Genomic DNA, 575,545 nt, shown 5'->3' on the forward strand with positions numbered 1-575,545 from the left:
CTAGTTCCAGGAGAGTAAAGGCTTTATTTTGTTCACTGCTGAAAGCAACAGCACCCAGAAAAGTACTGTACATATGAAGCCCTCAGTAAACACTAGCTGAATGAATGGTGCAAAGTGTTACAAGGAAAAGTACACCGCAACTTTCATTATAATAAAAAGTATAGATAAAAAAATCTTTCTCTAATGGCTTCCAGTCAAGTAACTGAAAACACCATATGCTATAATAATAACATAAGTAATTTATGAAAATTTGAAGGCAAAAACATAATTTTAAAAGATTTAGACCTACGTTAGGTGTGATAGAGTATGGATGCTTTCTTGAAATTCACAATCAGATCCAAGAGTATCACTTTCAGACTGTTCTAGTAGACTGAGTTTACTTTTAGTTGTCTTTGATGACACAGTCACTATTCTACTCTCTTTCTTAACAGAAATGTGTTTTCTCGAAGACTCACTTTTAATTGGTTTATTAACCAAAGAATTATTTTGCCCAATTCCTTTGCTTTTCTGCTTTACAGGTGAGTCAGAGCAGGAATGCAGGTCCTTCCCAGGTTGTTTCTTAGCAGAGTAGTTTTTGGTCTATTCACCTGCTTTGCTCATTTTCTCTGAAGAAGACCTGCTATTTCTAGATAATTCTTCTTCTTTTTTTTGACTTCCAGTTCCAGAAATGACGTCTGCTGAAGGAGAACATGTTCTAGCAATGAAATTTTCAAAAGACTCCTGCCGCTGCTCTGTGACTGGGACCCCCAGGTTGTCTTTGGAAGTTTCTAAGGCCTCCTGAGTAGACGCTGGGACACGGAAGGAGTCGAGAGGCAAAGGAATCCTAGCATCACCTGTAATTTTCGGAAAGTGGAGGGGAAGACAAAAGACAAGACAAAAATTCAGTGATGAACAAAGCCAACCATCAAAAAGTAGAGTTCAAAACTTCAATGTTACTCTGTAATCTTATTATTAACACAGTCAATTGATGAATCAGAAGATTTCAGAGCCAGTTTTTTTGGTAATTATATCTTGCCAAGTGATTCTCAGCTTAACCTAGCTATATCCAAGGCTATGTCCGCTACGTTTTCAGACTTTGGTGATTGGGGTAGTTATTACCCATTTCCTTTCCCTCACTAAAAATAAAACCCTATTCTGTAGGATAATTAATGTCTTTTCTATCCTCCAGGCACATGTAAACCGTATGTAGTTTGTGACCAGACTGTGTTCTCAAGCTGTCAGTTCCCAAGACCACTCTGAGATGGGCTGATGGGGGCTCCAAGTAAGGCTGGAGGAAAAGCTGACAGGTTTTCCCCTCCCATTCCCATAACCAGGTGATTCACTCTAATATGTTACCTATTAGCTATGTCTGGATTACTTATTTTAAAAATTATATCAGTATGTGTACCTTCATTAGTGTTCCTTCATTGTAAGCTGACTGCATACAAATAGAAACCTAGATAAAATATGAACAGAATAGACATTTATACAATTTAAAATCTGGAATATTTTCTCTAATGTCTTCTTTCTTCATTAAGGATAGTTTGCTTTAACTCATAAATTTTCTCAAGAACTTCCAGTCTCCTTATTTACAAAAGTACAGTATCATGAAATGGGCCCACATTTACTAATCTCAGATTTCGAAAGGATTCCAGAGTCTTCTAGCTCCCGGGCATGTGAACTATTAGAGACTGATCGTTATTGTTTTCTCGCTGACTTGGTCATTTCCTTTTTGCTAATCACTCTTAGAATCATTAAGTGCTGTTCTGTCCATTTACTTGGCTATTTTGCATTTGTTATGGGGCACCCTGTTTTGATTCTGATTTTCCTTCTTCAAGTGCCTTCTTTTCTTCTTTAGGTGGACTACTAACAGGAGAATTCATCTGGGGACGACCTAGTAAATGAAAATCTGACTGATCTATACCAGCCATTGTGGCCAACTGCCCAAGCCTAGACGAGAGGAGGAAAGGAGAAAAGACAAAGGTTATTATAATCACAGAAGAGCAGTTTAGATTTCCCCAGACTTACAATCATGAAATACTTCTAAAATCTTTTTTTTTTTTTTTTTTTTTTTTTTTTTGCGGTACACGGGCCTCTCACTCCTGTGGCCTCTCCCATTGCGGAGCACAGGCTCCGGACGCGCAGGCTCAGCGGCCATGGTCACGGGCCCAGCCGCTCCGCGCCATGCGGGATCCTCCCAGACCTGGGCACAAACCATAGCCCCTGCATCGGCAGGCGGACTCTCAACCACCCCGCCACCAGGGAAGCCCTACTTCTAAAATCTTAAAAGCTAACATCCTACTCCAGACTACAAGCCTCTCTCTCCCCCAAATCCTCAGCCATTTCCAGATTCATCCTCTAGGAGACATCCCACTGTCTCACTAGAAGCTTCAATATGTTCCATGCACCCTGTCCACTGCCTGTCACACCTCCATTCCTACACTTCTTTACCACCTTTCCTCCAGTTTCCAAGAATGTGTTTGTTCCTTCCTTCCCAACACCAACACCAATTCATTCACTGACAAAACACCACTCCATCAACTATCAATCTCCACTTCCCTCTTTCAGCAAAATTGCTCCCGGTTGAGAACCACTGACCTATATCTCCCCTGCAGATTAATAATCATTTTTATGTCTAAGGCAAAGATAACTTTAATTCAAACTTATCAAACAAGCAAAAGAAGTGAAAGATAGGAAAATTCTTATGCATTCCCGACTATTTTCAATGAAAACTGCCTTTAATTTAGTCTTTACAAAACAACTATACCTACTAATTACTCTGTCTACAGGTTACTCTTTTATAATGGGCTCCCCACTCTACCAAAGCAGGCTTCCCTATTTGCATTTCTTAAAAAATTTAATTCCTCATTTTAAAATGTCAACTATATTACCTATAATTACACTAAATTTGGCTAAATATAGCCACGTAAGTGATGAAAATTGCTCCAGTTCCTCAGCAAACTACCATTAGAGTCGCAAAGAGAAGAATGCCATGAAGAGAAATGAACTAACCCAGCATCTTTAAGGAGAACCAGGAAAGCATGGAACTTCTGAAAAGAATTCTCAGTGCTGCCCCAAACACCTTCATCATCCAGGATCATGCTTGTCAATGAGTGGGCATGAAGGGCTTCAGACAAAGAGAAAGTTGTGTTTCTTAACTGGGCATTTTCATGTTCCAGCTATACAAGAAGACTGAAAACGTCTGACATGATTTTTTCTCATTGTCGTCAAAAGTAGTCTTGCCTTGGGCTTCCCTGGTGGCGCAGTGGTTGCGAGTCCGCCTGCCAATGCAGGGGACACGGGTTCGTGCCCCACTCTGGGAAGATCCCACATGCTGCGTAGCGGCTGGGCCTGTGAGCCATGGCCGCTGAGCCTGTGCGTCCGGAGTCTGTGCTCCGCAACGGGAGAGGCCACAACAGTAAGAGGCTCACATACCGCAAAAAAAACCCCAAAAAACAACAAACAAAGAAAAAGTAGTCTTGCCTAGTTTCAAGGAACAAAACTAAAACACTCAAAATGTAATTATTTTATAATTAATGTAACCCTCCGCCAGTAAAGACAGAGACCATATCACATAATAACCAAAGCCCACAGGCACCCAACAAAGTTTCCTATATAACACTTAGGTGGTATATAAATAAACCCAAGTTACCGTTTTATTAATGATCTTTCACAAAAGATCACATTTCTAACTGGTTCAATTCATAATGGAGCCTCATTCCACATTAGAAAATGACCTGCTTTAAGTTTCCCTTAAATTAGAAAGTGAATTATAGAATCTGATTTGAATAAAACATATTACAACTCTGATGAATGTTAAGAATTAACTTTAGTGAGTAAAATATCTAATGCTTACGTTTAAAAGTCCTAAATCATACCCAACCCAATTTATTAAATGTACGATCACCAATATTTTCTTTGGCTTCTTGAACATATTCACCCCCGTGCACTCTTCCCCTTCCGCTCAGCAGCTACGCACTTAAAACCCCCTGTAAGCTCAACTCTCGTATTTCTCAGAAAGGCCGTTAATGTTCATGATGCCCCTTTTGCCTTACATGAGCAGGTACTCAACATTTATTGAATGAGTGTCTGCCAATCCACTGGATGCACTTTTAAAAATTCCTCCCTACACTCACCCTGTGATAAATTATATTTAGATAGAACTTTTTAGATTATGCCCTGCTTTCATGCACATTACCTAATGTAATTCTCATAGTATATATTTTTATCTTTCATTGCATTCTTAGAAGTTTTCCAATATCTTAAATTTATTTAAATGATTCACTTTCCTAATTCATTGCCAGGAGAGTCTCATCATGTCTTTTATGTTACTGTATATACAATACATGCACAGAAAGTGCCTTCTTGAATCAAAGAATCATGAACAGGAAATAAGCTAATGTCATATAAAAGCACACACACACACACACATACACAAAACCAGATTTTCACATCTTTAAAAACATGCTTTCTGGAATATAGATCATATGATCACTAAATACCAGTAAATGCAAAAGTCCATATGATACCACCGATTTGCAACATATTACAGTTTTAAAGCTTACAAAATATGTGTATATGGCTTAAAATCAAATCAAAATAAAACCAAAACACTCTCAAAAGCAGATGAAACGTGTTTACCTCACTGACTCGTCTATCAGCCTTCAGTCTTATTACTCTTTCCTCCTCTAACTGCTTTAGGCACTCCTCCAGGGTTTCCTAAACAAACAGAGTCAATATTATAACTAATTCATAGTATAATATCCAAAAGCCTTTCCAGCTATTGGTCTCATCAGGATTTATGGGCAGAGCCAGAAGTGAACTCAGATTTTAGTCTGCTACTGGTCATATTATACCATGCCAGTGAAATGAATGATCAAAATCTATCCAATTTGCAAAGATTTATTTAAATTCCACTCTTTCCAACATAAATTTGTGGCAGCCCACCATAAAAGGCATATGCATATAACATAGTAAGTCAGAAATAAGAAGTTACGACCAAGAAAGAAAAATTCTATTTTTATTTGTGGGTCTCTTTATAGCAGGAAGTCCTATTAACGAACCTGCTTAGCATACCTGAATTGCATAATTGCAGATTCAAAAGCATGTTTTAAAAAAGTAATCACTTTTAAAGCAATTTACAGTCAAGCACTGTTCCTGGAGTTCCCTGGGTATTAAATAATCGAATCATCAAAACCCTAAGAGGGGGCTTCCCTACTGGCACAGTGGTTAAGAATCCGCCTGCCAGTGCAGGGGACACGGGTTCGAGCCCTAGTCCAGGAAGAACCCACATGCCGCAGAGCAACTAAGCCTGTGCGTCACGACTACCGAGCCTACGCTCTAGAACCCACGTGCCACAACTCCTGAAGCCTGCGCGCCTAGAGCCTGTGCTCCGCAATAAGAGAAGCCACCGCACCGCAACGAAGAGTAGCCCCCCGCTCGACGCAACTGGAGAAAGCTGGCGAGCAGCAACGAAGACCCAACGCGGCCAAAAATAAATTTATAAAACAAAAAACCCTACGAGGAAAGAACGATCACTAACTCCATGTTATTTTACAGATGAGGGAAACAGAGGCAGAGAAGTAGAGTAAGTAGAGCAGCACAGCCAAGGTCACACCACTAAGTAGCAGAGCCACACTGTGGACTCAGGAAGCTGGCTGCCATTCCTGCTCACGGCGGTGGTAGTCTTCCCTTCACCAAGGTCACTGAAATAAAATGAACACTGATAAACTATCTTAGGAGTTTTAGGAACTAAGACACTTCGGTCCTTGAAGTGGGGACACTGCTTGCAATAGGCAGAATTCTGAAGAGCCTCCAAGATGACCACTTACTGAAGTACACAAACCTTCCACTTATCCAATCAAACTCTAAATGTAGGTGCTGTAGTGAAGGGATTTTGCACATGGAATTAAGGTTCAAATTAAGTTGATCTTTTAAGATAGGGAGATTACTTTAGGTGGATGTGGCCTACTCAGGCACCCCACGAAAAGGACCTGAACTCTTCCTGAATTGAAGTGCAAAATGGACAAGAGGGAGACTCTCCATTGCTGGCTCTGAAGAAGTCCAATGCTGCGGCAGAGAAGGCAAGCGAGAGGCCTCTAGGAGCTGAAACTCTCCCCCGACTGACAGCCAGCAAGGAAATGGGGACCTCTGTCCTGCAACTGCAGAATCTGAATTATGCCAACAAGCCGGAAGAAGCCTGTAGGCATTCTTTCCCAGAGCCTCTGGACGCTAACACAGCCAGACTGACATCTTGATTTCAGCTCTGTGGCCCACACAAACTATGGTGAACATCCAACGTTTGGGGCTCAATATCTTACACTTAAATTTCACGTGCTTTAACACTCTCAGGAGGGAACCCACATGTTCCCGTGTGTATCTGAGCAGGAAGCCCAGTCACGCTGTGCCTGGACTTCTGACCTACAGAACTCTGAGCTAGTCAAATAGGTATTGTTTTCAGTCAGTAAGAGTGTAGTAAAAGAATTAATATTCTACTCAACCTCCAGGTTCGTGAACAAAATAAATGATTGTCATTGTTTTAGGCCACTGTTTTGGGCTGGTTTCTTATGCAGTGATAAACAATCATAATACCTATACTTATGAAAACAGTAAGGTATATTTATACATGTTAACTGCTTTGAACAATCACTTAAAGAATGAGGAACTCTATTACCTGCCATCATTGGGAGAGGAGCTGGTATCACTTTCTGGAGAGTAGCTTTTGGTACCTAACAACAATCCTACATCAGGAGTTTACCCTAAGGAAATCAAAGATGTGGGCAAAGATTTATCTACCAACATGATGTCATAAGATTGTTGATAACCAAACCCTAGAAGAAAGCTAAGAGCCTCCGAATTGGGACTGGTTTAAATAAAAACAGCTCATCGTCTGAAGGAATGCTCTATGAAGCCTCTAAGAATGACAAGAGGTCTCAACCAGAGTTCATGAATGGGCTTCAGGAGTGCTACATTCAAAATATATCTGTGCGTTTTTCCTGGGAGATGATGCATAAGCTTAATCAAATTCTCTGATGTAGAAGAGTAGTTAGTGACATGGCAAAATATTTCTGATACTTTTTTAAGACAAAAGAACAGATTAGGTGTGTGTACATGCAGAGGTGGCTTTTATTTCCTTCAAGAAGTTATTCATTGTTTTCAAACATTTGCTCAATGAACATATATTTTTTATTCAGAACATGTTTAAAAAATTGACAGTCTAAGAACTTCAAATTCTTTAATGTTTCATTACTAAAGCCAGTCAAGTTTTCAATGGGGAAAAAGGGGAAAAAATTGCAAAATTCCTCTACTTTTAATATAATGGTTTAGTCAATCTTCTAAAACTGATTTCAAAGAAATTCTAAACAAATAAACAAAAAAACAAAAAACCCTCAGCACGGTCAGAGGAAAGTAGACTAAAATTCCTGACTGGTTCTAAATAGCACATCAAAGTGCAATTACATGCAACAGTTTCTCCCTCTAATGGAGGGAATTAGAACACAGTGTTCAATTTTTGTGAAAAAGTGTACCCTCCTCCTACAAAATATTCAGAATTCATGTCCCTTACATGGAAATATGGAACCAAAAAAGTTAGAAAGTAAAATTGCTTGATATTCTATTACTTAAGTAAGACTAATGATAAGGCTTTGGAATAATTTTCCTTCCTTCCATCTGCTCTCCATTCCACCCTTCTGTACACCAGCTAGGGTGATTTTTCTGGGGCAAAGCTCCCATCATATTGGATATCAAATTTTATGTTCAACTTTTCTCCATTTAACATTGTAATCAATCATTTCTCATATAATCAGGGGATTCATAACCTTGATTTTTTTGTGCGGGCTACAAAATATTCCACTGAGTGGGTTTACTGGTTAACCATTTTACAGATTTAAATTCTTTCCAACTTTTCAGTATTATCAGACAAAATAACCGTTTTTATGCATGAAGGCTTTTTTCCATATTGAGAATAACATTCTTACAATAAATCCATAAAAATGAGTTTGAGATCAAAGCAAATGAACATTTTTAAGGCTCTGAGGTACCTATCTCCAGACTTCTTTCCAAACGATTTCTGAGATTTTACACTGCCATCAGCGATGTATCACTTGGTATATAACCTCTACTATAACTGTTGGCTTACTTCCTCACTTAGAGTGCAAGTTATTTGAAGATAGGGGGTGTATTTTATTAAGTGTTTATCCCCAGCACCTGTGCCTAGCACAACGTAGACGGTCAATAAATAATTGTTTAATAAGGAAAATCCCTGCCACACACGTACATATAAGATGTACGTGTGTGAAAGACAGACTGTGTGTTTTTCTCTAACTGGATAGATGAAAACTTGTCATCTTCTTTAATGTGCAATTTTTTTGCTTATAATTAGTAATTAAATTTCTCTTTTAGATTATATTGTACATATTCAGATTCTCTGAGGCAAATGGGCCTGGCACTACCCATTAGCTACATAACCTTGGACAAGTTGTATAACTCTAGGCCTCAACTTCCTCATCTATAAAATGGAGACAAGCTCCCATATTACAGAGCTCTTGTGAGAATTACATGAGTTAAAACACATATAAAATTAGAAGAGTGCTTGGTACATAGAATATGTGCAATTAATGCTGAATGAATGAACATGCGAATGCAAACAGTAGTGAAGGGCTTCAAATGAAACGGTCTCATCCCACTCCCACATCCAGCACTCAAGAAGCGACCGATTCTTTATGCAGTTTTTAATTGTAAAATACAATATGTGTACTGAGAAGTGCACAGAACAAAACTGTCAATGTGACAAAGAAAAAGAGAATACTTACATAAGCACTACTCGAAGCTGAAAGTATTGATACTTGTCAGCATCGCAAAAACCCCCCATATCCTTTTCTCATCACAAGCTCCTTCCCTCTTCCCGGTTAAACACCAACCTCACTTCTTGACAGTCATTTCCTTTAACCTGCATGCATCCCTAACAAAAGAGTTTAGTTGTGTCAACATCTAACTTTATGTACAGGATCATAGTATATGAAGTCTTTTCTATCTTATTTCTTTCTCTCAACATTGGTTTAAAAAATTCATCCACATTGCTGCCTGTAGCTCTAGTTCATTCAATTTTATTGCTGGATAGTTTTCCCACTGTACAAATACACATCATTTATTTAATTTTTGACTCTTAATGGACATTTGGTTTGTTTTCAGTTTGTGCTAATGCAAATCATGGACAGGAATCCTGCTGTACACATTATTCTGGTGCATTTACATAGGGCAGGGGTGAGGGCTGCTGACTACACCTCGTTCCATACTGTGCCAGTGTCACTGCCCTTGTGCAGGGTGACCACATACCCCAAGGCGCCTTGGGGTGTTCCAGTTTATACCTGTTGTCCTGTTGTCTAATGTTACAGCATTAGAGTGCCTCCTTTATATACCTTCAGTTGACGGAGAGGGCTAAATGCTTTCCAAAGTAGTTGTGTCGATTTATACTCCAGTATAAACAGGGTAGAAGATTCCCATAGTACTTCAGGTCTACAATACCTGATACTACCAGACTTTTTATTTATGTATTTGTCAATCTGATTGACATGTAGTTTCCTTGGTTTTGACTCACTTTTCACTTATTACTTCATGAAGTCGTACACTTTTCTGTGTTTACTGGCTGTATGGATTTCCTTTTTTATGAGGTTTACATCAAATATTGTTATTTTTTATTATTTTATTATTATTATTTACTTTTGGCTGTATTGGGTCTTCGTTGCTGCGTGCAGGTTTTCTCTAGTTGCGGCGAGCGGGGGCTACTCTTCATTGCGGTGGCTTCTCTTGTTATAAAGCACAGGATCTAGGCGCGCAGGCTTCAGTAGTTGTGGCACGTGGGCTCAGTAGTTGTGGCTCACGGGCTCTAGAGCACAGGCTCCGTAGTTCTGGTGCACGGGCTTCGCTGCTCCGTGGCATGTGGGATCTTCCCGGACCAGGGCTCGAACCCGTGTCCCCTGCCTTGGCAGGCAGTTTCTTAACCACTGCGCCATCAGGGAGGTCCAACTATTGTTATTTTGAATTCTTCTCCATGTCCAAGTAATACTCTTACATGACTATTTTCTCACTAAATTGGAGGCGTTATCAGTTCACTTTCTAACTTACTAATAAGTAAGGGTTTAGTTCCTCTACACTCTTTCCTATGTCCACACTGTTCAGTAAAGTTATGTCATCATGAGTTATTCCACTGCTCATGATCTCTTTGACTTGTAGTCATATACTTAAAAACCTACATTGTTGATCAACTAGAAGCTCTCTCAACGTCACGCTTTGTAAAATGAGGACATTCTTACCATCTTCCCTTTTTTCTACCTCCTGTCTACCTTCCAAACCCAGCTGTTACGTTGTCAAAGTTGAAATTTATATTCTGTTCTATGTGCAGTTAAGTCTTCTGTTACTTGAGAGTCAGTACGGAGTAAGGTTTAAGAGAACAGGCAGAGAGCCTAAACTCAAAGCCTCGATCCAACCTTAAATTAGGTACAGCCTGGGCAAGTTCCTTCCCTGACTTAGCTTCCTGCTCTCAAAAGTGGGAATGATATTAGCACCAACCTCATAAGGCTATTCAGAGGATTAAATGAGTTAATATATGCAAAAACACTTAGAGCCTAATATATGCTAAGTACATACTAGTACACAATACATTTCAGTACATACCAAGTTAATACTAATACATACTAAGTATAGTTTACTTTAGTTATTTGTGATTACATGCAAGTTGGCAATAAAAGCTGCAAACCAAGACAGTATTGCCATTATTACAATGAAATTAATATTGCCCACTGCAGATGTACTGTGTCTCTGTGTATAGACTATACCTCGTTCCATACTGTGCCAGTGTCACTGCCCTTGTGCAGGGTGACCACATACCCCAAGCCGCCTTGGGCTGTTCCAGTTTATACCTGTTGTCCTGATGTTACAGCATTAGAATGCCTCCTTACACTATTGAAGTGTAAGGAGTTTGGACAAGTTCCGGTTTGGACAACAAATTATATAGGTGGTCATTACCCCTGTGTGTCACTGAAAAGGGGGACATCTATAGTGTCAAGCTGAAGTGGATTCTTCCCTTCCTCACCAATAGTAGGTTAAAAATCAACCATAGTTCAGTGTGCTTCAGCTTTATGTCCGTATAGCCTTTTCTCCTCTGGAGTTCAAGTTCCTTCTCCTCTTCCTCTCCATCCTCCCTTCCAACAGTGCCTAACACCTAGTAAGTACGATATGCCTCAAGGTGTTTCTAAGCTCTCAATCACACAATCAATAGAAGCCTCTCCACTCTAGACTAGCTGCAATCTGCACTGAATCCCCTATTACCTTCCTTCTTGGTTTATTGCCTCATTTTGCTGGATTATGTCTATAAATAGCTTAAGGTGTAGCACAGGAGGTCAATTTTTCAAATTTCTTTGGGTACAGAATATCTTCTTCAGCCTCCACTTATGACTGATAGTTTGGCTGGATACAAACCCCTAGGGTGAAAATTATGTGCCTGAAAAACTTTGGAGGTATCTTTCTAATGCCTTCCAGGATCCATGGTGCTCATGACAAGTATGATAAAGTCAGATTGTTACCTTTTTTTTAGGTGACCAGTATTTTTCTCTCTGGAATGGATGTATCCTCTCAGTATTTTATTCTATTTTAATTTATTTTTTCAGTATTTGAAAGTTTCACAATGAAGGGTGCCTAGGTATGAGTCTATTCTTACTCATCTTGCATAACTATTTTCAATCTGAGGCCTGATGTCTACTTTCAGCTGTGGGGAATTTTGTTGCCCTTTGACAGCTTCCCTCCATTTTTTTTCTGGGTCTGGACTTTCTAATAGTAACATGTGGGATCTCCCAGATGCAGCCTCTCTAACATATTTCTATCACATTTTCCATTGTGTCTTTCTTTTTTATATACTGAGAAATTTTTTAAATTCCTACTGAATTTATTTCAGCAACCATATTTGCATTTCCAGGAGACCTCTCTTGCCTTCTGACCATTCTCCTTTTCATTAATACCCTAGTCTTATTTTATAGTTGCTAGCTCTTTTTAAACCTCTCTCAGGATGCTAATTAGGGTTTTTTCTTAAATTATTCTGTGCCCTAAATTGTCCCTGGTCCTACTAGGATATGTTTGCACTCTTTCCCCCTCTCTCATGTTGTAAGCTTTACTCAACTAACAGGCAAATGACAGTTATTTTCTATTTAAGAATGAGCGCAGAAAGCTCCCTGAAGTCAACGATTGATTGGCTTCTTATGCAGGAAGAAGCGGGCAGTAACTGTAACAGGATCTCCCCCAAAAACAGTTTTCTAGGGTGTAAAAACTCACAGTAGCTGCCCCAGTTCTCGCCAGTTTCACTGTCTTCAAAATGAAATCATCTCATTTCAGGAGGGTTAGGGCGGGGCAGGGAGTCCACTCCTCCAAACACATCCCTTCAATGAGCTCCCCTATTGGTCACACTTTTAACTAACTCCACCCTCTCTCCTACATGCGCACCTGAGCATGGGGCTACTTTTTCAGGTGGGGTCAGAATCCTCCTCAGTTGCACGTGGTCCCTGTGCATATTCTAGGTGATGCTTTTCCTCTGTTCTACTGCTTCAGTTTCACACTCTTCCACCTGTCTTCTTTCAAAACTATGTTGAAATCTCTTGATAGTTGTGTGCATATATACTTAAACACTTTGATACCATCATTGTAGTGTCTTGTCAAAACAGAGAAGAGCTAAAAGGGTTCTCAGTGCATTCTGAATCTGCTATTCTGTGGTCCCAGTGTTTAAACTTCTTGGACTTCCCCACTGTCTATTACTGCTTTTACAAATACAATCTCATGGTCTATTCGTGAAGGAAATGAATACACCACATCTAAAATAACAAGGAATGCGGGTTAGATGCTCTAGGGTCTAGTCATACTCTTCCATTTACTAATAAACCACTTACGTTCTACAAATTGTAGGTGCGCATTTATAAAACGAAAGGGAGTAACTCTACATGAACTATAGATTTCTCCTACTCTAACATTTCATAATTTTCTAAGTTCTTTTCTTAAAATTTCTCTATATTATCATTAATTTTAATTAAAAAATAAAAATCTAACTTTCTCTTTTGAAAATCAAAGAGTAGTTCCCGTAGTCCTACAATAATGGGATAATTAGTTCTGAAACCTGTCAAGTGTCATGTTTCATACGAAGAGAAAATCATATTAAATAATTTTTAAAAATTAAACATGGACTTTGTAGCACAAAGACAAGGTCCCCCCCAAATGGTGTTCCTTTATTTACTAGAAATGTTCAGCTCTGCATTAAAGTTGAAATAAAATAAATATATTAATTTTGAGGTGCAAAAATTTCTTATAAAAATCAATTTTTCTTTTCTGTCCATACAAACAAAAGTATGGAATGACATTAGAGGTCAGGTTTATTTGGCAATAGAATGTAGCTTCTTGATATTTTTGATTTTAGGAAAGGAGAATATCAACATCAAAACTTTTTTCAACTTTACTCTTATTTAAAATGAGGCCATATTTTCCTCTTATAAAAAGAGAGTTCAACTAGAACTGTCTATTTTCTCATCTGTAAAACAAGAGCACTGAATCAGCTGACTGTATTCATTCAGAACTCAATTTCCTTATCTTATGATCACTAAGCTTCTCCCTAAATCTAAAATACTAAGCTTCTAAGCAAAGGAAAATATATTACTAACGACATGTTTTGATTTTAGTTTCTTAGAGTTCAAATGTCCACCATTCACCTTGGTCTAAGCTTAAGGAACCATTCAAGGGGATACAACGCAGATGGGAGGAGAAAACAGAACCCTCACACAAGCTGTGCTACGTTGCAATCAGCCTTCCGTTTGAAAAATAATCTTCTCTATAGCTTTAAAGTGATAACTTTGTACCTGCAATGCTTCTTGTTTCAAACGGATTTTCTCTGGCTCCTCCTGAACACGTTCTGAGGAATCGTCGACCTCTTCGATTTCTGAGGAGGAAGGACTCCCTACTGTCACAGTCACAGGAAATTCTGATGGACCTGAGTGTCACAAGAAGAAGATAGGAAACCACAGAGTTGTTACACTAAAGTGCAAAGAAAGAAGACAAGATTGTATAAAAGACAACACAAGCCAGATACCAAATATCCAAATATTAGAGGACATTTAACAAAAGTGATCTGAGGTATCATTCTTTATAAATGTCTCTCACTGCTCTTTAGTGTAAAACAGGCAATGACTAAGTAAAAGTACAGGAACTTATTTTTGCTATGTTACTGTACAGACCTCTGTTGTACGTGGTTAGGATTAGTAATGGGAATTGCCCATATTATTTTATTAAGTTTCTTTCACAGAAGCCAAGTGAAGATCCAAGGTAAACATTTTTTCTCAGATCAACTTTATACTGCAAATGAAAAATTTATTCTTCACCATCAGACAAAAACAGTCTGGAAGAAAATGTAGTTTTTCAGAGGAAAATACATCAGTAAAGGGACTGATGAATAATCAGGAAGTCAACATATCTAAGCTGTGAATAATAGACATTAGAATTTAAAAAGATAAATCACATACACATACACAACTAAAACTGACCCATCAAAAATTTCATCATCTCACCACCCTTAAGCCAAAACTAGGGCAACAATTCTCCCAGCAAGCTTCACTGCCACTGCAATGTTGTTCAATAGGACATTTCCAAACATTTAAAAACTGACCTGACCACAACCCCATAAAAGTCTACAGATCATAAAGAACTGTGCTGGGATTATAAACCACGCAGAAGACAAGTCACTAGGACATCATTTTGACAACAAGCAGCAAACCCTGCAGCATAGGAAAACCCTAACAGGAGAACGAGGTGCACACCCCTCTCTCTGGGAATGCAAGGCCAGGACTGACACCCAAGATGCTCTTCTCTCAACCTCAGCAGTGGTGCCTTTCACAGAGCAACTATGCAGTCTCCCAAGACCACTGGGAAGGAGAATCTGATACTGACAGTATTAGCTTGCCACGAGGCCATAAGCGAGGGAATGTGTGTGGTCTTGGTGAGAGAGCAGAGGTTTGGGAGATGTTGCTTTATATTGGCTTTCAGATCAGGAATTTGTACATATAGCCCGCAAACAACGTTTCTTGAAAACGTGAACATTCTTGAGTATGACAGCTCCATGTGAGGGGTCAGAAATGGCAGTCAAGTTCGTTTCACTGGGTAACAGCTGATTTGCGGACTGGAAAACAGGCTTCCTTGTTTACAGACATAACCACAAGGCTGCCAGGTGTGCACTAAATCCACACAAATACACAGTTGCATTGGGAGAGCGACCAAACATGTTTTACATGGATTTATTTCAGAGAGGGAAATGCTTCATGTAAGGCTCTGTCAGTTTAAAAAGCAAGAAGAATGACCATCCACCTTTCCCAATTCAAGCCCTATATATCATAAATATGATAGCTACACACCACCAACTGATTACATACATCACGAGCTTTGATGAATAGAAAGCCCCTAAAAAGATAGCAACAAAACGAAGTTAGATCTTCATGTAAATACATCACCAGTTAAACCCAGTTAATACAACTATTTAGTAGTATGAACAGTATCCATACAGAATTGTGTATAAAAATAAATAAGCTCAAAACAAGGACCTGGAGGGCTCTGCTACGGAGAAAACAGAACAGAATTCAGCCTACTGGCTTGGTAATCACTCTCTGAACTGCTGAGAGGCCCCTTCAGCTCCTATGTTCAGGATGGTTGAAATTTCAGTCTCACTTTTTTTTTTTTTTTTTTTTCTTTTTGCGGTATGCGGGCCTCTCACTGTTGTGGCCTCTCCCGTTGCAGAGCACAGGCTCCGGATGCGCAGGCCCATCGGCCATGGCTCACGGGCCCAGCCGCTCCGCGGCATATGGGATCCTCCCAGACCGGGGCACGAACCCGTATCCCCTGCATCGGCAGGCGGACTCTCAACCACTGCGCCACCAGGGAGGCCCAGTCTCACTTCTTTAAATGGTGATATTAATCGTTCTCTAATTTAACCCCCTGTGTGAGGAGGATGGACCTGCGATTAAGTGTCTCAGGAAGAAGACAGGAAACCACAGAGCTGTGAAACTCAAGTGCAAACACTGGGGATTCAACACTATAGTTTATGCAACAGCAATTCACATTACCATTTGCAAAAAAGTAGTCGGTTGTCCAGTGGGGATTAGAAACAGCCATTTAACATGAGCAACTGAACAGATATTTTACACAGTAACTACTTCAAGTACTATTTAAAATCAATTCTCTTTGTTTTCTTAAGCAATTGTTAATCCCCAATTTCCTGATTACTACCAAGTAAGTCACCTGAAGATCATCTAGAGCTATCTATTTCACTTAGCAAGCCTAAAGCTATAATTCAACCATTTTATTTACTGTTCTGTGACAAAAATTACTATGAACAGCTATCCCCTGGATAAGAAATCAGCTAATGCTAGTTTGACTCACTAAATCTGATTTACTGAGTTAATAAGCCAGTTGATTTAGAATAGGTCTAATGCACATTTTTCATCCATTCTGCATTAAACTATTTCCCATGCCTAAAATGTCTTTTTTCCCATTCATACGTATCCAAATTCCTACTTCTGTGCTGTAGGGCTTCGCTCAACTACACCTGCCTTTAATCAAACTTCTCTCACATGCACAATTGGTGATCATTTTAGTCTCCTCAAGACTCCCACGGAGTTACCTCTGTTGTGACACTTGAGAAACAACTTGAAACTCCCAATTACTTTTAATTTTTCTTCCTTAGAGGGCTCATTAGGCAGAAGCCATGTGTGAGTTACCTTTTTTCCTCTACACAAAGCACCAGAGACCACCCACATAATACAAGTTCCAAAATAAAGAACTCTAAATGACTGAAAAAGACAGGGAATGCAAACAGGTTACCTGTTGCTTTTTGCACTTTCTGCAGGACACAATGGCCGGAAACCAGACACTCCAGGTGGTAGCGCTTCAGGAGGGTAACATTCTTTACCAGCAGAGTATTTCCTTCCATTACTTACAGGCTTCTTTGCGGCCAAGACTACGTTTGACAAAGCATGAAAAGAAGGAATCAAGATGCACCAAAGGTCTACAGAGCAAATGTCACACGTGCACACGTCGAAAGGAATAAAAAAGGCACTTGACAACGATGCCAAGCCCATTAAAAAGAGGATCGGTTTTGTACAAAGGTTTTCCATAAGCCAGCATTTTAAAAAAACATAAGTTCTCTACAGTAACAAGTTATTTTAACTAAAACAAAAGTATTGAGATGTGCAGAAATGCAAAAATAAAAGTTTAAAAAAAATCCCAAAGTATGATACATTTTATGTATCATGCAGAAACACTCAAGTTTCCTGAATCTTAGAACACCTTTGGCATTTCTGAATCTCAAGGACACAGAAACACAGATACACCCATGACTTCTGCCAAACAGAATCTTCAGAAGTAGACCAAAAGTTAAATTTAAGATGAATTTTTCTATGTAAAAACAATACAAGTTATAAGGCTGCAAGTTGCTGGGGGGTAGGTGAGTCAATTTTACCCTCCTATAAGCCTGTCAACCTTCACTGCTCCTTTGATTTCATATAGAAAACGCACAAAAAAACAAATGAAACCCACTGGATGAAAGAGTGAAATGTGGAGACTTACCCTATATTTCAGTAGTAAAGAGGCAAGTATCTTTATAGGAAACATTTGGTTGCAAAAACTAGACCTACGTGTTAATATTTTACTTAGAACAAGCCATATATTAAAATTCACATTTAAATATTTAATTTGAATTTACTGAAAACAAACATCATAGGTTAAAATGGTTATATTTATCCTTCAAAGCTACTATATTTTATGTTATTTTATTTATTTATTTTAATAGATCTTGATTGGAGTATAATTGCTTCACAATTCTGTGTTAGTTTCTGTTACACAACAAAGCGAATCAGCCATATGCATACACATGTCCCCATATCCCACCCTCTTGAGCCTCCCTCCCACCCTCCCTATCCCACCCCTCTAGGTCATCGCAAAGCACCAAGCTGATCTCCCTGTGCTATGCTGCTGCTTTCTACTATATTTTAGCAGCATTAGGATGCAGGGTAAAATGGAGTGTATTCGGTAATATAGGACAAATATTTCATAGAGTGTAGCTTATTGATAATCACCACACGATCCTCTGTGATTTACATGCCTCTTAAAAATATATAGGAGGGCTTCCCTGGTGGCGCAGTGGTTGAGAGTCCACCTGCCGATGCAGGGGACACGGGTTCGTGCCCCGGTCCGGGAAGATCCCACATGCTGCGGAGCGAGTGGGCCCGTGAGCCATGGCCGCTGAGCCTGTGCTCCGCAACGGGAGAGGCCACAAAAGTGAGAGGCCCACGTACCACACACGCACACACACACACAAATATATATATATATATATATATGTATTAAAATTTTTTAAAATTACACTTTTCTTGTTAGGAGATTAAAAAATTTCTAATAAAAGTTCCCATCTTTTATTAGGCATACATAAGTACAATATAAATGTGACACAATTCACACCATTATTTCACCCCTATACTCCCCTGGATCTAGGTATATACCCAGATACTGATTTGGCTTACCTCTATGTCTCCAAATAACTGAGGCAAATACAAAAAAAAAAGCCCAAGAAATAAAATTACTCTTAAAAGAGCTCAATGAGCTTGTATACTGCAGTTACATTTCCACTTTGTTTAATCATGCTAACTAAAAAAAAATGTTTAACTGTTCTCATTCCATGATGCCCTATTATTCTGTACTAATTTTACAGAATTCCAAATACGTTGTACATATACATGTTTTATTTATATATCCTTCCATTTCTAATATCATAGCAAAAGTCAATGTAGCTATTTTAAGATTGCTTTACATAGGATATAAATTTTTAATAATAATATCTAATTAGTGTGATATCACAAATCTTAACTTCTTTGAATGTACTATTTGATTATTAAAATATCACTCTCTTTAGCGGAGGGGGTAGCGGAGGCGCGCGGGAGAATCCATGTCCTTCTTAGAACCGTTTCCTCTAAATACTTTTAAACCAACAGCTCTTGGCGAAAGTCTTCATCCCTTTAAGGCTAAGTTCTCGCGAGACGACAAGACGCCGGATAGCTTAATCGCACGTTGTGCCTGCGCGCGCTGGGGCAGCTCGCACTTCCGCCCGAGGCGTGTTGCGACTCACAGCAGCTGCCGGTCTCGCGTGGTGACGCAGCTGTTTTTTCTCGGCTAGGTCTGCTGTAACGGACGGAGGCCGCCTGAGCTGCGGAGTTGCAGAATCTGGCGTTCGGAGCTGCGGTTCTTGGCGAGATTTCGCGTTGCCCGTCCTCAGCCGTTTCACCGATAATCAGCGGATCGCTTTGCCAAGTGCCGGGAAGAACAAAGGAATTCGGAAGGAGACTCTCGGCTCCCGGCCGCCTTTCTCTGAGTGGCTTCGTTTCCCGCTCGCGCCTGTCCGGAGAAACTGGACTTATAACCGTCACTGGATTGTAAGTACCCGAGGCGAAGAGAGCTCACTACGCCCCGCTTTTTGCGTATCTTTGTTCCGGGAGAGTTTGTGGATTGGGAGTATCTGCTGAGCCTTACTTTCTGTGCCGAAAATCATTCCGTAGGAGCCGCCATTTGCTTTCCCTGCGTTGTCCTGCAGCGGCAGGACAACCTCTATCTAGAGGTTGGAACTTGGCATTGCAGCTAACAGATTTAAATGGACCTGAGTAAGGCAATGCGTCATTAACGACTGGTATTGTCACAGCATATTTAGAAAGACTTGGAACTTAATTCCGAATAGACGCTTAGTTGCTCTTCTACCTAGAACTCTTTGTAATTAAAGACGTCAATTTATAAAGAACTGGTCTTTCTGTTGAAATAGCTGAAATTTTTTAGTGCAACAAGTGGTTATTAGAGAAAAACTGAGTCACAAAGAAGTAAAGATGAGTAAGAGCAAAGATGATGCTCCTCACGAAGTAGAGAGCCAGTTTATCTTACGCCTACCTCCGGAGTATGCCTCTACTGTGAGGCGGGCGATACAGTCTGGTCATGTCAACCTGAAGGACAGACTGACAATTGAGTTACACCCTGATGGGCGTCATGGAATTGTCAGAGTGGACCAGGTCCCATTGGCGTCAAAATTGGTAGATCTACCATGTGTTATGGAAAGTTTGAAAACCATTGATAAAAAAACCTTTTACAAGACAGCTGATATCTCTCAGATGCTTGTCTGTACAGCTGATGGTGATCTCTATCCTCCTGTTGAGGAACCAGTTGCCACTGCTGATCCCAAAGCAGGCAAGAAAAAGGATAAGGACAAAGAGAAAAAGTTTATATGGAACCATGGAATTACTCTGCCTCTAAAAAATGTCAGAAAGAGAAGGTTCCGTAAGACAGCAAAGAAGAAATATATTGAGTCTCCAGATGTGGAAAAAGAAGTAAAGCGGTTGCTGAGCACAGATGCTGAAGCTGTCAGTACCCGTTGGGAAATAATTGCTGAAGATGAAACAAAAGAAGCAGAAAGTCAAGGCCTTGATATCTCTTCCCCAGGAATGTCTGGCCACAGGCAGGGCCATGACTCATTAGAACATGATGAGCTTCGGGAGATATTCAATGACCTCAGCAGCAGCAGTGAAGATGAAGATGAGACACAGCATCAAGATGAAGAAGATATAAACATCATTGACACTGAGGAAGATCTGGAAAGGCAGCTACAGCACAAGCTAAATGAGTCAGATGAACACCACCAAGAAAACGAGGGAACTAATCAGCTGGTTATGGGAATTCAGAAACAGATTGATAACATGAAAGGCAAGCTCCAAGAGACCCAGGACAGGGCAAAGCGACAGGAGGATCTCATCATGAAAGTGGAGAACCTGGCTCTCAAGAACAGATTTCAGGCTGTGCTGGATGAACTGAAACAAAAGGAAGACCGAGAAAAGGAGCAGCTCAGCTCTTTGCAAGAAGAGCTAGAATCACTCCTAGAGAAGTGAGGAGAGTTTTGATACTTAATTTCATTCCTGACAGTGGTCAGCCTTGAAAGAAAAACTGTTTTCATCACCTGGACTAGACAGTAAAACTTTGCAGTAGTTCCCAGTTTCCTCCACTGCCTTCTATTGGATTTGTTTTATAATTGTGAATTTCTATCTCATTTGTTTTTTGGAACCACTTCGGTGGGTGTTTGTCCTGTAGTAAGTAGGAATGTATAGACAGATAAATGTAGGGAAGTTGTAGGATTAGTGGAGTGAACAGTTCAGTTTGGTAATTAATCACAGCTTCACTGCAGGACTTTGCTGCTGTTTCTCCGTTTACCAGAAGCTGCCATTGCTACTCTGTGATGCCATCTGAGATAAATTAGTAGATTCTAGTTTGGTGGCAGTGAAGTTTGTTTACATACATTTTCCCATGCTGTAGCTATTTTCCCAGTTATTCAAAGCAGTTTTCCACATTTTGCATTGCAAATCATTTCATAAAGTTGTTTTAACAATAAATAAAAGCAAGTAATTTTCACCTTAAAAAAAATAAAATATCACTCTTGAAATAACAATTGGCAGACGATCATAAGCTTTTTTTTGACTTCATAAACACTCTTAACAACTTATTTAATACACTATTGTCCAAGCAAGTTGATTAATAGAGAATCAAAAACATACAACTTGAAGTAGAAAAAAAAAAAGCTGTATTTATGAAGATGTTTACAATAGTTTATTTGAGGTTATTTCCAATTTTTCACCAATTTAAAAAATTGACCTCAATGAAACCATGTGAATGCAATGTTAAAAAGTATAACTATGAATCACAGAATTTAAATTTAGTATGAAAAGATAAGAATGGCAAATTATATTGAAGCTATGTGGAATTATGTTTATAGACAGCAGGAAGAGAAAATTAAAATGTAAATATTGCTTGATAGGATAATGGGATTAGAGGTGGTCTTTTACATTTTTCATTTTTATGCTAATACCTTTATAAAACCCAAAAATCTTCAAACAACACATTTTTTAAAAATTGTGGTAAACGACACAAAACAGAAAATTTATAATTTTAACCATTTTAAAGTGGACCGTTCATTGATATGAAGTCAACAAATTTTTAAAACTTTCAGAGGGCACCTGAATAAAAGATGTGTTGTCCACTGGTGATTTTAATGTATCTGGTATATAACTAAAGTCACCACAAAACCCTTTCTGGGAAATTGGCAGATCATAAACATAAAAAATTTATTTTGCTTTTTATTAAACCTTATTGTTTTGCTGTTTCAATATTCAAATTTACTCACAAGAAAGAGTCAGTTTCATATTAGATTTGGTTTCACAAATGCTGCTCCTGCTATTCATTCTTATCTCCAAAAAAAAAAGACTATTGTGACTAACGATAATATGTTACAGAAAATAAGAAGTTAAAAGGTTTTCAATCTGCATATCTGGGAACCTAAATTAAAGCATCACACAACATTTTCAAAAACAGAAAAGCCATTTGATTTGACTAAAATCTTAGTTTTAAGATGGCAGAAAGTACCTTGATAATTTTCTTTTAAGAAAGAAAGAAAACCAAGCCATTAAAGAGAAATTCTTCCAAGAGAACTGAAACATGCTATATACCTCTGACTTGGCACTCCTTCTATCTGGAGAACTTGTTTGGTAACTGTTTTCATCACAGAATGATCTAAAGTAAAATGAATTGAAATTAGAGTAATTATTTTCCAATGAGTGGCTATTTCCATTTAAAACCAAAAGCCAACTAATTATTGCTTTTCCCAGACATTTAAATATGAAATCTACATTATATAATTATACACTTATTTCCCCCTTTGTGTATTCTAATTTCTTCCTCAGAAACCTAAGATGCCATCTTGCAGACTGCCCACAGTGGCTACTATTTTGGCAGCAGCAAAGGTCAACTTGAAACATTTTGCATCTCAAGTGGCTTTGGATACCTTTGGATACAAAGTACAGTCTGAGCACCGTCCAGACGCTTAGATACCTAAAGAGCATCTAAGATATCAAACCAGGGCATCCAAGATAACAAACCAAGTCCTGATATTCCCTCAAAAGCTGCTCCTCCCATCAGCTCCCTTCTTCTAAGTGATACTACCCAGTTGCACACATAATCATCAACGACTTGTCTCCTTGTTACTATTTCCTTCATACCTCACATCTATCTGCAGGTCTTGAGAGCTACACCCTCAAAACACAACCTGAATTCAACCACTTTTCATTTGCTGCAAACTTCCAACCTAACCTAGGCCATAAACATCTCTTATTTGGAGCACTGTGATAGTCTCCTAACTGGTCTCCCTGTTCCTCTTTTTTTTTTTTTTTTTTTTTTTTTTTTTTTTGCTGTACACGGGCCTCTCACTGTTGTGGCCTCTCTCGTTGCGGAGCACAGGCTCCGGACGCGCAGTCTCAGCGGCCATGGCTCATGGGCCCAGTTGCTCCGCGGCATGTGGGATCTTCCTGGACCGGGGCACGAACCCGCGTCCCCTGCATCGGCAGGTGGATTCTCAACCACTGCGGCACCAGGGAAGCCCCCTGTTCCTCTTCTTTATCCTCCCAAGTCCCTTCTCTATACCAGGTCACCTTATTCAGATACGATTTGGATCATGCCTTTTTCCAGTTCAAACCCCTCTACTCATTTAGAATAATCCACATCTTTACTCTGGCCTTCAAGACTTTACAAGAGCAGACCCCTGGCTAGCTCCTTGACCTCATGTCCTACCACACTCTTCTTCACTCAGTACTCTGCCCAGATTGGCCTCCTTGCTTTTCCTTAAATACTCCACCCACCTACATGCCTACATACTCATTGCCTCCTTGTCCTGGAATGTGCTTACTCCACATCTTCCATGGCTTGCTCCTCTCTTCATTCAGGTCTCCGTTCAAATGCCACTTCTCCAGTGAAGCTGTCCCCTAACAAACCTATCCAATGGAGTCCTACCTGCTCTCCCTCACTCTCCTTACATTAAGATAGTTTTGCACTTCCTACTCTCTAAAATTATATGACTTATCTCTTTACTCATTTCTATCTGATGTCCTTCACTAGAATGTAAGTTCCATGAGGGCAAGACTTTTGTCTGTCTGGTTCACTGCTTTATCCCTAGTCCCTAAACCCGTATCTGGCACACAGAAGATGATTACAAAATTACTTGTGAATCTGACAAATGAATAAAGTACTCCTGGCAAGAATTCAGAGGCTGCACAGGAAAGAAAGAATGCTCTTGGTGGAAGCAGGCTTAGTATCTAGGTTCACCTCTATTCAGAGTAGAGATAAGAAAAATTGACAAGTATAATTCACTTTAGTTAGTACAGTAGCTGCTAAAAACATAAGGGAAGTGCAACACTAGAAAAGTACAGTTGAAGCTTGAACAACATGGGTTTGAACCTCGCGGGTCCACTGACACACGCATAGTTTTCAATACATATGTACTATCGTCCTACATGATCCAAGGTTGGTTGAATCCACAGATGTGGAACCACTGACTATAAACTTATACCCAGATCTTGAACTGTGTAGGGGTCGACACCCCTAACCCCACGTTGTTCACGGGCCAACGATATGATGAGGAAAGTTAAACACATTAAGTTTTAAAAAACTGTCAATACCTGAACAAATTCTTTTTGTTTTGCTATGTGTTCATCAATTTAAAAAAAGTGACCACATACCAACAAGCAGATTTTTTCTTATATCCAGAACGAGCAGAGTTCTGTTGGTTTCAAGGGCCTTTAGTAAAGCCTTTGCTCCTTCACTGGTGAGGCCGCACTGCTGCAGGTCAAGTGCTTTCGATGAAAGACAAAAGGTCACTTGCTAACTCTACAGATTTAACATATAGACAACTCTCATTTTCTCACGTGTGGAAGAGTCCTGCACAAGACAAGTCATGGCAGGTTTGTAATTTTGGGTATGGAAAAAAACAGAGACATATACGCACACACATAATGCATAATCCAATTTAAAAACCTCTTCTTGGATGTGCAATGATAACCCTGGCTTTAGTACCAATAAATCAGACAACATATTTTACAATTACAGAACTGAAGAATAACTGTATATAACCTATGAGCAAAAAGCATCACAAAATGAATCTCAGTTCATAATTAGCAAGGGCGGCAGGGGCATGTAAACCTCACAAGCAAAACCTGGTGGAGCTCAGAAATGCACTGCATTCTTTTGATCATGATCTTCAGCTCCAAATCACACTTGAAACTAGTTCAAAGGGGAAAACAAAATAGAAGAAATGTAATAACTGTTAGTTTTAGAGGAAAAAAAGACAAATCTAAGAGGATACAAATAATAAAAACTTTCAACAATGTGTGAATAGAGAATACATACTAAAAACCTATCATGAAAGTAGGATGGTCAAGAACCCTCGCAGTAAAAGGTCAGACAAAACCCAGAAAAACTGATCATGAATTCTAGTAGTTCTGGGGCTGAACAACCTACTCATTTAAACCAAAGGGATCATCACTAAAGCACAGGGATTAAAAAATATTACATGAAAGGAAACTATCATGAGTCTTTTGTTTAAGTGTTGTGTGGACCATCACATTAAAATAACTGGAGTCTTTCAACACCCCCATGACACATAGAAATAGCAAGTCAGACATACGGATCTGACAGGATATGATACAACCCTTACAAACTCTCACTACAGAAGAATGGACACAGGGTATAATTAACCAAATAGCCAAATTAATACAAACAGCCAGTAAACCTCACCAGTCAATCAAATGAATACAAAATAAAACAAAATGTGGTTATTCTCCTATCAGATGAAGCCAAGATTCTGTAAGAAAAGCCTTTAAATAATGTCTATACCCTTTGGATCCAACAACTCTCTTTCTAAGAATTTAACCAAAAGAAATAGTCAGAGATATAGGTAAGGATATATATCAGAGTACTATTTGTAACTGAAAAACTGGACAAAGCTTATATACAAGAATGGATAAGCTATGTGCACTGTGGCATATTCATATAATGGAATACTGAACAATCACAAAAAATGATGTAGGAGATGCAAATTTACTGACTTGCTAAAATGCTCATACTAAATTAATTGAAAAAAGTTATAAAATTTGGAGTAATCCCACTTGCATAGAAAATGGACAGGTACTCATTTTTGTAGTTTCACATTTTTTTACAAGTGCTACAGGCCAGTGTTTGTGAGAGGCAGGCTTCCCATCTACTGTTGGGGTGGACTACAAATTGGCATAGCCGTTCTGGGTGGTAATTTGGCCATGTGTATCAAATGTCTTAAAAATAGGTCACACTTAGTCATTCCACTTGTAGTACCTTATTCTACAGAAGTAATCCCGATGGACACAGAGATGTATATACAACGTATTCACATTGTTTCTGACAGGGAAAAGCAAACTGTCTAAATAGAATTGCAAAGAATTGATTAAACTATGGGACATCAATACGACGCAATACTACATGATACATCTTTAAGTGAAAAAAGCAGGAATGTGAAATAGCAAGTATACTACAATTATATTTTTGTAATCCCTAAGTGTACATATATATTTGTAGAAGAAAAAAAGACTGAAAGTATATACGCCAAAATGAACAGTGATTATATCTGGGTATTAAAATTATAGGTTCTCTTGTAACTCTGTATTTTCTGTAAAGGATATATGCAACTCTTAGAGAAAGTTGAAAAGCAAAATAAAAGCTATCAGTAAAATGAGGCTTTAAAACATCCTATCACAATAGTATCATGCCAAAAGCTAAGCATATTAAAAATTCAATATTTTCAATTTTAGAATTTCCCTCTAAGCCATAAATCCTAAGAGATTCTGCCAAAGCACTTGCACCCAGGTCACCAATGAGCGGGTTGCAGTTCAGAGTGATGCGCCTCAAACCAGCCATGCAGTCAAGATCACGTCTCCTGGAATGAAGACTCTCAGCCCAGGTTTCTTCATGCCTTCTGGTAGTCTGATACTTCAAAGATTTAATGGGATGAAATTAAGATGCTTGAATAAGGAAACAGGGTGTGCCTGAGTATGGCTTCTTATGTCAGAGATTTACACACACACACAGATCAAGCATATATGCCAGGAGCATCAACCTGAGAACTTCAACAGTCACTTCTGGTTTACGAGTCCAGTGAGTGACCCAGATTCTGCTCGGTCAGTGATTAGATTCTAGCCACTGCATTTCCTGTTTCTGAACACTTATGTAAAGTTGGACAACTCAATTACAGTCTATGAATTATTTTCCTTATCTTCTAAGTCAGGGAATTGGTTCTAAATTCTATCTTTGCTGAGGCCCTATATTTCATCATCCTGTCCTCCAATGGCCTCCAAACACCTGACTGGGCAAACCATAAGAAAACTTTTTAATATGCATCTTATTTATTAACAAATTATATACACAAAGTTCCATACATAGAATTTATGTACATGATAAACTACACAGATTTTTAAAAATAATACAAAGGTAAAAATGTTCTAATATTTTCTTTTCCTAACTCCTAAGGCATTATTTTATTTTACTTATTTTTTTATAAAGATTTATTTATTTATTTGCTTGTTTGTTTGTTTGGCTGTGCCAGGTCTTTAGTTGCAGCATGCCGGATCTTTTAGTTGTGGCATGTGGGCTCTTAGTTATGGCAGGCACGTGGGATCTAGTTCCTTGAGCAGGGATCGAACCCAAGCCCCCTACATTGGGAGCACATAGTGTTAACTGCTGGACCGCCAGGGAAGTCTCAAGCATTATTTAAAAAACTATATTTACAAAATGTATCTCACATGCTACCTAGGGTGTGCACACAAGCTTTAGAGGCCTGGACTATGCAGAGCCAGTTTGATGTGCCTTGGGAAAATAATGGTTTGACATTTAAGCAAAAGTACTGTCTTGAAGATATTCAATTCTTTATATTCATAAAGTAAATTTTGGTAACAGGGAACACTGACTGTCAATGAAAAAAGTCTTATTACATTCCTGAAAATGTAAAAGACTCAAAGTGCCTTTGTTACTCTATAAGGAAAATCATTAGTGTCATTTTTCTATTAACAATAACTTATTAAAGCTCCAAGCAGAAACAACAGCAATCACTTACACAGAGCTTAGTATGTGCCAGGCACTATTTATACAAATAAGTGCATTTAAACCTCATAATGAGGCATAGAGGTTAAGTGATTTGCCCATGGTCACTAGCTATGAAATGGGAGAAAGGGAATTTGAACCTAGGCCATTTGGCTTCCGCACCCAAGTTCCTGTTTTCTACCTCAGGGGTCAATGGACTTGCCCTGTATAGGCTCAAAGAAGTTTTCAATTTTTAAAATCTAAATTTAAACATTTCCAGATTTGTGGGCTATACAGTTTCTGTTGCAACTACTCGGCCCCACTGGTGTAGGGTGAAAGGAGCCATAACTACCACGTAAACAATGGGTGCGACTATGTTCCAGAAAAACTTCCTTTACAAAGCCAGGCGACGGGCTGGATCTGGCCCACCAGCCAGAGTTTACCTATCCCTGATCTGCACCATCAAACTATTAAAAAGCCTTCATGTCAAATTATTAACTAACTTTAGGCCTAAATACAGTCATTATAACCACTGTAAAGTTGTTAAGGCATTATTTCAAAAACTGTATTTACAAATTGCTGATGTACTGACTTTTATTAGTTTAAAAACTACAACAGCTAATAAACACTTGATTCATTTAAGTCTTGAAGACTAGAATGGCATAGTTTCTTCACAGTATTACAATAAATGTTTTCAGTAAAAAAATACATAAAAGTATTATTACGTATTATATATTAAATCTCTTATTTCTAAAATTAAGTGGACTATCTTTCCTAAATGGTAGAATCCCAAACTGAAAACTGGTCATATTCTTTCAGCAAAATGAAAGCTGTGCTCACATGTATCAAAAGGCAAAAATTAGGGCTTCCCTGGTGGCGCAGTGGTTGAGAGTCCGCCTGCCAATGCAGGGGACATGGGTTCGTGCCCCGGTCCGGGAAGATCCCACATGCCGCGGAGCGGCTAGGTCCGTGAGCTATGGCCGCTGAGCCTGCGCGTCCAGAGCCTGTGCTCCGCAACGGGAGAGGCCACAACAGTACCACACACACACACAAAAAAAGACAAAAATTAACTGCCCTCTGTATCAATATATTAATGTGTTTCAATCACATATGTTTTCATGAAAGTTTAAACATAAAATCACCTTTAAGATCTAGGCCATGTGATCTGCTCCATGCCATGTCAGAATACACCCCGTGACGTTTACTTAACTTGTCTTAAGTGTGATAGAATTCTTTATACCTTGACAAATAACTAAAAGGAAAAAAAAAAACCCACACACACAAAAGATGAAGAGCCTATACATTTGTCAATCTTGACTTATTTGCTTTTCTTGAGTCAGTTGGAGGTTTATAGCCACATTCTCAAAATCATTAACTACAATCTTCCCAAACAGGTAATTGACGAACAGATGCATTCTAAAACTTGTCAGTAACAAAGTGCTATTCCAGTTTACAGCAACAGTTTAATTCTATTTAGATACTAAAACTGAATACACTGAATACTGCAAACTTGATTCCCAACCACTCAGCAAAGTACTACATACCTTTTCAGATATAGGAAAAAAAAGAAAAAAAAGAAAAAGCATACGATTCTTCCTATTTTCATTTCCAAAGATACATCCCAATCTTAATGATCAATCAGCGATTTAAACGTCAACTGTAAACCCAGTATACTGCTGCTATGCAGTGTACTAGAGCAATAGAAGAGAGAGGACCTCAAACCCTCTGTTCCCTCAAATTCAAAGGCAGGCTTCCTGACCCCTCCAGACCACTACTGGACACAGGGAAGGCACACTAATGTTTCAGGACCCCAACCAACAGTCACCTGCTTTGTGATTACTTCCATGACACACCCTCACCAACACCAGAGTTTGCTGCTCCTACGGGACGTTACATGTATTTACTATTTTAACACATACCACAGTGCATCATAATTATGATTGCAGATAGATGTTCTAACAATTGAAAGAGAATGATGACTTTTTTGCTCTTTACATCTTGCTATTTCCCTTCCCATAATATTTCTTGAAGCAAAACCATAAAATATAGACAAACACAAAAAACAGAAAATATACAAAACGTGTGCTTTGCACCTTAACACAAACTTAAGTAAAATTAGTTCTGACAGTATCCAGCATGACAAACTTCCATGGTACAAATGAGAATGGACCAAGGTTTGAGCAGGTACAGGAGATAATCCAGGCATGAACAACACCAAGGAAAGGTAGACAGGAAGTAACATGGTGTGTAGGAAATCACGAGACCAGTCTGATGGGAAGAGACTTAAACAAGACTGAAACTCACTTCCTAAACCTCCATCTCCAACTGGACAATTCGCAGGACACAGGTGCACCAAAGTGGCCAATTTATTCAATCCCTTTAATATGGAGGAAGAGTTTAAAATTTTACTGGTTTAATTTGCCCCCAAAGCAACTCTCAACAGTTATGGCCTCTGTCGTCGGAGCTTTGTATGAAATTAAGTCAAAGTGTGGAGCTCCTTTGCCTTTTTTTTTTTCTCCTTAAAAAAGAAAAGAAACAATTGTTCCGAGTAAAAACAAACATATTCCGAAGCATGTGTACATTGAAAAGTAAAGAAACTTTATTAACAACTTCATAAAAACTGACTTAAAATTTTAAAAAGAAAAAAACATGTTTCAAAGTCCTTCCGACTGGAGTCGTGTCTCATCGTGTCCTCTCTTTACAGAAATAGTCGTATTAGGACACATATGCACAAGGATTAACACCATGACACACTGTACACGGCGGGCCCCGGCGAGCTCACCAGGCGTCGTCTGAGTCCAGGTCTCTGGGGAGGATCCACTCCACGGATGAGCCCAGCAGAGTCTGAAGCTCGTTCGTGAACTCCACCACATCTAAGAGCTCCTTACTTTCCGGATTAAAGGACTCCAGGTCTTTGGGGCAAGAGAATAAGAGACTTGCTGACACTTGCCGGTAGAACTCGGCCTCCGCGATGGTGACAATTTCCACATTTGGAAAATTGCAGCGGAATATGCAGGAGGACATTTGCAGTTTCTTGAGCAGGTCTGAGAGCAACAGCCAGTTACGAGGCCTACACCAGAGAAAGGACAGTGGTTTGAGTTTCCGGCAAAATTAGAGGCGCTCCCAACTATAAACTACCCGTCTCCTGGCGGTGAAAGGGCCTGCTACTTCCACTTTGATTACCCCACCCCCACCCCACTTCTCACTGTCCTCAGAAGATCTACTACTTTTTTTTTTTTTTAATTTAATTTATTTATTTATTTTTGGCTGCATTGGGCCTGTTGCTGTGCACGGGCTTTCTCTAGTTGTGGCTCGCGGGCTCTAGAGTGCAGGCTCATTAGCTGTGGCGCACGGGCTTAGTTGCTCCATGGCATGTGGGATCTTCCCGGACCAGGGCTCGAACCTGTGTCCCCTGAAATGGCAGGTGGATTCTTAACCACTGTGCCACCAGGGAAGCCCGGAAGATCTACTTCTAGCGGGGGAACTCTGGACTCATGTGCATGTGTTAAGAGACCACCTAGGGCAGATCAGCCAACTTAGACAAAAGCAGGAGCAGCGCCCCTGAACCAGCCTCGTTGCAGGCCACCCCAGTGCTGCCTGGGCTCTGGCCACAACTCAGGTCACCCCTCTCCAAGTAAGTGCACCCCGTTCTAGTCACTGGGGAAAACCAGTCTGTATGCCAACCCAAGGGAGATGGCAAACACCTCTTTGACCTCTCCTCTCCTCCGGCCCTCACGGAGAGAGCATGAGAAACACTCGAGGTCACCTGGCTTTCCTTGCCTTTCCCACACCTCCAACCCGCCCCTCAATGCTGCCGGGAGTGAGGCTTTTTCGAGAAGGGAGGTGGTACAATCCTTCCTGATACCCTGCCACGCTTTATCATCTCTATCCCGAATACAATGTCACCACAAAGGCAGACACGGTCCCAGCCTCAGAGTCCAAGGAGGATGCTACTCCTTAAGCACCGGGGTCAACACACAGCAGAGCAAGGTTTCCTGATGTGTTCACTCCGAAGGGTTGGTCATGGGGCACAGTGGCCCGACTGTGGGGACAAGACTCGATCTAAGCAAATCTGAAGACACATAAGATCCCAGGTGCCACATACGGCTTTCTCTAATCTTATACGAGAAGAGGGTACACATCAGTATTGTCCCATGGACCTCACGCGCCTTGGAAGGCCCCTATGGTAGCCGTTTGGGGAGGATCCCTTCCCCAAGAGTTTAGTGACTGAAACTGTGCAATTGCAGTCGCTGACTCCCGTGTCCTTTGGGCTCTAGGGGTGTGTTCCAATGAGGGCAGTTGGCTGGGGAGCCCTCCCACCCCCCAAACTTTTCTGGAAAAGTTCCACTGCATTATGTGAGGTCGGTGGACACTTGGTGAGGAATTCACTCACCCCCCAACCCATCCACCCTCATCTGCTGAAGGGGATTTCTAACTCCTGCCACCCCACAGAGCAGCTGGGCTGGCTCTCGACCACACGCTGGCCACGCTCACCCCTGAGCGACGGACACCTGGACGTTATAACACGGCAAAACGGGGTCTTCGGAAAATTCAGATTCCAATAGGTCACCATAGGCCTCGTTGCTGTCATCCTGGTCCTCCGGTCCTGGGGGATTTGCTAAAACATCGTAACCACTTTCATCATCTGGTTCTAACCGGGGGGGCAAACAAGAGAGAGGTCAGTAAGCTGGAGCAAGATTCCAGCTGTTCTCCAAAAAGGACCCTGGAAAAATTCTTTCCCAAGCAAGCCCTGCTCACAGCACCACCCCCACCCCTACCCCCACCCCCACAAGCCCAACTGAAACGAACAAGGCTGCTCACCACACACAGAGCTGCCAGAGAACTCCGAAGAGCAACCGGGGTTACCGTCGTCAGGAGCCTGCAGGTTATTTCAACAGTGTGGAGAGAGAGGGGGAGAGACAGAGAGAGAGAGAGAAACAAGATAACGCCTGCTGGTAAGAGGCAAATGCTGCTGGAGTTCGGGAACATCTCACGCTGGGGCTGGTGTCACCTCCTGACAAGTCCCACTGCACACGCCTCCAGGTAGGTATCTGACTGAAACCTCCCCACGCGTCCACCCGCCTTCCTGAGGGACTGCCCGGCTCACCGCCCCAGCCTGCCAAACAAAAGCTAGCCTGGCTAGCTAAGAGTTTTCCAGCCCCCCACCTTGCAAAACTCAAAGTATGTATCTCTTCTTTGACAGACTAACGTTGGGCCGCTTTTCCCAGTAAAGGGTCACTTAGAGTAAACGGGGGGGTGGGGGTAGGGGGAACCCAGGTGAAAGGCTGTGAAGTCACCGTCTAGATGCTTGAACAAGACCGTGTCTTGACCTCTGCCGTACCTGTTAAGAACTTCTCCAGAAGTTCGCTGTGGTTCACTTTCTTGATGGTTCTACCTGAGTATGTAGCCAGGGTAGGAACAGCACCGTAGGAGAGGAGCAAGCGGACAATTTCGAGATGATCATTCTTGACAGCATTGTGGAGAGGCCTAGGAGAGGTGCGGGGGATTACACCCGTGCACGCGACGCTTGCTTCTAAGGACACGGGGCAAAATCGAGCGTGTGCGGCCAAGCCTCGTAGGCGCGCTATTTCACTGAGGAGGTGAGTGTACGGTCGCTGCGACAAATTACTCTGTTATTTCAACACATAACCCTTTACGGGACAGGTGAAGGGACCATCTCAGGCCTCATTCTTCAATGCAAATCTCTCTTAATGCATGGCCCAAGGAGGAACTCAGGCCTAGATGAAAACGTTTCCAATGAACTTAAATAGTGACAGACTGTATGAAGGTAACGTACGGCGGGGTGGGGGGAAGAACCCCAGCACCACGGAAGCAGATACGACAAGCCATTGTTATACCATTACAAACAAAACCCAAAAAGTGCAGTTTGTCAAAGAAACTGGGGGCAAAGTGGAACCTCTCCTGAAACCAACTTGGAGATGAGTGATCAACCCTCTCGCCCAGAAGCAGTCGACAGGCAGGGCGAGTTCTCAGGAGGATACAGAGTCCTCCTGCCCGTGTCCGCTGGGGTCAGGAACACTGTCCGCAGTCCCATCCAGAAAGGATGCGATTTGGAAACCACGAACCACCAAATACCTTACAGTTTTGCTAATGTTATGACCGTCAGGAAAGCCCCAGTGCCCTGCCTCGTGGTGGCATCCCAGGTACAACCAGGAAGATGCTTGGGCTGACTCAGACCTGGGCCTCTGGCCAATAAACCGAGGTCAAGGACAGAGTGGGGGCCAGGCCCGGGGATGTGGGTGGACACGGCAGGTCCTATCAAGCCAGTTGCCACTGGACCTGTCTGTACTCCTGCAACTTTCAACTCACATATATGTTCAAGAGTGAGATTCAACAGACGCTGGTGAAGAGTCCAGGGTCTTAAAAGAGAACACCCCTGATTATTCATGCAGGCTCAACATTTTCAGGGACCTCTGTCCATAAGAGTGTCACAGAGTTTTAAAGTTCTATGTAAATTTGCCAGAAAGATCTGTCCGATTCCATTCTAGAGGACTCCACCACCAGTGTGCTTACATGGCACTCACTCTCCATCTTTCCTTCTGGGGTTCCCCGCACACCCTGAGAACCACTGCCTATGCCCCAGCAGGGCCAGGCCAAGAGCAAGACCGCCACTGACCCGGTTCCATCCTGGGCACTGCAGTTGACATCGGCGCCATATTCAAGGAGGTGTCGTACGATGTTGAGCCAACCTCTTGCACAAGCCTCGTGCAGGGCACAGTAACCCGCGTTGTCGCGGTGGTTCACATCACAAATCTTGTTCTCCAGGCAGTACAAGACCACTTCCTACGGGGAGAGGAGAGGAGAGGAGAGGAGAGGAGATACCATCAGACAACCATACAGTGAACCTTGTAAGGGTGACCTCCCCATAGCTTGGCGGTGCCCACTTTCAAAGGCATACATCCTTGGGGCCAAAAGCCCACCATAGCGCGGGCAGGCGGCAGGCATCCTGGTCGGGGGTGAGAGTGTGTGAGAAGGGCTTGGAGATGCAGACAGTGTTGTCTAAGGCTCTGCTGCACCAGTGGCCTGGCCATGGGCAAGTTACCCTTGAACTTCTCCAAGCTTCCACAGGGCTGCTGAGAGGACGCATTCGGATAGCGATGAAAGCCCTCAGCCCAGGGGCCGACGTGACCAGTACAGAAGTGTCACAGCTGCTAACATCTTAGATGACACATTGCCAAGCACAGACCATTCTCACTTGATGGGTCTGTTCAGTCAGTGGCAGTGGACGATAACACAAGTTTAGATAAAAGTATGGATGACCAACACTTAAAGAGAGCTTAAATCAGCCAGAGAACATTCCCCAGCTTAGAGAAGCAGGGACACACAGGTCAGCTACATCCTCGCGCCCCCTGTTAAGACCCCAAATCAGAACCTGGGCCTCAGATGCTCTTGTCTGTACGTTAAGTAGAGTTAAAGAGAAGCTCTCTCCCTCCATCCTCGAGGAATGACACAAAATGCCTCCGATAACCCCACCCTCTATTTTGCCTCACTCCACCCTCTCGGGGCAGAATCAGTCTAATATTCTCATATTTACTCAAGTTAATGACAGGAACCTGATACACCACAGGCTGCAACCTCCACATTTCAAGAATCAAATAAAACATTCACCCCCCGCCCCCGGAGATGTTCTGTGTCAACACTGTGCATTAGAATCACTGTTATTAACCTTATTTCTTTGGCTTGTTAAAATATTAATATGAACCACTCCCAGTAAGCAGAGCAGGAACTTATTCAATGTTTTATTACCTTAAGAAAGTTTTCAGACACATCGAAAGCATTTGCCACCAGAAAACACATTATACTGTTTATACTGGGTAAGTCGTGCCCAGCAGAGAGCCGTCAGGTTCTGAGAGCTGGGAGTAGGCAGAACGTGCATGTGGCCCAACACATGGTCTGCTGGGTAAGGGGGGATGGGATGGGGTCAGAACAGGCCTCCTTGTGACATCTCTCAGGTAACTCATCTGTTAAACCTAAAACGGGGGTCATTCTAGCCGCCCATAAGTGCGAGATGGGTTCTGTAAAACCTTTTATGCCCTTTGGAGGACACGCCAATCAAAGGTGACCACTCACTTGGGAGCGAACTAGAATGTTCCATTTGCTTACCACGTGAACCTAATGGGGCATGCTGGTAAACCTGGCCATTGGTGCCCTGTTACTTCAGGTCACTGCAGCAGCTCCCTTCCAAAACAAGAGGAGGAAGAGAAAAGGCACGCCCACGAATGCATTTCTCCGTTTACATCCCAACCTGCCAGAAAGCCCACAATCCTCTGGGCTCCCAGGCCACCTGCCCCGAGCCCTGGTATCCAGGATACCGCATGAAGCTGCTGCTCTTTTAGCAGGCCCTCACTAGCCAGACTTGAGTGGACGGCTGCAAGCTAATGAGTTGTGTGCGCCAGCCACGGAGAGGCCCTGTCACGTGGCTCTGGGATCAGGTCTGAACGCCACCAACTGCTGTGCACACATCAATTTACTCAACCCAGGGTTTATTTGCTGTGACAATCATGGCCTTCACCTGGAAACCTTCATCACTACTAGGGCAGATTCAAGGGTACCTAGAAATGAAAGGCCGTCCAAGCTGGTGGGTAAGTCAACTCTCTTCTCCTGGAAGATGGCAGCAAAGGCAGCAGTAGCCCCACGGCCAGGTCAGACTTTTTGCCACGGGCTGTCCTAACTCAACCACGTTGATCCCACTGTTTACACAGTGCTTCTCATTCCCCAGATGAGGACGTCTTCTGTCACCCACAGGAACCCAGGAGCTACCAGGAAAGGAAGGTAGTACTATCCTCATTCAACACTTGGAAACTGAGGCCCAGAAATATTAAACCCCAAGTTCAGTTAACATGAAGTACTAGACCTAAAACTCAGGTCTTTGGTACCTGGTCAGCTGGGAAGATTCAAAAGGCCCAAGAGGGCCCCAGTTAGAGGGATGCAATCCAGCTGTGACGAGCACCCCACAGGCCTTCTCTGTTGGGGGTCAAGTGGGCTAACTACACTCTCCTAGCTAAGAGGGTGATGGCCTCTAAATGGATGGCAACCGTCGCCACCAGCACTTTCTCTAACTGAAAGGTGAAGAGGCGGGGCGAGTCTGTCGACGCAACACATTCCTTGGTTTATTTTCTCCGCTAGAAATAAACGGGAGTGTCTGAAGGGCAGCCCAGCCATTCCAGAGCAAAGTCAAACTGCTTTTGTCGGACAGCTCTCTGTTCAGCGGCTATAAGCCGAATGCCACTACCCGCAAAATGTAACCATAAAGGCCATAAGCCCGACGTTGTGAGTTAATTAAATGCCTCATTAACTTTTTAAAAAACATGACTTATTCAATTCATAGAAAATTTAACCATCACCGCTAAAGGCACAAGCATGTGGTTGCACACTAGCGTTTTAGCCTAAGAAATAGAAGCCTTTTTCCCAGGAGGGAAAGGTTTGAGGTCTTTGGCCACGCAAGTGATCTATTTAACGCGGATCTGAAGCCAGAGTGTGTTTCTAAACTTCCAGAACCACATTATCATGACATAAAGCTCAGACAGCCTTTATACTGCACATGGTATCTTTGGCTAAGCAGAAGAAAATAACCAAGAATGCTGAAGACAAAACTTCAGGAAAACCCTCCCAAACCACACCCTTATCTGCTTAAGCAAACTGTCCTTCAATTTGAAAAGGTTGAAGCTGCCACATCTCCCAACTGGGCCTTCATCCCAACATTTAAAATTCTGCCCAGAGAAATCCCAGAAAGTTGGATTCAAAGTTGAAAGCGTTCATCTACTTGTCACAATGTTCAGCATCAACACTGGTGATGTGTGGAATCTACATATTGAAATTTACATTTGAAGAAAAAAACAAATCCGACCGTAAACATTCCCAAGGCTTCCTGTGCAATCAAAGGCCAGGTAGCCTAAAAAAGGATGGATCAAGTGCCCCTTGGTCCAGGCCTCAGAGCCACCAAACCAAAATGGAAACTGTCTTAGAGGACCAACGAGGGTCTTTTGACGTCTCTGGTCCCAAAGGGAGGCTGCTGGAAATGATGCCAAGTTCACAGGTGGGGCTCGGAGCCCCGCCCTCCACGGCGGGTGCAGCAGCACCCCGCCCCCCCATCTCCAGCATTTGCTGGAAGCGGGAGTCTACTTTCTCAACCCTAACCCAAAAGTTGGGGTTAGGGGTCTCCCCCCCACCTCCAGCGTTTGCTGGAAGCAAGGAGACTATCTTCTCAACCACGGGGGGTCTCTAGCTCAACACTATGTGCAACATCTGCTCTGTCCTCCTAGGCGCCCGCTCTCAGCTCTTGGGAAACCAACTGGGTGCTCCTTGGACTTCACCTGCAAGTAACTGCGCTAACTACCAGAAAGTGCTCTCTAGCTAATGGAGAGGTCTCCAAGAGACGTGCAGATATAAACAACAGCACATTCAACCCACAACAACAACAACAAAACACCCCAAACTAAGCATAGCCCTAGTGCTTCCAACTTCCCACCCACAGTCATGCCTTAAGGCCAAGGCAGGCACACTTCCAAGGGCTCACGGCACTATGGACCGGGGTGGGGGGACACGACGGGAGACGGGGGACAGGGGCACAGAGCTGGCTGAGGGTGTGGGCGCCAGGGCTCCGGGCCAGCCTGGGTCCTGCCACCCCAGTGCTCAGCCACACCTCCACGCTCAGCCTGCTGAACCGCGTTTTACTGTCACCATTCAACTCCCAGAGGGCTGATGCCAGCACAGAAAAATGCCTTTGCCCTGTGGGCTATTACATCACAATTGCTACTGACAAGTATGGTGGGGGAACTGCACAGGGCATGGAGAGTCATCTGTCTCACAGAGGTTTTGAACTGTAAAAAGGGCAATTCCAGTGTGAGCCAGTCTTGCTGAGGAGCGTGGTGGGCTGTGGAGCACTGCTGGATTGCTACCTGTACGGGTATCAGCTAACCCCTCTGAGGCTCAGTTTCCTCATCCGAGAGTGGGCTAGTACGCGTTACTCCCAAGTGAACATGTTAAAAGGGTGAAAGGAGTTACTACAGATCACACGGGCTTAGGCAGATATCAGCTATCTTTCTATGTTGCTCTAGCAATAGAGGCCATCACTGTCATCAGCCGTGCTGGGTTGGGATACAGCAGTGTGGACAGGGAGTTTTGTGCAAGGCTCAAGCCCTGCTCCCCGCCCATCAGCCCTCGGCTCCCGTGCCCTCTCAGAAAGAGACTGCTCAGGTCTGCCCCACTCCCACCCCTACTCTGCACAGACACTTCCCACCCGCTACCCCACAGGGGCATCACTCTGCCCCAAACAGCACAAGTTAGTAGAGCTAATAACTACTCTCCTACTCTCCTTCTTGCTATTCAGAATCCAAAAGGACTCATTAAAATTCCCCTGGTCGCCAAGCCCTGGGTTAGGTCAGATTTTATATCAGAGATAAGTGAGCCAGACTGGCCGAAGCAGCCTACCTGCCTGAACGGGAACGGAACATCAGAGAGGCCTGCCTTTCTTTTCACACCACGACTGAACAAGCCACCAAAGAGCCCGCAGTGTGAGCGGGAGCCAACGCAAACACCCTGCTGGGACAGAGCCCAGCCCGCCACGTGGAGGGGGCTGGGCTCTGAGACCCGCCCCCCATCCCCAGCCAGTGTGTCCCCCACCCAAGGAGCAGCAGCCGGTGGATCCTGATCCGGGGCACCCACAAGGATGCTCACCTCGTAGCCAAGCCGGGAGGCCTGCTGTAGGAGGGTCTCGCCCGCGTTCTTATTGACAATAAGTCTCCGCGCTTCCGGTGGCATCGGGCGGGACTGGGTGGTCTCTGGAGGGGAGCTTGACCATGTCAGCTGCGAGGCCTGGGAAGCTGGTAACAATTGCTGCAAACAGTCCAAGGGCTTCTGGTCCTGCTTGGCCGGCGAAAGATCATAGCCGGAACTGGGCTCAGGCCGCTTTCAAAATCTCCGGACGGTCACCTATCACGAAACCAGGCAGCGCACACATTTCAGGCTGTCCTTCCTCCACCCGCCTGGTTCGCCTCCTCCCTGAGTTACAAACCTGAGTGGAGGAAAGCACTTTTCCTCCTCTCAGTCTGGGGGAGGCGGGGCGCGAGGAAGGGGTTGCATTTTTACTAGCTGGAAACTTCACCACCACCCAGGAGACACGTCCCCTAGGAAGGGGCAGGGACGTTTTGGGGGGAGGGGTTCAGGAAAAGGAAAGCTTTGTCCCCAGAAGCAGAGAAGCAGGCAGGCGGGATGTGCCTGCACGGGCCCGGGGGGCGGGGGAGAGCCAGGGGCAAGAGGTACCTTGCCATCCGCATTGTCCACCTAGGAGTCCCCTGGCAGCGGCAAGCCCCGCCTGGGCTCCTGAGGGATCAAATGCTTGGTTTTGCACGGTCGCTTCCCGGATGGTTTCTCGCTGTTGTCGGTGTATTTCTGCGGCAGGGGCGAAGGCTGCCAATCCATTTCTTCGTCCATGCACAGCACATCTGTCAGGGGGAGAAGCAGCGGGCGTTACACAGTTGTAGCCGGTGAGGAAAGAAAAGCCCATTGTTAGCACTGATCGTTGGAGCAGCTTCAGTTTTTAAAGATATACCAATTATGTTTTCAAAGCGCTAATATGTTAATCATCCCACATTCAACCGGCAAATAGGCTAACCCACGAAACGCCAAATGGTAAGTCGCTTCAAAGGGCCGCAAGAGAGGGCAGAAGCCAGCCCTTCGTGCGCTCCCGTCCCCACCCGTGGGGGGCCTGGGTGCTCGGGACAGGGCGACTGGGGACAGCCTGAGGCTGGAATGAGGGCACTGACAAGCGCCCGGGGTCACCCAAGACTTCCCTTCCTGCCCAGCCGCGGGCTGGGTGATGAGGAGCAGCCCAGGAAGTCGAGCTCCCGCCTCACTGTCCATTCCATAAGGAAGTGTGCAGGCTGAAAGGACCTCAGGAAGAAAACTCCCCGCTCGCCACACGCTACTCTTGTCAACTTGGATGGCGCTCAGGTCCCCTCCAGGGCCGTTTCCCACAGAGGGCGGGTGATCCACCCTCCAGGAGCGCCCCCCGCCCCGTGCATACCTTGTTCATTGTCACTGCATTTAAGGGACTCCTCCAACCAGCTGCTGTTGCTTTTGGCCTCTGCCCTTTTCCTGCCAGGTTTCTCTTCGGAGATGCTATTGCCCTGGGGGGTGACCGCAGGCTGAACCGCCTGGGTCACTTCCTTCCTGCCCTGCCGGCCAGGTTTGCTCTCTGCTCCCGACGTTCTCTAAGGTGCAGCAAGCGGCGCTGCTTTCTGGGATGGAGCCCTGTTAATTCAATGCACACCTCAGGTTGGTCAGCTCACTATAATGTGGCTCTTCTAAGTGGTTAGAGGAACTGTTTGTCATTTCCCTCTCAGGCCAGTCAGCTAATGGAGAAATAACTACAAATTAAAGAAGAAGCCCCCCGGGGCGGGGGTGGTGGTGCGGGGAACAAACTGTCTTACACATCACTAACAGGGGTGGGGGAGGGGAGGGGTGTGGTCACTGTGTTGGCTGGAACTTGTCACCAAGTCTCGGGAGGGGGTCTATTTGCCTTTGGCCACCTTTGGGCTCCAGCCCCGCCACCTGGCTTTGGGGGGGTGGGGGGTGGGATGGGGGTGGGGGGTGGGGAGGTGTGAGTGGCTCCCCCCAGGGATCCAGGGTGGGACTGGAACTTTCCACTGCTCCGCTCCAGGACTTCCGTAGGGTGCCCTGCGGGCCCGAAGCCAAACCGAGCTCACCTTTGGAGACCCGTCTCCGCTTGGCTTTCAGCAGAGAGTCCTCCGGGAGCACAGTGGTCTCAGTGTGGTTCCTATTGCCAGACACCTTGCGCTTTCTGTTCAGCCGGAGGGTGGGGCTGCGTGACGCGTCCGGGGCCGCCTGGTCGGCGGGGGACTCTCTGGGGGGCTCCGTGTCCATGTCCTCAGGAAGATCACTGTCTTCTGGGGCTTCAAAGCGGTCAGGTTTGCTTCCATCATACCACTCCCCTAGGGGAGGGGAGACAACCCGGAAAGGAGGGAACAAAGGTCACCAGGAGCAGGCAGGACCCCCACGCCCAAGGCAATCTGCTACCAACAGACCCCCCCACTTTGGAGACCAGGGGCCTCACACGCCGGAAGCACAAAACCCTCAGAAAGACGTCCCAAAGGAAGGACAGCTGAACACAACCAGCAAAGAAAGCAGAAAATGAGGCGCGTAGCCCACTCACAATCCATCCTTCAAGGGTCAAGGTGAGGCATCTACACCATCCGTCTATAGGCATGTGAGATCACTCCCTAACTGCTTAACTCTCCAAGGTGGCTTACTTTTAAAGGGGGGGTGAGTGACCTCACAGTAAGATCCAACCAATCAGGGCAGAGCTACAAATGACTATGGAAACAGCTGCTAGTCAACAAAAAAGGCTGATGTCATCAAGAGACCAAATAGCCCCCAACTGCCATCTACACAGACATAGCACCAATGTTCACTTGGGTCAGCAGGGGCGAGGGTGAAGAAAAAGGGTAGGGAAAGAATGGTGGGAGGCTGGGAAGCTGGGGAGACCAAGGCAAGAGGAGCCTGGCAAAGGGAAAGGAAAGGCTTCCTGGTGCACACACAAGGGTCAAGGGCAATTTCAAAGAACTCAACCAGATTGCTACAAGTCCGTCTGTCCTCTTTCCACACCCGTGGGGGAAAGCATTTCACTGCCATCGAGGGGCTGCTCCTATTTCCTGTCTAGGAAGAAGGCCCACAGTGACACCAGTCACCCACCTGGCACGTCTCCACGCCTTCCTTCCCAGGCAACAAGCATCTAAGGACATTTCAAAGACAAGACTCCAACCCCCTTCGTGGGGGTGGTGTGGGGGGGTGCGGCGGGCAGGGCTGAAGTACTCACACCTCAGCTCCGCCTGTGTTGCTCCTGCCCCTCTGCTCAATCTAGCATCCACTTGGGGCTTTTCCTCCAATCACCCCAGCCTAACATCACTCCTCACTTTTGCTCTAGCCAAAGAAACAGTTCAACTGCTTTGCTAGTCACATTGTTTCTAACACACAAATAATTCCATAATGATCACTGTGCTGTTAAAGAGTTCCCCGAAGATGACCCTGTGTCCATCACCGGCCGGGGGTGGGGGTGGGTGTATGAGTTTCGTATTTCGTTAACACCTGAGCTAAGCTCCCACAGCCCGTTTTTCTAGATGAAATCATGGACACACCCCTCACATGCTGCTCGCATTCCTCCTCCTCTCCCTAGACCACTTCAAGTATCACTCCCACTTCTGCTCAGCAGGCTGGTCCCCTGATCAGCCTCTCTTGGGGGCATTCCCAGCATTTAATGGCAGCCAGTTGTGGGGATGAACCTCACCCTGGCCTGGGCTAGCCTGACCTGTGTTCTCAAGGGTGGAACACACTTAGCTTTTCTCCAAGGGTATCCCAAGGTGGGAGAGATCCCCATCTAGTCTTGCCGGAATGGTGGAATCACCCCAACCGCGAGGGTCTCCTGCCATGGCAGCAGGAGAAACCCCAAACTCCTGGCCTGTGCTTACGGGTGATGCAGCCCAGGCTACCGCAGGCCCGGTGAAGACGGCGTGCTGCAACTCTCACTTGGGCTGCTCTGTGACCCTCTTAAACACTCGGGCAGGAATGGCGCCGCTTTACAACTCGGCCCCCTTCACTTGTAAAGTGGGAATGTTGGGTTTCCTTGGTGGCGCAGTGGTTGAGAGTCCGCCTGCCGATGCAGGGGACACGGGTTCGTGCCCCGGTCTGGGAAGATCCCACATGCCGCGGAGCGGCTGGGCCCGTGAGCCATGGCCGCTGGGCCTGCGCGTCCGGAGCCTGTGCTCCGCAACGGGAGAGGCCACAACAGTGAGAGGCCCGCATACCGCAAAAAAAAAAAAAAAGTGGGAATGTTACTGCTAGCCTCCCTCCAGGGTGGGCTTCATAATCACGGGCCGGGCTCAGCACAGAGAAAGGCTGGAAAAATCCCTTTAACCAAAAGATGCCAAGACTTTCAGACCAGCCTGAATCTCAGGCCTGAAATGTAGGAAATTTTAAGAGGTGAGCCCTGCTGGTTACACCATTGGACTTCTCTGGTCCAATCAGCCTTCCCTAAAAGCTCCGTGGGAGGGGATCCATGGAGGGATGGAAGGGCTACCTTAAGAACCCCCATGTCCAAGTTGAAAGTTTCTTTTTCCAAACTAGGTCCATCCACCCTTCCCCCAACCCCAGAGCCTTTTAGGGCAAAGATCTCAATTCCCCTCAGCTAAGGCCCCCCAAGACCTTACGCTAGTGTGACCTTACCCAGGCCAGTAATAACCCTGAAGGACACCCACCCCGACTGCCCAAGATGCCCATGGCCACCAGCTATGGGGTAGAGGCTCCGTGTCACTTGGAGCTTCTCAAAGACTGTTCTAACCACGACCCACACGAGGATGACCCTTGAGGGCAAAAGAGATGGGGAGATAAATAGATGCACGGGGATCCTAACCATCAGGCTTTGCCATCATTGCTACTTTTGGCCCTTCTAAAAGTGGGAAGCCATGTGCCCTTGGTCACCCAGTCTAAGCAAGATGTGAACGTGGTCCCTGCAGCATGGTCTTATGACTCACAGCACATATATCCCAAATTCATTATGGTTGTACCATAGCATCACCTCACAGAAGCATCACCACAGCAACATTTACAAGTCACTGTGGCAACAAAGCACCCTCCCCACTGTTGAGCCATGCCCAGTGAGGCCTAAACAAGGTGAGAGGGTTCTGAGTCGCTGCAAGGCTCCCCAGGATTAAAATCCCCTTCTCTGTAGCTTAACTGTAATAGCACCTCCAGTCAGGGCTAACCTTGTTCAAAGTTACACCCGCTACAGAAGGAGTGCAGGGGATCTCTGTTCCAAAGTAGTTTACAAACGTGCAGGTGCTCAGCTGGAAGAGAAGTTCCCTGAGCAAAGAAGTTTCATGAAGCCCCTTGACTGAGCCTTCCTCCAGCTCCTGGCCAGGCACTGCCACTGAGCAGGACCTAGGCCTGTCCCAGCCAAGTGGTTCGCAAGGGAGATGGTTACTCCAAGTTTGAGAAGGAAGGGACCAATGCCTCCTTGCCCCGCCCCATCTTCAAATGCCACTGAGGGTTCCTAGTGATGAACTTCCAAGTCTGAGGAACCTCCAAACTCATTTGGTGAACTTCCAAAATAAAAATTTCACTCAGCCACCCATGTGATCATAAAGAATAAATGAGTATCTCGGCCACTGTGTTTTCAAGTTAATTCCTTTTTTTAAACAACCCCTAGCAACAAGATGCACCCGCGCCAGGACAACCAGGGCCGTGCAAACAGCACCCACCACCTTAGAAGCTCCTGGGCCCTCCATGGGTAGGGGCTGCCTCAGAAGGGGGAAGGCATCTTGAAGGCGTCCTGGACCCTCTCTGGGACCCATGCCCGCCCCAAATCCCCGCCCCAGCTCCCATGTGCTCACAGCTCGGCTCTCGGCCACACCGACACCCATGAGAAGGACCTGAGCCCATATCAGCTGAAGACGTGATGGCCCAAGAACAAGAAGGCCCGTTCATATCCAGCTGAATGGAATGAACACCTGCTGGGCCTTGGACGTGGAGGCTGCAGTAAGAACAGTGGCCCCTTCAGGTGACCTTTCCTGACCAGCTATTTACAAACCCCACGTCTCTACAAGACAGAGGGTGGGTGGGGAACCCACCTCCATTGCCCCAACCTTTCAAACGGAGCCCCTCACCTTCCCCAACCCTTCTCCTGCCCTCCCATGGTGGCGATTCATGGCTCACTGGGCCACGTCCCGGGTGCTCCAGGAAGAGACCCGTCGGTCAGTCTGAGATTGGAGGCAGGCGGTGGGGGGAGGGGGCTTTCGGAATCATCTGGGGCTCAGGCCCTGCTCCCCATCAGCCACACCGAGTTCTCGTCTCCACGCTCAGCAGGAAAGACTGGGAAGGACGCACACTAACGTCTCTGGGAAGAAGGGTGGGTGAGGCCACTGAGACATGAAGGGCAGCGGCCACCCTGGGTTTGGCCACGTTGCTGGAGAAAAGGGCGAGAAGACTCGAGGCCGGTTAACTGCCCGCTCCCTTCCTCCAGCCTCCCTCACCATCCACCCGCAACAGGCAGATTCCCTCCTCAGAAAAGTGCATCCCCGTGAACTTGGCCTTGCCCACTTTTACCACATCTCTCTGAGAAACTTCCCCAGGAGCTGAGTTATGAGGCCACTCAGGAGGGTAAGGGCTGCGTGTCAGCTGTGAGCACAGGCAAGGAGGGAGGCCTTCTTGCTGCTTCACTCCAGGGTGGCCTGGACCCTCCGTTTTTCATTCCAATCCCGAGGGGGAGGAGCTCGGAATCGTCTACTCCAGGCACATCAAGAGCCCCATCCCTCGGGTAAGGCCGCCACTGACTAGCCCCAGAAATCCCCTTCTACGGGAGCCACGTGGGACACACCGGTCCCGGTGTGGCTTACCCAGAACCCTGGCCACAGGCCTTTGTCTGACCCCAAAGATGAGCTGGGGGAGGGCAGTGCTCCAAGCAGCAGAGAGAAGCACACGCTGTTGCCGACCACAATTTTCCCGAACTGCATCAGGCACCCACGACCTAAGCGTGCGGGCCAACGCCGACCCTACGACTGGGTCCAAGGGCCTGGGCCTCCCAAACGTGCCCACCACCCCCGACTGTCCCGTCTCAGGAGGATTGCACGCCCACCCTGTCCTCGACGTTCACCGAGGTGCCCTCACTCACCATCACCGGTGAGGTTTCTGGGGTCCGGAGCAGGCTGCAGGCCACAAGCACGCACACTGAAGAAAGCGGGAGAAAGACCTCCACTTGCTGCCAACGCATCTCATTCGCCCAGGAAGTCTCGAGGGCCAAGCCCGAAGTCAAGCCCAGTGGGGGAGCAGCCGAGGGGACCGCAGAGTGTGACTCGAGGCCAACACGAGCTTTCTCTCCAGTTCGGCCTCCAGAACAGAACACAGCCGTCTGGTGGGAAGAACGGCCTCGTTGGTCCCACGGCCTGGGAGCGTGGTGTCAGCTCCTCCTGACTGCAAACGAGCCTCCACAGAACACAATGATGCTCATCTCTCTGGGGCCTTCATCAGCCCTCATCGCACGTGAACGAAACCTCTGCCTCTGGAGGGAGAGTCCGAGTACTCTCCACTCCCTCCCACAGGAGACTGTCACTCTGGAGGGTCTGGCTCTGGCTGCAAGTGTCATCCCACTGCTACCAAAAACCCGTGTCCGTACCTGCTACACAACAGAACACATACCTGCTACGCCGGAGGTCCTGCACTGCCATTCCTCTGCTCTACTGTATCAGACTATTACTAACTACAGGACTAGCATTGCTCCGGAAAAAGGAGACGCGTGCCAGGGAACAGCATTTCATAGGTGCTTCACTCCTGGATGCCGCAACGCTCAAAAGGACAGCCAGCCTTGCAATCCACAGCTGGGAAGGGTGGCCAGAGCAGCCCGTTCTCCGAACAGCCAGCACCCAGACGCTGGGCCGTCGGAAGCGTACTGCTTCCTCTCACCTCCCTCGGCACTGGGAGCGGAACCGCCCCGTTCCCACCGACGTGGTACCACACGCGAGCCGCCTGGGTTCACTTACATCTCTCACTGTCGTTCTGGTCGGCAATGGCCTCCTCCGGGGTGACCGACTTTGGCTTTTTGTCCTGACTTCCTTTCAGCCTTTCCCAGTCAGCGGGGCTGAATTTGCGCACCTCGGAGTCTTTGGTCGTGGGGTGGCCACCTTCTCGCTCTTTCATCTCCAACTCTGAGAAGCGCATCACTGCACGCTACAAAGAGAACGGAGATGGAAAAAAGACACACCTTACCACCAAAGCTATTTCACTGCCCTTACCTTAAAGGAAAGTATCTTCAAAGAAAAGTTTGCCCAAAACCAACCACAATTTATGATACAACTGAGATATTTTAAAATTGAACGATAAAACGTAAGAGTGTCTATGTGTAACTAGTCACACACTCTTTATTCGTAAAGCCATACGTATGTAGAGATATATGTGGTGTGTATATATAGCCATACATACACTGTGGCATAGAGACAGACATTCTCTTTCGAAGGTAAATAAAACAAAACAAAAACACAACGCAAAGAAAGCGAAACAAAAACACAACAGAAAAGAAAACAAATGCACAGTGAATAAAGACGACCATGGCCCACAAACTTCCCTTTGTATATTTGGAAATGAAATTTAACTCAAAAGGTTTATGGAAGATTCTAGTAATAAAAATTTGAAGAATTGACCTCACAGTAAGCAGCGGGTAGACATAAAATACTGTCCTCTTGTAATCCTTCCATCTATGTAATTAAAATGGGCACTCAATGGATCATTTAGATAACTTCAGCCATTTTTATAAGCATAAACCAATTTTTTTCTTAACATTGCAAAACAATTTGGCTTTATTTGTGTTTTAATTAAAAGTAAAATATCTTAAGGAAATTCCTATACAACATCTATCATTCACTAGCAAGTTAAATACATACTCTATCCCATTAAGCAAGGTTTGTGTTTTTGTTTTGTTTGTTTGTTTGTTTTTTGGGTGGAAAAAAAAATTGCACGAATCTCACAGACATGCGGCCGCTACACACCTCCACCAAGTATCACGTAAGGCATTCTAAGCAGCGCTTTTAGGTATATTTGTTAACGTACAGTAACGGCAGAGAAATCAAAGCGATTGATAGGTAAATGTCATGCAGTCTTTTAGACATCCTTCGCAATAATTAAAACTTCCGTTATCAGCATTCGAGTGGAGTTCGCTTAAAATCTACAGAATAACTTAAAGTATCCACTTACGTCCCCTTACTGGACACATTTCAAACATTTAAATTATCCTAAGCTTCATTAACCAAATCAGCCCAGTGTCCTGCCCTATCATACCCCCGGCCCCCTCCTCTTCACACATTAAAAAAACCTGACAACTGGTCAGGCTCCTGAAATTCAGGTGGTGGGGGCTCACCTGCAATGCCCGCTCCTCCCGGCTGAGCTGACGGGAGTCTGCGTACAGTCCGGTAGCGACACACTTGAACCGGTCACCCACGTAACCAGCGGAGTTTGCGATTCTCTTTGCCAGCTTAGATGGCTTCGGGTTCAGAACTTTGCCATCGGTTGATCCTGCCTCGTCAGCTCCGTCTTTGGTGTAGGTGGGGGTGACGTCCACACTCGGTGGGGCACTGCCCACGCAAAATGGTTTGGGATCCTCTTGGGTTTTCCCGAACGTGACCGCAGAGCCGTCGCTCCCCAGGGTCGGCTCCAGGAATGCAGTCGAGACCGGCGTCACCAGGTTCTCCTTGTTGGTTACCGCTGGAACATTCTCCTTGCTTAAGCCGGAAACTGGCTGGCCCGGAGCCTGTTTGAAAGTATAGGCTTCGTGGAAGTCACTGATGCACCCCAACTCCTCTCTCAGGGCAATGAAATCCCGGTGTGGCTGTAGGGCCATATTTTACTTTTTTATTTTTTAATATATGTTCACATGTTTCCATAAAGGATCCAAGGTGGCCCATAACGTAAGGACACACAATATTAGCTTTAAAAAAACATGAAAAAAAAAAAAAAAAAGGGAAATCATGATCCTGGAAATGGGTTGCATCCTTTTAAGGGGTGAGAATAACAGAATGAGTGAGCCAAAGATTTGGGAAAGGATCTCACATTTCCAAACGTCCAAATCTTAAAATTGCACCAAGTGGGAATGTAGCTGTGGCAGTATTAACCTGAGAGAGCTCTATGATCGTTGTCTTTACTCATCACTTGGTTGCAAGGTTATAAATGACAGGGTAAGTGAAGGAGGGCAAGTAGACAGATAAGAGTCATTTCCTGATTCTCAAAAGAAGGGGCATCACCTAGGGAAGGGGACTGCAAAATCCTACAGGAATCCTCTTCATATACTAAATTTTCTAGGTGGCAAAAGTATCTCCTTTGACCCTAGCAGCCAGATGGAACTTAGAAAAGTAGTGAAAAGCTACTCAACTGAATGCAAGTCATATGACTAGGAGCATGTCAGTGAAAAGTTCAAGGGAAGATGCTGTGGAAGAGCAGTTCACCTTGTGGTTGAGCGTCCTCAGAACGTGCAATGGGAGGTGCAGTACCTGCTCTGTCTCACAGGGACCCTCCAACCTCTAAACGCATCTTTCCTGGGAAGCTGAATTCAAAAAGTCAATTTTAAAAAAAGATAGGGCTTCCCTGGTGGCGCAGTGGTTGAGAGACCGCCTGCCGATGCAGGGGACACGGGTTCGTGCCCCGGTCCGGGAAGATCCCACATGCCGCGGAGCGGCTGGGCCCGTGAGCCACGGCCGCCGAGCCTGCGCGTCCGGAGCCTGTGCTCCGCAATGGGAGAGGCCACAACAGTGCGAGGCCCGCGTACCACAATAAATAAATAAATAAATAAATAAATAAATTTAAAAAAGATAAAAGTCTCTAGTAGAGAAATTGTATCAGAGCCTAGTATTAAGAGCTGTAGAGCCACAAGTTTCCCATGATACGGCCTTAGCAGAGGCTGTTAAGGCAGTGACAGAAAATTTGTACCGAGGGAAATAGCAGAAGAGTTTGCCTACAATTCACGAAAAGGATCCCTGCACTTGGCCTGAAGGAAATCAGCAAAATTTGTAACAGCTTGTGTATTTGTATGCGGGATGGAGAACGAGTTTAATTTTTTAATTTCTCTGAATTATCACCTAAGATTCAGAAGATGCTCTCTCTGCCTAGAAGCCACCCCACTGGGATAACTATGCCTACGGAGTGCCTTTGCCTATGACTTCTACTTGCTAACAGACTGGCAGCCTGGCCCCAGGGCCTGGTCGCTGCTCCCAGTGCAATGGTGGATATGGTGTCAACGGTTTCAAAATCAAAGCCCCTTACATCCTCTCCATTCCTCGGTCCCACCCCCCACCCCACTCACCATTGATGTTCAGGAAGGGGAAGGTGTCCTGGATGGGAACGTGGTGCTGTGACTGGTCCAGCTCACCTTCCTCATCTTCTTCATCCACACCATTATCTTTCTCATCCCAAGGAGCAGATCCAGTGGATCCTACCCGAGAAACACACACACACACACACACACAAAGGTCAAAAGTGAGGCGCTCACGTTGCACTGTCATCCCTGCAGCCCACTCCCAGCTCCTCCTACGGAGCCCCAGTGCAAGCTCTCATCCCCTCCCCTATCCAGGAGCTGCAGACCCTACTCCCTTCTCCTAGAAACCTTTTAATTCCTACTCTAAACCCCTTTCTACACATTCGCATCCCTTCTAAGGACCCAAGGAGCACGGCATCTCTCCTTTATAAGCTTACTGTGAAGACAGACCCTTCCCTCATGGCAGAGCCTCACTAGATTCACTGGAGGTCAAGTCTAAATTATCTGGCTCTTAGTCGGAACTGGCTCAACATTGAGTAAATATAGGGATCAGGTGGTATTCTCCTAGGAAAAATACCATACAAATTAAATGATCACTTACCCATCATTTATAAAGAGAACTTAATAGCCTTCATAATGTCATGGCAATTGATTCTTACAACAGCCTTTGAAATACGCAGGAAAGATGAGAACCCAGATTTTATAGTGGAAGAAGCTGAGGCTCAAAACGTTGAATGACTTGATTCAATGTCCCACAAGTAGTGAAATAGAAAGACCGAGGTTTATAACTCAGACCTTCTAAGTTTTAAGCCCTCCTTCTTCTAAACTACCTGGCCTCTGTTCTCAGTGTTGAGTCCCAAGAGAAGTTATTTTTTATAGAACTCAATACCCCCTCTTCTTTCTAATGCTTTACTGTTCCACTGGGTGGGCAGGAAGACTGTGCTGAGTTTATATCTTTTGTTCTCTGGGTTCTTTCTAGGGACAGCATTTCTTGCTTTATTTACCAGTCTTCAACTTTGTAAGCGAGGCGACTTTCAAGTCGACTATCGCTTTAAGGGTCCAGCCCGGAACCTGGCACACTGTCCACCTTCTCCCCAGCAGCTGGGGCCTCACCTGGGTTAATGATAGAGCCCTGGGGCTGGGGGATGTCACACACTTGATATATCTTCACTGGGTTCATGGGCACCTCCTTGGTGCCGTCGTACATCAGGTTGAATTCCCTGCTCTTGTTGAGCGCACAGCGGAGCTGGGCCTTCCATTTAGCTGGGTCGGGGTCGTCCACCCCTTCCTGGTACTTCCCCTGTCTCCACAGCCCAGCCCTGAGGGATAGGAAACTGCAGTGAGTGCCTGCTTGTTGCCCAGAAACACTGGAAAGTGTGCCCGCCCTCCCTCATACAGACACAGATACACACAGCCCTGCCTGACCGCCCCATCACCCCAACTCCAATTTACAGAGACTGCAGCAGAAAACACCACGCTGGGGACCAGGCAAGGCAGGGCCTGAGACAAATTAAGCCAAATGCAAATACAGTATTTTAAAAAGAGGAGTCTCATCTCAAGTGCTTGTGCCAGCATCATCTGTCAAGACTACAATGGCCTTAATGAAGGGTTAAAAATAAAGAAAAATCTGGAACAAGTATACACCAAAATACTAATGGCAACTTTTGGATAGCAAGATTTCAGGTAATTTTGTTTTGTTTGGCTTGCCTTATTTGTTTTTCACATGAATTGCTTATATAATAAGAAGAGAAAGGGAGGTGGCGTATGATATGAAGAATTTAGGCTTGCAGTTCCCTCTCCCTTCAGTCTTTAACCTGATGCACAAATAACTGTTGAAACCAAGTACCTTTAGGAGTAGCAGCCCATAGGAGGGCAGGAAGCACGCTCTGGGGGTTCAGCTGGCCTCAGTGCGAGGCTGAGGGCCTCAAGTCCTAATAAACTCACACCACCTGCCTTTCCCTGCTTCCTCAAACTCCCACATTGGGAACATTTTGCTGGGAACACCAGTGGCTGGTGGCCTGGGCCAAAACCAGTGTGGCCCCGCCTCTCTGGTTTTCAATTTCCAGGTCTAACAGGCATCTATGTGTCTGTTCACGGGATATCAGCCCTCCCCCACTGTTAACGTATCTCAGATGTCTACACTTTCTTCAGGGCTGTGACGTATGTGCTGGTGCAGAAAAGGGGGATGTCTTTTGCAGAGGACTCAAGATCAAGAGAACGAGATGGACCGGCCAGACTGCTCCCACTTGATGTTAGGAAGATAAGGTGGCCATGTAGTTAGAATTCTGCAGGGGAACATAGCCTATAGAGTCTATGGGTTTGCGGATCCACAACTTTTATTTTTTCAGTAATGCCAACCAAGCTCGTAAGAGACTGACATATAATCCAGAATGCCAGTCTACTCGTTTTCAAAGGGGGATAAAGCTGGTCAGTGACCAGCATGGTTAAGTCCAATAACCTGGACATAACCATGTATGATCTCAACCAGTAACTCCTGTATCTGGTTTCTAATGACAATTCCAAGAACATAAGACCCACTCAACATTTAAATCCAAATTTTCAGATGACTCCAAAGCTAAATGGAAATGATTTGATATTGAACTCTAAATCTGCATTATCTAGACTATCTCTTACCCAGTTGGGTAACCCAGAAGCGACAGTAAAAGGCTCCTGCTTTCCCAAAAATCACAGGGCGTAAAGATGAAAAGCACTGGAAAGGCAAGACCCCCAGTGAATTTGCAAAGCTGCTCTTGTGTCTTTTTCTTTTTGACCTTGAAGCCAGGAGAAATTCTAAAAATACAAATGTATTAATTTTTAAAACTTGACTTTACTGACTATTGTTCAGATCCCCAAGCCTACAAAAATAATTTTATTTTTTTAAAAATGCTCCCTCTTCAGACTATACTACAAAGCTACAGTAATCAAGACAGTGTGGTACTGGCACAAAAACAGAAAGATAGATCAATGGAACAGGATAGAAAGCCCAGAGATAAACCCATGCACATATGCTCAACTTATCTTTGATAAAGGAGGCAGGAATGTACAGTGGAGAAAGGAAAGCCTCTTCAATAAGTGGTGCTGGGAAAACTGGACAGAGACATGTAGAAGTATGAGACTAGATCATTCCCTAATACAATACACAAATATAAGCTCAAAATGGATTAAAGACCTAAATATAAGGCCAGAAACTATCAAACTCTTAGAGGAAAACATAGGCAGAACACTCTATGACATAAATCACAGCAAGATCCTTTTGGACCCACCTCCTAGAGAAATGGAAATAAAAACAAAGATAAACAAATGGGACCGAATGAAACTTCAAAGCTTTTGCACAGCAAAGGAAACCATAAACAAGACCAAAAGACAACCCTCAGAATGGGAGAAAATATTTGCAAATGAAGCAACTGACAAAGGATTAATCTCCAAAATTTATAAACAGCTCATGCAGCTCAATAGCAAAAAAACAAACAACCCAATCCAAAAATGGGCAGAAGACTTAAATAGGCATTTCTCCAAAGAAGATATACAGACTGCCAACAAACACATGAAAGAATGCTCAACATCATTAATCATTAGAGAAATGCAAATCAAAACTACAATGAGATATCATCTCACACCAGTCAGAGTGGCCATCATCAAGAAATCTAGAAACAATAAATGCTGGAGAGGGTGTGGAGAAAAGGGAACACTCTTGCACTGCTGGTGGGAATGTGAATTGGTACAGCCACTATGGAGAACAGTATGGAGGTTCCTTAAAAAACTAAAAATAGAACTACCATATGACCCAGCAATCCCACTACTAGGCATATACCCTGAGAAAACCATAATTCAAAAAGAGACATGTACCAAAATGTTCATTGCAGCTCTATTCACAATAGCCCAGAGATGGAAATAACCTAAGTGTCCATCATCGGATGAATGGATAAAGAAGATGTGGCACATATATACAACAGAATATTACTCAGCCATAAAAAGAAACGAAACTGAGCTATTTGTAATGAGGTGGATAGACCTAGAGTCTGTCATACAGTGTGAAGTAAGTCAGAAAGAGAAAGACAAATACCGTATGCTAACACATATATATGGAATTTTTAAAAAATGTCATGAAGAACCTAGGGGTAAAACGGGAATAAAGACACAAACCTACTTGAGAATGGACTTGAGGATATGGGGAGGGGGAAGGGTAAGCTGTGACAAAGCGAAAGAGAGGCATGGACATATATACACTACCAAATGTAAGGTAGATAGATAGTGGGAAGCAGCCGCAGAGCACAGGGAGATCAGCTCGGTGCTTTGTGACCGCCTGGAGGGGTGGGATGGGGAGGGTGGGAGGGAGGGAGATGCATGAGGAAGGGATGTGGGAACAGATGTATATGTGTAACTGATTCACTCTGTTATAAAGCAGAAACTAATAAAAATAAATAAATAAATAAATAAATAAATAAAATACAAAAAATACAAAAATAAAAATGCTCCCTGCCTCAAAGGAGTTTACAATCCCTTAAAGGAGACAGATGAGTCAATAGATCAGAAATACAGATACTATGTGAACACCAGTAAAACTGCCTAATCCATAAAGAGTCGGGGGGTAGGTATGGTTGGCTAAGTTTATCAGAATTTATGATTCTAGGGCTGAATCTTGAACATGGGTAGAAGTTAACCAGGTGAGAAGCGTGGGTCACGATACTCTAAGCAGAAGAAGCTTTATGGGCAAAGGCAGAGGCTGAAAAGCACAGTGCTTAGGGGACCTACAAGCAGTTCAGCTTGCGTGGAGGCAGCATGAGATGAAAGTCTGGGCTTGTAAGTAGGAACCATGCCAAGGAGTTTGGACCTGATTCTTAGAACACTGAGAACCACTGAGAGATTTAAGCAGGTTGTGATGGGATCAGATTTAAGCTTTAGAAAGAACCCTCTAGCTGCAGGACTGAAAAGGGTTTGGAGGGAGGCAAGGCATGAAGATAACACATAGTCTCTATATAATCCATATAATAGTGTCACTAGGGTCTGAACTAAGGAGGTGGCGGTAGGGATAGAGGATACAGGTAACGAAGGAGCCGTTAAAGACGCTGACTTGACAGAGCTTGATGAGGAACTGATTCCTTGAAGAAGGTGAGAGAGAAATCAAGGATGATTCCCTGGTTTAGGGTTTGGGAGACTGGGTGGGGGGTGATGCTGGCCACTGAGATAGGAGCAGGTTTAGAAAGATGATTTCCCTTTGGAAACGTCGGAGTTCAAATGCCTGTGGAAGGCCTAGGGGAGGAGGCCCAGCATGCCCAGGGCAGTTTTTTATCCCCACTCACCTCTCACATCACCTGAGGGACTCTCCCTGCCTGCCTCCAGCCTGGAAGAAGGTCCACCAGATTACGGACATCTCTGCCCTGTGGGCAAGGACCAATTTCTTTTCATTTCTGTATCCCTGCTCAGGCTTTAGCACACAGTAGGTCAATGTGTATTTGTTGAATTGCCTCAAATTTACAGAAATACACTTCTTGGGGAATGAATAAGTTGCTATTACGGATGGAAGACCAGGAAAACAGCTATGAGCAGAAGGCCAAGGAGACACTGCAGAAAGTGCTGGAGGAGAAAATGCGTGCACAACAGCAACTGCAGAGCAAACAGGTGTGGGGATGCTCCATAATCCTTGGGGCTGGGAACCCTGGGGCGGTCTGGGTGGCAAGGGAGCCAGCTGCACAACTCCCTGGAACCCCCAAGGCACCACCCTCTCCTCTGATCTCCCTCAGCGGTCCCTGGCCCTGGCCGAGCACAAGTGTGAAGAGTGGAAGAGCCAGTACGAGAGCCACCCCCAGCATGCAACTGTCCCCTACCCTGCCAGCCCAGTAATCATGAACGCCGTCTTCCTTCTCTTTTTTACAATGTGGTACATATGGATTTTTTTTGAATGAGATTTAACCAGCTTTTAAACCTTTCTTCTTTCTAACAATATCAGTACTCTCTGACTCTCCAAATGCACCTTTTCAAGTTGATTTAATTTATGGAAAAATCACCCTTCATACTTTCCCTTTCTTTTTTAAGCTTCCCCATGGTAGTGTAATGTAGTAGAAGGAGATTTGGCCTGGGAGTTTGGACACCAGGGTTCTAGCAGCAGTAACCCACAGTTACACACGTTATATTATTAAAGAAAAAAGTAACTTACAGAAATGTATGAGGCCATTATGCACATACACACAAATATATATTCACTCATATATCCATAAAAAAGTAGTCTGGAAGGTTCTATAAAATGTTAAAGGTGTTCATCCCACGGTGGAGGAGATATACGTTAACTGTATTACCCTCTTAAATTTTTACAGTAAATATATATTACTTTTATAATTTAAAAAGCCAAACTTTTCATTTTTAAAAACCTAAAACATGAAAGAAAACTGGAAAACCAACAAAATTAAAACAATCCCTAAGTCTGAGGCAACGATTTCTTTATCCGAGTACAAGTGATGAATGAAAATACTAAGAATGGTGTGTGACACCTCAAAGTATAGAAAAAAATACAGTAAGGCAAGTAGGCATTAAGATAATAGAATATAAAAAGTTACCCAGATATATTCAGACAATGGACTATTATTCCAGTAATAAAAAGAAATGAATTACTAATATGAGCTACACGGATGAGTCACAACATGAGGAGCCAAAGAAGCCACGTGCAAAAGGGTACTTATTGTATGCTTCCATTCATATGAATTTCTAGAAAAGGAAACACTAATACATAGTGAAAGAAAGCATGTCAGTGGTTGCCTGATGCCAGGCCTGGGAAACTGACTGTAAAAGGATAAGAAGGAACTTGTTGCAGGTATTGGAAGTGTTCTGTATCTTGACTTTGGCGATGACAATATAGATATACACATTTGTCAAAACTTATCAAATTACACGCTTAAAATGGGTACACCTTGTTGAATGTAATTCATACTTCAATAAAGTTGATTTTAAAGTTAAATTAAAAAGTCACCTATGGGGACTTCCCTGGTGGCACAGTGGTTAAGAATTCGCCTGCTAATGCAGGGGACGTGGTTTCAAGCCCTAGTCTGGGGAGATCCCACATGTCGCCGAGCAACTAAGCCCGTGCGCCACAACTACAGAGCCTGTGCTCTAGAGCCCGTGAGCCACAACTACTGAGCCCGTGTGCCACAACTAGCGAAGCCCACGTGCCTAGAGCCCATGCTCCACAACAAGAGAAGCCACCACAGTGAGAAGCCGGCGCACTGCAACAAAGACACAATGCAGCCAGAAATAAATAAATTAATGATAATTTTTAAAAAAATAGTCACCTAGATGTCTGAGTGAGACAGAGTCCCTTTCAGCTTTCAGTCCCAGCTCTTCTCTGAAGCCTCCCCTCGTTTACCCTGGCAGCATGTGACCACTTTGCATCTCTTTAACACCTTATATTTATCGGTTCCATTCAGATTGGATGCTTGAAAAGTTTTGTATATTTTATGTCTAGCTTCCATTAAACTTGGTTCCTCTAAGGCAGGAACAATAATCTCTTTCATAAATTGAGACCATTACAAAAACAGAATTATGTTCCCTTTCCTCCCAATCAGGGGAATTTGAAGTAGGATTGATGAAATCCTGGAAATCGTAAGCAAAAATGTCATTTCTGCATTTTTATGGCCACAGGGTCCTGTGTTTTCATCAGATTCTTGAAGATATCACAGAGCCCAACAATGCTAAGAATCTCTGCTTTGAATCCATGTGCTTTCACCCAGCTCTGTGGTACAAGGCACCCTGCCCCTGGGGCAATCTGTCTGTGGTCCCTGCAAAGATGATAAACCCACATCAGAGACACTCACTCTTCTGCATGTCAGTGGACTCCACTGCCAGCTCTTCCTCCACAATGACGTCACTATCGCCATCTTCAAGATTCATTTCTGTCTCATCTAGAACACTGTCTTCCTCCTCTTCCTCCTCCTCATCTTCCTTGGAGACATCCTTTAATGTGGCAAGTAGTCTGTTGTAACCAGAAACTTGTTCTGGTTCACTCTATGCTTCACTTTCAGAACTTGAAGTATCTATAAACTCTCTGACTAAAAGGAAAATGGGGATTTTAAAAACAAAAATTATACTGGTCTTGTTGCTACCCCACGACTATCATCAGGCCCACAGTGGAACCAAGTTCAGACTTTTCTAAATAAAAACTAGCTTTTCTGCAAATATGCAATCCTATCTATTCAACCAGACCGAGCACCAAATTTGTTTCAAACAGCTAATCTAGCTATGATTCTAGAAGCGCTTCCTCTTCTTTGAACTGCTCATGTTCCACATGGGAAGACAGCAAACTAAACACATGGAGCTTTAGGTTATAAGGCGATCTAACCTATGTGTCAGACATTTGGCACCTTTAAAGGAGCAACAGGAAAACTTACAACAAAAAAGTACTTTATTTCTGAGTCTGTGGTAATGAAATAAGACCTTTGATGATTTTGCACTCTATTTTATGTTAAGCAAACATGACATTCCCTCTTAGGATTCACCAAGAGCCCTCTGGTAAGCCTCCTTAACAGGTTCTAACAGGCTAATCTCTCAGGACAGTTCCATACTCTATACTACATTAGTTATCACAATGGCATTTTAACAGACATCTGCACTTAAAACTAAGCAATATTACTAAAATATAGCTTACATCTAAAATCAAAGAGAGTGGAAATGTAGCCAAACTTTAGTACCATATATAATCTTAAAAGTAACAGTCCAGAATCTACTATCATAAAGAAGGTATAAAGCATTACCAGTTGACAAGTCTGTGGTTTTGCTTCCTTTCTGGAAACCCTGAGAAGAAACAGGCAATGTTAAACTTTAACTACTAGTAGGTAGCAATTAGGAAAAGTCTAATGATACAACTTTAAATGAACATGGCAGACTATACCGTTATAACTACATTATATCTATTGTCAAGTAAAAACTCCATATGCATTTGGACAGGTTTTGGAAGGATATGCCAAATAGATAATAAGAGACGAATGAAAAAGTCTAACAAGACCACATGACAAATACTACAGTCACACAGTAACAGGCTCTCATCCAAAAGATGGGAAATTTTGGCAAATAAAAGCCCTCGGGGTTCACCTTTTCTAGCAAATTTCTTAAGTAGACTATCCCTCTAACTGTTGATAAAGCAGCCCAAAGGGGTGGGATGAGCACTAAGATCATAACTGAGAGTCTGGACACTTAGAGAGGAACCCACAACTACCCAAACATTAGTTTCCTCATGGTCATTGAATAGATAGGTGATGTCGAGGGTCCCAAGCAATTCTTTTTTTATTTTTTTTAACTTCTTTAATTTATTTATTTTGGCCTGCTATGGGTCTTCGTTGCTGCGCCCGGGCTTTCTCTAGTTGCGGCGACAGGTGGCTTCTCTTGTTGCGGAGCAGGGGCTCTAGGCTCGCGGGCATCAGTAGTTGCACCAACCTGGCTCAGTAGTTGTGGCTCGCGGGCTCTAGAGTGCAGGCTCAATAGTTGTGGCGCACGGGCTTACTTGCACCGCGGCATGTGGGATCTTCCCGGACCAGGGCTCGAACCCCTGTCCCCTCCCTTGGCAGGCGGATTCTTAACCACTGCGCCACCAGGGAAGCCCCCAAGCAATTCTTTAAAAACATAGAAAACGAACACAAGCTTATAAAACCTCTGCCCAGTCGCCACACAGGAGGCGTGCCGTCTAGCATAAAACTACAGGCTCAACAAAGGGTAGGAAGACCGGCGAAGAACCCCACCTCAGGCGGGAAGCCGCCAGGATCCCCGGGCGAGCTAGGCCGGCGCCGGGGCAGCGTGGCACGCGGCGGGAGCTGCCCTGTCACTACCCCTGGGGCACCGGCGGACCAAACGCGGGGACACGCGGGCTCCCACCGGGAAAGGACGCCGGCAGCGCCGGTCCCAGCCTTGCCTCTCCATACCTGTCATAGAAGGGATGCTCCTCGCCGAAATCCCTTAGATGATGCTTCTGCTTTTTAGTTAGGGAGTTGAGCAGCTGGCTCTGGCTCCGGCTCCGGCTCCGGCTCCGGCTCCCGCGTTTGCCCATGGGGAAGACGTCAAGTCAGCCAACCTCCAAGAACCGCGTTTTTCACCTGGCAGTCGTCTCGTCAACCCACTCACGCGGGATTGCCAACGGCGCTTTACGGCGGAAGCAGGGTGCCATAAAGCAGACCCGCTTTACGTCGCGCTTGTACGACAGGCGTTAGAACTTCCTGTTTCCCATTCCGCCCCCTAGCGAGGCGCTTTGGAAGCACGCGCACGCATGCGCAGCTGTTCTCTGAGCCCCGTAAGGAAGGCAGGCAAGGGAGGCTTCGGGCTTCCCCAGGTATGTCAATGGGTGGGTGTACTTTGTGCGTCTGTTTTGGCTGTGAGAATCAGCCTGCATAAACGTGTAGTAACTGAGATGGTTGAATGCAGTGCCTTTCTATTATGCCATAATACAAATACCAACTAACATTTAAGGCTGCCGGTGCATCTCAATTCATCCTCACAACAGTAAACAAATAGACCTTGTTAATAAGCCTGATATTGGAGATGAGAAAGCTGATGCTTACAAAAGGTTACATACACACTAGCAAGAGAGGAGATGGAAACCTAATTCTCTCTGGTGCGACCACAGGCTTTTCCCACTAGGATCTGCCACATGCGTGTGCTGTGTGAAGAATGAGGACGCAAGGCTGAGATCCCCGCCCTTACCCTACCCCCTCATTTTCTGAAAGTATTGCAAGGGCCCTTGGTAACACATCTGTTCTGGCATTTTTCATGTTATAAAAGCAAAAACACATCCAGAGAGGTAAAGTGACTTTCCTAAATCACCCGAAGAGTCGATGTTAGAGAAAGCAGTAAAACTCAATAAAGTGTCTCAAAACTGAATTGGGGCAAATTGGGATGGAAAACTTTTAAAGGGTAAGTAACTTTTCTATATCTGGGTCGTGGTGGTGGTTACACCTGGTATACAATTACCAAAATTAATCAAACTGTACCTTTGAAATTGGTACATTTTAATGCAAGTAAATAATAATCTCAATAAACAAAGAGGTAAAAACAGCGCAACTGGACTTAATACTCTAGAGACAGGCAGAGTGTGCAGGGATACTTAAAAACCACAGGATAGGGCTTCCCTGGTGGCGCAGTAGTTGAGAGTCCGCCTGCCGATGCAGGGGACATGGGTTCGTGTTCCGGTCCGCGAGGATCCCACATGCCGCGGAACGGCTGGGCCCGTGGGCTATGGCCACTGAGCCTGTGCGTCCGGAGCCTGTGCTCCACAACGGGAGAGGCCACAACAGTGAGAGGCCCACGTACCGCAAAAAAAAAAAAAAAAAAAAAAGAATGCATATTATAGTCTTCAGGATGACTACTAAGAGAATAGTAGAAGAGTGAAAAACTTAATTAATGTGTGATTTTGGTGAGTCAAGGATGAATGCTATTGTCTTACTATTACTAAAAGAATAGTAAAAAAGTGAAATATTTCCAAGCTAATAGAGGGCGAAAGTGGAATAAGAGAAAACCATCCACTCAGAAGGAGGCAAGAAAGGAGAGAAAAAGGAATATAGCACAGATGGTACAACTGGTATTGAGCAAGAAGGTAGATTTAAACCCCAGTACACGAGTAATTACATAATATAAATGGACTAAAAGTCAAAGATTGTCAAACTGGATTTTGTAAAAATGATACGCTATTTGAAGGCATATGTCTAAACCTTAAGACAAAAATTGACAGAGAACATATGAAAAAGATATGGTATGAAAACTCTAACCAACAGAAAGCCAGTGATGAAGCTAAATGACAAAGGAGACGTTAAGGGAGAAACACTACTAGAGATGAAAAGGGACATTTCATGATGATCTAAAGTTTTGCTCTACAGGAAGTATTAGGATTCTAAATTTATATGCACCTAGTAACACAGCCTCAAAATATATAAAGCAAAAATCGTTCATATTAAAAGAAGAAACACAAATGACAAACATGTTGAGATTTTTAAAAACATTCTCAATGATGGAACAAAAAGACAAAAAAAAATCAATATGAGAATTTAAGTTGGAACAACATCATTGGCAAACTTGATTTAATGGATCAATTCTTTCTTAGATAATTTCACAATTAATATCTGAAGGCAGTCTAGGGTTGTGGTTACACACAGGAGCTTTGGAGTCAGGCAGACCTGGATTCAAGCTCTGCCACAACTACTTTATGCAAGTGAACTTGGATAACTTCCTTCACCTCTGTGAGCCTCAGTTTTCCCGACTGTAAAGTGGGGTGAATACCAGTATAGACCGCATGGGGTCATTGTGAGGATGAACAGAGATGATGCAGGTGGTGTGCTTGCCCCAGAGTGGTTCCCAGGCCGACCTGTCCCTGCCATACCTTGCTCTTTTCCCCCAGCGTCATAGAGATCAGGCTCTGCTCGGTACTGCTCCTTTTCAGCTCCACCCTGAGCTTCCTCATTTCTTTTTCCATGTCATGGATTTGCTGAAAGAGTTCCAACAACAGGGAAGTCAACTTCAGAACTCATTTCATCCGGTTCATTAAGGCAGAAACCTAGTCTGGGATTCGCTTAACTCCTTCCCTTGGGGGACAATTCCACATCTTTGAGGCAAAGTGGACTTTCTTTCAACGGATGCAATGAAAGGGCTGGGTGAGGGAAAATTTGAGTTTCTTTTGAAGATCAGCATGGATCCTGGATTAAACAGTACAAGATACCTATCCACTCATTAGAGTCTCTTTCCTTGGGGCACATTTTTGAGTTCAATCTAAATAAGGGCTGTTTGGAAGACACAATGGGCACAGTTTGGAAGAAAAGAACAATGACATTTTTATCTCATTTGAGGCAGAGAAGTGTGCTCCTGACAGAGAGAAGAACACACGTCTCCTGCCCCCGTCCCAGGCACCGTCCTTCCCAACGGATGGAAAACGTATGCCTGGTGATGTGCACGAGGGTTCGGGCCTGTACAGGGGGTGAATATTTACATTGAGTGGTCATCTTTTCACTGTATTGATTTTTATGTTCACCTTCCATAGAAGGCCAGTGATACATTTGCTTTTTATTTTGTTTTTATGAATTGTTGTAAAATTGAATGTATTTAAGCAAAAATACTTCAAGAAGAGTTGTGTTAATAACAGTGCTCAGGGCTGTGATAAAACTTGTGACAGTGGATCATGACAGTCTGGGCATCACAAGTCCAGGGGTAGGGACCACGGTGAATTTCTAGCAGCATATGGTGGCCACCTCCCATCCCTTTCCCCAGGGGAAACCTGATGAGGGACCTTGAGCCAACTGCCCAGAAAATCTGGGGAGAGTGTGTTTTCCATGGTCTTTTCACCCATCTCTTTGAGGCTAGCAAATCAAAGCATTAGGAGACTACATTAACAGACAAACACCCAGAAAGCCCCAGAGCTTGTGCTAGCTAATGGGCCATGGAACCCGTCCAAAACCCTCAAGGCCATAATCTAGGCTTTCAGTGGACACCTAGGGGTCAGGAGGTTCAACGCACGGTTTTGCAGAGTTTTAACTCTTTCTCTTGGGCTTCCCAGTTCTCCTTCTGGGCATCTTCCTTCTGTAACTCTTCTTTCAGCACTGAGCACTGTGCATAAAATTGACAAGGCCACGGGGGCTTGGCTGGGGGTCCCAAGTACCTGTGTTCACGCCCAGGAGTGTTTCCTGCTGTATAACCCAATCACACCTCTGAATTCTGAGAGGCGAGACCATTTGTGTGATGGGAGCACGGGATCCTGCAGTCATTCCCAGTTCACCCTCTCATGAGTTCTGAGGAATAGAGCGCCTAAATTCCTCTTCAAAAGCCAGCAAACTTCACTGCAGGGGAAATCCAGCTTTGTAGAGTCTGGGTACTTAGGGTGAAGGAATTGGGATGTTTTCACGCTGTGACCGGTGAGGGTGCAGGGGGCCGAGCCAGAGAGATGGGGTCCATCTTAGGGCTTTTGTGCAGATTGAGTCTCAAAGACACAACTGCCCCGACTGGTGTGGAGGGGTAAACGGAGCTGTCTTGTCCGAGGGCGTCTCGGCAACAGGCATTAAGTGCATAAGGATGGATGTGCCTTCTTTTGACCCAGCAATTCCCACTTTAGGAATGTACCTTAAGGACAATGACTGGAGAAATAAGTAAATCTGTAGTTTCAAGGATGCTCTTCACAGAATTGTCAGTAACTGTGGAATAAAAATAAAATGAGGAAACAACCCAAGTGTTGTTTAGAACAGCAGACCACTTTATAACACTGGGTACATCCAGGAGAAAGTATGTAGCTTTTAAGACGAATGATAAGAGCGCTGATTTATTAGCACGGGAAAATAGTAAGTATTTAAAAATTTTATAAAGGTGCATAGAATAAATTCACTATAAAATGATTGATTGATTGATTTCTAGGCAATATATAGAAATAAGACTGGAAGAACATACATGAAAATATTAACACTGATTTCTCAAGGTAGCATTTCCTCTCCTCTCTTTTTATTTTTTCTTCTCAATGTCATCTACTTATTTTTCTAAAATTAACACTCATGATGTATGTCATTAAAAAAAAAAGGCATCTCAAATGTTCACAAGAGCAGTACCCTTGGTGGTGACGAGCCCTTGTGCTACTGGCCAGCACAGTCTAGAGGAGAAGGGACCTCATTCCGAGGTCAACAAGGAAGGGGAAACGGGGACATAAATCATCCAAATGCACTTCAGGAGGTAGAAGAGCCAAGCAGGTGCTGTCTTTGCAGATTCCTTCTACTTAGCACCACCTCTGCATCCCCTTCCCGTCCCCAACACACACACACACACACACACACACACACACACACACACACACACCCCACATTAAACAGCTATAGCACATGCCTGGGAAGACACTCTGCTTGGGAGAAACGAATGCAGAGGGCTTGGCCAGGCAGCCAACCCAGGGCAGAGGCAGAAGAGCACAACTAAAACCAGCCTCCCACTTCTCAGAAAACGATTTTGTCATCCCCATTTCACAGATGGGGAAATGGAGGCCAAATAATTTACAATAAGAGAAAGCTCTGGGATTGGACCCTGGTCTGTCTGATCCCAAAGCTCATGCAGTGCCTTTCACCAGCTCCAAACTGGGTATGGTACTACGTACCAGGTATTACCTACTGTGCCTTTTCCTTGGAACCTCAAGATCTGTTCTCACCCCACCCCCATGCAGACCTAGCTATCGGGTAGCCTCTGGGAATCTCTGAGTTGCCACCTGAGATGAAAGCTTTGAGGTTTTACCTTGACTCACAGAAACAGGCACATCATGCAAATACTGAGAAATCTTATCCTATAGAGTCAGGATTCTAAAGTTAGCATTGAAGGCAAGATTTGCAAATAGTCAAAGTTACATGTAAAAAGCTGTTTGCTTGCCTACCACGTTCATCTTCCATAGAGGCATTCTACACACTAAAGTCTAAGGAAGAAATGAGAGTCTGCGTGTTTGCATCTGGATCTTCAAACGTTCTGCTTTGAAGACAATTATGAGAACCAGTGGTGCTGGGAACACGATGCAGCCGTGTGGTCATCCTTGCTCACAGAGAGATCATATTCTGCTTAATATTAAACTTTGCAATGGCAGTATATGCTCATAGGTGTGTTTGTTGCTGGGATTAAACAAACTCATTTATAATAGGGGTTAGAAAATGTTTGCTGGATTTGAAAATATATTATGCTTCTTCTGAGCCACATACACACTGTCCTTTGAAAGGCTTCAGAGAAGTTGGCCACCTGCCCAGCAGCTACCCTCCCTGTGTCCTTGGGCACTGGCCTCATCTCACCACCGTGTGTCATGTGACTCCACTGTGTCTGCTTTTTGCAGCTACAATTTGCTGATGACCCGACACTCACTCTGGAGCTGAGGGCTTCGAGCTGGTGATCCTTTTCTTTGTTCTCACTTTTCAGTTGATTCACCTCCTGTTTTAGTTGTTGAACTTGACCATCCTTTACTAACACGTCTCTTTGCAAAGATGACACCATCTCTGTAAAAGAACCAAACCAAACCAAACCAAAAGACTCATGGAGGTGAAAGAGGCAGGAAGGATTATTTGCAACACCATGGCTGTCAGCCAACGTTCGGACAAGACCTTCCAAGCCTGGGCCACCACCGGTGCCCGCCTAGAACTGGGGAGGCTTTTTCCAAGGGTCCCAGAGCAGGAATGGGAATGAGAGCAAAGTCCACAGAACAGGGTTTGAGGCTTCAGTGAGAATGAGGGGCAGTCAGCACCAGCGAGAGGAGAAACCTGTGGGGGCCCCTTGTGGGCACAGGCCAGGCAAAGCTGGGAGGAGAGGCCACACCATGGGCCTGGGGAACAAAGTCCCAGCACAGGGAAGGTCTAGGAATTCTTCTCCAGAGGCCAGGAGACGGGCGTGTTGCAGAGGGCACTGCTGGACGCTATTGATGGGGTGGTTGGTTTCACAGTCCTCTGAGTTTGGACCCCTCTCTACCACTTATTAGCTTCATGGTCTTGGACAAGCTATTTCACCTCCCACTGTCTGTCCCACACAGATTTATTGTAAGGGTCAAATGAGACGGTATGTCCCAAGAACAAGAAGTGGCTAAATTATGTTTGTTCCATGGCGCCTATTATTTTTCTCGGCAGCCAGCTTCCAAAATGGCCCCAATGATCCCTGCCGCCTAGAATTCATGCCCTGTGTAGCCCCTCCCACCCTGAATAGGGCTGCCATGGGTAACCAATATGATACTGTGGAAATGACGGACTGTTTCCTCTCAGGCTGAGTCATAAAAGACACTGTGGCCTCCTCTTTGCTCCCTCTTGAATCACTCACTCTGGGGGAAGCCAACTGCTGTGTTGTGAGGACACTCAAGCAGCCCTAGAGAGAAGCATGTGGGCTGAGGGACTAAGGCCTCCAGCCAATAGCCACATGAGCAGCCATTCGGAAGGGGGATCCTCCGGCTCCCCCTGAGGCTTTAGATGACATGACTGATGCCCCAGCCAACATCTTGACTGCAACTCATGAGAACTAAGTCACCCCCCGCTCAAATTCCTGAACTACAGAAACTGGGGGAGATAATAAATATTGGTTGGGGTTTTATCCATTACATTTTGGGGTAACTTGTTATGCAGCAATAGATAACTACTCCATTACTGTAGCATCATTTTTTTAACATCTTTATTGGAGTATAGTTGCTTTACAATGGTGTGTTAGTTTCTGCTTTATAACCAAGTGCATCAGTTATGCATATACATATCTCCCCATATCTCTTCCCTCTTGCATTGTAGTATCATTTTGAATAAAAGTGGGAAGAAGGGTGCATAAATGCAGTGGTATTGGGTTATCTCCTACGGTTCTTTTCTTGAAAGAACATCAGGCCCAGTTTTAGTGGTAGGTATCAATGAAGAATGTCTATGAAATAAAGCACAAAATGCTCCAGAATTTCATTTTAAAAATGAGCTTTGCCTCCAGGACACAGTTCAGTTACTTGGAAATCCCTCTGGGGCTTGCCACACTTTGAGTGGGTCCAGCCCATCTCAAGCGTTATCCCAACCCAGGACTGTCCGACTCCCTGATCAGAGAAGGTGGGATCTGAGACAGGCTTGATGCTTGGATGAGGTTTCACTGGCCGACATACGGGAGGAAGGTGAGGACCAGCGAGTTCATCCTTACGTTCCTGGTGCCCAGAACAGCACCTAGCCTGGGGGAGGTGCTCAGAAAATATCTGAGGACATCCCAAGTGAAGGAGGAGCATAAGCAGAGACCTGGGGGCAGCAGGGGGTGGGGCTGGGTGTGATTAAGTTGCAGAGTGAGGCAGAAGAAAAGCACAGATTCATACAGAGATGGGGATTCACGTGCGACTCAATGCTATGTCTGGCTTCTACAGCTGTGGGCATGTTTCCTGTTACGCGCCGACTGCTTTCAGAGTGATGTGCCCCTCCGAGGCTCACTGCCTCCTCCCTGTCACCTGCTTCTCTCCCTCCCCTCGTCTGTGAGTGGTCCCATCCTCTTCAGGTCTCTAGGCATGTCAGTTTCTGCTTAAAAACCTCCACTGGATTCCCAACACCCTTGGAATAAAAACCCAGACCCCCCGACCCTGCCCAGCCCCACAATCCCCTGTTCACTCCATGCAGCCTCTCTTGCCCTTGGCTTGTCCTTGCCCACGTGAAACAGGTCCTCTCTAAAAGAAGAACATAGCCGTGGAGGATACAACATAAACTGGTTAGAATCAGCTAGGTCCAAGGGGGCGTAAGATTCGACTTCCAGGGGGACTGGAGCCTCATTACAGACTCATTGTAATACATGAGCGAAATGACACACCCACCAGTACCAGGACAGTTCCGAGGCTGACCATAAATGTCAAAAAGTGGGTGGTGGGGCTTCCCTAGTGGCGCGGTGGTTGAGAGTCCGCCTGCCGATGCAGGGGACACGGGTTCGTGCCCCTGTCCGGGAAGATCCCACATGCCGCGGAACGGCTGGGCCCGTGACCCATGGCCACTGAGCCTGTGCGTCCGGAGCCAGGGCTCCGCAACGGGGGAGGCCACAGCAGCGAGAGGCCTGTGTACAGGAAAAAAAAAAAAAGTGGGTTGTGGCCCAAATCCTGGAAATCCCCGCCCCTTCCCCAAAATATTAGAGTTGTCACAATCCTCCCACTCATTAGCCAATAAAATTACCCACCCCATAAAAACTAACCACCCCATATTTAGGGGCCTCTAGCCTTCTGAGATAGCCCACACTCTGTCTGTGGAGTGTGTTTCTCTCTAAAGAAATCCACTTCTTACTTTGTCTCTCACTGAATTCTTTCTGCGATGAGACATAAAGAACCTGAGCTTTATTAAGTCCCGAGACCACATGCGTGATCTCGATTAAAAGATAGTGGGTTCTGACTGGGTTCGAGTCCCAGCCCACGGGTTCAAGTCCCACCTGAGTTCCATGGTTGCACACCCACTAAGCTGGTCCCCCTTGGCCTTCCCCCTTGAAGCGCTGGCCACCACGACACACAGTTTATTTTCTCCACAGCACCACTGCTCTCTGAAGTGGGCTTGTTTATTCATCCATTTACTTTTATTGTCTGTCACCCCCTCCCAAATCTGTGAGTACAGGAATCTGACTGTCTTGCTTGGCTCTCCCTCCCCGGAGCCTGGAACGGGGCCTGACACCTAGTAGGAGCTCAAGAAACATGTGGAAGCAATGAAGGAATCCAGGGAATCAAAGCTCAGCTACAGCTGTGCGTTGGCTGCCCCTCTCCCAACCCAAGCCCTTTATCAGGCAACCACCTCTGATAAAATTAGAAAATGGTTTCCTTTGGGCCCAAGTGCACTCGGCTGAAATGGGTGAGACCATGGGTGCCTTAAAGGAGTGACCCCAGTTTGTCCACGCTCTAGTTTGCACTCAGGCTGCTTTGTGGAACCACCCAAGCCACAAGGCGACCTGTGTTCTCCCTGGTGGGGCCAGTGCTCAGGAGACCTTGTAGCCAAGAGATACCATTCTCTCAAATATTTACCAGGCCCTGCCCTCGGAACTGGGCGGCAAGAAACCTGCACTGAGGGAGAACTCTAATGCACCGACAGGGGTGATCCCTGAGGCTGCACCCAGGTCAAGGGCACAGGTGTGCTGGTTGACTGGTGATGTCTGCAGGGGGAGGGCAGAAGCTCTGGGGCCTGAATGCAGAAGGGCCTCACCTGACGTGATGGCGGCCTCCCTCCTTAAGTTCTCGGCCTCGTGCTTCAGGGAGGTGATTTCTAAGTTTCTCTCAGACAGGGTCTGGCACAGCACCTGGTTGTAGCCTTGCTGTAGGGCACTGATCTGTGGAAAGAGGCAACACAGAGTCAGAGGGGGCCAGCCAGGCCTGCAGGACACGCCAGTACTTCTCCAACATTGGGCAGAGTCGGGTTGATCTTGGATCGGGGTGTTGGGGAAATCAAGGTTTTCAGTTGTCACTAGTGGAAGGGGCAGGAGGGGGCCTGTTCCTTCAGTGACCACCATGTTATCGGTCCTCGAGACACGGACCTTATCTTTGTGGCCACCCAGGGGCTCGGGTGCTGCTGTCTTCCTATGACCTGTGGGTTTGCAGCCATAAATAGACCAGCTGTTGGTTCCAGATCATCCAGCACTGACTGGATGCACAGCAAAGTTCAAGAGCCGGGAGCAGGTTATGAAATGAATTCCCTCTAATGAGAATAGAGGGTAGTTTATACCTCACAGAACACTCCAGAGTTTACAAAGCCCGTTCACACATGCTACACTGATACTCGTCACAGCGTTGCTGAAGGCTGACATTCCCATTAATGTGCCCATTTTGTAAGGGAGCCAGGTTGAGACTCAGAGAGGCGAGGCCCCCTGCTCGGGATCACGTGGCTGGTCAGACGTGGAGTCTGATTCAAACCCAGTCTTTAGTTGCCTGGTTCCTCCTTCCCAGGTGGCTTTAGGAATGAGTTTGAGAAGTTGGAGGCTGTAAAGCATGGCATGGACTCGGGAGCCGGACTGTGGCCTTCAAGTCCTGCCTCTGCCAGTTAACGGGCTTTGTGAACACAAGGAGGATACCATATTCTGTTTCCTTTTGTTCAGTCTGCACGCGGGGTGATGGTAGTCCCAACTTGATAGGATTGTTAGAAGTATTTTAATAAGTTAGCATGTGTACAAGTGCTCAGATCATGCCTGGCACACGGCACAGGAGGATGAGCTGTGACGGTCCACTCCTCTGACTATCCACGGGGTGTTTTTTAGTTTTGTTTTGGGGTTTTTGTGTGGTTTTTTTTGCGGTACGCGGGCCTCTCACAGTTGTGGCCTCTCCCGTTGCGGAGCACAGGCTTCGGACGCGCAGGCTCAGTGGCCATGGCTCACGGGCAGAGCCGCTCTGCGGCATGTGGGATCTTCCCGGACCGGGGCCCGAACCCGTGTCCCCTGCATCGGCAGGCGGACTGTCAACCACTGCGCCACCAGGGAAGCCCCTATCCATTCATCTCTTGATGACACTTAGGTTGCTTCCATATCTTGGTAATTGCAAATAATGATGCTCTGAACATTGGGGTGCATGTATCTTTTCAAATACATGTTTTTGAAAACACGTGTTTTTGTTTTTTTCGGATTTATACCCAAGAGTTGAGTTTCGAGGTCATATGGTAGTTCTATTTTTAGTTTTCTGAGAACCCTCCATACTGTTTTCCACAGTGGCTGTGCCAGTTTACATTCCTACCAACACTGTACCAGGGTTCCATTTTCTCTAAAAATTGTAAATTTTCTTCCTAGAGGTAATTGAGATGGTAGTTCAGTAATAACATAAGATCAGGTGAAGTCTAAAGAAATTTTAGAAAACCTGGATAAAGTAAGAAAACATCTGTTCGCTGGCATCTGAATGTTAGAGAGACACCAAGACATGTGGGCCAAGTTCTGGAGAGAAGGGAAACACAGACGCAAGCTTGACATTTGGTGCAGCTTTTCTCCTTGGGGCATTTGCGGATTCAAATCTTACAGCCTAGGAGCTGAAAAGCCAAGGAGTTCAAAAGACTCTAACCACAGAAGCTGCTGGCATCCCTTGACTTGTAGGTGCAGCACTCTAGTCCTGCCTCTGTGGTCACTGCCTCCGCCTCTTCTTTGGATATAATCTCCTCCTGTCTCTCACTTATAAGTACACTTACAGATGGCACTTAGGGCGAGGATAGTCTCAACTCAAAATCCTTATATCCGCAAAACTTTACCTTGTAAGGTAACATTCTCAGGTCCCAGGGATTAGAGCCTGAGATCTTTGGGGCCACCAGTCAGCCCACTGTAAGCCCTAAACGTCTTCTCTCCTGAGGAAGGTCTAGGCTGGGCAGAAACCCCGACAGACATCTACCAGAGGCCAGATTGAGAGCCCTTTTAGAAGGTCATTTCTCAGCTCATTTGGAACCTTGCTATTGCCCTTTTTTTTTTTTTCTTTTCTTTTCGGTACGTGGGTGTCTCACTGTTGCGGCCTTTACCGCTGCGGAGCACAGGCTCTGGACGCACAGGCTCAGCAGCCATGGCTCACGGGCCCAGCCGCTCGGTGGCATGTGGGATCCCCCGGACCGGAGCACGAACCCGTGTCCCCTGCACTGGCAGGCGGACTCTCAACCACTGCGCCACCAAGGAAGCCCTGCCCTTTCTTTTTTCTCTTGTTTGTCCTCAACAGGGGGAAGCATTAAGAGTAAATGAGGGGCTTCCCTGGTGGTGCAGTGGTTAAGAATCCACCTGCCAATGCAGGGGACACAGGCTCGAGCCCTGGTCCAGGAAGATCCCACATGCCGCGGAGCAACTAAGCCCGTGCCCCACAACTACTGAGCCTGCGTTCTTGAGCCTGCGAGCCACAACTACTGAAGCCTCCATGCCTAGAGCCTGTGCTCCGCAACAAGAGAAGGCCATGGAATGAGAAGCCTGCGCAACGCAACAAAGAGTAGCCCCTGCTCACAACAACTAGAGAAAGCCCGGGCGCAGCAACGAAGACCCAAAGCAGCCATAAATTTAAAAAATAATAATAAAAATAAAAAAATAAATGCATTAGCAGATTTTGGGTTTCCTCTCATCGTTAGTATATTGCTTTCATTCCTAAGATCCTAAAAAATTGGAAACCACTCCACTTACCAGGAACACACTTTGCAACACGGATCCAGGGGAAGCTGTTTTCTTCCGTAGACACTTCATGACCCCAGTTTCCACAACAGCAGGCACTGCTGGCTCTGCCAAGTTGCTGGAGAAGGGCACCTTATCTGCAAAGTCACGAATCCAAATGGGCCCCCATTGGCAAGGGTGGAAGGAAGTTGTTTGGCTTAGCTTCTTGGGGGATCAGAAGATTGGGAGTTCTGGGGGGGGGAATGCAGGTACCTTGCTGTCCCTTGGTACAACGTCAGGGGAACGAAAGGTCGCTGGTAGCTTCTCAGAGCTACCAGTTGGGGCTGTGCAGAGCGTCTTAGTAAATGCCATTTTGGTTGCAAATAACAGAAACTCAAACTGGCTGAAGCAAAAAAGGGGACATCTACGGGGAAGAAAAGATGGCTCCTGCCTGTTCAGACTCCTCAGCTTTGCTTGCCCTTTGAGTCTCTAACCTTCCGCATTTCCTTTCAGTAAACTCCTTTTCTGTTTAAGTTAGCCACAGGAGATTTCTGTTGGTTGCAACCAGAGAATCTTGAGTGATACAAAACGTCCTAGTGGAACCCAAGGGCAGGCATTGGAATGGGCCTTTCCAAGGAAAGAAACCAGGAACCAGAATGTCATCAGGAATCAGGGCAACTTTCTGCATCAGTTGGAATGCCTACAGCTTTTTTTTTTTTCCTTCATGGAGCTCATAATCCATTCATTTTTTCAATAAGCAATTATTGAGTATCTATCCTGTGCCAGGCACCCTGCTAGGTCTTAGAGTTCCATACAGGTGTAAAATATGCCAAGACCCCTGCCCTCAAGTAGCTCACATTCTAGTGAAGGTAAGACATGTGAGCACATAGAGTATATTCACAACACAGAATACGAAGAGCTATGCCATGGACACATATACACCAGCAAACATAAAATAGATAGCTAGTGGGAAGCAGCCGCACAGCACAGGGAGATCAGCTCGGCGCCCCGCGACCACCTAGAGGGGTGGGACAGGGAGGGCGGGAGGGAGGGAGACGCAAGAGGGAAGAGACATGGGAACACATGCACATGCATAACTGATTCACCCTGCCACAGTGCAGAAACCAACACACCATTGTAGAGCAACTACACTCCAACAAAGATGCAAAAAAAAAAAAAAAAAAACAAGAACTATGCCAGAGGGATGAAGCATGACTGTCTTCATAGACCTAGAAAGCCCAGATGCAATTATCCTGGTAGAGAGGGCCTGGGCAGAGAATCGCAGGTAGGTGAACCTGTGTGCACAGAGAACATGGTATGTATGAGAAGCTGCAAGTTTGCAACATCCGTGGAGCAAAAGAGTTCTTGCAAAAGTAGTGGGAGACGTGGCTGAAGAAATTGGTTGAGGATGAAGCATAAAAAATCCACTGAAGTGTGATCTTCTTTTCCTGAGGAGGCATGGGGGAGCCATGGAAGATTTTTAAGCTGTTTGAGGACATGGTCAATTCTCTGGGTTTCAGAAAAGTCTCTCTGGAGTCTGGGATGTGGTGAAAGTTGGGCTGGACCTTTCACCAGCGGGCATGCTCAGTGGCTCAGGAAAGGTTTTCGCTCTGCCTTGGGAAATTCTTCACGCCACTCTGGCAGCGGAGCTCGCCCCGCCCACGGCTTCTCCTCACTGGATTGGTTGAACTCAGGGAGGCTACCAGGAGGCCCAGTTGACCTCCCAACTCCACACCCCCGCCCCCGCCCGTTAACGCTCTGGGCGCGCGCTGCCTTCAGCTTAAAATAACAGAAACCTGGATGTGGGTAGATGGTAAAAATTTGGAGCCCCTCCCAAATGAACTCTAGCCATGTGGCTTGCTTTGTCTGATGAGATGTTGGCAAACACATGGCAGGTAGAGACTTGAAAAGTGTGCTTTGGGGCTTTCTCTCTCCTGTTGCTCTTGGAAACCTGTACCCACCACACGTGGCCTCGTCTGGCTTGCTGGGTGATGAGGGACCACACCAGGCAGAATCAGACGTCCCAGCTGAGGCCTTTCTAGACCAGGGTTTCTCATTCTCGGTACTATTGACATATTGGATCAAATAAGTCTTGGTTGTGGGCAGCTGTTCTGTGCACTGCAGGATGTTTAGCAGCATCCCTGGGCTCTACCCCTAGAGGACAGGATCACCCCCACCCCAGTTTAACAACCAAAGTGTGTCCAGACATTGCCAAATGCCCCCTGGGTGGCAAAATCGTCACCAGTTGAGAACCACTGTCCTAACCCAGCTTGCCTGGCAATGACCAGGCAGGCATGTACACGAAGCCACCCTAAACTAGCCCCAGCCAAACCAACCAGACCAGTACAAGGGGCCAGCTTGATGCCTGGAATCATGAGAACTAATAGTTGCCATTTTAAGTCACTAACTTTTGAGTGGTTGGCTCCACAGCACAAACAGGTACATCTGACTACAGTGGCTGAAACTGAGAGGATTGATTTATTTATACAACAGGATGTACAGAGGTAGGCAGTTCAGGTACAGTGCAGAGCACAGTGATGCCACTAGGCTCCCAACCAGGCTTTTCATGTCTTTCCACTCCATTGTCCTTTGAGGTTGGCTTTGGTCTCTTGCTTGTTACCTGGTGATCCCCAACATGGCTGTTCCAGCTCCAAGTCCGAGCTCCAGGAGAGGAAAAGGAGACAATGCAAAGGGACAAAGAGAAAAACTTTCTCCTAGCAAAGCCTTGTCTTTAATTCCAGAAGGGAAGCCCTGCCCAGGGCCTTCACCTGCATGTCACTGGCCAGAACTGAACAACACAGCCAGGTCTAGCTGCAAGGGAGGCTGGGAAATGAGGGCATTTCGCGTGCTGCTTATACAGTAGAGGGAGGCAATGACTAAGGGGCTTGTAGTGTCTGCTGCACTGTCTCTCTGGGGGTCGTCTTGGTTTCTTCTACTTTTTTTTTTTTTGCCACACAGTGTGGCTTATGCGATCCTAGCTAACTGACCAGGGATTGAGTCCGGGCCCTTGGCAGTGAAAGGGCAGGGTGGACTGCCAGGGAATTCCCTGGGTCTTGGTTTCTTGTCTCTACCTGTTGCTTATCTATCCTGGCCATCTCTTTCTAAGACTGGCTTTGTTTCTCCAAACACAGTAGGAGAAATGGCCACCCCAGCTGGGAACTGCATCAAGACTTTCAGCTCCGGACCCTTAATGACCTGTGTGGTAACTCCGTGTCCCACTTCCAAATATCAGGGGCACAGGTGCTGATTGGCCCAGCTTGGGTTATAAGAGAAACCTGATTGGTCTGGCTTGGGTAGACTATCTACTGATCAGCCAGTCAGGTGTGGCCAAGAGAGCAGCAGTAGGTAGGGTAAACCTGGTTGGGGAATGTGCATTCTCAGAGAAAGGGGTGTGTGGCTGAGGAGACACCTAAAGAACCATCTAGTTCAAGGAGTGAAGAAAGGACATTGCCATTGTGGGTTGCAATGTTGATACGGTAAAGATTAACACGTCCTTTGAAAGACCTCAAAAACAGTGGAGTCACATAGGCATTACATTTAACTTATGCAAATTCAAATATTTGTATTCAACCAAAGTAGTTTTTTTCCCACACAATTTGGCTTCCAAACATGAGCCAGCTACTTAACTACTGCCTGACCAAGTGATCTTTTCTGGTGCTGGAGATGGCTGTTTTGGATTTGGGGGATATGGTACAGTATAAGTAATATGTTCTTTATGGAAAACTGCTGGGATTTTCAAGATTATTTTTAAGGTCAGGTGATGCTCACCCTTCTCACTGTGTAAGAAGCACCTTTAGAGGAAGATCATGCAAATCATTTTTCCCATTTCCTTCTAGTTTTAATCAGTATAAAGAATGCATTTGGTTTTAAAATATCAAAATACTTTTATTGTGGCTTTTTAAAAATAAAAATAAATGATATTCATGGCTTCTGGCTCTTCCTCCTGGGTTTTTTTTTTTTTTTTTTTGGTGGTCTCTGGCCACACAAGAAAGGCAGGGAGAGAACAGATGGCTGGAGAGAAGGCAAAAATGAGGGTCTCTTCAAACACCACGGGAAAGGGGTGTGTCCACCTGGGCAGTGTGTGTTCTTTGATGACTGGGTACTTGGTCTGTCCTGATGGCCTGGGACTTGACCTACTGGGCTGTCTTGGTGTGGCAGAATGGGCAGCGTGAGATGACGTTAGAAACCTGGGTTCCAGACCCAATTCTTGAATTTACTAGCTGTGTGACTTTAGACGGGCCATTTAACCTCTCTCGGCCTCAGCTTCCTCATTTGTAAAATGGGGAACATAATGCTATTTACCTCCCAGGGCTTGAGAGAGGATTAGACGAGAAGTGTTTTGAACACCGCAGAGCGCCATATAAACATGACTCACTGTTATGGAAGCGATAAAACTGGTTGCTGTTCACATTTATTATAATCAATTCAGATATAAATGCACTATACCATGGCCCCAACAGCCCTGAGGTTACCATTCTGTCCTGTGGCCCCAGTACACGCCCTGGGTTTTCTCAACTGCGGGCTTCTCAGAGCTCCTTGGAGGTGTGACATTTGGGTTTGTCACTACCCAAACACATAATTGCATCTACCAGGCCTAGGAGTCTGAATTTCAAACTTATTCTTCATATGCCTGCGTATGTTTACATTCATAATATCTGTGAAAAGAACCCCTCTCCTCACACACTCCAAAATACAGTATTGTGCAAAATACCAGTCTAGGAAGCAACACACTAGGGTAGCAACCTTTAATGTCCTAAAAAAGCATCTTAGTAGTTTGACGCAGAAGAGTTACACTGACTCACGGAGGATCACGCGAGGCCCAGCGGGACGACGTTTCTAGTTCCTTCCACCAGGTTTAGTAAACAGAAGGCTCTGGCTGGATTTGCTGGACATTTCTCTCTTCAGCATCTCCCTTCCTTGGTCCATCTTTGGGGTGCCTTTTCTGGCTCCAACCTACAACAAGCAAGAGCAACAAATGCCCAAACTCTATAATTGTAGGGAGATCCCCAAATATTTCTCAAATGGCATTTTTTTTTACTGAAAATAAAATCTTTGTTGTAAAAAGTATTTATATACACACATAGACGTGAGCAAAACGAAGGTAAAATGATCCACCATTATCACACTACCCACAGGTAACCTTATTCACATTTTGGTGTACACTCTTCCAGATACACAGATAACGTTTTCTTCTGACATTTGCATCTTTTTTTGAACCAGCAGTTTCTGATGATAGGCAATTTCATTGGGATGGACTTTCTCTCGAAAAGCTGTTACTGAACTGAATGCCTTATGTCTCTGATGTCTTAGGAGGGTAAAATGCAGCATACTCTAGGGGGTCTGTCTAACCCTTTTCTGAGCACTACTCCTGGATCCAGGCAGCCATGTGTGTGACTCTGTCCCTGGTCATAGCTGATCGGGCACTTGGCACGGGCTGGGCTTTTAAGATGGTCACTCCCAGGATTTGGGTTATGGGTTCTAAGGTGCTACTTGCTTCCTGGGCTGGTCCTTTGAACTGGGGGACCATGAGGTCATTCCTTCCTGTCACATGGCTGGAGAGAGCAGAGATCAGGGGAGCCACACAGAGACACAGAGAGGAGATACGGCCTGTGTGTGCATGTGCGCATGCTTGTGTGTGTGTAAAAGAGATGATGCCTGAGATCTGATGGCTTACCAGTTCTATTTCGAGGCCAGGCTCTCTTTCAGCTCCCAGTTTTTATGAGGCACTCACCCCTATATCCTTAAAAAAGCCCCCTCCCCACCTTTTTTTGTTTTTTGCGGTACACAGGCCTCTCAGTGTTGTGGCCTCTCCCGTTGCGGAGCACAGGCTCCAGACACGCAGGCTCAGCGGCCATGGCTCACAGGCCCAGCCGCTCCGCGGCATGTGGGATCTTCCCAGACCGGGGCATGAACCCGTGTCCCCTGCATCGGCAGGCGGACTCTCAAACACTGCGCCACCAGGGAAGCCCAAGGCCCACTCTTGGGGAAGGAGTCGCCCAAGTTACACTTGGCAAGGAACCTGGAGGAAACCTTTCTGTACTGAGGAGATCCTAGACACCAAACTTCTAAGCTCAGGCTGGAGGGCAGGGAGAATGGGAAGCTGGCTCTTTGCTCTTAGCCGAAGCACCATCTGCCCCGCTTCTGTTAAAGCCAGAGGCAGCGTGAAGTTCCAGGGCGTCTCACATCTCAGAGAAGCACAATGTTCCCACAACATCCGGGGCCCATCCCAATATCTCCTCTGCCATTTCACATCCGCAGGTGGTCCTCAGACAAAACCTAGATGTAGGGCAGTTTCTGCCTCCTCCCAGCTCAGTCATATATGTGAGTGAATAAGTAACAAACTTCCAGTCGTTTCCACTTTGCAGGGTGGCAAACGTCTCAGATCAAGTGGGGCCCTCAGGATGCTCTCTATCCTCTTAACATCCTGCTCTGGGGAGTAACCACCTTCTGGTCTTAGCACAAGGATGCTGGTTGAGAAGCTTCTATTTTTCAAATATATCCCTCACCTAGAATATCTTCGTTTCTTCCCATGATAATTTGGTTGCCTCAGCATGACTGTGGCCTTTTATCAAACTTGAATGTCTCCTCTCTCATATTCAACCAAAATGTGTTTGGCTTTCTAGCTTCCTGAGAGCTCGCCTCTACTGTCTGCAAAGTGGGAACGTGGACTGGCTTAATTCCAGTTCCAGGGCTGATTTGTCAATGGCAATGTTTCAACATGTTCAAGATTTCATAGTCTTAATTCTCGACTTTGAAGAGAATTCTAGAGGATGCTTCCTTGAAATTTAAGACAAATTCCACTGGAAATGTATCAGGTTTATTACCTGGAGGTTTATAACCTAAAGGAGGAAAAGCTAGCACTCCCCTGGGTGTCAGATCTGCACTGATTCCCAGCTCTCCTACTGAGCTGTGTGGCTCTGGACAAAGAAAGTCTCTGAGCCTCAGACACCTCATATGTAAATTGGGTATAATAACAACACCCACCCCATAGGGTTGTTGTGAAGCTTAAAGGAGATACTGCACGTCGGGTGTTTGGCTCTGTGCCCGGCACATGCCAAAGGCTCAGTACATAATAGATGTGGGATAACTGTCCACTGGGCTTCCTGCTGACGTTCTAGGGTTTTCTCTCTTCTCTCTTCTGGCTCACCTGGAAATGTGAGTTCTGCATCTTTGAGTTCTTCATCAGCTCTCCAAACATTCGTCTCTTTAACACAGAAAGAATATTGACAACATTTAGCTTATGTTCTTCTTTGCCTTTTGCATCAGAGAAAAATGGATTTTTCTCAACTTTCAGATGCTACCCATTTGGATGGAATGTTGAGCCTTCCTAGGTGAGGAGGTGAGGATAGAGGTCTGCAGAAGGGGGTGTGGCTTTGGGGTAACGCTACACTGTCCTGCTGCACCTTTTAGGGAATCTCTGTTCCAGATTCCAGCAGAGAAGGAGGTGGTCAACCAAGAAGGCTACGAAGGATACTGTATTCTTCTTGGAGGACAGATCTGCTTTAGCTGGAAGCAGAGCCTCCTAGATCAGTGGAAGAGGCTGTAGATGTCCAGTGGCTTTCCACCCAGTGGAAATGTTGAAAGCCCCAGTGGCTAACCTCCCTGGCAGGGACTACAGGGGCCTGTTGGGAAGCCAGCATCACTGAAAACCTGGAGCTTGCCGCTCCCCTGGGGTTTGATGACTATTGCTGACCCTGATCTGCTCAAGACCCTGCACCTCAGGGGCAGCTCATCAAAGAAAGAGCACCCCCTAGGCACTGGAGACACAAAAGTGAGAGGGAACTGGGGTCTCCCTTGCAGACTGACACTCCGCAGGTGAATGTGCAGTGGTGTCAGGAAGGAGACGTTCTCCTAGAGCCCTGAGCATCCACTGGGGTCGCCAACCTGATTCCTACAGCGGCCAGGAAAGTAAAAGAAGTGGGTGAAGTGAGCTGGGGTGGTGGTGGACAGCAGCAAACACACGAGCCCAGCGCCTTTCTAAGGGGCCTGGAAGATGGAGGCTTGTGATGGTGGCTTGTGGGTCTGTGGGCCTAGGGTCGCCAGATCTTCCAAGTTTCCCAGAGAAGCTGGAAATCCAGAGTATTCCAGGAAACTGCCCTATTTTGAAATGTAACTTTAAAAAAACTCCCATGAGCCAAATGGAATATATCTGTGGGCTGCCATCTTGCGACACCCGCTTCAGAACCTCCCTGCTTGGTGTCTAGTTGGTGCTCAGTAAATGTTGGAGGGGTTGCCAAATAAAATACAGGATGCCCAGTTAAATCTGAATTTCAGAATGAAGCCAACAAATTTGTGAGTGTGAATATGCCCCGTGTAATATTTAGGACATTTATACCGAATAGCTTTTGTTGTTTATCTGAAATTAAAATTTAACTGGGCATCGTGTTTTTGGTTTGTTTGTTTTCCCCTCAATCTGGCAACCCTACCGGGTAGTCACACAACTCAGGGAGGAAATAAGGCTGTCTTTTGGGACAGGGCATAGGTGCTTACGAGCCTCTTCCCTTCTCCCAGAAGGATGCTAACTCTACCCTCAGAGGACTGTCCGTGAAGGCTGATGGGCCCGTATTGAACTGACAATTGCCCTCCAGGCGTTTTCCGTGGAGAAGGCCTCCAGCCTGCGGCCACTCGGTATTTATCACAAACTCCGTTGAGACAATCACTATCCAAATTCCCAGATATTACAGAGCAGGGCTTAGTTTTAAACCAACAGCCTTCTTCTCTCCCACCCCATCCCCCCCCCCCGTTTTGTTTGCAGAACCGTTTATCCAAGCAAAATCCCATGAGGAACTTGGGGTATAAGATAACGGAGAGCTTCTCTGGCGGGAGAAAGGTGTGTGTGCTTTGAGAGTCACACCCTTCCATGGCACCCAAAGGCTCCAGGGAACCCCAGTTTGAACATTGCTGCAAAATTCCTTCCTGGATTAAGTTCCATCAGTGGGCAGCTGGGCACTGAGGGCAGAGCCTGGCCCCTGTGCACCTGCTTTTCCTGAACTTTACTGAACTCACTGGGATGTGATGAAGGGGGTGCGGGAGGGTCTTTTTCTTTAGCCTTCTTCTATCCGTATGCTGCATAGGCCTGGCCACATGGTTCTACTTCATCATTGTGGGCGGAAGAGCACCACCCGAAGCCCCTCCAATCCCACGCCCCTCCTACACAACATCTACCAATTGTGGGGCTTCCCTGGTGGCGCAGTGGTTGAGAGTCGACTTGTCGATGCAGGGGACACGTGTTCGTGTCCCGGTCCAGGAGGATCCCACATGCCGCCGAGCGGCTGGGCCCGTGAGCCATGGCCGCTGAGACTGCGCGTCCGGAGCCTGTGCTCCGCAACGGGAGAGGCCACAACAGTGAGAGGCCTGCGTACCGCAAAAACAAACAAAGTAACAAACAAACAAAACACACAAGTGGCACGGAGGAAGCCAGAATCTTGAGAATACCTGGGCCCAAGGAAATCTTGGAAGATAGTGAGTTAAAGAGAATAGTGAGCATAATGACGATGGTAGGAGAGCATGTATGCTTTGTGGTCCTATGTGCTAAGGGTTTTGTATACAAGCTCCCATTGGGAAGGCTACGAGCTAGGTGCCATTTTTATTCTCATCTTAAAGAAGAGGGATCTGAGCTAATTAAGCAGAGGGAAGGTTAGGGGGTTTTCCTGGCTGAGACCACAAGGCAAAGCGGTGGTCACGCCCCCTAGCCAGGACTTGATTGGTTGGAGATCTGATTGGCAGGAGAGCTGAGCGGCTTCTCCTGCCAGAAGCAGCTGGTGCCCTTCAGCCTTTCTTACACTTCAAGCCCTAAGAAAGGGCTTGCGTGCTTCCCAAGTGGCAACTTCTGTGCATTTAAAAATTTCCTCTTGAAAATCCCAGCCTTAGCCCTTTCACAAAAGGTATCTGGGTCCTTTCTTGGCCGTGGCCCTAGTCGTATTCACCAAAGAGAAGAGCGCGTCCCATAAGAGCTGGCGGCTTTGGGAGGACCGGGGAAGGCGTCAGCTGGCAGGAAGCTCCCTGAAAAAAATAGAGGAATCCCCACCCATCCATGAGCTGCCTATTCTTCCCCCTTAGAAACAGGGCTTGTGATATGCCAGGCACTGTAGGCATTTTGCCATTTAACCCTCCCACTGCCCCATGGAGTAGGCCCCTTGCTAAGAGTTTTGGTTGCTTTTGTTGAGGAACCTGCGATACAGAGGTCAAGCCACTTACTCAGGGTCATTCGGGGCAGCGGTGGGGATTGACCCCTATTTGTTTGACTCCAAATCTGGCCTCTGAACTCTGAGAGACACTGCCGGCTTCTCGAGTGATGTGGGAAGTGGATTCGAGTGAGCACGGCCTGGGCCGCGTTTCCCGTCCCTCTGCCACATGGACAGAGCCACAGGCCCAGTTCGCTGTGAAGGCCCAGCATCTTATACCAAGTCTCATTTTCACAGCCAAAGATATTAGTGTGGAAATAGGACTTTTGATTCTTGAAAGATCTGCTTGGTGAAGAGATGATCAAACATTAAAACTACAAACTCCATTTTTTTGGGGGGGGCAATTCTGAAGCTTAAGATGTGTAATTTCATCTCAGTGCTTCAACCTTGCCACCTCTGTGAACGGGTGAAGAGTTTCAAAGTTTTATACAGGAGGCTAAAGAACTAAGGCTCCTTGTGAAAATACTAAGTGTAAAACTTAGAAAAGAGGAATTCTGCTTTCTGTTCATTTCTGCTTAAAGACAACGAAGATATACTCCCTTGAAGGAATGGATGCCAAGACAGATGTATACAAGTGCCCTTTAGGATCCAGCAAAACTTTAAAATGTATTATTGTTTTCTTCCTGACAAACAGGCTGGCACGTCCCTTGCATTGTGTATGAATGAGGCAGCCCATGAATAATGCATGTGAAGCCTGATTATGTAAATCCTCAGGTTTTCAGTACATGACAATGGCTTTTTTTGGGCCCTTCTCTCTCCCATTCTGTGGTCTGGTGTCTCTGCTTTGGGGCCTAGTCTGCCAAGCCCTGTGGGCGGGGGGGGCATTTCGGGGAGGGGTGAGCTCTCCAGAGGGCAGATCAAAGGGAAAGTCACAACTCTGTCACTGGCCCACCTCTCCCTGGCATTGCTTGGTGTGAAAGGAAACTGTCCTCTGCCTGAGGCAGCCCCATGACACATGCAGACTAAGGCCTGTGATGTTTAATTCACAGCAGTGAGCACTGGAAACACCGCATCCAGGCTCCCTCAGAGCAGGACAGCCACTTTTCATTTCTGGGGCTCTAAGTCAGAGAGCCTGCTGTCTGGAAACCTGTTGCCTGGAAGGTTCGCAGGATGGAGGGCAGGCTTCTGCAAGGAACTATCTGACCATCACCTCCTGGTTAAGGAGAAGGGCACCCTTCTATCACCTTGGCCTCCTTAGAGCTCATGCAGGAAACAAACACACACATGCAAATACACACACATGCAAACACACAGCACATACTCACATGTACACAGATACACGCAAGCATGCGTGTACAAATACACAGCCCCAAGTCAGAAAGACTGGAGTACTATTCTGGCTACTCAGAAGAGCAAACCCAAATCTTTATTCTCAGAAAGCTTATTCCTCGGTGTATCCCTGGCACCTGGCAGAACAATGAAAATCAGAAGCGCCGCCTTTAAAAACACTCGGGCTGTTCACTCAACTGATTGTGGTCATCATTTCAGGAGGCAGGGAAGTCAGATCATGATGCTGGACACCCTTAAGCTCAGTACAGTGCTGTGTGTCAATTATGTCTCAATAAAACTGGTAGAAAAAATAGTTATCTGGATAGAAAAAACAAGATAAAATACACAAATTATCAAAAGTTAAAAAATACAGATGAGCTAGACTATGAGTCTCAGAAAGCACTGTTCACAACAGCCAGGAAATGGAAGCAGCCTAAATGTCGATGGAGGAGTGGATAAAGAAGATGTGGTACAAATATACAGTGGAATACTACTCAGCCATAAAAAAGAGTGAAGTAATGCCATTTGCAGCAACATGGATGGACCTAGAGACTATCACAGTATGTGAAGTAGGTCAGACAAAGACAAATATCATATGATATCACTTATATGTGGAATCTAAAAAAAATGATACAAATGAGCTTATTTACAAAACAGAAAGAGACTCACAGACTTTGAAAACAAACTTATGGTTACCAAAGTGGAAATGTGGTGGGGAAGGATAAATTAGGATTTTGGGTTTAACATATACACACAATTATATATAAAACATGTAATCAAGAAGGACCTACTGTATAACACAGGGAACTCTACTCAATATTCTGAAATAACTATTATGGGAAAAGAATCTGAAAAAGAATAGATATATGTACATGTATAACTGAATCACTTTGCTGTACATGTGAAACTAACACAACTCTGTAAATCAACTATACTCCAATATAAAATAAAAATTAAATTAAAAAAAAGAAAGTTAAAAAAAATAGAGGCAAGCTAGACTATGAGTCTCAGAGAGGTTAAGCTAACACATATATATGGAATCTAAAAAAAAAAAAAAAAAAGAATGTTCTGATGAACCTAGGGGCAGCCAGGAATAAAGACACAGATGTAGAGAATGGACTTGAGGACATGGGGAGGGGGAAGGGTAAGCTGGGACGAAGTGAGAGAGTGGCATGGACATATATACACTACGAAACATAAAATAGATAGCTAGTGGGAAGCAGCTGCATAGCACAGGGAGATCAGCTCAGTGCTTTGCGACCACCTAGAGGGGTGGGATAAGGAGGGTGGGAGGGAGACGCAAGAGGGAGGGATCGGAGGATATACGTATGCATATAGCTGATTCACATTGTTACACAGCAGAAATGAACACAACACTGTAAAGCAATTATACTCCAATAAAGATGTTAAAAAAAAAAAGCTGCCTGAAGTCACACAGTAAATGGCAGAACAAGAGTCTAAACCTAAGTCTGCCTAAAGCTAAAGCTATTCTGCCACCTTCCTTTGCAATGAGTGAATGCATTCTTTGCTGCCTGGATCCCACTGGGGCCTCAGTTGGCTGTTTCTAAAGGGAGCTGAGGGGCAGCCTCAGAGGCTCTGCTCCGAGCAGGGACCTCTCACCTTCTGCTGCCTGATCGCCCTGGTGACCCTCTTCTCCTGGTGCAGCCACTCTTCCATGTGCGCCAGGGCCTCCTTCAGCAGCGCCTTTTCTTCGGCCTCTCTGGAGATGTCCTTCAGCTTTGCCACCTGTGACTGGTACATCTGAACCGACACTTTGCTCTGCCTGAGCACACAGGAGAGACAAAGTCTCTTTTCTCCTCAGCTTTCTCACTCACCACCAATGCTCCTGACCTGGGAGATCCTCAGAACACTTCCATATATGCCTGGCTTCGCGGTTTCCTTACAAGTGGAGGGAAGGCTGAAGATGTGGGGACTAGAGGGCAGAATAAATAGCCCATTGGCTGTGGACGTGCAGCATGAAGGGGGCAACGGTTATGGTACCAGCCCCTCCCAATTTCCCAGAGAGGGTGGGGGAACGGATACCACTGAAAATAGGATGGAATTACGAAAAGCACACACATGGTGAAACATCAGACACATTTATAAAAGGTGCACCTTATTCCTTAACAGTAGGGTACTTTAACTGCTGCTTTCTTGCCCAGAGACTTGGGTCCATCAGGCCCTGAGTCACCATCCCGCCTGCCCCCCTCCACACCCAGGCCTCTGTCCTCTTGTCCTGGTCCCTACGGGTCTGCAGCTGCACCGAGGTTTAGCCTGGAGAATGGAGGCCTGGGCCTTTTGCCGGAGACATGGGCCACACATGAGCTGTTCAATGTCCTTCTCGTATCGTCTCAAAAGCTCTTCTTTTCTCTGCAGCTGGTTCTTGAGTAGGGTGATCTTATCAAACACCAGGTACAGGTCTGTTAGTCGAAGCTGGTAGACTCTCTCCCTCTCTTTTCGGGAGAGGTGTTTCATGGACACGTGACCTGACATACCTTTGATGTTCATCAAAGTCCCGAGGGTTTTGCTCATGTCCATGTACTACGAGAAAGCATTTCTCAGGTAAGAGGCCTGGCCCAAGACCGCTGGAGGCCACTTTGAGGAGGCAAACGTCTAATTCTGTTTCATTCATTTTCTGCAGTTGCAGAGAAGAAACACATGCTTTGCAAATGAGTGCATTTGGGGCTTTTAGTACGACTTTCATTTTCCCCCGCATCCATTTACACTATGCCTTTTTGAGAATTGGGGGGAAGTGGGGAGGGGGAATGACAACAGACATAAACATTCATTCTTACTACCCAGTCTTCCAAGGAATTGGGCTCTGCAATTTCTAGCCCATGCTGGGATAGGAGGTGGGTCTCGTGGAGCTACTGTAACAACTAAACATGTATGTGGAGTTGATGTTTAAACTATCTGCAGGGCACGCACGTTTGGACAGGAGGGGACTGATGCTGGGTATACCTACCAGCTTTTCACTAAGATCTAAAGCGTCAGCCATATCCATTTTCCTTAACTTCTCAGAGACCATGATGGACCCTGGGCTGGAAAGGCCATTTTGAGGCTGAAATAAAAAAAAGAAGAAAAACTCTCTTGGCATTCCGTTATGATTTTCTACATCCAGAAGAATAACCCAAAGAATAATGGAAGAACTGGAAAGATACTAAAGAATAATTTGAGAGAGTTAATTTTTTTAACATCTTTATTGGAGTATAATTGCTTTACAATGGTGTGTTAGTGTCTGCTGTATCAAAAAGTGAATCAGCTATACGTATCCATATATCCCCATATCCCCTGACTCTTGCATCTCCCTCCCACCCTCCCTATCCCACCCCTCTAGGTAGACACACAGCACCAACCTGCTCTCCCTGTGCGATGCAGCTGCTTCCCACTAGCTATCTATTTTACCTTTGGTAGCGTGTGTGTGTATATATGTCCATGCCAAGAGAGTTGGTTTTAAATCCAGTCTGACTCTGTGAACTGCTTTCTTTATGACTGTGTTCCTACCCCTTCAGAGCACGACTGCCTTTGAAATGATGCATCACTTGTGCCGTTCTTTGGCCACCGTCTCGTCTGTCTTCCCTTTAGGCCAGTGGTTCTCAACTGGGGGTGACTCTGTCCACCCTACCCACTCCAGGACATTTAGCAATGCCTGGACACATTTGTGGGTGTCATAATTGCTGCTGGCGTCTAGTGGGTAGAGGACAAGGATGCTGCTAAACACCCCACGATGCATAGGGCAGTCTCCCAAACAAAGAGTTACCTGGCTCAAAAAATCAGTACCGCTGATGTTGAGAAGACAAGCTCCAGAAAAATGGGGACCATGTGGCTTTTGCTCACTATCTCCCTCCTTGTGCCCAGCATGGCACCTGGCACCGAGTGGTGCATAGTGGGCATGTTTGTTGAATGAACGAATGAAGGTTAAGTGGAAAATAGCCTCCCTCCTTTTTATTAAAGGAATCTCATTTCTGTGCAGCAGAAACCATACCCTCACAAAATTTGGCCCAACCTTCTCCTAGCTCTGGAACCTAGTGGGTGGGCATCCCTTCAGACCCTTTCCAGAGACAATGCAGATAGTGTTTGCAGCTGCATCTCCCTAAGACCCCAACCAGCCAGCTGGCTGCTGGAAGCCCAAATGACTGCATGGAATGGCCACCAGTCTGAATAGGTTACCCGATCTGAATGACTACAAATAACCATAATAAGCCTCCTTAAAAAATAAATTGGCTTTTAATGCTTGCCATGAGCACCTCTTAGCCCTAGCATTTGTTGGCACTACCCTGAAAACCTCTGAGATTAAAAACAAAGCAACTAAAAAACTATAATGGCCCCCAAAGTGACTGTGATAGATAAGAGTGGACATATTTGTCTATGTATCTATGGAGATGAGAATAAAAGAGGGTATCTGAAGATGACAATAAACCGGGCAGATCTGCTGCAAAAAGAACCTGAGATGCTGCTCAGTGTCTTCAGCTACCCTGAGCTGCATCCTCTGTACCGCTCCAGACGCCCCCTCTTTTCCTGAGGGGAGGGTCACTAAGGAAGAGCCTGGGCTACAGGATCCAAGCACACAGTCCCCACCCGGTCTCTGCAGGCTCGCAGACAGACCACCAGGGACACACCCCTGGTGTGTCTTCAATCATTATTCTGTGACCTTGGGTGAGGTACTTGACCTCCTGAAGCCTTAATTTTTCTTATCTGTTAAATGGGGACAATAATAGTAACTATGACACAAGGCTGCTACGATGGTTAAATGACATAAGGCATGGAGCCGGCTGAGCTCGACGCCTGGCACACAGTAAGCAGTTCACAGATGTCAGCTATTCTTCCTCCTGCTCTTTCATTTAATTACTGCCAACCTTGGAGGATTGAGAGTTAGGAGGTTTCCTGCTCTGTGGTGTCAGTGGTGGGATGAGGGCTTGTTGCCAAGGAGAAGGTCTTGGAAGCAGGACCATCAGGACGTGAGATCCAGCTGAGCTCCCCACCTGGAGACGGTCCCTCTACTCCCAACCTCAGAGAAGGAAGGTTCGATTTTATCAGGAAGACCAACAAGTTTCTGAAGACTCACATCTCTAGACGTGTGAGCAAATGTCTAGAAAAATTGTAGGAGAAAATGCTGGTACAGAGAGGATGGCTTTATTATGTTTTCCAAAAGCTGGTTTAGACCAGCTGCTGCAGCAAGCCACGCTGGCCTGAGCTGTCCATTGTCATGTGTCAGTCAAACACCCGGTCAAACATCCATTTAGGATACAGGGCACCTTCAACCTAGCAATCAAATTACCTCTGAAAATCCTGGAAAACACAAACTATGCTCCCTAAGAAAGGAAGGTTTTCTTGGATAATACTCTTTAAATACTGTTTGACAATAATAACTATCATCTATTAAAGTGCTCGCTATGAGCTAGGCACTGGGATAAGCACTTTACATAATGATCTCCTTTAATTTTTCCATCATCATTTTACAGCTGTGAAATTGAAGTCCCAGAAAGGTTAGGAGGCTGCCCAAGGTCACAGAGCTTGCAGAGCTGGGATTAGGACACAGGTCTCTGATTCTAGAACTTGTGTCTTCTTAATCATCATGGCTCCCTTCTGCTGCCCTTTATGTGTTCATGTTTTTCAGTTTATAGCAAAAAGCAAATGTTAGGCTAGCTCATGACATACTGTTGTACATTAGCTTGTTGGATATTTTCTGCAGAATACAACATGTGATGTGAAAAGGAGGGCCCAGAGATTGACCTGGCCAGCATCAGTGCAATGCTATATCATGCTGTACATGATGGGAAGCCGCCTTTCTATTCAAACATTGGATCGCTGTTACGGCCAGGTACCGACCAGTCCATACAGGTGCCAGCCCATCAGGGAGGACCTGGCCTCGAACCAATGATGTATACAGTGGTGCCAGGGCACACGGCTAGTGTCTGTCCTCACGCCCACCCTCCCCACGTGTCAGTCAATGCAGAGACAAAGTTTCTTTGGTTACCATTCCGATCTCTACTCTTGAAAAAGTTGGCAAGTCAGGTTTTACCTCCAATATTTTCCGAACATTTTTTTCCATCCCGAGGGTCTTTAAGTCTAGAAATGATCCATCCATGTGGTCCTTGTGATCTATAAAAGAAATAATTTACACTCAAAAGAAAGGCTCAGGAAGAAGTTACTGCATGTAAAAGTCACAGCTGGTATTTACTGGACACTTACCACAGGCCAGTACTAATTAGCTCACCATCCTCCCTTGGCAGGTGAGGCATCGAGGCCCAGAGAGGTGAAATGACTTGTCCAAGGCCACACAGCTCATATGAGGCTGCAGCCTCCCAGGGCGGGGGCACTGAGGGGGAACCTTCAGCCACAGGTGTGAGGATGGACTTGAACGCAGGCTTCTGTGTCCTAGCCCAGGGCTCCACCCAGCAGCAAGCTTGGTTTCTTGAAAGCCCTATTCTCTCTAAACAGGGTATTTATCCTGGGAAGTACCCCAAGGTTGGTCCTTGCACAGCATCCGTCTATGAAAGAGTCCCAGGGGAGGCGCCATCATTCACCTGGTGTGATCACTGCTTGGCTGAGGCCCCACTGGGCGTGGGCACGCGTGGGTATGCAGAGTTGGAGGGGATGGCGTGTCAGAATGGAAGAGGTGGTTGGGTGAATGATGCCTCCCCCCCAAAGATGTCTGGGTCCTAATCCGTAGAGCCTATGAACATTACCTGACAGGGCAGAAGGACCTTTGCAGATGTGATGAGGGTAAGGATCTTGAGATGCGGGCTTATCCTGGATTAGCTGGGGGGACCCAACATAGGCGCATGGGTTCTTACAAGAAGCAGACACAGGGAGTCTGACTACAGACAGAGACGGTGTTGTGACAGAAGCAGAGAGTTGAAGGTGCTCCTCTGCCGTGAGCCAAGGAAAGCGGGGAATTTTTATTTCCTCGCCTTTTCCAGTCTAGAGACTAGAAAAGGCAAGGAAACGGATTCTTTCCTAGAGCCTCCAGAAGGAACCAGCCCCTTGCCTTTACCTTAGCGAAACTGATTTTGGACCTTTGGCCTCCAGAACTGTAAAAGAATAAATATGAGTGGTGTTAAGCCCCTAAGTTTGTGGTAATTTGTTAGAACAGCCATAGGAAACTAATATGGGGGGTGAAGGCAGGAGGTAGGATGAGAGGTGGGGAAATGCAGTGCATGTTCTGGAAGAGCTTAATTGGGTTAGAGCAGATGATGGGGGAGGGGAGGAGTAGAGGGAAGAGTCGGGATGGAAAGCTGAGCTCAGTTTGTGGCCAGCCTAGAACAGTAGCCTAAAGAGTATAAACTTGATTTAAACATCACTGAAATGTCACGAGTGTGACCTGTGTGCCCGGCCCTCTGCCAAGCAATCAACGCATCACCCCACTGTACTGTCCCGCCATCGCCTCCTTTTACACACGAGGCGGTCGGGCTCTGAGACCTGTGGCTGCTGGACGCCACACAGCTGGCAAATGGCTGAGCCAGGGCTTGGGATCACAGTGGTGTGACTCCAGGGTCTGAGTCACTGCTATTTCAGCTTCTGATGGAGCAGTGAGCTGGCTTAATGAAGGGTGATTTTTTTTTTCAGAAAAATAACCGGGATGTATTAGAGACGAAGGAGCCAGCAGCATTTCTCAACTGCAGCATCTCGACGTGTTGGGCTGGACAGTCCTCGTTGTGGGAGCCGTCCTGGGCACCGTAGGACGTTTAGCAGCATCCCTGGCCTCCACCTACTGGCTGCCAGGAGCATCACCCACCCAAGCTGTAATTATCAAAGATGAGAGGGTTTCAAGAAAGCAAACCGAGAGGGTTGGGTAGGCCAGGGAGAACATGGTGGGGGGAGGAAGCTGGGGCTTCAGTGCAGGGGGGCCACGTCAGTTGCCAAAGAGGCAAAGACAATGTGGGAAGTTGGTGGTGAGCACACAGGGTGTAATGCACTTCAAGGTCTTAGTGGGACAGGAGTACAAGCAGTAGAAAAGGAGCTGAAGAAGAAGTGGTCCCAGTGAAGATACACCAGCTTGAAGTGCATGTTTGATGATGAAGGAGAAAGATGGAGTGGGAGGCTGTAGACGCTGAAGAAGGAGGTCGTGATTCAGGAGCTTGTGCACAAGGTCGTCTGGGAGGGAGAGAGAAGGGGAGACTCAGGGAGGGAAGAGCTGCATTTGGAAAGAGAATGTAGTGAGGGAAGATGGAGGGAAAGGAGGAAAGGTGGGTGCGGAGAGAGACAGGAGGGGAGCTGAATAGGCTCGTGCCTGGGCCCTTGACCTCTGACATTGCCACTTGTTGAGAATTTCCAGCTTGGAAGAGTGAGAATAATAATATTATAATAATAGCTATTCAGTATTAACCACTTGCCGTGTGCCAGGCACCATGCCAGAAGTTTACCACGTGATATTTTCTGATCATTACAAACAGCCCAGCAAGGAAATGTGTTTGCATTTATAGGTGAGACACAGACGCCCAGCAAGGTTAAGCTATGGAGCTGGTAAGCAGTAGGATCAGAATTCAGACCTAGGTCTCTCATTCTCTTTTCAGAGAGACTAGAGGCTGGAGAGTGAAGGGCTGGGCTGGCTGATGTGAAGGGTGCGTGAGGAGAGGGGCGCTGGGCGGATCCCGAGATGGCAGAGATGGGTGATGCGGACTTGGGCTGTTGGAAAGAGGGATTTTCTTCTTTGGGAGAAGAAGCAATTCTTGATTATAGTTCTGGATACAAAAGTTACACATGCCTGTTACACAAATCCAAACAGGGCAGAAACCCATAAAGTGGAAAGTGTCCCCCCGCTGTATCCTCAGTGGCCGGCACACAGTAGGGCTGCAATAAATAGTTGTTGAACGACTGAGTGAAAGTCATGGCTCATGCAGTCTCATCATGCTGGGATAATACTCTCAACACTTTTATGTCTTTTCCTCCAGATTTCTCCTGTGGTCGGATATTGGCATTTGAAAAAAAAAAAAGAAAAAAAAGGGGAGAACACTGTGCATATTGTATTACAACTTTCTTTTTTTTCACATAAAAATACTGCGTATCTTGGATATCTGAGAAAGAGCGATTTTCTATGTATGCAGGGAATCCTTTTATTTGCAACAAAATCTTGCAGACATAGACACAATCAACTGAGCTTGCAAAGATCAATGTAAAAAGTCCTTTCTTTCCCTTATCAAAAGAAGCTGAGAAACCAGGCAGGAGGAGAGGGGAGCTGACTTTTAAGGTCCTCCTTACATGTTTCCTGTCTTCCAGTGGGACCACACAGTAATCCTTCACCAATCAGATTTTTTTTTTTTAGGTCACAGCTTTTTAATTTTTTAATTGAGATATAGTCAATGTAAAATATTGTATGTTTCAGGTGTACAACATAGTGATTCACAATTTTTAGAGGTTATATTCCATTTATAGTTATTATAAAATATTGGCTATGGGCTTCCCTGGTGGCGCAGTGGTTGAGAGTCTGCCTGTTAATGCAGGGGACATGGGTTCGGGCCCTGGTCTGGGAGGATCCCAAATGCCGCGGAGCGACTAGGCCTGTGAGCCACAACTACTGAGCCTGCGCGTCTGGAGCCTGTGCTCCACAACGAGAGAGGCCGCGATAGTGAGAGGCCAGCGCACCACAATGAGGAGTGGCCCCCGCTTGCCACAAATAGAGAAAGCCCTCGCACAGAAACGAAGACCCAAGACAGCCAAAAAAATAAATAAATAAACAAATGTGGGGTTTAAAAAAAAAGAAAAAAAATTAGGAAAAAGTGAATTTAAAAAAAATATATTGGCTATATTCCCTGTGCTGTAAAATATATCATTGTAGCTTATTTATTTTATACATAGTAGTTTGTACCTCTTTTTTTAAAATTGGAGTATAGCTGCTTTACGATGTTGTGTTAGTTTCAACTGTACAGCAATGTGAATCAGCTCTATGTATTCATATATCCCCTCTTTTTTGAATTTCCTTCCCATTCTGGTCACAAAAGGATGGAACGCTTCATGAATTTCCGTGTCATCCTTGCACAGGGGCCATGTTAATCTTCTCTGTATTGTTCCAATTTTAGTATATGTGCTGCTGAAGTGAGCACGGTAGTTTGTTCCTCTTATTTCCCTACCTCTAACTTGTCCCTCCCCCTTTCCCGCTCCCCACTGGTAACCACTAGTTTGTTTTCTATATCTGTGAGTCTATTTCTTTTTTTCTTATATTCAGTAGTTTTATTTTTTAGATTCCACATAAAAGTCATATCATACAGTATTTGTCTTTCTCTGTCTGACTTATTTCACTAAGCATAGTACCCTCCAAGTCCATCCATGTTGCTGCAAATGGCAAAATTGCATTCTTTTTTATGGCTGTGTAGTATTCCACTGCATATATAGATATAGATATAGATATAGATATTGATATATCACATCTATTTTTGGGGGGTGGCCACACCATGCAGCTTGTGGGATCTTAGTTCCCCAACCAGGGACTGAACCTGGGCCGTAGCAGTGAAAGCGTCAACTCCTATCCACTGGACCGCCAGGGAATTCCCTACTGCATCTTCTTTATCCACTCATCTGTTGATGGGCACTTAGGTTGCTTTTATGTCTTGGCTATCGTATATAATGCTGCTATGAACATTGGGGTGCATGTATCTTTTTGAATTAGTGGTTTTCATTTTAGGGGAATAAATACCCAGGAGTGGAATTGCTGGATCATATGATAGTTCTATTTTTAGTGTTTTGAGAAACCTTCAAACTGTTTTCCGTAGTGGCCACACCAATTTACATTTCCACCAACAGTGTACAAGGGTTCCCTTTTCTCCATATCCTCGCCAACAGTTGTTATTTGTGTTCTTTTTGGTGACGGCCATTCTGACAGGTGTTAGGTGATATCTTAACCAATCAGATCTTTAGTAGTGACCCCAATCTCCTGGGCTGCTCATGACATGATCCAACAATAGTTACTCAACCTGGATTTCCCTGAGGGATTTATTCCAGGATTTTACAGAGCTAGCTCGTTACGTGTGTTTTATCCCTTAGGACAATATTTTAAAAGGCAGGTAGTATGGTGGTTCAGAGCAGGGGCTTTGAGGTCACAGGGACCTGGATGGAGTCCCAGCTTTACCACTCGGCAGCTAGGAAATGCAGCCCATTGTCAAGAGCTGAGGAAGAAGGCCTGGGAAGAGAACTGAGTGCTCACGGCTAAGAAAATCTGACTAGCTGTCAAATAGAGATGCGGCAGGGGTCACAGGTAAAGGCACCTCGGCGTGAGTAAATCAAGCTGCCCTGCCTGTGCGCATACCCATCTGCTTGCCATCCACATTTAGTTCACATTCAATCAACAAGTATTCAAGGCTGATGCGGATGGCAGCTACCATTTACTAAGGCTTATGTGTGACCCCATGATTTGGGTACCAAGTCGTTTAATCCTCACAACTACCTGGTGAGATCTTAACCCCATTTTATAACCAAGTAAACAGAGGCACACAGAAGTCGAGACTTGCTCACACAATGAGTAAGCGCACACTTGAGAGTCACACCTTAGCAGCTGGTCTCCAAAGCCTGAACTCAGAATTATTCGCTCTAATGCAAATGGGGCTTTGCTGGGGCGAGGCCCGCGGTGCGCATCAGACACCCTTCACTCCAGGGAATGAAACTCTCAGGTTTGTCTCTGTTCAAGTTAACGACAGAACCTGTCCTCTAGGAACTGGGCATGTACCTGGTACCCCTCTGGATCTTCAGAGGGCATGTGGGGTCACAGAAAAAGCACAAGTGCTAGGGTCACAACGACCTCAGTTTGAGTCCTGACCCTACCATGTACCCGCTGTGTGACTTTGAGCAAGTTCCTTAATGTTATTGATACTCAGTTTCCTTACTTGCAAAATAAAGACGACAATAGTACCTGGCTCATTGGGCTGTTGGAAGATGAAAGTACACAGTACATGTAAAACAACTAACACAGTGACAAGTACCGAGGAGGAATTAAACAAACCATGGTTCCTACCCTCCTCTTAGGAACTGTGAACACACAAGGCTCTTAGGACTGCTTGTGTATGGTGATGAGTGACTGGGGGATCCCCTGCTGGCCTCAGTAATGGGAAGTACCTTGAATCACTTATCATGGTGGTCTAACACACAAAAAGTTTTTGAGCCAGCTTCTTCTTTTTTTTTTTTTTTTTTTAGCGGTACGTGGGCCTCTCACTGTTGTGGCCTCTCCTGTTGTGGAGCACAGGCTCCGGACGCGCAGGCTCAGCAACCATGGCTCACGGGCCCAGCCGCTCCGCGGCATGTGGGATCTTCCCGGACCGGGGCACGAACCCGTGTCCCCTGCATCAGCAGGCGGACTCTCAACCACTGCGCCACCAGGGAAGCCCCTGATGGCTTAATTTTGCAACCCATGTTTCTTTACGGTAATGTAAGACTAGATTTAGAGACAGAGGCTTCAGTGACTCCTAAAGCCTGGGGAGGGGACAGTGCACACATTGCTTGGCCCCGCTATTACTAGGATAGAGATCATGACCTTTCCTTGTTTTAGTTCTGATTTTGAAGAACAGCTAGAACTGTGGGCCACATCTCTCTTGGTTTCACGCACACTCAGACTCTGCCATGATTACAACAACAGTAATACAGTGGTTGGGGAGGGTCTGGGTTGCCAGGAGAAATGCAACGCCCCTCTTCTCTATGCTCTCTGTGAGGGGCAGGCACTTACAGAAAAGTTAATCTTGATTTTGCCTTTTTTTTTTTAATACTTTTTTTTTTCTTAAACCCCACATTTGTTTATTTATTTATTTTTTTGGCTGTCTTGGGTCTTCGTTTCTGTGAGAGGGCTTCATCTAGTTGCAGCAAGCAGGGGCCACTCTTCATCGCGGTGCGCGGGCCTCTCACTATCACAGCGTCTCTTGTTGTGGAGCACAGGCTCCAGACGCGCAGGCTCAGTAGTTGTGGCTCACGGGCCTAGCTGCTCCGCGGCATGTGGGATCCTCCCAGACCAGGGCTCAAACCCGTGTCCCCTGCATTAGCAGGCAGACTCCCAACCACTGTGCCACCAGGGAAGCCTTGCCTTTCTTTTTAAACACATTTAAAAGAAATTCGCACCACCTTCTGGATTACCTTAGACATATCCTGGCTGGGGTTGTTTAATCACCGGAGTTGAAAATCACTCCTCTATTCTCATTCATTATTGCAAGAATGTCAAGTTTGTGCAGCCTCCCTGGAGAGCACTTTGGCAAGAAGGATCAACGATAAATGTTGGAGTTTCCCAGGTGTGGCCCTGGGCTCTCCCTTCTCATTCAATACTTTCTTCTTAGTGATACCATTCACACGTATGGCTTTAATCACCATCCATCCATCCACCCGTCCATCCATCCCATCTGACTAAGCACCCGCTATGTGGCACATGTTCTTCTGGGTTCCGGGGCCACATCACTGATATGGTTGGATAACCAGGGTGACAGCTGCGTCCTTGGCACCTCACTTTGGATGTCTACAGGCACCTCACACTCATCTTCCCTCTCAAACCCGGTCCTCCTGTGGCATTCCTTACTCTGGATTTTAGTGAAGGAACCACATCTGTACTTTTAACACAAGCCAGAAACCTGGAGATCTGTAGCCCCCTTTCTCTCCATCACTTCCCTTCTAGCCATATCTAACTCCATCACTGAGGCCTGGTGATTCATCTCTTAAATGCCCCTGGAATCTTCTCTCTTGCTCCGTCCCCTCCATTGCCACAGTGAGGGCCACCATCGTGTCTTGTGACAGCCTCCTAACTGCTCTCCCGGGGTTCTGTGCTGGCCACCTTCCTGTACATTTTCCACTCGTGGCCAAGATGACTGTCTCCAAATGCAAGCCTGTTCCATCAGTTTCTTCCTTAAAACCTTTCGTGGGCTTCTCTCTGCTCTCAGGTTAAAGCAGAGCTTCTTACCAGGGCTCTGCAAGCCCCTGGCCACACCATGATACAGCCCCTGTGGACCTCCTTCACCAGTCCCTGCCCTCCGCCTCCATTTCTTTAAGCCCCTTGAGTTCTCCATGCTTCCTTCGATCCCACCACGCTGCTCCCTCCACCCAGAATGCCCTCCCCTCCCCTCTTTGGCAAATAACTCCTATGCATCCTGCAGGTGCCCTGCCGTCCCTGACCAGGTCAGAGCCCTGCACTTCTCCTTCAAAGCAACTGTCATGATTAAAGTTTTACATGTGAGTGATTTTTCAGTTAATGCCCCACCCTATTCCTCCCTGAGACCCTAAGATCTACAAGCGCAGGGAGAGTGCCTGTTAGTTCCCCAATATTTTATAATGAAAGATTTCAAATGTACAGCGAACAGGGAGGAATTTTACAGCCAACATCCATATACCCCATAACCTGGATTCTACCTGTTTCTGACCCCATTATATTTCCATCCTGCACTGTGCCTGGTATCTAGGAGGCCTGCGATAAATCTTTGTTGAATGAAAGTGGTTCATATCCTTCCACATCTAGGATGATAAAGATAAGATGAACAGGTATGTGTGAATAATATTTATGTCAGACTCATCTATTAAGTGTGAAAAACTGGAAGCAACTTAAATGCCCATGATAGAGGACTGGCTAAATAAATTATGGTATATCCTTCAGAATGGGGTTCCTTGCCATCAGTGACAGCGATGATGTAGATCTGTGTGTATTGACATTGAAGGATGCTCCAGATGTACTGTTAGGAATGAAACTAAAGGAAATTGGGTATAATATGACATTATTCTTTTGTAAAGTTAAAAAATCAATACACGTGGATAGGTAGTGCCTATTTTATGCCAGGTACTATTCTGAATACTTTACATATATCAATGCATTTTAATCCTCACAAAAATCCTACGGGGTGAGTATTCCCTATTATCCCCATTTTACAGGTAAAGAAACAGGCACAGAGAGGGGAAGTAACTTGCCTAGAATCACACAGCTCTTTCCATGGGAAAATGCCCTGGAAGTTCCACACAAAATATGATAGTAGTGACGATACCAAACGCTAGCGAGGATGTGAAGCAACAGGAACTCTCATTCATTGTTGGCGAGAACGCAAAACAGCCACTTTGGAAAAGAGTTTTGTGGTTTTCTTAAAAACTAAACGTACTCTACGGACTTCCCTGGTGGCGTAGTGGTTAAGAATCCGCCTGCCAATGCAAGGGACACAGGTTCAAGCCCTGGTCTGGGAAGATCCCGCATGCCGCAGAGCAACTAAGCCTGTGTGACACAACTACTGAGCCTGTGCTCTAGAGCCTGTGAGCCCCAACTACTGAGCCTGCGTGCCAAACTACTGAAGCCTGCGCACCTAGAGACCATGCAACGCAACAAGAGAAGCCACTGCAATGAGAAGCCCGTGCACCACAAGGAAGAGTAGCCCCCGCTTGCGGCAACTAGAGAAAGCCCGTGCGCAGCAATGAAGACCCAACGCAGCCAAAAATAAATAAAATAAAATAAATTAAAATTAAAAAAAACACCTAAATGTACTCTAACCACATGATTCAGCAACCGCGCCCTTGGTATTTACTCAAAGGAGTTGAAAACATGTCCACACAAAACTCTGCACGTGGACGTTTATGGCAGCTTTATTCATAACTGCCAAAACTTGGAAGCCACCAGGATGTCCTTCAGTAGGTGAATGGAAAATGGAATATTATTGGGCACTTAAAAAGAAAAAAAGAGCTATCAAGCCATGCAAAGACTTGGAGGAAACGAAAATGCATATTACTAAATAAAAGAAACTAATCTGAAAAGTTGTATGATTCCAACTACATGATATCCTGGAAAAGGCAAAAACTAGGGCGATGGTAAAAAGATCTGTGGTTGCCAGGGGCTGCGCGGGGGCTGGGAGGGAGCACAGAGGATTTTCAGGGCAGTGAAACTATTCTTTTTTTTTTGGGGGGGGATAGGTTCTTTTATTTGGAATAAAAATGTCCAGTTTTGAAAAGAAAAGACGTTATCTTAAAAACGTAAGTCCTCAAACCACAGGTTTCCCCATGACGAGTTGAATTCCTGAACACTGCAGAGGGATTACTGGAGATGTTGATTACTTAAGGCACTAATAGGAGGGCACTGAAGAACAGCAGGGCCAGGGTTCAATCAGACAAATGTGCGCTGCCCTGGAGGAATTGCATAGGCTGGCTTTGAAGTTGGCTTCTCCTTTGCTTCTTTTTATTTTGTTAAACTTGTAGCTTTACTTTCCTCAATTTCTAGAATATCAGTTTCTAGATATTTGGGTTTATGGGTTATCATCATTTTGCTTTATTACCACGTCCCTGATCTGTAACTTCACCCACCCCACTTCCCCTCTATGGACTCCACAGGTGGCTTTTAATGAATTCTCTGTCCTTTCTGTTACTGTGTAGTTACAGAGTGACCTGAGAAGTGAAACTCATAAATCGAGTTGACCTAATACCAGGGCTTTGTGCACAGAATCCACCAATCTGCTCAGAGATGGCCTGATCTGAACCACATCCCCCACCATGCTCCCTGGCTTCTGCTTAGGGCAGTAGATTTGGGATCAAAGGCACCTTCAGGACTGGACCATCTTCCCGGTGGAGCATCGTGATTTACAGGGCCTCTGGGTCCTCCCCGGGGTGGGCCTCATTATTGGTGGACCTGCTGGTCTCAGGACTTAATGAAGCTCAGGTTGTTGATGTCTCATCGCAGAAAGAATTCAGTGAGAGACAAAGTGATAGGTAAGACGTGGACTTATTTAGAGAGAAACACACTCCACAGACAGAGCGTGGGCCATCTCAGAAGGCGAGAAAGGCCAGGGCAGTGAAACGATTCTGTATGATATTATAATGGTGGATACATGTCATCACACATTTGTCCAAGCCCAAACCCATAGGATGTACAACAGCAAGAGTGACCCCTACACAGCACTGTAAATCAACTACACTCCAATAAAATTAAAATGAAAAAGAGTGAACCCTAATATAAACCATGGACTTTGGGTGATTCGGATGTGTCAATGTAGGTTCATCAGTCCTGACAACTGTACCTCTCTGGTGCTGATGCTGATACATGGGGGAGGCTGTGTATGAGTGGGGACAGGGGGTACCTGGGAAATCTCTGTATCATCCTCTCAATTTCGCCATGAACATAAAACTGCTCTGAAAAACGTCTCTGCTCTCTCTATGTATATACAGGGTTACTTCTGAGAGAGAAGATTGAGCATAATTTCGATTTTTCCTGTTGACTCTGTCACGTCTCCTTTTTCTCCAGTAATCACGTCGCACTTGTGTACTTGTTTCCAGGAACACTGCTTCTCAAGTGGTGAAGCAAAGTGAAGTCTGGAGAAGGGAACACTTGGCCACATACCTAAGAAGCCTCCCTCAACAGATGTCCCATCGTGATCAGATTCAACGCAATAGTTCAGTCATGTAACTATGTGAGAAAAGAGTTTCAATCACCTTTGTCGGAGCTGCAGAACTGGATCCCCACCTCGTGGAGGAGATGCTCCGTTTCCTCCAGCCAGGACAGTGACAGGCGCAAGATGTCCAGCGCCACCTTCTGGAGCCCTGAGACAGGTGGGCTGACCTGCAGGTGCTGCAGGAGGTCGACCTCCTTCTTCAGGTCATTGCTACAGCAAGACATTGTCATGCATGCCTGGAAAGAGATGAGGTCGTGAGGAGCCCGGGCACCATCGCCAGAAATACCACCTGATGGCTGTGACCCGCACAGAGCAGTGTTCTTGACGGGCCCGTGAAGCAGGCAGGGCCGTATGTTGGCCGCCCTGTGACGGCCCAGTTCTACTTCCCTTTTTGGGGGGGCGGAAGGAAGGAGGCAGCTTTTATTTCACGTGCACTCTAATTGGGACTCTGGATGGTCAAAGAGACCCTTTGTTTAGGTATAGGCAATTCCAAAGCCAAATTGCCAAGGACGATTTGGCTGAAAGGGGAAGCAAATTTGGTTACAGAATTCCTGCTGAGATCAACACACAAGCTGGTCATAAAGTGCGGTTTCCTGATTTGAAAGAGTGCTGACAAGCCAACATTTGCCCAGACTCCCCAGATAGCAGCTGCATATTTCCAGAGAAAGCAGAAGCAGCTGCCTGATGTGATAAGCTGGATCCCTGCATGGGAGCCATGAAGTGGGGGCTCTGCCAGACCCTCTGGTCCAATAAGGGTAAGAGCAGCCTTCCACTGCTGGGACAGAAAAGAAAACTGCAAATAAAGAGCAGAATGTTTCTTTGGTTTCTCTGGAAATAACACGGGGCTGTTTTTTTTTCCCCCGGGGTCTGGGGCCTCCCAAAGGCACTACTTGGAGTGTGTCGGGCAGCTTCTCCTTGGCCACACCAAGTTCACCTGGGAGGCATTTCTGGAGGTCCTTTGTTTTCTGATCTCAAACAGATTTCTCCAACAAGAGAAAAGGTGGACTAAAAGCAGAGCTGGACAATTTCCTGAACAAGGAGCACAAAAATGAGACACAGGGGACATTTGAGGAATGGAGAAGGGGGCACCTGGCAACGGTCTAAGGATGTCTTCAGCTTCTTGATGTTCTGGGCGATTTCCTCCTCTTTGCAGCTGCTGAGCTGGGTCTCCTTCTGCAGGGTCTGCTTTTTCTGCCAAACGTTGATATTGTCCTCTGTGACCCTGCTGCTCTTCTCTAGTAACTGGTGAGAAAAAGAAAAAAAAAAAGATTTAAAATGCAGGGTGGGGCTTCCCTGGTGGCACGGTGGTTGGGAGTCTGCCTGCCGATGCAGGGGATGCGGGTTCAAGCCCTGGTCGGGGAAGATCCCACATGCCGCGGAGCAACTGGGCCTGTGAGCCACAACTACTGAGCCTGCGCGTCTGGAGCCTGTGCTCCGCAACAAGAGAGGCCGCGATAGTGAGGCCCGCGCACCGCGATGAAGGGTGGCCCCTGCTCGCCGCAACTGGAGAAAGCCCTCGCACAGAAACGAAGACCCAACCCAGCAAAAATAAATAAATTAATTAATTAAAATGCAGGGTGGCTCTGGGGGGAGGGGACCTGGAGGGCTTCAGCTTAAGCTCAGAGGAGGGAGGTCCTGGCGTGTTTTGGGGATGGCTCTGGAGGGTGGATATTGGCTCTGTCACCGGGGCATGTTTCCCAGGATCAGAGATGGTTTTTTAAGAGCCAAAGGCCTGTCATGTGGCCACAAGTGTGTTCTAGATTCTTCTGCATTCTGGGAGGGATTCATCACGCTGAGCCTGATGCTGTGGGCTCCTAAAAAGGAGGTCGTCCGAGAGAAGCCCGTGGTGTGATCTTGTGACCCGCGCGCTGACACCCAGGATTGGAGAGGATAAACGGAAGGATAATAAGGCATCGTTACAGCCAGAGGCCCACCCTCACTGCCATCTGCCACTTCAGGAGGAACGAGCGAGCGAGGACGCACCGTCCATGCTGAGGCCGCCCCTTTCCTCGCGGGGCTAACGGAGGTTCACCGTGCGGGTCTGCCGACCAGACACAGTCCTGGGTGGTTTAATTTGATTTTCACAGAAACACTGCAAGGGAGTTTAACTGGCTTTTACTTTAAAAGCCAGGAAATCCCAGAAACTCAAAACAAATTTCATGGTGTAGCAACAGTGTGAAAAATATGTGCCACCAACAAAAAACAGGAACATATGCTCCCAGTGTCTGGAGCCCCGGGTCCCTGAAGGAGAAAGTGGGGAAGAGAGACGAGCCGTCTGATTGGAGACAGGTTTGTCCTGGAATGGTTTCATGCGTCCGCAAGTGGCCTTGAGGACCTGACCTCTGAAAAGCTCCAGCTGCAGCACAAAGAAAGGGAAGGGGATGAGGTGAGTGGCGCAGCTGCAGCTGCAAGGCTAGGGGAGGCACCTCCATCGCTGGGTCTGGGAGAAATCGGTGAGAAGGCTCTGCACGCCTTTAGTGGTCATTATGGGTAATTAACACCTTCACCTCTCACCGGAAGGGGCAGTGCCCACACAACAGAGGGGGACAGCAGGTTTTAATGACTTTTCAGGTGTGCCCGCTTAACCTAGCCGACGCACACGGTCAGCACACACACGTCTCGGGCTCTCGGAAGAGCCACTTGCTGCCAATTATCCAGTGGGAAGTCCAGGGCCAGGAGTGCTCTTCCGTAATTGCTACGTTGGCACCAGGCTGTGAGATAAACATTGAGGCTGCCAGCCCGGGTAACTCGTGTCATCAGCAAGGGCTCCTGGGGAGAGAAGGTGGAGCTGCCTGCTGCCGTTTTGTGCCTTAGACCTTGTGTCCTGAAGACGACGTCTCCTGTATTCCTCTCCAGGTCCCCGGAGCCTGGTGCAGTGCCTGGCACACAGCAGGCACTCAATAAACGTTCATCGAATGCTTAGAACAGAAACACCTGTCAAGTCAGATGTTCAAAGTCCTCTCCTTCAGTTCAGCCAGTTTTTACTGAGTGCCTCCCTGATGCTGGTGTCTTCATATTATGGATGATGAAACAATGCAGTTAAATTAAATCAGGGCTTCTAGAATGACGAGTTCAAGATGCCCCAGGCTCATGAGACTTGAACGGCAAAGAAGCCCAAGATTCTCTGGAAATTTCCCAACGTGATGGCCCTTGGCCTGGGTTTTTGGCTCACTGGCAAAATGTGGTCATGAAAGGCTCTAAAACAGAGCCCTGAAGGACCACAAGGGCCACGGAATCAATGAGAATGTCAACAGGTCCTAAGACACAGGAGTCTGCTGCACACCAGGGAGCTCTGGGAAGCCAAGTAGAGGAATTGTGACTCTCCTAAGGACACCTCTGCAGTCATCCTGCCAGAAGCCAGCCGGGTGATTGGAGGGACTCTGGGTCGTCTGCTGGTTTCATGGCCAAGGGAGGGTCCTAGCTCGCCTGAGGAAGAGGTTATGTAGAGAGGGCCCTGTGGGCAATGGCCCGTGTTATCACCAGAGGCGCCCTACAGGACTGCTTGGTGGGGGGTGGGGGTGGGGAGGGACAGGTCCTGCTGGACGATGGGCTGAGTCCTGTGGTCACTGGCCTGGGGAAGGGCAGGACTTTAGGCCGGGAGTGGGCTGTGGAGACAAGGGGGTGAAGCAGGAAGGCCCAGGCAGCGCAGAGAAGCCTCGTTCGTCCTTTCTCTCTCGAGTCTAGACCTGGAGGAATCTCAGTGTCTTTGAGGGTCTTCCTGGATGACCCCTGACCAGAGCCATGACCAGGCGCTCGGCAAGTGGCGCAGATCATGCCCTCAAGGCGGGTGTGCGCCGTGAGTGCAGAGTGCCAGCAAGGTGAGGGGTAGCCCAGGTGCACGGAGGGAAGCCCAGGCTGGCGGGCTCTCTGCCTTGCTAAGGGGTCGGCACCCTGCAGGAGAAAGGACACCGGGGGTGATGGTGTGGAAGTTGGTTGAAGAGGCTTTAAAACCTACCTGAGGGTCAGCATCGTCCTTTAACTTGTGGGTGCCTCTGAAGTTTAGCGCGTGGGACAAATTCTGGTCACACTGATGGTTCAGGCTTGGATGCTACCAAACGCAAGGGCTTTGGGAACTGGGCTAGGTGGGACGGAGGGCTCCTTTGAGGATTGTGGTTCTTAACCTTTTTTGGTGGTTTACAGATCCTTCTGAGCACCCAATGAGTGACGAGGTGGACTCACTCTCCCAGAAAAAGAAAAGCACAAACACATACATGCAAAACGTTCTTGGTCCCCCTGGAGCCGTGGCTGCCAGGAGAGGATGCCTCGTGGAGGGGGTCCAAGATGGGCTGCCCTCGGTGGGCTGTGTTCTGGAGGGCCAGTGCCCCGTCTTGGGTTCTCCTTTGCTCTCCCTTAGCCTTTGGTGAAGGCTCGTTTGCATGTTCTGGCCCTCATGTCTGTGCCACGTGTCAGAGGAAGGGCCACTGGGCCATCGTGGGTCAGAGTCCTGGGAAATGGCCCTCTCCCCACCCTGCCCACCTCCACCTGGCATAAGCTGTGGTATTCTGGGTTTTACTTTATTAAGAAAAGTGGCAGGACTTCCCTGGCGCTCCAGTGGTTAAGATTCCACGCAGCCACTGCAGGGGGCACGGGTTCCATGCCTGGTTGGGGAACTAAAATCCTGCAGGCCACGCGGTTCAGCCAAACAAAACAAACAAACAAACAAACCAACAAACAGAAATGTGGCATTTCCCTGGGGACACTGACTGTAGCATCTGTTTGGGGTCCCAGAGGAAGAAAGATCGCTGTAAATGTCAGGACAAAAAATGTGAAGGAGAAAGTGCTAGAAACACCACCGGGGTCAAGAGCTCAAACCCTTCCCAAGAGGGAACCGCACAGCTGGTTCCCTGGGGTGGGCCTTGAGCTGGGACTGGCTGCTTGGTCAGGGTCTCAGGCAACAGCAAACACTGGAGTGGGCAGCTTCCCAGAAGGAAAAGCCTCTTTAGTGAAATCCACGGGGATGCCGAAGCCGCACAAAGCCATGCCCCTGAGATAAGCGGGTGAACTAAGCCAGGCCGTCTTCCTCCTCATTCATCCCTGCCGGCCGCTTGGGTGCGGGATTCCGTGGAGAGCACGGGCCCGTGAAGGGGCTCTGCAGCACGCCTACCTGACCTACTGCCCTTTCCAAATTGGCTTTAATGAGGTTTTCTCTGTTCCTCATTTCTTGCAGCTGAAGCAATTTCCTTCTGGAATCCTCCCGAAGCTTCTCTTCCACCTGAAAGGATGATGAAAGCGTGGGCTTGCTGCTAATGTGATCATCATGCCCTCTGGGGAAACTCTTCTGGGGGGGCTGCTAATGGCAGTGGGGGAGTCCCTGAGGGGTAGGGACAGCTGCAGCCCAGCAGCAGGGGTCACAGGCATGCACAGGGTGGAGGCAAACTCACAGGGAGTTGCCCCCTACGGGAAAGGGCCGAGCTCTGCACCCGGGACTCAACTATGTTCTACCGCACACTCCCATCCCAGCTCGGTCCCAAACAAGCCGTACGACACTCGGAAAGTTATTTCACTGCTCCGTGACTCAGTGTCCTCATCTGTCAAATGGGGATGATGATACTAGTATCACTGCATAGAGTTATTGTGGGGATTCAATGTTTGGAATAGTGCTTAAGGGCTCTGTGAGTGTGTTAAGTACTGTTGTAACCTAGGAAAGGTGGACAGGAATGTCCGCCGTACAGTCTCGTTCTAATAACTCGTGATGGGTACTTGGAAATGTTATGATTGGGTTTATTATCATAACTGTTTGTCGTTACCACTTTGAGCACACTCACTGGTGGTAACCTCTCTGGAGGCTTGCTAAAGCAATGTCTATTAAGAACTGCAGCCTGCCAAGGAAGGTATTTAAAGTGGAGAAGCTTGCCTACTTTTCCCCCCTTGCTTGGGTAACAGTCAACGCACGGTAAGCTTGGGCGTGCTCCACGCTACCCTTGGCTGGCCAGTGTAGGCCTTGCAGCTGCTCAATTCTTGGATGCACCTGCTGAGCCCTGGGCCCTGGCACTAACAGGAAATGAGGCAAACTCTCATAAATAAATGGAAAGTTTTTGTGCTGAAACAAATTCACAGGCTGTTTTTTTAGGGATCTGAAGAGGGGGATCACAGGGATGTAATAAAAGACCCAGAAAAGCCCTTAAGAGCTTTCTTCTGAGTAGTGTGGTCCAGTGGAAGAGCCTCTACCCAGCTCCGTTACCTTGGAAAAGTCATCTAAGCTCTCTGGGCCTTAGTTTTCTCCCAGGTCTAAACATGCTCGGACTTCTATGTCAGCAGCCTTTTTCATGTGCTGCAAAAGCCAAGTCCAGCCTTGGACTCTGCCCTTATCTGTGTTCTGCATGAACAGCCCCCGTTCCCGTCCCCAAGCCTCAGAGTCACCTTCAGCGGCCGCCCTGCTCCCTCCCTCACACTTGGTGGTCTCACGCCTGTCCTCCAGTCCCTCTCACATGCAAGCTGGACTGTGACAACTGGCCTCCTCGCCTCGAGTTTAGATTCTTCCAGTGCAATCTTAACGGTACTCTGAGAGTTACCCAGCTGTAAGGCAGCTCTGTCCAACAGAAATTTCTCCAGCGGTACAGGTACTCTGAGCGAGGCTGTGTTGTCTAATACGGCAGCCACCAGCCACATCTGGGGATCGAGCACTCGAAATGGGGCTGGTGTGACGGAGGAACTGAACTAAAAATTTTAGTTAATTTTCATTAATTTCAGTGTAAACAGTAGCATGTGGCTGTTTGCTACGCCAGCGTCACTGAAGTCAGACGAACCTGGAGTCAGACAAAACTGACTGTGCCATTGGGCTAGTTACTTTACTAGTAACTAGTAGCCTTGACTTTCTCATCTGTAAAATGGAGAGGATGATTTCTAGATCACAGCGCTGTTGTGAAGATGAAGAGATGAAATGTTCAAGGGAACGCCTAGTACGTGAGAAATTGTAACAATCATTTTCACCCTGATTACTGTCCACAAATGTCATTGCATCAGTCACTTGTTCAGAAGCCTTAGGAGCTCCCCACTGCCTGTGTGGTACAGAGCCCAAGTGCCTGAACTAAGGCAAAACACCAAGCTAGGGATTCAAGAAGACCCTACGAACTCTGAACGAGGTAAATAAAACTGAATCCACCCCTAGATAAACCATAATAAAACTGCTGGAAATCAAGGGAAAAGACAATCTTAAAAGCAACTGGAGAAAAAGACAGATTATGCAAAGGTACAACAGTTAGGCTTACAGATGACTTCTAAATAGAAATAATAGGAGCCACAAGACAATAGTGACATATCTAATGCTGTATCTAATGTGCTGAAAGAAAAGAATTGCCATTGTAGAATTCAATACGCAGTCAAATGTGTTTTAAGAATGGAGGTTAAATATACATCTCCAGACAGACAAACAGGCACATTTGAGAATTTGTCATCAGCAGAGCCACCATGAGGGAAAACATTAAAGGGTATTCTTCAGACACAAGAAAAATGAACCCAGGTGGGTGATCAGAGATGCAGAAAAGACAAGCAACAGTAAGGGTAATGTGTGGATATGATACTGACTATAGCAAAACACTACTAATGTCTTGGGGGTATTAACTATCAAGAGGAGTTTAGAAAATGACAGCAATGGCTTATAAATCTGGAGGGGGTAAGTGAGGTTAAGGTGTTTGAAACTCATTGCACTGTCAAGGAGAAGGGCATAATTATCAACTACTATTGCCTCTTGGTAAGTTAAGAATGCAGGGCTTCCCTGGTGGCGCAGTGGTTGAGAGTCCGCCTGCCGATGCAGGGGACATGGGTTCGTGTTCCGGTCTGGGAGGATCCCACATGCCACGGAACGGCTGGGCCCGTGGGCCATGGCCACTGAGCCTGTGCGTCCGGAGCCTGTGCTCCACAACGGGAGAGGCCACAACAGTGAGAGGCCCACGTACCGCAAAAAAAAAAAAAAAAAAAAAAAGAATGCATATTGTAGTCTTCAGGATGACTACTAAGAGAATAGTAGAAGAGTGAAAAACTTAATTAATGTGTGATTTTGGTGAGTCAAGGATGAATGCTATTGTCTTACTATTACTAAAAGAATAGTAAAAAAGTGAAATATTTCCAAGCTAATAGAGGGCGAAAGTGGAATAAGAGAAAACCATCCACTCAGAAGGAGGCAAGAAAGGAGAGAAAAAGGAACATAGCACAGATGGTACAACTGGTATTGAGCAAGAAGGTAGATTTAAACCCCAGTACACGAGTAATTACATAATATAAATGGACTAAAAGTCAAAGATTGTCAAACTGGATTTTGTAAAAATGATACGCTATTTGAAGGCATATGTCTAAACCTTAAGACAAAAATTGACAGAGAACATATGAAAAAGATATGGTATGAAAACTCTAACCAACAGAAAGCCAGTGAGGAAGCTAAATGACAAAGGAGACGTTAAGGGAGAAACACTACTAGAGATGAAAAGGGACATTTCATGATGATCTAAAGTTTTGCTCTACAGGAAGTGTTAGGATTCTAAATTTATATGCACCTAGTAACACAGCCTCAAAACATATAAAGCAAACATCGTTCATATTAAAAGAAGAAACACACAAATGACAAACATGTTGAGATTTTTAAAAACATTCTCAATGATGGAACAAAAAGACAAAAAAAAATCAATATGAGAATTTAAGTTGGAAAAACATCATTGGCAAACTTGATTTAATGGATCAATTCTTTCTTAGATAATTTCACAATTAAGATTTGAAGGCAGTCTAGGGTAGTGGTTACTCACAGGAGCTTTGGAGTCAGGCAGACCTGGATTCAAGTTCTGCCACAACTACTTTATGCAAGTGAACTTGGATAACTTCCTCCACCTCTATGAGCCTCAGTTTTCCCGACTGTAAAGTGGGGTTAATACCAGTATAGACCGCATGGGGTCATTGTGAGGATGAACAGAGATGATGCAGGTGGAGTGCTGGCCCCAGAGTGGTTCCCAGGCCGACCTGTCCCTGCCATACCTTGCTCTTTTCCTGCAGCGTCATAGAGATCAGGCTCTGCTCGGTACTGCTCCTTTTCAGCTCCACCCTCAGCTTCCTCATTTCTTTTTCCATGTCATGGATTTGCTGAAAGAGTTCCAACAACAGGGAAGTCAACTTCAGAACTCATTTCATCCGGTTCATTAAGGCAGAAACCTAGTCCGGGATTCGCTTCATTCCTTCCCTTGGGGGACAATTCCACATCTTTGAGGCAAAGTAGACTTTCTTTCAACGGATGCAGAGAAAGGGCTGGGTGAGGGAAAATTTGAGTTTCTTTTGAAGATCAGCATGGATCCTGGATTAAACAGTATAAGATACCTATCCACTCATTAGAGTCTCTTTCCTTGGGGTATATTTTTGAGTTCAATCTAAATAAGGGCTGTTTGGAAGACACAATGGGCACAGTTTGGAAGCAAAGAACAATGACATTTTTCTTTTATCTCATTTGAGGCAGAGAAGTGTGCTCCTGACAGAGAGAAGAACACACGTCTCCTTTCCCCGTCCCAGGCACCGTCCTTCCCAACGGATGGAAAACGTATGCCTGGTGATGTGCACGAGGGTTCGGGCCGGTACAGGGGGTGAACATTTATATTGAGTTGTCATCTTTTCACTGTATTGATTTTTATGTTCACCTTCCATAGAAGGCCAGTGATACATTTGCTTTTTATTTTGTTTTTATGAATTGTTGTAAAATTGAATGTATTTAAGCAAAAATAATTCAAGAAGAGTTGTGTTAATAACAGTGATCAGGGCCGTGATAAAACTTGTGACAGTGGATCATGAAAGTCTGGGCATCAAAGTCCAGGGGTAGGGACCACGTTGAATTTCTAGCAGCATACGGTGGCCACCTCCCGTCCCTTTCCCCAGGGGAAACCTGATGAGGGGCCTTGAGCCAACTGCCCAGAAAATCTGGGGAGAGTGTGTTTTCCATGGACTTTTCACCCATCTCTTTGAGGCTAGCAAATCAAAGAATTAGGAGACTACATTAACAGACAAACACCCAGAAAGCCCCAGAGCTTGTGCTAGCTAATGAGCCAAGGAACCCCTCCAAAACACTCAAGGTCACAATCTAGGCTTTCAGTGGACACCTAGGGGTCAGGAGGTTCAACGCACGGTTTTGCAGAGTTTTAACTCTTTCTCTTGGGCTTCCCACTTCTCCTTCTGGGCATCTTCCTTCTGTAACTCTTCTTTCAGCACTGAGCACTGTGGAGAAAAAGGACAAGGCCACAGGGGCTTGGCTGGGGGTCCCAAGTACCTGTGTTCACGCCCAGGAGTGTTTCCTGCTGTATAACCCAATCACACCTCTGAATTCTGAGAGGTAAGACCATTTGTGTGATGGGAGCACGGGATCCTGCAGTCATTCCCAGTTCACCCCTCTCATGAGTTCTGAGGAATAGAGCATCCAAATTCCTCTTCAAAGTTAGCAAACTTCACTGCAGGGGAAATCCAGCTTTGCAGAGTCTGGGTACTTAGGGTGCAGGAATTGGGATGTTTTCACGCTGTGACCGGTGAGGGTGGAGGGGCCCGAGCCAGTGAGCTCGGGTCCATCTTACGGCTTTTGTGCAGGTTGAGTCTCAAAGACACAACTGCGCCGACTGGTGTGGAGGGGTAAACGGAGCTGTCTTGCCCGAAGGCGGCTCGGCAACAGGAATTAACGGCATCAGAATGGATGTGCCTTCTTTTGACCCAGCAATTCCCACTTTAGGAATGTACCTTAAGGACAATGACTGGAGAAATAAGTAAATCTGTAGTTTCAAGGATGCTCTTCACAGAATTGTCCGTAACAGTGGAAGAAAAAAAAAAAAAGAGGAAACAACCCAAGTGTTGTTTAGAACAGCAGACCACTTTATAACACTGGGTACATCCAGGAGAAAGTATGTAGCTTTTAAGACGAATGATAAGAGCATTGATTTATTAGCATGGGAAAATAGTAAGTATTTAAAATTTTTAAAAATGTGCATAGTATAAATTCACTATAAAATGATTGATTGATTGATTTCTAGGCAATATATAGAAATAAGACTGGAAGAACATACATGAAAATATTAACACTGATTTCTCAAGGTTGCATTTCCTCTCCTCTCTTTTTATTTTTTCTTCTCAATGTCATCTACTTATTTTTCTAAAATTAACACACATGATGTATGTCATTAAAAAAAAAGGCATATCAAATGTTCACAAGAGCAGAACCCTTGGTGGTGACGAGCCCTTCTTCTATTGGCCAGCACAGTCTAGACGAGAAGGGACCTCATTCCGAGGTCAACGAGGAAGGGGAAACGGGGACATAAATCATCCAAATGCATTTCAGGAGGTAGAAGAGCCAAGCAGGTGCTGTCTTTGCAGATTCCTTCTACTTAGCACCACCTCTGCATCCCCTTCCCGTCCCCAAAACACACACACACACACACACCCCACATAAAACAGCTATAGCACATGCCTGGGAAGACACTCTGCTTGGGAGAAACGAATGCAGAGGGCTTGGCCAGGCAGCCAACCCAGGGCAGAGGCAGAACAGCACAACTAAAACCAGCCTCCCACTTCTCGGAAAACGATTTTGTCATCCCCATTTCACAGATGGGGAAATGGAGGCCAAATAAGTTACAATAAAAGAAAGCTCTGGGATGGGACCCTGGTCTGTCTGATCCCAAAGCTCATGCAGTGCCTTTCACCAGCTCCAAACTGGATATGGTACTACGTACCAGGTATTACTTATTGTGCCTTTTCCTTGGAACCTCAAGATCTGTTCTCACCCCACCCCCATGCAGACCTAGCTATCGGGTAGCCTCTGGGAATCTCTGAGTTGCCACCTGAGATGAAAGCTTTGAGGTTTTACCTTGATTCACAGAAACAGGCACATCATACAAATACTGAGAAATCGTATCCTATAGAGGCAGGATTCTAAAGTTAGCATTGAAGGCAAGAGTTGCAAATAGTCAGTTACATGTAAAAAACTCTTTGCTTGCCTACCACGTTCATCTTCCATAGAGACATTCTACACACTAAAGTCTAAGGAAAAAATGAGAGTCTGCGTGTTTGCATCTGGATCTTCAGATATTCTGCTTTGAAGACAATTATGAGAACCAGTGGTGCTGGGACCATGATGCAGCCGTGTGGTCATCCTTGCTCACAGAGAGATCGTATTCTGTTTAATGTTAAACTTTGTACTGGCAGTATATGCTCATAGGTGTGTTTGTTGCTGGGATTAAACAAACTCATTTATAATAGGGGTTAGAAAATGTTTGCTGGATTTGAAAATATATATTGCTTATTCTGAGCCACATACACACTGTCCTTTGAAAGGCTTCAGAGAGGTTGGCCACCTGCCCAGCAGCTACCCTCCCTGTGTCCTTGGGCACTGGCCTCATCTCACCACCGTGTGTCATGTGACTCCACTGTGTCTGCTTTTTGCAGCTACAATTTGCTGATGACCCGACACTCACTCTGGAGCTGAGGGCTTCGAGCTGGTGATCCTTTTCTTTGTTCTCACTTTTCAGTTGATTCACCTCCTGTTTTAGTTGTTGAACTTGACCATCCTTTACTAACACGTCTCTTTGCAAAGATGACACCATCTCTGTAAAAGAACCAAACCAAACCAAAACAAAAGACTCATGGAGGTGAAAGAGGCAGGAAGGATTATTGGCAACACCATGGCTGTCAGCCAACGTTTGGACAAGACCTTCCAAGTCTGGCCCACCACCGGTGCCCTCCTAGAACTGGGGAGGCTTTTTCCAAGGGTCCCAGAGCAGGAATGGGAATGAGAGCAAAGTCCACGGAACAGGGTTTGAGGCTTCAGTGAGAATGAGGGGCAGTCAGCACCAGCGAGAGGAGAAGCCTTTGGGGGCCCCTTGTGGGCACAGGCCAGGCAAACCTGGGAGGAGAGGCCACACCATGGGCCTGGGGAACAAAGGCCCAGCACAGGGAAGGTCCAGGAATTCTTCTCCAGAGGCCAGGAGACGGGCGTGTGGCAGAGGGCACTGCTGGACGCTATTGATGGGGTGGTGGTTTTCACACTCCTCTGAGTTTGGACCCCTCTCTACCACTTATTAGCTTGGTGGTCTTGGACAAGTTATTTCACCTCCCACTGTCTGTCCCACACAGAGTTATTGTAAGGGTCAAATGATGCGGTATGTCCCAAGAACTCAAAGTGGCTAAATTATGTTTGTTCCATGGCGCCTATTATTTTTCTCGGCAGCCAGCTTCCAAAATGGCCCCAATGATCCCTACCACCTAGAATTCATGCCCTGTGTAGCCCCTCCCACCCTGAATAGGGCTGCCATGGGTAACCAATATGATACTGTGGAAATGATGGAATGTTTCCTCCCAGGCTGGGTCATAAAATACACTGTGGCCTCCTCTTTGCTCTCTCTCGAATCACTCACTCCGGGGGAAGCCAACTGCTGTGTCATGAGGACACTCAAGCAGCCCTAGAGAGAAGCATGTGTGCTGAGGGACTAAGGCCTCCAGCCAATAGCCACATGAGCAGCCATTCTGAAGGGGGATCCTCCGGCTCCCCCCGAGGCTTTAGATGACATGACTGATGCCCCAGCTGACATCTTGACTGCAACTCATGAGAACTAAGTCACCCCCCGCTCAAATTCCTGAACTACAGAAACTGGGGCAGATAATAAATATTGGTTGGGGTTTTATCCATTACATTTTGGGGTAACTTGTTATGCAGCAATAGATAACTACTCCATTACTGTAGCACCATTTTTTTAAACATCTTTATTGGAGTATAATTGCTTTACAATGGTATGTTAGTTTCTGCTTTATAACCAAGTGAATCAGTTATGCATATACATATATCCCCATATCTCTTCCCTCTTGCATTGTAGTATCATTTTGAATAAAAGTGGGAAGAAGGGTGCATAAATGCAGTGGTATTGGGTTATCTCCTACAGTTGTTTTCTTGAAAGAACATCAGGCCTAGTTTTAGTGGTAGGTATCAATCAAGAATGTCTATGAAATAAAGCACAAAATGCTCCAGAATTTCATTTTAAAAATGAGCTCTGCCTCCAGGACACAGTTCAGTTACTTGGAAATCCCTCTGGGGCTTGCCACACTTTGAGTGGGTCCAGCCCATCTCAAGCGTTATCCCAACCCAGGTCTGTCCGACTCCCTGATCGGAGAAGGTGGGATCTGAGACAGGCTTGATGCTTGGATGAGGTTTCACTGGGCGACATACGGGAGGAAGGTGAGGACCAGCGAGTTCATCCTTCCATTCCTGGTGCCCAGAACAGCACCTAGCCTGGGGGAGGTGCTCAGAAAATATCTGAGGACATCCCAAGTGAGGGAGGAGCATAAGCAGAGACCAGGGGGTAGCAGGGGGTGGGGCTGGGTGTGATTAAGTTGCAGAGTGAGGCAGAAGAAAAGCACAGATTCATACAGAGATGGGGATTCACGTGCGACTCAATGCTATGCCTGCCTTCTACAGCTGTGGGCATGTTTCCTGCTATGCGCTGGCTGCTTTCAGAGTGATGTGCCCCTCCGAGGCTCACTGCCTCCTCCCTGTCACCTGCTTCTCTCCCTCCCCTCGTCTGTGAGTGGTCCCTCCTCTTCAGGTCTCTAGACATGTCAGTTTCTGCTTAAAAAACTCCACTGGATTCCCAACACCCTTGGAATAAAAACCCAGACCCCCCGACCCTGCCCAGCCTCACAATCCCCTGTTCACTCCACGCAGCCTCGCTTGCCCTTGGCTTGTCCTTGCCCACCTGAAACAGGTCCTCTCTAAAAGAAGGACATAGCCGTGGAGGATGCAGCATAAACTGGTTAGAATCGGCTAGGTCCAAGGGGGTGTATGATTCGACTTCCAGGGGAACTGGAGCCTCATTACAGACTCATTGTAATACATGAGCAAAATGACACACGCACCAGCACCAGGACTCTTCCGAGGCTGACCATAAAGGTCAAAAAGTGGGTGGTGGGGCTTCCCTGGTGGCGCGGTGGTTGAGAGTCTGCCTGCCGATCCAGGGGACATGGGTTCGTGCCCTGGTCCGGGAAGATCCCACATGCTGCGGAACAGCTGGGCCCGTGAGCAATGGCCGTTGAGCCTGCGCGTCCAGAGCCTGTGCTCCGCAACGGGAGAGGCCACAACAGCGAGAGGCCCGCGTACAGAAAAAGAAAAAAAAAAAGTGGGTGGTGGCCCAATGCCTGGAAATCCCCGCCCCTTCCCCAAAATATTAGAGTTGTCCCAATCCTCCCACTCATTAGCCTATAAAATTACCCAGCCCATAAAAACTAACCGCCCCATATTTGGGGGCCTCTAGCCTTCTGAGATGGCCCACACTCTGTCTGTGGAGTGTGTTTCTCTCTAAAGAAATCCACTTCTTACTTTGCCTTTCACTGAATTCTTTCTGCGATGAGACATAATGAACCTGAGCTTTAGTAAGTCCCGAGACCACATGCGTGATCTCGATTAAAAGATAGTGGGTTCTGACTGGGTTCGAGTCCCAGCCCACGGGTTCAAGTCCCACCTGAGTTCCATGGTTGCACACCCACTAAGCTGGTCCCCCTTGGCCTCCCCCCTTGAAGCGCTGGCCACCACGACACACAGTTTATTTTCTCCACAGCACCACTGCTCTCTGAAGTGGGCTTGTTTATTCATCCGTTTACTTTTATTGTCTGTCACCCCCTCCCAAATCTGTGAGTACAGGAATCTGACTGTCTTGCTTGGCTCTCCCTCCCCGGAGCCTGGAACGGGGCCTGACACCTAGTAGGAGCTCAAGAAACATGTGGAAGCAATGAAGGAATCCAGGGAATCAAAGCTCAGTCACAGCTGTGCGTTGGCTGCCCCTCTCCCAACCCAAGCCCTTTATCAGGGAACCACCTCTGATCAAATTAGAAAATGGTTTCCCTTGGGCCCAAGTGCACTCGGCTGAAATGTGTGAGACAATGGGTGCCTTAAAGGAGTGACCCCATTTTGTCCACGCTCTAGTTTGCACTCAGGCTGCTTTGTGGAACCACCCAAGCCACAAGGCGACCTGTGTTCTCCCTGGTGGGGCCAGTGCTCAGGAGACCTTGTAGCCAAGAGATACCATTCTCTCAAATATTTACCTGGCCCTGCCCTCGGAACTGGGTGGCAAGAAACCTCCACTGAGGGAGAACTCTAATGCACCGACACGGGTGATCCCTGAGGCTGCACCCAGGTCAAGGGCACAGGTGTGCTGGTTGACTGGTGATGTCTGCAGGGGGAGGGCAGAAGCTCTGGGGCCTGAATGCAGAAGGGCCTCACCTGACGTGATGGCGGCGTCCCTCCTTAAGTTCTCAACCTCGTGCTTCAGGGAGGTGATTTCTAATTTTCTCTCAGACAGGGTCTGGCACAGCACCTGGTTGTAGCCTTGCTGTAGGGCACTGATCTGTGGAAGGAGGCAACACACAGTCAGAGGGGGCCAGCCAGGCCTGCAGGACACGCCGGTACTTCTCCAACGTTGGGCAAAGAGTCGGGTTGACATTGGATCGGGGTGTTGGGGAAACCAAGGTTTTCAGTTGTCACTAGTGGAAGGGGCAGGAGGGGCCTGTTCCTTCAGTGACCACCATGTCATCGGTCCTCGAGACACGAACCTTATCTTTGTGGCCACCCAGGGGCTCCGGTGCTGCTGTCTTCCTATGACCTGTGGGTTTTCAGCCATAAATAGACCAGCTGTTGGTTCCAGATCATCCAGCACTGACTGGATGCACAGCAAAGTTCAAGAGCCGGGAGCAGGTTATGAAATGAATTCCCTCTAATGAGAATAGAGGGTAGTTTATACCTCACAGAACACTCCAGAGTTTACAAAGCCCGTTCACACATGCTACACTGATACTCGTCACAGCGTTGCTGAAGGCTGACGTTCCCATTAATGTGCCCATTTTGCAACGGAGCCAGGTTGAGACTCAAAGAGGCGAGGCCCCCTGCTCGGGATTATGTGGCTGGTCAGACGTGGTGTCTGATTCAAACCCAGTCTTTAGTTGCCTGGTTCCTCCTTCCCAGGTGGCTCTAGGAATGAGCGTGAGAAGTTGGAGGCTGTAAAGCATGGCATGGACTCGGGAGCCGGACTGTGGCCTTCAAGTCCTGTCTCTGCCAGTTAACGGGCTTTGTGAACACAAGGAGGACACCATATTCTGTTTCCTTTTGTTCAGTCTGTATGCGGGGTGATGGTAGTCCCAACCTGATAGGATTGTGAGAAGTATTTTAATAAGTTAACATGTGTACAAGTGCTCAGATCATGCCTGGCACACGGCACAGGGGGATGAGCTGTGACGGTCCTCTCCTCTGACTACCCACGGGGTGTTTTTTTTGTTTTGTTTCGGGGGATTTTTGTGTTTTTTTTTTTTGCGGTACGCGGGCCTCTCACAGTTGTGGCCTCTCCCATTGCGGAGCACAGGCTCCGGACGCGCAGGCTCAGCGGCCATGGCTCACGGGCCCAGCCGCTCCGCGGCATGTGGGATCTTCCCGGACCGGGGCACGAACCTGTGTCCCCTGCATCGGCATGCGGACTCTCAACCACTGCGCCACCAGGGAAGCCCTCACGGGGTGTTTTAGCTTCAGCTTCCCTCGTCCGTCTCTGGGGAAGGTAGTTGGTAATCTTTATGTGTGCATTTGTAAGCCTTGCCAGGCTCACTTAAACGCCAGTGTGGTTGTTATTAAGAGGAAATACAGGGGCTTCCCTGGTGGTGCAGTTGTTGAGAGTCCGCCTTCCGATGCAGGTGACGCGGGTTCGTGCCCCAGTCCGGGAAGATCCCACATGCCGCGGAGCAGCTGTGTCTGTGGGCCATGGCCGCTGAGCCTGTGCGTCTGGAGCCTGTGCTCTGCACTGGGAGAGGCCACAACAGTGAGAGGCATGTGTACCACAAAAAAAAAAAAAGAAAAAAAAGAGGAAATACAGGAATCGTGGGTGGGAGGACCACAGGTCGGCTCTATCTATGGCTGCTGTGAGCACCCTCTAAGTCCATGGCTCAGAGCCCCCTCAAGGGCGGGCCCCCCTCCAGGGGTCTAGGTCTACACGTGGGGTGTGGAAGGCTCTCCATCAAAGGCAACGTTGGTAAGGGCCCGAAAGTAGCTGCCAGGCCTCGGCCTCCACAGAGCAGGTACCCGAGAGGCCAGGAAAGAGAGCTGGGCCTGGAACCCCCTCCCTCTCGGTCTGATGTGGCCAGACTGCTTGTTCTGAGTGGCCAGGACTTTCCCACCTCAAGGTGCACTGTGGGCCTTTGCCCTGTGATTTTTCAGATGTGAGGCCTCAGTACTAACACAGGGACACGTTTATTGGGGCATAAATGCCACACAATCCGTAGACATGACAAGAGCTAGCTTGTTTTGTTTTAGTATTATTTTTATTTTTTTTGCTGTACGCGGGCCTCTCACTGTTGTGGCCTCTCCCGTTGCAGAGCACAGGCTCCGGACATGCAGGCTCAGTGGCCATGGCCCACGGGCCCAGCCGCTCCACGGCATGGGGGATCTTCCTGGACTGGGGCACGAACCTGCGTCCCCTGCATTGGCAGGTGGACTCTCAACCACTGCGCTACAGGGAAGCCCCACTAGCTTGTTTTGATAGATCAAAATGGAAGTGACAAGGAGAAGGGTGCAATTTCTTTTCTTTTCTTTAAAATAAATTTATTTATTTTATTTATTTATTTTTGGCTGTGTTGGGTCTTTGTTGCGGTGCACAGGTTTATTGCAGCGCCTTCTCCTGTTGCAGAGCATGGGCTCTAGGCGCACGGACTTCAGTAGTTGTGGCACGACGGCTCAATAGTTGTGGCACACGGGCTTAGATGTTCCGCGGCATGTGGGATCTTCCCAGACCAGGGCTCGAGCCCGTGTCCCCTGCACTGGCAGGCGGATTCCTAACCACTGTGCCACCAGGGAAGTTATGGGTGCAATTTCATTGTTCTCCTAAGGTAAGTTTGCCAGATTTAGGGGAGGAAAAATGGATGTTCACTTAAATTAGGATTTCAGATAATGAATAATATTTCAGTGCAAATGTGTCCCATGCAATATTTGGGACACACACTAAAACGAAATTCTAAAATTCAAATTTAACTGGGTGTCCTTACTTTATCTGGCAACCCCACCCGAAGAGAGTTCCTAAACTTCAGTCATTCATATACCACTTTCACCATTTTTCCCATGTCTCTTGGCTAGTCCCACTATAATTTCTTAGCATTTTTCGTAGAAGCAGCTCCCTTTTTAAACTTAAAAACGTGCATTAAATTAAATATAACTGTTATAAGAGTAAATAGAGACTCACTATCTTAAATAAAAATAATCCCTCCAAAAGAAGAAATACAGGAATTTCCCTGTTTACCATCAGACCAGGTTGCAGGCATCACACTAAAAAAAAAAAAAAAAAAAAAAAAACAGATTGGGGGGAGGTGGTGGGCATGCCCAGGTAATGGAGTTCGGGCGTGCTGATATGGCCACCAGATGGCGCGCACAGCCTTTGGTCTTGGTTTGTGTCCTTGGAAATCTTGTCATTATTACTCTGGTAGAATTAACAGAAGTGTCAAGGTCTCACAAGTTTTCTGACTCGTTTCATGCACCATCATGGTTCAGAGTCTAGGACATTTGGGGCAGTTACACTTACCTTTTCCCTGGGGCACCTGAGACATTATTGGGGGGGGTCTATGATAGAAGTTGCAGGGACACAGGCCACTCTGACCCCCACTCTCCCCAAGGCTATACTTTTGCATGTTTGTGCTTTGGAAACTTTGAGTGAAACAATTCTTTCACATCTTACTTTTCTCTGTTGGGGGGAACTACAACTTTTCCATAAAAGGTCCTTGGAACACTGAAAGTGTTTGTAAGCTCTTCTCAGCTTGATGCTTTTATTTGCATGATACCAGAGATAGAACACACAGAGACAAACTTCCAGAAGGGAAAACATACGTTCCCCTCTAAGACTCCAGTGGTTTTGACAGATTGAAAATATTTCAATCTGAGTGTCAGAGTTTTAGGATTTCGGATTGCTGGAAAACTCCAACGAGTCTTCAAACCTCTTTGATACTTTTACTATCAAAGTAAATATCCATATTGTTTGTAATGGCATAAATTCCAAGATGTTTAATGTCTGTTAAGCTGTGTAACAAAATGGGCACTGAATCATAAGAAAGTTAAGAGTGCTAGGAGGAGTGATTGTTTCAGGATGATAATTTGGCTTCTAATTACCACAGGTGTATAAGAGCACATGGAGGTAAGAATTTTCTAGTGATATTGTAGCAGATCGAAGATCTGCGAGAGCAAATCATTATGCACACACCTTCGGGGACCAGGGAAAACACATAAAGTAATCAGAACCATAAATCAACCTGCCATGTGGCTTACACTTCTGGTGGAATGCCCTGCAGGCAGTAGAATAGTTAAGAAACTAAAATGTCAGTGGATGAAACTCGATTTGAGTTCAAACCGATGGAGCCTCTGGTTCATATATGCCTTGCTATAAAATATTCTTCTTCAGTTATAAGTGAAGCTCCAGGGGTAGGGGCGGCAACAGCATGATGCATCAGTGTAATTATTTCTAGATAATATCTTTGTAAAAAAACATTTTTCCCCCAGATATCGGCAGCCACTTTAAATAATACTCAAATTGGGACCGGCTGATATTCAAAGATACGTGGAAATTATATAATGTTCTATGTCAAATATATTTCAATTATTTAAAAAAAGGTATGTGGGGAATTCCCTGGCAGTCCAGTGGTTAGGACTCTGTGCTTCCACTGCTGGAGGCCTGGGTTTGATCTCTGGTCAGGGAACTAAGATCCTGCAAGCCGCGTGGTACGGCCAAAAAAAAAAAAAAGGTATGTGGGAATAATTCAGCCTCATCCATGTACCTGAAAAAGACATGTCATTTTCTCAGGAAAGCTCTGAAATGGGAGAATAACTGAAAGGAGTATTTCAGCAAAATTGGGTTCAGTTCAAGAAAAAGGTGCTCATTAATGTGTCAGCTACATGTCAAGGTAGCTGTTTGCACTAATAATCCCTACAGGACCTGTTACTTTCATTGTTTTTTCAAAACCAGGTTTGAAGGAGAGTCATTAGTTCCTTTAAATATTAGAGCATGTATTTGTTGACTTGTTTATTCTGTCTCCCTCACTAGAGCATAACAGGGGGAAGGATCATGTCTGTCTTGTTCTCTGCTGAATTCTCAGAGCCTGGAAGAGGGCATGGCACGGAATAGGCCCCCCAAAATATTTCTTTGGATTAATGGACGGAGGGATGGATGGATGAATAAAGAACAAACAAACAGCCACAGTCCTAACAGAGTTCTAGAAGGTTACTGGGCCCAACCTTTGCCTTCATGGAGCCTACAGTATCCTGCTAGAATCTCCTAGGTTCACCATACACAATCTGTGCCCTTTCTAGAGCACCATTTCTAGGACTGAAACTGTGTACCTAGAATCGGTTACAGAGGGAAAGACAGTAAACAGAGCACAAGAGAACAAAGGCCCCCAAGCACTGACTACGGTTTTTTTTTTTCTATCTCTTTTTTAAAAATGTTTATTTATTTATTTATATTTTTCTTATTAGTCACCCATTTTATACACATCAGTGTATACATGTAAATCCCAATCTCTCAATTCATCATACCACCACCCCCACCCCCTGCCGCTTTCCCCCCTTGGTGTCCATACGTTTGTTCTCTACATGTGTGTCTCCATTTCTGCTCTGCAAACTGGTTCATCTTTACCATTTTTCTAGGTTCCACATATATGCGTTAATATAGGATATTTGTTCTTCTCTTTCTGACTTACTTCACTCTGTATGGCAGTCTCTAGATGCATCCACGTCTCTACAAATGACCCAATTTTGTTCCTTTTCATGGCTGAGTAATATTCCATTGTATATATGTACCACTTCCTCTTTAACCATTCGTCCGTCGATGGGCATTTAGGTTGCTTCCATGATCTGGCTATTGTAAATAGTACTGCAATGAACATTGGGGTGCATGTGGCTTTTTGAATTATGGTTTTCTCTGGGTATATGCCCAGTAGTGGGATTGCTGGGTCCTATGGTAATTCTATTTTTAGTTTTTTAAGGAACCTCCATACTGTTCTCCATAGTGGCTGTATCAATTTATATTCCCACCAACAGTGCAAGAGGGTCCCCTTTTCTCCACACCTTCTCCAGCATTTGTTGTTTGTAGATTTTCTGATGATGCCCATTCTAACTGGTGTGAGCTGATACCTCATTGTAGTTTTGATTTGCATTTCTCTAATAATTAATGATGTTGAGCAGCTTTTCATGTGCTTCTTGGCTAGCGGTATATCTTCTTTGGAGAAATGTCTATTTAGGTTTTCTGCCCATTTTTGGATTGGGTTGTTTGTTTTTTAATATTGAGCTGCATGAGCTCTTTATATATTTTGGAAATTAATCATTTGTCAGTTGTTTCTTTGCAAATATTTTCCCCCATTCTGAGGGTTGTCTTTTCATCTTGTTTATGGTTTCCTTTGCTGTGCAAAAGCTTTGAAGTTTCATTAGGTCCCATTTGTTTATTTTTGTATTTATTTCCATTACTCTAGGAAGTGGATCAAAAAATATCTAGCTGTGATTTATGTCAAAGAGTGTTCTTCCTATGTTTTCCTCTAAGAATTTTAGAGTGTCTGGTCTTACATTTAGGTCTCTAATCCATTTTGAGATTATTTTTGTGTATGGCGTTAGGGAGTGTTCTAATTTCATTCTTTTACATGTAGCTGTCCAGTTTTCCCAGCACCACTTATTGAAGAGACTGTCTTTTCTCCATGGTATATCTTTGCCTCCTTTGTCATAGGTAAGTTGAGCATAGGTGCGTGGGTTTATCTCTGGGCTTTCTATCCTGTTCCATTGACCTATATTTCTGTTTTTGTGCCAGTACCATATTGTCTTGATTACTGTGGCTTTGTAGTATAGGCTGAAGTTAGGGAGTCTGATTCCTCCAGCTCCATTTTTTTCCCTCAAGACTGCTTTGGCTATTCGGGGTCTTTTGTGTCTCCACACAAATTTTAAGCTTTTCGGTTCTAGTTCTCTAAAAAATGCCATTGGTAATTTGATAGGGATTGCATTGAATCTGTAGATTGCTTTGGGTAGTAGAGTCATTTTCACAATATTGATTCTTCCAATCCAAGAACATGGTATATCTCTTCATCTGTTGCTATCATCTTTAATTTCTTTCATCAGTGTCTTACAGTTTTCTGCATACAGGTCTTTGTCTCCCTAGGTAGGTTTATTCCTAGGTATTTTATTATTTTGTTGCAGTGGTACATGGGAGTGTTTCCTTAATTTCTCTTTCAGATTTTTCATCATTAGTGTATAGGAATGCAAGAGATTTCTGTGCATTCATTTTGTGTCCTGCAACTTTACCAAGTTCATTGATTAGCTCTAGTAGTTTTCTCGTGGCATCTTTAGGATTCTCTCTGTAGAGTATCCTGTCATCTGCAAACAGTGACAGTTTTACTTCTTCTTTTTCAATTTGGATTCCTTTTATTGCTTTTTCTTCACTGATTGCTGTGGCTAGGACTTCCAAAACTATGTTGAAGAATAGTAGTGAGAGTGGACATCCTTGTCTTGTTCCTGATCTTAGAGGAAATGCTTTCAGTTTTTCACCATTGAGAATGATGTTTTCTGTGGCTTTGTCATATATGGCCTTTACTATGGTGAAGTAGGTTCCCTCTATGCCCACTTTCTGGAGAGTTTTTATCATAAATCAGAGTTGAATTTTGTCAAAAGCTTTTTCTGCATCCATTGAGATGATCATATGGTTTTTCTTTTTCAATTTGTTAATATGATGTATCACATTGATTGATTTGCATATATTGAAGAATCCTTGCCTCTCTGGGGTAAATCCCACTTGATCATGGTGTATGATCCTTTTCATGTGTTGCTGGATTCTGTTTGCTAGTATTTTGTCGAGGAGTTTTGCATCTATATTCATCAGTGATATTGGTCTGTAATTTTCTGTTTTTGTAGTGTCTTTGTCTGGTTTTGGTATCAGGGTGATGGTGGCCTCAGAGAATGAGTTTGGGAGTGTTCCTTCCTCTGCAATTTTTTGGAAGAGTTTGAGAAGGATGGGTGTTAGCTCGTCTCTAAATGTTTGATAGAATTCACCTGTGAAGCCTTCTGGTCCTGGACTTCTGTTTGTTGGAAGATTTTTAATCATAGTTTCAACTTCATTAGTTGTGATTGGTCTGTTCATATTTTCTATTTCTTTCTGCTTCAGTCTTGAAAGGTTATAACTTTCTAAGAATTTGTTCATGTCTTCCAGGTTGTCCATTTTATTGGCATAGTGTTGTTTGTAGTTGTCTCTTAGGATGCTTTGTATTTCTGCAGTGTCTGTTGTAACTTCTTTTTCCTTTCTAATTTTATTGATTTGAGTCCTCTCCCTCTTTTTCTTGATGAGTCTGGATAATGGTTTATCAATTTTGTTTAACTTCTCAAAGAACCAGCTTTTAGTTTTATTGATCTTTGCTATTGTTTTCTTTGTTTCTATTTCATTTATTTCTACTCTGGTCTTTATGATTTCTTTCCTTCTGCTAACTTTGGGTTTTCTTTGTTCTTCTTTCTCTAGTTCCTTTAGGTGTAACGTTAGATTGTTTATTTGAGATTTTTCTTGTTTCTTGAGGTGGGCTTGTATAGCTATAAACTTCCCTCTTAGAACTATGGGATGCTTTTGCTGCATCCCATAGGTTTTGGATCGTCGTGTTTTCATTGTCATTTGTCTCTAGGTATTTTTTGATTTCCTCTTTGATTTCTTCAGTGATCTCTTGGTTATTTAGTAACGTACTGTTTAGCCTCCATGTGTTTGTGTTTTTTACAGGTTTTTCCCTGTAATTCATTTCTAATCTCATAGCATTGTGGTCAGAAAAGATGCTTGATATGATTTTAATTTTCTTAAATTTCCTGAGGCTTGATTTGTGACCCAAGATGTGATCTATCCTGGAAAATGTTCCGTGCGCACTTGAGAAGAAAGTGCAATCTGCTGTTTTTGGATGGAATGTCCTACAAATATCAATTAAATCTATCTGGTCTATTGTGTCATTTAAAGCTTGTGTTTCCTTATTAATTTTCTCTTTGGATGATCTCTCCATTGGTGTAAGTGAGGTGTTCAAGTCCCCCACTATTATTGTGTTACTGTTGATTTCCTCTTTTAGAGCTGTTAGCGATTGCCTTATGTATTGAGGTGCTCCTATGCTGGGTGCATATATATTTATAATTGTTATATCTTCTTCTTGGATTGATCCCTTGATCATTACGTAGTGTCCTTCCTTGTCTCTTGTAACATTCTTTATTTTAAAGTGTATTTTACCTGATATGAGTATTGCTACTCCAGCTTTCCTTTGATTTCCATTTGCATGGAATATCTTTTTCCATCCCCTCACTTTCAGTCTGTATGTGTCCCTAGGTCTGAAGTGGGTCTCCTGTAGACAGCATATAGATGGGTCTTGTTTTCGTATCCATTCAGCAACCCTGTGTCTTTTGGTTGGAGCACTTAATCCATTCGCGTTTAAGGTAATTATCGATATGTGTGTTCCTATGACCATTTTCTTAATTGTTTTGGGTTTGTTTTTGTAGGTCCTTTTCTTCTCTTGTGTTTCCCACTTAGAGAAGTTCCTTTAACATTTGTTGTAGAGCTGCTTTGGTGGTGCTGAATTCTCTTTGCTTTTGCTTGTCTGTCAAGCTTTTGATTTCTCCATTGAATCTCAATGAGAACCTTGCTGGGTAGAGTAATCTTGGTTGTAGGTTCTTCCCTTTCATCACTTTAAGTATATCATGCCACTCCCTTCTGGCTTGTAGACTTTCTGCTGAGAAATCAGCTGTTAACCTTCTGGGAGTTCCCTTGTATGTTATTTGTCATTTTTCCCTTGCTGCTGTCAATAATTTTTCTTTAATTCTTGCCAAGTTGATTACTATGTGTCTCGGTGTGTTTCTCCTTGGGTTTCTCCTGTATGGGACTCTCTCTGCTTCCTGGACTTGGGTGGCTATTTCCTTCCTGATATTAGGGAAGTTTTTGACTATAATCTCTTCAATATCTTCTCGGGTCCTTTCTCTCTCTCTTCTCCTTCTGGGACCCGTATAATGTGAACGTTGTTGTGTTTAATGTTGTCCCAGAGTTCTCTTAAGCTGTCTTCATTTCTTTTCATTCTTTTTTCTTTATTCTGTTCCGCAGCAGTGAATTCCACCATTCTGTCTTCCAGGTCACTTATCCGTTCTTTTGCCTCAGTTATTCTATTGATTCCTTCTAGTGTGTTGTTTTTTTGTTGTTGTTGTTATTGTATTGTCCATCTCTGTTTGTTTGTTCTTGAATTCTTCTAGATCTCTGTTAAACGTTTCTTGCATCTTCTCGATCTTTGCCTCCATTCTTTTTCTGAGGTCCAGGATCATCTTCACTATCATTATTCTGAATTCTTTTTCTGGAAGGTTGCCTATCTCCATTACATTTAGTTGTTTTTCTGGGGTTTTATCTTGTTCCTTCATCTGCTACATAGCCCTCTGCCTTTTCATCTTGTCTGTCTTTCTGTGAATACGGTTTTTGTTCCACAGGCTGCACGCTTGTAGTTCTTCTTGCTGCTGCTCTCTGCCCTCTGGTGGATGAGGCTATCTAAGAGGCTTGTGGAAGTTTCCTGATGGGAGGGACTGGTGGTGGGTAGAGCTGGCTGTGGCATTGGTAGGCAGAGCTCAGTAAAACTTTAATCTGCTTGTCTGCTGATGGGTGGGTCTGGGTTCCCTCCCTGTTAGTTGTTTGGCCTGAAGTGACCCAACACTGGAGCCTACCCAGGCTCTTTGGTGGAGCTAATGGCAGACTCTGGGAGGGCTCATGCCAAGGAATACTTCCCAGAACTTCTGCTGCCAGTGTCCTTGTCCCTTGGTGAGCCACAGCTGTCCCCTGCCTCTGCAGGAGACCCACCAACACTAGCAGGTAGATCTGGTTCAGTCTCCTATGGGGGTCACTGCTCCTTCCCCTGGGTCCCAATGCACACACTACTTTGTGTGTGCCCTCCAAGAGTGGAATCTCTCTTTCCCCCAGTCCTGCCAAAGTCCTGCAATCAAATCCCACTAGCCTTCAAAGTCTGAGTCTCTAGGAATTCCTCCTCCCATTGCTGGACCCCCAGGTTGGGAAGCCCGACGAGGGGCTCAGAACCTTCACTCCAGTGGGTGGACTTCTGTGGTATAAGCGTTCTCCAGTTTGTGAGTCACCCACTCAGCAGTGATGGGATTTGATTTTATTGGGATTGTGCCCCTCCTACTGTCTCAGTGCGCCTTCTCCTTTGTCTTTGCATGTGGGGTATCTTTTTTGGTGAGTTCCAGTGTCTTCCTGTCGAAGATTGTTCAGCAGTTAGTTGTGATTCCAGTGTTCTCGAAAGAGGGAGTGAGAGCATGTCCTTCTACTCCGTCATGTTGAACCAAACCTGACTACGGTTTTAAGCAGAATTATGCACTGAGGCCAAAATTCATCAATGACCAATTGCTTTTTTATCAACTTTGTTGAGATATAATTTATGTACAAGATCAGTGGCCAATTTTAAAGTAGTTCTTTAAAACTTAAAAAAAAATTTTTTTTTCTTTTGGATTTAGTTTCAGGAGGAAGGAAGTTGACTGGTAAATCCAGACATTCTGGGTGGAGATTTTTTGGTGACATTCCCTATAAATGAACCAGCAGCTGCCTTCAGGGTGTGATAAAGGCCTCAGTGTTTGGAACACTGTGGGGTTCCTCCTCCCCACCTCCAGCTCTTTCTGGCTGGGTCCGGGTGGGTGTGAGAAGTGGTCACTGAAGCGACAGGAGTTGGGTGGAAATGCAAAGCGGGTGTGAAAGCATGAGGTGTACAAGGTGGCAGAGCTGAGCCCAAGTCACATCACTGCCTCTCACTTGCTGTGCAAGCTGTAACAAGCTCCTGGGCATCTCTGAGCGTGCCTCAGTCTCCTCATCTGTAGAATGGCAAGTGTCAGAAGACTGAGGTTTAACTAGCTAATGAGGGGACTTCCCTCATGGTGCAGTGGTTAAGAATCCCCCTGCCAATGCAGGGGACAGGAGTTCGAGCCCTGGTCCAGGAAGATCCCACATGCTGTGGAGAAACTATGCCCGTGGGCCACAACTACTGAGCCTGCACTCTAGAGTCCGCGAGCCACAGCTACTGAAGCCCTCATGCTGCAACTACTGAAGCCCACGTGCCTAGAGCCCATGGTCTGCAGCAAGAGAAGCCACTGCAATGAGAAGCCCATGCACCACAGTGAAGAGTAGACCCTGCTCACTGCAACTAGAGAAAGCCCGTGCACAGCAACGAAGACCCAATGCAGCCATAAATAAATAAATTAAATAAATAAAATAAATAAATAAATAAATAAATAAATAAGCTAATGCACCAAAAGCACCTGCACCGGGGCCTGAACATGGTAGGCACTTAATGAAATCTAATATTGTTCTTACAAGGCTAGAAACTTGCCAACCCTGCACTCCCTGTACTCCTCACCATGCTGTGCTCACTGCCCATTTCTAACTACCCGGTTGGCTCCCCCCAGGCTCTACCTGAGAGCTGTCACCCTGTGTTGTGACCGCAAGGCCCCGACCCACTTGTCTCTGAGCCCTACCTGGTTTTTCAAGCTCTGGATCTCTCTCTGTTGGGCATCGTCCTCTTCATGCAGAACCTGAAACTTGGGTGGGCTCACCCTCTCCTTCTGCCTGGAGGCGGCTGTTTCCAACAGCTTCTGCCTCAGGTTGGCCACTTGGTTCTGCAGGCTTGCTATCACGGTGTCTTTGTATTTAGATTCAAGTTCAAAATCGGAGAGACGGCTGACTTCTTTTCCCAGCAGCAGAATTATTTCATCCTGGGTGGAGGCCAGATGGGAAATTTACTAGGTGTGGGTCTGGGTGTAAGGCTGAGCCCATTTAAAGAAAGACAGGAAAAATATGGTATCATTCTTTGGGAAGGTGAGGGCAGGCAGGGAGGGAAAAAGCAGACTTTCAAGGCTATCTCTGTCACTTGGAAAATCTCATAGAGACAAGAATTGGGTTAAAATGAGGTAATTGTATATAGACCCCTGTAATGGATGTCTATACCTCACAGGTACGGAAACTTTCCTTTCCCCGAGAATTAGACTTTCATATTAAGAACAACCATCCCACTTGGGAACTTTTGTTGCTAGAAAGTTTACTTAGAGTGTTTTCATTTATAATATTCAGCCTAGCACACTGGGGACCTAAAAAGGTAGTTAGGAAAACAACATTCTGTTTGACCACATTCTGCCTATAATGAGGGTTATTTGTTTTAACTTAAAACATTCTGAACTATTTGTTTTCCCTTTCCTCTCTTCTAATATTTCCTGCCTCTTTTGGCTATTCATGTATGAATTTTTTCCAGGTAACTCAATCTGGAAAGTAAATGAGACAGGAATACTGATTTATTTGCATGGGCTCATGTAAACTTTTGGCTGGAAAAACAAAATTGCTGGTAGACTGTACCCACAGGTATAATTAACCCTGTCCTCCATCTCTCCAGTGATAAAGCTCTGCAGCCAAAGAATTGGTTAGGTTTTCCAAAAAAGGAAAAAAAAATTCCCCCAAACTTCTCACCAGACGTTATCAATAAAATGTCAGAAAAACTGAAGAAGAAGAAGAAGAAGAAATTCCCCAGAGGCCTTTTCCAAAGCAGTCACGGGAGGAGGTAAACGGGCAATTTCTGGGCCAGCTCATTCCCAGGAGAGCCGTGCAGTCAGCCTCACGACCTGCTAGCTCCGTGACCTGGGGAAGGACAGGGTCTCGCTCATGAGAAAGCCTGTCTGACACAGCCAGCTGCTGCCAGGGGCCTTCCTTTGGGTCCTTGTGAAAGTTGGTGGCAAAACTTCAAGAGAGAGCATCAGACATATTCCCTACTCCTGGGCAGTTTCCCCTGTTTCACCCTGTTATGATCAGCCAGGTGCTTATTCATTTTTCATGCAACAAACATTCATCGGGCAGCAACTAAGTGCCAGGCCCCGTGCCAGTGCTGGAATATAAGAAGTTTGCAGAGGGCAGTGGACAGCTGTGGGTTCTGCTTTCCTGCTGAGGGTCCCCTTGCCCTTCTTGGAGGGAGTGTTCCTCCTTCCATTTGGTCTGGGTAGGACTGTCAGTCATGTGCCCTGCTCCTTCCTGTCCCACCTCCCCATGTGCATGTGGCCCAAGCTGGTCAATCAGAGATTTCACACATCGATTACAGAGGGAGAGGATCTTGCCTTCTTTTGGATCATGTAGGCATGTTTGCCTGAGTTTGTCTTTTCTAACACACAAAGCCAGCCTTATGAAGAAAGCCAGACACTGAGGGAAACAGAGGGGAGAAGTTGGTAGTGGGGAGGTGTTCTGATGACATTATTCAAGCTCCTGGATCTAGCCATACCTGAAGCTAGTGGCCCTTTAAATTTTCCAATAAGATGAGCTAATCAATGCTCCCCCTCAAGCTAATTTGTTTATTGTCACTTGAAGGAGTCCTGGCAAGTCAGGGTATAAACGACTTATCAAGAGAAAGAATTATTTCTATTATAAATAGAAAAAATGATAAATGGCTTATAAAAATTTTCTATAAATAGAAAAAATTATAGTGGTTGCACTATATTTCCAAGTTAAAATTGAGGCAGGTTGAGAAATGGCTACAAATACTTTGCAGTTTTGCCATCCAGTCTATTTCCCCACCCTCTAGTCTGGGCTGGCCCCGTGACTAGCTTTAACCAACGGAATGGAGTGGAAGTGATGCTGCATGATCTCCAGGCAAGTTCTTACAGGCTGTGCAGCTTCTGCTCTGGCCCCCTGGGAACCCCGAGACCACCGTGCTGTGATGAAAAGCCACATGCACAAAGGGGCGCACCAGTCCAGGCGTCCTGGCTGAGGCCCTAGATGTGGGAAGGAGGCCAATGGAGACCGACCACCAGCCTGGCCAAGCCAGCGGCTTACTGAGGCCGCATGAGTGAGGCCAGGGGACACGAGCAAAGGAACCTTCCAGGTCAACCCATAGATTCTGGGGAATAATGAATTGCTGTTGGAAGCCGCTAAGTTTTGGGATGGCTTGTTACACAGCGATAAATACAGAATCTGAGTGTGGCTTCTCGCCTTTCTGCAACATTTTGCAGAGTCTGGTCCCAGGATGCCTGGGTTGGAACCCCCTGCCTCCTGAAGGTTTGGATTTCCGTGTCTGACAAGAACCCCAGGTAGGTCTGCTCCTCACAAACTCTGAGAATTGCTGCAGGAGCAGGCCCTGGCCCTGAAGGAAAGCGAGATATTATAGACTCCTTCTTTTAGAGTAACTTTCGAGTTGTGTCTAAGTGGGGAGAAATTGACCTGGGCCCTTCCCAGGATGGCTTGAATCCACCTGTTCTGCTCGCATCCCTGCTTTAAACCTCTCTGGTTCTTTAATGAGTCTCTCGGCCCACGCCTCCCTGACTTCAGGGCTCACGTCCTCCTGCAAGGAACGTGTTTTTGCATCACTGTTCCATCACTGAAGGTTGACCAAGTGATTACTGTGTGGGAGTTAGAAGTACCCGCTGAGAAGCTAACCAGACCTCGCTTTGAATCCTAACACTGTTCCTTGCACTGGGCAGCCTTGAACACATTACTGAACCTCTCTGAGATTCAGTTTCCTCATCTGCAAAGTGAGGGTGATGCAATCTTTTTTGAAGATGGTGAAGATTAACGAGCTAATAAATGTCAAGTGTACAGGACATGGCCCAGCACAGAGTAGGTGCTCAGTACCTTGTAGTTGTAGATGTTATTTGGGATAAAGTGAGCAGTGGCCAAACCTGGCTGAATGTCTTGGGAGGAAGAGGTGGTTTCTTGGAAGTAGGAAAAAGGGACAGTCCTTGAGACACAGAGAACAAGAGGCAGTGGCAATCTCTCCATGGTCCCTCTTGCTGCTGTAGCTCTGTGCTTCCCCAAGACCCCTCACCTTATCGTGCTGGGACAGGTCCTGGTCCACAAAAATTTCTCTGTAGGGCCCTGTCCCAGGACTTTCCTCGGCCACTGATTGTTCCGACAGTTCCGCGGCGTTGGTCCACACTAACACACAAGGTCAACAGAGAAGGCAGAGGAGACAGTGAGTTTCCCCAAAGTCTTAAAGAATATTTTCAGATTAACCTTCACATTCATGAGACTTATGCACTGAAAGCATTACAGGAGGACTGGAAAGGGTAAGAGCTGCCTCATTTCTCTTCCCCAGCGTTAACTGCACTGATGCACTGTGGTGTGTCTCTTTCCAGACTTTTTTCTATGCTGCATAAGAGCTGAGGACCTTGGGCAAGTCATTTGCTCTCTCTAAGCCTTCGTTTCCACATACATAATTCAGGATCCCTGATAGTCTCTGTTATAAAGGGCTATCTGGAGATTAAATAGAATAATGATATAGAGCAGGGCTTGGCAAACTATGGCCCTGCGGCCAAATCTGGCCTTCTGCCTATGTTTGTAAATAAAGTTTTATTGCAACACAGCTACAGTGATTCATTTACATATTATTTATGGCTGCTTCCCAGCTACAAAGGCAGAGCTGAGTAGTTGCAGCAGAGACCATGTGACCCACAAGTACTACAGTATTTACTCTCTGGCTCTTTACAGGAGAAGTTTGCTGACCCCTCAAGTAGAGCATTTAGCCCTAAACATTAGCTCTGTTTGTTTTATTGCAGCCATATCTTTTCAAGAAACAAAAATGCATTTACATGATAGAGATTCTTATCCAGCTTACTTTTCAGCTAACAATATCAAAAACATCTTCCCATGTCAGTATTTGAGGCTGTACTTGGTTCTTTTCCAGGGTAGCATTGGGGTCCATTGTACAAGTGTGCCAAACGTGTTTAACTAGGATCCACTTGATGGCCATTTAAGCTTTCCTATATTTTTTCTTATTTACCCCAGTATTACAAGGCCTTTTTATATGACTTTCAGGGATTATGGCATTGTGTTTGGGGGTCCCACTCTGTATCACATCAGACATCTCGCAATTCACTCACATCAACACTGAATACATTTCTTTTTATTGGTGTAGAAACGTTTGTAAAGATTTCTATAATTCTACGTGTGAGATCACTTGGGCCCAAGCAGCGTATTTTAAATTTCCAAGTGACTATGGTTTCTGGACAGTCACTGCACATTCTTATCTTCTTGTGAAGTGAGAAACTGAACAAATTGTTTTCAGTGGTGATGAAACTTTAATGAGTATTAACATTAATGATGAATGAAGCACTCACTGTCATGTTTGTGGACATTCATCATTTATTCATTTTGCTTCTGTATTTTTTATTTATGCATTTTAGAGTCAAAGATTCCTGCCCCCCAGCCAGGTCTCAAACCTCTTTGTGGACCCCAGAACCTCTAGTGGACATAGCTGATGGCCTGTGGTGCCCAGAGAATGCACAGCCTTGCGTGTTGAATGAGCAGCCCTGGCCACAGTGTTCCCTGGGGCGCGAGGAACAGAAGGGCCTGGAACTTCAGCAGCTGCCCATTTTCTCTCCCTCCACCTCCCCAACTAGGTCCATGATTAGAAAACTTTTATTTGAAGCTCACTGCCCCCATCTGACTCTCTTGGATCCTGAGCAGCAAAGTCCTAACTGACTACAGCAGCAGTGCCTGATAGAGAAATAATGGGAGCTACAGAATGCAATTTTCAATTTTCTAGTAGTCACGTGAAAAAGGTAAAAAGAAGAGAGGAATTTTTTAATGATCAATTTTATTTAACCCAATACATTAAAAAGCATCATTTCAACATGTAATCGACAAAAAATATGGAGATATTTTATATTCTTTTTCTTCGAGGCATGAAGCCTTTGAAATCTGGGGTTTATTTTACACTGATTGCGCATCTCAATTTGGAAACTGAGTTTTCAGGAGGAAGATTTCATCTGTTTTCATATTCCTCAAGAAATCGGCTCTCACTGGAGGAAGGTACTGCCTGGCCTGTGTCCCCAGGGAGGGCCTCGGGGTCTGACCCTAACTGGGCCCCTGTCCAGTCTCAGCTTAGAGTTCTGGCGTCTGATGCCATCTCTAGGGGTGACTCCGGCTGCCTCTGCGACCCTGTCGTGGCTGTCTTGAGGGACGCTTCCCTGCAAGATGATGGCCGGAGGGGGGACTTCATCAAACTTACAGAACAGGCTGATCGATGGGGTCCCTTTACTGGGGAAGGTGTGTTTACTCAAAGTCTTTGTGGGGCTAGAATTTGCTCTGAGACTTGCTTTCCTTACACCCAGGCAGGGAGGTGCGGGAGCAGTTACCCCTCACCTGCCCCAAACTTCTTTACCGGCTACTGTTATTTATCAAAAAGAACCTAAGGGCCATGTATGACCAAATCGGCTTAACTCTAGATGCTGGATCCTTCGGAGGTCCCAGTGGGGAGAAGCCCCAGGGAGAGTCGGGAGGGCTGGGGCGGTGGGACGGCGGATATGGGGACGCAGGCACTTTAAGAATTTTCGGGCATGAGCTGTTGGCCAAAAGCCAGGGGAGTTACTTTAATATTTTAACAACCCCCAGCTGTCCTGGTGCGCTCCAATAATCACCAGTCTGCAGGAGGGGCAGTATGTGTGCACCTTAACTGTGTCTTTAAGACATTGTAAGTTGTAAATAAAAGTTAAATAACAATCATGGTTAGGTAATAACTTAATTTTTAAATTTTAATATTTAAAATTTAAATATTAAAATTTTTAAATATATAAATTATTAAGATTGTAAAATTTAAAATTTAAATATTAAAATATTAAATATTTTAATATTTACTGAATGTTCGCTATGCACCAGGCGCTGTGCTCAGCACTTACAGGCAGGATACGATTTCGTCTTCATAACAACCCAGTGAGATAGGCATTATTATTCCCATCTCCATTTTATACGTGAGAGATATGAGGCACAGAGACGTCAAGTCACCTGCTCAAGGACACACAGCTGGTAAGTGGTAGAGTCAAGGGGTGAACCTAAGTTTGTTGGATTCAGAGCCTATGCTTTTAACCACTATGTAGTCAATGTATTGAAGTGGGAAGATGTTTATGACATATTATTGAATTTTAAAAATCAGGTAGGGAATTCCTTGGCAGTCCAGTGATTAGGATTCTGTGCTTCCACTGCAGGGGGCACAGGTTCCATCCCTGGCTGGGGAACAAAGATCCTGCAAGCTGAACGGCACGGCCAAAAAAAGAAAAAAAAACCTAACCTATGTTAGGTTCATATGATCCCATTATTGGGAAAAATATATATATATATATATGAATCAAGATGCTATTTTAATAAGTCACTCCACATATTTTCTTTTCTCAGTATTCTTCCCCACCTCCCATGAGCTCTTGCCATTAAGATTTGGCCTTGGAGCTGACGTTTTATTGCCTTGTGGTAAAGGAAGGATGAGTATTAACTAGAACAGGGTGATTTTTCCCCCAGGCAAAATGATGTTTTGATTTTTGACAATGTCTGGAGACATTTTTGAGTACCACAGTTAGGGCGGTTGGTGGTGGTGGTGTTGCTACTGGTATCTCTGGTGGGTAGGAGTCAGGGATGCTGCTAAACATTCGACAGTGGACAGGACAGATCCTTCAACAAGGAGTTATGCGACCCACCTGTCACTGTGCCAAGATTGAGAAACCCTGACCTGATCTGCAGTAAATAAATCCTTGGCTTTGGGTTTTCAAATAGAATTTTTCAAGTCTAAAGCAAGGTGACAGTCTAACAGTAAACCAATTTAATTGGAAGAGCCCAGCTTTGCTAAGAGAGGAAAGAGCTTTCTCGGAACCCTTAAAAAGAGGTGTTTTCTGTCAAGAGACAGCATGGAGGACTGGAGCACAGAGTTTGCTCTAAAGCGTAGAGTAGAGAGGCCCAGACAGAAAGGAACTCCCCATGACACGGGAAGATGAAAGTCCTTTTCTGAGGATGGCAAGAGTGTCAGGGGAACGAGGGCAAACGTTTGGAAACATGAGACCTGGCTGAGAGGCTGAGGAGATAGAGCCCAGGTGGATGTGAGGGACTCTAAGCCATACGACTCATCCTTCATTTCTCCAGGGGGAATCCAAGGCCTTCAGAGAAGCCCCAAGTTCAGCATGGCACTGGAGAAACCGGTGATTACAGTGGAAAAATTTAAATGGCAGAGTGAAAAAAAGAAAAGAAACAGCCCATGTGCCATGTGTCCAAAGGACACATTAAAAAAAAAACCCCAAAAACCCTGTATATATGTTCATAAGACAGAACATGATGCATACAACAAAATGAATGAATCTCAGAAATACTATGCTGAGTGAAAAAAGCCTTCCACAAAGGAACATGTACTACATGGTTCTGTGTACTTGAGATTCTAGAACAGGAATATCTAATCCATGGCGGGAAAAGAATTCAGAAGAGTGGGTGCCTCTGGGGCCTGGGGCTGGGAATTGACTGGGGAGGGACATGAGGGAACTTTCTGGGGTGATGGTAATGTTCTATATCTTGATAGGAATTTGGGTTACATAGTTGTGCACGACTGGCACAACTCAGTGAGCACATTCAAGGTCTAACACCTTTCAGGGTGTGGTAGCCAGTCTCCAAGATGGCCCCACTGATTCTTGTCTCCTGGTATTCAGACCTTTGCATCATCCTCTCCAATACTGGATGGACTTTATATTAGTTAGCTGGGGCTGCCATAACAAAACACCACAGGAGGTCTTAACAAAAGAAATTCATTTTCTCACAGTTCTGGAGGCTGGAAGTCCAAGATCAAGGTGTGGGCAGGGTTAGGCCTCTCTCCTTGGCTTGCTGACGGCCACCTTCCTGCTGTGTCCTCACATGCCCTTTTCTCTGTGCACGTGCATCCCTGGCGTCTCTCTCTCTCTTCTTACAAGGACACCAGCCCTTGGATTAGGGCCCACCCAATCATCTCATTTTAACTTACTCATCTATTTCAATACACTATCTCCAAATATGGTCACATTCTGCAATATTGGGATTGAGGCCTCAGCATATGCATTTTGGGGGAGTGCAATTCAGTCCGTAACAAAGCTTCTCTATGTAACCAAGGATATTGCAGAAATGACACAGTTTGATTCCTGAGGTTAGATCCTAAAAGACATTGCAGCTTCTGCCTCACTCTCTAGGACCACTTGTCTGGAGGAGCTGGCAGCTTGAGGATGCTCAAGCAACGTATGGAGAGGTGCACTTAGTGAAGAACTGAGGCCTCTTACCAAAAGCCATGTGAGTGAACCATCCTAGAGGTGGGTCCTCCAGCCCCAGACAAGCCCCCAGAGGACCACAGCCCAGCCACCACCATTACTGCCACCTCATGGACAAGCCTGAGCAAGAATCCCCCAGCGAAGCCATTCCCAACTTCCTGACTCAGAGAAACTAGGAGATAATAAATGTTTACTGTTGTTTTAGGCCATTACATCCTGCAGTAATTTGTTATGCAACAATAAGTAGCAAATACAGGTTTGGGCACCAGGAGTGGTGGAAAATTTAACAAAAACCCTAAAATGTGGAGTGGTTTGTGATGGAACAGTGGCCAGAAGCTGGAGGACTTTGGCCAAGAGTCTTTGAGAAAGCCTGAATAGTCTTAGTAGAAGCCCGATGGCCTTTGAGGAGGCAGTGAGGGAAGGGTTTCAGAAAAGTGAGGAAAATGTTACTGGGGTTAAGAGATCCTTGTCAGGTGGTGGCAGAAGGTTTCCTAACACGTTGCCTGTGGTCATGAGGAAGGTAGAAAATGTTTGTGATGAGGCTGAGTGGTCAAGCTAAAGAGAGTCCCAGACAGAGTCTTGGAAGGTGCTGCCTGGTTACTTCTTGCTACTTATAGTGAAATGTGAGGGGGAGAGACAGTTAAAGGAAGGGCTGTTAAATCAGGGCAATGCTCTGGGCTTGAAAATTCCCTGCCTCTCCAGGTGGCAAATGAAATATAAGAAACAGGTTCTGGGCAAAAATCAAATCAAGGGCACTCTCAAGAAAACACAGTCCAGAGAAGAAGCTAAGGGTGTGGTTGTAAAATCCTTTGTTAAGAATACAGATCCAGGGCAGTGTCCAAGAGAACCCTTCGGTCAAAGAACTGGGCTTCTAAGAAGCTTCTGTCCTTTGTCAGTCTTTGCAGAAGCCCATGGTGGAAGGGCTTGTGACAAAAAAGTCTGTGGGCGTGGTTTTTGCCTGATAGGATGAACCCCAATAAGAAGCACTGCCAACTCAGACTGACAGAGACCCACAAAAGTCAAAGAAGCGTCTGGACCCCCAAGCTTCTACAGGCAGGAAGCAGGCTATAAAACTATGCAGCCACATCCAGGGGACACCTTTCATAGGAAAGGGAGGACGACTCAGAAGGCAGAACTCATGGACCAGGGGCAGAGCCAAGAGCCCTGGAAAGTCATTTCTGGGCAAGAGTTGGACTGAAGCCCAGTCAAGGAACTGCCGATATTTTCCCAGCTGGACTTCAGAACTGCTTTGGGCCAGGGACTCCTGTGTGTTTCCTGTTTTTCTTCTTTTGGAACAAGAGGAGTGTATGTAGCAGTGATGCTATGTCTGTCCCACCAATATGTGCTGGGTGTGTGAGGGACAGACCCTTTGTTCAGAGGTCTTCAGATTTCTGGAAGTAGTACTTGATGAGCTGAACGTAACGTACTACACCCATGAGCCCCATCTGTACCTGGACTTGATTTAGACGAGATTCTGGAATTTGAGCCGATGCTGTTACTGGGGTGAGATTTTGGGGGGCCTCGGGAGAGAGGAGGAGGAGTGTGATTCATTGAGGACCCGAGGGCAGGCTGTGGTAGCCGGCCTCCAAGATGACTGCTGATAATCCCCGCCTCCTGGTCTTCAGGCCCGTGTGTAGTCTTCTCCCACACTGGAGGGTGACGCCCTGGGTAACCATCAGGATATTGCAACAATGACAGAGCATGACTTCTGAGGCTTAGTCACAAGAGATGTTGCCATTTCCATCTTGTCCTCCAGGATCACTTGCTCAGGAGGAGCAGCTGCCGTGTCATGAGAACGCTTGAGCCACTCTCTGGGGAGGCCCATGTGGTGAGGAACCGGGGCCTCCTGCTGACACCCATGTGAGCAGCCGTGTTCGAAGTGGATCCTCTGGCCCAGGTCAAGCCTTCAGATGACTGCAGCCTTACGAGGGACCCTGAGCCACAGCCGTCCTGCTAAGCTGCTGCCAAATTCCTGACCCCACAGAAACCGTATAGATGATAACACATGTTTGATTTTGCTTTAGGCTGCTACGTTTGGGGAGAATTCGTTATGCAATCATGATAACTAATACACATTCTGTGTTCATTTTACATGAAGGAGACAAAAAATGTTGAGTTCTAGTTAATGGTATATGTGCTAAAACATTTAGGGGGAGGACTACAGATGTGTGCTATTTATTTTGAAATGCATCCAAAAAATAAGATGGATTAATGCAGGACAAGAAGGATGGGTAGACAGAAATGTAATAAAGAGTACAGCAAAGTGTTAGCGGTAGAATTAGGAGGAGAGCTGTCTCTATAAAATTCTTTTTGCTTTGCTGTATGTTTGAAAGTTTTCACATTAAAATGCTGGGGGGGGGCTTCCCTGGTGGCGCAGTGTTTGAGAGTCTGCCTGCCAATGCAGGGGACACAGGTTCGAACCCTGGTCTGGGAAGATCCCACATGCCACGGAGCAGCTGGACCCGTGAGCCAAAACTACTGAGCCTGCGCGGCTGGAACTTGTGCTCCGCAACAAGAGAGGCCGCGATGGTTAGAGGCCCGCGCACCGCGATGAAGAGTGGCCCCTGCTCGCCGCAGCTGGAGAAAGCCCTCGCACAGAAGTGAAGACCCAACACAGCCATAAATAAAGAAATAAATAAAATTAAATTAAAAAAAAATGCTGGGGGTAAATGGCTGAGTAATTTCTTAACTTGGGCGGTTGGTACATGAGCGTTCCTTAGACGATGATGATGATGATGTAAACTGCAGAGATACCTTTCATTTGCTCCTTAGTCTGTTTATTTCAGAATAATAACTATTATTTGAATGGCTGAGGGAAGGGACTAGGTGAGTGGTCCTGAGTGAGACCAGGGAAGGGTGTGGAGGCATCGAGAGACCTGGGGACTCAGAGGGGTCTGGGGCTGGGACACAGAAAACAGAGAATGGAACCTTCACACCAGTGGCCACAGAAGAAACCTGGGAATCATGCCAGGGACTAAGTCGACCCAGCTACTCTGCCAGTAAGCCTGGCAAGGCCAAGAGGATGGTGACAGACAGGAAGTCTCCTCCCCAAGTGCCATGAGGCCTTCTGGGGGGGAGGGGGGAGAAGGAAACCCGGATGGCTGTGTGTCCCCAAAGTGACCAGGCTGTGAGTGACAGTCACTGAGATAACCAGCCTTAAATTTGACCGAAAAGTGTTATTTTAGATTAGATTGAATACATAACCTCCGGAGAAATAATTTTCTCCATAAGCCTCAGTCTCCTCTTACCTGTAAAATGGTAATAAAATATTTAAAAACCTCCTAAGGCAAGAGGGATTTCAGTTACCAATATGTCTGTACATCTGAGTTGAAGTATATAAATTTAGATTCTGATACAAATTCATATATATTCATATATATGTACAAACACACACACACACTCACCACAGAGGTACTGACGTGTGCAGATGGGCAGAGCACAGTCTTGGAGGAGTTTGTACCAAAAAGTCAACAGGGAGAATTCTGGTGATAAGGGTGACAGCTTATCTTTTACTGTTTTCTAACTTTCTGCTTATCCCAATTTTTTCACATTTGATTATGTTCTACTTCAGAACCAGAGAACATAAGCAAAAGCCAGAGAAAGACAAATATCATACCATATTGCTTATATGTGGAATCTAAAAAAAAGGTACAAATGAACTTATCTACAAAACAGAGATAGAGTTACAGATGTAGAAAATAAACTTATGGTTACCGGGAATAAGAGGGGGGAGGGATAAATTGGAAGAGAGGGATTGACATACACAATACTATACATAAAGGAGATAACTAAGAAGGACCTACTGGATAGCACAGGGAACTCTCCTCAATACTCTGTAATGGTCTATATGGGAAAAGAATCTAAAAAAGAGTGGATACATGTATATGTTGAACAGATTCAGTGTGCTGCATACCTGAAACTAACACAACACTGTAAATCAACTGCACCTCAATAAAAATTAAAAAAAAAAGGGGAAAGCAGAAACTGAGACCCATCCTCCTAGCAAAAGCCCCTCCCCTAAGCCGCCAAGGAAGCGCCCATGAGTACCTTGCCTGATGATGGGAACGCTGTGGGCGGCTCTGTCCACCTTGAAGGAGAACATCTTCTCGCTGGCACTCACGGGCTGCCTGTGGGAGGCTGGTGGGACCATGGGGGGCTCGGGGGACCCCTGCGACCAGCTCCTCTGCACTGGCGCTGTCCAGATGCCCGGGTAGAAGGGGGTCTGTGTTGGTGAGGGTGACTGGTTCAGTTCCTGGGTGGCCCAAGGTGGCTGTGGCCTTGGCCAAGGTGCTGGGCCCCTCACCCATGGGAAGGAGACCTGCAGGGGCAGACAAGAGGGTCAGGGGAGGTTACGAGCAGCTGGGGTGGTCTTCACCTTTCTGTCCCGGCGACATAATTGCTGCCCTAGATTTCGGCGTATAAGTCACTTCTCCCAAGAATCCCTCCCACACTCTCCCCAAATTTGGGATGGCGGTCCCCACCATGGGTCACCTTGCACACTATCGCACCACCATTTATTGGGTGCAGCCTTCGTGCCAGGCACCCACTCAAGAGATTCACATGCATTACCTCATTTAATACCCCTGATGCTCTGTGATGAGCCCGAGGCTGAGCAAGACCTAGTGACTTTCCCAGGACCACAGATTTGGCAGTGAGCGTCTGAGCTGGTACAACGCCACCTCTGAGCTCTGAGAGGCTGACAGCTTTTTGTCTACCTTGCTCAGCACCGTATCCTCAGCTCCTAGAATAAACCCTTGGCACATACACAGTAGGTCCTTAAATATTGGTTGAAAGAATGAATGAACACATCTCCGAGATTCAAGCCCAGCTCTCCAGGACACACACATCCACACTGTGTGTCTCCCTGGCACTCCCATTCCACCTCTTCCCCCGAAGCCGAGAGCTCTGGGGTGGCAGGCACCCCAACTGGCTCGAAACCCAGCTGGCTCATTAGCCTGTGACCCTCAACATCTGCCACATCTGATTCTTGGCAGACGCTCCATAAATATCTATCGAGGGAACCTTTTTTCATCTGACCCGGCGGAAGATGTCTGTATCTACTTTCATTAGAGAGCACATCAAAATCCATCTACACCGGGAGAAGCAAATGCTGAGAGGTGCTGACACCTGGCTTTTTCTTGGTTAATGCTGTTGTGGCCATCCCTCCCTGTGCCTAGTGGTTAAACCGTGACATCGTGAATGCTACCATTTATTGTAATTACTCACCGATTTCTCGTGATAGCCCTGAAGGGGAGGAGCTCTCCTTATTCCTAGCTTACAAATGAGGCTTGGAGAGGTTAAGGACTTCACCAAGCTCAGGTGGTGGTGGAGAGGGTGGTGGGACTGGGGTTCTGGAAAGCTCTTTCCCTCTCTGTCTCTCTCTCCCTTCTCTGCCCCAACCCCACCCCCAGTCGCTTGGCAGAAAAAAACACACTTTTCAAGGAAGAAGCTAAGTTCAAAGGTTTGCCGCCTGTGGCGGTCACGTTTCTCTTTCTGCAGACTGCAGACACAGAATGAGAAACAGGACAGAATGCTTCCGAAATAGGAGCACTGGCAGACAGAACTTCCTATAGCTCCAGCTGGATTGTATTCAAGAGGAAGGTTCTCCACTCACTCAGGTTCCCAAACCAGTCTTTTAGCTACAGTCTTTCCCAGCCAAGTCAAGAATCTGGTGAATTCCCCTGAAGACTTTTTTGGAGTCAGGGAGAACACTGTTCGGGAAAATCAAACTCCAATTGCCTGGCGACACCTGGCCCAGCATTTATGATGACACTGGCCCCGTTGAAACCTGTTTCAGGAACGGACTTGGCAGTGTTCCAGAACTCTGTTACCTTATGTGAAGATTCGAATTTCTCTCCACTGTGGGCACCTCGGTCTCCACCTAAGCTTTCTTCCTTTCTCTCCTTTCAGAAGCTGAGGTGTCCTGCTCCTGCCTTGCACTCAATTCTCCATCCATCCTATCCCTTCCCGTCCTCTCCTCTGGGGCTGTCTTGCCTCAATCATTCCTACAACCTTTCCTCATCGATTTAATAAAGATTTATCGAATGAAAGGGCTGAAGGTGGGAAGGGGGAAATTTGAATATGTTTTACCCCCGCCTGATAGAAAACAAATCGAGAGACCACGGGTAGTGTGGAGGAATTCCCTTTTGTGCTGGGATGCTCAGGTAGATGTGCCTCACTGCCCACTAACTGCCAGGGTGCTAAAGGGAGTGCTCATATCTCATGCCTCAAGTGGTTCACTGCCGTAGTGGACAGGCCGCAACCCACCTGGCTCTTCTGGAAACTCCAAGAATCTCCCTCCCAATCTGTCGGCCCATTGCTGTGGGTGGGGCTAAGCAATCAACCAATCACACTCCCTGGACATACTGATTGGTTCAGTGGTGGGGCAAGTGATGCAATCAGAGCCAAGGAGACCCAAGAAGACTTGGCTGGACACCAGGATCTGGAGTGACCTGGTGGGACTTCAGAATGCAGCCAGCATGAGGGAGTGGAGCCCAGACATGGAGAGAGAGAAGCGTTTTATTTATTTTTCAAATTGTGGTAAATAACCTGCAACATAAAATTTATCATCTTAGCCATTTTAAAGTATACAGTTCAGTGGTGTTATGTATAGTCACATTTCTGTGAGATGGATCTCCAGAACTTTTTCGTCTTGCAAAACGTAAACTCTATTAACCATTAGACAACAACTCCCCATTCCCTCCGCCACCCAGCCCGTGGTGACCAACATTCTGTCTCTATGAATTGGACTACTCTAAGTACCAAGTACCTCAAATAAGTGAAATCACATGGTACCTGTCTTTTTGTGACTGGCGTATTTCACTTAGCATAGTGCCCTCAAGGTTCATCCATGTTGTAACATGTCAGAATTTCCTTCTTTTATTTTATTATTTTTGTGTGTGTGTGGTAGGCAGGCCTCTCACTGCTGTGGCCTCTCTCGTTGTGGAGCACAGGCTCCGGACGCGCAGGCTCAGCGGCCATGGCTCACGGGCCCGGCCGCTCCGCGGCATGCGGGATCCTCCCGGACTGGGGCATGAACCCGTGTCCCCTGCATCGGCAGGCGGACTCTCAACCACTGCGCCACCAGGGAAGCCCTTCCTTCATTTTTAAGGCTAAATAATATTCCACCATACAGTTTAGAGTGTATTTTTTTTATCCATTAAGCGTCATGGGCACTTGGGTGGTTTCTACCTCATGGCTATTATAACTATGCTGCTGTGAACATGGTGGGGAAAATAAGGAAGCTGGTTTTGAGCACTGGCTGGAGTGCTACCCTGAAGTGCTCCATCTCTGAGGCTGGCTAGAGCTGGTTTCTGTTGCTTGCAACACACAGAGCCCGAACGATAGGGCCCCTAGTGGGAAGGAGCCAAAGATGTATAAACGCAGCAGAGACTCCAAGCTCTTCGGGTTTAAAAATTTAAAAATAAAGTTTTTTTTTTTTTTTCTCTGAAGCATGTTGGTTGAGGGTAGCTTTAGTTGGATGGTTAAAGTTGGTTTTCTCTAGTTTCCCGGCTTGCTTTATCAAAGGGAAGGTCAAGGTTTTCTCAGAAATTGCTGCTGGCAACTACAACGATACAGGCAGGGAGAAAAGCAAACATAAGAAGAAGACTCACATTAAAAGCTAGCTCTGGGCTGTACAGGAAGCATGGGGTCAAGGTCAGTTATCAACAAGTTTGTTTTTATTATTTATTTATTTTAGATTTAATTCTATTTATTTTTGTCTGTGTTGGGTTTTCGTTGCTACGTGCAGGCTTTCTTTAGTTGCCGCGAGCGGGGGGCTACTCTTGTTGTGGTGTGCAGGCTTCTCCTTGTGGTGGCTTCTCTTGTTTCGGAGTGTGGGCTCTAGGCACATGGGCTGCAGTAGCTGGGGCACATGGGCTCAGCAGTTGTGGCACGTGGGCTCTAGAGCGCAGGCTCAGTAGTTGTGGCGCATGGGCTTAGTTCCTCCACGACATATGGGATCTTCCCAGACCAGGGCTCGAACCTGTCTCCCGTGCACTGGCAGGTGGATTCTTATCCACTGTGTCACCAGGGAAGTCTTCAAGTCTGTTTTTAGAAACTTTAGTTCAAAAATACACGCTAATGCCTTTTCTCTTTCTTTGTGTCTGTTCTCTGACCATATGGTATGTTGCCATGGTTGGGTTTTTAGTTTTGTTTTTGAGGTAGCATATGTGATACTCCTGATTTCTTTTCCATACTACCTTTAAAATAGCAGGTTGGGGCTTCCCTGGTGGTGCAGTGGTTGAGAGTCCGCCTGCCGATGTAGGGAACACGGGTTCGTGCCCTGGTCTGGGAAGATCCCACATGCCACAGAGCGGCTAGGCCCGTGAGACATGGCCGCTGAACCTGCGTGTCTGGAGCCTGTGCTCCGCAACAGGAGAGGCCACAACAGTGAGAGGCCCGTGTACCGAAAAAAAAAAAAAAAGCAGGTTGTCAACCACCTGGATTAACCATGACCACATCCACGGCTGAATTTATATTAGCTTTAATAAACACAGGTCAATGATTTACTCAAGAAATCACTATCCATTTTTTTTCAGATTATCTATTTGTTCTTTGTGTTATTTCCCCAATATCTGCTTCTAACCCTGAAAAGAGTGTAAGTTGAATGGGACACCCTAAAAAAACTTCGAAGTAGTTTGCACATCGAGTGCCTACAGTACACATGAATTCTGCCAGGAAGCCCTGGAGCCTGCAGAGAAGGTGGAAACTTAGACCTTGCCCTTGGAGAGCTTGTTATGTGCTCTGCCATTTGTAAGTAATTGTGGACAATACAACGACTATGAGCCACTGTGTAGAGAAGCCACAGATGTGCCACAGACTGTGCTGGGCACTTAATGCATGTGGTCTCATCTGATCTCCAGAATAATCTTGCAGGAGGCATTTTACCCCTCATTGTGTGGATTAAGAAACTGAAGCTCAGAGAGGTTAAATGACTTGCCCAACGTCTCACGGCCAGGAAGCGGTGACACAATTTGACTCCAATACCTGTGCTCTTAGGACTTCTAGGTTACTCGAAGTCATGATTTATTACCTGTTTTCCATACTCACAAACGGATCTTAGACGATTGGTTAGTGAATGATAGGATATTTTCCAAGTTAAAAAAAGAAAATGAACATTAGATGGTGTGAAAAAACACAAGACATCGCATGGGCTACTTAGAAATGGGATTTTCTAGGAACACTGACAACTGTCTTATGGAAGTGTTATTCTTTCTGGTACATGCCACGCCCTGGAAGCAGCTCAGAGGACCCCAGCCTCCATCCGGGAAGACCTGTGGTATGTTCACTGCTGTACCAGAGGAGTGCTGGGGCCAGCTGGTACCCGCCCACGAGAACTGATTGTTAAATGTCCAGGAATTTTGCCAACTGGTTGAGAAACACAGCCATTAATAAGAATTAACTTACATAAATTTACAATTAAATTATATCAGAAACAATTGGTATACAAACTTAAAAGTCACCCCTTCCTAATTATTTTACTCTATTTTATTATTACCTATGCTCTTGAGGTTATTTCACTCTACTATATGTTTCTGTTGGAAATGTTACATAGTAATGCGTTACCACACCTCTCTTTCCTTCTCTGTATTCAGGGATGTGTCATTGGGAGCTGGAAATTGACCGTGGAGGGCGTATTACACCATAGAAATCAGGAAATGTTATAAATGAGGGCTTGGTTTTTAAAAAGTTTTATAAATAGGTTTAATAATGGTGGTTCATGTAGAGCTTGATTTTGTTTCTTTGTTTGTTTTGTTGATTGCCTAGACTTAAGACGGTAATGGAGAAAATGTTAACAATGCAGATTATACAAAAGCATGTTGTGTCTTAGCCGTTATGTTATGAATAGAGCAAAAAATTGGGGAAACGTTCTTCGAGTATTTAAAAATTATTATCTGATGCAGCAACAAAGTCACTCATGTCACTGATGAACATGTGAAGTTCTAACGTCTTTCTTTTTTCACTTGTATTATTCATAAATCCAAAAATCCAAAAATACCCACCAGTGCTCAGGTTGGGAACTCTCTCATTCGTCAACTGCAATGAGAAATTGGCTATGGATACAAGAGTTCACCTAAAGTCAATGAAAGCATTCTGTGAGACTCAGCTGGCTATATAGAATTTACAAGAAAGAGTACTGTATATCTTGTTACATGGAAAGGCTGTGCTACACATTCTTTATATCAGTAAACCTTATGCTATGCATCCATGTACTTTACTTTTCCCAGAGAGCTGGTCATTAAATATTTACCAGCCAATCGCTGGCTGTGCTGGCACCCAGCAGAGTGCCTGCTACTCATGGTAGGTGTTCGCTGACTGAGCTGAACAGTTGGCAAATGGAGTGTAAATAAAAAGCACTTTGATTCTGGGGCTGGGATGGGGAAAACACATGCTAAGCCTGGTGCATCTTGTAACAGCAGAGAGTAAGCAAGTGCCCAAAACGAAAAGGTGGGGAGATGCTCAAGGACACAGCAAGCAATCTGAAAGAGCTCCCAGTGGCCAAGGCTGGAAGAATTTGAGCGATGAACAAGTTAATGAGTATTGGATTATAATTCAAAGTGTAAAATCAGTATACATGGATCCATACTGACATAGATACATTAGTGAGTAAATACATAAAGGAGGGAGAAGAGACCGGCTTCCTTACAGAAGAATTTAACATACATAGATGTGGAGCTTAATTCCCATGGTCTGGAAGGGCCTGGGGGGGTAGGGGTGATGGTGGCGAGCAGGGACACTGACCGCAGCATGGAGGAGCCATGGAACTGGAAAGACAGAATGGAGACTAGAAAACATGGCCAGTAGATCTCAGAAGCCAGGAGAGGGTGCTACTTGGTGCCAGGACAAATGGCCTTTATCTCAACAGCTACCGGGGTGTCACCGTAACTCAGAGACGGGTAATAATTCTATGTCCCCAAGAAAAGGGTAAATCATGTACGGGGCTTCAGTGTGAGAAATCAGGGTTATACATTTAGAACACAGAACTGCCAAGTTATACATCATTTTTAGGTTTTGGAACTTGAATTAAGTCCCTTTGAGCTGTTCAGAAAAGCCATTCATTTGGGTTTTTCCCAGCTGTGTTCAAGGAGATCTGGCCCATCTAATTTTCCCATTTTCTTGTAAATCTTCAATCTTACGGTTTTTCCTTTCCTTTCAAGTTCTAATCAGCTTCCTGGTCAGTCCATAAAATGGGAAATAGAATCTAATGAGAAAACAGCCGGATTTTTGCAAATAGCTTTTGCTACCCCTAGACTTGGCCTGCTTCAATTCGGTCTTGCCAGATAGAGAGACGGAATGAATGAATGAATGAATGATCATCAACTAAGTTCAGAGAAGGAGCAACGTGGTTCTGATTTGGTAACAAAGGGTGTGGTCTGCCAGAGGAAGCAGGACGCGGCCTGGTTCCTGACCGAGTCTGGGTTCTGTCTCAGCAGGATGCTAAGGGTTCAGCCCGTGCTCCCGTCTCCACCTCCCCCGATGTCATCTGCATCGCCTGTAGACATCTGGTGACAACACAGCCTCAGGGGTCCTTTTGTGTGAGTTTCTGCTGCAGAGGCCGAGCCTGAGGCTGTCTGCTGCCCTGTGCCCTCCACTTCACTGGTCTCGGGAAATCGCCTTTGATATAAAACACCCAGCCTCAGGAGTTCTCATCACATAAGTAAGTCCCCACGGGACCTGTAAGAGCACAGGGTAGAGGAAATCCTACAAGGTCAGGTAGGAGATGACAAAGCTTGACCAGAAAGAGGCTTTGTTCTGAAGGGCACCATACTCTCTGGTCATTCACTCAGTTGCCGGCTTCTCAACCCCCGGTACAGTAAAGCCACATCCTCCTCAAAAACGGGCCCTATTCAGAGGTCCCAGGAACGTGGAAACACCACCCTTCTTGGGGATGGACAACTAAGGCCCAGACTCTGAGCTTCTCATCACACCAGTTCACCACAGGAGAGAAATGAGCAACTCTGCTTCCTTGGAGACTGGCCTGGGACTTTTCCAATGGAAAAGTGGATTATTTGTCATTTTCCTCCTCCCAGATCCCTAGTGGCAAATCCCATTAGCAAGGCTCCACTTAGGCAATAGGAATGCTTCCTAATGTCATGGACATCTTCTTTGTTTTTGCCTCCCCCGCATCCATTTCTTCCATCTTCTGGATGGGCACCTTAATTTTTTTGCAGGGAAGACACCCTTTCCCTGACAATCCTGAGTCCATAGAACTCTGACCCTTCCACCCCAGGGGTGAGACCATAACCCAGGCCTGGCCAATCAGAGCATTCCTTGCCCCTGGCCTCAGTGATTGGTTCAGGGGAAGCCACGTGATCCAAGCCACTGTCAATGAAGATGCTGGCTCTTTCCCTGGAACTGCTACTTTGTAGGGTGCTGGGGCTGCTGGTGGCCACTTTCCTACAGGTGAGGCAAGAGTCTGTCTGAGATTGGGAAGCTAACAGGGAAGAAAGAGTCAGATTCCTGACCATGATTTGGGCGCCTGGATCCAGCTGGGCCTAAGCTGCAGCTTTTGGCCTTTTCAGTTCCATGAGCTTTTTTTTTTTTTTTTTTTTGCTTAGGCTAGTTTTAGTTGGTTTTCTGACACTTGCAAACAATCAAATTTCCTGGACAGTATGCTTACTGAGACTTTAGCATAAGCATCACTATGTACTCAGAGTGAAAGTTGTTTTAAAGGTTATGACATGCTCAAATAAAACCCACCAGACTGTCATCATGCACCAAGTTTACCTTTCAACTTATAAAAGTAAAGCAGCATCTCCAGAGAAGAATGATTTAAGATCAAGGAATCAGTCATAAGACAAGTAGTAAAACGCTGCTTAGAGAAACTTTGATAGATAAATAGTTCTCTAGCTACAGCAGGCTTCAGACTACAAACCCCAAATTTCTGCTTCAAAAGTGACTCAGGGAAGACATTCCATAGTTTCATTTATTTCGTTTTTTGGCCTCGCCGTGCACTTGTGGGATCTTAGTTACCTGACCGGGAATTGAATTCAGGCCCTCAGCAGTGAGAGCACTGAGAGCACTGAGTCCTAACCACTGGACCACCAGGGAATTCCCAACAGTCCACAGTTTTAAAAGAAAACTTTCCAGTTGAAGAAACAGGTAAAATTTATAATATGCATCTGTTGTATATATAATATGTTAATGTCTAGTACATTTATCAGATCCATGTCAATGTAATTATATTATTACTATATTTGCAAATGCATATATATGTGTATGTATATTTAGAACCACATATTTCCAGCTCTTTTTTAAAGAGGTATTGAAAAGCCTGTTCAAAATTTAGTTTTCCAGCTTGTCTGTTTTTTCTTATTCCTCAGTAAACTTAAGCAATTAACCAGCACATTTCCTGGCACACAGTAAGGCTCAATCTGAGTGAGTTCTTTCTCCCCAGCTCCCCCCTCTATTTTAAGTTCTTCTTTTAGAAACCAAGTCAAATGAAAGAGGCAGGACTGCATAGTGTTACAGGCAGAGGCTGGTCAACGTTTTCTGTAGAGCCAGACAGTAAGCATTTCCAGCCCTGTGGGCCATAGGATCTGCCCAGCTTACTCTGCCGTTGTAGCCGACAACACAGGCAATACTGAAATGAATGGGATGGCTGTGTTCCCAGGAAACTTTACAGAAACAGGCGATGGACCGCACTTGGCCCTGGGCCATAACGTGCCGACCTCAGGTTAAGACCTTGGGATCCGGCGTCACACAGACTCTGGTCCGGCTCCCGGCTCTGCTCCGTCTCTGGGACCCTGACGAGTGTGTCATTTCTGTGCCTTGTCTGTAAGACACAGGGATACCAACAGCCATTTCTTAGTCTGTGAGAAGTGGGTGAGATAGTGCACCTGAAATGCTGTGAACACGTCCTGGTCCATAATAAATGAGCATAAAACATTAGCCACCAGGTGTGATCACCATCGTCAAAAAAGGAGAAGAAAGGGCGCAACTGAATTTGTCCAGGAACGGCAGCAATATCCCTGGTAGAGAGTTAGTGGGTGGACTTCCCTGGGGGTGCAGTGGTTAAGAATCCGCCTGCCAATGCAGGGGACAGGGATTCGAGCCCTGGTCCAGGAAGATCCCACATGCCGCGGAGCAACTAAGCCCATGGGCCACAACTACTGAGCCTGTGCTCTAGAGCCCGCGAGCCACAACTACTGAGCCCGCGTGACACAACTACTGAAGCCCACGCACCTAGAGCCCATGCTCCGCAACAAGAGAAGCGACCGCAATGAGAAACCCGCGCACTGCAACGAAGGGTAGCCCCCGCTCGCCGCAACTAGAGAAAGCCCGCGTGCATCAACGAAGACCCAACGCAGCCAAAAATAAATAAACAAAATAAATAAAATAATTAAAGAAAAAACAGTTAGTGGAGCCAAGGACTTCCCTGGCCGTCCAGTGGTTAAGACTCCACGCTTCCAATGCAGGTGGTGCAGGTTTGATCCCCGGTTGAGGAAGTAAGATCCGGCGTTAGTGCAGCCTAAAAATAAGTTAGTGGAGCCAAACAAGCAAGGAAGCCAGGTAACTGAAAATGCATTTTCTTCTATTATCAGTGGCTTTCGTTTTTACCCACATAATGAATCATCCCCTGTCAGCGTGTGAAATTACAGGTTGGACTGCGAATTGCAAGACCTTCCTTAACCGCTGGGCAGTGAAGGACCTGCCTCGGCTCTCACGGCCCCACGATGCTTCGTGCTAGTAGGAAAAGCCTCCAAAAGACTCAGGAGAGCTGGCTTTTAATCCTGCCTCTGGATCTATATGATTGATGCCTAACCTTGGGGAAGTCGCTGAAACTCTCTGAGCCTCAGTTTATGCCATGATAGGGGTGGTCCCAGGGACCTCTATAAAAACAACTGAAGGGGGAAAGGGGACCTGGGATTAATGAGTAGCTCCTTGGCAGAAATTGGAAATTGAAGCTCAGAAAGGTAAATTCAGTTGAAGCTGGCATTTCAACTTGGGTCCATCCAACTCCAAAGCCCTTGCTTTCTGGATTGTGTTCTGCAGAGCTTCCCCATTAAAGCAGCAAGGAATATTGGCCGACAGAGGGCGCGCTTCTCACAAGACAGAACGTCATGACATTGCAGGGACAGAAGACAGTATCCAGGAGCCAAGTGGGAGAGCCTGGCTGGACTGGGAACAGGGCAGAGCAGGCTACAGGGAAGGCCAGACACAGGCTGTCATGGGGATGGGGGCTGCCGACAAGGAGCTGTCAACCCCTCATGGAACAACTTGGCACGTCATTTGTGGCCCCTGGCTTCCTTTTTCATTGTGGCCATTTCCATCTGTTTTGCCGTATTTCAGAACAGAGAGAGACATGATTGATACATATGGGTGACGTGGGTTTCCTTACTCAGCTGCCTTGTAAGAACGGCGCCACTGTGACTAGCACAACTTGTTTCCACACCTCCTTTCCCAGAGCTCAGAAAGCACGAGTAAAGGCAACAACCAACAAAACCCACAACACGGCGGCACACCTGACTCTGGGACTTCAATTTCCCACGCCTGGTGCCAAGACTCTATGGGATTAATCAACGGTTGCTTCAGGGCATTGCAGATGGCCCTGCGGGTTATGTCCTGCACAGTTTCAGTGGGCGCCATCCACATGGACTACGTTGTGAATGGTGACCCTGGAGCTGTGCAATATGGCAGCCCTAGGTTATACTTTGATGAGAGAGCTATAATTTACACAGTATGGTCCTGGGGGCTTCCCTGGTGGCGCAGTGGTTGAGAGTCCACCTGCCGATGCAGGGGACACGGGTTTGGGCCCCGGTCCGGGAAGATCCCACATGCCACGGAGCGGCTGGGCCTGTGAGCCATGGCCGCTGAGCCTGCACGTCCGGAGCCTGTGCTCTGCAACGGGAGAGGCCACAACAGTGAGAGGCCCGCGACCACAAAAAAAAAAAAAGGATGGTCCTGGGCACAACCTGGCTGCCAATGCACTTTGTCAAACAAGAGTTTTTCTTTATATTTTTCCATCTTGTATGTTATTCTATGGGTAATTTATCTGCAAATGTATTTATCTGCTAGCGGGGGCAGGTCTTGGGAGGTTTCCCTGTCCATAAGGACACTTACAAAGGAGGCATCTTGGCTGCTCCATGCTGGTTTGCTTGACTCTAAAGCTGAGGGTTATCATGTGCTTATTAGGTGCCAGACGCTGGACTAAGCAATTTACGCACTTTGCCCACTTAATACCACAGTCACTCAAGGTGGTAGGAACTATTGTTACAGGAGTGGGGACCGAGGCCCTGAGAGGTAGATGATTTGTGCACGTCCAGTATAAAAGCCGGTCAAGAGCAGGGCTGGGACGGCGCTGGAGTCAGCCTGACCTCAGGGCACGTGCTCTAACCACTGAGACATCTGCAAACACATCTGGATTCCTAACCGCCCCGCACCTCACCCGCCTCCCCCAATAAAATGCCGTCACACCCTCCTCTATTGGTTAGGGTCACCACAAAACCTGAAATAAATGCTTTCATTTGGGAACTCTTTGTCGGGAGAAGAACAGTTCTCATCATACTGAATCTGTATGATATCAGGGCAGTCCTCCGTGGAAACTCCATCCAAGGAGGAAACACAGCGCCCTCACCAGGGACCCCAAAATCAATTGGAAACAAGAATAGGCCGGAAGCAAGACGGCCACGAATTTTTTAGAAAAACTGGGCTTCAAAATATTTGATGAGAGGTGCTCTTCAATACCTCTCCCTTTTCCCCTCTTCCTTTCTCTTCTTTTAAACAGCCAGCAGGTTGGGGTCATCAGGAAGTGGAATTTGTAGGAAGGTGTCAGTCAGTCCACAGGCCGCCCTCACACGGACGCTGCAAAGGACCCCTCCATGAATATGAGCATCATGGATGGAAGCTCCTCAAGCTGGGGACGCCCCGGCAGAGAGCACTTTTGAGAAGATGGGGCTGTGGAGAGTCCTGCAAAGTGCCCTGGGCACAGGCCAGGGGAACACTTGTGCAGCTGCCTGCAGTCAACTGAGGAATGAAGCAAGGTGCAAGTGCGTGTAGGAATAAGAATTGAAAAAATCTGTGCATATTCGAGTGACCGTGAGAGTATGCTTTCCTCGGTGTGAAAACCAGTCAAGGCTACTGCTCCAGCTAGCATCAGACTAAATGGTTTTCTCCCCTCCTTTTTCCGCAAGTGGGGATAGTGTTTAATTTGCACTGACTAGCTGTGTGGCCCTGGGGAAATTACTTAACCTCTCTAAGTTTCGGATTCCTTGTCTGTCAAATGGGGATCATGGGAGAACCCATCTCATAGGTTGCTGTGAGCGTGAAATAAGGGAGAGCAGGTGAATTGCTTAGCACAGTGCTGTTCACGTCAGTGATTCCTCCTGCTGCTCTCCTGGTTTCTCTTCTTACAAAGCATCTTCTTCCGTCTTATCTACTCAAGGTTAGAGGTCGTCATCACTTTTTCCCACAATTATATAAGAAGTACCTTGTAAAATAAAGTCCCCATTCCATAGTTGTACACCCGTGTGCATAACAAACTTACTCAAAATGGCCAAAAGATGGAAGCAACCCAAGTGGCCATGGATGGATGAACAGGTAAACAAAATGTGGTGAATCCATACAATGAAATATTCAACTGGAATGAACCATGAGGATATCATACTAAGTGAAATAAGATGGTCACAAAAGGACAAACAATGTAAGATACCATTTATATGAGGAACCCAGAATAGTCCAATTCACAGACACAGAATGCATGGTGGGAGGGGAGGAAGGAAGCAGGGGGTTTGATGTGATGGGCATAGAGTTTCAGTTTGGGAAGATGAACAAAGTTCTGAAGATGGATGGGGGTGATGGCTGCACAACAGTGTGAATAGATTTAATGCCACTGTGAACTGTACACTGAAACATGGTTAAGATGGTAAATTTTATGTGTATTTTACCATAATTTTGAAAATTAAAAGTTAAAAACAAACCCCAAAATGAAATACCTCCAAGGTTTCTCCGAGGTTTGGGGTGATAGAAATGGAGGAAAATGTTCTGAGAGCAGGTTGTGGTGATGGCTGCACAACTCCATCAATATATTCAAATTGATTGAATTGGACACAAAATGGGTGAAGTTTCTGTTATGTAAATTGTACTTCAGTGAAGCTGTTAAGAGCAAGCAAGCAAACAAACACATGCTGTGATCCGGAGGAAACTTTGGAGGATGAAGGAGCTGTTCACTGTCTTGATTGTGGCTATGGTTTCACAGGTGTACCCATATGTCAAAGCCCATCCACTTACAGACTTTAAACATGTGCTGTTTATTGCATGTCAATTATATCTTAATAAAGCTGTGTTTTAAAAAGGCAGAAGAGTATTCCATATATAACGAACTCCTTATAATATATTAAACTCCTTAGAATATATTAAACAATATAATTTATTAAACAATGCCCCCTTTGGATGGAAATTTAGGTTTCAAATTTTATGCCCCTATAAATAATAGTTCAATAAATATCTTTGTAGGAAAAAAGAAGAAAAAAATGCAGATATTGTTTGCTGCTCCCCCTCTTCTTCTCCCCACGGGCAGGCCACAAAGTCAGAATTTCCCAGGGAGGGGGCCTGGGAACCTGTAATTTGACTGAACATTCCTGAAAAATTCTTGGAATCAGACATGTTGGGGCACATTGAATCAAACTTCATGAACTTGGATTTTCAGGCTTGGGAGTGTGAAATCCCCTTTTCTTTGATCCCTAAAAAATTCTGTAAGTGTTCCATACAAATGATTCTAAATTTCGGTTTCCCTCCTATTGGCGGTGCATCAGAATCATCAGGGAGCTTGTGAGAATGCATATTCCCAGGCCCTACTCCCAGGGAGGATGTGTATGGTTGCCAGATTTCGCATAAATAAAGAAATGAATAAATCAATATATAATAAACTATAGGGTGTCCGTTAAATCTGAATTTCAGATAAACACCAAATAATTTTTTTAGCATATGTGGTTCCTTGCAATAGTTGGGCCACACCTGTACATAACAATTATTTGTTGCTTATCTGAAATTCAGATTTAACTGGGTGTCCTGTATTTCATCTGGGAATCCTAAGTATGAGTCCTCAGGCCTGGGGTGAAGCCCAGATCTGCACTGTTGGTCTGCTCCCCACGTGCTTCTGACGAGGGGGATCCTTAGAACCCATGTTGAGAACCCCTGATCAGGTCAACACCTTCTATGTCAGGAGCCCCTCCTCAGGGCGGCCAGTGGATCCCAGTGCATCCCACAAGTGAGCACACTTTAATGTTGGTCCAAGGAGGAAAAGGGGGCTGAGAAGCAGCAGGAGAAAACTGTCCCAGGTTTTCAAAGCCAAACGTGGTGGATACGGTGTCACGGGCCCTGCAGCCTGAGGGACGGTGCTCATCTTCTCTGAGTGAGTATTTAAGGCTGCCTAGTGGACCCACACCCCAGGATTCTGTCTAGATTCTCTAAACTTTATTTATTTATACCCAGCCTCGTCCCAGAAAGGACTTTAAGCCTCGGAGGTCTCAGTCCATGCAGGGTTCTTGGTGCTGGCGAGTGAGGTTAACACGCCGTCTCTCTGGGACACACACGACAGGTATTAATTGTGTGCTCACCACGAATGGGCATTATTCTGGGAGCTTTACAATGATAACCATCTCATTTAGCCCTCGAGATAAGCCTGCAAGGTCATTGCTGTCGTTGGCCCCATTTTGTAGATGAGGAAACCGAGGTTCCGAGGGGTCCAATGGTTTGTGCAAGAGCGCACCGAGTAGGCCAGTGGCAGAGCTGGGGTTCTGACCCAGGACTGTGTTGCTAACCAGCCCCCATCCTGCCTCCCTACTGAACCAGATACTTCTTGTCACTGAGCTTTGCTGGGCGAATTTTGGGTTACGTTCCGCTTAACCTGGGGCCATACTTTAGGTCCTGATCCCGGGAACATTTCTGATCCGGTGTGATAACAGCTGGCAGGCCTTGAGCGTCTACTCTGGCCAGAGACTTTGACTTTTTATACATAGATACTCTCTCAACGCCCTGCACCGCTGAGAAGACCCAGACCCAGGCATACAGAGAAGCCTGGCCGAGGTCACAAAGCTAGGAAGTTGCAGAGCACTGATCTGCCTAAAAAGGAAGCATCCATCTCTGCATCTTCAGAAGCACACACTTGCTTTCCACCTCCCCTCGCCAAGCTTCACTTTTCAGGAAAACGCTCTCGCTCCGGGCTGGTCGCTAGGCAACCCTTGCATGTAATTCCACGAAATGCCCAGAAGAGGGCGCGAGGACTCGCTCTCCCCGGGCACCCACGCGATGGGGCTGAACTTCGCAGAATCGCGAAAGCAAGAGTGACGCGCTCCAGACGAACTCCACCTGTGGCCGTACCCGAGCCCTAGGCTGCACGGAAGGTGGCACAACACGGCACCTCTGCACCCCACCCCACCCCACCCCACCCCCGCAGGGGCCTGGACTCACCGAGGCTGGGTTTTCGATGACCAGTTCGTAGGTCAGCCCTCTGGACCCAAACCTCAGGATGTCTCCGGGTAGGAGCTTCACAGCCACGTTCTGAATGTGGCACTCATTGACGAACGTGCCGTTGCAGGAATTGAAGTCGTGGAGAACAAAGCTGCTTTCGGCCTCATTATATTCAATGAGTGCGTGATGGTTGTCGACGTCTGCAGACTGAAATGCAGAAGGGGGACAGTCAGAGCCAGCAATAACAGGAATAACTAGTGCCACTGACACTGGGGGCCCCAATGTGCTAACCACTTCATCTGGCTGGACAGTCACTGCAATCCTCATTTTAAGAGGAGGATGCTGAGGGTCAGAGAGGTTAAGTGACTTGCCTAAGGCCACACAGCTAGTGAGTGGAGGGTCACCAGACCCTGACAGCAGACCCAGAATAGATGCCCAGTTTTGGGGTAGGGCGTCAGGCAACACAGAGGCAAGAGGGAACTCGGGGGGAATTGGCCAGGAATTGGCCACTTGATAGTTCTCTGATCCCATGCAAGGATCCTTTTGGTTGTCCCGAGTGGCAAGACAGCATAAATGGCCCAACACAAACCAGAAAGGTCAGTTGGCAAGTGACAACTGTCCATTTACTGCAAGTGTTAAAGTTCAGGGGAGGTTTTGTAATAATTGTTGTATGTTCTATTCATTTTTAAAATAACATGTTTTTTGTAATAATGCAGAAAATGAGAACTAGAGAAAAACACAAAGAAGACATTAAAATCACTTAGACTCCCGTCCCCCAGAGGCAGGCACCGAGAACACGGTGGTTCACATCCTTCCAGTCTTTTCTCTATGCTTACAATCTTTTTAAAAAGTTTAAACACAATTGAGCTCACACCACAAAACATAGTTTTATAACTACCTTTTAAAAGCCTTGGTGTACAATGAAGGTTTTTCCCATGTGCTTAATTATTACTGTTGCTTCTTAAAAGCTAATCAGAATTTATCTAACCAAAGATGATCTATTTTTCAATAGGGGCCCTGGTGTGACCACATTTCCCTCAAAAGAGAGAGACCCCAGAGAGTGATTTGTCAGTGGCCTCAGAAACCTCCTGTGTAACCACTTTAATAAGAAGAATGAGCAAAACTCGGCACCAAGGAGGAAATATCACATCCCCACCTGGCCCCGGCGCCCTGGACTATGGGCTGCAGGGCACGTGCGAAGTCCTGTGTCTTCTCAGGACACTGCCTATGAGCCATCCACTCCAGCCTGAGACTTTGCAAATATTTTCTAAGTCACTCTTCTCAGAGTGCCTCACCCAAATTTCATAGAGAGTACTTGGACTTAGAAATCTATACTAATGTCCCACAATATAATTATAACCTATAGCTTATATTAATAATAGCTTATAGTATATGAATAGATAATAATATAACTGCATATATTAGTAGAATATATTAATGACACATTATGTGTAATTACACAAATGCCAGGAAATTTGCTAAGTGCTTTACTGCATTATCCCGTTTCATCTTCACAATAATTCAAAGGGATACTTCCTCATTTCAAAAAAATTTAATTTTTTATTGAAGTCTAGTTGATTTACAATGTTGTGTTAGTTTCAGGTGTACAGCAAAGTGATTCAGTTATACATATATATAATATCTATTCTTTTTCAGATTCTTTTCCATCACAGGTTACTGCAAGATATTGAATATAGCTCCCTGTGCTGTACAGTAGGTCCGATAGTTACTCATTTCTTAGATGAGGAAACTGAGGCATAGAACGATTAAGTGTGCCCACAGTCAGCCACTTTGACTCGCTTGGCTTGTTCCCAGGTTTGCCTGATTCAAATGACTGTGCCTTTACCCACTTTTCAAATTCCTACCAAACACTTTGGCACTTAAAATACTGAAACACAAGAAGAAAGCAGGAGTAGCTCTATTAATTTCAGGCAGAGCCAACTTCAGAGGAAGGAAAGTTATCAGGGATAAAGAGAGGCGATACATAGTGATAAAGGGGTCGATTCTCCAAGCAGACATAACAGTCCTTCACTGTATGTACCCAACAATAGAGCATCAAAGTATGGAAGGCAAAAACTGATAGAACTGCAAGGAGAAGCAGATGAATCCATCATGGTAGCTGGAGACCTCAACAGCCCTCTGTCAGTGATGGGCAGACCCACCAGGCAGAAAATTAGGAAGAATGAAGTTGAACTGAACAGCACTACCATCATCTGGATCTAACTGGCAACCACACAGCTTCATCCCACAGCAACAAAACACACATCCTTCTCAAGCTCCCATGGAACATTCATGAAGCAGACCACATTCCAGGCCACAAAATATACCTCAACAAATGTAAAAGGATAGAAATTATGCAAAGTACGTTTTCAGAACACAATGGAATTAGGCTAGAAACCAATACCAGAAAGACAGCTGGAAAATCCCCAAATATTTGGAGATTAAACAACACACCTCTAAATAACAGATGGGTCAAGGAGGGAGTCTCATGGGAAATAAAAATTTATCTTGAGCTAAATGAAAATGAAAATACAACCTATGAAAATTTGCAAGATGCAGTGAAAGCAGTGCTTGGAGGGAAGTTTATGGCATTGAAGGCATACATTTGAAAAGATCTAAGCTTCCACCTTATGAAACTAGAGAAAGAAGAGCAATATAAGCCTACCACAAGCACAAGAAAAGAAGCAATGAATGAAATAAAGAGCAGGAAAACAATAGAGAAAAGTCAGCAAAATAAAGAGCTGTTTGGTTTTTTTTTTTTTTTTTTGTAAAGATCAATAAAATTGACAAACCTCTAGCAGGATAACCAAGAAAAAAAGAGAGAAGATACAAATTACTCAAATCAGAAATGAAAGCGATGGCATCACTACTGATCTCATGGACACTGAAGGGATAATAAAGGAATATTATGAATAATTCTATGCCCACAGATTTTATAAGTTAATGAAGTGGACCATTTCCTTGAAAGACACAATCTACTGAAACTCACACAAGGAGAAATAAATACTCTGAATAGACTCATATCTAGTAAAGAATTTGAATCAATAATGAATAACCTTCCAAAATGGAAAGCACCAGGCCTGGATGGGTTCACTGGTCAATTCTATCAAACATTAAGGAAAGAATGATATCAGTTCTAAATAATCTCTTCCAGAAAATAGAAGAAGAGAGAACACTTCCCAGCTCATTCTGTGAGGCCAAGCTTATTCTAATAGCAAAACCAGATAAAGATATTGCAAAACAGGAAAATTGCAGACCAATACCTCCCATGAACATAGATGCAAAATCCTCAACAAAATATTAGCAAATTGAATCCAGTGATGTATAAAAAGACTTCTACACCACAGTCAAGTGGGATTTATTCCAGGTATGCAAGGCTGGTTCAACATTTGGAAATCAATTAATGTAATCCATCACATCAACAGCGTAGAGAAGAGAAATCGCATTATCATAACAGTAGATGCAAAAAGAGCATTTGACAAAATTAAACACCATCCATGATAAACTAACAAACCACCAAACCACCACAACAACTCTTGGCAAATTACGGATGGAGGGGAACTTCCTCAACCTGATAAAGTACATCTATAAAAACCCTAAAGCTAACGTCATATTTAATGGTGAGAAACTAGAAACTTTCCAATTAAGATCAGGAATAAGGTGAAGATGTCCCCTTTCACCACTCATTTTCAACATTGTACTGTATGTCCTAGCTAATGCAACAAGGCAAGAAAAGAGAATAAAAGATAGATTGGGAAGGAAAAAGAAATCTTCTTTGGTGAGGTGTTTGTTCAGATCTTTTGCCCATTTTGCAGATGGCATGATTGTCTATGCAGAAAATCCCAAAGAACCGACAGAAAGCCCTCCTGGAACTAATGAGCAATTGTACCCAGGTGGCAGAATACATGATTAATATACAAAAGTCAATTGCTTTCCTATATACCAACAATGAACAAGTGGAATATGAAATTAAAAACACAACATCATTTACATTAGCACCAAAAAAAAAATGAATTACCTAGGAATAAATCTCACAAAATACTTAGCTATGTGAAGAGGTATATGAAGAAAACTACAAAATGTTGATGAAAGAAATCAAAGTAGTCTAAATAAATGAAGAGATATTTCATGTTTATTTGAAATTCCTTAATGATATATGATGTTTAACATCTTTTCATATGCTTATTTGACATCTGTAGATTTTCTTTGGTGAGGTGTCTGTTGAGCTCTTTTGCCCATTTTTAAGTTGGGTTGTTTGGTTTCTTACTGTTGATTTTTAAGACTCATTTATATTGTTTATTTATTTATTTTATTGAAATGTAGTCGATTTACAATGTTGTATTAATTTCTGCTGTACAGCAAAGTGATTCAGTTATACATATATATACATTCTTTTTAAAATATTCTTTTCCATTATGGTTTATCACAGGATATTGAATATAGTTCCCTGTGCTATACAGTAGGACCTTGTTGTTTCTCCATCCTGGATGTAACAGCTCACATCTGCTAACCTCAACCCCCCACTCCATCTCTCCCTCAACCCCCTCCCCCTTGGCAACCACAGTCTGTTCTCTATATCCATGAAGACTCATTTATTTTGGATACATGCTTACAGCATCTTTATTCATAACTGCCCAAAACTGGAAGCAACCAAGATGTCCTTTAAAAGGTAAATGGATAGACAAATTGTGGTACATCCATACAATGAAATACTAGTGATAAAAATAAACGAGTTATCAAATAACAAAAAAGACATGGAGGAATCTTAAATGCATATTGCTTAGTGAAAGAACCTAGTCTGAAAAGGTTACATACCGTATGATTCCAACTGTATGAAATTCTGGAAAAAGTAAAACTATAAGGAGAGTAAAAGATCAGTGCTTGCCAGGGGCACAGGGGCTCTGGGGCTCAGGATGAAGATGAGGGGCACAGGGGATTTCAGGGCAGTGAAAATATTTTTTATGATACTGTAATGGTGGATACTTGTCACTATACATTTGTCAAAACGAAAGAACGTACAACGCAAAGAGTGAACCCTAATGTAACCTATGGACTTAGTTAATAATAGCATATCAATATTGGTTCATCAGTTGTAACAAATGTACCGCACTAATGCATGAGGTTAATAATAGGGGAAACTGTGTGTATTGGAGGGGTGGATATATGGGAACTCTCTGTATTCTCTGCTAAAATTCCTGTAAACCTAAAACTGTTCAAAAAAATAAAGTATTAAAAAAAATGAAAACACATTAGCTCTTTGGAAAATGTCACCCACATCATCTTCATCACCATTGCCATTGATCTTTGTGTCCTTTGAACCTTTGATAACCCATGAATGAGAGAAATTCTGTCTGTGACATTTTGTTTGTCTCTTGCCAGGCTTCACTGCGTTCAGTTCCTCAAAAACTGTCAGGCCATTATTAAGACATCAAAGCAAGCAGGAAGTTTTCAATGACTCCACAAATTTGGGTGAGCCTCTACCACATGTTAGGCCAGGAGACAGCTTCCTAGTTCGGCCCTATAATATCACTCGCTCCCTTTACTTGGAAAATTGCTAAATGCTGCTCCTGGACAGACGCCCTGCTGCTAATACAGACTGAGTCTATAAGCCCCAGCCTACTGAGCTGTCCCACTATGAGATGAACTGTTATTTATTCATTATTATTTTTATTATTATCCTTATCGTCCTCTCACATATTTTGAGGGCTTCCTGTGAACTGGGCCCTGCTGAAGCATTTTGTGTGCATTTTTATCATTTAATCTGCATGACAGCCCTAAACAGGGACTCTATTGTTATCTCCATCTTAGAGATGAAGAAGCTGAGACTCAACAGGTGAAGTGAGAGGACAGCATTACCTTGATCCCAAACCCAGACAAGGACACGACAGGACAACCACAGACCAATATCTCTTATGAACACCGACACCACAGTCCTCAACCAAACAGGAGGAAACCGAATGCAACAGCACAGTAAAAGGATCATACACTATGACCAAGTGGCATTTATTCTTGGAATGCAGACCTGATGGTTCAACATATGAAAATTAATCCACGTAATACATCACATTAACAGAAAGAAGGAAAAAAAATGATCATCTCGATGGACGTACAAAAAGCATTTGACAAAATGCAACACTCTTTCATGATAAAAGCACTCAACAAACAGGGAATAGAGGGAAATTACCTCAACATAATAAAGGTCAAATATGAAAGGCCCACAGGTAGCATCATACTCAAAGGTGAAAGACTGAAAGCTTTTCCTCTAATTTCAAGAATAAGATAAGGATACCTGCTTTTGCCACTTCTATTCAACAAAGTACTGGAAGTCATAGCCAGAGCAATTAGGCAAGAAAAAGAAATAAAGACATCCAAATTCGAAAGGAAGAAGTCAAATTATCTCTGTTCACAGGCAACATGATCTTACATGTACAAAATCCTAAAGAGTCCATGAAAAACCACAACCCTCTTAGAACTAAAAAATACCATTCACTAGCAAAATCGTAGGACACAAAATCAACACACAAACATCAGTTGTGTTTCTATATGCTCACAATGAACAATCTGAAAAGGAAGTTAAGAAAATTTCATTTACAATAGCATCAAAATGAATAACATATTTTGGGATAAATTTAACCAAGGTGGTAAAAGATGTGTACACTGAAAACTACAAAGTGCTGCTGAAAGAAATTAAAGACACAAATAAATGGAAAGACACCCTGTATTCGTGGGTTGGAAGACTTAATATTGTGAAGATGTCATTACTACACAGCAGGATCTACAGATTCAAAATCCCAACAGCAGTTTTTGCAGAAATAGAAAAATCCATCCTAAAATTCATATGGAATCTCAGTGGACCCCAAATAGCCAAAATAATCTTGAGAAAGAAAAGCAAAGTTGGAGGTCTCACACTTCCTGATTTCAAAACTTACTGCATACAAAGGTACAGTAATCAAAACAGTGTGATACTGACATAAGGTCAGGCACATAGGCCAATAGAATAGAATAGAGAGCACAGAAATAAAAGTTTGCATATATGGTCCAATGATTTTTGACAAGGGTGCCAAGATTATTCAATGGGGAAAGAACAGTATTTTCAACAAATGATGCTGGGAAAGACTGCAAAAGAATTAAGTTGAACTCTTACCTTACACCATGTATAAAAATTAACTCAAAGTGGATCAAAGACTTAAACAGGGTCTAAAACTATAAAACTTTTAGAGGAAAGCACAGGAGGAAAGCTTTATGACATTGGATTTGGCAATGCATTTTTGGATATGATACCAAAAGCATAGGCAGCAAAAGTAAAAATAGATAAATTCAACTATATCAAAAATTAAAACTTCTGTGAATCAAAGGACACAATAAACAGGGTGAAAGGCCATCTAGAGAATGGGAGAAAATAGTTGCAAATCACAAATCTGAAAAAGGGTTAATATGAAGAATATATAGAGAACTATAACTCAACAACAACAACAAAAAAGAACCCCCAAATAACTTGATCAAATATGGGCATAGAACTGGAATAGACATTTCTCCAAAGAAGATATATAAATGTCCAACAAGCATATAAAAAGATGCTCAACATTACTAGTCATTAGGGAAATTCAAATCAAAACCACAGTGAGATACCACCTCATACCCATTAGGATGGCTACTATCAAAAACAAACAAACAGCAACAGAAAATAACAAGTGTTGGCAAGGATGTAGAGTAGGGGAACACTTATGTACCGCTGAGAATGTAAAATGGTGCAGCTGATATGGAAAACAGTAGAGCGGCTTCTCAAAACAATTTAGGATAAAATTATCATATGATCCAGCAAGTCCACTTCCGGGTATATACCCCAAAGAATTGAAAACAGGAACTTAAAGAGTTATTTGTACACTCATGTTTACAGTAGCATTATTCACAATTGCCAAAAGGTGGAAGCCACCCAAGTGCCCACTGACCGATGATTGGATAAGCAAAATGTGGTCCATCCATACAGTGGAATATTATTCAGTGTAGGAGGAAGGAAATTCTGACACATGCTACAACATGGATGAACCGTGAGGACATTATATGAAATAAGTGTCACAAAAAAGCAAATTTTGTATGATTCCACTATGTGAGGTACATAAAGTAGTCAAGCTCATAGAAACAAAATAGAACGGGGGTTGCCAGGAGCTGGGGAAGGGGAAACGGGGAATTGTTGTTTAATGGGTACAGTTTCAGTTTTGCAAGATGAAAAATTCTGAGGCTGGTTGCACAACAATGTGAATAACTTACAACTACTGATCTGTACACTTAAAAGTGGTTAAGACGGTAAACTTTATAGGTATTTTACCACGATTTAAAAAATGGCTAAGATGAAGGGACTCACTCAACATCAGGATGCTGGCCCAGGGCAATATCAGGGTTTGAACCCGAGTCTAATTCCAAAACTTGTACCTTTGATTTGTACCCTGTGATTTTCAGAGTAGAGAGTGATTTAATAATGAGAGAGGAGACAGGCAGGACCTAATATACAAAACAAGTGCATTTTTTAAGGCTCCTGCATTGAAAATGTCTTTAAAAAGTATATAGTGAGTCCATAAAATATTGAGACGTTTCAATTTCTATTAAGAATGACCATCTGCTCTGATGACCCCTGTGCTTTAAGGAAGCCTCCTCGGGAAGCTGACTTAGTTATGACATTGCCCTGAGGTTCACTGACATTGTCGCTGAGGTTCGACGTGTACCTGGAACCGTCCTTTGGAGCTAGGTTTCAACCTTGCATCACCTGGCACTGGGAAGCCCCATCTCAGACCATAACCTCCCACTCCCGGCCTTCCTTATCCTCTGTCTCGTCCTCTCCTTGAGTCACGTAGCCTTTGCTCCCTGTTTGCTCCCTAGGGGTAATGCCCTATGCTCAACCAGCCTGGGCCCTGTTCAAGCTCACCAGCTCCTTCAAGCCCATCCCGGCCCCCAAACCCTCCTGCCACCCTCACACTTCTGTCCTGAGGCTGGCCCAGTGCCCTTTGGGCCCCCCAGCCAGCAGGTCCCTGCTCTCAGGCTTTTCATTCTACTTTGACAACAGCCTCCTAGGTCTTCACCTCCTGCACCTGCCTGCATCCTCCGTCTGCTTCTCCCGACCCTCCTCCATCCCTTTACACGGCGCCCTCTGCCCAGCAGGCCCACCTGTGCGGCTACATCCATGGGCTGATGGGCTCCTTGTGTCTGGTTTCTGGTTGGGTTTGGCCAATGAGGGGGTTAGAGATCAGAGCAGGGAGAGAGCTTGGGGTACTTACTCCCCTGGCTTCCATTCTCTGGGGCCACACAGCTTCCCTCAGAGGACTCTACCCAGCCCTCGGGGTCTCCAGGTCCCAGGAAATGCCCCTGCCCCTCACCCCTCAGCTCTGGGGGTGGGAACAGTCCTCACTCATACTAGCTCTGGGCCCTGCACTATCCTTTGTGGTTTCTCTGAGCCCTGCCCACTCCCTATGGAGTCCCTTCAGGAAACTCCCCTCCATCACTCCACACCCCTGTGAATGTGCCTTCAGCTCCCTGCCAGGACCTGGACTTCCCAGGCTTGGAGAAGCTCCTAGATGGGACCTTCAAGGCTTCTCTTAGCTGCCAAGGGCTTCCGGGTGGTCCTGCCTTCATCCCACCCTGGTCTGGTCCCTCTCCTCAACCATCTCCTCTTCTGCATCCTCACCTTGACAGTGTAACTTCCGTCTAACCTGTGAACGTGCTCACCACCCCCTCGGCCTGGAAACGCCGCCCCTTCCCCCTTCCTTTCCTTTATTGTCAAATGGCTTCAAGAGGGTCCTCTCCCGCTGGGTCCTCAACCCACTGCCATTGCCCTCGGGGGCCTCCTCGGGCTCTCGGCCTCCCTGTGACATGAGACACAGTTTTCAGAGAGAGGCACGTGGCCTGATGGTTCAGGGGTTGGGGGAGCAGGGCAACGTGGTGGTTGTTAGAATGGGCTCGAGTCCAGCTCTCCTACTTCCTAGAAGGGTGACCTTGGGCAAGTGATACCTCAGCTTCCTCATCTGTAAGGTAACAAAAGGACAGTCTTATAAGCTACTGGTGACGTATAAATGATATAATACATACTAAAGCACTTAGAAGAGAACATAGGGCAAATGGGAAATGTTCTCTATTATGAGCAAGAGGATGGGCTCTGGAGTTAGAAAGCCTTGAGTTCAAGTCCCACCTCTGCTACCTTCCAGCTGTGCAGCCTGGGGCACGGTTCTTTGCTTCTCTTTGGTTGCTCCCTGAGCAGCAAAAATGAGTTTGATAAGCTGGGCTTCGTAGGATTGACAAAAGGTACTGCTTGGTGACATGTTCTAAGGAGTGGGATAACATTTTTGAAATTAACTTGTGTGTGTGTGTTTGTGTGTGTGTGTGTGTGTGTGTGTGTGTTTTATCTATTTCTTTTAACCTTTTGGTTCTAGGCTATCCCATCCCCCAGCCCCATCCCCCCACTGCCTCCAGAAAGGGATGTAGTGCAGAAATAGTAAAAAAAAAAATGGGGTTTTCAAAAGAATAAGGATATGAGGAAACGGCCAGGCGCTGGTGAGATGACGGGTCTGGGATTGGAAGGAAAGAAGAAGCTTCTCTGCTTCCCCGTCAGCTGGATCCTTCCTCCCCGGTCTCCCCGGGAGAGCCCTGTGGACCGGCAAGGCCTCAGGAGAGGCTGGTCCTGAAATCAGACTGCCCGAGCGTGGTGCCCAGTGCCCCAGCCTCCCTCTGTGACCTCAGGCAGGATACTCAGCCTATCTGTGCCTCAACGCCCTCATCTGTAAAGTGGGGCAAACAACATTAACCTCCTAAGGATGAAATGAGTTAATACACTCGAGAGTGCTCAGAACAGTACCTGGCACAAAGCAAGCTGTCTCTGTGATGAATACCCTCAGCCTGGCAGCAGCTCTCTGGCTCCCTCACCTCTCTGACTGCTTCCAGGTCTCCACGCCGGGCTCCTCTCCCTGCAGATGTCCATTTCCTCCACACTCTGTCCATGGGCTGGGGCCACTGTGCCACCCCCTGGATTCGCAGGTGTGTATTTCCAACCCCTGGTTCATCTCCAGGCCCCAAACTGCCTGGCTGCTTCCGGGATGTTGAGGTGCTCACTCAACCAGTCCTGCTTCCTGCCCTCTTGGTAACGGGATTATCACCTGCCAGCTCATCCAGCCATCTTTCTCCATGGCCTGTGGCATTGATCCTACTGATTCTTCCAGAAAGCTCTCAGACCAGTCCCAAAGCAACGGTCCAGTCAGGTGGTAGTATTAATGTGGTGGGCAGAATGGTCTCCCAAAGATGCCCATGCCCTGATCCTCAGAACCTGGGAATATGCTCCATGAGGTGGCCAAAGGGACTGTGCCGATGTCAAGGTTACTAATCAGTGCTCTTAAAAGAGGGAGACTAAGGACTTCCCTGGTGTTGCAGTGGTCAAGAATCCGCCTGCCAATGCAGGGGACACGGGTTCGAGCCCTGGTCCGGGAAGATCCCACATGCCATGGAGCAACGAAGCCCGTGTGCCACAACTACCGAGCCTGCGCTCCAGAGCCCACGAGCCACAACTACTGAGCCCACGTGCCACAACTACTGAATCCGCGTGCCTAGAGCCCGTGCTCCACAACAAGAGAAGCCACTGCAATGAGAAGCCCGTGCACCGCAACAAAGAGTAACCCTCGCTCGCTGCAACTAGAGAAAGCCTGTGCTCAGCAACGAAGACCAAACCCAGCCAAAAACTTTTTAAAAATTTTTTAAAAAGTGGGAGACTATCCTGGGTTATCCAGGTGGGACTAATTGAACTCCACCAGTCCTTATAAGCAGAGAACTTACTCTGGCTGGATTGGAGAGATAAGTGGTGTTTCTTGCTGGGCCCCCACTTAACAGCCCCAATGCTCCTCTTCCTGGGAAAGCACCAGGTCAACGTTTCCTCTTTACCCAAATCCCCCCCTAGATGGCACCACCTCAGTCTGTGGCATGAATGAGGATCACAAGAACATTCATCTCACATTTCACTGACAACCCCCATTCTCGATTCCACAGGGTGGAATTTCCCTAGCTTAGTCAATTATCTTGTTATCTCAGTTAACTGAGAATTTCCAATTTAGATATTAGATGTTCCCTAAGCTAAATTTACACTCAAAAAGTGAACCTTCTGTTTTTAGAAGCTTGAGTCAGCTCAGTCTGAAACTCAGCCCCACCTCCCCCGACTAGCTGTGTGATTTGGGCCAGTTCCTTAACCTTTCTGAGTCCCATGTCCATGTCATCAAATGAGGATAATAATGATAATAGTAGTTCTCACCCGCACAGGATTTGTTTTGTGGATATAATTCTATAAATACAGAACATACATAGATGATGTATAAAGCCATGTGAGATGCAGTAAGTAGTCCATAAATGTATGCTGTAGCTGTTTGTATTATGTATGCTATTCAAAAGATTATGCCACATGTTGCAGAGCAACTAAGCCTGCGAGCCACAACTACTGAGCCCGCGTGCCACAGCTACTGAAGCCCACGCGCCTAGAGCCCATGCTCTGCAACAAGAGTAGTCGCTGCAATGAGAAACCCACGCACCGTAACGGAGAGCGTAGCCCCTGCTCACCACAACTAGAGAAAGCCTGCATGCAGCAATGAAGACCCAATGCAACCAAAAAATATATATATATACATATATAATAAATAATAAAGTATATAAGCTGTGGCCTCTCCTGCTGTGGAGCACAGGCTCCGGACGTGCAGGCCCAGCGGCCATGGCCCACGGGCCCAACCGCTCCACGGCACGTGGGATCCTCCCGGACCGGGGCACGAACCCACGTCCCCTACATCGGCAGGCGGACTCTCAACCACGGCACCACCAGGGAAGCCCAATGCCTCTTTTTAAGAAGAAGGAAACCTGTCTCCGAAACTTCCCTGCCAGAGTCTCCTCAAATCTCAGTGGCTCAGAACTGAATCACATAGCTATTCCTAAACCAATCAGTAGCAATAGAAACAGAATTGCCAAGACTGGCTTCATGAAGCGCAAGGTAGAGTGGAAGAAGATAAATTACCTACAAAAATTGGGGTTTTATAATAAAAGACGAAGGTGGAATAAAAAAAAAAAAAAAAAAAAAAAAAAAAAGATTATGATCTTTCTTTCATCTCACATCCATCAGAATGGCTAGTATAAAAAAAAAAGGGAAATAACAAGTGTTGGTGAGGAAGCAGGGAAAGTGGAACCCTTGTGCCCTGTTGTGAGAATGTAACTTGGTGCAGCCACTATGGAAAACAGCATGGCAGTTCCTCAAACAATTAAAAATAAAATTATCATATGATCCAGCAAGTCTACTTTTGGGTATATATCCCAAAGAACTGAAAGCAGGGCCTTGAAGAGATATTTATACACCCATGTTCATAGCATTGTTTGCAACAGCCAAAAGGTGGAAACAACCCAAGTGTCCATCAGTAGATGAATGAATAAACAAAATGTGGTGAATCCACACAATGGAATATTATTCAGCCTTAAAAAAGGAAGGAAATTCGGACACATGCTACAGCATGGATGAACATGGACATTATACTCAGTGAAAGGATATTATACTCAGTGAAAGAAGCCAGTCATGAAAAGACAAATACTGTTATGATTCTACTTATATGAGATACCCAGAGTAGCCAAGGTCATAGAGACAGAAAGCAAAACGGTGGTTGCTGGGGCTGGGATGGGGGGACAAGGGGAGTTGTTGTTTCATGGGTGCAGTTTCAGTTCTGCAAGATTCAAAGAGTTCTGGAGATGGATGGGGGTGATGGCTGCACAACAGTGTGAATATATTTAATGCCACTGAACTGCACACTTAATAAAAGTGGTTAAGATGGTAAATTTTATGTTATGCATATCTTACCACAATAAAAAAAAATGAGAAAAATGAGATCACGATCTAGCCCTTTCCTCTGAACTTTTTCCTCTTGGAAGCCCTCCATCTGCTGGTGAGAAACTAGTCCCATCAATTGCTGTGCTGGGTACTGACCAATGAAATCAGCCGCCAGTTCCCAAACAGGGGACAAAACATTCCCTGAGGACTGGTGAGACCTAACAGGTGAACCACCAGAGCAAGGAGCACTTGGGGAGAAGCCAGGGGTGAGGTGGGGGTGAGGGGGGAGGATGGGAGCACGACCCAGGCAGGAGGACAAGCGCGATGCAGATGGGGAGCCAGCAAGTGCACCCTCCCAGGCCTGTTTCATTCCGTGGATTTCCCCACAGAGAGTCCACCTGTCACCTTCTGTCTCAAAATGCAGGTGTTCGCTTAGAATAAGAGAAATGTGAATTAAAATGACACAGGTACCATACTTCACCCCGTAGATCAGTGAAGATCCAATGGGGGGTCAGCACCCTAGGCTGGGGAGGGAGTGGGAGACGGGCGTCCACTGCTGGCAGGACACCACATCCGGAAACCTCTGGTGGACAATTTGGCCATGCCCATCAGAGCTACAGCTGTGTGTGTCCTTTGACAGAGCAGACATACCTGCATGTCCATGAAATTACGCAAATAATAGGAGAATCCCAGCAGCCTTGTTTAATAATAATAAACAAGATTAAGGTGTAGGCTCTGGTTCTTTCCTGAGAGGCAGCCCAGAACTGACAGGGGCCAGGAAAAGGGACGAGAGTCATCCGGCTGGATGGGATCTGGGGTATGTGTATGAGATCAGTCTGGCTTCACGACCCTCAGATCCCACGCGAGAAGGGCTGACACAGGCTGGAGAGATGGCTAAATCCATGAGAAAGGAGATGCCTGGGAGGACACTGACCACCGAGGGTGAGGTGTGGACACCAGCATTTCAACCCCCTGTCATGTCTGTTCTTTCTTTTTCTCTTCCATCTCCACCTTCCTAGCTGCAGCCCTGCACTGACTTGGGCTGTCCTAGAGCTCAGTCTTCTAGGGATCCTGGGACTTCCCCAGGGTGGGACTGGGGGAGTCCCTGGGGAGGGGGTAGGGTCAGTCAGCCCTTCATTGTTTACCCTTCGCTTCTCTTTTCCTCAAAACAAAGTTTATTGAAAGAATACACACACACACACAAGCAGGAGCTCTGCTGATCAAGAAGGGAGAGGGAGGGAGCACTGATGGTGGGGTTCTCAAAGTGTGGTCCTGGAACCAACTCCAGGGACTCCATTCCCCCCACCTGAACCTGGGGAGCATACAAATGTGAAGATTCCTGGGCCTTACCCCAAACCCACTGGGTCAGAATGCCTAGGAGTTCATGTTGAACAACCACTCTTAAACATGCAGAAAATCCAACAACCACTGGCTTTGGTGTTTCTTCATTCTGGAAGAACTGAGTCCCTTTCTCAGCAGAGTTTAAATAACAGCCATATCCAACTCTAAAAATACAGTTTACAAGGCACATCAAATCATATAAATTATAACTTGCAAGGTTTAGCTGTGAAATGAGCAAGGCTGAGGCTTTTGAGCCATGTAAAATGGGAGAGGGGAGATTGTGAATAGAGTTCCTGATGGCTCGTCTGCACACAGCAGCCGGGATGTTCACTGGCAGGTCTCCCCCTTGTTTACAATCCTTCAAGCCTTCTTCCCACTGCTTTTCAGATAAAGATCAAAACCCTTATGGTGACATGAAGGAGGCCGACTTGTCCCTTAGCCCTCCTCCTTCCCACTCTGACTTCTGGACGCCCTGGTTTTCTCTCAGTCCCTTGGGTTCACAATATGCTCTTCCACCCCAGGACCCTTGCACATGCCATTCCCTTCTCCTATTGTCTAGTTAAGTCCTCCTTGTCTTCCATATTCCTTTCCTTTACAGCCCCAATGTTGGAATGGAATTAGTCACACCTTTGTGGGATCATTTGACTTATTTCTCTCTCTCCTGGCAGCTTCCTGATGGCAGGGACCATGTCCAGTTCTGACATCACTGTACCCCTAGACTTGGCTCGGTGCTGAGGCTCTGGGTAAATACTGTGCAATGAATGAGTGATAGCAACAGTTATCACTGTTGACTATAAACAGTTCTCACTAGCCTGGCTATAAACAGGCTTCCTACTGCCTTAGGGAACCAAACTCCTTACAGGATATAGAAAAAAGTCTGGAGGGTAAAACCCAGCAAATATCAATATTGATTTTTCCCTGAGCCAAATGATTACAAGTGACTTTTATTTTCTTCCTTATATTTTCCTTTCTCCCAATTTTTAAAAACAAGAAGCATGTAACTACCTTCCATTATCGGAAAGAGTAAATGATGTCGAAATACTACAATACCAATAGTCAAAACAACATGTCAGCCTTGCTGATGAGTAGAAATCTTTAGAAGCATGACTGCCTATTCTTTAGGATTGATCCAGGCAAATAAAACAAACAATCTTTTTTATTTGCTAGATGTAACCTCTGGGTAATTGCAAGGATGATTTTTAGTAATATAAATCCCTGACATTTTTTTTTTTTTTTTTGTGGTACACGGGCCTCTCACTGTTGTGGCCTCTCCTGTTGTGGAGCTCAGGCTCCGGACACGCTGGCTCAGCGGCCATGGCTCACGGGCCCAGCCGCTCCGCGGCATGTGGGATATTCCCGGACCGGGGCACGAACCCGTGTCCCTTGCATTGGCAGGCAGACTCTCAACCACTTCGCAACCAGGGAAGCCTAGTGACGTATTTCTTAAGCTAAGTCTGAGGAGCAGTAAGCAGTCAATTATTTATATACAATGAATGCAACTCAATTTCTGTCTCGTTAATAACTGTCCTCATTAGTTCCCTTTTCCAAATGGCTTATTAATGTCAGTGGGTCCTCATCTCAACCCTGTGCACCACTGAGGATTCTTCTCAGTCTCTGTTTTAGGAGACCATAATAATGATCATTGTGTCATTCACTGAGCACCACATGCCAGGCTCTTTATATGCATTTCTCACTTAATCCTCAGAATAACCCTGTGAGGTAAGAGGTTTACAGACAGGGAAAAGGAGCTCAGAGTGATTAAGTAATTTGGTTGAAGTCACTCAGCCACAAAGTAGCCTAATGAGATTCAAACCCAGGTCTGTCTATCTCCAAAGCCCGTGCTTTTAAAAATTACTACAGTTTTCTAATATCATAGTCAGGTTCAAAACAGAGATCTCTGTCTCTACTTTAGCCAGACAGGAAATAAAACGACCCCAAATCTATGCCTTGTTAGGATAAAGAAGAAACTACAGTTCTTCTTCTTCTTCTTTTTCCTCCCACTTTGCACACTGAACAGATGTTCTGTGTCCTTGAAGGGAGACCATATCATGGAGGAGAATCTCACGGGGAGGTTCATGGAGTTATCTTTAAATCTGTTGCATTTACAATAAACATTCTCAGAAAACTAGGAATAAAGGGGGAAATTTCTCACTTGGTAAGAACATGTATAAAAACCCTACAGCTAACCTCCTAATTAATGGTGAAAGAGTAACTGCTTTCCCCTAAGGTCAGGAACAAGCGAATATAAGGATTTATACACTGCTCTTGTTCAGCAGAGTCCTGGAAGTCTTAACCAGGGAAATAAAGCAAGGAAAAGAAGATTAAAAGCATTCAGATCTCCTTTTCTGAAAGAAGAAATAAAATTGTTCTTATTTGCAGATGACATGATTGTTTATGTATAAAATCCCAAGAAATCTACAAAAGCCCTTATATAAGAAAGTGCAGTTAAGGTTGCAAGATCCCAAGAAGCATACAAAAATCAACTGTATTTCTATATACTGTCAATGAACATGTGGACACCAAAATTAAAAATATAATACCATTTACAATCACTCAAAAAAAAAGAGAGAGACATACTTAAGTGTAAATCTAACAAAACACGTACAGGACTCGTATGCTGAAAACTACAAAACACTCATGAGAGACACTGAATAAATGGAGAAATATACCATGTTCATGAATTGGAGGACAATATAGGAGTATATCAATTATTCTCACATTGATATATAGGATAAAACACAATTCCAATCAAAATTACAGCATGATATTTTGTGTATACAGACAGGCTTACACTAAAATGTAAATGGAAAGGCAAAGCAACTAGAAGAGGTTAAAAAATTTCTTTAAGGAAAAGTGGGAGGAATCACTCTACCTGATTTAAGACTTACATAGCGACAGTAATCAAGGCTATCTCATAATGGTAGATCCATTATGACAAATAGATCCATGAAACATAATAGGGAACTAAGAAGTAGCCCCCATAGAAAGTATGGCCAGATTATTTTTGACAAACTTGCAAAAGCAATTCAATGGAGAAAGGATAGTCTTTTCAACAAATGGTTCTGGAACAACTAAATATCCACATGCAAGAAAAATGAACTTTGACCTAAATCTCACATCATAAACGACAGTGAACCCAAAATGGTTCATAGATTTAAACATAAAACTATAAAACACTTAGAAGAAAACGTAAGAGAAAATCCTCAGGGTCAGGGACCTTGTGGCATGTTCTTAGACATGACACTAAAAGCATGATCTATAAAAGAAAAAATAACTACCTGGACTTCATCAAGAGTTAAAGCTTTTGCTCTGTGAAATACTCTGCTAAGAGAATGAGAAGACAAGCTACGGATGGGAGAAAATATTTGCAAACCATCTATCTGACAAGGGACTCATATCTAAAATACATAAAGAATTCTCAAAACTCAATGGTAAAAAAACTAAACAATTCGATTAGAGACACTTAAAAGATATGAAGAGATATTTCACTGAAGAGGATATGCAGAAGGCAAACACGTACATGAAAAGACATTTAACATCACTATCGATTTGGAAAATGCAAGTTAAGACTATGATGAGATACCACTACACACTTACTAAAACAGCTAAAATGAAAAACAGTGTTTATGCTAATTGCTGGTGAGGATGTGTCTCATACATAGCTGGTGGAAATGAAAAATGGTACAGCCATGCTGGATAAGTCTGGCAGTTTCTTTACAAACCGAATATATATAAACACATATGTTAATCCATGCAATCATACTCCTGAGCATTTATCACAGAGAAATAAAAACTTATGTTCACACAAAAACCTGTACACAAATGTTTATAGTACATTTATTTGTAATAGCCCCAAATGGAAACAAAATGTCCTTCAAAAAGTGAATGGTTAAACACAGGTGATACGTCCATACCGTGGACTATTACTCAGCAATAAAAGAACAAGCTAATAACCTAAATGGATGTCAAGGGCACTACACTGACTAAAAAAAAAAAAAAATCAATCACAAAGGTCATACATACATGATGAAAATTATAGAGACGGAGAACAGATTAGTGGTTTTCGGAGCATGGGGACGATGGTGGGAGGAGGAATTGTGACTATAAAAGGAGCATCACAAGGGACATCTCTGATGATGGAATACTCCTATATCCTGAGGGCCACACCCAAATCCACACGTGGTAAAATGGCACAGGTCTCCACACATGCTTCGTGCCATTCTCTCTACTATTTGTGCATCTATAATTATTTCAAAATAAAGTTTAAAAAATCTGTTGAGTGAAGTCTGAGAGTGGTCTGCCTTTCACAGTCCTAAAGGGATTCCATTGCATTTCTCTTTCTGCTTCAATATTTTAATCCCTTTCAAAATGGTAAAAGGCTCAAAGCCACTGTTTGTATAATTCCTTACTTACAATTTCTCCCAACTTCCTTGGCTGTCAATGAGCTGGGACTGTGGACCAAGCCACAGCTAATTCAGAGAATGGAATGAAATGAAGTGAGAGAGCACTGAGGCCATGCCCAGGGCTTACCCTGATTTACTACTTGGAGGTACGGGGGCACGGGAGGGCTCTGAGGGGCCCATAGTCTCCAGAAGCTCTGGAAAGGGCGAGAGGCCATTGCTCAAGCTGGGCCCTTCAGGTGGCCGTGGCTGCCAGACGCAGAGCAGGTGAAGGTCAAGCATCAGCTCTAAGCCCACCTTCCAAACCACGCCATCAGGGTGGGACACTGCAGACACAGTCAGCAAAGGACACAGGGCCCATCGCACTTTGCACTGTGCTCATTCTTACCACATGTGCCAGGGAGACCCAGCACATGCCGGGATTGGTTATTGGTGGCACACCGAGGAAGGCTGGGACTGTTAGCCAGAGGCTGTGCTTTACAAGAGACTGGAGTCCACAGAACAGTAAGGACTTTTGGTGGTGTGAGGGGTAGGGAGGGTCGGGGACTGGCTAGGAAGAGGTCTTACCTCTAAAACAAGGTCTGAATTTTCATGCCTTCCAATCGTAGTGCTTTTATTCAGGACAAAATAGCCTTCTGCACTCTTTAGATAGGCTTTCATATTCTCTGCTTTTCCTATAACAGGTTTTCAGAAAACAATTTTGTTAGAAAAATACAGTCCTCTAATTATTCAGTGTCATATTTAGAATGAATGGAATACACCATAATGTCCACAGGAGAAGTCAGCAGAGGTAGGAGTGGATAGCTGGATTTAACAACGATCACAATGATAATTCCGCACATATTTAAGACTGTCCTTTTAACAGTGATAGCCGGCATAGATGAGCTTGCTTCTGATCACAAGAGGACATCCTTTATGTAACTCAGAGCACAAACAAGCAATAGCAAAAAAAAAAACAACCCAAACAAATCTGAATTCCACTGATAACCGCTCTCCACCTCCCATTAAGCTTAGTTTGGGGTTAGTTATCTGACAGAATCAAATACTCAGTGTTACTAACCCACCACTTACTAGCTCTGTGACTCTGAGTGAGTTACTTATTCTCTCTCTATGCCTCTGTTTCCTCATCTGTAAAATGGGGCTAATAATACTCTGTATCCCAAAGAGTTTTGTGAGGATTAAATGTGAAGCATCTAGAATGGTGATTGCTACACTAAACACCCATTTGTCCTACTGTGATTGTGACTGTTATTAATCTTGGGCTTCTGAACTTTGACTCAAGAAACCCCAACTTCTACAGAGCTTCTTAAAGTGTGGAAGAGTCAGTCATCGAGGAAATGGGCATTAGAAGATACTTTCTTTTTAAGTCACCGCATTCCTTCATATATTTAGGTTGAAAAAAAAATGATTTCCAAAGACAAAATATCAAGATTATAGCTTGGCTGTACGGTCAAGACTCTGTACGTATCTTTTGCTGGCATTTTATTATGAAAATGTCAAACACACAGAAAAGTTGAAAGAAGTGGATGGTGAACTTCTATAGAACCACCACCCAGATTCTACAATCAACATTTTGTTCTATTTGCTTTATCACATATCTACCCATCTATACATTTTATATTTTAATGCATTTCAAAGTAAATCCTATACATGTTTTTAAATTTTATTTATTTATTTTTGGCTGTGTTGGGTCTTCGTTTCTGTGCGAGGGCTTTCTCTATTTGTGGCAAGTGGGGGCCACTCTTCATCACGGTGCACGGGCCTCTCACTATCACGGCGTCTCATGTTGTGGAGCACAGGCTCCAGATGCACAGGCTCAGTAGTTGTGGCTCACGGGCCTAGTTGCTCCGCGGCACATGGGATCTTCCCAGACCAGGGCTCGAACCCATGTCCCCTGTATTAGAAGGCAGATTCTCAACCACTGCGCCACCAGGGAAGCCCTATACGTGTTTTTTATTTTTTTATTTTTATTTATTTATTATTATTATTATTATTTTTAGCGGTACGCGGGCCTCTCACTGTTGTGGCCTCTCCCGTTGCGGAGCACAGGCTCCGGATGCACAGGCTCAGAGGCCATGGCTTACGGGCACAGCCGCTCCGCGGCATGTGGGATCCTCCCAGACCAGGGCACGAACCTGTGTCCCCTGCATCGGCAGGTGGACTCTCAACCACTGTGCCACCAGGGAAGCCCATATATACATGTGTTTTAAAACATAAAAATGTCAGTGACTTCAGCTGGTTCCAAGATGTTGATGATAATTCACATGATATTTGAATTCTGATCCATCTCAGTGCCATGTCAAAGATAGTCTCTTTTCTTTTTTTTCCTTTTTTTTTTTGGCTGTGTTGGGTCTTCGTTGCTGCATGTGGGCTTTCTCTAGTTGCGGCGAGCGGAGGCTACTCTTCCTCACAGTGCGCAGGCTTCTCACTGCGGTGGCTTCTCCTGTTGTGGAGCATGGGCTCTAGGTGTGCAGGCTTCAGTAGTTGGAGCACGTGGGCTCAGTAGTTGCGGCACACGAGCCCTAGTTGTGGCTCGCAGGCTCTAGAGTGCAGGCTCAGTAGTTGTGGTGCACTGGCTTAGTTGCTCCGAGGCATGTGGGATCTTCCTGGACCAGGGCTCGAACCCGTGTCCCCTGCATTGGCAGGCAGATTCTTAACCGCTGAGCCACCAAGAAAGTCCCCAAAGTCTCTTTTCAACTGAAACGTCACTGAAGTGTGAAGTCGTTAGACTGTGGATAAAAACAAAAATCATCTAGGTCTGACCGTAGAGGGTCTCCGGTCTGGCTCTGCTTTCCATCAATATCTCCATCATCATTCCATCACTGAATCCCTACTAAGTGCCAGGCACTGGGCTATCCTTTTACACACATGGCCTCTTTTCATCCTCAGAACCACCCTGCGAGGCAGGTGTCAATATTGTCCCGCTTTACAAATGAGGAAACTGAGACTCAGAGAAGTTAAGGTCACACAATAGTAAGTGTGTGACAACTCTGGGCCTTTGCATGTAACCAGTGTACAAACCTCCATTGCTGCTGGTGGGGCAGAGTAGGGGTGGGGTAATTGCACTGTCTGCTGACACTTGGGACATGTAATAAAAGAAAGTCCTTGAAACCAGCATTCTATCCTCTGAAAGGAAGACGAGACCCTACCTGGGGGTAAGAGAAATAAAAATAAGCAGCATAGTTTATATTTGTAAACTTTGAGGCCTGTGGATGTCCCACAAATATTGATGCTTTCAGATAATGAGAAATACATTTGATTAAGTTCGCTGTCATGTATACAGGGGAAAAGACATTTCCTCTTCCCAAAGAACCATGCTCTGTTGCCTTCAGTTATTAATCTTCAATTGCAGAGGACCATGTTAGCACGCAACACATTCAAGTCTAATTAAGCTAAAATGGAAACTTCCAAGAAATGTCTCTTCTGCAGGAAAACCACAGGAAACGCCACTAATCTAAAACTTAAACTTGGATCATGTGCATATTTGTTTTTTAGCTCTCACCCCAGACGTCCCCAAGGCTGGGGTCTTCTCTCTGCTCAGACGTCCCCCCTCGGGGCAACCACCTGACTGACCACTCTGGCTAAAGGCACCCTCAGTCATGTTATTCCCCTGCTAGTTTTCCCCTGCTGTGTTTCCTTCCTCGTACTTATCATTCTCTGACATGTTCTTGTTCCTTTCTTTAGTTATGCTTGCTGTTGGTTTCTCTTTCACTAACATATATGTTCCTGGAAAACCAGGACTGTGTTCATTTTGTTCAGAAGCGATTCTTCATGGGTATTTTGTGTTTGTACCCATCTTCAGAGCAAAGGCATTGAAAGATTTTGTCCTGCACTCACTTTCCGAGGCTGCTTGTATGGCAAACAGCCTGGGAGGATAGAGGTAATGTTTCTAATAAAGATAACGGCTCCTTCTGGGGCAAAAGTTGGGCAGGTTTGCTAGCAGCCCCTTTCAAAGATTGCAGTTTCCTGAGTTTGGAGTTCCTTACCTGGGACACAGACCCACTGTGCGCACAGCATCCACACTGGCTGCTCTGCACCAGCCCGATGGACTTTCAGGGCAACAGGAACCAAAGTGCATATGCAGCTCTGCTGCCTTTTATGTCAGCTGTGCTGTGAGTAATCAAGTTCTTTGTTTCTGGCCCAGGAGTCTCTTGTCTTCTGCCAGGAACTATAAGCTGGGCAGGCTAACTTACTAACTTTCAAACAGGGTCAAATGTCAGACCCTTTGCAGTTCCTGCCAGTTCTGTGCATTACCCCTTCTCCAGGGTAGGGGGCGGCGGGGGGCAGAACCTGACACATAGTAGGTGCTTGGGAAACACTTGCTGAGTGAATGAAAATACAAAGGACACCTCAAAGCAAGTCAGTACAGCCAGCTGGCTAGGAAGCTTTGATAGTAACTACCTTTCATTTTTCCTGTCAGTATCTAGCTTAGATGACTCCTTGGAAAACCTAAATTCTATCTCTTTAGCTTTTGGATTGGACAATATTTCTCCACCTTCATTTTGCCCTGTGCATCACTTCCTTGCGTGAAAACACTGTCAAAGTAATTTGAATGTGTGGAGCTCTGTGAATTCGTTCTTACTCAGCGCCATGGAGCACCAGCCACAGGAAAGAGCAAAAGGGCTTCAGTCATCTGCGTTCCCCCGACCACTTTGGATGGCTCAGAATTGGGCTAAAGGAACAAACTTTCTTTTGAGGTTTACAGTGGCCTCAAAGTTCCTTAAAGAAGGGGAGTTCAGGTAAGGGGCGGGTGTGTGTGTGTGTGTGTGTCTCTGACCATTGGGTGGGTGTTGTCCATAAATCAGGGGAAACAGGGGTTCCTCTCTTAATCCCAGCTATACCCACAGGACATCCAAGAGCTGGTGCCCAGGAGAGGCTTAAAGCTCCCGTGCCGCCTCCCTTGGGGGGCGAGGTAGGGGCTGCACTTAGGAAGGAATGGCTGGTGTTGGGGCACCTTTTCTGGGGTGCTCCTGGCGACCCGAGCCTGGATCAGAGAGTTCGGACTCGGCTGGTGCCGGGTCCCCTGCCTACCCCAACGCCCTTGACCTCGCAGGGCTGGCCTCCTCCGGCCCAGATTTCCTCCCGCCGCCTCCTCGCGCGCCGCTCTCACCTGGCCAGAGGAAGAAGCCCACGCCTCGTCCTCCGCCGAGAGCCCTGACCTCCGCTCTGCCGCCCTCCCGCGGAGTCTCCAGGCGACAGCCCGCAGCCCGCGCGCCCGCCCGGCCTTTTTACAAACGTCGCCACGGCAACGCCATTCTGACGGCCGAGCTGGGGAGGGGCATGGCGTGCGCGGCGCCCAAGGATGAGGGGGAGGTGCGCTGGGAGCACCCGGCCAATTACAGCCCGCTGCAGCGCTGCGAGCCCTCCCCGACCTGCCCGCTAGAGGATGGAGAAACAGGCTCAGTGTTCACAGAAGTAGCTCCAAGTCTTACAGCGGGGAAGGAGCAGACTCAAGAATCCTTCCTACTGACCTTAGCTCTAGGTTCGGTGCGTTGAGGAGGGGGTGGTCAGGCGTGGGAGGGTAATGGAGCTGAGCCACGAGAAGCTTGGAGGTTAGTACCCCCCGTCCCACCCGAAACTCTAGTTCTCTCTGTTGTGGAGGAGAAAACAGAGTAAGCTGGGGGGAACCATCACTTCTGGGGGTGGGGGTGGAGATGGGAGATGGGTGGGGTGGAAGGAACACTTCTGAAAGAATGGAAGATTCTCCCACGTGCTAGGGAAAGGGTATTTACAAGCCCACAGCCTTACTGTTCCTGTCCTTCCCTGTCAAAACTCGCGTTTATTCATTCATGTGTTCTTTACTTCTACAAACATCACCTGAGTCCCTACAAGGTCAGACGGTGGCCCCAGTGTTGACCTGGATCAGATCCTTAAGAAACCGCCCCCCCCCCGCACTCCCCATGGGCACGGGGCTGGGGGGATGGAGCGTGTGGAGAAGACATGCAAATGCCAACTATCTCCCCTCACCCCATGTCACCTTTTTCAAATCAGCCCCTTCTGTCTGGGAGCAGAACAGACCTGCTGACTACCTACAGAATGCCTCATTTCCCTGGCAGGCAATGACGGACAAGGTGCCCCAAGACAAACTCAAAATATTCATCTGAGAAAGATGAAAGATGGCAGACTCCACTCTAGTCAATTAGAAGATGATATAAGAGAGAAAAATCATGGAAATCGATATGGGATGGAATATATGGTAAAGATGCTCCCACATGCTTAGAGGCTCTTAGAAATGCACATTCCCTGGCACAGACCTCAGAGATTCTGATTAGGCAACTCTGGAGCATGGTCCAGGAATGAATTTGTTGCGTTCTTTCAAATTCCTTGTGCATTTGTTAAAAGCTTGGCAAAACCTCAGGACTTTTTCAACCCTGCAGTTGAATCGCAGAGCCCTCCCAGCACTTGTCCCTAGAAATCTCTTCCAGGCCCTCAGTCAGCCTGGAAGGTTCTGCCTGGGTTAGTTCCCTTCGACCAGAAAGACCTTAGGAATGTATGAGGAGTGACCACAGAGACCAGGGCCCTGAGTGGTAACTTCAGAGGAACAGAGAGGGTCAGGCTCAACTCTCCAGGCACATTTCTGCCTCAGGGCCTTTGCAGTTACTGTTTCTTCTCCCTACCTGGCACTTCCCCCAGGGATCTCCTTCAGCTCCTTCAAATTTTTACTCAAATATCACCCTATTTAAAAGGGTCTTGGAATTCCCTGGCGGTCCAGTGTTTAGGACTCGGTGCTTTCACTGCCCGGTTCGATCCCTGGTCGATCCTGCAAGCCCCATGATGCCACCCAAAAAAACAAAACAAAACAAAAGACACCCCCCCAAAAAAACATGAATAACAAAACAAACACCTCACTCTATTGCTCTTCCCTTCATCTTACCACTCCTCTAACATGCTATTTATTTAGTTTCCTTCTCTTATTTGTTGTCAGTCTCCCCACTCCCAACTCCCCCCTGCCCCCCAACTTAAGCTCCATGAGGGCAGGGTTTTTTTTTTTCTCTTTTGTTCACTGCTGTATCACCAGTACCTAGAACAGTGCCTGAATGAACGAATGAGTAAATGAACAGGGGCAGCCCTTGCCACCCACCCACAGCCTTGTCTCCTACTCTTGAGCTGCTGAGCTGAACTGTCCTTACCCCAGGACCTAGGCTTCTGTAGCCTTGGCCCTCCCCAGCCCCACCCACAGCTCCATGCTTGTCTTCAGTGTCATCAACATGAGCACAGAGCGCAACCCTGCTCACTGCCAGCCAGACCCTACGGAGCCCATCCAGGCCAGCCTGGAGCCGGAGCCGCCCTTGGCCCCGTGATAGGCTTGGGAGAGCATATGTTGCCATTAGTCCATCTCTCGATGAGGAAATACTAAACGCAGAACAAAGCTGACATTCAGGCTCACTGGAGCAGAAATTGCCAAATCTTGATTGGATCCTGCCGCTCCCCACAGGATGCCACAGTCATCTCAAAGGGTGTGTGAAAGTCTTAAAACCCAGTTCCATGTCATCCACTTAAATTTCAAAAACAGAAACCAAAATACCCCAATAACTCATGGCTTTATCATAGCATGTCCTGGGCTGAGTGAGAGTTGTCCTTTGCGATGGTGGGGTGTTCAAAATACTGCACCTGGGGAATTCCCTGGCGGTCCACTGGTTCGGACTTGGTGCTTTCACTGCCATGGCCCGGGTTCAATCCCTGGTGGGGAAATTAAGATCCCGCAAACCACAAGGCATGGCCAAAAAAAAAAAGAGGTTTCTAGTTTATATGGGCTCCTTGGTGATGCCTGTAATCAATCAATCTTCTTGAGCTCTGGGTGGCTACCAAGGCTGTACTGTATCTCCATCAACATCAGGATGCTGGTGTCTGAAAGGCCTGGGTCCAGGTCCCAGCTTTGTCATTCCCAGCTGTCCTCCTAATACTGGAGCGTGTGATGTCAACTCCGGGCTTTCCACCCGCAGGGCACTGTCCCAGTCCTTCCTGTGGATCATCTCATTTAATCCTCAGCATAACCTGGGGCAGTAGGTGTGTGTGAAACACCTGGACCTCGGAGCTCTGCAGAGAAGCGCCCAAAAGTGTCGTGACGGGTGTTATTTCTATCACGTCACTCCCACTGGAACAGGAAAATAGGGCTCAAGAGACATGGAGGTATGTGACCAAGGTGACACAGCCAGAACAGGATTTGAATCTAGATGACTGTGATGGGACGGTATTTTCCCCGGGGACCACAGGTGACAGGTGTCACAGCCACGAGACACCCATGCTCACCACCTGCTTTCCCTCAGCCCTGAACAATCTGGGCTTCCGGCTGTCCTGAAGTTTGGGCAGTGCCTGCAGCAAGAGGGGGAGGGAGCTGAGGCCAGGAGGGGGTAGCTGGGGCTTGCCAGGGACCTCTCCTGCCACCCACTGGGCTTCTTTCCTGCAGGACCTCTGCCCCATAAAATCTCATTGGGCCACAGTTGCCTTCCCTGGGCTGTCCTTGACTGGGAGAGCCCATCCACTGTGCCCCCTCCCCAGATCTGCTTGTTGTCCCCTGCATTCCAACAAGAAATGAATGCTGGCCTCCTGCCTGGAAGAGGTAGGGAGCTTGCCCAGCCTTTAAGGGGTAAGAGAGAGCCAGGGAAAGAGCTGGAACCGGAGAAAGGGAGAGTAAAAGAGAGAAAGAGTGCTCAAGGATCAGGAAGTAGCTAAGCTGTTGAGTAGGTGACAGATGGGAGAGCAAAGCGCCAGTGGAGGCTCCACAGTCCATTCATAACCTGACGCTATGGGCTAAGGAAATGCAGGTTTTTATACACACAAACACACACACAGGTTCACAAAAATAAATTCAAACCACAGAATCACAGCTGGTCACTGAGGCCTTCTGCGGCCATGCACACCCCCATCCCCTGTCAGAAAATGAGAAGTCACCCAGGTGTTTTCTCAGATAGAGACAAGGCTGGTTGGGATGCTCATCTCTTGCAAATCAGAGATCTGTCAGGGGGCTTCCCTGGTGGCACAGTGGTTGAGAATCTGCCTGCCAATGCAGGGGACGTGGGTTCGAGCCCTTGTCTTGGAGGATCCCACATGCTGCGGAGCAACTAGTCCCGTGAGCCACAGCTACTGAGCCTGCGCGTCTGGAGCTTGTGCTCTGCAACAAGAGAAGCCGCGATAGTGAGAGGCCTGTGCACCGCGATGAAGAGTGACCCCCGCTTGCCACACCTGGAGAAAGCCCTCGCACAGAAACGAAGACCCAACACAGCCAAAAATTAATTAATTAATTAATTTAAAAAATTAAAACAAAACCAAAAAACCACTCTCTCTAAAATAAACAAACAAAAAAACAGAAAAAAAGCTTCGCCAGGGAGGTCAGTCTGTATGTTCTGTTTGAAAACTGCAGATGAAGGGTGCTGATCCCACCTCTGATCGGCCTGGTTTCGTTTGTTTGTTTGTTTTATTCTGTCTGTACCTCACTTCTCTCACCTGTAAAATGGAGGTAATAACAGCATTGACTGTAAAGACCAAATGGGTTAAATGTGTGAAGTAGTAAACTGTGCCCGATACCACAGACTCCTTCTGTGAATGTCCGCGTTGCTGTCTGTCTGTTTGCTTGTTTTTGTTGCTTTCTTGATGATGTGGGAGGACAGCACCATCTCAACCCGATCACAGCCATCCTGGGGAGAGCTTTGATTTGCATCGTCTCAGTCCCAACCCAGAGCAAACTTGACCTCAGAACACTCGCATATCATCTTGCTTGTTGCCCAGGGACATTTCTGGGTGTGGGTGTCAGAGGCAGGCTGAGCTCCCCTGATCGCTGCTAGAGGGATTCTGAGAATCCAGCTGGTCTCTGTGGCATGGCATGTGCAAGACAACTCCATATATTCGACTTCCAGGCATCCAGGCAAATCAACCTCCAGTACTTTTTTTGGGGGGATTAACAATGAACCACTATGAATGAGGTTAACCAAACTAGCTAATATTTACTGAGGCTTGTTAGGTACCAGCCGCTATGCCATGCACTGTTTTATTTAATTCTTGGCCCAACCCATTTCACAGAAGCGGGCTCAGAAAAGTCAAGTAACTTGCCCAGTTACTTGTAAGTTATCTTGTAAGTGATAGGTCCAAGATTCGAACCCTAGCTGTTGGACTCCAGCATATTTTCTTTTTTGTAAAGTTTTGTTTTCAAAACATAATATACATCTTGAAAAGAGCACAACTGATAAGTGTACACTTGAAGAATTTTCACAAAGTGTATGCACCCACCCTAACCAGAACCCAGAACAAGAAGCAGAACATCACCACCCACCCCCTCCCCTCCGAGAAGACTCCCTGTGCTCATTCTTGTTACCCCCTCCCGCTTGTCTGACTTCCAATCATAGATTAATTCTGCTTGGTTTTGAACTTCATGGAAATGGAATCTTACAGATTCCATTTGCTGCCTGGTTTCTTTCACTCAACTATGTGAGGTTCGACCACGTTGTCTGATGTAGCTGTGGTTCATTCATTCTCACTGCTGCATTGCATTACACTCTGTTATCTATTCCTGCAGAACAAATTATGGCAAACTTAACGGATCCCAAAAACACACACTTATGTCACAGTTTCTGTGGGTCACGAATCCGGGCACTGCTTAGCTGGGTTCTCTGCTCAGGGTCTCTCCCAGGCTGCAATGAGGGAGGTGGCCAGGGCTGGGGTCTCATCTGAGGCTCAGCTGGGGAAGGATCCTCTTTCCAGTTCATGTGGTGGTTGGCAGGATACAGTTCCCTGAGGGTTGTTAGTCTGAGGGCCTCACCGCCTTGCTGGCTGTTAGCCAGAGATCTTGCACTGTTTCTTGCCATGTGGGCCTCTCCATAAGGTGGCTTGCTTCATCAAAGCCAGTGAGAGTCCATAGAGAGAGTCTCCAGGCAAGATGGAAGTTACAATCTTCTGTAACATAATCACAGAAATGACATGCCCATCACCTTTGCAGCATCTACTGATTAGAAATAAGGTACAGTCCTGCCTACTCTCAAGGGGAGGGGACACAGAGGTGTGAACACCACGGATATTTGGGGGCCGTTGTGTATGCCTTTTGGTATGCACATGTGCACATATCTCTTGGGTATATATCTAGGAGTAGAATTTCTGGGTCACACATACATCCGGCTTTATGAGATTCTGCCAAACATTTTTCCAAAGTGCAGGCACCCTCTACACTCCCTCAGCAGGCTATGAGCTTCCCAGTTAGAGCACATGCTTTCAATACACTCCTCCCCTCTCTCCTTACAGAAGGGGTGTTTGAGCTGGGGCTCTTTGGGACGACAGGTCCTAATTCTGGCCCCATGTCAGAATCTCTGAATTCCCGGGCCGCTTCGCCAGACATTCTGATCATTTGAGGGCTCAGATACAAACTGGAAGGTCCACTCCATGAGGCGAGGATCCCTGTATCCTTGGTGCCCGGAGCAGTACCTGGCAGCAGTTCCTGGCAGGTACCAGGTAGCTGGCACGCAATGAATGTTTTTTTGATTAAGTGAATGAGTTTAGGAAATATTGTTCAAGAGATGGGCCCCAGGGCGGGTATAAGCTGCTTAAACGGGAAGGAAACTTTGTTGTGTCTGAGGCTGTGTGTATTTTTCTGGGAAGAGGGCTCAGAGCCTCAACCAGGTATGTCCCCAACAAAGGTTAAAGACCGCTGTGATTGGATACTCTCCGGCTTAGGTATTTTATCACATGAAGAAAGACTTGGTCCCAGGGTAGGTGGCATGGGAACTGTGGACAAGGTCCCATGGTCCTTAGAAGTAAAAAGCGAGACAGTGCTTCCCTGGGGTGGCTCATAAACTGACACCTTGCTTGTTTTGTCCTTTGACCCATGGTAGTTCTTTTGGTACATCTAGCCACTGCCTGGCCTCCTGGGACCCTCCCTGTGTCTGTCTGTTGAACAGAAAATTCCAGAAGGCCTCGGTGCCCTGAGTTTCCATCAGGGGCAAGCCAACATGAGCCCTAGCTTTTGAAAAACCCCTTTCAATTCATAGAAAGCCTCCCAGTTTATCTGGTTTGAAATGACCTCATCCTTTGTCACCTTCTCTCTTGTTTTCTGGAGGTTTCTCAGCGTCTTGCTGCTGTCCGTATTCTTTTCTCATGTGAACAGTGCACCTATTTTGGGCATTTTGTCGTTGTTGTTTTGGGTCATTCCCGTCACACAATTTTTATATTCCTTTCCAGTCAGATCAACCTCATGCCTCTCTAGACATTTCTTCTCAGGTTTCCTCTGAATCATTTCGTTTGGTCTAAATATGTCCAGTGTTTCCTCCTTCCTCACTGCACTCCACATAGACCCTCTCTTTTCCCCGGAACAACTGTTCTTTTCTTTCGAATCCCTGACCCAAATTCTCATCTTTCACCATGTTTTCTGACTTCTCCTAAGAACTGATTGTTTTTTGAAACTTAAGCCTCAAATATCATCCCTTCTAATCTGGGTCTGAATTTGGATCACGGTCAAGAAGCAGGGGAGACAGGAACGTGGCTGCGTAATTAGGATCCTCAGCAGAAGGGCTGAGTGTTCATCGGTGGGGGGGTCAGAGGGGCCTGGGGATGGAGGGAGAGGTATCTTCTTCTGCCTCGGGTAGGGCTTAGGGTGGGGTTGTCAGGAAAAGCACTAAGAAAAAAGGACCCATTTGACTTGAGTTCTGAAGGATGAGTAGGATTTCCGGAGGCAGAGCAGGGAGAGAAGAGGATGGTCCAAGGCAGGAGCAGTGGGAATGGAGGCCAGAAGATGAGTCATCAGAGAAGCTAGGGTAAGAAGGAGAGGGGGGGCCAGGTGCTGAGACCGCAGACTGAAGGTCCATGGTCAGCCCTCAGATATGTTTGTCTGGCTTTCCCAGCGTGTTAAAAGACTTTTAATTAATTGCTGAAGGGAGAGGCCTCTTTCTGTGGAGTGACAGAGAAACCTATTCAAATTGTCTTCAGCATGAATGCAAATTCACTGGTTACCAAAAATGAAAAGTCTAGAGGGAACCTCTGGGTTCAGGCTCAGATGATATCATGAGGCCTTGACCTCTCTCCAGCTCTCAGGGATTCTTTGAACCATGTGGATCCAACCTTAGACAGAATCTCTCTATAATGGTCACAAAAAGGCAGCCGAAGCTCCAGCCCTTACATCTTCTCAGCTTTGAATTCCATAGGGAAGGATAAGAGTCTTTTTCTTAAGCTTCCCCCAATGGCCTCACTGCTTCTCATTTTCTCTGGGTGGGTCAAAAGCCCATTCCTGAGCCAATTATTGTGGCCCAGGAGACTGCTCTGATTGGCTGAGCTTGAGCCACATGCCCAGCCCTGCAGCCAGAGGTGGAATCAACACCATCTCTGAGAAACTGGACTGAGACTAGGAGAAAGGTGTTGTCCCCAAAGGGGGATCATAACATCATAATATTTTAGAAGAGAGGTCAATTGCTATTAGGTGACAAAAACCAGATGTCTACCACAGTAGCCAACATGTACAGATCATTGACATCTGGATTTATGCCTTTTTTTGGGAAAATGGGAATATCTGGCAATACCTGGACTCTCTTCTTGTATATAGATCAACAATCTGCTGGGGCTGAGAAGAGGCTCCCTCTTTAGATACAGCCTATGTTCTGCCTGCCCAATGCACTGATCATATTTCCTCTCGGGCTCCTGGAAGCACTTGAATTTTTATTGCCAGCATAATTTGATTCTGTAAAGAAATCTGTTTTTCCCACCAGAATGGAAGAGCCAAATGTACAGGGGTCAAATAGCTCTCCTGTGCTCCCACAAACTCCTGAGGACAAATGCCTGGCCATTTTTGATAGTCTCATTCCTTGCTCATTTTAAAAGCCTTCTTTAAACAAATATTGAACACATAGTGATTTTAGAATCTGTTATCTGATAATTCTAACATCTGAAATCTTTGGGTGGGAGTGGCAGTGGGGTGGTGTCTCAATGTCTTGTTTGTTGTGTCTGCTTACTCTGGCTCATACTGACTTATTGCTTGGATGTTTAGTAATTTGACTGTGATCTCATTCTTCATTGAACTTAATCTGTGGGAATCCTGAGGGGTCTGATTCCTGGCTGCTTTGCTCTCCGAAGTGTTTTTTGTTTGTTTCAGCTGGATGCCAGGGATGCTAATAACCTCTGAACACTGACATTTATTTCCTCAACTTGGGAGTTTTCCCACTGAATACATGGAGTATAAACTTGAGCCCCAGACCCACGTGGTTACAAACCTTCAGGGTGATCATCATCATCATCAGTATTGTGGCCATTATTAGTTTTCCCCTCCAGAGCCACATTGAAAACTACAGGTTTTCATAGGCTCCCCTTTCTGAAAGTCCAGAAAAAAAAAGTTTTTAAGCCCTCCTCTTGCCAGGGTGTGGAGCATCTTTGAGGGTGCCAGCTTAATACAGGCATCTTAGACTTGGTTAGCTCATTTTTCAAGGCCCAAGGCTTAATCTCCCTTTTCCTGCACTTACTAAAGGCAAATGGCTTCCTCATTTGCTTATGCTTTGGTTGTAGCTCACTCTGTTTGTGTGTGTGTCTGTATGTTCCTTTGAGATTGCCTACATAAAAATTGTTTTTTATTCTGGGATTTTGGAAACACACACAAAACTAGAAAAGCCTGCGATTAACTCCATGTATTCATCATCCAGCTTCAACATTTTCCCAGTGTTCTTTCATTCTTTTTTCTTCCTTTTTGAGTTGTTTTCTAGGTTAATTTAAAGCAAGTTGTGTCATTTCACCCATAAAGACATCCTAACTGAAAGGACTATTTTTTCCTTTACATTATCCCCGCCTTGACATGATCACAGCTAAAAATACTTATTATCATTCCTGAATATCATCTAATATTCAGTCCATGCTCACATTTCCTTGATTCTCTCAGAGATATCTTTTTTACTGTTGGTTTGTTAGAATCAGGATCCAGACAATGTCCACACATTACACTTGGTTGTTATGTCTCTGAAATGTCTTTAATTCTGTAACAGCAACACCCCGCCCCTGACCTTTTTTATCCCCCAGCCACTGATTTGTTGTAGAAACTGGGTCTTTTGTCCTGTAGAACATTCACATACTGGATTTGGCTGATCACTTCTTCTTGGTTTCAGTTAACTTGTTCCTCTTTTCCCCATGTTTCCTGTAAACAAATAGTTAGATCTAGAGGTCTGAGGAGATCAAAGTCTTTTTGTTGTCCAGTCGCCTTCACAGGCGGTACTGTGTGATCCATCCTGCATCACACAGTGAGCACATAATGTCTGGTCATCCTGTTTTTAACGATATTGAGATTGAATGGTAAGTCCAGTGCTAACAGACTGAGCCATCCATTATAAAGTCCCCAACGGCATTTTTTCCCCAAATAATTAACATTTTTAATTTTTAATTATGGTAAAATATACATAACATTTACCATCTTAACCATTTGAAAGTATACAGTTCGGTCTTCCCTGGTGGCGCAGTGGTTGAGAGTCCACCTGCCGATGCAGGGGACCCGGGTTCATGCCCCGGTCCGGGAAGATGCCACATACCGCAGAGCGGCTGGGCCCGTGAGCCATGGCCGCTGAGCCTGCGCGTCCGGAGCCTGTGCTCCGCAGCGGGAGAGGCCACAACAGTGAGAGGCCTGCGTACCGCAAAAACAAACAAACAAACAAACAAAACACACAAGTGCAAGGAGGAAGCCAGAATCTTGAGAATACCTGGGCCCAAGGAAATCTTGGAAGACAGTGAGTTAAATAGAATAGTGAGGATAATGACGATGGTAGGAGAGCGTGTATGCTTTGTGGTCCTATGTACTAAGGGTTTTGTATACAAGCTCCCATTGGGAAGGCTACGAGCTAGGTGCCATTTTTATTCTCATCTTAAAGAAGAGGGATGTGAGCTAATTAAGCAGAGGGAAGGTTAGGGGGTTTTCCTGGCTGAGACCACAAGACAAAGCGGTGGTCATGCCCCCTAGACAGGACTTCATTGGCTGGAGATTTGATTGGCAGGAGAGCTGAGCGGCTTCTCCTGCCAGAAGCAGCCTGTGCCCTTCAGCCTTTCTTACACTTCAAGCCCTAAGAAAGGGCTTGCGTGCTTCCCAAGTGGCAACTTCTGTGCATTTAAAAATTTCCTCTTGAAAATCCCAGCCTTAGCCCATTCACAAAAGGTATCTGGGTCCTTTCTTGGCCGTGGCCCTAGTCGTATTCACCAAAGAGAAGAGCGTGTCCCATAAGAGCTGGCGGCTTTGGGAGGACCGGGGAAGGCGTCAGCTGGCAGGAAGCTCCCTGAAAGAAATAGAGGAATCCCCACCCATCCATGAGCTGCCTATTCTTCCCCCTTAGAAACGGGGCTTGCGATGTGTCAGGCACTGCAGGCATTTTGCCATTTAACCCTCACACTGCCCCACGGAGGAGGCCCCTTGCTAACAGTTTTGGTTGCTTTTGTAGAGGAACCTGCGATACAGAGGTCAAGCCACTTACTCAGGGTCATTCGGGGCAGCGGTGGGGCTTGACCCCTATTTGTTTGACTCCAAATCTGGCCTCTGAACTCTGAGAGACACTGCCGGCTTCTCGAGTGATGTGGGATGTGGATTCGAGTGAGCACGGCCTGGGCCGCGGTTCCCGTCCCTCTGCCACATGGACAGAGCCACAGGCCCAGTTCGCTGTGAAGGCCCAGCATCTTATACCAAGTCTCATTCTCACAGCCAGAGATATTAATGTGGAAATAGGGCTTTTGATTCTTGAAAGGTCTGCTTGGTGAAGAGATGGTCAAACATTAAAACTACAAACTCCATTTTTTTTGGGGGGGGCAATTCTGAAGCATAAGATGTGTAATTTCATCTCAGTGCTTCAACCGTGCAACCTCTGTGAACGGGTGAAGAGTTTCAAAGTTTTATACAGGAGGCTAAAAAACTAAGGCTCCTTGTGAAAATACTAAGTGTAAAACTTAGAAAAGAGGAATTCTACTTTCTGTTAATTTCTGCTTAAAGACAACGAAGATATACTCCCTGGAAGGAACGGATACCAAGACAGATGTACACAAGTGCCCTTTAGGATCCAGCAAAACTTAAAATGTATTATTGTTTTCTTCCTGACAAACAGGGATTTCTGACAACATATTAACAACAAGCCTGAAATGCAAACCTGAGTCCTGGAGTGAAACCCCCAGGAGCAATGGTGCGAGGTATCCAAGGGGGCCACCCTGGTAAGGGAGACACAGAAGGAAGGGGTGTGGAAAAGTGAACCTGGGCGGGGGAGGGCAGCAGGTGGGGAGGAAATCCTGTTTCTGCCACTTAGTAGCCAGGGAACGGTACCCTCTGTCAACTCAGCTTTCCCCTCTCTCTAAGGGGACGACACTTGCCAGAATCCCTTGCGGGTTGATGGGAGAGATGAAGCATGTGTGGTGTGGAGCAGGTGCCTGCCCCTTGGTAAGTCTTTCCCCCAGTTGTGAATTCCACGAATTTGAAAGCTACTAGCTGTAGCTCTTCTGGGGACCCTGACACAGGTTCAACTTGGCCATTTCAGACCCTTCTCGGCTGAGGGATGTCCAGCGCCAAACAGGCTGGCACGTCCCTTGCGTTGTGTGTGAATGAGGCAGCCCAGGAATAATGCATGTGAAACCTCATTATGTAAATCCTCAGGTTTTCAGTACATGACAATGGCTTTTTTTTGGGCCCTTCTCTGTCCCATTCTGTGGTCTGGTGTCTCTGCTTTGGGACCTAGTCTGCCAAGCCCTGGGGGCGGGGGTGGGCACTTCGGGGAGGGGTAAGCTCTCCAGAGGGCACATCAAAGGGAAAGTCACAACTCTGTCACTGGCCCAGCTCTCCCTGGCATTGCTTGGTGTGAAAGGAAACTGTCCTCTGCCTGAGGCAGCCCCATGTCACACAGAGACTAAGGCCTGTGATGTTTAATTCACAGCAGTGAGCACTGGAAACACCGCACCCAGGCTCCCTCAGAGCAGGACAGCCACTTTTCATTTCTGGGGCTCTAAGCCAGAGAGCCTGCTGTCTGGAAACTTATTGCCTGGAAGGTTCGCAGGATGGAGGGCAGGCTTCTGCAAGGAACTATCTGACCATCACCTCCTGGTTGAGGAGAAGGGCACCCTTCTATGACCTTGGCCTCCTTAGAGCTCATGCAGGCAACAAACACACACATACAAATACACACACATGCCAACCCACAGCACATACTCACATGTACACACATACATGCAAGGATGCGTGTACAAATACACAGCCCCAAGTCAGAAAGACTGGAGTACTATTCTGGCTACTCAGAAGAGCAAACCCAAATCTTTATTCTCAGAGAGCTTCTTCCTCGGTGTATCCCTGGCACCTGGCAGAGCAATGAAAATCAGAATCGCTGCCTTTAAAAACACTCGGGCTGTTCACTCAACTGATTGTGGTCATCATTGCAGGAGGCAGGGAAGTCAGATCATGATGCTGGACACCCTTAAGCTCAGTACAGTGCTGTGTGTCAATTATGTCTCAATACAACTGGTAGAAAAAAGAGTTATCTGGATAGAAAGAACAAGATAAAATACACGAATTATCAAAAGTTAAAAAAATACAGACGAGCTAGACTATGAGTCTCAGAAAGCACTGTTCACAACAGCCAGGACATGGAAGCAGCCTAAATGTTGATGGAGGAGTGGATAAAGAAGATGTGGTACAAATATACAGTGGAATACTACTCAGCCGTAAAAAAAGAATGAAGTAATGCCATTTGCAGCAACATGGATGGACCCAGAGACTATCATACTATGTGAAGTAAGTCAGACAAAGACAAGTATCATATGATATCACTTATATGTGGAATCTAAAAAACATGATACAAATGTGCTTATTTATAAAACAGAAACAGACTCACAGGCTTTGAAAACAAAGTTATGGTTACCAAAGTGGAAATGTGGTGGGGAGGGATAAATTAGGAGTTTGGGATTAACATATACACACTATTATATATAAAATATGTAATCAACAAGGACCTACTGTATAGCACAGGGAACTCTACTCAATATTCTGTAATAACTTATATGGGAAAAGAATCTGAAAAAGAATAGATATATGTGTATGTATAACTGAATCACTTTGCTGTACACCTGAAACTAACACAACACTGTAAATCAACTATACTCCAATATAAAATAAAAATTAAATTAAAAAAAAAGAAAGTTTAAAAACATAGAGGCAAGCTAGACTATGAGTCTCAGAGAGGTTAAGCTGACACATATATATGGAATCTAAAAAAAAAAATGTTCTGATGAACCTAGGGGCATGCCAGGAATAAAGACACAGATGTAGAGCATGGACTTGAGGACATGGGGAGGGGGAAGGGTAAGCTGGGACGAAGTGAGAGAGTGGCATGGACATATATACACTACCGAATGTAAAACAGATAGCTAGTGGGAAGCAGCCGCATGGAACAGGGAGATCAGCTCAATGCTTTGCGACCATCTAGAAGGGTGGGATAAGGAGGGTGGGAGGGAGACACAAGAGGGAGGGATGTGAGGATATACGTATGCATATAGCTGATTCACTTTGTTATACAGCAGAAACGAACACCACACTGTAAAGCAATTATACTCCAATAAAGATGTTAAAAAAAAAAAAAGCTGCCTGAAGTCACACAGTAAGTGGCAGAACAAGAGTCTAAACCTAAGTCTGCGTAACGCTAAAGATATTCTGCCACCTTCCTTTGCAATGAGCGAAGGCATTCTGTGCTGCCTGGATCCCACTGGGACCTCAGTTGGCTGTTTCTAAAGGGAGCTGAGGGGCAGCCTCAGAGGCTCTGCTCCGAGCAGGGACCTCTCACCTTCTGCTGCCTGATCGCCCTGGTGACCCTCTTCTCCTGGTGCAGCCGCTCTTCCATGTGCGCCAGGGCCTCGTTCAGCAGCGCCTTTTCTTCGGCCTCTTTGGAGATGTCGTCGTTCAGCTTTGCCACCTGTGACTGGTACATCTGAACCGACACTTTGCTCTGCCTGAGCACACGGGAGAGACAAAGTCTCTTTTCTCCTCAGCTTTCTCACTCACCACCAATGCTCCCGACCTGGGAGATCCTCAGAACACTTCCATATATGCCTGGCTTCGCGGTTTCCTTACAAGTGGGGGGAAGGCTGAAGATGTGGGGACTAGAGGGCAGAATAAATAGCCCATTGGCTGTGGACGTGCAGCATGAAGGGGGCAACGGTTATGCTACCAGCCCCTCCCAATTTCCCAGAGAGGGTGGGGGAACGGATACCACTGAAAATAGGATGGAATTATGAAAAGCACACACATGGTGAAACATCAGACACATTTATAAAAGGTGCACCTTATTCCTTAACAGTAGGGTACTTTAACTGCTGCTTTCTTGCCCAGAGACTTGGGTCCATCAGGCCCTGAGTCACCATCCCGCCTCCCCCCTCCACACCCAGGCCTCTGTCCTCTTGTCCTGGTCCCTACGGGTCTGCAGCTGCCCCGAGGTTTAGCCTGGAGAATGGAGGCCTGGGCCTTTTGCCAGGGACACGGGCCATACTTGAGCTGTTCAATGTCCTTCTCGTATCGTCTCAAAAGCTCTTCTTTTCTCTGCAGCTGGTTCTTGAGTAGGGTGATCTTATCAAACACCAGGTACAGGTCTCTTTGTCGAAGCTGGTGGACTCTCTCCCTCTCTTTTGGGGAGAGGTGTTTCATGGACACGTGACCTGACATACCTTTGATGTTCATCATAGTCCCGAGGGTTTTGCTCATATCCAAGTACTACGAGAAAGCGTTTCACAGGTAAGAGGCCTGGCCCAAGACCGCTGGTGGCCACTTTGAGGAGGCAAACATCTAATTCTGTTTCATTCATTTTCTGCAGTTGCAGAGAAGAAACACATGCTTTGCAAATGAGTGCATTTGGGGCTTTTAGTATGACTTTCATTTTCCCCCGCATCCATTTACACTATGCCATTTTGAGAACTGGTGGGGGGCGGGGAATGACAACAGATATAAACATTCATTCTTACTACCCAGTCTTCCAAGGAATTGGGCTCTGCAATTTCCAGCCCATGCTGGGATAGGAGATGGGTCTCGTGGAGCTACTGTAACAACTAAACATGTATGTGAGGTTGATGTGTAAACTATCTGCAGGGCACACAGGTTTGGACAGGAGGGGACTGATGCTGGGTATACCTACCAGCTTTTCATTAAGATCTAAAGCCTCAGCCACATCTGTTTTCCATAACTTCTCAGTGGCCATGATGGACCCTGGGCTGGAAAGGCCATTTTGAGGCTGAAATAAAAAAAAAGAAAAAAGTCTCTTGGCATTCCATTATGATTTTCTACATCCAGAAGAATAACCCGAACAATAATGGAAGAACTGGAAAGTTACTAAAGAATAATTTGAGAGAGTTAATTTTTTTAACATCTTTATTGGAGTATAATTGCTTTACAATGGTGTGTTAGTTTCTGCTGTATCAAAAAGTGAATCAGGGCTTCCCTGGTGGCGCAGTGGTTGAGAGTCCGCCTGCCGATGCAGAAGACACGGGTTCGTGCCCCGGTCCGGGAGGATCCCACATGCTGCGGAGCGGCTGGGCCCGTGAGCCATGGCTGCTGAGCCTGCGCGTCCAGAGCCTGTGCTCTGCAGCGGGAGAGGCCACAACAGTGAGAGGCCCGCATACTGCAAAAAAAAAAAAAAAAAAAGTGAATCAGCTATACGTATCCATATATCCCCATATCCCCTGCCTCTTGCGTCTCCCTCCCACCCTCCCTATCTCACCCCTCTAGGTAGATACACAGCAACGACCTGCTCTCCCTGTGCGATGCAGCTGCTTCCCACTAGCTATCTATTTTACCTTTGGTAGCGTTTGTGTGTATATATGTCCATGCCAAGAGAGTTGGTTTTAAATCCAGTCTGACTCTGTGAACTGCTTTCTTTATGACTGTGCTCCTACCCCTTCAGCGCACGACTGCCTTTGAAATGATGCATCACTTGTGCCGTTCTTTGGCCACCGTCTCGTCTGTCTTCCCTTTAGGCCAGTGGTTCTCAACCGGGGGTGACTCTGGCCACCCTACCCCCTCCAGGACATTTAGCAATGCCTGGACACATTTGTGGGTGTCATAATTGCTGTTGGCGTCTAGTGGGTGGAGGACAAGGATGCTGCTAAACACCCCACGATGCATAGGGCAGTCTCCCAAACAAAGAGTTACCTGGCTCAAAAAATCAGTACCGCTGATGTTGAGAAGACAAGCTCCAGAAAAATGGGCACCATGCGGCTTTTGCTCACTATCTCCCTCCTTGTGCCCAGCATGGCACCTGGCAACGAGTGGTGCATAGTGGGCATGTTTGTTGAATGAACGAATGAAGGTTAAGTGGAAAATAGCCTCCCTCCTTTTTATTAAAGGAATCTCATTTCTGTGCAGCAGAAACCATACCCTCACAAAATTTGGCCCAACCTTCTCCTAGCTCTGGAACCTGGTGGGTGGGCATCACTTCAGACCCTTTCCAGAGACAATGCAGATAGTGTTTGCAGCTGCATCTCCCTAAGACCCCAACCAGCCAGCTGGCTGCTGGAAGCCCAACTGACTGCATGGAAAGGCCACCAGACTGAATAGGGGACCTGATCTGAACGACTACAAATAACCATAGTAAGCCTCCTTAAAAAATAAAGTGGCTTTTAATGCTTGCCATGAGCCTCTCTTAGCCCTAGCATTTGTTGGCACTACCTGAAAACCTCTGAGATTAAAAACAAAACAACTGGCGGCACCGCCCAAGTACCCAGGAGGAAGGCACGGGCCCTCCCTGCCTGAGGGATTAGAAGTCTAAAGTGGATGAACACTTAGTGACCATCTTGTTGGAGACCCTCTTCCTACGTGGTATCTGAGACTCAGTGGAAATGTAATTCTCTGTCCAAGGTCACACAAGGCAGCACCAGTGGAACCAGAAGTCTGGGCTCTGGACTTACCATATGTTTCTTCAGTCATTCATCACAGAATTATTGAACACCTACTAGACTAGATGCTGGAGATGTAATGCTATCCACTTATCTCAATACCACGTTTAAAAAACCTATCTTTTGGACCCGGAGGAAGATGGCGGAAGAGTAAGACGCGGAGATCACCTTCCTCCCCACGGATACACCAGAAATACAGCTACACGTGGAACAACTCCTACAGAACACCTACTGAATGCTGGCAGAAGACCCCAGACCTCCCAAAAGGCAAGAAACTCCCCACATACCTGGGTAGGGCAAAGCGGAGAGATTCCCGCACAGAGGATCGGTGCCGAGCGGCACTCACCAGCCCGAGAGGCTTGTCTGCTCGCCCGCCAGGGCAGGCGGCGCTGGAAGCTGAGGCTCGGGCTTCGGTCAGAGCGCAGAGAGAGGACTGGGGCTGGCGGCGAGAACTCAGCCTGAAGGGGGCTAATGTGCCACAGCTAGCCGGCAGGGAGTCCGGGAAAACTCTGGAGCTGCCGAAGAGGCAAGAGACTTTTTCTTCCCTCTTGGTTTCCTGGTGCGCGAGGAGAGGGGATTAAGAGCGCTGCTTAAAGGGGCTCCACAGACGGGCGCGAGTCACGACTGAAAGCGCGGAGCCCAGTGACGGGCGTGGGACGCTGGGGCTGCTGCTGCCGCCACCAAGAAGCCTGTGTGCGAGCGCAGGACACTGTCCACGCCGCCCTTCCGGGAGCCTGTGCAGCCCGCCACTGCCGGGGTCCCGGGATCCAGAGACGGCTTCCCTAGGAGAACGCACGGCGCGCCTCGGGCTGGTGCAACGTCACGCCGAACTCTGCCGCTGCAGGCTCGCCCCGCACTCTGTGCCCCTCTCTCCCGCCCGGCCTGAGTGAGCCAGAGTCCCCAAAGAGGCTGCTCCTTTAACCCTGTCCTGTCTAAGCGAAGAACAGACGCCCTCCGGCGACCTACACGCAGAGGCGGGGCCAAATCCAAAGCTGAGACCCAGGAGCTGTGAGAACAAAGAAGAGAAAGGGAAACCTCTCCCAGCAGCCTCAGAAGCAGCGGATTAAAGCTCCACAATCAACTTGATGTACCCTGCATCTGTGGAATACATGAATAGACAACACATCATCGCAAATTGAGGAGCCAGGAGTCAGTGCTGTGCCTCTGAGGTGGGAGAGCCAACTTCAGGACACTGGTCCACAAGAGACCTCCCAGCTCCACATAATATCAAACGGCGAAAATCTTCCAGAGATCTCCATCTCAACACCAGCACCCAGCTTCACTCAACGACCAGCAAGCTACAGTGCTGGACACCCTATGCCAAACAGCTAGCAAGACAGGAACACAACGCCACCCATTAGCAGAGAGGTGGCCTAAAATCATAAAAAGTCCGCAGACACCCCAAAACACACCACCAGACGTGGACCTGCCCACCAGAAAGACAAGATCCAGCCTCATCCACCAGAACACAGGCACTAGTCCCCTCCACCAGGAAGCCTACACAACCCACTAAACCAACCTTAGCCACTGGGGACAGACACCAAAAACAACGGGAACTACGAACCTGCAGCCTGCAAAAATGAGACCCCAAACACAGTAACATAAGCAAAATGAGAAGACAGAAAAACACACAGCAGGAGAAGGAGCAAGATAAAAACCCACCAGACCTAACAAATGAAAAGGTAATAGGCAGTCTACCTGAAAAAGAATTCAGAATAATGATGGTAAAGATGATCCAAGATTCTATTTCCCAGATCCAAAATCTTGGAAATAGAATAGACAAAATGCAAGAAACAGTTAACAAGGACCTAGAAGAACTAAAGATGAATCAAGCATCGATTAAAAACACAATACATGAAATAAAAAATACTCTAGATGGGATCAATAGCAGAATAACTGAGGCAGAAGAACGGATAAGTGAGGTGGAAGATAAAATAGTGGAAATAACTGCTGCAGAGCAAAATAAAGAAAAAAGAATGAAAAGAACAGAGGACAGTCTCAGAGACCTCTGGGACAACATTAAACGCACCAACATTCGAATTATAGGGGTTCCAGAAGAAGAAGAGAAAAAGAAAGGGACTGAGAAAATATTTGAAGAGATTATAGTTGAAAACTTCCCTAATATGGGAAAGGAAATAGTTAATCAAGTCCAGGAGGCACAGAGAGTCCCATACAGAATAAATCCAAGGAGAAATATGCCAAGACACATATTAATCAAACTGTCAAAAATTAAACACAAAGAAATCATATTAAAAGCAGCAAGGCAAAAACAACAAATAACACACAAGGGAATCCCCGTCAGGATAACAGCTGATCTCTCAGCAGAAACCCTACAAGCCAGAAGGGAGTGGCAGGACATAATTAAAGTGATGAAGGAGAAAAACCTGCAACCAAGATTACTCTACCCAGCAAGGATCTCATTCAGATTTGATGGAGAAATTAAAACGTTTACAGACAAGCAAAAGCTGAGAGAGTTCACCACCACCAAACCAGCTTTACAACAAATGCTAAAGGAACTTCTCTAGGCAAGAAACACAACAGAAGGAAAAGACCTACAATAACGAACCCAAAACAATTAAGGAAATGGGAATAGGAACATACATATTGATAATTACCTTAAATGTAAATGGACTAAATGCTCCCACCAAAAGACACAGATTGGCTGAATGGATACAAAAACAAGACCCATATATATGCTGTCTACAAGAGACCCACTTCAGACCTAGAGACACATACAGACTGAAAGTAAGGGGATGGAAACAGATATTCCATGCAAATGGAAACCAAAAGAAAGCTGGAGTAGCAAGTCTCATATCAGACAAAATAGACTTTAAAATAAAGACTACTAGAAGAGACAAAGAAGGACACTACATAATGATCAAGGGATCGATCCAAGAAGAAGATATAACAATTGTAAATATTTATGCACCCAACATAGGAGCACCTCAATACATAAGGCAAATACTAACAGCCATAAAAGGAGAAATCGACAGTAACACAATCATAGTAGGGGACTTTAACACCCCACTTTCACCAATGGACAGATCATCCAAAATGAAAATAAATAAGGAAACACAAGCTTTAAATGATACATTAAACAAGATGGACTTAATTGATATTTATAGGACATTCCATCCAAAAACAACAGAATACACATTTTTCTCAAGTGCTCATGGAACATTCTCCAGGATAGATCATATCTTCGGTCACAAATCAAGCCTTGGTAAATTTAAGAAAATTGAAATTGTATCAAGTATCTTTTCTGACCACAATGCTATGAGACTAGATATCAATTACAGGAAAAGAGCTGTAAAAAATACAAACACATGGAGGCTAAACAATACACTACTTAATAACGAAGTGATAACCGAAGAAATCAAAGAGGAAATTAAAAAATACCTAGAAACAAATGACAATGGAGACACGACGACCCAAAACCTATGGGATGCAGCAAAAGCAGTTCTAAGAGGGAAGTTTATAGCAATACAATCCCACCTTAAGAAACAGGAAACATCTCGAATAAACAACCTAACCTTGCACCTAAAGGGTGCAAAAAAAAAAAACAAGGCAAAAAAACAAAACAAAAAAACAAACAAACAAACAAACAAAAAAACCCCCCAAAAAAAAAGAGAGCTTAAATCAGCCAGAGAACATTCCCCAGCTTAGAGAAGCAGGGACACCCAGGTCAGCTACATCCTCGCGCCCCCTGTTAAGATCCCCAATCAGAACCTGGGCCTCAGATGCTCTTGTCTGTATGTTAAGAAGAGTTAAAGAGAAGCTCTCTCCCTCCATCCTCGAGGAATGACACAAAATGCCTCCAATAACCCCACCCTCTATTTTGCCTCACTCCACCCTCTCGGGGCAGAATCAGTCTAAAATTTTCATATTTACTCAAGTTAATGACAGGAACCTGATACACCACAGGCTGCAACCTCCACATTTCAAGAATCAAATAAAACGTTCACCGCCCCACCCCCCACCCCGGAGATGTTCTGTGTCAACACTGTGCATTAGCATCACTGTTATTAACCTTATTTTTTGGCTTGTTAAAATATTAATATGAACCACTCCCAGTAAGCAGAGCAGGAACTTATTCAATGTTTTATTACCTTAAGAAAGTTTTCAGACACATCGAAAGCATATGCCACCAGAAAACACGTTACACTGTTTATACTGGGTAAGTCGTGCCCAGCAGAGAGCCGTCAGGTTCTGAGAGCTGGGAGTAGGCAGAACATGCATGTGGCCCAACACATGGTCTGCAGGGTAAGGGGGGATGGGATGGGGTCAGAACAGGCCTCCTTGTGACATCTCTCAGGTAACTCATCTGTTAAACCTAAAACGGGGGTCATTCTAGCCGCCCATAAGTGCGAGATGGGTTCTGTAAAACCTTTTATGCCCTTTGGAGGACACGCCAATCAAAGGTGACCACTCACTTGGGAGCAAACTAGAATGTTCCATTTGCTTACCACGTGAAACCAATGGGGCATGCTGGTAAACCTGGCCATCGGTGCCCTGTTACTTCAGGTCACTGCAGCAGCTCCCTTCCAAAACAAGAGGAGGAAGAGAAAAGGCACGCCCACGAATGCGTTTCTCCGTTTACATCCCAACCTGCCAGAAAGCCCACAATCCTCTGGGCTCCAAGGCCACCTGCCCCGAGCCCTGGTATCCAGGATACCGCATGAAGCTGCTGCTCTTTTAGCAGGCCCTCACTAGCCAGACTTGAGTGGACGGCTGCAAGCTAATGAGTTGTGTGCCCCAGCCAGGGAGAGGCCCTGTCACGTGGCTCTGGGATCAGGTCTGAACGCCACCAACTGCTGTGCACACATCAATTTACTCAACCCAGGGTTTATTTGCTGTGACAATCATGGCCTTCACCTGGAAACCTTCATCACTACTAGGGCAGATTGAAGGTTACCTAGAAATGAAAGGCCGTCCAAGCTGGTGGGTAAGTCAACTCTCTTCTCCTGGAAGATGGCAGCAAAGGCAGCAGTAGCCCCACGGCCAGGTCAGACTTTTTGCCACGGGCTGTCCTAACTCAACCACGTTGATACCACTATTTACACAGTGCTTCTCATTTCCCCAGATGAGGACATCTTCTGTCACCCACAGGAACCCAGGAGATAGCAGGAAAGGAAGGTAGTACTATCCTCATTCAACACTTGGAAACTGAGGCCCAGAGATATTAAACCCCAAGTTCAATTAACATGAAGTACTAGACCTATAACTCAGGTCTTTGGTACCTGGTCAGCTGGGAAGATTCAAAAGGCCCAAAAGGGCCCCAGTTAGAGGGATGCAATCCAGCTGTGACGAGCATCCCACAGGCCTTCTCTGTTGGGGGTCAAGTGGGCTAACTACACTCTCCTAGCTAGGAGGGTGATGGCCTCTAAATGGATGGCAACCGTCGCCACCAGCACTTTCTCTAACTGAAAGGTGAAGAGGCGGGGCGAGTCTGTCGACGCAACACATTCCTTGGTCTATTTTCTCCGCTAGAAATAAACGGGAGTGTCTGAAGGGCAGCCCAGCCATTCCCGAGCAAAGTCAAACTGCTTTTGTCGGACAGCTCTCTGTTCAGCGGCTATAAACCGAATGCCATTACCCGCAAAATGTAACCATAAAGGCCATAAGCCCGACGTTGTTAGTTAATTAAATGCCTCATTAACTTTTTTAAAAACATGACTTATTCAATTCATAGAAAATTTAACCATCACCGCTAAAGGCACAAGCATGTGGTTGCACACTGGCGTTTCAGCCTAAGAAATAGAAGCCTTTTTCCCAGGAGGGAAAGGTTTGAGGTCTTTGGCCACGCAAGTGATCTATTTAACGCGGATCTGAAGCCAGAGTGTGTTTCTAAACTTCCAGAACCAGATTATCATGACATAAAGCTCAGACAGCCTTTATACTGCACATGGTATCTTTGGCTAAGCAGAAGAAAATAACCAAGAATGCTGAAGACAAAACTTCAGGAAAACCCTCCCAAACCACACCCTTATCTGCTTAAGCAAACTGTCCTTCAATTTGAAAAGGTTGAAGCTGCCACATCTCCCAACTGGGCCATCATCCCAACATTTAAAATTCTGCCCAGAGAAATCCCAGAAAGTTGGATTCAAAGTTGAAAGCGTTCATCTACTTGTCACAATGTTCAGCATCAACACTGGTGATCTGTGGAATCTACATATTGAAATTTACATTTGAAGAAAAAAACAAATCCCACCGTAAACATTCCCAAGGCTTCCTGTGCAATCAAAGGCCAGGTAGCCTAAAAAAGGATGGATCAAGTGCCCCTTGGTCCAGGCCACAGAGCCACCAAACCAAAATGGAAACTGTCTTAGAGGACCAACGAGGGTCTTTTGACGTCTCTGGTCCCAAAGGGAGGCTGCTGGAAATGATGCCAAGCTCACAGGTGGGGCTCGGAGCCCCGCCCTCCACGGCGGGTGCAGCAGCACCCCGCCCCCCCATCTCCAGCATTTGCTGGAAGCGGGAGTCTACTTTCTCAACCCTAACCCAAAAGTTGGGGTTAGGAGTCTCCCCCCCAACTCCAGCGTTTGCTGGAAGCAAGGAGACTACTTTCTCAACCACGGGGGTCTCTAGCTCAACACTATGTGCAACATCTGCTCTGTCCTCCTAGGCGCCCGCTCTCAGCTCTTGGGAAACCAACTGGGTGCTCCTTGGACTTCACCTGCAAGTAACTGCGCTAACTACCAGAAAGTGCTCTCTAGCTAATGGACAGGTCTCCAAGAGACGTGTAGATAGAAACAACAGCACATTCAACCCACAACAACAACAAAAAACACCCCCAAACTAAGCATAGCCCTAGTGCTTCCAACTTCCCACCCACAGTCATGCCTTAGGGCCAAGGCAGGCACACTTCCAAGGGCTCACGGCACTATGGACCGGGGTGGGGGGACACGACGGGAGACGGGGGACAGGGGCACAGAGCTGGCTGAGGGTGTGGGCGCCAGGGCTCCGGGCCAGCCTGGGTCCTGTCACCCCAGTGCTCAGCCACACCTCCACACTCAGCCTGCTGAACCGCGTTTTACTGTCACCATTCAACTCCCAGAGGGCTGATGCCAGCACAGAAAAATGCCTTTGCCCTGTGGGCTATTACATCACAATTGCTACTGACAAGTATGGTGGGGGAACTGCACAGGGCAGAGAGAGTCATCTGTCTCACAGAGGTTTTGAACTGTCAAAAGGGCAATTCCAGTGTGAGCCAGTCTTGCTGAGGAGCGTGGTGGGCTGTGGAGCACTGCTGGATTGCTACCTGTACGGGTATCAGCTAACCCCTCTGAGGCTCAGTTTCCTCATCCGAGAGTGGGCTAGTACGCGTTACTCCCAAGTGAAGATGTTAACAGGGTGAAAGGAGTTACTACAGATCACACGGGCTTAGGCAGATATCAGCTATCTTTCTATGTTGCTCTAGCAATAGAGGCCATCACTGTCATCAGCCGTGCTGGGTTGGGATACAGCAGTGAGGACAGGGAGTTTTGTGCAAGGTTCAACCCCTGCTCCCCGCCCATCAGCCCTCGGCTCCCGTGCCCTCTCAGAAAGAGACTGCTCAGGTCTGCCCCACTCCCATCCCTACTCTGCACAGACACTACCCACCCGCTACCCCACAGGGGCATCACTCTGCCCCAAACAGCACAAGTTAGTAGAGCTAATAACTACTCTCCTACTCTCTTTCTTGCTTTTCAGATTCCAAAAGGGCTCATTAAAATTCCCCTGGTCGCCAAGCCCTGGGTTAGGTCAGATTTTATATCAGAGATAAGTCAGCCAGACTGGCCGAAGCAGCCTGCCTGCCTGAACGGGAACGGAACATCAGAGAGGCCTGCCTTTCTTTTCACACCACGACTGAACAAGCCACCAAAGAGCCTGCAGTGTGAGCGGGAGCCAACGCAAACACCCTGCTGGAACACCCAGCCCAGCCCGCCACGTGGAGGGGGCTGGGCTCTGAGACCCGCCCCCCATCCACAGCCAGTGTGTCCCCCACCCAAGGAGCAGAAGCCAGCGGATCCTGATCCAGGGCACCCACAAGGATGCTCACCTCGTATCCAAGCCGGGAGGCCTGCTGTAGGAGGGTCTCGCCCGCGTTCTTATTGACAATAAGTCTCCGCGCTTCCGGTGGCATCGGGCGGGACTGGGTGGTCTCTGGAGGGGAGCTTGACCATGTCAGCTGCGAGGCCTGGGAAGCTGGTAACAATTGCTGCAAACAGTCCAAGGGCTTCTGGTCCTGCTTGGCCGGCGAAAGATCATAGTCGGAACTGGGCTCAGGCCGCTTTCAAAATCTCCGGACGGTCACCTATCACGAAACCAGGCAGCGCACACATTTCAGGCTGTCCTTCCACCACCCGCCTGGTTCGCCTCCTCCCTGAGTTACAAACCTGAGTGGAGGAAAGCACTTTTCCTCCTCTCTGTCTGGGGGAGGCGGGGTGCGAGGAAGGGGTTGCATTTTTACTCGCTGGAAACTTCACCGCCACCCAGGAGACACGTCCCCTAGGAAGGGGCAGGGACGTTTTGGGGGGAGGTGTTCAGGAAAAGGAAAGCTTTGTCCCCAGAAGCAGAGAAGCAGGCAGGCGGGATGTGCCTGCACGGGCCCGGGGGGCGGGGGAGAGCCAGGGGCAAGAGGTACCTTGCCATCCGCATTGTCCACCTAGGAGTCCCCTGGCAGCGGCAAGCCCCGCCTGGGCTCCTGAGGGATCAAAGGCTTGGTTTTGCACGGTTCCTTCGCGGATGGTTTCTCGCTGTTGTCGGTGTATTTCTGCGGCAGGGGCGAAGGCTGCCGATCCATTTCTTCGTCCATGCACAGCACATCTGTCAGGGGGAGAAGCAGCGGGCGTTACACAGTTGTAGCCGGTGAGGAGAGAAAAGCCCATTGTTAGCACTGATCGTTGGAGCAGCTTCAGTTTTTAAAGATATACCAATTATGTTTTCAAAGCACTACTATTTTAATCATCCCACATTCAACTGGCAAATAGGCTAACCCACGAAACGCCAAATGGCAAGTCGCTTCAAAGGGCCGCAAGACAGGGCAGAAGCCAGCCCTTCGTGCGCTCCCGTCCCCACCCGTGGGGGGCCTGGGTGCTCGGGACAGGGCGACTGCGGACAGCCTGAGGCTGGAATGAGGGCACTGACAAGCGCCCGGGGTCACCCAAGACTTCCCTTCCTGCCCAGCCGGGCTGGGTGATGAGGAGCAGCCCAGGAAGTCGAGCTCCCGCCTCACTGTCCATTCTGTAAGGAAGTGTGCAGGCTGAAAGGACCTCAGGAAGAAAACTCCCCGCTCGCCACACGCTACTCTTGTCAACTTGGATGGCCCTCAGGTCCCCTCCAGGGCCGTTTCCCACAGAGGGCGGGTGATCCACCCTCCAGGAGCGCCCCCCGCCCCGTGCGTACCTTGTTCATTGTCACTGCATTTAAGGGACTCCTCCAACCAGCTTCTGTTGCTTTTGGCCTCTGCCCTTTTCCTGCCAGGTTTCTCTTCGGAGATGCTATTGCCCTGGGGGGTGACCGCAGGCTGAACCGCCTGGGTCACTTCCTTCCTGCCCTGCCGGCCAGGTTTGCTCTGTGCTCCCGCCGTTCTCTAAGGTGCAGCAAGCGGCGCTGCTTTCTGGGATGGAGCCCTGTTAATTCAATGCACACCTCAGGTTGGTCAGCTCACTATAATGTGGCTCTTCTAAGTGGTTACAGGAACTGTTTGTCATTTCCCTCTCAGGCCAGTCAGCTAATGGACAAATAACTACAAATTAAAAGGAAGCCCCCCAGGGCGGGGGGGTGGGCCGAACAAACTGTCTTACACATCACTAACAGGGGTGGGGGAGGGGAGGGGTGTGGTCACTGTGTTGGCTGGAACTTGTCACCAAGTCTCGGGAGGGGGCCTATTTGCCTTTGGCCACCTTTGGGCTCCAGCCCCGGCAACTGGCTTTGGGGGGGTGGGGGGTGGGATGGGGGTGGGGGTGGGGAGGTGTGAGTGGCTCCCCCCAGGGATCCAGGGTGGGACTGGAACTTTCCACTGCTCCGCTCCAGGACTTCCGTAGGGTGCCCTGCGGGCCCGAAGCCAAACCGAGCTCACCTTTGGAGACCCGTCTCCGCTTGGCTTTCAGCAGAGAGTCCTCAGGGAGCACAGTGGTCTCAGTGTGGTTCCTATTGCCAGACACCTTGCGCTTTCTGTTCAGCCAGAGGGTGGGGCTGCGTGACGCGTCCGGGGCCGCCTGGTTGGCGGGGGACTCTCTGGGGGGCTCCGTGTCCATGTCCTCAGGAAGATCACTGTCTTCTGGGGCTTCGAAGGGGTCAGGTTTGCTTCCATCATAACGCTCCCCTAGGGGAGGGGAGACAACCCGGAAAGGAGGGAACAAAGGTCACCAGGAGCAGGCAGGAACCCCACGCCCAAGGCAATCTGCTAACAACAGACCACCCCCCTTTGGAGACCAGGGGCCTCACACGCCGCAAGCACAAAACCCTCAGAAAGACGTCCCAAAGGAAGGACAGCTGAACACAACCAGCAAAGAAAGCAGAAAATGAGGCGCGTAGCCCACTCACAATCCATCCTTCAAGGGTCAAGGTGAGGCATCTACACCATCCGTCTATAGGCATGTGAGATCACTCCCTAACTGCTTAACTCTCCAAGGTGGCTTACTTTTAAAGGGGGGGTGAGTGACCTCACAGTAAGATCCAACCAATCAGAGCGGAGCTACAAATGACTATGGAAACAGCTGCTAGTAAACAAAAAAGGCTGATGTCATCAACAGACCAAATAGCCCCCAACTGCCATTTACACAGACATAGCACCAATGTTCACTTGGGTCAGCAGGGGCGAGGGTGAAGAAAAAGGGTAGGGAAAGAATGGTGGGAGGCTGGGAAGCTGGGGAGACCAAGGCAAGAGGAGCCTGGCAAAGGGAAAGGAAAGGCTTCCTGGTGCACACACAAGGGTCAAGGGCAATTTCAAAGAACTCAACCAGATTGCTACAAGTCCGTCTGTCCTCTTTCCACACCCGTGGGGGGAAAAGCATTTCACTGCCATCGAGGGGCTGCTCCTATTTCCTGTCTAGGAAGAAGGCCCTCAGTGACACCAGTCACCCACCTGGCACGTCTCCACGCCTTCCTTCCCAGGCAACAAGCATCTAAGGACATTTCAAAGACAAGACTCCAACCCCCTTCATGGGGGGTGGGGGGTGGGGGGGTGGCGGGCAGGGCTGAACTGCTCACACCCCAGCTCCGCCTGTGTTGCTCCTGCCCCCCTGCTCAATCTAGCATCCACTTGGGGCTTTTCCTCCAATCACCCCAGCCTAACATCACTCCTCACTTTTGCTCTAGCCAAAGAAACAGTTCAACTGCTTTGCTAGTCACATTGTTTCTAACACACAAATAATTCCATAATGATCACTGTGCTGTTAAAGAGTTCCCCGAAGATGACCCTGTGTCCATCACCGGCCGGGGGTGGGGGTGGGTGTATGAGTTTGGTATTTCATTAACACCTGAGCTAAGCTCCCACAGCCCGTTTTTCTAGATGAAATCATGGACACACCCCTCACATGCTGCTCGCATTCCTCCTCCTCTCCCTAGACCACTTCAAGTATCACTCCCACTTCGGCCCAGCCGGCTGGTCCCCTGATCAGCCTCTCTTGGGGGGCATTCCCAGCATTTAATGGCAGCCAGTTGTGGGGATGAACCTAACCCTGGCCTGGGCTAGCCTGACCTGTGTTCTCAATGGTGGAACACACTTAGCTTTTCTCCAAGGGTATCCCAAGGTGGGAGAGATCCCCATCTACTCTTGCCAGAATGGTGGAATCACCCCAACCGCGAGGGTCTCCTGTCATGGCAGCAGGAGAAACCCCAAACTCCTGGCCTGTGCTTACAGGTGATGCAGCCCAGGCTACCACAGGCCCGGTGAAGACGGCGTGCTGCAACTCTCACTCCGGCTGCTCTGTGACCCTCTTAAACACTTGCGCAGGAATGGCGCCACTTTACAACTCGGCCCCCTTCACTTGTAAAGTGCGAATGTTATTGCTAGCCTCCCTCCAGGGTGGGCTTCATAATCACGGGCCGGGCTCAGCACAGAGAAAGGCTGGAAAAATCCCTTTAACCAAAAGATGCCAAGACTTTCAGACCAGCCTGAATCTCAGGCCTGAAACGTAGGAAATTTTAAGAGGTGAGCCCTGCTGGTTACACCATTGGACTTCTCTGGTCCAATCAGCCTTCCCTAAAAGCTCCGTGGGAGGGGATCCATGGAGGAATGGAAGGGCTACCTTAAGAACCCCCATGTCCAATTTTAAAGTTTCTTTTTCCAAACTAGGTCCATCCACCCATCCCCCAACCCCGGAGCCTTTTAGGGCAAAGACCTCAATTCCCCTCAGCTAAGGCCCCCCAAGACCTTACGCTAGTGTGACCTTACCCAGGCCAGTAATAACCCTGAAGGACACCCACCCCGACTGCCCAAGATGCCCATGGCCACCAGCTATGGGGTAGAGGCTCCGTGTCACTTGGAGCTTCTCAAAGACTGTTCTAACCACGACCCACACGAGGATGACCCTTGAGGGCAAAGGAGTTGGGGAGATAAATAGATACACGGGGATCCTAACCATCAGGCTTTGCCATCATTGCTACTTTTGGCCCTTCTAAAAGTGGGAAGCCATGTGCCCTTGGTCACCCAGTCTAAGCAAGATGTGAACGTGGTCCCTGCAGCATGGTCCTATGACTCACAGCACATATATCCCAAATTCATTATGGTTGTACCATAGCATCACCTCACAGAAGCATCACCACAGCAACATTTACAAGTCACTGTGGCAGCAAAGCACCCTCACCACTGTTGAGCCATGCCCAGTGAGGCCTAAACAAGGTGAGAGGGTTCTGAGTCGCTGCAAGGCTCCCCAGGATTAAAATCCCCTTCTCTGTAGCTTAACTATAATAGCACCTCCAGTGAGGGCTAACCTTGTTCAAAGTTACACCCGCTACACAAGGAGTGCAGGGGATCTCTGTTCCAAAGTAGTTTACAAACGTGCAGGTGCTCAGCTGGAAGAGAAGTTCCCTGAGCAAAGAAGTTTCATGAAGCCCCTCGACTGAGGCTTCCTCCAGCTCCTGGCCAGGCACTGCCACTGAGCAGGTCCTAGGCCTGTCCCAGCCAAGTGGCTGGCAAGGGAGATGGTTACTCCAAGTTTGAGAAGGAAGGGACCAATGCCTCCTTGCCCCGCCCCATCTTCAAATGCCACTGAGGGTTCCTAGTGATGAACTTCCAAGTCTGAGGAACCTCCAAACTCATTTGGTGAACTTCCAAAATAAAAATTTCACTCAGCCACCCATGTGATCATAAAGAATAAATGAGTATCTCAGCCACTGTGTTTTCAAGTTAATTTCTTTTTTAAACAAGCCCCTAGCAACAAGATGCACCCGCACCAGGACAACCAGGGCCGCGCAAACAGCACCCACCACCTTAGAAGCTCCTGGGCCCTCCATGAGTAGGGGCTACCTCAGAAGGGGGAAGGCATCTTGAAGGCATCCTGGACCCTCTCTGGGACCCCTGCCCGCCCCAAATCCCCGCCCCAGCTCCCATGTGCTCACAGCTTGGCTCTCGGCCACACCGACACCCATGAGAAGGACCTGAGCCCATATCAGCTCAAGACATGATGGCCCAAGAACAAGAAGGCCCATTCATATCCAGCTGAATGGAATGAACACCTGCTGGGCCTTGGACGTGGAGGCCGCAGTAAGAAAAGTGGCCCCTTCAGGTGACCTTTCTTGACCAGCTATTTACAAACCCCACGTCTCTACAAGACAGAGGGTGGGTGGGGAACCCACCTTCGTTGCCCCAACCTTTCAAACGCAGCCCCTCACCTTCCCCAACCCTTCTCGTGCCCTCCCATGGTGGCGATTCATGGCTCACTGGGCCACGTCCCGGGTGCTCCAGGAAGAGACCCGTCGGTCGGTCTGAGATTGGAGGCAGGCGGTGGGGGGAGGGGGCTTTCGGAATCATCTGGGGCTCAGGCCCTGCTCCCCATCAGCCACACCGAGTTCTCGTCTCCACGCTCAGCAGGAAAGACTGGGAAGGATGCACACAAACGTCTTTGGGAAGAAGGGCGGGTGAGGCCACTGAGACGTGAAGGGCAGCGGCCACCCTGGGTTTGGCCACGTTGCTGGAGAAAAGGGCAAAAAGACTCGAGGCCGGTTACCTGCCCGCTCCCTTCCTCCAGCCTCCCTCACCGTCCACCCACAACAGGCAGATCCCCTCCTCAGAAAAGTGCAGCCCCGTGAACTTGGCCTTGCCCACTTTTATCACATCTCTCGGAGAAACTTCCCCAGGAGCTGAGTTATGAGGCCACTCAGGAGGGTAAGGGTTGCGTGTCAGCTGTGAGCACAGGCAAGGAGGCAGGCCTTCTTGCTGCTTCACTCCAGGGTGGCCTGGACCCTCCGTTTTTCATTCCAATCCCGAGGGGGAGGAGCTCGGAATCGTCTACTCCAGGCACATCAAGAGCCCCATCCCTCGGGTAAGGCCGCCACTGACTAGCCCCAGAAATCCCCTTCTACGGGAGCCACGTGGGACACACCGGTCCCGCTGTGGCTTACCCAGAACCCTGGCCACAGGCCTTTCTCTGACCCCAAACATAAGCTGGGGGAGGGCAGTGCTCCAAGCAGCAGAGAGAAGCACACGCTGCTGCTGACCACAATTCTCCCGAACTGCATCAGGCACCCACGACCTAAGCGTGCGGGCGAACGCCGACCCTACGACCGGGTCCAAGGGCCTGGGCCTCCCAAACGTGCCCACCACCCCCGACTGTCCCGTCTCAGGAGGATTGCACGCCCACCCTGTCCTCGACGTTCACCGAGGTGCCCTCACTCACCATCACCGGTGAGGTTTCTGGGGTCCGGAGCAGGCTGCAGGCCACAGGCCACCAGCACGCACACTGAAGAAAGCGGGAGAAAGACCTCCACTTGCTGCCAACGCATCTCATTCGCCCAGGAAGTCTCGAGGGCAAAGCCCGAAGTCAACCCCAGTGGGGGAGCAGCCGAGGGGACCGCAGAGTGTGACTCGAGGCCAACACGAGCTTTCTCTCCAGTTCGGCCTCCAGAACAGAACACAGCCGTCTGGTGGGAAGAACGGCCTCGTTGATCCCACGGCCTGGGAGCGTGGTGTCAGCTCCTCATGACTGCAAACGAGCCTCCACAGAACACAATGATGCTCAACTCTCTGGGGCCTTCATCAGCCCTCATCGCACTTGAACGAAACCTCTGCCTCTGGAGGGAGAATCCGAGTACTCTCCACTCCCTCCCACAGGAGACTGTCACTCTGGAGGGTCTGGCTCTGGCTGCAAGTGTCATTCAACTGCTACCAAAAACCCGTGTCCGTACCTGCTACACAACAGAACACATACCTGCTACGCTGGAGGTCCTGCACTGCCATTCCTCTGCTCTACTGTATCAGACTATTACTAACTACAGGACTAGCATTGCTCCGGAAAAAGGAGACGCGTGCCAGGAAACAGCATTTCATAGGTGCTTCACTCCTGGATGCCGCAACGCTCCAAAGGACAACCAGCCTTGCAATCCACAGCTGGGAAGGGTGGCCAGAGCAGCCCGTTCTCCGAACAGCCAGCACCCAGACGCTGGGCCGTCGGAAGCGTACTGCTTCCTCTCACCTCCCTCGGCACTGGGAGCGGAAGCGCCCCGTTCCCACCGACGTGGTACCACACGCGAGCCGCCTGGGTTCACTTACATCTCTCACTGTCGTTCTGGTCGGCAATGGCCTCCTCCGGGGCGACCGACTTTGGCTTTTTGTGCTGACTTCCTTTCAGCCTTTCCCAGTCAGCGGGGCTGAATTTGCGCACCTCGGAGTCTTTGGTCGTGGGGTGGCCACCTTCTCGCTCTTTCATCTCCAACTTTGAGAAGCGCATCACTGCACGCTACAAAGAGAACGGAGATGGAAAAAAGACACACCTTACCACCAAAGCTATTTCACTGCCCTTACCTTAAAGGAAAGTATCTTCAAAGAAAAGTTTGCCCAAAACCCACCACAATTTATGATACAACTGAGATATCTTAAAATTAAACGATAAAAACGTAAGAGTGTCTATGTGTAACTAGTCACACACTCTTTCTTCGTAAAGCCATATGTATGTAGAGATATATGTGGTGTGTATGTAAAACCATACATACACTGTGGCATACAGAAAGACATTCTCTTTCGAAGGTAAATAAAACAAAACAAAAACACAACGCAAAGAAAGCGAAACAAAAACACAACAGAAAAGAAAACAAATGCACAGTGAATAAAGATGACCATGGCCCACAAACTTCCCTTTGTATATTTGGAAATGAAATTGAACTCAAAAGGTTTATGGAAGATTCTAGTAATAAAAATTTGAAGAACTGACCTCACAGTAAGCAGCGGGTAGACATAAAATACTGTCCTCTTGTAATCCTTCCATCTATGTAATTAAAATGGGCACTCAATGGATCATTTAGATAACTTCATCCATTTTTATAAGCATAAACCAATTTTTTTCTTAACATTGCAAAACAATTTGTCTTTGTGTTTTAATTAAAAGTAAAATATCTTAAGGAAATTCCTATACAACATCTATCATTCACTAGCAAGTTAAATACATACTCTATCCCTTTAAGCAAGGTTTGTGTTTTTGTTTTGTTTGTTTGTTTGTTTTTTGGGTGGAAAAAAAAATTGCACGAATCTCACAGACATGCGGCCGCTACACACCTCCACCAAGTATCACGTAAGGCAGTCTAAGCAGCGCTTTTAGGTATATTTGTTAACGTACAGTAACGGCAGAGAAATCAAAGCGATTGATAGGTAAATGTCATGCAGTCTTCTAGACATCCTTCGCAATAATTAAAACTTCCGTTATCAGCATTCGAGTGGAGTTCGCTTAAAATCTACAGAATAACTTCAAGTATCCACTTACGTCCCCTTACTGGACACATTTCAAACATTTCAATTACCCTAAGCTTCATTAACCAAATCAGCCCGGTGTCCTGCCCTATCATACCCCCGGCCCCCTCCTCTTCACACATTAAAAAAACCTGACAACTGGTCAGGCTCCTGAAATTCAGGTTGGGGGGGCTCACCTGCAATGCCCGCTGCTCCCGGCCGAGCTGACTGGAGTCTCCGTACAGTCCGGTAGCGACACATTTGAACCGGTCACCCACGGAACCAGCGGAGTTGGCGATTCTCTTTGCCAGCTTAGATGGCTTCGGGTTCAGAACTTTGCCATCGGTTGATCCTGCCTCGTCAGCTCCGTCTTTGGTGTAGGTGGGGGTGACGTCCACACTCGGTGGGGCACTGCCCACGCAAAACGGTTTGGGATCCTCTTGGGTTTTCCCGAAAGTGACCGCAGAGCCGTCGCTCCCCAGGGTCGGCTCCAAGAATGGAGTCGAGACCGGCGTCGCCAGGTTCTCCTTGTTGGTTACCACTGGAACATTCTCCTTGCTTAAGTCGGAAACAGGCTGGCCCGGAGCCTGTTTGAAAGTATAGGCTTCGTGGAAGTCACTGATGCGCCCCAACTCCTCTCTCAGGGCAATGAAATCCCGGTGTGGCTGTAGGGCCACATTTTACTTTTTTATTTTTAATATATGTTCACATGTTTCCATAAAGGATCGAAGGTGGCCCATAACGTAAGGACACACAATATTAGCTTTAAAAAAACATGAAAAAAAAAAAAAGGGAAATCATGATCCTGGAAATGGGTTGCATCCTTTTAAGGGGTGAGAATAACAGAATGAGTGAGCCAAAGATTTGGGAAAGGATCTCACATTTCCAAATGTCCAAATCTTAAAATTGCACCAAGTGGGAATGTAGCTGTGGCAATATTAACCTGAGAGAGCTCTATGATCGTTTTCTTTACTCATCACTTGGTTGCAAGGTTATAAATGACAGGGTAAGTGAAGGAGGGCAAGTAGACAGATAAGAGTCATTTCCTGATTCTCAAAAGAAGGGGCATCACCTAGGGAAGGGGACTCCAAAACCCTACAGGAATCGTCTGGATATACTAAAGTTTCTAGGTGGCAAAAGTATCTCATTTGACCCTAGGAGCCAAATGGAACTTAGAAAAGTAGTGAAAAGCTACTCAACTGAATGCAAGTCATATGACTAGGAGCATGTCAGTGAAAAGTTCAAGGGAAGATGCTGTGGAAGAGCAGTTCACCTTGTGGTTGAGCATCCTCAGAGCGTGCAATGCGAGGTGCAGTACCTGCTCTGTCTCACAGGGACCCTCCAACCTCTAAACGCATCTCTCCTGGGAAACTGAATTCAAAGAGTCAATTTAAAAAAAAGAGAGGGCTTCCCTGGTGGCGCAGTGGTTGAGAGTCCGCCTGCCGATGCAAGGGACACGGGTTCGTGCCCCGGTCCGGGAAGATCCCACATGCCGCGGAGCGGCTGGGCCTGTGAACCATGGCCACCGAGCCTGCGCGTCCGGAGCCTGTGCTCCGCAATGGGAGAGGCCACAACAGTGAGCGGCCCGCGTACCACAAAAAATAAATTAATTAATTAATTAATTTTAAAAAGATAAAAGTCTCTAGTAGTGAAATTTTATCAGAGCCTAGTATTAAGAGCTGTAGAGCCACAAGTTTCCCACGATACAGCCTTAGCAGAGGCTGTTAAGGCAGTGACAGAAAATTTGTACCGAGGGAAATAGCAGAAGAGTTTGCCTACAATTCACGAAAAGGATCCCTGCACTTGGCCTGAAGGAAAGCAGCAAAATTTGTAACAGCTTGTGTATTTGTATGCGGGATTGAGAATGAATTTCATTTTTTAATTTCTCTGAATTATCACATAAGATTCAGAAGATGCTCTCTCTGCCTAGAAGCCACCCCACTGGGATAACTATGCCTACGGAGTGCCTTTGCCTATGACTCCTACTTGCTAACAGACTGGCAGCCTGGCCCCAGGGCCTGGTCGCTGCTCCCAGTGCAATGGTGGATATGGTGTCAACGGTTGCAAAATCAAAGCCCCTTACATCCTCTCCATGCCTCTGTCCCACCCCCAACCCCACTCACCATTGATGTTCAGGAAGGGGAAGGTGTCCTGGATGGGAACGTGGTGCTGTGACTGGTCCAGCTCATCTTCCTCATCTTCTTCATCCACACCATTATCTTTCTCATCCCAAGGAGCAGATCCAGTGGATCCTACCCGAGAAACACACACACACACACACACACACACAAAGGTCAAAAGTGAGGCGCTCACGTTGCACTGTCATCCCTGCAGCTGACCCACTGTTCAAGCTAGGCACTGCCAGCACAGAGGTTCCTTGGGTTCAGTGTGCACCCTCAATGCCAAAGAGTGGGAACCAAGGGTGTTCACCCCACTCCCAGCTCCTCCTACGGAGCCCCAGTTCAAGCTCTCATCCCCTCCCCTATCCAGGAGCTGCAGACCCTACTCCCTTCTCCTAGAAATCTTTTAATTCCTACTCTAAACCCCTTTCTACACATTCGCATCCCTTCTAAGGACCCAAGGAGCACAGCTTCTCTCCTTTATAAGCTTACTGTGAAGACAGACCCTTCCCTCATGGCAGAGCCTCACTAGATTCACTGGAGGTCAAGTCTAAATTATCTGGCTCTTAGTCGGAACTGGCTAAACATTGAGTAAATATAGGGATCAGGTGGTATTCTCCTAGGAAAAATACCATACAAATTAAATGATCACTTACCCATCATTTATAAAGAGAACTTAATAGCCTTCATAATGTCATGGCAATTGATTCTTACAACAGCCTTTGAAATACGCAGGAAAGATGAGAACCCAGATTTTATAGTGGAAGAAGCTGAGGCTCAAAACGTTGAATGACTTGATTCAATGTCCCACAAGTAGTAAAATGGAAAGACCGAGGTTTATAACTCAGACCTTCTAAGTTTTAAGCCCTCCTTCTTCTAAACTACCTGGCCTCTCTTCTCAGTGTTGAGTCCCAAGAGAAGTTATTTTTTATAGAACTCAATACCCCCTCTTCTTTCTAATGCTTTACTGTTCCACTGGGTGGGCAGGAAGACTGTGTTGAGTTTATATCTTTTGTTCTCTGGGTTCTTTCTAGGGACAGCATTTCTTGCTTTATTTACCAGTCTTCAACTTTGTAAGCGAGGCGACTTTCAAGTCGACTATCGCTTTTAGGGTCCAGCCCGGAACCTGGCACACTGTCCACCATCTCCCCAGCAGCTGGGGCCTCACCTGGGTTAATGATAGAGCCCTGGGGCTGGGAGATGTCACACACTTGATATATCTTCACTGGGTTCATGGGCACCTCCTTGGTGCCGTCGTACATCAGGTTGAATTCCCTGCTCTTGTTGAGCGCACAGCGGAGCTGGGCCTTCCATTTAGCTGGGTCGGGGTCGTCCACCCCTTCCTGGTACTTCCCCTGTCTCCACAGCCCAGGCCTGAGGGATAGGAAACTGCAGTGAGTGCCTGCTTGTTGCCCAGAAACACTGGAAAGTGTGCCCGCCCTCCCTCGTACAGACACAGATACACACAGCCCTGCCTGACCGCCCCATCACCCCAACTCCAATTTACAGAGACTGCAGCAGAAAACACCATGTTGGGGACCAGGCAAGGCAGGGCCTGAGAGAAACTAAGCCAAATGCAAATACAGTATTTTAAAAAGAGGAGCCTCATCTCAAGTGCTTGTGCCAGCATCATCTGTCAAGACTACAATGGCCTTAATGAAGGGTTGAAAATAAAGAAAAATCTGGAACAAGTATACACCAAAATACTAATGGTAACTTTTGGATAGCAAGACTTCAGGTAATTTTGTTTTGTTTTGCTTGCCTTATTTGTTTTTCACATGAATTGCTTATATAATAAGAAGAGAAAGGGAGGTGGCGTATGATATGAAGAATTTAGGCTTGCTGTTCCCTCTCCCTTCAGTCTTTAATCTGATGCACAAATAACTGTTGAAACCAAGTACCTTTAGGAGTAGCAGACCATAGGAGGGCAGGAAGCACGCTCTGGGGGTTCAGCTGGCCTCAGTGCGAGGCTGAGGGCCTCAAGTCCTAATAAACTCATACCACCTGCCTTTCCCTGCTTCCTCAAACTCCCACACTGGGAACATTTTGCTGGGAACACCAGTGGCTGGTGGCCTGGGCCAAAACCAGTGTGGCCCCGCCTCTCTGGTTTTCAATTTCCAGGTCTAACAGGCATTTATGTGTCTGTTCACGGGATATCAGCCCTCCCCCACTGTTAACGTATCTCAGATGTCTACACTTTCTTCAGGGCTGTGACGTATGTGCTGGTGCAGAAAAGGGGGATGTCTTTTGCAGAGGACTCAAGATCAAGAGAACGAGATGGACCGGCCAGACTGCTCCCACTTGATGTTAGGAAGATAAGGTGGCCATGTAGTTAGAATTCTGCAGCGGAACATAGCCTATAGAGTCTATGTGTTTGTGGATCCACAACTTTTATTTTTTCAGTAATGCCAACCAAGCTCGTAAGAGACTGACATATAATCCAGAATGCCAGTCTACTCGTTTTCAAAGGGGGATAAAGCTGGTCAGTGACCAGCATGGTTAAGTCCAATAACCTGGACATAACCATGTATGATCTCAACCAGTAACTCCTGTATCTGGTTTCTAATGACAATTCCAAGAACATAAGACCCACTCAACATTTAAATCCAAATTTTCAGATGACTCCATAGCTAAATGGAAATGATTTGATATTGAACTCTAAATCTGCATTATCTAGACTATCTCTTACACGGTTGGGTAACCCAGAAGCGACAGTAAAAGGCTCCTGCTTTCCCAAAAATCACACAGCGTAAAAATGAAAAGCACTGGAAAGGCAAGACCCCCAGTGAATTTGCAAAGCTGCTTTTGTGTCTTTTTCTTTTTGACCTTGAAGCCAGGAGAAATTCTAAAAATACAAATGTATTAATTTTTAAAACTTGACTTTACTGAATATTATTCAGATCCCCAAGCCTACAAAAATAATTTTATTTTTTTAAAAATGCTCCCTCTTCAGACTATACTACAAAGCTACAGTAATCAAGACAGTGTGGTACTGGCACAAAAACAGAAAGATAGATCAATGGAACAGGATAGAAAGCCCAGAGGTAAACCCACGCACATATGCTCAACTTATTTTTGATAAAGGAGGCAGGAATGTACAGTGGAGAAAGGAAAGCCTCTTCAATAAGTGGTGCTGGGAAAACTGGACAGGGACATGTAGAAGTATGAGATTAGATCATTCCCTAACACCATACACAAAAATAAGCTCAAAATGGATTAAAGACCTAAATGTAAGGCCAGAAACTATCAAACTCTTAGAGGAAAACATAGGCAGAACACTCTATGACATAAATCAGAGCAAGATCCTTTTGGACCCACCTCCTAGAGAAATGGAAATAAAAACAAAGATAAACAAAAGGGACCTAATGAAACTTAAAAGCTTTTGCACAGCAAAGGAAACCATAAACAAGACCAAAAGACAACCCTCAGAATGGGAGAAAATATTTGCAAATGAAGCAACTGACAAAGGATTAATCTCCAAAATTTATAAACAGCTCATGCAGCTCAATAGCAAAAAAACAAACAACCCAATCCAAAAATGGGCAGAAGACTTAAATAGGCATTTCTCCAAAGAAGATATACAGACTGCCAACGAACACATGAAAGAATGCTCAACATCATTAATCATTAGAGAAATGCAAATCAAAACTACAATGAGATATCATCTCACACCAGTCAGAATGGCCATCATCAAGAAATCTAGAAACAATAAATGCTGGAGAGGGTGTGGAGAAAAGGGAACACTCTTGCACTGCTGGTGGGAATGTGAATTGGTACAGCCACTATGGAGAACAGTATGGAGGTTCCTTAAAAAACTAAAAATAGAACTACCATATGACCCAGCAATCCCACTACTAGGCATATACCCTGAGAAAACCATAATTCAAAAAGAGACATGTACCAAAATGTTCATTGCAGCTCTATTCACAATAGCCCGCAGATGGAAACAACCTAAGTGTCCATCATCGGATGAATGGATAAAGAAGATGTGGCACATATATACAAGAGAATATTACTCAGCCATAAAAAGAAACGAAACTGAGCTATTTGTAATGAGGTGGATAGACCTAGAGTCTGTCATACAGTGTGAAGTAAGTCAGAAAGACAAAGACAAATACCGTATGCTAACACATATATACGGAATTAAAAAAAAATAAAAATGTCATGAAGAACCTAGGGGTAAAACGGGAAAAAAGACACAGACCTACTTGAGAATGGACTTGAGGATATGGGGAGGGGGAAGGGTAAGCTGTGACAAAGCGAAAGAGAGGCATGGACATATATACACTACCAAACGTAAGGTAGATAGATAGTGGGAAGCAGCCGCAGAGCACAGGGAGATCAGCTCGGTGCTTTGTGACCGCCTGGAGGGGTGGGATGGGGAGGGTGGGAGGGAGGGAGATGCATGAGGGAAGGGATGTGGGAACAGATGTATATGTATGACTGATTCACTTTGTTATAAAGCAGAAACTAATTAAAAAAAAAAAAAAGAAATCTAGAAACAATAAATGCTGGAGAGGGTGTGGAGAAAAGGGAACACTCTTGCACTGCTGGTGGGAATGTGAATTGGTACAGCCACTATGGAGAACGGTATGGAGGTTCCTTAAAAAACTACAAATAGAACTACCATATGACCCAGCAATCCCACTACTGGGCATATACCCTGAGAAAACCATAATTCAAAAAGAGACATGTACCAAAATGTTCATTGCAGCTCTATTCACAATAGCCCGGAGCTGGAAACAACCTAAGTGTCCATCATCGGATGAATGGATAAAGAAGATGTGGCACATATATACAATGGAATATTACTCAGCCATAAAAAGAAACGAAACTGAGCTATTTGTAATGAGGTGGATAGACCTAGAGTCTGTCATACAGAGTGAAGTTAGTCAGAAAGAGAAAGACAAATACCGTATGCTAACACATATATACGGAATTTAAAAAAAAAATGTCATGAAGAACCTAGGGGCAAAACGGGAATGAAGACGCAGACCTACTTGAGAATGGACTTGAGGATATGGGGAGGGGGAAGGGTGGGCTGTGACAAGGCGAAAGAGAGGCATGGACGTGTATACACTACCAAACGTAAGGTAGATAGATAGTGGGAAGCAGCCGCAGAGCACAGGGAGATCAGCTCGGTGCTTTGTGACCGCCTGGAGGGGTGGGATGGGGAGGGTGGGAGGGAGGGAGATGCATGAGGGAAGGGATGTGGGAACAGATGTATATGTATGACTGATTCACTTTGTTATAAAGCAGAAACTAATTAAAAAAATAAATAAATAAACTTAAAAAAAAATGGAAAAAAAAAAAAAAAAAAAAAAAAAAAAAAGAAAGCATGTCAGTGGTTGCCTGATGCCAGGCCTGGGAAACTGACTGCAAAAGGACAAGAAGGAACTTTTTGCAGGTATTGGAAGTGTTCTGTATCTTGACTTTGGCGACGACAATAGAGATATACACATTTGTCAAGACTTATCAAATTACATGCTTAAAACGGGTACACCTCGTTGAATGTAATTCATACTTCAATAAAGTTGATTTTAAAGTTAAATTAAAAAGTCACCTATGGGGACTTCCCTGGTGGCACAGTGGTTAAGAATTCGCCTGCTAATGCAGGGGACGTGGTTTCAAGCCCTAGTCTGGGAAGATCCCACATGCCGCCGAGCAACTAAGCCCGTGCGCCACAACTACAGAGCCTGTGCTCTAGAGCCCGTGAGCCACAACTACTGAGCCCCTGTGCCACAACTACCGAAGCCCACGTGCCTAGAGCCCATGCTCCACAACAAGAGAAGCCACCACAGTGAGAAGCCGGCGCACTGCAACAAAGACACAATGCAGCCAAAAATAAATTAATTAATAATAATTTTTAAAAAAATAGTCACCTAGACGTCTGAGTGAGACAGAGTTCCTTTAAGCTTTCAGTCCCAGCTCTTCTCTGAAGCCTCCCCTAATCTACCCTGGCAGCATGTGACCACTTTGCATCTCTTTAACACCTTATATTTATCGGTTCCATTCAGATTTGATGCTTGAAAAGTTTTGTATATTTTATGTCTATCTTCCATTCAACTTGGTTCCTCTAAGGCAGGAACAATCATCTCTTTCATAAATTGAGACCATTACAAAAACAGAATTATGTTCCCTTTCCTCTCAATCAGGGGAATTTGAAGTAGGATTGATGAAATCCTGGAAATCATAAGCAAAAATGTCATTTCTGCATTTTTATGGCCACAGGGTCCTGTTTTCATCAGATTCTTGAAGATATCACAGAGCCCAACAATGTTAAGAATCTCTGCTTTGAATCCATGTGCTTTCACCCAGCTCTGTGGTACAAGGCACCTTGCCCCTGGGGCAATCTGTCTGTGGTCCCTGCAAAGATGATAAACCCACATCACAGACACTCACTCTTCTGCATGTCAGTGGACTCCACTGCCAGCTCTTCCTCCACAATGACGTCACTATCGCCATCTTCAAGATTCATTTCTGTCTCATCAAGAACACTGTCTTCTTCCTCTTCCTCCTCCTCATCTTCCTTGGAGACATCCTTTAATGTGGCAAGTAGTCTGTTGTAACCAGAAACTTGTTCTGGTTCACTCTATGCTTCACTTTCAGAACTTGAAGTATCTATAAACTCTCCGACTAAAAGGAAAATGGGGATTTTAAAAACAAAAATTATACTGTTCTTGTTGCTACCCCACGACTATCATCAGGCCCACAGTGGAACCAAGTTCAGACTTTTCTAGATAAAAACTAGCTTTTCTGCAAATATGCAGTCCTATCTATTCAACCAGACCGAGCACCAAATTTGTTTCAAACAGCTAATCTAGCTATGATTCTAGAAGCGCTTCCTCTTCTTTGAACTGCTCATGTTCCACATGGGAATACAGCAAACTAAACACACGGAGCTTTAGGTTATAAGGCGATCTAACCTATGTGTCAGACATTTGGCACCTTTAAAGGAGCAACAGGAAAACTTACAACAAAAAAGTGTACTTTATTTCTGAGTCTGTGGTAATGAAATAAGACCTTTGATGATTTTGCACTCTACTTTATGTTAAGCAAACATGACATTCCATCTTAGGATTCACCAAGAGCCCTCTGGTAAGCCTCCTTAACAGGTTCTAACAGGCTAATCTCTCAGGACAGTTTCATACTCTATACTATATTAGTTATCACAATGGCATTTTAACAGACATCTGCACTTAAAACTAAGCAATATTACTAAAGTATAGCTTACAACTAAAATCAAAGAGAGTGGAAATGTAGCCAAACTTTATTACCATATATAATCTTAAAAGTAACAGTCCAGAATCTACTATCATAAAGAAGGATAAAGCATTACCAGTTGACAAGTCTGTGGTTTTGCTTCCTTTCTGGAAACCCTGAGAAGAAACAGGCAATGTTAAACTTTAACTACTAGTATGTAGCAATTAGGAAAAGTCTAATGATACAACTTTAAATGAACATGGCAGACTATACCGTTATAACTACATTATATCTATTGTCAAGTAAAAACTCCATATGCATTTGGACAGGTTTTGGAAGGATATGCCAAATAGATAATAAGAGACGAATGAAAAAGTCTAACAAGACCACATGACAAATACTACAGTCACACAGTAACAGGCTCTCATCCAAAAGACGGGAAATTTTGGCAAATAAAAGCCCTCGGGGTTCACCTTTTCTAGCAAATTTCTTAAGTAGACTATCCCTCTAACTGTTGATAAAGCAGCCCAAAGGGGTGGGATGAGCACTAAGATCATAACTGAGAGTCTGGACACTTATAGAGGAACCCACAACTACCCAAACATTAGTTTCCTCATGGTCATTGAATAGATAGGTGATGTCGAGGGTCCCAAGCAATTCTTTTTTTATTTTTTTTAACTTATTTATTTATTTTTGCCTGCTATGGGTCTTCGTTGCTGCGCCCGGGCTTTCTCTAGTTGCGGCGAGAGGTGGCTTCTCTTGTTGCGGAGCAGGGGCTCTAGGCTCGTGGGCATCAGTAGTTGCACCACCCTGGCTCAGTAGTTGTGGCTCGCGGGCTCTAGAGTGCAGGCTCAATAGTTGTGGCGCACGGGCTTACTTGCACCGCGGCATGTGGGATCTTCCCGGACCAGGGCTCGAACCCCTGTGCCCTCCCTTGGCAGGCGGATTCTTAACCACTGCACCACCAGGGAAGCCCCCAAGCAATTCTTTAAAAACATAGAAAACGAACACAAGCTTATAAAATCTCTGCCCAGTCGCCACACAGGAGGCGTGCCGTCTAGCATAAAACTACAGGCTCAACAAAGGGTAGGAAGACCGGCGAAGAACCCCACCTCAGGCGGGAAGCCGCCAGGATCCCCGGGCGAGCTAGGCCGGCGCCGGGGCAGCGTGGCACGCGGCGGGAGCTGCCCTGTCACTACCCCCGGGGCACCGGCGGACCAAACGCGGGGACACGCGGGCTCCCACCGGGAAAGGACGCCGGCAGCGCCGGTCCCAGCCTCGCCTCTCCATACCTGTCATAGAAGGGATGCTCCTCGCCGAAATCCCTTAGATGCTTCTTCTGCCTTTTAGTTAGGGAGTTGAGCAGCTGGCTCTGGCTCCGGCTCCGGCTCCGGCTCCCGCGTTTGCCCATGGGGAAGACGTCAAGTCAGCCAACCTCCAAGAATCGCGTTTTTCACCTGGCAGTCGTCTCCTCAACCAACTCACGCGGGATTGCCAACGGCGCTTTACGGCGGAAGCAGGGTGCCATAAAGCAGACCCGCTTTACGTCGCGCTTGTACGACAGGCGTGGCTGTGAGAATCAGCCTGCATAAACGTGTAGTAACTGAGATGGTTGAATGCAGTGCCTTTCTATTATGCCATAATACAAATACCAACTAACATTTAAGGCTGCCGGTGCATCTCAATTCATCCTCACAACAGTAAACAAATAGGCCTTGTTAATAAGCCTGATATTGGAGATGAGAAAGCTGATGCTTACAAAAGGTTACACACACACTAGCAAGAGAGGAGATGGAAACCTAATTCTCTCTGATGCGACCACAGGCTTTTCCCACTAGGATCTGCCACGTGCGTGTGCTATGTGAAGAATGAGGACGCAAGGCTGAGATTCCCGCCCTTACCCTACCCCCTCATTTTCTGAAAGTATTGCAAGGGCCCTTGGTAACACATCTGTTCTGGCATTTTTCATGTTAATAAAAGCAAAAACACATCCAGAGAGGTAAAGTGACTTTCCTAAATCACCCGGAGAGTCGATGTTAGAGAAAGCAGTAAAACTCAATAAAGTGTCTCAAAACTGAATTGGGGCAAATTGGGATGGAAAACTTTTAAAGGGTAAGTAACTTTTCTATATCTGGGTCGTGGTGGTGGTTACACCTGGTATACAATTACCAAAATTAATCAAACTGTACCTTTGAAATTGGTACATTTTAATGCAAGTAAATAATAATCTCAATAAACAAAGAGGTAAAAACAGCGCAACTGGACTTAATACTCTAGAGACAGGCAGAGTGTGCAGGGATACTTAAAAACCACAGGATAGGGCTTCCCTGATGGCGCAGTGGTTGAGAGTCCACCTGCCGAGGCAGGGGACGCGGGTTCATGCCCCAGTCCGGGAAGATCCCACATGCCGCCAAGCGGCTGGACCCGTGAGCCATGGCCGCTGAGCCTGTGCGTCCGGAGCCTGTGCTCCGCAACGGGAGAGGCCACAACAGTGAGAGGCCCGCGTACCGAAAACAAACAAACAAACAAAACATGAAAAAGTCTCCAAAGTCTTTTGGAGGTGGGCAGCATCAGTAGCGAATCGGCTGCTCCAGGAAGGCGTCGGAAAGGAAGATTTAATGTCCTTGTCACCCATACAGACATCACCGTGATTTCGCTGAAGTCCAAATCGGTTCACATAACCCCCTTGCTTGAAATCCTTTAAGGGTTCCTCACCTTACATGGGATTGGGCCTCAATGCCCCAGCAAGGCATGCAAGGCCTTTAGTGGGCTGAATCCTCACCTGTCCGTCTCTCCAACCTCCCTACTCCCACCCACCCACCTCAGCAACAGGGTCCACAGACAGTTCTCCAAACACATCTTTCCACCTTGCTCATGCTATTCCCTCTCCCTGGAACCTTCTTTCCCAGGAAACCCTGACTCAGTGCATCCTCTGTGCAACTCCCCATGACCTTTCCTCTCTCCTCCACAGAAAGAGGAGCTTCTTTATCTTCTGGGTTCCTAAAACCCTTTGTAGACACCCTTCTAATCTAGCCCATGACAACATAATTATTTGTTCATTGCTTTGTCTCCCCCAACTAGACTATGAGGTCTTTCAAGGGGAAAGCCTGAGGTCTGAGCTTTTTAAATCATTAATGCCTAACATTATGACAGGAACATGGTAACTGTTTAGAAAATGTTTGATAAATGAATGAAGGTTTGCCTGCTAAGCCTCTGCCAGAAAAATGTGAAAAACAGAATGTAGTTACACCAACATTCCACTAGAGAGAGGGAGGTAAAACTTTATCCCCTCTAGTGTAGCATTTTAGCCTTGTTCTCAGTCAGGTGAATATAATCTGATAAAATATTTCAGTTTTAGGCTAGGCCTAATATAAAACAACCTCTGATAAGCTTGAGGAAACATAATTATTACAGGTCACTCTATGCCAGTCTCTGGGTTTCACAATGGATAGTTCTTCTGGGTACAGATGAATAGAAAGTGAATGAATAGGCACTATATATAATATGAATAGGCACTATATATAATAGTGTTTTACATTTTCAAGTTATGTAGAGTGCGTTGAAATGCATTACAAAGCTTTTCTCTTTTCAGACATAATCTCGTTATCTAAAACATGCTCCACCTAGAAAGCTCATTGCTCCTTACACAATAAACGCTGTGGAATCCGATGACTACCCAGCTCTCTAATTTCCTGTTGCCCTATATCCCTCATACCCTGTCTTGAACACACACACATGCTGTTCATGAAGTCAGCTGAAACAACTCATACAGCCTAAAATCTAGAATCTAGATTAATCTCAAGTTCAATACCGATGTTCAATGAGCGTGACAGGCTGACAAACGCTCAAAGGCAGCAGATGACCCTCCCCCCTGGCCCCCAACCCCCATCAGCACCAAAACTCTGACTGAGCTGCTTCCTTAGCACCCAGCATCTGTCAGTTTAGCATTCATCACAGTGTATCGTCAGAGTCTGCATACGTATCCATACCTGGATGGGCTGAGAGCTCCTTGCAGAGGCTGGAATGGATCTTATTCTTCCCCAGCCTCAGCTACTAGCACAGCACCTGGCACGTGGTGTTTCGTACATTTTTTTTAATGAATAAACAAGCTCATTTCATTATACAGGTAGCGAGAGACTGATTTCTGCCAGCCCTCTCAGGAAGAGGCTGGATGGCTTTGGGGTGTATACAGTCATGTATGCATACATGTGGTGGAGGAGACTGTCTGATTTGAGGCATCTAGGAGGAGACAGATGTGTGGGTGCACACACACCTTCCCCAGAATCTTCCCAAATCAGTAGCTGAGGTGTCAGAGCTTTCATAATTAGAGAGTCATACCTTTGGATTATTTATGGCTCCCTGTCAACATATCTTGAACACATGTGCCGTTGTTACCACTTATATTATCACATAAATTTCAAAACTCAAACTTCCCCAGCATCTGATCTGTATCCTCAAATTGTGCTCCTTCCCCACCTTCCCATTCCTGCTGTGTTGAGAATCTCAGATAGACTCCTGTTTACTTTCTGTGGTTTGTATTAGGACATAGTTTGTCTTTTCAAATACATCACTATATGTCAAATAAGCGCTTTCAAATCATGTACACCATAATACTTGCAAGGGATTAAAACACATCAATTTGTATAATTCCATGAGTTCATAATGATACTAAAAATTAAAAAAAAAAACTTGATTGGTCAACATGAGAAGATCCAGTGAATTGACTCCTTGTGTTGAAAATTAGTAAATGAAGGGAGAGACTCAAGCATTTCTTCTGCTTTTCCTATACAAACAGTACCACTGGGTAAGCAAAATTTAGGGGAAGGAAAAGCTTGCTTTCATAGAAATAGTCCAGCAAGTAAGTGAAGAAGAAATGATAGAATTAGAATATCACCTCATGATAGAATTAGAATGTGACCTCTAATGAATTAACGAATTTAGACATTGACTACCAATGACGGGTAACATCACAAAATGAAAGACAACCAGACGGTATACGCCTCCTGATGGAAGTATAAAATATCAGCTATAATGAAATCTGATCAAAGTTCTAAATCCCACAATGTATTCGCGAGAGACACAGAGAACAGCAGAACATGTTCAACTAACAGTGTAAAAAAAAAAAAAGACAACATTTATGAGACAATCAGAAATCTGAATACTGACTGGTTACATGATGATATTAAATAATTGTTATCATCTTTTTTTAGGTGAAATAGTGCCATTGTAGCTATGTTAAAGAAAGGACCCTTATCTTTTAGATATTTAGAAATAAATATTTACAGATAAAATAATACAATGTCTGGGATTTGCTTCAAAAATAATACAGGGGCGGGAGGTAGGGGTAGTGGGTGGGCATACCTTGCATTGAAGCCGAGGGATGGGAACATGGGAGTGTATTATACTGTTTTGTCTACTTTTGTATATACTTGAAATTTTCCAAAGAAAAAGTTTTTAATAAAGAAAAACTAACACTTTTCTGAATATTCTGACCATCTTGTCTTAAGGGACAGCCACCCCCCTCCCACCCCTTGAGATCGTTATCCTAGGGAGTCTCCCCGAATTGAAAATACCCAAGTAACATTAATTCATCAGCCTCTCTTTACAAACTAGTATAAAAGATTATTTCCTGGATTGTTTTTACCCCAGAAAATACTGAGTCCCTGAGGGCAAAGGGCAAAGAAACCCTGCAGGAGGGAAAAGGAAGGGCTGAGCGTGAGAAGAAGAAAGGGAAGAACAAATTTTGCCTTTATTACAATTTTCCCAGGGCCTTCACTAGTTGGCACATGCATCTTCTTTGTGTGGGTTTTACTAAGAGAACTTTCACTGGAGGCATGAAAAATATGTTTCAATTCCGAACTCTCAGGTTAAAATTTCACAAAGCATCCCCTTTTATGTTGTCAAAGGCTAATATAAATATTTTCAGAAGCGGGCTCAGTGAGCCAATGATGAGAGCACTTGGGTGGAGCTAGGGCACAGTTGTGTCTGAACCTGGGAACAGTCCAGAGCTGTCCATAGGACTACAATGACATGGAAAGCAGGAGAGAGTAAAGAGTCACATCAAGTGCTCAAGAGTATAGCTTTTTATAGCAGATCTCTGGAAGAACACCAAGAAACTGGTTGCCTCTGGGGAAGGAAGCTGGGGCACTTGGAATAGGGTGGGAGGAGAAAAAACATTGTATGACTTTATTGTCATAGCCAGGTTATACTGTGGTTAGTGCCTTAGTATGTATGATGACATTTGCAAGCAGCCTTTTGTTTACATAAGTGCCTGTACTTTTTATCTTGAAATGAGACAGAAGACACATGTCTGTTTGTTTCTGGGTTCCTTGGCTGGGCCATCTGCTGGCACTACCTGCTGTTTGCATATTTTCTTTTTTTTTTTTAATTATTTATTTATGGCTATGTTGGGGCTTCGTTTCTGTGCGAGGGCTTTCTCTAGTTGTGGCAAGCGGGGACTACTCTTCATCGCGGTGCGCGGGCCTCTCACTATCGTGGACTCTCTTGTTGCAGAGCACAGGCTCCAGGCGCACAGGCTCAGTAATTGTGGCTCACGGGCCCAGCTGCTCCGCGGCATGTGGGATCTTCCCAGACCAGGGCTCGAACCCATGTCCCCTGCATTGGCAGGCAGATTCTCAACCACTGCGCCACCAGGGAAGCCCTACATATTTTCTTGATACTCCCTCCCCTTGCCTCCGTACGCCACCCTAAGCTCCCAGAATCTAATTAGGAGTAGATGGTCCCCAGAACGACAAAACTAGGATTTTAATAGTTGTAGTGCGACTTCTATAGGTGTGACATGGTATTGGACAAAGCATCAATTCTCTCACAGACGCTCCCCTAATAGCAGAGGCAGTGAACACTATCTTTGATGGCTCCTATTTTACCTTAAATATTCAGGTGAATTCTGTGGTTTATGATTGACATTGTAAGTTACTATTAGAAAAAAAGTGTCTCTGTGTTTATCCTGTGGTTTTTGTTTTGTTTTTTCGGTACGTGGGCCTCTCACTGTTGTGGCCTCTCCCGTTGCGGAGCCCAGGCTCCGGACACGCAGGCTCAGCGGCTATGGCTCACGGGCCCAGCCGCTTCGCGGCACGTGGGATCTTCCCGGACTGGGGCACGAACCCGCGTCCCCTGCATCGGTAGGCGGACTCTCAACCACTGCGCCACCAGGGAAGCCCTATCCTGTGGTTTTTAAGTATCCCTGCACACTCTGCCTGTCTCTAGAGTATGAAGTCCAGTTGCGCTGTTTTTACCTCTTTGTTTATTGAGATTATTATTTACTTGCATTAAAATGTACCAATTTCAAAGGTACAGTTTGATTAATTTTGGTAATTGTATACCAGGTGTAACCACCACCACGACCCAGATATAGAAAAGTTACTTACCCTTTAAAAGTTTTCCATCCCAATTTGCCCCAATTCAGTTTTGAGGCACTTTATTGAGTTTTACTGCTTTCTCTAACATCGATTCTCCGGGTGATTTAGGAAAGTCACTTTACCTCTCTGGATGTGTTTTTGCTTTTATAACATGAAAAATGCCAGAACAGATGTGTTACCAAGGGCCCTTGCAATACTTTCAGAAAATGAGGGGGTAGGGTAAGGGCGGGGATCTCAGCCTTGCGTCCTCATTCTTCACACAGCACACGCACGTGGCAGATCCTAGTGGGAAAAGCCTGTGGTCGCATCAGAGAGAATTAGGTTTCCATCTCCTCTCTTGCTAGTGTGTGTGTAACCTTTTGTAAGCATCAGCTTTCTCATCTCCAATATCAGGCTTATTAACAAGGCCTATTTGTTTACTGTTGTGAGGATGAATTGAGATGCACCGGCAGCCTTAAATGTTAGTTGGTATTTGTATTATGGCATAATAGAAAGGCACTGCATTCAACCATCTCAGTTACTACACGTTTATGCAGGCTGATTCTCACAGCCACGCCTGTCGTACAAGCGCGACGTAAAGCGGGTCTGCTTTATGGCACCCTGCTTCCGCCGTAAAGCGCCGTTGGCAATCCCGCGTGAGTGGGTTGAGGAGACGACTGCCAGGTGAAAAACGCGATTCTTGGAGGTTGGCTGACTTGACGTCTTCCCCATGGGCAAACGCGGGAGCCGGAGCCGGAGCCGGAGCCAGAGCCAGCTGCTCAACTCCCTAACTAAAAGGCAGAAGAAGCATCTAAGGGATTTCGGCGAGGAGCATCCCTTCTATGACAGGTATGGAGAGGCGAGGCTGGGACCGGCGCTGCCGGCGTCCTTTCCCGGTGGGAGCCCGCGTATCCCCGCGTTTGGTCCGCCGGTGCCCCGGGGGTAGTGACAGGGCAGCTCCCGCCGCGTGCCACGCTGCCCCGGCGCCGGCCTAGCTCGCCCGGGGATCCTGGCGGCTTCCCGCCTGAGGTGGGGTTCTTCGCCGGTCTTCCTACCCTTTGTTGAGCCTGTAGTTTTATGCTAGACGGCACGCCTCCTGTGTGGCGACTGGGCAGAGATTTTATAAGCTTGTGTTCGTTTTCTATGTTTTTAAAGAATTGCTTGGGGGCTTCCCTGGTGGTGCAGTGGTTAAGAATCCGCCTGCCAACGGAGGGGACAGGGGTTCGAGCCCTGGTTCGGGGAGATCCCACATGCCGCGGTGCAAGTAAGCCCGTGCGCCACAACTATTGAGCCTGCACTCCAGAGCCCGCGAGCCACAACTACTGAGCCGGTGTGGTGCAACTACTGATGCCCACGAGCCTAGAGCCCCTGCTCCGCAACAAGAGAAGCCACCTCTCGCCGCAACTAGAGAAAGCCCGGGCGCAGCAACGAAGACCCATAGCAGGCAAAAATAAATAAATAAGTTAAAAAAAATAAAAAAAGAATTGCTTGGGACCCTCGACATCGCCTATCTATTCAATGACCATGAGGAAACTAATGTTTGGGTAGTTGTGGGTTCCTCTCTAAGTGTCCAGACTCTCAGTTATGATCTTAGTGCTCATCCCCCCACTTTGGGCTGCTTTATCAACAATTAGAGGGATAGTCTACTTAAGAAATTTGCTAGAAAAGGTGAACCCCGAGGGCTTTTATTTGCCAAAATTTCCCGTCTTTTGGATGAGAGCCTGTTACTGTGTGACTGTAGTATTTGTCATGTGGTCTTGTTAGACTTTTTCATTCGTCTCTTATTATCTATTTGGCATATCCTTCCAAGACCTGTCCAAATGCATATGGAGTTTTTACTTGACAATAGATATAATGTATTTATAACGGTATAGTCTGCCATGTTCATTTAAAGTTGTATCATTAGACTTTTCCTAATTGCTACCTACCAGTAGTTAAAGTTTAACATTGCCTGTTTCTTCTCAGGGTTTCCAGAAAGGAAGCAAAACCACAGACTTGTCAACTGGTAATGCTTTATACCTTCTTTATGATAGTAGATTCTGGACTGTTACTTTTTTTTTTTTTTTTTTCTTTTTGTGGTATGCGGGCCTCTCACTGTTGTGGCCTCTCCCGTTGCGGAGCACAGGCTCCGGACGCGCAGGCCCAGCGGCCACGGCTCACAGGCCCAGCCGCTCCGCGGCATATGGGATCCTCCCAGACCGGGGCACGAACCCGTATCCCCTGCATCGGCAGGCGGACTCTCAACCACTGCGCCACCAGGGAGACCCTGGACTGTTACTTTTAAGATTATATATGGTAATAAAGTTTGGCTACATTTCCACTCTCTTTGATTTTAGATGTAAGCTATACTTTAGTAATATTGCTTAGTTTTAAGTGCAGATGTCTGTTAAAATGCCATTGTGATAACTAATATAGTATAGAGTATGAAACTGTCCTGAGAGATTAGCCTGTTAGAACCTGTTAAGGAGGCTTACCAGAGGGCTCTTGGTGAATCCTAAGAGGGAATGTCATGTTTGCTTAACATAAAGTAGAGTGCAAAATCATCAAAGGTCTTATTTCATTACCACAGACTCAGAAATAAAGTACACTTTTTTGTTGTAAGTTTTCCTGTTGCTCCTTTAAAGGTGCCAAATGTCTGACACATAGGTTAGATCACCTTATAACCTAAAGCTCCATGTGTTTAGTTTGCTGTCTTCCCATGTGGAACATGAGCAGTTCAAAGAAGAGGAAGCGCTTCTAGAATCATAGCTAGATTAGCTGTTTGAAACAAATTTGGTGCTCGGTCTGGTTGAATAGATAGGACTGCAAATTTGCAGAAAAGCTAGTTTTTATCTAGAAAAGTCTGAACTTGGTTCCACTGTGGGCCTGATGATAGTCGTGGGGTAGCAACAAGAACAGTATAATTTTTGTTTTTAAAATCCCCATTTTCCTTTTAGTCGGAGAGTTTATAGATACTTCAAGTTCTGAAAGTGAAGCATAGAGTGAACCAGAACAAGTTTCTGGTTACAACAGACTACTTGCCACATTAAAGGATGTCTCCAAGGAAGATGAGGAGGAGGAAGAGGAAGAAGACAGTGTTCTAGGAGACAGAAATGAATCTTGAAGATGGCGATAGTGACGTCATTGTGGAGGAAGAGCTGGCAGTGGAGTCCACTGACATGCAGAAGAGTGAGTGTCTGTGATGTGGGTTTATCATCTTTGCAGGGACCACAGACAGATTGCCCCAGGGGCAGGGTGCCTTGTACCACAGAGCTGGGTGAAAGCACATGGATTCAAAGCAGAGATTCTTAACATTGTTGGGCTCTGTGATATCTTCAAGAATCTGATGAAAACACAGGACCCTCTGGCCATAAAAATGCAGAAATGACATTTTTGCTTATGATTTCCAGGATTTCATCAATCCTACTTCAAATTTCCCTGATTGAGAGGAAAGGGAACATAATTCTGTTTTTGTAATGGTCTCAATTTATGAAAGAGATGATTGTTCCTGCCTTAGAGGAACCAAGTTGAATGGAAGATAGACATAAAATATACAAAACTTTTCAAGCATCAAATCTGAATGGAACCGATAAATATAAGGTGTTAAAGAGATGCAAAGTGGTCACATGCTGCCAGGGTAGATGAGGGGAGGCTTCAGAGAAGAGCTGGGACTGAAAGCTTAAAGGAACTCTGTCTCACTCAGACGTCTAGGTGACTATTTTTTTAAAAATTATTATTAATTAATTTATTTTTGGCTGCATTGTGTCTTTGTTGCAGTGCGCCGGCTTCTCACTGTGGTGGCTTCTCTTGTTGTGGAGCATGGGCTCTAGGCACGTGGGCTTCGGTAGTTGTGGCACAGGGGCTCAGTAGTTGTGGCTCACGGGCTCTAGAGCACAGGCTCTGTAGTTGTGGCGCACGGGCTTAGTTGCTCGGCGGCATGTGGGATCTTCCCAGACTAGGGCTTGAAACCACGTCCCCTGCATTAGCAGGCGAATTCTTAACCACTGTGCCACCAGGGAAGTCCCCATAGGTGACTTTTTAATTTAACTTTAAAATCAACTTTATTGAAGTATGAATTACATTCAACGAGGTGTACCCGTTTTAAGCATGTAATTTGATAAGTCTTGACAAATGTGTATATCTATATTGTCGTCGCCAAAGTCAAGATACAGAACACTTCCAATACCTGCAAAAAGTTCCTTCTTGTCCTTTTACAGTCAGTTTCCCAGGCCTGGCATCAGGCAACCACTGACATGCTTTCTTTCACTATGTATTAGTGTTTCCTATTCTAGAAATTCATATGAATGGAAGCATACAAGTACCCTTTTGCACGTGGCTTCTTTGGCTCCTCATGTTGTTGTGACTCATCCGTGTAGCTCATATTAGTAATTCATTTCTTTTTATTACTGGAATAGTAGTCCATTGTCTGAATATATCTGGGTAACTTTTTATATTCTATTATCTTAATGCCTACTTGCCTTACTGTATTTTTTTCTATACTTTAAGGTGTCACACACCATTCTTAGTATTTTCATTCATCACTTGGACTCGGATAAAAAAATCGTTGCCTCAGACTTAGGGATTGTTTTAATTTTGTTGGTTTTCCAGTTTTCTTTCATGTTTTAGGTTTTTAAAAATGAAAAGTTTGGCTTTTTAAATTATAAAAGTAATATATATTTACTGTAAAAATTTAAGAGGGTAATATAGTTAACATATATCTCCTCCACCGTGGGATGAACACCTTTAACATTTTATAGAACCTTCCAGACTACTTTTTTATGGATATATGAGTGAATATATATTTGTGTGTATGTGCATAATGGCCTCATACATTTCTGTAAGTTACTTTTTTCTTTAATAATATAACGTGTGTAACTGTGGGTTACTGCAGCTAGAACCCTGGTGTCCAAACTCCCAGGCCAAATCTCCTTCTACTACATTCCACTACCATGGGGAGGTTTAAAAAAGAAAGGGAAAGTATGAAGGGTGATGTTTCCATAAATTAAATCAACTTGAAAAGGCGCATTTGGAGAGTCAGAGAGTACTGATATTGTTAGAAAGAAGAAAGGTTTAAAAGCTGGTTAAATCTCATTCAAAAAAAAATCCATATGTACCACATTGTAAAAAAGAGAAGGAAGACGGCATTCATGATTACTGGGCTGGCAGGGTAGGGGACAGTTGCATGCTGGGGGTGACTCTCGTACTGGCTCTTCCACTCTTCACACTTGTGCTCGGCCAGGACCAGGGACCGCTGAGGGAGATCAGAGGAGAGGGTGGTGCCTTGGGGGTTCCAGGGAGTTGTGCAGCTGGCTCCCTTGCCACCCAGACTGCCCCAGGGTTCCCAGCCCCAAGGATTATGGAGCATCCCCACACCTGTTTGCTCTGCAGTTGCTGTTCTGCAACACATTTTCTCCTCCAGCACTTTCTGCAGTGTCTCCTTGGCCTTCTGCTTATGGCTGTTTTTCTGGTCTTGCATCTGTAATAGCAACTTATTCATTCCCCAAGAAGTGTATTTCTGTAAATTTGAGGCAATTCAACAAATACACATTGACCTACTGTGTGCTAAAGCCTGAGCAGGGATACAGAAATGAAACGAAATTGGTCCTTGCCCACAGGGCAGAGATGTCCGTAATCTGGTGGACCTTCTTCCAGGCTGGAGGCAGGCAGGGAGAGTCCCTCAGGTGATGTGAGAGGTGAGTGGGGATAAAAAACTGCCCTGGGCATGCTGGGCCTCCTCCCCTAGGCCTTCCACAGGCATTTGAACTCCGACATTTCCAAAGGGAAATCATCTTTCTAAACCTGCTCCTATCTCAGTGGCCAGCATCACCCCCCACCCAGTCTCCCAAACCCTAAACCAGGGAATCATCCTTGATTTCTCTCTCACCTTCTTCAAGGACTCAGTTCATCATCAAGCTTTGTCAACTCAGCGTCTTTAACGGCTCCTTCGTTACCTGTATCCTCTATCCCTACCGCCACCTCCTTAGTTCAGACCCTAGTGACACTATTATATGGATTATATAGAGACTATGTATTATCTTCATGCCTTGCCTCCCTTCAAACCCTTTTCAGTCCTGCAGCTAGAGGGTTCTTTCTAAAACTTAAATCTGATCCCATCACAACCTGCTTAGATCTCTCAGTGGTTCTCAGTGTTCTAAGAATCAGGTCCAAACTCCCTGGCATGGTTCCTACTTACAAGCCCAGACTTTCATCTCATGCTGCCTCCACGCAAGCTGAACTGCTTGTAGGTCCCCTAAGCACTGTGCTTTTCAGCCTCTGCCTCTGCCCATAAAGCTTCTTCTGCTTAGAGTATCGTGACCCACGCTTCTCACCTGGTTAATTTCTACCCATGTTCAAGATTCAGCCCTAGATTCATAAATTCTGATAAACTTGGCCAACCATACCTACCCCCCGACTCTTTATGGATTAGGCAGTTTTACTGGTGTTCACATAGTATCTATATTTCTGATCTATTGACTCATCTGTCTCCTTTAAGGGATTTGTAAACTCCTTTGAGGCAGGGAGCATTTTTATTTTTGTATTTTTTGTATTTTATTTTTTTTTTTATTTATTCATTTATTTTTTATTAGTTTCTGCTTTATAACAAAGTGAATCAGTTATACATATACATCTGTTCCCACATCCCTTCCCTCATGCATCTCCCTCCCTCCCACCCTCCCCATCCCACCCCTCCAGGCGGTCACAAAGCACCGAGCTGATCTCCCTGTGCTCTGCGGCTGCTTCCCACTATCTACCTACCTTACGTTTGGTAGTGTATATATGTCCATGCCTCTCTTTCGCTTTGTCACAGCTTACCCTTCCCCCTCCCCATATCCTCAAGTCCATTCTCAAGTAGGTCTGTGTCTTTATTCCCATTTTACCCCTAGGTTCTTCATGACATTTTTATTTTTTTTTAATTCCGTATATATGTGTTAGCATACGGTATTTGTCTTTGTCTTTCTGACTTACTTCACACTGTATGACAGACTCTAGGTCTATCCACCTCATTAAAAATAGCTCAGTTTCGTTTCTTTTTATGGCTGAGTAATATTCTGTTGTATATATGTGCCACATCTTCTTTATCCATTCATCCGATGATGGACACTTAGGTTGTTTCCATCTGCGGGCTATTGTGAATAGAGCTGCAATGAACATTTTGGTACATGTCTCTTTTTGAATTATGGTTTTCTCAGGGTATATGCCTAGTAGTGGGATTGCTGGGTCATATGGTAGTTCTATTTTTAGTTTTTTAAGGAACCTCCATACCGTTCTCCATAGTGGCTGTACCAATTCACATTCCCACCAGCAGTGCAAGAGTGTTCCCTTTTCTCCACACCCTCTCCAGCATTTATTGTTTCTAGATTTCTTGATGATGGCCATTCTGACTGGTGTGAGATGATATCTCATTGTAGTTTTGATTTGCATTTCTCTAATGATTAATGATGTTGAGCATTCTTTCATGTGTTTGTTGGCAGTCTGTATATCTTCTTTGGAGAAATGCCTATTTAAGTCTTCTGCCCATTTTTGGATTGGGTTGTCTGTTTTTTTGCTATTGAGCTGCATGAGCTGTTTATAAATTTTGGAGATTAATCCTTTGTCAGTTGCTTCATTTGCAAATATTTTCTCCCATTCTGAGGGTTGTCTTTTGGTCTTGTTTATGGTTTCCTTTGCTGTGCAAAAGCTTTGAAGTTTCATTAGGTCCCATTTGTTTATCTTTGTTTTTATTTCCATTTCTCTAGGAGGTGAGTCCAAAAGGATCTTGCTGTGATTTATGTCATAGAGTGTTCTACCTATGTTTTCCTCTAAGAGTTTGATAGTTTCTGGCCTTACATTTAAGTCTTTAATCCATTTTGAGCTTATTTTTGTGTATGGTGCTAGGGAATGATCTAATCTCAAACTTTTACATGTCCCTGTCCAGTTTTCCCAGCACCACTTATTGAAGAGGCTGTCCTTTCTCCACTGTACATTCCTGCCTCCTTTATCAAAGATAAGTTGGCCATATGTGCGTGGGTTTATCTCTGGGCTTTCTATCCTGATCCACTGATCTATCTTTCTGTTTTTATGCCAGTACCAGACTGTCTTAATTACTGTAGCTTTGTAGTATAGTCTGAAGTCAGGGAGCCTGATTCCTCCAGCTCCATTTTTCGTTCTCAAGATTGCTTTAGCTATTCGGGGCCTTTTGTTTTTCCAAACAAATTTTGAAATTTTTTGTTCTAGTTCTGTGAAAAATGCCATTGGTAGTTTGATAGGGATTGCATTGAATCTGTAGATTGCTTTGGGTAGTAGAGTCATTTTCACAATATTGATTCTTCCAATCCAGGAGCATGGTATATCTCTCCATCTATTTGTATCATCTTTAATTTCTTTCATCAGTGTCTTATAGTTTTCTGCATACAGGTCTTTTGTCTCCTTAGGTAGGTTTATTCCTAGATATTTTATTCTTTTTGTTGCGATGGTAAATGGGAGTGTTTTCTTGATTTCATTTTCAGATTTTTCATCATTAGTGTACAGGAATGCCAGAGATTTCTGTACATTAATTTTATATCCTGCTACTTTACCAAATTCATTGATTAGCTCTAGTAGTTTTTCGGTAGCATCTTTAGGATTCTCTATGTATAGTATCATGTCATCAGCAAACAGTGACAGCTTTACTTCTTCTTTTCCAATTTGGATTCCTTTTATTTCCTTTTCTTCTCTGATTGCTGTGGCTAAAACTTCCAAAACTATGTTGAATAAGAGTGGTGAGAGTGGGCAGCCTTGTCTTGTTCCTGATCTTAGTGGAAATGGTTTCAGTTTTTCACCATTGAGGACAATGTTGGCTGTGGGTTTGTCATATATGGCCTTTATTATGTTGAGGAAAGATCCCTCTATACCTACTTTCTGCAGGGTTTTTATCATAAATGGGTGTTGAATTTTGTCGAAAGCTTTCTCTGCATCTATTGAGATGATCATATGGTTTTTCTCCTTCAACTTGTTAATATGGTGTATTACATTGATTGATTTGCGTATATTGAAGAATCCTTGCATTCCTGGGATAAACCCCACTTGATCATGGTGTATGATCCTTTTAATGTGCTGTTGGATTCTGTTTGCTAGTATTTTGTTGAGGATTTTTGCATCTATGTTCATCAGTGATATTGGCCTGTAGTTTTCTTTCTTTGTGACATCCTTGCCTGGTTTTGGTATCAAGGTGATGTCGGCCTCGTAGAATGAGTTTGGGAGTGTTCCTCCCTCTGCTATATTTTGGAAGAGTTTGAGAAGGATAGGTGTTATCTCTTCTCTAAATGTTTGATAGAATTCACCTGTGAAGCCATCTGGTCCTGGGCTTTTGTTTGATGGAAGATTTTTAATCACAGTTTCAATTTCAGTGCTTGTGATTGGTCTATTCATATTTTCTATTTCTTCCTGAGTCAGTCTTGGCAGGTTGTGCATTTCTAAGAATGTGTCCATTTCTTCCAGGTTGTCCATTTTATTGGAATAGAGTTGCTTATAGTAATCTCTCATAATCTTTTGTATTTCTGCAGTGTCAGTTGTTACTTCTCCTTTTTCATTTCTAATTCTATTGATTTGAGTCTTCTCCCTTTTTTTCTTGATGGGTCTGGCTAATGGTTTGTCAATTTTGTTTATCTTCTCAAAGAACCAGCTTTTAGTTTGGTTGATCTTTGCTATCGTTTCCTTCATTTCTTTTTCATTTATTTCTGATCTGATCTTTATGATTTCTTTCCTTCTGCTAGCTTTGGGGTATTTTTGTTCTTCTTTCTCTAATTGCTTTAGGTGCAGGGTCAGGTTGTTTACTCGAAATGCTTCCTGTTTCTTAAGGTGGGATTGTATTGCTATAAACTTCCCCCTTAGAACTGCTTTTGCTGCGTCCCATAGGTTTTGGGTCGTCGTGTCTCCATTGTCATTTGTTTCTAGGTATTTTTTAATTTCCTCTTTGATTTCTTCAGTGATCACTTCGTTATTGAGTAGTGTATTGTTTAGCCTCCATGTGTTTGTATTTTTTACACATCTTTTCCTGTAATTGATGTCTAGTCTCATAGCATTGTGGTCGGAGAAGATACTTGATACAATTTCAATTTTCTTAAAATTACCGAGGCTTGATTTGTGACCCAAGATATGATCTATCCTGGAGAATGTTCCATGAGCACTTGAGAAAAATGTGTATTCTGTTGTTTTTGGATGGAATGTCCTATAAATATCAACTAAGTCCATCTCGTTTAATGTATCATTTAAAGCTTGTGTTTCCTTATTTATTTTCATTTTGGATGATCTGTCCATTGGTGAAAGTGGGGTGTTAAAGTCCCCTACTATGATTGTGTTACTGTCGATTTCCCCTTTTATGGCTGTTAGTATTTGCCTTATGTATTGAGGTGCTCCTATGTTGGGTGCATAAATATTTACAATTGTTATATCTTCTTCTTGGATCGATCCCTTTATCGTTATGTAGTGTCCTTCCTTGTCTCTTCTAATAGTCTTTATTTTAAAGTCTATTTTGTCTGATATAAGAATTGCTACTCCAGCTTTCTTTTGATTTCCATTTGCATGGAATATCTTTTTCCATCCCTTTACTTTCAATCTGTATGTGTCTCTAGGTCTGAAGTGTGTCTCTTGTAGACAGCATATATATGGGTCTTGTTTTTGTATCCATTCAGCCACTCTGTGTCTTTTGGTGGGAGCATTTAGTCCATTTACATTTAAGGTAATTATTGATATGTATGTTCCTATTCCCATTTCCTTAATTGCTTTGGGTTCGTTATTGTAGGTATATTCCTTCTGTTGTGTTTCTTGCCTAGAGAAGTTCCTTTAGCATTTGTTGTAAAGCTGGTTTGGTGGTGCTGAACTCTCTCAGCTTTTGCTTGTCTGTAAAGGTTTTAATTTCTCCATCAAATCTGAATGAGATCCTTGCTGGGTAGAGTAATCTAGGTTGCAGGTTTCTCTCCTTCATCACTTTAATTATGTCCTGCCACTCCCTTCTGGCTTGTAGGGTTTCTGCTGAGAGATCAGCTGTTAACCTGATGGGGATTCCCTTGTGTGTTATTTGTTGTTTTTGCCTTGCTGCTTTTAATATGATTTCTTTGTGTTTAATTTTTGACAGTTTGATTAATATGTGTCTTGGTGTATTTCTCCTTGGATTTATTCTGTATGGGACTCTCTGTGCCTCCTGGACTTGATTAACTATTTCCTTTCCCATATTGGGGAAGTTTTCAACTATAATCTCTTCAAATATTTTCTCAGTCCCTTTCTTTTTCTCTTCTTCTTCTGGAACCCCTATAATTCGAATGTTGGTGCGTTTAATGTTGTCCCAGAGGTCTCTGAGACTGTCCTCTGTTCTTTTCATTCTTTTTTCTTTATTTTGCTCTGCATCAGTTATTTCCACTATTTTATCTTCCACCTCACTTATCCGTTCTTCTGCCTCAGTGATTCTGCTATTGATCCCATCTAGAGTATTTTTCATTTCATTTATTGTGTTTTTAATCGATGCTTGATTCATCTTTAGTTCTTCTAGGTCCTTGTTAACTGTTTCTTGCATGTTGTCTATTCTATTTCCAAGATTATGGATCATGGAAATAGAATCTTGGATCAGCTTTACTATCATTATTCTGAATTCTTTTTCAGGTAGACTGCCTATTACCTCTTCATTTGTTAGGTCTGGTAGGTGTTTATCTTGCTCCTTCACCTGCTGTGTGTTTTTCTGCCTTCTCATTTTGCTTATGTTACTGTGTTTGGGGTCTCCTTTTTGCCGGCTGCAGATTCGTAGTTCCCGTTGTTTTTGGTGTCTGACCCCAGTGGCTAAGGTTGTTTCAGTAGGTTGTGTAGGCTTCCTGGTGGGGGGGACTAATTCCTGTGCTCTGGTGGTTGAGGCTCGATCTTGTCTTTCTGGTGGACAGGTCCACGTCTGGTGGCGTGTTTTGGGGTGCCTATGGCCTTATTATGTTTTTAGGTAGCCTCTCTGCTAATGGGTGGGGTTGTGTTCCTGCCTTGCTAGTTGCTTGGCATAGGGTGACCCGCACTGTAGCTTGCTGGTCGTTGACTGAAGCTGGGTGCTGGTGTTGGGATGGAGATCTCTGGGAGATTTTCGCTGCTTGATATTATGTGGAGCTGGGAGGTCTCTTGTGGACCCGTGTCCTGAAGTTGGCTCTCCCACTTCAGAGGCACAGCACTGGCTCCTGGCTGCAGCACCAAGAGCCTTTCATCCACCCGGCTCAGAATAACAGGGAGAAAAAGTAGAAAGAAAGAATTAGTAGAAGAAAGAAAGAGAGAGGGAAAGAAAGGAAGAAGGGAAGAAAGGAAGGAAGGAAGGAAGAAAGAAAGGAGGGAGGGAGGGAGGAAGGATGGAAAGAAAGAAGGAAAGAAAGGAGGGAGGGAGGGAGGAAGGAAAGGAAGAAAGACAGGAGGGAGAGAGGAAGGAAAGAAAAAGAAAGTGGAAAGAAGAAGGGTGGGAGGGAGGAAAGAAAAAGAAAGAAGGAAAGGAGGAGCGGAGGGAGGGAGGGAGGAAGGGAGAGTAGGAAAAAAAGAAAGAGCAGGTAAAGTAAAATAGAATAAAGTATGAAATATAGTAGCGTTATTAAAATTAGAAAGTAATTATTGAAAAAAAAAAAAAAAACCGGATCGATAGAACCCTGGGACATATGGTGGAAGCAAAGCTATACAGAGAGAATCTTACACAGAAGATTACACATACACATTCACAAAAAGAGAGCAGGGGGAAAAATCAAAAATCTTGCTCTCCAAGTCCACCTCCTCAATTTGGGATAATTCGTTGTAAAAAGAGGAAAAGGGCGAGAAGTCTGAAATCTTGCTCTCTAAGTCCACCTCCTTAATTTGGAATAATTCGTTGTAAAAAGAGGAAAAGGGGGGAAAGTCTTAAATCTTGTCCTCAAAGTCCACTTCCTCAATTTGGGATGATTCGCTGTCCATTCATGCACTCCACAGACGCAGGGCACATCAAATGGACCGTGGAGCTTTAATCCGCTGCCTCCGAGGCTGCACAGAGAGATTTCCCTGCCTCTGCTCTCACAGCTCCCGGGTCTCAGCCTTGGACCTGGCCCCGCCTCTGCGCGTAGGTCGCCGGAGGGCGTCCGTTCTTCGCTCAGACAGGACGGGTTTAAAGGAGCCGCTGATTCGGGGGCTCTGGCTCACTTAGGCAGAGGGGAGGGAGGGGCGCGCAGTGTGGGGCGGGCCTGCGGCGGCAGAGGCCGGCGTGACGTTGCAGCAGCCCGTGGCGCTTCGTGCGCTTTCCGGGGAAAGCCGTCCCCGGGTCTCGGGGACCCCGGCAGTGGCGGGGTGCACAGGCCCCCCGGAAGGCGGGGCGGACAGTGACCCGCGCTCGCACACAGGCCCCGCGGCGGCGGCGGCAGCGGCGGCGGGCCGCGGCGGCGGCGGCGGCGGCGGCGGGCCGCGGCGGGCGGCGGCGGGCCGCGGCGGCGGGCGGCGGCGGCGGCGGCCCACGCCCGTCTCCGAGGTCCGTGCCTTACCCGCGGCTCGTGCCTGTCTCCGGCGCTTCCCCAAGCAGCCCTCTTAATGCCCTCTCCTCGCGCACCAGGAAACAAAAGGGAAAAGTCTCTTGCCTCTTCAGCAGCTCCAGACCCTTTCCCCGGACTCCCTCCGGGCTAGCCGTGGTGCACTAACCCCTTCAGGCTCTCTTCCTGCCGCCAGCCCCAGTCCTCTCCCTGCGCTCCGACTGAAAGCCGATACCCGAGCCTCAGCTCCCAGCCCCGCCCGCCACGGCGGCCGAGCAGACAAGCCTCTCGGGCTGGTGTGTGCCTGAGGGCACCGGTCCTCTGTGCCAGAATCTCTCCGCTTTGCCCTCCGCACCCCTGTTGCTGTGCTCTCCTCCGCTACTCCGAAGCTTTCCCCCTCCGCCACCTACAGTCTCCGCCCGCGAAGGGGCTTGTAGTGTGTAGAAACCTTCCCCCCTTCACGGCTCCCTCCCACTGGTGCAGGTCCCGTCCCTATCCTATTGTCTCTGTTTATTCTTTTTTTCTTTTGCCCTACCCAGGTATGTGGGGAGCTTCTTGCCTTTTGGGGGGTCTGAGGTCTTCTGTCAGCGTTCAGTAGGTGTTCTGTAGGAGTTGTTCCACGTGTAGATGAATTTCTGATGTATCTGTGGGGAGGAAGGTGATCTCCGCGTCTTACTCTTCCGCCATCTTCCTCCGGGGTCCTGAAGCATGTCCTTGCCTCCTATCACACTGGAATCCCATCAAGCCTTCAGGCTTCCTACCAGCTTACAGGATGGAATCTGCTGGCGTCTCCCTGCTTTTCCCCTCCATTAATGGCAGGGTCCCAATGTGTACTTGCGACCCATGCTTTTCTCAAACCGGTGCTTCTCCCGTTTAGCGCGCGCCAACCCCCCTCGCGGGCTCCTTGCCATACAATGGAATATTAATGACCCTTCAAAGGTAAAAAATTCTGACACACACTACGATACGGATGAACTTTGAAGACATTATGCTAAATGAAATAAGCCAGAACCGAAAACACAAATACTGTGATTCCAGTCATATGAGGTACTAGAGTAGTCAAATTTATATAGACAGATAATAGAATGGTGATTGCCAGGGTCTGGGTGCAGTGATGAATGGAGAGGTGTTGTTTCATGGGTACAGAGTTTCAGTTTGGGAAGATGAAAAAAGTCCTGGAGATGAATGGTAATGATGGTTGCACAACAACGTGAATGTACTTAATGCCACTAAATGGTACACCTACACATGGTTAAGATGGTCACTTTTATGTCATGCATATTTTGCCACAACTGGAAAAAAATACATAGGAAGGGCCAAGTGGAAGCTCCTGGAACTGTCCCTACATGAAAACGATACCAAAAAATAGCAATAGCACATATCTGGGGAATTTGCAGAGACTAAAATAACCATGCAGATGGGAATCTCCATCACCTGCCCCATTTAAATAATCTGTTTGGCCTGTAAAAAAGGCAAATGAGTCATGGACAATGATTGTTGATTATCATAAGATAATGAGGTATTAATTCTAATCAAAGCTGCTGGATTTTATGGGCCTTTTTTTCCTGGAACAAATCAAAACATCTCTAACTCCTGATACACAGCTATTGATCTGGCGAATAGTTGTCTCCACATCAAACAGCAAAGGTAACGGAGCAGTTCACTTCTATCTGACAGAGACAGAAGTACACTCAAACTTTGTCTTACTTGAGTGCTATGCCAAGTCTCCCGATGTCTATAATATTATAGTCCATAGGGAGATTAGTCATCTGGATATCACAAAAGCATTATGATAGTCCCTTGTATTGATGAGTTTATGGTGATTGGACATGAGAAAAAGTAGGAGGTACTCAAGTTGTGTCAGTAAGATACATAGATGTCAAAGAGTGGGAAATAAACTCCATGAAAATTTAGGATGTCAAATATATCACAGCCTAAGTATGATAATGCACACAAACAGAAACCAACCTCCAGAAAGCACTGAAGATCATGTTGATTTGTTTTAAAGATGCAGGCAGCACACAGCTAGGATTCCGAAAGATTTGTTACACACTCCCTTTCCTAAATCCCATTCCTGATAGTGACTGCTCTTTCCTTTTACCTCTTCTCTCCTGTCCTCACCCTTCCTTTATTGTTCCCTATCCTTCTTACCCCTCTGCCCTCTTTCATTCTTCCTCATAGAGAATAGCCTGGGCTATTATTTGTATTCTTTACATTCTTTATATCTCTCTCCCGTCCACCCCCCACCTCAACAAAGGCCTTGTACCAATTAAGAAAGTAAACATTTCAAGTCTTCAGAGTATTGACAGGAGAAAGGTTATGGGGAAATAGCAAATCCTGACAATTTAAATATTCTCTATGTATCACATAAGTATATTTATTGTAAATAAATTCATACATGCAATAATAGTACAAATAGAAAATATTCACAAGCTACCAGACTGCCAAATTCTGCATGAGATACAAAATCACATACCTATACTACCTGCTTTTCAATTTATAATTAAAACCATGTTACCTCAGAATTTTAAAAATAGCATTTTGATAATTATAAAAAAATTATAACTACATTAAAATTTTAAATTTCTGCACTTTTAAAGACACCATTAGAAAATGAAAGGGCAAGCCACAGATTGGAGAAAATATTCATGAGATATAGATATAGATATAGATATATACATAACATAGACTGGCATCCAGGATATGTAAGATGATCTTACAACTCAATAGTGAAGTAGTATTTGGGGGAAATACTACTTCAGAATTATAAGAAACAAATATTTGTGTTTAAGCCACCCAGCCTATAGTATTTTTTATTGAGATATAGTTGAAATATAACATTATGTAAGTGCAAGGTGTACACTTGTTGGTTTGGTACATTTGTATATTGCAGTATGATTACCACCAGTACCATTAGCTAACACCTCTATCATGTCACACAATTATCATTTCTTTTTTTGTGGTGAGAATAATTATGATCTAGTCTCTTAGCAACGTTGAAGTTTATAGTACAGTATTGTTGACTGTAATCACTATGTTGTGCATTAAATCTCCAGGGCTTATTTATCCATCAATACCAGTTGAAAGTTTATATCATTTGACCAACATTTTTCCAATTTCCCCACCCCCAGCCCCTGGAAACCACCATTCTACTCTTTGCTTTTATGACTTTGGCTTTTTTAGATTCCATATATAAGTGATATAAGACAGAAAAAGACAGTCTATGGTATTTTTGTCATAGCAGACCAAACAAAGGAGTATTTGGGAGATGCCATATCATGTAAGTTTTTTAGTCAATGGTGAGAAATATTGATTTTATTCAATTACAATAGGATAGTGCAATGCAGAGTTGGGTTTGGAGGCTTAAACATGGGAGAAAAATGATCTAATTTAATTTTTAAAGATTATCTATGGGGGGAGGGCTTCCCTGGTGGCACAGTGGTTGAGAGTCCGCCTGCTGATGCAGGGGACACGGGTTCGTGTCCCGGTCCGGGAAGATCCCACATGCCGCGGAGTGGCTGGGCCCGCGAGCCATGGCCGGTGAGCCTGTGCGTCCGGAGCCTGTGCTCCGCAACGGGAGAGGCCACAGCAGTGAGAGGCCCATGTACCACAAAAAAAAAAAAAAAAAAAAGATTATCTATGGGGAGTTTCCTATAGACAAGTAAACAAGGATTCAAGAAGAAACTTTAGAAGGCCCTTTTTAAGAGTCCAGGTAAGGGACAGCAGATTAAGGTGGTAAAAATAGAAAAACATTAACTAGCAATTAACTGAGAAATAGATTTTCAGGAACTAACCCCCACACATTTAGATAATTCATCTGAAATATGCTATTTGAAAATATAGCTTCTTAGGATGCATCATATCTCTGAAGGAAACGCTAAAATACCAATGGATTGATAGTCCAAGCAATGAAGATTTACTGAGTGTGTGTGTGTGTGTGTGTGTGTGTGTGTGTGTGTGTGTTCCTCAACTGTCCTAGGTTCAAGGAAAGGCAAATAGAAATAAAACCTTCATGTTGGAATACTGTCCCACAGTGAGTAAAGGTATCATGTACTTTTAAAATTGTATCTATTTAAACAAAGCCTAATATAATGGGAAAAATAAACTAGACCTGGAATCAAAAGACCTGAGTTTGAATCGCAGCTTGATTAATTACCAGAATATTAAGTTCGGGCAAGTTGTCCACATTTGATCAATTTCAGGTTCCTTATTTACAAAATGGTAGGCTGGATGGAGTGATCACTAGGCTCCCTTCTTGCATGAGATTTTGTTATTCTACAACACCATATTGGTATTCTCATTAAAGTGAATTTCAAGTGTTTGGTCAAGAAGAGGCTCCGGCTTCCCTGGTGGTGCAGTGGTTGAGAATATGCCTACTAATGCAGGGGACACGGGTTCGAGCCCTGGTCTGGGAGGATCCCACATGCCGCGGAGCAACTAGGCACGTGAGCCACAACTACTGAGCCTGCGCATCTGGAGCCTGTGCTCCGTAACGAGAGGCCGCGATAGTGAGAGGCCCGCACACCGCGATGAAGAGTGGCCCCCGCTTGCCACAACTAGAGAAAGCCCTTGCACAGAAACGAAGACCTAACACAGCAAAAATAAATAAATAAATTACTAAACTCCTACCCCCAACATCTTAAAAAAAAAAAAAAAGAAGAGGCTCATTCACTTCTTTTATTTCAAATTTAATAATAATGTAAGCCCTCATCCCATCAGGCAAAGAAGAAACTCTACCATTTCTCATCATTCAAGAATCCATTTCTTTCGTTAGGTCACATGAACATTCTAGAGGCTTAAAATAACTCTAGAAAGTGTGGGAGAGGCTCTGTATTTGGGCCTTAAACAAAAGATACATCTTGTTGAACTTTCATGGTGGCTTTAAATCTGCTGACTCTACTGCTTCACTGATAAACTGGAATAACAGGAAAGTTGGTGCCTGAACCCATATTACTTGCATGAAGTGCATAACCCCTGTTTCTAAAATCTTTCCGTACCTCTGGAGACATGCTCTATTTTCACATTGCCATAGTGAATGTTTAAGTTTTCTGCTACATGAAGATATGTCCCTCTCTCCAGCCTCGGGGACATCTATCCCTCTTCCTTTGGAGTCTCAATGGCTCTCCTCTGTTTCCTCTCTCTCTCTCTCACCTAACATTATTCTTTCAAAGTATTTGTGCTTTTCAAAGAACAAAGGAAAATCGGTCAATTCCAGGAAACACCAGCTTTTCACCCTAACACAAATCTCCCCTGAAGTAATTAACAGCAAATGTTGACTACCATCTTGAAGTGGTGGTCATAGACTTATTGGGGAAAACAAACACAAGTTAAAGCTTCAATAAATTATACTGCCATAACTACAAATAATTAGCTCTTCAAGAAAACAGATTTATATATCGACAAAATCCTTGTTTTGGAGCCTCCTCACCAAATAGCCTTAGTCTTTAGGGGAACAATCAATGATTTGAAATCTATCCCCCACCAAGCATACTTTGAAAAGTTCATTCTACTATACAGCTCATTAGATCGAACTTGCAATAAATCTTAACAGACTCAGAGAAGAAAATGTTTACTTAAAGTGGTAAATTTTTCAAAACTTCACGTGGAGCCTGACGGGTATTTCCAAAGACCTGATTCCTGCATTTCGCTTCAGATCATCCCCAATCATTAGAGAGATCTCTATCCAAAAGGTATGTGAATCTTCTATGTTCATGTTGCCATATCTGACTACATATATATTCTTATTTAACACACACAAAAACTCATGTACACACTGTCTCTTGCTCTCTCTCTCACATACACACACAAACACACACACACACACCCATCCCTTCAGTTCATATATTTGTAAACCTACATACTCTTTTTGTAACTGCAATTTATTTTTTAAATTCACATTATGTTATTATGATCCACCCATGTTAATACACACAAAAACATTTCATTCAATTTACCTATTGTATAATATTACTTTTGAGAACAAACCGTAATTTATTTATCAATTACCTTTAAGAAGGGAATTTAGGTAACATCCACCTTATTATAAACAGCACTACATTAAGATTCCAATGCACCTAGCTTCTAATGTAGATAAATAAGAATTTCCTTAATGATAGAGAGGCTGACCTTTCTTTTATAAGTTTCGTGGCCACCCAGATTTATTCTTTTGTGTTTTTATTTGTCCATTTGTCTATACTGCTGTGGAAATGTTTCAATATGAATGTCATATAATCTGTTCAGCTTTTCTTCATACTTTGTGATTCTTTAAATGTTGTGTTTAAGAAACCTTTCCCTAACCTGACTTCATAAAGCTATATCCATATTTTGCTCCTAAAGTATTCATGTTTTTTCTTTCATATTTAATTTTTGATTTGAACTGGAATTTATTTTCTCATTTCTTTAAGATAGGGGTCTAATCCTTTGTCCATATGAATTTCCAATGATCTCAACACCATTTATTAAAAGGTTCATCCTTTCTCCACAAATCTGTAATGTTACCACATTAGTCTTTTTTTTAATCTATCTATGTTCCTGGGCCCTATGTTCTGTTCAATTTTGTTTGTCTATACCTTTGCTGTGCCAGTACCACACTGTTCTAATTAATATGACTTTAAATGTTTATATCAGGTAGCATAGGTTGCCCTTTCTTCATGTTTCTTAATGTTTTCATATCTTCTTCAGAATTTTTTGGCTACTTTCAACTCCCTACTTATACGTAATGGTCACCTTGGCTAAGACACGGTAACCAGACATTTGGTCAAACATGATTCATGATACTTGTGTGAAGAATTTTTTTAGATGAGATTAACATTTCACCCAATCAGTTGAAAGTCTTAATAGAAAAAAGACTGACGTCCCCTCAAAAAGAGGGAATTCTGCCAGCAGACTGCCTTTGGACTCACACTGCAATATCAGCTCTTCCCTGGGTCTCCAGCCTGTTGCCCTGCCCTGCAGATTTTTTGCACATACACATCTCCTATTGGCTCTGCTTCTGTTTCTCTGGAGAACTCTGCCTAATACACTTCTCTCCCATATAAACTTTAGATTTAGCTTGTCATGGCTTATGAAAATATCTATTGCAATTTTCATTGTGATAGCAATGCATACACAAGTTAGTGGCATGGTCAATTATAAAATATTGATTCATTTTTACAAAGAATATTATAAAGTGTTCCATTTAATTTTTTACATCCTTTAAGAAAGCATCATTTTCTCCATGAATATTTGACTCACGTTATTATATTTATTCTCAAATACCTGATATTTATTATTGTATTGTGAATGATATTTTTACTTAATAGTAAAAGTATTAATGGAATAGTATTTACTAATAGTAGTACATTTTCTTACTGGTTGTTGCTAATATTTTAAATTCTTATTGGTTTTTGTACGTCAGTCTTGTATCCAGCAAGTTCAGAGATTACAGATTTTCTTGTATTTTGTATGCAGACATTTTCCACCTCTTTTTTTGTTTTCAAATATATTTTCCACTGGCTTTTGCTTCTGTACATATAAATTAATCTTGTGTTAATATTTTATTTGGAATAGTTTTATTGATCTCTATAAATGGATGTGTTGTATATTTTATTTATTTATTTATTTTGGTTTGGCTATTGTATATTGAAAAAGTGAGTATACCCTCTTGTTTCACTCTCTAAAAAATTTTATATAAGATAAAAGTTAATTTGATCCCTGAAGGATTTGCAAAAGCACTTTTAAAATGTCTGGTCCTGGTGTTTTTGTTTGCTGATTTCTAGACATTTGACCAGACTATCCTATTCATGTAAAAGTTGTTAGTATACTATGTGTCTCTATTTCCTCTTAAGACAATTTTGCTAATTTTATTTTTTAATTCAAGTTTTTATAAATTTTCATATTAATGGCATGATACTCTTTACTTTATTCCTATAATTAGTAAAACTCCAAATATATGTAAGTAAAACCCCTATTCTTTCATAGTTTTGTTTGTGCCTTCCTCTTCTATGAGCATAAAAAAATACCATTCTTTATATTTTCAAAGAAACAAAATTGAAGTTTACTGATCCTCTCTATTGTCAATTTAGATCCCATTTTTTACTGACATATAATTCACATACCATAGAATTCACCTATTTATATATTTCAGTGATTTTGAGTATATTCACATATAAGTGCAACCATCATTACAGTCAATTTTGAACATTTTTATCACTTAAAAAAACAAATCTAATATTCTTTAGGCATCACCTCCCTATATTCCCACCCTACTTCCCACAAGCTCTAAGCAACCACTAATCTATCTTCTGTCCCTGTAGATTTCACTATTCTGGACATTTCATAGAAAGAGAATCATACAATATAAGGTCTTTTGTGACTGACTTTTTTACTTAGCGTAATATTTTGAAGGTTCATCTAGGTGATAGCATGCATCAGTATTTCATTCCTTTTTATAGCGAAGTAATATTTCATTGTATGGACATACCAATTCTGTTCATCCATTTATCAGTTGATGGACATTTTCGCTGTTTCCACTTGTTTGCTACTATGAAAAATGTTGCTATAAACATTCTTGTTTAATTGGTGTGAACATATGTTTTCATTTCTCTTGGGTATACATCTAGGAGCAGAATTGCTGGGTCATATGGTAATTTCATGTTTAATTGTTGGAGGAACTGCTTAGATGGTTTTCAATTGAGTGACGCCATTTTACTGTCCTACCACTATTGTTTTAAATAGTGTGAAGTGTGAGTCCTCCTACAAGTTGGAGATTATTGATACCCTCTATAGTTTGTTTTCTGTTTGTCCTACTTGTTTTATTAATTATCTCTTCTTCTATGGCACAATCTATTTAATTCTTATGTTGCAAACTTAATTTCTAATAAGTTTCCTTTCAAATATGTGTGTGTGTGTGTGTGTGTGTGACACAGATTACAAGTACTGATTTACAGGTTCCCAGCAAGGTTTGTTATAAAAATATTTATAAAAATAAAAATATTTTTATAAATATTTAGTAAATTCTGACAGAAATTGTCATTAAATAATAAAATAGAGCTTACAGTTTCAAACTTAATAGAGTAAAAGTAGACTGCTATAAATATTTCACGATTCCAGAAGAAAAAGAAAAATATGAAAGAATTTAGACAAGTAGGAAAAAAAGGAAGATTTAAACCAAATTAGTAACTACATTTAATGCAAATGGATTGGCTGCTCCAAATGAAAAGAAAATAAGTGTCAGATTGTATAAAATTACATGTAACTATGTGCTATCTTCAAGAGACATACTCAAAGAAAGTGGAAGAAGTAAATAATAAATGCAAGAGCAGAAATTAATGACATAGAAAATAAACAATACAAATTCAAAAGCTAACATTTGGCTCTTTGAAAATACTAATAAAAATGGCTATCTACTTGAGAGTCTTCTCAAGACCAAAAAAGAAAAAAGGGCCTCCCTGGTGGCGCAGTGGTTGAGAGTCCGCCTGCCGATGCAGGGGATACGGGTTCGTGCCCCGGTCCGGGAGGATCCCATATGCCGCGGAGCGGCTGGGCCCGTGAGCCATGGCCGCTGAGCCTGCGCGTCCGGAGCCTGTGCTCCGCAAGGGGAGAGGCCACAACAGTGAGAGGCCCGCGTACCAAAAAAAAAAAAAAAAGAAAAAAAAAGATAGAAAGGACAAGAAGCCAATATCAGAAAGGTAAAAGGGTCATATATCACATACATGTTACAGACTTTACAAAGGAAAAAATGAACAAAGTGTTTTCAAATAAATTTTAAATTTTATAAAAATCACAGTCCCCTAGAAAAATATAATATCAAAATAGATTCAAACAGAAATAGAAATTTATACATACATTTATACATTACAGACACTGAATCAGCACTCACTACTCTCACCATGAAGAAAGCTGAAATCCAAGATTTTTCACTAGTGTGTTCTAAAGAAAGGAAGAATTCCAGTAGTACACAAACTCTTTGAGAATAGAAAGAGGGAACACTATTCAACTACTTTTTAATATTTTCTTCATTTCAAGACAGGAAAGGACAGTATAAGAAAGGATAATTAGAGGTGACCTTACCCAGGAAAACAGATGATAAATATAATATAAGCAAACTGAGTCCAACATAAAAAGCTAATTTCATGACAGACAACCAAAATTATTTTACATAACAAAATTAATTAATAAAATTAAACGTACAAAAAATTAAATCCAAAGTTTCTTATAATTTCAGCAGTCATGTATGATTTTACAAAAACCCGCAGCTAATCTTATCAAACTAGAAACAGAAACTTTCTTAAATGAAAATTAGCTATCTACCATAGAGTAACATTATAGATACAGGTGAGATGATTAAAGATTTAAAGATCAGGAAGAAGACAAGGATGCCCCCTGTCACCACTCTATTCAGTATTGTACTTGAGAGTTTAGCCAGTGGAGAAAGTCAAGAAAAAGAACTAAAATGTCTAAGGATTAGAAAAGAAAACACACAACTTGTTCTATTTAGATATGATATTGTTGTGTACAGAGAAAATACAAAATAATGTACAGGAAATTGCTAGGATTTGTAAGAGAGCTTCTTAAGATTTCTAGATAAAAATCAATAAAAATAAATTGTGTTTTTATATAATAGCATCAAACAGAAAGTGATAGTAAAAAGAAAGAAATCCTTTTAGATAGCACCAAAAAGCTGAAGTAGCAATAAATCCAATAAGATATACAAAGCCTTTATAGACAACATTATAATAGTTTTTCAAAGACCTTGAAGAAATCAGAAATGAAGAGATATATTTTGTGTTTATAAGTTGGATATCTTAATAGTGAAAAGATGTTAAGTCTCTAAAAATTAAGTTATAGGGTAAGAAAAATCTAAGTGAAAATGCCAAAGATTTTGTTTTGGACCTGAAAAACTTCTTTAAAAATTTATACGGATTACAAAAGCCCACCACACACTTGAAGAATAATATAAATGTGGGAAAACTTGTTCTACTGAATATTTAGTGTTCTTATAAAGCTCTAGTAACAAAGAGGGTGCAGTTTTGATATAGAGACAAACAAATGAACCAAAAGAAGACTTAATAGAGACACAGAAAAACAAACCAAAACATATATTGTTAAAACAAAATCATATGTATATATATGTACACACACACACACACACACACATACATATGGCACCTCTGTATAACAGAGGTATCACAGCACCTCAACAAAGACATAACAAACTTTTCGATTAAAAAATGCTGAGCACTAGGGTATCCATAAAGAAAAAATAATTAAAATTGTATCATATTGTAAACAAAATTATTTCCAGATGGATTAATGACCTACATGTGAAATGGTACCAAATATATTTTAAAAGACAATATAGGAGGCTATCTTTAAGCCACAAAGTAGAAAGATGGAAAAAAGTATAAGCTTTAAAGGAAAAGATTGATGTATTTACCCACATTAAATTAAGAAATATTTTCCAACAAAAGAAAACACAAAGATAGTTAAAAGAGAGGTCATGCCACAGACCTGAAAAGATCATTGCAACATATAAAACCAATAGAGAGACTACTATTCAAAATATGAAAAGAACTTAAAAAGAATAAAGCTGGAGGTATCTCACGCCCTGACTTCAGACTCTAGTACAGACCTACAGTAAACAAAACAGTATGGTACTGACACCAAAACAGACATATGGAACAGAATAGAGAGACCAGAAATAAACCTATATACACTTATGGTCAATTAATCTAAGACAAAGGAGGCAAGAATGTTCAATAGGAAAAAGGTCTCTTCAATAAGTGGTGCTGGGAAAACTGGACAGCTACTTGTGAAACAATTAAATTAGAACACTTTCTCACATCATATACAAAAATAAATTCAAAATGGATTAAAGACCTAAATACAAGATCAGAAACCATAAAACTCCTTGAAGAAAACATAGGCAAAACACTCTGACATAAATAATAGCAATATTATTTTGGATCTGTCTCCTAAGACAAAGGAAACCAAAGCAAAAATAAACAAATGGGACCTAAATCAACTTTAAAGCTTTTGCACTGAAAAGGAAACCACTGACAACATGAAAAGACAACCTACTAAAGGGCAGAAAATATTTGCAAATGATATGACCTATAAGAGGTTAATATCTAAAATACATGAACATCGCATAAAACTCAATATTAAAAAAACAATTAAAAATGGGCAGAAGACCTGAATAGACATGTTTCCAAAGAATACATAGAGGTGGCCAATAGGCACATGAAAAGATGCACATCACTAATCAACAAAGAAATACAAATCAAAACCACAATGAGGTATCACTTCATACCTGTCAGAATGGCTATCATCAAAAAGACTACAAACAACAAATGTTGGCAAGGATGTGGAGAAAAGGGAACCCTAGTACACTGTTGGTAGGAATATGAATTGGTGCAGCCACTATGGAAAACAGTGTGAAGGTTTCTCAAAAACTAAAATCAGAACTACCACAAGATCCAGCAATTCCACTCCTGGGTATATATCCAAAGAAAACGAAAATACTAATCCAAAAAGATGAATGCACCCAATGTTCACAGCAGCATTATGTACATTATTTACAATAGCCAAGATATGGAAGAAACCTAAGTGCCTGCTAACAGCCAAATGAATAAATAACATGTGCTATGATACACACACACGCACGCACACACACACACAGAGAAATATTACTCAGCCATGAAAAAGAAAGAAATCCTGCCATTTGCAACAACATGGATGGACATGGAGGGTATTATGATTAGTGAAATAAGTCAGACAGAGAAAGACAAATACTGTATGTTATCATTTATATGTGGAATCTAAAAAATAAAATGAATGAATATAACAAAACTGAAATAGACTCACAGCTATAGAGAACAGACTAGTGGTTACCAGTGGGGAAAGAGAAGGAGGAAGGGGCAAGATAGGGGTAGGGGATAAAGAGGTATAAAATGTGTAAAATAAATTAGCTACAAAGATATATTTACAGTTCAGGAAATATGGCCAATATTTTATAATAACTTTAAATGGAGTATATAATCTATAAAAATATTGAATCACTATGTTCTACATCTGAAAGTAATATAATATTGTAAATCAACTATACTTCAACTAAAAAATGAAATAAACTCTTAAAAGCAAGAATAAAAAGGCAAATAACCCAATAGAAAAGTAGGCCAAAAATTCAACAGACCCTTCAAAAAACAGCAAATCCCAAAAGCCAATAACTATATTTAAAACTGTAAAATATTTATATTTTCAATAGTAATCATGAAAACTAAAATTCACACCATAATGAGGTACCACTACACACAGATTAGGTAGGAAATATTAAAATAAGTGATAACAACTAATGTCAAGGAATTTAAATATGAGTCACCACCACTGTTGGAAGTGTAAGTTGATTTGACCACTTGTCATTATCTTGTGGTTTAAGGACATATTTTCTCTGTGACTCAGCATCTCATTCCTGAAACTTCCCTGTAACCCAGTAGTTCACTCCCGAGAGAAATGTGTTCTCCTGTGTACTAGGATACATATATAAACATGTATCTTGTTCAGCATTGTTCATGACAGCCATAAATAGAAAACAACACAAATATCTATCAACAGTATTACAGGAATGTGCACATAAGTAATAAATCTACAAAGAAAAACAATGAATGGGTTAACATAAAAGTTAGGTAAGTGGTTATTGTTTGTGCTATGGGAGGGTTTTGTGATGATGCAAGGCATGGAGGGGATTCTTGGTTGTTGCCAATGTTCCATTTCTTGACCCGTGTGATTGTAACAATTGTTACTGCTTCATAATTTTCATTAAATGTACATAGAGTCTATAGATTTTCCATCTAAACTCACAAAGAGAAACAGCTATTGTGCTTACTACCTAGGGAGTTAAGTACACAGGAATGATGCTACAGATGAATACTATGTCTCCACAGCGATGCTTGCTGGCCACAAAAGCTAAAGCACCAGGATAACTGCCTTTCCTTATTTTCAAATTCCAAGTCTCACATAAATGCACTGAGTTTGTGGAATTTCTTTTACATAAAGATCCCAAGCTGAAAGAGGGTTTGGGATTTTTTTTTTTTTAATTTATTTATTTATTCACTTTTGCCTGTGTTGGGTCTTCGTTTCTGCGCGAGGGCTTTCTCTAGTTGTGGCGGGCGGGGGCCACTCCTCATCGCGGTGTGCGGGCCTCTCACTATCGCGGCCTATCTTGTTGCAGAGCAAGGCTCCAGACGCACAGGCTCAGTAGTTGTGGCTCACGGGCCCAGCCGCTTCGCGGCACGTGGGATCCTCCCGGACCGGGGCACGAACCCCTGTCCCCTGCACTGGCAGGCGGACCCTCAACCACTGCGCCACCAGGGAAGCCCAGGATTTTTTTTTCTTAACTTCTAACCTCTGCCTTAGGAAGGTATACTAGAAAATGCAGTAGCCCCCTTATCCTTAGGTTATACATTCCAAGACTCCAGTGGTTGCATGAAACAGCAGATAGCACCGAATCCTATATATACTGTGTTTTTTTCCTATACTTACATACCTATGATAAAATTTATAAGATAGGCACAGTAAGAGGTTAACAATAACTAATAATAAAATGTAAAAATTATAGCAATATACTATAATAAAAGTTATGTGAATGTGTCCCTTCCTCTCTCAAAATATCTTATTGTACAAATTTCATGCCTTTTCCATCTTAACTAAGCACTTATCATGCACTGGCCATAACTTTTGCAATTTGAGGTGTGACTGCAAAACTAGCATGAATTTATTTTTCCTTCTTCACAATTTCACATACAGAAGATTCATTCTTACCATAGATCTTAGCAACCTCAGCAAATGATTTTTTCTTTCCTTATTAAACCAAGAACTTTCACCTTTTCACCTAAAGACACTACTTTACAGCTTCTCTTTGGCATATCCAAATTGCCAGCATCACTCCTCTTTTGCTTTGGGGCCATTATTAAGTAAAATAAGGGTGACTTGGACACAAGCACTGTGATACTGAGAGTCAGTTCTATAACCAAGATGGCTACTAAGTGACTAAGGGGTGAGATACGCCAGACAAAGGGATGGTCCATATCCTGGTGGGTGGATGGATGATACAAGATTTCATCACGCTACTCAGAAATTTATGAATTGTTTATTTCTGGAAGTTTCTATTTAATATTTTTGGACTTCGGTTGACCGTGGGTAACTGAAACAGTAGAAAATGAAACCTTGAATAAAGGGAAATGACTATAGATCAAATAGATGCTGAATGCCAATCCACTTATTTCACTCTAGGAGTAATCTTGGATGAATCAATTATAATACCATCTGAACTCTCCAAATATCCTTAGTTCTTTCAGATTGGTAAGAAGTGGTCTTGTTAATGAATAGTAATTCTTTTTCCCCTTGTCAATAAACAACATGGTGCACATATTCACTGAAGTGTGTCAAAACTCACACCTGTTAAATGACATTTTCAAATTAACTTCCTTAAGGTGATCTTGCCCTTAGAGAAGTAACTTTTCTTGCTTTTTCAGAGTCCTTAACTCCAAGAATCAAGTTTATTATTTAACTATACCTACACTTCCAAATACTCTCACCAATAGCCACTGTCCCCAAAGAGTTTAGACTCTAGTGTTACCCTGAAGCATTTTTTCAAAGGAAAAAAAATCTCCCTAGAAAAAAGTATTTATATTCTCTTTAGGTTTAATCTTCCTATGGGTATCAAATAATATTCACTCCTTCCTTAAATCTAACACAGACAAAAAAAATTCCTGAATCTATACCATGCCAACTTCTGAATTCTGAATTTGGGATATAGTAAATTAATGATTAATAGTTTCTTCTTCAACTTCCTTTAGTACAAACACACACACATCCTAATTTTCTTAGTCTTTTAAAATACCATCACAATTGAATAAGATTACTAACTTCGATACTACGATATCATAATATAGGATTTCCTACTATGGTACCATAAAACATTGATCTCTGATAGCTCAATCACACAGAAAAGCTCTACAAACTCTAGGGTTCTACAGCTGTAGTTCTCCTTTTGCACTGCTTATTGAGAGGAAAAATTTGTATTCATACCTTATAACTTCTCTTTAAACTTGCCTTCCATTCTTAGGTTACTTAAGATTTTGTATATTCAAATCTGTCCATAAATTGGAGTCAAATATTACTCTGATATTTGATTAGGTGCTAAAGTCAGTGGAAAATATTGTTTAAGGGAGTAAAGTCAAAATTACCCTTGAAAATCTCTTAAATCAATCATAACATACACTGTTCACTAAATAATTTATATCAGTTTCTCTAAAGCTTAATCAATTTCCCTTACCCATCCTCTCAATTAATTATTCAATGAATTATTTGAGAATGGCAGAGAATCATGAATTCCTAAATAATGCATTCTTCTTCTCACGTACCTACTGGCTGTCTTTTCACTAGTTTCAAGCCCTCTTTCAAATGTAGCTGGAGCCAAATACTGTATCAACTGCATTGCCCCCATCAATATTGCCATATCATTCAGGGACTTTTCCTCCGTCTTCATAAACAATCTAATTTCCCTTCTATCATCCATTTTGGATGATGCAGACACACATATGACCTTCCCCAGACTTCTTCCCTCTCTTCATAGCCTGATAACAGCTTGTGAAATTTTCCTATGGGAAACTAAGAAACTCACAAGAAAGCATTAACCTAGGCATTCATGTTAAACCATGCATTCTCTCCGCCAGTGCTTCCAGGCCAAGATTACTACTTTTCTCAAGTTACTCCCCTGCTGAAAGAGTATTCATTACATCAATTTACAAAAGCTGTGAGCACTCCCCTTCCTCAGCAACAATCTGGTAGTTTAGATAAACGGTGGAGTATTTCTTGGCTCATTTCTATGGTAGTCTTAGATGGAGGCACAGCCATATGTTATGTCACAGTACAGTAATCTCAGACAAGACCACAAGTATATAAATCCTTATTTATGTAGACTTGAATGTCTGGAAGAGCATGAAAGTGGGTCTGTTACTAGAAGAAAAGCCTACTTTATGATACAAAACACATAGAGAACAGTGGATACCACGGATAGTGTTTTCCTCTTTTCCATTTAAAGTCTATACAGGTTTCAGCTTAAAGCTGCATCTCTGTAGGTTCTCCCTAACTTTTCTCCTCTTCACCATGACCTTGGTTTTTTCAGCTTTCTTCTTACTCTGCAAGGCTTGATTAGCAGTCAATAGGCTCCTTTCATCTTCTCAGCAAGATACGCTGTGGGAGAGGTCAGGTACCTTGAAGGTCCTACGGAAATATGTTTTAATCTTTCAGTTAAACATCTACAACCAAAATTTCCCTTGCAAATGTTGATAGCCTTTATTTGGTGTTATGATAATAGAAACTTTCTTTTCTCATCTAAGCTAAGGCTCTCTTCTAGGAGGGGGAAATGACCAAAAAAAGGGAGGGGGGACTTGGAGAAAACAAATCTTGTCTTACTGCATAACACTGAAGACAGAGAACAGAATTATATGGCACTTTTTCTTGAGGAGATGATGACATTGCACTGTGGTATTCTTTTTTTCTTCTTTAATTAATTAATTTTTATTTATTTTTGGCTGCGTTGGGTCTTCATTGCTGCGCGTGGGCTTTCTCTAGTGGCGGCGAGTGGGGGTTACTCTTCATTGCGATGTCTTCGCTTGTTGTGGAGCACGGGCTCTAGACACGTGGGCTTCAGTAGTTGTGCCATGCAGGCTCAGTAGTTATGGCACACTGGCTTAGTTGCTCTGGGCATGTGGGATCTTCCTGGACCAGGGCTCGCACCCATGTCCCCTGCCTTGGCAGGCGGATTCTTAACCACTGCGCCACCACGCAAGTTCTGCACTGTGGTATTCTAATGAGAGAAGTGGAATTTTTTTAAATTGTTTTGCATAGAGGGAATTTACCACCATAGTGGTGATATCTGACTTCTCTTGTGTCTTAACTTCTGAGACCTAAAGCCATTCAGCAGTGTTTTCTTGGTAGCTCTTGAAATACCAGACTGTAGTAGAAGAAATTACAGACCTTTGTCCAATGTCTAAAGCCAGTTTATTAACCAGAAGCATAATTTAAGGACTCTGTACTTCAAATAAATCAAATCCTTATAGTCTCTAATTTATACATAATCTTTCAGTTCCATTATTTTTCATTTCCAAAGATAATTTTTTTTAAATCCACTAGGCTATATTTTCTACCTAAACTATATGTTCCATTAAAATAAAAGTATGGGGGTTGCTAAATGGGCCAAGATCCTCTCATGTTCTATCATGTATGTCATTAAAAATAATTTAGAAAGCAATGCCATGTTTATTATCAGATTATGTATCTGTTATAAAAGATACATTGGAAAACCAGGTTAATCATATGTGGTTTGATTGAGAAATTCAATCTTGATGAAGTAAAAAAATTTAAATGTTTAATTTTTTTTCAGTAACTGCTACAAGGGAAATTTAATGCTTTTGCAGTCTAGACCAAAAACTACATCTAATTTTAAAGAATTCATTTAAGTCAATATATGGACATTTCATGTACTACTATTATGATGTTATTATTTTTATTGGGGGGATATTTGTTCAAAGCAACAACTCCAAATAGCCAAAAAGCTTCCCACATGCTCTTCTCTAAATTCCTGTTTTGTTTAATTATAACCCTGAGTTTAGAATTAAAAAGAAAAAGGGGAAAAGAGGGAGACCCTCCTCTGACTACAAGCACAATTAGCTGCCCATTAGCAGTTATGATCCTGGTCTTCTGCCTCTGATATCAGTGGCCTCTAATAACATGGGATGGGTTCACTCTGTGGCTTCAGCATGGGAAGAGTTTATGGTTCATCCTCATTCTTGCCTCTTTTACAACAGAAGACACCCCAAAGTAAGACATGTCTTACTTTTGTCACTTCCAGCAATAACCCCCTCCAACTTATTCTCTGGGCTACTGTTCGACCACACTGAGTTCTCTTTTAAGCTCTCTGAGAGTGACAGTAAACTAACTGCAGGACTGGTATTTTTATCATCTCTTACTCAGAAACACTGTTTCTTCTACCAGGTCTAACTGGTAGAAAAAATGAAACAAATTTTCAAAAAACAAAGTTTCAAACACACAAAACCTATCAAATGATTTGTTTGCTTTGTTTTGATCTCAATAACTGTAGCTTTCATCTCTAGAAGTTAAATTGGGTTCTTTTTTATATCTTCTATATTTCGACATAACTTTTTTTAACATGTGTGGTACAATTATAAAAGCTATTTTGACTTCCTTATCTTCTCATTCTAACATCTGTGCCAGTTTTGGGTCACTCTCAAGTGATTATTCTTATTATAGTTCATCTTTCCCTGACCCTTTGTATGCCTGGTAATCTTTGGTTGGATGCCATAACTTATTAATTTTGCCTTGTAGTAGTGATGAATATTTTTGTATTTCTATAAATATAATTGAGTTTTGCTCTGGAACATAGTCAAGTTACTTGGAAAGGTTTTCACCTTTTTGTGTCTTGCCTTGAAGATTTGCTCTGCTCTCAAAAACTTCATTAGTTAAATGTTTTATATCTATTGTTTAGATGATGAAAATGAAATTCCTAGAGAAAATGTAAAAGCCATGTACCTGGCTGTGGTAGGATCTCAAAAATTATCATTGAATAATTGGAATTCATACCCCTCTGATTCTAAAAACACCATGGTGTCACTCTTCACAACGTTCCTCTGTTTTTAATTAACTCACTTACTAGCTAGGTGAAAAGTCCCTCAAAAGTTTCTTAAATATAAAATTTAAATACTGTGCTAAAAATATATATAATAATTTTCTTACCACTGGCTCTAACAATTTACTCATCTAATTCAGGCTTTTCACTTAACAGTAATTACATATGGTTATAATATGTGAGAATGTGCAACGAGAACTTACGTTGGAAAAATATCTGTTCTTACATTTCATATTATAAAAATGTTTTCACTGGGCTTCCCTGGTGGCGCAAGTGGTTGAAAGTCTGCCTGCCGATGCAGGGGACACGGGTTCGTGCCCCGGTCTGGGAAGGTCCCGCATGCCGCGGAGCGGCTGGGCCCGTGAGCCATGGCCGCTGAGCCTGCGCGTCCGGAGCCTGTGTTCCGCAATGGGAGAGGCCACAAGAGTGAGAGGCCCGCGTACCAGAAAAAAAAAAAAAAAATGTTTTCACTGTACAGGAAAAGCCAGACATATTCTAAAATATTTATTTGCAGTCATGTCTTGGATATATATTTTCCTTTAATAATTAATAAAACTAAGAACTGACAATAACATTGATTGAGAAGGAGTATAATTTTGAGGTTCCTGCCTCAGAGACGATGTTAATCTTCATGTTCACACTTCATGTAGTTTAGTTCAGAAAAAAGTTTTCATTTTCCTCTTTGTAACTAAAAGAATCCCCATTCTGCATTCAGAACAGTCACAGTAAAAAACAAAGGCCTACTTTATATAAAGTCAGAATTTATAAACACACACACCCATATATACATATATGGGTGTGTGTGTGTGTGTGTGTGTATATATGTGTGTGTGTATATATATATATATATATATATATATATATATATAAAACTTCCTTATTCTTGTTTCCAAAATATTATTGTAAAGAAAATTATGACTTATGTGGTATTTATTCATGAATAAACTCTAATGGAGAGTTCTACTCTTCGTTTTTGTCCAGTGTATGAACCCATATATAAGTTATGGAAATCCCCATCTTATGAGGAAGAATCTGTCTCTCGTTATTGAGATTGAAAATGCCAGCTACTTAATCTCTGAGTAACCTTTAAAGCCATAGGCTAGCATATGACCTTAGCTCTGACAATCAGTTATATCCATTCTGGAGACTGGACTAGAAGCTACTGACAAGAAGAAAAGACTGCTTAGAATATATTCTGGAAGTGGAAAGCACACACAGTTTTCAGTATCCAGAACAAATGTATCAGTGATTCATATTACTGTATTTAGCATCCCCTATCATTGATCTTTGTAGTTCTAGCTGAAGTGTCTCTGCCCAGTGACTCTTGCACTAGGTTGTTCCCTGGACCAATTCTACAGCATGATTCCTAGGCATAACTTTAAACTTCCAAACACCAATGCTGGTTCTTGAATCTTTTATTTAGAGATTCCATAAACTGTCCAATATCTTTTTAGTAGTTTATTTTCTACTTAATTAACCCAGAGTAAGTCATCTATTGCTCTAACATAAAAATTGATACCAGGAGAGATCAGAGACAACAGATCATTGAGGATATAGGGGAAACTACCATCAGTTATCTAGCCTGGTTGGCACTGAAGACAGTAAATCCCTAGTTGGCAATAAGAAACAAATTGAGAAAAATTAACCTTAGAGTCTCCTGGAACTTAAAGCCTACTAGTGACCTGACTAGGGAAAACCAAGTAGTAACTCACATGTAAAAGGATGAAGGTCCTGGGACTTCCCTGGTGGTGCAGTGGTTAGGAATCCACCTGACAGTGCAAGGCACACGGGTTCGAGCCCTGGTCCGGGAAGCAACTAAGCCCACGAGCCACAACTACTGAGCCTGTGTGCCACAACTACTGAAGCCTATGAGCCTAGAGCCTGTGCTCTGCAACAAGAGAAGCCACTGCAATGAGAAGCCCGCACACTGCAATGAAGAGTAGCCCTCACTCACCACAACTAGAGAAAGCCTGTGCACAGCAACGAAGACACCATGGAGCCAAAAATAAATAAATAAATTTATCTTTTAAAAAAGTATGGAGGCCCTGAATATTCCAAATCTGTAGGGTGTCATGGTTACTTCTAAGGGCACTGGGAGAGCATCCTTTCCCAATTGTATTCTTAGCTCCTTTGTCAAAGATCAGTTGGCTGTATATGCATATGTTTATTTCTAGTCTCTCTATTCTGTTCCATTCGTCTGTCTTTTTGCCAGTACCATGCTGTTTTGAGTACTGTAGGTTTGTAATATAGTTTTTGAAATCAGAAACTCTTATGCCTCCAACTTTGTTCTTTCTCAGAACTGACAAATGGTGTTGGTGAAATTGGATATCCACATGCAAAAGAATGAAACTGGACTCTTGTATCATACACAAAAATCAACTCTAAATGGATTAAAGACTTAAACATAAGATCTGAAACTGTAAAACTCCTAGAAGAAAACATAGGGGAAAAGATCCTTGACACTAATTTTGGCAATGATGTCCTATCTATATGACACCAAAAGCACAGGCAACAAAGCAAAAATGGGCAAGTAGAACTACATCAAACTAAAAACCCTCTGAACAGCAAAGGAAATAATCAACAAAATGAAAAGGCAGCCTATGGAAGAGAAGAAAATACTTGCAAACCCTGTATCAGATAAGGGCTTAATATTCAAAATTTATAAGAAACTCCTATGACTTAATAGCAAAAAAAACCCCCAAATAACCCAATTTAAAAATGGGCAATGGGCTTGAACAGACATTTTTCCAAAGAAGATATATAAATGGTCAACAGATATATGAAAAGGTGCTCGACATCACTAACCATCAGGAAAATGTAAATCAAAACCACAATGAGGGAATTCCCTGGTGGTCCAGTGGTTAAGACTCTGTGCTTTCACTGCTGAGGGTGCAGGTTCAATCCCTGGTCAGGGAACTAAGATCCCACATGCCGCACAGCACAGACCAAAACAACCCCCAAAAAACAACAAAAGAAAACACACAATGAGGTATCATCCTGAACCTGTTAGGATGGCTATTATAAAAATAAATAAAGTAAAGTATTGGTAAGGATGTGGAGAAATTGGAACTACTGGGTACTGTTGGTAAGAATGTAAAATGGTACAGTTGCTATGAAATAGTATGGAGGGTCTTGAAAACCTTAAAAATAGAATTATCACGTGACCCAGCAACGCCACTTCTCTGTAGATAGTCTAAAGATTTGAAATCAAGATCTAAAAGATATTTCTGCACTACCATGCTCACTGTAGCATTATTCATGATAGCCAAGATATGGACAAAACGTAAATATCCATTGATGGATGAATACATTTTTAAAATGTGATATATACATACAATAGAATATTGTCCAGCCTTAAAAAAGAAGGAAAATCTGCCATGTGCAGTAACATAGATATATCTGAAGATGTTATGCTAAGTGAAATATGCCAGTCACAGAAGAACAAATACTGCATGATTCCACTTATATGAGATATCTAAAATAGTCAAACTCGTAGAAACAAAGAATAGAATGAGACGGGTTCGAGCCCCGGTCTGGGATGTATTATACACTTAAAAATGTGAGAGTAGATCACATATTGTTTTCTTACCACAATAAAATTTCTTTTCATACATTAATAAAATAAATTAAAAATAAAGACAACAGGATAAACCAATGTAATAAGAATGTAATATTCCAGTCTTAAATTACCAGCTCAAGATATTGCCAAAATATCATTAACTTTCTGTGAATGTGATAAAAGTCTTACTTCTTGCATCCACAGGTTGAGATAGAATAACACTAAACATTTAATTCTGATGACTGCTTTATTATGAGAGTTTAATTGGCATCTTGGAATGGGGCATTGACTGAAAAAGAACTGGACTTCTTTGTAGTGGGATGAGGATATAATGGTAGATTCCAATAAAGAAAGGACTCTCCAACCCTCACTTGCCATCTTTCTAAAGAGAAGTCAATTTTACGATATATAGTAACATTTCTTTCGCCATGATTGGAGACATGTAATGACTTAGCCAAGACGAGTTACCTAGAAAATTGAAGTCAATTTTTCCCATCCCAACCTCTTTACCCTTCCCTGTATTGATTCTTGGTACCTTCGATACCACTATTCTCCACTAGTCAGGGTGGAGACATGAAGATGAAATGATAACTGGCAGTTTGACTTAAGTCTGCCTCCCAGTAGGACTACTAGGATGCCCCAAAATTCCATAAATATTTCATTAGTTTCTTAGTATATCATTAAAGTAGTACACTCAGCCACAAGCAGAATCACCATCTTGGCTGCATGTCTCAGGGAATAATATTTTTATTAGGAAGAGCTCAATAAAAGCCCCAAGAGCTTCCTCTATTTATTATAATAATATGTCAAAAGCATGATTAAATCCCTAAGAGAATCACAGTGATTAGTTTCACTACTAAAGATTTTACAAATTTAGGGTTGGTGATTTCTATCATATTCCCTTTTAAAATTTCAATTTGTCTAGTGTAGAAGTCAGAGTATTCAGGAGTAAAACAGAAGACTGTTATAAATTTGATCAGCTAGAGACAGCAAATTGAGGCCGTTGTTCTATATGTGGTCTCTTCACTAGAACAAATCAGTAAGGTTCTAAGGGACCTGCTTTGCTTTCTAAGTAATCAACAGTTATTGATTAGGCACATGCTTTTATTCCTTTACTCTAAAAAGCTGAGAACATCAGAACAATTTGCTTGCAAATCACAAGGCAGCAATATTAATTTCACTGTATTGTCTCAACTTTTTCATTCTACATCACAGCTTAGTTCATAGAGACCTTGACCTTCTGACATCACACTTATCCTCTATTTTAATGACATCATGCTCAGAGAACCTACAGATCAGTAAATAGACTATCCAAAGTGTCTTGGCAAGACCCATGTCTGCCTGAAAGTCATAGATAAATTGCATGAACCTTGTCCATTCCCTATGATTTAGGAATCTCCCACTTTATGAGGCAAATCCACCTTTCACCATAGAAGCTAAACATCTCAAGTACTTGTTTTCTCAGCCTCCTTTGAAACTAGGGCATTAGCACAAAAACGGAATTCTATCAGTTGGATGCATATGCCCCAGATTTGCAATTAAAAGCTGCCAGTGAGTGAGTGGAAAACAGTAATTGTAGAGTCTATACTGGTCACACAAAAGAACCCTAGTGGAAGCAATATCCTCTTTCCAGCAGCATCTAAATTCTGTGTTTGTGAGCTCAGCATTACAATCTGCAGAGTAATCAAGTAATCCAGCAGTAGCGGCAATCTCGTCTTCACCACATCAGACCATGAAATAAGTTTAGACATTTCTCCTGGCTGATAGTTTAGACCCACGGTTCTCTGACTCTCCAAACCATTCTGTGAGCTACTCTGTATCATTGTAATAAATTCATTTTCTTAAAGTTATCTAAGTCATATCATGTTGCTTAAAACCAAGAGTTCTGCCGATACACCCAATTAGCATTTAGTAAGCATCTTCAACTGGCCTTATCAGACCCTAAAGGAAACTAGATAGATAGGATACAAACTCTGTTAGTGCATATGCTTGTGGGGGAAACTGTGATGGTGTTAGAGTACACACATATGTAATAAACCATGGGAGTATAGCTAAAATTTTGCTTTTCTTATGCTAATTGTGATTTCTTCTTTGTGGATTATTAAAGTAAAATGCTTAATTCCTGAACATTTGGATCTATTTTAAAATAATTTTTGTTACTGATTTCTAACTCAACATCTCAATGGTCAGAAAGCATATTTTATTGTATTTCAGTCTTTGAAATATGTTGAGACTTGCTTTATGTACAACCATATAAGTAATTTTGTAATATAGTCTATATATACTTGTGAAAAGTGTGATTTCCATCATTGTTGCATAGAGCGTTTTATATATTTCAAATTGATCAAGTTTGATATTTGTGTTAAAAATCTTCCATGGACTTTTGGCTGGTTGTTCTACCTACTACTGAGGGAGTTGTGTTAAAATCTCCCACGATGATTGTGGATTTACATATTTATTCTTCTTTTCCTGTCAAGTTTTGCTGTATGAATTTTTAAAAACATTACTGTTTGTAGGAAATCTTAGATTTATTACATTGTTTTAGAGAATTGATCTTTTTTTTTTTTTTTTTTTTTTTTTTTTTGCTGTACGCGGGCCTCTCACTGCTGTGGCCTCTCCCGTTGCGGAGCACAGGCTCCGGACACACAGGCTCCGCGGCCATGGCTCGCGGGCCCAGCCGCTCCGCGGCATGTGGGATCTTCCGGGATTGGGGCACGAACCCATGTCCCCTGCATCGGCAGGCGGACTCTTAACCACTGCGCCACCAGGGAAGCCCGAGAACTGATCTTTTAATCCTTATGGTATTTGAAACAAATTCTACAGGTAAGCCATTTGAATAAGATAATTTAACAAGGTTGCTGAATCCAAGGTCAATATTGTTAAAAATCAATTGTATTTGTACAGACCAACAGCAAATAGGATATTCAGAAAACGATGCTCTTGATGGTAATATCTAAAAAGTGAAACACATAAAAATAAATCTAATGAGAGATACGAAGACTTCTATATGCAAAATTATGAAGCAGTACTGAGAAAAATTAAAGAATACCTAGATAAAGGGATATACCATGTTCATGGACTGAGGGACTCAACTTATTAGAGAAATCAATACTCCACATATTAATCTCAGTTTCAACATAGTCAAGTCCCATTAATTTGGGGTTTTTTATTTTTGTTTTTGTGTTTGGCTGTTATATTTGTTGCATATTTGTTTGTCTGTTTGGTTTTTATTTCTTTGGGGAGATTAACAATGGTTTTAAAATCACTGGGAAGTGTGTCCTCCTACAATTTAAAACTGCTATTCTCTTCCTCACTGATGCTTAAAATTTCATATTTAGATATACATTCTATAACTTTACCTTTCTTTGCCCCTCTTAAATCTCACTCCTCACACTTCCCTGGGAGAGGCAGCACCTTAAGGCTTGTAAGCCATTTACATTTCAGTACAAGTTTGATACAAGTTTCCTAGAAGTTTTGGTAGGAGAAGGAGAGAACAGAGATAAGAGGCACCAAAAAGGGCAAGGAAAAAAGAAAATGAGTTCAATAAAGACAACCACAGATTGGAGAAAGACCAGCCTTTTGCTATTTCTCAATCCTTCTTAGAACAGCTCTGTTGATTGACATTCAGAAAAACAGATGACTGCAGTATTTCTGCTTACTGATTTACTTTATATTCCAGTATAAGCCACTACCAATCAAGCAGTCATCATCTGCTTAATCCAAAGTTTTACTTTACAATTGTTTTTTATGTTGCTTTTTAAGTTGATATGACATCTGGATTCTAAAACATGACATTCTGTTCTCTTTTGGATACAGGAAAAAATATTTTGATGTTTGAGACTGTATGATTAATTTTCCAAATGGTGGAAAGAGTACTGGATTGAGAACAGAGATTTTAATACTTCTTAATATTTAATATGCAATCATCTATCTTTGGTAAATTCCTTAGCTAAGCAGGCTCATATTTTTCTCATTTGTAAAATGAAGGGACTCAAATATCTCATGAACCTGTTCTCAACCCCTTTAAGAGTACATGACTCTTAGTCAGATGTTCATTGGATCACTCAGCAAATTCTTTCTAAGAATAAGACAGTATAATTTTAGATGACACCTTTCTTTTAATAACATCAATTAATTTTTTCTCAAAAATTTCCAGTTAAGCAGTAGAGATAAATATCTTTTAGATATGGGGATATCAATAAAGACTGAAGTTTTACTAAGCTTACAGAGTTGAAAGTAAAAGGATAAGTAGTGTTAATATCAATATTATCATTTAGAAAATGCTTTTTACATCTTTTAGGTTTAGTTCAGAAACAAATAATGTTTTAAGTCATCTCCAAATGCTCAAAGGGCAAATAATTTATTCTCTATATGACAATTATAATAACACAACACTTTGATTCCTTAAGTATGATTTGTAATTCAAACTTACCCCTCATTTATTATAAAAAAAGTTTATTCCTTTGATCTAAATTTACTAAAATAGACATAAATTGTCTGTGTTACATAATATTTTCAAATGTAACTTCCTTGTCTTACAATACCCTCACTTGAGACAGGCAATATAATAGATGTATTATTAAAATGCCTGCTCTTTCTACAATCTAATGGTTTTCAACATGACTTAGTCAATCAGTAAATACTTACATCAAAAGTTGCTGAGACCAGGGACTTCTCTGGTGGTCCAGTGGGTAAGACCCTGTGCTCCCAATGCAGGGGGCCCGGGTTTGATCCCTGGTCAGGGAACTAGATCCCGCATGCATGCTGCAACTAAGAGTCCACATTCTGCAACTAAGATTCCGCATGCCACAACTAAGAAGTCTGCATGCCACAACTAAGACCCAGTGCAGCCAAAAAAATAAATATTAAAAAAAAAGAAAAAAAGTTACTGAGACCAGGGGTTTTTAAATTGTAGTTCTTGGAGTTTGGGGATTTTGTCAAGGACATTTATGAGTTTATGAAAGAGCGGAGGGTACAAATAATCAAAGCCACACTTATTTTGTATTTCATAAAGTTATTGGGATTACATGTAAAATTTTGTTTGAAAGATGGGATATGTTCTATTAAACATCTGGATGTCACTGACTGTACAGACGCTTTTCAAATGTAGAGGTTAATAATAATAATAATAATAATAATGCATATTGAGCATTCATTAAATACCAGGCACTGTTTGAGTGCTTAAGACACACTAACTTATTTCATCCTAACATCAATCCAGTGATCATTATCTCAATTTTAAAGACGTAGAAACCAAGGCACAGAAAAATTAAATACCTGTCCCAGTTAGTAAATGAAAGAACAATAATCAAACTCAGGCTGTTTAACTCCAGTACGTTCACTCTTACCCACAACATTAATTCACTTTCTTAGGACCTCCTTAGAATAGAAAAATGGACAATCTTAAAAGTCAGAAAGAAAGAGACAAAATAGACTCAATGAAGTTTCTGATCAGAAAAGCAGCAATACAAAAGTGGTATTAGGGCTTCCCTGGTGGCGCAGTGGTTGAGAGTCCGCCTGCCGATGCAGGGGACACGGGTTCGTGCCCCTATCCCGGAAGATCCCACATGCCGCGGAGCGGCTGGGCCCGCGAGCCATGGCCGCGGAGCCTGTGTGTCCGGAGCCTGTGCTCCGCAACGGGAGAGGCCACAGCAGTGAGAGGCCCGCGTACAGCAAAAAAAAAAAAAAAAAAAAAAAAGTGGTATTAAAAATATTCATCTGGTAATTAATGTAAAATAAATAATAGGAGAACCTAACTTTGGGTATTTGGGCTCATTCATTTATTAATGAATATTAATTGAGCTAGTTATCATCCTTTGTGATTAGGCTACATTAATGAACAAAGCATAAAGAAAATTCTGCCCCCTTGGACTTTCTAATGGATCCAGAGACTAGTTACCTTGGCCCAAAGACCTGGCCTAGGAGGATAGCAAGGAGCCTACAGAGTGTTAGTTGAAAAAACAGTCAAATTTTTTTCTATCTAAAGGCTATGGCAGAGATAGAAGAATGAGAAAATCAGAAAGAGGGACTAGGTTTGGAGAGAAAAATGATTTTGAATAGCTATCCTTCAAGGAACAGCAAGACATCCATTTATGAATATTTAGAAGGCAATTAGCAATACAAAGTTGGGGCTTTAGTGAGAGTACATTACATGGATACCATAGCCATTTCCCACTGAGGTAATAGCCAATCCAATGGCAGGTTTTAGCTGGAAACATAAAATTCAATCAATAGTCTGATAGAGGAGAACCAGCACACAAAATACAGAAGTATGGTGAATTCCCAAAATAATGGAATGGGAAAAATCAAAAAGAAGCACTCAAAGTAACAAACTGATTGGCTAAATATGTGAAAAGAGTAACAGGTAGTACATAGTCAACACAATTACAGCACAAAGATAAGAGTCATCTGTGAGGAGCAAAAAATCAAAGGCAATTGAGATTTTAAGGTAAATGAGACAGAAGAAAAACCTTTGAATTTGGAAATTATAAAGCCATTACTGATGTGGAAAATGAAATCTTGGTGCAATGTGGAATGAAAGCAGGGTGAATAGAGAACATAAAGAGTTCGTATATGTCATTTGTTTTGCACATATAGTACAAGGAAGGGGAGGAGTAGACCATTAGGAAGAAGGGCATGCTTCATTTTGGTGGTAACTGCATCAAGAACACTACAGGATTTTGAAACCACAAATTAGCTGATGACTAGAGAAAACTTTACTTAGCTTTGGAAAAGCTGTGCTTCAAATAGCTTACGGATAGCCCAACTAATTCCTTAGTCTTTCCACTACTATATGCTCCTTCCAATAGAGTAATACAAACCTGTCACTTGTTTTTAATAATGCTTGCTCATTTCCCCAGCAGTTTTCTCTTAATCTACTATCTTTGACTTCCTTGCCTTAGCTTACAGTAACATTTTAATACAGGGACTATAACAATAATGCTGGACTCATTTATAATTCTATCTCTTCAAACACACTTTCTCACATGAAATGTTGTCAGGATTAATTAAAAAGAAAGTAAAGTGACAAATAAGAAAACCCTCTTTCAGAAAGACTTTTTAAAAGACCTTTGCTCTGAAAGGCAGATATGAATCACTGACAGCACACAGGTGGGTATTAGCTGGGTGTAATGAAGTTCTCACACTCTTTCACTCAAGCTTTGTTTCAGTCCAACTGTGCCCTCTACAGTCTTATCAAGTGAATGAAGGTGACTTTAGCTTGAAAGGAATCTGATAAGTCTCTGATACTCAGTCCACACTTTTCAGACAGGAAAGCAATATTTGATTCTTTATAAAAATTTCCGACCTATTTAATTTGGGGGAACTCTCTAAGATAAAAGGTAATTAAATTTAACAAGTGGATACATTTGCTTGGCTGTGTGATGACCACTGCAAAAGAAAATAAAGTTTTATATAGTCTAATTGTGTCCTTCGATACTGCAAACTATTATTAGTGACAATGTGGAATTTTACCTGAGCCCTCGAATCCTGGAAAACAGCAAAAGTTAAGATATCCCTCTGCCCTTTGTGTTGTGGAAAACAGCTTATTCCTAAGAACCACCACAGATGCCTCCTCTTGTTTACCTATGGCAATGCCAGACAAAGATATTCCAAATTGCCATTTTTTTTGTCTCATAAATTATCATCTGAAGTGTTTATTCCTGCTAATCAATTGGAACAAACTGCTTATTAATCAAACTGTAAAGTTTCACTCCTTCCTCCAGGCTCCAGAACTCGGACTCACTGTCAGACTGAGTCAACAGATAATCTCTCCTAAGAACAGGCTGACCTCAGGGTAAAATATTCTCTGATCTACCATCCACTCAAGCTACTCTTTTATCCCATTTGCCCACACCCTACCCTTAATACCCTTGTTACTTCCTCTCAAGAGAAGAAAAACCCCTTTTGATTAACCACTGAGAGGCTTGCAGATCTTAGGGTCACAGCATTCTCCCTAATGCGATAGTTCTCCTCCCCCAATTGCAATAGGCCCCTCCTCGCACTTACCCTTTTGAGTAAAGTTTCTCCTTACTGTGCTGCTATTGTTTGGGTTTTTTTAGTTGACATTGGCAACTGATAGAAGAAGTAAATATTGCTGCAGCTGGATATATGTGATAATGGGGGATTGAAAACTCTAAAATTTTTATTTGATTTTTATTGGAGTATAGTTCTTTTACAATGTTGTGTTAGTTTCTTGCTGTACAGCAAAGTGAATCAGTCATACATATACATATATCTGCTCTTTTTTAGATTTCCTTCCCATTTAGGTCACCACAGAGCACTGAGTAGAGTTTCCTGTGATATACAGTAGGTTCTCATTAGTTACCTATTTTTTTTTTTTTTTTTTTTTTTTTTTTCTTTTTGCGGTATGCGGGCCTCCCACTGTTGTGGCCTCTCCCGTTGCGGAGCACAGGCTCCGGATGCGCAGGCCCAGCGGCCATGGCTCACGGGCCCAGCCGCTCCGCGGCATATGGGATCCTCCCAGACCGGGGCACGAACCCGTATCCCCTGCATCGGCAGGCGGACTCTCAACCACTGCGCCACCAGGGAGGCCCAGTTACCTATTTTATACATAGTAGTTATATATGTCAGTCCCAATCTCCCAATTCATCCCACCCACCCCTTCCCCCCTTGGTAACCGTAAGGTTGTTCTCTACATCTGTGACTCTATTTCTGCTTTGCAAGTAAGTTCATCTCTACCATTTTTCTAGATTCCACACATAAATGGTACTGTACAATATTTGTCTTTCTCTGTCTGACTTACTTCACTCTGTATGACAATCTCTAGCTCCAACCACATCTCTGCAAATGGCACTATTTCATTCCTTTTTATGGCTGAGGAATATTCCATTGTATATATGTACCACATCTTCTTTATCCATTCTTCTGTTGATGGACATTTAGGTTCCTTCCACGTGCTGGCTACTATAAATAGTGCTGCAGTGAACATTGGGGTGCATTCATCCTTTCAAATTATGGTTTTCTTTGGATATATGCCTAGGAGTGGGATTGCTAGGTCATATGGTAGCTCTATCTTTAGTTTTTTAAGGAATCTCCATACTGTTCTCCATAGTGGCTGTACCAATTTACAGTTCCAACAACAGTGTTGGAGGGTACCCTTTTCTCCACACCCTCTCCAGCATTTATTGTCTAGATTTTTTGATGATGGCCATTCTGACTGGTATGAGGTGATACTTCACTGTCATTTTGATTTGCATTTCTCTAATGATTAGTGATGTTGAGCATCTTTTCATGTGTTTCTTGGCCACCTGTATGTCTTCTTTGGAGAAATGTCCATTTAGGTCTTCCACCCATTTTTTGATTGGGTTGTTTGTCTTTTTGATATTGAGCTGAATGAGCTGTTTGTGTATTTTGGAGATTAATCCCTTGTCAGTTGCTTTGTTTGAAAATATTTTCTCCCATTCTGAGGGTTGTCTTTTCATTTTGTTTATGGTTTCCTTTGCTGTGCAAAAGCTTCTAAGTTTCATTAGGTCCCATTTATTTATTTTTGTTTTTATTTTCATTACTCTAGGCGGTGGGTCGAAAAAGATCTTGCTGTGGAAAACTGTAAATATTAAATGATTTGGTTCATTCAGTGAATTATGAGTGTTAATGAATACATTAAACAGTCCACAAAGAGAGAGTCCTTTAAGCATCTGCTGTGTGCTAGGGTTTCCTCTACTAGGCCACAATTAGAAAAATCTGTTTGCTCAAAAAGCACATAGGTCAGTACAGAAGACTAACATAAAAAACCAGCATGAGATGCATTGACAGAAATGTACACAAAGTGCTATGTTTACATTTGATAAAGTCATTTACTATGAGTGCCTAGGGTCTATGGCAGGAAAATGATGTGACCAGAAAAGTTTGAGAGTAAAGGTGATATCTGAGAAGACCATCAAAGAATAAACACGACTCTGTCAGATGAACAAACTGTGAAGAATCTGTATTTGGCATTGGGAACAAAGTGATCACAAAAACCCCAAGTAATACCATGGTTCCTCTGGAGAGCAAAAGTAGTTGGAACTGACTCAACTGTAGCTCACATATGTAAGACAACTGAAGGGGAGCTGGAAAGATGAGCAGATACAAAGCAGCACAGCCTTTTACAACTATGAAAGTTGGGGACTGCACAACTCCAGTGGGTACCATTCATAATAATGTCAATGTGAATGACACAAGCTGGAGTTGTATACAGCCCTGAGCAAGACCTCTGAGCAGGTACCAAATTAGTAGAGTATTTTTATGCCAAGTGTATAAGTTAGGATGCTTTTGGTAGCAAAAAAATGGAAACCCAATCTGTCTGTCTTCAACTTTAAGAGGATTTTGGAAAGAACATCAGGGCTCATATAACAGAAGAGGACCCTATGGGGCCTTCCTAGGATAGACCCCTCCCCCATATCCTCTACTTTAGCTCCTCTCTGAAGTACATAGATAACAGTATTTGATGCACATTTCCTGCTTTACAGATGCTAAAACTCCCACCAAATGGAAGGTTAACTACTTAATGACCATGAGCACATAGCCCCCAGGCCTACTGGAGCCGAAGAATTGCTGACGTTAACCCCTGTGACACTGTCCTGAAACCTCACCATCAACCAAACAGAGAACCGTGCACAAGCTGATCACATACCCTGGGACTCCCCTCCCTCACCTTGCCTTTAAAAACACTTTGCTGAAACCCATCAGGAAAATGAGGCTTTTTGAGTACTAACTGTCCCGGACTCTGTATGGTGCCTTACAATAAAACACGGCACTTTATTTCACCACAACCCAGTGTCAGTAGATTGGGTTTATTGCACGTGGATAAGTGGACCCAAGTCTGCTTCAGTGACACTCACAATACTGCTATGGGGCTTTTGCACAGCAATGGAAACCATAAACAAGACGAAAAAACAACCCTCAGAATGGGAGAAAATATGCGCAAATGAAGCAACTAACAAAGGATTAATCTCTAAAATTTGCAAGCAGCTCACACAGCTCAATATCAAAAAAAACAAACAAACCAATCCAAAAATGGGCGTAAGGCCTAAATAGACATTTCTCCAAAGAAGACATACAGATTGCCAACAAACACATGAAACGATGCTCAGCATCACTAATCATTAGAGAAATGCAAATCAAAGCTACAATGAGGTATCACCTCACACCGGTCAGAATGGCCATCATCAAAAAATCTACAGACAATAAACGCTGGAGAGGGTGTGGAGAAAAGGGAACCCTCCTACACTGTTGGTGGGACTGTAAATTGGTATAGCCACTATGGAGAACAGTATGGAGGTTCCTTAAAAAACTAAAAAAGAGAACTACCATACGACCCAGCAATCTCACTACTGGGCATATACACTGAGAAAGCCATAATTCAAAAAGAGTCATGGACCACAATGTTCATTGCAGCTGCATTTACAATAGCCAGGACATGGAAGCAACCTAAGTGTCCATCAACAGATGAATGGATAAAGAAGGTGTGGCACATATATACAATGGAATATTACTCAGCCATAGAAAGAAACGAAATTGAGTTATTTGTAGTGAGGTGGATGGACCTAGAGTCTGTCATACAGAGTGAAGGAAGTCAGAAAGAGAAAAACAAATACTGTACGCTAACACATATACATGGAATCTAAAAAAAAAAAAGGTTCTGATGAACCTAGGAGCAGGACAGGAATAAACACACAGACGTAGAGAATGGACTTGAGGACACAAGGAAGGGGGAAGGTTAGGCTGGGACAATGTGAGAGAGTAGCATGGACATAGATACACTACCAAACACAGAATAATAGAGAGCTAGTGGGAAGCGGCCGCATAGCACAGGGAGATCAGCTCGGTGCTTGGTGACAGCCTGGAGGGCTGGGATAGGGAGGGAGGGAGGGAGACTCAAGAGGGAGGGGATATGGGGATATATGTATACATATAGCTGATTCACTCTGTTATACAGCAGAAACTAACACACCATTGTAAAGCAATTATACTCCAAAAAAGATATTTAAAAAAAAGAAAAAGAAAATAATGGAGGGTTTGTAAAGAAAAGGGAAAAGCCAAAAAGTGCTGGATATAATTGAGGATTTCTGCATTAGGAATTCTGCAGCACTGTGAACTACAAGAAAATTGAGTAGGGGGATGAAGATTTAAGAATGTTCAACTTTTTTGGACTTCCCTGTTGGCGCAGTGGTTGAGAGTCCGCCTGCCGATGCAGGGGACGCGGGTTCGTGCCCCAGTCCGGGAAGATCCCACATGCCGCAGAGCGGCTAGGCCCGTGAGCCATGGCCGCTGAGCCTGCGCATCCAGAGCCTGTGCTCTGCAACGGGAGAGGCCACAACAGTGAGAGGCCTGCGTACCGCAAAAAAAAAAAAAAAAGAATGTTCAACTTTTTATGAATTTAATTCCTTTTTTCACCTTTTTTTATGAGTAATGGTTAAAATTTGAATTCCTTTATAAATTACTTTTGGGTGATTAACTGTGTTTTTTAAAATGCATCTCTGTACAAAGACTCTCTCAAATTTATTATGGTGGCCTAAATAAGTTAATACATCTTGAAGGCCTTAGTGGTAAATCACCATGTTTAATTCCAAGAGAATTTAAAAGGTAAAGAAAAATTAGTTTCAAAAATATTTTCAACAAGTTGACATTTATGAAAATTTTTGAAAGATGAGCAGCTATGGGCATACCACCTTATTTTAGCTGATGAACTAATGAATATAGACTTCACACATTTTCAAAGTACTGAACTGCCTTTTCTTCTATAGCAATCCGCAACATATACCAGGTTCAAAAAAAACAATAATCTTAAATCATGATTTCTTCCCTAAAATCCCCTTTCTACTCATTTATAAATCCTCCTTAATATTAATTTTTTCCTATCATATTTCTCAGCCTTGATTATTTCATGTATTTGATGTACAAATGTATTGAACACTTACAATATGTACAAGATACTTTTTTTTTAAAGCTACATGTTAGTTGACTCTTTCGTGCTTGGCACTGGAAGATACACTGTTGGAAGATTCAGCCCCTGCACTCAATTTCTCACAGGTTCAAGAAGATTCAGACAAGTAAATCCACAATTCAACACCCTACTCTAAAAGGTATGAGAAAGGGTTGCCCAGGGGGTTTTGATTGTAAAGAGCAGGAGAAACTATCTTTTCCTGGGTATGGGAGGATTCCTAGAGATGTTACCTGAGAAAAGGAAGATGAGAAGAAATTGCTAGGTGAATAAGGGATACTTTTTAGCTTTTATTTCTATTCAATTCTCACAAAAGAAGAAAAAGTCAAAAAAATAAATGAAGGTATGTGACTCTCAGAGCTCCTTAGGCTCTTTGGTATCTATATTTGTAGCTGGAGATACATGTGCCACAATTATGTTCTAAGTTAAGGGAGTCTGCGTGTGTCATGCATCAAGCATGTAGCACAAGCTCATGTTAATAAAAATAGCCATTCAGGCATAATCAAGGTAGAAGAGCAACAACTCACTACATATTTACCGATACCTTTCCTCTAGTCTCCTCTCCTGTGTTCCTTTCACCCACCCAAATGTTTTGGTGTGTAAACTTTCCTCTCAAGACAATGGAGTCCACAGCATGGCCATCACAAGTTTGAGTGTTGAACAATAGGTGAGATCCCTAGTGAATAATTACACCCAGTTGGAGAAGACTAAACAGTGCTTGGAGCCAGGTGAGAGAAATAGCGTTTGGCTTATCTGCTCTGAAATAATATCTGAAAGACTCAATCCATAAAGTTTCCATATGGTTGAAAGCAAGTTGAAGAGTGAACACTGGGTCTTAACATTGTGTGTGTGTGTGTGTGTGTTTTGATTCATCAAATGTTAGGGAGAAACATTTTATGACAGAAAGAGCACTGGCCCCAGAGGCATGGGTTTAAAGTTCTGTATCTGTCACTCTCTTGACAGGAAGCTTTTTAAAAAGCTCATTTAATGACTCAGTTAATGCTTTTTTACATATGAAAAAGAATGAGCCTTTTTCAAACTTAAAAGTTTGATGATTTCATTGTCACTTTTAGTCGCAGCTTTTTAAGATTCCCCATCTAAATAAACTCTTAGGCTCCATGACGTGTGCCCAACCTAGACATGCCGAAGGGGCTTTGAAATCCTGGCCTGCTTTCAGCCAACTTTATGCATTTATATCAGCTGATTTGTTACTTGATAAAAATGTTCAGGATAATGCAGTCACTTTTTTCAATGTTGTAGAAAAGACCACTTCAGAAACAGATTACAACAGCCATGATAATGGACCGGAGTCCTGAGGCATGGAGCTGAGAATTCCATCTCCCCCTGCATGAGAGAGGCAGGTTGTTACCCTCTACAGAATCTAAGTTGGGGATTTGCTCCCTAACCCCCTAACTCTGGCTAACAGCTTCCCATCAGCCTACCATCTGTGAATGAATCTGGACCTGCAGATTTATAGTCTCAGTTGGTACCGTGTCTTAGGATGTGGAGGACAGCTCGCTTATTATTCCCTAATGCTGCTTCTTCTCAATCTTAAGAGCTAACTCAAGATTTAGTGAATAATCTATACACACGTTACATGAGCTACTCAGATTCCCTCCCACATCGTGTCTTCCAGACTGAGGAGTTCTTCCAACTGCCTATTCTCAAACCCCCAACCTCACCCACACCTTCAGCTGAGGAGCTGCTTCCTCAGCTGCAATGGAAGGGGGAGGCTTCTGGAAGCCTTCCAGTGCCAAACGATGCAGGGGACACGGGTTCGTGCCCCGGACCGGGAGGATCCCACATGCCGCGGATCGGCTGGGCCCTTGAGCCATGGCTGCTGAGCCTGCACGTCCGGAGCCTGAGCTCCGAAGCAGGAGAGGAGACAACAGTGAGAGGCGCGCGCACAGAAAAAAAAAAAAAAAAAAACACAGGAAAGCATTGGGGCAGTAAGACGGGCAGTGGACATGAACAGGCCCTTCATACAAAAACAGAAAGACACCAGTCTGAAAAGACCACAGAATGAAGGACTCCAACTATGTGACATTCTCGAAAGGGCAAAAATACACAGACAGTAACAAGACCAGCAGCTGTCGGGGGCTTGGGGGCACTGGTAGGATGTTCTGGTAGGGCACTGGTAGGGAAGGTGGCCCCCAGGGATGTTTCAGGCAGTGAAATGGTTCTGGGTGGCACTGCAGTGGTGGCTGCAGGTCATCACACCTGTCCAAACCTGAACAGTAGGACACAGAGAGTGAGCCTTAATATAAACTACAGACTCCAGGGGAGAATTAGGTGTCAATGCCGATCCATCACTGAGATGACGCGCCACACAGGCCAGAGACGTTACCAAGGGAGGGAACCCAGAGGGACGGGTATAGGAAAGCGCTGTCTGCTCGATTCTGAGTCTCCTATAACCCTAAAGCTGCGCTAAAGACTGTCCACCAATTAAAAAGAAGAAACGGCTTCTAAGCACGTGACAATACTCTCAACCTCATTCACGATTCAGAAAAACCCCGAGGGAACGTCCATACTGCTTACCGGGGCCTAGGATGAGCGGGAACACGCCGCGGCCTCGCCCCTTCCTGTCGGGCATCGCGCTGGAGCCCAGAGTCCCCCTGACTTGACCCACCGCACCCCACCCCGCGTTTCATGCCGTCCACAGTCTCTACACATGACATCTTTTGATCAGATGACTCACTGTCCCAATTACAAGGTTTCAGTTTCTGCACAGGAAGAAACCAAAACCAGCACAGAGGGGAGGCTCTTCAGTCAAACTCAGGGTCTGCCTGCCTTCACGTCCCACTCTTCCTGACGGGAGGCCCACATCCTAAGGAAGGAGGTCCTTACCAGCACCTCAGGAGCCTCATCCAGTCCACCTCACGCTGCTCTGAGAGCCTCGCCAACCTCTGCAGCTACCCAAGTCCTGGGCACTTGAGGGCCGTCCCCCTTCCCCGAGTCACTGAGCCACGTGCTCTGACAATGCATTTAAAACCAGGCTCTGGACTTCCCTGGTCGCACACTGGTTAACAATCCGCCTGCCAATGGTGGGCACACGGGTTCGAACACTGGTCCGGGAAGATGCCACGTGCTGCGGAGCAACTAAGCCCGTGCACCACAACTACTGAGCCTGCGCTCTAGAGCCTGCGTGCCACAACTACTGAGCCCACGACCCGCAACTACTGAGGCCCGCATGCCTAGAAGCTGTGCTCCACAATAAGAGAAGCCACCGCACTACGAAGCCCGCGCACTGCCACGAAGAGTAGCCCCGGCTCGCCGCAACTAGAGAACAAAGCCCGCGCGCAACAACAGAGACCCAACGCAGCCGAAACTGAATAAGTTAAATAGTAAACAAATAAAAAATTAAAATGAATGAATAAATAAATAAATAAAAGCAGGCTCTCCTTTGTCAGCACTCTGGAGTTCCCTATGTATCGACGGGCAGGATTCCCGAGCTCTCCTGTAATTGTGTCTGTGAAGTGCCTTTCCCGAGGAGCACAGAAGCTCCTGGAAGCAGAGAATTGCTTCTTAAGATCACATGCAGAAACTGAAGACATTTGATGCTTATGTCAAAGATAAAAGACACAACACTAGATGGTGTGAAGGGTCCTCGAGGCCAAGAGCCAGGCAAGCAGGACACTTCCTCTGGGGACCCTTCCATCAGCAGAGAAGAAAATGTCCGTGGCCAGAACTGGCACTCAATTCGCTTTGAGCTGAGCAGCACCCGTGTAATTACACAGGCTCCCCAAAGAGTAATTACTCCCACATTTAAGGAAGGAGATGGCTTTTCAGGCAGGGAAGGCAAGTACAGTCTTCCCAGCTGGATGCACTGTGTGTGCTGATGGTCACGATGGAGCTGGGACCCAGAGCTCTGCTCTCCCCTCAAACCCCCAACCTCACCCTCACCCTCAGCTGAGGAGCTGCTTCCCTGAGAACACAGAAGCCATCGGAGGGCTTCCCCACCTGCAACCCTGCTCAGCCATCCCCTCCCCACTCCAGGACCACGGGTAGCAGCTCTCCCCTCCCACACACGCATCTACTGGATCATTCCCACTGTTATTTCTCCCATCACAACACAACACAACACAACACAACACAACACAACATCCTCCCCGGACCTCAGCTCCTACCCCAGCTACTGTCCAGTTTCTATTTTCCCCGTCACAGCAAAATGTCTTGAAAAAGTTGGGACCAGAACAAACACAGTTCTCCCACTCTTCTCTCCTAAGCCTCTCCGATCAGGATTTTACCCCACAGATCCATCCAAACGCATCATCGGCGAGTTAGGACCTCCCCCCAGTGCTCGGCTAGATGGTTATTGGCTCCGCGGAACGGCAACCTCGTTTGTCCAGTCACCCAGGGAACCTCTAAAGTGCTTCCCACATGCAGACAAAACGCTGTGATTAATATTTTAGGAGAAATACTCAGCGTGGAGAATACACTTGAGCTGCTGGAGGAAAGAGGTAGCGGCACAGAAAAGAAGTTTCTGTAACTACAGAAATGAACAGATAAGCTGTTTTAATGGTAGCAAGTATGGGATGAAGGAGAACGAATAAAAACCATCCAGAAGACGACATTAACAAGCCTCACACTACAACGTGGTAACAGAGGATGGAGAAGGCCTTTAGAATGAACTCATTTTTCTGGGCAGGTGACAGGCTGGATGATGCAACGATGAGCCGCCAGAGACAACAGGACAAGGCAAGGGGCAGGGGAGCTGTAAATAATCATTTCTGGATCTACTGGATCTAGTCATCCGAGGTGCCCTTTGGACAAACGCCATAGAGATGCTGGCAAGTGGCTGGACAGAGGCCTCTGTCTGGTCCAGGTGGGAGAACTGACAGAGCTGGAGGTGAAAAGCACCAGAGGGTGAGATCAGACGGGGTGGAGAGTCATGGACCAAGGGTGAAACGACAACACACACAGAGGGCGGAAGACAGAGTCAGTCAGGAAGACAGCAAGGAGAGATCTGTCACAGAAACCAACAGAGCAGACTCTGCAGGTGGCAAGGCGACAGTGGTCTGAGGTGACGACTGGCAAATCTCCACTGCTTTGTATGCTGGATGCCAGGTCACCTCAACCGGATCAGGTTCCGTGGAGGGGCAGAACCAAGACTGCAGGCTGCACGATACAATTCAGCTGGGAAACAAGAATCTTTGCCAGAGACCTCACTGCATGGTGTGTAGCGCGACCCTCTGAGATTGTAAGAGACAAAGAGCGCAATTTACTGGAAGGGTGACAAGGCTGTTCTTCCAGATGATCCTCATTGCATCCCTCGACTGAGCACTGAAAACAATGTACCTATGTGACAACGGTGTTCTACTGAACAGACAACTTATATGCACTGAGTGCTCCCTGGACAGCACGCTCTCGGCTTACAGGAAGCACAAGGAAGGCACCAACGTCAACACGTTAGGGGCTGTTGCTCAGGAAGGCTCGCGGCCTACAGCGGGATCCTCAGGGAAACCTTTTAACGCTCGAGAACAAAAGTGATTTGGCAGGACCATATAAGTCAAGCAAGGGATGGTGTTTTGCCACAAATGTCAAGAACACGAGGCTTGTACTGTGGCTCTAAGAGGATCCTGGGATCTACACGTAGAACTTGCCAGAAACACTTGGTGCTGACCTGCTCCTCTACACTTTGTCTAACCACATCTTTTACCGACTCCTACTTTCCCATTTTAACTTTTGAACTATTCGCCTCCCAAGGTGTTATCACAAAAGAACAGCAGCAGGTAAATACGTAAACAGCAAAACTCACCAGAGGCTGACTCATTTTCCGCTGCTCTTGGAACAACGTGCAGGACTGTGACAGTGGAGGCGGACCTGGAGAAGGAAAACGCAGGCAGTGAAGCTACGACTGAAGCGGCTCGGGGTGCACGAGCACCCGCCCCGCGCTCCACAAGAGACACCTGTGGGAGACCCGTCCTTTCACCTTCAGAAGGGCCTGTGAGAATAAGGAGGGAGCAACCACCCTCAGGTCTGTAACTCCCACGTGACTCTGGTACCTGAGGGGATACTTTATTTTTCCATAGCGAGTGTACATTGAATCCTATTAAAATAAACCTCCGTCATTAAATATGAAATTAAAAAACGCTTATAGTTTATCTCTTCTCAGTCTGTTAACAACTTAGATCACAACATCCACAGGATACCCAGAATAAAGGGACACACTCAGGTGCGTTTCAGTCTTGCAATGATTTGTACAAACTTTACAAACTTAAGTGCGACGCTCGAAAACATCTTTTATTAAAGCTGACTTTAAGTGGACAGAACACCTGCCCTAGGAGTTTGGAGTCCTGTGAGCGACCCCACGTGCACACCCGGTGAGGGTCTAGGACAAGTCATCTCCCTTCTCAGGCCCCATCGCTTCCTTCCTCACCCGAGGCAGCAGGACAGAAGCCCTGCAGACTCATCCTGCACCGATTACACTGGGCGACTCCACAGGGCACAACCCAGGGGGGCGGCGGACGCTTACATTAGACAACCAAGGTGCTGACGCGCCTTGAGACACACGTGCGAGATGCCGAGACGGCGACAGGAGGGGGAGGACGAGGAGGAGGTGGAGGATCGGGGTTGGACGGAGGGGAAGCCGCGGCACGTCCCGGCCGAGCCTGTGGACCCTGCTCCCCCAGGACACCCGGAGCTCACAAGTCCCAGGGGAGCCCCATCTGGAGCAGCCAGCCCTGTCCTCCAGCCCGGCCCCTCCACCTCCTGGAAGCGGTCAAACCCTCCAGGTGGCTCTACCGCGGGGCCCGGGGCGGGCTACCCCAAGCCCTGCTCTTCAAGGGCCGCAGGCTCCACAACCAACTACAGGCCTGCAGACGCAACACCTACCCCGTCGGGACTCACTCACCGGCCCCGGGCTCCCGAGGCTCCGGTCCGGGGGCTGCTCCTCGGGCGCGCTCCTCTCTCAGGGTCCCTCCGCTCCGCCTCCCGAGACCACTGGGCCAGAGGAGCCGGCTCTGGGCCCACGTCCCTCCCGGGACCTCGCTTGGCCCCGCGCTGCACATGGTCGGGCACTGCACCGCTGCCGGAGGCCCGGCCACTCCGGCACAAACGCGGGCTCCGCAGCTCGAGCTCGGAGGTCACAGTTCCAGCCTCCGCACGGCCCACGCGAACCCTCGCCCGCACAGCCCGCTCCCGCGGGCTGCCGGCCGGCCCGGACAGCGTACCGCCCCGCAAGCCCCGAAATGCTCGCCCGCAAGAGGCCAAGACGGGGGAACGACGGCCAGCGACGACCTGGGCACGCACAGGAAGCGGGGGCGGGGCGGCGACGGTGCGCGTGCGCCAACACGCACAAATCATGAGGCGCACCTGCGCAGGCGGACGCCCGAAGTCCGCCTGCCAAAGCCCGCCAGGAGCACGGGACAAGTACCCGGACTCCAGAAGCCTCCCAGAAGTCTCCGTGCCGTCAAGATAGTGAGCGTATGAAATGTCTCCTTCTCATCTGGCGCTCAAGTGCTGCTGTGCTGCGAGGGTGTGCCGCCTGGACCAGGGACTCCATTGCCCATTTGTCTTCACTCCTGTTAGGGATCAAGGAAAGGTGTGGCCTCAAGTGGGGGCTGTGTGATGGTCTCCAGGCTCCCTGGTCCTTTCCCGGCCCTGGGACATTTCGGGTTACATCTGAGATTCCCCCACCACCAGGAGAGGGGAAGGAGGGTATCATGTTCGCTTAACTGAAACGCTACAACTTTCATTCAAATCCTAGAATACAATAAATGCCCAGCCATGACACAAACTAATATTGCCCACGGAAGGAAAAGAAAATAGAAACTGTAGCTGTTTAGATTACACAACCAACGCATTAAAAACTGTACGAAAATCAGAACGTACACACAAACCGAAAACAGAAAACAGATACCTGGGATCTTACCTCTTAAAGAGGATACTGTTTATGTTAGGTAAAAATATCATTTTTCAAAAACGGAATCAGAAGGGTAATGATTTATCACTATTTATCACTGGGGGTGAAATAATATAACTGTGTTCTTGGCCAACTGTTCCTTAAAAGCTGCTAGGGGAAAAGGTAAAAATAAAATCTCCAGGGACTTCCCTGGTGGTCCAGTGGTGAAGACTCCTAGTTTCCACTGCAGGGGGCACGTGTTTGATTCCTGGTTGGGGAACTAAGATCCCGCATGCTGTGCAGCACAGTCTCATTAATTAATTAATTAACGAACACACAAAATAAAAATAAAAAATCTCTCGCCAACCGAGAAAATCCTCTCCACAAATGTAGAGAGAAAGAAAACGGTTTTACTGTTGAATAACCATTAAACCAGACTGTGCTGTGCACCCACAGGTGAACCACTAATGTTTGTGCAAATGAAATCAACCTCACCTTTTTTTTTTTATAGCTCAGCAGATAAAATCTGTTGCATACAGGTTCTCAAGATAAACGGGAACTTGCCTCATGGGAATAGACTTGACACCACCATAAAAATGGCATACATTCTTTCAGAGTACATCCTAAATTCACCTGGTCATCTCGGTGGTTGTCCATGCTAGTTAATACCCTTTATCCAAAGGAGAAAGACAACTTCTCCTATCTCTAGGACAAGCACGTACTTATAGCTCAGAGGAAAGTGCCTAACACCTAGCCTAAACTCCCCTGGTGACAGAGAGATAAAGAAGATAGCTCTCAGGTCCTTAACATAAACATTCCTGGGTTGTAATGCTGGCAAGAGACTGATTTCGCTTTTAAAAAGATTTAGATACTTACGAAAGGGACAGAGGAAGTATTTCTATTACAAGCGTCTTGAGGAAATCCTCTAAAAACGGAAATAAGAAGTGATGATTCATGCAAATGAATAAGCACCTAACCCATTCCTGATTTCCCCAGCTGAACTGCCACATTAAATGAATCCTGCACAAAATGTGTGCTTCTCCAAAACTGCTCTTGGAAGTGGCTGCTTAGAGCCACGAATGGTCTTTTCCAGTTCTTGCTGCTGCTGACTGTGGCCTCTGCCTGAATTCTCACCGATGAAATGCTGCTTGTGTGGGAATGACAGCGACCACACCTCCTCTGAGCCTGAGCCTGGCAAACCTCCAGGGCGCATTTCTCGCATTTTCCAAGTTCACCACGTAAGGACATCAGCTACACAGAGTACCTTGCTGGGAAGCGCCTTGGAAGGGCAGTGCGCCCATGAGCACGCCACCAGGCCTCCAGTTCTCACCTCACCCACGTGCACTGACGGTGTCTCAGCAGAAGACTGGGGTGGCCTGTGAACCTCAGCTGCTGTGCCCACCTCCACACCTCACTCTATCCCTTCAGCCCAGAGACATGCTGGGCTCCCCAGCCCCCTGCCCTGGACACTCTCTGGAAGTCTTTCTATTACAAGTTGTCATGAGGAAATGCTCTAAAAAAGGGAATAATAAGTACGGAGTCATCCCAATGAACAGGATGTCCAGCAGTGAGCTGATGTCTCTCACGACTCACCCCTCTCTCCAAAAGGCGAAAAACTGTCATTTCATACATTTCCCCCTTTTTAAAGTTGTTGAAGCTAGGAGGGTAAACCTGGACCCTGCGATTTCACCTTGACCAGAAGCAGCAATGGCCACCTTTTAGTTTGCTTTCATTAAGATCTCTTCATATATATGGAGATTTACAATATAAAGCTTTCTCTTTTTGTATCTGCATTTCTATTAAATACAGATATTTTCCCTACTTTGTCACTTATCTATTTTTATTGAAGTATACTTCATTTGCAATATTTCAGGTGTACAGCAAAGTGACTCAGTTACATGTATTTATGTAAGAATATATGTATTCTTTTTCAGGTTCTTTTTTCCATTATGGGTTATTACAAGATATTGAACATAGTTCCCTGGGCTATACAGTAGGTCCTTACTGTTTATCTATTTTACATATAAAAGTGTGTATCTGTCAATCCCTGTTCTTTATCTTTTTAACTTAATTTTTTACTCTCACATTCTGTTATACAGACACTTAAAAAGATATTTTGTGTTCAAATCTTTCACTTTCACTTCATACTTTTCATCAGCTTGGACACTGTACTTGAAGAAGCCTTTCCCATCCTGCATTTCCTAAGTAGTTGCCTGTGTTTTCTCCTGTTTATTTTGGGTCTCTTAACATACCAATTTTATCAAGATAACTGGCACCCATCTTCAGGATTTCTAAAATCATTTTCCTCTTAAAGTCTCTCAACCATTTTTTTCAACACTAACACATCTACCACAACCAGGAAACGCACTGTTTAAGAAGAAAACTCAAGTTTGTAATCTAACAGAAAAGGACAGGCTCTTCTTTGAAGCTCAGCGACACGTCTTAATTTAAAGGCAGGGGAGGGACTTCCCTGGTGTTCCAGTGGTAAAGAATCCGCCTTCTAATACAGGGTATGTGGGTTCAAAGCCTGGGAACGCTGGTCCGGGAGCTAAGATCCCACACGCCACGGGGCAATTAAGCCCGCGTGCTGCAATTAGACACGATGCAGCCTAAGAGAGATAAATAATTTTTTACAAATAAAAATAAAAAAATAAAGGCAGGGGAAGCAGGAAAGTGACCGCCTCATGTGAATTCCTTCTTATTCAAAATACAGGTCGTAGCAGTTTACTTGGGCTGCGTCACAAAATACGACACACTGGCGGGCTTAAGCAACACAAATGCACTGTCCGACATTTACGCAGGCTGCAAGTCTGAGATCAAGGTGTCAGCAGGGTTGGTCCCCTCTGAGGGCTGTACGGGAGGATGTGCTCCAGGCTTCCTGGTGGAGAGGGCGGTTTCCTCACAAGCACATGCACTATGTATGTAGCAGGTAGGTGCCTGGGCTGAACTCCGATCCCAGGGCTGCTCATCCGCAGCAGCACCAGGCCGCTGGAGGGCTTGTCACGGACCCGTTGGCAGGAGGACTGCAGGCTGACACAGACGTCTGCTCAGCTGTGGACCCATGGCCCGGCCACAGCCCTGCCAGAGGCTGCCTGGTTGAAATCCAGGTCACGGTTCACCTCCCTCCTGCTTATTGCATTCAACGATGCCTTGAAGACCCCCTACTGCACCAGCCTGGGTGGCACATCCCACCCAGTCATTTCCACATCAGAAGCATGTCCATTGAGAAGGTTAAAATTAGGCCCTGGCTCAGTGCTGTGGAATTAGAATCTGTGAGGCTGGGTCCAGGCATCTGTGTTGGAATATTTTCTCCACGGGACTCTCATGCCCAAAGGACTGTATTGACAAAGCCCTTCTGCTTCACCCCACTGATATTTCTGCACTAGAGCTACAGCCGTTGTTGTATTAAACTGCATCCGCAGGAGGAAGAGAGAGGAGGAGAGGTGACAGTTCTGCTGATCTCCAAACACGCTGTTACGGAACCACACTTGGGTCCACTCGCCCGCACGCACTAAAGCCCGTCTACGGACACGGGTCACGGTGAAGGAAGGTGCCGCGTTTATGGCAGGGCAACAAGCAAGGGGTCCAGGTACCTAGGGCTCAAAAGGCCCCCACTCCCCAGTGGCTTTCAGGGAAAGGTGTTGACAGATGGGGTGAGGCTGTTGGTGGGAATGTACACTGGTGCTGCCGCTATGCAGAACAGTGTGGAGGCTCCTCAAAACACTAAAGCTAGAGCTACCGTAGGACCCAGCAATCCCACTCCTGGGCATGTACCCAGAGAAAACCATAATTCAAGAAGACACATGCACCCCAATATGTATAGCAGTACGATTTACAATAGCCAAGACATGGAAGCAACTTAAATGTCCATCGACAGAGGAATGGATAGGGAAGATGTGGTACATATGTGTGATGGAATACTACTCAGCCATAAAAAAGAATGAGATTATGCCATGTGCAGCAACATGGATGGACCTAGAGATTATCAGACTAAGTGAAGGATGTCAGACAAAGACAAATACCATATGCTACCACTCCTGTGTGGAATCTAAAACAGTGATACGAATGAACTTCTGAACAAAACGGAAACAGACTCACAGACATAGAAAAAAAACTTATGTTTACCAAAGGGAAAAGGTGGGGGAGAGGGATAGATCAGGAGGTTGGGGCTAACATATGCACACAACTATATATAAAACAGGAAATCAACAAGGACCTCCTGTAGAGCACAGGGATCTCTACTCAATATTCTGTAGTAACCTAGGGAGTTCCCTGGTGGCCCAGAGGTTAGGATTCTGGTCTTTCACGGCCGGGGCCCGGGTTCAATCCCTGGTCAGGGAACTGAGATCCTACAAGCCACACAGCACCACGAAAAAAAAGCAAAATTCGGTAATAACCTAAATGGGAAAACAATCTGAAAAAGAATAGATATCTGTGTCCATATAACTGAATCACTTTGCTGTACACCGGAAACTAACACAACACTGTAAATCAACTATACTCCCAATATAAAATTTAAAAAATGTTTAAAGTGAATTACAAACGAGTGGGGTGAGGGAGAGGAGGTTGAGGGGTGTGTGGTCAGCTTGTGGACATTCTTCCGATTGGTTGGTGGTGAGGTAATCTGAGGTCAACATCATCAACCGGCTGGTTCCAGCTGCTCTGGGGTCTACGTGCTTGTGGGCAGCATGCAGTTACCTTCCTCCCCCCTGCTGGGGGCTTCAGTCTCTGCAAAACAGCTCCAAGGACGTGGCTCAGAACAGTATCTACAGCCCTTGAGGAGGAATTAAAGGTCCTTGACTTTGTTTAATGGCTACACTAGTATTATTTGGTCTTTGGGGACTCTTGTCCTTTCTTTTGGCACTTTCTCCCTTCTCTGATTAAATTGTTTGTTTCCAACTCACGGAAGGCTAGGAGGCTAAAATTTTCTAAAGACAAGAAGCAGGCAGAAGACATGGGGAGAATCCATCCCAGGAAGGCCCCACAAGGTCCTGCTCACTTACAACATCACATTCAATCTGGGCTGCTTACGCCATTTTTGGACAACATACCAACACATCTTAAGATGGGTCCCACCCGACTGTTGCACATTTGGACAAGGTGCGGTGGGGTGGGATTATGCAAATCCAGATCTGAAGACTAGATAAAGCAATCAGCGTATTTCACAGTATACAAGAGAAATTTTCATGGGGACAGAATACCAACCTTCTAATATTTGAAAGCCTGTTAGCCAAGAGGGAGAGTGAACTTCTGTTTTGTTATACAAGGACCCAATCAGCTGTGATGGTTGAAAGCATGATGAACGCAAATCTGAATTCATTTGCCTCCTAACAATGCAACGTCTACAGCAGAGGGACACAGGTTCTCAAGCAGCAGTGCTTTTCCCAGCAGTGCAGACCCTGAGGAGAGCCAGGCTGTGGCAGCTCTGGAGGACCTCAGACACTCTTTGCACGGCCTCTGAGACCTAGAACATCTCAGAAAGTCCACGAGTGCAAATCAAAGAGACACTCAGTCCCTGCACCTTGGATGAACTGATTTGACTCTACGTATGCATTGCTTGGGCTAATTAGAAATATGGAAGTGATCAGAAGACAGAATAAACCTCTGGGCACATCCTGAACAACAGAGATACTTCTCATCAAAGTCCAAACAATAATTCAAAAGCAATTTCAGAGCCAAAATGTGGAAACAAACCAAGTGTTCACTGACAGATGAATGGATCAAGAAAATGTAGTGTGTATATTCACACAACAGATATTATTCACCCACAAACAGGAAGGAAAGTTTCTAATTGATACAAAGACCATTTATGTATTTTTCAAAGATTGACATTTCTTTGTATGAACAGTGAAAATTTAACAATTCCACTTTTAAGAGGAAAGGTTAGTGTTTCTTTGTAGAAACAATTAAGTCTCAGCAGTAGAGGCATAAGCACACACGTGCACACAGAGTAAACAGAATAGCGCCCCGCTACCTCCCCGCAATCTGATCCCCCGATGAGCCCTGCTGATTCTCCCTCCAAATATAGAGAACCTGTTTACTTCTCTCCATCTTCTCAGACATCGTCTTCCTGGACTACCACGCCAAATTCCTAACCTTATCTGGGTCTCCCGACTTCCACTCTTACTGAATCCCCACCCCATCCATTTATGCAGCAGCCAAAATCAATTGTTCCTCTTTCAGTGCAAACTGGATCAGGACACCTCTCATTCACTGCTTTCCCACTGCACTTGGCAAACATCTGAACTTCTTCAGACCCACGGTTTTATTTCCTTCTCACTCACTGTGTACTGTCCACACTGGCTTTGGGGTCTAGGAAGGAAATTTTGACACAGGCTACCACACAGATGACACGCGAAGACATTAAGCTAAGTGGATAAGTCAGATACAAATGGACAAATGTTACATGATTCCACTTCTGTGAGGTCCCCAGATGGGTCAAATTCATAGAGACAGAAAGTGGAGTGGTGGGTGTCAGGGGCTGGGAGGGGGGTGGGGAGTCAGTGTTTAATGGGGACAGAGTTTCACTTGGACAGGATGAAAACATTCTGGAGATGGATGGTCGGGATGGTTGCACAACAATGAGAATTCTTGTTTTCCTTCCTTAAGATTTTTGTTTTACTTATTTTCGGCTGCGTTGGGTCTTCGTTGCTGGGCGCAGGCTTTCTCTAGTCGCGGCGAGCGGGGGCTACTCTTCGGTGCAGTGTGCAGGCTTCTCATTGAGGTGGCTTCTCTTTGCGGCAGAGCATGGGCCCTAGGCGCGTGGGCTCAGTAGTTGTGGCTCGCGGGCTGAGGAGTTATGGCTTGCAGGCTCAGTAGTTGTGGCGCACGGGCGTTAGGTGCTCCGCGGTATGTGGGATCTTCCCGGACCAGGGCTCGAACCTGTGTCCCCTGCATCGGCAGGCGGATTCTTGACCACTGTGCCACCAGGGAAACCCAAGAAAAAAAGCAAGACTCAGACCCCAAGGGGAGGAGTGGAAGTACGAGTTGGGAGGTTCAGAAGAAGCTTGCAGTGACACTGCATGACCCTGAGTTGGCTATTTTCTTCTCTGCATCTCGGCTACCATATACTTCCTACCCTCATAGAAAAATAACCTGTCTGGAATTGGAAATTTTTCCATTTAGTCTTTTTGTGCATGTGACATTTTTATTCAGAAAAATAATCTGTGTTGAACTGGAGTTTTTTCCATTTAGTATTTTGTACATGTGACATTTTTATTCAGGTAGTGAAATCTCTGGGTCAACAGTGATACCACATTCTCAAGATTTTGATAAGTAGACTAGAACTTCTTAACTGGAATCAAGGGGCAGGCTTTGGATAATCCATGGACTTTGTGACATCCAAAGGTGCCCTTTGTGTGTGTGTGTGTGTGTGTGTGTGTGTGTTTGTAGACACCCTTTGAAGGGTGTGTGAGCACCTGTAGTTTTCTATGATTTTAGCTTCTCCAAATGGCTCTTGGACTCAAAGGTGCCTGAGGGGAGCGGACGTGTACTCCCCCAGTACAGAATTCTGAACGCAGTGTCAGTAAACATTCAGCCAAAGAGCTTTGCCAAATTGCGTGTTTTAACGTAACTTTTTAATCCACTGAGTCGATGTACCTGGGATCTTTTTTTACATACTTATCTCACTCTTTATTTATTTTTTTTGGGGTGGGGGTACGCGGGCCTCTAACGGTTGTGGCCTCTCCCGTTGCGGAGCACAGGCTCCGGACGCGCAGGCTCAGCGGCCATGGCTCATGGGCCCAGCCACTCCGCGGCATGTGGGATCTCCCCGAACCAGGGTACCAACCCGTGTCCCCTGCATCGGCAGGTGGACTCTCAACCACTGCACCACCATGGAAGCCATTATCTCACTCTTATAAGGCTGAAACGTTGCTGCTTCCCCTAAGTTTCCTTGTCCCTCTCCCCACTCTCCCACCAGGCCGTGGAAGAGGAATGGGAGGGAGAGGGAGAGTCCAGCAGGGAGAGGACAGTGCACCTGCTGGGAAGCGGTAAAGAGGGGTCCAGGGTGGGAGGGAGGGAGACACAAGAGGGAGGGGATATGGGAACAGGTGTATATGTATAACTGATTCGCTTTGTTATAAAGCAGAAACTAATACGCCATTGTGAATCAACTGTACCCCAATAAACTTGTAAAAAAAATTAGAACTACCATATGACACAGCATTTTCATTCCTGGATATATATCGAAAAAAATAAAACCAAAAAACATTAATTTGAAAAGATATATGCACCCTAATGTTCATGGCAGCATTATTTACAATTGACAACATATGGAAGCAAGCTAAGTGTTTATTAAGAGATGAATGGGTAAGGAAGATGTGATATATATATAAACAATGGAATACTACTTAGCTAAAAAAAAATTTTGTTTGAATTGAAATTGTATCAAGTATCTTTTCTGACCACAATGCTATGAGACTAGACATCAATTACAGGAAAAGAGCTGTAAAAAAATACAAACACATGGAGGCTAAACAATACACTACTCAATAACGAAGTGATCACTGAAGAAATCAAAGAGGAAATTAAAAAATACCTAGAAACAAATGACAATGGAGACACGACGACCCAAAACCTATGGGATGCAGCAAAAGCAGTTCTAAGAGGGAAGTTTATAGCAATACAATCCCACCTTAAGAAACAGGAAACATCTCGAATAAACAACCTAACCTTGCACCTAAAGCAATTACAGAAAGAAGAACAAAAACATCCCAAAGTTAGCAGAAGGAAAGAAATCATAAAAATCAGATCAGAAATAAATGAAAAAGAAATGAAGGAAACGATAGCAAAGATCAATAAAACTAAAAGCTGGTTCTTTGAGAAGATAAACAAAATTGATAAACCATTAGCCAGACTCATCAAGAAAAAAAGGGAGAAGACTCAAATCAATAGAATTAGAAATGAAAAAGGAGAAGTAACAACTGACACTGCAGAAATACAAAAGATCAGGAGAGATTACTACAAGCAACTCTATGCCAATAAAATGGACAACCTGGAAGAAATGGACAAATTCTTAGAAATGCACAACCTGCCAAGACTGAATCAGGAAGAAATAGAAAATATGAACAGACCAATCACAAGCACTGAAATTGAAACTGTGATAAAAAATCTTCCAACAAACAAAAGCCCAGGACCAGATGGCTTCACAGGCGAATTCTATCAAGCATTTAGAGAAGAGCTAACACCTATCCTTCTGAAACTCTTCCAAAATATAGCAGAGGGAGGAACACTCCCAAACTCATTCTACGAGGCCACCATCACCTTGATACCAAAACCAGACAAGGATGTCACAAAGAAAGAAAACTACAGGCCAATATCACTGATGAACATAGATGCAAAAATCCTCAACAAAATACTAGCAAACAGAATCCAACAGCACATTAAAAGGATCATACACCATGATCAAGTGGGGTTTATTCCAGGAATGCAAGGATTCTTCAATATACGCAAATCAATCAACGTGATACACCATATTAACAAATTAAAGGAGAAAAACCATATGATCATCTCAATAGATGCAGAGAAAGCTTTCGACAAAATTCAACACCCATTTATGATAAAAACCCTGCAGAAAGTAGGCATAGAGGGAACTTTCCTCAACATAATAAAGGCCATATATGACAAACCCACAGCCAGCATCGTCCTCAATGGTGAAAAACTGAAACCATTTCCACTAAGATCAGGAACAAGACAAGGTTGCCCACTCTCACCACTCTTATTCAACATAGTTTTGGAAGTTATAGCCACAGCAATCAGAGAAGAAAAGGAAATAAAAGGAATCCAAATTGGAAAAGAAGAAGTAAAGCTGTCACTGTTTGCAGATGACATGATACTATGCATAGAGAATCCTAAAGATGCTACCAGAAAACTACTAGAGTTAATCAATGAATTTGGTAAAGTTGCAGGATACAAAATTAATGCACAGAAATCTCTGGCATTCCTATATACTAATGATGAAAATCTGAAAGTGAAATCAAGGAAACACTCCCATTTACCACTGCAACAAAAAGAATAAAATATCTAGGAATAAACCTACCTAAGGAGACAAAAGACCTGTATGCAGAAAATTATAAGACACTGATGAAAGAAATTAAAGATGATACAAATAGATGGAGAGATGTACTATGTTCTTGGATTGGAAGAATCAACATTGTGAAAATGACTCTACTACCCAAAGCAATCTACAGATTCAATGCAATCCCTATCAAACTACCACTGGCATTTTCCACAGAACTAGAACAAAAAATTTCACAATTTGTATGGAAGCACAAAAGACCCCGAATAGCCAAAGCAATCTTGAGAACGAAAAACGGAGCTGGAGGAATCAGGCTCCCTCACTTCAGACTATACTACAAAGCTACAGTAATCAAGACAGTATGGTACTGGCACAAAAACAGAAAGATAGCTAGGTTCATTTTTAAATGGAAGATATACTCTAGATATTTAAATGTAGGGCATCTCTTCCTTTCAAATCTCAGAAAGAAAGGTGTGCTTCAGTTTCCCTGCAGAAAGCTCTAGTATCTTACTCCCTTTTGAAAGAGGAACTAATCCTTCTTTCTCTATTCTTCTTTGTCTTCTTCCCTTCATCAGCAATGAGCCTCTTTATCATTTTTGTCAGCCCAAAGAATAATTTTTCTCTTTCCAGGCCAGTCAAAAATTGTACACTACAAAGTAAACAGAAAGAGCTTTATTTATAAAAATAAAAAAGCTATGGCATTAGTTCTTAAAGAGTATAAAACTTTGATCCCTCATTCCAACAAAAAGTCTTGTTAGCATTTAGGGTTCAATGAGAGGCAATAAACAAAAATGTTTTGGTGACTCATTTGACATCTTTACTAAAAGGTTTGAACTCATAATGGTGAATATCAGACATATTTGTGTTAGGCAATTAAAATTAAATTATATCTAGATGTATTTTAAATTACCATATTAACATTAACAAGTAATCTTAGAACTCATCTTGAAAGTAAAAGGTACTTTTATACTTTATAATGAAAAAATCAATAAAATGTGCCTTTATGAAGAGAAAATGTAATTATAATACCAATTAATGTTAACTGGTCACTTTTTTATTGAAGTAGAGTTGACATACAATATTATGTTAGTTTCAAGTGTTCAACATACTGATCCAACATCTAAATACATTTGAATTGGTCACCGTGATAAGTCTAGTAACCATATATCACCATACAAAATTATTACAGTATTATTGACTATATTCCTTATGCAGTAGATTGCATCCCCAAGACATTTATTTTATAACTGGAAATTTGTACCACTTAATACCCTTCACCTATTTCTCTCAGTCCCCATCCCCCTTCCCCTCTAGTAATCACCAGTTTGTTCTCTGTATCTACAAGTTTGTTTCTCTTTTGTTTTCTTTGTTTTCTTTTTTAGATTTCACATATAAGTGAAATCATACAGTATTTGTTCTTCTCTGTCTGACTTATTTCACTTAGCACACCTAGTACTCTAGGTCAATCCATGTTGTTGCAAGTGAAGATATTTCATTCTTTTTTAGGACTAAGTAATATTTCATTATATATGTGTGTATATATACACCACATCTTCTTTATCCATTCATCTATTTATGGACACTAGTTTCTTCCATATCTTGGCTAGTATAAGTAATGCTCCAATGAACAGAGGGGTGCATACATCCTTTCTTATTAGTGTCTTTGTTTTCTTTGGATAGATACTCAGAAGTTGAATTGTTGGATCATATGGTAATTCTATTTTTAACATTTAGGGGAACCTCTGTACTGTTTTCCATAGTGGCTGCACCAATTTACATTCCCACTAACAGTGCACAAGGGTTCCCTTTTGGATGACGGCCATTCTGACAGGTGTAAGGTGATATCTCACTGTGGTTTTGATTTGCATTTCCCAGATGATTAGTGATATTGAGCATCTTTTCATGTGTCTTTTGGTCATTTGTATGTATTCCCAAAGCAATGTAACCCCTATCAAAATACCAATGGTATTTTTCACAGAATTAGAACAAATAATCCTAAAATTTGTATAGAATCATCCAAACAAACAAAAAACCTCCAATAACCAAAGCTATATTGAGAAAGAAAAACAAACCTGGTGGTATGACATGCACTGATCTCAGACTATACTACAAAGCTATAGTAATCAAAACAGTATGGTATTAGCATAACCACAGACACATAGGTCAGTGGAATAGAGAGCCCAGAAATGAACCCACAGTTATGTGATCAATTAATCTACAACAAAGGAGGCAAGAACATACAATGAAATAAAGACAATAAATGGTGTTAGGAAAATTGGACAACTACCTGCAAAAGAGTGAAACTGAATTATTTCCTTATACCATATATAAAAATAAATTTAAAATGGATTAAAGACTCACATTTAAGACCTGAAACCATAAAACCCCTAGGAAAAATACATTGACATCGATCTTAGCAATATTTTTGGGGGGGTCTATCTCCTCAGGCATGGCCAACAGAAGTAAAATTAAACAAGTGTCATTATATCAAACTGAAAAGCTTTTGCAGAGAGGAGAAAACCATCACAAAATGAAAAGGTAACTTACTGAATGAAAGATTTTTTCAAATGATATATCTGATAAGGAGTTAATATCCAAATTATCTAAAGAAATCATACAATTTAATATCAAAAAACCCCAGATATTCCAATTTAAAAATGGGCAGAGAACCTGAACTGGTTACTTTTTAAAGTGTTTGATACAGTACTTAGATGCATTCTTTTTTCATTAGCCTTGAATATCAATACTCTTAACATCTCCGTTTATAAATGAAGAAATTAAGGAATGGAGAGATAAATGACTTGTCTAAGGTACAAAGCTTATTACAAAAAAGATTATACTAAACCAGACCTCTGATTCAGATTCCTATACTTTAATCATTAGGGCTTACTGCAGAAGATTAGAGACAGAATTTGACATTGAAAGCTTAGATTCCAGTTTTTAATGAGACTTCTTCACCATGCCTTTATGTCTAAGGGAAAAAATTCTGGTCTGTACTGCCATTAATGATAATACTGCTTTAGAGAAATGTTCTGGAGGGAAAGGATATTATTCAAATTTATTTTTAAAGTGTTTTTTTTGGTTTGACTTTGTTTCTTAATTTTCTCATGCTAGGATGGGAGGGCAAACAAAACCTAAACTAACAATACCAACTATACGTGTGTGTGTGTGTGAGAGTGTGCCTGTGCTTATAAGTATGAAAATACAACTTACAAGAAAAGGCAAGACCAGAATCTATAAGGCTAAGGATTTTGACTTTATCTTAGATGCAAGAGAAAGCAATTAAATGAAAAGATAGTTGTGTAGATACTAGGCTGTTCAAGTAGAGCAAAGGAGAAATGGTAGTGGCTAAGACGGTGGCAATGAAGATGAAGAGAAACATTATATATGTGATGAGAGAGAGAGAGATGAGATTCCAGAGGACCTAATGATGCAGTCTATGCAGAAAGTGAACAAAAGGAAGGAACTGAGGATCATTCCCAGGTTTTTGCATGGAGTTACTTTTTGTGTGAATCATGGCACCATTCACTGAGGAAGAAAAGATTTGCAGGATGGAAAAGTTTGGAAGAAGGAATCATTGAAGTTTCATTTTAGACATCTTAGTTGTAGAGACGTCAAGCAGTGTTCCTCATATTTCTCCAATGAAAAGAATCACCTGGGGATCTTATTGCACATATGGATTATCACCTTTTCTGCTAGAACTTCTGGTTTGGTAGTCTGAGTTGAACACAAAGTACTAGATTTTCTCACACTGCAGAAGGAAAAAAAACACACTGAAGGAGGTGGGAAAGAGCTAACCTAAGTAACTTTGGAAAACAGTATTTTAATATACTGTGATTAACCATGCACAATATATACTGAAAAGCTAAAGACAAAAAGAAATGTACACAAATATTGAACTTGTTAGTAAATTTATTTTTCACACGTGTACAGGTTAATGATTTTTAAATATTTTATGTGTATTCCAGAATTGAGCAAATGAATAGACTGCAAATAATGAGAATCAGGTTTCTAATTGTTAAAGAGTGACAAATAAGGAAAGGGTAAGGGAGGCTAGAATAAACCCTGTGCTGTTGGATTGGAATCAAGGTATCCATTTGAATTCATATATCAATTTGAACTTATATATATATGTAGATAGACAGATGATAATGTGTGTGCGTGCACACGTGTGTGTATATACACACACACCCAGATAGATAATATGAAAATAGAGATACTTGTATATTTTTATGTATTCGTATATATATTTTTAGCTCTCTCTGCTGAAAACACAATGAGGTAGCTTGGATAGTGATAAATCCACCTCATACCAAGATTCTGGTTTCTGAATACCATTATTAATGCAAGGAACATGAACTCCATGGAGAAATGACTGATTCAAGGCTGAGACAGAGGAAAGTAAAAGATGGGTCTGGAGCACTTTGTGGTGTCAGAAAGTAAGATATTACTCCAACAATTGTATGGCCATGTAGGAAAAATATAGGAGACAGCTGGAAGGAGTACCAGTGACCAAATATGGAACACTTTGAGAAACAAAACTATTAATGATAGTAATAAATTTTAACCCGTAGAATAAAATAATTATCCACAAGTTCACACTGATGTATGTATATATATGAACAAATAACCAGATAAATACATAAATGAAGGAGAAGAACAGCTCTTTCTTATACTCAAATTATAGTTAATAAATGTAGAGGGAATGATGGGGATAGAAAATGAACAATCATCAAACACCACAGTAATGGGTGGAGTCAAAAATTATTGATGGATGCTAAAATTAGTATGGGAAAATTAAACAAGAAGCAGAATATTTGAACAATCTCAAATAATTACAAAGGGAAAAATAGCGATTTTGCAGCTATCATTATAACTAAGTCATCAAAGTTAGCATCCCCAGTAGTGAGACATACAGATTTGTTTGTACCTCTAATATGTACTGAAAATGGCATAATATCTCTCCTGAAGTGTTCTTGTCAAGAAATACATATCCTCAGTCTAACCATGAGAAAATATCAAACAAACCCTATTTGAGAAAAATTCTACAAAATGACTGGCTAAGATTTTCCATTAGTTCGAGGTCATAACAGACAAAAAAAGACTGAGGAACTATCCTAGATTAGAGAAGAATGGGGAGATATGACAAGCAAATGCAATAAGGGATCCTAGATTTGAATCTGGACCGCAAGACAATAGGCAATATTTGAATACGAGTCTATAAATCATTAGTAGCATTGTGACAATGTAAACTTTCTGCTTTCAATAATTATACTCTAGTAATAGAAAATGTTAACATTTGGGGAAGCTGAGTAAGGGGTATATGGGAACTCATACTGCTATGTTTGAAGTTTTTTGATAAATAAGATTTGATAACACAGTTTTATAAAAACTTAGTTTGGACATTTCTGAACCTCTTTTTTGTTTCCTTATGGAAGAAAGTTGCTTGTTTAGGGATAATACTAAATCAATGGGGGTAAGATTTACACAGGACCAACCCTAACCTTCATAGTGTGTGGCACAGGAAACAACTTTGAATGGCCATTTCAAGGAACAATATACTTAAGTGTATACAATGAGTAAAATGGATGAACTACACAAATTAATGAGTTGAAAAACCATAGAATCATAGAATTTTCTCACTGTAAAGGCTCTTACTTTCATAACTTTTCAGTTCCTATGGGTAAATGCCAAAGAGCAGGATTACTAGATCACTGTATGGTAAAAGTACGTTTATTTTGTCAGAAACTGCCAAGTATCCCGCTAGCCACAAATGAGAATTCCAATTGTTCTGCATCATCACCAACTTCGGTATTTCAGTTTGGGGATTTTAGCCATTTAAATAGGTGTGTAGTGGTATCTCATTATCATTCTAATTCAAAATTCACTGATGACATGGAATGTGTAGCATCTTTTCACATGCTTATTTGCCATGTGCCTATTTTCTTTGTTTAACCATAGTAGTTTTTTTTTTTTTTTTTAACCAAGGCCTGCTAACTCTTGTCCTCCTATGTCTATTTCTGTTGTCTTTTTTCTTTCTTTCTTTTTTTGAACTTTTGATCATTTAGTCTTTTTCCTGGTTATGTCCAATTATTTTTTATACTAAAATTGGGCTTAACTTATTTTAGGAAACTATAAAGATACCTCCACATTCTGGATGTTGTTATCTTTCTCTTGAAAAGATTTACTTTGGCCCATGGCAGACAGTTATTATAGGGACTGGTAACCTTAGTCCATTCTCCGTTTGAGCTCATTCAAAGCCGTTTTTCAGTCTGTGTGAAGGTTGGTCTATTCCTGTCTTGTCCTTCCTCTACGGGTGTTGCCCTTTGGGATTACCATGTGAAAGTTTGGATTCTCCCTATTCCCAACTACCCTTGTATTTGTTAGGCTTTAAATGTAATGGTTCCCGCAGCCCTGTGAGACTAAAGATACACTTAGCTTGTCATTCCATTAGTTGTTGCCTTTAGCTTGAGCTGTTGCCCATTGGCTTCTGTGGTTAGAGTCTTTTGAACTCCTTGGCTTTTCAGTTCGTAGGCTGTAAGATTTGAATCAGCAAATGCCCCAAGGAGAAAAGCTGCACCAAATGTCAAGCCTGTGTATGTGTTTCCCTTCTCTCCACAACTTGGCCCACGTCTTGGTGTCTCTCTAACATTCAGATGGCAGCGAACAGATGTTTTCTTACTTTATCCAGCTTTTCTAAAATTTCTTTAGACTTCCCCTGACCTTATGTTATTATTGAACTACCATCTCAATTACCCCTAGGAAGAAAATTGACAATTTTATGTTTTATTTTTTTATTTTCTATATTACCTCAGTTTCTGTAGAGACCTTTTACCTCACTGTTCGGTCTAGTTCCTGTGTTAGCAGTAAGATGGAGATAAGCTGGAGGCTAAGAATACTGGGGGGAAATCACTGATGAATCATATGTCTCATTCTTTTTGTTTTTCCTCTCCTTATTTATTACTCTGGCAGCCTACACCTGCCTTTCTTCATTTGACCCAGTTGCCCAAATAAGAAACCCACTCTGGTAAAGACCTGACTTTACTCTCATAAATGTCTGCATGTTAGGATTAGCTAGATGATGAACACCATGCCAGAGTTCTTTGTGTGAGACTTTTGCAGACTTTTGTTAGCCCTTTAGTTTGCCTCTTGCAAACGCTGCTCAGATTGTTGAGGTTTTCTAAGATTCTGTAGGTCAAACCTCTCTACCTGCATACCAGATGAGCCCTTCTCTCTTTCCTGACTTCACTTGTGGGAGGTTAGCCCTCGGTTCTTCTTTTTGCCCATCCAATCATAATTGTTCATGAATTCCAAAAGGCCCTCAAAGTATCTGTCGTCCCTTTCTCTCTTCTTTTTATCAACACTGCTAAATATTAACCATATATTTGCATACCTCTTTCTTACTTACAGTGGAATATTGGAAGGCTCGATCATTAAGTGTGAGCCCCACCAAACTAGGACTCATACAACACTCTCCTCCAGGCCAAAACTTTTGATATCCACTGGGTTTTTTTAATACTATCTTATATGTAGCTAAATTTGTAAGGATTTAGTTAATGCCTGAGTTATGTGACAATAAGAAATCAGTCAAATTAGCACTACAGAAGTGCAGCTTAGACCTAGGGACCAGAAACAAGGACCACAAAAACCTGTTAACCAATAAGTTTCACTTGTACTTCATGTTTAGCAACTGCTGAGGGTGAATGGGAAGTGAGGGAAAAAGAGTTTATCACAGAAACTTGCACTAAAATGAACAGGAAAATGACCCAGTTCCTGGTTCAAGTCACTGTAATCTGCTTCAATAAATAATAACAGCACACAAGGAAAACAAACACTATATGATAGGAACAATGGATAATTAATTACCAGATCAGGGAGGACAGATTACACTTGCTATGGGATTTCATTAAAGAAGGATTCCAAAAAGTACTGGCTTCTTCTGAGAAGACTTCTCAGAACAGGTAGCATTTAAACTGAGTCTTGAACAAGTATATAGAGGGTAGGGAACAGGCCTTCCGGGCAGGGAACAGGCACAGTGTCAGGAATGGCACAAAGGGCTTATGGAATAGGGGACAAAAAAAAAAAAAAAGCTGAACACAGGAGTGCTACGTGTTGGGGAATATGGGGGAAGGCTGGCTGAGGTTGGTTAAATGAAACATAATTAGACGGAAGAGAAAGTAGGTGCAAAGACACATGGAAGACTGTAGAAAGCCCCTGAAGATGGAGATCAGCATAATAATATGAAGAACTCAGTGGTACTTTGACACTGTATGAATGTCTAGGTTTAAAAAAATCAGGAAAACACAATAAAAGAATAAACTACTGATATAATGATATGTAACCAGAGGTCAGATACCAAAGAATACACACTGTGTGTTTCCACGTATGTTATATAAGGTGATAGAGGTCAGCTTAGGTGTTGCCCTGGGAGAGTATGGAACAGAAAGAAGTAACAGAGAACCGTGTAGGGTGTTAGAAATATTTTATAATATCTTGATCTGGTGTTGGATACATGGGTGCATAGAGGTGTAAAAATTCAGTTATTAGCAATGCAGTTAACCTACTAGAGTTTTTTTAATATATGCGTACATTAAAAAAAAGACTCTAGTAGGTTAATTAGGCTGTCAGTTGTATGAAGTAAATTTTGATCAAGGAATAGCCAAGGTAGTAATGCAGTAATAAGTTATAAATGTACTCACTGTGCTCTAGAATGTCACAATTGGAATACAAGAAATATGTGTAAGAAAAAAGACAAATATTCAACTTTGATGGTTGGATGAGCTGAATAAGTTAGATCACTCTACTTTCAATTTAAGAACTTGGCCAGTGTTTGGATACCTTTGAACAAAGAAAAAAAAGAAATACAATTTTTATTACGCATATACTATGTATCAATCCCTGACTTCTATTTTGACGCATATAAACATGGGAAATATTGCACCTTGTAACTGAGACAATGAAGATGAGTGAGGTAGCTGGTTTTGACACTAGAGGCTGAGAAAACCATCAGCTCATAATTGTAAGAAGTCTGAAGTCGGAGGAAAAGAATCAAGAGGAAATAGTGGTAAGTGCCAGGAGCTTCTGGAAACTACATCACAGATGAAGACTCCAGGATTGTTGAGCTTTCTAAGAGTCCCAATAACTCAGATAAAAACAGAGGGCTTAAAACTGAATCCTGGGGATATATGTATGCATATAGCTGATTCACTTTGTTACACAGCAGAAACTAACACAACACTGTAAAGCAATTATACTCCAATAAAGATGTAAAAAAAAACAAAAAAAAAACTGACGCCTGCAAAGTAACAGTTGTTAGGACAAACAGTAAAGAATTATAAGAAAAATAATCACATGCCTGTCCCAACAGAGAAATAGCCTAAGCTCCATCTCACCATTTCTCCGATTGGCCTTTCACAAAATACAGTCCCATCAGCTGAATATAGGTTTGTCAAGTAACTGTGAGTAAGACTGAATTAAACAAAAATAAATCAATTCCTTCCTCCAAAACTTTTCAGAGTATGTAATGAAACAAAGTGAAACTTGAATTTCATGTCGGGATGTAGAGTACAATTCTTCCCAAATGCTTCTGTCCTGTAACTACATTAACATCATCTAAAACCAGCGTTCTGCAGGACAGAGATTGTGAAACGCTGCTCTCATCATGTAAGATATCAACTCTTTCTGAAAATCCATTCTTCCTTCTGCCCTTTCTCCTGTTGTCCCTGTCACCTGGAATGTCTGTCCTAAGCTCCACCTGCCAAAACCCTACCCATTTTTAGGATCCAAGAGATAATAAAAGGCTTACATTACTGAAAGGCAGAGAAAGAAATACCTTCCTAGGGATCTACATTTCCTTCCTAGGGAAAAGAAAAATTGTAAAGTATACCACAGTGACCTTAAGTCTATGAATGTAACTATGTTGTGTTACTTGGAGTTCTGTAAAAGTCAATGTGCTACAATATACATGGATATGAATGTTTGATCTCTTACAAGTAGAACTTGCTGATAACTTTCATCATGAGCGAGGTTAATGATTAAGGGAGCCATTGTATTTGGCTCAGCCCTTATAACTAGGGAATATTAAAATTGGAAAGGTCCCTAGATATTAGCAAATCTATCCACCTCATATTCTAAGTAAGGAAACTGAGACCTTCATAGATTGGATACTTATATTAACAAAGGAAAAGGGTATAAGATTGGCAGACCTACCTTTTAGATTAAGAATTTTGAGATTTTTATAGACTACTAGGACATTATGTCCACTGATATTGAGACAATGTGTTTCTTAGTCATCATTTCCTATTGCACTGACCAAGCGAGGTGGCAGTCAGTAGTTGTACAAAGGGAAAAAGAAAACTTTAGAAACTCCCGATTTATATACACAGGGAAGTTCATCATTCATGTTATTTAAGCTAACTGGATGCAGTTTATCAGCTACATTGAGGAATGGTGAAGTGAAGTGTCTTTACAATTAACATGTTAGTTTGTGTCATGACCTCCCTGGTGTTCAAGTGAGTTAACGGTTAGCACTCAACTAGGCACTTAAGAGTCCATTATAAATCTGGACTAAACATTTATTTGTGGCATCTTTATTCTTCTTTGGTGCCCTTAGGCAGAATTAGCCCTCTTATGTTTTGATAAATTCAAGTATTAAACAGGGCTAAGGTTTCACAAGTTCTTTGGCCTAAACATGGGGGTAAGGGAGACCAATGAGCTGGAGTACTTCTAGATTTAAGAATGGTCAGATTGAGGAAGAAGAGTCTTATGCCAGAGGTGAAAGAAGACTGATTATAATTACCTATTTTTAAAAATTCCAACCCTTTTCAATGTTCTAAAGTGATCAGGAAGTACATGGGTATGCTAGGAAGTAAGGGAGTCAAGCAAGAATATTCTCTAAGAGTTTGTGGATGGCAATGAAGAGGAAAGGAAGATAGAGACAATCCTGGAAAAGGTTTTGGTTGGCCATAATAATGAAGTCAGAAGGAGAAGAAGAAGAAGAAAAAGAAGAATGACACATGCAATGGGAAAGAGAAAGCAAGAATAGAGAAGCAAAAGGGAGAGTAGAAAAATGAGACAAATTTGGAGAAGGAAATGAGGAAGAAAACTGGGTGAAAGAAGGAAGCACTGATGGTAGACCACCTGACACTCAAACATTAACACGATGCACATTTAAGATGTGTCATCAATGGCCATGGTCATTACCCTCAAATAGTTTACAGTATGTGTTTCAGAGACATTTATAAATTGAAAATGACATTAAAATAAGTGCCAGGGTATAAGTATTCATGGAATTGTATGGGAGAATAAAAAGTCCCCCGTCAAAGAGCCTTCTGAGACATCGGGAAAAAAGGAAAAACCTAAAAAGCATAAGACTCTTCCTATTTTCATTTCCAATGATACATCCCAATCTTGATGATCAATCAGCGATTTAAATATCAACTATAAACACAGTATTTTATGAGCTGCTATGCAGTGTACTAGAGCAATAGAACAGAGAGGACCTCAAACCCTCTGTTCCCTCAAATTGAAAGGCAGTCTTCCTGACCTCTCCAGACCACTACTGGACACAGGGAACACACACTAATGTTTCAGGACCCCAACCAGCAGTCACCTGCTTAGTGATTACTTCCATGACACACCCTCACCAACACCACTGACTTTCCTGCTCCTACGGGACATGACATAAATTTCCTATTTTAACACATACCACAGTGCAGTATGATTGCAGGTAGATGTTCTAACAACTTAAAAGAGAATGATGACTTTTTTGCTCTTTACATCTTGTTATTTCCCTACTCATAATATTTCTTGAAGAGAAACCATAAAAATATAAACAAACACAAAAAACAGATAATATACAAAACGTGTGCTTTGCACCTTAACACAAACTTAAGTAAAATGAGTTCTGACAGTATCCGGCATGACAAACTTCCATGGTACAAATGAGAATGGACCAAGGTTTGAGCAGGTACAGGAGACAATCCAGGCATGAACAACACCAAGGAAAGGTAGACAGGAAGTAACATGGTGCGTAGGAAATCACGAGACCAGTCTGATGGGAAGAGACTGAAACAAGACTGAAACTCACTTTCTAAACCTCCATCTCCAATTGGACAATTCACAAGACACAGGTGCACCAAAGTGGCCAAATATTCAATCCCTTTAATGGGGAGGAACAGTTTAAAATTTTATTGCTTTAGTTTGCCCAAAAGTAACTATCAAATGTTGGCAGGACACAATGAAGGCTTACCTTTGTTAACATAGTTAAGTCTCTCTCTCTCACAACTAGCCCACTTGGCTCCACGTTCCTTAGCGCACCCGATGCACTTACACAGCATTGATGGGCTTTACACAGCTGGAAGGTCACATCTTTATTTCTTATTGCAGGAACACAACATCTGGAAACTTTATTTCTATCGGAAGCTACAGCAAAATTATTGTAAAATGAGTCATTTAAACCATACATTTTATCACCTTTAAAAAGCATCTGCTCTGTGCTAAGGATTAGAAATGACTCCTGTCCTTAAAGCCTCATTAAGGAGGAAGATCTATAAACTCAAAATTTCAATCACATGAGATAAAGAACCATAACCTTTAAGCACAGAAGTGCCTATGGAGGCCAAAAGTTATATCTAAGTGACGGCTTCATGATAACCCTGAAGTACAGTCTAGAAAGATGAGGCTAGGCAGAGTTGGAGTAGGAGGTGCATTAACTGCACAGGGAGCACCTGTGCAAAGACACTCAAGCCTGACACCTGCTGGGCACTGTAAATACTGCAGGTGGGGATGACTAAAGACCAGGGGTCCAAGTGTGAGAAGAGGCAGAAATAAAAATAGAGATGTTGGCCCAAGCAAGCCTGGGAGAGAGCATGGCTTGTATCCCACAGGTGATGAGGCCTGGGGCTACCACTGGCTGAGTAAGGGTGCCTCCGCTGATTAGAAAAAGGCGCCCCGCTGCTGAAGGACCAATTAGATAAAGGGAGTGATCACAAAAAGCTCCCCTTCCTCAAGGCCAAAGAGCCCCAGGAGGCTTGGCAAAGCACAGTTCAGACTACAGGCCTCTGTGCAGAGCACACGCTGGGCGGCTAGTATGCACTAACTCTGTGTGGGCAAGCCATTAGCAGCATTATTTTAGGCATATCTTGTCATGTTAGAAGATCACTCAACCCGAGTAGGCAGATGAACTTAGAGGAACTGAGACCAGGGGCCGTGAAACCACCCAGCAGTTTCTGCCATAGCCTGGGCAAAATGTAATATGGATGAAGAAGCAAATTTAGGAGGAGGCCAAAATTTACAAGATAGACCCACTGGATGCAAGACATAAAGAAAGTTCAGTGAAGGAACTCTGAAGAGAATGGGCTCTACAATAAATTTTTCTTACATTCAATGTCAAATATCAGGCAAAATTAAGTACAGTGGCCTCTAAGGTCCCTTCCAGCTCTAATTTCTTTTGATTTCTAACTTATTACTCTGGTTAAGTAAAGTCCCTTCAGAGGTACAGAACAGTTCTTATACCTGAATGGGACGCAAAGAATAATCTGACTTCTCTTCACCAGGGGAGGAGTTGAACTATCCTTGCAGAAGAGATAACAGATGGTGTGAACCCCAGATCCTAGAAAAGGGCCAGGCACACGATAAGTATTCAGCTTTTCAAAATCAAATGAACAATCATTTCCTGTCCTAGATCTTTACACCCTTCCTCTGCTGGCTACTTTCTCACAGCTTATAAACATCCTCAAATATACCCACTTAAAAATCTCTCAGATAGGGCTTCCCTGGTGGCGCAGTGGTTGAGAGTCCGCCTGCCGATGCAGGGGACACGGGTTCGTGCCCCGGTCTGGGAAGATCCCACATGCCGCAGAGCGGCTAGGCCCGTGAGCCATGGCTGCTGGGCCTGCGCATCCGGAGCCTGTGCTCTGCAAGGGGAGAGGCCACAACAGTGAGAGGCCCGCCTACCGCAAAAAAAAAAAAAAAAAAAAAAAAAAAAAAAAAATCTCTCAGACCTATGATTCTCTGGATCTTCTTGTGGATAACCTAAGTCTCTACCATGCCTTCAAACACCTCTCCTCCCCAAAAGCCCAGATCTGAACCTTGGGCCCAGACCTGTCTACCAGGCCCCTCTAAAGCACTGAAGATGAACTAAAATCCTCTCCCCACCCCCAATACCTTCCTACGGTGCTCTGTATCTCTCAAAAAGATGCAGCTGTAAACTGTCACCCACGCTTGCTGCCCTCCCTTTTCTAACTGGTCACCAGGCCCCACCCATTCTCTCTCAGATCTGCAAAATCCAGTCCAACCTTTTATAACTTAAGTGGGAACCTTAGATTACAATTCACCCTGCACCCAATCAAGTGCCTTGCACATGGAGGTCCGGGTAAGTCTCTAAACCAGAAGTCCATCTCACTGTTCTTTAGGGTTTCCCACAGCCTTCAGGATAAACATCTAAACTTCTGACAGGACAAACAAGGCCCCGTTCTGTTGGGCCCCACTAGGTTTCCAGTATCAACTCTCATTTCTTTCCCAAACCCTGAGTTCCAGTCCTATACCTTAGTTTTGCCATATTTTCTTATATTTCTCAAACTTTGACACACACTGCTCCCTCCTGCCACCCCAGTAGCTTCTACATATCCTTAGAAAGGATGGCACCTCCTCCAAGAAGCCTACCCTGAACTTTCCCTTCCAAGATTCTGTGCTCTGCAAAGGGGAAAGGTGGGGGGGGGATACATTAGGACTTTGGCATTAACATAGACACACGACTCTATATCAAATAGATCATCAACAAGGACCTACTGCACAGCACAGGGAACTCTACTCCATAGCCTGGAACAAACTGTACGGGAAAAGAATCTGAAAAGGAATGGATACATGTATAACGGAATCACTTTACTGTACACCTGAAACTAACACAATATTGTACATCAACTATCCTCCAATATAAAATAAAAATTAAATTAAAGAAAAAAGAGATTCTGTGCTCTATAGCACCAGAACTCACTTCTTCCAGAGCACTGACTACTGTGCTTGTGTTTACTTGCTGCCCAGTAGAAGGGAAGATTACCTAGGGCAGAAGCATCCTCTCCAGCAGCCCTTGGTTCTGACAACTCATTCAAGTGCCAGGCTACTTTACACACATAACCTGCTTAATTCATTCTAAGAACCCACAGAAAGAGTGGTTATTAATGTCATTTTACAAGTGTGGGGATTGTAGTGCAAAAGAAACCTGCCCAGGCCACAGACAGCATAAGCCCTGGAATTCAAACCCTAGGCTGCCTTCACACCAGTGCTCTTTCCACTATATGATACGACTACTGAAAAACAGATTTTTTCTTTCCTGAGCCCTGTTTTAATGGAAAGGAAATGAAGCTGGGATATATCCATTTCCTAATCGCTTTGGTGTGTACCAGGCAAAGTCATTCAACAGACCAGGTAACATCTGTGCAACAATTAACGATGCTCCAAACTGTGCTAAGTGTTCTACTTTGTAGAGTCTAGAAGCATTAACACAGTGCATCCTTGTAACCGCCAGAGAGACTGGGTCCTGTTAAGCCCACGCTACAGATGAGAACACTGAGACCTTGAAGCCTTAAGGCACTCGGCCGGGGTCACCGAGCCGGCAGGAGTCCTAGGCCACACACCCTGTCTAGTGCACGCACACCCGGACACTGGGCACTGGTTCTAGTGCCCACCCTCCACCTTGCACCATTTAAAACCCCGCTTCTCAGTGCCCACACGAGGGGCCCTGGAAGCGGGAAGTACAAACCTGTCTCGACACGCCGTGGCTGGAAGAAGCTCTGGATACAGATCAGGGGCAGCGGGTGCTCAGGAGCGGCGCCCAGTGCACCCCGCGGAGGCGGTCGGCCTTAAGTCCAGCAGGCCCTCCTGTAGGGAAGCGCGCACGGAGGGCAGAGGCACCGAGTCCTGCAGCGCGCACAGGTCCTCAGAGCGCGGAAAGATATCGGCCACGCCGTCCCGGCGCAGCTTCACCAAGGGATCATGGCCCGAGCGCGGCCTCGGGGACGCTGGCTGCGGACATGATGCCCACACCCGCCTGGGGGCCCCGGCTCGCCTCCCGGCCCCTCGGGCGCCCACCGCCCGGCGGCTGCGGCCCCGCAGCGTGCGCAGGACCGGCGTCGCAGCCAGAAGACATAGGGCCACGGGCCCCAGCTACGCCAACCCCCCCATGCCGCGCTCCGGAGACCCCGCAGGGCCTGGTGTTGGCGCACGCACCTACGCCCTCCACGCCGCGGGGCTGCCGTTTATAAGGCAGCGGGCGGGACCGTGGGGGCGGGGCTCGAGGACGTCAGCACGCTCGCCGTGCGTCGCGTCCGCATGCAGCCCTGTCTCCCATGGTGACGCGGCCTGAAGAGTAGGGGCTTGAGCTCTGAGACTAAGGCAGCGTGAAACGTTGGAGGTGTGGAGACTTCGGGGCTTCCAAAAAGCGTTTGCTGACTCATCCAAACAAAAGTGAGACCTGGTTGTATCAACGCATTTGAAAAGTAAACTCCCGTAAGTGTCTGTGCTCCCCCCGCCCAGGAGAGAGCGTGTATTCCGTGAGGGACACACGAAAGGCTGAGTGAACGTCTGCCTGTGGTCCCTTACCTGGTGCACGGGTGTGTGAATTTATGCGGAGAGCTCTTAATTTCCGTAGTTTCTGCTAACTTGACACGGTAGTTGGCAAATGGTGACGTGTTCCATGCATTCAGGACATGATCGTGGTTACTAATAATCACTTTGTTTTGTACTGACAACTCCACAGAGAATTTACTACTGAATATCCACTTTACAGAAGAGAAATTGAGGCGTAGGAAGTGAAGTGGCCGAGTAAGAGTAAGGACTCAGACAATTGGTGTTAGTAAATGAACCCTGCAAGGAGGCCGTTAGCCTGCGGTGGCTCTAGTGATGCGGCCGCCTACGTAAAGCAACCGAAATCTAAGCCTGTCAACGCCTCAGGGTGACGCACAGCGCTGAGGACAACTAGTCAGAAACCACCAAGTAGGCTTTAAAGCGATAGCAAGTCAGTCATTTCCTTGCTTTGCTTCTGCCCTTTGAAACTAAAAATCTCTGCAGCTCCTGTGGCTGGAGTGCTCCTCACCACTTCCGCTTTGGCGGTGCCTGAATTGAATCTAGTTTTGCTCACGTAAAGTCTTCTTTTAAACATGCCTCAGTTTGTCTTTTAACATTGGCCGTAGAAGTTGGATTTGTGTCCAGTTTCTAGAACAGTGGTCGTCCTCTGGTCAGGCCTTAGGCGTTATGCATACAACGTTCCTCTTCTACCACCACCTTCTGGATGCCTCCACCCACTACCAGCTCCCGCGTATCAGATCCCCTAGACGTGGTCAGCAATGGCTTTCACATGCAGCGTGCTCACATTATAACATTGCAGACACTCCTCCGTCCTCCAGCCAGCGTGTGAAGTGCAACATGACCATTCCTGTTGAAGAGCCTGCTGTGACCACTTTCCCAAACACAGCCACTCCCCAGCTGACCCTGGGTGACCACTCTTCTGAACTTGGTCTCCATCACTGCATGGATGTCTTTCTATTTAGGCTACATTTTTAAGTATTCTTAAACCTCATATAGTATTCTACTATGTTTTCTCTTCTTACTTGCTTTTTTTAGTGTTATCTTTGCTAGGTTCATCCATGCTGACACGTAAAGATCTGTCTAGTTCATGTAGTTTCCTCACTATGTAGGATTCCCATGTAGGGAAATGCAATAATTTATATGTGCATTTTCCTGTTGATGGACATTTAAATTGTTTCCAATTTTCAGTATGATTTCTGTTGTAAAAAATTTTGTATACTTTTTAAAGGATACTTTACATTTACAGTTATTACAAAATATTGGCTATATTCCCTGTGTTGTACAATACATCTTTGAGCCTATCGTACACCCAGTAGTTGACATCTCTCACTTCCCCACCCCGTATTGCCCCCTCCTCCCCCTCCGCACTGGCAACCATTAGTTTGTTCTCTATATCTGTGACTCCCCTTCTTTTTTGTTATATTCGGTAGATTGCTGTATTTTTTAGATTCCATATATAGGTGATATCCTACAGTGTTTGTTTTTGTTTGACTTATTTCACTTACCACAATGCCCTCCAAGTCCATCTATGTTGCTGCAAATGGCAACATTTCTTTCTTTTTTAAGGCTGAGTAGTATGCCATTGGTTATATGTACCACATCTTCTTTATCCATTCATCACTTGATGACACTTAGGTTGCTTCCATATCTTGGTAATTGTAAATACTGATGCTCCGAACATTGGGGTGCATGTATCTTTTCAAATACATGTTTTTGAAAACACATGTTTTTGTTCTTTTTGGATTTATACCCAGCACTGGAGTTGCGAGGTCATATGGTAGTTCTATTTTTAGTTTTTGAGAACCCTCCATACTGTTGTCCACAGTGGCTGCACCAGTTGACATTCCTACCAACGGTGTACCAGGGTTCCGTTTTCTCTAAAAATGGTAGATTTTCTTCCTAGGGTTAATTGAGATGATAGTTGAATAATAACATAAGATCAGGCGAAGTCTAAAGAAATGTTAGAGAAGCTGGATAGAGTAGGAGAACTTCTGTTCGCTGGCGTCTGAGTGTTAGAGAGACACCAAGACATGTGGGCCAAGTTCTGGAGAGAAGGGAAACACAGACGCAAGCTTCACATTTGGTGCAGCCTTTCTCCTTGGGGCATTTGCTCATTGAAATGTTACAGCCTAGGAGCTGAAAAGCCAAAGAGTTCAAAGGACTCTAACGACAGAAGCCAAACGGCAAGAACCGTTTTCCATTGATAAACAGCATTTTAACTATGTAGAAGCAGAAAATGAAAAGAAAGAACTTTGCATTACATTTAATACAAGTTTAGGGAGATCTTTGTGGTATATTAGTGAACTTATTTGTGGAAATTTAGCCATGTACATTGTGTTGGAGAGGCACCAAGGTTCAAGATTTCTCACAATTTGAGGACACAGTTGCCTTAAATGTAGGCATGGTGGCATCCATTTACATAACAATGATTTGGAGGATGTTGTGTTAGTCAGCTCTTGCTGTGATAATGCTTTGGAACAAATCACCCCAAACTCAGTTACATAAACAAGAATTTATTTTTCTTGGACCTATGGGCTAGCTGCAGTGGCTCTCTTTTAGACCTCTAGATGGCTAGTTTTGCTCCGTGTTTTGGGTCAGTTTGAGGTCTGTCACACACCTCTTCGTCTGGAGCCCAACTGTGAGGCCGCAGCTCCCAGGCCCTGTCTTCTCTAAAAGTTCACTGAAACATAGGTGAGCCCAACCGCACAAGCCCATTTAAGGCCTCTTCTGCTCATTTAAGGCCATCATGTCTGCTCATACTTCAGTGACCAAAACATGTCACAGGTCTAAGCTGTATTTAGAATATGTGTATTTGTTTAAAGTTGGGTGCTCTCACAGAAGAATATTGCATTTTGGACAGTGTTAGCTTAGCATTTCCATCGGCATTTGCAAACGTGATAAACGTCGTGTGCACTTTTTCACCTTTGAGAACTTTTTGAAATTGTGGGACAATTTCTATGGGGAAAGAGGAAGGTAAGTTTTAGAACTCAACTCTAGTTATGGCAGTGTTGGGAGAAGAATTAATGAGATAAGGTCAATACAAATGAAAGATTTGGGATTCACATATTCATAATTAACATCAGCATTCTTCAGAACATTCCTGGAGAATTGTGAAGCTTGCTTTACGTGATTTCTATCATAAATCATTATAATCTGACCAAGCCACTTCAGTAAAACATACATCATACAGTACATCGCATTTTAGTTTTTCCTACCACTGCACAACTTATCATCAGGCACGAAAGGCTACATATGGTATGGTTCCATTTATACGAAATGTCCAGCAGTGGCACATCCATACACACGGCAAATATTATACATTAGTGGTTGCCAGGGGTTTGGAACAGAGGGAAATAGGGAATGAGTCCTTAAAATGGGTGTAGGTTTCCTCTTGGGGGGATGAAAATGTTTTGCAGCTGGACAGCGGTGATAGTTGCACAACATTGTGACAGTACTAAATTCCACTGAATTGTAAAATGATCAAAATGGTGAATTTTGTGTTCTGTTCATTTTACTACACTAAAAAGGAGAAAGAATTAGGGAAAGACTTAGAGTTTGGGAAAGTAAGGTGAACTGGTCAAGAAAAAGACAGCTCTACTGTTCAGTTTTCTCTCAGCTCTCCCAGTGCATTAATCCTCAGCAAAAAGTAGCCTGAACTTGTAGATGATAGTCATTCAACAGAGTCCAGGGAAAAGTAAATAAAATAAAAGCCAACTCTTCTTCTTTAGCACATCTATGAAAGGTTAACTTCCTGCTCAGCCACATGGACATTCATGAAGACGTTTCACTTTAGGTGTCCTCTACTTCAGTACTTTACTCAGCGCATTCACACATGTAGGCAACAGCATTCCTTAATTCGATGGACTCTGCAGTGCTGGTTGTGATCAGTCTCATGAAAAGAAAAGGGAAGGAGGAAAAAGCCTCCACATTGACTTGGTGGTCTTGACAAAATGGATGCAGAAGACAGCTTGAGTGTCAAACTGGAAACTTTTATTTTCCTTTTCCTTTGCTTTTTATCTTTCCTATCAGGTCTTCTGCCCACTTCCCACCCCCTTCTTTCAAACGGGAGAGACACTAATTAGCTGCTTTTTTGTGTTTGTGCTAAAACAACTATTGTTTTGGGTTTCTTGTTGTTCGGTGAACGTTATTGCTTTTACTGCCAAATGAGCTTTGGTGGTCGATGTAGGGGGTCTCTTGGGAACTTAACTTTTTCCAGTTTAAGTGGAAAAGCTTTTTTGTTTGAATGGGCTTTTACTGGGTGCTTCAAGGTTTGCTCTTGGCTCTTTGATGGGGGACTGGATAGCACTGTGTTTCCTTTGAGGCTCCGATAAATAAAGGATCCAATGTCCTCCTGGGCACTTTGTGTTGATTTTGCTGTGTGTCCTCTCTAATAGCCAGATGCAGATTCCAGGAAAATGACATATAAATGAATAGAAGTAATCTAATATTTTTAGAATTTGCTTTGGCCATACTCCTGGTCTTATTCTACTTGTAGCAGAGCATTAGTTATGTATATATTAACTATAATATACCAATATTAAATATTATATTGATATATAAATGTAATATACTAATATTTATATTAATGTATAACAATTATGTATTATATTAATATATATTTTTGCCTAGCATATATTATATACAAAATATATGAGTAATGAAATGTATTTATATGGTTAATATGTTCATAATATTAATATGATATATCCTGTAATATTGATTATAAAACAATTATATCATAATATATAAATTATAAATATATATATTTATATATATATATTATAAATATATAATTATTATTATCTGATATAATACACTATAGTTAATATATTCTATATAACACAATACATAATGTATTAGTATAAGACAATTATATTATGTAATATAAATATAATACATCTATGAAACTATATATATTTTAATTATACATTACACATACAAGTATGTATAGCTATTTATAATTTTATTTACATAGGAATCTGTTCATCATAACAATTGATGTAAAAATATGCAATATTTTCAATCAAATAGGCCTTAACCTCACTACCTACACATAACTACTTTTACAGTCGTGAACCCTGTCTAACTCATGCTTCCATATCTCTCAACCTGCTTTTCTACACATGCACATAGACACACATTTATACACTATATATATGTATACTACCAGTTTTCAGTTCAATGTGTATAACTATATAATATATATAATTATATTCCTGTGTATGTATACAAATATAAATCAAAGGTATGTGTATAGGTATGTATTTCATATGTTTATATAACTAGATCATACAAATTATGTGTATATAAATACATGACTATATACATACATACACAGAAATATACTTATTTAAACAAAAGGGACCTAAATAAACATAGTTCTCTAAGAATAAAACTAGTTATGTCTCACTGTTTCAATAAGAGTGTATAGTTTTCTACTGTATGTGCTTCTATAATTGTTATGAACAATTCCCATTTGTTGAATGTTAAGTTGTTTTAATTTTTTGCCATTATTAATGAAGCTCTAAAGAATACGGTGGGCAAGATTACTTGAAAAACTCTCCTAAAGGAAAAGGGTTAGGTATGCTAGGTTAAATGTACACAACTTATTTTTAAGTGCGTGGTTGATTTTTGAAGTATGCAGTAGAAATTTCCAGGACCCATGAAAGAAGGGTGGTACATGCGTGAGAGTTATAGCTATATTAGGAGTGGATTGAAGATCTTGATAGCTTAGAACAGAAGCTGGAAATCCTGTTTTTATGGAGCCAAGTGGCAAATATTTTAGGCTTTGTAGACCAAAGAGGCAAAATTGAGGATATTATTTAGGTACTTAGGTAACCATTTAAAACGTTACCAGTTAAAATGTGTAAATTATTCATAGCTCATAGGCCATAAAAACAGGCCTCTGTCTGGATGCCTTAGTTTAATGACACACCTGACATAGAAACTTGTTTTTAAATGACCATGACCACATGAGAGGCAGGAGGTAAGACTCCATTCCTACTAGATGGGAAGTTAGAACTAAACCTATCTATCCCTAGCTTCACCTTCAATGAAAGGGTGTGCCAGGAGAAAAAATATCTGCTGGCAAAGGGAGACTAAGACCAAATTCTCTTGGCCTCTGCTCTGGGTAGGAAACAGGTAGGAAATCTTCAGAATTCTGAACCCCAGATCTGTGTTCCCAGTGTTTGGGTTGCCAATTTATGTGCGGTCTTGCAAACAGAAGCTAAGAAATTAACTTAAAATGCTCCCAAATCCGTGGTATTCCAAACACAAAACTAAACCCTTTCTGGAGAGGTAGACCTTCAACACAGGCCTATAGCATTCCCACAGATAAAGTTTAGCTAAACATGAGCTCATGATCTAAATTTACACAATAATGAAGAAATCAGCTAGAAGTGAAGAGAATCAGCAAAAAGCAATCAATACCAGAATTAGATTCCCAAGGCCATCCATCAGATGTTGGACTAATCAGGTGCAAGGCAGAAAATATACATAAAACTAGAACTGAAACAAGGAACAAGGATGTTTTAAAAGACTGGGTAGGATCTTTAAAACATTTTTCAAGTACATGTCATTGATAAAGCTAAAAACTCGAAGGTCGTGTAATACAGCAGATTAATCATGGAGAAGAGTGAATTTATGCTGTTTTTAAAAATATGGCAGATCAGATTTTCTGCCTAATTATATAAGTAGATCTATCTTTAAAAAATACACATTATTTTAAAGACTTATTGGCTGTAAAATAAGTTAAGGGTATTTCAAAGGGCTTCTCTCCAAAGAAAAGTGAGAAGTAGCAAAACACAGAAAGTCGAGGGTAAAAAATGTCAATATATACATTGCGATAGGGTGAACTAAGCCTTAGGCTAGCAACAATGTGGACGAGCTGACCCTTAGATACTTACAACTAAGCTGGAATCTTCAAAAAGTTCAACTATTTATAACTAAAAAGATTTCTAAAAATTAATAATCAAGTGTTTTAATTGATATCAGAAGAGTAAAACAATAAACCCTGAGAACATAGAAAAATAGATAATAAATACATGAGCAGAACTTAATAAAACAGAAAAAAGTATAAAATTGAGGTGATTTAGTAAGTCAAAGGAATATTCTTTGAAAAGATTTAAAAAACACACTTTGATTAAGCAAAACAAAAACATAAGTAAATAATATACAGAAAGAATCAGGACAATGTTATAGCAGAGCGTACAAACAGAGAATATATAAAATGCCAGTAAATTTGAACATTTCTGTAAAGTGGACAATTTCCTAGCTCCTAAAGTTTACCAAAACTGACACAAGAGGAAATCTATAGCTGGAGTTCTTTCACCAGTAAAGGAATTATGTCAATAGTTTACAATCTTTCACCAAGAAAATACCAGACCCAGCCAGATCATTTGGGAGGTCAATTCTATCGAACTTCTATTAAACAGATAACGTTAATATTAACAAAGAAAAACTTCTAGAGAAAGCGACGGAAGAATGCTCCTTTATTCACCTTATGAAGTCTATATAATCCTAATACTGAAAATAGATTAGGACTGTAAGGAAAAAGAAATTTACAGGTCAAATTTCCTTGTAAATATAAAAGCAAAAATTTTAAACTATGATATTAGCTACCCAAGTTCACTAGAGTAAGAAAAAGCATGAGCAAGTTAGGTCATCCAATGAATGAAAAGGTAGTTTAAAGTCAAGAATATATATCAATAGATTGAAATTACCACATTTTATTTCTTTCATCTGTCTCTTTAAAAAATTGATAAGTACTTATATTGATCTCTCTTGTACTAGGCACTGTGCTAAGGCACTTACATATTTACTTCTTTAAACCTTCTATCATCCCTGTGGGAAAGTTCTATTTTGCTTCCATTTCGTAGCTAAGACTCTAACCCCCAGGAAAGTGAAGCAACATTTGTAAGTTTTTGTGGATGGTCAGTGATGGGACCAGTACAGGAACAGCCAAAGTCTGTGCTTGGGAACAGCGCCACATGTTCACACTCACATTACAGATGAAAGGAAAGGAACCATGCACTTACCATATGGATTAAATCTCACATTACAGGTTAAAGGAAAGGAACCATGCACTTACATTATAGATGAATACCCCCATAACAGGTTAAAGGAAAAAGAAACATGTGCTTCTCTCAAAAGTTGTAAACAAAGCATATCCATTTCTTAATATATTTCCCAATTTCTTTTGCTTGTTTTCTGACCTTTGTAGTGCATTTTGCCATGAGGCAAATTTTAATTCTTATATAATTAAATGTATCCTTTTTTCTTTGTATCTTAGAAAGGTATTCCTCATGAATACTTTATTTCATGTCTCCCAGGTTTCTGATACTTTTACAGTTTCATTATTTTTTTAACTTTTAACTAGTTGCTGTATCTAGAATTTAGTAATGATAGCCATATTTTCCCACTTTTGTTGAATAATTTTTGCTACTGATCCAAAATGTGAATTTTATTTTAATCTCACTTCCCTTATGCTCTTGCATTTAATTTTAAGATGCTTCCTATTCCACTGGTTGTTTTGTCTATCTAAAACAAAATGCTACCTTAATTATAATGTAATTATAATATAATAAATGTAATTAGTAAACATAATACGAAATATAATAAATAGCATATATAAAATAACAAAATATAATTTACCATATAACAAGGTCCAAGGAGAGCCAAACTATACAATCACTTGAAATAGCCCCCAAAAGATAGTTTCTAAAGTTCAATATTCATTTGTAATTTAGAAGAAAGAGTAAAATAGGGATTGATGAATGCTTCCAAAATAAGAAGAAATTATATGTCTAAAAGAGAAAGAGGTAAATGATAAACTTTAGTAACACTGGCAATAAATACAGGACAAGATGAGGATGCCTGATATAATGTTAAAGAAAAAGTATTATGTAACATTGTTTTTGCAGCACTGATGAGTTCAGTGAAAAGAGAATCTCATAGAAATGAGTATCTCGTTCTTCTCAATGTCTGTACACTTGTCCATTGCATGAACATAACAGCTTATTTAGCCAATATGTTACTGATCTGCATCTGGATTTCTAGGTTTTCATGGAATTTTATTATGCACAATTGTTTCAAACACTAGGACTTCCTCTCATGTTTATATCTTTTGAAAGAAACAATATCCCCACAGATGATTTATCTGTGCTGGCTGCTAGCTGACTTTGGGTACTTCTCAGTTCTTCCCTTTACCTTCCTTGTCAATATGAAAATGGAAGGCAAGAAGGTCTCCTGTTTAGAGACTGTAAAGATAGATCTTGGTGATAAAGTCTTGGTGGTAAAGGCTAAAAGTATCAACCCAGAACAAACGTTTTTCCAGCTGTAACTATGTGTGATTCCCTTGGCTTGATTCCGTAGAGGATGTAAGACAACACTGTAGAATCTGCGTCAAAGTGCTTCCAGTAGGATGGGCTAAGTCAAGTATGGTGGCATATGTAATTCAAGACAAAATATAATGTCTCCTTTTCTCTCCTAGCAAAACTTGGTGGAGTGAATGTAGAAGTCACTGTATGCTTTGAATTAAAGGAACACAATAAATCTTGTTTTGGAAGGTAAGTATTCTGGTCTCTTTGTGGAGATGAATTGGAAATTGTCTAGAAGAAGGAAAATGAGGTTAACCAAAGTTAAACTCATAAATAATTGAGCATTAATTAAATAACTGTGGTCTATGTTTGTCTTTGATCATAATTTCTCCCAATTTATAGACCTCTTTGCTACGTGATGAATCCCTGTCAGAGATGCACTTAACAATGATTATTACTTGTGTATTAGGTTTTGCCTGGGCCCTGAAGAAACTACCCTAAATTACCAGCTATGATTGTCACTTGATTTCCTCACAGAGAACAATCAGAACTCCTTGTCTTAAGTGGCTTGGAATGTGAAACTAGTTAGTCTCTTAGATATTGTTAGAGGACCCTACAGAGCCCATTGGTGAAAGTTTGGAAAACATTGGGCTTCTTAAAATTGATTCCTGTAGTGCTTTAGGAAAGATCACTGAACCAAAAGGATAACGGTGTTTCTGGTTCTGTTGTTAGCATTCTCCATAGAAACATTGCTGAAGCTTCTGGACTCAATTTCCTTCCCCATGTGTGAATGTCTCTGAAAATATCCAACTCCATTCTATCCCCATATAGCTTCAGAAACTAAGCAAAATGAGGACTCAAAATTCATTTCAAATAATGAAATGAATATATAACGTAGAATGGAACTGGAAAAATACCTGGTTTAAATTCTGGAAAGTACCAACTATACAATTCTGGATAAGTTGCTTACTCTTGCTTAGTCTAATTTAATGCCCATCTCACAGGATGTTATGATGATTAATTTAATATCTTTGTATAACACACAGTGTTATGTAATTTCTTCTTGTTTTTCTTGAGTAAATTCATATCCTTAAGCAACTCACTGTAAACAATAGTTACTTACTTGCTTAAATTACTCTTATCTTCTATTATCACCTGAACTGTGTCCTGCTCAAGTTAATATGTGGAAGTCTTAACCCCCAATACCTCGTAATCTGACTGTATTTGGAGATAAGGCCCTTAAATAGGTAACTGAGGTCAAATGAGGTCAAATGGGTGGGCTCTAATTCAATATGACTGGTGTCCTTATAAAAAGAAAATATTAGGACACAGACATGAACAGAGAGAAGACCATGTGAAGACAAAAGGAAAACATGGCCCCTACAAACCAAGAAGAGATACCTCAGAAGAAATCAATCCTGTTGACGCCTTATCTCAGATTTCTAGCCTCTACACCCGTGAGTGAGTAAATTTCTGTTGTTTAACCTCCTCAGTCTCTGGTACTTTGTCATGACAGCTCTAGGAAACTAATACAACTTTTTATGGCCTCCTTGTCTCAAGTTGAAAGTTCAATATTTGGCATCACAGCTAAGAAACAAAAATATCATCTACATTCCTTGTTGTAGTCTTTCTTCCCCATTCTCATTGCTAGTGATTTTCATATTTGGGTCTGTTTTCTGTATCTTGTAAACAGAGCATTACACTCATTTCTAGTCTTACTGCTAACATACAATAAATGTGCAGATACCGAATAGATTTTGGAGAAGTGCAACATATAGTTGGTACATGTGTGAAATGTGTGTATTCATATAATTTATACTGTTTCTCTATTTTCTTCCTTTGGTGTGAGCTAAGATTCTCTGCTTTTGTGACTAGCGCTCCTGAATACTAATCTCTGAATTTAATTCACCAGAAATTGTCAATAATAATAATAATATGGGGAAAGAGAGAGTGATAGAGGGAGAAGAACAAACAATCAGGCAAGGGCAGTACTGTGAATTATTAGGGTCTTATTAATAACATTATGTTAGTCTAGAGGAAATGACCGTAAGTATCATCAGTGATCCCAGTTGGTCTTTACTGACTGCTAGACACATCCCTGAGTTCTGTTCTTAGTCTCCAACTGTATGATGACTACTGTCTGGAAGTATTATCTGAACAACTAAAGTCACTTAATGGAAAAGGAATATGTCTTTAGAGAAGCAACAATAACTTTTCTATCTTATTAAAAAGCAATGTTGACTGTCTGGAAACCTCAGTCATATTTGTAAGCAGAAAAGCATTGGCTATTAAAAGTGGATGATGTAAAGAGATGAGCAGAAACTTTAGTGATAGGTATACCTGGATTTAATTCTCACTTCTACCACTTGGCAGCTGGATGGCCTTAGGCAAGTTTCATACCTCCCTGAAATTCACTTGATTCAGTCTGTAAAATGGCATAATAACTTATTATAGCATCCTTTTAGGAATTTTAAATCAGTTATTGAAATAAAAGTGCACACTATATAGACAAGTATGGATTCCTCAATAGGTGTTTGACCTTTCACTTCTCCAGCATCCCACCCCCATGAAATAAAGAAAAATACTTTTTAAAATGTATGAATATTTCATTGTTCTAAAGTTAAAGCCATAAAAATAAAAATAATCAAATGGCCTACTATCATACCCTTAGAAGAACAAAAAAATAGGTGTTCATGAGAGTTCCAAATTAGAATACAAGTTTTCATTAGGCACCTGTTTATGTATGCTATTCTGCTCTTTACAATAAATAATTAAATTTGAAAGACTTATTTCCTCACTTTTAAGACTTTATGAGTTTACAAATTACATATCGACCTATGCTAAAGTTTATACCGACCCATGCTAATGAATTCAGTACAGAAAACAAAAAACACTGCACTCAAGCAAACTACACACATATATATATTACTTAAATGCATTTATATCCTAGCGTGTCTCATAAAGCATTGTGGTAACTCACCGGAATACAGACAATCAAATATAACTGCAAAAGCACTTAATATAAACAGGGCCAAGGATACATAGACAGAAGATGAAGAAAAGATGAGGGAAATGTGAACAGGAGGAAGTGTAGTTAATCGAGTTGTATGTTTTGACCTTAAGATTCTCTGTGTGGGGACTTCCCTGGTGGCACAGTGGTTGGGAATCCGCCTGCCAGTGCAGGGAACATGGGTTCGAGCCCTGGTCCGGGAAGATCCCACATGCCACGGAGCAACTAAGCCCGTGTGCCACAACTACTGAGCCTGTGCTCTAGGGCCCATGAGCCACAACTACTGAAGCCCGTGTGCCAAAACTACTGAAGCCCCAGCGCCTAGAGCCCATGCTCCGCAACAAGAGATGCCACAGCAATGAGGAGCCCGCACACCACAACGAAGAGTAGCCCCCGCTCACCCCAACTAGAGACAGCCTGTGTGCAGCAACAAAGACCCAACACAGCCAAAAATAAATAATAAATTTATTTTTAAAAAAAGATTCTCTGGGGCTTCCCTGGTGGCACAGTGGTTGAGAATCTGCCTGCTAATGCAGGGGACATGGGTTCGAGCCCTGGTCTGGGAGGATCCCACATGCCGCGGAGCGGCTGGACCCGTGAGCCACAACTACTGAGCCTGCGCGTCTGGAGCCTGTGCTCCACAACAAGAGAGGCCGTGATAGTGAGAGGCCCGCACACAGCGATGAAGAGTGGCCCCCGCTTGCCGCAACTAGAGAAAGCCCTCGCACAGAAATGAAGACCCAACACAGCCATAAATAAATAAATAAATAAATTTTAAAAAAAATTAAAAATAAAAAAAATTAAAAAAGATTCTCTGTGGATAAAACAACATGTAAATAATTGGTTACAAAGCCACGTTATTTGAAGGTGCCAGACTGCACATTAACAGTCTGACACAAAAGGACAGCACAGGAAAACTATTCAAAGGTAAAGATTTTTAAATCTTTGCAGTTTGATCCTTTTAGAGCAACTATAATGAGCTCGACACACATTTCAACACTCAACATTTTAATCACATGTTCAAAGTATGTCTCAGAGTCATTGGAAATAGCTGTTGTCTCTGTCCCTGATATCCAAAACTGATCTGTGATGTGTAAAACTCAGGAGGTATTGATATCCACTTTTTGGCATCTGAACAGGAAACAAAGTTGTTTTGCAGTGATAATAAAGAATGAAGTAAATGCAAAAGGTTACAAAAGACAAAGTACTGAAGGAATGTATTAACAAAACGAGTCAAACTAAATTCTGGTGAACTGGGGCCTACGATTTTACACACTCCATGGAAATACCCCAGCCTAAATACTGGCATAGGAGGAAGGGTACTGCGAAGCCCATCACAGTATAATCCTTTAAAATGTCCCTTTCAAGGTTGGCTCCACTCAACACTGAGTATAGGAAATCTTCCCATCAGGCAGAAACACTGGCTGCCCAATGATTGACCAAGAAATTAACACACTAATGAATAAATGATGCTAATTTATTTCTATCCCTGACAACGGAAAACAGCACACACTCTGTGTCAATGGTATGTCCTCTTTCCCACTTTTCTAAATGGTAAATTATGTTTTTCCCTTCATTGCTTTATATCATGTGTGGCAGGCATGATGGGAAATGGCTATCAATGGTTCTGTTATTGATTTCTACCTTCATTTCACTGTGGCTAAAGAAGATACTTTGTATGATTTCAATTTCTTAAAAATGTATTGGTACTTGTATTGTGGCCTAACATATGGTCTTTCCCGGAGAACGTTCCATGTGTACTTGAGAAAAATGTGTATTCTGCTGTTGTTGAGTGGAGTGATCTACATATGGCTGTTAGGTTTAGTTGATTAAATGTGTTATTCAGTCCCCCTACCTCTCTACTGATCTTCTGTCTAGATGTGTTTTCCATTATTGAAAGCAAGGTATTGATCTCCACCTATTATTTTAGAACTATCTATTTCTTCCTTCAATTCTGTCAATGTTTGCTTCACATATTTGGGGGTTGTTTGGTACATATATGTTTATAGTTGTTATATCTTCTTGATAGATTGAACTTGTTATCAACATATAGTGGCCTCCTTTTCCTCTTGTGATAGTTTTTGATTTAAAGTTTATTTTGTGTGATAGTAACATAGCCATCCCAGATCTATCTTCCTTCCTTCCTTCCTTCCTTCCTTCCTTCCTTTCTTTCTTTTTCTGTCTCTCTTTCCTTCTTTTTTGTTACTATTTGCATGGGATATTTTATTCTATGCTTTAACTTTCAAGTAACTTGTGTCTTTTGAAATCAAGTGAGTTTTTTGCGGACAGCATATACTTGGATTATGGTTGTTTTTAAAGTCCATTCTGCCAATGTTTATCTTTTTATTGGAGAGCTTAATCCACTTACTTTTTCAAAACTTACTGATGAGGAAGAACTTAATTCTGTCTGTTTCCTGCTTGTTTTCTGTATGTCTTATGCATTTTTTGCCCCTGATTTACTCCATTACTGACTTCTGTGCTTAGCCGATTTTCTTGTGGTGAACTCTTGATTCCCTTTTCATTTCTTTTTTTTTTTTTTTTTTTTTTTTTTTTTGCGGTACGCGGGCCTCTCACTGCTGTGGCCTCTCCCATTGTGGGGCACAGGCTCCGGACGCACAGGCTCAGCGGCCATGGCTCACGGGCCCAGCCGCTCCACGGCATGCGGGATCTTCCCGGACCGGGGCACGAACCCGTGTCCCCTGCATCGGCAGGCGGACTCTCAACCACTGCGCCACCAGGGAAGCCCCCTTTTCATTTCTTTTTGCATATAGTCTATTGATATTTTCTTTGTGGTTCTCAAGAAGATTCCATTTACCATTCTAAAGTTAAAACAATATAATTTCAATTGAAACCAACTTCAGTAGCACACAGAAACTCTGTTCCTCTACAGTTCCATTCCTCCTCTTTACATTATTGTTGTCACAAATTACACCTTTATACTTTGTGAGCCCAAAAACATGGATTTATGATTATTTTATGCATTTGTTTTTTCAATCATGTAAGAAATAAAAAGTAGAGTTACAAGCCAATAACACAATACTGGCTTTAGTATTTGCCCATGTATTTATCTTTACTGGAGATTTCTATTTCTTTCTACAGCTTTGAGTTGCTGTCTAGTGTCCTTTCATTTCAACCTGAAGGTTCAATTTAGCATTTCTCCTAGGGCAGTGGTAGGAAGCTGTAAAATAAACGCCCTCAGCCTTTGTTCATCTGGGAATGCGTTAATTTCTCCCTAAGTTTTGAAACCAGTTTGGCCAAATATAGAATTCTTGGTGGACAATTTTTTTTCTTTCAGCACTTTAAATATGTCTGGCCTCTTGCTTCCGTGGTTTCATATAGGAAATTAGCTCTAATCTTTCTGAGGATCCCTGCTTTGTAACAAATTTCTTTTTTCTTTCTCCTTTGGGAGAAAAGATTCTTTCTGTGTCTTTTGGCTTCTGAGAGTTTGATTGTACTGTTTCTTGCTGTGGGGTTCTTTGAGTTTCTCTTAGTCCTGAAATCAGCCAAAGATTTATAGCAACCAAACACATACTGAACCAGGGAAGAGGCAATTTGAAAATGGCAGGAAAGCTTTGTGGCATTTTTACTTGCCCTTGCCCCATCCACTGTTAGTGTAGTGATGGTCTTAAAGTGGTGGAGTCTTAATGCAGTGATAGTCTGAAAGTAGCAGCAGACCATTCCTAGTATGGGACCCTCAATCCTGCTTCAGGAGGGAGCAGAAGAGACCGTACTGTCAGATTATCATGTGTATCTGTTCTAACCTGTCTGGGAGCTACCTGAAGGACTGACACAAGATGCTTATCTCTGTCTTAGCTAACTTGGAACACAGTCTGGAAAAGCAGCGGTCATTGCTCAAAAAAAGTGCAAGGTGAACTAACAAAGCACAGATGGCTGGGGCAGAAGATTGTGCATTGAAATACACTAGACCACAGAAGATGCAGGAGCCAAAGTTGGGGGAGATTCTTTGGGAAATTAGAACCTACAAAAAGTACACATGTGCCCAGAGAAATTCAGAAAGCCACATGCATACTCAAGATAAGATGCATGTTCTGAAAACACCAGAGGAGTCTCTAAGCTTTGACCATGGGTTGAGCCCTGAACTCAATGCAGGTCAGCTAAATGTTGAAGGAGTGATCCATCAATCTGCACAATGGGCAGAGGTGTGTGGTTTTGAGTGTGCATGTGGATGTGCTTGTGTATATTTGTTTTTGTTTGTTTTAGTTGCAGGAATTCAAGGAAATCTCTGTCAAAACATTAGCTAAACATGAACTAAAGGAACAGAGACTTCAGTGCGTACATACAATAAGGAAAACAGTCATTGCAAAAATAGTTTGGAAAGGTCCCTAAACAAACAGACTACTACAGCCTTCAACAATCAAAAGCCCAGAAAACCCTGGGAAAGTGGGAGAATCTGATTTCCATAGATACTACATTATAATATTTGAAAGACAAATTTTCAACCAAAAAAATCACAAGGTATACAAAGACATGGAAAAGTATGGTCCATTTAAGAAAACAAATTAATTGATGAAACCATCCCTAAGGAAGCCCAGACATTTCTCCATTGCATATTCTTGCCTCCTTTTTCATAGACTCATTGACCATAAGTGCATGGGTTTCTTTCTGGGCTCTGTATTCTGTTCCAGTAATCGATGTTTTGTGCCAGTACCACATTGTTTTGATTACTGTAGGTTTGTAGCACAGTCTGAAGCCAGGGAGCATGATTCCTCCAGTTGTGTTCTTCTTTCTCAAGACTGTTTTAACTATTCAGGATCTTTTGTGTTTCCATACAAAGTTTAAAATTATTTGTTCTAGGTCTGTGGAAAATGCCCTTGATATGTTGATACAGACTGCATTGAATCCGTAGATTTCCTTGGGTATGATGGTCATTTTGACAATATTAATTCTTCCAATCCGTGACCATGGTATATCTTTCCAGCTGTTTGTGTCATCTTTAATTTCTTGTATCAGTGTCGTATAGTTCCCTGGGTACAGGTCTTTTACCTCCTTAGGCAGATTTATTCTTATGTATTTTATTCTTTTTTACGCGATTGTAAATGGGATTGTTTCCTTAATTTCTCCTTCTGATAGTTCACTGTTAGTGTATAGAAATACAATAGATTTCTATATATAAATTTTGTATCCTGCAAATTTACCAAGTTCATTTTTGAGCTCTAATAATTTTTTGATGGTGTCTTTCAGATATTCTATGTATCATGCCATCTGCAAACAGTGACAGTTTTACTTTCTCCTTTCCATTTTGGAGTCCTTTTATTTATTTACTTTCTTGCCTGATTGCTGTGGCTAGGACTTCCAAAACTACCTTCAATAAAAGTGGTGAGAGTGGGCATCCTTGTCTTGTTCTGGATCTTAGGGGAAATGCTTTCAGCTTTTCACCATTGAGTATGTTAGCTATGGGCTTGTCATATATGGCCTTTATTATGTTGAGGTATGTTCCCTCTATGCCCACTTTCTGGAGAGTTTTTACCATGAATGGATATTGAAGTTTTTTCAAAAGCTTTTTCTGCATCTCTTGAGATGATCATATGGTTTTTAGTGTTCAATTTGTTACTGTGATGATGAGAGACCTAAGACAGCTACAGAGGCTAAGTGACCTTTCCTTCCCTGAATGGGTAGGTATCCTTGTTCTGCCTTCTAATTGAGTTAGTATCTGAGTAAAGAACTGCCAGGTGTCATTTAGTTCACAATACACTGCTGTGGCAATATAGAAATGAATTTGCCTAGATCATTTGGCTTTTCTAAATTATAGTAAATGAATATACTGAATGAATACTTCAACTTAAGGAAATGTTCTTAAAAATATATTAATGTAGGCAGTTCAGCGGAGAATTGAAAGCAAAACAAATAACTCAGGTAAAGGGTTGAAATTAAGGTACACTCAGTTGTATCCAGTTTCCTTTTGTAAATCTCTCTTTTTAATTAGAGTGGACAATCACTGGAGAATATCTGACTTGGGGCTAAGGAAATTTAAGCCTTCTTGGCCACACTGTATTCTCTTAGGTCGTTTAATAAAGACACCAGTTGGGTTGCTGAAAAAGTAGTGGGAAAAATCAATCCCTCACATCCAAAGGGCGGCTCTTGAAAATATGTGGATTGTTGTAGTCATTTTGCTCTTCTGGCCTCAGAAGTTCTAATCTTAACCTTAGCCCCTCATGCAGAGAGACTTTTTAAACCAATTCCCACATTACTCATTATGTGACTGTTGAATAAGAGAAACCCAGCTCTTTTTTTTTTTTTTTTTTTTTTTGCGGTATGCGGGCCTCTCACTGTTGTGGCCTCTCCCATTGCGGAGCACAGGCTCCGGACGCGCAGGCTGAGCGGCCATGGCTCACGGGCCCAGCCGCTCCGCGGCATGTGGGATCTTCCCGGACCGGGGCCCGAACCCACGTCCCCTGCATCGGCAGGCGGACTCTCAAACACTGCGCCACCAGGGAAGCCCCCCAGCTCTTTTCTTATGCTTTCAACCAGTTATCTTCTTCAAAAATTTGTTTGGATTGTTATACCTTAATCTTGCCTGGCAAGGGGCTTATGGGAAGGTTCTTATTGTTTGAAAGTTTGGTGCCAGTATCTGCAAAGAAAGAAGAAAGTAAAGAAGGAAAGGTGTGTTTATCAAACATCCCAATAGTGAAGGTGTGTGAAAGCAACTTTTGAAAAAGTTAATCTGTCAGAGTTTAGCTGTATTATTACATTTTATTTTATTCATTGAAAATAAATAATTATCAATGAATCCTTTCTAGATTTTCTAGTTTCCCAAAGTTCCCTGTATTCACATTCTAAGCTGAAAAATGGTATTTTAAGTCACTGCTCTCCACCTTATATTATTTATAATCACTCCTCATGACCTCTTCCTTCAAAGAAACGTGATCCTGAGAAGTGTCCTTTGTTTGTCTTTGTGGAATAAGTGATGGGGATGCATCCTGGAGACCTGTGAGATGTTTAAATTGTGGCCTAATGAAACTAGGATGGAGAGTTCTGGAAAGATCTGGAAAGATGGCTGGTAGAGTGTGGCCAGATGTGGGAGAAGAGAGACGTACAGAGAGAGGGAGAGGAAATTTTCAGAGGGAGAAAATTAAACAAAGAATTCAATAAGTTTTGTTGTGTGGTGTGGGATGCAAGCCTTTCTCTCTCCCTTTCCTTCACAATCTCTTTGTTAAAGACTGCGTTTTTCATTAGTTTTACTAAGATAGGATTTGCCATTTTGTTTGGATACTGAGAATGGACCCATGGAAACAGTTACATTTGGGTTATCTCTGACTATCTTTAATGAAGAACATAAATATCGGCCACACTATCTATGCACATGCTATCACCATGCCTTTTTTGTTCTCTGTTCATATATCTAAGTCCTCTTCTTTAAGGTCAATCTCAAATCTCATCTGAAATATACATTTATTGATAGATTCAACCCATAATGAACTGTCCCTTCTTTGTCCTCCTTATGCTCTGATTATCTATAAAAACTAATTTTTGAACTTAGAAACTGTCCAATATGATATATTATGATAATATGATATATTAGTTATTTCATCAGCATCCTCAACACAGTTATAAGCTTTTGTGGGGCTGGGATCATACATTCTGTAATTTTTCTCAGTACTTACACTTACTTTGATAGAAAGCGCATTCATTCATCTAAACATCATTTATTGAGTGTTAATTAAATGTCTCAACTCAGTAAATATTGTTTGAATAAATGCATGCATGAATGAGGGAGTATGCAATAAGTAGCCTAATGTACCGCCCAATGTGAAAAAACCAAAAACATAAACACAAAAGCAAGCCAAAAAGTGGACCAGGACTTTCTGTAAAATATCCTGCTTTTTGTTGGATGAGGCCATGAAAATCAAGATGCTCCTGAAAGGTCTTAAGAGCTGACCAAGAATAGTAAACAAATGAAATTCTCTCAGGCTTATTCAACCCTATCACTGGACACATTTATACCTCTCAGGAATGTTATTAAAATAAGAGATTAATAAAGCTTTTAGAGATGAGTTGATAAATCTCTAAATATTTAAATCTTCATTTCCTCCTAGGTTTCTCTATTTTGGGTTTCCAAAAGGTTTCAAGAAACCACAGGATAATTAAAAAATTAGACATTATCTTTCTTACCTTCATGTTTTTTGATGGCAAACACCGTTTTATTTTCTCCATAGTGCCGCCCAATTTCCACCAGTACAGTTCTTAAGTGAATTTTGCTCTGGATGGTGGGATATATAAGATGTAAATGAATTGTTTGTATATGTTTTAGAATTCTTCAAAAGGGCCTGGCCATGGAAATGCATTGAATATTACGTAAATAACTAAAGTAACTTCCTCAGAATTATTATTCTCTTCTGGTTAGGATACTCGCTGCCCTGGTTTGTTAAAATTTCCCTCTAGAGTGGTTTTAATTTTGTTTCTGATAGGGTCCTAGGATTTATTGCCACACCCATCCTGCATCTGTTTTTCTTTGAATTACTCTCCTTGCAGTTTCTGATTCCTACAGGGCCTTCCAGGTTAGTGACAACCTGGCCATCACAACTCTGAGAAGGACAGGCCTACTTTTCAGAGGTGTTGATGTTTTCTGTACCTGAAGGTTTTCAAGAGATATCAGTCTTCCTCACCACCTCCCTTGGCCCTCTTAATGGACTAAGCAGTTCCTCATGAAATTTCTGTAGGATATCTGTACTAACTTCTCAATATTGTTCCATCCTGAGTCTAAATTCCTGGCCTCAAGGTAATGTTAGATTTCTAGCTCCAGCCCCTATTTACATAAGGCCTATACTAAGGAACGGAACTCATACACATCAGTCTGCTCTTATTTCTCTGGATTTAATTTCTCTGTTACTTTCTGAAACATGCAGGTGTTCCTTTCTTTCTTTTAATCTCAGCTATGTGCTTTTAACTTTTTCAAAATTGACCCAGAATTTACATGTGTCTCCAATAAGAGTACATTAAATTGAGCTTAGTCTGCTCTTCTACTGGCATATTTGATACCCAAATAATTTGCTACTTAACTGGATTCAGTTACCTGTATTTTCAGGCACCTAAAACTCACCATGTTCCAAATTTCCCCCTTTATTGTTAGTAATTTTCTTGGGAATCTGGATATCATTAGACAGAATAAAGTTAGTGAGTGGCCCAGGAATGCCTGAAATTTTGTTTGTCAGAGTGGCCAGAGAAAGTTAAGCAAAGAAGAAAACCAAATGAAAAGCAGAATCACATTATTATGGCTGAGACAAGATTCCATGCAGAGCTCTCTGTGGAGCTGGGTTGGGTCATAACTTATGCCAGAGCTCTAGGAGGGGTTGACACCATCTCATGCCAAGCTCTCAGTTCTGGGCTAATGTCAACTCTGGTCCACTCTATGGAGTGGAAACTTTGGAGGAATGGCCAATGTGTTCCACGGTGTAGGAAGAGGGAAATTGTGAATGTTACTTTCTAAATTGTGGAGGAACTAACCACTGTAAATGTGCCTTGAACTATGGTGTTTGATTTGACCAGTCAGATCAATGGCTTTCCCGTTGAATGAAATGCTGCTACGTATATGAGCGGAAAAACAAAACTGGTGTAAGGAATAGATAACTAGTGGGAAGCAGCCGCATAGCACAGGGAGATCAGCTCTGTGCTTTGTGACCACCTAGAGGGGTGAGATAGGGAGGGTGGGAGGGAGGGAGATCCAAGAGGGAAGAGATATTGGGACATATGTATATGTATAACTGATTTACTTTGTTATAAAGCAGAAACTAACACACCATTGTAAAGCAATTATACTCCAATAAAGATGTTAAAAAAAAAAAACTAGTATAAGGAGATGGAGAGACTGGGAGTCTTATTTTCCCAGCAATTAACTTTTCCTCGACCATGACCTTCCCTTTGAGTCTCCTAGACCTTGGGGATGATCGCAACCCCTTGGGTTGGGTGATGGCAACCCCATCTTCACTAGAACCTCTATAGTTAACTTTGATTTTTCCCACTCCGTCTATCCATCCCATGTATGCAGTCAGACATTTGATCTTGGACTTTTACTGACAAAATATCCTTGAATATAACCATTTCTTTTCACTCCCACTGCTACTGCTTTTGTCACTGCCTTAACTAGGGCTTTATCTTTAAGTCCTTTATATAAATATATAAATAAAATATACAAATAAATAAAATATAATATTAATTCTGATGATTTTAAAGTCTTTTCTTGATAAAGACTTTTCCTTATAAAGATACACAATATCTTATATAAATATTTTTGTATTATCTCTTCCTTTCTTAGAATTTTAGTCATATGATTCTATCTCTTGGCATGTCTAGAACTTTTTGATTGAATGCTGACTATTTTATTTGGCTTTTTAAATTTTTCTCCGTGGAAATGTTGTTTTGCTTCAAAATATTTTACTCTACCTGGAAGTAGCAAATCTTCAAATTACAATTTTTTAAATGCTTTCAAATATCAATACTATAGGTGTCACAAAATCTAGAAAAATGACATTTGAAAATTCACTACTGCCAGATGTGTCTCTATAAAACTTCTTCCCCACTCTTGTAGCTATATATTCTTTAACTGCCTCCTCATATGACAGTTTATGTGTTTTAGAAATAAAATTTTCAGAAATAAACTTTGTAGTTTATAGACATAGATTTCTTTTAACATGGTTGATTAGAGTTTGCTTTTAGTTATTAATAGTTTAGAAAAGTTTATTTCAGCGTCACAATTTATTATTGATAATGTCACATTAATTTTCATTGTTAACTTTGAGAAAACCTCTATGGATTACTTCCTCATAAATATTTACTATTATAAATGCATTACTGATTTCAGTACTGCTATAGGATTGTGCATTACAGGAATTCTGATAAAATACTCATTCACACCATTCCATTACACACATTATTGATGGGGTCTATTCTTTTATTTATTTATTTATTTATTTATTTATTTATTTTTGACTGTGTTGTGTCTTCGTTGCTGTGCACAGGCTTTCTCTAGTTGCAGCGACTGGGGGATACTCTTTGTTGCGGTGTGCAGGCTTCTTATTGCGGTGGCTTCTCTTGTTGCAGAGCACGGGCTCTAGGCACGCAAGCTTCAGTAGTTGTGGCTCGCAGGCTCAGTAGTTGTGGCTCACGGGCTCTAGAGCACAGGCTCCATAGTTGTGGCACACGGTCTTAGTTGCTCCGCGGCATGTGGGATCTTCCCGGACCAGGGCTCGAACCCGTGTCCCCTGCATTGGCAGGTGGCTTCCTAACCACTGTGCCATCAGGGAAGCCCCTGGAGTTTATTGTTTTTTTGTTTTTTTGTGTTTGCGGTATGCTGGCCTCTCACTGTTGTGGCCTCTCCCCGTTGCAGGGCACAGGCTCCGGACATGCAGGATCAGTGGCCATGGCTCACGGGCCTAGCCGCTCCACGGCATTTGGGATCTTCCCGGACCGGGGCACGAACCCGTGTCCCCTGCATCGGCAGGCAGACTCTCAACCACTGCACCACCAGGGAAGCCCTGGAGTATATTCTTGACAGAAGGAAATGTCCGTTTTGACTAAGCATTGAAGAAAACTGAATCTTTGACTTATCTTTCACATGCCTGATGATTGAAATAATTTTCCACAGAATAACTTCTGGTTTTATACTTTTCAGTTCTTTTTTTCTTCTTCAAATGCACATGCTTTGAGAGCTGTGAAGTGCAAGACATGGCTATATTGTAAGGTGGTTTTTGTCCTTACGCTTCTGTGTCTTGTGCTAGTTAAGTCAGTAGAGTAGTCAGTAAGAGTACTGGAAGTTATTCCTGTAATGGGATATTATATAGTCAATTACATATGGTGGTGTCTGAAAATCACATAATAGCCTCACTTAAAACATCTCCTTAGCCAGGTTTCAAAAAAGCCTGTGACCAATCCAATATGATCCAACATAGCGGACTATGATAGAAGGAAAATTGGCAAAGAAATAGACGCTGGTCTTACCTGATGGAAGTTAAAATATCTCACTTTTGACAATTTTGCAAAAACCTATAATTACATGAACTAATTTCTAGGGTTCTTCGTAGGACCTAAAAAGGAACCCATAGAGTTGTGGAACAACAATAGAAGCTACTGTGATGAGAAGCCCCGGCACCACAACAAAGAGTAGCCCCCGCTCACCTCAACTAGAGAAAGCCTGCACGCAGCACTGAAGACCCAATGCAGCCAAAATAAAAATAAATAAATAAAAATAAATAAATTTATCTTTTAAAAAGTAATACTCAGGTTTGAGTCATGAGAAATTTGATGAGGAGAAATTAGCTAATGTTTTCAGAACTTTTAAAATATCAAACTCAGTCTCTAAGATTTTAGCATCATATACAACATCGGTTACTTATTAGTGGTTTGGGAAGGCCAATTTAAAATTTTCTCATCTTACTGTATTGAAATTCATGGCCCTAATGTTTTCCACGTTGACTATATGAATGATGAAGAAAAGTCAATCATGTATCTCATTTCCAACTGGACAGAAAACAATATTTTAAAAAGTGTTTGGACTACTGACTTTTGATTTCTTGTAAGGCAAATGGATAGGTAATTTTTATTCCCTGATTAGCAGAAAAATGGTGGAAGAGGGCAGGGTTAAGAATTAAGATTTCAAGAGCATGAGAGGTAGATGGCCAACCAGAGTTCCTAAGGTTCGGTGCCTGTAACCGTTGCCGCCGCTTAAGCCTGCCAAAGCAGTGGTACGGCTGCTGCGCTCGTGTTTGCTACTAGAAACATTCTTGCCAGTAGTGGCGGCAGCGGGACTCAATTACCCCCTTTTTTCACTCTCTCCAGAAGCTCCAGATGGCGTCTTCCGTGGGCAACGTGGCCGACAGCACAGAACCAACGAAATGTATGCTTTCCTTCCAAGGGTTAGCTGAGTTGGCACATCGAGAATATCAGGCAGGAGATTTTGAGACAGCTGAGAGACACTGCATGCAGCTCTGGAGACAAGAGCCAGGCAATACTGGTGTACTTTTATTACTTTCATCTATACACTTCCAGTGTCAAAGGCTGGACAGATCTGCCCACTTTAGTACTCTGGCAATTAAACAGAACCCTCTTCTGGCAGAAGCCTATTCGAATTTGGGGAATGTGTACAAGGAAAGAGGGCAGTTGCAGGAAGCAACTGAGCATTACTGGCATGCATTGCATCTCAAACCAGATTTCATCGATGGTTATATTAACCTGGCAGCCGCATTGGTAGCAGCAGGCGACATGGAAGGGGCAGTACAAGCTTACGTCTCTGCTCTTCAGTACAATCCTTATTTGTACTGTGTTCGCAGTGACCTGGGGAACCTGCTCAAAGCCCTGGGTGGCTTAGAAGAAGCCAAGGCATGTTATTTGAAAGCAATTGAGACGCAACCGAACTTTGCAGTAGCTTGGAGTAATCTTGGCTGTGTTTTCAATGCACAAGGGGAGATTTGGCTTGCAATTCATCACTTTGAAAAGGCTGTCACCCTTGACCCCAATTTTCTGGATGCTTATATCAATTTAGGAAATGTCTTCAATGAGGCACGGATTTTTGACAGAGCTGTGGCAGCTTACCTTTGTGCCCTAAGCTTGAGTCCAAATCATGCAGTGGTACATGGCAACCTGGCTTGTGTATACTATGAGCAAGGCCTGATGGATCTGGCAATAGACACCTACAGGCGAGCTATTGAATTGCAACCACATTTCCCTGATGCTTACTGCAACCTAGGAAACGCTCTCAAAGAGAAGGGCAGTGTTGCTGAAGCAGAAGATTGTTATCATACAGCTCTCCGGCTGTGTCCCACCCATGCAGACTCTCTGAATAACCTAGCCAATATCAAAGGAGAACAGGGAAACAGTGAAGAGGCAGTTCGCTTGTATCGTAAAGCATTAGAGCTCTGCCCAGACTTTGCTGATGCCCATTCAAATTTAGCAAGTGTATTGAAGCAGCAGGGAAAACTGCACGAAGCTCTGATGCATTATAAGGAGGCTATTCGAATCAGTCCTACCTTTGCTGATGCCTACTGCAATATGGGAAACACCCTACGGGAGATGCAGGATGTTCAGGGAGCCTTGCAGTGTTATACTCGTGCCGTTCAGATCAGCCCTGCATTTGCGGATGCCCACAGCAATCTGGCTTCCATTCACCACGATTCAGGGAATATTCCAGAAGCAATTGCTTCTTATCGCACTGTTCTGAAGCTTCAACCTGACTTTCCTGACGCTTATTGTAATTTGGCTCATTGCCTGCAGGTTGTCTGTGATTGGACAGACTATGATGAGCGAATGAAGAAGTTGGTCAGCATTGTGGCTGACCAGTTGGAGAGGAATAGGTTGCCTTCTGTGCAGCCTCATCATAGTATGCTCTATCCTCTTTCTCATGGCTTCAGGAAGGCTATTGCTGAGAGGCATGGGAACCTCTGCTTGGCTAATATAAGTGTCCTTCATAAACCACCGTATGAACATCCAAAAGACCTGAAGCTCAGTGATGGTCGACTGCGTGTAGGATACGTGAGTTCTGACTTTGGGAATCATCCTACTTCTCATCTTATGCAGTCCATTCCAGGCATGCACAATCCTGATAAATTTGAGATATTCTGTTATGGCCTGAGCCCACATGATGGCACAAACTTCCGAGCGAAGGTGATGGCAGAAGCCAATCATTTCATTGATCTTTCTCAGATTCCATGCAATGGGAAAGCAGCTGATCGCATCCATCAAGATGGTATACACATCCTCGTAAATCTGAATGGTTATACCAGGGGTGCTCGAAATGAACTCTTTGCTCTCAGGCCAGCTCCTATTCAGGCAATGTGGCTGGGGTACCCTGGGACTAGTGGCGCGCTTTTCATGGATTATATCATCACTGATCAGGAAACTTCACCTGCTGAAGTTGCTGAGCAGTATTCTGAGAAACTGGCTTATATGCCCCATACTTTCTTTATTGGTGATCATGCTAATATGTTTCCTCACCTGAAGAAAAAAGCCGTCATCGATTTTAAGTCCAATGGGCACATTTATGACAATCGGATTGTGCTGAATGGCATCGACCTCCAAGCATTTCTTGATAGTCTATCAGATGTGCAAATAGTCAAGATGAAATGTCCTGATGGAGAAGACAACGCAGCCAGCAGTAATACAACTCTTAATATGCCTGTCATTCCTATGAATACTGTTGCAGAAGCAGTTATTGAAATGATTAACAGAGGACAAATTCAGGTTACAATTAATGGATTCAGTATTAGCAATGGACTGGCAACTACCCTGATCAACAATAAGGCTGCCACTGGAGAGGAGGTTCCCCGTACCATTATTGTAACCACACGTTCTCAGTACGGGTTACCGGAAGATGCCATTGTGTACTGTAACTTTAATCAGTTATACAAACTTGACCCATCTACTTTGCAGATGTGGGCAAATATTCTGAAGCGTGTTCCCAATAGTGTACTGTGGCTGTTGCGTTTTCCAGCAGCAGGAGAAGCTAATATTCAACAGTACGCACAAAATATGGGCCTTCCCCCGAACCGTATCATTTTTTCCCCTGTTGCTCCTAAAGAGGAACATGTTCGGAGAGGCCAGCTGGCTGATGTCTGCTTGGACACTCCACTCTGTAATGGACACACCACAGGGATGGACGTCCTTTGGGCAGGGACCCCCATGGTGACTCTGCCAGGAGAGACTCTTGCTTCCCGAGTTGCAGCTTCCCAGCTCACTTGTTTAGGCTGTCTTGAGCTGATTGCTAAAAATAGACAAGAATATGAAGAGATAGCTGTGAAACTGGGAACTGATGTAGAATACCTGAAGAAAATTCGTGGCAAAGTGTGGAAGCAGAGAACATCTAGCCCTCTGTTCAACACCAGACAATACACGATGGAACTAGAGCGGCTCTATCTACAGATGTGGGAGCATTATGCAGCTGGCAACAAACCTGATGACATGATTAAGCCTGTTGAAGTCACTGAGTCAGCCTAAATAATGACTGTGTGCCCAGGAGAATTACCCCTGTAGCTGAGCCTCAACCTTCTGGGGGAAAGGGAACTACTTTTTCAATATCATGTTGCAGATGGGTGACACACAATGATAAGAAATAGCACAGCCAGACTCGCTTCCTGCATGATCATGACAGGGAGAGACACAAGAGATGGGAAACTGCTGTTCCACAAGGGGATTCCATCGAATTTTGCTGCAGCCAGGTGTCTGGAAGGTCTGGAAGGTAAGTCTGGAAGGTCTGATCTCCCTTGGTCTTCCAGGGGATGGATGGTTAGTGTGGAAGGGAGATAGAGATTGCCCAGCCATTTTGTGATTATCATGGCTGGATTGAGTCTTCTGAATTAATTTTTTTCTTTCTATTTTGGGTATTGGAGCTTTTAAAAATGTTTGGTTTCAGGTATTTTTATTCATGTGAAGTGTATATGATTCTCTTGAGATAAGGTGTTAAGCTGAAATATTCCTTGTTTTAGTTTCTGAACTCTACAGATAAATGGGGACTTTGCTGGTGTAGTCTTTTTCTAGGTTTTATAAACCGTTTGAGCCTGTATCAGTCATTTTAGTGTCTGACATAACGTTTGGAACTCTCAGTGCTTTGTTGGTTTGTAGATGATGGCCTCAATTCTTTTTCTGGTCCGTTTCCTTCTTCCCTTCCCCCCACTTTAAAAATTCTCCTGTAACTTGGCTAACAAAAAACCAAGTCTGATTCAAAACCTCCCAGAGTGTTTCTCTTAAACACATCATCTGGTGCCAAATGAAGACTCTTAGGAGTGCTTATTAATTATGAAGGGCACAGTTGTGGTACTGTCACTGATGATAATAATAATGGATTTTTGGCCTAGAGTTTTGTCCTATTTCACCAGTGTTTTACTGTTGACTGCCCCTCTATGCTGCTTCCAAAAGTGATAGTGTGTGATAAGATGTTTACTTTCATTTCTAAAGTTTGTTTTTTTTAGGTGAGTCCTGTTCTTCCTTTTTCTTTCAGCAGAAATGAAATTCCAGGTAAGTATAAGTATTCAAATATTTGATCAGTAATTCACAGTTATCTCCAGTACATTAAATAACTTTCATCAAAAAACATGTTATAGGTAAAAAGTTCTGAAGGACCAGCTATGTATACGATAATTATGTTTCAGGCCTTCTAGGGTATTATATATAATAACTTGTCTTCTGGTCGTGGTCTTGAAGTCTTTATGGATTCAGCCTCAGTAGTAGCGAACTGCACTGCTACTTGGTTTGGAGTACAAATTAGACTTTAACCCTCCTGGAGGTAGAGTTTTTGGTATTGAAAACCATAGGAATGAAATTATTGTATTTCAACAAAGGATCGAGGGCTTGAGGCTTAAACAAGCCAACATATGTGTGGGAAGCAGTCAGCCTTGAGAGCACCTTCGGACATGCCAGGCATGCCGCTGCTGCTCGAAGGGACTGTCCCTACTTGTTCCCCTCCTTGTTCCATTCCATGGGAGATAAATCACCAGGGCCCAGAAATCAGAAAGAAAGTAAAATGAGACAAGCAAAGCTGTCTCCTCCCTGCACATGCAGGTTATTTTGGATGATTCTGGGTTTATGGGTTTTCTCCCAGGGAAGTTAACCTTGAGCCAAGACAGTCTATAAATAATGTAAACCACCGTCTGGCAACCTTCCCTTTTCTAGTCTATATAATCTGCACCTGTAGCATAATAAAACTTACCTTGCAACCATCAGTTGTCTTGGTCCTTCTGACCCCATTCGTCGGTGCTACTTCAGTTCCTTACCCTGTCCCTTCTGACCCTGGGCGGTGAAATCCTCTTTCTCCGGCTGGTCCATGGCAAGTGGTGCCCGAACAGGGACCTGAAGCATGAAGGCAATTAAAAGGAAAAGAAAGTGCAGGTAAGAGAACCCTTATGCAAAATATGTGTGGCCACGAGTAAAAGTGAAACTAATAGAGGCATAAGGCAACAGTCAGAAGTAAAATAAGATGGGGCAAAAGGGCTCAAAGGAGCGTGAATTATTTGCTCAGGTTTTACTTTCGATGCTTATAGCTCGGGGTAATAAAGTTTCTACCTCACAGTTGACTGAATTTTTGCAGCATATCCATGATGTATCTCCCTGGTTTCCTGATGGCGGCTCTGTGACATAGAAATCTGGCAGAAAGTTGGAGAAGATTTAAAAAATTATTATGAGTCTCGAGGGCCTACTCATACTGCTGTTGTTACATTTAGTTTGTGGAATCTGATAAAAATATGTTTAGGTTCTTCTCATGATAGTGTTGATTTGAATGTAAAGTCAGAAAAACATAAGCCTCTGACAGAAGACAAGACTGTATTATCAGCTACTGTGTCGCCACTTCCTAAACCGAAAGAGCTAATTAATTTAAATATTTCAGATGAAGAGGAACATTTTGACTTAACCGATGAGGCTTTTAAACATAAAAGAGAGAGAGAAAAAAACATAAAAGAGAGAATCATCCTGAGGATGATTTTCTAATGGCTATGACAGATAAGTCAGTGAAAAAGCTGCAAATTAGTAAGGACTGTCTTCCTCAAAAATCTACATCTGTAAAAATGCTCAGTCTCTTGCAACGTGCTGTATAAGCAGCAATAAAACGAGGAGAAGATCCTATTTTCTGTTGTCCTGTCATAGAAAGACCTGATCCTAATCATCCTCAACAGGCTATTAGGGAGCATCAGGCTCTTCCTTTTAAAGTTTTGAAAGATTTAAAATCTGCTTGTGCTCAATATGGGCCCACTGCTCCTTTTACTACTGCTATGGTTGACACTATTGCAGGAGAAGCTCTTTCCCCCGCTGATTGGAAGTCTATCGCACGAGCTTGTTTAAATGGTGGAGATTATTTAATATGGAAGTTTGATTTTTATGAACGGGCTGCTGAAGAAGCAGAAACGAATGCTACCCATGATATTCCAGTGGATTATCATATGCTGATTGGGGAAGGACCATATATTTCTTTACAAGATCAATTAACTTATACCTTTGTTGCTTATCCTCAAATAAATCATTTGGCATTACAAGCCTGGAGGAAATTACCTTCTACACACAAAACTGAGGGTCTTTCAAAAATGAGACAGGGGGGCTTGCTTGGTGGCGCAGTGGTTGAGAGTCCTCCTGCCGATGCAGGGGACACGGGTTCGTGCCCCGGTCTAGGAGGATCCCACATGCCGCGGAGCGGCTGTGCCCGTGAGCCATGGCCGCTGAGCCTGTGCGTCCGGAGCCTGTGCTCTGCAACGGGAGAGGCCACAACAGTGAGAGGCCCGCATACCACAAAAAAAAAAAAAAAAAAAAATGAGACAGGGACCTGATGAACCATATGCTGATTTTGTAGATAGATTGTTACAGGCGGTGGGGAGACTCATTGTGGATGGACTCACTGGTACAATTGTAGTTAAGCAACTTGCTTTTGAAAACGCTAATAATGCAGGTCAGGCTGCGATTCGACCTTGGAGAAAACGGAGAACACTGGAGGATTATATTCGCCTTTGTGCAGACATTGGGCCTGCTTATATACAGGGTGCTGCTATGGCTGCAGCATTAACTAAAGTGGGGTTTAAAAACAATCAAAAGAGAGCAAAGACTAGTTTTCAATGTGGAAAGGCAGGTCATTTTGCTGGAGAATGTGGATCTTTTCATTGTAACCCTGCTCCTTCCTTCCCTACTCAAAAACCTCCAGATGGTCCGAAAATCCCTGGTTTATGCCCTAAATGCAACAGGGGAAAACGTTGGGCACGAGATTGTCGCTCAGTGGCCCACAGGGATGGGACACCACTGTCGCGAAACTCCTCCCGGGGCCTTCCCCGGCCCCAACAAATAATAGGGGCAACGTCTGTGTATCCTCCTCAAACTATCAATCAGACATTAACCAAAAACAAAAACATACAATATCTTCGCTCTCCAGAGCAACAGCAGGAAGCACAGGACTGGACCTCAGTACCTCCGCCCGATATGTATTAACTCCTGCAATGGGTCCTCAGGCCCTCTCTATGGGCATCTATGGACCTTTACCCAAGGGTTTGATTGGACTATTATTGGGAAGAAGTAGTGTCGCCATGAAGGGTTTAACTATTATGCCAGGACTCATAGACTCTGACTACGAAGGAGAAATAAAAATCATGGCACAAACTATTAAAAATATAATAACGATTTCTCCTGGTGATAAAATTCCACAATTGCTACTTTTGCCCTTTGTACCTCATGGACAAATTTTACAACATCAAAAGAGAGAAACAAAGGCTTTTGGATCATCTAGTGCTGCCTACTGGATTCAGAAGATAGGGAAAGAACGTCCAGAAATGAAATGAACCATGAATGGAAAGGTTTTTTCAGGTTTGTTAGACACTGGAGCTGATGTCTCTGTTATGACGCAGATGCACTGGCCTAAACACTGGCCCGTTAGTCCTATTATTACAGAACTTAAAGGAATAGGACAGAGTTCTTCTCCTATGCCAAGTAGTCAGTTATTATTATGGCAAGATAGTGAGGGCCATTCAGGATACTTCCAGCCTTATGTTTTGCCTGGGCTGCCTTTAAACCTCTTGGGCCAAGATATATGAAAAGAAATGGGAGTATTACTTTATAGTCCAAATTCTCACGTCTCTAATATGGTGTTGGATCAAGGATTTCTTCCCACAAAAGGGCTGGGAACAAATCAAAAAGGAACTGTCTATCCTATTGATGTGAAAATAAAAAGTGATAGACAAGGTTTGGGTTTTTCTTAGGGGCCTTGGATTCTCCTCCACTCACTGCTGATCCAATTACTTGGCTGAGTGATGACCCTGTATGGGTGGACCAATGGCCCCTCACAAAGGAGAAATTAGAAGCTGCAGAACAGTTAGTACTGGAACAATTCGGGCATTTAGAAATTTCCAATAGTCCTTGGAATACTCCTATTTTTATTATCAAGAAAAAGTCTGGAAAATAGAGGTTATTACAGGGTCTAAGAGCTGTTAATAAAACTATGCTAATAATGGGAGCTCTTCAACTAGGCCTACCCTCTCCAACAGCCATACCACACAATTATCATCTTTTAGTTATAGATTTAAAGATTGTTTTTTCACTATTCCTTTGTTTCCTGAAGATAGAAAACATTTTGCTTTTAGCTTGCCTTCCTTAAAGTTTAAGGAACCCATGAGGAGATGTCGATGGAAAGTATTGCCTCAGGGCATGGCAAATAGTCCTACATTATGCCAAATATATGTGGCTCAGGCCTTAACTCCTGTGAGAAAAAGGTTTCCAACGTTATATCTCATACATTATATGGATGATATACTTTTAGCCACTGACAATATTTCTTGATTAGAGACTGCTTCTCAATTTTTACAACAATCCTTACAATCATTTGGCTTGGTCATTGCCTCAGAAAAAATTCAAAGACAATCTCCATTTTTCTATTTGGGAAAATATATTGATAACTCTACCATTAGGCCTCAAAAACTGCAAATTCGAGTTGACAATTTAAAAACATGAAATGATTTTCAAAAATTACTTGGAGATATTAATTGGCTAAGGCCTTCCTTAGAACTTCCTACTGCTCAGTTAGAGCCTTTACTTGATATTCGTAAAGGTGGCTCAGATCCTTCTACTTCACGCTCTATGACTCCAGAGGATTTCAAGCTTCCCAAATAGTTAATAGAGCTATCAGCTCTGCACAGTTAACTCGAATACATACTCACCTGCCCATGTCTTTAGTTGTTTGTCCAACACCTCACGTGCCTACTGCCATCTTATGGCAAACTGGTGGAATTATTGAATGGATTCATATGAAAACTCCATCCTCTAAAGTTATTAACCCTTATTATGAACTTATTATTAAGTTAATAATGCAAGGTAGAACTAGATGCTTACAACTTATAGGTATAGAACCTTCTCAAATTATTATCCCTTATTCAGTTAGTCAACAAAATTGGCTTTTTCAACATAGTAATGAATGGGGTCTTGTTCTTGCAGGATTTTCAGGTACCTTGGAATGCCATTAGCCTGCTGATAAATTGATCCAATTCAGCAAACTTAACTCTTATATCTTTCCTTCTATAATTAGGCAACAGCCTATTCCCATGTCCCTTTGGTTTTTACAGACAGTTCTTCTTCAGGAGTGGCTACTGTAATCATTGACAACGGAACAAAACTCATTAAACAAACTTCCTTGACTTCAGCTCAACGTGTTGAACTGTATGCTGTCATTATGGCTTTTAAACATTTGCCTTCTATATATTTTAATTTGTTTTCTGATAGTAAATATCTTATTAGCTTATTATTTCTTCTGGAGACTGCGACCAGAGGATATACTAATGACCCTGAATTATCATCGTCTTTTCGTTTGCTTCAACAGCTTATTCGTTCCCACGATGGTCCTGTTGCAGCTCTGCATATCCGTGCTCATTCTAACTTGTCTGGTCCATTGTCTAAAATGAATGGGACTGCAGATGTTTTAACTCGATCTAAACGTGATCTTTATCCTGTGCATTTTCCTCCCAAAAATAAAGTTAAAGTTACTCTTCCTCCTCAATCTCTTTTCCCTAAAGCAGGACATATCCCAATTTACCGTCCTCCTCCTTTCCGTTCGTCATGCTGTCAAGAATGGCTAAGGTATTGCATTCATTATCTTCATACTGTTGATACTCATGGTCCATGTCCTGGACACCCTCATATTATGGTAAGTTATGATCAAACTGCTTCACAAGCAGCACAACAATCGCATGCTTTACACCATCAGTCGGCAGCTACATTACGCAAACAATTTTCCCTTACTCGTGAAGCTGCCCTGACAAATTGTTAAGCAATGCCCACAGTGCTTACCTCACCTTCCTGTTCCACATTATGGTGTTAATCCTCGTGGATTATTACCTAGTCATTTATGGCAAATGGATGTTACTCATATCCCGTCTTTTGGGAAATTACAGTTTGTTCATGTCACTATTGATACTTATTCTGGTTTCCTCTGTGCTACAGCACAGACCCGAGAAGCTACTAAACATGTCATCACTCATTTATTACACTGTTTTGCTTTCATGAACCTTCCCAAAATTATTAAAACAGACAATGGGCGCACTTACACTAGTGTTGCTTTGCAACATTTTGTAATTCATTACAAATTACCAATATTACAGGCATTCCATGTAACCCTCAAGGACAAGGTATTATACAACATGCAAATAGATCTTTAAAGCTAACTATTGAAAAAATAAAAATGGGGGAATTATATAGAACAACACTACATAACCTTATAAATCATGCTCTGTTTATTTTAAATTTTCTCACTGTTGACAGGGGAAAGGTTGGTGGCTGAGCCAAGATTGGCCTTTCAGTCTCTGGAGGTCCTCGGGAAAGATCTGCTAACCAGCACTTGGCGTGGTCCTGATCCTGTGTTGATTTGGGGACGTGGTCACGTGTGTATATTTCCCAGATCAGCTCCTGGACCTCTCTGGCTTCCTGAGCGCTTGCTTAGTCAAGCAAATAGATGGCTCGCCACAGCTCACAACTAGTTCAGAAGATGAAGAAGCTCTGCATCTCTCCCGAAAATTTGACAGTGTTGATTCAGCAAAAGAAGAAGAAGAGGAGACCACTTGCCAGGACGACTCAAAGGAGTGATGTTCCAACTTGGGGACAAATTAAACAATTGGTTTTACGAGCTCTAGAGTTAGTGAAACAACAGAATAATCCTGTTACACCTGTGACTTTATTTTTGGCTATGTTGGCAACCATTTCATGTGTTCCCTCTGTTAATGCAGCAACTTACTGGGCCTATGTACCTGATCCTCCACTATTAAAACCCATATCTTGGTCTGAAGCAGAGTTTCCTGTATTTTACAATGATACTGTTTATGGGCCTCTTATTGGGAATATAAAACAAATCAATATGTCTGTAAATTATACTAACTGGTTTAGTACCTATCCTGTCTGTCTTAGCCCATTGAATCTGGAAACTGGATGTGTAAAGGCTATTAGTTATGAGCATACAGATGTTTATGAGGGAACGGATGAATCAATTAGTTTGTCAGGCTCTCCAGGCATCCTTCGTTTTACAGGAACCAACATTACTCTTACATGCCCGGCTACCAGCCGACGAGAGGATCTTAAGGATACCATCATTTGCTATAAAAATGGGCAACCTATTAATATTAGAGGTCAAATCTCATACGCCTCACCACTTAGGGATTCTGCTATTACTATAGCCAAGGTTACAGGTGAAGATTCAGGAAATTATTTGTGTATGAAACGTTTACTTGGAGGACAAGGGATACTTATGGCTGGACATATGGTTACTATTTTTAAGAGAAAATCAAAAAATCAATTTCCTCCTTTTATGACCATTAACTTTCCTGGATCCAATTTTGAATGTTGCAATGCATCTTGGAATAATAACCAAATATGGTGTACTATAGATTATACCAAGGGGTAAATTCTTATCTCTTGTATTCCCGTCATAGATAGGTTTATCGCATTTCAAAAGAACTGGGGTATATGGAAACTAGCTCTAACTTATTCCAATACACCTGTTATAACTTGTGTTGCTCCTCCATATACACTTTTGATTGGTTCTATTAGCATTGGTAATTCTTCCAAAGGAGGATATAATATTAGCTGTGTTCATTGTATTTTTAAAAAAAAGAATTAAGCAGTTAAGCTGTTGGTCCCACATCAGACAAATCATCCTTATACCTCCTGTCAATATTGTTAACAGAGACTGTTACTTTATGAATCCTTATGATCCCGTGATTCTTTCTTTCACGTTTCAGGGCACAGCAGGTGAGAGAGTGGATTTGTTAAACTGGGTGGGTTTATCCTTCTTTTATGCGTTCATTCAATTTTATGTTCATTTACTTACTATACACATATGGCAATAGAAGCTGCTAAAGCAATCATTGCTATTCTGCAAAACAACAAGGCACAGAAGCAGATGTCTTATTTCCGAGATTTCTCCCCCCAGGATTATTGTGATTAAAGATACCTTCCCGCAGTTTCCTGGAGAGGACAAGGGGCTACTCGCTGGAGGTTTTTTAATGACTTGGAGAAAGGCTCAAATATGCCCCCATTATGGTAATCCACCCCAGGGGCAAACCACACAAGAATATTATGAATTTATTTTATTTTTCTATCCTTGCAAAGGTAGTACTCAGCTCATTAGAATATGAAAACTATACTGTCAAATTTCAGAATTACATGGATGAAGAAAATCACCAAAGTGGCATCATATCATGTTTGTTATAGTTGTATTGACTATATTAACTATGTTGTGTTAACAATGTATTGTATAACTATATATTGAAAAGGCAAAATGCTGTACCTTATTTCAGAGAAAATAATTATGTTGGCAAACCCCAAACTGTACATTGTAGACGGGTCCTAGGAAAAGAAGATTTAATTCATAGTGGACAAGAGGTTAGCTTCTGTTTTCAGCCATGTGCTATTTCAAGAATTAAACATCATGAATAATACAGGATATAAGAGGAATAGTCTAAAGACGGAAAAGCACATTTTGATTAGGAAAGAGAATTTAAGGCTTAAGTCTTTATTTTTTTTTAAGGAAAACTGCCTTATTACTATGAGATAAGAAAATTGTTTCCTTCTTTTCTTCCTTGCTTTCTTCTTCTTCTTCTTTTCTTTAACCTTTTTTACTTTGGATATTTGGATATTTGACCTCTAAGCTGAGATGACTGGAAATGCCTCCTCTGGGCACTAAATGCTGACACCTCCTGATAAGAGGGAAGCTGCAAAGTAGAAGAATTGACGGTCAGTATGTTGATGTTGGTCTCAAGCACACTGATGTACATTTGTGTATTGGGGAAGGGGAGTGAAGCTTGAGAGTGGGCCAGTGGGCAGGGGTAAATATTTTGTGATGCTGTCTACCTATGGGCTTATAAAGTTTACAGCTGCATTAGGAGGACAAGCACTACCATTCGCATGAAAAGTAGGGCAGACGTCAGTTGCAAAAGCTTCTAGCCATACACATAGGGAAATACATAAATGATACACCTTATTGCATTCACCCATTCACCCTCCCCTGTTCACGCTAATTGGAAATTTCTATCCATTTCAGAGAAGTAACACAACTATCAATCATTTTCCCTGGCACGAATCTTCCAGGAGGAAGAAAATGGAACACGCCTAGCAGCAGAGCTCACGCACTAGCCCATGTGTCTTAGATTTAATATCTGATCACTAGCTGGATTGAAGCCAAGAGGTGGTTCACAAAGTTGCTGCATATTAGAATCACCTGGGGAACTCTGAGACCTCACCGTGCCCAGGCTCCTCCTCCCTAGATCTACTGAATCAAAATCTCTGGGGCTGGGACCCAGACACCAAAGTTTCTCTTAAAAGCTCTTTAGGGAAAGGGATATGGGAACAGATGTATATGTATAACTGATTCAGTTTGTTATAAAGCAGAAACTAATTAAAAAAATATTTAATACTAAAAAAAAAAAGAGCTCTTTAGGTAATTCATACGAGCAGCAAAGCTTGAGAACCAGCCCAATAACGGGAACAAACGTATTTCACACAGATAAAGTGGGGCAATTCATATGTTAAAAGAACATGAATATATATATATATATTTTTTCTTTTTTTCTCTTTATTCTGTTTGTGTTTCAAATAGGCTTTTTTTTTCCTTCTGCAAAAAGCGTTATTGTTTCCATTTGGTCCAAGGCTTGGGAGAGTGCTCCAGGGCGGTTACAAAGCTGCCTAGTGGCTGCAGAGCTGGGCTTCGGGCAGAAGCTCTGACGCCAGAGGGGCTCCTCAGAGGCCGCTGGACTTCAGAGACTCCTGTTTGTGCTCGAGCGTGAGCCTTTCGAAAAGATACTCGCCCAGCACAGCCTGCGGACCAGCCAGCCTGCGGAGGTTGGTCAGGTGGTTGCCCATCTTCTTGATGAGTTTCAGCTGCTCCTCCAGGAAGCGGCTCTCCAGGAAGTCACAGAGGTGAGAGTCTGCGCGGGCAGGACCCAGGGCACGCAGATCCGATAGTGCCTGGTTCAGGTTCTTCTCCCTAAGAATGGCGGCTTGCACAGTGTCCTGGGTTTTACCCCACTCATCTTGAGAAGGCTTCCGCGCACCCTGGAAGAGGGCGCGGCCGCAGCACTTGTTTTGCATTTTCAAGAGTCGCTGGGCGCCCTCACACTTCTCTTCAGCCAGTTGGCGAAAACTGTGGCCCCCATTGTCCAGAGTCCCACTGTTGCTGTGGAAATAGAAGCTTAGAGAGAGGTAAGTGTCCACAGATGCATGTTGAACAGGCGGTGGATGGCGGCCTCCACCTCGATGGAATAATTCTGACGAACCTGGGAACTCGTGGTTGATCAGTGATAAGGAGCTAAGCTCCAAAAACGGTGTTGGCCTGTCCTGGAGGCTGAGGATAGCTGAGTGGCTGATTCCAAAGGTTGCGACAGGAAGAAATGTTGGAGGGTGGTCGGGGGCTGGAGCAAGGAGCGTCCCTGGGTCTGTTCATTCCAAACACTGTTGAAGCCAAAGACAGATCTGCAGGACTGCCGAGTGCACTGCCTCAAATAGGCTTTGATATAAATGAACAAGAAGTCCAAGCAAGGACAAAACTTACCCTTCCCGGAACCCCACCAAAATAGCTGGTGATACTAGAATCTAGATCTGGGAAGGGCTTCTTCCATTACTTTAACATTCCAAGCCACTAGAGCAGTGGTTCTCAAAGTATGGTCACCTTGTAACCAAGCAGTACCCTATGGGGCCTTCCTAGGACAGACCCATCCTCCATAGCCTCTGCTGTAGTTCCTCTCTGAAGTCCTCAGATAATAGTATCTCAGGCATATTTCTTGAGTTTTCAGATGCTAAAAACCACCACCCAATGGAAGAAGTTAACTCTTCGATGATCATGAGCACACAGCCCCCAGACCTTCTGGCACCTAAGGATGGATAATGTTACCTGCCCTGTGGCCTCAACATCAGCCAGTCAGATGATTGTGCACGAGCTGATCACATTCCCTGGGACGTCCCTCCCTCACGTGGCCTTTAAAAATGCTTTGCTGAAATCCTTTGGAGCTTTCAGGGTTTTTGGAACACGGGCCACCCCTCTCCTTGCTCGATCCTGCAATAAACCTTTCTCTGCCCCAGACTCCAACCTTTCGGTTTGTTTGGCCTCACTGTGCTTCAGACACACGAACGTGCATTCGGTAACAACCTGACCAGCTTTACCAGCGTCCCCTGATAATGTGTCAGATATTCAAGTTTTAGGGCCCTGTCCCAGCCCTATGGAATGAGCAACTCTACTGGGGCTCAGTGATCTCTGTTATAACTGGCCCTCCAGATGATTTTTTTTTTCTTTTTTTTTTTGCGGTACGCGGGCCTCTCACCGTTGTGTCCTCTCCCGCTGCGGAGCACAGGCTCCAGACGCGCAGGCCCAGCCGCTCCGCGGCATATGGGATCCTCCCAGACCGGGGCACGAACCCGTATCCCCTGCATCGGCAGGCGGACTCCCAACCACTGCGCCACCAGGGAGGCCCCAGATGATTTTTATTCACCTTAAAGTTTGAAAATATCTGCATTGTCAGCTGCCAAAGCGTCCACCAGCAGGTGAAGGGGAGAGACGCCTGGAAAAGATAGGGAGTAGCCAAGGCAAGTAGAGCAGCATTTGCCGTGGTAGTAATGGAGAATGCCTTTTCTCCACTGGTTGGCACAGACAAGTATCTGGGGGCAGTGGCAGGGTTATTTAGGATGCTTTACATTTCAATGTAGAGTGACCTCTGTCCTGGTTTGCCAGGGACTTCCCCTGTGTGAGCACTTAAAATCTCATCCTGGCAAACCCCTTAGCCCTGGATTTGAAGAACTTAGGAAATCACATGAAATTTAGGGGAAACATGATCTAGGTTTTGGGCAAGTCACAAGTGCTAATTAAAGCTAAGCAAGTATGGACAACATCTAGCCTTCTTTACCCCTTTGCAGGAAGGTAAATCTGATTGGGTGAAAGAACTTATTGTTAAGAAATCTTTGTAGAAACATCCCCTTCTGCTTAGTCCGCTGGTTCTCACTTCTGGCTAGACAATGGCATCGTCTGAGGAGATTTAAAATGATTTTATTGGTTTAGGATGACCAACTGTTGGTGTGAGGGTTTTTAAAAAGTGCTTCAGATGATTCTAATGTGCAGCCAAATTTAGGTGCCACTGCTTAAGCTTTTGAACCGCTGCTACATATTTTCACCTCATCTTCCTATGAGAATATCCAACTGTAGTTGGTTTGTTTTTTTTTTCTTTTTCTTTTTTTAACTGTCTTATTATAAGATTTACTGTCTAAAATAAGATTGAATGTACAGAAAATCCTGCTAGTCCATCTGGTATAGCTGGATCCTTAGAATAATATCGTTAAGATATATACCATTTAAGTGTTGTGATTGGCCTTTTAAAAATGAACATATGCATTGAATTATTACCATCTGTTTTGAAGCTGTCATGTTGGGTAGCTATACCTCTAATCTGCTGCCATTGCTAAATATCTGGACACCTCTTATTAGGAATTGCTTTTAAACATCTTTCGGGGTTAAAACCAAGATTGCTGTATTATTTGTACTGGGACCACAAAAACCTCACAAAGATCCCCCGCTGTACTTTCTACCCCCATGTCTAACCCTTGGCAACTTCTAATCTGTTCTCCATCTCCACAGTTTTGTTATTTTAAGAATAATATGTAAATATCATCATGAATTACTTCATCTTCGGAGATTGGCTTTTTAAAATTTTTCCCTCGGCATCATTCCCTTGAAGTTCATTTCAATTTTAGCATATATTAATAATTTGTTCCTTTTTGTTGCTCGGTAGTATTCTATCATAAGATTTTATCACAATTTGTTTCAACATTCATCCATTGAAAGACATTTGGGTAGTGGCCAGTTTTGGGCTGTTATAAATAAAACTGCTATGAACATTTATGTGTAAGTTTCTGTGGGAACTTAATGAAGTTTTTGTTTCTTTTGGATAAATGCTCAAGAGTACAATTACTGTGTTGTAGGGTGAATCTACTTTTAGGATTAAAAGAGACTGTCAAGCTGTTTCTCAGAGTGGCTAAACCATTTTATTTTCCCACCAGTGATGTGAGATCATTTTTCTATGTACTCACCAGCATTTGATGTTGTCACTATACTTTAATTTTCGTTATTCTCTGATATCTCATTATGGTCTGAATTTGCATTTCCCTAATGGCTAATGATGTTGAGCATCTTTTCATGTGCTTCTTTGCCATGTGTATATTCTCTTCCATGAAATGTCTGTTCCTGTCTTCTGCCTATTTTCTAGTTGGGTTTTTTTAAGTTGTTTGGAGAGTTCTTTGTATATTATAGATACAAGTCATTTGTCTCATGTGGGATTTTCCAATATGTTTTCCCACTGTGTAATTTGAGTTTTCATCCACTTAAAATGATCTTCTATGAAGCATTTTTAACTCATTTTGATGAGATCCAATTTATCAATGTTTGCTTTTATTGATCATACTTTCCGTGTCAAGTCTAAGAATTATTCACGTAGTTCTAGATGCCAAAGATTTTCTCCTATTTTTTTTTCTCAAAGTGTCCTGCTTTTACATTGAAGATTATGATCCACTTTGATTTAATTTTTGTGTAAGGTGTGGAGGTTTAGGTTAAGGTTCATTTTTTGTTGGTTTGTTTTTGTCGAGGGATGTCCAACTGTTTCAGTACCATTTTTTGAAAAGTCTATTCTTCCTTGATAGCTTTCACACTGCTGTCAAAAACAAGTTAAATGTATTTATGTCAGTCTATTTCTGGGTTCTCTATTCCATTCCGTTAATCTGTGTATCTACCCTCCATCATTACTGCAAAATCTTGAAATTGGGTAGATGAATTCCTCCCATTTTAATCTTCCTTTACAAATTGTTTTAGCTATTCTTCAGCCTCTTCTTACCATATAAATCTTAGAATAAGCTTGTCTATATCCACAAAAACCTTGAGGGCATTTTAAGAGTAACTCTGTTAAGCCTCTTAACTTGGGGAGAATTGACATCTTTATTATGTTGTGTTTTCTAATCCATGAACAAGGTATGTCTCACTATTTGTTTGGGACTTTTAAATTTTTCTTCATCAGCATTTTGTAATTTTCAGTATAGAGGACCTATAAATGTCTTATTGGGCTTATATTTAACTATTTATTTAGGTCAGTTGTAAATGGCATCACATATTTTTATTTAAGCTTCTACACATTTGTTATTAATATATAATTTGATAAAACTGTGTTGATTTGTACTCTAAAACATTTACAAACTAATATTATTTCTCAAGCTTTTTGTGGATTCCTTGGTATTTTCTCCATTTAGATTATCATCTCCTCTTCAGATACCGTTTTACTTTTCCTTATTTAATATAATAGTATATATTACTGTTCAACATTCAGTAGGATATATTCCTTCCTATTCAACGTAGTAGGAATAGTCCTTTTATCTTTTAAATAAATGTTTTAAAAATTTAACTTTTAAATTTATGTATTTATTTATTTTTGCTTTATTTTCTTACTAGAACCTCCATTAATATATTTAATAAAAGTGGTGAGGGCAGATATCGGTGCCTTGTTTCTGATCTTACAGAGAAAGCATTCAGTCTTTCACAGTTAAATATAATGTCGGTATAGGTTGTTTGTAGATCCTCTTGATGAGTTTCAGTATGTTCCTTTTCTATTCCTAGTTTTCTTGGGGGTTTTTTTCTTCTTTTTTTAAATTTTTTAACTTTATTTTTATTTTTTACAACTTTATTGGAGTATAATTGCTTCACAATGGTGTGTTAGTTTCTGTTTTATAACAAAGTGAATCAGTTATACATATACATATGTTCCCATATCTCTTACCTCTTGCGTCTCCCTCCCTCCCACCCTCCCTATCCCACCCCTCCAGGCAGTCACAAAGCACCGATGTGATCTCCCTGTGCTATGCGGCTGCTTCCCACTAGCTATCTACCTTACGTTTGGTAGTGTATATATGTCCATGCCTCTCTCTCGCTTTGTCACAGCTTACCCTTTCCCCTCCCCATATTCTCAAGTCCATTCTCAAGTAGGTCTGTGTCTTTATTCCTGTTTTACCCCTAGGTTCTTCATGACATATTTTTTCTTAGATTCCATATATATGTGTTAGCATACGGTATTTGTCTTTCTCTTTCTGACTTACTTCACTCTGTATGACAGACTCTAGGTCTATCCACCTCATTACAAATAGCTCAATTTTGTTTCTTTTTATGGCTGAGTAATATGTCATTGTATATATGTGCCAAATCATGAATGGGATTGGATTTTGTCAAATGCTTTCTCTGCATTAATGGATAGGATCACATGACTTTTCCCCCTTAATCTATTGGATATGGTGGATTACATTGTTTGATTTTCAAATATTTAACCAACTTTGCATAACTGGAATAAATACCACTTGGTCATGATATATTATTCTTTTTATATATTTCTGGATTTAATTTGCTAATATCTGGCTGAAGATCTTTACAGGCAATTTCATAAAACATATTGGTCTATAGTCTTCTTCTTTTTATACTATTCCTGTCTGGTTTTGGTATCAAGGTAATACTGGCTTCATAAAATTAATTAGGAACGGTTCCCTCTACTTCTATTTCTTATCAAATCATGTAAAATTGGTTTTAATTCTTTAAGTCTTGGGTAAAAGTGAAACATCTAAGCCTGAATATTTCTTTTGGGAGTTTTTATATGAAAAATCAGTGTTTCTAATGGTTACAGGAAAATTGAGATTATCTGTTTCATCTTGGCTGAGTTTGGGTAGTTTTGGGTGTAGAAGAATTGGCCCATTTCATCTACATTTTTGAATTTAGAGTGTAGACTTGTTCATAATAACTTGTCCCTTATTAACCTGCAGGATATGTCATGGTATCCCTGGTTGCATATCTGATATCTGTGATTTGTGCCATCTCTGTTTTTACCTTTATCAGTCTTGCTAGATCTTCATTGATTAAATTGTTTATTTCCAAGAACCAGCCTTTTGTTTCATTGATTTTCCCCCCCATTTTCCTGTTTTCAGTTTCATGGATTTCTGTTTCATCTTTATTATTTCCTTCTTTCTGCTTGTTTAGTGTTTTTTCCTCTTCCTTTTTTACTATTGTGATATAGAAAATGAGATTATTGCTTTGAGATATTTTATTTCCCAGTTTAGTTCTATAAACTTCCCTTTTAGCATTACTCTCACTTCATTCCACAAACTTGGATCTGTTATATCTCCATTTTCTTTTATTCTATGCATTAAAAATTTTTTCCTTGACGCTGTCTTTTTTACCCATGAGTTCTTTGGAATTGTGATGTTTAGTTTTCATGTGATTGAAGATTCTCCTGTTGTCTTTCTGTTATTGATTTCTAGTCTGATTCCATTATGGCTAGAGAACATACTCTCTATGATTTTAATTCTTTTAAATCTGCTAATGTTTTTTTATCACCCAGTATATGGTATATGAGTGAATGTTCCACGGACACTTGAATATGTATTCTGCTCTTATTGAGTGTGTTCTTTAAATGTCAGTTATATCCTGTTGATTGATGATGTTTTCAGCTCTTCCATATCCTTGCTGATTTTTCTGTCTGGTAGTTCTATAAATTGCTGTGTTGACGTCTCCAATAATAATTGTGGATTTAAAATTTTCTCCTTTTACTACCTTTTTCAGTGTTTGCTTCATATATTTTGAAGTTCTGTTGTTTGGTGCACACACATTTCGTATCACTAGGTCATCTAGGTGGATTATTCCTGTTATCTTTATGTAATGACCCTGTTTGCCCCTAATAATTTCCTTTGCTCTGAAATCTACTTTATCTGATATTAATTTATCCATTCCTGCTTTTTCTGATTAATGTTCACATGATATATCATTTTCATCCTTTTACTCTGAACTACCTATATCATGATGTTTAAAGTAAGCTTCTTATAGACAGTGTATACTTGGATCATGCTTGTGATTTTTTAATCTACTCTTCCAATCTCTGTCTTTGACTTGGTTACTTAGATCATTTACATTAATGTAATTATTGCTATGTTAAAGATTAGGTCTACCATTTTATTTTTTGTTTTGTCTTTTACCTTAGTTTCTCAATGTTATGTTTCTCTTATTTTGCCTTCTTGGGGTTAAACATTTTTTAATAAGCCCACTTTAATTTATTTATTTATAATCATGTGTGTATACTGTGTGTATAGTTTTCTTAGTGGTTGCTTTTGGCATTACAGTATACATATGTAACTTATCATAGTCTACTGGAATCAGTGTTTTATGACTTCAAGTGAAGTTTCAAAATTTTACTTCCATTTAGGTCTCTTAATATTCCCCAGTTTTAAAGTATGCTTTTCTGTAGTATTTCCTTTCTCTACGTTGAGAACCACATCAGATGGTGTCCTAATTTTTGCTTTGACCATCATATAGTATTTAAGAAACTCATGAGACTAATGATAGTCTCTTCTATTTACCCCATTTGTTTTCACCCATTCCATTGTTCCCCTTTTCTTTCTGAAGGTCCCAGTGTTCTGTTTTTGTTTTTTTATGTTTTCATAAGTGTAGGTGATATCTGGTCTTTCCAGTGCTGTTGGATATGAGTTTCAGGAAACCCTGAGCCTGGCTCACCGAATGCTGCTGAGCTGGAGGGTTTGTATACGTGGGGCCTGTTGGCTCAGCAGATGCTAGCAGATTACACTAATGTTGATGGGACTAGTGCCACAGGAGGATGGGTTCCCATTCAGGCTATGCTGCTGCTACAGTAGAGCAAGGGCCCCTCTACTCCAAGTGTGGGGCAGTGACCTGCTGCTGTCACTGCTTTGTATTAGGCTGCTTTTCCTCAGGTGTGTGATGGGATCCCATGGAAGCTGCTGCTGTTGCTGTCAGTCACAATGTTAAATTCATTTCAGAAATACTGAAGTATAAATATATAGCCTGGCTCTTGTAGAACCTCTGTATTTGTTTTTTATTGCTTTCATACAAATTACCAAAAACTTAGTGACTCAAAACAAGGTAAATTTATGACCTTACAAGTCTGACATTGGTCTCAATTGAGTAAAGTAAAAGTGTTGGCAGGATCGACAGACGAATGGATAAAGATGTGGCACAGGGATTCCCTGGTGGCGCAGTGGTTGGGAGTCCGCCTGCTGATGCAGGGGACACGGGTCATGCCCCGCTCCAGGAAGATACCACATGCTGCGGAGTGGCTGAGCCCATAATCCACGGCTGCTGAGCCGGGGCGTCCGGAGCCTGTGCTCCGCAACGGGAGAGGCCGCAACAGTGAGAAGCCCACGTACCACAAAAAAAAAAAAAAATGTGGCGCATATATACAATGGAATATTACTCAGCCATAAAAAGAAATGAAATTGAGTTTTTTGTAGTGAGGTGGATTGACCTAGAGTCTGTCATACAGAGTGAAGTAAGTCAGAAAGGGAAAAACAAATACCATATGCTAACACATATATATGGAATATAAAAAAAAGAAAAAATGGTTATGAAAAACCTAGGGGCAGGGCAGGAATAAAGATGCAGCCATAGAGAGTGGACTTGAGGACACAGGGAGGGGGATGGGTTATCTGGGATGAAGTGAGAGAGTGGCATGGACATATATACACTACCAAATGTAAAATAGATAGCTAGTGGGAAGCAGCCACAAAGCACAGGGAGATCAGCTCTATGCTTTGTGTCCACCTAGAGGGGTGGGATAGGGAAGGGAGGGTGGTAGGGAGACGCAAGAGGGAGAGGATGTGGAGATATATGTATATGTATAGCTGATTGACTTTGTTATGAAGCAGAAACTAACACACCATTGTAAAGCAATTATACTCCAATATAGATGGTTAAAAAAGAAAAAAAAGTGTTGGCAGAGCTACATTCTTTTCTGGAGGCTCTTAGGGGTGTTTCTGTTCCCTGGACTTTATCTGCTGCCAGCGGTCACTTATAGTCTTTGACTCAGAGTCCCCTTTCTCCACCTACAAAACCCAAAATGTTGCATCGCTGTGATTCTGCTTCTATTAAGTCATCTCTATCTTTCTCTTTCTACAGTTGGGAATGGTTTTCTGCTTTTAAGGACTCATGCAATTAGATTTGTTCCATGAGGTAATCCAGGATAATCTTTCTATCTCAAGGTCTGTAACTTCAGTCATATCTGCAAAGTCCTCTTCACCATGTAAGGTAACATATTAATAGGTTCCAGGGATTAGGGTGAGGGCATTTTTAGGAGCCATTATGCTGCCTACCACACCCTTAACAAGTGACCTTGAGAAAATGACTGAGATTTTTAAAGCCTTACTTTCCTCAAACATAAAATGGAAAGAAAGATAACTAGTTAATATCATGAAAGTGAAACAGTATATATGAAATCAACTAATTCAGAAAATAAGATTTCTTCTTTTTCTTTATGATTTACATGATTCTCAGAGTTCAGTTACTTGAAGAGTTACTTTTTTGTAAAGAGAACTAAGGAATTTCAGGGTTCAGATGCTGTAAGATTGTCTGAATTATCTGAGTAACAATTAGCTAAGCACAGGTGTAAAGCATTTGATTTACTCCCTAGTGTTCTTTATCTTCTCATCCCACTAACTGCATATCCCTTGTCTAGCTCCAGCCAGTGGAGTCAGAGCTTGTTTTACTGTTTAACTAAAGTTCAATTTAAATTCTCTCTACATCTCCAGATTCTCAGCCCTGGTTGCATATTATATTCACTGGGGAGATTTCAAGAACTACTGATGTCCAATTTCTACCTATCATGGATATTTGAGGAGGGACCTGGAATGAAATGCTCTAGCTTATGGCTTTGGGCGCCAAATCATGTTACCTGTAGAAGGTATCTTCTAGGTATGAAAATAGTTCAGATAAGTCAAATTTCTCAGTAAAAGATGCCAAAACTATGGCTTAGGTGGTAAATTTTCCATGTCAATTTGTCTGGGCCACCATGCCCAGTTATTTGGTCAAATATTATTCTGGATATTTCTGTGATGGCGTTTTTGTGTTTTTTAAATTCTTTCTTTCTTTCTTTCTTTCTTTCTTTCTTTCTTTCTTTCTTTCTTTCTTTCTTTCTTTCTTTCTTTCTTTCTTTTCTTTCTTTCATTTTTGGCTGCGTTGGGTCTTCGTTGCTGCCCGTGGGCTTTCTCTATTTGCAGCAAGCGAGGGCTACTCTTCGTCGTGGTGCACGGTCTTCTCATTGCGGTGCCTTCTCTTGTTGCAGAGCATGGGCTCTAGGTGCATGGGCTCAGTAGCTGTGGTGCATGGGCTTAGTTGGTCCACGGCATGTGGGATCTTCCCAGACCAGGGCTCAAACCCGTGTCCCCTGCATTTGCAGGCAGATCCTTAACCACTGTGCCACCAGGGTAGTCCCTGTGATGGTGTTTTTGGATGAAATTCATATTTAAATTGGTGGTGGACTTTGAGTAAAGCAGATTATCCTCCATAATATGGGTGGGCCTCATCCAATCAGTTAAAGTTCTAATAAAACAAAGACTGACTTCCCTGTGGCAAAAAGGAATTCTGCCAGAAGACTTACAGAAATTGAACTGCAACTCTTCCTAGAGTCTCTAGACAGCCTAACCTGCAGATTATGAATTTACCAAGCCTCTATTATTGTGTGAACCAATTGTTTAAAATCTCTCTCTCTCTTTCTCTATCTTTATATAGATATGGATATAGATCTAGGTATCAATATTGATATCTAGATCTATATCTATCAATATATATGGGCACATTGTATACACCTGCTGTTGGTTCTGTTTTTCTGGAGAAACTTGACTAACATAGTGGCCCATATAAATAAAAGGATGAACCCAAGTTCACCCAGGTAGAAAGTAGTACAATGAGAACTGGAACTTAAGGCCTCATGACTCATTCAGCTGTGAACACTGACCCAGAACTGGGGTCTGCAAACTCTGGTCCACTGATCAGATCTTGCTTGAACACAGCCACACCCATTCCTTAAGGTATTGTGCATGGCTGTTTCTGTGCTACAGCAGCAGATAGGCAATTGCAACGGATATGTATGGTACACAAAATCCAAAATATTTACTATCTGACCCTTTACAGAAAAGATCTGCTGACCCTTGCTCTAGGGTGCCATCTGATTTCTGATAGCCCCGAGGAGAATTATTCATGCACATTGGGATAGATTGTTAATCTCATGTCCTCCTTATGTCAAAGATCTCTTAAATACTCACCCTTGCAATAGCCAGCTTGGGGAGCACTGTCTGAGGATGCAGAAATATTTCTTGTCAGGTCTTTCCAATCCACACTGCTCCCTGACTATGGTTCTTAAAACCTATTTTTGAAAAAAACTTTATTGGAGTAAAGTTGATTTACAGTGTTGTGTTAGTTTCAGGTGTACAGAAAAGTGAAACAGTTATACATATACATATACCCACTTTTTTTTTTTTTTTTTTTTTTTTTTTTTTTTTGCGGCACACGGGCCTCTCACTGTTGTGGCCTCTCCTGTTGTGGAGCACAGGCTCCGGACGCGCAGGCTCGGTGGCCATGGCTCACAGGCCCAGCCGCTCTGCAGCATGTGAGATCTTCCCGGACTGGGGCACAAACCCATGTCCCCTGCATCGGCAGGCGGACTCTCAACCACTGCGCCACCACGGAAGCCCCGTGTATTTTTTTTAGAATCATTTCCAAATAGCCCATTACAGAGTATTGAGCGGAGTTTCCTGTGCTAATAAGAAGAGCAGGTTCTTATTAGTTATCTATTTTATGTAGAGTAGTGTGTATATTTCAGTCCCAATCTCCCATTTTAACCTCCCCTCCACAATCCCCTGGTAACCCTAAGTTTGTTTTCTACATCCATGCCTCTACTTCTAAAACCTGTCTATTTTAACCAACTACCACTCATTGCTTACTGTCTCTGGCTTCATGTACTTGATAATAAATCTACTTCTTGTTCTATCCTAGATGACATGTCCCAAGGACTGAGATAATATCTTATTCTACATAATTTGTCCTTGATATTGTCTATCTTGGGGTCTTCATCTATGTCCCAAAGAAGACAGTCACACTCTGTCTTCTAGTACTACTAATAATACCACATTTTAGGGCATGAATTTGACCCAATGCACTGAACTATCCCTTTAGAAGCTGTATGCAACCTGTCACTGGGTTTTAGCACAGGGGTAGAACTCAGATTGGTGTTCCTATTTAAACAAATCTACTTGACCAGAAACCTTTTGTCTCACCATTTATTTTATTACACAAGTAACTTCTGTCTTTGCATCTATGATGTAAATATTTTTAATTTCCTAAATTATCTGAAAAATTATTTAGAGCTTCTGTTTCAGTAGGCATTGGAATTGCTGTGTTATGACTATTTCATTATTTTATTTCCAAATGTTAAATCAGGCTTCAAGCTTTGGCCAAGAGTAGACAGGAAAGGGTTTAAAAAGAAATGAAGAGTGGGAAAGACTTCTGATGCAAGGGAGACATAATAAAGATTTGATTTTGAATCAGTAATTTATACTAAAGGTTTGATTTTGAATCAATAATTTATGTCTTTGCAGAATAGCTCCCTGGTAAACTTCCATTCTTTGGTCATCATTAAGTCCAGAAATCAACATTCAAAATGTGCAGTGCTCGTCTTCATTGTCTAAACACAAACCTAGATCTAGATGAGAGGAGAGTTCATTTCATCACTCAGGCTCTGGACTTACGACTCCAAGTCCTGTCTTCTTTCAACCATACCTGCTAAGTTTCTGTCTAACTTCTTGAGCATGAGGTAATGGCTTCAGCTTTCATCCCCTCCCTCAGTATATAGCTTAGTGACTATGAGTAAGGGATCTAAAACTTGAGAACTTGGGTTCAAATCTTGACTCTCAAATTTACTTGTTGAGTACTCTTGAGCATGTTATCTGTTTTTGCCTCAGTTTTCTCATCTATAAAATAGAGATAACATTATTTCTCTCAGCGAGTTACTATGAGGGTTAAAAGAGAAAATTCATACAATGAAAGAATTTATCAGTTCTTGGAACACAATAAATACCAGAAAGAAATGTTAGCCATTATCAAGGGCCCCTCATTTTATGGATAATATAGATTAGTTTATATAGGTCTAATATTTACATATACATAAACATTTTGTACCTAGATGTGTGTATACGTTCTTCTTAGAAATTGAGCAGTCAACATTCACATCTAAAAGTATGTGCTCTGTGAAATGTAGATCTCCTGTGTACAGACACAGTGCTATATTATCTATTAGATAATAGATATCTAACTGTGTTATCTAATAGATAACACAGTTATGTACTGCTACATAAAAGAAGTCCAAACTTAGTGTTGAAACAAAAAAAAAATGTTAATATGTGCCCAGATCCTGTGGGTCAGCAATTCAAACAGTACACAGAGGAGATGGCTTGTCTCTACTCCATGACTGATGTCTGAAACCTCAGCTCATGAGGATTGAAATGGCTGGGGCTGGAATCATCTAGATAATTTTAATTCCCATTTCTGGCCCTTGAGATGGGATGACTTGAAGACTGGGCCCAACAAGGACTGTTGACTGGAGTGCCTATAGATGGCTGCCCATGTGGCTTGGACTTCTCATAATGTGGTAGTTAGGATTCAAGATAGAGTATCCCAAGAATGAGTGTCCAGGGTTCAAGCATTCCATGAGAATCATGCAAAAGCTGCATGACCTTTTATGACCTAGTCTTAGATGTTACATAGCATCATTTCATTCTATACTATTGCAGGCGTTGGAGACCTTTTTCCATAAAGTGTCAGACAGTCAATATTTTAGGCTTTACAAGCCATACAATCTCTTTTGCAACTACTTAGCTCTGCTGCTGTGATGTGAAAACAGACACAAACAATACATATACTGAGGAACATGGCTGTGTTCCAATAAAGCTTCATTTGTAAAAGCTGGTAGAGGACTAGATTTGGCCCACCAGCCATAATTTACTGACCCCTGCTCTATTGTTTGTTAGGATTTGGGAGCCAAAATGTTCCTCAGTATTTACTGCTTTGCTAGTCCATTTAAGAAAATGGACTATTGAAAAAATAGCTTCAGACACAATATGGCATTTTATGATTTAGCATAAAACCTGAGAAATATAGAGGTTATCTGAAGCCTGCAATGGTAAAGTTCCCTCTGCTATTGAAGTTATTGTCTTTAAACAAAGATTCTACATCAGTAATGCTATATATATATATATATATATTTATTTATTTATGATATTCAGGTTAATTTCCTATTCTCTCTAAGGAAGTAATTGGTTGGTTGGTATGAGAGATGGTGTGGCTTCCAAAGGTGAAAAGTATTATTTTGTTGTAATTTCCAGCTACCTAAGGATGGGAGAGGCCCGGGACACTGCAGTCAGTATATTATGTGGAGCAGGTTATATTGTGGTTTATTCATGAACTTTTACATGTTTATTTTCTGTGCAAGTTTGTGTGCTCCTTTTTGAGTTTTGGTAGATAAGTGTTTTGTAACTTTCAAATACTTGGAGTTATATAAATATATAGAACTTTTATATATACATATTTTAATGTAGTAGTTAAAGCAGTGGAGAGTGTACTATAGTCTACCTAGGTTCAAATTCTGGCTTTACCCTATGACTTCCCTGTGGCTTCCTCTGCTCACATATTAAAAAGGAGTATAATAAGACTGCTGTGGTGAGTTATATACTAACTGCTATTTAAGTATTTGCTATAATGATTATGTATACTCGAAGGCAAGGAACTTGCCCCTTCATCGTGTCTGTATTCCTAGTGCTTAAGAATTCCTAGTGGGCTTCCCTGGTAGTGCAGTGGTTGAGAGTCCGCCTGCCGATGCAGGGGACGTGGGTTCGTGGCCCGGTCCGGGAGGATCCCACGTGCCGTGGAGCGGCTGGGCCCGTGAGCCATGGCTGCTGAGCCTGCGCGTCGGGAGCTTGTGCTCCGCAACGGGAGAGGCCACAGCAGTGAGAGGCCCACATACCGCAAAAAAAAAAAAAAAAGAATTCCTAGTGCTTTCCTAGTGCATTGTCTTAGGATAGAGATAGCTCAGTATAGTTCTTCTCACTATAAAGTACTCTTATGTTGAAAGTCTTTGCTTGTGTACTAATAATCTATGACATATCTGCTGAGGACAAGGAAACAAATAGTTTTAAAATGGCAATGGATTACAAAAGATTGTATGATGTATTGCCTTTATTATGTAATTATAAAACTAACAAATGATCATAGTAGAAAATTTGAAAAACTCCTAGACAAAATAGAGATCAATAAAATTTGGAGTAACTTTCAGAATGTAGAGTTGTCCATGAATGTTAGTGCTTTCACATTTTCCGGGACTTTAAGTAGACTCTGCTTCTTAAGAGTCTATTCATGATATCTTATTTTAATGATGTTTTCATCATGGGGACACACACACACAGAAATCTGCTAAAAAAAAAAAGAAAGACATGTAAATCACTGATGTTTCAGATAGCCACATGAAATAAAGTGAGAAAGGTCAACAAGCTGAAAGAATGTGCAGTAGCATCTCCTTAATTGCTTACAGAATTCTGATAATTACCTCTTTGTGGATAAAGTAACTAATTGGGAATCTAATTCAAGAAAAATGTATGAACTTCAAGCCCTCTCGAAGCCAAGTATTTCTTTCCACAGGAGGTTACTTTCCACGGCCGTGCTTCCTTATTACCTGACAGGGAAAGAGTATTGTATGGCAAAGGATCTTCCTGAGGGCGGGTGCTTCCCACACTGATTGTCATAAATGACTTCGGAATTACTGTTGCTGTATTACCAAAATCTTAAACTAGGATATTTTGGACAAATGTGGTCCTTAGTTAATTTTTAGAGCTACAAACTGTCAGATGGCTCTGCAATAGCAATTGTCTGGCTATTCTTCAGGGTGATCACAATATGGTAATGACCTTGAGGTATCACTAAAAAGCAGGAAGGTGGGAGTCTTCCTTTGGTTCCAGAGTGAAATGTGAGTTGGAGTTGGAGTTGGAAAAGAGGCCGACAACCAAGTGATAGAGAAGGAAATGTGAGGTCATTAGTGAAAAACCAGGTTTAAGTTAAGGTGAAGAGGCATGAGGAAATGGTCAGCTGTTACAGTATTACAAAGATCATCAAGAAGCAAATCCATGAATGTGGTTTGTATTGCAATCTGCTGAAAAAGAGACAAATATCCTGGCCTGGGCTTCATGGAGATTATATTTTATTGATTCTGATAATAGATTATTGTTGAAAAGGGCGTCCTATAAATTATAACCATGCAAAGGCAGCAAGATAATTTTTTTTCTTTATGTATGTGTTTCTCATTCCTACTCACTTGTCACTTAGGGGAAGAGAAAATCACAAAAAACAAAAATGTCAAATCTCAGCTATTCATTTTCAAAATATTTTTTCCAAATTCCAATGGAGGCAATAGGTTAACTGTTAAGATTTGTAAGGCTCAAAAAGCTAGATTTTTACAAAGTGTAGCCAAATTTTATTCCATAAATAATAGCTTTGGAAAGAATATGTGATGATGCAAAGTTGGAAAAAGCGGGTTTTTCTTCCGTAAATGACTTCACCATGTTGGGAGAAGAGGCAGAGAAGAAATCAAAGTAATAAAACATGGGGTGAGTTTTTCTGATACGGGACTCTAGTGCTTTAAAATAGACTAGGTAATCCTAGGGATAATCTGAGGTCGAACAGACCAATGCCTCATTTCCAATCTGGTACCCTGGAAGAAAACAGTGTATTTCCTTTGAGGTCTTGAGAGGTTTTTCTTCTGCTTTGTTTTGGTTTTGGTTCATTTTGTAATCAACCTTATTAAGGTATCATTTACATACAATAAAATGCAGACATTTTTAGTCAACGGTTCAGTGACTTTTAATTAATGTATACATTTGTATAACTACCACCCCCATAAAGATCGATAACAATTCTAAAACCCTAGAAAGTTTCCTCCTAGGCTTTTGCAAAAGTATCCCCATCTCCCAACCCAAGGCAACCACAGATCTGTTTTTTATCATTAGAGATGAATTTTGCCCAGTTTAGAATTTCGTGTAAGTTGAATAATACAGTAGGTGCTCTTTTTTTTTTTTGTGGTACGCGGGCCTCTCACTGTTGTGGCCTCTCCCATTGCGGAGCACAGGCTCCGGACGCGCAGGCTCAGCGGCTGTGGCTCATGGGCCCAGCCGCTCCGCGGCATGTGGGATCCTCCCGGACCGGGGCACGAACCCGTGTCCCCTGCATCGGCAGGCGGACTCTCAACCACTGCGCCACCAGGGAAGCCCCAGTAGGTGCCCTTTTGATCTGGCTTCACTTGCTCAGCATACGGTTTTTGAGAGTCATTCATGTTGGGATGTTTTAAACCCAGACTTTAGCCTGGGTGGCGATGTTGTCTGAAGGCACCTATAGGTACATCTGAGTCTCTGGCATTGTCACTGTCTGTTCTTGGCTTAGTATTTTCAACTTTACTAAGAAGCACAAGGTTGAAGTAAGGAAGACCATTGTCAGTATAATGGAGGTGAAGTGGGTTCTGTTATATAATCTTCTCAGCATAAATTGACCTGCTTGGAATCATCGTGTTGATAATCGACAGAGATACTCTTCCTCCAAAAACTCTGATACTATAAAACTTCTAAAGGACGCTGTCCTAGGACTCTTAGTTTTCATTTTTTGGGAAATATTTCCGGAAAATTCAGATGCTCACAACCTGAAAGAAGCAGTTATTCACCTGAAGGCTAGCTCTGCTAAAGTTGAGTTGTCCGACCTTTACATGCTGATAGAACCCAAATAGCCTTGCAAAACAATGCTCTCTTATTGCACATGAGCATATAGATTGTTTAAGTTGGACGTGTATATGCAATAGAGTGAAAAAAACAAAAAATCTTTGAGTTTCCCTTGCTGGGTTTTTTTTATTTTTTCATTTAAGTTTCTATAGCATATGCTAATAGTTTAGGGTAACCTCAGGTTAGTTTTAGGTCCACTCTTTATGTAAATGTTGAAGTACTCCATACCCACCTTTTTTCTACCTTCCTTCTTTTCTTCCATCTTTCCTTTCTAACTTCTTATAATCCATTCTACTTAATCCTGCATTTGTTGAGGTGGCAATTACTGTAGGAAAATTGAAAGCAGTGTGAAATTTTGCTGTTCAGAATGCATGTTGACCAAATTCTATATTGAGAAAAGGTCTGAATTGACCCACAGTAACCCTTTCTCAGCGTCTCTGAATAAGGGCCATAGAAACTGGGCTATATATAATATCGTGACAGGTATGTAGAATTCATAGCAATTGCCCTCAAAGAGCTTACCTAGCGTAGATGCATATGAATGTATTTAATGATTGCTTTATTGGCAGCAGTACCAACATACACAGTCTATTTTGTTTTATATCATTATCATTACCTGCTGTTTACCACTGTATACATTGCTAATGGTGTGGTTTCTATGGCTTGTGAATTTCATGGCCAAATAATATGTAATTTATGGCACACTTTATTGTAGAAGATGGAGACTCCATAAATTTTCGTGTGCTCTTTGCTCCTTTGGAATGTATTACGCTGAGATCAGGCAAAGTAATAAATTTATTTCAAATGTGCGTGATAGCTAAACATCAATTAGGACTGATGGGCAATATTTCACCTTCCAGCAACAGAACAGTTTTTAAAGACTAAGCCATTGAACGTGGAGTTCCTGAACATGGGACTCAGTTCACTGGGATCCCTTCTTAGAAAAATAAAGGAAAACTGGAATTGGATATGTGTGGCTTATTCAAGTAGTAACTAATCAGCTACATCTTTGTGAACTTAATTTGTCACAATCGTTTGGTATTTTATTAACTCTCTTGCCCTTCTTCCCCTGACTCTCACGAGAATGGATCATGAGTATCTTAAAACATACTAAGTCATCTTCCATCCCTGTTAATCTAACTACAAAAGCACACTTTCCTTATCCAGTGTAACTTACTGTCTTTTAGAGTAGCTGTGGTTTTAATTCTCTACAAAATGAAAACCAGCAAAGAGAAACATTTTCAAGGAGCCAGCACATTGTAGAGCTTTAGGAAGAAGACTTTAGAATTAAGGGCAACTATATCATTTTATAGCTAAAGCACCTGAGGCCTAATGTAGGAAGGTAACCATCGAGGTCAGGGAAAGGGGTTGAAGATCAGGTTTCAAGCTGAGAAAGAGTCTACAGGGACTCAATCTGAGCAGGTCAAAAACGGAAATGAGACCACGAATGTTCTGGGAAGGCTGGCATCTGGCCTCAAGTGTGGGATTCAGACAGGGAGTGGGCCTGGGGGGAACTGAGCTTCTGCAGTAGGCAGAGAAGTCCACCTCATCTCCGGAAAGTGCCACTGACATCAGGGAGTTGAGGGGAAAGAGCAGTGAATTCCAGTCCACCTGAGAAAGCAGGCCAATCTGATGAACTCTGAATTTAGGCTTATTTCAGAGACTTCTTGAGAAAGAACTTGGACAAGAACAAGTCCCGCACAGCCTCTTTAAATCCATGCCCAGTATTTTCTGGTGGAGCTGCTTAAACCCTCCAAGTGACTCCAGTATTTTAATTTCACTCTATATTTAATTCCGACAGTTCTATGATTGATTATTTAATGGGCAAATAAGTAGGGTCACAAAAGAGTGTGAATGTATTTGACAGGATGAGGATGGGCAGAGTGGAACAGTCTGGAATAGGACACCAATAAAAAGGGATCTTGGTAAATAAGAAGGTCTATTAGAAATGGAGAGGAATTCTCAAGGAAATTAGTGCCTGACACCACGCCCTTCTCTCTGCATGTTTAGAAGCTAGTTTCTAATTTTATTTTCATAGGAGATGTCCCTGTGATGAATTGTCTTTTACCTCCACACTACTTATCCCATGGAAATATTGTGAAGTTTGTGTGAGAGAAAGTATTAGAATTTGTCTTGGAAGCAGCTATAAACATTTCCTGGAACAATCTAGGGTAGAAGGAAAAGGAAAGGAAGGTGGAAACAAAGGAGAAAGACAGCTAAGGCTGCTGGAGTCTCTCGCTGGGATTTGTGGTATCTCTTTTTGAAAGTAAGTACAGAAAGTCAGAACTTGACTGATTGTTTCTTGATCACGGTTTGTTTTCATTTTTGTTTTCTTGCTCTCTCCTCAGTTATTCCAGCCAGTGATATGTCATTTTCAGTTTCAGTAAGCATGCCTGTCTTGTTTCCATTTGCATTATTCATGCAAACATTGATTGAACTGATGACCCCGAGTTATCACAGAAACATTAGATACACCAGTGGATACATTTCTTAATTTTAGAAAAAAATTACCGAGTGAAGGTTAAAATAACTCCTCTTAAATTTGTCATTTAAAAAAAACTTCTCCTAACATACAATACCTCATTGCCTAATAATGCCAGATAAATGAAGAATTCCTATGTATTCATGAATGCAGGCTAGTCTGTATATTTTTGGGCAGGTATGGCCGAGGGTAACGGCCTGGTTTGCTGGCCATGTCCTGTCTCCTAGAAAGTTGTAGTTTCTGTTGTCTTTAAGTTGGTCCATTGGATATCAGAGGTGAATTTATAAAACTATACTTCCCTTTCCACTTACTTTGTTTTGTTTTGTTTTGTTTTGTTTACTTGAAGTATAGTTGATTGACAATCTTGTGTTTCAGGTGTACAGCCAAGTGATTCAGATATATATATTTCTTCTTCAGATCCTTTTCCATTATAGGTTATTACAAGGCATTGAATATAGTTGCCTGTGCTATACAGTAGGACCTTGTAGTTTATCTACTTTATATATAGTATACACTTAACTTTGTGTGATCCAAGCTGGTCAGACCACATGATTATTTTCACTTTTGATATAATTTTTTCAGGTCCAACCTCAAACCTTTGATAAGAAGATATTTTAAAAGAAGTTTAGCATCTGCATGCTCTAAATCCAACAGTAGTTATTAGAGATATGGTTTCGCACTAGGTATTCCTCTCTTTTTTGTTCTTGGCCAACCAATTGAAAATTAGCTTTTATTTTCTGGTTGGTTTGCTAGATGTGTATGACTATAATAAAAGTCTTAAATTTTGTCTCATATCTTAAAACACAATCTGAATTGGCAATGGATATTGTGCTATACATAGGGGCTGTGATATAAATATAGTTTCTTCAAAAACATATAACCTAGAAGGGAACACAGACACATGTGCAGCAATTATGGCAACTGCATTGGTTTACTAAGTGAAATAGTACTGAGATGGATAAAGTGCTAGCAAGCCTTGAACAGCCAAATCAGCTTCAAAAATAGATGTGCAGTTCTTTAAAAATATTTTTAACATTTTTCCAGCTACATGTAGAATATAACAGCATAAAAACGGTATGGGTTTTATTTTAAGAAATTAAGCATTTTGACATCGTCATAATGAAATTAAATCCAGAAGGAGGTTTCTCTCCATGATCTCTTGAAATGGTCCTTCATCATCCACAATATTTCCCATCATCACAAAGGTGATACCAAGGGCAGGGAACTCCAACATTATTAAAGTTTCATAAAGCAAAGTCAATTTTAAGAATATAATGTCCCCAAACTGATAAAGGTCTTGACAGATAATTTCAAGGGAAACATAAATTATTTTCTGTTTGTCAGAGGGCAAAAATATTTAGATTGAGTTAATGAATGGTAGAGTTTTTGAGTGGAGAGTGTCCTTAAAATATTATGTAGATCTGTACTGTCAGCAGATGCTAGCTATGTGGCATTATTTATATGTAAACAAATTTAAAACTAAGATTAAAAATTCAGTTCCTCAGTTGCATTTGCCGTATTTCAAAGATGTTTATTAGCTCCATGTAGCTATTGAATACTGCTTTGCATAGTATAGATATAGAATATTTTCATTATCACCCAAAATTCTATTGAGCAATACTAAAATTATACCCAGATAGTCACAGAGAAGGCAACCAAGTCTCAAGGAAATAATCTAAGTTCCCCAAGGTCACACAGCTATGTTTTTAAAGAAAAACAAAATGACACAAAGGAAATAGTAACAGAGGCATTAAAGAAACCCAGTAAGTTTCTGGAGCAGTCAAAGTAGGGTTTAAAAGTGCATACTTAGCTGTTAGCAGGGTTGAAGCTCTTGATGGTTGGTAAGATCTACCTGCCTGAATTTGGACATTAGCATTTTATGCAATGAATTAAAAGCAAAAAATCATTTCAACGTGTGGCTGCCAGCTCCATATTTTTAGCCACTGCCATGCTTCCAGATTATGTTTATCACTTTCATATACAGGGCACCACTGTGAAATCTGATGGTTTATCTGACCCCAGAGAAATCAAGAGATCTTGTGGGGGCTATGGCTATATTTGAAAAGGCTGATTTTTAAATGCATCATGCAGACTGGCCCTGTTTTAAAAGGGATTCCTGCCATCAATAATCAAAATGTAAACTCTCTTCTCACCTTGCAAAAGTCAAAGATAGTCCCTGCCTCTTTATTATTTCCTTGAAATCCAAATATTATTTTTCCATTCTCTAACTTGTTTTCCTCACAGTGTGATCAACTATTGCCAAGGAAAGAAAGGTTAGATTTATCAATCAAAGTTTGCTAAAGGCCCCCTAGGTAATAGAACGCTCAGGAGAAACAATCCTCATGTACTCATTTTCTGTTGTTTCAATAGCTTTGTAAAGAGTCATTTCAGTATGTTTGGTTCTGTAGCAGAGGTTCTGTGAAGGGCTTATCTTCCTCAGAGGTCCAGAAAGCCTGCAAGTCTGTGGGTAAAGAAGGGTAAGGAGGGAGAGGGAAGGAGGATAGAGAGCGGCTCAGGGCTGAGATAAGGACAGTGTTCTACAGCCTCCTGGGGTGAGGCTGGGGTGCAAAGACACCCACGACTAATCTAGACAGAAACTGAATAATCAAGGGGATGACCACTGTGAAGTCATGTGGTCACCTCTCCCTCTAGAAATGAACATTGCCCTCAGTAAGTCTCCTCCCACCCCAGAAGAGCATTAGGAAGGTCTGGAGAGGGGGATTATTGGCAGAAATGGAAAAAGCAGATTGAAGGGATTAGCCTGGAGCACAGAGACCAAGAAACCCAAGCCAGTAGGTGGAAGGCAGACTTTTCATGGAAGTCTCCAGGCCCAAGTCAAGTTCTGGGACCACCAAGTACAAGTCAAATAGTGCTCATTTAACCCCAAAGGGCCCCCATGGGAGTGGAGGAAGACTGGACAGAGAGGGAGAAGGGGCCAATGAAGGTACAGTATTTACTATGGGATTTAACTCCTGAAAGGCCTCCCAGTAGCTTCAGGTCTGCTCAAGAATCCTTCATGTCCTGCTGGTTTGCAGTGAGTGGCTCACAGCTTCAAGGCCTCCTCTGCCAGATAGAGAACTATTTCAACCATCCTGCCTCTATTTTGGACTGTAGCAATGCAGACAGGAAACCTGACCCCATTTTCAGGTTCTAAAGAGAAATTCTAAGTACCTGAAAGACTAAGGAACATGGTGGCTTTTATTTAAGATGGGGAGCTAGAGAGCACATACCTGGACTTGGACCTGCAGCAGCACCAAATTGCACCAAGAGTTCCCTTTAGTTTCTCTCGCATCTCTGTTTCTCCTTTTCTCTCTGCTGGATTAGCCACGGGGACTCCAAGTTCTTCATTGTGTGGTCCTGGTACCAAGATTCTCCTGGGAATTATAAAGCTATTCACCTTCTGCACCGAGCACTTCTTATTTTTCCCCGAGCAACGTTAAGTCATCCTTAAGAGGAAACAGGTGCTAGCTCTTAAATATATTTTAGTCATCCCTTTGTACATTAAGTGCTCTTTCTTGGAGATTGCTCCTGACGTGGCGTTCACCGTGCTCTCAGCTGGCCTCCTGAAGTTCTGCCCTGCCTTCCCCACCAGGTACAGTTCAGGAGCAGCCTACCTCAGGGTGATAGGTTATCTTCTAGTTGCTTTATTCCTGTCCCTTTTACTTTAGAGAATCTAATTTGAATACATAAACTTCTCTGTGACCACAGCTTTATTTGCAACCCACAGGTTTTGTTATGGCATATTTTCATTACCATTCAATTAATAAAATTCTAATTCCCATTGCGACTTTATCTTTGACCTACATAATGATCAGAAGTATGTTTTTAATATCCAACTATTTGGTAAAATATTGGTTATATATTTTTAAATTTCTTGCTTATTCGGAGTCTTGTTTTATAACTGGAATATAGTCAATTTTATAAATGTGCCATATGCACCTAAAAATTTCTGCATAATATACATATTCCATCATTGTTGGTGCAGTGTTTTATGTAAATGTAGGCCAAAGTTTTTAATGATGGTATTCAGATCTTCTCTAATCTGCTCATTTGTTCTTGTGGTTCTACGTTACTGATCTAGGTAATTTAGATTTTTCTATTTCTACTTAGATTTTTGGAATTTCCCTTCATCTATTGCACTGAAGTTTAGATTTATAATATATTCCTTGTAAAGTAACAGTGGGTTTTATTATCCTGCCTTATTACCAGTGATACTTTTTGCTTTCAAATCTATGTTAACATTAAAAAATCTTCTTCAATTTTACTTATTGTTGTTAGGACATAAGTTTTGAATCCTTTAATTTTCAATCTGACTCTTGTCTCTTGTAGGTGGCATAGAATTAGGTTTTTTGTTTGTTTCAATAATCCTTGTCCTTTAATTTGAGTATTTACAGTTAATGTATTTTCTTATAGACCATTTACTCTTCGTTTACTATTTGTCCCACCTTGTTATGTTCTTTTTGCTCTTCTTTCTTCCTTTTAGATTTCTTCAAATTCCATTTTCCCTTGTATTAGCTTGTTATTTTTACATAAGTAGCAGTTACACATGTACCATGACTTATTAGCTCTTTTACTGCTTCTCAAGCAATGCTGAGATCTTAAATTTCTTTTACTACTTTTCCTCTTCCATTTGTTTTAATGCATTCTAACTTTTGATATATTTTATTATTACTCTTTTGTGCTGTTAGATTTTATTTAGGTTTATCCACTTATTTATCCTTTCTGTTATACATAATCTTTATAAAGTCCTTATTTTCGTCTGTGATAATCTTCCTTCTACCTGCAGGTCTCCCTTTATAATTTAATTCAGTCAGTTCTAATGAGAACATATTTTCTAAATTTTGTTTGTCTGTAAATTTCTTATTTCATCTTTCCTTCCAAACAACATTTTCTCTGCCTCTAGAATTCCCAATGGGCAGTTCTTTTCTTTAGCACTTAAAAATGTTATTCCATTATTTTCTAGTATCCAGTTTCATTGAGAAGAAAGCTGTAATCTTAATCCTATTGTTCCTTTGAAAGTAATCTCTCTCTTTTTCCTGGGCTGCTTTTAAGATGTCATGATTTTCTTTACTATTCATGAATTGTACTGTGGTGATCTTAGGTGTGCTTTTCTTTGTATTTGTTCTTGTTGCATTTTTTAGTGCTTATTGAATTTATGGCTCCACATATTCTTTTTAGTTTTAGAGAACTCTCAGCTGTTAATATTTCTGAAATATTGTTTTCATCCCAATCTCTCTCTCCTTTTTTCTTTGGACTCCAGCTTACACATATGATAAAAATGTTTACTGTGGCCCATATGTCTCAAATGCGCTTTTGTGTACTTTTTATTCTTTTTGTTTCCCATGTTTTAGTCTTAATATTGTTACTACGCTATCTTCCAGTTCACTTACCTCTCTTTACCTGTGTCCAATCCACTACCGAATTTTAAATTTCGTATAATTTTTAATTCTATCAGTTCAACTTCAATCAGTTTATAGTTTCTAGTTGTCAAGTTAAGTTCTCCACCTTGTCATCTATTTTCTTGAACTTGATAATATTTACCAAAATATGTATGAACTTTAATGTTTGGGTCATCTATGATTCTGATTCTGTTTTGTATTTTATTCTAATTCTCCTTTTCTTGGTAGTCTTGGTGGTTCTTCAGTGAATACCAGACTTGGGATATGGCAAGTTGTAGGGAACCTGAATGACGTTACAGTTGCCCTTTGAACAACCTGGATTTGAACTGCACAGATCCACTTATACATGGATTTTTTTTCAATAAGTAATACAGTACTACATGATCTGTGGTTGGTTGAATCCTCAGATTCAGAACCACAGATAAGAAGGGCCGACCATAAAGTTATATGTGGATTTTTGACTGTACGGGGAGTCGGTGTCTCTAACCCCTACCTTGTTCAAGGGTCAACTGTATTTTCTTGAGGAGAGAATTTCCTATTCTTAGGTAGGGAGCAGAGGGGAAGATCACCTCAGTCACTGGACCAACTTCATACTTATTTTCCTTCTTTATAAGGTTCAGTGTAGATGTTGCATCAACCTTCCTGACACACAGACACACACAGACAGACACACACACACACACACACACACACATGTAGAGACTTTCAATGCCCTAATTCATATCATTCGTTTTCCATTGGGCCACAAATCTTTCATAGGTTCTGAACCCCAATTTTGTCTCTTCAGCATTATGAGCCAACTAAGTCTTTGCTTTGACTTCAGTTAGCTTTTGTTTGACTTCTTAGCATCTTGCCTTATCTACCTATTATACATGGAAAATACTGCAAGGGAACAGTTTTGCTGAATCCAGCTCTGTTCTCTGAATCTTTACTCTCTCTGTGAGTTTGGTCCTTAAAATTCTAGCTGCCTTGTTATTTCTCAATTCCAACCTGGTTTCCTTAGTCCTATGACATTGTCCTAAGATCTACTGGCTTTTCTACCTCTTAGGAGCCACATTTGGTTTCTCAGACTTTTGCTCTTCATCAGTAGTTTCTAAATGACTGGGCTAGAAAAGCATGTGCAGAATATTGTTCTCACTTCAGTGAGTTTCTTTCTCTATTTTACTTTTCTAGTTCATGGCTACCTCAGTAGCTTTCTAACGCTCACAGTCCAATGTTGCTTATGATTTATTTGGCCTTTCTAGTACGTTTCCCTAAGGTAAACTGATATAGTTGGAAACAGAAGTTTGTACCCACCATTTAAACAATTCTGTTTTGTCTTTCTATGAATTCTCTTTTTGTCCCATCTTCTGTCACTTTTTCCTACCCAAAATTCCCATTCTCACAGATAGATTATTTTAAGATTAAAAATTAAGATTTTTAATTTTATTTTTAATTTTTAATTATTTTAATTTTTAATCTTATTTTAAGATTAAAAATTAAGGTAATATGATAATTTTGAAAGGAATTAATTTTGCTTTGAACAAGAACACAGATTGGTGAATGGAATACGGAAGGTTCCTTAAGAGCTTTCTCATCTCTAAGAGTAGTATCCAACCATCGGTACCATTATAAGTTTGTCAACTATGGAACAAAGCAGTCTTTATAAAATCAGCATTATTCAGTAATCTCAAGAACTGCTTCACTTTCCTGCTCATGCCACGAATTTCCAAATGTTCAATAGGAGCAGAGAATCATGGGGTGGGACGTGGAGAAATGGCCTGTCATAGTAACTATAAATATTGGAAGAATGAAATTACAAATAAAGAGGGTTTTCTATGAATATATTTGAAGTGTTTGTTCCTAAAGAACTTCTAGAATAAGACTCAGAAGTTTAACATAGAAACACCTCTTGATAAGTATGAAACTCAGTAAAATTTATCTCATCATAGTTTTTTCTTTTGTGTTATGTGATTGTCAGAGTCACACAAAACTGTGTTTTTCTGGACTTCACAGATCTTCTTATTTTTACTATGGGATCAGTGACCCTAAATTTTTGAAACGTGGTAAAATCATTAAAATTGGAACATTTCCCCAGAATCCAGGGCATATGACTTACATTTCTGTAGAAGGCAATATTATATTTCTGTCTAGTTCTGGGGTAAACATTTTCATACCTGCCAATCCAATTTGACTAATGTATCGTTTTTACAGTGCATTAGTGTAAATTAAATGGTAAATTCAGTCAAACAGTCATTTCATACATCAGAAAGGAAAATCAGTCAACACAACTGTCTGACTGAAATGAATGAAGAAAACAATTCAAGGCAAACAACTGTCCCAGTAGACTTGTATAAATACAGTAGTGGTGTCATGTGCAGAATTAATCTTCCCTCACCCTTAACTGGAGAACACTCTGCCAGCCAATTCAGTCACTCAAATGATACTGAATTACAATATTCCAGTTTCATTTACTCTCACTTACTGGTGACTGCCCTTCCTTCTCCTTCATCTGTCCATCAGTGGAGAATGTCAGAGCAGGAGAATAGTAATATTGGCCTATTGTAATGTACTGTCTTGAATTCTACAGCTTCAAAATTCTTAGGCTAACTCAATGATCTTAAAGAGTCTGGTGCAGAAAGGATATGTGAATTAAATCGCAGACCACTGGCTGACCCTTGCAGCACTAACACCCCTTATTCGTGGTTCTAATATATCACAGAATACTCAAGAGGAAGGTTTTGAGTGGTCAGCATAAATATGGCTCCAAAGCAGGCACATGGAAAAGAAATGTTGTCATCTCTGATCCACTTTAAAGTTGACTTGTCTTTTACTCATAAACCAGATTCAGTGTGTATTCTGTTCTGCTAAAGGTTAGAGAATCTGTTGAGGAGTGTGGCCAATTCTTTTGAATTTTTTTACTCTCTAACTTTTTGGTTTTTTTAACATCTTCATTGGAGTATAATTGCTTTACAATGCTGTGTTAGTTTCTGCTTTATAACAAAGTGAATCAGCTATACATATACATATATCCCCATATCTCCTCCCTCTTGTGTCTCCCTCCCAACCTCCCTACCCCACCCCTCTAGGTGGTCACAAAGCACCAACCTGATCTCCCTGTGCTATGCGGCTGCTTCCCACTGGTATCTATTTTACATTTGGGAGTGTATATATGTCCAAGCCACTCTGTTACTTCATCCCAGCTTACCCTTTCCCCTCCCCATGTCCTCAAGTCCGTTGTCTATGTCTGCGTCTTTATTCTGGTCCTGCCCCTAGGTTCTTCAGAACAATTTTTTTTTTTTTCGATTCCATATATCTGTGTTAGCATATGATATTTGTTTTTCTCCTTCTGACTTACTTCACTCTGTATGACAGTCTCTAGGTCCATCCACCTCACTGCAAATAACTCAATTTCATTTCTTTTTATGACTGAGTAATATTCCATTGTATATATGTGCCACATCTTTATCATTCATCTGTCGATGGACACTTAGGTTGTTTCCATGTCCTGGCGATTGTAAATACTGCTGCAATGAAACATAGTGGTACATGTCTCTTCTAATTATGTTTTTTTAAGGGTATATGCCCAGTAGTGGGATTGCTGGGTCGTACAGTAGTTCTATTTTTAGTTTTTTAGGGAACCTCCATACTGTACTCCATAGTGGCTGTATCAATGTACATTCCCACCAACAGTGCAAGAGGGTTCCCTTTTCTCCACAGCCTCTCCAGCATTTATTGTTTGTAGATTTTTTGATGATAGCCATTCTGACTGGTCACACAAAGAACTTTGGCATGGTGTTCATCATCTAGCTTATCCTAACATGCAGACATTTATGAGAGTAAAGTCAGGTCTTTGCCAGAGTGGGTTGCTTATTTGGGCAACTGGGTCCAATCAAGAAGGACAAATGTAGGCTGCCAGAGTAAATAAGGAGAGGACAAACAAAAAGAACGAGACATATCATTCATCAGTGATTTTCCCCCCAATATTCTTAGCCTCCACCTATCTCCATCTTACTGGTAACACAGGAACTAGACTGAACTATCAGGTAAAAGGTCTCTACAGAAACTGAGGTAATATAGAAAATAAAATAATAAAATATAAATTGTATATTTTCTTCCTAAGGATAATTGAGATGATACTTCAATAATAACATAAGATCAGGGGAAGTCTAAAGAAATTTTAGAAAACGTGGATAAAGTAAGAAAACCTCTGTTCACCAGCATCCGAATGTTTGAGAGACACCAAGACATGTGGGCCAAGTTCTGGAGAGAAGGGAAACACAGATGCAAGCTTGACATTTGGTGCAGCTTTTCTCCTTGGGGCATTTGCCGATTCAACTCATACAGCCTAGGAGCTGAAAAGCCAAGGAGTTCAAAAGACTGTAACCACAGAAGCCAATGGGCAACAGCTCAAGCTAAAAGCAACAACTAATGGAATGACAAGCTACACGTATCCTTAGTCTCACAGGGCTGGGGGAACCATTACATTTAAAGCCTAACAAATACAAGGGTAGTTGGGAATAGGGAGAATACAAACTTTCACCTGGTAATCCCAAAGGGCAACACCCATAGAGGAAGGACAAGACAGAAATAGAGCACCCTTCACACAGACTAAAAAACAGCTTCCTATAGTAACTGTCCCTATAGTAACTGTCTGCCATGGGCAAAAGGAAATCTTTTCAACAGAACAATAACAACATCCAGAATGTGGAGGTATCTTTATAGTTTCCTAAAATAAGTTAAGCCCAATTTTAATATACAAAATAATTGGACATACCAGGAAAAAGACTAAATGATCAAAAGCTCAAAAAAAAATAAAAGAAAGAAAGAAAAAAGACAATATAAATGGACAAGGAGGACAAGAGTTAGTAGGCTTTGGTTAAAAAACAAAACAACTATGATTAAACAAAGAAAATAGACACATGGCAAATATGCATACGAAAAGGTGCTACACATTCCATGTCATCAGGGAATTTTAAATTAGAACAATAATGAGATACCACTACACACCTATTCAAATGGCTAAAATCCAAATACTGAAATACCAAAGTTGTTGACGATGCAGAACAACTGAAATTCTCATTTGCTGCTAGCAGGATACTTGGCAGTTTCTTACAAAACGAAACATACTTTTACCATACAGTGATCTAGTAATCATGCTCTTTGGTATTTACCCATAGGAACTGAAAAGTTATGTCCGCATAAAACCTGCACATGGATATTTATAACAGTTTCTTCCATAATTGCCAAAACTTGAAATCAACCAAATGTTTTTCAATAGGGGAATGGATAAACAAACTATGGTATATCGGTACAAAGGAATAGCATTGAGCAATAAAGAGAAAAGGCTATGAAGCCATGAAAAGACATGAAAGAAGCTTAAATGCATATTGCTAAGTGAAGAAAAGCCAATCTGCAAAGGCTACATGCATATTATATGATTGCAGCTATATGAACTTTAGGAAAAGGCCAAAGTGTGGAGACAGTCAAAAGATCAGTGGTTGCCAGAGGTTGTGGGGAGGGAGAAAAGGACGGGTGAAGCACGGAATTTTAAAGGCAAAGAAACTCCTGTGTATGGTTCTGTAATGGTGGATACAGGTTATTGCACATTTGTCAAAAAATCATATAATGTACAAAACAAAGAATGAAGTTTAAAGTAAACCATGGACATTAGTTAGTAATAATGTATCAATATGGGTTCATTAACTATAACAAATGTATTACGCTAATGTAAGATGTTAATAATAGGGGAAACTGGGTAGAGAGGTAAGGAGGTATGAGAACTCTGTCCTTTCTGCTTAACTTTTCTGTAAACCAGAAACTGCTCCGAAATAGTCTGTTAATTGAAAAAACAAATCTAGACCTGCATACAAAACTTGCACATAAATCCAACCACAGCAGCATTATTCATAAGAGCCCCAAAGTGGAAATAACCCAAATGGCCATTTACTGTGAATGGATAAATGAAACATAGTAATATCCACACCATGGAATATTATTCAGCCATAAAAAGACATCAACTACTGATGCATGCTACAACATGGATGAACTTTGAAAACATGCTAAGTAATTGTATGATTCCATTTGTATGCAATGTCCAGTCTAGACAAATCTGTAGAGACAAAGTGTATTAGTGGCTGCCTAGGGTTTGGAGAAATGGGGGAGTGAGTGACCTATAATAGATTCTTTTTCTTTTTGGGGGTGGATGAAAGTTCTAAAATTGATTGTGGTGGTAGATGCATAACACATTAAATTGTACACTTTAAATAATATGGAAAGTAAATTATATCTCAATGAAACTATTATTTAAAATTATGATTTATGTATTAAGAAAAGGACAACATGTACAATTTAAGCAAAAATGATCTGTGAAATGCAACCAAAAGAAACTTCTAGAATTAAAAAAGCTGAAATTAAGCACTCAGAAGATCGGTTGAACAGTACCTTAGTCAAACAAAAGAAAGGATTACAAATGTCAATTAAAAAATAACTACACAAAAATTTGGAGGGAAAATGATGGAAAACAGAGAAATAAGTACTTAAGACATATAGAGTATATGTAAAACACTGTGTCTAGCCAGCCCCAAGTCACACAGCCTAGGGAGGAGACACACAGCCTACCTGAATCACAAGGACTTCTCCAAAGTAAAAATGAGGTTCTGATGCCAGAAGTGGAAGGAATGAATTACAAAGAAATATAACAATGGTAAACTATAATGTAGATATACGTCGGTAAATACATAGGTTCCCTGGGGTTGTGATCTGGTACAACAATAAAAAAAAAAAGATAAGACTCATAGTAGAGGCTGCTAGATTCTGCTGAGGAAAATGTCCAGGGAGGGAAGAGTTGATTTATTTCATTATTTTTTTAGAGTCCACATATAAGTGACATCATGCACTATTTGTCTTTGTCTTATTTCACTTAGCATAGTGTCCTCCAGTTTTATCCATGTTGACTTAAATGATAGGATTTTCTTCTTTTCTAAGGTTGAATAATATTCTATTGTATATATATACCATATTTCCTTTATCCATTAATCTACTATGGACACTTAGGTTGTTTCCATACCTTGGCTCTTGTGCATAATGCTACAATGAACATGGGAGTACAGATATCTCTTCAAATCATGATGATGTTTCCTTTGGGTATATACTCAGAAGTGGGAGTGAGGAGGAACTTATGACACAAATCGACCATGTGTAAAAGATGTTGTAGGAATGAAAAAGTCTGAACACCTAGGAAGAGTGTGGAGTATTTGGAAAGGTCATTGTTCCAGGTCATACAAAGTTTAAAATTATGACATTTCAGTGCGCCTGTGTGCATGAAGGCTTGCTTATATTTTGGGATTTGAATACAGTGCAAAGAAATGTTGCTAAATTTTCAATCAACATCAAAAAAAGGGTGGAAATGTTTTTTCTTTGATTATGAAACTACAGGAGAGGCAAGCCTAGAATTCTAGGCCCACTAGAATTTTCCCTGATGATAGTGCTAATTTAGGAGAAGAAGAAGGATCCCAGGCTATAGAACAATTTTGAAAGCAAAATAAGACTGCTGAGTCTTCACCCCGTGTATGAGATTAAGTTTTAATGGCATATGATGAAGTGGCCATGACACAGCCGGCAGAACTCGTTTAGCTGTTGAAAATGGCTCTTGAAGCTATAGGAAATGGACAGTAGACATAGAAAAAGAACAAGGTAAATCCCAAAGAGTGGAAGGACAAAATTAATCAAGAGAAAAGTCAAAAATAGAGAAGAAAAGCAGTAAACTTGACAAATAAAACCAAAAGCTTGTTCTTTAGAAAGACCAATAAAATAAGCAATATTTGGCAAATATGATAGAGATGGGACTAGCTATAAAACAGAGTGAATTTTTTTTTAATTACAAAAGAATACTATGGTAGCTTTATACCAACACATTTGAAAATCTGGACAAAATGGCTGATTATTGATTAGTTCCATGCAGCCATTATTTATACCTGTTTTGAGTAGAGAATACAAGAAGCTTTATGAAAATAGAAAATATAATCAAAGATATACACCTTAGAAAGACATGAGTTATTTTCCAATGTATATAAAAAATTAGAAGAGTCCTAATACAAAAATCAGATATGGGGCTTCCCTGGTGGTGCAGTGGTTGAGAGTCCGCCTTCTGATGTAGGGGACACGGGTTCGTGCCCCAGTCCGGGAAGATCCCGGACCACATGCCGTGGAGTGGCTAGGCCCGTGAGCCATGGCCACTGAGCCTACGCGTCCGGAGCCTGTGATCCGCAACGGGAGAGGCCACAACAGTGAGAGGCCCGCGTACCGCAAAAAAAAAAAAAAAAAGTGAGTGAAAACTTAAATGATATATGGAATATTTTGCTGACTTACAAGAACATGCAGAATTAACTATGACCCAGTTGAAATATTAATTTTATTTTAATGTGTATGTTGGGGTGGAGTCTTCAAGGTGCCAGAAGACAAGCATTCACCCATCCTGTTTGGAACTGCAGCACACAGACACCTTCAGTTACCAGTTCTGTTCATTCCACAGAATCATCTTGAGAAAACATACTGTTTTTTATGGACCTGGTATATATCTTAATTAGTTTGAAGAATTTCCCAAATACCTGTCAATATGTAGTTCTCCAATTCCAATCTTGCCACATCCTGTACCAGTGACACAGCACATACGAGTTTTATTTCTCTTTCTTTCTCTGGGCTGTTCAGAACCCAGCGAAAGAACAATGGAATGTCATCAAAGAGATCAGGGTTCTTGACTCAGATTTACCATAAAATAATAGTGTCCTCTTGGGAAAATTATAGTTATTCTAGGCCCTTTTCCTTTTCTTTCCTTTGACAGAGCTGCACTAGATGACCCCAAGTAACATTGCACTCTTTGCAGTAGTAGCTTAGATGTTATTGGTTTTCTGAAACAAATGAGGACAATGACACATGAAACTGTGCAACATCTGTGTAACTATGTTTTCTTAGAGTTGCCTCCATTTTACAGATGATAAGATGGCTGAGCACAGAAGTAAATGTTTTGACCAGAGGTTCCAGAGTAGATGGAACTGAACCACAAGTTTCCTTCTTTCCTGAAGCTCACTTAGCCAAAACATAGGCTTCTGAATATTAAGCTGTAAAGCATATTATCAGTATGCTTTAAAAGAAGTGGTTCTTCTAGGATTTCCAATTAATAGCAGGAGGTTTTGAAATTCTTCAAAGATCATCTAATTTTGTGAGATTTACAGCTCTATTTTCCTGTCAAGCAAGTTGTATTAGTGCCAATCATCTGAGCTTCTGGATGCTTCTCTGAACCTCTTGAAGTTTTCTTCTTGCTATCTGAAATTCATGCCAGATAAGCCTTTTTCTAGAGCGTATATACAGGCTTGTGTATTTTTATACAGAAAAGCGATGCAGTGAGTCAGGACGGGGGTTAAGCCCTCATTCTCAGAGTGGTATTGAGCTCCTGGTGAAATATAATCATCTTTTCCTCAGAATCGAAAAGCAGTTATCTCTAGTTTTCAATCCCATTAACTATTTATACATTTATGTATGATACATGTATTTATTGTACCTACTAGGTGTGTTCTCTTTGGGAAGTACAAAGCTCTTTGAGACATAGGTTGTTCATTTTTTTGTTTTCCCACAAATACTGCGACCTTTTGAGCAGGAAGGTCTATATTTTACTAACATCTAGAACCAGCAGTTAACAAGGTGTCTAAGATGTAGTCAATAAATATGAAATACATAAATGAACACATTTTTAAGGAAGGGCCAGGACATGAACAAATAGAAATTTTTCATTTTCAGTCACAAAGCAACCAGAGACATAAAACTGATACAGACAACAAGTGCTACGGTCATTCAAAGAAGGCATAGAATAGATACAACAAGGATCTCCTCTATGGCACAGGGAACTCTACTCAATATTTTGTAATAACTTATAAGGGAAAAGAATGTGAAAAAGGAATCACTGTGCTGTACACCTGAAAATAACACAACATTGTAAATCAACTATACTTAAATTAAAAAACAAACAGACAACAACAACAAAAAAAACCCAAAGAGGTCTTAGAAGTTTTTATGAGATTCCACAAGAGAAGCCATATGAGGATGGGAGAGACAGCTTTTGAATCAATTCAGAGGAGAAGTCACAGAGAAACTTGTCTTTGACCTGAACTTGAGTTTCCATTAAGATTGCAATGCAGGGATATTACAGATGAAGGTAATCACATAAACTTACTATACTGAAACTTGCAGAGGTTATGAGCGTTGTTCAAGAGCCCAAAGCAAGTGCATTGTGGAATCAGAATTTTAAGTGAGGCCTAATGAACTACAAACAAACAAACAAAAGAACAAGCCCTTTCTGTGATACCATGTTGCCTTTGAAGTCATTTTATTGGTGGGTTGGTAGAAACTGGTTCCAGTGTTTCTGGCAGGAATGACTAGCTCTGTCCCCCCACTGTCCCCCGCCCCCGAGTTGATCCTCAAAGTTTCCTTTAGAATGGACTTGCTAAAATGCAGACCTGCAAGTATTCATGACGCCTGTGTCCAATCATTTCTCCTGCCATTGCCTACTTCACTTCTGGATTATATGAACAATTCACTGTCTTCTTTTATGCTTTTCCCTCCTCCAAGAATTCCTTTCTCCATATGGGGCACCTGGGAAACCCACTTCAGTTTTCAAACCTCAGTTTACATATTATGTCTTTTGTGCAGTCTTCTTTTGAGTGTTGTGATCACACGCTCCTTTTTCCTACCCTTGCACTTCTGCATGCCTGGTTGTTGCACTCGCTACACTGTATTATAATTGTATTTTTTACATATCTCTGTCTTCTCCTGGGCAACATTCCTTGGGGCCAGGGACTACCATTTTTCATCTATTGATGTTGCCTTAGCATGTTACTTGTTGTGAAGTAGTTAGTTATAAAAATGAGATTTGATTAAATTGAAAATTGTTATGTACATATTAGTTATTATCATTTACAGATATAACAGGAAAAATATTAATGTTGGTGCTGAAAGTTCACTGCTAGTAAATGGTGGTGGTACTTGACTTCACATATTATTTTCCCCACTGTTTTATATCTTTCTACCTGATATGTCTTCTTTATTTCCATCTATGTTTCTTTATTACTACACCAAGAAAAACAGGGATAAGGGTAGGGCTAGGCCATACTTGGCTGGAATAGTAAACAAATTGTGTGGGGTTTTGGTGAGAAAATCCTGAAGCATACAGGTCTGCATCTTCCCTTTGCTGCATGTGGAGGGTTCTGCTTCTAAAGACTTTTATTAGCAACTAATCAAGATGGGTTTTTTGGGTTTTTTTTTTTTTTGTGGTACGTGGGCCTCTCACTGTTGTGGCCTCTCCCGTTGCGGAGCACAGGCTCCGGACGTGCAGGCTTAGCAACCATGGCTCACGGGCCCAGCCGCTCCGAGGCATGTGGGATCTTCCCGGACCACTGCGCCACCAGAGAAGCCCAATCAAGATGCTTTTGCACAAGGCTCCTGATAAGCTTTTGGTATACTAAGAGTAAATCAGAGTTAACGTAGCTTCTGATTTCTTTTACATTGTCAATGTGGATGATCATTTTTTACTGCTGGGGGTGGTGGTGGTGGGGAGTGAGGGAATGTTCCTTTCCTGCTTGTGATGTTTTAGTCCTGTCAAGAGAGCTCGTAGGGTCCTATCAGCGCTGCTTCTTTACTGACTCTGCCCCAGGGTGATCAAGTGACTTATATAGAAAGCTTGAAAAGAATTAAGCGTGCATGCTTGCCTTGACTAATTCTGTTCTCTCCCTTGAGAGTGTGAGTGAGTGTCTTCTGTTTCTCTCATTCTGTGTATTACTAGTTAGTAAATCTGCCCAATTCTGCGGTTCAGTTATGTGATCATTTCATTCAAACTGGATTCTCAAGCCAGGGTTATCAACAGTAACAGGAATATTTGGCCCTCCATCTTTTCTCTTATTTTCTAATTTATGCCAAGCCAAATGGAATTAAGGCATTGTAGCTGCTGAAAGGTAATTAAAAGACCCTAACATTTGGTGCATTACTTGGGAACACTGAGAAATAAAAAGAAAGGAGCAGACATTTTGGAGAGGAAAATGTCCATGTGGAAAATCTTTTGTTACTGCCAAGGAAGGTATTCCAGTGCCTTGGTCTTTAATGTATGGTGGGATGTTGGGACCTTTGACTGTTTGAAAATATTTAAGTTTGTGCAGTAAACTGCTGAAGCCTAGAAAAGGTTTAAGACATGCTGTATTATTCTCCCGTGCTTATTGTAACATACTACCACAAACTTGGACGCTTAACACAATAGAAATTTACTATCTCACAGTTGTAGAGGCCCGAAGTCTGATATCAAGGTGTCAGCAAGGCTGCTCTCCCTACAGATGCTTTAGGGGAGATTCTATCCCTTGCCTCTTTCAGCTTCTGGTGGTTGCCAGCTTCCTTGGCTTGAGGCCACATCACTCAGTTTTGGTCTGTGTCTTCACATCACCCCCTTGCTGTGTCTGTATCTTCTCTTTTGTCTGTCTCAAATGTCCCTCTGCCCTTCTTGTATAATAAGGACAATTGTCATCCTATTTAGGACACATCCAGATAATATAGGATGGAAATCCCATGTCAAGATCCTTAATGACATTTGCAAAAACATTTTTTTTCAAATGAAGTAACCGTCAAGGATGAGGACATGGATATATCCTTTTGGGGGCCACCATCCAACCCACTACACCAGCCATAAGATACTTTGATTTTGGCTGATGGCTGCAGCTTATGGTGTGGGAGAGTGGCTGTTTCTTTCGTGCCACTTAAGTAAAGGCCTGACATAAAGAAAAGGGGCCTTAGGGAGTTGCAGGTGACTGAGCAATACCTGGAGTGGAATGAATAAGGCACCTGGAGGGTCTTTAGTATACCTGGCACTTGACTTGAGAGTGTGCAGGAGTTTACAGGGCAGAAAAGTCTCAGGCAGCTGTCCATCAGCCAGCTGCTGCAATAGCAGCCACAGCCAACTGTACCCTTCAGGTACAGTTTTTCCCAAGCAGGCTTGACTGAGACAAAGACTCAATTGTAAGGAAAACATGTTTTATAGAACTTGTCGGCATTGACACATATGGTCTACCGTAGGCTCAAGTGACTCCCCTTACCTGTGGACCCAAGCTGACACTGGATTTGTCAATTATGTTGGAGAAAGAAATGTTCTCTTCAAGGCAGCTGCCTTTGGTCTAGGCAGTTCCATAGCAGAAGGCAGTGAAAATGGCCATGGCGGCATAGGACTGTCTAATCTACGCCTCAGAACTGGAGGTGTAATGTCACTAGACAGAACCCATAATTAGTTCAGTACTGCAGTATGAACCACAAGGTCATCAAACAGGAAGGATAGCTCAAGAGTCCACGTGCGATAGATGCTCAGGGCTGTGCACTGCACATGGAAAATTCATAGTGACAAATCAACGTCAGGCTAAAGGATTCCTCCTGGTTCGAAGTTCGCAGGTCAGAAATTTCAAAGAAATGGCATAGACTAATGGACATCCTAGGGAGGCTAAAACCAAAGAGACTTTCTCTTTCTCTCAAATGCCATTGAGTTTCTGCTATGTTCTTTGGTTAAATTCTGTACTGGATTCTGGGAACAAAAATGTGCCTAGTTTCACTCTTCTAGGAGTGGGGGATTGGCTTGCTTTTGAGATTGTTTTAAAATTTTGGGGATAGTGCTGTAAAATCAAATTGTATCGTAGTAACTCTTCAGACTCAGCATGGTTCATGAGAGGCTTGATAAACTGATAAAACAGCCAAGGCCCTGAGAGACCCAAACCCGTATCAGTCTGTTCTCTGTGTCTGTGAGTCTGTTTTTGTTTCGTAGACAAGTTCATTTGTGCCGTATTTTAGATTTCACATATAAGTGAGATCATATATTTGTCTTTCTCTTCTGACTTACTTCACTTAGTATGATAATCTCTAGTCCATCCACAACGTTGCTGCAAATAGCGTTATTTCATTCTTTTTATGGCTGAATAATATTCCATGGTATATATGTACCACATCTTCTTTATCCATTCATCCATCAGTGGACATTTAGGTAGCTTCCATGTCTTGGCTATTGTAAATAGTGCTGCAGTGAACATTGGGGTGCATGTATCTTTTCTTTCTTTCCTTCTTTTTCTTTCTTTCTCTCTTTCTTTTTTTCTTGTCACAAGGCATGTGGGATATTAGTTCCCTGGCCAGAGATGGAACCCATGCTCCCTGCACTGGAAGCACGGAGTCTTAACCACTGGACCACCAGGGAAATCCCAGGGGTGTATGTATATTTTTGAATTAGAATTTTCTCCGGGTCTATGCCCAGGAGTGGAATTGCGGGACCCTATGGCAGCTGTATCTGTTCTCTGCATGTCTCACATCAACCACCTGCACTCCAATCCTTGCTCTCAACGTCATCTTCGGGGAACCCAACCTGCGACAGGGACCTTGACAAGAAGAAATGGCTCAGGGGAAAAGCTACCTGCACAGGGAGGAGATAGAGGCCATCGACCCTGGGGTGTGGTGGGGAGAGTGGGCACAGAGATTTATCATTTCACCCCCGATACTCAGCCCTCCTGGCTGCCCCACTCTAGGTCACCTCGGGATACCCAGGTGACCCGGTTAGAGTCCCTCCCTGTGCAGAAATCTAGGGGCACCAGCGGGTCTGAATAATATTAGTGCAGGGTCTCCCCCACGGCACTGGGGTTATTTGGGGCGGGTCATCCTCTGCTGGGGGCCCTTCCTGGGCACTGTGTGGGGTTTAGCAGCATCCCTGGCCCCACCCACTTGATTCCAGGGTCCTCTCCCACCCAGTTGTGACCACCACAGATTTTCCCCAGACATGACTGAAGAACTGGGTGAGGCGGGGGCAGGATGGCCCTGGGTGAGGACAGCTGTGTTGAAGCAACCAGCCTGGCCCAGGGCAAGGTCTGCCCCAATCCCGTCGGAGCCTGCATTTAGAACTGCCCCTTCCCCCACCTCCCCTGACCTGCAGTGGTCTCCGAGACATCATCCCCATGTAATCAATCACACCTTCTCAGTTTACTGTCCCCAGCACCTAGAGGAGTGTCTGATGTGTAGTAGATGCTTCATAAATACTTGCTGAATAAAGGAGTTGAATAAAGGGATGAGTGGATGAATGAATGAAGGTTACCATGGAAGGAGGGGGGAGATTCCCTTTCTGGCTCTCTGGGGTTGGGAGATTAAGTGAGAGATCCGTGCTAAATAGGCTGACCAGCCTTCTGGGGTTCCCCGGGAATGAGGGTTTCCCCACAGTTCCAGCACTCAAACCTGAGCGGTCCTGGGCAAACTGGGGGTGGGTGTTGGTCACCCTATGTAAACACAGTAACAATTCCAACTGCAATACCAATGGCCAAGGACCTCTAGGGTCTTATTGACCAGGCAGAGTTCTTTACCTGGCGGGGAAGGTGACACAGGAGGGAGGGAGGAGTCTAAGGAAGAACATCCCACACGACAACGTGTGCCAATGGCCCTGGGCCCAAGGTCACACCTGACCAGGGCTTGCTTTTTTTTTTTTTCTAATTTACTTTTTCCCACATGGGTATGCAATTGTCCGAATGCCATTTATTGAAAACTCCTTAATTTCCCCACTTTCTGTCATATCAAGTTCTCATATATCTTTTTCTGGACCTTTATTCTATACCATAGAGCTATATGTCCCATCCTTGCACCACTAGGGCTGTTTCATCACTATAAATTTATTTTTTATTCATTTATTTTTTTGGCCGTACCGTGCGGCATGTGGGATTTTATTTCCCTGACCAGGGATCGAGCCCGCGCCCCCTGCATTGGAAGCTCGGTGTCTTAATCGCTGGACCTCCAGGGAAGTCCCCAGGGCTTGCTTTGACATCCATCGAATGGTGGCAGGTGGACACGGGGAGCAGCTGTCTGTGAGCCATCCTGTGTAGAAATGCAGGGTGGAGGGCAGGACAGCTGGAGCAGGAGGGGAAGAGGCGGAGGAGGGGGGGGAGGGAGGGCGGGTGAGAGACAGACAGAGAGTTTCCGGAGACAATAGCTCTGGCCCTGTCCTAGGGCATGAAAGCTGAAAATAGCTCCTAGTGCCCAGAGCCTTGGAGCCGCAGCCTGGGAGCCAGGGTGACTGGCTCTCCTCCCTGGTGTGTGTTGGGGGGTGGCTCTGGGCTTCTCAGGCTGGGAATGGGGTGCACGGGGCAGGGACGGAGTAGGGACCCTTCTCTCTGGGACCTCGTGGGCCATCCTTAGCTCACAAAGCTGAGCCACTCCTGGCCCTACGAGTGGGGGGCTTATCCTCCCTGTCCCCTGGATCACACCCCCTCACACACAACTTCCCCATGTGTGCTCCCAGCAGCCAAGAGAATCTGTTTTTAAAAGACTTGGGGGAGGGGGGTAAACATACAAACAAGAGCAGAATGGATACTTTTTCAGAATGGGAATGGCTCTGTGTAACCCCACACCCAGGGAAACCACAGTCCTGACCTCTAACACCCTTGACGAGTCAGGCTTGGTCTGGGCTTGCGGACCCATGGAAGCTTCCCCATCCCCTCTTTCAGACCCTGTCTCTCCCTCGGCGTCTTTGTGAGAAGCACCCGGGGAAGTGGGACTGCTAGGCTGTACCGCTGCTAGAACTCCACCTGGGCTCCACCAGGCTCCAGCCCCCCGCCCTGTGCACCTCTCTGACCCTGAGGCACCTCAACTGGTAGGAGCATCATCACCTTCCCTCCCTGGACTTGTGACACTTAAGGGAGACACCAAAAAGACAAGCGTTTGGCTCCCTGGATGGCAAAGAGCAGGTGCTCAATTGTCATAAGTGTCCGTATCAGTGAGGGTTCTCCAGACAAACAGAATCCATAGGGTGTGTGTGTGTATATACACACACACACGTATATATGTACGCGCATACAAAAATATACAGCCGTGTATATATGCAGTATGCATACAGACATATACACATATAGTATATACAATACACACATACATATATACACACATATATAAAATACATCGTTTGTATACACACATGTATACAGTATGTATACACACATATACACACATACAATACACATATACACTATACATACACATAAAATGCATAGTTTGTATATATACAGTATGTACACATACATATAATATGCAATAGACACACCTAGGTACATATATATCATACATATATACACACATACAAAGATATTTAGGTGTGTATATATACAGTATACATACATATATAACATATGCATACATATAGGCACACATATACACCTACATATAAAAGCATGTAGCATAAAAATACATATGTACTGTATATATAAATTCATTGTATATATACATACATATATCATATATAAGATATATACACATACATATACACAATGTATACACACACATACACACCTATATTAAATATGCACATGTACATACACATATAAATACATATGCAAGTGTGTCTATATATACATATATACACATAATACCTATACAACATATACACATACAGGTATACAACATATATACCCACCTATATATAAATATACACTGTATACATACATACATACAGTGTACATATACTGTATATATACCACACCTATATATCAATATATGGTGTGTGTATATATACAGCATGTTCACATTTACAATATGTATACTATATATATACACATACATACATGTATACAATATATACACACACATATATAGGCTTGTATGTATACTGTATATAGTACACATATACTACAAACGCACGCACATATAAACGTGTATATATATATAATATGTATACACACATATACAAATTAATAGGCTTGTATATATTCAGTATTTTTACATATATAGTTTTGTTTTAAGGAGTTGACTCATGTGACCGTGAGGCAGGCAAGTCAGGGCAGGACTCTGGGCTGGAGACACAAGGAAGAGCTGATGTCCCAAGGCCACTGGAGGAACAGTTCCCTCTTTCTAGGGAACCTCATTTTTCTCTCCAGTCCTTCAACTGATGGACGAGGCCCACCCACGCCACGGCATTGACAATCTCCTTGACGCAAAGTGGACCAATTTCAGTGTTAATCTGTTCTGAAAAATACCTTCCTGACCACATCTGGAATAATGTTGTGGTTGCCGGGGCCCCACGCAGTGCGCACATGAGATTAACCATCCCCGTGGCGATGATGACACTTTATTTTCTCCCTTGACCATTGCCACTACTATTCCAATTAAAATGGCAGTGCCATGAGGGCAGGGCATTTCCTTTTTTGCCAGTACTGAGCGTCCGCGGTCTGGTGCCTAGCATAGGCTAAATACACGGCATTTTTGTGAACAGAAGCCGGGATTCCAGCTGTCATATTTAATGAGGAATTATAGTCTTCTTATTGGGGGGGGGTGTCACGGTACGTCAAGGGCGGGAGTCGAACCCGCCACCCCAGGCCCCGAGGGCTCTCCTCAGGTCCCCACTTCGGGCCGGTGGGGGTGGCCGGGGCAGCCGAAGACGTGCGTGCGTGCGTGCGTGCGTGCGAGCGGGCGAGTCCACGGGGTGGGCCGCGCGCGCCGCGAGTGGTTCGGCTGGGTCCCCGGCTCATTGTGCTCGCCTCACGCCGGCCCGAGTTCGCAGCAGCGCTGGAGGCTCCGGGCCTGTGACCACAAAGAGGGAGCCGGGGGCCGGACGGGAGCGTGGCGGCGGAGGCTGAGGCCCAGGCCAGGCCCCCTCCCCTCAGCCGCGGGCCTGCCCGCCTGCCCCGCCCCGGCCGGCGGCGCCGCGCCCCTCCCCCAACCGCCATACTAGCACGGTGCGGGGGCCGTGCACGAAGACGTGGGAGAGAAGCTGGAGCTGAGGCTGGAGTCGCTCGTGGGGGCCGAGCCCGCCGTCTGCCCGTGGCCGCTGCCGGTCTACGTAAGTGCCACCCGTCTCCTCCTCCCGGACCCCCGCCCCTCTTCCCCCACGGCGCGCGCTGAGCCCACCGAGAAACGGAGCGACTCGAGTCGCCAGACCTTCTTTGGAGCCCCCCTTCCCGCCCCGCCGTGGTTTTCCACGGCCGTTTCCAGCCCCCGCGCGCAGGGTGGGCAGAGGGGAGCCGGCGCCGGCCGGGGGCGCAGACTCGGCCGCGGGGACCCCGCGCTTCCGAGGGGCGCCCGAGCTGGTCTGCGGTTGGCTCTGCAGGGCTGGGGACCCCGGTCCCCCGGACCTGAACTGCCGGCGGGCTTGCCCTTCTGTACTTTAGGATTTGACATGTAGGGTTTCTTTTGCCTGGTAGTTTATTCTTAGCGCTGTCAACGTGCTTAGTTTTTTTTTTTTTTTTTTTTTTTTTTTTTGAGGGCACCCTTTCCTCCCTCTCTCCAGTTTTTTGTGTTTCTGTTTTGTTTTGTTAGGCATTTTGTCCCTCTGATCTTGAGTGGGTGGGCAGGCAGGACACTTGGAGAGGAGGCGTTCTGTTCCCTGATCTTGAGTGGCCTTTGGAAAATGACACGCCAAAGGGAAATTTACACAGGCGTCCGGTGATTCCAGAAACGGAGGGTGTCCGGCCAGGTGGGCGCCCGGACTCTCGTGCCCCGTGGCGGCGTGGTGCGCGTGTACCTTGTCTCAGGGTTTACGCTTGGGTCCCGCAGCCCACCTTCCGGAGGGAAAGCGCAGCGGGCGCCCTTTCGTGCGCTGGGCTTGCCGGGGACCGGCCTCCAGGCGACCCGGCGGGGAAGCCGGCGCGACCCGCCCCTCGCGCGGGCTCCGTGTGTGTCAGTTTTGTGGAAACTGTGTCGCGGTCGGGGTCGGGACGCTGGGACCGCCTGGGAGCCGATGTTGACTCCGAGCCCCGGTTCTCCGCAGTTATCTGAGGGTTTCCAGCCCTCCACTGCGCACTGGCGCTTTCTATTTTTGCCTTTCCTGTGCCCGGAGGCGTGGCTGAGCCTGGGCTCTGGCTTTTCCGGTTGGGTAACTCCAGGTGGCCCGGGTGGGCGGCCTGAGCAGCAGTGGGCAGGGCGGGGAGACATGCCAGGGGAGGGAAACTGAAAGTGGGGAGAACCTTCAGAACTCCAGCTGATCCACTTGCCTCGCCTCCCCGCCCCTCTTACTGCACTTGTCATGCACGGGATGGCTGGCCGGCACATTTTTCAAAATGTACTAATTTGTGTATCCTTAGTAGCCGTGAAGCATAGTTCACTTGTAGTGCACAGTTGTAGGAGTTTTGATCGCCATCAGGCGGCAGAGCAATCCTGTCATCCTATTTGCTGCCCTTTGGCGCCAGGGTGCCTCTAGCCTCTTGGCCACTAATCTCCTCTCTGTCCCTAAGGTTTTGGCTTTTCCAGAAGGTCAGATAAACGGAACAACAGCATGTAGCTTTTTGATTCTGGCTGCTTTGGCTCAGCAAAACCTATGCGAGATTCCTCCAGGGTTTGTTTTTTTGTTGTTGTTGTTTTAAATATTTATTGAGTTAGTTATTTACTTGGCTGTGCTGGGTCTTAGTTGCGGCACATGGGATCTTCATTGCCGCGTGCAGTATGTTTTAGTTGCGGCGTGGGGGATCTAGTTCCCTGAGCAGGGATGGACCCCGGGCCCCCTGCATTGGGAGTGTGGAGTCTTAGCCACTGGACCACCAGTGAAGTCCGTCATCCCTGTTGTTGCGGGTATGAGAAGCCACTCCTTTTTCTGGCTGTGTTGTATTCCATTTTCCGTTTGTCCATTGGCCTGCGGGTGGCAGGACTTGTGGGATGTTTCCAGTTTTGAGGGGATCAGGAATAAAGCTGCTGTAAACATCCCAGGGCAGGTTTCCATGTGAACTTGGGTTTTTACCTCACTTGAGAAAATACTCAGGAGTGGGACTGGGGTCTGTGCTAAGTGTATGTTTAACACCCCTTCTGCATCTTAGAAATTGGTATTTTTGAATATTGGAAGAGTTTAGAAGTCCACTGTGACCCAGCACCCAGGCACTTGAAACGAAGTTGAAAGTTCATCTGGAGATGGTCACGTTGTCGCCGTCACTGTCTTTTCTTCGAGGCAGAGCGAGGCCACAGATGTGTAACCCTTGTAAGGAAGGCCTCGTGTGTCCAGGCCCTGGCAGGACCTGGCTTTCTAGTGGTGGGCGGTTCTGCAGTGGAGAGCGTCTTTCCCTTGCTGGCCAGACCTCGCTTGGCAGGGTGCGGGATGTGCTGCCCACCTGGCCGGGCGCTCTTTCTGCCGGTCAGCAGCCGTTCCTGGTGTGTCTGTCCTACTACCAGGCAGGCGGTCAGGGGCCCTAGTGACGTGCTCAGCGAGCCGCAGCCTTCCTAAAGCTTTGCGGGTAATGTCTGCTACCCTCCCATTTCCCTGCTGAGGAATTTTGCTTTCTCATGGGAAGTGAGGGGCCAGTACTTTATACGAGTTCATATTTTGTGATGACTCGATGCTGAATACATTAAGAAAATGGGCTCCTTCCAGAAGCTTCACTTCTCAGAAGGTCAGATTTCGCATGTGACTGCACGTTTGAAATGAGTGAGCTTGTTTGTTCATGGATTCATTCATTCTGCAAACACCTCCTGGATATTTACAGTGAGTGTTCCAGGGGGCGTGGAGGACAGTAGGCAGTATTCTTTTTTTTTTTTTTGAATTTTATTTTATTTTTTTATACAGCATGTTCTTATTAGTCATCAGTTTTATACACATCAGTGTATACACGTCAATCCGACTCGCCCAGTTCAGCACGCCACCATCCCCACCCCCCACGGCTTTCCTCCCTTGGTGTCCATACGTTTGTTCTCTACATCCGTGTCTCAACTTCTGCCCTGCAAACTGGTTCATCTGTTTGAGACAGCTTTGTACTTCCCGCTTCCAGGGGCTCTCGTGTGGGCGCTGCGAAGCGGGGTTTTAGATAGTGCAAGGTGGAGGGTGGGCACTAGAACCGGTGCCCAGTGCCCGGGTGTGCGTGCGCTAGATGGGGCGTGCGGCCTAGGACTCCTGCCGGCTCGGTGACCCCGGCCGAGTGCTCTAAGGCTTCTAGGTCTCAGTGTTCTCATTTGTAGCGTGGGCTGAACAGGACTCACTCTCTTTGGAGGTTACAAGGTCGCACTGTGTTAATGCTTGTAGACTCTACAAAGTAGAACACTTAGCACAGTTTGGAGCATCGTTAATTGTTGCACAGATGTTACCTGGTCTGTTGAATGACTTTGCCTGGTACGCGCCAAAGCGATTAGGAAATTGGTATATCCCAGCTTCATTTCCTTTCCATTAAAACAGGGCTCAGGAAAAAAAATCTGTTTTTCAGTAGTCGTATCATATAGTGGAAAGAGCACTGGTGTGAAGGCAGCCTAGGGTTTGAATTCCAGGGCTTATGCTGTCTGTGGCCTGGGCAGGTTTCTTTTGCACTGCAATCCCCACACTTGTAAAATGACATTAAAAACCACTCTTTCTGTGGGTTCTTAGAATTAATTAAGCAGGTTATGTGTGCAAAGTATCCTGGCAGTTGAATGAGTTGTCAGAACCAAGGGCTGCTGGAGACGATGCTTCTGCCCTAGGTAATCTTCCCTTCTACTGGCCGGCAGGTAGACACAAGCACAGTAGTCAGTGCTCTGGAAGAAGTGAGTTCTGGTGCTACAGAGCACAGAATCTTTTTTTTAAATTTAATTATTATTTTATATTGGAGGTTAGTTGATGTACAATATTGTGTTCGTTTCAGGTGTACAGTAAAGTGATTCCGTTATACATATATCCATTCCTTTTCAGATTCTTTTCCCATACAGTTTGTTCCAGGCTATGGAGTGGAGTTCCCTGTGCTATGCAGTAGGTCCTTGTTGATGATCTATTTGATATAGAGTCGTGTGTCTATGTTAATGCCAAAGTCCTAATGTATCCCCCCCCCACCTTTCCCCTTTGCAGAGCACAGTATCTTGGAAGGGAAAGTTCAGGGTAGGCTTCTTGGAGGAGGTGCCATCCTTTCTAAGGATATGTAGAAGCTACTGGGGTGGCAGGAGGGAGCAGTGTGTGTCAAAGTTTGAGAAATATAAGAAAATATGGCAAAACTAAGGTATAGGACTGGAACTCAGGGTTTGGGAAAGAAATGAGAGTTGATACTGGAAACCTAATGGGGCCCAACAGAACGGGGCCTTGTTTGTCCTGTCAGAAGTTTAGATGTTTATCCTGAAGGCTGTGGGAAACCCTAAAGAACAGTGAGATGGACTTCTGGTTTAGAGACTTTCTCGGACCTCCATGTGCAAGGCACTTGATTGGGTGCAGGGTGAATTGTAATCTGAGGGTCCCACTTAAGTTATAAAAGGTTGGACTGGATTTTGCAGATCTGAGAGAGAATGGGTGGGGCCTGGTGACCAGTTAGAAAAGGGAGGGCAGCAAGCGTGGGTGACAGTTTACAGCTGCATCTTTTTGTGAGATACAGAGCACAGTAGGAAGGTATTGGGGGTGGGGAGAGGATCTTACTTCATCTTCAGTGCTTTAGAGGGGCCTGGTAGACAGGTCTGGGCCCAAGGTTCAGATCTGGGCTTTTGGGGAGGAGAGGTGTTTGAAGGCATGGGAGAGACTTAGGTTACCCACAAGAAGATCCAAAGAATCATAGGTCTGAGGGCTTTTTAAGTGGGTATACTGAGGAAGTTTATAAGCTGAAAGAAAGCAGCCAGCAGAGAAAGGGTGTGAGGATCTAGGAGAGGAAATGATTGTTCATTTGTTTTCAAAAAGCTGAATACTTACCGTGTGCCTGGCCCTTTTCCAGGATCTGGGGTTCTCACCATGTGTTACCTCTTCTGCAAGGACAGTTCAACTCCTCCCCTGGTGAAGAGAAGTCAGATTATACTTTGCATCCCATTCAGGTGTAGGAACTGTTCTGTACCTCTGAAGGGACTTTACTTAACCAGAGTAATAAGTTAGAAATCTAAAGAAATTAGAGCTGGAAGGGACCTTAAAAGCCACTGTACTTAATTTTGCCTAATATTTTACATTGATTGTAAGAAAAATGCAGAGCCCATTCTCTTCAGAATTCCTTCACTGAACTTTCTTTATGACTTTCATCCAGTGGGTCTATCTTGTAAATTTTGGCCTCCTCCTAAATTTGCTTCTTCATCCACATTACATTTTGCCCAGACTATGGCAGAAACTCCTGGATGGTTTCGCGGCCCCTGGTCTCAGTTCCTCTAAGTTCATCTGCCTACTCGGGTTGAGTGATCTTCTAACACGACAAGATATGCCTAAAATAATGCTGCTAATGGCTTGCCCACACAGAGTTAGTGCATACTAGCCGCCCAGCGTGTGCTCTGCACTGAGGCCTGTAATCTGAACTGTGCTTTGCCAAGCCTCCTGGGGCTCTTTGGCCCTGAGGAAGGGGAGCTTTTTGTGATCACTCGCTTTATCTAATTGGTCCTTCAGCAGCGGGGTGCCTTCTTCTAATCAGCGGAGGCACCCTTACTCAGCCAGTGGTAGCCCCAGGCCTCATCACCTGTGGGATACAAGCCATGCTCTCTCCCAGGCTTGCTTGGGCCAACATCTCTATTTTTATTTCTGTCTCTTCTCACACTTGGACCCCTGGTCTTTAGTCATCCCCACCTGCAGTATTTACAGTGCCCAGCAGGTGTCAGGCTTGAGTGTCTTTGCACAGGTGCTCCCTGTGCAGTTAATGCACCTCCTACTCCAACTCTGCATATCCTCATCTTTCTAGACTGTACTTCAGGGTTATCATGAAGCCGTCACTTAGATATAACTTTTGGCCTCCATAGGCACTTCTGTGCTTAAAGGTTATGGTTCTTTATCTCATGTGATTGAAATTTTGAGTTTATAGATCTTCCTCCTTAATGAGGCTTTAAGGACAGGAGTCATTTCTAATCCTTAGCACAGAGCAGATGCTTTTTAAAGGTGATAAAATGTATGGTTTAAATGACTCATTTTACAATAATTTTGCTGTAGCTTCCGATAGAAATAAAGTTTCCAGATGTTGTGTTCCTGCAATAAGAAATAAAGATGTGACCTTCCAGTTGTGTAAAGCCCATCAATGCTGTGCAAGTGCATCAGGTGCGCTAAGGAACGTGGAGCCAAGTGGGCTAGTTGTGAGAGAGAGAGACTTAACTATGTTAACAAAGGTAAGCCTTCATTGTGTCCTGCCAACATTTGATAGTTGCTTTTGGGCAAACTAAAGCAATAAAATTTTAAACTGTTCCTCCCCATTAAAGGGATTGACTATTTGGCCACTTTGGTGCACCTGTGTCCTGCGAATTGTCCAGTTGGAGATGGAGGTTTAGGAAGTGAGTTTCAGTCTTGTTTAAGTCTCTTCCCATCAGACTGGTCTCGTGATTTCCTACGCACCATGTTACTTCCTGTCTACCTTTCCTTGGTGTTGTTCATGCCTGGATTGTCTCCTGTACCTGCTCAAACCTTGGTCCATTCTCATTTGTACCATGGAAGTTTGTCATGCCGGATACTGTCAGAACTCATTTTACTTAAGTTTGTGTTAAGGTGCAAAGCACACGTTTTGTATATTATCTGTTTTTTGTGTTTGTTTATATTTTTATGGTTTCTCTTCAAGAAATATTATGAGTAGGGAAATAACAAGATGTAAAGAGCAAAAAAGTCATCATTCTCTTTTAAGTTGTTAGAACATCTACCTGCAATCATACTGCACTGTGGTATGTGTTAAAATAGGAAATTTATGTCATGTCCTGTAGGAGCAGGAAAGTCAGTGGTGTTAGTGAGGGTGTGTCATGGAAGTAATCACTAAGCAGGTGACTGCTGGTTGGGGTCCTGAAACATTAGTGTGTGTTCCCTGTGTCCAGTAGTGGTCTGGAGAGGTCAGGAAGCCTGCCTTTCAATTTGAGGGAACAGAGGGTTTGAGGTCCTCTCTGTTCTATTGCTCTAGTATAGTATACTGCATAGCAGCTCATAAAATACTGTGTTTATAGTTGATATTTAAATCGTTGATTGATCATCAAGATTGGGATGTATCATTGGAAATGAAAATAGGAAGAGTCTTATGCTTTTTAGGTTTTTCCTTTTTTTCCGATGTCTCAGAAGGCTCTTTGACGGGGGACTTTTTATTCTCCCATACAATTGCATGAATACTTATACCCTGGCACTTATTTTAATGTCATTTTCTATTTATAAATGTCTCTGAAACACATACTGTAAACTTTTTGAGGGTAATGACCATGGCCATTGATGACACATCTTAAATGTGCATCGTGTTAATGCTTGAGTGTCAGGTGGTCTACCATCAGTGCTTCCTTCTTTCACCCAGTTTTCTTCCTCATTTCCTTCTCCAAATTTGTCTCATTTTTCTACTCTCCCTTTTGCTTCTCTATTCTTGCTTTCTCTTTCCCATTTCATGTGTCATTCTTCTTCTTCTTCTTCTCCTTCTGACTTCATTATTATGGCCAACCAAAACCTTTTCCAGGATTGTCTCTATCTTCCTTTCCTCTTCATTGCCATCCACAAACTCTTAGAGAATATTCTTGCTTGACTCCCTTACTTCCTAGCATACCCATGTACTTCCTGGTCACTTTAGAACATTGAAAAGGGTTGGAATTTTTAAAAATAGGTAATTATAATCAGTCTTCTTTCATCTCTGGCATAAGACTCTTCTTCCTCAATCTGACCATTCTTAAATCTAGAAGTACTCCAGCTCATTGGTCTCCCTTACCCCCATGTTTAGGCCAAAGAACTTGTGAAACCTTAGCCCTGTTTAATACTTGAATTTATCAAAACATAAGAGGGCTAATTCTGCCTAAGGGCACCAAAGAAGAATAAAGATGCCACAAATAAATGTTTAGTCCAGATTTATAATGGACTCTTAAGTGCCTAGTTGAGTGCTAACCGTTAACTCACTTGAACACCAGGGAGGTCATGACACAAACTAACATGTTAATTGTAAAGACACTTCACTTCACCATTCCTCAATGTAGCTGATAAACTGCATCCAGTTAGCTTAAATAACATGAATGATGAATTTCCCTGTGTATATAAATCTGGAGTTTCTAAAGTTTTCTTTTTCCCTTTGTACAACTACTGACTGCCACCTCGCTTGGTCAGTGCAATAGGAAATGATGACTAAGAAACACATTGTCTCAATATCAGTGGACATAATGTCCTAGTAGTCTATAAAAATCTCAAAATTCTTAATCTAAAAGGTAGGTCTGCCAATCTTATATCCTTTTCCTTTGTTAACATAAGTATCCAATCTATGAAGGTCTCAGTTTCCTTACTTAGAATATGAGGTGGATAGATTTGCTAATATCTAGGGACCTTTCCAATTTTAATATTCCCTAGTTATAAGGGCTGAGCCAAATACAATGGCTCCCTTAATCATTAACCTCGCTCATGATGAAAGTTATCAGCAAGTTCTACTTGTAAGAGATCAAACATTCATATCCATGTATATTGTAGCACATTGACTTTTACAGAACTCCAAGTAACACAACATAGTTACATTCATAGACTTAAGGTCACCGTGGTATACTTTACAATTTTTCTTTTCCCTAGGAAGGAAATGTAGATCCCTAGGAAGGGATTTCTTTCTCTGCCTTTCAGTAATGTAAGCCTTTTATTATCTCTTGGATCCTAAAAATGGGTAGGGTTTTGGCAGGTGGAGCTTAGGACAGACATTCCAGGTGACAGGGACAACAGGAGAAAGGGCAGAAGGAAGAATGGATTTTCAGAAAGAGTTGATATCTTACATGATGAGAGCAGCGTTTCACAATCTCTGTCCTGCAGAACACTGGTTTTAGATGATGTTAATGTAGTTACAAGACAGAAGCATTTGGGAAGAGCTGTACTCTACATCCCGACATGAAATTCAAGTTTCACTTTGTTACATTACATACTCTGAAAAGTTTTGGAGGAAGGAATTGATTTATTTTTGTTCAATTCAATCTTACTCACAGTTACTTGACAAACCTATATTCAGCTGATGGGACTGTATTTTGTGAAAGGCCAGTCGGAGAAATGGTGAGATGGAGCTTAGGCTATTTCTCTGTTGGGACAGGCATGTGATTATTTTTCTTATAATTCTTTACTGTTTGTCCTAACAACTGTTACTTTGCAGGCGTCAGTTTTTTTTTGTTTTTTTTTTACATCTTTATTGGAGTATAATTGCTTTACAGTGTTGTGTTAGTTTCTGCTGTGTAACAAAGTGAATCAGCTATATGCATACATATATCCCCAGGATTCAGTTTTAAGCCCTCTGTTTTTATCTGAGTTACTGGGACTCTTAGAAAGCTCAAGAATCCTGGAGTCTTCATCTGTGATGTAGTTTCCAGAAGCTCCTGGCACTTACCACTATTTCCTCTTGATTCTTTTCCTCCGACTTCAGACTTCTTACAATTATGAGCTGATGGTTTTCTCAGCCTCTAGTGTCAAAACCAGCTACCTCACTCATCTTCATTGTCTCAGTTACAAGGTGCAATATTTCCCATGTTTATATGCGTCAAAATAGAAGTCAGGGATTGATACATAGCATATGCGTAATTAAAATTGTATTTCTTTTTTTTCTTTGTTCAAAGGTATCCAAACACTGGCCAAGTTCTTAAATTGAAAGTAGAGTGATCTAACTTATTCAGCTCATCCAACCATCAATATTGAATATTTGTCTTTTTTCTTACACATATTTCTTGTATTCCAATTGTGACATTCTAGAGCACAGTGAGTACATTTATAACTTATTACTGCATTACTACCTTGGCTATTCCTTGACCAAAATTTACTTCATACAACTGACAGCCTAATTAACCTACTAGAGTTTTTTGTTTAATGTACGCATATATTAAAAAAACTCTAGTAGGTTAACTGCATTGCTAATAACTGAATTTTTTTTTTTTTTTTCTCTTTTTTTTTTTTTTTAATTAGTTTCTGCTTTATAACAAAGTGAATCAGTCATACATATACATCTGCATCTAATAACTGAATTTTTACATCTCTATGCACCCATGTATCCAACACCAGATCAAGATATTATAAAATATTTCTAACACCCTACACGGTTCTCTGTTACTTCTTTCTGTTCCATACTCTCCCAGGGCAAGACCTAAGCTGACCTCTATCACCATATATGACATACGTGGAAACACACAGTGTGTATTCTTTGGTATCTGGCCTCTGGTTACATATCATTATATCAGTAGTTTATTCTTTTATTGTGTTTTCCTGATTTTTTTAAACCTAGACATTCATACAGTGTCAAAGTACCACTGAGTTCTTCATATTATTATGCTGATCTCCATCTTCAGGGGCTTTCTACAGTCTTCCATGTGTCTTTGCACCTACTTTCTCTTCCGTCTAATTATGTTTCATTTAACCAACCTCAGCCAGCCTTCCCCCATATTCCCCAACACGTAGCACTCCTGTGTTCAGCCAGTTTTGTCCCCTATTCCATAAGCCCTTTGTGCCATTCCTGACACTGTGCCTGTTCCCTGCCCGGAAGGCCTGTTCCCTACCCTCTATATACTTGTTCAAGACTCAGTTTAAATGCTACCTGTTCTGAGAAGTCTTCTCAGAAGAAGCCAGTACTTTTTGGAATCCTTCTTTAATGAAATCCCATAGCAAGTGTAATCTGTCCTCCCTGATCTGGTAATTAATTATCCATTGTTCCTATCATATAGTGTTTGTTTTCCTTGTGTGCTGTTATTATTTATTGAAGCAGATTACAGTGACTTGAACCAGGAACTGGGTCATTTTCCTCTTCATTTTAGTGCAAGTTTCTGTGATAAACTCTTTTTCCCTCACTTCCCATTCACCCTCAGCAGTTGTTAAACATGAAGTACAAGTGAAACTTATTGGTTAACAGGTTTTTGTGGTCCTTGGTTCTGGTCCCTAGGTCTAAGCTGCACTTCTGTAGTGCTAATTTGACTGATTTCTTATTGTCACATAACTCAGGCATTAACTAAATCCTTACAAATTTAGCTACATATAAGATAGTATTAAAAAAACCCAGTGGATATCAAAAGTTTTGGCCTGGAGGAGAGTGTTGTATGAGTCCTAGTTTGGTGGGGCTCACACTTAATGATCGAGCCTTCCAATATTCCACTGTAAGTAAGAAAGAGGTATATGGTTAATATTTAGCAGTGTTGATAAAAAGAAGAGAGAAAGGGACGATAGATACTTTGAGGGCCTTTTGGAATTCATGAACAATTATGATTGGATGAGGAAAAAGAAGAACCGAGGGCTAACCTCCCACAAGTGAAATCAGGAAAGAGAGAAGGGCTCATCTGGTATGCAGGTAGAGAGGTTTGACCTACAGAATCTTAGAAAACCTCAACAATCTGAGCAGCGTTGGCAAGAGGCAAACTAAAGGGCTAACAAAAGTCTGCAAAAGTCTCACACAAAGAACTCTGGCATGGTGTTCATCATCTAGCTAATCCTAACATGCAGACATTTATGAGAGTAAAGTCAGGTCTTTACCAGAGTGGGTTTCTTATTTGGGCAACTGGGTCAAATGAAGAAAGGCAGGTGTAGGCTGCCAGAGTAATAAATAAGGAGAGGAAAAACAAAAAGAATGAGACATATGATTCATCAGTGATTTCCCCCCAGTATTCTTAGTCTCCAGCTTATCTCCATCTTACTGCTAACGCAGGAACTAGACCGAACAGTGAGGTAAAAGGTCTCTACAGAAACTGAGGTAATATAGAAAATAAAAAAATAAAACATAACATTGTCAATTTTCTTCCTAGGGGTAATTGAGATGGTAGTTCAATAATAACATAAGATGAGGGGAAGTCTAAAGAAATTTTAGAAAAGCTGGATAGAGTAAGAAAACATCTGTTCGCTGCCATCTGAATGTTAGAGAGACACCAAGACGTGGGCCAAGTTGTGGAGAGAAGGGAAACAAATACACAAGCTTGACATTTGGTGCAGCTTTTCTCCTTGGGGCATTTGCTGATTCAAATCTTACAGCCTACGAACTGAAAAGCCAAGGAGTTCAAAAGACTCTAAGCACAGAAGCCAATGGGCAACAGCTCAAGCTAAAGGCAACAACTAATGGAATGACAAGCTAAGTGTATCTTTAGTCTCACAGGGCTGCGGGAGCCATTACATTTAAAGCCTAACAAATACAAGGGTAGTTGGGAATAGGGAGAATCCAAACTTTCACATGGTAATCCCAAAGGGCAACACCCGTAGAGGAAGGACAAGACAGGAATAGACCAACCTTCACACAGACTGAAAAACGGCTTTGAATGAGCTCAAACGGAGAATGGACTAAGGTTACCAGTCCCTATAGTAACTGTCTGCCATGGGCCAAAGTAAATCTTTTCAAGAGAAAGATAACAACATCCAGAATGTGGAGGTATCTTTATAGTTTCCTAAAATAAGTTAAGCCCAATTTTAGTATAAAAAATAATTGGACATAACCAGGAAAAAGACTAAATGATCAAAAGTTCAAAAAAAGAAAGAAAGAAAAAAGACAACAGAAATAGACATAGGAGGACAAGAGTTAGCAGGCCTTGGTTAAAAAAAAAGCAACAAAACTACTATGGTTAAACAAAGAAAATAGGCACATGGCAAATAAGCATATGAAAAGATGCTACACATTCCATGTCATCAGTGAATTTTGAATTAGAACGATAATGAGATACCACTACACACCTATTTAAATGGCTAAAATCCCCAAACTGAAATACCGAAGTTGGTGATGATGCAGAACAATTGGAATTCTCATTTGTGGCTAGCGGGATACTTGGCAGTTTCTGACAAAATAAACGTACTTTTACCATACAGTGATCTAGTAATCCTGCTCTTTGGTATTTACCCATAGGAACGGAAAAGTTATGAAAGTAAGAGCCTTTACAGTGAGAAAATTCTATGATTCTATGGTTTTTCAACTCATTAATTTGTGTAGTTCATCCATTTTACTCATTGTATACACTTAAGTATATTGTTCCTTGAAATGGCCATTCAAAGTTGTTTCCTGTGCCACACACTATGAATGTTAGGGTTGGTCCTGTGTAAATCTTACCCCCATTGATTTAGTATTATCCCTAAACAAGCAACTTTCTTCCATAAGGAAACAAAAAAGAGGTTCAGAAATGTCCAAACTTAAGTTTTTATAAAACTGTGTTATCAAATCTTATTTATCAAAAAACTTCAGGGCCTCCCTGGTGGCGCAGTGGTTGGGAGTCCGCCTGCCGATGCAGGGGATACGGGTTCGTGCCCCGGTCTGGGAGGATCCCATATGCCGCGGAGCGGCTGGGCCCGTGAGCCATGGCCGCTGGGCCTGCGCGTCCGGAGCCTGTGCTCCGCAACGGGAGAGGCCACAACGGTGAGAGGCCCGCATACCGCCAAAAAGAAAAAAAAAAAAAAAAAAAAAAAAACTTCAAACATAGCAGTATGAGTTCCCATATACCCTTTACTCAGCTTCCCCAAATGTTAACATTTTCTATTACTAGAGTATAATTATTGAAAGCAGAAAGTTTACATTGTCACAATGCTACTAATGATTTATAGACTCGTATTCAAATATTGCCTATTATCTTGCGGTCCAGATTCAAATCTAGGATCCCTTATTGCATTTGCTTGTCATATCTCCCCATTCTTCTCTAATCTAGGATAGTTCCTCAGTCTTTTTTTGTCTGTTATGACCTCGAACTAATGGAAAATCTTAGCCAGTCATTTTGTAGAATTTTTCTCAAATAGGGTTTGTTTGATATTTTCTCATGGTTAGACTGAGGATATGTATTTCTTGACAAGAACACTTCAGGAGAGATATTATGCCATTTTCAGTACATATTAGAGGTACAAACAAATCTGTATGTCTCACTACTGGGGATGCTAACTTTGATGACTTAGTTATAATGATAGCTGCAAAATCACTGTTTTTCCCTTTGTAATTATTTGAGATTGTTCAAATATTCTGCTTCTTGTTTAATTTTCCCATACTAATTTTAGCATCCATCAATAATTTTTGACTCCACCCATTACTGTGGTGTTTGATGATTGTTCATTTTCTATCCCCATCATTCCCTCTACATTTATTAACTATAATTTGAGTATAAGAAAGAGCTGTTCTTCTCCTTCATTTATGTATTTATCTGGTTATTTGTTCATATATATACATACATCAGTGTGAACTTGTGGATAATTATTTTATTCTACGGGTTAAAATTTATTACTATCATTAATAGTTTTGTTTCTCAAAGTGTTCCATATTTGGTCACTGGTACTCCTTCCAGCTGTCTCCTATATTTTTCCTACATGGCCATACAATTGTTGGAGTAATATCTTACTTTCTGACACCACAAAGTGCTCCAGACCCATCTTTTACTTTCCTCTGTCTCAGCCTTGAATCAGTCATTTCTCCATGGAGTTCTTGTTCCTTGCATTAATAATGGTATTCAGAAACCAGAATCTTGGTATGAGGTGGATTTATCACTATCCAAGCTACCTCATTGTGTTTTCAGCAGAGAGAGCTAAAAATATATATACGAATACATAAAAATATACAAGTATCTCTATTTTCATATTATCTATCTGGGTGTGTGTGTATATACACACACGTGTGCACGCACACACATTATCATCTGTCTATCTACATATATATATATAACTTCAAATTGATATATGAATTCAAATGGATACCTTGATTCCAATCCAACAGCACAGGGTTTATTCTAGCCTCCCTTACCCTTTCCTTATTTGTCACTCTTTAACAATTAGAAACCTGATTCTCATTATTTGCAGTCTATTCATTTGCTCAATTCTGGAATACACATAAAATATTTAAAAATCATTAACCTGTACACGTGTGAAAAATAAATTTACTAACAAGTTCAATATTTGTGTACATTTCTTTTTGTCTTTAGCTTTTCAGTATATATTGTGCATGGTTAATCACAGTATATTAAAATACTGTTTTCCAAAGTTACTTAGGTTAGCTCTTTCCCACCTCCTTCAGTGTGTTTTTTTTTCTTCTGCAGTGTGAGAAAATCTAGTACTTTGTGTTCAACTCAGACTACCAAACCAGAAGTTCTAGCAGAAAAGGTGATAATCCATATGTGCAATAAGATCCCCAGGTGATTCTTTTCATTGGAGAAATATGAGGAACACTGCTTGACGTCTCTACAACTAAGATGTCTAAAATGAAACTTCAATGATTCCTTCTTCCAAACTTTTCCATCCTGCAAATCTTTTCTTCCTCAGTGAATGGTGCCATGATTCACACAAAAAGTAACTCCATGCAAAAACCTGGGAATGATCCTCAGTTCCTTCCTTTTGTTCACTTTCTGCATAGACTGCATCATTAGGTCCTCTGGAATCTCATCTCTCTCTCTCTCATCACATATATAATGTTTCTCTTCATCTTCATTGCCACCGTCTTAGCCACTACCATTTCTCCTTTGCTCTACTTGAACAGCCTAGTATCTACACAACTATCTTTTCATTTAATTGCTTTCTCTTGCATCTAAGATAAAGTCAAAATCCTTAGCCTTATAGATTCTGGTCTTGCCTTTTCTTGTAAGTTGTATTTTCATACTTATAAGCACAGGCACACTCTCACACACACACACACGTATAGTTGGTATTGTTAGTTTAGGTTTTGTTTGCCCTCCCATCCTAGCATGAGAAAATTAAGAAACAAAGTCAAACCAAAAAAAACACTTTAAAAATAAATTTGAATAATATCCTTTCCCTCCAGAACATTTCTCTAAAGCAGTATTATCATTAATGGCAGTACAGACCAGAATTTTTTCCCTTAGACATAAAGGCATGGTGAAGAAGTCTCATTAAAAACTGGAATCTAAGCTTTCAATGTCAAATTCTGTCCCTAATTTTCTGCAGTAAGCCATAATGATTAAAGTATAGGAATCTGAATCAGAGGTCTGGTTTAGTATAATCTTTTTTGTAATAAGCTTTGTACCTTAGACAAGTCATTTATCTCTCCGTTCCTTAATTTCTTCATTTATAAACGGAGATGTTAAGAGTATTGATATTCAAGGCTAATGAAAAAAGAATGCATCTAAGTACTGTATCAAACACTTTAAAAAGTAACCAGTTCAGGTTCTCTGCCCATTTTTAAATTGGAATATCTGGGGTTTTTTGATATTAAATTGTATGATTTCTTTAGATAATTTGGATATTAACTCCTTATCAGATATATCATTTGAAAAAATCTTTCATTCAGTAAGTTACCTTTTCATTTTGTGATGGTTTTCTCCTCTCTGCAAAAGCTTTTCAGTTTGATATAATGACACTTGTTTAATTTTACTTCTGTTGGCCATGCCTGAGGAGATAGACCCCCCAAAAATATTGCTAAGATCGATGTCAATGTATTTTTCCTAGGGGTTTTATGGTTTCAGGTCTTAAATGTGAGTCTTTAATCCATTTTAAATTTATTTTTATATATGGTATAAGGAAATAATTCAGTTTCACTCTTTTGCAGGTAGTTGTCCAATTTTCCTAACACCATTTATTGTCTTTATTTCATTGTATGTTCTTGCCTCCTTTGTTGTAGATTAATTGATCACGTAACTGTGGGTTCATTTCTGGGCTCTCTATTCCACTGACCTATGTGTCTGTTGTTATGCTAATACCATACTGTTTTGATTACTATAGCTTTGTAGTATAGTCTGAGATCAGTGCATGTCATACCACCAGGTTTGTTTTTCTTTCTCAATATAGCTTTGGTTATTGGAGGTTTTTTGTTTGTTTGGATGATTCTATACAAATTTTAGGATTATTTGTTCTAATTCTGTGAAAAATACCATTGGTATTTTGATAGGGGTTACATTGCTTTGGGAATACATACAAATGACCAAAAGACACATGAAAAGATGCTCAATATCACTAATCATCTGGGAAATGCAAATCAAAACCACAGTGAGATATCACCTTACACCTGTCAGAATGGCCATCATCCAAAAGGGAACCCTTGTGCACTGTTAGTGGGAATGTAAATTGGTGCAGCCACTATGGAAAACAGTACAGAGGTTCCCCCAAATGTTAAAAATAGAATTACCATATGATCCAACAATTGAACTTCTGAGTATCTATCCAAAGAAAACAAAGACACTAATAAGAAAGGATGTATGCACCCCTCTGTTCATTGGAGCATTACTTATACTAGCCAAGATATGGAAGAAACTAGTGTCCATAAATAGATGAATGGATAAAGAAGATGTGGTGTATATATACACACATATATAATGAAATATTACTTAGTCCTAAAAAAGAATGAAATATCTTCACTTGCAACAACATGGATTGACCTAGAGTACTAGGTGTGCTAAGTGAAATAAGTCAGACAGAGAAGAACAAATACTGTATGATTTCACTTATATGTGAAATCTAAAAAAGAAAACAAAAGAGAAACAAACTTGTAGATACAGAGAACAAACTGGTGATTACTAGAGGGGAAGGGGGATGGGGACTGAGAGAAATAGGTGAAGGGTATTAAGTGGTACAAATTTCCAGTTATAAAATAAATGTCTTGGGGATGCAATCTACTGCATAAGGAATATAGTCAATAATACTGTAATAATTTTGTATGGTGATATATGGTTACTAGACTTATCATGGTGACCAATTCAAATGTATTTAGATGTTGGATCAGTATGTTGAACACTTGAAACTAACATAATATTGTATGTCAACTCTACTTCAATAAAAAAGTGACCAGTTAACATTAATTGGTATTATAATTACATTTTCTCTTCATAAAGGCACATTTTATTGATTTTTTCATTATAAAGTATAAAAGTACCTTTTACTTTCAAGATGAGTTCTAAGATTACTTGTTAATGTTAATATGGTAATTTAAAATACGTCTAGATATAATTTAATTTTAATTGCCTAACACAAATATGTCTGATATTCACCATTATGAGTTCAAACCTTTTAGTAAAGATGTCAAATGAGTCACCAAAACATTTTTGTTTATTGCCTCTCATTGAACCCTAAATGCTAACAAGACTTTTTGTTGGAATGAGGGATCAAAGTTTTATACTCTTTAAGAACTAATGCCATAGCTTTTTTATTTTTATAAATAAAGCTCTTTCTGTTTACTTTGTAGTGTACAATTTTTGACTGGCCTGGAAAGAGAAAAATTATTCTTTGGGCTGACAAAAATGATAAAGAGGCTCATTGCTGATGAAGGGAAGAAGACAAAGAAGAATAGAGAAAGAAGGATTAGTTCCTCTTTCAAAAGGGAGTAAGATACTAGAGCTTTCTGCAGGGAAACTGAAGCACACCTTTCTTTCTGAGATTTGAAAGGAAGAGATGCCCTACATTTAAATATCTAGAGTATATCTTCCATTTAAAAATGAACCTAGCTATCTTTCTGTTTTTGTGCCAGTACCATACTGTCTTGATTACTATAGCTTTGTAGTATAGTCTGAAGTCAGGGAGCCTGATTTCTCCAGCTCCGTTTTTCGTTCTCAAGATTGCTTTGGCTATTCGGGGTCTTTTGTGTTTCCATACAGATTGTGAAATTTTTTGTTCTAGTTCTGTGAAAAATGCCAGTGGTAGTTTGATAGGGATTGCATTGAATCTGTAGATTGCTTTGGGTAGTAGAGTCATTTTCACAATGTTGATTCTTCCAATCCAAGAACATGGTACATCTCTCCATCTATTTGTATCATCTTTAATTTCTTTCATCAGTGTCTTATAATTTTCTGCATACAGGTCTTTTGTCTCCTTAGGTAGGTTTATTCCTAGATATTTTATTCTTTTTGTTGCAATGGTAAATGGGAGTGTTTCCTTGATTTCACTTTCAGATTTTTCATCATTAGTATATAGGAATGCCAGAGATTTCTGTGCATTAATTTTGTATCCTGCAACTTTACCAAATTCATTGATTAACTCTAGTAGTTTTCTGGTAGCATCTTTAGGATTCTCTATGCATAGTATCATGTCATCTGCAAACAGTGACAGCTTTACTTCTTCTTTTCCAATTTGGATTCCTTTTATTTCCTTTTCTTCTCTGATTGCTGTGGCTATAACTTCCAAAACTATGTTGAATAAGAGTGGTGAGAGTGGGCAACCTTGTCTTGTTCCTGATCTTAGTGGAAATGATTTCAGTTTTTCACCATTGAGGACGATGCTGGCTGTGGGTTTGTCATATATGGCCTTTATTATGTTGAGGAAAGTTCCCTCTATGCCTACTTTCTGCAGGGTTTTTATCATAAATGGGTGTTGAATTTTGTCGAAAGCTTTCTCTGCATCTATTGAGATGATCATATGGTTTTTCTCCTTCAGTTTGTTAATATGGTGTATCACGTTGATTGATTTGCGTATATTGAAGAATCCTTGCATTCCTGGAATAAACCCCACTTGATCATGGTGTATGATCCTTTTAATGTGCTGTTGGATTCTGTTTGCTAGTATTTTGTTGAGGATTTTTGCATCTGTGTTCATCAGTGATATTGGCCTGTAGTTTTCTTTCTTTGTGACATCCTTGTCTGGTTTTGGTATCAAGGTGATGGTGGCCTCGTAGAATGAGTTTGGGAGTGTTCCTCCCTCTGCTATATTTTGGAAGAGTTTCAGAAGGATAGGTGTTAGCTCTTCTCTAAATGCTTGATAGAATTCGCCTGTGAAGCCATCTGGTCCCGGGCTTTTGTTTGTTGGAAGATTTTTTATCACAGTTTCAATTTCAGTGCTTGTGATTGGTCTGTTCATATTTTCTATTTCTTCCTGATTCAGTCTTGGCAGGTTGTGCATTTCTAAGAATTTGTCCATTTCTTCCAGGTTGTCCATTTTATTGGCATAGAGTTGCTTATAGTAATCTCTCCTGATCTTTTGTATTTCTGCAGTGTCAGTTGTTACTTCTCCTTTTTCATTTCTAATTCTATTGATTTGAGTCTTCTCCCTTTTTTTCTTGATGAGTCTGGCTAATGGTTTATCAATTTTGTTTATCTTCTCAAAGAACCAGCTTTTAGTTTTATTGATCTTTGCTATCGTTTCCTTCATTTCTTTTTCATTTATTTCTGATCTGATTTTTATGATTTCTTTCCTTCTGCTAACTTTGGGATGTTTTTGTTCTTCTTTCTCTAATTGCTTTAGGTGCAAGGTTAGGTTGTTTATTCGAGATGTTTCCTGTTTCTTAAGGTAGGATTGTATTGCTATAAACTTCCCTCTTAGAACTGCTTTTGCTGCATCCCATAGGTTTTGGGTCGTCGTGTCTCCATTGTCATTTGTTTCTAGGTATTTTTAAATTTCCTCTTTGATTTCTTCAGTGATCACTTCGTTATTGAGTAGTGTATTGTTTAGCGTCCATGTGTTTGTATTTTTTTACAGCTCTTTTCCTGTAATTGATGTCTAGTCTCATAGCATTGTGGTCGGAAAAGATACTTGATACAATTTCAATTCAAACAAAATTTTTTTTTAGCTAAGTAGTATTCCATTGTATATATATATATCACATCTTCCTTACCCATTCATCTCTTAATAAACACTTAGCTTGGTTCCATATGTTGTCAATTGTAAATAATGCTGCCATGAACATTAGGGTGCATATATCTTTTCAAATTAATGTTTTTTGGTTTTATTTTTTTCGATATATATCCAGGAATGAAAATGCTGTGTCATATGGTAGTTCTAATTTTTTTACAAGTTTATTGGAGTACAGTTGATTCACAATGGCGTATTAGTTTCTGCTTTATAACAAAGCGAATCAGTTATACATATACACCTGTTCCCATATCCCCTCCCTCTTGTGTCTCCCTCCCTCCCACCCTGGACCCCTCTTTACCGCTTCCCAGCAGGTGCACTGTCCTCTCCCTGCTGGACTCTCCCTCTCCCTCCCATTCCTCTTCCACGGCCTGGTGGGAGAGTGGGGAGAGGGACAAGGAAACTTAGGGGAAGCAGCAACGTTTCAGCCTTATAAGAGTGAGATAATGGCTTCCGTGGTGGTGCAGTGGTTGAGAGTCCACCTGCCGATGCAGGGGACACGGGTTGGTACCCCGGTTCGGGAAGATCCCACATGCCGCGGAGTGGCTGGGCCCATGAGCCATGGCCGCTGAGCCTGCGCGTCCGGAGCCTGTGCTCCGCAACGGGAGAGGCCACAACCGTGAGAGGCCCGCGTACCCCCCCCAAAAAAAATAAATAAAGAGTGAGATAAGTATGTAAAAAAAGATCCCAGGTACATCGACTCAGTGGATTAAAAAGTTACGTTAAAACACGCAATTTGGCAAAGCTCTTTGGCTGAATGTTTACTGACACTGCGTTCAGAATTCTGTACTGGGGGAGTACACGTCCGCTCCCCTCAGGCACCTTTGAGTCCAAGAGCCATTCGGAGAAGCTAAAATCATAGAAAACTACAGGTGCTCACGCACCCTTCAAAGGGTGTCTACAAACACACACACACACACACACACACAAAGGGCACCTTTGGATGTCACAAAGTCCATGGATTATCCAAAGCCTGCCCCTTGATTCCAGTTAAGAAGTTCTAGTCTACTTATCAAAATCTTGAGAATGTGGTATCACTGTTGACCCAGAGATTTCACTACCTGAATAAAAATGTCACATGTACAAAATACTAAATGGAAAAAACTCCAGTTCAACACAGATTATTTTTCTGAATAAAAATGTCACATGCACAAAAAGACTAAATGGAAAAATTTCCAATTCCAGACAGGTTATTTTTCTATGAGGGTAGGAAGTATATGGTAGCCGAGATGCAGAGAAGAAAATAGCCAACTCAGGGTCATGCAGTGTCACTGCAAGCTTCTTCTGAACCTCCCAACTCGTACTTCCACTCCTCCCCTTGGGGTCTGAGTCTTGCTTTTTTTCTTGGGTTTCCCTGGTGGCACAGTGGTCAAGAATCCGCCTGCCGATGCAGGGGACACAGGTTCGAGCCCTGGTCCGGGAAGATCCCACATACCGCGGAGCACCTAACGCCCGTGCGCCACAACTACTGAGCCTGCAAGCCATAACTCCTCAGCCCGCGAGCCACAACTACTGAGCCCACGCGCCTAGGGCCCATGCTCTGCCGCAAAGAGAAGCCACCTCAATGAGAAGCCTGCACACTGCACCGAAGAGTAGCCCCCGCTCGCCGCGACTAGAGAAAGCCTGCGCCCAGCAACGAAGACCCAACGCAGCCGAAAATAAGTAAAACAAAAATCTTAAGGAAGGAAAACAAGAATTCTCATTGTTGTGCAACCATCCCGACCATCCATCTCCAGAATGTTTTCATCCTGTCCAAGTGAAACTCTGTCCCCATTAAACACTGACTCCCCACCCCCCTCCCAGCCCCTGACACCCACCACTCCACTTTCTGTCTCTATGAATTTGACCCATCTGGGGACCTCACAGAAGTGGAATCATGTAACATTTGTCCATTTGTATCTGACTTATCCACTTAGCTTAATGTCTTCGCGTGTCATCTGTGTGGTAGCCTGTGTCAAAATTTCCTTCCTAGACCCCAAAGCCAGTGTGGACAGTACACAGTGAGTGAGAAGGAAATAAAACCGTGGGTCTGAAGAAGTTCAGATGTTTGCCAAGTGCAGTGGGAAAGCAGTGAATGAGAGGTGTCCTGATCCAGTTTGCACTGAAAGAGGAACAATTGATTTTGGCTGCTGCATAAATGGATGGGGTGGGGATTCAGTAAGAGTGGAAGTCGGGAGACCCAGATAAGGTTAGGAATTTGGCGTGGTAGTCCAGGAAGACGATGTCTGAGAAGATGGAGAGAAGTAAACAGGTTCTCTATATTTGGAGGGAGAATCAGCAGGGCTCATCGGGGGATCAGATTGCGGGGAGGTAGTGGGGCGCTATTCTGTTTACTCTGTGTGCACGTGTGTGCTTATGCCTCTACTGCTGAGACTTAATTGTTTCTACAAAGAAACACTAACCTTTCCTCTTAAAAGTGGAATTGTTAAATTTTCACTGTTCATACAAAGAAATGTCAATCTTTGAAAAATACATAAATGGTCTTTGTATCAATTAGAAACTTTCCTTCCTGTTTGTGGGTGAATAATATCTGTTGTGTGAATATACACACTACATTTTCTTGATCCATTCATCTGTCAGTGAACACTTGGTTTGTTTCCACAGTTTGGCTCTGAATCTTGCTTTTGAATTATTGTTTGGACTTTGATGAGAAGTATCTCTGTTGTTCAGGATGTGCCCAGAGGTTTATTCTGTCTTCTGATCACTTCCATATTTCTAATTAGCCCAAGCAATGCATACGTAGAGTCAAATCAGTTCATCCAAGGTGCAGGGACTGAGTGTCTCTTTGGTTTGCACTCGTGGACTTTCTGAGATGTTCTAGGTCTCAGAGGCCGTGCAAAGAGTGTCTGAGGTCCTCCAGAGCTGCCACAGCCTGGCTCTCCTCAGGGTCTGCACTGCTGGGAAAAGCACTGCTGCTTGAGGACCTGTGTCCCTCTGCTGTAGACGTTGCATTGTTAGGAGGCAAATGAATTCAGATTTGCGTTCATCATGCTTTCAACCATCACAGCTGATTGGGTCCTTGTATAACAAAACAGAAGTTCACTCTCCCTCTTGGCTAACAGGCTTTCAAATATTGGAAGGTTGGTATTCTGTCCCCATGAAAATTTCTCTTGTATACTGTGAAATACCGTGATTGCTTTATCTAGTCTTCAGATCTGGATTTGCATAATCCCACCCCACCGCACCTTGTCCAAATGTGCAACAGTCGGGTGGGACCCATCTTAAGATGTGTTGGTATGTTGTCCAAAAATGGCGTAAACAGCCCAGATTGAATGTGATGTTGTAAGTGAGCAGGACCTTGTGGGGCCTTCCTGGGACGGATTCTCCCCATGTCTTCTGCCTGCTTCTTGTCTTTAGAAAATTTTAGCCTCCTAGCCTTCCGTGAGTTGGAAACAAACAATTTAATCAGAGAAGGGAGAAAGTGCCAAAAGAAAGGACAAGAGTCCCAAAAGACCAAATAATACTAGTGTAGCCGTTAAACAAAGTCAAGGACCTTTAGTTCCTCCTCAAGGGCTGTAGATACTGTTTTGAGCCACGTCCTTGGAGCTGTTTTGCAGAGACTGAAGCCACCAGCAGGGGAGAGGAAGGTAACTGCATGCTGCCCACAAGCACGTAGACCCCAGACCAGCTGGAACCAGCCGGTTGATGATGTTGACCTCAGATTACCTCACCACCAACCAATCGGAAGAATGTCCACAAGCTGACCACACACCCCTCAACCTCCTCTCCCTCACCCCACTCGTTTGTAATTCACTTTAAACATTTTTTAAATTTTATATTGGGAGTATAGTTGATTTACAGTGTTGTGTTAGTTTCCGGTGTACAGCAAAGTGATTCAGTTATATGGACACAGATATCTATTCTTTTTCAGATTGTTTTCCCATTTAGGTTATTACCGAATTTTGCTTTTTTTTCGTGGTGCTGTGTGGCTTGTAGGATCTCAGTTCCCTGACCAGGGATTGAACCCGGGCCCCGGCCGTGAAAGACCAGAATCCTAACCTCTGGGCCACCAGGGAACTCCCTAGGTTACTACAGAATATTGAGTAGAGATCCCTGTGCTCTACAGGAGGTCCTTGTTGATTTCCTGTTTTATATATAGTTGTGTGCATATGTTAGCCCCAACCTCCTGATCTATCCCTCTCCCCCACCTTTTCCCTTTGGTAAACATAAGTTTTTTTTCTATGTCTGTGAGTCTGTTTCCGTTTTGTTCAGAAGTTCATTCGTATCACTGTTTTAGATTCCACACAGGAGTGATAGCGTATGGTATTTGTCTTTGTCTGACATCCTTCACTTAGTCTGATAATCTCTAGGTCCATCCATGTTGCTGCACATGGCATAATCTCATTCTTTTTTATGGCTGAGTAGTATTCCATCACACATATGTACCACATCTTCCCTATCCATTCCTCTGTCGATGGACATTTAAGTTGCTTCCATGTCTTGGCTATTGTAAATCGTACTGCTATACATATTGGGGTGCATGTGTCTTCTTGAATTATGGTTTTCTCTGGGTATATGCCCAGGAGTGGGATTGCTGGGTCCTACGGTAGCTCTAGCTTTAGTGTTTTGAGGAGCCTCCACACTGTTCTGCATAGCGGCAGCCCCAGTGTACATTCCCACCAACAGCCTCACCCCATCTGTAAACACCTTTCCCTGAAAGCCACGGGGGAGTGGGGGCCTTTTGAGCCCTAGATACCTGGACCCCTTGCTTGTTGCCCCGCCATAAACGCGGCACTTTCCTTCACCGTGACCCGTGTCCGTAGACGGGCTTTAGTGCGTGCGAGCGAGTGGACCCAAGTGTGGTTCCGTAACAGCGTGTTTGGAGATCAGCAGAACTGTCGCCTCTCCTCCTCTCTCTTCCTCCTGCGGATGCAGTTTAATACAACAACGGCTGTAGCTCTAGTGCAGAAATATCAGTGGGGTGAAGCAGAAGGGCTTTGTCAGTACAGTCCTTTGGGCATGAGAGTCCCGTGGAGAAAATATTCCAACACAGATGCCTGGACCCAGCCTCACAGATACTAATTCCACAGCACTGAGCCAGGGCCTAATTTTAACCTTCTCAATGGACATGCTTCTGATGTGGAAATGACTGGGTGGGATGTGCCACCCAGGCTGGTGCAGTAGGGGGTCTTCAAGGCATCGTTGAATGCAATAAGCAGGAGGGAGGTGAACCGTGACCTGGATTTCAAAGAGGCAGGGCTGTGGCCGGGCCATGGGTCCACAGCTGAGCAGACGTCTGTGTCAGCCTGCAGTCCTCCTGCCAACGGGTCCGTGACAAGCCCTCCAGCGGCCTGGTGCTGCTGCGGATGAGCAGCCCTGGGATCGGAGTTCAGCCCAGGCACCTACCTGCTACATACATAGTGCATGTGCTTGTGAGGAAACCGCCCTCTCCACCAGGAAGCCTGGAGCACATCCTCCCGTACAGCCCTCAGAGGGGACCAACCCTGCTGACACCTTGATCTCAGACTTGCAGCCTGCGTAAATGTCGGACAGTGCATTTGTGTTGCTTAAGCCCGCCAGTGTGTCGTATTTTGTGACGCAGCCCAAGTAAACTGCTACGACCTGTATTTTGAATAAGAAGGAATTCACATGAGACGGTCACTTTCCTGCTTCCCCTGCCTTTATTTTTTTATTTTTATTTGTAAAAAATTATTTATCTCTCTTAGGCTGCATCGTGTCTAATTGCAGCACGCGGGCTTAATTGCCCCGTGGCGTGTGGGATCTTAGCTCCCGGACCAGTGTTCCCAGGCTTTGAACCCACGTACCCTGTATTACAAGGCGGATTCTTTACCACTGGAACACCAGGGAAGTCCCTCCCCTGCCTTTAAATTAAGACGTGTCGCTGAGCTTCAAAGAAGAGCCTGTCCTTTTCTGTTAGATTACAAACTTGAGTTTTCTTCTTAAACAGTGCGTTTCCTGGTTGTGGTACATGCGTTAGTGTTGAAAACAATGGTTGAGAGACTTTAAGAGGAAAATGATTTTACAAATCCTGAAGATGGATGCCAGTTATCTTGATAAAATTGGTATGTTAAGAGACCCAAAATAAACAGGAGAAAACACAGGCAACTACTTAGGAAATGCAGGATGGGAAAGGCTTCTTCAAGTACAGTGTCCAAGCTGATGAAAAGTATGAAGTGAAAGTGAAAGATTTGAACACAAAATATCTTTTTAAGTGTCTGTATAACAGAATGTGAGAGGAAAACATTAAGTTAAAAAGATAAAGAACAGGGATTGACAGATACACACTTTTATATGTAAAATAGATAAACAGTAAGGACCTACTGTATAGCCCAGGGAACTATGTTCAATATCTTGTAATAACCCATAATGGAAAAAAGAACCTGAAAAAGAATACATATATTCTTACATAAATACATGTAACTGAGTCACTTTGCTGTACACCTGAAATACTGTAAACGAAGTATACTTCAATAAAAATAGATAAGTGACAAAGTAGGGAAAATATCTGTATTTAATAGAAATGCAGATACAAAAAGAGAAAGCTTTATATTGTAAATCTCCATATATATGAAGAGATCTTAATGAAAGCAAACTAAAAGGTGGCCATTGCTGCTTCTGGTCAAGGTGAAATCGCAGGGTCCAGGTTTACCCTCCTAGCTTCAACAACTTTAAAAAGGGGGAAATGTATGAAATGACAGTTTTTCGCCTTTTGGAGAGAGGGGTGAGTCGTGAGAGACATCAGCTCACTGCTGGACATCCTGTTCATTGGGATGACTCCGTACTTATTATTCCCTTTTTTAGAGCATTTCCTGAAGACAGCTTGTAATAGAAAGACTTCCAGAGAGTGTCCAGGGCAGGGGGCTGGGGAGCCCAGCATGTCTCTGGGCTGGAGGGATAGAGTGAGGTGTGGAGGTGGGCACAGCAGCTGGGGTTCACAGGCCACCCCAGTCTTCTGCTGAGACACGGTCAGTGCACGTGGGTGAGGTGAGAACTGGAGGCCTGGTGGCGTGCTCATGGGCGCACTGCCCTTCCAAGGCGCTTCCCAGCAAGGTACTCTGTGTAGCTGATGTCCTTACGTGGTGAACTTGGAAAATGCGAGAAATGCGCCCTGGAGGTTTGCCAGGCTCAGGCTCAGAGGAGGTGTGGTCACTGTCATTCCCACACAAGCAGCATTTCATCGGTGAGAATTCAGGCAGAGGCCACAGTCAGCAGCAGCAAGAACTGGAAAAGACCATTCATTCGTGGCTCTAAGCAGCCACTTCCAAGAGCAGTTTTGGAGAAGCACACATTTTGTGCAGGATTCATTTAATGTGGCAGTTCAGCTGGGGAAATCAGGAATGGGTTAGGTGCTTATTCATTTGCATGAATCATCACTTCTTATTTCCGTTTTTAGAGGATTTCCTCAAGACGCTTGTAATAGAAATACTTCCTCTGTCCCTTTCGTAAGTATCTAAATCTTTTTAAAAGCGAAATCAGTCTCTTGCCAGCATTACAACCCAGGAATGTTTATGTTAAGGACCTGAGAGCTATCTTCTTTATCTCTCTGTCACCAGGGGAGTTTAGGCTAGGTGTTAGGCACTTTCCTCTGAGCTATAAGTACGTGCTTGTCCTAGAGATAGGAGAAGTTGTCTTTCTCCTTTGGATAAAGGGTATTAACTAGCATGGACAACCACCGAGATGACCAGGTGAATTTAGGATGTACTCTGAAAGAATGTATGCCATTTTTATGGTGGTGTCAAGTCTATTCCCATGAGGCAAGTTCCCGTTTATCTTGAGAACCTGTATGCAACAGATTTTATCTGCTGAGCTATAAAAAAAAAAGGTGAGGTTGATTTCATTTGCACAAACATTAGTGGTTCACCTGTGGGTGCACAGCACAGTCTGGTTTAATGGTTATTCAACAGTAAAACCGTTTTCTTTATCTCTACATTTGTGGAGAGGATTTTCTCGGTTGGCGAGAGATTTTTTATTTTTATTTTGTGTGTTCGTTAATTAATTAATTAATGAGACTGTGCTGCACAGCATGCGGGATCTTAGTTCCCCAACCAGGAATCAAACACGTGCCCCCTGCAGTGGAAACTAGGAGTCTTCACCACTGGACCACCAGGGAAGTCCCTGGAGATTTTATTTTTACCTTTTCCCCTAGCAGCTTTTAAGGAACAGTTGGCCAAGAACACAGTTATATTATTTCACCCCCAGTGATAAATAGTGATAAATCATTACCCTTCTGATTCCATTTTTGAAAAATGATATTTTTACCTAACATAAACAGCATCCTGTATAAGAGGTAAGATCCCAGGTATCTGTTTTCTGTTTTCGGTTTGTGTGTACGTTCTGATTTTCGTACAGTTTTTAATGCGTTGGTTGTGTAATCTAAACAGCTACAGTTTCTATTTTCTTTTCCTTCCGTGGGCAATATTAGTTTGTGTCATGGCTGGGCATTTATTGTATTCTAGGATTTGAATGAAAGTTGTAGCGTTTCAGTTAAGCGAACATGATACCCTCCTTCCCCTCTCCTGGTGGTGGGGGAATCTCAGATGTAACCCGAAATGTCCCAGGGCCGGGAAAGGACCAGGGACCCTGGAGACCATCACAGAGCCCCCACTTGAGGCCACACCTTTCCTTGATCCCTAACAGGAGTGAAGACAAATGGGCAATGGAGTCCCTGGTCCAGGCGGCACAGCCTCGCAGCACAGCAGCACTTGAGCGCCAGATGAGAAGGAGACATTTCATACGTTCACTATCTTGACGGCACGGAGACTTCTGGGAGGCTTCTGGAGTCCGGGTACTTGTCCCGTGCTCCTGGCGGGCTTTGGCAGGCGGACTTCGGGCGTCCGCCTGCGCAGGTGCGCCTCATGATTTGTGCGTGTTGGCGCACGCGCACCGTCGCCGCCCCGCCCTCGCTTCCTGTGCGGGCCCAGGTCGTCGCTGGCCGTCGTTCCCCCGTCTTGGCCTCTTGCGGGCGAGCATTTCGGGGGCCTGCGGGGCGGTACGCTGTCCGGGCCGGCCGGCAGCCCGCGGGAGCGGGCTGTGCGGGCGAGGGTTCGCGTGGGCCGGGTGGAGGCTGGAACTGTGACCTCCGAGCTCGAACCGCGGAGCCCGCGTTTGGGCCGGAGTGGCCGGGCGGCCGGCAGCGGTGCAGTGCCCGACCATGTGCAGCGCGGGGCCAAGCGAGGTCCCGGGAGGGACGTGGGCCCAGAGCCGGCTCCTCTGGCCCAGTGGTCTCGGGAGGCGGAGCGGAGGGACCCCGAGAGAGGAGTGCGCCCGAGGAGCAGCCCCCGGACCGGAGCCTCGGGAGCCCGGGGCCGGTGAGCGAGTCCCGACGGGGTAGGTGTTGCGTCTGCAGGCCTGTAGTTGGTTGTGGAGCCTGCGGCCCTTGAAGAGCAGAGCTTGGGGTAGCCCGCCCCGGGCCCCGCGGTAGAGCCACCTGGAGGGTTTGACCGCTTCCCGGAGGTGGAGGGGCCGGGCTGGAGGACAGGGCTGGCTGCTCCGGATGGGGCTCCCCTGGGACTTGTGAGCTCTGGGTGTCCTGGGGGAGCAGGGTCCACAGGCTCGGCCGGGACGTGCCGCGTCCTCCCCTCCGTCCAACCCCGATCCTCCTCCTCGTCCTCCCCCTCCTGTCGCCGTCTCGGCATCTCGCACGTGTGTCTCAAGGCGCGTCAGCACCTTGGTTGTGTAATGTAAGCGTCCGCCGCCCCCCTGGGTTGTGCCCTGTGGAGTCGCCCAGTGTAATCGGTGCAGGATGAGTCTGCAGGGCTTCTGTCCTGCTGCCTCGGGTGAGGAAGGAAGCGATGGGGCCTGAGAAGGGAGATGACTTGTCCTAGACCCTCACCGGGTGTGCACGTGGGGTCGCTCACAGGACTCCAAACTCCTAGGGCAGGTGTTCTGTCCACTTAAAGTCAGCTTTAATAAAAGATGTTTTCGAGCGTCGCACTTAAGTTTGTAAAGTTTGTACAAATCATTGCAAGACTGAAACGCACCTGAGTGTGTCCCTTTATTCTGGGTATCCTGTGGATGTTGTGATCTAAGTTGTTAACAGACTGAGAAGAGATAAACTATAAGCGTTTTTTAATTTCATATTTAATGACGGAGGTTTATTTTAATAGGATTCAATGTACACTCGCTATGGAAAAATAAAGTATCCCCTCAGGTACCAGAGTCACGTGGGAGTTACAGACCTGAGGGTGGTTGCTCCCTCCTTATTCTCACAGGCCCTTCTGAAGGTGAAAGGACGGGTCTCCCACAGGTGTCTCTTGTGGAGCGCGGGGCGGGTGCTCGTGCACCCCGAGCCGCTTCAGTCGTAGCTTCACTGCCTGCGTTTTCCTTCTCCAGGTCCGCCTCCACTGTCACAGTCCTGCACGTTGTTCCAAGAGCAGCGGAAAATGAGTCAGCCTCTGGTGAGTTTTGCTGTTTACGTATTTACCTGCTGCTGTTCTTTTGTGATAACACCTTGGGAGGCGCATAGTTCAAAAGTTAAAATGGGAAAGTAGGAGTAGGTAAAAGATGTGGTTAGACAAAGTGTAGAGGAGCAGGTCAGCACCAAGTGTTTCTGGCAAGTTCTACGTGTAGATCCCAGGATCCTCTTAGAGCCACAGTACAAGGCTCGTGTTCTTGACATTTGTGGCAGAACACCATCCCTTGCTTGACTTATATGGTCCTGCCAAATCACTTTTGTTCTCGAGCGTTAAAAGGTTTCCCTGAGGATCCCGCTGTAGGCCGCGAGCCTTCCTGAGCGACAGCCCCTAACGTGTTGACGTTGGTGCCTTCCTCGTGCTTCCTGTAAGCCGAGAGCGTGCTGTCCAGGGAGCACTCAGTGCATATAAGTTGTCTGTTCAGTAGAACACCGTTGTCACATAGGTACATTGTTTTCAGTGCTCAGTCGAGGGATGCAATGAGGATCATCTGGAAGAACAGCCTTGTCACCCTTCCAGTAAACTGCGCTCTTTGTCTTACAATCTCAGAGGGTCGCGCTACACACCATGCAGTGAGGTCTCTGGCAAAGATTCTTGTTTCCCAGCTGAATTGTATCGTGCAGCCTGCGGTCTTGGTTCTGCCCCTCCACGGAACCTGATCCGGTTGAGGTGACCTGGCATCCAGCATACAAAGCAGTGGAGATTTGCCAGTCGTCACCTCAGACCGCTGTCGCCTTGCCACCTGCAGAGTCTGCTCTGTTGGTTTCTGTGACAGATCTCTCCTTGCTGTCTTCCTGACTGACTCTGTCTTCCGCCCTCTGTGTGTGTTGTCGTTTCACCCTTGGTCCATGACTCTCCACCCCGTCTGATCTCACCCTCTGGTGCTTTTCACCTCCAGCTCTGTCAGTTCTCCCACCTGGACCAGACAGATGCCTCCGTCCAGCCACTTGCCAGCATCTCTGTGGCGTTTGTCCAAAGGGCACCTCGGATGACTAGATCCAGTAGATCCAGAAATGATTATTTACAGCTCCCCTGCCCCTTGCCTTGTCCTGTTGTCTCTGGCGGCTCATCGTTGCATCATCCAGCCTGTCGCCTGCCCAGAAAAATGAGTTCATTCTAAAGTCCTTCTCCATCCTCTGTTACCACGTTGTAGTGTGAGGCTTGTTAATGTCGTCTTCTGGATGGTTTTTATTCGTTCTCCTTCATCCCATACTTGCTACCATTAAAACAGCTTATCTGTTCATTTCTGTAGTTACAGAAACTTCTTTTCTGTGCCGCTACCTCTTTCCTCCAGCAGCTCAAGTGTATTCTCCACGCTGAGTATTTCTCCTAAAATATTAATCACAGCGTTTTGTCTGCATGTGGGAAGCACTTTAGAGGTTCCCTGGGTGACTGGACAAACGAGGTTGCCGTTCCGCGGAGCCAATAACCATCGAGCCCAGCACTGGGGGGAGGTCCTAAGTCGCCAATGATGTGTTTGGATGGATCTGTGGGGTAAAATCCTGATCGGAGAGGCTTAGGAGAGAGGAGTGGGAGAACTGGGTTTGTTCTGGTCCCAACTTTTTCAACACATTTTGCTGTGATGGGGAAAATAGAAACTGGACAGTAGCTGGGGTAGGAGCTGAGGTCCGGGGAGGATGTTGTGTTGTGTTGTGTTGTGTTGTGATGGGAGAAATAACAGTGGGAATGATCCAGTAGATGCGTGTGGGGGAGGGGAGAGCTGCTGCCCGTGGTCCTGGAGTGGGGAGGGGATGGCTGAGCAGGGTTTCAGGTGGGGAAGCCCTCCGATGGCTTCTGTGTTCTCAGGGAAGCAGCTCCTCAGCTGAGGGTGAGGGTGAGGTTGGGGGTTTGAGGGGAGAGCAGAGCTCTGGGGCCCAGCTCCATCGTGACCATCAGCACACACAGTGCATCCAGCTGGGAAGACTGTACTTGCCTTCCCTGCCTGAAAAGCCATCTCCTTTCTTAAATGTGGGAGTAATTACTCTTTGGGGAGCCTATGTAACTACATGGGTGCTTCTCAGCTCAAAACGAATTGAGTGCCAGTTCTGGCCACAGACATTTTCTGCTCTGCTGATGGAAGGGTCCCCAGAGGAAGTGTCCTGCTTGCCTGGCTCTTGGCCTCGAGGACCCTTCACACCATCTAGTGTTGTGTCTTTTATCTTTGACATAAGCATCAAATGTCTTCAGGTTGTGCATGTGATCTTAAGAAGCAATTCCCTGCTTCCAGGAGCTTCTGTGCTCCTCGGGAAAGGCACTTCACAGACGTAATTACGGGAGAGGACGGGAATCCTGCCCGTCGATACGTAGGGAACTCCAGAGTGCTGACAAAGCAGAGCCTGCTTTTATTTATTTATTTATTCATTCATTCATTTAAATTTTTTATTTGTTTACTATTTAACTTATTCAGTTTTGGCTGCGTTGGGTCTCTGTTGCTGCGCGCGGGCTTTGTTCTCTAGTTGCGGCGAGCGGGCGCTACTCCTTGTGGCGGTGCGCGGGCTTCTCATTGCGGTGGCTTCTCTTATTGCGGAGCATGGCTTCTAGGCATGCGGGCTTCAGTAGTTGCGGGTCCCGGGCTCAGTAGTTGTGGTGCGCAGGCTCTAGAGTGCAGGCTCAGTAGTTGTGGCGCACGAGCTTAGTTGCTCCGCAGCACGTGGGATCTTCCCGGACCAGGGTTCCAACCCGTGTGCCCACCATTGGCAGGTGGATTCTTAACCAGTGTGCGACCAGGGAAGTCCGAGAGCCTGGTTTTAAATGCATTGTCAGAGCACGTGGCTCAGTGACTCGGGGAAGGGGGACGGCCCTCAAGTGCCCAGGACTTGGGTAGCTGCAGAGGTTGGCGAGGCTCTCAGAGCAGCGTGAGGTGGACTGGATGAGGCTCCTGAGGTGCTGGTAAGGACCTCCCTCCTTAGGATGTGGGTCTCCCGTCAGGAAGAGCGGGACGTGAAGGCAGGCAGACCCTGAGTTTGACTGAAGAGCCTCCCCTCTGTGCTGGTTTTGGTTTCTTCCTGTGCAGAAACTGAAACCTTGTAATTGGGACAGTGAGTCATCTGATCAAAAGATGTCATGTGTAGAGACTGTGGACGGCATGAAACGCGGGGTGGGGTGCGGTGGGTCAAGTCAGGGGGACTCTGGGCTCCAGCGCGATGCCCGACAGGAAGGGGCGAGGCCGCGGCGTGTTCCCGCTCATCCTAGGCCCCGGTAAGCAGTATGGACGTTCCCTTGGGGTTTTTCTGAATCGTGAATGAGGTTGAGAGTATTTTCACGTGCTTAGAAGCCGTTTCTTCTTTTTAATTGGTAGACAGTCTTTAGAGCAGTTTTAGGGTTATAGGAGAATCAGAATCAAGCAGACAGCACTTTCCTATACCCGTTCCTCTGGGTTCCCTCCCTTGGTAACGTCTCTGGCCTGTGTGGTGCGTCCTCTCAGTGATGGATCGGCATTGACACCTAATTCTCCCCTGGAGTCTGTAGTTTATATTAAGGCTCACTCTCTGTGTCCTACTGTTCAGGTTTGGACAGGTGTGATGACCTGCAGCCACCACTGCAGTGCCACCCAGAACCATTTCACTGCCCGAAACATCCCTGGGGGCCACCTTCCCTACCAGTGCCCTACCAGAACATCCTACCAGTGCCCCCAAGCCCCTGACAGCTGCTGGTCTTGTTACTGTCTGTGTTTTTTTGCCCTTTTGAGAATGTCACGTAGTTGGAGTCCTTCATTCTGTGGTCTTTTCAGACTGGTGTCTTTCTGTTTTTATATGAAGGGCCTGTTCATGTCCACTGCCTGTCTTCCTGCCCCAATACTGTCTTGTTTTGTTTTGTTTTGTTCTGTTTTGTTTTCCTTGTCTTACTGCCTTTCAGAGTCGTCTTAAATGTTTCTAAATTTTTCCAGTTGGGGTCCTGTTAGTAAACATTGTTTTCCAAGGTTTATTGTCATTTTCCTGTATTTTCCCGCATTGCTATATAATTCATTACTTTTTTTTACTTTGAGAGGTTGAATACCATGCATTTCAAAAGTTTCTCAAAATCAGCACATTTGTGTGGATAAGATTCCTAGTTGAAGAGCACCCTCCTTGGTCAGTACTGGGGTGCAGCTTCTTTGCGGGGGGAGGAATGCATTGGTCTCCTGGTTCCCTTTCTGTTGGGTCTCAGTTCCCCTTGCTGGTTCTGGGCACTGCATCAGCCACTCTCCTGGGATAGGCCAGGCAGGTGGGGTCCTCACTTCCTGGCTCCAGAAGTTGTGTGTGTCTGAGAACACCTTTGTTTTTCCCTGAGGAGCAAGAGGACTCTTTTGGTTGGGGAGCGGCATCCTAGGACTGCGGCCCTTGGGCCCCCACTGTTCTGTGTCATTTGGGCCCCAGCCATGCGTGGGAGATCTCTGACACAGGGACGCAGCTGTTAAAGTCCTCTTGGGGTTGTGTCATTTACAGTCCTCTGAGGAATACTCCTTTTCTTTAATGAAATTCCAGTGCTTAAGCTTTCTAGTCACTCATGAAAGGAATCTCAGAAAGGAAAGGAGACCGGTCCTCTCTGCCCCCAAGCAGGGGAGTGAGCCGACACTGTTAACCTAACAGTGAGAAAGTGGCTTGTGGGAAATGTGTAACCAGTTCTGAGTTCTGTGATTACAAGGCTGTCTGTGGAATCTTACTGTACCAAGGGGTCTTTTAAGACACATACATCATGGGTTGTTCCCTTGTGTTTTGAAACTAACCTAAAACCCCTAAATATTTGCAGTTCTGATTGCTTTCTTAATTTGTTATCCAGGTTTCCCGAAATCCATTTTCTTAAAGTTGAAAGTGCGAGAAGAGTGCAATTTTCTCATCTTCCCTTTACATAAAAGTGAATGTGGTCAAGCCGCTTAACCCATCACCAAATAGAAAATCATCTGGAACGTTCACATTAATGCTCTTTTCAAGCAGGAACAGTGCGTATATTTTTATGCCCATTACCAGTGAAAACTATAATGTTTTCTTATTGTGCTGTTTTTTTCGCATCAGGCAAAATGACAAGCAATTAGAAAAGCCCCACAAATCACACATTTTGTGAAATTACAAATGCAAAACCGGAAAGTAGAATAAGGTGCGCGTGATTCTACTTAGGCATTAAAATTAGAGTAGTTCATGGTCTGATCCCTCACTCTCTTGCATTTGGTAGTAACTTTCAGTGTGTGAACGAGTGGGCCCCCAGTCTTCATCCGGGCAGCCACAGATGTGACCAGCGACACCTGAATGGAATATGCGCAGAGCTTCTGGAAGACTTGCTGTCGATTTCTGAGCCAGGCTTCTCGAGGCTGAGCCGAGGCAGTTCTGCACAGACGCTTGTCTGCCTTGGGCGGCAACCAACTCTTTCCCCCGGCCCCCCTCATCCCCCCACCTCGTGTGTCCTATCAGCAGCTGGGCACCCTCAGCCTAACCAGGCCAGCAAAGCCTGGGTCCCAGACATCTCTGCATCTGGAGCTGGGGGTCAGGTGACCTGGCATCTCAGGGGACCTTGCTAACAGGACCCATCCTGCCTCTTCGATTGTTCCACATAAAGAACTTTGATTTGCAGTCAATGTCAGGAGTTTGTTGCCATCTGAAACGGCCTCTGAGCTTGGCATGGTCTTTTCCTTAACCTCCTCCACACCATTCCTTAGTTACACTGTGGCACGTGGGGTCTCAGTGTCCTGACCAGGGATTGAACCCAAGTACCCTGCATTGTAAGGCAGATTCTTTAACCCTGGACCACCAGGGAAGTCCCTACCCTTATGTTTTAACAGTTTTGGAGGTCTTCACAGAGATCTTGGATGGATTCACCTAACATCACCAGGTAAACTTCGTTTCAAAAGTAGTGCACCTCATTCCTCAAAACTTTTAAAGTAGAACTAATTATAAGATCCAGAAATTCCACTTCTGTGTATTTTTTCGGAAGAAAACAAAAACACTAGTTCAAAAAGACACATGCACCCCTATGTTCATTGAGCATTATTTATAATAGCCAGTGTATAGCAGCAACCTAAGTGTCCATCCATAGATGAATGGATAAAGAAGATGTGTCATATATACATATATATTTATATGTATACGTATATATATATATATACACATATATATGTATATGTATATATATATAACTGTACACACACACACAATGGACTATTAGCCAGAAAAAAAGAAAAGAAGAAGAAGAATGAGGGGCTTCCCTGTGGATGCAGTGGTTAAGAATCCGCCTGCCAGTGCAGGGGAAATGGGTTCAAGCCCTGGTCCGGGAAGATCCCACATGCCACGGAGCAGCTAAGCCCGTGTGCCACAACTATTGAGCCACGCTCTAGAGCCTGTGAGCCACAACTACTGAACCCACGTACCACAGCTACTGAAGCCCGCTCACCTAGAGCCCATGCTCTGCAACAAGCTAAGCAACCGCAATTAGAAGCCCATGCACCGCAAGGAAGAGAAATCCCCGCTCGCTGCAACTAGAAAAGAGGCTGCATGCAGCAACAAAAACCCAATGCAGCCAAAAGTAAAATAAATAAATTTTTAAAAATTAAAAAAAAATGAAATCTTGCCATTTTGTGGCAACATGGATGGAGCTAGAGTGTATTATGCTAAGTGCAATATGTCAGACAGAGAAAGACAAATACCATATGATCTCATTTGTATGTGTACTCTAAAAAACAAAACAAATGAACTAATGTCACTAAACAGAAACAGACTCATAGATACAGAGAACAAACAGGTGGTTGCCAGAAGAGGGTAGGTGGATGAGTGAAATAGGTGAGGGAGATTAAGAGGAACAGATAAGCAGTTAGAAAATAAATGAGTCATGGGAATGAACTATACAGCATGGGCAATACAGTCAATAGCATTATAACTTTGTACGGTGACGGATGGTAACTAGACCATAACTAGAGTTAATCTTGGTGATCATTTTCTAATGTACAGAAATATTGATATTATGCACCTGGAACTAACATAGTGTAGTAGGTCAGTTACACTTGAATTAAACTTTTTTAATTCAAACGAAAACAATAGTGTGCCTCGTTAACTAGAGATGCTTAGTCATACAGCAGTTCTCTAGAACATATTCATCCTGTGTAACTGTAACTTTATACCCGTTGAACAACTCCCCATTCTCTCCTCCCCCACCCCTGACAATTTATGGGTGACTCTTTTAGATACCTCACCTCATATAAGTGGAAACACACAGTTTTGTCCTTCTGTGACTGACTTATTTCACCTATCATAATGTGTTCTGTTTATATCCCCGTTGTCACAACTGGTAGGATTTCCTTCTAATAGGAAAGTCTGAATAATATCCTATGTATATACCCCATTTTCTTTATCCATTTCTCTGTGGATGAAAATTTGCATTTTTTTCCTACCTTGGCTCTGGTGAATAATGCTGTAATGACTATAGAGGTGCATGTATCTCTTCTAGATATTGATTTCCTTTTCTTTGAATATACAGGCTATATTATATTGTATTATATTCTATTACATTATATTCTATTATAGTTATTGTGCTTCCCGGATCTTGTGTTTTTCACAAATTGAAGGTTTGCAGCAACTCTTTGTTGAGCAAGTCTGTTGGCACTGTATTTCCAACAGTAGTTGCTCACTTCTTGTCTTTGGGTCATATTTTAGTAATTCTCACACTATTTCAAACCCTCCATCAGCAAAAAGGTTACTACTCGCCGAAGGCTCAGATGATGGTTAGCATTTTTTAGCAGTAAAGTATTTTTAATTTTCTTTTTGTTTCGGCTGTGCTGCACACCACATCACGTGGGATCTCAGTTCCCCGACCAGGGATCAAACCTGCGCCCCCTGTAGGAAGGCGGATTCTTAACCACTGGACCACCAGGGAAGTCCCTAAAGTATGTTTTTTAACATCTTTATTGGAGTATAATTGCTTTACAGCGTTGTGTTACTTTCTGCTGTATAACAAAGTGAATCAGTTGTATGTATACCTATATCCCCATATCCCCTCCATCTTGCGTCTCCCTCCCACCCTCCCTTTCCCACCCCTCTAGGTGGACACAAAGCACTGAGCTGATCTCCCTGTGCTATGCGGCTGCTTCCCACTAGCTATCGGTTTTACATTTGGTAGTGTACACGTGTCCATGCCACTGTCTCGCTTCGTCCCAGCTTACCCTTCCCCCTCCCCGTGTCCTCAAGTGAATTCTCTATGTCTGCGTCTTTATTCCTGTCCTGCCACTAGGTTCATCAGAACCACTTTTTTTTTCCTTTGGTTTCCATCTCGCTTCGTCCCAGCTTACCCTTCCCCCTCCCTGTGTCCTCAAGTGCATTCTCTACGTCTGCATCTTTATTCCTGTCCTGCCACTAGGTTCATCAGAACCACTTTTTTTCCTTTGGATTCCATAAATATGTGTTAGCATACGGTATTTGTTTATCTCTTTCTGAGTTACTTCACTCTGTTTCACAGACTCTAGGTCCATCCACCTCACTACAAATAGTTCAATTTCGTTTGTTTTTATGGCTCAGTCAAATTCCATGGTATATATGTGCCCCATCTTCCTTATCCATTCATCTGTCAGTGGACGCTTAAGTTGCTTCCATGTCCTGGCTATTGTAAATAGTGCTGCAGTGAACATTGTGGTACGTGTCTCTTTTTGAATTATGGACTTCTCAGCGTATATGCCCAGGAGTGGCATTGCTGGATCATATGGTAGTTCTATTGTTAGTTGGGTTTTTTTTGTATAAATTTATGTATTTTTATCTATTCATTATTTTTGGCTGTGTTGGGTCTTTGTTGCTGTACGCGGGCTTTCTCTAATTGCAGCGAGCAGGTGCTTCAGTGTTGTGGTGCGCGGGCTTCTCATTGCGGTGGCTTCTCTTGTTGTGGAGCGCGGGCTCTAGGCATGCGGGCTTCAGTAGTTGTGGCATGCGGGCTCAGTGGGTGTGTCTCGCGGGCTCTAGAGTGCAGACTCAGTAGTTGTGGCACACGGGCTTAGTTGCCCTGCGGCATGTGGGATCTTCCCGGACCAGGACTTGAACCCATGTCCCATGCATTGGGAGGAGGATTGTTAAACACTGTACCACCAGGGAAGCCCTATTTTCAGTTTTTTAAGGAACCTCCATACTGTTCTCCGTAGTGGCTGTATCAATGTACATTCCCACCAACAGTGCAGGGGGAGGGTTCCCTTTTCTCCACACCCTCTCCAGCATTTATTGTTTGTAGATTTTTTGGTGATGGCCATGCTGAGTGGTGTGAGCTGATACCTCACCGTAGTTGTGATTTGCCTTTCTCTAATGGTTAGTGTCATTGAGCATCCTTTCATGTGTTTGTTGGCAATCTTATATCTTCTTTGGAGAAATGTCCATTTAGGTCTTGTGTCCACTTTTGGATTGAGTTGTTTGTTTTTTTGATATTGAGCTGCGTGAGCCGCTTGTATATTTTGGAGATTAATCCTTTGTCAGTTGCTTCATTTACAACTATTTTCTCCCACTCTGAGAGTTGTTTTTTTGTCTTATTTATGGTTTCCTTTCCTGTGGAAAAGCTTTTAAGTTTGAATAGGTCCCATTTGTTTATTTTTGTTTTTATTTCCATTTCTCTAGGAGGTGGGTCAAAAAGGATCTTGCTGTGATTTATGTCATAGAGTGTTCTGCCTGTGTTTTCCTCTATGAGTTAGACAGTGTCTGGCCTTACCTTTAGGTCTTCAATCCATTTTGAGTTTATTTTTGTGTTATGGTGTTAGTAGTGTTCTCATTTCATTCTTTTACAGGTAGCTGTCCAGTTTTCCCAGCGCCACTTATTGAAGAGGCTGTCTTTTCTCCATTGTATATTCTTGCCTCCTTCATCAAAGCTAAGGTGACCATATGTGCGTGGGCTTATCTCTGGGCTTTCTATCCTGTTCCATTGATCTATATTTCTCTTCCCCAAAGTATATTTCAATAAAGGTATGTACATTGTTTGTTTAGACACAAGGCTGTCACACACTTAACAGACTACAGTATAGTGTAAACAGAAGCTTTTCATGCACGGGTACACCAGAAATTTCATGTGACTCGCTTTATGGCGGTATTGGCTTCATTGCAGTGTTCTGGAACTGAAGCTGCAGTGTCTCTGAGCTGGGCCTGTACACCCAGAAGTGGGATTGCTGGATCATATGGAAATTTTATTTAAAAGATTTTGAGAAAACTCCATACTGTTTTCCACAGTGCCTGCACAATGTTACATTCCTGCGTACAATATGCAAGGGTTACGATTTCTCTACCACCTTGACAACTCTTATCTTTAAAAAAAAATAAAAAATTGTAGGCATTCTAAGAGATGTGAGGTAGTATCTCATGATGATTTTGATTTGCATTTCCCAGATGATTAGTGACGTTGAGCACCTTTTCATGTACCTGGTGCTGTGTTACGTCTTTCTAACACACATACACACACACAGAGGGATAGAAGGAATCTTTTGGAAGTGATGAGTATATTATCGTGATGGTGGTGATGGTATCACAGGTGTGTGCATATGTCCAAACTCATCAAGTTATATACATTAAACATGGGCTAGATTTTGTATATCAGTTCTACGTAAATAAAGCTGTAAAAGCCCAGCAACAAGTGGTGTATTTCATGAGCCAGTGAAGCCCAGGTACATCTTGTCTCCTCTCCCAGGGGTGAACCCAAGCAGCCTTTGAACTTGGCTCACTTTCTGTTTGTTTAGTTTCCCCTTCTATTACTTTTGTGTTTCTCCTTTGTTCTCAGATTCCAGCTAAGTGGTTCCCCATTGGTGGCAGCAGTGGTTCTGAGTTTGGCTCTGTCGTTTGAAGACTTGATGGTCTCTAAAGGGATTAAGTTTCTACAGAACTGATCTCAGTTAGGTGAGAGGTAACAGAGGATCTAGTTTGTTAGTCTTTTCTTAGTCTTTTCTGTTTGTCTATTTGTCTACTTTGACAAGCTCAAATCAATTAAGAATCTCTTGCCCAATGGGATGAGAATGGCTCTTTAGTATCTAGACTGGTGAGTGTTTATTCCTGACCCAAGTCTAAGACTTAAAGCTGCAGGTAAAAGTTCCATTTCTCTGTATGTCTGTGTGTCTATAATTCAAAAAGGTCTTTACCTCTGACAGTGCGAATATGTAATGTTTTCCTACTTCTGGATCTATTAAAGTAGATTGTAGAGTCTGTTAAATTAAAGGGTTTCTGTCCTGATTGGCTTACAAAGATACAAATGTGCTTATAAAAATTATATATCCCTAAAATTCTCAGAGAGAAAGGAATTAGAACTTCTAATACTTTAAATGTGCTAGAAAAATATTCTTATTGAAATCAAGTCAGGGAATTCCCCAGCGGTCCAGTGGTTAGGACTCGGTGCTTTCACTGCCAGGGTCCAGGTTCAGTCCCTGGTCAGGAACCTAAGATCCAGCAAGCCCCTCGGTGCAGCCAAAAAAAAAAATCAACTCAGAAATTTAAAGACTTCAAGTTTACATAATTTAGGTAAATCTTTGACACATGAAGCTAGTTTAATATTTTTGGTTTCATAAAAAGTTATTCGTATCTTATTTATCAGTATTAGGCATACATTTAAAACAATTCTACTTGGGTGTGTTCTTCCTAAATTTATATAGGTGTGCCCATCAACTAAGCTCATATTACTTCTACTTAATGTTTAAGGTTATGAAAAATGTAAGTTTGTGTTTAACCACATTTAGTTTTTATTCTGACAAACTTTCTTTCAACAGTAACTATGTTTTCTACTGTGTTAGCTTGTCGATAAATTCCCAGATCTTCAGTTTACGTAAACCCTTGAACTGGTACTAAGTTGTGCTACTTACTGGATAATCATTGGATACCGAGGTCATTTGTAAGCAAGACAGAAACCTGAGGCATTGATTACTAAGCATAATCTCAAGTTATATGCTCTTGCTGCATATGTTTACTTGTTACCTAGAGGCTCTGTCTGTGGGTGTGTTAATGAATGTGTTTGTCTCTGCCACTTGAATAAGTTGTGTAAGGGATGTTTGTGGCTGTGTAAAGTTGTGTTATGTGTGTTCATGAGCTCTGCTAGCCTGAAATGCTGATGTGTGATGGGCAGTTGTCAATCATTCACTCCTAGTTTTCTTTGTGAAATGGAAGTAACTTTGGTTCAAAGTTAGTATTAATATACTATGAATGAGACTTGACCCATAGTGATGTTATCGGCTGGAACAGAACTCAGGTTCAGCTGCTCATCGCTCAGAAGTCAGTGTTCCAGAGACAAGGGTTGGTGGAAGAAGAAAGATGCTTTATTCAGGAAGCTGGCAACCTGGGAAGATGGTGGGCTAGTGTCCCCAATACCATCTCCCAGTTGCCAATGAGAGGGAAAAGGGGTTGATAGGGAAAAGACGGGAAGTCTCTGGGCTGTGCCGGTGGGGGCTCCATGCAGAGTAGCACAGTCAGCTCTGACCATCCTCTTGAAATTGGTCATGCAGCGGTGTGGTCAGTGTCATGTTGATTGTTTCAGGCACAGTTAATCTTCAATTCCAGTGTTGGTTTGTTCCCATTTCCTTGAGGCCAGTTCCTGGAATTGTGTAAGCCATTGGTTCAGGTCTGCTCAAGATGGAGCAGCTTGTGTCATAGCTCCAGTCTGGTCATCATACAGTTAGCTTTCTCCTCTTGTAGTGGTTTTAGTATCTGCAAAACAAGTTAGGAGTGTGTGTCTGACACTGTTACTTACGTCCTTCGGGAGGAACTAAAGATTCTGTGACTGCTGTTGTCCTAATCAGTAACTGCTTGAACCTGTTCTTTGGTGACTCAGGGGAAGCCTGGGAGACTGCAGCTATTTTACAAACAAGAGGCAGGGGACATGGAAGGGCCCTGCATGGTCCTCCTTGGTTCCAGCAACCGAGAGGTACAACTTTGTATGCAAGATAATGCGATGTAGTTTTGTTTATTAACAGGAACAAAAATAGTTTGGTCCTAAAGTAAAATGACTGATTGTTCCAGCACCAGAAAGAGGATAGTGAAGGACACAACCTGAATGAGTATAGAAAGTTGTAGGAGACGGGTAGAAAGGGAATTTTATTTGTCTGAGCCGAAGGCAGCTCAGTTTTGATGTTTATTCCAGAGATTTTCAAAAAAGAGCTTATGGTTCTCTTAGTAGCAAATATTATATTGATGCAAAGCTGGAGTTTGGTTTTCTCTCTGTACAAATGATAAATTTTTTTCATGGAGTATTGGTCTCTTTAATAAGTGGTTGGAAAAGTTGTTCTCTAAATCTGCCTAAACAGCAGAGATTCTGTATCTCACTGGAAGAGGTTTCTGCACCTAGTTCTGAATTCATCCGGCCTTATTATTTTTTTGAAAATAAATGCACAGGGACTTCCCTGGTGGCTCCTTGGTGAAGAATCCGCCCGCCAGTGCAGGGCACACTGGTTCAAGCCCTGGTCTGGGAAGATCCCACGTGCTTTTAGAAACTAGAGCACGGAAAGACTAAGGTCATGTGAAATTTGAAACGCTAAATATTGTCATAGTGTTAAGCAGTTTGAAGATTGTTGGAAGAAATTATTTGTCATTCATTCAAGCAATAAACATTTGATGAATACTTGCAAAACATAAAAAACCTCTAGAGCCCGTGAGCCACAACTACTGGAATCGATGTGCCTAGATCCCATGCTCCGGAAGAAGAGAAGCCACCGCATGGAGACGCCGACACACCGCAATGAAGAGTCGCCCCCGCTCCACTGCAACTAGAGAAAGCCCACGTGCAACAACGAAGACCCAACACAGACAAAAATAAATAAATATATAAATAAATGTATTGGGGGAAAAAAAGAAAGAAAATAAATGCACAACAAAATTTCTGCATTTCTGAGAAAGTTAAGCTTCCTTAAAACTGTGTTCCTTTTGGTCTGTTTTTTTTTTTTTTTTAAAGTCTACTGTCAGGAACTCCCTGGCACTTCAGCGGTTAGGATTCTGCGCTTCCACTGCTAGAGGCCTGTTTTCGATCCCTGATCAGGGAACTAAGATCCTGCAAGCTGCGTGGCGAGGCCGAAGAAACAGCCAAGACAAAATAATCATCTCTTGGCTGTTAAACAAAGTCAAGGACCTTTAGTTCCTCCTCAAGGGCTATTGGGTAATATTCTGAGCCACGTCCTTGGAGCTGTTTGGCAGAGACTGAAACCCCCAGCAGGTGGAAGAAGTTAACTGCATGTTGCCCACAAGCACGTAGACCCCAGACCAGTTGGAACCAGAAGGCTGATGATGTTGAGTCCCCGTTACCTCACCACTGACCAATCAGAAGAATGACCGTGAGCTGATCACGCACCCTGTAACCCTCTCTTCAACATGTAGCCCCTTTCTCTTTTCCCTGTATAGTCCTCAAGCAAAACTTCAGGAGGGGAGAGTTGGTTCTTCGGGACATGAGTCCACCTCTCTTCTGGACTGCCGGCTTCCTCAATAAAGCTATCTTTCCTTTTACCCAAAAGTCTCTCAGTGTTGGAGTCCTGAATGATGCAAGACCTGCCTCATCTTCTGTAGTTTTCTCTACATGAAAAATAATTGAGGACTATTTTTCAGAGTTAAGAAATGTGGTTGGATAATCACAACGCCATTAAGCAACACCTCGTTGGACAGCAAAGAGGCGAAGCCGACTGGTAATGACCACACACATCCTGACTGTGAGAAGACTTTCATCTTTATTGTAGTTCCCCAAAAGCTGCATCGCACGGTACTCTTGAACAATCTAAAATAACATACAAACATGCTGAGGCAAGTTAAAAAATTAGGACTGAATTCCCACAATTCAATAATGAGAACTAAAAAAATACAAATTTATGCTTACAAGAATTGGGAGGAAATACCCACTATGCTATAAGTAGAATGGAAATATTATGTAATAGATAAAATCAACAATCTCTCTTGAAAATGTGAGTAAAATTGTATATATGTGTAAATATACAACAGCTACAGTTCTCATCACAAAAGTTTGTAGTAATAAGATGTTTCAAAATGAAGACTATTTCAAAACTATTTAAAATAAATATATAAATATAAAATATAAAAATACAATAATTTTATAGGTGACATTTTCAAAATAAGCCAGTGAAACTTAAGTCATGAGTCATGACCCTGTGGCTGTAATTATATATATATATTTTTTTTTCTAATTATATATTTTAATGTTGTTCCCTCCTATTCTGAGCCGCTACACTCCACCTTCAAATGCTTCTAGACTGGGGCAAACAAGTGTATAAAAAATGGGACCTCCAATGTTCGTCTCAGGGGAGATGGAAATGAAATGATCTGAAAATTGAGGTGGTGCCTTCCAAAAGGGTGGAATCTGAATAAACCCTGTTTTCTTATTGTCCTGCCACAGACTCCTAGAAGCACGCCCCGCTCCTAGGAGTATAACACGAAAACTGGCCTCCGCTCATTCTAGAAGATGCTGGCTTCTTCTCGATGATCTGCACAAGAGGCTTCTCCCTTCCTTCTTCACGGCTGTCGTCAGTGTCTGGATTGACCTCTTGTTGAACATCCTCATCTCTCCTGGGCTCTGTGATCTGGAAGTAAGAGAAGGAGCAAGGATGTCAGATTTCAAAGTGGCAACTGTCCAGATATAAAGGTTTTCACATTCTTAGTCAATTCTAACCAGAACTGAGACTCATTTGATTGGAGTTTTATCTCAAATTCTCCATTCTGAACCCCAGTCCTGAACCATTCATTGTTTTCAAGTGTGATTCTTGGACTTTGGTGACCCTGACTCCAAAAACTACTGAATACACCCAAGGTCAGGCCCAGTAATCTGCTTTATAGCCCAGACTCCAGGTGATTCTGCTCAGGGAGCTGGCATTTGGAGAATGCTGCTTTAGTCTTAACTCACCTTGGTCCTTTGGCACCACTTAAATTCTGAACTTGGAAGCACACTACAGACATCACTGACAAGTCAACATCGTGGACCAGGAGACCTGAGGCCGGATCCCTAACCCTAACCCTGCATCCTAATGTCTATGTTATTATTAAGTTTTCATTTATTTACTTATTTTCTTTCTTTTATTTTTGGCTGCATTGGGTCTCTGTTGCTGTGTGTGGGCTTTCTCTAGTTGTGGTGAGCGAGGACTACTCTCCGTTGCTTCTCCTGACGGCTTCTCTTGTTGCGGAGCACGGGCTCTAGGCGCACAGGCTGAGTAGTTGCGACTTGCGGGCTCTAGAACGCAGGCTCAGTAGTTGTGGCTCGTGGGCTCTAGAGCGCAGGCGCAGTAGTTGTGGCGCACGGGCTTAGTTGCTCCGCGGCATGTGGGGTCTTCCCAGACCAGCGCTCAAACCTGTGTGCCCTGCATTGGCAGGCGGTTTCTTAACCACTGTGCCAACAGGGAAGTCCCTGGATCCTAATGTTTAAATAATACTCAGCCCTAAACTTGGTTAGTGTTATGTGCTGAATGTTTGTGTCCCCCAAAATTCTTATGTTGAAATCTTAAAATCTTAACCCCTAGGGTGCTGGTCTTAGGAGGTGGGGTCTTTGGGAGGTTATTAGGTCATGGGGTAGAGCCCTCATGAATGAGATTATTGCCCTTGTAAAAGAGACCGTGCTGTGTTGTTTCTAAGCGACGCGGTCTGTAGTAGGGCAGGTTGAATGGACTAAGACAGCTAGCTTGCAAGATTTAAACCAAATGTTTGCTCAATCCTCTGCTCACATCTAGAACTCTAATGTGTCAATTGTAATAAGCCATGCTGAAGATGGCATTCCTTAACCTTCAGTCGTTGTGATAAACCCCCTTGACCATAAACGTGAGGGGGAAAAGGTGAATTGTACTAGAGGAATCATTGGTCCAGAAGTGGTGAGTCAGGGGGAATAAAGAGTCACAGGTGATCTGGCCATAGGCAATTTGAAAGTAAATTTGGATGAATATAAAGCTAGTCATAATTCATCTTTTCTTATTGAACGTGTGGGCTGTTCTATCTAATATCCTGTTTGTGGACATTTACTTTGTTGTAGATAAATGCTAGAACCCATAACCCTGAGGGATGTAAGGCCAAAAATGAATGAAAAAGAGAAACTGGAAACACAGTATATGGAAAAGAATCACCATCTCGTCAAAGCTGTTATTTGGACCCAATTGCTTTGGGTGAAATAACTTCAGTGAGACCCATGCGTCTGGGACAAACTGGTTTCCCCGAGGTCTGGTGCCCACGGGCCTCGCGGTGCTGGTGTCTGTGTGTGGCTGTCAGTCCGTGGCTGGCGCAGAGTCGGCACGTGGCTGTGTGCCTGGCTGGCCCCCTTCACAGCGTGAGAGGTGATGTGGGTCCAGCAGTGGGATTCCTCCGATTTCCCCAGTAGACAACACGTCATTCCACCTGCACCTTTGCGCACGCAGACCTACCTTTGCGCAGGCCGATGACCTCAGGCCTACGTGGTCCTGGGGCCTCTGGGGCAAGAGGGCGCGATCTCTTCCCCACACCCAGAGCTCTGGATCAAAAGCCTGGATCTGGAAAGACAAACAGCCCCTGGCAATGAGGATGCCGCTGCCTCCCATTGCCCCGCCTCCGGTTCTTTCTCGTCTGTCCCCAAGTCCCAAACCGAGTCCCCCATGATCCCCACCTCCTCTCCGTCCCTCCCCCTCCCCGAGACCGCCACAGCCCACCCACCTGCTCGCACTCTTCCCGAGTGACCCATGTCTTCCAGCCCATGGAACGGATGAACTGGGAACGCAGTTTGTGGAACAAGGCATGCTGGGAGCTGTTCTTTCCATAGAGGAACGAAACGATGGCCTGCTTGGGGGCCTGGTTGTTCTCTTCCATGTCGCTGGCCACATAGCTGGGGAAAGACATCAGGTCGCTGTCATCAGGACAGGAAGGGCCTCCACTTGAGATCAGCTTCCCAGAAAAGAGGCAGGCTGAGCATCCTCACACGACCCACCCAGCCCTGCCCAGCGTCACCGGGAGCTGCCCAGTCATCAAGGAGCCACTGCCAGGCAGGACCTTCAGAAGGGTGCCTCTCACACCTTGATGATGAGGACACGATCCAAACCCCCCGTTCCCTTCAACTTGTTTTATGTGCACACACCTCTCTTCCTATGTTGTAGGTACATGTACAGTTCCTGAGGGCAGGAGCTGATCTGATCTGTTTCTGCATTCATCCCTCTCCTAGCAAATGACACATTTAGGGCTTGGTTCATATTGATGCATGAATTCAACAGCCTTTTGTGAATCTCTGTTCCCACCACCTCATATTCCCCAGCATGTAGGGTGTACTTTATAAGGTTTGTTAGATGAATGAATGAATGAATGAATGAACATTTTATCTCATGGCCAAATGCAATACTGATTACCTAGAAGTCTCACAATAACAAACATTTGCCCAATGAAAAGAATTGTGCTGAGTGTTTTGGGAATGCATTGACATTTTGACGAGACCTGCCTTCCACGTGGTGTCTAGTCTAGTGGGACCGGGGAAGGGGAAAGGGGGAGATAAGAAATGACTATAATGCAAAGCATCACATTATAATACAATTTGAACTAAAGTGCCTCTGGGATTCAGAAGTTAGGGAGATCGGGCATCGTGAAGGTTTTGGTGTTTGAACCCACTTTAAGGATAGGGTCGTTTTCTTCAGATAAATGTATGGCAAAGATACCTGGATAGAAAGCTCAATAGAAACTTAGAGGGCAGGGTATTTGGAAGGAGCAGTGAAACACAGGAGTAAAGTATCAGGACGGTGTGCTGGAGATTGCAGAGAGAGTTAAATCCCAACGCAGAACTCTGGCCTTGATTTGGCATGTCATTAGCCAATGAAATTGTGTGAAGCGGTCAGACCTGTGTTTTGGAAGGATGTTCAGGCAAATAGAGCCAACTGGCTTGGGAGACTTGGAAGAAACATCAGTGGGGAGCATTTGACACCAAATCCGCGCTATGTGATACGGGCCCCGATTGTGGCATTTGTCGTGGGAATGCAGAAACGGAAGATAATCACACTTGGTGCTGATGTCGGAAGACCTGAGACCGGAGAATTCGAACCGGAAACGTCTCAAGTCTGTTACTCGGGGGCAGGATGGTGTCAGTTCTTTCTTCCTCTCCTCTTAGGAAAGTTTCGCGTTTTGCTTTGTTTCTTTCAGTGTTTTAATTGACATTAGGGTAGTTTGTTTTGACAATGAATGCTATAAAAAACAGAACATGGTTTGAAAAAGAAACCACGGTACCGTAATCCTGTCATTTTCACACCTAGAGTCAGTACAAAGGGGTTTAAAAAAATAGATGAAAGGTCAGAGCCCCACATCTCTCCCTCTGCCCTCCCAGGGTGTTGAATATTGATGGCGGGGATGGAGCAAGGTACTCACAGAGCTATGAAGAAATGGATTATCTGGAATTGCCAGGAGAAGAGGCCGGCCCGGCTGACATACGCTATCACCATCGACAGGAGATACTGATGGAAAGAGGGGAAAAAACGTAGGAGAGAGGTCACATCCTGGAAGAGGAGAAAGAGTGGGAGGGAGAAGGGAGCAGGGGACGAGGAATGGGTGGTGCCACTTGGAGGAGAGACCCCCGTGTGGGGTGAGCCTGATTATTTGGGGAAGGGGAGAGGACAGAAGGTCAGAGTTGGCGGCGCTCCAAGGATGGGAGGCTGTGGGATTGAGGGCGTGGACTTAGGGCCGCGGGCACAGGACGGTGTTCGATGAACCGGAGCCAAGGCGAGTCCCCAGGATCTGAGAGGAGAGGGGACTTAGGCAGCAACCACCAAAGGGGCACTCCTGGGGCTCAGATCCCAGAGGGGACCTCGAGGCCCCTGGAGGGAAGTGTTGACAAGGCATGAGGTTAGGAGGGGAGTGGAAACGTGGGTGTAGAAAGCACCCAGCGCGCCCACCTAGAACAGGCGCTGGAGCAGGAATCCATCTCAGTGGGTGACTTACCTTGTCAGATACTTCCAGGTTTTTGTCCCAGGCGAGGAATTTCTTAACGACGGGATCCTCTGTGAAAAAAGGGCAGATGTTGCCAGTGGGAACAGGGCTGTCGTGGGAGCATTCCAGAGCCAAGAGGGTGAACCGCGCCCCCCTGGGGAAATGCCAAGATGTGGCCCAGGGTGAAGCTGACGGAAAGAGGGGAGGGAAGACCATTCACTGTGGGAGGAAAGGGGGTGACTCCCCTTCTGGGGGGGCCGAGTGACAGGGAGTGATGCCCCTTCATCATGCATTCACGTACCTGCAGAGGGCATCAAGATACTCTCAGCCAATGTCTCAATTGACAGTCATGTCAGGGGGTGAAGATGGCTTGTCAGCCCCTCCTCCCTCCACCCCGAACATGCCAGTAAGATTCAAAAGGCCAGTAAGAGCTAGAGTCTCGGGTACAGTTGAAACCAAGGGAACCTAATCCTGTATCATTTCTAAATCTAACCTAGTCTTGTATCATTTCTAAGTCTAACCTCATCCTGTATCTTTTATGTGCCCCCCATATCCTTTATCCGTAGACAGTCCGCCAGGGACGGAGAGCGCACCAAGTAGCAGGGAATTCTTTTCCACTGGGAAAGTGTAGTCATGGGAAGTTTTGGTTTGTTTGTTTTTCAAGTATAGGATTGGAGGTTGCTGGGCAGGGCGGTGGGTCCTTACCAAGCATCTACTTGAAGACCTCGTGGTGCTCAGGCAGCACTGAAGACACCCGCTGTCGCTTGAGCTTCATCTTGAGCTCACTGAACGACTCCACGACCCAGGTGTCGGCCTCGTGGTGCTCAGGCAGCACTGAAGACACCCGTTGTCGCTTGAGCTTCATCTTGAGCCCACTGAACGACTCCACGACCCAGGTGTCGGCCTCGTGGTGCTCAGGCAGCACTGAAGACACCCGCTGTCGCTTGAGCTTCATCTTGAGCCCACTCAGCGACTCCACGACCCAGGTGTCCTGGGCCTCAGCGGCCGTGTTGCCCTCCACCTCCGCTCCGAACGCCACTGACCTCTTCCTCTTACAGCCGGGGCGCTGAGGCGGGGGGCTGCAACCAGCCCAGGGAGCTGACGAAGGAGAAGAGACTGCAGTATGATGCTCTCGTCTTGGGAATCCAGCCACTGGTGACCACCCAACCCCACCCCGACTCCGCCTCCCCCCCCGAAGCACCCCCGTGCTTTCCAGTCTCACAGACCGCTGACCTTGCCCCAAGTCATCTTTCCATCTTTCTCTGTCCATATCTACCTATCCCTCCCCTGACTCTTTTTGTCATTTGTCCAGCTTCCCGTTCTCGAAACTCTTTCTCATGGTAGATAATTTCTCCCACCAGGAATAAAAAAAAAGAACCCTCCCCTTGTTTCCTCTCTCCTCTTCTCTCATCCTTGGATCTCATCTCCTAACCCTGTTTCTTGCTCCCCAGGTGTTCCGTGTCCCCAGCTCCTGTGCTCTCCTCCCTCAATCTCTGGCTCTCTGAATGTCTCCTTTCTTTCATAGGCACCTTATGCAGGTGCTCCTTCCCGACCTCTGTACCCTTTCCTCCTTACTGGTCAAATCTCTGAAATTCCTTCTCATGCCAGTTCCCTCACCTGATGGTCCTGGGCTTTCTTCATAGACAGTCAACTCCATGGGGTACCCTGAAGAGCTGGACTGGGAGTTCAGCTCCTCAGCCTGGGAAGTCGGTTGACGATTGTCCATGATGTCTCCCAGACTCTTCCCTTCCTCGAAGCCTAGACTCTGCTTTGTCCCAACTCTTCTTCTGGACTTGGGCTAAACACAAGTGGTCGTCCCTTCTCCAAGCTGCGGGGCAACTGTCAGTGGAGAGAAGCTCTGGCAAGATTCTGTTGTCTACTACTGCTGCCAAGCACCAAGGAGTCTGGTCCATCCAATCGGGAAGGTCGGAAGCCTCTGATGTCATCATCGGAGTTTGAAGGAAACCAGTTTGAAGGAAAACACAAGTAACTGTCAGACCTATGCGTGCACTTGTCCCAGAGATCAGGGGTAAATGGTATCTCCTGCCACTGACCCAACCTCTGCCCGTCCTCCAAAACCCCCCTCAAGGTATCCGGACCCCTCTTTTTTTTTGTCATAAATGGCAAAATTTTATTTTTTTTTCTTCATCTTTATTTTTTTTTTTTGCTTTATAACAAATTTAATCAGTTATACATATACATATGTTCCCATATCCCCTCCCTTTTGCGTCTCCCTCCCACCCTCCCTATCCCACCCCTCCAGGCGGTCACAAAGCACCGAGCTGATCTCCCTGTGCTATGCGGCTGCTTCCCACTAGCTATCTACCTTACGTTTGGTAGTGTATATATGTCCATGCCGCTCTTTCACTTTGTCACAGCTTACCCTTCCGCCTCCCCATATCTTCAAGTCCATTCTCTAGTAGGTCTGTGTCTTTATTCCTGTCTTACCCCTATGTTCTTCATGACATTTTTTTTCTTAAATTCCATATATATGTGTCTGCATACAGTATTTGTCTTTCTCTTTCTGACTTACTTCACTCTGTATGACAGGCTCTAGGTCCATCCACCTCATTACAAATAGCTCAATTTCGTTTCTTTTTATGGCTGAGTAATATTCCATTGTATATATGTGCCACATCTTCTTTACCCATTCATCCGATGATGGACACTTAGGTTGTTTCCATCTCCGGGCTATTGTAAATAGGGCTGCTATGAACATTTTGGTACATGTCTCTTTTTGAATTATGGTTTTCTCAGGGTATATGCCCAGTAGTGGGATTGCTGGGTCATATGGTAGTTCTATTTGTAGTTTTTTAACGAACCTCCATACCGTTCTCCATAGTGGCTGTACCAATTCACATTCCCACCAGCAGTGCAAGAGTGTTCCCTTTTTTCCACACCCTCTCCAGCATTTATTGTTTCTAGATTTTTTGATGATGGCCATTCTGACTGGTGTGAGATGATATCTCATTGTAGTTTTGATTTGCATTTCTCTACTGAGTAAAGATGTTGAGCATCCTTTCATGTGTTTGTTGGCAGTCTGTATATCTTCTGTGGAGAAATGTCTATTTAGGTCTTCTGCCCATTTTTGGATTGGGTTATTTGTTTTTTTATTATTGAGCTGCATGAGCTGCTTATACATTTGGGAGATTAATCCTTTGTCAGTTGCTTCATTTGCAAATATTTTCTCCCATTCTGAGGGTTGTCTTTTGGTCTTGTTTATGGTTTCCTTTGCTGTGCAAAAGCTTTGAAGTTTCATTAGGTCCCATTTGTTTATTTTTGTTTTGATTTCCATTTCTCTAGGAGGTGGGTCAAAAAGGATCTTGCTGTGATTTATGTCATAGAGTGTTCTGCCTATGTTTTCCTCTAAGAGTTTGATAGTTTCTGGCCTTAGGTCTTTAATCCATTTTGAGCTTATTTTTGTGTATGGTGTTAGGGAGTGATCAAATCTCATACTTTTACATGTCCCTATCCAGTTTTCCCAGCACCACTTATTGAAGAGACTGTCCTTTCTCCACTGTACATTCCTGCCTCCTTTATCAAAGATAAGGTGACCATATGTGCATGGGTTTATCTCTGGGCTTTCTATCCTGTTCCATTGATCTATCTTTCTGTTTTTGTGCCAGTACCATGCTGTCTTGATTACTGTAGCTTTGTAGTATAGTCTGAAGTCAGGGAGCCTGATTCCTCCAGCTCCATTTTTCATTCTCAAGATTGCTTTGGCTATTCGGGGTCTTTTGTGTTTCCATACAAATTGTGAAATTTTTTGTTCTAGTTCTGTGAAAAATGCCAGTGGTAGTTTGATAGGGATTGCATTGAATCTGTAGATTGCTTTGGGTAGTAGAGTCATTTTCACAATGTTGATTCTTCCAATCCAAGAACATGGTACATCTCTCCATCTATTTGTATCATCTTTAATTTCTTTCATCAATGTCTTATAATTTTCTGCATACAGGTCTTTTGTCTCCTTAGGTAGGTTTATTCCTAGATATTTTATTCTTTTTGTTGCAATGGTAAATGGGAGTGTTTCCTTGATTTCACTTTCAGATTTTTCATCATTAGTATATAGGAATGCCAGAGATTTCTTTGCATTAATTTTGTATCCTGCAACTTTACCAAATTCATTGATTAGCTCTAGTAGTTTTCTGGTAGCATCTTTAGGATTCTCTATGTATAGTATCATGTCATCTGCAAACAGTGACAGCTTTACTTCTTCTTTTCCGATCTGGATTCCTTTTATTTCCTTTTCTTCTCTGATTGCTGTGGCTAAAACTTCCAAAACTTTGTTGAATAAGAGTGGTGAGAGTGGGCAACCTTGTCTTGTTCCTGATCTTAGTGGAAATGATTTCAGTTTTTCACCATTGAGGACGATGCTGGCTGTGGGTTTGTCATATATGGCCTTTATTATGTTGAGGAAAGTTCCCTCTATGCCTACTTTCTGCAGGGTTTTTATCATAAATGGGTGTTGAATTTTGTCGAAAGCTTTCTCTGCATCTATTGAGATGATCATATGGTTTTTCTCCTTCAATTTGTTAATATGGTGTATCACGTTGATTGATTTGCGTATATTGAAGAATCCTTGCATTGCTGGAATAAACCCCACTTGATCATGGTGTATGATCCTTTTAATGTGCTGTTGGATTCTGTTTGCTAGTATTTTGTTGAGGATTTTTGCATCTATGTTCATCAGTGATATTGGCCTGTAGTTTTCTTTCTTTGTGACATCCTTGTCTGGTTTTGGTATCAAGGTGATGGTGGCCTCGTAGAATGAGTTTGGGAGTGTTCCTCCCTCTGCTATATTTTGGAAGAGTTTCAGAAGGATAGGTGTTAGCTCTTCTCTAAATGCTTGATAGAATTCGCCTGTGAAGCCATCTGGTCCTGGGCTTTTGTTTGTTGGAAGATTTTTTATCACAGTTTCAATTTCAGTGCTTGTGATTGGTCTGTTCATATTTTCTATTTCTTCCTGATTCAGTCTTGGCAGGTTGTGCATTTCTAAGAATTTGTCCATTTCTTCCAGGTTGTCCATTTTATTGGCATAGAGTTGCTTGTAGTAATCTCTCCTGATCTTTTGTATTTCTGCAGTGTCAGTTGTTACTTCTCCTTTTTCATTTCTAGTTCTATTGATTTGAGTCTTCTCCCTTTTTTTCTTGATGAGTCTGGCTAATGGTTTATCAATTTTGTTTATCTTCTCAAAGAACCAGCTTTTAGTTTTATTGATCTTTGCTATCGTTTCCTTCATTTCTTTTTCATTTATTTCTGATCTGATTTTTATGATTTCTTTCCTTCTGCTAACTTTGGGATGTTTTTGTTCTTCTTTCTCTAATTGCTTTAGGTGCAAGGTTAGATTGTTTATTCGAGATGTTTCCTGTTTCTTAAGGTGGGATTGTATTGCCATAAACTTCCCTCTTAGAACTGCTTTTGCTGCATCCCATAGGTTTTGGGTCGTCGTGTCTCCATTGTCATTTGTTTCTAGGTATTTTTAAATTTCCTCTTTGATTTCTTCAGTGATCACTTCGTTATTGAGTAGTGTATTCTTTAGCCTCCATGTGTTTGTATTTTTTTACAGCTCTTTTCCTGTAATTGGTGTCTAGTCTCATAGCATTGTGGTCGGAAAAGATACTTGATACAATTTCAATTCAAACAAAATTTTTTTTTAGCTAAGTAGTATTCCATTATATATATATATATTTCACATCTTCCTTACCCATTCATCTCATAATAAACACTTAGCTTGCTTCCATATGTTGTCAATTGTAAATAATGCTGCCATGAACATTAGGGTGCATATATCTTTTCAAATTAATGTTTTTTGGTTTTATTTTTTTCGATATATATCCAGGAATGAAAATGCTGTGTCATATGGTAGTTCTAATTTTTTTTACAAGTTTATTGGAGTACAATTGATTCACAATGGCGTATTAGTTTCTGCTTTATAACAAAACGAATCAGTTATACATATACACCTGTTCCCATATCCCCTCCCTCTTGTGTCTCCCTCCCTCCCACCCTGGACCCCTCTTTACCGCTTCCCAGCAGGTGTACTGTCCTCTCCCTGCTGGACTCTCCCTCTCCCTCCCATTCCTCTTCCACGGCCTGGTGGGAGAGTGGGGAGAGGGACAAGGAAACTTAGGGGAAGCAGCAACGTTTCAGCCTTATAAGAGTGAGATAATGGCTTCCGTGGTGGTGCAGTGGTTGAGAGTCCACCTGCCGATGCAGGGGACACGGGTTGGTACCCCGGTTCGGGAAGATCCCACAAGCCGCGGAGTGGCTGGGCCCATGAGCCATGGCCGCTGAGCCTGCGCGTCCGGAGCCTGTGCTCCGCAACGGGAGAGGCCACAACCGTGAGAGGCCCGCGTACCCCTCCCAAAAAAAATAAATAAAGAGTGAGATAAGTATGTAAAAAAAGATCCCAGGTACATCGACTCAGTGGATTAAAAAGTTACGTTAAAACACGCAATTTGGCAAAGCTCTTTGGCTGAATGTTTACTGACACTGCGTTCAGAATTCTGTACTGGGGGAGTACACGTCCGCTTCCCTCAGGCACCTTTGAGTCCAAGAGCCATTCGGAGAAGCTAAAATCATAGAAAACTACAGGTGCTCACGCACCCTTCAAAGGGTGTCTACAAACACATACACACACACACACACACACACACACACACAAAAAGGGCACCTTTGGATGTCACAAAGTCCATGGATTGTCCAAAGCCTGCCCCTTGATTCCTGTTAAGAAGTTCTAGTCTACTTATCAAAATCTTGAGAATGTGGTATCACTGTTGACCCAGAGATTTCACTACCTGAATAAAAATGTCACATGTACAAAATACTAAATGGAAAAAACTCCAGTTCAACACAGATTATTTTTCTGAATAAAAATGTCACATGCACAAAAAGACTAAATGGAAAAATTTCCAATTCCAGACAGGTTATTTTTCTATGAGGGTAGGAAGTATATGGTAGCCGAGATGCAGAGAAGAAAATAGCCAACTCAGGGTCATGCAGTGTCACTGCAAGCTTCTTCTGAACCTCCCAACTCGTACTTCCATTCCTCCCCTTGGGGTCTGAGTCTTGCTTTTTTTCTTGGGTTTCCCTGGTGGCACAGTGGTCAAGAATCCGCCTGCCGATGCAGGGGACACAGGTTCGAGCCCTGGTCCGGGAAGATCCCACATACCGCGGAGCACCTAACGCCCGTGCGCCACAACTACTGAGCCTGCAAGCCATAACTCCTCAGCCCGCGAGCCACAACTACTGAGCCCACGCGCCTAGGGCCCATGCTCTGCCGCAAAGAGAAGCCACCTCAATGAGAAGCCTGCACACCGCACCGAAGAGTAGCCCCCGCTCGCCGCGACTAGAGAAAGCCTGCGCCCAGCAACGAAGACCCAACGCAGCCGAAAATAAGTAAAACAAAAATCTTAAGGAAGGAAAACAAGAATTCTCATTGTTGTGCAACCATCCCGACCATCCATCTCCAGAATGTTTTCATCCTGTCCAAGTGAAACTCTGTCCCCATTAAACACTGACTCCCCACCCCCCTCCCAGCCCCTGACACCCACCACTCCACTTTCTGTCTCTATGAATTTGACCCATCTGGGGACCTCACAGAAGTGGAATCATGTAACATTTGTCCATTTGTATCTGACTTATCCACTTAGCTTAATGTCTTCGCGTGTCATCTGTGTGGTAGCCTGTGTCAAAATTTCCTTCCTAGACCCCAAAGCCAGTGTGGACAGTACACAGTGAGTGAGAAGGAAATAAAACCGTGGGTCTGAAGAAGTTCAGATGTTTGCCAAGTGCAGTGGGAAAGCAGTGAATGAGAGGTGTCCTGATCCAGTTTGCACTGAAAGAGGAACAATTGATTTTGGCTGCTGCATAAATGGATGGGGTGGGGATTCAGTAAGAGTGGAAGTCGGGAGACCCAGATAAGGTTAGGAATTTGGCGTGGTAGTCCAGGAAGACGATGTCTGAGAAGATGGAGAGAAGTAAACAGGTTCTCTATATTTGGAGGGAGAATCAGCAGGGCTCATCGGGGGATCAGATTGCGGGGAGGTAGCGGGGCGCTATTCTGTTTACTCTGTGTGCACGTGTGTGCTTATGCCTCTACTGCTGAGACTTAATTGTTTCTACAAAGAAACACTAACCTTTCCTCTTAAAAGTGGAATTGTTAAATTTTCACTGTTCATACAAAGAAATGTCAATCTTTGAAAAATACATAAATGGTCTTTGTATCAATTAGAAACTTTCCTTCCTGTTTGTGGGTGAATAATATCTGTTGTGTGAATATACACACTACATTTTCTTGATCCATTCATCTGTCAGTGAACACTTGGTTTGTTTCCACATTTTGGCTCTGAATCTTGCTTTTGAATTATTGTTTGGACTTTGATGAGAAGTATCTCTGTTGTTCAGGATGTGCCCAGAGGTTTATTCTGTCTTCTGATCACTTCCATATTTCTAATTAGCCCAAGCAATGCATACGTAGAGTCAAATCAGTTCATCCAAGGTGCAGGGACTGAGTGTCTCTTTGGTTTGCACTCGTGGACTTTCTGAGATGTTCTAGGTCTCAGAGGCCGTGCAAAGAGTGTCTGAGGTCCTCCAGAGCTGCCACAGCCTGGCTCTCCTCAGGGTCTGCACTGCTGGGAAAAGCACTTCTGCTTGAGGACCTGTGTCCCTCTGCTGTAGACGTTGCATTTTTAGGAGGCAAATGAATTCAGATTTGCGTTCATCATGCTTTCAACCATCACAGCTGATTGGGTCCTTGTATAACAAAACAGAAGTTCACTCTCCCTCTTGGCTAACAGGCTTTCAAATATTAGAAGGTTGGTATTCTGTCCCCATGAAAATTTCTCTTGTATACTGTGAAATACCCTGATTGCTTTATCTAGTCTTCAGATCTGGATTTGCATAATCCCACCCCACCGCACCTTGTCCAAATGTGCAACAGTCGGGTGGGACCCATCTTAAGATGTGTTGGTATGTTGTCCAAAAATGGCGTAAACAGCCCAGATTGAATGTGATGTTGTAAGTGAGCAGGACCTTGTGGGGCCTTCCTGGGACGGATTCTCCCCATGTCTTCTGCCTGCTTCTTGTCTTTAGAAAATTTTAGCCTCCTAGCCTTCCGTGAGTTGGAAACAAACAATTTAATCAGAGAAGGGAGAAAGTGCCAAAAGAAAGGAAAAGAGTCCCAAAAGACCAAATAATACTAGCCGTTAAACAAAGTCAAGGACCTTTAGTTCCTCCTCAAGGGCTGTAGATACTGTTCTGAGCCACGTCCTTGGAGCTGTTTTGCAGAGACTGAAGCCCCCAGCAGGGGGGAGGAAGGTAACTGCATGCTGCCCACAAGCACGTAGACCCCAGACCAGCTGGAACCAGCCGGTTGATGATGTTGACCTCAGATTACCTCACCACCAACCAATCGGAAGAATGTCCACAAGCTGACCACACACCCCTCAACCTCCTCTCCCTCACCCCACTCGTTTGTAATTCACTTTAAACATTTTTTAAATTTTATATTGGGAGTATAGTTGATTTACAGTGTTGTGTTAGTTTCTGGTGTACAGCAAAGTGATTCAGTTATATGGACACAGATATCTATTCTTTTTCAGATTGTTTTCCCATTTAGGTTATTACCGAATTTTGCTTTTTTTTCGTGGTGCTGTGTGGCTTGTAGGATCTCAGTTCCCTGACCAGGGATTGAACCCGGGCCACGGCCGTGAAAGACCAGAATCCTAACCTCTGGGCCACCAGGGAACTCCCTAGGTTACTACAGAATATTGAGTAGAGATCCCTGTGCTCTACAGGAGGTCCTTGTTGATTTCCTGTTTTATATATAGTTGTGTGCATATGTTAGCCCCAACCTCCTGATCTATCCCTCTCCCCCACCTTTTCCCTTTGGTAAACATAAGTTTTTTTTCTATGTCTGTGAGTCTGTTTCCATTCTGTTCAGAAGTTCATCTGTATCACTGTTTTAGATTCCACACAGGAGTGATAGCGTATGGTATTTGTCTTTGTCTGACATCCTTCACTTAGTCTGATAATCTCTAGGTCCATCCATGTTGCTGCACATGGCATAATCTCATTCTTTTTTATGGCTGAGTAGTATTCCATCACACATATGTACCACATCTTCCCTATCCATTCCTCTGTCGATGGACATTTAAGTTGCTTCCATGTCTTGGCTATTGTAAATCGTACTGCTATACATATTGGGGTGCATGTGTCTTCTTGAATTATGGTTTTCTCTGGGTATATGCCCAGGAGTGGGATTGCTGGGTCCTACGGTAGCTCTAGCTTTAGTGTTTTGAGGAACCTCCACACTGTTCTGCATAGCGGCAGCACCAGTGTACATTCCCACCAACAGCCTCACCCCATCTGTAAACACCTTTCCCTGAAAGCCACGGGGGAGTGGGGGCCTTTTGAGCCCTAGATACCTGGACCCCTTGCTTGTTGCCCTGCCGTAAACGCGGCACTTTCCTTCACCGTGACCCGTGTCCGTAGATTGGCTTTAGTGCGTGCGGGCGAGTGGACCCAAGTGTGGTTCCGTAACAGCGTGTTTGGAGATCAGCAAAATTGTCACCTCTCCTCCTCTCTTTTCCTCCTGCGGATGCAGTTTAATATAACAACGGCTGTAGCTCTAGTGCAGAAATATCAGTGGGGTGAAGCAGAAGTGCTTTGTCAATGCAATCCTTTGGGCATGAGAGTCCCGTGGAGAAAATATTCCAACACAGATGCCTGGACCCAGCCTCACAGATTCTAATTCCACAGCACTGAGCCAGGGCCTAATTTTAACCTTCTCAATTGACATGCTTCTGATGTGGAAGTGACTGGGTGGGATGTGCCACCCAGGCTGGTGCAGTAGGGGGTCTTCAAGGCATCGTTGAATGCAATAAGCAGGAGGGAGGTGAACCGTGACCTGGATTTCAACCAGGCAGCCTCTGGCAGGGCTGTGGCCGGGCCATGGGTCCACAGCTGAGCAGACGTCTGTGTCAGCCTGCAGTCCTCCTGCCAACGGGTCCGTGACAAGCCCTCCAGCGGCCTGGTGCTGCTGCGGATGAGCAGCCCTGGGATCGGAGTTCAGCCCAGGCACCTACCTGCTACATACATAGTGCATGTGCTTGTGAGGAAACCGCCCTCTCCACCAGGAAGCCTGGAGCACATCCTCCCGTACAGCCCTCAGAGGGGACCAACCCTGCTGACACCTTGATCTCAGACTTGCAGCCTGCGTAAATGTCGGACAGTGCATTTGTGTTGCTTAAGCCCGCCAGTGTGTCGTATTTTGTGACGCAGCCCAAGTAAACTGCTACGACCTGTATTTTGAATAAGAAGGAATTCACATGAGGCGGTCACTTTCCTGCTTCCCCTGCCTTTATTTTTTTATTTTTATTTGTAAAAAATTATTTATCTCTCTTAGGCTGCATCGTGTCTAATTGCAGCACGCGGGCTTAATTGCCCCGTGGCGTGTGGGATCTTAGCTCCCGGACCAGCGTTCCCAGGCTTTGAACCCACGTACCCTGTATTAGAAGGCAGATTCTTTACCACTGGAACACCAGGGAAGTCCCTCCCCTGCCTTTAAATTAAGACGTGTCGCTGAGCTTCAAAGAAGAGCCTGTCCTTTTCTGTTAGATTACAAACTTGAGTTTTCTTCTTAAACAGTGCGTTTCCTGGTTGTGCTAGATGAAAAAAATGGTTGAGAGACTTTAAGAGGAAAATGATTTTACAAATCCTGAAGATGGGTGCCAGTTATCTTGATAAAATTGGTATGTTAAGAGACCCAAAATAAACAGGAGAAAACACAGGCAACTACTTAGGAAATGCAGGATGGGAAAGGCTTCTTCAAGTACAGTGTCCAAGCTGATGAAAAGTATGAAGTGAAAGTGAAAGATTTGAACACAAAATATCTTTTTAAGTGTCTGTATAACAGAATGTGAGAGGAAAACATTAAGTTAAAAAGATAAAGAACAGGGATTGACAGATACACACTTTTATATGTAAAATAGATAAACAGTAAGGACCTACTGTATAGCCCAGGGAACTATGTTCAATATCTTGTAATAACCCATAATGGAAAAAAGAACCTGAAAAAGAATACATATATTCTTACATAAATACATGTAACTGAGTCACTTTGCTGTACACCTGAAATACTGTAAACGAAGTATACTTCAATAAAAATAGATAAGTGACAAAGTAGGGAAAATATCTGTATTTAATAGAAATGCAGATACAAAAAGAGAAAGCTTTATATTGTAAATCTCCATATATATGAAGAGATCTTAATGAAAGCAAACTAAAAGGTGGCCATTGCTGCTTCTGGTCAAGGTGAAATCGCAGGGTCCAGGTTTACCCTCCTAGCTTCAACAACTTTAAAAAGGGGGAAATGTATGAAATGACAGTTTTTCGCCTTTTGGAGAGAGGGGTGAGTCGTGAGAGACATCAGCTCACTGCTGGACATCCTGTTCATTGGGATGACTCCGTACTTCTTATTCCCTTTTTTAGAGCATTTCCTCAAGACAGCTTGTAATAGAAAGACTTCCAGAGAGTGTCCAGGGCAGGGGGCTGGGGAGCCCAGCATGTCTCTGGGCTGAAGGGATAGAGTGAGGTGTGGAGGTGGGCACAGCAGCTGGGGTTCACAGGCCACCCCAGTCTTCTGCTGAGACACGGTCAGTGCACGTGGGTGAGGTGAGAACTGGAGGCCTGGTGGCGTGCTCATGGGCGCACTGCCCTTCCAAGGCGCTTCCCAGCAAGGTACTCCGTGTAGCTGATGTCCTTACGTGGTGAACTTGGAAAATGCGAGAAATGCGCCCTGGAGGTTTGCCAGGCTCAGGCTCAGAGGAGGTGTGGTCGCTGTCATTCCCACACAAGCAGCATTTCATCGGTGAGAATTCAGGCAGAGGCCACAGTCAGCAGCAGCAAGAACTGCAAAAGACCATTCGTGGCTCTAAGCAGCCACTTCCAAGAGCAGTTTTGGAGAAGCACACATTTTGTGCAGGATTCATTTAATGTGGCAGTTCAGCTGGGGAAATCAGGAATGGGTTAGGTGCTTATTCATTTGCATGAATCATCACTTCTTATTTCCGTTTTTAGAGGATTTCCTCAAGACGCTTGTAATAGAAATACTTCCTCTGTCCCTTTCGTAAGTATCTAAATCTTTTTAAAAGCGAAATCAGTCTCTTGCCAGCATTACAACCCAGGAATGTTTATGTTAAGGACCTGAGAGCTATCTTCTTTATCTCTCTGTCACCAGGGGAGTTTAGGCTAGGTGTTAGGCACTTTCCTCTGAGCTATAAGTACGTGCTTGTCCTAGAGATAGGAGAAGTTGTCTTTCTCCTTTGGATAAAGGGTATTAACTAGCATGGACAGCCACCGAGATGACCAGGTGAATTTAGGATGTACTCTGAAAGAATGTATGCCATTTTTATGGTGGTGTCAAGTCTATTCCCATGAGGCAAGTTCCCGTTTATCTTGAGAACCTGTATGCAACAGATTTTATCTGCTGAGCTATAAAAAAAAAAGGTGAGGTTGATTTCATTTGCACAAACATTAGTGGTTCACCTGTGGGTGCACAGCACAGTCTGGTTTAATGGTTATTCAACAGTAAAACCGTTTTCTTTCTCTCTACATTTGTGGAGAGGATTTTCTCGGTTGGCGAGAGATTTTTTATTTTTATTTTGTGTGTTCGTTAATTAATTAATTAATGAGACTGTGCTGCACAGCATGCGGGATCTTAGTTCCCCAACCAGGAGTCAAACACGTGCCCCCTGCAGTGGAAACTAGGAGTCTTCACCACTGGACCACCAGGGAAGTCCCTGGAGATTTTATTTTTACCTTTTCCCCTAGCAGCTTTTAAGGAACAGTTGGCCAAGAACACAGTTATATTATTTCACCCCCAGTGATAAATAGTGATAAATCATTACCCTTCTGATTCCATTTTTGAAAAATGATATTTTTACCTAACATAAACAGTATCCTGTATAAGAGGTAAGATCCCAGGTATCTGTTTTCTGTTTTCGGTTTGTGTGTACGTTCTGATTTTCGTACAGTTTTTAATGCATTGGTTGTGTAATCTAAACAGCTACAGTTTCTATTTTCTTTTCCTTCCGTGGGCAATATTAGTTTGTGTCATGGCTGGGCATTTATTGTATTCTAGGATTTGAATGAAAGTTGTAGCGTTTCAGTTAAGCGAACATGATACCCTCCTTCCCCTCTCCTGGTGGTGGGGGAATCTCAGATGTAACCCGAAATGTCCCAGGGCCGGGAAAGGACCAGGGACCCTGGAGACCATCACACAGCCCCCACTTGAGGCCACACCTTTCCAAGGGCCGGAGTGGCCGGGCGGCCGGCAGCGGTGCAGTGCCCGACCATGTGCAGCGCGGGGCCAAGCGAGGTCCCGGGAGGGACGTGGGCCCAGAGCCGGCTTCTCTGGCCCAGTGGTCTCGGGAGGCGGAGCGGAGGGACCCCGAGAGAGGAGCGCGCCCGAGGAGCAGCCCCCGGACCGGAGCCTCGGGAGCCCGGGGCCGGTGAGCGAGTCCCGACGGGGTAGGTGTTGCGTCTGCAGGCCTGTAGTTGGTTGTGGAGCCTGCGGCCCTTGAAGAGCAGAGCTTGGGGTAGTCCGCCCCGGGCCCCGCGGTAGAGCCACCTGGAGGGTTTGACCGCTTCCCGGAGGTGGAGGGGCCGGGCTGGAGGACAGGGCTGGCTGCTCCGGATGGGGCTCCCCTGGGACTTGTGAGCTCTGGGTGTCCTGGGGGAGCAGGGTCCACAGGCTCGGCCGGGACGTGCCGCGTCCTCCCCTCCGTCCAACCCCGATCCTCCTCCTCGTCCTCCCCCTCCTGTCGCCGTCTCGGCATCTCGCACGTGTGTCTCAAGGCGCGTCAGCACCTTGGTTGTGTAATGTAAGCGTCCGCCGCCCCCCTGGGTTGTGCCCTGTGGAGTCGCCCAGTGTAATCGGTGCAGGATGAGTCTGCAGGGCTTCTGTCCTGCTGCCTCGGGTGAGGAAGGAAGCGATGGGGCCTGAGAAGGGAGATGACTTGTCCTAGACCCTCACCGGGTGTGCACGTGGGGTCGCTCACAGGACTCCAAACTCCTAGGGCAGGTGTTCTGTCCACTTAAAGTCAGCTTTAATAAAAGATGTTTTCGAGCGTCGCACTTAAGTTTGTAAAGTTTGTACAAATCATTGCAAGACTGAAACGCACCTGAGTGTGTCCCTTTATTCTGGGTATCCTGTGGATGTTGTGATCTAAGTTGTTAACAGACTGAGAAGAGATAAACTATAAGCGTTTTTTAATTTCATATTTAATGACGGAGGTTTATTTTAATAGGATTCAATGTACACTCGCTACGGAAAAATAAAGTATCCCCTCAGGTACCAGAGTCACGTGGGAGTTACAGACCTGAGGGTGGTTGCTCCCTCCTTATTCTCACAGGCCCTTCTGAAGGTGAAAGGACGGGTCTCCCACAGGTGTCTCTTGTGGAGCGCGGGGCGGGTGCTCGTGCACCCCGAGCCGCTTCAGTCGTAGCTTCACTGCCTGCGTTTTCCTTCTCCAGGTCCGCCTCCACTGTCACAGTCCTGCACGTTGTTCCAAGAGCAGCGGAAAATGAGTCAGCCTCTGGTGAGTTTTGCTGTTTACGTATTTACCTGCTGCTGTTCTTTTGTGATAACACCTTGGGAGGCGCATAGTTCAAAAGTTAAAATGGGAAAGTAGGAGTCGGTAAAAGATGTGGTTAGACAAAGTGTAGAGGAGCAGGTCAGCACCAAGTGTTTCTGGCAAGTTCTACGTGTAGATCCCAGGATCCTCTTAGAGCCACAGTACAAGGCTCGTGTTCTTGACATTTGTGGCAGAACACCATCCCTTGCTTGACTTATATGGTCCTGCCAAATCACTTTTGTTCTCGAGCGTTAAAAGGTTTCCCTGAGGATCCCGCTGTAGGCCGCGAGCCTTCCTGAGAGACAGCCCCTAACGTGTTGACGTTGGTGCCTTCCTTGTGCTTCCTGTAAGCCGAGAGCGTGCTGTCCAGGGAGCACTCAGTGCATATAACTTGTCTGTTCAGTAGAACACTGTTGTCACATAGGTACATTGTTTTCAGTGCTCAGTCGAGGGATGCAATGAGGATCATCTGGAAGAACAGCCTTGTCACCCTTCCAGTAAACTGCGCTCTTTGTCTCTTACAATCTCAGAGGGTCGCGCTACACACCATGCAGTGAGGTCTCTGGCAAAGATTCTTGTTTCCCAGCTGAATTTTATCGTGCAGCCTGCGGTCTTGGTTCTGCCCCTCCACGGAACCTGATCCGGTTGAGGTGACCTGGCATCCAGCATACAAAGCAGTGGAGATTTGCCAGTCGTCACCTCAGACCACTGTCGCCTTGCCATCTGCAGAGTCTGCGCTGTTGGTTTCTGTGACAGATCTCTCCTTGCTGTCTTCCTGACTGACTCTGTCTTCCGCCCTCTGTGTGTGTTGTCGTTTCACCCTTGGTCCATGACTCTCCACCCCGTCTGATCTCACCCTCTGGTGCTTTTCACCTCCAGCTCTGTCAGTTCTCCCCCCTGGACCAGACAGATGCCTCTGTCCAGCCACTTGCCAGCATCTCTATGGCGTTTGTCCAAAGGGCACCTCAGGTGACTAGATCCAGTAGATCCAGAAATGATTATTTACAGCTCCCCTGCCCCTTGCCTTGTCCTGTTGTCCCTGGCGGCTCATCGTTGCATCATCCAGCCTGTCACCTGCCCAGAAAAATGAGTTCATTCTAAAGGCCTTCTCCATCCTCTGTTACCACGTTGTGGTGTGAGGCTTGTTAATGTCGTCTTCTGGATGGTTTTTATTCGTTCTCCTTCATCCCATACTTGCTACCATTAAAACAGCTTATCTGTTCATTCCTGTAGTTACAGAAACTTCTTTTCTGTGCCGCTACCTCTTTCCTCCAGCAGCTCAAGTGTATTCTCCACGCTGAGTATTTCTCCTAAAATATTAATCACAGCGTTTTGTCTGCATGTGGGAAGCACTTTAGAGGTTCCCTGGGTGACTGGACAAACGAGGTTGCCGTTCCGCGGAGCCAATAACCATCTAGCCCAGCACTGGGGGGAGGTCCTAACTCGCCGATGATGCGTTTGGATGGATCTGTGGGGTAAAATCCTGATGGAGAGGCTTAGGAGAGAGGAGTGGGAGAACTGGGTTTGTTCTGGTCCCAACTTTTTCAAGACATTTTGCTGTGACGGGGAAAATAGAAACTGGACAGTAGCTGGGGTAGGAGCTGAGGTCCGGGGAGGATGTTGTGTTGTGTTGTGTTGTGTTGTGATGGGAGAAATAACAGTGGGAATGATCCAGTAGATGCGTGTGGGGGAGGGGAGAGCTGCTGCCCGTGGTCCTGGAGTGGGGAGGGGATGGCTGAGCAGGGTTGCAGGTGGGGAAGCCCTCCGATGGCTTCTCTGTTCTCAGGGAAGCAGCTCCTCAGCTGAGGGTGAGGGTGAGGTTGGGGATTTGAGGGGAGAGCAGAGCTCTGGGGCCCAGCTCCATCGTGACCATCAGCACACACAGTGCATCCAGCTGGGAAGACTGTACTTGCCTTCCCTGCCTGAAAAGCCATCTCCTTCCTTAAATGTGGGAGTAATTACTCTTTGGGGAGCCTGTGTAATTACACGGGTGCTGCTCAGCTCAAAGCGAATTGAGTGCCAGTTCTGGCCACGGACATTTTCTGCTCTGCTGTTGGAAGGGTCCCCAGAGGAAGTGTCCTGCTTGCCTGGCTCTTGGCCTCGAGGACCCTTCACACCATCTAGTGTTGTGTCTTTTATCTTTGACATAAGCATCAAATGTCTTCAGGTTGTGCATGTGATCTTAAGAAGCAATTCCCTGCTTCCAGGAGCTTCTGTTCTCCTCGGGAAAGGCACTTCACAGACGTAATTACGGGAGAGGACGGGAATCCTGCCTGTCGATACGTAGGGAACTCCAGAGTGCTGACAAAGCAGAGCCTGCTTTTATTTATTTATTTATTCATTCATTTTAATTTTTTATTTGTTTACTATTTAACTTACTCAGTTTCGGCTGCGTTGGGTCTCTGTTGTTGCGCGCGGGCTTTGTTCTCTAGTTGCGGCGAGCGGGGGCTACTCTTCGTGGCAGTGCGCGGGCTTCTCATTGCGGTGGCTTCTCTTATTGTGGAGCACAGCTTCTAGGCATGCGGGCCTCAGTAGTTGCGGGTCGTGGGCTCAGTAGTTGTGGCACGCAGGCTCTAGAGCGCAGGCTCAGTAGTTGTGGTGCACGGGCTTAGTTGCTCCGCAGCATGTGGCATCTTCCCGGACCAGTGTTCGAACCCGTGTGCCCACCATTGGCAGGCGGATTGTTAACCAGTGTGCGACCAGGGAAGTCCGAGAGCCTGGTTTTAAATGCATTGTCAGAGCACGTGGCTCAGTGACTCGGGGAAGGGGGACGGCCCTCAAGTGCCCAGGACTTGGGTAGCTGCAGAGGTTGGCGAGGCTCTCAGAGCAGCGTGAGGTGGACTGGATGAGGCTCCTGAGGTGCTGGTAAGGACCTCCTTCCTTAGGATGTGGGCCTCCCGTCAGGAAGAGTGGGACGTGAAGGCAGGCAGACCCTGAGTTTGACTGAAGAGCCTCCCCTCTGTGCTGGTTTTGGTTTCTTCCTGTGCAGAAACTGAAACCTTGTAATTGGGACAGTGAGTCATCTGATCAAAAGATGTCATGTGTAGAGACTGTGGACAGCATGAAACGTGGGGTGGGGTGCGGTGGGTCAAGTCAGGGGGACTCTGGGCTCCAGCGCGATGCCCGACAGGAAGGGGCGAGGCCGCGGCGTGTTCCCGCTCATCCTAGGCCCCGGTAAGCAGTATGGACGTTCCCTTGGGGTTTTTCTGAATCGTGAATGAGGTTGAGAGTATTTTCACGTGCTTAGAAGCCGTTTCTTCTTTTTAATTGGTGGACAGTCTTTAACGCAGCTTTAGGGTTATAGGAGAATCAGAATCGAGCAGACAGCGCTTTCCTATACCCGTCCCTCTGGGTTCCCTCCCTTGGTAATGTCTCTGGCCTGTGTGGCGAGTCATCTCAGTGATGGATCGGCATTGACACCTAATTCTCCCCTGGAGTCTGTAGTTTATATTAAGGCTCACTCTCTGTGTCCTACTGTTCAGGTTTGGACAGGTGTGATGACCTGCAGCCACCACTGCAGTGCCACCCAGAACCATTTCACTGCCCGAAACATCCCTGGGGGCCACCTTCCCTACCAGTGCCCTACCAGAACATCCTACCAGTGCCCCCAAGCCCCTGACAGCTGCTGGTCTTGTTACTGTCTGTGTATTTTTGCCCTTTCGAGAATGTCACGTAGTTGGAGTCCTTCATTCTGTGGTCTTTTCAGACTGGTGTCTTTCTGTTTTTGTATGAAGGGCCTGTTCATGTCCACTGCCCGTCTTACTGCCCCAATGCTTTCCTGTGTTTGTTTTTTTTTTTTTTTTTTCTGTGCGCGCGCCTCTCACTGTTGTCTCCTCTCCTGCTTCGGAGCTCAGGCTCCGGACGTGCAGGCTCAGCAGCCATGGCTCAAGGGCCCAGCCGATCCGCGGCATGTGGGATCCTCCCGGTCCGGGGCACGAACCCGTGTCCCCTGCATCGTTTGGCACTGGAAGGCTTCCAGAAGCCTCCCCCTTCCATTGCAGCTGAGGAAGCAGCTCCTCAGCTGAAGGTGTGGGTGAGGTTGGGGGTTTGAGAATAGGCAGTTGGAAGAACTCCTCAGTCTGGAAGACACGATGTGGGAGGGAATCTGAGTAGCTCATGTAACGTGTGTATAGATTATTCACTAAATCTTGAGTTAGCTCTTAAGATTGAGAAGAAGCAGCATTAGGGAATAATAAGCGAGCTGTCCTCCACATCCTAAGACACGGTACCAACTGAGACTATAAATCTGCAGGTCCAGATTCATTCACAGATGGTAGGCTGATGGGAAGCTGTTAGCCAGAGTTAGGGGGTTAGGGAGCAAATCCCCAACTTAGATTCTGTAGAGGGTAACAACCTGCCTCTCTCATGCAGGGGGAGATGGAATTCTCAGCTCAATGCCTCAGGACTCCGGTCCATTATCATGGCTGTTGTAATCTGTTTCTGAAGTGGTCTTTTCTACAACATTGAAAAAAGTGACTGCATTATCCTGAACATTTTTATCAAGTAACAAATCAGCTGATATAAATGCATAAAGTTGGCTGAAAGCAGGCCAGGATTTCAAAGCCCCTTCGGCATGTCTAGGTTGGGCACACGTCATGGAGCCTAAGAGTTTATTTAGATGGGGAATCTTAAAAAGCTGCGACTAAAAGTGACCATGAAATCATCAAACTTTTAAGTTTGAAAAAGGCTCATTCTTTTTCATATGTAAAAAAGCATTAAGTGAGTCATTACAAGAGCTTTTTAAAAAGCCTGTCAAGAGAGTGACAGATACAGAACTTTAAACCCATGCCTCTGGGGCCAGTGCTCTTTCTGTCATAAAATGTTTCTCCCTAACATTTGATGAATCCAAAACACACACACACACACACACACACACACACACACACACACACACACACACACACACACACACACACACACACACACACACACACACACACACACACACACACACACACACACACACACACACACACACACACACACACGTTAAGACCCAGTGTTCACTCTTCAACTTGCTTTCAACCATATGGAAACTTTATGGATTGAGTCTTTCAGATATTATTTCAGAGCAGATAAGCCAAATGCTATTTCTCTCACCTGGCTCCAAGCACTGTTTAGTCTTCTCCAACTGGGTGTAATCATTCACTAGGGATCTCACCTATTGTTCAACACTCAAACTTGTGATGGCCATGCTGTGGACTCCATTGTCTTGAGAGGAAAGTTTACACACCAAAACATTTGGGTGGGTGAAAGGATCACAGGAGAGGAGACTAGAGGAAAGGTATCGGTAAATATGTAGTGAGTTGTTGCTCTTCTACCTTGATTATGCCTGAATGGCTATTTTTATTAACATGAGCTTGTGCTACATGCTTGATGCATGACACACGCAGACTCCCTTAACTTAGAACATAATTGTGGCACATGTATCTCCAGCTACAAATATAGATACCAAAGAGCCTAAGGAGCTCTGAGAGTCACATACCTTCATTTATTTTTTTGACTTTTTCTTTTTTTGTGAGAATTGAATAGAAATAAAAGCTTAAAAGTATCCCTTATTCACCTAGCAATTTCTTCTCATCTTCCTTTTCTCAGGTAACATCTCTAGGAATCCTCCCATACCCAGGAAAAGATAGTTTCTCCTGCTCTTTACAATCAAAACCCCCTGGGCAACCCTTTCTCATACCTTTTATAGTAGGGTGTTGAATTGTGGATTTACTTGTCTGAATCTTCTTGAACCTGTGAGAAATTGAGTGCAGGGGCTGAATCTTCCAACAGTGTATCTTCCAGTGCCAAGCACGAAAGAGTCAACTAACATGTAGCTTTAAAAAAAAAGTATCTTGTACATATTGTAAGTGTTCAATACATTTGTACATCAAATACATGAAATAATCAAGGCTGAGAAATATGATAGGAAAAAATTAATATTAAGGAGGATTTATAAATGAGTAGAAAGGGGATTTTAGGGAAGAAATCATGATTTAAGATTATTGGTTTTTTTGAACCTGGTATATGTTGCGGATTGCTATAGAAGAAAAGGCAGTTCAGTACTTTGAAAATGTGTGAAGTCTATATTCATTAGTTCATCAGCTAAAATAAGGTGGTATGCCCATAGCTGCTCATCTTTCAAAAATTTTCATAAATGTCAACTTGTTGAAAATATTTTTGAAACTAATTTTTCTTTACCTTTTAAATTCTCTTGGAATTAAACATGGTGATTTACCACTAAGACCTTCAAGATGTATTAATTTATTTAGGCCACCATAATAAATTTGAGAGAGTCTTTGTACAGAGATGCATTTTAAAAAACACAGTTAATCACCCAAAAGTAATTTATAAAGGAATTCAAATTTTAACCATTACTCATAAAAAAAGGTGAAAAAAGGAATTAAATTCATAAAAAGTTGAACATTCTTAAATCTTCATCCCCCTACTCAATTTTCTTGTAGTTCACAGTGCTGCAGAATTCCTAATGCAGAAATCCTCAATTATATCCAGCACTTTTTGGCTTTTCCCTTTTCTTTACAAACCCTCCATTATTTTCTTTTTCTTTTTTTTAAATATCTTTTTTGGAGTATAATTGCTTTACAATGGTGTGTTAGTTTCTGCTGTATAACAGAGTGAATCAGCTATATGTATACATATATCCCCATATCCCCTCCCTCTTGCGTCTCCCTCCCACCCTCCCTATCCCACCCCTCCAGGCGGTCACCAAGCACCGAGCTGATCTCCCTGTGCTATGCGGCCGCTTCCCACTAGCTCTCTATTATTCTGTATGTGGTAGTGTATCTATGTCCATGCTACTCTCTCACAGCGTCCCAGCCTAACCTTCCCCCTTCCTTGTGTCCTCAAGTCCATTCTCCACATCTGTGTGTTTATTCCTGTCCTGCTCCTTGGTTTATCGGAACCTTTCTTTTTTTTTTTAGATTCCATGTATATGTGTTAGCATACAGTATTTGTTTTTCTCTTTCTGACTTCCTTCACTCTGTATGACAGACTCTAGGTCCATCCACCTCACTACAAATAACTCAATTTCGTTTCTTTCTATGGCTGAGTAATATTCCATTGTATATATGTGCCACACCTTCTTTATCCATTCATCTGTTGATGGACATTTAGGTTGCTTCCATGTCGCGGCTATTGTAAATACAGCTGCAATGAACATTGTGGTCCATGACTCTTTTTGAATTATGGCTTTCTCAGTGTATATGCCCAGTAGTGAGATTGCTGGGTCGTATGGTAGTTCTCTTTTTTAGTTTTTTAAGGAACCTCCATACTGTTCTCCATAGTGGCTATACCAATTTACAGTCCCACCAACAGTGTAGGAGGGTTCCCTTTTCTCCACACCCTCTCCAGCGTTTATTGTCTGTAGATTTTTTGATGATGGCCATTCTGACCGGTGTGAGGTGATACCTCATTGTAGCTTTGATTTGCATTTCTCTAATGATTAGTGATGCTGAGCATCGTTTCATGTGTTTGTTGGCAATCTGTATGTCTTCTTTGGAGAAATGTCTATTTAAGCCTTACGCCCATTTTTGGATTGGTTTGTTTGTTTTTTGATATTGAGCTGTGTGAGCTGCTTGCAAATTTTAGAGATTAATCCTTTGTTAGTTGCTTCATTTGCACATATTTTCTCCCATTCTGAGGGTTGTTTTTTCGTCTTGTTTATGGTTTCCATTGCTGTGCAAAAGCCCCATAGCAGTATTGTGAGTGTCACTGAAGCAGACTTGGGTCCACTTATCCACGTGCAATAAACCCAATCTACTGACACTGGGTTGTGGTGAAATAAAGTGCCGTGTTTTATTGTAAGGCACCATACAAAGAGTCTGGGACAGCTAGTACTCAAAAAGTCTCATTTTCCTGATGGGTTTCAGCAAAGTGTTTTTAAAGGCAAGGTGAGGGAGGGGAGTCCCAGGATATGTGATCAGCTTGTGCACGGTTCTCTGTTTGGTTGATGGTGAGGTTTCAGGACAGTGTCACAGGGGTTAACTTCATCAATTCTTCGGCTCCAGTAGGCCTGGGGGCTATGTGCTCATGGTCATTAAGTAGTTAACCTTCCATTTGGTGGGAGTTTTAGCATCTGTAAAGCAGGAAATGTGCATCAAATACTGTTATCTATGTACTTCAGAGAGGAGCTAAAGTAGAGGATATGGGGGAGGGGTCTATCCTAGGAAGGCCCCATAGGGTCCTCCTCTGTTACATGAGCCCTGATGTTCTTTCCAAAATCCTCTTAAAGTTGAAGACAGACAGATTGGGTTTCCATTTTTTTGCTACCAAAAGCATCCTAACTTATACACTTGGCATAAAAATACTCTACTAATTTGGTACCTGCTCAGAGGTCTTGCTCAGGGCTGTACACAACTCCAGCTTGTGTCATTCACATTGACATTATTATGAATGGTACCCACTGGAGTTGTGCAGTCCCCAACTTTCATAGTTGTAAAAGGCTGTGCTGCTTTGTATCTGCTCATCTTTCCAGCTCCCCTTCAGTTGTCTTACATATGTGAGCTACAGTTGAGTCAGTTCCAACTACTTTTGCTCTCCAGAGGAACCATGGTATTAATTGGGGTTTTTGTGTTCACTTTGTTCCCAATGCCAAATACAGATTCTTCACAGTTTGTTCATCTGACAGAGTCGTGTTTATTCTTTGATGGTCTTCTCAGATATCACCTTTACTCTAAAACTTTTCTGGTCACATCATTTTCCTGCCATAGACCCTAGGCACTCATAGTAAATGACTTTATCAAATGTAAACATAGCACTTTGTGTACATTTCTATCAATGCATCTCATGCTGGTTTTTTATGTTAGTCTTCTGTACTGACCTATGTGCTTTTTGAGCAAACAGATTTTTCTAATTGTGGCCTAGTAGAGGAAACCCTAGCACACAGCAGATGCTTAAAGGACTCTCTCTTTGTGGACTGTTTAATGTATTCATTAACACTCATAATTCACTGAATGAACCAAATCATTTAATATTTACAGTTTTCCACAGCAAGATCTTTTTCGACCCACCGCCTAGAGTAATGAAAATAAAAACAAAAATAAATAAATGGGACCTAATGAAACTTAGAAGCTTTTGCACAGCAAAGGAAACCATAAACAAACTGAAAAGACAACCCTCAGAATGGGAGAAAATATTTTCAAACAAAGCAACTGACAAGGGATTAATCTCCAAAATATACAAACAGTTCATTCAGCTCAATATCAAAAAGACAAACAACCCAATCAAAAAATGGGTGGAAGACCTAAATAGACATTTCTCCAAAGAAGACATACAGGTGGCCAAGAAACACATGAAAAGATGCTCAGCATCACTAATCATTAGAGAAATGCAAATCAAAATGACAGTGAAGTATCACCTCATACCAGTCAGAATGGCCATCATCAAAAAATCTACAGACAATAAATGCTGGAGAGGGTGTGGAGAAAAGGGTACCCTCCAACACTGTTGGTGGAACTGTAAATTGGTACAGCCACTATGGAGAACAGTATGGAGATTCCTTAAAAAACTAAAGATAGAGCTACCATATGACCTAGCAATCCCACTCCTAGGCATATATCCAAAGAAAACCATAATTCGAAAGGATGAATGCACCCCAATGTTCACTGCAGCACTATTTATAATAGCCAGCACGTGGAAGGAACCTAAATGTCCATCAACAGAAGAATGGATAAAGAAGATGTGTTACATATATACAATGGAATATTACTCAGCCATAAAAAGGAATGAAATAGTGCCATTTGCAGAGATGTGGTTGGAGCTAGAGATTGTCATACAGAGTGAAGTAAGTCAGACAGAGGAAGACAAGTATTGTACAGTACCATTTATGTGTGGAATCTAGAAAAATGGTAGAGATGAACTTACTTGCAAAGCAGAAATAGAGTCACAGATGTAGAGAACAACCTTACGGTTACCAAAGGGGGAAGGGGTGGGTGGGATGAATTGGGAGATTGGGACTGACATATATAACTACTATGTATAAAATAGGTAACTAATGAGAACCTACTGTATATCACAGGGAACTCTACTCAGTGCTCTGTGGTGACCTAAATGGGAAGGAAATCTAAAAAAGAGCAGATATATGTATATGTATGACTGATTCACTTTGCTGTACAGCAAGAAACTAACACAACATTGTAAAAGAACTATACTCCAATAAAAATCAAATAAAAATTTTAGAGTTTTCAATCTCCCATTACCACACATATCCAGATGCAGCAATATTTACTTCTTCTATCAGTTGCCAATGTCAACTAAAAAAACCCAAACAATAGCAGCGTAGTAAGGAGAAACTTTACTCAAAAGGGTAAGTGCGAGGAGGGGCCTATTGCAATTGGGGGAGGAGAACTATCGCATTAGGGAGAATGCTGTGACCCTAAGATCTGCAAGCCTCTCAGTGGTTAATCAAAAGGGGTTTTTCTTCTCTTGAGAGGAAGTAACAAGGGTATTAAGGGTAGGGTGTGGGCAAATGGGATAAAAGAGTAGCTTGAGTGGATGGTAGATCAGAGAATATTTTACCCTGAGGTCAGCCTGTTCTTAGGAGAGATTATCTGTTGACTCAGTCTGACAGTGAGTCCGAGTTCTGGAGCCTGGAGGAAGGAGTGAAACCTTACAGTTTGATTAATAAGCAGTTTGTTCCAATTGATTAGTAGGAATAAACACTTCAGATGATAATTTATGAGACAAAAAAAATGGCAATTTGGAAGATCTTTGTCTGGCATTGCCATAGGTAAACAAGAGGAGGCATCTGTGGTGGTTCTTAGGAATAAGCTGTTTTCCACAACACAAAGGGCAGAGGGATATCTTAACTTTTGCTGTTTTCCAGGATTCGAGGGCTCAGGTAAAATTCCACATTGTCACTAATAATAGTTTTCAGTATCGAAGGACACAATTAGACTATATAAAACTTTATTTTCTCTTCCAGTGGTCATCACACAGCCAAGCAAATGTATCCACTTGTTAAATTTAATTACCTTTTATCTTAGAGAGTTCCCCCAAATTAAATAGGTCGGAAATTTTTATAAAGAATCAAATATTGCTTTCCTGTCTGAAAAGTGTGGACTGAGTATCAGAGACTTATCAGACTCCTTTCAAGCTAAAGTCACCTTCATTCACTTGATAAGACTGTAGAGGGCACAGTTGGACTGAAACAAAGCTTGAGTGAAAGAGTGTGAGAACTTCATTACACCCAGCTAATACCCACCTGTGTGCTGTCAGTGATTCATATCTGCCTTTCAGAGCAAAGGTCTTTTAAAAAATCTTTTTGAAAGAGGGTTTTCTTATTTGTCACTTTACTTTCTTTTTAATTAATCCTGACAACATTTCATGTGAGAAAGTGTGTTTGAAGAGATAGAATTATAAATGAGTCCAGCATTATTGTTACAGTCCCTGGATTAAAATGTTACTGTAAGCTAAGGCAAGGAAGTCAAAGATAGTAGATTAAGAGAAAACTGCTGGGGAAATGAGCAAGCATTATTAAAAACAAGTGACAGGTTTGTATTACTCTATTGGAAGGAGCATATAGTAGTGGAAAGACTAAGGAATTAGTTGGGCTATCCGTAAGCTATTTGAAGCACAGCTTTTCCAAAGCTAAGTAAAGTTTTCTCTAATCATCAGCTAACTTGTGGTTTCAGAATCCTGTAGTGTTCTTGATGCAGTTACCACCAAAATGAAGCATGCCCTTCTTCCTAATGGTCTACTCCTCCCCTTCCTTGTACTATATGTGCAAAACAAATGACATATACGAACTCTTTATGTTCTCTTTTCACCCGGCTTTCATTCCACATTGCACCAAGATTTCATTTTCCACATCAGTAATGGCTTTATAATTTCCAAATTCAAAGGTTTTTCTTCTGTCTCATTTACCTTAAAATCTCAATTGCCTTTGATTTTTTGCTCCTCACAGATGACTCTTACCTTTTTGCTGTAATTGTGTTGACTATGTACTACCTGTTACTCTTTTCACATATTTAGCAAATCAGTTTGTTAGTTTGAGTGCTTCTTTTTGATTTTTCCCATTCCATTATTTTGGGAATTCACCATACTTCTGTATTTTGTGTGCTGGTTCTCCTCTATCAGACTATTGATTGAATTTTATGTTTCCAGCTAAAACCTGCCATTGGATTGGCTATTACCTCAGTGGGAAATGGCTAGGGTATCCATGTAATGTACTCTCACTAAAGCCCCAACTTTGTATTGCTAATTGCCTTCTAAATATTCATAAATGGATGTCTTGCTGTTCCTTGAAAGATAGCTATTCAAAATCATTTTTCTCTCCAAACCTAGTCCCTCTTTCTGATTTTCTCATTCTTCTATCTCTGCCATAGCCTTTAGATAGAAAAAAATTTGACTGTTTTTTCAACTAACACTCTGTAGGCTCCTTGCTATCCTCCTAGGCCAGGTCTTTGGGCCAAGGTAACTAGTCTCTGGATCCATTAGAAACTCCAAGGGGGCAGAATTTTCTTTATGCTTTGTTCATTAATGTAGCCTAATCACAAAGGATGATAACTAGCTCAATTAATATTCATTAATAAATGAATGAGCCCAAATACCCAAAGTTAGGTTCTCCTATTATTTATTTTACATTAATTACCAGATGAATATTTTTTTTTTAATAAATTTATTTACTTATTTATTTCTGGCCGCATTGGGCCTTTGTTGCTGCATGTGGGCTTTCTCTAGTTACGGTGAGCGGGGGCCACTCTTCGTTGTGGTGTGCGGGCTTCTCACTGCGGTGGCCTCTCTCGTTGTGGAGCACAGGCTCCAGACGCGCAGGCTCAGTAGTTGCGGCTCACGGGCCCAGTCGCTCTGCGGCATGTGGGACCCTCCCGGACCAGGGCTCGAACCCGTATCCCCTGCATCGGCAGGCAGATTCTTAACCACTGCGCCACCAGGGAAGCCCCAGATGAATATTTTTAATACCACTTTTGTATTGCTGCTTTTCTGATCAGAAACTTCATTGAGTCTATTTTGTCTCTTTTTTTCTGACTTTTAAGATTGTCCATTTTTCTATTCTAAGGAGGTCCTAAGAAAGTGAATTAATGTTGTGGGTAAGAGTGAACGTACTGGAGTTAAACAGCCTGAGTTTGATTATTGTTCTTTCATTTACTAACTGGGACAGGTATTTAATTTTTCTGTGCCTCGGTTTCTACGTCTTTAAAATTGAGATAATGATCACTGGATTGATGTTAGGATGAAATAAGTTAGTGTGTCTTAAGCACTCACACAGTGCCTGGTATTTAATGAATGCTCAATATGCATTATTATTATTATTATTATTATTAACCTCTACATTTGAAAAGCGTCTGTACAGTCAGTGACATCCAGATGTTTAATAGAACATATCCCATCTTTCAAACAAAATTTTACATGTAATCCCAATAACTTTATGAAATACAAAATAAGTGTGGCTTTGATTATTTGTACCCTCCGCTCTTTCATAAACTCATAAATGTCCTTGACAAAATCCCCAAACTCCAAGAACTACAATTTAAAAACCCCTGGTCTCAGTAGCTTTTTTTCTTTTTTTTTAATATTTATTTTTTTGGCTGCACTGGGTCTTAGTTGTGGCATGCAGACTTCTTAGTTGTGGCATGCGGAATCTTAGTTGCAGAATGTGGACTCTTAGTTGAAGCATGCATGCGGGATCTAGTTCCCTGACCAGGGATCAAACCCGGGGCCCCTGCACTGGGAGCACAGGGTCTTACCCACTGGACCACCAGAGAAGTCCCTGGTCTCAGCAACTTTTGATGTAAGTATTTACTGATTGACTAAGTCATGTTGAAAACCATTAGATTGTAGAAAGAGCAGGCACTTTAATAATACATCTATTATATTGCCTGTCTCAAGTGAGGGTATTGTAAGACAAGGAAGTTACATTTGAAAATATTATGTAACACAGACAATTTATGTCTATTTTAGTAAATTTAGATCAAAGGAATAAACTTTTTTTATAATAAATGAGGGGTAAGTTTGAATTACAAATCATACTTAAGGAATCAAAGTGTTGTGTTATTATAATTGTCATATATAGAATAAATTATTTGCCCTTTGAGCATTTGGAGATGACTTAAAACATTATTTGTTTCTGAACTAAACCTAAAAGATGTAAAAAGCATTTTCTAAATGATAATATTGATATTAACACTACTTATCCTTTTACTTTCAACTCTGTAAGCTTAGTAAAACTTCAGTCTTTATTGATATCCCCATATCTAAAAGATATTTATCTCTACTGCTTAACTGGAAATTTTTGAGAAAAAATTAATTGATGTTATTAAAAGAAAGGTGTCATCTAAAATTATACTGTCTTATTTTTAGAAAGAATTTGCTGAGTGATCCAATGAACATCTGACTAAGAGTCATGTACTCTTAAAGGGGTTGAGAACAGGTTCATGAGATATTTGAGTCCCTTCATTTTACAAATGAGAAAAATATGAGCCTGCTTAGCTAAGGAATTTACCAAAGATAGATGATTGCATATTAAATATTAAGAAGTATTAAAATCTCTGTTCTCAATCCAGTACTCTTTCCACCATTTGGAAAATTAATCATACAGTCTCAAACATCAAAATATTTTTTCCTGTATCCAAAAGAGAACAGAATGTCATGTTTTAGAATCCAGATGTCATATCAACTTAAAAAGCAACATAAAAAACAATTGTAAAGTAAAACTTTGGATTAAGCAGATGATGACTGCTTGATTGGTAGTGGCTTATACTGGAATATAAAGTAAATCAGTAAGCAGAAATACTGCAGTCATCTGTTTTTCTGAATGTCAATCAACAGAGCTGTTCTAAGAAGGATTGAGAAATAGCAAAAGGCTGGTCTTTCTCCAATCTGTGGTTGTCTTTATTGAACTCATTTTCTTTTTTCCTTGCCCTTTTTGGTGCCTCTTATCTCTGTTCTCTCCTTCTCCTACCAAAACTTCTAGGAAACTTGTATCAAACTTGTACTGAAATGTAAATGGCTTACAAGCCTTAAGGTGCTGCCTCTCCCAGGGAAGTGTGAGGAGTGAGATTTAAGAGGGGCAAAGAAAGGTAAAGTTATAGAATGTATATCTAAATATGAAATTTTAAGCATCAATGAGGAAGAGAGTAGCAGTTTTAAATTGTAGGAGGACACACTTCCCAGTGATTTTAAAACCATTGTTAATCTCCCCAAAGAAATAAAAACCAAACAGACAAACAAATATGCAACAAATATAACAGCCAAACACAAAAACAAAAATAAAAAACCCCAAATTAATGGGACTTGACTATGTTGAAACTGAGATTAATATGTGGAGTATTGATTTCTCTAATAAGTTGAGTCCCTCAGTCCATGAACATGGTATATCCCTTTATCTAGGTATTCTTTAATTTTTCTCAGTACTGCTTCATAATTTTGCATATAGAAGTCTTCGTATCTCATTAGATTTATTTTATTTATTTATTTATTTATTTATTTATTTTTTATTTATTTTATTTTTTTTTGTTACGTGGGCCTCTCACTGTTGTGGCCTCTCCCCTTGCGGAGCACAGGCTCCGGACGCACAGGCTCAGCGGCCATGGCTCACGGGCCCAGCCGCTCCGCGGCATGTGGGATCTTCCCAGACCGGGGCACGAACCCGTGTCCCCTGCATCGGCAGGCGGACTCTCAACCACTGCGCCACCAGGGAAGCCCGAGATTTATTTTTATGTGTTTCACTTTTTAGATATTACCATCAAGAGCATCGTTTTCTGAATATCCTATTTGCTGTTGGTCTGTACAAATACAATTGATTTTTTAAAATATTGACCTTGGACTCAGCAACCTTGTTAAATTATCTTATTCAAATGGCTTACCTGTAGAATTTGTTTCAAATACCATAAGGATTAAAAGATCAATTCTCTAAAACAATGTAATAAATCTAAGATTTCATACAAACAGTAATGTTTTTAAAAATTCATACAGCAAAACTTGACAGGAAAAGAAGAATAAATATGTAAATCAACAATCATCGTGGGAGATTTTAACACAACTCCCTCAGTAGTAGGTAGAACAACCAGCCAAAAGTCCATGGAAGATTTTTAACACAAATATCAAACTTGATCAATTTGAAATATATAAAACGCTCTATGCAACAATGATGGAAATCACACTTTTCACAAGTATATATAGACTATATTACAAAATTACTTATATGGTTGTACATAAAGCAAGTCTCAACATATTTCAAAGACTGAAATACAATAAAATATGCTTTCTGACCATTGAGATGTTGAGTTAGAAATCAGTAACAAAAATTATTTTAAAATAGATCCAAATGTTCAGGAATTAAGCATTTTACTTTAATAATCCACAAAGAAGAAATCACAATTAGCATAAGAAAAGCAAAATTTTAGCTATACTCCCATGGTTTATTACATATGTGTGTACTCTAACACCATCACAGTTTCCCCCACAAGCATATGCACTAACAGAGTTTGTATCCTATCTATCTAGTTTCCTTTAGGGTCTGGTAAGGCCAGTTGAAGATGCTTACTAAATGCTAATTGGGTGTATCGGCAGAACTCTTGGTTTTAAGCAACATGATATGACTTAGATAACTTTAAGAAAATGAATTTATTACAGTGATACAGAGTAGCTCACAGAATGGTTTGGAGAGTCAGAGAACCGTGGGTCTAAACGATCAGCCAGGAGAAATGTCTAAACTTATTTCGTGGTCTGATGTGGTGAAGACGAGATTGCCGCTACTGCTGGATTACTTGATTACTCTGCAGATTGTAATGCTGAGCTCACAAACACAGAATTTAGATGCTGCTGGAAAGAGGGTATTGCTTCCACTAGGGTTCTTTTGTGTGACCAGTATAGACTCTACAATTGCTGTTTTCCACTCACTCACTGGCAGCTTTTAATTGCAAATCTGGGGCATATGCATCCAACTGATAGAATTCCGTTTTTGTGCTAATGCCCTAGTTTCAAAGGAGGCTGAGAAAACAAGTACTTGAGATGTTTAGCTTCTATGGTGAAAGGTGGATTTGCCTCATAAAGGGGGAGATTCCTAAATCATAGGGAATGGACAAGGTTCATGCAATTTATCTATGACTTTCAGGCAGACATGGGTCTTGCCAAGACACTTTGGATAGTCTAGTTACTGATCTGTAGGTTCTCTGAGCATGATGTCATTAAAATAGAGGATAAGTGTGATGTCAGAAGGTCAAGGTCTCTATGAACTAAGCTGTGATGTAGAATGAAAAAGTTGAGACAATACAGTGAAATTAATATTGCTGCCTTGTGATTTGCAAGCAAATTGTTCTGATGTTCTCAGCTTTTTAGAGTAAAGGAATAAAAGCATGTGCCTAATCAATAACTATTGATTACTTAGAAAGCAAAGCAGGTCCCTTAGAACCTTACTGATTTGTTGTAGTGAAGAGACCACATATAGAACAACGGCCTCAATTTGCTGTCTCTAGCTGATCAAATTTATAACAATCTTCTGTTTTACTCCTGAATACTCTGACTTCTACACTAGACAAATTGAAATTTTAAAAGGGAATATGATAGAAATCACCAACCCTGAATTTGTAAAATCTTCAGTAGTGAAACTAATCACTGTGATTCTCTTAGGGATTTAATCATGCTTTTGACATATTATTATAATAAATAGAGGAAGCTCTTGGGGCTTTTATTGAGCTCTTCCTAATAAAAATATTATTCCCTGAGACATGCAGCCAAGATGGTGATTCTGCTTGTGGCTGAGTGTACTACTTTAATGATATACTAAGAAACTAGTGAAATATTTATGGAATTTTGGGGCATCCTAGTAGTCCTACTGGGAGGCAGACTTAAGTCAAACTGCCATTTATCATTTCATCTTCATGTCTCCACCCTGACTAGTGGAGAATAGTGGTATCGAAGGTACCAAGAATCAATACAGGGAAGGGTAAAGAGGTTGGGATGGGAAAAATTGACTTCCATTTTCTAGGTAACTCTTCTTGGCTAAGTCATTACATGTCTCCAATCATGGCGAAAAAAATGTTACTATATGTCGTAAAATTGACTTCTCTTTAGAAAGATGGCAAGTGAGGGTTGGAGAGTCCTTTCTTTATTGGAATCTACCATTATATCCTCATCCCACTACAAAGAAGTCCAGTTCTTTTTCAGTCAGTGCCCCATTCCAAGATGCCAATTAAACTCTCATAATAAAGCAGTCATCAGAATTAAATGTTTAGTGTTATTCTATCTCAACCTGTGGATGCAAGAAGTAAGACTTTTATCACATTCACAGAAAGTTAATGATATTTGGCATTATCTTGAGCTGGGAATTTAAGACTGGAATATTACATTCTTATTACATTGGTTTATCCTGTTGTCTTTATTTTTAATTTATTTTATTAATGTATGAAAAGAAATTTTATTGTGGTAAGAAAACAATATGTGATCTACTCTCACATTTTTAAGTGTATAATACAGCCCCTGGCAACTATCATTCTATTCTTTGTTTCTGCGAGTTTGACTATTTTAGATATCTCATGTAAGTGGAATCATGCAGTATTTGTTCTTCTGTGACTGGCATATTTCACTTAGCATAACATCTTCAGATATATCTATGTTACTGCACATGGCAGATTTTCCTTCTTTTTTAAGGCTGGACAATATTCTATTGTATGTATATATCACATTTTAAAAATGTATTCATCCATCAATGGATATTTACGTTTTGTCCATATCTTGGCTATCATGAATAATGCTACAGTGAGCATGGTAGTGCAGAAATATCTTTTAGATCTTGATTTCAAATCTTTAGACTATCTACAGAGAAGTGGCATTGCTGGGTCACGTGATAATTCTATTTTTAAGGTTTTTAAGACCCTCCATACTATTTCATAGCAACTGTACCATTTTACATTCTTACCAACAGTACCCAGTAGTTCCAATTTCTCCACATCCTTACCAATACTTTACTTTATTTATTTTTATAATAGCCATCCTAACAGGTTCAGGATGATACCTCATTGTGTGTTTTCTTTTGTTGTTTTTTGGGGGTTGTTTTGGTCTGTGCTGTGCGGCATGTGGGATCTTAGTTCCCTGACCAGGGATTGAACCTGCACCCTCAGCAGTGAAAGCACAGAGTCTTAACCACTGGACCACCAGGGAATTCCCTCATTGTGGTTTTGATTTACATTTTCCTGATGGTTAGTGATGTTGAGCACCTTTTCATATATCTGTTGACCATTTATATATCTTCTTTGGAAAAATGTCTGTTCAAGCCCATCATTGCCCATTTTTAAATTGGGTTATTTGGGGGGTTTTTTTGCTATTAAGTCATAGGAGTTTCTTATAAATTTTGAATATTAAGCCCTTATCTGATACAGGGTTTGCAAGTATTTTCTTCTCTTCCATAGGCTGCCTTTTCATTTTGTTGATTGTTTCCTTTGCTGTTCAGAAGGTTTTTAGTTTGATGTAGTTCTACTTGCCCATTTTTGCTTTGTTGCCTGTGCTTTTGGTGTCATATAGTTAGGACATCATTGCCAAAATTAGTGTCAAGGATCTTTTCCCCTATGTTTTCTTCTAGGAGTTTTACAGTTTCAGATCTTATGTTTAAGTCTTTAATCCATTTAGAGTTGATTTTTGTGTATGATACAAGAGTCCAGTTTCATTCTTTTGCATGTGGATATCCAATTTCACCAACACCATTTGTCAGTTCTGAGAAAGAACAAAGTTGGAGGCATAAGAGTTTCTGATTTCAAAAACTATATTACAAACCTACAGTACTCAAAACAGCATGGTACTGGCAAAAAGACAGACGAATGGAACAGAATAGAGAGACTAGAAATAAACATATGCATATACAGCCAACTGATCTTTGACAAAGGAGCTAAGAATACAATTGGGAAAGGATGCTCTCCCAGTGCCCTTAGAAGTAACCATGACACCCTACAGATTTGGAATATTCAGGGCCTCCATACTTTTTTAAAAGATAAATTTATTTATTTATTTTTGGCTCCATGGTGTCTTTGTTGCTGTGCACGGGCTTTCTCTAGTTGTGGTGAGTGAGGGCTACTCTTCATTGCAGTGTGCGGGCTTCTCATTGCGGTGGCTTCTCTTGTTGCAGAGCACAGGCTCTAGGCTCATAGGCTTCAGTAGTTGTGGCACACAGGCTCAGTAGTTGTGGCTCGTGGGCTTAGTTGCTTCCCGGACCAGGGCTCGAACCCGTGTCCCTTGCACTGTCAGGTGGATTCCTAACGACTGCACCACCAGGGAAGTCCCAGGACCTTCATCCTTTTACATGTGAGTTACTACTTGATTTTCCCTAGTCAGGTCACTAGTAGGCTTTAAGTTCCAGGAGACTCTAAGGTTAATTTTTCTCAATTTGTTTCTTATTGCCAACTAGGGATTTACTGTCTTCAGTGCCAAGCAGGCTAGATAACTGATGGCAGTTTCCCCTATATCCTCAATGATCTGTTGTCTCTGATCTCTCCTGGTATCAATTTTTATGTTAGAGCAATAGATGACTTACTCTGGGTTAATTAAGTAGAAAATAAACTACTAAAAAGATATTGGACAGTTTATGGAATCTCTAAATAAAAGATTCAACAACCAGCATTGGTGTTTGGAAGTTTAAACTTATGCCTAGGAATCATGCTGTAGAATTGGTCCAGGGAACAACCTAGTGCAAGAGTCACTGGGCAGAGACACTTCAGCTAGAACTACAAATATCAATGATAGGGGATGCTAAATACAGTAATATGAATCACTGATACATTTGTTCTGGATACTGAAAACTGTGTGTGCTTTCCACTTCCAGAATATATTCTAAGCAGTCTTTTCTTCTTGTCAGTAGCTTCTAGTCCAGTCTCCAGAATGGATATAACTGATTGTCAGAGCTAAGGTCATATGCTAGCCTATGGCCCTAAAGGTTACTCAGAGATTAATCTCAATAACGAGAGACAGATTCTTCCTCATAAGATGGGGATTTCCATAACTTATATATGGGTTCATACACTGGACAAAAACGAAGAGTAGAGCTCTCCATTAGAGTTTATTCATGAATAAATACCACATAAGTCATAATTTTCTTTACAGTAATATTTTCGAAACAAGAATAAGGAAGTTATATATATATATATATATATATATATATATATATATATATATATATACACACACACACATATATATATAGACAGACACACACACACACACATACACATATATGTATATATGGGTGTGTGTGTTTATAAATTCTGACTTTATATAAAGTAGGCCTTTTTTTTTTACTGTGACTGTTCTGAATGCAGAATGGGGATTCTTTTAGTTACAAAGAGGAAAATGAAAACTTTTTTCTGAACTAAACTACATGAAGTGTGAACATGAAGATTAACATCGTCTCTGAGGCAGGAACCTCAAAATTATACTCCTTCTCAATCAATGTTATTGTCAGTTCTTAGTTTTATTAATTATTAAAGGAAAATATATATCCAAGACATGACTGCAAATAAATATTTTAGAATATGTCTGGCTTTTCCTGTACAGTGAAAACATTTTTATAATATGAAATGTAAGAACAGATATTTTTCCAACGTAAGTTCTCGTTGCACATTCTCACATATTATAACCATATGTAATTACTGTTAAGTGAAAAGCCTGAATTAGATGAGTAAATTGTTAGAGCCAGTGGTAAGAAAATTATTATATATATTTTTAGCACAGTATTTAAATTTTATATTTAAGAAACTTTTGAGGGACTTTTCATCTAGCTAGTAAGTGAGTTAATTAAAAACAGAGGAACGTTGTGAAGAGTGACACCGTGGTGTTTTTAGAATCAGAGGGGTATGAATTCCAATTATTCAATGATAATTTTTGAGATCCTACCACAGCCAGGTACATGGCTTTTACATTTTCTCTAGGAATTTCATTTTCATCATCTAAACAATAGATATAAAACATTTAACTAATGAAGTTTTTGAGAGCAGAACAAATCTTCAAGGCAAGACACAAAAAGGTGAAAACCTTTCCAAGTAACTTGACTATGTTCCAGAGCAAAACTCAATAATATTTATAGAAATACAAAAATATTCATCACTACTACAAGGCAAAATTAATAAGTTATGGCATCCAACCAAAGATTACCAGGCATACAAAAGGTCAGGGAAAGATGAACTATAATAAGAATAATCACTTGAGAGTGACCCAAAACTGGCACAGATGTTAGAATGAGAAGATAAGGAAGTCAAAATAGCTTTTATAATTGTACCACACATGTTAAAAAAAGTTATGTCGAAATATAGAAGATATAAAAAAGAACCCAATTTAACTTCTAGAGATGAAAGCTACAGTTATTGAGATCAAAACAAAGCAAACAAATCATTTGATAGGTTTTGTGTGTTTGAAACTTTGTTGTTTGAAAATTTGTTTCATTTGTTCTACCAGTTAGACCTGGTAGAAGAAACAGTGTTTCTGGGTAAGAGATGATAAAAATACCAGTCCTCCAGTTAGTTCACTGTCACTCTCAGAGAGCTTAAAAGAGAACTCAGTGTGGTCGAACAGTAGCCCAGAGAATAAGTTGGAGGGGGTTATTGCTGGAAGTGACAAAAGTAAGACACGGCTTCCACTTTGGGGTGCCTTCTGTTGTAAAAGAGGCAAGAATGAGGATGAACCATAAACTCTTCCCATGCTGAAGCCACAGAGTGAACCCATCCCATGTTATTAGAGGCCACTGATAGCAGAGGCAGAAGACCAGGATCATAACTGCTAATGGGCAGCTAATTGTGCTTGTAGTCAGAGGAGGGTCTCCCTCTTTTCCCCTTTTTCTTTTTAATTCTAAACTCAGGGTTATAATTAAACAAAACAGGAATTTAGAGAAGAGCATGTGGGAAGCTTTTCGGCTATTTGGAGTTGTTGCTTTGAACAAATATCCCCCCAATAAAAATAATAACATAATAATAGTAGTACATGAAATGTCCATATATTGACTTAAATGAATTCTTTAAAATTAGATGTAGTTTTTGGTCTAGACTGCAAAAGCATTAAATTTCCCTTGTAGCAGTTACTGAAAAAAAATTAAACATTTACATTTCTTTACTTCATCAAGATTGAATTTCTCAATCAAACCACATATGATTAACCTGGTTTTCCAATGTATCTTTTATAACAGACACATAATCTGATAATAAACATGGCATTGCTTTCTAAATTATTTTTAATGACATACATGATAGAACATGAGAGGATCTTGGCCCATTTAGCAACCCCCATACTTTTATTTTAATGGAACATATAGTTTAGTTAGAAAATATAGCCTAGTGGATTTAAAAAAAATTATCTTTGGAAATGAAAAATAATGGGACTGAAAGATTAAGTATAAATTAGAGACTATAAGGATTTGATTTATTTGAAGTACAGAGTCCTTAAATTGTGCTTCTGGTTAATAAACTGGCTTTAGACATTGGACAAAGGTCTGTAATTTCTTCTACTACAGTCTGGTATTTCAAGAGCTACCAAGAAAACACTGCTGAATGGCTTTAGGTCTCAGAAGTTAAGACACAAGAGAAGTCAGATATCACCACTATGGTGGTAAATTCCCTCTATGCAAAACAATTTAAAAAAATTCCACTTCTCTCATTAGAATACCACAGTGCAGAACTTCCGTGGTGGCGCAGTGGCTAAGAATCCGCCTGCCAAGGCAGGGGACATGGGTGCGAGCCCTGGTCCAGGAAGATCCCACATGCCCAGAGCAACTAAGCCAGTGTGCCATAACTACTGAGCCTGCATGGCACAACTACTGAAGCCCACGTGTCTAGAGCCCGTGCTCCACAACAAGCGAAGACATCGCAATGAAGAGTAACCCCCACTCGCCGCCACTAGAGAAAGCCCACGCGCAGCAATGAAGACCCAACGCAGCCAAAAATAAATAAAAATTAATTAATTAAAGAAGAAAAAAGAATACCACAGTGCAATGTCATCATCTCCTCAAGAAAAAGTGCCATATAATTCTGTTCCCTGTCTTCAGTGTTCTGCAGTAAGACAAGATTTGTTTTCTCCAAGTCCCCCCTCCCTTTTTTTGGTCATTTCCCCCTCCTAGAAGAGAGCCTTAGCTTAGATGAGAAAAGAAAGTTTCTATTATCATAACACCAAATAAAGGCTATCAACATTTGCAAGGGAAATTTTGATTGTAGATGTTTAACTGAAAGATTAAAACGTATTTCCGTAGGACCTTCAAGGTACCTGACCTCTCCCACTGCGTATCTTGCTGAGAAGATAAAAGGAGCCTATTGACTGCTAATCAAGCCTTGCAGAGTAAGAAGAAAGCTGAAAAAACCAAGGTCATGGTGAAGAGGAGAAAAGTTAGGGAGAACCTACAGAGATGCAGCTTTAAGCTGAAACCTGTATAGACTTTAAATGGAAAAGAGGAAAACACTATCCGTGCTCTCCACTGTTCTCTATGTGTTTTGTATTGTAAAGTAGGCTTTTCTTCTAGTAACAGACCCACTTTCATGCTCTTCCAGATATTCAAGTCTACATAAATAAGGATTTATATACTTGTGGTCTTGTCTGAGATTACTGTACTGTGACATAACATATGGCTGTGCCTCCATCTAAGACTACCATAGAAATGAGCCAAGAAATACTCCACCGTTTATCTAAACTACCAGATTGTTGCTGAGGAAGGGGAGTGCTCACAGCTTTTGTAAATTGATGTAATGAATACTCTTTCAGCAGGGGAGTAACTTGAGAAAAGTAGTAATCTTGGCCTGGAAGCACTGGCGGAGAGAATGCATGGTTTAACATGAATGCCTAGGTTAATGCTTTCTTGTGAGTTTATTAGTTTCCCATAGGAAAATTTCACAAGCTGTTATCAGGCTATGAAGAGAGGGAAGAAGTCTGGGGAAGGTCATATGTGTGTCTGCATCATCCAAAATGGCTGATAGAAGGGAAATTAGATTGTTTATGAAGGCGGAGGAAAAGTCCCTGAATGATATGGCAATATTGATGGGGGCAATGCAGTTGATACAGTATTTGGCTCCAGCTACATTTGAAAGAGGGCTTGAAACTAGTGAAAAGACAGCCAGTAGGTACGTGAGAAGAAGAATGCATTATTTAGGAATTCATGATTCTCTGCCATTCTCAAATAATTCATTGAATAATTAATTGAGAGGATGGGTAAGGGAAATTGATTAAGCTTTAGAGAAACTGATAAAAATTATTTAGTGGACAGTGTATGTTATGGTTGATTTAAGAGATTTTCAAGGGTAATTTTGACTTTACTCCCTTAAACAATATTTTCCACTGATTTTAGCACCTAATCAAATATCAGAGTAATATTTGACTCCAATTTATGGACAGATTTGAATATACAAAATCTTAAGTAACCTAAGAATGGAAGGCAAGTTTAAAGAGAAGTTATAAGGTATGAATACAAATTTTTCCTCTCAATAAGCAGTGCAAAAGGAGAACTACAGCTGTAGAACCCTAGAGTTTGTAGAGCTTTTCAGTGTGATTGAGCCATCAGAGATCAATGTTTTATGGTACCATAGTAGGAAATCCTATATTATGATATCGTAGTATCGAAGTTAGTAATCTTATTCAATTGTGATGGTATTTTAAAAGACTAAGAAAATTAGGATGTGTGTGTGTTTGTACTAAAGGAAGTTGAAGAAGAAACTATTAATCATTAATTTACTGTATCCCAAATTCAGAATTCAGAAGTTGGCATGGTATAGATTCAGGAATTTTTTTGTCTGTGTTAGATTTAAGGAAGGAGTGAATATTATTTGATACCCATAGGAAGACTAAACCTAAAGAGAATATAAATACTTTTTTCTAGGGAGATTTTTTTTCCTTTGAAAAAATGCTTCAGGGTAACACTTGAGTCTAAACTCTTTGGGGACAGTGGCTATTGGTGAGAGTATTTGGAAGTGTAGGTCTAGTTAAATAATAAACTTGATTCTTGGAGTTAAGGACTCTGAAAAAGCAAGAAAAGTTACTTCTCTAAGGGCAGGATCACCTTAAGGAAGTTAATTTGAAAATGTCATTTAACAGGTGTGAGTTTTGACACACTTCAGTGAATATGTGCACCATGTTGTTCATTGACAAGGGGAAAAAGAATTACTATGTCATTAACAAGACCACTTCTTACCAATCTGAAAGAACTAAAGATATTTGGAGAGTTCAGATGGTATTATAATTGATTCATCCAAGATTACTCCTAGAGTGAAATAAGTGGATTGGCATTCAGCATCTATTTGATCTATAGTCATTTCCCTTTATTCGAGGTTTCATTTTCTACTGTTTCAGTTACCCACGGTCAACCGAAGTCCAAAAATATTAAGTAGAAACTTCCAGAAATAAACAATTCATAAATTTCTGAGTAGCGTGATGAAATCTTGTATCATCCATCCACCCACCGGGATATGGACCATCCCTTAGTCTGGCATATCTCACCCCTTAGTCACTTAGTAGCCATCTTGGTTATAGAACTGACTCTCAGTATCACAGTGCTTGTGTCCAAGTCACCCTTATTTTACTTAATAATGGCCCCAAAGCAAAAGAGGAGTGATGCTGGCAATTTGGATATGCCAAAGAGAAGCTGTAAAGTAGTGTCTTTAGGTGAAAAGGTGAAAGTTCTTGGTTTAATAAGGAAAGAAAAAATCATTTGCTGAGGTTGCTAAGATCTATGGTAAGAATGAATCTTCTGTATGTGAAATTGTGAAGAAGGAAAAATAAATTCATGCTAGTTTTGCGGTCACACCTCAAATTGCAAAAGTTATGGCCACAGTGCATGGTAAGTGCTTAGTTAAGATGGAAAAGGCATGAAATTTGTACAATAAGATATTTTGAGAGAGGAAGGGACCACATTCACATAACTTTTATTATAGTATATTGCTATAATTTTTACATTTTATTATTAGTTATTGTTAACCTCTTACTGTGCCTATCTTATAAATTTTATCATAGGTATGTAAGTACAGGAAAAAAACACAGTATATATAGGATTCGGTGCTATCTGCTGTTTCATGCCACCACTGGGGTCTTGGAATGTATACCCTGAGGATAAGGGGGCTACTGCATTTTCTAGTATACCTCCCTAAGGCAGAGGTTAGAAGTTAAGAAAAAAAAATCCCAAACCCTCTTTCAGCTTGGGATCTTTATGTAAAAGAAATTCCACAAACTCAGTGCATTTATGTGAGACTTGGAATTTGAAAATAAGGAAAGGCAGTTATCCTGGTGCTTTAGCTTTTGTGGCCAGCAAGCATTGCTGTGGAGACATAAGTATTCATCTGTAGCATCATTCCTGTGTACTTAACTCCCTAGGTAGTAAGCACAATAGCTGTTTCTCTTTGTGAGTTTAGATGGAAAATCTATAGACTCTATGTACATTTAATGAAAATTATGAAGCAGTAACAATTGTTACAATCACACGGGTCAAGAAATGGAACATTGGCAACAACCAAGAATCCCCTCCATGCCTTGCATCATCACAAAACCCTCCCATAGCACAAACAATAACCACTTACCTAACTTTTATGTTAACCCATTCATTGTTTTTCTTTGTAGATTTATTACTTATGTGCACATTCCTGTAATACTATTGATAGATATTTGTGTTGTTTTCTATTTATGGCTGTCATGAACAATGCTGAACAAGATACATGTTTATATATGTATCCTAGTAGACAGGAGAACACGTTTCTCTAGGGAGTGAACTACTGGGTTACAGGGAAGTTTCAGGAATGAGATGCTGAGTCACAGAGAAAATATGTCCTTAAACCACAAGATAATGACAAGTGGTCCAATCAACTTACACTTCCAACAGTGGTGGTGACTCATATTTAAATTCCTTGACATTAGTTGTTATCATTTATTTTAATATTTCCTATCTAATCTGTGTGTAGTGGTACCTCATTATGGTGTGAATTTTAGTTTTCATGATTACTATTGAAAATATAAATATTTTACAGTTTTAAATATAGTTATTGGCTTTTGGGATTTGCTGTTTTTTGAAGGGTCTATTGAATTTTTGGCCTACTTTTCTATTGGGTTATTTGCCTTTTTATTCTTGCTTTTAAGAGTTTATTTCATTTTTTAGTTGAAGTATAGTTGATTTACAATATTATATTACTTTCAGATGTAGAACATAGTGATTCAATATTTTTATAGATTATACTCCATTTAAAGTTATTATAAAATATTGGCCATATTTCCTGAACTGTAAATATATCTTTGTAGCTGATTTATTTTACACATTTTATACCTCTTTATCCCCTACCCCTATCTTGCCCCTTCCTCCTTCTCTTTCCCCACTGGTAACCACTAGTCTGTTCTCTATAACTGTGAGTCTATTTCAGTTTTGTTATAGTCATTCATTTTATTTTTTAGATTCCACATATAAATGATAACATACAGTATTTGTCTTTCTCTGACTTATTTCACTAATCATAATACCCTCCATGTCAATCCATGTTGTTGCAAATGGCAGGATTTCTTTCTTTTTCATGGCTGAGTAATATTTCTCTCTGTGTGTGTGTGTGTGTGTGTGTGCGCGCATGTGTGTGTATCACACCACATGTTATTTATTCATTTGGCTGTTAGCAGGCACTTAGGTTTCTTCCATATCTTGGCTATTGTAAATAATGTACATAATGCTGCTGTGAACATTGGGTGCATTCATCTTTTTGGATTAGTATTTTCGTTTTCTTTGGATATATACCCAGGAGTGGAATTGCTGGATCTTGTGGTAGTTCTGATTTTAGTTTTTGAGAAACCTTCATACTGTTTTCCATAGTGGCTGCACCAATTCATATTCCTACCAACAGTGTACTAGGGTTCCCTTTTCTCCACATCCTTGCCAACATTTGTTATTTGTAGTCTTTTTGATGATAGCCATTCTGACAGGTATGAAGTGATACCTCATTGTGGTTTTGATTTGTATTTCTTTGTTGATTAGTGATGTGCATCTTTTCATGTGCCTATTGGCCACCTGTATGTATTCTTTGGAAACATGTCTATTCAGGTCTTCTGCCCATTTTTAATTGTTTTTTTAATATTGAGTTTTATGCGATGTTCATGTATTTTAGATATTAACCTCTTATAGGTCATATCATTTGCAAATATTTTCTGCCATTTAGTAGGTTGTCTTTTCATGTTGTCAGTGGTTTCCTTTTCAGTGCAAAAGCTTTAAAGTCTATTTAGGTCCCATTTGTTTATTTTTTCTTTCGTTTCCTTTGTCTTAGGAGACAGATCCAAAATAATATTGCTATTATTTATGTCAGAGTGTTTTGCCTATGTTTTCTTCAAGGAGTTTTATGGTTTCTGATCTTGTATTTAGGTCTTTAATCCATTTTGAATTTATTTTTGTATATGATGTGAGAAAGTGTTCTAATTTAATTGTTTCACAAGTAGCTGTCCAGTTTTCCCAGCACCACTCATTGAAGAGACCTTTTTCCTATTGAACATTCTTGCCTCCTTTGTCTTAGATTAATTGACCATAAGTGTATATAGGTTTATTTCTGGTCTCTCTATTCTGTTCCATATGTCTGTTTTGGTGTCAGTACCATACTGTTTTGTTTACTGTAGGTCTGTACTAGAGTCTGAAGTCAGGGCGTGAGATACCTCCAGCTTTATTCTTTTTAAGTTCTTTTCATATTTTGAATAGTAGTCTCTCTATTGGTTTTATATGTTGCAATGATCTTTTCAGGTCTGTGGCATGACCTCTCTTTTAACTATCTTTGTGTTTTCTTTTGTTGGAAAATATTTCTTAATTTAATGTGGGTAAATACATCAATCTTTTCCTTTAAAGCTTATACTTTTTTCCATCTTTCTACTTTGTGGCTTAAAGATAGCCTCCTATATTGTCTTTTAAAATATATTTGGTACCATTTCACATGTAGGTCATTAATCCATCTGGAAATAATTTTGTTTACAATATGATACAATTTTAATTATTTTTTCTTTATGGATACCCTAGTGCTCAGCATTTTTTAATCGAAAAGTTTGTTATGTCTTTGTTGAGGTGCTGTGATACCTCTGTTATACAGAGGTGCCATATGTATGTGTGTGTGTGTGTGTACATATATATACATATGATTTTGTTTTAACAATATATGTTTTGGTTTGTTTTTCTGTGTCTCTATTAAGTCTTCTTTTGGTTCATTTGTTTGTCTCTATATCAAAACTGCACCCTCTTTGTTACTAGAGCTTTATAAGAACACTAAATATTCAGTAGAACAAGTTTTCCCACATTTATATTATTCTTCAAGTGTGTGGTAGGCTTTTGTAATCCATATAAATTTTTAAAGAAGTTTTTCAGGTCCAAAACAAAATCTTTGGCATTTTCACTTAGATTTTTCTTACCCTATAACTTAATTTTTAGAGACTTAACATCTTTTCACTATTAAGATATCCAAGTTATAAACACAAAATATATCTCTATTCATTTCTGATTTCTTCAAGGTCTTTGAAAAACTATTATAATGTTGTCTATAAAGGCTTTGTATATCTTATTGGATTTATTGCTACTTCAGCTTTTTGGTGCTATCTAAAAGGATTTCTTTCTTTTTACTATCACTTTCTGTTTGATGCTATTATATAAAAACACAATTTATTTTTATTGATTTTTATCTAGAAATCTTAAGAAGCTCTCTTACAAATCCTAGCAATTTCCTGTACATTATTTTGTATTTTCTCTGTACACAACAATATCATATCTAAATAGAACAAGTTGTGTGTTTTCTTTTCTAATCCTTAGACATTTTAGTTCTTTTTCTTGACTTTCTCCACTGGCTAAACTCTCAAGTACAATACTGAATAGAGTGGTGACAGGGGGCATCCTTGTCTTCTTCCTGATCTTTAAATCTTTAATCATCTCACTTGTATCTATAATGTTACTCTATGGTAGATAGCTAATTTTCATTTAAGAAAGTTTCTGTTTCTAGTTTGATAAGATTAGCTGCAGGTTTTTGTAAAATCATACATGACTGCTGAAATTATAAGAAACTTTGGATTTAATTTTTTGTATCTTTAATTTTATTAATTTTGTTATGTAAAATAATTTTGGTTGTCTGTCATGAAATTAGCTTTTTATGTTGGACTCAGTTTGCTTATATTATATTTACCATCTGTTTTCCTGGGTAAGGTCACCTCTAATTATCCTTTCTTATACTGTCCTTTCCTGTCTTGAAATGAAGAAAATATTAAAAAGTAGTTGAATAGTGTTCCCTCTTTCTATTCTCAAAGAGTTTGTGTACTACTGGAATTCTTCCTTTCTTTAGAACACACTAGTGAAAAATCTTGGATTTCAGCTTTCTTCATGGTGAGAGTAGTGAGTGCTGATTCAGTGTCTGTAATGTGTAAATGTATGTATAAATTTCTATTTCTGTTTGAATCTATTTTGATATTATATTTTTCTAGGGGACTGTGATATTTATAAAATTTAAAATTTATTTGAAAACACTTTGTTCATTTTTTCCTTTGTAAAGTCTGTAACATGTATGTGATATATGACCCTTTTACCTTTCTGATATTGGCTTCTTTTTCTTTTTTGGTCTTGAGAAGACTCTCAAGTAGATAGCCATTTTTATTAGTATTTTCAAAGAGCCAAATGTTAGCTTTTGAATTTGTATTGTTTATTTTCTATGTCATTAATTTCTGCTCTTGCATTTATTATTTACTTCTTCCACTTTCTTTGGGTATGTCTCTTGAAGATAGCACATAGTTACATGTAATTTTATACAATCTGACACTTATTTTCTTTTCATTTGGAGCAGCCAATCCATTTGCATTAAATGTAGTTACTAATTTGGTTTAAATCTTCCTTTTTTTCCTACTTGTCTAAATTCTTTCATAGTTTTCTTTTTCTTCTGGAATCGTGAAATATTTATAGCAGTCTACTTTGACTCTATTAAGTTTGAAACTGTAAGCTCTATTTTATTATTTAATGACAATTTCTGTCAGAATTTACTAAATATTTAGAGCTGAAAAAAAAAACCCTTGCTGGGAACCTGTAAATCAATACTTGTAATCTGTGTCACACACACACACACACACACACACACACACACATTTGAAAGGAAACTTATTAGAAATTAATTAGCTAAGTTTGCAACATAAGAATTAAATAGATTGTGCCATAGAAGAAGAGATAATTAATAAAACAAGTAGGACAAACAGAAAACAAACTATAGAGGGTATCAATAATCTCCAACTTGTAGGAGGACTCACACTTCACACTATTTAAAACAATAGTGGTAGGACAGTAAAATGGCGTCAGTCAATTGAAAACCATCTAAGCAGTTCCTCCAACAATTAAACATGAAATTACCATATGACCCAGCAATTCTACTCCTAGATGTATACCCAAGAGAAATGAAAACATATGTTCACACCAATTGAACAAGATTGTTTATAGCAACATTTTTCATAGTAGCAAACAAGTGGAAACAGCCAAAATGTCCATCAGCTGATAAATGGATGAACAGAATTGGTATGTCCATACAATGAAATATTACTTGGTTATAAAAAGGAATGAAATACTGATGCATGCTATCACCTAGATGAACCTTCAAAATATTATGCTAAGTAAAAAAGTCAGTCACAAAAGACCTTATATTGTATGATTCTCTTTCTATGAAATGTCCAGAATAGTGAAATCTACAGGGACAGAAGATAGATTAGTGGTTGCTTAGAGCTTGTGGGAAGTAGGGTGGGAATATAGGGAGGTGATGCCTAAAGAATATTAGATTTGTTTTTTGAAGTGATAAAAATGTTCGAAATTGACTGTAATGATGGTTGCACTTATATGTGAATATACTCAAAATCACTGAAATATATAAATAGGTGAATTCTATGGTATGTGAATTATATGTCAGTAAAAAATGGGATCTAAATTGACAATAGAGAGGATCAGTAAACTTCAATTTTGTTTCTTTGAAAATATAAAGAATGGTATTTTTTTATGTTCATAGAAGAGGAAGGCACAAACAAAACTATGAAAGATTAGGGGTTTTACTTACATATATTTGGAGTTTTACTAATTATAGGAATAAAGTAAAGAGTATCATGCCATTAATATGAAAATTTATAAAAACTTGAATTAAAAAATAAAATTAGCAAAATTGTCTTAAGAGGAAATAGAGAAACATAGTATACTAACAACTTTTACATGAATAGGCTAGTCTGGTCAAATGTCTAGAAATCAGCAAACAAAAACACCAGGACCAGACATTTTAAAAGTGCTTTGCAAATCCTTCAGGGATCAAATTAACTTTTATCTTATATAAAATTTTTCAGAGAGTGAAACAAGAGGGTATACTCACTTTTTCAATATACAATAGCCAAACCAAAATAAATAAATAAATAAAATATACAACACATCCATTTATAGAGATCAATAAAACTATTCCAAATAAAATATTAACACAGATTAATTTATATGTACAGAAGCAAAAGCCAGTGGAAAATATATTTGAAAACAAAAAAAGAGGTGGAAAATGTCTGCATACAAAATACAAGAAAATCTGTAATCTCTGAACTTGCTGGATACAAGACTGACGTACAAAAACCAATAAGAATTTAAAATATTAGCAACAACCAGCAAGAAAATGTACTACTATTAGTAAATACTATTCCATTAATACTTTTACTATTAAGTAAAAATATCATTCACAATAAAATAATAAATATCAGGTATTTGAGAATAAATATCATAACGTGAGTCAAATATTCATGGAGAAAATGATGCTTTCTTAAAGGATGTAAAAAATTAAATGCAACACTTTATAATATTCTTTGTAAAAATGAATCAATATCTTATAATTGACCATGCCACTAACTTGTGTATGCATTGCTATCGCAATGAAAATTGCAATAGATATTTTCATAAGCCATGACAAGCTAAATCTAAAGTTTATATGGGAGAGAAGTGTATTAGGCAGAGTTCTCCAGAGAACCAGAAGCAGAGCCAATAGGAGATGTGTATGTGCAAAAATTCTGCAGGGCAGGGCAACAGGCTGGAGACCCAGGGAAGAGCTGATATTGCAGTGTGAGTCCAAAGGCAGTCTGCTGGCAGAATTCCCTCTTTTTGAGGGGACGTCAGTCTTTTTCTATTAAGACTTTCAACTGATTGGGTGAAATGTTAATCTCATCTAAAAAAATTCTTCACACAAGTATCATGAATCATGTTTGACCAAATGTCTGGTTACCGTGTCTTAGCCAAGGTGACCATTACGTATAAGTAGGGAGTTGAAAGTAGCCAAAAAATTCTGAAGAAGATATGAAAACATTAAGAAACATGAAGAAAGGGCAACCTGTGCTACCTGATATAAACCTTTAAAGTCATATTAATTACAACAGTGTGGTACTGGCACAGCAAAGGTATAGACAAACAAAATTGAACAGAATATAGGGCCCAGGAACATAGATAGATTAAAAAAGAGACTAATGTGGTAACATTACAGATTTGTGGAGAAAGGATGAACCTTTTAATAAATGGTGTTGAGATGATTGGAAATTCATATGGACAAAGGATTAGACCCCTATCTTAAAGAAATGAGAAAATAAATTCCAGTTCAAATCAAAAATTAAATATGAAAGAAAAAACATGAATACTTTAAGAGCAAAATATGGATATAGCTTTATGAAATCAGGTTAGGGAAAGGTTTCTTAAACACAACATTTAAAGAATCACAAAGTATGAAGAAAAGCTGAACAGATTATATGACATTCATATTGAAACATTTCCACAGCAGTATAGACAAATGGACAAATAAAAACACAAAAGAATAAATCTGGGTGGCCACGAAACTTATAAAAGAAAGGTCAGCCTCTCTATCATTAAGGAAATTCTTATTTATCTACATTAGAAGCTATGTGCATTGGACTCTTAATGTAGTGCTGTTTATAATAAGGTGGATGTTACCTAAATTCCCTTCTTAAAGGTAATTGATAAATAAATTATGGTTTGTTCTCAAAAGTAATATTATACAATAGGTAAATTGAATGAAATGTTTTTGTGTGTATTAACATGGGTGGATCATAATAACATAATGTGAATTTAAAAAATAAATTGCAGTTACAAAAAGAGTATGTAGGTTTACAAATATATGAACTGAAGGGATGGGTGTGTGTGTGTTTGTGTGTGTATGTGAGAGAGAGAGCGAGAGACAGTGTGTACATGAGTTTTTGTGTGTGTTAAATAAGAATATATATGTAGTCAGATATGGCAACATGAACATAGAAGATTCACATACCTTTTGGATAGAGATCTCTCTAATGATTGGGGATGATCTGAAGCGAAATGCAGGAATCAGGTCTTTGGAAATACCCGTCAGGCTCCACGTGAAGTTTTGAAAAATTTACCACTTTAAACATTTTCTTCTCTGAGTCTGTTAAGATTTATTGCAAGTTCGATCTAATGAGCTGTATAGTAGAATGAACTTTTCAAAGTATGCTTGGTGAGGGATAGATTTCAGATCATTGATTGTTCCCCTAAAGACTAAGGCTATTTGGTGAGGAGGCTCCAAAACAAGGATTTTATCGATATATAAATCTGTTTTCTTGAAGAGCTAATTATTTGTAGTTATGGCAGTATAATTTATTGAAGCTTTAATTTGTGTTTGTTTTCCCCAATAACTCTATGACCACCACTTCAAGATGGTAGTCAACATTTGCTGTTAATTACTTCAGGGGAGATTTGTGTTAGGGTGAAAAGCTGGTGTTTCCTGGAATTGACCGATTTTCCTTTGTTCTTTGAAAAGCACAAATACTTTGAAAGAATAATGTTAGGTGAGAGCGAGAGAGAGGAAACAGAGGAGAGCCATTGAGACTCCAAAGGAAGAGGGATAGATGTCCCCGAGGCTGGAGAGAGGGACATATCTTCATGTAGCAGAAAACTTAAACATTCACTATGGCAATGTGAAAATAGGGCATGTCTCCAGAGGTACAGAAAGATTTCAGAAACAGTGGTTATGCACTTCATGCAAGTAATATGGGTTCAGGCACCAACTTTCCTGTTATTCCAGTTTATCAGTGAAGCAGTAGAGTCAGCAGATTTAAAGCCACCATGAAAGTTCAACAAGATGTATCTTTTGTTTAAGGCCCAAATATAGAGCCTCTACCACACTTTCTAGGGTTATTTTAAGCCTCTAGAATGTTCATGTGACCTAACGAAAGAAATGGATTCTTGAATGATGACAAATGGTAGAGTTTCTTCTTTGCCTGATGGGATGAGGGCTTACATTATTATTAAATTTGAAATAAAAGAAGTGAATGAGCCTCTTCTTTTTTTTTTTTTTTAAGATGTTGGGGGTAGGAGTTTAGTAATTTATTTATTTATTTTTGCTGTGTTAGGTCTTCGTTTCTGTGCAAGGGCTTTCTCTAGTTGTGGCAAGCGGGGGCCACGCTTCATCGCGGTGCACGGGCCTCTCACTACCGCGGCCTCTCGTTGCGGAGCACAGGCTCCAGATGCGCAGGCTCAGTAGTTGTGGCTCACGGGCCTAGTTGCTCCGCGGCATGTGGGATCCTCCCAGACCAGGGCTCGAACCCGTGTCCCCTGCATTAGTAGGCAGATTCTCAACCACTGCACCACCAGGGAAGCCCGAGCCTCTTCTTGACGAAACACTTGAAATTCACTTTAATGAGAATACCAATATGGTGTTGTAGAATAACAAAATCTCATGCAAGAAGGGAGCCTAGTGATCACTCCATCCAGCCTACCATTTTGTAAATAAGGAACCTGAAATTGATCAAATGTGGACAACTTGCCCGAACTTAATATTCTGGTAATTAATCAAGCTGCGATTCAAACTCAGGTCTTTTGATTCCAGGTCTAGTTTATTTTTCCCATTATATTAGGCTTTGTTTAAATAGATACAATTTTAAAAGTACATGATACCTTTACTTACTGTGGGACAGTATTCCAACACGAAGGTTTTATTTCTATTTGCCTTTCCTTGAACCTAGGACAGTTGAGGAACACACACACACACACACACACACACACACACACACACACTAAATCTTCATTGCTTGGACTATCAATCCATTGGTATTTTAGTGTTTCCTTCAGAGATATGATGCATCCTAAGAAGCTATATTTTCAAATAGCATATTTCAGATGAATTATCTAAATGTGTGGGGGTTAGTTCCTGAAAATCTATTTCTCAGTTAATTGCTAGTTAATGTTTTTCTATTTTTACCACCTTAATCTGCTGTCAGTTACCTGGACTCTTAAAAAGGGCCTTCTAAAGTTTCTTCTTGAATCCTTGTTTACTTGTCTATAGGAAACTCCCCATAGATAATCTTTTTTTTTTTTTTTTTTGTGGTACACGGGCCTCTCACTGCTGTGGCCTCTCCCGTTGCGGAGCACAGGCTCCGGATGCGCAGGCTCAGCGGCCATGGCTCGCGGGCCCAGCCGCTCCGCGGCATGTGGGATCTTCCCGGACCGGGACACGAACCCGTGTCCCCTGCATCGGCAGGCGGACTCTCAACCACTGTGCCACCAGGGAAGCCCTCCCCCCATAGATAATCTTTAAAAATTAAATTAGATCATTTTTCTCCCATGTTTAAGCCTCCAAACCCAACTCTGCATTGCACTATCCTATTGTAATTGAATAAAATCAATATTTCTCACCATTGACTAAAAAACTTACATGATATGGCATCTCCCAAATACTCCTTTGTTTGGTCTGCTATGACAAAAATACCATAGACTGTCTTTTTCTGTCTTATATCACTTATATATGGAATCTAAAAAAGCCAAAGTCATAAAAGCAAAGAGTAGAATGGTGGTTTCCAGGGGCTGGGGGTGGGGAAATTGGAAAAATGTTGGTCAAATGATATAAACTTGCAACTGGTATTGATAGATAAATAAGCCGTGGAGATTTAATGCACAACATAGTGATTACAGTCAACAATACTGTACTATAAACTTCAACGTTGCTAAGAGACTAGATCATAATTATTCTCACCACAAAAAAAGAAATGATAATTGTGTGACATGATAGAGGTGTTAGCTAATGGTACTGGTGGTAATCATACTGCAATATACAAATGTACCAAACCAACAAGTGTACACCTTGCACTTACATAATGTTATATTTCAACTATATCTCAATAAAAAATACTATAGGCTGGGTGGCTTAAACACAAATATTTGTTTCTTATAATTCTGAAGTAGTATTTCCCCCAAATACTACTTCACTATGGAGTTGTAAGATCATCTTACATATCCTGGATGCCAGTCTATGTTATGTATATATCTATATCTATATCTATATCTCATGAATATTTTCTCCAGTCTGTGTGGCTTGCCCTTTCATTTTCTAATGGTGTCTTTAAAAGTGCAGAAATTTAAAATTTTAATGTAGTTATAATTTTTTTTATAATTATCCAAATGCTATTTTTAAAATTCTGAGGTAACATGGTTTTAATTATAAATTGAAAAGCAGATAGTATAGGTATGTGATTTTGTATCTCATGCAGAATTTGGCAGTCTGGTAGCTTGTGAATATTTTCTATTTGTACTATTATTGCATGTATGAATTTATTTACAATAAATATACTTATGTGATACATGGAGAATATTTAAATTGTCAGGATTTGCTATTTCCCCATAACCTTTCTCCTGTCAATACTCTGAAGACTTGAAATGTTTACTTTCTTAATTGGTACAAGGCCCTTGTTGAGGTGGGGGGTGGATGGGAGAGAGATATAAAGAATGTAAAGAATGCAAATAATAGCCCAGGCTATTCTCTATGAGGAAGAATGAAAGAGGGCAGAGGGGTAAGAAGGATAGGGAACAATAAAGGAAGGGTGAGGACAGGAGAGAAGAGGTAAAAGGAAAGAGCAGTCACTATCAGGAATGGGATTTAGGAAAGGGAGTGTGTAACAAATCTTTCGGAATCCTAGCTGTGTGCTGCCTCCATCTTTAAAACAAATCAACATGATCTTCAGTGCTTTCTGGAGGTTGGTTTCTGTTTGTGTGCATTATCATACTTAGGCTGTGATATATTTGACATCCTAAATTTTCATGGAGTTTATTTCCCACTCTGACATCTATGTATCTTACTGACACAACTTCAGTACTTCCTACTTTTCTCATGTCCAATCACCATAAACTCATCAATACAAGGGACTATCATAATGCTTTTGTGATATCCAGATGACTAATCTCCCTATGGACTATAATATTATAGACATCGGGAGACTTGGCATAGCACTTAAGTAAGACAGAGTTTGAGTGTACTTCTGTCTCTGTCAGATAGAAGTGAACTGCTCAATTATCTTTGCTGTTTGATGTGGAGACAACTATTCGCCAGATCAATAGCTGTATATCAGGAGTTAAGAGATGTTTTGATTTGTTCCAGGAAAAAAAGGCCCATAACATCCAGCAGCTTTGATTAGAATTAATACCTCATTATCTTATGATAATCAACAATCATTGTCCATGACTTACTTGCCTTTTTTACAGGCCAAACAGATTATTTAAATGGGGCAGGTGATGGAGATTCCCATCTGCATGGTTATTTTAGTCTCTGCAAATTCCCCAGATATGTGCTATTGCTATTTTTTGGTATTGTTTTCATGTAGGGACAGTTCCAGGAGCTTCCACTTGGCCCTTCCTATGTATTTTTTTTCAGCTGTGGCAAAATACGCATGACATAAAAGTTACCATCTTAACCATGTTTAGGTGTACCATTTAGTGGCATTAAGTACATTCACGTTGTTGTGCAACCATCATTACCATTCATCTCCAGGACTTTTTTCATCTTCCCAAACTGGAACTCTGTACCCATTAAACAACACCTCTCCATTCATCACTGCACCCAGACCCTGGCAATCACCATTCTATTATCTGTCTATATAAATTTGACTACTCTAGTACCTCATATGACTGGAATCAGAGTATTTGTGTTTTCGGTTCTGGCTTATTTCATTTAGCATAATGTCTTCAAAGTTCATCCGTATCGTAGTGTGTGTCAGAATTTTTTACCTTTTTAGGGTCATTAATATTCCATTGTATGTATATACTACATTTTGTTTATCCATTCCTCTGTTGATGGACATTTAGGTTGTTTCCATCTTTTGGCTATTGTGAATAATGCTGCTAAGAACATGAAATTACAAACATCTGTTCAAGTCCCTGCTTTTAATTCCTTTGGATATATACTCTGAAGTAGAATAGCTAGATCGTATGGTAGTTCTGTTTAATTTTTTGAGGAACTGCAATGTAGAAGGGTTCAGATTTCTACACATCCATGCCAATACTTGTTCTTTATTATTGTTTTTAATAATAGCTATCCTAATGGATGTCAGGCAGTAGCCGTTCTTAATAGCACTTACCTTGGTTGAGAGTTCTGTCATTTTCCAAGTATGTGTACTCCAAAAATACATTCAGATATGGGGAAATATAGTGTAGGTCACTGCACAGGATTTCTAGTGAGGTGAACTTGTGTCAAAATTTCAATTATCACATGGCTTCCATAAGCCCTATTATGACCTGAAGACCACAGTGATGTTTTGGAACCTCAGGTGTGTAAATTTATCTTAATAATCTCTGAAAAATTCTGAGTTTTCCACTTTTCTTTCTAAACATTCCCCCTGGAAAATTGTAAACCCTTTGAGGTAGACCTGAAGAAAAAAAAATCACACTCTATCCTTTTGACAGTGTTGCAGCAAAGTTTCTGAAGCTATTGTAGCCACCTGATCTCTGGTTTAGGTCTGGGTGAGGCTGTAATTTTCATTCCTGGAAAATCAATGCAGGTTTCTGCTCATTGTGCTTGAATTTTATTTTCATTTATACAGTTCAAGCCTGCTCATCAATGTAATTCCCAGTGTAAATGTGATTAATCTGTTACTGCTGGAAGTCATTTTGTGTGAAAATACTGCCACTCTGCCCTGCTGACCTTTATGATAATTGCACTCACCTTGTTTCTCATATTAAATGCTACCACTTAACCTCTGCTACTCTGTAACCCCATATTCCTGTTAAAAGCACGGGGACCATTTCATTGGTGCTATCCCGCATTGTCATCTTTAGCCCACAGAAGACAGATGCCACAGAGGTTTTCAAGGATGCTTGTATTTCTCTCATCAAAGAATGTCTTAATGTCTTGAAGAAGAATGTTATCGATGACCTCTGTGGGGGCATAACTGTAGGATAGTTGAGTGGGTTTTACATAATTAATCCACTCCAACATTCTCATTTTAAGTACATGGATTCCTTTGTCTACATTCTGTCAGATAAATTATGGCATCTTGCCCTCTTTGAATGTTGCTGACTATTGAATCTATGTTTCAGTCAGCCAAACAGGCCAACGATTAGAGCCAATTCCATCAGCTAGAGCTAATACTTTGAATCTCAGGTAACGTCTTTATAATAAATTCAACCCCTTGCAACTTTATATTCGATCTTTCTCAGTCTAACACTTATAAAATATATGCCAGGGCTTCCCTGGTGGCACAGTGGTTGAGAGTCCACCTGCCAATGCAGGGGACACGGGTTCGTGCCCCGGTCCAGGAGGATCCCACATGCCGCGGAGCGGCTGGGCCCGTGAGCCATGGCCACTGAGCCTGCGCGTCCGGAGCCTGTGCTCCACAACGGGAGAGGCCACAACAGTGAGAGGCCCGCGTACCGCAAAAAAACAAACAAAAAACCCCACAAAAAAATATGCCACACACACATTCTACAGGTTTCTGCTGATACACGTTAGCAGGATATAGCATTTCTTTTGATGTATATGCTAACTCCTACCAGGGTGGACATTATACTTGCCTACTGGGGCCTGGTAGAATCTGACTGTAGTTATTAGGATGCAATAAGTGCTGATGTGGGTGGGTCTTGAGAAAAGTAGAAATTTCCTTGAGAACTAACCTATTTAGATGAGGTCTTTAGAGATATGTTAAGTAAGTAAGGGAAGGTTAGTTTCCTCAAATGGGGAGGAAGGAGGGTGGCTTCCTTTGGCGAGGAAACCACAGGAAGATTTGGGTTAAAAATTTTCATATGAATCTGAGTCTGCCTACCTGCACTTATCCTAAATACTCAATATATCCTTATCTTAATACCCAACTCTTCCTGATCAGTGTCCTGATATTAATCTGTGAGGCTTAGCACAGATGTACGTTGAACTTGCATTTTCATTCTGCAACCCACACTTTTAGATTTGAAACTTGATCCTCAGCCATGTCTGCTGTGTGGCTCTAAGACATGGGAAAATTTTAAGGCCCTCAGTGTGGCTCTCTGTGTCTTCCCATGCCTCGATCTGAGAGTTTAAACACCTAACACCTTTTAACATTAAGTGTAAACATTTTCATTTTGTAAGCTCTCTGGTGCTATAAGAAGCAGCTACTGGTCCCCGTGGTGCTTGTAGTTATTACTGCTGTAATAGACAAAATCAGCTGCCGCTTGAGATGTAAAAGTATTGTCTTCAACTGGCAATATGTTCAAAGCAAATATTGCTGGTAATTTATTTATTGCTTTCACTACTCGGAAGAAGCACTTGTCTTTGCATTGGCAATGGAGTCACTATTACATTCAAGCTCAAAACCTTATTCCAGAGTCCCATTTTGAGCATCTTTTTCCTGGGATTACTCATGCAGGACAGTAAATCTGCTTTCAGGAAGTTTAGAAAGTAGATTTTAATAAAAGGAGCTTGTTTCAAAAGTTATAAAAGCTGGAGTCAAATGAAATAGGAAGGCAACCTAGAGTTTGGAAAGACTGAATACCCTAAGCAGAACTGTAATGAATGTAGAGACTGCTGGTGGGTGCTGGGAACATGGAGGGAGAAGCCCTTGAGCAGGAATTGGATGCATGAGGGAGACGAAGCCTCAGTTGTATGTACAACTCAAAGAAAGAGGGCATTCTGGGTTCTCCCGTAACCCCTTCTTCCAAACTCTCACCAGTCCTTCCTTTACTCAGAATTAATTGGAAGCTAGTTGTCAGTGAATCCTGGGAAACCGAGTTTTCAGGAGTCAGTCCTCTAAAATAAAAATCAGAGCTGGAAAAAGAGAAATAGTCTTTAAAAATTATTCACACAAATATGCCATCCCTTTACAATAACTTCTCACATTCCAGTTCACTTGTTCAAATACCCCACCACTATGATAGTACTTTGACGCAAGTCTGTTTACTCCCTTGCTTTCTCCTGATACTGCCTTTGTATCTCTCCTTACTCTCTTACATTCCAATGTCCATTATCTACTAGTGTGTTTGTCCCTAGCCCTGTTCCAGTGTCTTTTAATTACGCTGGATCAACCCAAACCATTGCTTTCTCTTTTCTTGATCTCCAGCTTTCAAAGTCTTCCCAAGTAAAGTGTATAATAGTTTAGATTGTTTCCTTTATAAATTCATGATCACTAACCTAAAAGGTCCTTTAATATTGCCCTTAATTCTGCTACATTAATCTGGACCCATCATTTCCCACTCTTTACAGTTTGTTCTCTCTTTCTGCACTAGTCTTTTTTTTTTTAAATCTTTATTGGAGTATAATTGCATTACAATGTTGTGTTAGTTTCTGCTGTATAACAAAGTGATTCAGCTATTGCACTATTCTTAAATGGCATGTCCCTACCATTTGCTATAATATCAGGAGATAATCTCTTTTAATTATCAGAAAAGAAAAGAAAAAACATTAGGAGAACTTTCCTGTTAATTAACATAATAGAGTTACTACATCTGCTGCCATCTTTATCTCCTTTGGTAATTTAACAGAACAGAAGCTCTATTCCTACTAAACCCAATTCCCTTACTCCTGATTTGGATTGCATCACCTTGCACTCTCTAAGGATCCTTATTTTGTTCAATACCTTCTCTAATCTGGATCTTTTCCACTATCTTTCTTAAACATTCTAAAATCTTCCAAATTGGGAAAAATAATAAAGAAGAGTAAAGCAAAAAAGAAAAGCAAAACCAAACTCACCTTTCTCCACCTGACTTCTATTACTAATTACCAGACTATCTCTTCTTCAAAGGCACAGTTTTTAAAATAATTCTTGAAAATGTTTTTCTATATCTTGGCAATTGTGAATAATGCTTCAATGAACATGAGAGTGCAATCTTTTTGAGATCCTGATTTCAGTTCTCTTATACATATATATACACACACACACACACATATATATACATATATATATACACATATCCATTCAGAAGTGGGATTGCTAAATCATATGATAGTTCTATTTTTAATTTTTCGAGAAGCCTCCATACTGTTTTCCATAGTGACTGTATACCATTTTGTATTCCCACCAACAGTGTACAAGAGATCCAATTTCTCCATATTCTCCCCAGTACTTGTTACCTTTGTATTTTTGAAACTAAGCATCCTAACAGGTGTGAGGTGATATCTCTTCGTGATTTTGATTTGCATTGCCCTGATGATTAGCAATGCTGAGTACCTTTTCATATACATTTTGGCCGTTCATATGTGTTCTTTGGAAAATGTATATTCAAGTTCTTTGCCCATTTCTTGATGGAGTTATTTGGTTTATTTGCTACTTAGTTGTGGGAATTCCTTATAAATTTTGGATATTTGCCCCTTACCAGATATATGATTTGCAAATATTTTCTCCCATTCCATTGGTTACCTTTCCATTCTGTTGGTTGTTTCCTTTGCTGTGCAGGAGCTTTTTATTTTGATGTAGTTCTGCTTGTCTATTTTTGCTTCTGTGATCTGTGCTTTTGGTGTCATAGCCAATAAATCATTGCCAAGATCAGTGTCAAGAAGCTTTTCCAAAAATGTCCATCAACAGATGAATGGTTCAAAACATGTAGTATATATTTACAATGGAATATTTTCAACTTTAAAAGAAGAAGGAGGTTCTACCATTGTGGCAACAGGGATGAAACTGGAGGACAATACGCTAAGTAAATAAGCCAGTCACAGAAGGACAAATACTGCATAATTCCATTTATATGAGGTATCTAAAAGAATCAGACTTCATGGAAGCAGAGAATAGAATGTTGGTTGGTTGCCATGGGGCTGGGGAAAGGGAGAAATGGGGAGCTGTTGTTGAACAGGTATGAATTTTCAGTTATACAAGATGAATAAATTCGAGAAATCTGCTGTACAAATAGCGTCCGTAGTTAACAATAGTGTTAAGCACTTAAAATTAGTTAAGAGGGTCAATTTCATGTTAAGTGTTCTTACCACACACAGAAAAAATGGGACACAAGGAAGCTTTTGGAGGGGACAGATATGTCTATTACCTTGATTGTGTTAATTGTCTCATGGGTTTATGCATATGTCCAAACTCATCAAATAGTATACATTAAACATGTGCCATTTTTTGTGCATCAGTTGTACCTCCATAAAGCTGTTTACAAATGTTTATCTGTATTTGATATCTTCACTTTATGACTTCCTTCTCATGCTTCAACCCACTCCCAATAGAATCCATCTTTTATTACTCCAAGAAAAAGGTACTTCATAAGTTATTTCCAAATCCATGGATGCGATGTGAAAATTTTTTTTTTTTTTTTTTTTTGCTGTATGCGGGCCTCTCACTGTTGTGGCCTCTCCCGTTGCGGAGCACAGGCTCCGGACGCGCAGGCCCAACGGCCATGGCTCACGGGCCCAACCGCTCCGCGGCATGTGGGATCCTCCCAGACCGGGGCACGAACCCGTGTCCCCTGCATCGGCAGGCGGACTCTCAACCACTGCGCCACCAGGGAAGCCCGATGTGAAAATTTTATCTCCTAGTTACTTGACCTGTAAGTAGGATTTGCTTCTGTCTTTGAGACTTGATTTTCCTTGACCCAAAAACTCCTCTGGTTTTCTTCTCATCTCTGCGGCAGTTCATTCTCTATCTTCTTTGCAGGTACGTATCCTTCTCCTCAGACATTAAATGTTGAAATTCTTCAAAATTCAGTTTTAGGCCATTATGTCCTCTCACTCTAGAACTCATAATATGATTTCACAGAAACACACAGCTTCAGTTACCAACTCCATCAAGTTTGGACATTTGTGTACCTGAGACCTCTAATCTGAATTCTGTAAATCCAGTTGCCTAATTAACATCTAAATCTGTTCATTTAAAATATACATAAAGCTAAATACTCATGGTCTCCCTAAACTGCCGAATCTCTCCTCCTTCATTTTCATTTGTCTTAGTGTGTAGTGACACCATTCACCCAGTTGTATAAACCAGGCACCTAACAATAATCCTTGAGTTCAACCTCTCGCATCAGCCACTATATCCTATCCATTATCAATCTTATCCATTTTACCTCCTAGATACTTCCTTAATCTATCTAATGTCCTCTATCTACTCATCGTTGTAAGTGGTAAATTAATGCATGAATATAAATTTCCCTGATTGCTTTGCTTGGTACCTATAGTTTTTATGGCAGAAAAATTTATATTAAAAAAAATCCGTTCATCTTCCCTATATCTTCGCTTCTGTTCCTCCATCCTCCTGTCCCCATTTCAAGCAAGTATACAGGACTCCTTAGAAACCTCTTCCTCAGGAAGTATGCCATTTCTAAGCCTCAAGGTGTGAAGGAGGAGATTACAAGGCAGTTGGAGGATTAAAAGCCAGTGAGTACAACAAGCACTGCCTGACACTACCTTGTTACTGGATAGAGCCTTGGAGCTGCACCAACTCATTAGAGGGATGTAGTTGAGAGAGATATAGGGAAGGCATGTAATAGGCATGAGGTATCTATCTCATCAAATATTTCAGCATCCCAAACATTATAGAGGAGCATTTATAAATGGGACATAAAGGTACAGGTGTCCCGGTCTCAGAAGACCAGAAGGACCTCCACAACACTTTCATGTTACAGGGTTTTTATACCACTTTGGTTGTATAAGGTACCTCTAATAATGGCTGAGTCTAAATTCTCTACCTGCTCAGTTATTTAAAGAATTAAATTCATTTAAATCAAGTAAAGAAACAGCAGGTTTATAGCAGCTCATAACTGCTTACTTTTTAAAAATTATTTATTTATTTATTATTTTGGCCTCTGTGTTGGGTCTTCGTTGCTGCACGCGAGCTTTCTCTAGTTACGGAGAGTGGGGGCTAGTCTTTGTTGCAGTGTGCGGGCTTCTCATCACGGTGGCTTCTCGTTGCGGAGCATGGGCTCTAGGTGCGCGGGCTTCAGTAGTTGTGGCACACGGACTCTAGAGCGCAGGCTCAGTAGTTGCAGCGCACGGGCTTAGTTGCTCCGTGGCACGTGGGATCTTCGGGAACCAGGGCTGGAACCCGTGTCCCCTGCATTGGCAGGTGGATTCTTAACCACTACGCCACCAGGGAAGCCCCTTAACTGCTTACTTTATGTAGAAAAGCTGTCACCAATGTATGGCAAGAACTTTGCTTGTATAATTTACACTAACTGGTATAATACACCTTCTACAAGAAAACTGAACAAGAATGAACTAGGGAGCAAAACATTTTTATCCTTTGAGCCATTCTGTTTTTAAGGGTTCTTGTAAGCTCTGATGTTTTATCTTTGAGAGAAAGAAAAAAAAATTTTTTAATTGGAAATTTAGAGATTTTTTTTTAAAACTTAAAATGAAAGATCTTGGTAGTAATTGAGTGTATAGTATTGTGTCATATGTTTTATCATTCAATTTATAGAACTATTGCCCATGTGTTCCTATAATAGGGGAGGAAAAATAACGTTTTAGTCCCAGTATAGATATTGCATGATAAAAGGAGAATGATGACCGTCTCCATTTCCAAAGGGAGAACAGGAATTCAAAACATGCTATGCCATAAAACGTTTAATTCAGCATTTTAAAATATTTTGAGCATTTTGAACTCAATGTTTTGTAACTTCTAAAAAAGTATAATGTATATACATAATTTCCACACATTTAAAATGACTTGTTAAATTGTTAAGACCTGACTTCTTTCTCAAAATTAAGGTATGCTAGTCGGACCTGAGAATAGCCTCCAGAGGGCGACCAAGTTTCATCCCTGCAAACAACTGCATCAAAATTTAACATTGCTTCCAACAAAAGCAAGGACTTTCTAAAGTTAAAATTTGAAAAGCCAGTGATAATAGTTAATCCTTGAAAAAATACCATGACCCAAAGTCTGAATAGCTCTGCAAATATTGGTTGTTTCAGAAGGAGACCACCTCTAATTTGATGGTTTAGTAGAGCAAGGGCCTTTGAATCTAGACAAATCTCACAAAGCTGCTAGATCAGCAAAACTTGTCATCAGTTCACGCATGCTCTGATTTTCCTGCTCACTGAAGTCTACCTCTTCTAAGCACCTTGTATTAGCAGGGTTTGGCTCTTGCATTTCCACAGACGTAAGGCCTTAAATTCAAGGGTCAGCTCTACAAATGGTTGATATATTACTTTGTAAATAGAGTTTCATCTATGGAATGGGATAAATGTCTTCCTTATGTCTCATTGTTTTGTGAGTATTAAATTAGATAAATATATGAAAACACTTGACACAATGACTGGTAGGTAAACTTACTTTCTGCCCATTTCTTTTGCCCTCCCTTTTTTTCTCCTTAAATTGAGAAAGATAGGATCTTATTATGTCATTCACGTCAATGTTTTAGTGCTATATCACTCTTCCATTACTTCTCCCCAAAGTATATTTTTAAAAATCTCACAGAAATAAAGTAGTGATTAAGTTTAAATAATTGATATTTCTCAATCCCTAGACAGAAGTATATCTAATAAAAGTAGGTTTGTTAATCCTTGACTGATAATGACTAGAAAATAAAGAAGTATTTCTAATTGGGCAATCCATCCAACTGGCTCTCACCGTGTACCAGTGGATTATTTTTTTTCTACTTATTTCATCTTTATTAAAGCTACAACACAGAGAACATTAGTTGAGTTTACCTTGTAACTGCCCTTTCTCATTATTCCTGACCTGTATCTAACTAGCAGACAGTTACTTTTGATTCTTCTGATAAAGTTTCTAAGGCATTGCTTTTCTTTATAAAATAACCTTCCTGAAGGTAATGCTAATTTTAACTACTGATCAAGATGGCCTTAATGTTTCCCTCAGTTTGGCTAAACTTCAGACAGGATTTTTCTTTACCATAGGCCTCTAACCTCCCTTTTCTGAAAACATTTACTTTAAGAAACTTGAAATTGTAAATTCTTTCTCTGCCCCTTTGAGATGTAAATTTTCTCCTAGTCACTTGATAATTTTCCAACCCAGAAATGTCTTTCTCAAGGACCTGGGAGTCAGCTCTTTGAAATACAACCTTCAAGAAAGGTATTGCCCCTAGTTCCCAGTCTCTGTGGGGAGTATAGGAGCCTAACTTTAATAAGAGCCAAAGCAAACAGAGATGGTCTAATTATATTGACCAACCTCTTCTCCAGCATCCTCTACTATTTTTCCTACAGCTCATCCTGGCATCTAAAAACTTCCATGCCTTTTGTTCCAGTAGAACGGAGTTCAGCCTCTCTCCCCTATTACAGAATCATCTTGAGTAAAGTACTCCTTGCCTGTTTAACCATCTGGTGCAATTTTTCTTTGACATCACTCCATCACATACTCCAAACTGCCTACCACTTTCAGATTAATCTTATAAAACTTTGTATATGTGCTGCTGAAGTGAGCACAATCTTTATAGAACTTTGAATCACTTCCTATTTCCTGTGGCATGAAGCCCACCATTCAAACTTCTCCACAGTTTTCTACCTTCCAAACGCATTAGTGTTATCTTCCAATTCCTGAATTCTCTCCTCCGATAATATTAGTACATTTTCTTCCTAAACATGGCTAACATTTCCCCATTTTGAGATTTCATGTCTCTTCTAATTTTTTTAATATTTCTAAATTCTATTATACTGTATTTGCCGATAACAAATAAAATAGAAATTGTTTCAAGTCTTTGCAAATAAATTTAATACAGGGTATTAAGAACACCAGTGATGAAACTTCTGAGAAGGGCCACCTAGATAATGGAGTGATTAGTAGGAACAGGAATTTACTTGTACCCCTATGCTGGAAAGGCAAAGTTAAGGAGAGGGTTGTAAAGGAGTCCAGGGCCAGGTTAAATGATCATCAATGTCAGACCATACCAGTTCTGTCTCATTGGAGTTGGAGCCGTGGAAGTTACACATTTGCTGCTGGAGAATCTTCACAAAGTAGAGGAAGAAAGGGAGAAATCGCGTAGCTTATCCCTAAACTCCCATATACCCTCAGTTGCTTCTTTATGGCTGCACCTGATCAGAAGTAAGCTGCCTCTATGAGTCTGCTATCATGTGATACAAAACAGATTCAAGAAGGCACAATGATTAAATTCAAGAAAAAGCAGTCCCAAACTAGTATTTTTGCTTGAATGTTATGCAACAGTCTGTTTTCTGTATTTTTTCTAACTTTATTGAGATGTAATTGACATATAGCATTGTGTAAGTTTAAGGTGTACAACCTGTTGGTATGTTACATGTTGTGAAATGATTACCACAGCGGAGCTAGTTAACACAACTCCGTTACCTCGCATAAGTACCTTTTTTTTTTTTTGGTGAGAACATTTAAGATCTACTCTCTTAGCAACTTTAAAGTATATAATACAGTTCTGTTAACTGCAATCACCATGCTGTAGATTAGACTCCCAGAAATTCATCTGCTAACTGGATATTTTACCCTTTGGTCAACATCTCCCCATTTCCCCCAACCCCAACCCCTGGCAACAACCATTCTATTCTCTTGTTTCTCTGGGTTTGGCTGTTTTAGAGTCTACAATTTAGTTATATCATACAGTATTTATTTTTCTCTCTCTGACTTATTTCACTCATCATAATGCCCCAAGGATCCATAAATGTTGTTGCAAGTGGCAGGATTTTCTTCTTTTTCATGGCTGAATAATATTCCATCTATGTGCATACCACATCTTCTATATCCATTTATCCATGTATGGACACTTTGGTTGTTTCCATTTCTCGGCAATTGTGAATAATGCTGCAATGAACGTGCGAGTGCAGATATCTCTTTGAAATAGTGATTTCATTTTCTTTGGATATATATATATACCCAAAGCAGGATTGCTAATGTATGGTAGTTTTCTTTTTAATTTTTTGAGGAGACTCCATATTGTTTACCATAGCGGCTGTACCAATTTACATTCCCACCAACAGTGCACAAGGGTTTCCTTTTCTGCATCCTTGTCAACATTTGTTACCTCTTAGTCTCTTTGAGGTGATATCTCGTTGTAGTTTTGATTTGCATTTCCCTGGTGATTAGTGATGTAGAGCATCTTTTCATGAACCTGTTGGTGATCTGGATGTCTTCATTGGAAAATTTTTTATTCAGTTCTTCTGCCCAAGTTTTAATTGAACTGTTTGAAAATCTATATCTATCTATATCTATATATCTATATATAGATATATATATATAGCCATTGTATGAGTTCCTTATATATTTTGGATATTAACACCTTATCACGTACATGATTTGCAAATATTTTCTCCCATTCTGTAGCTTGCCCTTTCATTTTGTTGATTGTTTATTTTTCTGTGTAGAAGCTTTTTAGGTTGATGTTATATAACAAGTTGTATATAACAAGTTATATAACAAGTTGTATTTCTCTTGGTGATTTTAAGATTCCCTTGTTATCTTTAACGTTGACATTTTAATTTTAATATTTCTTGGTATGGATCTCTTTAGGTTGATCTGCTTTGGAGCTCTCTGGGCTTCCTGTATCTGGATGTCTGTTTCTTTCCCCAGGTTAGGAAAAGTTTTCAGATATTATTTCTACAAATGTTTTCTGCCCCCTTTTCTCTTCTCCTTCTGGAGTTCCTATAAGGTGAATGTTATTCCATTTGATGTGCCATAAATCCCTTAAGCTATATTCATTATTTACGTTCTTTTTTCTTCCTTATTCTCTGATTGGATGAGTTCCTCTGACCTGTCTTTGAGTTCACCTATTCTTTCTTTTGCTTCATCTACTGTATTTCTAAGTTCAGTTATTGCATTCTCCAGTTCCGTGACTTCTATTTGGAACTTTCTTATATCTTCTATTTCTTCGTTGAAGTTCTCACTGTTTTCATCCATTTTCCTTCTGAGTTCAGTGAGCATTTTTATGACCATAACTTTGAACTCTTTATCAAGTAAATTACTTATGTTCATTTCATTAAGATTTTTTTCCTGAGGTTTTATTTTGTTCTTTTTTTGGAGTATAGTCCTCTCTTTCTTCATTTTGCTTGACTGTCTGTGTTGGTTTCTATGCATTAAGTGAAATAGCCACATCTCCCAGTCTTGAAGAGCTGTGTGACAGATGAACCTTGTCATTTAACCCCGTCTACTCTTGGTTGCCTCTCAAACCTTTGTGATTGTCTAAGCAGTTTATTTTTAATAGACCTGGCACACCATCCCAGCGGTTGAGGGTGTGCCACGACAAATGAGCAACCCAAAGTGGAGGATCTCAGGCAGCACCTAGATTCAGGTTGATAGGAAGCCAGAAAACTTGGTAACAGCTTTTAAAGAATGCAGATATATTTAGTCTTGTGAGATTGCAAGTGTAAGCCCTGCTGCGCCCCAGAAGCAAGCAATCTGAAGGTGTTCCCTGGGGAGCAGTCACAAGAAAACAGTGCTTCAGATAAGTGTACAAGCTCCATTCTGGGAGATACCAGTGAACTGTAGTAAGGCAGAGTGAGAGTGGAGAGATGGCACCCCCAGCCTACCTTCCCCGAGAGCACATCCGTAGCCTCTAGATGTGTGCTGAACCTGAAGCCTGCTCTTAAGTCTTGTCCCTGCTAGCAAATAGGCCTTTTTCATGTAAAGGCTGGGGCTGTGTCTCAGTCTGATGTGTGGTGGTACATCCTGGGGGTGGTATCCTGCCAAGAACTGTCTCTCCAATTGTTACAGTCCCATGGGACCCAGAAAAGAAATCCCTCCTGGCCTCCAGAGCCAGGTGGTCAAGGAGCATCCCCTGAGTGGAGGCCAAAAAAATGGGATCTCCTGTCTTGGAGATTCTGGCTCTCTGGAGCACATCAGAAGGAAAGTGTGAACATGATGCTTACTGGCTGAGTGAGGCGGTGGGAAGAGTGCAAAGATGACACCATTTGAATAAAAGGAAATAGGGAAAACAAAAAAAAGAAAAAGAAGAAGAAAAAAATATATATATAGCAAGACAGAGGAAGAACAGGGAAGAAGGAGCCAGCTGGCTGGAGCACAACGTTGTCACCTGCAGGAAAGGAAAAAGGGGAAAAAAGATGGCACCTTTCAGTTTTATCAAGGCAGAGAGAGAGCAGGAAGATGGCACCCGCCAGCCTCTGTCCCTGGGGAGTATTCCAGCAGGCCCCTGTTCCTCAGATTAATGCTTTAAAATTGGGAAGTGAGTCCCTTTCACAAAAAGTCAGAGTGCTTTTCAAAGGGCTGCTTCTACACTTGGCCCTGGGACAGGTGAGTCTGTGCACAGGCCCTTTAAGAGCTGTTCCTCAGTTCACCACAGCCCTGTGGGTCTCATGGGATGTGCCTTGTTGGTCTTCAAAGTCAGATGTTTTGAGGGTGTATCTCTCAGGTGCCAGCCTTAAAATTTGGAGTGCCCAATGTGGGGTCCATACCGTTCACCTCTCAGGAAGAAGCTCCAGGTTTTGAGTTCCTTCCTAATTGTGTGTCTCCACACCAAGGATGGGGTTTATGGCAAAATTGTGTCTCAGCCTTTCCTACCTGTTTTGATGTGGTTTCCCTCTGGTTTTCCTGATGTGAAGGGGTTGCTCCACCATCTTTTAGTTTTCTTCAGAGGAAATTTTTCCATATGTAGCTGTAGATTTGGTGTGTTTGTGGGAGGAGGTGGGTTCAGGATCTTCCTGTGTTGCCATCTTGAACTGGAACCTATTTAATATGTTTTAAATTTTGGTTTTCAGTCGTTCAGTTTGTTACTAGTATATGGAAATATGATCAATGTTGTGTATTAATGTGTATGTATTGATTTTATATTCTGAGATCCTGCTAAAGCAAGTTATTATAATTTATTATGAGTCTACTTATACATTCCTTGGAATTTTCTATGTAGACAATTATGTCATCTGTAAAGAATGACAGTTATATTTCTTCTTTTCTAATATGTATGCCTCTTTTTTCCTTTTCTTGCTATACTACACTAACTAGAATCTAAAGTACTAAGTTGAAAACTAAGATAAGAGTGGACATTCTAACCTTGTTTTTGAACTCGGAAAAGCATTCATTCTTTCACCATTTCATGTGATGTTAGAAGTAGGTTTTTTGATGTTCTTTATTAGGTTGAGGTAGTGACCTTCTAATCCTAGTTGTCTGAGCATTTTTAATATGAATGGGCGTTGAATCTCGTTAAGTGCTTGTTCTGTATTAATTGGTGTAACAGTACGTGTTTCGTCTTTAGACTCAATCTGGTAGATTACATTGATGATTTTTTACCATTGAACAAGGCTTGCATCCCTGGAATAAATTCCACTTGGTCATAGTCTGTTATTCATGTGGATTCTGATGGTAGGTATTCTTGTGGATTTCTTCTAGTAGGGTAAATTCTGGTTCCCCTAAAACGTCCGTGTTTAACCCCTCCTATGACAATATGTGAACGTTACCTTGTATGGAAAAATGGACTTTGCAGCTGTGACTAAGTAAAAAATCTTGAGATGAAGAGATTATCCTAAATTTTCTGGGTGGGCTATATATAAACACAAAGAGCTGTATAGGAGGGACACAGGAAGAGTCAGAGTTGGAGAGACCATGTGATGAGGGAAGCAGAGATTAAAGTGATGCACTTTGAAGATGGAAGAAGGGACTAATTCCAAGGAATGCAGGCAGCCTCTAGAAGACAGAAAGGGAGAGGAAACAGATTCTCCTGTAGGGCTTCAAAAGGAACAAGCCCTGAGACACCTTGCCTAATATCAGACTACTAAGCTGCAAAAACTTTCTTTCACAAAGGGTCAAGGAGGGCTGGGAGCACACATGTGCTGCCCACCTGGACAGAGGGGGACCTGTGAGGCTGACCTACAGATTCTGTGGAGGTGGAGAGACATGAGCCCCTTTCTTCTCCAAGCTCTTTGCAGGGTCCAGCAGAGAGTCATGCCACCTGTGGAAGCCTGCGGCCCCAGTTTTGCATGCTGGTGGTGTAGGGGTCATGTTCAGGGAATCTCTGTTGTCCTAACACCTGCCTGGGTCCTGGGGAAGGAATCAGAAGTCAGAAGCAGGAGAAGAGCCTTTGGCCAGCAGGGAAGGGGGGGTGAGGCCCAGGGCAGGTCCATAAAAGATCAGAGCATCTCAGTGCTTTAGGAGGAAGGGGCTTCAGAGGTGGGCCAGCACAGGCTGTGACAGAGGCTAAGCGGACTGGGAGGGGAGGCACTTCTGGGAGACAGCGGGGGTCTACTCCCTGCCCCTCATTGTTTGCTCATCTCACTCTAATGAGGGGGTCATTTCCCCTGCTCTGATGATTCGAAGCCTCTGCCGACACCCACAGGACGGTGACTGAGGCCTCCACACTCCTCAGCATGGATCCCAGCTCCCACTCAGATCTGGGGCCACAGACACCTCTCCCACCCCCTGCCGCCCCTGTGAGCAAGCTGTTCTTGTGAAACGTGGTCATAGTTTGTTAGGAGGACCTATTTCCTATGGGGATACAAACCAGTGTTGATACCAGTGCACACACACGTCCAGCCATGGGTGCAAAGGGAAGGGACAGTAGCTCTGGGGTGTCTTTGCAGACCCGGAGGCCCCGGACACCAGTCCCCACGGCCACAGCCACATGGGTCCTCCTCCCTCAGTTGAACGAGATGCTGCTGCACAGAAATCCCACAAGTTCCACAAAGGGGCCCGACTGTCCTTTCCCTTATACACACCTTTAACGGGGGCCCCATGAATCTCCCCACACCCATTCCCCTCGTTGCATCTTCATTGGGATGAAGAGGTAGCTGCCTCCACCACTCTCCACATTGCAATAATCCCAGTGGAACTAGAGGATGCTCCCGCTACGATGAGGCAGACAGTCCCGTCCCCATGGCCAAGACTTTTCGTCTCTGGTCAGGCCACCCACACAGGAAACCCTGGATGAGCGGAGGGTCATCCCAGCGCCGTCGTCTGGCCACATGAGGAAAGCAGAGAGAAGCTCCATAATGACAAGGGCTGTCTCCAGGCTCCATCCTAGAAACTGGTGAGTGTCCAGAGGGCTGAAAGGCACAAGAGCAGCTCTGCCTCCCCAGAAGGTTCAGGGATGCAGAAGACGGTACAGATGCCCCAGAAGGGCCCTAGCCGAGCAGGCGTTAGAGAAGGGGCTGATGAGGGGGTCCCTGGGGAAAGTGAGAGCTGTGCGTTCCCAGGGGCAGCCTGAGGAGTCCTTGTCTATGTGGAGGAAAGGTGTGGCCACCTGTAGACCCAGAGCTCCTGTGACCTCCCTCATCCTTCCTTCCTCTCAGGATCGCTCCCTGTGGAGCAGCTCAACACCAACAAGATGACAGTGGCCTGAGAGCATTTCCCACGAAAACGATCTTTGTTCACAATTTACATACATCACTCCAAAGGTCCTGCTCCCACCCACACCTGGCCACACCCACCTCCCCCACCTCCCTAACCCCCCACAATCCCGCTCCCCCTCCCCACCCTGGTGGTCCTGCCCCGCTCCCTTCCCCCCACATCATCCAGGATCAGCACTGGGAGGAGGAGGAGGAGCCCCTAGGCTCCCCAGGGGGCTGCCCTGGGGCCTCGCCCTGGAGGGCCGGCCCAGCTGAACCCTACTGGCTGCAGTGCTTCTTCCTCCTCTTCCCACGCTTCTTTGTGTCAAACGGGTCACGCTTTCTCTTTCTCAGCTGTGAGGGGCGAGCCAGCCCCAGAGCCAAGGCTGGCCTCCCAGAGACGCCGAGGCTAGCCCCGGGGATGGGCAGCTTCTCAGCAGCGGCTGGGTGTCCACACAGAGCCCGCTTCCTCGACTTGGGAGCGGCTGGTGGAGCTGGGCTGAGGCCTCTTCTCTGAGAGGAGGGGGACTGGGGAGCACTCTGGGCCCCCCAACCTCCAGAGGCAGCCAGGGCTGAGACATGCGCAGGACTGAGGGACATCCTGAAAGGCACCAGTATATGCTGAGAGTCTATGATGAAGACGCTTTGGAGCACCTCCTCGTTCTCACTGGACCCTTCCCTGGGCACTCGGGCCTCCCGAAGAGGAGAGGCCTTTCTGAGAACAGACGCATCCCTGGATCTCAGTAGAGGGCCGGTGCGCCTTTGACCCTGGGGAGGGGAGAGCCGTACGGGCCGGAATATAGAGAACTCCTGACATCCTCCAGAGGGAACAAAGACTTCGGGCCTGCAAAGGGCAGTGTCTGTTTGCATGAGCCTATGAAGAGCCTGAGAATCAATCTCTGGTGGGCAGGCTTCATCACTGACCCCTAGATGGGGGTCTTGGTCGTGCCTCTGGGCACCTTGGCCGGCGTCGGACTCAGAAGGACTTGAGGCCATTCCGGGTGCACTGTGACTCGGGGCTGCCCGCACACCGTCGTCCTCTTTCAAGGCCAGGAGTCGTTTCTGCACCAGCTGGTAGGAGGGAGGAGGACAGTGACGGCTCCACACACACGTGTGAGAGGAGGAGCACTGGGCAGTGGGACAATGGCCCTGCGGGGGAGGAGGGGATGGGCGACCCCAGGACTCGAATCCAAATACAGACACTGTGGCAGTCCGGCCATTCTCCTGCAACTGATTCCCAGCTTTGTGACCTTCCCTCCCCTCCCGGCTCCCTATCCTCTCCTTCCTTTCACCCTGCACTGCACCCACCCCAGAACGGGCCCTTCCCCATGCCAGGTGTCCCAGGCAGGGGAGGGATGGACAGCGCTATGTGGCCCTCCTGTTCTGGGGCCCTACCTCTCCCCTGTTCACTGGGGTCCCTCTGTGCCCTGGTCTTCCTGAGTGTCCCTTGTGTCCCCTGTTCTACCGGGGATCCCTCCCTCCTCTGGCTCCCCTGGGTCATCTGGGTTCCCCTGTCCCCTGGATCACCTGGGGTCCCCCTCCCGTGGGGTCCCCTGGCTCCCTGAGTGTCCCTCTCCCTCCCCTGTCTCACTTCTTCGGGGGTGAGCCCTTCCTCCTGCTCCAGCTCCTTCTCTAGGGCCAAGAGATCCAGCTGTGGGTCTGGGGAAAGCAAATCTGCCAGGAATCCAGGGTGAATGACTGCCTCCACCTAGAACAGAAAGAAGAGGCTGTGAGCATCCTCGGCCAGGAGTGGCCTGTGAGACAAGAAGGCCAGGAGGGAAAGTGAAAAGCAGAGACCCACCCCACTCTCCTCCACAAGGCGGGGATGGTCAGCGCGCACACACACACACACACACGCAAACATGCACATACACAGTCACACACAAAAGAGCACATATACAGAGGCACAAACACAGACACAAAGGCATACACACAGATAGACACAAACATATACACACAAACATCTGCGTAAACCTCCCCTAACACCAGGCTCAGGAACAAGGAGCTGAGCTTAAGTCCCAACGGCCTGAGCAGAACCCAGATCTTGGGTGCTGAGAGTTCCATGCCCTGGCATCTTGCAGACCCCAGTCTCCAGGCCTAGCCTACTTTGGTGACAAAGTCCTCCTGGGAACACAGCTTGTCGATATAGCTTAAGAGATCCGGGTCCGAGTAGGTGCCGTCCTCTTCCTGCTGCAGCTCATTTCCGTCCTCTCCCCATTCTGCATCTGAGTCGCCTGTGGCTGAGTGGACGGGCCCCACCAGCGCCTCCATGATGTCCATATACTCCCTCACAGCCTCAGGTGGAATGTCCTCGGGTGCCTTGGGCTCCGGGGGTCGCTGGGACCCGTGTGGCTTCGGGCGGGAGGGCTGGGCCCTGGGGCCGGACATCCTGGGAGCACAGGCTGCGGCAGAGCAGGAGGAAGGGAAGGAAGGTGAGGGGCTCCCGGTCTACCTCCTGACCACCGAGCGCACGCTGGTGAGGGCACTGTTGGGGGACATTGATGTGGGTGTGGGGGGGTCAGGACCACCTGAAGCTTCATGCACAGTTGGAGGGGGGAGGTAAGGGGGCATCTAAGAGAGTCACATATAAGGAAGTGGGGAACCTCCAATTTTCTAGGGGTGTCCCCATCAAGCCCACTTCTTAGGCAGACTTTGTGTGCAGTCCTTTGACAGGGAGGCGTGAGAGAAGTTACAAGATTGACCAAGTCAATACCCCGTAGTAACAAAGGGCATCTGAGACCCCACCCCCCACCCCCCGCCTCGGTGGCTGTTTTGCTTGAAAGACCAATGCCCCTGTCTTGAAGGAAAATGATCCACATGGGAAGAGTGGCCAACCCTGGGCCCCTGTTACCTGTGCGTTCAACTCCAGTGGGAACCTGGGTGGCCGGCTGAAGGCCCACTTTCGGGGCTGGGGGCCCCCGAGGATCCAGCTTCGGTGGGGCTGGAGGAGGCAGGCCCTGCGCGCACTGCATCCACCGCAACTGCTGGATCTGCATCTCCTCCTCTGCCTCAAATTGCATGAACCTGGGGTGTGACGGAGGCACAGGCCATCCTGAGAAAATGGCCTGGGTTCTGGAGCCCAACAAAGGCAGCCAAGAATGAGGGATTGGGAGAGGATGTGCCTTGGGGCTGTCCACAGCAGAGAGCTGCTCCTGGAACTGATACAAGATCTGGGACCCTTCCTGCCTCACCAGCACTGGAGAGCATTCAACAGCATAGAGCCAGGTCGCTGCATTGAACCAGGTCAACGGGACACGTGGCTGACCCAGGGGGCACCCTCCCCATGCCCCCCATCCAGAGCCACATGAAGGGCTGACAGCCAGAGGCTGGAACAGGCATGTGTTCCCCACAGGGGTCCTTGCCCAAATCCAGGACCCTGGGTTGGGACTGAGAGTTCTGGAACGTAGACCTGGAGACAGGGCTCAGGAGAGGCTGGACGATGTGGATGCTGAGCTTAGAGGACAGGCCTTCCTTTCCTCTGAGAGGTGCTTGTTTGTTTGGTTTTGTTTCTTAAACCGAGGGGATTACCGTGGAGCAAACACTGGAAGGGCCAGAGACCCTTGGGCTGATGACAGCTGGCTTCCCCAGCTTCTTGAGGGATGCCAGGGTACCCACTCAGGCCACTTTTCGTGAGGAGAGGGGGTCCCAAATCTATGTCAGTGGCCGCCAGCCAGCCACCACTAAGGAAGCAGCAGGCTGGCGGGTGGAACTCTTTCCCCAGCCCAGCCCATATGGCCGGAGTTGGACCCCTACTGGACTCACAGCTTCACCCTGCCCCGTCCTGAGACCTTCATGTGAGGGCAAGGGTAGGTCAAACTCAGGGGAGGGCAGAGCTCGTGGTGGAGGAAGGACAGAAGACCCAAACTCTCAAGGTGAGGGAGGGGTTTCTGGAGGACTGTAGGGCCTCTGGGCTGCGGGCCCCCCGTTCCGAGCGACAGCCCTTCTCCTTTGTCCTCTCTGATGAGCACCCCCACGGCCAGACCCTGCCCTCACCCACTCGCCTCACCCTCCACGCAGCCCCTGGGCCCAGGACGCTGACTCACTTTTGCGCCATCTCGTAGTAGATCATACGGTCAGAGTTGCTAATGTGCTGCCATTCCTGCACGGCCCTGCACAGTCCCTCCTCCAGTGTCATGGTGGGCTTCAGGCGGGCCAGGGATCGAAGCGCTGGGCTGTAAGCACTCGGGGTCAGTCTCTGTGCCCAGCCCAGCCCCCACCTGCCTGACCCCACCCACCAATGTGGACCACACATCACTCAACACAGCATGACTGAGCAACAGGAGAGTGAGAGGCAGGTGTCTGGGAGAGCAGAGACAAGCCTTCCCGGCTACGGCTGTCACCGCCTCACACTCACTCGAGGATGACCATCCACTCCCAGGCTAGAGCTGGGACACTGTGCCTTGGGGAGCTCTTTTCCTCTTCAAGGCTGCCTTTTCATAATAAAAATCACCATCATCAATGAGGCGTGGCATGTGCCAGGCAATCTGCTCACACTTCATAGATTAGCCCAAGGAGTCTTCTGCACGGTCCTCTGAAGGTGAAGTGTGATTGTCCCCTTTTTACGAGGGACCGCAGGTTTAGGATGGAAATGCCTGCCAGGCTCACAACTCTAGTGGGAGAGAGCCCATGCCCTTAGGAGAGCTCTACCATCACCCTGTTCCTAGTGGAATTCTCCACATCAACAAAGTCGAGGCGTGCATGAAGTGCTCTCCTGGGCCCCGCGCTCCTCCCCCTTCTCCGAAGTGACCTCCCCCGGCCACGTACACTCAAGTGCTGTATGAAAGGAGACGTCAGCACAGGAGAGTGTGGCATCCACTCCTTGGCTTCTCAACTTACACCACGACCCTCTCTGACTGCAAGTCTTCAGGCCGTATTACCAGGAGAATCATGGAAGAGCAAGCTGGCTAGACTCACAGGGGGGTGGGGTCAGTTGAGATAAGGCACATTTCAGTCATGATGTCATGGACTGGCAGGCTCGCCCGTATGACTGACAGTGTGCCTTCTCCTGGCGTGGACATCGCCCTCACACCTCGCTTCCAGTATCCCTAGAAACCTAACCTGCGAGTCCATCCCCAGTTCCTCTTTATCTAAGAGCTCCGATAAGCTCATGACCCCCTGAGCGTTCACTCACATGAGAAAGCAGGAAAGAGCTTCTGCATCAGGACTCTGGGGAAGGTGTCTCCGGGCCAGTGGCTTGAGGCGCTGCCACCGTCAGAAGTTACTGTACACGCTCTGGTGGTTAGAGCAGTCCTCCTGCGAGGCATAGGGCTGGTTGGTGTCCAGGCTGCCCTCCCTGGAAGTGCCATGTGGCCATGGCCCAGAGTTCACTGGGCGACTGTTAGGGGCCATCTGGGCAGCTGGTGGTGGAGCTTGAGGAGGAAAGCCTGGGGTCCAGCCTCCCTTGCCAGCCTGAGTAACTCCAACAGCTGGAGCAGTCACAATGGTCTCCATCGCAGGGGTTGCTAAGAATATGGGTGCAGGACATGCAGCACTCCCGCTGAGGGCCCCTGGAGCGCTCCAGTTGAGGGGGCCCTGAGGAACGATAAAGGTCTGAGTCTGGGGGGCCTGCACTGGCCTCCCTTGTGACCTGACTTGTACAGTGAAGTTGCAAGCCCCAGGGGCACTGGGGCCACAGCCACCATTAGCCACCAAAGGCATCCTGGGGAAAGCTGGCAGCCGCAGGCTGCTGCCAGGAGGGAATGCGGGGGTGATGAGAGGTGGCAGGTGCTGCTCCCAGGGTGGCCAGTGCTGGGTGCCAGGAATGGGTGGAGGAAAGGACACTGCCATGAAAGTAGACAAGGAGGCACCGGGGTTCATGGTGACATCCGTTCCCAGCACTGCAGATGCTGTTGAGGCAAAGGAAAGGAGTGAATGGAGGAGGAGAATGGGCAAGTGAGACTGAGGCTTTCTGTGGCATCAGAGTGTAAATCTCCACAGATGAGAGACTCTTGGACAAGGGAAACTGCAGCGTGCAAATGTCTTCAAGTGATTTTCATGCCCTGACCTCCAGTTGAGAATTATTCCACTGGTGACCCCACGCCCATCCACCAAGCTCCCTGACCCCTGCCTGCCGAGAAGAAACTGCCTCAGCAAGCACTCACTTGGAGAGCCTCCCTAAGGCACACCCTGGCACCTAAGCCTCACAGGCTGTCTCCCAAGACCTGGAGCTGTGTGGACATCTGCTCTGTGAGAAATGCCCCTCAGCCGGCGTACTAGCAGGTGGGGCCTTCTGCAAGGTAAGTTCTAGGCCCCCAAAGGCCCTTTGTGGACAGGCACTGTGTAAAATATTAGGGCCCCACCTCCTCCTCAGTCCTCCTTTTCCTGATGCTCAGTATAAATCCCCTCTTTCTTTCCTAGCCTCACAAAACAAAACAAAATGCTGGAAAATATCTCTAATGGAATCCTGATACAAACCCATGACACTGGCCCAGAAAGCACCTGCATCTCCGAACAACCCACAGCAGATACGTAACATGCGCCAGGTCCTGCCACCCCTTCCCCAGTGCCCAGAGTCACTGTCATCAGTCAGGAGTTCTGTTCCTAGGGGCTTGGGGTGGTCTGAGAAGTAGGCGCGTGTCCCTTAGATTCTGTCATTTCACAGCCAGTGATGGCTGCAGAGGATTAAACAAGGGCCAGGGAATTGTCATGTTACATTGGTCGTGGGAGTATAGACTGCCTGTGGTCCTTCCCCTTCCAGCTCCCAATAACGGAGAGACAATCTGAGATGCAGGCATAAGCCAGATGCCATGGCGATCAAGTTGTCTGAAACACATCCCTGTTCAGGAGAACAAGGTACACACCACGGTGCACCTAACTCACCAGAACAGATGTCATAGGACGTTTAATAGTAACACAGAAGATCATCTTCCTGATCCTGGGCTACACTCCTTCCCCCTTTAAAAGAGGAAGCAGGCTTCATAGACATTCCACCCGAAACAACCCCACTCCACCTCTGTTCCCTGTCCATGAAGGAGTGACCTGAAATAGGAACAAACTCTTCCTCTCAAGGCAGCCTGAGGGTCCACCATGAGATACTGGACAAGATGAAGTAGGTCTGAAGTACTGCCATTCCACAAAAGGAAGAACAATTCAGAGCAACTCAGGAACCTGAGCCCTCTCTTGGCTGAAGTTACTCGTAATGGTTGCCCATCCCCTGTTGAATCCAAGGCAACAGTTACCTGAACTGACAAGTGAGCTCTGGGCTGGGAGGAGTGGACGAGGTGTGGGCTGCGGCAGTTAGAGTAACCCCCTGCCTAGCTCTCGGAGAGGACACTTCACTGCAGGTGTGGCCACACACAGCCCCATTGAATAGTTTTCTCACCAAGACCATCTCTCCCCACGGCCCCCCTGAGATACAGTATGCTCCTGTTCAAACCCCTTTGAAAGATACGGTGAGGCAAGCTTCAGGTGCCTGAGGAACACAATACAGCTCTAGGCTTTCCTCATGACCCTCCCTGTGTCACCACCAGGACATCACACACATCCTTACACACACGTTTCAAAGTGGCTTGTCTCCCTTCTAGAAAGAATCAGACTGTCTGCTGCCATCCTTTCTCCATAGCCAGGGCAATTCCTCTGGATCCACCTCCAACGACCCCTCCTCCCCAGGGCAGTCTCAGGTTTCTTCAGGCTCCCCAGTCTCCCCAGGTGAAATGTCCTTGTGCGTCCAGTGCTCTCTTCTCCCTCTACTTCAGTCCAACTGTGTGCCCACAGTTAAGTGTAACGTGTGAACCTGAAGGATGTGAGGATGGCAGGGTCTCTGAGAACACACCCCCAGCCTATAGGCTTACCTCCTATTGAAGCCATCCTGCAGGCTTGGGCACGGACTACTGCTGCCTGGTAGCCTCAATGAGAAAAGTCAAGACCAGGAGCCAGAGAGCGACCTGCTTCAGCAAACGCTCGGGATCCAAGTCAACGAGGGACACGTTTGAAAGTAAAGAGGAAAATGCGGGCTGAACCCTTCTGCGGTGGGGGAGGGGCAGAGGGCACGTGGGTCGGGGTGGCGTGCGCTGGGGGGACATTCCACGAGGGCTCTGGCAGGTAGGCAAGAACCGGAAGTTCCTTCCACCTCCCACAGTGGCAACACAATTGGCGTGTGCCTCTTTAGGCAGTTTATAAACTGTTGTTTTGATTCACGGCACCGAGGTTGAGCATGACAGTCCCTTCCTTTCACGTCTTTATCCATCAACCTAGGTTTTTTTTTTTTTGCGGTACGCGGGCCTCTCACTGTTGTGGCCTCTCCCGTTGCGGAGCACAGGCTCCGGGCGCGCAGGCTCAGCGGCCATGGCTCACGGTCCCAGCTGCTCCGCGGCATGGGGGATCTTCCCAGACCGGGGCACGAACCCGTGTCCCCTGCATCGGCAGGCGGACTCTCAACCACTGCGCCACCTGGAGCTTTTATAATGAAGGAAAACTTATATGATTTGCAACCAATAACTTCATACTAGAGGAATGGTGAGGCAAAATATTGTACCCAGGCACTCGAGAAAGGCAGGCTTCCTTGTTGCTTCCTCCCTTTGTTCAGTCATTCAACCAATTATTTACAAGATTCTCACTCATAATTCTGATACAGTATTTGAAGGACTCTTCTCAAGGCCACTGATACAAAAATGGCACTGTGCAAAAATTAGCCAGTCCCAATACTGCAATCACTTTTGTAATACTTCAAAATCCTACACCCCACAGAGATAATCAAATTAGCCCAAATGTAACTTGGGAAGACCAGTCACAGAAGGGAGTATCTAAAAGTCCTTTGGATCATGATCTCTGACTATTCCTGCACAGAAGGTGGGGGCGGGCATTGACTACTGAGAAAAAACATCTCTGGACATGCATCACAAGCCTCAGAAGACAGTTGATCTTCCACTCAATCACGAAACATTAAAGAAACGAAGAGATACCATGTTTGTGTCTTGTGGAGTTTTCAAGTCTGCACTTGGAGGCGCTTAGTGCTGTTACATGTGAGGGGTCTTCAGAGGCATCCTGTTGAGTGAGAAATGCTCTAATCTTGCATTTGACCAGAAAGCGGATCTGATGATTGAAGTTTCTTTGGGAAGTATTACAAAGTCAGGTCAGTAAGTTGATCCCGCTACTATTTTTGTTGTTGTTGTTTTATTGTCAACTGAAATTCTGCAAGATATTATAAAAAAGGAGGGAGGGAAAATAAAATTGTTCCCATACTACCTGTTGAAATTGGCCCAGATTGTCAACTCTTTCTCAAAATTATTTTAAAAAAAACCCCAAAACCGTACAAAGGAAACACCTGTGAACACGGAGAAAAAATATTCTAGTAGAGTAAATGCGTTGGAAAAACTCTAGGAACGGAGTCAGGAGACAGTATCTTAAGAGTGTTTCCCAGGTCTGAAATTCTTTGCTAGCATTGTTCTTTAACGGAAACTTCAGGTGTGCTAGGAGAAAGGACCTACTGTTTTTTGAAAGGCATTAACAAGAACCAAGGAACGGCAGTCCAAAGGGCATGAAAGTACTTGCCCCAATTTGAGGCTACTGTGCTTACAGCGGAGCTCTCCAGAACTCTTTGTAGCTAAGTGCATGGGTTTCACGAGTGCAATATAAAACTCACGAGTGCACATTTCCCAAGAGCTGGTTTTAAGAAGAGACCGTCACGAAGGTTCCCAGCGAGGAGCGTCGCCAGAGAAGTTCCGCAGCTTGCCCGACCCTCCATTTCTGTCCTCTCCTGCAGAGACCTCCTAGGCCCGCGCACCCCGTGCCTGCACGCCCGCGCACGCCCACTGGGGCGGGGCTCTCGGGCACGCGGACCGCCGTCCTCCAACAGCTCCCGGCGTCTGCTGGGGCAGTTTGCTCCGGAAGACAGGAGCGCATGCGGGAGCGCGGAGGGTGGGGCCCCAATGGCTGTCCGGCGGGGGAGGGGCCTGTCATGGCGGCCTGTAGAGTCAATTCTAGGAATCCTGAGGTAAGGGGTACGGGGACTTTTCACCCCTCAGGTGTCACCGCTCTGCACTGTTGTTCACCCTGTGGGTTATTTGTGCCCTTGTCCATGTAAGGAGACTCCCCACAATGTGGATTCACGCCCCCATAGAGCTCGATTCCCTTGAGATGTTTACCCCAGGATTATCGGCACCACTGGGGAGCCGGCTGCATGAAGGGTTCAGTGATTGCGGGGCCTACAGTGGGGCTAAATAGTGTGTGCGAGCTATTAAACAGGTGCCGTTCTAGTCTGCGCGTTGTGAAGAGTCCAAAAGCTAGAGGGAAGTTCTTGCGAGTTGAAAACCCTCATCTGGTTCCGAAGGTGTAGCTCAGGTGATTGGAAAATGAGTGAAGATGGAAGGAACACACTCATCGTTTCACTAGTGTCTTCCTTCTTATCATAAAAACATCAGTCAACACTTAGGTTCAAACTGCATTCTTTTGTCGGTGATGCGAGCAACTTTGCTGAATGTGGTAATAAACATGTATTTGTAGTCTGGTGTCAAATCATGATTGATTTGCAAGCATAGATGGGGTCTGTACATACTTAATTGGTTGGTGGGAATCTGATAGGTAGTCAAATGTGTGGGTTGGTTTTGTCCGTGGATATTTGTGTTTGAAGGGAGGTCATGCCTGTGTTTTTGTGAGAGTGTGTAAGAGTGTTGTATTTGGAGGGTGTTGAGATATGACGCAGGCATACTCAAGGAGTTGGTGGTTAGGTGTTTGTAATTTGGTGTTTGGGGAATATGTTTACATGTGTTTTTTTCACCCCTGAATTTGGGGATTTGTGTGTGTGTAATGGTGGATTTGGAAGGATTATCTGCATATGCGTAAGGGCAATGTCAGGAAAAGTAGTGGTGTATATTACTTTGGGTGTCCAGTCTGTTAATTTTGTATATTTGGGGAATGTAGGCTGATCATTTGTGTATTCAGGGCATGTTGTATGGTTATGGGGTGTTTGTGGGTGTGCATTTTCAGGAGCTGTGTATGTATATTTGGATGTGTAGAGGGCAAGTCTGTGACTATTTTATGGGGCTGGTGGATGTTGAATGTGTAGGTATGTTGTGTTTGTATGATCCTGTATTCTGCAAGATGGCAGAGTTCATTCTGTGTGAGAGGTTGGGAATATGGGGTTATGTATACGCCAGTAGTGTGGTACTGTATGTGTATTTGGAACAAAGGGCGTATAGGGTGACATTATTGTCTATTTGTAGTGTACTGGGTAATCGTCGTTCTATTTGGGACTTGTGGAGAGTTGTGTGTTAAATGAGTTTGTGTGTGTATTCAAGGGGCATGGCCACTTGGAGGAATATTTGCTGAGGCTGTGCATTTGTAATTTTCAGTAGGAGCCTCTTAGGCTTATGTATTTTGGGAAGTGAGTATATGTGTATCTGATAGAGAGGTGGGGTTCTATGTTTCTACAGGGAAGATGGACAATTGCATTTGTATGTATTAGAAATATGTGATACGGGTATTTGTTAGTACTTGCATATGTGTGAGCTGGCTCCTGATAGCTAGGGATAATTTGATATATGGAAGTTGTTTCATAAATGGTTTGCTGGAGATATTTCCATGTATCTTACTTGTGTATTCTAATCCGTGTGCGTGTCCATCATCAGGTGCATGCATTATCAGAGTTTGTTCATAAGGTATGGAGTTGTTAGGAGTATTCAAAGTGTATTTCTTTGGAGAACGCTAGGGTGTCTATACATGTGTTTGGTAGGAGTAAGAGGTGGTCTGTCTATATATTCAGGGTGAGGGTAGAAATGTATATACACACACACACACACATATACAGTTTGTATGTTGGAGTAGTGGTGGGGAGCTTGTATTCTGGAGAGGTAGCATAATGTATAGTGTTTGGGAGGGGATCCATATGTTCAGGGGTTAGGAATATTTGCATGTGTGTGTCCATAGGTGTGTGAGAATTGTGTATGTATCTTAGTAAGACTGCAGAGGTTGTCGGTGTTTTTCTGTTTTGAGTGTGTCTGAGCATTTGGGGTGTATACTCATGAGTAGTTTGTGGATGTGTGTATTTGTGATTTGTGAGTGTAGCAGGAGGCTTCGAGTCCTCTATGTGTCTATTTCAAAATGTAATGCCTGAAGAATTTAGTGGTGTTGCTTGTATGTGTGTTCTCAGTATTAGTGAGGTGGACTTATATGTACAGTTGACCCTTGAACAACATGGGTTTGAACCACACGGGTCCACTTATAGTGGATTTCTTTTTCAGTAACTACTACAGGACTACTACAGGATCCATGGATGCAGAGCCACTGCATGGAGGGTTGGCGCCCTAACCCCCAAGCTGTTCAAGGGTCAGCTGTATTTGATAAGTATAGATTATTTGTGTCTGTGTGTGTGTTTGAGTTCCTGGGGCTTCTGGGGTATGTATTCTGTGGGACGTGAGAGTTTAGTTTGTGTGTTTGGAAACCAGTAGGCTGTGTGGGTTCTGTGTGTGTGCAGGAGTCCTGCAGTCTATGTATTTTAGGGCCGTGGGATTGCATATGGGTCTTTTTTTGGGTTGCACATGAGACAGTTGTGTACTTGGTGACCCTGTGTGCTTAGGTACTCAGTGTGTACATCTGGATGGCATATTGGTTGCACATGTTTGTTTTCAGGCCCATGTTGTGTGTGTATATATAGTTGTGAGAGTGGAATGTGAATATTCAGGGTGAGTAAGGTTTCATCTGTAAAAATTTAGGTAGTAAGAGGTGGTCTGTTTGTGTATTTATTCAGGGTGAGGGTGTGTGTTCAGGAGATATATATATATATATATATATATATATGTACAAACACAAATGTGTATGTGGTGTCCTTTTGGTTATATATCTGTGGTGGGAGTTGAGAGTTCTCCTTGGGGTGTAAGTGGATTCTGTGCACATATTCACAGGAAAAGTTATGGGATGTGCTGGAACTGGTTCATACTGTCTTGGGAGAGTCAATGGTGCATATCTCTTCCCAGCTGTGTGTTTAGTGATGTCAGGTGGGTAGCTTGAAATTGGTCCTGCTGGGAATATTTATACCATGTAGATACCATAAGTGAAGTCTTTCCCGCCTTTCTCGGAGAGCTTTTTATCAAGCACTTAGCAGCGTACCACTGATGTGCGTGTTTGGATTGTGTATGTATGAAGCAAGAATATTTGGGCATCGGTGGGTACGTATGGGACCCTCATGTGAATTGTGAGTGGGGCATCTGGGGCTATGGGCCCTTGTATATGTGCATTGACCCTGGTAATTGTGAATCATTGCATTGCTCCTATCAGGTTGGTCTGTTCTTTAGGGCCAGAGAATCCCCACAAATGTTGTTGATTCCCAGTAGAAATCATGCAGATGGATACAGGGGTGTCTGTACCTTAGGCAGGTGGACACTCCTTCAGCATTTGTGTGGTCCTAGCATCTGGGTCCCTAGAAGGGGGCGCCTGGCGGACAGATGGCCATGCAGAGCAGAACCTTCACAGGTGTGTTGTTGGCATGACAGGCAGCAATCAGAAAGTCATGGGGCTTCCTGGATAGGAGGTCAGATGACCAAGGGCTCTCCCAGGAAAACCCCCTGAGAATCAGTTGGACAGCTACAGGCGTTCCTGGCTCTTCTGTGGCACAGCGGACGTGCAAGGACACCCTCCACATGGGGTCCAGAGCCATGTGTCCCTGAGCCCAACTGCCCCAGGGTGGTGGGAACTGTTGCATATCAGGCTGGTCAACTGTATCACTAGGTCTCAACCAACCTGTCTCATGGAAACCTAAGTCCTCACGGATAGGCAGGACCTCTAGGGATCACTGAGCTGACAAGGGCAGAGGTAGGGAGGCTTTGTCACTGAGGGAGAGTTGGGGACTGAGACCTGGAGAGCCTGGGGAGTCCCACTCTGAGGAGATGTGGCTCTGATGTTCCCAAACCCTTTAGACATGTTCTCTGTTCTTTTCTGAAGGCTCAAGATGCTTCTAGCAGTGGGAAGCTTATCTCAGTTTCATGTTTCTCTGATAGCATGAACTGACCCTTTTATTCACTCTTCCACATCGAGCTGCAAACCCATCAGAGGGAACCATGTGATCGTTGTAGCCACCAGCTGACCCCACAGCCACCTTGTGCCTGCCTTGGACCCACCCAAGCATTTCTGAGCCTTCTTTATGGTGAGTCTTGTGGCCTTTTCTCCCTCATTGTGACTCCTCCTGCCAATAAAACATGCTGTGAATGTTAACAAAAGGAAAGCTGCACTAGAATTGGAGTCTGGAAGGCCCGTAGAGGGAGCTCTCATGCCGTGCCACTCATCATCAATTACCCCAACAGGAAGAGGTCATTTACTGACCCCAAAGAGGAAGTGCAACCACTTTACTACCCCAGCTGGAGGAGGGAAGACTTCCTTCCTGGCCAGCAACAAGAAATAGAAAATAGAAATAGCTAATAGAAAATTCCGCAGTTTAGCCAATGAGACGCCGTTGTCACCTGAAGTTTTACTTTCCTCCAGTGAACTTTCATTTTTTCCCTTGATGATGACTTTCTTTCCTTGTCCCACCCTCCTTACTATACAAGTCTTCTGGGACTTCCCTGGTGGTCCAGCAGCCAAGACTCCGCGCTTCCAATGCACGGGGCATGGGTTCGATCCCTGGTCGGGGAACTAAGATTTCCACATGCCACGTGGCATGGCCAAAAAAAAAGAAAGCCTTCCATGTTGTGTAACCCGTTGGAGTATCTCCCTTTCTATCAGATGAGATGCTGCCTGATTCATGAATCTTTTAATAAGGCCAATTTATTCAAAATTCAAAGTAAATCTTCCAATTTACTCCGTTAAATTTTGTTTTTTAATACATTGGGGGCATGCAGAGGTGGCCACTAACAGTTTAGTATGTATCTTTCCAGAAATGTTCTGTATAAAAATATGTATGTGCACTTTTCTAAAATCCACTCTTATGATTGCTACTGCTAACAAGATGATTTTATGATTCAATGCTTATCTTTTTAAAAAGAAAAAGGTAAATATATTGGTGGCAGTGATGGGATCTGAAGCAAATTTCTGATAACATTTGGGACAAGGAGGAACAGGTGTGGTGCCCACAACTCCTTTGAGTTCACTGTCTTTCTTGCCATTCCTGAAGGTTGTTGGTAAGCTCCTCTTGGTTTGAGCTCCTTTCTCTTTGCGTTTGTGCTCCCAATCTAACTGGCTTTCCTTTACAGGGCAGGTCAGTTTGGCTGGTAGAGGATTCTCCTTGAGGCCAAACCCCTAGCCTTTCAGATGGAAATTCCCAGGACACAGTAACATCTCTTGGTTATTGCCAGTATATTTTTTGAGTGGTAAACCATAGCCCCTAATTTTGTTCCCTGGATTCCACACTGGGCACTGCTGACAGTGTAGTCTGCACTTGCCCATCTGTTTGGAATCAGCCCCCAGTTTCCATGCTTGGAGCTGTTGGTGGTGGCTATAGTTCTCCATTTTGTTTGGAATCAGTTTGCAGTCCCCCTTCCTTGGGATTTGCCGTTTGGATCTTTTTCCTCAGTCCAAGGATCCCTGGGAATCGGTGGTGGTGCATACCAGGCCTTCTTTTGTCCAGGACATAGTAACATCTCTTTGTTACTGCTGATATATTAAGGCGCAGGTTTTTTGTGTGTTCTTTTGGGTTGACAAAGGCTAGCTAAGGAAATGAGATCCTTTATCGCCCAAGAGTTGAGAATGCCAGCTTCTGGCACACCTGCTTATTTTATATTTAAGAACTATGGTCCTGGAGGTTGTAGATATTTAGAAAGATGGAAAAATTATACTAATATTGATCTAGAATTACAGTGGTCATTGTGGGGCATGTTCCAGTTAGACAAGATTGTACATTTAAGGAAACCACTAGAGAGCACGGGTTCACAGATTGCACAGGGAGAATGAGATGCCTGCTTTACTTGGTATGTAAAAGTTTACAGACGGTTTCAGGATTCCAAAATAGCTTCGTTTAGAGACTTAGAACAAAAAGCTAATGAAACATTAAAGAGACAAAAGGTACCTGAGACAAAAGACCGTAGGACGGATGTGACTGCAGACGTACCTCCTACTGTCCCCCCCTTTCCGTTGTCACCCGAGGACTCTTGTGTTACTCATTTCCTGTCTGAAATACTTCTCTATTCCAAAAACAATATTTAACAATTGCCATTTAAAGTAAAACTACCTGAGGTTGCAGGTGAGCCCCCTCAGGTGTCCTTTACCCCTTGGTCAAAGACTGAACTGAGAGCTGTAGGCAAAGAATTCTCTAAACCTTGGAGGAACCCCCAACATTTTTTAAAGAACTTAGAGTCACTGTCAGGGCATATGTCCCCAAACTGCTAGATCTTTATCCACTTGTACACATGTTGGTAGGACTGGGGGAAGCCCCAGAATGGATGTGGGAAGCAAAATGACATAATCCCTAGGATGGTATTCAAGATCCTCAACCTAAAAAGGCTTGCAGAATAACAACTAACCTTTTATAAGCTATTCCTAAAATCTTCCCTGCTCACACTTGGTCTATTATTAATTGGCCTAATGATTGCTCTATTATTCACTCATACAAACAAAAGAGGGGTGAATCTGTGGAAGACTTTGGAGCCAGTTTGGAAGCTCTCTTTTTACAGCAGTTGGTGTTCCAAGGAATAAAAAGGCCACTCAGCCTGCTTTAACTGCCCTCTTTGTAAGTGGATTATCTTCTGAGATGAGTGGATTGATAAAAGGGCAGAAAAGAGGGTGGGAGGCTATAGGCCTGACTGAACTCGTGACTATAGCTGAGCATTTTGAAAGGACCTTGGAGCAAGACCACAAACAGAAATCCACCAAGCTCATAGCCTTACAGTTACAACAGCTCTAAGGCAAGGGACACAAAATGACACCTGGGCCTCCCCCATTACAACCTCCTAGGGGTCCATGATCAATTTGATGACCCAAAGTTGATGTTTCATTTGTAATCAGTGAGGACACTGGAAAAAGAGGTGTCCTCAAAGGTCCTATGCAAACTCTTCACAAATGCTCTGATATCTGTCTCAAAGGGAGGGCCCCCCATGACCCTCTCCCCTAGTTGGCAGAACTCCAGAGGTTCTCTGGTAAACTATTAGCAGCAATGACCTTAAACAGCCCAGAGGAAAATATAATGAAAAACGGCCAAATTTTAGTTGATACTGGAGCTATGCTTTCTACTTGAAACCCCACTCTCATATTTTACTTTGAAATCTACATTAAACTCTAACCCTAACTGTAAACATAATTACCTAACCCTTTAACACCCTACCCCTAGCCCTAACCAGAGCTGTGCTTTCTACTCTAAATCCCACCCTCAAAGAACAACAGGTGCCTCTGAGTAAAGAGGATGTTTCCATAGTGGGAGTACCTAATACAGTTCAGAGAGAATTTTTATCTCAACCAAGATTCCTTTCTGCTATGCAGTATAGCCCCAGTTCATCTATTCAGTAGAGATCTCTTTTCTAACTTCAAAGGGCCAGTACATTTTGCCTCCAGTGGAGATCTCACCTTAAAATTTCCTGATCAACGTGAACCTGATCAGTTATGTTCCTTACAATCTGTCCTGGACCTAAAAGCGGAAGTTCAACAAAAGTTCCCTAATTGGATGGAGATGCCTGCAAATTTGGGGGCTACTTCTGACAGGATGCCTGCAAATTTGGGGGCTACTTCTGACAGTGTTAACATGAGAAGAATAAAAAAATGCAAACCTATAAAGATTCAGATAGATGTAGCTAAACCTCTCCCTAGGTTTCCTCAACAGCTATTAAAGCCTGCGGTCATACAAGGTCCCATAGCTATTGTAGAAGACCTAATTGCCCAGGAGGTAATCATTCGTGTACTCGTCCCTGCAGCATGCCAATCTTGCCTGGTTGGAAACCTGGCAGGATGGCGATTTGTCCAGGACTTGGGAGCTGTTAATAAAAATAGTTTTCCCCTGTTTTCCTGTTGTTCCAAACCTAGCCACCCTTGTGTCACAAGCTTGAACTGACTTGAAATGGTTTACAGTTGGAGACCTTTGTTCACCTTTCTTCAGCATCCCGGAGACCCAACAGCCAATATCTACATGGCTTTACTTGGAACAATCAACAATATACCTGCACTTTTATGCCTCAAGGGTTCACTGGGACTCCTTCTTTTTTCCTCCCAAGTACTTCACCAAGATTTAAGTACCCTCTAGTTCCCTGAGAAATCAGCCTTTTTACCATATGGAGATAACCTCCTGCTGTACTCAGCTACTGTAAAGGTTCCATAAGGCATTCATAAAAGATTCCATTTATTTGCTGCAACAGTTAGCTGAGAAAGAACAAAGGAAAAATTACAATTATCCGTAGACGCTGTTCATTACCTAGGACGTAATCTAAGCACTGAAGGAATTCAGCTATCTCCAGAGAGAATTAGGCTGATACAGGAACTTCCTAGACTCACAACTAAGTGCTAGCATTGTGGATTTCTAGGTTTAGCTGGTTATTGCAAGCTCTAGGTTCCAAATTTTTCTGTTACCTCTTCCACTCTGTGAACTTATTAAAGATTTAGTTCCTGAATCCTTTGCTTGGGAAGATAAACATAAGCAGGTTTTTATAAGGCTAAAACAAGCACTGCAAGAACTGCCTGCCTTAGGGTTACCCAAATGATCAGGTTCAGGTTGATCCGGAAACTTTTTTTTTTTTTTTTTGTGGTACGCGGGCCTCTCACTGTTGTGGCCTCTCCCGTTGCGGAGCACAGGCTCCGGACACGCAAGCTCAGCGGCCATGGCTCACGGGCCCAGCCGCTCTGCGGCATGTGGGATCTTCCCGGACCGGGGCACGAACCCGTGTCCCCTGCATCGGCAGGTGAACTGTCAACCACTGCGCCACCAGGGAAGCCCGATCCGGATACTTTAAGGTGAGATCTCCACTGGAGGCAAAGTATATTAGCCCTTTTAAGTTCGAAAAGAGATCTCTACTTAATAGATTAACTTTAGGTTATTCAAAACCTTTTCCTTTATTTGTGCATGAAAGGCATAATCAGGCCGCGCAGAACTGAGTGAGCATGGTAGTAAACACAGGCCTATTGCCTGTTATAGCATACAACTTGATTCAGTTGCTTTTGCCTGTCTCAGGTGTCTTAAGGTTATAGCCACAACTGCAAATTTAGTGGAAGCCTTGGCAGATTTGACTCTAGAAAATGAAGTTTATTTGCAAACTCCACACCTTGTCCACAGTCTTCTTAACGCTGAATTGACAACATTTCTCTGCAAGTATCACTGGATTAACTTCCTGTGAAATCCTGCTTTCACCACCTAATCTTTAAACGTCACACCGTTCTCAATGGACCGTGACTGCCAGGTATCAGTGTCCCATGGGAATTCCCTGGGAGTCCATTGGTTAGGACTCCGAGCTTCCACTGCAGGGAGCGCGGGTTGGATCTCTGGTCGAGGAACTAAGCCACATGGCACGGCCCAAAACAAAAACAAAACAAACAAACAGAAAACAGTGTCCCACTTTGTGACACCGTGTCCTGAGTAAAGATGTTACCAAGTCCAAGGTTGCTCTGCTTGCCGCACGACAGGCCATAAATCGGAGATGAGGTGTTGAGGCAAGGAATATGACTTTATTCAGAAAGCCAGCAGACCGAGAAGATGGCAGAGTAAAGTCTCAAAATAACCATCTTATCGGGGTTTGGGTGCCAGTTTCTTTTATAATACAGAGATGGGGAGGAGATGAGGAGGTAAAGTAAGAAGGCCATAAGTTGTGCGAATAGCCCCTGGAATGGCCAGCCTCGGGGAGGAGATGTGTTAATTTCTTCTTAATTGTAGCCATCCACAGGTGGAAGGAGTCCATATGTTTCCCTGAACAAAGGCACTTTGGTTTAACATTCAGACAGAGGGACAGGGTTCCCGGAGGCAGGCCATTATGTACAGGTACGGACAGTATCCTTGTAGTGAACAAAAGCAGCAGAAGGCAAAGGTTAAAGTAAAAGGAACAGATCCCATGTGGAGTCCGATTTGGCTCTTCCCTGTTACAATTCCCTACTGTCAATGTCCATTCCACAGTCTTGTGGATAAAAGGGGGTGACGGCCCTTCTAATTGCTTCATCAGATGGATCTTTCCGGGATTGTCCACCATTGGTGCCGGTGTTCCAAACGTTGGGTTTTTGGTTTTTTTGTTCCTCTCTGGAAAGTGTGTCCTTTACACCTGTAGCCTTAAAAAAATATTCTCAGCCTAAAAGTTGAGAGTTACGACCTCTTTGATGGGAATTTTGAGGGCTTCAAGCCTGGGAGGCAGCATCTCAAGTTAAGGAATTCAGCACTTTTCCATGTACGGGAAGATGCAAGGGTCTGGGCTCACTGAAATCAGTCATTTGATATGTACCTCAGCTGTCTGGGGCCTGTGTCCTATATTCTCATATCCTGAGTTTCGTCAGGGCTCACCGGCTCACGTTGGGGGGCTGCAGTCGCTAATGACTGATGTGTCAGGAAATATTCCATTTCTCAGATCCTCTCCTCTTGGTCAGGATTTTGACCAATATTTGGGAGACGTTTCAGGATCAAATTTTGTCCCACGGCGCTGGGAGGCTCATCCCAGGTCAGGGGAGAATTCTTGATATGCCACTCCAGGTGCTAGTTTTTGGATTAGGCCCTATTGCTAATTAAAGATCTTCTGGATCCTCTATCTAATTATGATCCAGGAGACATTTTCCCTTGTTGCTTCCTCCTGTACCTAGAATCACACTATTACAATTATTTCATGTTATAAATGTGGTCTATTTTCTCAAGATGTTTAGCCATTGAAGTATTGTTGGAGGCCTGGTTCCATACTGGGTACTGTAAGAGACGCCAGTCTTATAAAGTAGACAGGATATAAGTAATGCAGCTAGTAACGTTAACAAAGACACAGTACAGCAGGGAGACACAAAGAGCAAACAATCTGGAAACAAAGAACAATGATCAGTATAACTACTTGTAATCCAATTGCAATAGCGAGCGACCAGAGGTACCATAACTGATTTAGTGAGCCATCCGCTGTTTCAGTGTACCAGCAGTGCGTACTTAGACGTGCATGGCTTAATCTTTGGGACAAGCATATGCTACTGGCAGGATCACCCAGGTAGAGAGAAAAAGATAAATGTTTCAATTCTGCTTACAAGGGTATAATTTAACAAATGACTGTAAATCATAATGAGTTTAAGGGGAGCGTTTTGCTTACACCTGGAAAACACAGAGTTAAAACAGTCATTTTTCAGATAGAAACCATAAAAATTATAACCATAATTATAACCAAAATTATAACCATAAGTATAACCCTTTTACCCAGGCATGTGCAACTAATCGTTTTTGTTAACAGCTTTATGAAGCCATCAGGTTTCCCATTAGAATTCTTCAAGTTCTTACCCAGTTCACCTTTATGGTTTGAAAATCAGAAACTTGTATTTATGCAAAGGTCCTTTCTATAAATCTTCTTGGAGAGGAAGCATTTTTGCAAAGGCATCAGAGTGAAACCATGACTGTGTACAATGGTGAAAGACTTAAGAAGGCACGTTTCAATCTGATTACAGTGCAATTGAGAAAGTAACGTGGTTACTGCGGTGACATGCAACACTTTCAGACAATAAAGAGAATTCTGACTGGTAACATTTTACCAGGACATACCAGATTTTAGGAACTCCATATAATCTGTAGAATACCTGTGTCATTTGGCATACAATAGAACCTAAGAAGATTTATTGCTTATTTGACAACACTTCCTGTGTCATTCAACCTAATTAGTTAATATCTCTCTTTGGGGTGTTTCAGGGGCCCTTTGAAGCACCCCAAAGTTAGCTAGAGGTCAAAGGAACTTCATTATAATTTGATTTGGGAAGTTTTGTCAAAAAAATAAGAAAAGGGTTTAAAACAGATAGGATCCCATGTCACTGTGAAACAATAGTTATTCACTTAGCCAAAGTAACAATAAAAGATTTCAAAGGCAAGTACAGAACAGATCTCTTAAAAGGTAGAAAAACTTAAAATCTGGTATCAAAGGCAGTCCAAAATCTTAAGAAACCTTGTCTTCTTAACAGAGAGAAAAGCGAAATTCAAGTTGTGCACCAGCTTACTTTTAAAACGTATTTACTCAATTAAACTTATTTTAAACTTAGTCCTGACCACGTACAGAACTCTTTTTTTCAGGGTCCACTTTCCATAAACCTTCTGTCACTTACTTTAGCACAATTCTGACTTTCAAGTGGTCAAATATCTGGAGAGATTAATTTTAGATAGACCTTCCTAAAAGATAAGTATTTTAAAAAGTTCACCTAAAGCTCTTACCTCATTTGCATTTTCTTTCCTTAAAAGTTTCTTCACATCAAGTTATTTCCTTGCTGACAAATTTGCAACAGATATAACAAGATTTTATTTAGCTTATATTAAACGTAGGCACAATAAAAAGTATTATACTTAATGTTGATGACTCTAACAGCATGTCTATATTAATTAGATCAACAAACGAACGTTAATACCAGGTCTTAATTAATACTGAATATTTCCCAGTTCACATGAACCTGAAGTTCATGTAGCTCAGTTTCTCTTGTATTTAGAATAGTTTGGTATGTAAGTGCTTACTTTTCTTTAAGCCAATTAAATAGAGCTCATCCACAAATCAACCTCAGCAATGTTATCCAAAGACAAAGACACATACAAGGACACAAACATACAGAGACGTCATGGTTGTCATTTCAGAATTTCAGCACTGAGTCAGGTACAGCCATGTGAAGCCCATCAGTTTAGAAAAAGAGGTTGGATTCAAATTAGGTTTCTGGCAGATGGAACAAATCCAACTCACTTGTCTAGATGGCTGAATTTTTACAGAAAAGACACTTAGGTTTTTGATTTATCCTTGATAAGTCAGTTTCTAAATTACTTTACCCTCTTTCAAAAAGGTGCATTTTAGAAAGATGGCAGAGATGAGAGTTCCTGAGAAGACCAGAAAGGACATTTGCATCTCAAAGATACAGGCAAGTTTTTCCTAGGATGACTTTGTTTCCCCTTTGTTTAATATTTACAAGCCTCTTAAGATAAACAGGGAGGGTTTGGGGAGTGGTATCTATTGGAGAGTCAATCAACTCGTTCCCCACTGTCAAAGTTCCCTGGGGCTCCTGTGGGGAAATTAGAATCGGACGCCTCAAGGCCAAGGGAGTCCCCTGGCCTCTTATAGGATGTCCGCACAAGGGAACTTGCCCTGCTGTGGATGTGGCTCCCAGTCCAAATTGGGTGGCTTGTGGAGTCTTAGATGGTGATACTAAATCAGGCTCCTGTCCTCTGGGGGTTAACACAGAAACTTCTATTTGATCCCCGTGGGTAGGGGAAACAGGAGGTGGTGAATATGATGGCGGCATGGGGGGAGGGTGGGCAGGTGGAACAACTGCCGGTGCAGCTTGCTGTTTTGCAAAACACTTCTAACTGCGAGATCCTATAAAAATTGAGTGAGCCATTTAGGGGCTACCGCCCTTGTGATCCTATATTTTGGGTCCACACCCTATTACAATAGTATACATGTCTTTCTTAGTCATAGGCTCAGGGCTATGTTACACCCATTTATCTACTATAGGCCCCAAAGGGCTCTCCTTCAGGGTTGATGGAGTATTTCCCATTTTGTACACCCAAACGCAAAAGACGCAAACAAATTCTGGCATCAGTGCACACAAAACCAAGACCAAAACCAAGGAACCAGTTCCCAAATTGGTTCTGAGGGGGTGTAGTGGTGTAGAGAGCAGCCGTCTGGTGCAGAAGCCCACAGGCAGCTAGGAGGAACTGTGTTAGTCCAAAGGGTCCGGGACACATAGTCCATTCTCAGCCCAGAAGGAGCAGCCAGGGGGAACCAGTGGGAGGGCTTGACTGATTGAGCTTTGTGCCTGCTATAAAGCTTATTGTTTAGCTCTTGGCCAGTAAACTATGGAGGGCTTGTACGTGGCTGCATAAATGGGTCTAAGAATGATAAACAAGTGTGGTATTCGTTGCCTCCAAAGTGTGGAGAGACCTAAGTAAGATGTGTTGGGCTTGCTATAGTGTGTTGGGGGGCTGAATAGTTAACAGCTGAGGTTTAGCTGCAAAAGGAATTTTCTGGCTTTTAGAGGATCAGTTAATGCCCAGAAATTTAATAGTTGTGGACAGCCCTTGAATTTTATGTGGGACAATAAATAGCCCACCTGTATGTTATAGATGGGTCACCAACCATGTTAGGGCCTTGTGCACCAGTCTCCTGAGGGGCTCTGGATTAGAACCTCAGTATAGTGCCAGACGGTGCAAGGGGACCCCAGGTCTTGCCAGCAAAGACTGTGGGCAATAGCTGGGCTGTTAAGATAGCCAGTAGGCAGACAGGTTAAAACATACTGGGTGCCTTCTGAAGTAAAAGTAGACTGCAGCTGGGACTCCTTAATAACTGGTACTGAATAGAACATAACAGCTAGATTGTCACAGCAAAGTAATTCCCTGGAGCCCTTTGGATATCCTTAATGAACTGGACAATGTTGGAAATGGGAGCCTTAATAGTGGGGAGCAGCACTTCTATTTCAGTAGTTGATTATAAGTCACCACTCATTAATAGCAGGCTTTAATAGCAGCCAAATGGGGAAATTGAAAAGGAGAAATGGTGTGTTTAATGACTTCTTCTTTTCATAAATTCTGAATTATGGGCTGCAATCCCACAGCCCCCTGTCATACATGTTATTGGGGGATATTTACTGTCTTAGGTGGCAGTCTTATGGGCTCCCAGTTTCAGCTTCCACCAGGAAGGCCAGGAATTTGGGTTTGTTCCAAATGGCGTTGCAGTACATCAAGGCATCCATAGCTGTAACGGGAAAGGGTAGGGCCAAAGGGGCTACCACCACTAAAAGATTTCTAATAAAGATTGTTTCAATAGTGACATTCAATGGAAGTTGAATGCTTTCTACTCCCCTGACTACTATGCCTTGTAATCTAAAGTGTGGCCCTTGCTTATAATTGGAGGGGTTCCCAGGAGGCACTGTAATTTGAGCTCCCGTTGTCAATGAGAGCCATAAGAAAATTTGTTTATGTGTGTCCCAAGGAAAATTAGAGAAGTATATGGGCAAGTGTCCCAGAGGAGGGCCACGCTCCAGGGATCTGCCAGGTCCCTAAGGCAGAGGCGTTGGCAGAGGTCAGGGTAGAGGATTCGGAGAGGTGACGGCTACCCATCACTCCAGTCTCCGGAAGAGTCTGCAGCGCCTGAGCAAAAATTTCTAACTTGTGCTTGGGCGGTCTCAAGTTGACATCATTAGGGACCCCCATCTCCAGAGCTGCCAATACAGAGAGGTCTGTTAGTCATCTCATGAAGGATGGAGCTGTGTGATGGCACCACCCCTTGGTGGAGCTCAGTAAGGGTCCCAGAAGTCCCTATATCCCTTAAGGGTCCTCTGCTGGGTTCCTGGCCAATGGGGCAGCGGGGCCCATGTGCCTTTACTGGCAAGCGAGATTTGGGGCTTCCGAAAACTTATCTTTTTCGTATCCAGCTACAACATGGATGCAGTCCCACGCCTGTTGGACTGTATCTGCCGTTTCTTTGAATCGTAACTGCATGGCTTTAGAATTAGGGGGAACACCCTTCTCCCCCTTCCCTTGGACAAATGTTTTCTAGAAAAATTTGCCTTTCAACCATGGTATAGTTACATGTCTCTGTTTCTTGTTCATGCTGGTCATCTGATGTTTGGGTGCAATGGATGGTGACAGGGAACACCTGGAATGGAGTTTCCTCTTCCTGACTCATACACTGCCACTTCCTGTTTAGGGTGTCCCAGTCAGCCTGGGTGGGGTCAAGGGATGACTTGCAACAGCAGCAAGAAATGCAGCAACATAGGAGGCACTTACCTCAGCGGCATTTGCCCATTCAGGGTACCGTGATGCCCCTGGTACAGCTGCCTCTATCATCGGTTAGGGCTGTGTGGGGAACTCTTGGATGTATGTTTAGGGCATAGGATGGTTTGGGGTAATAGTAAAGCTGTGTAGAGACTGTGTATGTGTGATCTGGGGAGAGATGAGGGGCATGAGTGCCTTTGTGAGTGTACGGTTGGTGTAGCATGGTGTGGCTGAGTGGTGGGCTGCTTCTGGGTGTTTTGAGGCTATGTGTGCAGGCATTTGAGAAGAGGTAGGGGTGTGCATTTTAATGCTTTGTGTGTTGGATCCGTGTGTATTCAGAGTGCAGGGGTTATACACATGCTCATCCTGTAGGGTAAGAGTCCAGGGAGTGTATTTTTGATGTGGAGGAATTTGCAGAGATTGGGGTTGTCAGTGTAAATTGGGGCTGCTAGCTGTGTGTGTATAATCAGGGGGTATGACAGAGGCGGTTTAAGCTTTGAGGATGGCTGTGTACCATACGCCTGCTGTGACGATCCAGAATGAACATTAGCCTACAGCAGCCCCGAGAAGCTGTACAGTAAAGAAACCTGATTAACTTTACTTAAGCCAGGTTCTCCCTTCTGCCGGCCTATAAACCTTTCAGTAGGGACAGGAGAGGAGGTGGCAGCGTGAAAATCCCACTTGAAAATATAAAGCACTGCTCCTCAGAAGAGTGGGGCATAATTATCTCCAGGCTTCTTCAGATTCCTCATCCATACTGACGTCAGTGGTCTAAAATGCCACCTGAACTTGTCCTTTCCATTCTTAGCTATTTTCTGAGGAAACCAGCTCCACGCACATGGATGCTTAAGACCTGCTCTCCTCCTCCTCGCTGCCTCCTTTAGGGGCACTTGCCGCTGCCTGGGGACACTGCACTGATCCTCCAGAGCCTGTGCCTGTGGCTCTGTAACACACCCCTCGCACACTCAAGGCTCTGGACTTCCGCTGTCCACTCTGCCTTGAGTATCCTTGCCTTTCACCGGCTGACTCACCAGTTTCTCACGAGTCCTTTAAGACTTAGCTTAGGGACTGCCCCTTTTGATGACTTTTATTTGCCTCACAGCTCCCCCTCTTCTTCCACAAACACTGACTAAACGCCCTGAATATGCCCATCACAGCAGGTCACGTGCAGGATGAGACATCTGCTGTGCGTCTTCCCCTCTCACTCCACTGCTAAAGGGCCAACACTACATCTTGCTCATTGTTTCACTCCTCTAACACTCAACCCATGACTAATGAACTAACTAGTACTGTAGTAGCCCTCTTAGTAACAATCAGGCAGGACCTTCTACAAGAAATCTGACACTCCAGCTTTTCTCTGATCTCACCTTTCACTCTGATTGAACTAAAGACTTATCTGTACATGTTTTACGAGGGAGACATAATTTAATCCAGAGATGTCATCACATACTCTTACATACTCTGCCATTTAAAAATTCTGCTCACGATGGGGGAAGGAGACAGGTGTGCTTTCTGACAGCCCCACTGTTTTCGCACTTCTAGTGGTCACTGGCTTCTCTCAGTGCCTTCCTTAAACCCTTCTTCTCTTAACAAGGAAACAGGATAACAAAGTAATTAAGAGCCTGGTTACAGCCTATGTGTGAACAGAAACATAACCAAGGACATAGAGAATAGACTGGCGGTTGCCAAGGAGGAGTGGGTGGGAGAGGGTTGGATTGGGAGTTTGGGATTAGCAGATGCAAACTGGTGTATATACAGGATGGATAAACAAAAAGGTCCTACGTGGGACTTCCCTGGTGGCGCAGTGGTTAAGAATACGCCTGCCAATGCAGGGGACATGGGTTCAAGCCCTGGTCCGGGAAGATCCCACATGCCAGAGAGCAACTAAGCTGGATGTCACAACTACTGAAGTCCAGGCACCTAGAGCCCGTGCTCTGCAACAAGAGAAGCCACCACAATGAGAAGCATGTGCACCTCAACTAGAGGAAGCCCGCGTGCAGCAACAAAGGCCAAACACAGCCAAAAATACATACATACATACATACATTTATTTTTAAAAAGTGCATGTATTTAAAAAAAAACCAAAAAGGTCCTACTGTAGAGCACAGGGAACTATATCCTATATCCTGTGATAAACCGTAATGGAAAAGAATATGAAAAAGAATGTACATAAATGTGTAACTGGGTCACTTTCCTGTACAGCAGTAATTAACACAACACTGTAATTCAAGTGTATGTCAATAAAAAATAAAATTTAAAAAAATTGCTAGAAAAATAGTCACATAAGGGGAACTTCCCTGGTGGTCCAGTGGTTAAGACTTTGCCTTCCAATGGAGGGGGTGAGGGTTCAATCCCTCGTCGGGGAGCTAAGATCCCACATGCCTTGAGGCCAAAAAACCAAAATATAAAACAGAAGCAATACTGTAACAAATGCAATAAACACTTTAAAAATGGTTGACAGCATAAAAAATCTTTAAAGAAAAAATTCACATAAATCAGAAACAAATGAAAGATAATAAAGTCCATACATTAAAAAAAAAAAAAAGAGCATGGGTTCGGGTCACATTGCAACTTCCCACTTACTTATAGCTGTGTAATTCTGGGCAACTCACATAATGTCTCCTCAGACTGTTCATCTATAAAATGGGGATGGTAAGAGTTCCCTACCTCAGAGCGTTGCTGTAATCCATAAACACGGTTAAGTGCCTTGGTAAATGTTTGAGGCTCTCTGGTTATTATGAATTAAAATATGTCAATGGCTTCTGGCCGTGTGATTTATAATAGTTTGATGTTTAACCAAATGGTAAAACTATTCCATTTATTATTCCCATCTCTTTTTAACCCTTAGCCTGCTTTGTTGTTTATGTTTTCTCCCACCACAGAGTGCTAGTTCCAGGAGAGTAAAGGCTTTATTTTGTTCACTGCTGAAAGCAACAGCACCCAGAAAAGTACTGTACATATGAAGCCCTCAGTAAACACTAGCTGAATGAATGGTGCAAAGTGTTACAAGGAAAAGTACACCCAAACTTTCATTATAATAAAAAAGTATAGATAAAAAAATCTTTCTCTAATGGCTTCCAGTCAAGTAACTGAAAACACCATATGCTATAATAAAAACATAAGTAATTTATGAAAATTTGAAGGCAAAAACATAATTTTAAAAGATTTAGACCTACGTTAGGTGTGATAGAGTATGGATGCTTTCTTGAAATTCACAATCAGATCCAAGAGTATCACTTTCAGACTGTTCTAGTAGACTGAGTTTACTTTTAGTTGTCTTTGATGACACAGTCACTATTCTACTCTCTTTCTTAACAGAAATGTGTTTTCTCGAAGACTCACTTTTAATTGGTTTATTAACCAAAGAATTATTTTGCCCAATTCCTTTGCTTTTCTGCTTTACAGGTGAGTCAGAGCAGGAATGCAGGTCCTTCCCAGGTTGTTTCTTAGCAGAGTAGTTTTTGGTCTATTCACCTGCTTTGCTCATTTTCTCTGAAGAAGACCTGCTATTTCTAGATAATTCCTCTTCTTTTCTTTGACTTCCAGTTCCAGAAATGACGTCTGCTGAAGGAGAATATGTTCTAGCAATGAAATCTTCAAAAGACTCCTGCCGCTGCTCTGTGACTGGGACCCCCAGGTTGTCTTTGGAAGTTTCTAAGGCCTCCTGAGTAGACGCTGGGACACGGAAGGAGTCGAGAGGCAAAGGAATCCTAGCATCACCTGTAATTTTCGGGAAGTGGAGGGGAAGACAAAAGACAAGACAAAAATACAGTGATGAACAAAGCCAACCATTAAAAAGTAGAGTTCAAAACTTCAATGTTACTCTGTAATCTTATTATTAACACAGTCAATTGATTAATCAGAAGATTTCAGAGCCAGTTTTTTTTGTAATTATATCTTGCCAAGTGATTCTCAGCTTAACCTAGCTATATCCAAGGCTATGTCCGCTACGTTTTCAGACTTTGGTGATTGGGGTAGTTATTACCCATTTCCTTTCCCTCACTAAAAATAAAACCCTATTCTGTAGGATAATTAATGTCTTTTCTATCCTCCAGGCACATGTAAACCGTATATAGTTTGTGACCAGGCTGTGTTCTCAAGCTGTCAGTTCCCAAGACCACTCTGAGATGGGCTGATGGGGGCTCCAAGTGAGGCTGGAGGAAAAGCTGACAGGTTTTCCCCTCCCATTCCCATAACCAGGTGATTCACTCTAATATGTTACCTATTAGCTATGTCTGGACTACTTATTTTAAAAATTATATCAGTATGTGTACCTTCATTAGTGTTCCTTCATTGTAAGCTGACTGCATACAAATAGAAACCTAGATAAAATATGAACAGAACAGACATTTATACAATTTAAAATCTGGAATATTTTCTCTAATGTCTTCTTTCTTCATTAAGGATAGTTTGCTTTAACTCATAAATTTTCTCAAGAACTTCCAGTCTCCTTATTTACAAAAGTACAGTATCATGAAATGGGCCCACATTTACTAATCTCAGATTTCGAAAGGATTCCAGAGTCTTCTAGCTCCCGGGCATGTGAACTATTAGAGACTGATCGTTATTGTTTTCTCGCTGACTTGGTCATTTCCTTTTTGCTAATCACTCTTAGAATCATTAAGTGCTGTTCTGTCCATTTACTTGGCTATTTTGCATTTGTTATGGGGCACCCTGTTTTGATTCTGATTTTCCTTCTTCAAGTGCCTTCTTTTCTTCTTTAGGTGGACTACTAACAGGAGAATTCATCTGGGGACGACCTAGTAAATGAAAATCTGACTGATCTATACCAGCCATTGTGGCCAACTGCCCAAGCCTAGACGAGAGGAGGAAAGGAGAAAAGACAAAGGTTATTATAATCACAGAAGAGCAGTTTAGACTTCCCCAGACTTACAATCATGAAATACTTCTAAAATCTTTTTTTTTTTTTTTTTTTTTTTTTTTTTGCGGTACACGGTCCTCTCACTCCTGTGGCCTCTCCCATTGCGGAGCACAGGCTCCGGACGCGCAGGCTCAGCGGCCATGGCTCACGGGCCCAGCCGCTCCGCGCCATGCGGGATCCTCCCAGACCTGGGCACAAACCATAGCCCCTGCATCGGCAGGCGGACTCTCAACCAGCCCGCCACCAGGGAAGCCCTACTTCTAAAATCTTAAAAGCTAACATCCTACTCCAGACTACAAGCCTCTCTCTCCCCCAAATCCTCAGCCATTTCCAGATTCATCCTCTAGGAGACATCCCACTGTCTCACTAGAAGCTTCAATATGTTCCATGCACCCTGTCCACTGCCTGTCACACCTCCATTCCTACACTTCTTTACCACCTTTCCTCCAGTTTCCAAGAATGTGTTTGTTCCTTCCTTCCCAACACCAACACCAATTCATTCACTGACAAAACACCACTCCATCAACTATCAATCTCCACTTCCCTCTTTCAGCAAAATTGCTCCCGGTTGAGAACCACTGACCTATATCTCCCCTGCAGATTAATAATCATTTTTATGTCTAAGGCAAAGATAACTTTAATTCAAACTTATCAAACAAGCAAAAGAAGTGAAAGATAGGAAAATTCTTATGCATTCCCGACTATTTTCAATGAAAACTGCCTTTAATTTAGTCTTTACAAAACAACTATACCTACTAATTACTCTGTCTACAGGTTACTCTTTTATAATGGGCTCCCCACTCTACCAAAGCAGGCTTCCCTATTTGCATTTCTTAAAAAATTTAATTCCTCATTTTAAAATGTCAACTATATTACCTATAATTACACTAAATTTGGCTAAATATAGCCACGTAAGTGATGAAAATTGCTCCAGTTCCTCAGCAAACTACCATTAGAGTCGCAAAGAGAAGAATGCCATGAAGAGAAATGAACTAACCCAGCATCTTTAAGGAGAACCAGGAAAGCATGGAACTTCTGAAAAGAATTCTCAGTGCTGCCCCAAACACCTTCATCATCCAGGATCATGCTTGTCAATGAGTGGGCATGAAGGGCTTCAGACAAAGAGAAAGTTGTGTTTCTTAACTGGGCATTTTCATGTTCCAGCTATACAAGAAGACTGAAAACTTCTGACATGATTTTTTCTCATTGTCATCAAAAGTAGTCTTGCCTTGGGCTTCCCTGGTGGCGCAGTGGTTGCGAGTCCGCCTGCCGATGCAGGGGACACGGGTTCGTGCCCCACTCTGGGAAGATCCCACATGCTGCGTAGCGGCTGGGCCCGTGAGCCATGGCCGCTGAGCCTGTGCGTCCGGAGTCTGTGCTCCGCAACGGGAGAGGCCACAACAGTAAGAGGCTCACATACCGCAAAAAAAAACCCAAAAAACAACAAACAAAGAAAAAGTAGTCTTGCCTAGTTTCAAGGAACAAAACTAAAACACTCAAAATGTAATTATTTTATAATTAATGTAACCCTCCGCCAGTAAAGACAGAGACCATATCACATAATAACCAAAGCCCACAGGCACCCAACAAAGTTTCCTATATAACACTTAGGTGGTATATAAATAAACCCAAGTTACCGTTTTATTAATGATCTTTCACAAAAGATCACATTTCTAACTGGTTCAATTCATAATGGAGCCTCATTCCACATTAGAAAATGACCTGCTTTAAGTTTCCCTTAAATTAGAAAGTGAATTATAGAATCTGATTTGAACAAAACATATTACAACTCTGATGAATGTTAAGAATTAACTTTAGTGAGTAAAATATCTAATGCTTACGTTTAAAAGTCCTAAATCATACCCAACCCAATTTATTAAATGTACGATCACCAATATTTTCTTTGGCTTCTTGAACATATTCACCCCCGTGCACTCTTCCCCTTCCGCTCAGCATCTACGCACTTAAAACCCCCTGTAAGCTCAACTCTCGTATTTCTCAGAAAGGCCATTAATGTTCATGATGCCCCTTTTGCCTTACATGAGCAGGTACTCAACATTTATTGAATGAGTGTCTGCCAATCCACTGGATGCACTTTTAAAAATTCCTCCCTACACTCACCCTGTGATAAATTATATTTAGATAGAACTTTTTAGATTATGCCCTGCTTTCATGCACATTACCTAATGTAATTCTCATAGTATATATTTTTATCTTTCATTGCATTCTTAGAAGTTTTCCAATATCTTAAATTTATTTAAATGATTCACTTTCCTAATTCATTGCCAGGAGAGTCTCATCATGTCTTTTATGTTACTGTATATACAATACATGCACAGAAAGTGCCTTCTTGAATCAAAGAATCATGAACAGGAAATAAGCTAATGTCATATAAAAGCACACACACACACACACATACACAAAACCAGATTTTCACATCTTTAAAAACATGCTTTCTGGAATATAGATCATATGATCACTAAATACCAGTAAATGCAAAAGTCCATATGATACCACCGATTTGCAACATATTACAGTTTTAAAGCTTACAAAATATGTGTATATGGCTTAAAATCAAATCAAAATAAAACCAAAACACTCTCAAAAGCAGATGAAACGTGTTTACCTCACTGACTCGTCTATCAGCCTTCAGTCTTATTACTCTTTCCTCCTTTAACTGCTTTAGGCACTCCTCCAGGGTTTCCTAAACAAACAGAGTCAATATTATAAGTAATTCATAGTATAATATCCAAAAGCCTTTCCAGCTATTGGTCTCATCAGGATTTAGGGGCAGAGCCAGAAGTGAACTCAGATTTTAGTCTGCTACTGGTCATATTATACCATGCCAGTGAAATGAATGATCAAAATCTATCAAATTTGCAAAGATTTATTTAAATTCCACTCTTTCCAACATAAATTTGTGGCAGCCCACCATAAAAGGCATATGCATATAACATAGTAAGTCAGAAATAAGAAGTTACGACCAAGAAAGAAAAATTCTATTTTTATTTGTGGGTCTCTTTATAGCAGGAAGTCCTATTAACGAACCTGCTTAGCATACCTGAATTGCATAATTGCAGATTCAAAAGCATGTTTTAAAAAAGTAATCACTTTTAAAGCAATTTACAGTCAAGCACTGTTCCTGGAGTTCCCTGGGTATTAAATAATCGAATCATCAAAACCCTAAGAGGGGGCTTCCCTACTGGCACAGTGGTTAAGAATCCGCCTGCCAGTGCAGGGGACACGGGTTCGAGCCCTAGTCCAGGAAGAACCCACATGCCGCAGAGCAACTAAGCCTGTGCGTCACGACTACCGAGCCTACGCTCTAGAACCCACGTGCCACAACTCCTGAAGCCTGCGCGCCTAGAGCCTGTGCTCCGCAATAAGAGAAGCCACCGCACCGCAACGAAGAGTAGCCCCCCGCTCGACGCAACTGGAGAAAGCTGGCGAGCAGCAACGAAGACCCAACGCGGCCAAAAATAAATTTATAAAACAAAAAACCCTACGAGGAAAGAACGATCACTAACTCCATGTTATTTTACAGATGAGGGAAACAGAGGCAGAGAAGTAGAGTAAGTAGAGCAGCACAGCCAAGGTCACACCACTAAGTAGCAGAGCCACACTGTGGACTCAGGAAGCTGGCTGCCATTCCTGCTCACGGCGGTGGTAGTCTTCCCTTCACCAAGGTCACTGAAATAAAATGAACACTGATAAACTATCTTAGGAGTTTTAGGAACTAAGACACTTCGGTCCTTGAAGTGGGGACACTGCTTGCAATAGGCAGAATTCTGACAGAGCCTCCAAGATGACCACTTACTGAAGTACACAAACCTTCCACTTATCCAATCAAACTCTAAATGTAGGTGCTGTAGTGAAGGGATTTTGCACATGGAATTAAGGTTCAAAATCAGTTGATCTTTTAAGATAGGGAGATTACTTTAGGTGGATGTGGCCTACTCAGGCACCCCACGAAAAGGACCTGAACTCTTCCTGAATTGAAGTACAAAATGGACAAGAGGGAGACTCTCCATTGCTGGCTCTGAAGAAGTCCAATGCTGCGGCAGAGAAGGCAAGCGAGAGGCCTCTAGGAGCTGAAACTCTCCCCCGACTGACAGCCAGCAAGGAAATGGGGACCTCTGTCCTGCAACTCCAGAATCTGAATTATGCCAACAAGCCGGAAGAAGCCTGTAGGCATTCTTTCCCAGAGCCTCTGGACGCTAACACAGCCAGACTGACATCTTGATTTCAGCTCTGTGGCCCACACAAACTATGGTGAACATCCAACGTTTGGGGCTCAATATCTTACACTTAAATTTCACGTGCTTTAACACTCTCAGGAGGGAACCCACATGTTCCTGTGTGTATCTGAGCAGGAAGCCCAGTCACGCTGTGCCTGGACTTCTGACCTACAGAACTCTGAGCTAGTCAAATAGGTATCGTTTTCAGTCAGTAAGAGTGTAGTAAAAGAATTAATATTCTACTCAACCTCCAGGTTCGTGAACAAAATAAATGATTGTCATTGTTTTAGGCCACTGTTTTGGGGTGGTTTCTTATGCAGTGATAAACAATCATAATACCTATACTTATGAAAACAGTAAGGTATATTTATACATGTTAACTGCTTTGAACAATCACTTAAAGAATGAGGAACTCTATTACCTGCCATCATTGGGAGAGGAGCTGGTATCACTTTCTGGAGAGTAGCTTTTGGTACCTAACAACAATCCTACATCAGGAGTTTACCCTAAGGAAATCAAAGATGTGGGCAAAGATTTATCTACCAACATGATGTCATAAGATTGTTGATAACCAAACCCTAGAAGAAAGCTAAGAGCCTCCGAATTGGGACTGGTTTAAATAAAAACAGCTCATCGTCTGAAGGAATGCTCTATGAAGCCACTAAGAATGACAAGAGGTCTCAACCAGAGTTCATGAATGGGCTTCAGGAGTGCTACATTCAAAATATATCTGTGCGTTTTTCCTGGGAGATGATGCATAAGCTTAATCAAATTCTCTGATGTAGAAGAGTAGTTAGTGACATGGCAAAATATTTCTGATACTTTTTTAAGACAAAAGAACAGATTAGGTGTGTGTACATGCAGAGGTGGCTTTTATTTCCTTCAAGAAGTTATTCATTGTTTTCAAACATTTGCTCAATGAACATATATTTTTATATTCAGAACATGTTTAAAAAATTGACAGTCTAAGAACTTCAAATTCTTTAATGTTTCATTACTAAAGCCAGTCAAGTTTTCAATGGGGAAAAAGGGGAAAAAATTGCAAAATTCCTCTACTTTTAATATAATGGTTTAGTCAATCTTCTAAAACTGATTTCAAAGAAATTCTAAACAAATAAACAAAAAAACAAAAAACCCTCAGCACGGTCAGAGGAAGGTAGACTAAAATTCCTGACTGGTTCTAAATAGCACATCAAAGTGCAATTACATGCAACAGTTTCTCCCTCTAATGGAGGGAATTAGAACACAGTGTTCAATTTTTGTGAAAAAGTGTACCCTCCTCCTACAAAATATTCAGAATTCATGTCCCTTACATGGAAATATGGAACCAAAAAAGTTAGAAAGTAAAATTGCTTGATATTCTATTACTTAAGTAAGACTAATGATAAGGCTTTGGAATAATTTTCCTTCCTTCCATCTGCTCTCCATTCCACCCTTCTGTACACCGGCTAGGGTGATTTTTCTGGGGCAAAGCTCCCATCATATTGGATATCAAATTTTATGTTCAACTTTTCTCCATTTAACATTGAAATCAATCATTTCTCATATAATCAGGGGATTCATAACCTTGATTTTTTTGTGCGGGCTACAAAATATTCCACTGAGTGGGTTTACTGGTTAACCATTTTACAGATTTAAATTCTTTCCAACTTTTCAGTATTATCAGACAAAATAACCGTTTTTATGCATGAAGGCTTTTTTCCATATTGAGAATAACATTCTTACAATAAATCCATAAAAATGAGTTTGAGATCAAAGCAAATGAACATTTTTTTTTTTTAATTTTTATTTTTTTCGTTTTTTTTTTTTTTTTTTAACCCCACATTTGTTTATTTATTTATTTTTGGCTGTGTTGGGTCTTCGTTTCTGTGCGAGGGCTTTCTCTAGTTGTGGCAAGCAGGGGCCACTCTTCATCGCAGTGCGCGGGCCTCTCACTATCACGGCCTCTCGTTGCGCAGCACAGACTCCAGACGCGCAGGCTCCGTAGTAGTGGCTCATGGGCCTAGTTGCTCTGCGGCATGTGGGATCCTCCCAGACCAGGGCTCGAACCCGTGTCCCCTGCATTAGCAGGCAGATTCTCAACCACTGCGCCATCAGGGAAGCCCGCAAATGAACATTTTTAAGGCTCTGAGGTACCTATCTCCAGACTTCTTTCCAAAAGATTTCTGAGATTTTACACTGCCATCAGCGATGTATCACTTGGTATATAACCTCTACTATAACTGTTGGCTTACTTCCTCACTTAGAGTGCAAGTTATTTGAAGATGGGGGTGTATTTTATTAAGTGTTTATCCCCAGCACCTGTGCCTAGCACAACGTAGACGGTCAATAAATAATTGCTTAATAAGGAAAATCCCTGCCACACACGTACATATAAGATGTACGTGTGTGAAAGACAGACTGTGTGTTTTTCTCTAACTGGATAGATGAAAACTTGTCATCTTCTTTAATGTGCAATTTTTTTGCTTATAATTAGTCATTAAATTTCTCTTTTAGATTATATTGTAAATATTCAGATTCTCTGAGGCAAATGGGCCTGGCACTACCCATTAGCTACATAACCTTGGACAAGTTGTATAACTCTAGGCCTCAACTTCCTCATCTATAAAATGGAGATAAGCTCCCATATTACAGAGCTCTTGTGAGAATTACATGAGTTAAAACACATATAAAATTAGAAGAGTGCTTGGTACATAGAATATGTGCAATTAATGCTGAATGAATGAACATGCGAATGCAAACAGTAGTGAAGGGCTTCAAATGAAACGGTCTCATCCCACTCCCACATCCAGCACTCAAGAAGCGACCGATTCTTTATGCAGTTTTTAATTGTAAAATACGATATGTGTACTGAGAAGTGCACAGAACAAAACTGTCAATGTGACAAAGAAAAAGAGAATACTTACATAAGCACTACTCGAAGCTGAAAGTATTGATACTTGTCAGCATCGCAAAAACCCCCCATATCCTTTTCTCATCACAAGCTCCTTCCCTCTTCCCGGTTAAACACCAACCTCATTTCTTGACAGTCATTTCCTTTAACCTGCATGCATCCCTAACAAAAGAGTTTAGTTGTGTCAACATCTAACTTTATGTACAGGATCATAGTATATGAAGTCTTTTCTATCTTATTTCTTTCTCTCAACGTTGGTTTAAAAAATTCATCCACATTGCTGCCTGTAGCTCTAGTTCATTCAATTTTATTGCTGGATAGTTTTCCCACTGTACAAATACACATCATTTATTTAATTTTTGACTCTTAATGGACATTTGGTTTGTTTTCAGTTTGTGCTAATGCAAATCATGGACAGGAATCCTGCTGTACCCGTTATTCTGGTGCATTTACACAGGGCGGGGGTGAGGGCTGCTGGCTCACAGGCTATTTATATACCTTCAGTTGATGGAGAGTGCTAAATGCTTTCCAAAGTAGTTGTGTCGATTTATACTCCAGTATAAACAGGGTAGAAGATTCCCATAGTACTTCAGGTCTACAATACCTGATACTACCAGACTTTTTATTTATGTATTTGTCAATCTGATTGACATGTAGTTTCCTTGGTTTTGACTCACTTTTCACTTATTACTTCATGAAGTCGTACACTTTTCTGTGTTTACTGGCTGTATGGATTTCCTTTTTTATGAGGTTTACGTCAAATATTGTTATTTTTTATTATTTTATTATTATTATTTACTTTTGGCTGTATTGGGTCTTCGTTGCTGCGTGCAGGTTTTCTCTAGTTGCGGCGAGCGGGGGCTACTCTTCATTGCGGTGGCTTCTCTTGTTATAAAGCACAGGATCTAGGCGCGCAGGCTTCAGTAGTTGTGGCACGTGGGCTCAGTAGTTGTGGCTCACGGGCTCTAGAGCACAGGCTCCGTAGTTCTGGTGCACGGGCTTCGCTGCTCCGTGGCATGTGGGATCTTCCCGGACCAGGGCTCGAACCCGTGTCCCCTGCCTTGGCAGGCAGTTTCTTAACCACTGCGCCATCAGGGAGGTCCAACTATTGTTATTTTGAATTCTTCTCCATGTCCAAGTAATACTCTTACATGACTATTTTCTCACTAAATTGGAGGCGTTATCAGTTCACTTTCTAACTTACTAATAAGTAAGGGTTTAGTTCCTCTACACTCTTTCCTATGTCCACACTGCTCAGTAAAGTTATGTCATCATGAGTTATTCCACTGCTCATGATCTCTTTGACTTGTAGTCATATACTTAAAAACCTACATTGTTGATCAACTAGAAGCTCTCTCAACGTCACGCTTTGTAAAATGAGGACATTCTTACCATCTTCCCTTTTTTCTACCTCCTGTCTACCTTCCAAACCCAGCTGTTACGTTGTCAAAGTTGAAATTTATATTCTGTTCTATGTGCAGTTAAGTCTTCTGTTACTTGAGAGTCAGTACGGAGTAAGGTTTAAGAGAACAGGCAGAGAGCCTAAACTCAAAGCCTCGATCCAACCTTAAATTAGGTACAGCCTGGGCAAGTTCCTTCCCTGACTTAGCTTCCTGCTCTCAAAAGTGGGAATGATATTAGCACCAACCTCATAAGGCTATTCAGAGGATTAAATGAGTTAATATATGCAAAAACACTTAGAGCCTAATATATGCTAAGTACATACTAGTACACAATACATTTCAGTACATACCAAGTTAATACTAATACATACTAAGTATAGTTTACTTTAGTTATTTGTGATTACATGCAAGTTGGCAATAAAAGCTGCAAACCAAGACAGTATTGCCATTATTACAATGAAATTAATATTGCCCACTGCAGATGTACTGTGTCTCTGTGTATAGACTATACCTCGTTCCATACTGTGCCAGTGTCACTGCCCTTGTGCAGGGTGACCACATACCCCAAGCCGCCTTGGGCTGTTCCAGTTTATACCTGTTGTCCTGATGTTACAGCATTAGAATGCCTCCTTACACTATTGAAGTGTAAGGAGTTTGGACAAGTTCCGGTTTGGACAACAAATTAGATAGGTGGTCATTACCCCTGTGTGTCACTGAAAAGGGGGACATCTATAGTGTCAAGTTGAAGTGGATTCTTCCCTTCCTCACCAATAGTAGGTTAAAAATCAACCATAGTTCAGTGTGCTTCAGCTTTATGTCCGTATAGCCTTTTCTCCTCTGGAGTTCAAGTTCCTTCTCCTCTTCCTCTCCATCCTCCCTTCCAACAGTGCCTAACACCTAGTAAGTACGATATGCCTCAAGGTGTTTCTAAGCTCTCAATCACACAATCAATAGAAGCCTCTCCACTCTAGACTAGCTGCAATCTGCACTGAATCCCCTATTACCTTCCTTCTTGGTTTATTGCCTCATTTTGCTGGATTATGTCTATAAATAGCTTAAGGTGTAGCACAGGAGGTCAATTTTTCAAATTTCTTTGGGTACAAAATATCTTCTTCAGCCTCCACTTATGACTGATAGTTTGGCTGGATACAAACCCCTAGGGTGAAAATTATGTGCCTGAAAAACTTTGGAGGTATCTTTCTAATGCCTTCCAGGATCCATGGTGCTCATGACAAGTATGATAAAGTCAGATTGTAACCTTTTTTTTTAGGTGACCAGTATTTTTCTCTCTGGAATGGATGTATCCTCTCAGTATTTTATTCTATTTTAATTTATTTTTTAAGTATTTGAAAGTTTCACAATGAAGGGTGCCTAGGTATGAGTCTATTCTTACTCATCTTGCATAACTATTTTCAATCTGAGGCCTGATGTCTACTTTCAGCTGTGGGGAATTTTGTTGCCCTTTGACAGCTTCCCTCCATTTTTTTTCTGGGTCTGGACTTTCTAATAGTAACATGTGGGATCTCCCAGATGCAGCCTCTCTAACATATTTCTATCACATTTTCCATTGTGTCTTTCTTTTTTATATACTGAGAAATTTTTTAAATTCCTACTGAATTTATTTCAGCAACCATATTTTCATTTCCAGGAGACCTCTCTTGCTTTCTGACCATTCTCCTTTTCATTAATACCCTAGTCTTATTTTATAGTTGCTAGCTCTTTTTAAACCTCTCTCAGGATGCTAATTAGGGTTTTTTCTTAAATTATTCTGTGCCCTAAATTGTCCCTGGTCCTACTAGGATATGTTTGCACTCTTTCCCCCTCTCTCATGTTGTAAGCTTTACTCAACTAACAGGCAAATGACACTTATTTTCTATTTAAGAATGAGCGCAGAAAGCTCCCTGAAGTCAACGATTGATTGGCTTCTTATGCAGGAAGAAGCGGGGAGTAACTGTAACAGGATCTCCCCCAAAAACAGTTTTCTAGGGTGTAAAAACTCACAGTAGCTGCCCCAGTTCTCGCCAGTTTCACTGTCTTCAAAATGAAATCATCTCATTTCAGGAGGGTTAGGGCGGGGCAGGGAGTCCACTCCTCCAAACACATCCCTTCAATGAGCTCCCCTATTGGTCACACTTTTAACTAACTCCACCCTCTCTCCTACATGCGCACCTGAGCATGGGGCTACTTTTTCAGGTGGGGTCAGAATCCTCCTCAGTTGCACGTGGTCCCTGTGCATATTCTAGGTGATGCTTTTCCTCTGTTCTACTGCTTCAGTTTCACACTCTTCCACCTGTCTTCTTTCAAAACTATGTTGAAATCTCTTGATAGTTGTGTGCATATATACTTAAACACTTTGATACCATCATTGTAGTGTCTTGTCAAAACAGAGAAGAGCTAAAAGGGTTCTCAGTGCATTCTGAATCTGCTATTCTGTGGTCCCAGTGTTTAAACTTCTTGGACTTCCCCACTGTCTATTACTGCTTTTACAAATACAATCTCATGGTCTATTCGTGAAGGAAATGAATACACCACATCTAAAATAACAAGGAATGCGGGTTAGATGCTCTAGGGTCTAGTCATACTCTGCCATTTACTAATAAACCACTTACGTTCTACAAATTGTAGGTGCGCATTTATAAAACGAAAGGGAGTAACTCTACATGAACTATAGATTTCTCCTACTCTAACATTTCATAATTTTCTAAGTTCTTTTCTTAAAATTTCTCTATATTATCATTAATTTTAATTAAAAAATAAAAATCTAACTTTCTCTTTTGAAAATCAAAGAGTAGTTCCCGTAGTCCTACAATAATGGGATAATTAGTTCTGAAACCTGTCAAGTGTCATGTTTCATACGAAGAGAAAATCATATTAAATAATTTTAAAAAATTAAACATGGACTTTGTAGCACAAAGACAAGGTCCCCCCCAAATGGTGTTCCTTTATTTACTAGAAATGTTCAGCTCTGCATTAAAGTTGAAATAAAATAAATATATTAATTTTGAGGTGCAAAAATTTCTTATAAAAATCAATTTTTCTTTTCTGTCCATACAAACAAAAGTATGGAATGACATTAGAGGTCAGGTTTATTTGGCAATAGAATGTAGCTTCTTGATATTTTTGATTTTAGGAAAGGAGAATATCAACATCAAAACTTTTTTCAACTTTACTTTTATTTAAAATGAGGCCATATTTTCCTCTTATAAAAAGAGAGTTCAACTAGAACTGTCTATTTTCTCATCTGTAAAACAAGAGCATTGAATCAGCTGACTGTATTCATTCAGAACTCAATTTCCTTATCTTATGATCACTAAGCTTCTCCCTAAATCTAAAATACTAAGCTTCTAAGCAAAGGAAAATATATTACTAACGACATGTTTTGATTTTAGTTTCTTAGAGTTCAAATGTCCACCATTCACCTTGGTCTAAGCTTAAGGAACCATTCAAGGGGATACAACGCAGATGGGAGGAGAAAACAGAACCCTCACACAAGCTGTGCTGTGTTGCAATCAGCCTTCCGTTTGAAAAATAATCTTCTCTAGAGCTTTAAAGTGATAACTTTGTACCTGCAATGCTTCTTGTTTCAAACGGATTTTCTCTGGCTCTTCCTGAACACGTTCTGAGGAATCATCGACCTCTTCGATTTCTGAGGAGGAAGGACTCTCTACTGTCACAGTCACAGGAAATTCTGATGGACCTGAGTGTCACAAGAAGAAGATAGGAAACCACAGAGTTGTTACACTAAAGTGCAAAGAAAGAAGACAAGATTGTATAAAAGACAACACAAGCCAGATACCAAATATCCAAATATTAGAGGACATTTAACAAAAGTGATCTGAGGTATCATTATTTATAAATGTCTCTCACTGCTCTTTAGTGTAAAACAGGCAATGACTAAGTAAAAGTACAGTAACTTATTTTTGCTATGTTACTGTACAGACCTCTGTTGTACGTGGTTAGGATTAGTAATGGGAATTGCCCATATTATTTTATTACGTTTCTTTCACAGAAGCCAAGTGAAGATCCAAGGTAAACATTTTTTCTCAGATCAACTTTATACTGCAAATGAAAAATTTATTCTTCACCATCAGACAAAAACAGTCTGGAAGAAAATGTAGTTTTTCAGAGGAAAATACATCAGTAAAGGGACTGATGAATAATCAGGAAGTCAACATATCTAAGCTGTGAATAATAGACATTAGAATTTAAAAAAATAAATCACATACACATACACAACTAAAACTGACCCATCAAAAATTTCATCTTCTCACCACCCTTAAGCCAAAACTAGGGCAACAATTCTCCCAGCAAGCTTCACTGCCACTGCAATGTTGTTCAATAGGACATTTCCAAACATTTAAAAACTGACCTGGCCACAACCCCATAAAAGTCTACAGATCATAAAGAACTGTGCTGGGATTATAAACCACGCAGAAGACAAGTCACTAGGACATCATTTTGACAACAAGCAGCAAACCCTGCAGCACAGGAAAACCCTAACAGGAGAACGAGGTGCACACCCCTCTCTCTGGGAATGCAAGGCCAGGACTGACACCCAAGATGCTCTTCTCTCAACCTCAGCAGTGGTGCCTTTCACAGAGCAACTATGCAGTCTCCCAAGACCACTGGGAAGGAGAGTCTGATACTGACAGTATTCGCTTGCCACGAGGCCATAAGCGAGGGAATGTGTGTGGCCTTGGTGAGAGAGCAGAGGTTTAGGAGATGTTGCTTTATATTGGCTTTCAGATCAGGAATTTGTACATATAGCCCGCAAACAACGTTTCTTGAAAACATGCGAATATTCTTGAGTATGACAGCTCCATGTGAGGGGTCAGAAATGGCAGTCAAGTTCGTTTCACTGGGTAACAGCTGATTTGCGGACTGGAAAACAGGCTTCCTTGTTTACAGACATAACCATAAGGCTGCCAGTTGTGTGCCAAATCCACACAACTACACAGTTGCATTGGGAGAGCGACCAAACATGTTTTACATGGATTTATTTCAGAGAGGGAAATGCTTCATGTAAGGCTCTGTCAGTTTAAAAAGCAAGAAGAATGACCATCCACCTTTCCCAATTCAAGCCCTATATATCATAAATATGATAGCTACACACCACCAACTGATTACATACATCACGAGCTTTGATGAATGGAAAGCCCCTAAAAAGATAGCAACAAAACGAACTTAGATCTTCAGGTAAATACATCACCAGTTAAACCCAGTTAATACAACTATTTAGTAGTATGAACAGTATCCATACAGAATTGTGTATAAAAGTAAATAAGCTCAAAACAAGGACCTGGAGGGCTCTGCTACGGAGAAAACACAACAGAATTCAGCCTACTGGCTTGGTAATAACTCTCTGAACTGCTGAGAGGCCCCTTCAGCTCCTATGTTCAGGATGGTTGAGATTTCAGTCTCTCTTCTTTAAATGGTGATATTAATCGTTCTCTAATTTACCCCCCTGTGTGAGGAGGATGGACCTGTGATTAAGTGTCTCAGGAAGAAGACAGGAAACCACAGAGCTGTGAAACTCAAGTGCAAACACTGGAGATTCAACACTAGTTTATACAACAGCAATTCACATTACCATTTGCAAAAAAGTAGTCGGTTGTCCAGTGGGGATTAGAAACATCCATTTAACATGAGCAACTGAACAGATATTTTACACAGGAACTACTTCAAGTACTATTTAAAATCAATTCTCTTTGTTTTCTTAAGCAATTGTTAATCCCCAATTTCCTGATTACTACCAAGTAAGTCACCTGAAGATCATCTAGAGCCATCTATTTCACTTAGCAAGCCTAAAGCTATAATTCAACCATTTTATTTACTGTTCTGTGACAAAATTACTATGAACAGCTATCCCCTGGATAAGAAATCAGGTAATGCTAGTTTGACTCACTAAATCTGATTTACTGAGTTAATAAGCCAGTTGATTCAGAATAGGTCTAATGCATATTTTTCATCCATTCTGCATTAAACTATTTCCCATGCCTAAAATGTCATTTTTCCCATTCGTACGTATCCAAATTCTTACTTCTGTGCTGTAGGGCTTCGCTCAACTACACCTGCCTTTAATCAAACTTTCCTCACATGCACAATTGGTGATCATTTTAGTCTCCTCAAGACTCCCACGGAGTTATCTCTGTTGTGACACTTGAGAAACAACTTGAAACTCCCAATTACTTTTAATTTTTCTTCCTTAGAGGGCTTATTAGGCAGAAGCCATGTGTGAGTTACCTTTTTTCCTCTACACAAAGCACCAGAGACCACCCACATAATACAAGTTCCAAAATAAAGAACTCTAAATGACTGAAAAAGACAGGGAATGCAAACAGGTTACCTGTTGCTTTTTGCACTTTCTGCAGGACACAATGGCCGGAAACCAGACACTCCAGGTGGTAGCGCTTCAGGAGGGTAACATTCTTTACCAGCAGGGTGTTTCCTTCCTTTACTTACAGGCTTCTTTGCTGCCAAAAGACTACGTTTGACAAAGCATGAAAACAAGGAATCAAGATGCACCAAAGGTCTACACAGCAACTGTCACATGTGCACACGTCGAAAGGAATCAAAAAGGCACTTGACAATGATGCCAAGCCCATTACAAAGAGGATCGGTTTTGTACAAAGGTTTTCCATAAGCCAGCATTTTAAAAAAATATAATTCTCTACAGTAACAAGTTATTTTAACTAAAACAAAAGTATTGAGATGTGCAGAAATGCAAAAATAAAGTTTAAATAAAGATCCCAAAGTATGATACATTTTATGTATCATGCAGAAACACTCAAGTTTCCTGAATCGTAGAACACCTTTGGCATTTCTGAGTCTCAAGGACACAGGAACACAGATATACCCATGACTTCTGCCAAACAGAATCTTCAGAAGTAGACCAAAAGTTAAATTTAAGATGAATTTTTCTATGTAAAAACAATACAAGTTATAAGGCTGCAAGTTGCTGAGGGGTAGGTGAGTCAATTTTACCCTCCTATAAGCCTGTCAACCTTCACTGCTCCTTTGATTTCATATAGAAAACACAAAAAAAAACAAATGAAACCCACCGGATGAAAGAGTGAAATGTGGAGACTTACCCTATATTTCAGTAGTAAAGAGGCAAGTATCTTTATAGGAAACATTTGGTTGCAGAAACTAGACCTACGTGTTAATATTTTACTTAGAACAAGCCATATATTAAAATTCACATTTAAATATTTAATTTGAATTTACTGAAAACAAACATCATAGGTTAAAATGGTTATATTTATCCTTCAAAGCTACTGTATTTTATGTTATTTTATTTATTTATTTTAATAGATCTTGATTGGAGTATAATTGCTTCACAATTCTGTTAGTTTCTGTTACACAACAAAGCGAATCAGCCATATGCATAAACATGTCCCCATATCCCACCCTCTTGAGCCTCCCTCCCACCCTCCCTATCCCACCCCTCTAGGTCATCGCAAAGCACCAAGCTGATCTCCCTGTGCTATGCTGCTGCTTTCTACTATATTTTAGCAGCATTAGGATGCAGGGTAAAATGGAGTGTATGTGGTAATATAGGACAAATATTTCATAGAGTGTAGCTTATTGATAATCACCACACGATCCTGTGTGATTTACATGCCTCTTAAAAATATATAGGAGCTCAGTTCATTTTGTGCTATTTTATTGTGTTTTTTAACTTCATTGCCATCAAAAAAAATGTTTGTATGCATATGGTTTGTATGTGTATACCGTTCCTTTACTTTCAGAAACTAATGCAAATACATTTGTATTAAAATTTTTTTAATTACACTTTTCTTGTTAGGAGATTAAAAAATTTCTAATAAAAGTTCCCATCTTTTATTAGGCATATATAAGTACAATATAAATGTGACACAATTCACACCATTATTTCACTCCTATACTCACCTGGATCTAGGTATATACCCAGATACTGATTTGGCTTACCTCTATGTCTCCAAATAACTGAGGCAAATACAAAAAAAAGTCCAAGAAATAAAATTCCTCTTAAAAGAGCTCAATGAGCTTGTATGCTTCAGTTACATTTCCACTTTGTTTAATCATGCTAACTAAAAAAAAAAATTTAACTGTTCTCATTCCATGATGCCCTATTATTCTGTACTAATTTTACAGAATTCCTAATATGTTTTACATATACATGTTTTATTTATATATCTTTCCATTTCTAATATCATAGCAAAAGTCAATGTAGCTATTTTAAGAATGCTTTACATATGATATAAATTTTTAATAATAATATCTAATGAGTGTGATATCACAAATCTTAACTTCTTTGAATGTACTATTTGATTATTAAAATATCACTCTCTTGAAATAACAATGGGCAGACGATCATAAGCTTTTTTTTGACTTCATAAACACTCTTAACAACTTATTTAATATACTATTGCCCAAGCAAGTTGATTAATAGAGAATCAAAAACATACAACTTTAAGTAGAAAAAAAAAAAAGCTGTATTTATGAAGATGTTTACAATAGTTTATTTGAGGTTATTTCCAATTTTTCACCAATTTAAAAAATTGACCTACTCAATGAAACCTTGTGAATGCAATGGTAAAAAGTATAACTATGAATCACAGAATTTAAATTTAGTATGAAAAGATAAGAATGGCAAATTATATTGAAGCTATGTGGAATTATGTTTATAGACAGCAGGAAAGAGAAAATAAAAATGTAAATATTGCTTGATAGGATAATGGGATTAGAGGTGGTCTTTTAAATTTTTCATTTTTATGCTAATACAATACCTTTATAAAACCCAAAAACCTTCAAACAACATATTTTTTAAAAATTGTGGTAAACTACACAAAACAGAAAATTTATAATTTTAACCATTTTAAAGTGGACCGTTCAGTGATATGAAGTCAACAAAGTTTTAAAACTTTTAGAGGGCACCTGAATAAAAGATGTGTTGTCCACTGGTGATTTTAATGTATCTGGTATATAACTAAAGTCACCACAAAACTCTTTCTGGGAAATTGGCAGATCATAAACATAAAAAATTTATTTTGCTTTTTATTAAACCTTATTGTTTTGCTGTTTCAAAATTCAAATTTACTCACAAGAAAGAGTCAGTTTCATGTTAGATTTGGTTTCACAAATGCTGCTCCTACTATTCATTCTTATCACCAAAAAAAAAAGACTATTTGTGACTAATGATAATATGTTACAGAAAATAAAAAGTTAAAAGGTTTTCAATCTGCATATCTGGGAACCTAAATTAAAGCATCACACAACATTTTCAAAAACAGAAAAGCCATTTGATTTGACTAAAATCTTAGTTTTAAGATAGCAGAAAGTACCTTGATAATTTTCTTTTAAGAAAGAAAGAAAACCAAGCCATTAAAGAGAAATTCTTCCGAAAGAACTGAAACATGTTATATACCCCTGACTTGGCACTCCTTCCATCTGGAGAACTTTTTTGGTAACTGTTTTCATCACAGAATGATCTAAAGTAAAATGAATTCAAATTAGAGTAATTATTTTCCAATGAGTGGCTATTTCCATTTAAAACCCAAAGCCAACTAATTATTGCTTTACCCATACATTTAAATATGAAATCTACATTATATAATTATACACTTATTTCCCCCTTTGTGTATTCTAATTTCGTCCTCAGAAACCTAAGATGCCATCTTGCAGACTGCCCACAGTGGCTACTATTTTGGCAGCAGCAAAGGTCAACTTGAAACATTTTGCATCTAAAGTGGCTTTGGATACCTTTGGATACAAAGTACAGTCTGAGCACCGTCCAGACACTTAGATACCTAAAGAGCATCTAAGATATCAAACCAGGGCATCCAAGATAACAAACCAAGTCCTGATATTCCCTCAAAAGCTGCTCCTCCCATCAGCCCCCTTCTTCTAAGTGATACTACCCAGTTGCACACATAATCATCAACGACTTGTCTCCTTGTTACTATTTCCTTCATACCTCACATCTATCTGCAGGTCTTGAGAGCTACACCCTCAAAACACAACCTGAATTCAACCACTTTTCACTTGCTGCAAACTTCCAACCTAACCTAGGCCATAAACATCTCTTATTTGGAGCACTGTGATAGTCTCCTAACTGGTCTCCCTGTTCCTCTTCTTTTTTTTTTTTTTTTTTTTTTTTGCGGTACACGGGCCTCTCACTGTTGTGGCCTCTCCCGTTGCGGAGCACAGGCTCCGGACACGCAGGCTCAGCGGCCATGGCTCACGGGCCCAGTCGCTCCGCGGCATGTAGGATCTTTCTGGACCGGGGCACGAACCCGCGTCCCCTGCATCGGCAGGTGGATTCTCAACCGCTGCGCCACCAGGGAAGCCCCCTATTCCTCTTCTTTATCCTCCCAAGTCCCTTCTCTATACCAGGTCACCTTATTCAGATACGATTTGGATCATGCCTTTTTCCAGTTCAAACCCCTCTACTCATTTAGAATAATCCACATCTTTACTCTGGCCTTCAAGACTTTACAAGAGCAGACCCCTGGCTAGCTCCTTGACCTCATGTCATACCACACTCTTCTTCACCCGGTACTCTGCCCAGATTGGCCTCCTTGCTTTTCCTTAAATACTCCACCCACCTACATGCCTACATAGTCATTGCCTCCTTGTCCTGGA

General features: G+C 43.1%; 3 protein-coding genes, 3 long non-coding RNA genes and 5 pseudogenes across 14 annotated transcripts in view; 3 read left to right on the forward strand and 8 right to left on the reverse strand.

Moving 5' to 3' along the window:
- Nucleotides 1–262: 262 nt before the first annotated feature.
- Nucleotides 263–319,304, reverse strand: LOC308620080 (centrosomal protein of 78 kDa-like; annotated as a pseudogene). Its single transcript has 18 exons — nt 319,251–319,304; nt 318,734–319,137; nt 315,224–315,396; nt 30,304–30,376; nt 29,142–29,251; nt 26,758–26,913; nt 24,636–24,777; nt 22,575–22,638; nt 19,978–20,030; nt 19,113–19,437; nt 16,873–17,000; nt 15,407–15,456; nt 13,866–13,996; nt 4,621–4,698; nt 2,992–3,158; nt 1,758–1,929; nt 1,388–1,435; nt 263–849 (listed from the first exon to the last, which is right to left on the reverse strand). The product of its transcript is annotated as a centrosomal protein of 78 kDa-like (transcript).
- Nucleotides 31,629–32,880, reverse strand: LOC308621108. The gene is made up of 3 exons (XR_014016402.1): nt 32,821–32,880; nt 32,494–32,650; nt 31,629–32,041 (listed from the first exon to the last, which is right to left on the reverse strand). It is a non-coding gene; the product is annotated as an uncharacterized lncRNA (long non-coding RNA).
- LOC308621104 (BCL-6 corepressor-like) lies at nt 34,301–49,502 on the reverse strand (annotated as a pseudogene). Its single transcript has 7 exons — nt 48,938–49,502; nt 47,568–47,754; nt 41,727–41,972; nt 40,996–41,372; nt 40,282–40,533; nt 39,697–39,951; nt 34,301–34,803 (listed from the first exon to the last, which is right to left on the reverse strand). The product of its transcript is annotated as a BCL-6 corepressor-like (transcript).
- On the reverse strand, nt 58,592–60,929 carry LOC308619968. The gene is made up of 3 exons (XR_014016283.1): nt 60,724–60,929; nt 59,563–59,602; nt 58,592–58,860 (listed from the first exon to the last, which is right to left on the reverse strand). It is a non-coding gene; the product is annotated as an uncharacterized lncRNA (long non-coding RNA).
- Nucleotides 78,155–179,760, reverse strand: LOC308620425 (forkhead-associated domain-containing protein 1-like; the record flags this gene model as incomplete). Its single annotated transcript, XM_081239963.1, has 18 exons — nt 78,155–78,271; nt 86,392–86,554; nt 87,092–87,312; nt 87,737–87,832; nt 90,749–90,873; nt 102,121–102,316; nt 103,170–103,322; nt 104,353–104,436; nt 107,185–107,292; nt 111,042–111,146; nt 112,173–112,262; nt 114,500–114,630; nt 118,291–118,414; nt 130,588–130,824; nt 133,908–134,017; nt 143,173–143,443; nt 159,538–159,744; nt 179,668–179,760. 18 exons carry the CDS (start codon nt 179,758–179,760, stop codon nt 78,155–78,157), a joined length of 2,631 nt encoding a protein of 876 aa, XP_081096089.1.
- On the reverse strand, nt 199,306–202,438 carry LOC308621099 (forkhead-associated domain-containing protein 1-like). 2 transcript variants are annotated; one of them, XM_081241276.1, is made up of 3 exons: nt 202,224–202,438; nt 200,181–200,663; nt 199,306–199,762 (listed from the first exon to the last, which is right to left on the reverse strand). In XM_081241276.1, exons 2-3 carry the CDS (start codon nt 200,241–200,243, stop codon nt 199,346–199,348), a joined length of 480 nt encoding a protein of 159 aa, XP_081097402.1. In that variant the 5' UTR covers nt 200,244–200,663; nt 202,224–202,438; the 3' UTR covers nt 199,306–199,345. The 2 variants fall into 2 exon arrangements, with proteins under 2 accessions (XP_081097402.1, XP_081097403.1); XM_081241277.1 differs by lacking the exon at nt 202,224–202,438 and having other exon boundaries at nt 200,181–200,741.
- A 25,333-nt stretch (nt 319,305–344,637) lies between the features above and the next one.
- LOC308620026 (UDP-N-acetylglucosamine--peptide N-acetylglucosaminyltransferase 110 kDa subunit-like) lies at nt 344,638–347,823 on the forward strand (the record flags this gene model as incomplete). Its single annotated transcript, XM_081239378.1, has 1 exon — nt 344,638–347,823. Exon 1 carries the CDS (start codon nt 344,683–344,685, stop codon nt 347,821–347,823), a length of 3,141 nt encoding a protein of 1,046 aa, XP_081095504.1. The 5' UTR covers nt 344,638–344,682.
- Nucleotides 347,824–358,403: 10,580 nt separating this feature from the next.
- LOC308620082 (ferritin light chain-like) lies at nt 358,404–369,709 on the reverse strand (annotated as a pseudogene). Its single transcript has 2 exons — nt 369,645–369,709; nt 358,404–359,106 (listed from the first exon to the last, which is right to left on the reverse strand). The product of its transcript is annotated as a ferritin light chain-like (transcript).
- Nucleotides 369,710–402,566: 32,857 nt separating this feature from the next.
- On the forward strand, nt 402,567–449,578 carry LOC308621105. Of its 3 annotated transcripts, none has more exons than XR_014016397.1 (5): nt 402,567–403,222; nt 433,946–434,010; nt 443,741–443,826; nt 444,721–444,843; nt 449,311–449,578. It is a non-coding gene; the product is annotated as an uncharacterized lncRNA (long non-coding RNA). The 3 variants fall into 3 exon arrangements; XR_014016398.1 differs by having other exon boundaries at nt 402,569–403,222; nt 444,721–444,836; XR_014016399.1 differs by lacking the exons at nt 443,741–443,826; nt 444,721–444,843 and having other exon boundaries at nt 402,856–403,222.
- Nucleotides 449,579–531,639: 82,061 nt separating this feature from the next.
- The window catches only part of LOC308620770 (centrosomal protein of 78 kDa-like), a 1,829,729-nt pseudogene continuing 1,785,823 nt past the window's right edge, over nt 531,640–575,545 (forward strand). The window contains exons 1-2 of the transcript in view: nt 531,640–531,660; nt 535,469–535,699. The product of the transcript in view is annotated as a centrosomal protein of 78 kDa-like (transcript). The remainder of the gene's footprint in view (nt 531,661–535,468; nt 535,700–575,545) is intronic.
- Nucleotides 553,410–570,125, reverse strand: LOC308620083 (centrosomal protein of 78 kDa-like; annotated as a pseudogene). The gene is made up of 6 exons: nt 570,029–570,125; nt 568,486–568,616; nt 559,012–559,089; nt 557,383–557,549; nt 556,148–556,319; nt 553,410–555,239 (listed from the first exon to the last, which is right to left on the reverse strand). The product of its transcript is annotated as a centrosomal protein of 78 kDa-like (transcript).

The sequence above is a fragment of the Mesoplodon bidens genome (genome assembly GCF_964165515.1).
Source record: "Mesoplodon bidens genome assembly, chromosome: 7".
In the NCBI taxonomy this organism is placed as follows: domain Eukaryota; kingdom Metazoa; phylum Chordata; class Mammalia; order Artiodactyla; family Ziphiidae; genus Mesoplodon; species Mesoplodon bidens.

Excerpts from the sequence above, each read along its gene's own strand:
- LOC308621099 (XM_081241276.1), bottom strand. The coding sequence starts at position 200,243 with ATGGCCACTGAGAAGTTATGGAAAACAGATGTGGCTGAGGCTTTAGAT. Across the intron at positions 199,763-200,180 it reads TAGATCTTAATGAAAAGCTG|TACTTGGATATGAGCAAAAC; the intron begins GTAGGTATACCC and ends GCTTTCTCGTAG.